Source organism: Pelmatolapia mariae, linkage group LG5, assembly GCF_036321145.2.
Source record: "Pelmatolapia mariae isolate MD_Pm_ZW linkage group LG5, Pm_UMD_F_2, whole genome shotgun sequence".
In the NCBI taxonomy this organism is placed as follows: domain Eukaryota; kingdom Metazoa; phylum Chordata; class Actinopteri; order Cichliformes; family Cichlidae; genus Pelmatolapia; species Pelmatolapia mariae.
In genome coordinates, this window is record NC_086231.1 from 36558485 (window position 1) to 37112487 (window position 554003).

The following is a 554003-nucleotide window of genomic DNA, read 5'->3' on the forward strand; positions in this document are numbered from 1 at the left end:
AATTACTCCACACTCAACCAACGTGGAGACAGACATAAAGAGACGCTGTACACACAATCACACTCCCCAAGCGTACTCTAAGAACCGGGTCTAGGTACCCTTGCCCCTGGAGGGGGAAACTGCACCCAGACCCAGGTGGTGTTACCCTTTTCCCTGCAGTGGGGAGAAGCAGACTGCCCCGACTCCGCAGCAGCAGGGAGGCCCCACACACCAGACCCCAGTCGGACGGCCAACTCCTCCTCCTAGCCCCCCCGCTCCAGCAGGCCGCAGAGACCGGGGGTGTGAGAAGACTCCAAACCTCCCTCTACCCGCTCATATGTAGTGTTGATGTATATGTGTTCTAAGGTGCAATTAAAACCCAGGAGGGCATGGAGCTACCTGCCAGAGAGCAGCAGGTAAGCGCATAGCCCCTCCTGATAGCCCTCAATGTCTACGTGTATTTAAAATTGAGAGGTGGGCAACGACGCCAGGGGTGAGGTGTACACCCTGATGGTAATTTGGAGTCCGTGTTGTGAGCCCACCCCCAAGATCCTATATGTATGTGTTATGAGAGTGTGAGTAATGTGAATGTCTAAGTTGACAATGAGTAGAACACCACAGCTGTGATAGATGAGGTGATTCCAGGAGACAGCAACATCAGGAAAAAGAAGAAGAAAACAAAAGTACCAGAAATTTGAATTCAGCAGATTCTAGGCACAACATCAGAGGTCTTTGTCCAGAAGAGTGTGTAACACTAATGTGTCTCTAATACTCTAAGACAGAGCTTCCCAAAGTGTGGGGCCCGCCCCCGAGCCATTGCAGGGGGGGCGCGGTATGAACAGGAAAAAAAAAAAAAGAACGCTTGGACACTGCTAGCATAATGGACAGGTTTTTGACGGGGCGCCCACAGAAACGCAAAGCAGGAGATGAAGCATCGCTGAATATGTTTCCAAACCAACTTCCTTCCAAGCCAAAGACTAGAAAATATGGTGAAGCATATCTTCCCTTTGGTTTCACCTGCACAACTGCCAAGGTAGGTCTCCCCTGAAGAATTTGGTTTCCCTGTGTCGGGAGCACGCGCTGGGCTCTCCAAATCACAGACAAACAGTATCCCACATTCTTGATTTTTAGTTCACAAACACTTCTTGTAATGACTAACTACTCCTGACATTTTGGAGATGTTAGCTCTTTATACAGTAAAGTTACAGCGGGCTACAAATAATATCAGGCTGATCCTGCCACAATTTGTTCCCCCTGTTCAAATCACGGACAAACAGTATCCTACAGTTGTTTATGTTTTTGAACCCATTTTGCACAGAGAGGCATTTTTTGAAAAATGTATTGATAGCAATGTTGAATATTATAAGATAAGATAACCTTTATTAGTCCCACACGTGGGAAATTTGTTTGTTACCACACAGGAAAAAAAACAACTACACGTAAAATAATCACACCGTGACACCTCTGCCTTTCTAAATGCAGGGACAGTAACTGCGTGTGTGTATGTAAGCGTGTAAAACCTGAAGATAGAGACAAAATACTGTTAATTTGATTATATCTGCCATTCTGCAATTCATCTCATGTAAACAATAACGTGGTGCACTGCGTGACGTGAAAAAAGGCACATACCTTTGACGTTGCGTAACGAACTCTGTATTCCTCGTCCACATGTAAACGCAAAAAAGATTCGAAACGCCGTTTACGTGTGGATGAAGAGCTGCGTTTTCAAAAATACCCGTTTAAGTGTGGACGTAGTGTAAAAGAGTTAGTAGTTTACTTTCTTGCTACCTGTAATTTATTGCAGATTACTTGTATTTGCTTAATTGTTTACTAAATGTTTGAGGTGTGAAATAAACCGCAATGGAGCAAAATATGGGTTTGTGTGGTTGGAGGATGTGTTTGTGCTGGGGGGGGGCAACATTTGTCTTGTAAAACAAAGGGGGGCCTAGCGAAAAAAGTTTGGGAACCACTGCTCTAAGATCAAAACGTGCTTCACCCAATTTTGATGCAAAAGAGCTCACTGCTTTGGACCAGTAGGTTCGACTACGTACAGGAGAGGCAAACTGAATGAGACTCAGGCAACTGTGAGTTTTGAAAACGCCGGCTTTTGTATTTTACTCACCCAGAAAACAAAAGAAAGAAAATGACAAACATACAAAAACATTACAAATAAAAGTCTCTCCTTTTTGGTACCAGTATTTTCCTCAGTGACAACCCTGAGGTACAATCACAGTAATCACTTTAAAAAAAAAACCTTACCTGGGTGCACCCTTCTAAATGTACAAAGTTCACGTTCAAAATGAACCACAATCTCAATTACCAAAATCCAAATGGCAACATTCATTTGCAACTTCATAGACTTTGTTAACAAATTGCAACAACCATTGAACTGGAAAAATAGATCCAACCGCCCACACCCACTTCCCTTCCTGTTCGTGGGATGTATAGAGTCTGTAAAAAGTCCTTAAAATAAACCGTCCGTAAGTCCAGGGGGATGTGTGTGAAGAAGGGGAACAGTAAGTTCAAAGTGGTGTGGTGTGTTTTTTTTTTTGTTGCAGCTGGCCTACCACACTCTGCTGTGCAGCACAGAACAAAGTCAATTGGTCCGTCAACGGGGTTGGCTCGCCATCGATTACAGGATCTGTTGCAATGCATCAAAAGGAAGACACAAAGGGAAACAAAAAAACCTGACCTGTCAACGACAGTGTCATGGGATATATTAAGTTCTCATATAATCACAGTTCACTATCACCTAAGATGTATTATTTGCAGCGTTACCCATGTTACAAATTGAAAATAAACAGTAAAACACACAATAATCTGTGCATCGGTTTCAAATGCTTTTTTTTCAATAGATTGAATAAAGTTTTCCACAAAGTATTTGTAAACAATTTCCCAATAAACACTAGAACATTTTGCTCGCAAAGAACTCATGAAAAGTGCAGATAAACAATGAACTATTAAAACACTTTGCTCACCGATCTCAAAAAAAAAGGCGGAGCAGCGCGAGATGGTGCAGGAACGATGAAATGGCGTCGTCTCTAACTCCCGACCTTCCTCGACCAAACAATGTAAAAGGACCCAGCTAGTTACTTGTCTTAGCAGTACATATACAATAAAACGATCTTTCATAAGCAGTAAATGCTAACTCTTCCGTTTCTATTGCTTTTTTCCCACGCCCGGATGAGAGAGGGCATGCACCGAGTCACAAACACGACAATGCCATGAAAGGGGCACCACCAGGCGGGGGCGGGGGCGGCTAGTGGAAATGTCGCAAAGCAAGCGCGGACCTCCATCCCACACGGGGGTATCCTCCAGCACGAGGCCCATTTTCGTTGACTGAAGGGCAAGGACGTCCGGATCAGCACGTTGCTCCGCGCCCATGGCAGCTAGTCGACGCCGACATACACTGGAGAAACCAACACGCGTGAGAGAAAGTCAGCGACGTGATTGGACTTACCAGCCACATGCTGAATGTCTGTGGTGAACTCCGAAATGGCTGCCAACTGGCGCTGCTGGCATGCGCTCCATGGGTCAGAGACCTTGGACATGTCAAATGTCAAAGGTTTGTGTTCAACGTACGCAGTAAAGTTGCGACTCTCGAGGAAAAAACGAAAATGTCGTGTCGCGAGGTGCAGGGCCAGCAACTCCCTGTCGAAAACACTGTACCTGCGTTCGGCATCCCGGAGCGTACGACTGAAAAAGGCAAGCGCTTGCCAGACTTGTGTACAGTAGTACTGTGATTTATGTTTAAAATCCTGCTGCTTTTTTTTTTTTTTTTTTTTAAAAAGTAACTTACCAAACTGTAAAAATTTACAAAAAGGAATATATTTACCTTCACCAATGTGGAGGTAAGCATGGACGACACGGAGCTCTTAGTTCTCACTCCTTCTTTATTCCTCTCCACACTTCAACTGAACACATCGCGCCACAAAACACAGCAACACACTTCCTCAACACTGGGTGTGAGTGGAGCCCTCTAGTGGTCCACCACAAGACAAGTGATGGTGTCCTGGGGCATCTGGGGTATTATGTGGCAAATGCCAATCCACAGCTTTAGGCAGAAAGCACAGAGTTTGTTAAAGGAAATCAGGCCCTTGGTACCCATATGGAGTCTGTTTCTGATTCACAGTCAGAGACACACCAGTGTCCTGCTGGAGGTAATTTTGTAGCTCTATCGTGCTCATCCTATTCCTCCTTGCAATAAGGGGCGGATACCAGTCTTGCTGTTTGGTTAAAGACCTTCCCCTCTCAGAGCAGGCTACAGATCACAACTTCATTCACTTCCTCTTACAAAGCTATTCACAATAAAACATGATACTTGTAAAAATTAACCATATGAAATGCAAATGCTCTTTTAAATTTATTACAAACATTGTACTCCTTTTAAAAAAAAATTCCAATTTTTTTTCTAAATACTTTAAGCATTAGTATTTTACATTGTTACACTGATTTCAACGTTTTTAAGATTTCAACTAATTTGAATAAATTACAGTTTTACCCTGGTTATAAATAAATAAACTGTTTTAAAAAAGGAAAATGCAAACAACAACAACAACAACCCACATGTACTGAATAAATCAACAGGCTAACACATATTAAAATGACCTGTATTCATATGTATCATATTGATGATATTCATAAACAATGTTGGTATTTTTAAAAAAATCTATTTATTCATTTTATACATTTCCTGTACCTGTCACAGAAATCCACATGACTTCCAGTCCCAATTTCAAATGTTGAACATCATATTGATGTCCAAGTTGGGTCATGGTTGGATGTCAGAATTGTGGACCTAGTCCAGAATTGGTCACGGATGACAATCTGCACGTCTATCTGACGTCCAATGTTGAGTGGGTCTGATCGCTAACGAGTTTTATTGACCTATTTATTGAAGGAAATGTAGAAATATTTCTTATGGAACGCCAGGACTAACATAATGAATTAATTAAATACACCATTAAATAATTAATTAAATGTGTCATTAAGTAATTAAAATTGGAAATAATTAATTAAATACATATTTACGACACATTTAATTAATTATTGAGTTTTAATTAATTATTTAATGATGTACTCATTTAATTCATTTTGGCACTATTGTCCCCTTCATGTCTCACCTTGAAATCATTTTATCTGTCAGCCTCACTCATCAAACTAAGAGGGCGGGGCTAACGCTGCCACTGCAGCTTCTCTAACATTTGATTGGTTGCCGTGCAAAGTAAGTCAAGACAGGTCGATCCTAGATAATCGATTGCTTGTGTGGACTTGGGGCAGCCAGGTATCCCAGAATGCATTTCAAATCACAGGCAGCAGCAGTGGTGGTGTAAAGTTATAAAATACCCCGTTTTTCTGTCACCAACTACACTTTTAATAGTGTTTTAGCCGCGAATGTCGTGGCGTAATCTTCACATGTCTGGTCAGGTTGTCAACAGAACATGTTTACAAAAGTGCTCAGATGTTTTCAGAGATGTCACTAGCTCTGCTAACAGTCGGCATACAGAGTGTACCGAGCTCACAGCCCCCGTGTTCCAGCTGTTTTTTTTTTTTGGTTTGGTTTTTTTTGGGGGGGGGGGGGGAAAGGGGGGTTAACCGGTTTGTTTACATATTCCACTCTGTGTTCCGCATGTTGCATTCGCAGATTCTCATTTTCACCGAATGATCGTCTCTTTCTGCCTGGTCTTGTGTCTCTGTGCTTCTGTAACATAAAGAACGAGCTGACATTTTTCTCACGACACCAGCGATCAGCTCAACAGGCCCTTAGTTTACCTGCATGCATCCTCCTCCTCACCTGTCAGCTGTTTAACACCTGGTGCTAATTCAACGTTACCTGGTGATAGTCACAGTTTAACTGGGCAGCCGGTGCTCGATATAACGCAATGTTGCCGCATTTTTCTGCACAAGATAAGTAAATGTAGTTTCCCCCCCCGAGCGCAGAGCTGCTGGAGCTTGTTTCCCCAACAGAGCACTTTATAGGCCAACCCACTTTATCGGCGGCTGATGTCCAATCACCGGCACACAGTGTTATGTGACGGCTGTGTGCAGGCAGGAAAAGGACCCAAAGTGCAGACTCCGGAGACAGACGTGAACTCAAAAAACAGCTTTAATGCTAAACTCAAAAGGGTAACAAAACTGAGAACACAAAATAAGCTTACGCAGACAGAACACGCAGCAAGATGAGGATAGATAAGGGTAGATCGCGACACAGACCAAAGAGAACACAGGGCCGGACAGGACGAGGACGTGCAGGCCGGACAGGACAAGGTGAGGCAGGGCTAGACGGTGCGGAGACCGCCGGCGTAGACAAAGCGGAACCAGCCCGTGCGAAGGCCTTAGGCAGAGACGAAGCAGGACCAGACGGCAGCATGGCAACCGCAGGTGACGGAACAGGTGGTGGCACTGCAGGTGGCAATGTGGAAACTGTAGGAGGTGGCGCTGCAGGCGACGGCATGGGAGCCGCAGATGGTGGCGCTGCAGGTGACGAAGGCTGGACGGGCCCCTCGGACCCTCCAGCGGAGACAGACGAAGGCCGGACGGGCCCCTTGGACCCTCCAGTGGAGGCAGAAGGCTGAACGGGCCCCTCAGACCCTTCAGCGGAGACAGAAGACGGCTGGAGCGGTTCTCCAGAACCCCCAGCAGGAACAGACGGTTGGACAGGCCCCTGGGTCCCTCCAGCAGAGACAAACAAAGGCTGGTGCAGTTCTCCAGAACCCCCAGCAGGAGGACCCAAAGTGCAGACTCCGGAGACAGACGTGAACTCAAAAAAACCGCTTTAATGCTGAACTCAAAAGGGTAACAAAACTGAGAATACAAAATAAGCTTACGCAGACAGAACACACAGCAAGATAAGGGTAGATCACGACACAGACCAAAGAGAACACAGGGCTAATATACACAGAGGAGCAATCAAGGAATGAGAGACAGGAGGGAAACACAGCTGGGACAAATCAGGGCTGACGAGACAAAGGAAGCAAAACCAGACACATTAACATGAGACACGGACTTTCAAAGTAAAACAGGAAACATAACACAGAGACGCGGACTTGACAAGGGGATACAGCTGACAGGGGAGACAGAGCAACTAGAGAACACAGAGACATAAACCATAAGGCAGAACTCTAACAAAGAAACCAAAGACTAGAAATGATAAATAATATAATAAACTCAAAACTCTGGGTCAACAGCCCAGGCACCCTAACACACAGCTTTGAAAGTTTTAGCTCTCAGTGGTTAAACACTGGACTTAATTCACTCAGGTTTTGTCTGTCGGGTCACGTTTACTTTGCTGTCTTATTTACAACTGAGCAAATTGGTTTGGCTGAGGTTAAAGTTACGTTTCATAACCGCATAGTTTTACTGAAGTTTAATGGTTCACTGGCACGTGTGTTAGACTGAACCATTCGCTTTTCTTTATCTGGTGTGTTTTGGATTTTTTAACAGTGAATTTTGAGATTAAACTGACTTTTAAAATGGTTTTATACAAAGAGGAAAGAGAAGGCGCATTTCCACCGAGAGGAGCAGAGTTTGCAACAGCATGTTCATCATGAAGACTGCAACCTGGACAGAAATATTATATCATCTGTTTTTTAATAGTTATTCAACTGTATTCTAAGCACAGTTTAGAGTTTATTTAACTAAAAATAAACGAGGTTAACATATAATTTGTGTGAGTTTTTTTTTTTTTTTGTTAGAAACTATGAAACACATCGTGCAGACTTCTGGATGTTAGAAGAAAAGTAATACTGCTCATAAATGAGACTAAAGGCAGGAAGGTGTCCTATAAAACTAAACATGTTAATAGGACCTCCTTATTTATATCACAGTTTATGATATAGCACGTGTATTTCAGTAATAGCCTACTTATTTCAGTGTAGTGGTGAACAGTCACACAGCTCCGTGGGCGTTATCTGTGATACTCCTTAACTATAATTTATCCAAGTTAACTTCACCATTCAGACAGTCCTTTTGCAATGACAAACATAAACACTCATGTCGCCGTTTATTTACTTCACATTAATTAAAATGTGAAGTAAATAAAGAATTAATTAAATGTGTCAATAATTAATTAATTAAATGTGTCAAAAATATTTATTTAATTAATTATTTCCCGTTTTAATTAATTATTTCCAATTGTAATTAATTATTGACACATTTAAATAATTATTTAATGGTGTATTTAATTCATTCATTACGGCAGTCCTGGCGTTCCATAATTTCAAGGCTTTGTTAAATTTGTTCGAATAACCACGGTCGCTGCACTCATTCCAAGACAAACCTGAGGCGGAGGTGCAATCTTTTAACTGTGAACATACACCAAAGCTGTGGAGATGGAACATCTCTTCTTATCTGTGCGTGTGCTCAGAGTGCGCGCTCCCTCCCCGGCGCTAGGATCCAGAGGACTGACCGCTCTCTCTCTCTCTCTCTCTGGCCGTTTGAAGCGTGTAGCAGAGTAGGGCTCGCTTGTTACTTGGTGGATGGGTGGAGGGATGAAAGCTACCCTCCCCGCTGCTCCAGCGCCGACTGTTCTCTGTCCCTGTGCCCAAACAGCGCTACCTCCACCGCCGCAGCCACACAAGCCAGAGAACGCTTTGAGGAGCTGCGTGCACACGCACACGCGCGCTTTTCCGGAGACACCAGCGTCCGCGCGAGTGGTATGATAAGAAGGGAATAGTGTGGACCTCTGAGTGGGTCCGCCTGCATCTTGCCTGCTGCGCGGTCACTGAGTGGACGGTGAGGACGGAGAGTCAACAGTTGTTCGTGGGTGCTGTATGCATGTGGACGCGCACATCCCTGCCATGTGGACACTACTGCGGTCGTGCTGTTGCTGGATTTTACCTCTCCTGTTTGCAGCCTTCGTGCTCCGTGGGGCCCACAGTCATCCCGGTAAGTTTCATCCGCACACGTCCAACACGGGCTTTCTGTTCCACACACGGCCACAGTTATTCACTGAATGCTGGAGCGGCTCTCTGGTCCGTGACCTGTTTACGTCCCTTCACGCACACACCGAGCACAGCGTTACAACCCCGCGCTCCGTCTGCTGGAGGAACTCGGTTCACCTGTCCACACCAGCAGAGTGGGCTCGGGTCGGCTTGGATGTGATGTGATGATGTGATGGCTTGTTTGCCGCCGGCTCACCCTGGAGCGAGACAGTGGGGCTGTGACGCGTTCACACAGCCCCACTGCAGTGAGGCTCTAATCTGTGTGGGGGAGGCAGACCTGATGTCTGTGTTTGGGCTGACACTAGACCCACAGCACCTGATTGTAACACCGCATGGCTGCTTTAGAGTGAACGGTGGAAAATGTCCTGCTCTGTCTTTTTTATTAGGCCTCTCCAGCTGTTCTATAACGCAATTTTACCCTCACCTCCAACACTGGACCTAATCCCTTCACTTGTTAGGAAGCAATACTTGTACCACAGATTGTTCTTTGTCTTCTCAAAGGTAGAAGAGGACAAATGTGTTGGATCACACTCAGAAATAAAGCCTACAAATCGTATTTGACCTTGACCACTCTGCTCTCTTTCAACTGTGGAAGATGCTGCAAATAGACATCCAACACTTTCCGGGCTGTCAGCCCAACAGAAGCTATAGATGTGTAATTACCACCCACTCAGCCACAAAAGGCTCACACGTATTCCACTCATATGCAGTAATATCTAACAAAGGAACGAGCCTTTGTTGTTTGAAGGCGTTCAGCACCAGAAGGTGTACCTACGTTTGAAGGATGTTGGATAATGGTATATGCTGATACGTACCTGTATCATGGGATGTCATCAAAGGCATTTCCTGTGGCACACTTGGATGCTGTAGTGTCAGAGAAGGGCCCACAGTGTGCAGGTAACATGACAAAGAAGAAGCCAGCGGCCACATTCAAAGTGTAGCATTTATGCTGTGTTGAGTCACATCCCCACATCCCCGTAATGCTATGGGTGAACACACATTTTTCACATAACCTGCCATGAGGAGAAAACCACTGACCCCATTGGGCCCTTTACCTTACAGTAAACTCTCTTTGGCCCCCAGACCCCCACCCTGAGGAGCCAGGCTGATGTTGAAGTCCTGTGGCCATCTGTGGATATGACACATTTTCAGAGCTGCTGGTTAAAGAAGAATAGACTGAAATAGTCTTTTATTATCATTGTACGTGTACAGTGAAATTGTGGGTGCTCGGGCACCATATTAGACAGCAGGAATAAATGACAAGCAGGAGAAATATATGAAATCCAAAATAGTAGAAAAGCACACAATTGAGAACAAAATAGTTGCAAAGTGCTCAGCCGTAGTGCAAAGAAAAGAGTCCATGTTTGAGTTGCCTGAGTGATGAGGTTTACTGAGACTATGGCTCAGATTGGTAAGGTGTGTGGGATGTGGGGAGATAGTGTGTGTCAGTGTTAGACAGTATTAGCCTACTTTTAAGCTCAACTACATTATCTCTGATGTGTCCTATCAGATGTCACAAAACACACTCACGGGAGAGTTTCTGGGACTGCTGTACTGAGCAGTAGCGTGCCTTTGCTTGAACAAACCGTACCAGTACTAGTGACATTTTGGGAGGGACTGACGGATTTTCAGATGTAGAAAGTTAAAGTTTATCTCAGATGCTCATGTCAATCACAATCTGATCACAGATCCGGAGAAAAGCAGAGTGCAGGGAGAGTGGGAGGGACCCTCTGACCCACTGGTGGAGAACGTATACTTGGACTCCTTGAAAACACAAAGATTCAGTTTCTGCTCAGAGGAAATACTGAAGCTAAAAAAAAAAGTCTCAGGGTGTGTGACATCTGGCTCATTTCCAGGAGACGTATTTATCGGACAAAAGTCAAAATTAGCTGCGTGATGCTTTGTCTTCTCAAACATAGTAACTCAGCCACGTCCTGCAATCACAAACCGTCTCCTTTTTGTGGATCTAAGGATGGAGCGTGTGAAAATGTGCACAGTGCTAATATGTTTCTGTCTGTTCTCTGTCTCTGCTTGACCTGCTCTCGACTCAGACCCATGCTGCTGTTATGATAGTGAGCCCAAGGTGGCGGCTCGATGTCGAATGGCTGACAGACGCAGTAGAAACAGAGACGAGCTGCTGTCCTGCTGGGTATCGGCATTGACAGCCTCTGGGTTGCTTACTTTTCCATTAGCTGTACAGAGAAACATGCAAACGTGGATCACACCAGTGTCTGTGAAATCAGCCGAAACCCCACAGAGCAGCAAATGATCTAAACATGAGAAACAGCGAGCTTCTCCTCAGAGTTCTGTGCAAATACATCCAGGAGTTCAAATAGGAAAATGCAAACAAATTCAAAATTCTTCAACATCCTGGTTGTAATGCAGTCCTGTCACAGACAGATCACTCTGTCATGTCTTATAGTGGGCGTGGCTGTGGCTCAGGAACAAGAGCTTTGAAGGTTGCTGGTTCGATCCCTGGCTGCTTCAATCTGGATGGGCGTGATACTCACCGCAAGTTGTCACAGTGTGAATGTGTGAGAATGTTGGATAGAAAGAACTTGTCCCGTGTCCGTTCACTAGTTCTTACAATGCTCGTCCAGTGCTGCGGGTCTGAGTGTGCAGTGTCACAGCTCGCTGTGTAGCGGCACCGTCAGAAGCACGTGTACTTTGTGCGGTGCTGTTATGTCTGCAAAACTGACCTGACTGCTGTCAGCGCCCCCTCGCCCTCATAGTGGGCGGTTTGTAGCCACAAACATCTGCTTGCTGTGCTTCTCTGTTGGTTGGGGTGTTGAGAGCAGTGGCTGTCACTGCAGGGTGTCTGCTTGCTGACACGGGGCATCGTGTTTGCTTTCCCATTTGTGGTGTGCACTGTCACACCCCCGTTACGGTGCCACCCGTCAGCCCCGGGTTTAACAAACACACAGAGGTCGGTTGGTCCTTTAGCCTGATGCATTCTCTGCAAGCTGACAGGGAGAAACACAACAGTCACTGTCATCTGTAAAGCTAGCACACCTTTCCCACAAACACCACCCACTGCTCCTCCATCTATCTCCGTCTCTTTCCTCTCTACCTCTCCGTTCATCTGTCACAGTGGATATGCTCACACAGGGGCCAGGTTCATAACTGTAGGCAGGCCTGCGTGTCACAAGCCTCGTAGTCACAGTAATGCAGGAGGACGGCTGACATTTAGGATGGGGCTGGATATGCTTCGTGGCCTTGGGTTTCTAACATTATCATCATCATCATCTTGGTGCTCACTGAGCTGTTATCTGTCCTCTGCTGTGGCCGGAGTGGGGAACGCACACCGGCTCACAGGTCACTTTATCATCAGCACTGCACCCCTGGTCTCCTTAATAGACTGATTAAAAGATACTGCTCTGTGTGTGTGTGTGTGTGTGTGTGTGTGTGTGTGTGCGCGCGCGCAGGGGTGGTGTCAGGCAGTTGGTAGATGTGGTTTTGTCATGAGGAGGTAGCAGCAGGAGAGGCATCGGGAACCAGATTAATGAGGACAGAAGAAGAAGCATCCTCTTTAAATCACTATAGATTTTTAGCAGGAAAGTATGCTGCTCGCTGCACACAGGGGGACTACAGATAAATAGTTCTGATAATGATAACAATAGCAATAATGATATTAAGCGCAGAGGCACTAATGATATCTGTAGAATGCGGTGAGGGAGGCCAAGCGTGCAGCATCATTTATTCTGCTGTGAGTCTGCTCAGCTGAGCATGCCAGTGTAGAGTCCACTTGTTCAGGCTTTTCTTCTGTGCACCTCATTGCTACGTGAGTAAGGAGTGTAGACTGGAAGGACAGAGCAGTCCTGCTGGCTCCAAAAGGATCTCCATTCTTTTCCTCCTGTACAGTTTTAGCTCTCGTCAGGTTATTTGGAGGGGCTGTGCTGCCCAGCATATTTTTCAGGGGAAGCTCCATCCAGCCCGTAGCAGCTATTTCCACCTGCAGTGTAGCCCTCCATCTCTGCCGCCATATGTTCTCCTTGCCCATGCTGTTATCACCATAATGTTTCTGAAGCAGATATTTTTCAGACTTTATCGTTAGTGTGACTTTTTTTTCTCAGATAAATCACATGATAAATTTTTTCTGGAACAAATTGCAAAAAACGTCTGATGTAGAAAACATGAGACAAAACACAGACGCAAATAAATGTTAAATTCATTTTTGAAATTTCATCACAAAGTTCACTCGTGAAAAATGGCCTGATCCAAGTCAGCTTTGTGAAGCGATGATGACCTCTGGATGAAACATTAACCAGGTAACCGGCAGTGTTATGAGCCAACTGTGACATCACCACGCGCTCAGCTTGTACCAGCGTTGAGCGTGCACCGTACATGCTACAGTACAGCTGTCGTCACGCAGAGAAAACTCAGCTTTTGTCCCTGTTTGGAATCTAGTCTCATTTGTTATTGAAATGCTGATTAAAAAGCAGCATGGCCGTACACCTGTGCTTTCAAAAATCAATCAAAAATTGAGAACCAGCCCTTAGTGTGGCAGAAAGCAGCACATTCCTCCTCTACCCTTTCTTTGCCACTGTGGTACCGTTGCCTCTACCTCTGTCAAAAGGTTGCAGATTTTACATATCATTGCATACTGTCCAAAGTTTGACGTTATACCCCGCATGCTGATACCATACCAATGTCATGTCATGGGCACATCATGCATTTCTGTGAGATCAGGGTGCAAAGAACCTGGGAAACTAAAAAGATTTCCCTCTAACACAAGAATGAAACGTCATCCTTATTTCAGCTCTGTGCTCCTGAAAACTGAAAAAGCTGCCAAAGAACAGCCAGTTTGTTTGACTGAGAGAAGTTAGAGTGAATTTCCATCCAATACAGTGGTCCCTCCTTTATCGCGGGAGTTACGTTCTAAAAATAACCCGCAAAAGGTGAAATCCGCAAAGTAGCCAACTTTATTTTTTACAATTATTATAAATGTTTTAAGGCTGTAAAACCCCTCACTACATGCTTTTCTCAGACAGGCATGAACATTTTCACACTTTTCTCTCTTGTTTAAACACTTTCAAAGTTCAAACCTTCGTAAATAAGTTCAGTATTATAGAATGAAACCAAAGATCAAACCCTGTTTTCAGGTCCAGAACATGGGAATAGAGCAGTTTAAACATCTTAAACATAAAAAATCACAAAGAAAGAACAATACAGTATCCACATCTGAACCAAAGAGTAAAACAGTGAAATGTGGATTATTAAATATTAGGTCTCTCTCCTCCAAGTCTCTGTTAGTACATGACTTAATAATTGATCAACAAATCGATTTACTCTGCCTTACAGAAACCTGGTTGCAGCAGGATGATTATGTTAGTTTAAATGAATCAACACCCCCGAGTCATTCTAACTACCAGAAACCTCGAAGCACAGGCCGAGGGGGCGGTGTGGCAGCAATTTTTCACACCAGTCTATTAATTAACGAAAGACCAAGACAGACTTTTAATTCATTTGAAAGCCTGATGCTTAGCCTTGTCCAACCCAGCTGTAAAACTCAGAAACCAGTCTTACTTGTTATCATCTATCGTCCACCTGGGCCTTACACAGAGTTTCTCTCTGATTTCTCAGACTTTTTATCTGATTTAGTGCTCAGCTCAGATAAAATAATTATTGTGGGTGATTTTAACATCCATGTAGATGCTAAAAATGACAGCCTCAACATTGCATTTCATCTGTTATTAGACTCAATTGGCTTCACTCTAAATGTAAAAGAACCCACCCACCACTTTAATCACACTCTAGATCTTGTTTTAACATATGGCATAGAAACTGAACATTTAACAGTGTTTCCTGAAAACCCTCTGCTGTCTGATCATTTCCTGATAACATTTACATTTACAATAATTGATTACACAGCAGTGGAGAGTAGACTTTATCAAAGTAGATGTCTTTCTGAAAGCGCTGTAACTAAGTTTAAGAATATAATCCACCCACTGTTATCATCTTCAATGCCCTGTACCAACATAGAGCAGAGCAGCTATCTGAACGCTACTCCAACAGAGGTCGATTATCTTGTTAATAATTTTACCTCCTCACTACGTACAACTCTGGATACTGTAGCTCCTGTGAAAACTAAGGCCTCAAATCAGAAGTACCTGACTCCGTGGTATAATTCTCAAACACGTAGCCTAAAGCAGATAACTCGTAAGCTGGAGAGGAAATGGCGTGTCACAAATTTAGAGGATCATCATTTAGCCTGGAGAAATAGTTTGCTGCTTTATAAGAAAGCCCTCCGCAAAGCCAGAACATCTTACTATTCGTCACTGATTGAAGAAAATAAGAACAACCCCAGGTTTCTCTTCAGCACTGTAGCCAGGCTGACAAACAGTCAGAGCTCTGTTGAGCCAACCATCCCTTTAACGTTAACTAGTAATGACTTCATGAACTTCTTCACTAATAAAATTCTTATCATTAGAGAAAAAATTACCAATAATCATCCCACAGATGTAATATTATCTACAGCTACTTTTAGTACCATTGATGTTAAGTTAGACTCTTTTTCTCCAATTGATCTTTCTGAGTTAACTTCAATAATTAATTCCTCCAAACCATCAACGTGTCTTTTAGACCCCATTCCTACAAAACTGCTCAAAGAAGTCCTGCCATTAATTAATTCTTCGATCTTAAATATGATCAACCTATCTCTAATAATCGGCTATGTACCACAAGCCTTCAAGGTGGCTGTAGTTAAACCCTTACTTAAAAAGCCATCTCTAGACCCAGCTGTCTTAGCTAATTATAGGCCAATCTCCAACCTTCCTTTCATATCAAAAATCCTTGAAAGAGTAGTTGTCAAACAGCTAACAGATCATCTGCAGAGGAATGGCTTATTTGAAGAGTTTCAGTCAGGTTTCAGAGCTCATCACAGCACAGAAACAGCTTTAGTGAAGGTTACAAATGATCCTCTTATGGCCTCTGACAGTGGACTCTGTGCTTGTCCTGCTAGACCTCAGTGCAGTGCAGCGTTCGATACTGTTGACCATAATATCCTATTAGAGCGATTAGAACATGCTGTAGGTATTACAGGTACTGCACTGCAGTGGTTTGTATTATATCTATCTAATAGACTCCAATTTGTTCAAGTAAATGGAGAGTCCTCTTCACACACTAAGGTCAATTATGGTGTTCCACAGGGTTCAGTGCTAGGACCAATTCTATTTACATTATACATGCTTCCCTTAGGCAGCATCATTAGAAGACATAGCATAAATTTTCACTGCTATGCAGATGACACGCAGCTCTATCTATCCATGAAGCCAGGTATCACAGACCAATTAGTTAAACTGCAGGAATGTCTTAAAGACATAAAGACCTGGATGGCCGCTAACTTTCTGCTTCTTAATTCAGATAAAACTGAGGTTATTGTACTCGGCCCTGAAAATCTTAGAATTATGGTATCTAAGCAGATTCTTACTTTGGATGGCATTACCTTGGCCTCCAGTAATGCTGTGAGGAACCTTGGAGTCATTTTTGACCAGGACATGTCCTTCAAGGCACATATTAAACAAATATGTAAGACCGCTTTCTTCCATTTGCGCAACCTCCCTAAAATTAGAAATATCCTGTCTCAGAGTGACACTGAAAAACTAGTTCATGCATTTATTACTTCCAGGCTGGACTACTGTAATTCTTTATTATCAGGATGTCCTAAAAACTCGCTGAAAAGCCTTCAGCTAATCCAAAATGCTGCAGCAAGAGTACTAACAGGGACTAGAAAGAGAGAGCATATTTCTCCTGTATTGGCTTCCCTTCATTGGCTTCCTGTTAAATCCAGAATTGAATTCAAAATTCTGCTCCTCACATACAAGGTCTTAAATAATCAGGCCCCATCTTATCTTAATGACCTTGTAGTACCATATCACCCTATTAGAGCACTTCGCTCTCACACTGCAGGCTTACTTGTTGTCCCTAGAGTATTTAAAAGTAGAATGGGAGGCAGAGCCTTCAGTTTTCAGGCCCCTCTTCTGTGGAACCAGCTTCCAGTTTGGATTCGGGAGACAGACACTATCTCTACTTTCAAGATTAGGCTTAAAACTTTCCTTTTTGCTAAAGCATATAGTTAGGGCTGGACCAGGTGACCCTGAATCCTCCCTTGGTTATGCTGCAATAGACGTAGGCTGCCGGGGATTCCCATGATGCATTGAGTTTTTCCTTTCCAGTCACCTTTCTCACTCACTATGTGTTAATAGACCTCTCTGCATCGAATCATATCTGTTATTAACCTCTGTCTCTCTTCCACAGCATGTCTTTATCCTGTTTTCCTTCTTTCACCCCAACCGGTCGCAGCAGATGGCCGCCCCTCCCTGAGCCTGGTTCTGCCGGAGGTTTCTTCCTGTTAAAAGGGAGTTTTTCCTTCCCACTGTTGCCAAAGTGCTTGCTCATAGGGGGTCATATGATTGTTGGGTTTTTCTCTGTATTTATTATTGTGCGATCTATTGTACAATATAAAGCGCCTTGAGGCGACATTTGTTGTGATTTGGCGCTATATAAATAAAATTGAATTGAATTGAATTGAATTGAACTGCGAGAGAATTCAGCATTAATGAATCAATGGTACAGAAGTGGAGGAAGCAAGAAGAATGAGCTGAGTTAAGTTTGACTTATCCGACTGTTTTGTTTCGCTTAATGCGCCTTATAATCCGGTGCGCAAAATGGTCTGAAAAATATGTATTTGACCTGTTTATTTGGCACACTGCAGTTTCATGTTGCAAAGCACCTCTTTTTAACTTTTGTGGATATTATACATGGTTATGCTCAGGATATGTCAGCCCATTTCTACTGAAAATGTTAAATTGTCAGCAAGGAATTTGCATTTGCACTGTTAAATTTTTATATAGTGTTAATACACATAAAAATCAGCTGCTTGTTTAAGTGAAAATTAATTGATGGGGGATTTTTTGCACTAATAAAGTTGTGGAGTTGTAACGTATTTTGTCTCGCGTCAGTTATATCGTTATCGCAAATTTTCAAATATATATTGTGATAAACATTTTTGGCCATATCGCCTTGCCCTATGTGTGTACACGTGTACAAACACAGTGTTTCATTGATTCCTGCATGCAGAATCCTTTACATTTATATTAGCAGACCACAAAACCATGAATAATGGGGAAAAAATGTAACGTATAGAAATGAGATTTTATTCGCTGGGACCTGATTGGCTGAAGAACGCTGTTCACCTCTGGTTTTAAAATCAGTGTGTGGAACAAATAGGAGACTCTGATCAGACGATTGGAGATGCTGTAGGTATAAGGTCTCAGTAGCTCAGCTGTATATGCAGGGGTGATGTAGAGTTTTATGTTATTAATAAAATGTTAAAAATTCATTTTTAGTCAAAAATAGAGATGGCACGATTCCACTTTTTTATGACCGATACTGATATGAATCCGATACAGTCTTTTATAATCAATAAAACAGGTTTTTTTTTTAAATATCTTGCTGCATTTTGTATAAGTTCATACTCAAATTTAAAAAAAGAAAACACTAAAGCTATTCTATTACACTTGTATGCAAAAAATACACTGCACCAAAATATTTCACGGTTCAGCAATACTGCTCTTTTTATTTAAACCTTTAGCAGAACTTTAAGTCTAAGTGTTTAAAATAATATTCAAAAAGTAATTTAAAATGCAATTTTATGCAGATCTTTGGTGCTGAAAAAAAGAAGTGCAATATCAGCATAAAATAATGTTTATATTCAACAACTTAGAAAAAACAAACAAGTTGTATAATGGACCCTTTCATACTTAAAGATGAACATAAATAGACTTCCAGAGTGGAAAGCAGTGCAAATAAATGCAAACACGGCTTCACGACACTCATGTTTTTCTTTTTCTTTTTTTGAACCACAGAACTGTTTAGCCTGGAACACAGTTGTTATTTTCAAAGTAAAACTTGAGTCTATCCATTGTACGGTCAGACTTAGCAATGACAACGCACAGACGTCTGAGCTCCATATATCGGTTGTTAAGCTTAACGTGGGAATGCTTTACCAACATTCAGAGATGAACTTACACACTTGCTTTACTTCTCTGGGATAGCCTACTCCAGTGGTTCCCAAACTTTTTTTGCTGCCCCCCCCCCCCCTTGTTTTACAAGAAAAATGTTCGGGCCCCCCACCACCGCACAAACACATCCTCCAACCGCACACGCCCATATTTTGTTCTCAAACTCCATTGCGGTTTCTTTCACACCTCAAACATTTAGTAAACAATTGACCAAATACAAGTAAACTGCAATAAATTACAGGTAGTAATAAAATACACTACTAACTCTTTTACGCTACGTCCACTCCTACACGGGTGCTATTGAAAATGCAGCTGTTTCGTCCACACGTAAACGGTGTTTGGAATCACCGAACACGGAGACTTTTTAAAACTCAGCTTTTGCATTTACGTGTGGACGAGGACTACAGAGTTCGTCACGCAACGTCAAAGGTATGTGCCTTTTTTCACGTCACGCTGCGCGCCACGTTATTGTTTACATGAGATGAATTGCAGAATGGCAGATAGAGACAAAATACTGTTAATCAGACTATCTGCAGGTTTTACACGCTTACATACACACACGCAGTTACTGTCCCTCCATTTAGAAAGGCAGAGTCGTCACGCTGTGATTATTTTACATGTAGTTGTTTTTTCCTGTGTAATAATATTCAACATTGCTATCAATACATTTTTCAAAAAATGCCTCTCTGTGCAAAATGGGTTCAAAAACATAAACAGCTGTGGGATACTGTTTGTCTGTGATTTGAACCGAGGGAGCAAATTGTGGCAGGATCAGCCTGATGTTATTTGTATCCCACTGTAACTTTACTGTATAAAGAGCTAACATCTCCAACATGTCAGGAGTAGTTAGTCATTACAAGAAGTGTTTGTGAACTAAAAATCAAGCATGTGGGATACTGTTTGTCCGTGATTTGGAGAGCTCAGCGCGTGCTCCCGACACAGGGAAAACCAATTCTGCAGGGGAGACCTACCTTAGCAGTTGTGCAGGTGAAACCAAAGGGAAGATATGCTTCGCCATATTTTCTAGTCTTTGGCTTGGAAGGAAGTTGCTTTGCGTTTGTTTGGGAGCCCCGTCAAAAACCTGTCCATTATGCTAGTAGTGTCCAAGCGTTCTTTTTATTTTCATACCGATGAAATGCCGGTTTGGCAGCACGTAGCGAGGCTCCAAACGCTTTCAGTGTGAACTCCAGATCACCGACAGGTCTCGCACTCAACAGCTGCTCTATCACGTGACACATACTGCTCCGACCTGGGTTACGCCATGTCGCAAGTTTTGTGAGGTGCTTTTGTGATATTTAATGGATCGGATTACATTTTTTATGTCTCCCTGATATCCAATCCAGTCATTTAGGTCAGGATACCGATACTGTATTTCGGATCAGTCAATCTCTAGTCAAAATTAAGCTCAAAGTTCTCAGCAGACGATTTGATATTGTTGGTGAGGGAGCCAGTGACCTCATTGACCTCATTAGTAAAACTCTCTGGACCAAGCACTATAACCTCAACAGTGCGTGAGGTACTAAGCCGGTTCTGTAATCTGTCAGTGACAATGGTACACTGATCTTTATCTAAGCATAGAAGAATTGTCAGTAATGCTGTTTTGCTGCTGTGATTCTGTTGAAGAGCACACTGAAATGGATCAAACGTTACTCTCCCCCAGACTACGGGCTACAGCTTTCATTAAGATTTAGGAGATAAATGGACGTTTGGAAATAGGCCTGTAATTGTGTAAGAGAGCGGGATCTGCAAAGGGGTCTTTGAGCAGAGCAATGATGGTGGCGGTTTGAAAGTAAACTGGCATGGCCTGATAATGCAGAGGAGCCACAGGGAGGTGACAGGTAGAACCTCATTAGGGAATTTTGTCCAGTGGGTAGCTGTGTTACTAAAAATGACAACAAGATGAATTAATCAATCAAAACATGTAGCTTCATTTTCACTGATGTTATGAAAGCACTCCAGGTATTAGCCAGTCTCACACTTCTTTCTTTATTGTGTCGCATCCTGTTTGGTAAATGCAGCGACACCCTGGAAGGCTGCGGTTGCATACAGGCCCAAAATAATATAAAGGGAAAAAAACAAACAAGAGAGAGAAGACAACAACATGGAGACAGCACGAGATGCACAAGGAGATGCTGCACCAGTGCAAGCCTGTGCTCTGGCAACAGCAGCTCACGCTGACAGGCTGTCAGCTGGCGTGGAGGACAAGCCTGACCGCTGACGACTCCAGAAAACGGAAGAAGACGACGACACGCGAAAAGTCACAGAGAGTTCAGCCCTCATAGTCAAAGTTGTCGTTTTGGAAGCAGCACAATGTGATTTGACTCTGACATTTCGGATGGCTGCCAGGTGGTGTTTCCTTTGGCCACTGGCCCTTGTTCCTCCTCCACTGCCACTGTGCTACACGTCACCACTTTCAGATACTCTGTGTTCTTTTGTCAGGCTCGATAGGTGCCCGCTCGCTCCGGAGCGGTGACAGCTCTCTGATACAGCAGTGAAAGGTGCGCATGGGTGTTTCTGCCATTTCCCAGAACACTTTCTCATTTTCAGTGGTAAAGTGCACTTCACTCCACTTCCATCAGTCATCCCTGCTGACAGTGGAATGGAAGCAGCTGCCACCATGTTACTAATATATCTGCTGTGACAGTGACACCAATCCTCAAGTTTTACATAACCGTTTCATAAGTTTTACTTTGACTTCCTTGCCTCCTCACTTTCCTCCTTTCTTTTCTTTTTCCTCTTTCGGTTGAGCCGTTTTCATTTTCTTTTTTCACTGCTTCCTGCCTTTCTTACTTCTGCGTGTTTGCACACATAAAATAATTTTGAGTGATTTCCATTCACAAAGTTTACAAGAAAGAAAGTGAATTATTAGTGAGAATTAGGATTCATTTTGAATCTCAGTGTCAGCATCATGATGAGAAGTTGTGATGAAAAAGGCACTTTGCTAATGAACAGCAGAAATATGATCGAATCATTTCATGAAACCCCCACCAAACTGCCACCGCTGGCTTAGATACAGAGACTGAGGCTGTAACCAAGCCCTGGCTGCTGGTAGCCTGGCTGTCATGTGTGCAGTGCTGGCCATCATTCCCATCTGTAATGCAAGAAATTGCACACATTTTAAACAACACACAAACCGCAAACCGAAACTGTTTTCCCACAATTTCATTGTACACGTACAGTGAGAATAAAGGGCTATTTTATTCGATTCTAAAGACAATTTTGCTCAGCAATGTCAAATGAGCAGCTCCCGTCCAAAAGTCATTGCCTGTGCTCTAGTCTCACGGCTACCCATGGTCTTTACTTTGGTCAAAAATGAACAAATGTTGCACAGACCTTATTGTTTTCTTGTGGATAGCTCCACCGAGGCATGCGGCTGTGATCTGTTTAAAGTTATTGTGGGCTTAGAGAAACTGCAACTTCCATTATCTGCATTTATATAAAAACAGTCATCCATTTGTAACCATCCCAGTGTGAAGGAGTACGGCATCCCAACAACAAACCAACACTAATGCCAATACCACTGTTACTGCTACTACTATTAATAATAATAGTACTGATGATGAGGGAGCAGTTTATTTTTCATTATGTACAGTTCAAGCATGCTTGGGTGCAATGCAGGGTGATTTTCGCATTTGCACATTTGCATTCTAACATTGAGTCTGAGTGGGCCACTCCATTTCTTCTTGTGTAGGCAGTGGGGATAAAAGCATGAATAAAGAAGAAAGAACATCACTACATGCCATTCGGTGTTGTGTCAGAAACTGAGCAGAGAATAGCGCAGAGCCCTCCTCATTAAATTCTTGCAGCAGCGTTGGGTTTTCCACTTCTATGCTTGGGAGACCCCGGCTTCCTCCTCAGAGAGGTAGAGACTTGGAGGCCTCTGAGATGAGCTCGTAGCCCAATTTGTCTTTGTTCCAGGGGGTGGTGGTTTAAACAGCGGCGCCCTCCTCTGTCTCCTAATCCCTAGTGACCTCATCCTCTATCTTATATGTCTGTCGTGCTTTGAGCTCCCTTTGTCTTCGGTGCTTTGTCCTATTTCAGCTGTCTTACTTGACTTCATGGTTTGTTTTTGTTTCTCAATCTCCGAGCCAATTCTCCCACTGATCCCATGTAAGGTAAACAGGGGTGCTGCCAGGGGTTTGGGCTCCTGTGGGGAAATACGTTTCATTTTGGGCCCCACCACTTGAATACTGCAAACCATGCCAGCCCTAAAAATATACCACTCTGCAGACGTGGATCAATATTTTGCTCAGATAATGGAATCTTGTGATTTTGTGCAAACTTAATGAGCTATGTGCAAGCCATTTTTTACATTTTAATAATTTTAATGATAATACCTTACATCAAATAGTGATAAAATACAGATTAACTTTTTGGATTTAAGTAAATTTAAATTCTCATCTATATTAACTATTGACAAATAAAACTTAATAATCATTTGCATATCAATTTTCAAACAGAGTATAGCTTATTAAAATATATCTCTGTCCTGAGCTGAACTCAAATATATTTTTATGGGATTTAGCTTACTGAAAGCTCTCACCACCTGCAAATATATGCATAGCAATACACACTTCCTCAAAAATGCTCTGTTTATAAGGGTTATAATGGTAATGTACTATTATTATTACAAAATAAATAGTGTTTAGAATCAAAATAAATACAATCCAAAGGGGTCTTCTGCAATTAGACACATTTTTGACATAAAAGAACTCACCTGCTTCATCAGATATCAGTGGGGTAAAGGTCAAGGGAGACAGGAGTGGGACAGCTGAACCTGAGCCAGAGGTTTGATCAGTCCGGTGTGGCAGGACGTCGGCAGATAAGTGATTTAGTTCACATAAGTACAAAGTGTCTGCATGCACTGATTACATGTTGGCCAGAAACAAATACATTCTTTTCTGTTAGAAATGAAGCAAGTCAACTAATACTAGGAAAGTCAAGCAGTTACTTTCATGTGGACTTTGCTATGAGTTTAATTTCCACCTGTCCTTTTTTTCCCTTTTTTGAAACCCAGCCATCCTGCTGTCTTACCGCTCTAGTGCTCAGCCTCAGTTAGGAGCTTGTGCACCTGGATCAAACCAAATCATGAAATAAGGAGGGGGGAGACAGGTTCAGAGGCCGACTGGATTTTATTATCTGTTGTCAAAAACAAAAATGCTAAAAAACAAAAATGTTCATATTTATAGGTGAATGATTTTAATAAAAAAAAAAAAAAGACTAATTGACTGTTCTGCTGTTTCCTAGGACCCTGCCAGTCATGGGCCCTTAGAATCATCACCACTTTTTGTCTACTTTCTAATGGTGGAGTTGTCTGCACTGCTACTCCATTCATAACTCACTCAAAGTAACATGATTATGTTTGCATTAAATGTGTGCCTGTAATTTAGATGTCAGGCAGGAAAAAAAACAACAACGCTGAATCATATATCCCTTAAAGCTGTAGTCATCCAGGTCATGTAGTCTAAGGAGCTTTGAGAGAAATAAAAGGAACACAGACATGTAAAGAAAGCTCTTAAAAGATGTGGTTTTCCCAACTGTGCATTCATCAAATCAGCAAAGCAAGAAGGTCAAACGCCAACAAGAACATGTAGCAGCCTGGGGGGATTGAACCACCAACTTTCTGATCAGTAGATGACCAGCTCCACCTCCTGAGCTGCAGCTACCCGAGTGGAAATGTGATGAGTCACATGATTAATAGCAGGTCAACAACCCTCTGAAGGGACAAGCCCCACTAGGGTTTTAATACTTTGGACTCCTCACCAGTTGGTTTTAGAACTGAAGAAGCTTTTTGAATGAGAGGTGAAAAGTCTTCAAGAAACTGAAAGAAGTCCAGCCGCTTTCTTTCCAAAAGTCTTACAATCCTCAAAAGTTGTTAGAGCACAATAGTGTTCATCAGAGCAACCTTTCCTCTGAAACATCATGATCATAGCAACCGTTGAATACCGGAGCAAAATTTGCATTCACGCTTGCAGTTTTGTCTTGTTATGCAATATTCCAAATAAAAAACAAACAAACAAAATTCTACATTTTGGGAAATATCTGTGGGTGTTTTCTTGTTTATTTGTTTGTTTTTTGTACTACTCACATGTGATTACAGATCCACAGCTCATTTAAGTTTGAGACCCCTGCTGTATAAAGGTACTGGACCACCTGTTCACCTACATGAACTGCTTGTTTGTTTGTAAAAGTTTCAATTTTGCAATACTACTACTAACAGTTGACCATTAAATCTTTCAGGGAAGAAACTGACTTGTTGCAACAGTGGCATCCTATCACAGTATCACACTTAATCTAATAAGCCCATTCTTTTATATAAGGCTGACTGCACGGCTAGGTGCTTGGCTTTATATACCAGTGGTAATGGACCTGACGCGCATGAATTCCAGGCATAGTATGGCTCAATTCCTTTTGTTCATGTGCTGTTGTAAATGATGTGAGTGTTGTGAGTTAGTCTAAAACATAAACCTATCCAAGTACTTTTGTTGTCTAAAGTGAACTAAAGCATAGCGGTGACCTGTGTGTTAAAATGTGAGAATGTATTGCGACCGTGCCTCAGGGTGTTAGGAAACGCATCTGTAACCGGAAGGTCGCCGGTTCGATCCCCGGGCTCTCTGTCCTGGTCGTTGTGTCCTTGGGCACTTTACCCTACTACCTACTGGTGATGGCCAGAGGGGCTGATGGTGCGATATGGCATCCTCGCTTCCGTCAGTCTGCCCCAGGGCAGCTGTGGCTACAACTGTAGCTTGCCTCCACCAGCGTGAGAGTGAATGAATAGTGGCATTGTAAAGCACTTTGGGTGCCTTGAAAAGTGCTATATAAATCCAATCCATTATTGTTATTTCATGTGTAGAATCATCAGATGGCTTTTATGCCATATTTGTGATTTTGGCAAAGTTGACAAAATGTCATATAATGACAAAAAACAACTGTGCACACGTGGCTTTTAAACATCAAACTTCCTGAGTGGGATGCTCAAGGTGTTGGACTCTTTTGCCAGATGTTCAACAGATGGGATTCACTAATATCACCCCAGCCAGGGCAGGTAAGTTTCCACGCTAGCTGTCTCAGCCTCTGTTACTTTTTCTTCTGCTGTTTGTTTGAATGTAGCTTTTTGTCATTCTTTGTGGTTTATTAAAAAAAAATCCTTTAGAATTTTTTGGGTTGCAACATTTCTCTGTGAAGTGGGAGTAAATGCACAGAGGGGGAGGTATTCAGTGCTGGATTGGGTGAAGCCTCACCCATTCCTCAGAGCTTGACAGGCACCAATGTTCCACACGAAACGCTTTTGGATTTATGCTGCAAGCTGCAGCCATCTTTCTTCCGTTAATCACCTCGGGGCTGCGCGCTCCTGCTTACCACGTCCCCTGGCCAATAGATGACCTGCAGGGGAAATCGAATGGAAGCCAGCCAAGCCTGACACTCTTAAAGCACTTTCTAGGATCCACGCTGAGATGGGGAGAATAGAACAGCAAAGTAATTTAGAGTGTGTGTACCAGAGGCCAGAGAACAGCTGCGCTGCTAATTCAGTATTTGCTATAATTTGTTCCTTATCTAAAGAAAAAGTCTTTGATCCACGTTTGATCCAGAAAGTCATTAACACTTGGCTTCATTCCAAGCAAGTTATTGTAGCGCCATTTTAAAAAATAATGACAAATACCAATCTGAAGGTTGCTAGAGGCTGCCTATAGGCTGATTTCACTTATATGCCTGCAGAACGACATCTGGCCCTGCTGCATTCATTTCGTCTTGTTTTAACTCTCCATCACGACCTTAACTCTTTTAAACCTAGATCTTGGTGAAGGGTCCAGTTTTGTGATTTTTGTGATACATATGTAATGATATGTAATCAGTTGACTGATACATTGAAAACTAACTGATGGATACTGAAAAAAGAGGGATGGTCCCTCATTTTCTCCCTGTCAAGCACTCGTATTCCACCTATTGTGTTTGCCCTAAGACAGAAAGTTGGTGCAGAGGAGTTTAAGTATCTGCACATCTGCATCAAATACAGACTGAAGTGGAAAAGCAACACAGTAGCTGCATACAACAAGAGGATGATCTGACTCCATTTCTCCAGAACCTTTGATGTGTGCAATAAAATCATGAAGACTTTCTACCATTTTCTTGTGGCAAGCACCTTTGTACTTTGTGGTCTTCTTGGAGTTGATGAAAATAAACAGATGAGGCTGGTTCTGTGCCTGCCAGCAAACTGGACCCATTTGCAGCTATGGTGGAGGGTGACACTGGGATAACATCTGTCCCAACCCCCATCTGGTCACATGGAGATGTCTTTTGGAGGTTTCCTCTTGTTAAAAGGGATTTTTCCTTCCTACTGTCACGCAGTGCTTGCTCACAGGGGTCACATGATTGTTGGCGTTTTCTCTGTTTTCTCTCTATTATTGTAGTATCTCTACCTTACAATATACATTGCTGCTGTTGTGATTTGGTGCTGTATAAATACAATTGAACTGAATTGGGTAATTACCACCTTCTGCACCACATTCTCTAACAGACTGATTCAGCACAGTTGCAGAAACAGCAAATATTTCATATCACACAGAATATGCAACCTTTTTTGGATTATGGTGATCTGCCTTTTATGAATGCACCTCCCCAGTACTTAAACAGGTTGAATGCTGTCTATCATTGTGCTTTACATTTTGTTACTGGCTGTGGAAATCGTGTACGTCATTGTTCTCTGTATGCTGCCGCTAAATGACCATCTCTGTATATCTGCAGGCTTTCTGTTTTCTTACCCCATCCTAATTCAAGTGTGTAATCCTAGCTATGGTGGATGCTCTGGGACATGTTTCAGTCAGCTAAGCGAAATCATCAGCAGATTAAATTTAGACTGTATCCCATAACAGCTTCAGCTGGCCAGCATTTAGCATCTTTTTTTTTTTTTCGCCTGTCCCGTTTGGTTCTTTTGCCATCAGAATTATTGTCTAAAGGCAAAGAAAGATGCCCAACGGATTTACTTTACCAAATGGATCATCCCAGCCTTGACGTATTGGTCTATTTGATTCACCTTTACTTTTATTGTTTATTTTATTTTATTTTCACTTGCTAAACACGGGACAGACTTGACTGGGGAAAAGAAAAGGGAGAAAGAAAGAGGGAAAGAAAAACAGCAGGGAAGAGGAAGTGGAGGGAGCCATAGCCCCGTCCTCTAGGGCATGAAGCAGGTATGGAGGAGATCCAGGCTCCAGACATCCAGAAGCCCCCAGAGCACAAGAGACCAAGGAAGACAAATGGAGGGGCAACCGTGCCACCATCCCCGAAAGAGCTGAGGAGAGCCCCAGATGAGGGGTCACTCAAAAGCCGCGGAGCAGAAGCCGGGGGGGGGGGGGGGGTGTTGCAGTGATGTGCCCGTGAGCTCTGCCGGCAGCCAGCTGTGCCAGATTGACCGAGCCCCCGGCCGAGAGGCCGAGGGCACCTCACCCCCGAAGGGGCCTGAGCGAGCCCCAGGCTCCAGGCCCCGATAAGCAGCCACCAGGAGTGAGCCGGTGCGTACCTGGACGCCCAACCCCGGACACAAAGAACCACCAATGCACTGATGTCTGAGGGCGTCTGCCACTGGCAGGGGGAGTGGTGGGGGGAGATAGGCCTCCATACCTTGGAGGGCCTGAGATGTCCCTAGAGAGGTGGCGTCTGATACCCAACCTGACATATAGACACAGACAAACAGGCACACACATCTGTGTGTGCCTGTTTGTTTGTGTCTATGAGGGTGGGAAACATCCATTCCCACTCTCATACTCTCATATGCAATTATGGTAGAGACAGACATAAATAGACACTGTACACACAATCACACTCCCCAAGCGTACTCTATACCCCAGGTCTAGGTACCCTTGCCCCTGGAGGGGGAAACTGCACCTAGACCCAGGTAGTGTTACCCTCTTCCCTGGGGTGGAGAGAAGCAGACCGCCCCGACTCCGCAGCAGCAGGGAGGCCCAACATTCCAGACCCCGATTGGACGGCCAACTCCTCCTCCCAGCCCCCCCGCCCCAACAGGCAACAGAGAACGGAGGTGTGTGAAGACTCCAAACCTCCCTCCACCCGCTCATATGTAGTGTTGATGCCTAAGGTGCGTTTAAAACCCAGGAGGGCATGGAGCTGCATGTGTGGGTGATTGTGGTGGAGCGGGAAGAGGGAGGCAGCTGGAGATGGGGAGAGAAGGAAGGGAGGGGCAAGTGGCCCCTCCCTGGGGCCAGCTCCCCCGCTGACCCCAGTAGGCACCCCCATACTCTGCAACCCACCAGGGCAAGGGGGCCCAGGCCCATCCGGACCGGGGCCCAGTTCAGCAGCGCCGCCCAGCCCCACAGAGCCCACCTGACCCCACCTCAGAGAAAACTGGACCCACCCCGTCATCCACTCATCTTCCAGACTACACAAGACAATAGACGCCCAGGCTGAGATCTCCTCCACCTCTCCTATATCTCCCCCAGCATTTAGCATCTTTGCATTTTCCCTCAGCACTAAAGCTGTACTTTCTCAGTCATCTGGTAACTTTTCCTTGGTACGCAGAGACTGTCTAAACTCTTTCTGGAATTCTGTGCACTATTTTCTTTGACGTGCACCATTTAGTCCTTAGCTCTGCATTCACGTACTTGATGTATGAAGCCATCCTACAGGCTACCCTTCAGTGCTGACGTGGTGCCCTGACACCACCATACGGTCTCCTCTCTTTCAGACTGCACCTTTTGTATAAGTTGTAGTCCAGCTGTGTGCACCCTTTTCCACTCTTTCATGTTCCTCCATCTTCCTGAAATATGTTTACGGCAGCCATTTCCATCCTTTTCCTAAAATCCACCTGTCCTTCCACATTACTCTCGTTAACATCATATCTACACAGCGCCTCTTCATCCACCCTGTTTTCTTCACCTTCCTTCTCCTCTGACATCCAACCTGTGAGGCAACATGCTCTATAGCAGTATGGAGATTTTGACTATACCTCCATATCGCGATAGAGCATGTTGATGATGTCATCAAGCTGCGCCTGTTTTGGTCGAAAGTATGGCAGCGGCTGCAAGCATGGAGCTTACACCTGGGGAGGAGGAGGAGGTGCTCATAAAGAAGACCGGTGCGACCTCGGTCATATGGACCTGGTTTGGTTTAAGCAGTCGGATGTTGAGCAGAAAAATATCATCTGCAGATTATGCCGGGCAACAGTAATAGCGAAGAGAGGGAAGTCATTTGTTTTATCACCTCAAAACGAAGCACGTTTTGGAATATGAGGAAAGCCAAAAACTGCGCCTTCCACAAATGCCCAGTCAGTCAAGTGGAAAGAAAAAAGGTGGCTCCACACACCAGAAGACTGATATTTTCCAAGGCTTTTCCAAAGGCCTCCGTATGAGAAAACCAGTCAGCGGTGGATTGATATCACAAATGCCATTACCATGTACCATGGTGCCATTTCTTACAGTGGAGAAAAACGGCTTTAAGAATATGATTAAGACATTTGATCCACATTACGAGGTACCTGGCCGCAAACATTTTAGCCGAACTGGAATGCCCAAAGTGTATGACCAAGTCTGCGAGCAAGTGAAGAAAGTAATCCTGACAATTTAGAATTTTGTGTTTTACTGATATTTTACTTGTATTTTTTTATTCAAAAGATTTTGTGCATTTGTCTCCATTTTTATTTTTTTATTTAAGAATTTTGTGTTACATTGTTTGGAGAAAGATCTGTTACATCTTAAAAAATATTTGAAAAGTTTTGTCATTTAAATTTTTTTAAAGAAAAGTTTTGCATAATAAATGTTTTTAAAATGGCATTCTATCATTTTTTGAAGTGTTTATTCTTCTTCAATGTGTCTTGTATGTGAGTATGTTCAGTCATTTTGACATAAGATAAGATAAGATAAGATAACCTTTATTAGTCCCACACGTGGGAAATTTGTTTTGCCACAGCAGGAAGTGGACAGTGCAAAAGTTATGAAGCAAAATTAGAATAAAATAAGAATAAATACAGTACACAACTGTACAGAATAGAATAAAATAAAATACTATATACAGTAGAATAAAATAGAATAAAATATACAATAAGATAAAAATAGAATACAAATGCTATATACAACTGAGTAAAAATACAGCGATGCCAGAAAAGATTATTGCACATTAGTCTTATTGCACATGTGTGGATGTGTGTGTTTGATCAGTTAAAGTCTTTGTTGTGGAGTCTGACAGCAGTGGGGAGGAAAGACCTGCGAAATCTCTCCGTCCCATACCGTGGGTGCCGCAGTCTCCCACTGAAGGAGCTGCTCAGTGCTGTCAGAGTCTCCTGCATGGGGTGGGAGATGTTGTCCAACAGGGATGACAGCTTAGCCACCATTCTCCTGTCACTCACCACCTCCACTGGGTCCAGAGGGCATCCTAGAACAGAGCTGGCCCTTCGGATCAGCCTGTTCAGTCTCTTCCTGTCCCCAGCAGAGATGCTGCCGCCCCAGCAGACCACACCATAGAAGATGACTGAGGCCACCACAGAGTCATAGAAGGTCTTCAGGAGTGGGCCCTCCACTCCAAACGACCTGAGTCTCCGCAGCAGGTACAGCCTGCTCTGCCCTTTCCTGTAGAGGGCGTCTGAATTATGAGTCCAGTCCAGTTTGTTGTTCAGATGAACACCAAGGTACCTGTAGCTGTCCACAGCCTCAATGTCCATACCTTGGATGTTCAGTGGTTGCAGTGGAGAATGCTTGTGCCTGCGGAAGTCTACCACCAGCTCCTTGGTTTTACTGGCATTGATCTGGAGGACATATATGAATATGCATATATTTGAATATATCACAATATATATCGTTACCGCACATGCTTGAAATTATACCGCAATATGGATTTTAGGCCATATCGCCCAGCCCTACGTCAACCTCCAATGCTGATGGTTTGCTTCCTTTTCACTCGGTCTCCTGCACACACAATATACAGTGGAACCCCGATTTGCAAATACCCCATTTAACGAAAAATTCAAGTTACGAAGGCACTTAACGGCAATATTTCTGCCCGTGTTACGGCAAAATGCCCACGTAACGAAATCCGCTGGCTCTGATTGGCTGAGCCCAGAATGCCTACAATGCTCACAATGCCTTCCGAATCATGTGACAACCCCCTTGGCTTTCGTACTTGCGCTTCGCTGTTCCACTTGAACGACGTATTGTTGTTGCCGTTAGCAATTAGCCTATAGCCTATCGTTCACTCAAAAGGCGCGATGGGTGCTTCGACTTACGAAAATTTTCGACTTACGAAAGACCCTCAGGAACGAATTAATTTCATAAGTCGGGGTTCCACTGTATCTACTTTCCTTATCACCATCAAATCAGCCTGCTCTCCACACAGTCATAGTCCCTACAATTAAAGTCTCTATTCTCAACTCCACACATCTGCCTCTCCTTCTCTTTCACTGCCTCTTAATATGCCTCCCCCCCTTCCCTCTTTCTTTGTCTTTTGTCAACAGTAGCACAGGTCTCACTGACACCCTGTTGCCCAACAGCACTGGAAACAGTCATTGGAAACCTTCGGGTAGATTTGGGGGTGTGTTCATGTTTATGAGCTTTGTGCATGTGTGTCCGTGCAAATGAATGGGTTTGTGTCTGTAAGCCTTTAAAGGAGTATGTTGAGGCTGCAATGAAGAAGAGTGAGCATATTAGCGTTGTGAAGTTTGCCCTGTGCTTTCTGTGCTGCTGAAAAAAGAAAGTGTAGACGTTAATTAATATTCATAAGAATTTAGTGTCCAACCTACCAACCCTCGGGTTAGTGGCTCACAGTTTTATTGGCCCATGTACACATTTTATTATCTTATGAAAAGTTTTTATTTTCATAGTCTTAATTATTAATGCAACTTAATTTACAAAATTCTACATTTATTACAAGGAAGTAAAATCCCTGTAATAAATAAGGCCTTGTACACCCCATGCCCCCTTTAGACTCACCCCTGTCTGCTGCAGGTATTCCTTCCTTGTAAAATAGGATGGCAGCTGTCCGCCTTCAGAGAGTAGTATCATTTAAATGTGATATCAGACTAAGTTAACAGTTCATCAGTATATTTTAATACAGCTTTTGGAGGTAAAAGTAAAACAAACAGTGGTTTATGGAGCAGCTACAAAGTTTGTTTTTCTTCACGTCAGAGTTTGTTGATCAGGTGCTCTGATGATGGACTCGCGCCAGCTTTTTCACAGTAAAGGTTTTCATGGCTATTACATGTTTTCTTTCACTTCGTGGAGTGCGGACAGACTCCGGCTTCACATTAAACTGTGCAAGCATTATATTCTCTGCTGCTTTTGTGTTCTCAGTGTTTTTGTTTTAACTGCGCCAAAACTCTTCCTCAGGTCCCAACCTCAAACGAACACTGCGGCATCACTGAGACTTAAAAACTGTCTAAATTCTTTCATCTTAAATAAAATGATCATTGTGGCTGCTCTACCAGGTGTAACAATAAAGTTTAACATACATGAAAAACAGGATTTATTTAGTTTAACGGAGTTCAAAGGTAGCAGGGAGTTAACTCACTAGTTTCCATCTAAAGATGACATACCACGTTCTGACTGAGGGATTTCTGAACTCGCTATGAAAAATTTCTGGTCAGCTTCACATACCTATTCAAATTTTCCTAAGCATCAGAGACAACAGCCTTAATAATCACAATGTAGTTTGGACCTGGGAGGCAGGTCTGTCGGTGAAGCATTGGCATTCACGTTTCCATGGTGACAGAGGCACCTAATGTGGTGTTTTTCTTTGGGTTTTTTTTTTGAGAGAAGATGAAGAAACTATAAGTTTTCAAAATGTATTAAACGGTTGAGGGTTCAAGTTAAACATGGCGCCATGGACCTCCCTCTGTCCAGGAGTCTAGATAATGAAAGGGTGCCACTTTCTAGTGAACAAAGTTTTTATAATGTCATACTAAGATGATATGATTGGTTGAAAAGTTCGGGAGGAGCCACGGTTTAAACTTAGCTTGCACTTGGTGTGGTTCCTGGCTCGTGACATGATTAAATGCACAGTGAGTGAAAAAAGGTGAGAAAAGAAACACTGAGCTTTTTCTTTGAATTAAATGAGATTAGGTTGGATAGGTAAACGTTTAGGTAACATAGCATAATGTATCACTGTGTTACAGAATGTGTCGCAAATCAATTTATTAGGAATGAGGTTGCGTTGATTTTTTTTCTAATTTCTGTGTGAAAGTTTAAGTCCCTGGAACCTTTTTAAACCTACTGTGTCACTAGTAGAATAATTATAGTTGCACAGCACTACACGCCAACCTCATACACTTGAACCACCCTGTTTGTCTGTGTGTCCATCTGTACCTAAAGTCAGATTATTCAAATAATGCCAGGGCCTTATATCGCCATTCTAAATCTATGTTTTTCTACAATAACGCCACCCTTCTCCTACTCTGCATCTTTGTTCCTGTGTGTTATGCACTTTCTCTGCCTTTATGCCCATAGCTCTGTTTTTGGCCCTTACCAGTGGGTAAAAAAAGCCTACCAGACAGTGTCATTCCAAAGGCCGCTGCTGTGACAGCTTCTGGGTGAGCCTGGCAAACTAAAGGCAAAATCTAATTACCATTAAACCAGTGAGCCATGCTTTAGCCAACAACATTGCTCCCAGGGCTATTAGACAAACTCATTCACATTAAAAGCACAGACCTTTTTTCCTCGTTCTCGGGCTCTTCGCAGTCACACGGTCCTTGCAGGAAGCCCTCTTTTCTCACTCCTCTTCATTTTGTGTGACTTTTCAGTGGGTGAGTGCATGTTGTCTCATGTAGAGATGGGGTTTTCTTGCAGCCCCCCAGTAACTCTGCCTGAGTCACATATTGAATCTGATATTGTTATTTGAAGTTTACCTGTTATGATATGTGTGTTGGTGTTTCATTGGTGTTTCAAAATTTATCAGTCAGTCAACCTAAACTTGAGATAAGCAAAATGAGCAAAATGTAGAGAAATATTTCAAACACCAACAACTGTAACAGAGTCCTGTCATAGCTGTCAGCCAATCAAAGAGGGGTTTGCACTGTTGCCAGGGTATAGTAGTGTATATGATCTTTGCATATTGTAGTGATGAAATTGCTCCTATTGCTTCATTGTCATGTCTCAATAAATCTTTTAAATTGATACCAATTGTGATAAAAGTATCAAGAAGAAGAATCCTTTACATACAAACAGCAATAACAGTAGTGTGCCAGCTGGCCGTCTCTGTTGCTGGTTGAATATTCATATTAATGCAAGGACACACCACGTGCACTACCTGCTGAATCCCTTTAGGTGGATCCAGTCTTATTCCCAGAGTCAAACATGTATGGTTATAGCATTTATCTGTACTGCACCGTGTGACACTTTTCTGAGGAAGGTGGTCAGAAAACTCGAAGTGGCCTGAAGAACGCAGAGATGCATCCTCACATGCTGTCAGTTGACAAAATCTGGTTCACACTTCCTCCCTCTCTCCCTGTAGCGTGAGAGGAACTCGCTGGCTTCCAGAACATATTGATCCCAAAATAACATCAAAGAGGTCGGCTTAAGATGTGCTAGGAGGAGAAGGCAAGGGCTGGAACAGCAGAGAGATGAGGGGGACACATGATCCAGTTACAGGGAGAATAGCACCAGCAGTGGGGAGCCAGATTTATATTTGATCCTATTAGTATTTAAATTTTGATTTAGTTCTTTGATCAGTGTTAAAGGATTAGAAAGGTTTTCTACTGCGTCATGTGAGCCAAAGTATTAGAGTTCCCTTTTAAAACTTGAGTATTCAGCATGTTTATTATCACGCCCCTTTAAATGATTGGTTTAATTTTAGGCTGTCTGGAGACTGTGATGGAACTGGAGAACTTCCAGTCAGACTGTGGAGAAGATCAAGAGTCCATGATCAGCAAAGATTTCTGGAATAAACAGCCAAAAAACAGGATGATGGTGAAAATCCAGCTTCACGCTGGGTTCTGCTGATTAAAGGCTGCACAGCGGAATAAAAAACAATTGCCTCGTGCTTTCTTTGTTGGGAAAGCCAAACTCGGACAACTTTCCTTCACAAAAAACAAACACAAATAGAAGAAGTTTTCAGAGGGAGCCAATAATTCTGTCATCATCTGTATCTTCATCTGAAATGACTATAGATTTCAAATTCCTGACAAAAGCAACAAATAAAAGAATGGTAGAAGTAAAGCTGCAAGAAAAAGTGGACATTCACAAACTGCATGTTCTGAGGTCACATTTCTTTTTTACTTTTCATCTGAAGTGGCAGACAAATTTCAAATGCTTACATTCTCCGGTCAGTATTTAACGGCTGAGAAGCAAATGTGGTCGATTAGCACATGGGTTGTTCAGAAAGCAGAGTTGAAAGCATGTGATGCTGAACATTGAAATGGATGCTGAGGATGTTGAATCTGTTGGTTTTGAAGAATATGACATTAAAGGTATGTGTGGGACAGACAGAGGAATTAGCCCAGAACAGGCAGAGCTGTGAGAATTGGCACCTAGCTTCAGCATGGAGCAGTGTATTGTTGAGATTCAGTTACAACCACCAGAACGTAAATGTGGAATCTGCCTTTAGTCAGAAAGCACTTAAGGGCCGTATTGATCTGGCAGTGCAGAGATGCAGCAGGAGGAAGAGGGGAGAAACAAGAGAAGGAAGGACAGAAGAAGTGCATGTGATGTCAGTTTGTCCATGCAGAATACAGCCAGGACTGAGTTATGGTTTTCTCCTACTTTACTTGGTGGTGACATTCAGTCCATCTGTGTACAAGTTTGCTTTACACACCAAGAAAGGTTCTGTGTATGGAGATGGCAGTAGTGTACAGTGAATTTGACAGAAAGGCAAGTAGAGACTACTCTTCCCAGAACCTCTATTCAAATCATATCAAATCCAATCAAGAATAAAGCTTTAGCCAGTAACAGGACCAGTCTGGTTAAAACGTACTGCTCTGCACTCTCCATGCACGTCGTCACCTCTCTGCACTCCTATCTGGCTGAAAGTGATATTACTACTATAGTCATCTAACTATTTACTATAAGCTGACAATAATGTGTGATGGAGGACATTTTTTTGAACAAATTAACAATAAAACACCATGAAACTACTGTTAACATCTACATAAATGATGAGAAATAAGTCTCTTTTCTACATAAAAATGTTCCCCGTCAGTGTTGTATGGATCATTATTACTGCTGCAGATATGTTCTGTTTGATAATACAACATGCTGCACGCTGCTCCACCCACTCTTAGAAGGACATGAGAATGTCTGCCTCACACAGATATCTGTGGAAGCTCGTTTCCACCTCTGAAAATCAACTGGCATCTATAACTCAACATTTTGAGATCAATTACTTGGTTTCATTACATTCCAATACAAAAATGCCACAGACTAAGACATATATACGTACATATTAAGACCATGATAATGTGCATATAATACGTGGCACTAAAAAGTAATCATAGAGAGCAACTTATTTCCATAGTTGGCCTTTAACTTCTTTGGTATCTGAAAATTTTGACTGAATTCACAATTTCAAGTTAGCTTTGCCAGTCAGGAAACATCTGCTTCCAGGTAACGAAGCAGATGTTTGTGCAACAGCTCAATTTGAACACACTGATTACTTTTTCACTGTTAGAAGGCATTCAAAGCTGAAGAACTCAGTGCCAGTTTGTCCAAGTTTGCTGTCCACTGGTAGCTCACTGATGCTGTCCCTACAGCAGTGCAGTGTTCATCAGTTGAACTGAAATCACAGCCCAGCTGGCGTCTTTATCTCCATGTTACAGATTCAGAGAGAAAGATTGGACTTGACACAGAACGGAGGTTTTTCTCTTAACCTCTGTGAACTTTTCTGCTGTATAGTTTTACATTTTTGGTTAAATCAAGCAAGTTAATTCATATAGTGCAGTTATTTAAAAAATGCATTTGACATCTGTCCAGATCATAAATGTTGGTCGACCTACATGCATGTAATACATGCAGCTTCTCAAATTTTGCAAAGACGACTGACTTGAGTCAGTGTATTGGTCATTGTAAAAACATCTTCCAAGGTTTAAAATGGACTCCTTGAATTCTGATTAGGTCGTAAATAAATGATCAGCATCTTTTATGTCCTCAGACATGTAGCAACTGATCTGACCAGATAAATAACCTCTAAGCCTCAGTTTAGCTGTGATTTCACCCTCTTTGTGATGTTCTTATCTTGTTGACAGCTTATATTAATCATTGCCATCACCCCACCATCACCTCAGATCTATGAAATATATACTGGACCAAAAAATGATCCAGGATCGATAACGGAGACTGAAATAGAGTTGTGTACCTGCCATAACTCCTTTTAATAGTCGTTATCGAACTTACCATTTAGACTGCCACCCCCATTTTTTCCCTGCACTTTCTTCTTGATAGCTCCAATATGATCTGATATGATCTGATCCATGCTTTTTGGAATTTCCCCCTATCCCACTCGCTGGTGCTTTACATAGAGTTTTAAATAAAAGCCTTAACGCTCTTTGACAAATGGCCTGAAATGCCATGCAGGCACTCTACACATGATGGAAGTCTTACAATTGCAGAAAGGCAATGACAAGGGCTAATCAATGATGGCATGCTGAAGGCACACTACACACTTCTGAGTAACCAAGTGTCAGAGTCTGTGAGGAAGTGTAGATGTCATTAGAGGGAAAGTGCATGGATAGAATTTTAGCTGATAATGGTGTGGTACTGTTCCAGCATTCCTTTCTTTCACTTCATATCCATAATGCTCTAGTCAGCCTGCCAGCCGAGTGGTCAGTCAGCACTGGTCAGATGCTGCGACAGCTGTAATGGCTGCTTCCCTCCTTCAAAGCTAATGCTAAAACTAATAGGCCAATTAGTCTATGAGCATTGTTCTGATGGCTGCATGAGACAGATGCTATGGTGAGCTCTGTGTGTGCTAGATTTGCCTGCTACACTGGTGCATTATATCTCTAAATCTAGAACCTACAAAATGTAGTTTGATTGTTAGAAGGAGATTTAAGGATTAGACTATACAGGCCCTTTTATCCCTTTTACACATGTGATGAATACACACTCCTGCTGGTGGCACAATTAGAAGGGATAAAACATGGACATAGCCAATGCAGGAGAGCATTAACCTTAAGTTTGTCTAAGGTAGTAGGATGATGATGGCTTTGGCTGCAAAAACACATCAGTTCCCCAGTGTTGGGAAGGTTACTGTTCAAATGTATTCCACTACAGATTACAGATTACATGCCCCAAAATGTATTTTGTAACGTATTCCGTTACGTTACTCAATGAGAGTAACGTATTCTGAATACTTTGGATTACTTAATATATTATCATGCTTTTCACAACTACATGAATGTACTATTGCTGTGTGATTTATTACTATTACTGAAGGCTACTCGCCATACCAATACCAACTAGATGTTTAAATCTTAATATGAATGAGTAACAGTAGGTGGACATTAGGTAAGGCTGCACTTTTTGCAGCGATCTCGTATAGAAAACTATTCCGCGCGCATATAAAACAGGTCCGCGGCTCCGAACCATAGTAAAGGGACCTCTGGCTAATACGTCGGGTTCGTGTCGGGCTCGTAGCTGAAAACTAGCTTTACTTTGTTGTCTGGGTCAACTTTGCTAGCAGAGACAGAGAGAGGCGTTGAAAGGCTGCTCCAACGGAACTTATTGTTTGGGAGGAAAACACGAACACAGTGTACAGTCGAGTCTTAATAGCTTACTTACAACTGGGCTCGTCAGGCACTCTTCTTGGCTGCAGTGGTTATTATTATATTTATATGCTTCCAGCTCCCGTTTCTGCTCGGTGACAAGTCGTACTTTTACCTTTTACTCCCTCCCTCGCTCACAGACACATAACAGGTATGGCAGTCCATTCTCCCTGCAGCACGGACTACACTGCCCATCAGGCTACATGCTTTTTTGTAACTGAAGTCTTTATTTGTTTTTAACATTTAACCAAACGAAAAAAAACCCAAAACAAAACAACAACAACAAAAAAAAGGACAGCTTCCAATCCCATGGTTAATTCACCTTTGCATTTTGGGTCTATTTTCAATAGTTACTAACTATCGGTACACACACAAAAAAAGGGACAATAAAATCAAATTCTTAAGTTATTCTGTTACTGAGTGCCTAAACAAACATACAACACAGCAAGCATAAAGTTTAACAAAAGATAATTGCCCTGACAAAATAAAATCCAACAATCTCGGCCAAAAACTTGATTTGTCAAAACCCTCCCTATGAGGCTACGTTCTTAATGGCTACGCCTGTAAAACTCTGCCTATTGCCTTCATATTAAATCATCTTTTTAATAATAATTTTTAAAAATATTTCTTCATGTCATTATGCGGCCGCAAGTAGGGGAGAGATTGAGACACAGGGATTAGAGCCTCTTAATGCGTGTTTTGTTTGGGTTTCCACCGGCATGGAATTAACAAAAATAGAGAGACCATAGCCTAACATATGAAACAGGAAAATACCGCCGTGTAATACATTTATTTCAACAAAGTAACTGTATTCTAAATACCACCTTTTTAAATGGTAACTGTAACGGAATGCAGTTACCATTGGTCAGAGGGCCCGGTGGCGCCAGTGTCCGGCAGCAGGGCTCGCAAAATCGCTAGCCCGACGTCCCGGGGCTAGCGATTTTTCCAGTCGGGCTACCAGAATCTATCCCTGCCCTGCCCGTGGGGCTATCATAGGAAGGAAAAATATATGTCAATGCTTTTGCATTCTTTCGGAAATGTAGCTGGGTAAATATGTCATTGGCATCGGTGAACCACTGCCAATATGTGACTAGGGCTGCTCAATTAATCGAATTTTAATCTAAATTACGATCTGGGCTTTCAACGATCATTAAAAATGACTGAGCCGATTATTAGCACCTCCCTCGTACTTTACTCTCGCGCTGCTCCGTGTGCCAAATCGAGCGCACCTCTCTGGGTTTCGAATACGCGGCACAACAATTAAGAGGAGCTAACAGAGGGAAGCTCGGAAAGCTAAGCAGAAGTTATTTGGAGAGGAGAGTGACTGCCGTTGGCTGAAAAGAGAGGTAAAAAAACCCTTCAGTGGTGTGGAAACATTATGGGTTCGCGGAGTCAGACGTGGATCAAGTAGACATAGTGTGTAAACTTTGGTGTTGTAGCTGCACCACAGAGCGACATGGCAAAGTTCACTAAACATAGATGTTTACATTTTATGTTTTATATTGCAAACATTTGCACTGTTATCAGTATTTGCACACTATTTTATACTATTTTTGACAATCTTTAAAGCCATTATTCAATACATTTTTATTGTTAAATAAATATCATCAAATAATCGAGATCTCAATTTCAGTGAAAATAATCGTGATTATCATTTTTGCCATAATCGAGCAGCCCTATATGTGACATATTGAAATCGCATTTGAATTTGCGCTTGTTTTTTGCTTTCACTTTGCAATCGCGCGAACTGTGTATAGAGAGCGACAGTACTGATTGGTGAGTGACGATAATTTGCGCACCAATTCCTCTGACATCGTCTTATCAATTGTTAGTTTACTATGCAAACATGACAAGTGAAATCTCCCGCAGGAAGCTTAAACATGTGAGAGGTTGATCGCGCAGAGAATCGCTGAGCGTTATGTGAGTGCGTGTGTAAAGGCAGCAGGATATATATTTTAGTTCTGCTGAGCCAAATAAGACCGGTCAGGGTGAAGAAGTGACAGCCAAAGAAAAGCTTACCACAAAACGGAAAAGTTATGACAAATCAGACTATAAGGCAAAAAGAAAGTGCAGCTTTATGGTTTCATGGACAAAAGAATTTCTGTGGCTGGAATATGACAAGCTAAATAACCAGGGGTGCACATAAGTGGTCCGCAGGTGCGCATTCGCTGTCAAAATAAAATACGCGCACAAGATAAGAAGTTGCAACGCGTGTTTGCGTCCATAAGATTTTCTGGAGGAGGACAGACATTTATTTAGAACTCTTAAAGATGTCGAAGAAGCTCCTTTAAGCAATTACTTTGGTGTTCCTCCACCTCCAAAGAAATGTCAGATGGAGTCCGAACCACAAAAGAAGCGCGTATTCTAGGAAAAGTGGTTGCAGGAGGTGAGCTGGCTTTAAACAAATGATGAATGCACAGAGATTTGGTGCAGAATGTGCCATGAAAATCCCACTCTAGCGGACAAAAACACTGCCTTTTATATGGACGCAAACGCGCGTTGCAACTTCTTATCTGGTGCGCGTCTTTTATTTTGACAGTGAATGCGCACATGCGGACCACTCATGTGCACCCGTGTAAATAACATAATGTTCTGCCGGGTGTGTTGTTGGTTTCCCTCGATTTCTGAGTCGACAAGTGCCTTTGTTACTGGGACCAGTAATTTTAAGAAAGGCCCCCATTAGAACCCATGAGAAATGCAAGAAATGGATTATTGCTCAGTCTGCAAATAACATACTAAAAATCAACCTGAAAAATCTGTTAAGGACAGCCTACTATGTTGCAAAGAGTGAACTACCACTGGCAAAATTTAGCAGTCTTTGCAAACTTCAAAAAGCAAATGGCCTAGATCTTGGTTCCACTTGCCTCTTACCTGTGATTTCAGTGGAAATTTCAAATTCAGGATCTGACACAGACTGATTCCTGTTGTACAGTTCTTACAAGTTCATAGAAATTTCTGTTCAATTACAACCAAGTATTTGAGTTGATGATTGTAATTTTTATACAATATTGTAATTTGTGTTTCAACAATTTTTTGATTAATGTTTTGTTTCCGTTACAATATTATACATTAAAGTATAATATTGTAACGGAAACAAAACAGGAAACAAAACATAAAAAAAAATTGCTCCCTTTTTTATTCGGGCTACTTAAATTTAGTCCCTGCCCGAAGGGCTACCAGGGATTTTGAAATTTTGCGAGCCCTGGGAAGCCTCGCCTCTGTCAGTGCGCCCCAGGGTGGCTGTGGCTACAATGTAGCTTGCCATCACCAGTGTGTGAATGTGTGTGTGAATGGGTGGATGACTGAACGTGTAAAGCGCTTTGGGGTCCTTAGGGACTAGAAAAGCGCTATACAAATAATGGCCATTTACCATTTACTCATATTTTGTATTTTAAATATGTAATGCCGGTACATGTAATCCGTTACTCCCCAACACATCAGGTCCCATAGAAGTCTATGAGATATAGCTCCCTGACTTGCCTTTGGTAAATGGTAAATGGACTGATTCTTATATAGTGCTTTTCTACTCTGAGCACTCAAAGCGCTTTACAAAACTTGGCTCACTCACCCATTCGCACAAGCACTTTTTTCTGTTGTTGTGCGAATAGACTGAGCTCTTTGCTTTGAGCTGAGTGTATGGGTTCAGTCAATCTTTTAGGGTCATGCTGATTAAAAAAATCTACTTGGTAAATCTTGGTCACACCATGTTTAAAAACGGATGATTATCCAAAGAGGAAGTTGTTTGACAGTCAGACCACACATTTCTTGTCTCAAGGTTTTTTTAAAACCAATGGATGATACTGGTTTGAACTGAGCTGACTGTGGTGGCACACCACAGGTGTTGTTCTCACATGCTCATATTATATCAGGTTCTCAGAACTTGCAGCTGTGTTGCTTCAACTACTTCTGTTGTTACGTGGCAGTAACAGTTTACAGCTCTGTAAACTGTTACTGTTACGGCAGGTGAGCTGGTGAACCCAGACGCGGACCTCTCGCTTAAGTTGAACAGTGCCTTTATTTACAGTGAAGAAAAAACAGTCAACAGTTATCCACAGTGCAAGTCCTTGTAGTGATCCTCTCCCTTTTTCCCCCCGTGATGTGTGGTAGTGCGTCAGTGTTCACAAACTCCCGAAACTCTGTGAAGTCTCTCCTTCCGTCTTGTTCCTCCTCCTGGGAACAGTCAAAAAACAAACACGATTAGCTTCCCTCCGCTAGCTAGCACGATCCTAACACTCTCTGCGCTTGAGTCACTACCAGGCTTGGTGCAATACTCCAGCGCTGTCTGTCTCTCAGCCACACCATTAAATAGTCCTGCCAACGATGGTGGATAATTGGCAGCAGCTGGCGAGGAATCGGTCGCAGGTGAGGCAGCTCAGAGCGGCAACGCTTCCGGGTCGGAGGTCTCTCGTTGCCACGCGACCCAGTAACAATCGCAGCAGAGCCGGAGAAAAACAGAGCGAGAGAGGAGAACAAACACACACACACGCACAGGCAGGTCGACCGGTCGGGGCACCGTCCTACCCTGACAGTTACAGCCACAGTGTAGAAGGATGAAGGACCTATTGTAGTCAGTCTGTACAATACACACACAGACTAAACACTCTTTACAAATGCATATATAATCATATAACTCCCACTGCACTTTCTGTACATACATAAAAGAAAGACCTTGGTGTATTCTACTACCATTTGTAGTTTTTTATATAGCGAGTAGTATTCTGTTTTTTAACACTATTCTTCTTATTTATTTATTTTTTTCTAGTTTTATTTTCTCTAATACATCTCACCTGTTCTTCCTTTCCCTTTCCCCTTCCCTAGACACAGCCTATGTTTGTGTCTACACAACATACAACAGATGTGCAATGATTTATGTAATGATAGAGAAATTCTCTGTATGTACATAGTGTCTAGTGACTGTGTGTTGTGATTTTAGGACCACCTGTCTTCTTTAGTGTTCCTGTTAGGCACATATGTACATTGCAGTATTCAGTTTTGCACTTATCATTTGTATAGTGTGTTAAGACTTTCTGCAACTTGTTTTTTTCTTGCATGTTAATAATAGCAAAACTATAAATGAGCACATGGAATTACACACAACAAAGTGTGAAACAACTCAAATATATTTTAAATTCTTCAAAATAGTCACACTATGCTTTGATTACTGCTGAGGTATGGTTTTCCAGCAATTTTCCAGATTGACTGACCTTCAGTTCTGAAAGTAATGAAGGCCTGTTGTTTCTCTTTACTTAGCTGATTGGTTCTTGCCATAACATGAATTCTAACAGATAGGGCTGGTGTACCAACGTGACCTCTGCACAACGCAACTGATGGTCCCAACCCCATTAAGAAGGCAAGAAATTCCACAAATGAACCCCGACAAGACATACCTGTGAAGTGAACCCATTTCAGGTGACTGCATCATGAAGCTCACTGAGAGAAGGCCAAGGGTTTGCAGCAAAGGGTGCTGCTTTTCAGGGATCTAAAGTATAAGAAATATTTAGAGTTATTATACATTTTTTCTTTGCCACATAATTCCATATATTTGATGCCTTCAGTTTTTATCTGCAATGCAGAAAGTACTAAAAGGAAGCCATTAAATGAAAAGGTGTGTCCACACTTTTGACTGGTGGTGTATAGAGCTATATAGACCGTCTGTATCCAGTAAGGATGAGAAGTGGGCTACGAGAACAAGAAGACACAAGTGGGCAAGAGATGAGAACAGGGATGCTACTACTGTTGGAATGCTACTACGCAAGTAACCCCAGCAGAAGGGGTTACATGAATATGATGGTGGACCTGTGGAATCTTTGATACCCAGCGTGAAAGTGAAACAACTAGTAGCTCAGTGTTCCAACATTCGGAAGAAGGAACTGCTCTTATGGCTAGAGAGTGATGAGGTACAACACAAATGCTGCGGCAAGGAGGAGCCAGGACGACAGGTCAGAGGGGAGATCATCACCCCCCCCCCCCACCCCCCCACCCCAAACAACCCCCCCCCCCTCAAACAACCCCCCCCCTTTTTATGCTAGTTTCATTTTAATGGAAAGAGACTGTTTGTTTGATATTCAAACAAAAATCTAGAAAAAAAAATTGCATGTCATTGAGTGAAATACATATTTGGTCCCCAAGGAAAAACACAACTTAACACTTGGTGGAGAAACCACTGGTGGAAGGGAAGCAGTAAGACATTTCTTCGCCAGGTTTTCAAACATCTCAGAAAGGATTTTGGCCCACTCCTCTTCACAGAAACTCTAAATCCTTTCTTGGTTTCTTGGTTGCCACTTGGCAACTCAAAGCTAACTTACACTGTTGTCTACTAGTAAATATGAGACAAAATGACGTTGTTTGACCTTGTGTGTGTGGTATTATTAAAATGGAGCAGATTGGTCACAGTTCTTCAACTTGTGGTCAAGCTTACAACGATTTCCATTAGAGTTGCGTAGAAAATGCAAAAAATTGCAGTCTCTACTTGGACTGTCAGTAGAAGCTAAAATGGTAAAAGAATTTTGTATTGACTCAAACTTTGTCACAATTTTTAGTTTGAATTTAAAAACTTAGCCTGCCACCCCTTGAGGTGCATTTAGCCTATAAGTATATACATTTAAAAGTACAAAGGTATGTTCATAATATACAGTATGTTAATGTATTCTCAGCTAGCGGTGGGAATTTCTGGCACCTTTTTTATTAGAGTCCCTTGGGGACCTGCCGTGGAGTCCCTCCTACATCCTGCTGCCTGGTACCAAAAAACAGAAAAGGAAAATATCCCAGAGGAAATGCTGTGTGCATGTCATCTGAGCAGAACTGTAGCAGCAGTCTGCTCAAATCACTTCCCTCGTGGGATTACCCTGGCATGCCCTCTGCCAAGTGTATTTAACCCTCAAAGGCTTAAACACATGGAAATAGATTATTAGTGGATTCTGTGGAGAATAGGTGAGGGGTGTGTGCCGGCAAGATAGGACAAAGTTCCTGGAAAAGCTAGAAACCTTAATTAAAACATGATCGCCCTCTGTTCTAATGAACAACACTATGCTGTTCATTCTCCACTCAGTGTGACCCCATGTTCACTTGGTCTACATTTTCTGTACATCCCATCCTGATGGAAAGTATACTGGCTTGTAGTGTGTACAGTGAGTGGGTAGGCTGGACCTGAAACAGGAATAATAATGATGCATTGCAGTAGCTGAGTACTAGAACATCAATATATCATTTTAACATGAACCACTCAAGAGAAGCAAAAATGAAGTAAAAATAAACAAAAAAAGGGCAAGCATGACATCATGATGTCTTGGCTCATTTAATGCCTTTTACTGAGTACTGACAAATTAACATGTGATAGACAGAATGAATGAAGAAAATGATCAAGAATACACAAGAAGAGTGCTGCCTGGGACCCTCAATGGTAGGTGGAGGTCTGGGTATGACTTGGACCCTGCGTCATTCTGTCAGCGATTGCTTCTCGTGGGGCTTTGCTTGCTGGGAACATGTAAAATTGCTCCCGACACACATATACTTCAACCTACAAGATGCCCAGTACTAGTGAACATGTATGAAATCACACGGAGTTCATCTCCAAAGGTTGATTCTGTTCATCTGGACGTAGTGTTTTCAGTGGGAGGAACGTTTCGTCACTCATCCAAGTGACTTCTTCAGTCTCAGCTGACTGCAGGTTTCCCCAATCTTATAAACAGTACATTTGCATAATGATTGAAACCAGCCCACTTCAGTGGGCTGAAAACGCTACGTCCAGATGAAAAGAATCAACCTTTAGAGATTTTCTTACCTGGATGAATGAGCATGCATCAAGACACACTGAGTTCAATTCAGTTTTATTTGTATCGTGCCAAATAAGGTAAAGACTCTACAATAACACAAAGAAAACAGAAAACTGCAATAGATGCAATCAGATGAGCCCTATGAGCAGGTGCTTGGTGACAGTGGGAAGGAAAAAAATCCCTTTTAACAGGAAGAAACCTCCAGCAGCCCTCTGCTGCGACTGGTTGGGGGTGAACAGATGAGGACAGGACAAAGACATGCTGTGGAAGACAGCCAGAGTTTAAAAATGACTAATGATTAAATGAAGAGTGCTTTATAAACACCTAGTGAGTGAAAAGGGTGAGAGAGGGAGAAACACAGCCAGGAACCATTTCAGTGTAAATAATTCAGGGTCACCTGCCCTAAATATATGCTTTGTCAAAACGGAAAATTTCAAGCTTAATCTCAAACGTTGAGCTGAATTGAGACATGTTAACACACCTGATCACAATGGTCCTGTGTTAGATTTTGTTTGTTTTTTTCTCCTTTCAATTTCTTTTCCTCCACATTCTGTGCCTATGTCACCACCCCATATTGCCAATATGTGTTTATTGTAACTGTTCTATGTAAATATTTTTTTCTCAGAATTTAAAAAGTTGTTGGGTGAGTTTGTTTTGGACGAGTAACACCTCTGTGTTCAGTTTCAGCAGCATTATTTGTATGCAGGTGAGGACAGGGGCCAGGTCCTGGGAATTTCCCTGCTGGAATTCACTTCATACCCTCAGCTAAACTTGCTAGACCTCATTTGTCAAGAGCTCGAAACATTTGATATGCAAAGATCTGACAGTTCCTGGAGCAGAATTTCAAATGTTGTTTATGTACTAGCCCTTTTGCCATCCTGAGTGCTAATTGCTTTAGTGTTTTTGTCCCACACCTCCCAGAGATCATTAGTCAATCAAAAAGTCAGACTAGTATTAATGTTTGTTTGTTTGTTTTTAATTAGTTGGTTAATTTAGTGTTTGACTCCTGCAGAGCTCTTCTGTGCACATCATGGATCACAGGTGTGGCAGCGGCCTGTATCAGGGTTCAAGGTTTCCGTGGGCTGGATCCTGAAAAGTAAGACATAATGTGACTCACATTGAATTTTGGGGTCTGATATACGGTGTACATTTTAGGACATCCTCAGGTCTCAGGAAAAAAGCTGTCAGGTCTCAGGTCTCAGACAAAAAAATGTCAGGTTTCAGGAAAAAAGCCGTCAGGTCTCTGACAAAAAGTCGTCTCAGGTATCAGGTGTCAGGTATCAGGTCTCGGGTGTCAGGTATCAGGTGTCAGGTAGCAGGTATCAGGTGTCAGGTATCAGGTCTCAGGTACCAGGTGTCAGGTATCAGGTGTCAGGTGTCAGGTAGCAGGTAGCAGGTGTCAGGTATCAGGTCTCAGGTATCAGGTCTCAGGTGTCAGGTATCAGGTCTCAGGTATCAGGTCTCAGGTGTCAGGTATCAGGTGTCAGGTATCAGGTCTCAGGTCTCAGGTATCAGGTCTCAGGTATCAGGTGTCAGGTAGCAGGTATCAGGTGTCAGGTCTCAGGTACCAGGTGTCAGGTGTCAGGTATCAGGTGTCAGGTATCAGGTGTCAGGTCTCAGGTACCAGGTGTCAGGTATGAGGTCTCAGGTATCAGGTGTCAGGTATCAGGTCTCAGGTACCAGGTGTCAGGTATCAGGTGTCAGGTGTCAGGTATCAAGTATCAGGTGTCAGGTGTCAGGTATCAGGTATCAGGTGTCAGGTATCAGGTCTCAGGTGTCAGGTATCAGGTCTCAGGTGTCAGGTATCAGGTATCAGGTGTCAGGTCTCAAGTCTCAGGTCTCAGGTATCAGGTCTCAGGTGTCAGGTCTCAGGTCTCAGGTGTCACGTATCAGGTGTCAGGTATCAGGTATCAGGTCTCAGGTGTCAGGTACCAGGTGTCAGGTATCAGGTGTCAGGTACCAGGTGTCAGGTATGAGGTCTCAGGTATCAGGTGTCAGGTATCAGGTGTCAGGTCTCAGGTACCAGGTGTCAGGTATGAGGTCTCAGGTATCAGGTGTCAGGTGTCAGGTATCAGGTGTCAGGTATCAGGTATCAGGTGTCAGGTATCAGGTGTCAGGTGTCAGGTATCAAGTATCAGGTGTCAGGTATCAGGTGTCAGGTATCAGGTATCAGGTGTCAGGTATCAGGTGTCAGGTGTCAGGTATCAGGTCTCAGGTGTCAGGTATCAGGTATCAGGTGTCAGGTCTCAGGTCTCAGGTATCAGGTCTCAGGTGTCAGGTCTCAGGTCTCAGGTGTCACGTATCAGGTGTCAGGTATGAGGTCTCAGGTATCAGGTGTCAGGTATCAGGTGTCAGGTCTCAGGTACCAGGTGTCAGGTATCAGGTGTCAGGTATCAGGTGTCACGTGTCAGGTCTCAGGTCTCAGGTATCAGGTGTCAGGTATCAGGTGTCAGGTGTCAGGTATGAGGTGTCAGGTATCAGGTGTAAGGTATCAGGTGTCAGGTCTCAGGTATCAGGTGTCAGGTCTCAGGTGTCAGGTGTCAGGTCTCAGGTACCAGGTGTCAGGTATGAGGTCTCAGGTGTCAGGTATCAGGTGTCAGGTCTCAGGTACCAGGTGTCAGGTATCAGGTGTCAGATATCAGGTGTCAGGTATCAGGTGTCAGGTATCAGGTATCAGGTGTCAGGTCTGAGGTCTCAGGTGTCAGGTGTCAGGTATCAGGTGTCAGGTATGAGGTGTCAGGTATGAGGTGTCAGGTGTCAGGTATCAGGTGTCAGGTATCAGGTGACAGGTGTCAGGTATCAGGTGTCAGGTATCAGGTGACAGGTGTCAGGTATCAGGTGTCAGGTCTCAGGTACCAGGTATCAGGTATGAGGTGTCAGGTATGAGGTGTCAGGTGTCAGGTATCAGGTGTCAGGTATCAGGTGACAGGTGTCAGGTATCAGGTGTCAGGTATCAGGTGACAGGTGTCAGGTATCAGGTGTCAGGTCTCAGGTACCAGGTATCAGGTATGAGGTGTCAGGTATCAGGTATCAGGTGTCAGGTCTCAGGTCTCAGGTGTCAGAACACAAGCTATCAGACAGAGAGAAGCCTCCTTCAGGTGGCGCTGTTGTCAGGTCCCAGCCAATGACTGTAGCAAACATGGACAACACTACAGCACTTCCTCCCATTGTACAAAAATGAAGCCAAAATATCCCGCTTGTAGACGCTGCCATGTTGCACTATTGGAGCCAGAGTCTGCAGAGTAGCGGCTGGAGGTGGAGCGTCTGCGTGACGCTGCCGTCCACACACCCGCTGGATGTGACCGCGAACACGTCCCCTACACTTTTGATGTAGCCCGGCTGCTCCAGTTTATCTGCTGATGGGTTTACCACTACTGACGACTCGTTCAATTAAGGTAAATACAACCATGTCACTATTATCAAAAAAACACACAGCTTATCGTCTTATAGTTCTACAACATCTAAAATCACTCTGTTGTTAATTCGTTTGCTAGATTAGCCGCTAGCATATACAATGTGTTGGAGGCTTGTTGCTAGCTAGTTAGCGATGCTACACATCTGTTACTCTAGTAGTCTGCAATTTTGAATGATTCAGCACTCCTTAGGTTTTGTTACCCAATTTTAGACAGAGATTAGATCAGCTGCCCAATCCACAGAGGCCCAGAGTTACTGTTAATATCAAAAATGTAATGCTGTCCTTTGAGATTTTGACACCTGTCAATGCGTTGTGTTCTGGCATGTAAGTTAGAGGCAGGAGACAGCACTGGGTCTATGGGCTCTTTACTGCAGATCTGCAACACAGAATCTGCAACACAACACAGAACAGAAAGGAGCTGTGCCTTGCAGCTTTATTAACGCCACAATAATATAATAAATCAAATACAACAAATTATTTTAAAATATTAAATTAAGTTCTCAAAAAAACAAACAAAAAGCACAAAATAAATAATATATCACTGAAAAATCATCAAAAATAACTTATAAGAACAATAAACAAAATAATTCAAAACCAAATAAACAATCAGACAAATATCTTGATGCATTCTCAGTCACCCAGGAAAGTAAATCTCCAAAAGTTGATTCTGTTCATCTGGACGTAGCGTTATTTGTGGGAGAAACGTTTTGTCACTCATCCAAGTGACTTCTTCAGTCTCAGCTGACTGCAGGTTTCCCCAATCTTATAAACAGTACATTTGCATAATGACTGAAACCAGCCCACTGAAGGAACAATGGGCTGGGAGGTTAAGATTGGGGAAACCTGCAGTCAGCTGAGACTGAAGAAGTCACTTGGATGAGTGACGAAAATGTTTCTCCCACAAAAAAACGCTACGTCCAGATGAACAGAATCAACTTTTGGAAATCAGACAAATACAATTTAATAACCAGGACCCAATATTTTGGTGCTTATAGTTCAAACGTTATACTCAAGTACAATCATATTAATAAACGCCATCCAACAGGTAATATAACACTGTACCATAAAAACAATGAACGAAAATCCACATCCCAAAACTTAAAAAAAAACCCATCTCCATACCTGCAACACAGAATTACAAGTCCGTGATCTGTGTGTGTAGCGCGCCTGCTAGGACACCTCTCCTGACAAAGGAAAACAGTGCACACTGTTAAAAAATAATACTGCAGCGATTCCTTTCACCTCCCGCTAGCGACCAGGCTAACTCAGCATGCTAACATTACAGCTGTGTTCTCGGCTAAAGCTCATTAAAAGACTTAAATTAGCGAACTCTGCCCTCCACGAAACCTACACCGAACGAGTCTCTTAACAACAGACAAAAACACGGCGGTTCAGCTATATTCGCATTGCAGCTTGTGGTCTTAACAAACTTTAATTAGCCGAGAGCAACATGGCAGTTTGGTCTTTAAGTGATGACGTGACGAATACTGCTTCCGGGCCGAAACTACCCTGCGTTTAATAAGGCTTTTGTGTTCTTAACATGTTTTAATGCTTTGTATCTTGTTCTATTTAATATCAAAAAGCCCCTAAAAACAGTCAGTGATCACTGTCGGCCTCTCTCGGTTTTTATTACAGCTTTTAATTTTAAAGCTCAGTTTTTAAAAGCTTACGATGTAACTACAGCCCAGCCCATGCAGCAGTATATTAATGGCTAACCTCGTATTGTGGATGGATTATGTCAGTTGTTCTCCTGACTCAAGTTTGGTCTGTTTACAGCATCTTGCCATGCGATTGCATTTTTCCCTGACCATCGAGAATTCTCACGTTAACTTTTATCGAGTGGAAAAAAGTCCTCCGTTCGTTAGTGTTCATCCTCCAGCTTCACTGTTTATATTATGCTAACATAGCTGTGTGGCTAGCGATCACGTAGCACATCGTTATATACCAGCTAGCCAAAATTTAGTAACCCTAAGTCACTGCTGTTTAGTTTTCTGTCTTCATTTTTGTCATAAGTGATAGCAGAGCTGTACGCTTTAATTTGTTTCCGAAATTCCTCAGTCAGGACATGCTATATTGTATTTAGATGGAAGCTAGCAAGCTAGCTCTCTGCTAACTTCTAACTCCATTAAATGTCATAAATTCCGTTTTCATGGATGCCTGGATGTTAAACTTAATTGTTACACCTGGTAGAGCAGCCACACTGATCATTTTATTACAGATGAAAGAATTTAGACAGTTTTTCAACTCTCAGTGATGCCACAGTGATCATTTGACTTATGGACCTGCAGCGGAGTTTGGGCCCAGACAAGGTTAATGACGTCAGACTTAAAGACTGGGTGACTTACCTCCGGCCATGCTGAAAGGAACTGTGACCAGGGGCACACATTCACGCGCCTACGTCACACGCAGCGCACACACACGGACACACACAGACCTATATTACATAGGCAGGAGATGAAGACGCAAAATGAAATATTGAATTTAAAAAAGGGGTGTTTTGGTGAAATTCACAAGTATTTAACACATATGTTACAAATACATAAAATGTAATCTTGTGTTCCATGCGACATGTCCTTTCTTACAAAAGACAAACTACTGAGAAGCATAGATCTGAAGAATTTGCAACACAAATTTGTTTTCTTTTCTTTTGGTTGAAGTGCTTGGATGGAGTAGAAAAGCGCTACAAGAATCAGTCTACTTACCATGACTGGTTTTGCACCTACTTACACACATTTTTTAAAGGTGCACGTATGGCCTTTTGATTGTTGCATTCTTTTTCTTTTGCTACCTCCTTACATCCTCCGGATACTTCCTTTGGTTTTAAAAGGACTGAAATGATTTCCAGCTGATTCCTTTTGGCGAGGCTAAGATATACAATAGTATATAAAAGTCTTGAGCCAACCTCTTTTAATCACCCCGCTCTACTCTATATTTTGCTTCCAAGGAGCCATTGGTTAATTGGAAGCAAAACAAGTAGTCTTGAGCAGTAGTTCTTAAGGCCTTCTGAAAATTGTTTGCTTTTTCTCGCTGTCACTGTCAGAGGAATATTATTCTCTTTGTTAAGCCACTTATCACTGACCAATTAATTATTCAAGCATGAAAATCACCATACTCAAGAGATCCACCGCCGTTGTGTCTATACCTAACAAAGAACCAATTTTAAACTGTAAAAAAAACATTACTAACAACCTGTCACAAAACATAATCTGTTTCTTTAGTTGGATTTACATAAATTTCAAAAATGACAAAGTTTGACAGGCATAAAAACAGTATTTTTGCCTTTTCTTTAAAAAAAAAACTGAGGAAACTGGACAAGCGCAGACAAAACAACATGTGTTAGAAAGTCATGTCCTTAAATAATAGTAATAATTCCAGCATTATGTCACAGGACTTGACACATGCATCTTCCTGATATAGAAAAGTACCAAAGACTTACACCAATACCATCAGGAGAGCAATCAATTAATTTGTTTTTTTTAAATGATAGTGATCCCAAACGTACTACCAATAAAATCACCTGGATAGAAAACCATACGATAGAACACAATCCGTCCATCATAGTCTATATGAATGAATGAATAGACCATTGCCCAGAGCGTTAGAAGCACTGGGACAGTTGCCTGCTTCTTCCGGCTATCAATGGAGGCCGAACCTGAAATTAAACCTTCAGTTTATCAATTAGCAGCTCATCACTAGTTTATATTAGGGCTGGGTATCGTCACTGATTTCAAAAATCAATTCAATTCTGATTCACAAGGTCCCGCATCGATTTAATTCGATTCAATTTTTCCTCCGACAGTCAGAAATATTATAATTCTGATAATTTATCAGTACTGACACTTGTGAGACTTCATCAGAGGTGTGAGTCTCACAGCAAATGCCTTTGTGTCAAAGTAACTGAGGATAAAACAGAAAAACATGAAGGAGATTTTCCTGTCCTGGCCTTTTATAGCAGGTAACCTATTCTGCAGTAGAACAAAAGCTGAAGAAAACCATGAATCAACATCTGAACATTACCTGATGCTGCTGAAGTGAAGCAAAATTACAGAAGTTTGATTACAGACACAGCTAAGTTTTTAGCAATTTGGCATAATTTGTTTCAATTTCTTCGGTATTGAACAGCAGAAATAAGGGTTGTGTTGGAAGTCATTTTTGGAAAAAAAAAAAATAGTGGCCGACAGCACTGTAATAAACGGTAGACTGGTGTTTAATAAGCAAGCAAATAATGCCAAAAACTGAGATTTGAGATGGGAAACTGTTCTCTGAGTACACTGAGAGAGAGCTGTGCAGGAATTGTGATTTTATCGTGGTGGAAACAAAACAGCCAAAGTCAGTGGGAATTCATGACGATGTTTGAGTAACATCAAGCGTAGTTTTGATCTTCTTTTGCTGCTGGTTCAGTCAGTTTTGGTCGGAGAGTGACGAAACATGCAGCTTCAGAATCTGTGAGCTGTCGGCTTTCAGCCCCGACGGCGGGTGAGAAAGGTGACATCTCACAGATTCTGATGCGTTGGGTCCACGCTCTGTGTTCACATCTTTGTGTGGAATCCGTTTACCTGCTCTCATTTACTGTTTTAGCTGTTTGGTGGTTGTTGAAGGTTTAAGCTGAGATTCTGGAGTTTTTGGCAAAATACATTTATATTTAAAAATCGATTCAGGATTTAATGAATCAATATTACGTTATTAAAACTAAAATTGATTTTAAAATCGATAATGGAAACCCACCCCGAGTTTATATTATTGACTTCCATGGCTCAGGTCAGAAAAATCAGGGCTTCAGGTAGTGGGATTCTTATGATTGTACAATGAAACCGACAGGACTTAATCGCTGGTCTTGATCACATATAATACACTCACCCCCTCACTGCAGTCACTCTCAACTTACTCTCCGTCATTACGCTCAGTCAGCCTGCTGCTTCTCTTCCTCCCTTTTAATTGTCTCATTTGTCACCCACTGTCTGTCTTTCTCACTCTTAGGTCTTTCTTATGTTTCATAAGCATAATCTGTGGGAGCGTGCTCAATCTAGTGAAATTGAGTTTTGGTGCTGCTGATGGTGGAAGATTTGCTTAAAGCTATAATCAATACTGGGAAGCCATGGGGCCATTATGGAAATCAAGTGATATTAAAAGGTGCAGTGCTGGATAAATGCTGCTGATTGCTCAGCAGAAGCGCATAAACTCAGATCATGTTTTCACTTCAGTTATTTTGAGTTTTGGTGTTCATTAGAGTTTTTGTGTTTTTCAGATATTCCCAGGGTTTAATAGCTGGAAATCTGGAATATGCTTGAAATAATATATAATATTGGTGTAGAGTTTGTCCACTTAGCTCCTGTAGAGGAAGAGCCCCACATAAGGCTTCTGCTCTGAGCATCTTGAAAGGGAAATGGACCGTGATTCCATGCTGCATGTTCGACTTCCTTTTTCTTCTCCTCACCAGCTAAGCTCAAAGTTTACAGCCCCTCAAGAATCTGGGCTAGGGTACTATAATGTATTTACACTCCTGTCAATAAGCAAATATTGCTTCATATATTGATATTGATATTGGGCTGTAAACTGTGATAAAATCGGTTCTTCAAGGTTTATCATAGAGTTGCACAAACATCAGTGAAAGCAAGATGTCAGGGTTAGGGATGTGAACATTATGATATTTTTATTTTCAGAGGAGACCAATTTAACACTAAAGCAAACAGAAATACGTCCCACCTCTTTCTTTACCCTTTTACAATCATACTCATGTTGCGCTACAGAGGAGAGTGAACACTAGAAATATAAAATGTGTAAAAAGGAATGGTTTGACTGTTCATATGGAATTATGTAATAACAGACTGAACTTTTTTCAGGAAAATGTTTGACGTTAAGGAATCCCTGTGTTTTTATATTCAATAAACCGAGGAAGATCTTGCAGTGGCATTAGACAAGTTAAAGCACAGTTATAACTTCTTTCCTTTTTTAATTTTTTCATAATAAACCAAGGTATCATCACTTGATCATTTTACATTTCTTTAAACTTTCTTTTCCTTGAAAGGTCACCTCACTGTCCTCACTGTCAGCATCAGGCACAAGGAGAACATGCAATGTGTGCATGGAAAGGTCCCTGCCAGTATTTGAACCAGGAACCTTCATGCTTTGTGGTGCATTGCATCAGCTACGTAATCATCTCTGAGGAATGGCTTATTTGAAGATCGATCATCATAGGACAGAAACAGCACTAGTGAAAGTCTGTGCCCCATTAACAATGGCTGGAGTAAAGCTGAGAGGCCAGCAGCATACAGTTGAGTTTTTTGCACATGTTCATAGTGGATAAACGTCTGGTCTTTAACAGCAGACTGATGAGAGATAAACGTGTGAGACAAGCTGCTACTGGCTCTGCTTTTACTGTCCGAGGTTAGTTATAAACTGATGTAACAGTAGCTAGCAACTAGACAAGACATCTCTGAGAAAACGGTTGACGTTTAACCATCCTTTTTTTTTTTACATCAAGATGTAAGCCTCTGTTTCTGAGCTAAAAGCTCTGGTCCTCAGTGTCCTCACCCAACATCCAGACTGACAGCAGAACAACTACTAGCTCAGTGTTCCAACATTTGGAAGAAGCATCTGCTATCATAACTGGAGATAGATGAGGTACAACAACCTTTCCGAAATTGTGTACTGTTACGTCCCCTGGCTAGCCTAGGGGATAGGGGGGACTACCATAAATTTTAAATAGTGAAGGTGGAGTCAAGATGGCAGTTTTTAAAGGTTTATTTTCTCCTAGTCTTAAAGTTCTGGTTCAGACTGACATTTAACTTAAGGGAGAGCCAAGGCCAACGTGACAAAGAAAACATCCCTGACAGAAAATAAAAGGAACTTACCTAACTCCAAAAAAATCACGAAATATACAACCTACAACGATAACCTAGCTAACCAGCACATAAACAGTAGAAAACAAGTGATCACAAAACAAAAGGCAGTTCTCCCCTACAGGCAGTCTGAACACTCAAAGGCATGTAAGCCTGCACAAGTATGGCAGTTAAAATGACCAGAAGGCCCAGAAACACAGCTCCACAGACATTACATAGGGCTCTGCTGATTGGTAATTAGGTTGCTTCAGGTAGCAGCACCCAATCGGGACGGAGGAGGTGGAGCCTACCAAGACACAAAGCATTATTTCACAAGGAAAAGCCAGTATCCTCCTGGGGGATGTAACAGGTACCAAGCCCCAAGTACGACTAAAGGTGCATTGAGTGCAAGAGCAGTTGAACAGAGAAATACGATCATGGCGAAGCTGGAAACCTGGACCCTCCGTGGCTGATTACCAGGACTACGTGAATGCAGCATTAGGGACAATCCCTACTGCGACGATCACCGAAACTAATCAGCTCACCCAAAGCACGTCAGCAGTGATCACAGAGATGCTTGACTAAAATAAACAGCCACAATCCAACTATCAGAGCTGCAAAAAGGTTCAATGAAGAAAGTAATGCTTTAAAAGCACAACAACCTGTCCATACCTGAGGCCTCAGAAAGTGCCAAGAAAGGACTCAGAGCCTTGGCCAGCCGCTTGAAGAAGTATAACAGAGAGATAGAAGCCAGGAGAATAAACCAGCTGTACTCCACTGAACTATCTAAGGTGTACGCTCAGTGGGAGGGGAACAATATGAGAACAGCCCCATCAATGACATTCCAATGCCATTGCTGTAGATCCTAGTAGTGCACATCAGTGAGTCGATGTCTTGTTCGCTTCTGGCAGAGGAGCTGTATGTCATCCATGTAGAGGGGGTGGCAGTTGCTCCATTCTGTAGTCGGTATCCGTAGCCAGTCTGCTCAGTGATCCCACTTAGGGGATTCAGGCCTATGCAGAACAGCAGTGGGTGAGCATCTCCTTGGTACATCCCACACTGGACGGTGGCTTGTGCTATTGGCTTGGAGTTGACCTCTAGTGCTGTGTGCCACATCCTCATTGCCACATACTCTTAGGGTCCTGTTGATCTTGTATAGTTCAAGGCATTCTGAAATCCACATGTGAGGGATTGAGTCATACGCTTTCTTGAAATGAACCTGATGTGACCTGATGTTCTGACTCCCTTTTGCTCTAGAATTTGTGTTGCACCTCATCAATCTCCAGTTGTGATAGCAGTTGCTTCTTCTGAATGTTGGAACACTGAGTTATCAGTCTAGGTGTTGGATTCCAAGATTCCTTTGGTCCCACATCCTCTTCATATAACCCCTTCTGCTTGGGTTACTTGTGTAGTAGCATTCCAACAGCGCCCTATTCTCATCCCTTGTCCGCTTGGGCCTTCTTGTTCCTCAACAACTGATGCAGTCCTTGCTAATTATTCTGTCCAGATAACTGAAAAACGGAAGAAAAATTGTGATTGTTCGATTTGCAATGTGATTACTGAATTTAGAAAATGTAGCACGCAATAAACACATACAATGTGACACAGTAAGGTGTTTGTTTTTAACATCAAACAACAGATAGATGTAGAGTATTTTTTGTGTATGAATCTATTTGGATTCACAGCTGTATTAACATTTCTCTGATTATATAGTTTATGGGTTACATCAATATCATCACTACTGAGCCTGGTGCCACAGTGGAGCAAATATTAAAGAAGAAAGTTTAGATCGGTCCAAAAATTTCCATTTTATCCACATGAAATTCAGGAACCTCGGCATTGTAATTTTCAACCCTAAGAGCTAATGAGTGAAGTTCCAAAGAAGAGAAATAATGCAGCGCTTGTATTCTGACCTTTGTGTACACATTATTCATTTGAGTTTATGTATATCAGTGTCCCATTGGTCCTTACATTGTAAGAGCCTGAACAATTTCTTCTTTTCTTTGAAGTCGGCTCCAAGTTTTTTTTAATGGCAGAAAAAGAGTCCTATCATTGGGCTAGTATAAGATTATGTTGTGTTTGAGAAGAGGTTGGCTTTATCATCTTTGATTAGGCATGAAAGCATCATTGCCACAAAGTTGCACAGAGGTGACCAAAGCTGCACTTGTCTCAGGAAAACCAGGGCCATCACAGGTGAGCCCTTGCAGCCCGCTCAACACCTGTTTGACCCGCTGCCAACGCCTCAGGTCAAATCTCATCCTTTGTCTGAGAGTTTGTTAGTTTGTTAGAGCTAAAGGCTCTCCATGCTCTTCAAGTGTAGTCCGTTTTCCCCTTCTTTTTCACATATCAAGAGTGAGAGATTTGTGTTTAGCCCTGTTTATAAATTGCACTGGCATACCCCCCAGCTTCATGGTTCTGGTATATCAGCTAGTTATAGCTAGTTGTTTACATATCATGGAGTATGGGACATATAGTTTACACTGGCTGATTCCTACATACATGGTCCTCATTTGTGTGAGCCACATTTATGTGTGTATTCATGTGTGTGTGTTTTTGTCCTTGTCTGCACAATTGTAGATTTGCGCACAGCAGCTATAGGTTCATCAGTCATGCTCTAGGCCTTTCACAGACTCAGATGGAAGATGGCTTTAGTGCAGTGGGTAGAGCAACAATCACCCATCTCTTCCTTTCTCTCTTTCCACCTGCACCCTGTACTATGGCTTCTCTTCATTCAGTAGTACACCACGCTGCTTCTGTGCAACAAATCTAATTATTTGTTTCTGTTTGTTTTACTTTTCAGTAGTAGCAACAGATCAGTGGTAGAATATAAGTGCCCTCAACATGATTTCATGTATAGATGCTTACATTTTCATGGCATCACTGTGATTTGTAATGTGCTGATACTTGTGTACATGGTGGAGGTCTTAGTTTTGTTTTATTTTCAGTTTTTATATTTAATGAGTTTTATCCTCAGCAATGTGCCATAAATGTACCAGTATAACCACAAATATAATGAAAACCTTGATTTGGAGGAAAAAAGAAAAACTATATCTTCTTACTATGAATTTAAGGGAACAACGACTTAAGATTATTGCTCTGTCTAAAGTGAGCAATTAGTTGACATATTTTAACCACACTGACCAAATGTGATGTCAGTAGAACAACACGGCATTGTATATTCAGGCTGTAGTGATGAAACTGTTAAAAGTTATTTGAATAATGTTGAATTTCTACTGCAGCACCGCTGTGTGCCACTGTTTCCCCTTCTCTATCCTGACTGATGCTGAGGCTATTTGTATTTGCTTAAGCAGCAATCTGACAAGAAAAAAATATGTATTTGTGTGGAAGAAGAATTAACCTTTAGATTAAATTATCATCATGACATGTCATAATGAGGTAAGCTCTAATAATGCCAGTGTCCACTGTGAAAAGACAACCAGTCTACTGCTAAGGCCTCTCACTGGAGTCATATTTGCTTTATCTCAAATCTCCGCTTTTGTTCCTCGTCTTTTCTTTTTGTGTCAAAGGCATGAGCGGATGAGGTTACCTGTATAATTTACTTCCCAAGTCATTGATCCTGTGCAGATTGATTCCATCTCAAATTTAGCTTTCAGATTGGCACTGACTCCATTACAAAGTAACTACGGGATGGGTCAATAAGTGGAAGCTGTACCAGTAATGTGGAGAATGAATGTAGATTCATTGGAATGCACCATTAAGCACTGGCGGATCATGTGGTCGGTACGTGGGGGTGACGGAGGGGCTGGACATGGATCATTCTGTCCCGTGTTCAGTCAACAGTGATGGGAACAGAATAGAGGACAAAGTACTACTCTGGTAAATTCATCATCTCCTCATTTTTATCTCTCCTATAATGGCAAGTTGGTGTGTGTGTGTGTGTGTTTGTAGGTGTGTGTGTGTTTGTGTGGTAAAATATGCCCATCTGTCAGTCTGACCTAATCAGGAATGAGACGTCATTCTTCTGTTTCCATGCTCCGTGCACCACAGACAGAAAGATGAGGCTTTAGTGGCTGATAGGGGCTTTGGCGGGAGACAGTTATGTATGTATATAGCCGAGGAGGGGAACAACGCAAGAAACAAAATGAAGATGGAAAACAGAGGCGAACCTCTGGCCTCACTGAACCTTATGCCAATGCCAATGGGGTCTTTGTGCAGTCATTGTTTTGATGTGCTGGACTGTCTATGCAAAGAGTGTTGATGGTAAAGGCATATTTGAGCAGAGTTCATCACGGGCTTTTCTGAATCAACAAAGTTTGTTGCGGTGAGCCAATATCCACTGGATGCATGAATGTGCTAAGATTAATATATTGGACTGCTGTGCTTGTAATTCCCAACAACCCCCCCCTAAAAAAAAAAACAAATACAGAAACTATGTAAATAAAGGAGAAGGGCATGATTTGGGGGTAGCATGGCATGTTTCAGAATCAGAATCAGAATCGCGTTTATTGACCATGTATATGCACAGACACATACAAGGAATTTGGTGAATCTCAACAATGTAAGCAACACAATTCACCCCCCCACGCACACACGCGCGCGTGCGTGTGTGGATATATACAGCTACACATGCATACACATACATACACAAACATACATAAACATACACAAGCTGTGTAAACCAACCATAAATAACCAATCTAAATCGTATATACATAAAACACAGGATGACAGAAATGAAATGAAGTGAAATGAATACCACAGAATGTACATAAGGTGCAGTTGCAGTCTGCTAGTGGGAGCAGTGTGACAGTTCAACTGTTTAGGAGGGAGATGGCGAGGGGAAAGAAACTGTTCCTGTGTCGGGTGGTCCTGGTCTGCAGGCTTCTGTACCGTCTGCCAGAGAGCAGCAGGTCAAAAAGTCTGTGTCCAGGGTGTGAGGGGTCTGTGATGATTTTCCCTGCCCGGTTCCTGGTTCTTGAGAGGTACAGGTCCTGGATGGAGGGCAGGGGGGCGCCGATGATCTTCTCTGCTGCCCGTACAGTCCGCTGCAGTCTGCTCCTCTCGTGTTTAGTGGCTGCACCATACCAGACTGTGATGGAGGAGCACAGGACAGAGTCAATGACTGCAGGGTAGAACTGGATCAGCAGCTCCTGTGGAAGACTGTACTTCCCCAGTTGTCTCAGGAAGTACATCCTCTGCTGGGTCTTTTTGAGGATGGAGTTGATGTTGGTCTCCCACTTCAGGTCCTGGGAGATGGTGGTACCCAGAGTCTTGAAGATCTCCACAGTCGACACCGGGCTGTCTGATATGGTAAGGGGGTGCAGTGTTGAGGGATGTCTCCTGAAGTCCACTGTCATCTCTACAGTCTTAAGCGTGTTCAGCTCCAGATTGTGCTGACTGCACCAGAGTACCAGCCGCTCAACTTCCTGCCGGTATGCAGACTCATCACCATCCTTGATGAGTCCACTGATGGTGGTGTCATCTGCAAACTTAAAGAGTTTAACAGCCGAGTTCTTGGAGGTGCAGTCATTGGTGTAGAGGGAGAACAATAGTGGTGAGAGGACACATCCTTGAGGGGCACCAATACTGAGGGACTGAGTTTCAGAGGTGATCTCCCCCTGCCTCACTTGCTGCTTCCTGTCTGTCAGGAAGCTGGTGATCCACTGACAGATAGCTGGTGACACGCTGAACTGGGAGAGTTTGGATGAGAGAAGTTCAGGCATGATGGTGTTAAAAGCCGAATTAAAGTCCACAAACAGGACCCTGGCATAAGTTCCTGGGCGGTCGAGGTGTTGCAGGATGTAATACAGCCCCATGTTCACTGCGTCATCCACTGACCTGTTTGCCTGGTAGGCAAACTGCAGGGGGTCCAACTGGTAGCCTGTAATGTCCTTCAGATGGGCTAACACCAGTCTTTCAAAGGATTTCATGACCACAGACATCAAGGTGACAGGTCTGTAATCATTCAGTCCTGTAATAGTGGGTTTCTTGGGGACCGGGATGATGGTGGAGCATTTGAAGCAGGAGGGAACTTCGCACAGCTACAGGGATCTGTTGAAGATGCGGGTAAAAATGGGAGCCAGCTGTTCAGCACAGGTTTTGAGGCAGGAGGGTGAAACACTGTCTGGTCCGGGGGCTTTCCTGGGCTTCTGTTTCTGAAATAGTCGGCTCACATCCTGAGTGTGTATTCTGAGTTTCAGGGAGGAGGAAAGGGGGGTGAGAGGTGTGATGGAGGTTGTTGAGTCTGGATTGGGGAGGGTGGTGGTGGTCGTTGAGTCTGGATTAGGGAGGGTGAGGTGGGAGGTGTGAGAGGTGTGTTGGGGGTAAATGTCTGAAACAATGGCTCTGGGGAGGGGAGGGTGAGGCGTGGGAGTCTGTCCGTCTCAAACCTGCAGTAGAATGTATTTAGCTCGTTGGCCAGGTCTTTGCTTGCTTCAACAGTGGGTGGGGGGCGTCTGTAGCTGGTGATTTCCCGCAGGCCCCTCCACACTGATGCAGGGTCGTTGGCTGAGAGCCGTTCTTCCAGCTTCTGGGAGTAGATGCTTTTAGCTGCTTTGATCTCCTTGGTCAGTGTGTTCCTGGATTGCTTGTACATGGCCCTGTCACCACTTTTGTAGGCGTCCTCCTTGGCCTTAAGAAGATGTTGGAGTTTAGGAGTGAACCATGGTTTGTTGTTGTTGTATGTGCAAAAGGTCTTGGTTGGCACACAAACGTCTTCATAAAAACTGATGTATGATGTCACAGTGTCTGTCAGCTCATCCAGGTTCTCAGATGCAGCTTCAAAAACAGTCCAATCAGTGCAGTCAAAACTGTCCTGCAGTTCCTGCTTTGCTGCGTTAGTCCACTTCACAGTTTTGACTACAGGCTTGGCAAGTTTGAGTTGCTGCCTATAAACTGGAATAAGATGGACCAGGCAGTGATCAGAATGTCCCAAAGCTGCCCGGGGCAGTGGTGTAACAGTACTGTTCTCACAGTACTGAAGGTAAATCTCCATCAGTTCTTTCATGCATACATGTTCTGCATGGGATTTGCCTCTAATAAGTCCCTTCACTGCTCTGGCACTGAGCGTGAGGTGTGAGGTGTTTTATTCCGCCACACAGGATTACATGAAGGTGTACACAGCAGAGGAGCGCCTCATTTGGTGGGCAGACAGACAGGTGACATTTCATCACTGACAAAACAGTTCTATCATCAGAACCTCCAGCCGCTCACATCACAACAGGCTACACAGCTTTGATCTGAGCTCCTTTTTTAAAAAAGCCACTTATCCATTACCTGAATTCAGTAAAGCCACTCTTTGTCATTCAGCTGAGCTGCCTGTCTAGACTTTACTGAATAATAATGCCTCTGAGGCAAAATTGTTTCAGAAGTCCTACATTCAAAATGAAGTTAAATCCAACTACAGAGCTGCATTTGCTCTCTTTTACCCATAAAAATGTACTTTACACAGCTGCACTGTTTGATGTCGAGCCTCGTTTTTGTTTGTACTGATGGGATTAATTAAACATTCTATTTCACATTAATGCATTGTGTTTATCTGAAAATTTGCACTGAGCATATAAAAATAAAGGCAAACACCCAAACTATGGCTATATACATATATATATATATATATATATATATATATATATATATATATATATATATATATATACATATATATACTAGGGGTGCAACGATACACAAAATTCACGGTTCGGTTCGATACTTTGGTGTCATGGTTCGATATTTTTTCGATACAAAAAAATGTTCATGTCTTTTTAATTTGTCATTTATTAAAATTATAATTATATATTTTAACTCAAAAGTACAGTTTTTAAATTTAATGTTGCTGAAACAACAAAGTAATAAAAAAATAAATCTATCTGATCGAGAAATCACTCATCTTTGGAAAAAGAGAGTTTATTACAGAGAAATGGCTCTTTCCAAAATAAAAGCTATACTATACGCTTCTTCTGGGGTATATTCTCAGCAGCATATTAAACATATCAGGTCCCCATAAGGAGAATCATGTGCTAACGACTGTCTAAATGACTCAGGTAAAGTTTGTAGCATGCGTGCTTGTTGTTTTTGTCTGCTTCCACTTGTCTTTGCACTAGGATTATGTCGGAGTAAATGTGCAGTCATATTCGTTGTGTTCCCACTAGTGCTGTCAGCGTTAATCTCGTTGCAATGACGTTAACACCACAACACGGCAAATCTCCGTTAACGAGCTACCGCGGATCGCCCCGTGCGTGGGGCTGGACGGCGTCAACACGTTAACGAGCTAACTGCGCTAACGCACTAGTTCCCACCCATGTAATTGAGCATTGCGTGGCACATCCGACATACTGTTTTACTTTTGTCCATGACGCGCTTACCTTCAGGGTCATGCTTCACATGAAGACCAAAATAGTTCCAAACGCCAGATCTGAATTAGGGTGGGGGAGGTTCAATTTGCCATGTTGCAACGTCTCGCTAGCTTGCGCTGCGCTCAGTGGATCTGCGCTCGACAGTGCAGCCTAGGCGGATAAGTCGAACGCAGATCCACTGAGCTCTCAGCACAGACAGCATCGTCAGAAGAAAAGTTGATAAAATAAATTAAAAATTTTGTATTGTTCGATACATATGCGTACCGAACCGAAAGCACTGTATCGAACATATATATATACATATATATATATATGCATTTTAGACATGCTTTGATGTTTTCTTGCCACAAGTTGAAGTGGGCAGATATTGATTAACCCAACAGACACATCACAATAAGAACTGCTCAGTATGTTTATGTTTTGGAGTTTGAATAACCTTACTCTGTTTATAAAGTTTATTTCTTTATTTGTAGTGTTTTAACTTTTAACCAATGTCACTCTCAATGTCACATAGTAAGACTCAAAAAGAAGGCTTACTATTGGCCCAGCCAATAGCAGGGCCTGGATTTACGAAAGTAACTGTCACACAATCATGTAATGTCAGGCAAAGACACTAGCACCCCTCTTATCTTCTGCTCCATGGAGTGGCTTGAGCAGGTCTAGTCATTTATTACCTAAATTCACATGTTCACATGCTCATTATGTTTTTCCACCAGTCACTCTGTGCTGTGATGGGCTGTTGTTTGATTAATGAACCCTTGGATAAATGCTTAAAACTGTGTATTAAAGAATCAGTGCACAGGACCAACCAGTGAAAAGGCTCTCTTAATGTTTTGATAGCTGGACAAGTCTGTGCAACTGCCCTCATGCAGACATGGATATTGTGTCTTAGTATCTGATATTACTTATTTACATCTGTTATGAGTTATTTATATAATCTGCTATTAGTTCTTTGTATATCTGTTATTAGTTATACACATCGATTATTAATTATTTACATATGTTATTAGTTATTTAGATCCATGTGAGATTCTCTCGGGACGAGTAACCTCATTGTCATTACATGTTAGTGATGTATGTGATGGGGTCCGTACTCAAAGCAACATCAAGCTGTGTAGAACAGGGTGTGGTTGGGCTTGGGTGTGAGACTGCAAGATACCAGAGGTGTTAATTGTGTTTGTTGGTGTGCATCACTCTCTACTGCTGAGTGGTTATGCCCAACAAACTTCCACTGCATACCGACGTTTATCAACTAAGGCAATTCCATATGCACTTTAAAACCAAAGCAGTTGCAGCCTCAGGAGCACATAAGGCTACAAACTTTCCATTCACATATCTTAAACTCGTCATGAGCCTTCAGGCCATCAGATCACTGTTCTTCCTGCCTCCAAAGTCACATTTGTTAGAGTAATGCTGCTTCAACACAGAGAGATATGGGTCAGGTGAGAAACAAAGACTCAAAGGTAAATAAAAGTGAATGGAGTAGAGTGAGACTTTTCCAGTGTTATTACTGATGATAACTAAAAAATAAATGCTTATAAATAAAACAACAAAAAATCTATTTACCCATCTGAGGCTCATGAGATGCATTACTCACTGAAGCACTGCACTGTCATTTAGGATGTTTCTATAAACTCTTAATGCTGCATGTGGTTTAATAAGAGAAAGTTTGGTTAACTTACGTTTCAGCAGATGTTGTGGTTGGGGTTAAAATACGTGGTTGATTAGTTTTAAAAGACCATTGTCATCGCAGTTGCAAAGATAACAAAAGGGTAATATGTGGACTGTCTGTATTATATCTGGTTAAAGGCTCTAGAAGAATCGGTAATAGAAGAATAAATAACATGAATGCTGAGGAGAAGTAGAAGGCCAGAAACAGCTTCTGGTTCAGGTTTTTATTCCTCAGGATTCCTCAGAGGAAGTGCAGCTGTTGCTGAGCCTTGATGATGATGTTGGTTGGGTGGGTTGGTGTACAGTCATAAGTGTACATGGCAAACAGTAGGGCACTGAGAACACAGGCCTGCTGGGATCCAGTGCTGAGTGACAGTGAGGGGGAGAGGTGGGGGCCAAGTCGGACTGATTGAGGCTGGTTGGTGAGGAAATCTGTTATTCAGGAGCAGGTGGCAGTGGGGATCTGAAAGTGGCCCAGTTTGGTGGTGAGGATGTCTGGGATTATGCTATTGAACATAGCTCTTCCTGTTCTCCAGATGGCTCAGTGCTGTGAAGGGTGATTGTAATGGCACCCTCTGTGGACCAATTTGCTCAGTAACCAAACTGGTGGGTGTCGAGGGACTGGGATGGTCAGTCTCTGATTTGCTGAAATACTATCTGTTCAAAACAATTAATGACTACAGATGAGAGGGAAATAGGTTTTTAGTCATTGAGGTTGTCTATTCCAGTCTTTTGGGGGATGGGAATGATGGCGGTGGCCCTCAGACAGGTGGAAATGGTGGCATGAATCAGGGAGAGGTTGAACAGTTGATGAGGATCCATGCCAGTTGGTCTCACAAGTCTCCCTGTGACCTCATGTTCCTAGAGTTGTGGGGAGGTGAGGGGGCAAGGGAAGTTGGGGATGAGTGGTCTCAAACTGAGCATAGAAGGTGTTGAGCTCCACTGCGAATTTGAGGCTGGTGTTGAGGATTAGGGGACTCTGGCCTTTGTAAGGGCTTGGGCGGGGGTTGTTGCCTGTCAGGAAGCCCTCTATCCTCCTCCTGTAGTAGTGATGGGATTTCCGTCTCTTTTTAGAGAACCGGCTCTTTCGGCTCCGAACCGGCTCTTCAGGTTGTTTTGTTGCTTTAATTAATTTATTATTAACAATAATATAAAATTATGCACAAAAGAAATTACTAATGTAAAAAAAAAAAAGTGGTTTTATTTATATATGTTTATATATAAATATATGTGGTGGCCCCTAGAGACAAAGCACGTACAAACTCCAAAACACGTACAAACTCCAAAACACATTTCTAGCGTTAACTGAACTTCCAAAACAGAGCTACCTAGATCACTTAAATTACACAATTGAAAGCATATGTGTATGGTTTGTGTATTTATACACAAGCACTCATATATATTCAAATAATTAAAAAAAATGTTCATTTACCTGTTATTACCACACACCAAATCCGGTCGTTGGTACTTGCTGGCTTGTGTAGCCACTAGGTAACAAAAGCTCAACACTGCGCCTAGCATCCTGGAGCACTTCTGTTGTGTTTTGTACGTGCTTCTGAGTTTTTACGTGTTTTGGAGTTTTTACGTGCTTCTGAGTTTTTATGTGTTTTGGAGTTTTTACGTGTTTTGGAGTTTGTACGTGGTTCAGGGTTTGTACGTGCTTCAGAGTTCGTACGTGTTTTGAAGTTTGTACGTGCTTTGTCTCTAGGGGCCACCGTAAATATGCTTTTATTTATTCACTACACATAAAATGTAATAAAGAAATCATATAATACAAAAACCAACTATTCACAGTTCAACTTTTGACTATTTAAATTTTCAGCTTTTTCCTTTTAAACAAATTTAAAATGAAACAACACAAACCACTACAAACCACAACACAATTAAATATAAATTAAAATATGAAAACAAAAAGAAGATGCATATTCTCTGTCATATGGGCCTGCATGAATAAACTTTCTGAATCCTTTATCATCCGCAACTGAAAATAGTTGTGGATGATTACTATACCTTTCTAATGTGACGTTGTTGGCCCTGGCTCTCTTTCTCTCTCTCTCCCTCCCGCTCTGTTCCTGTGCTACTGAGAGTGTAACTACCGCCCCTCCCCCCTCTTCCCAGCGCAAAGCACAAGGCTCGCGTGCAGAGTGAAGCGGAAAAAAAGTGCGAGAGAGAGGGTGAGAGAAAGAAAAAAAATAACATGGCTCGCGATAAGAAGCCGGCTCGCGATAAGGAGCCGGCTCGCGTCGTTCACGTCAAAGATCCGGCTCTAAGAGCCATTTCATTTTTTTTTTTTTTTTTAAACCTGTCCCGTTTGGTTCTTTTGCCATCAGAATTGTTGTCTAAAGGCGAAGAAAGATGCCCAACGGATTTACTTTACCAAATGGACCATCCCAGCCTTGCCGTAATGGTCCATTTGATTTACCTTTTATTGTTTATTTTATTTTATTTTATTTTATTTTTTTTTACTTGCTAAATACGGGACAGGGGAAAAGAAAAGGGAGAAAGAAAGAGGGGGGAAAAAACAAAACAAAACAAAACAAAAAAAAAAAACAGCGGAGAAGAGGGACGGGGATAAAGGGCAAAAAACAAAAACCAACAAAATAAGCAAACAAAAAATACATATATCGATCACCTGGATCACCTGTTGAGAAAGAAAAAAGAAAACAAGCAGAAGAAAACGAGAGTAATAGAATAAACAACATCACAATGATATATGGGAATATAACACTAAATACTTAATATTAAACATTATTGTGCAGCACGTAAGGTCGACAGCGCACAGTGTGCTTTGAGGTAGGAGCCAAAAAGGGTGTAGTTAGTGTGTGTGATCACCTGTGTGTACACCTGTGAGCATGAGCGCGCTTGTATTTAAAAGGTTCCTTAATGTAATGATCTGCTAGAGGGTGTGGGGGGCCACAGTCCCATCCTCCAGGGCATGAAGCAGGTATGGAGGAGATCAAAACTCCAGACATCCAGAGGCCCCCAGAACACAAGAGACCAAGGAAGACCAACAGAGGGGCAGCCGCGCCACTGTCCCAGAAAGAGCTGAGGAGAGTCCCAGATGAGGGATCACTCAGCAGCCGCGGAGCAGAAGCCAGGGGGGGTTGCAGTGACGTGCCCGTGAGCTCCGCCGGCAGCCAGCTGTGCCTGAGTGACCGAGCCCCAGGCCGAGAGGCCGAGGGCACCCCACCCCCGAAGTGGCCCAAGCGAGCCCCAGGTTCCAGGCCCGGATAAGCAGCCACCAAGGAGTGAGCCGGTGTGTACCCGGACGCCCACCCCCGGACACAAAGAACCACCAACGCATCGATGTCTGAGGGCGTCTGCCACCGGCAGGGGAAGTGGTGGGGGGAGATAGGCCTCCAAACCTTGGAGGGCCTGAGATGTCCCCAGAGAGGTGGCGTCTGATACCCAACCTGACATATAGACACAGACATACAGGCACACTCAAATACAAACATCCATTCCCACCCTCATGCTCTCATAGGCAATTACTCCACACTCAACCAACGTGGAGACAGACATAAAGAGACGCTGTACACACAATCACACTCCCCAAGCGTACTCTAAGAACCGGGTCTAGGTACCCTTGCCCCTGGAGGGGGAAACTGCACCCAGACCCAGGTGGTGTTACCCTTTTCCCTGCAGTGGGGAGAAGCAGACTGCCCCGACTCCGCAGCAGCAGGGAGGCCCCACACACCAGACCCCAGTCGGACGGCCAACTCCTCCTCCTAGCCCCCCCGCTCCAGCAGGCCGCAGAGACCGGGGGTGTGAGAAGACTCCAAACCTCCCTCTACCCGCTCATATGTAGTGTTGATGTATGTGTGTTCCAAGGTGCAATTAAAACCCAGGAGGGCATGGAGCTACCTGCCAGAGAGCAGCAGGTAAGCGCATAGCCCCTCCTGATAGCCCTCAATGTCTACGTGTATTTAAAATTGAGAGGTGGGCAACGACGAGCCATTTCATTCGCGACCGACACATCACTATCCTGTAGGCCTACTTGGCCTGTTTGATGCCCCTTCTCAGGTTGGCTCTAGGAGTGCTGTACATAGACTTCAGGCTAAGGGACAGTTCTAAGTTACGAGTTCTGATTATATCCTGTACTTCACTTGTCATCCAACGTTTTCGGTTAGAAAAAAATTGGATGGTTTTGGTCACTGTCATATTCTCTACACAGCACTTATGTAGTCTCCAGGTCCTGCTGTTCAGACTTTCAGATCAAAACGGTCCTTTAGCTGGAGGAGAGCATCATCTAGGCATGTTTTAATGACCCGGGTACTTTGATGGTTTTGTTGCCTGAGGAGGGTGTAGGCAGGGATGAAGAGCAGAGAGAGGTAGTCAGATTGTCCTAGGTGGGCAAGGGGTGTCACAGGCCTGCCAGTTTTCTGTCCCCCCTAGTAAGGAACTTAACATGTTGGTGGAATTTGAGGAGTACAGAACATGCCTTACGAAAGTCCCCAGCAACAATTTAGATGCCCTCCGGGCGCTCTCTCTGCTGTTTACTGATAATAAGTTGGAAGTGGTTGAGTGCTGAGCTAATGTTAGCATTGGGGGAAGATGTAAACAATGGTAACTCTGGCTACCATTAGCTTGGGAGGTAGATGGAACGGCCTACAGAAAGAAAGAAAAAAGAAAGAAAAAAACAAATAGAAATAAGATCCAATATGCAAAATAAATCCACACACATAGTCTGGTTTGAGATAGCAAAACTCTATATGTTTAAATGAGAGAATGGAAGCCTTACGAGCTTGAAAAAAGAAGGAAGATGCTTCACCTGTCATCCAATGGCTTCTTCGGTTCTAAAACCGAAAGCTGGAGAGTCCCAGATATTTAAAGACTAGTGGGGGTTGTCCCTTAGGACAGGGCTCTAGAGTGCGACCAATTTGGTCGCAAATGCGACCAAATTTTTCCGTGGTGCGACTAAAGAAAAACATTTGGTCGCACCGGTGCGACCAACTGTTACCAACACTTGGTCGCACCTGTTTGGGTAACAAAAAAAAAATCTCTGCAACTCCGTGTGGTCAACAACAGACACACATTATGCCCCTATCGTGGACTAAACCAATCAGAGATAGTCAGGGGCGGGACCTCTCTGATTGGCCGTGGTCCAGTGGAAAGTGCAGGTAGAAGAGGGAGGTGAGTAGCTTTAATAAGGCGATATCAATTCATTAACGGATTCCACACAAAGACGTAAACACAGAGCGACCCGACGCATCAGAATCAGCTTTGTCTTTCTCGGCTTTCTCACCGGACGGCCCGCAGACGGACACGCTGTCGGAGCTTAGCGATTCTGATGCGTCGGGTCGCTCTGTGTTTACGTCTTTTTGCGCTGATTCTGAGCTGCAGGTTTTGTCTCTCCAACCAAAATTCGCCGAGCCAGCAGCAAAAGAAGCAGCAAACTACGCTTCACATTTGATCAATGTCGTCATGAATTCCCTCTGACTTTTGCTGTTTTGCTTCCCCACGATAAAAATTACACTTCCTACACAGCTCCCTGTGTGTACTTCAAGAACAGTTTCCCGTCTCAAATCTGTTTTCTGGATTATTCATTCGCTTATTACCCACCAGTCTACCGTTGTTTACAGCGCTGTCTTTTTCTTTTTTCATGTAAATGACGTCCGACAAGAAAGCCTAATTTCTGCTGTTCAATACTGAAGAAATTTAAACTTCTTAAAATTATGCAAAATTGCAGAATATTGCAGAATATTTTTAAGGTTATCTGTTATAAAAAGCCAGACCAGGAAAATCTCCTTCATGTTTTTCTGTGTTTTATTGTCAGTTACTTTGACACAAAGGCATCTGCTGTGATGTTCACAATTCTGATGAAGTCTCACAAGTGTCAGTACTGATAAATGATCAGAATTATAATATTTCTGACTGTCTGAGGCTAAATTGAATCGAATCAGGACTTTGAGAACCGGAATCGAATGGATTATAGAAATCAGTGATGATACCCAGCTCTAGTGAGCAGCCTAGGCCTGACAGAAGTGGATGTAGCTGTGGGTAATAAGAAAAGATGAAAAGAACTATTGATAACTTTTGTGTTAAGTTAAGGCCTGATCTGTCTGAAATTCATAGCCAGCTCTGACACAGTGCCATGAATGCTGAAAAAGCAGCAGTGTATCCAGAAAACACACTTCATGCTGCAATAAATGCACTGCCCAAGTGTCCCCTCTCCCCACTGCCTTTCAGCAGCAGGCAGCAGCAAACAGGTCGTCAGGCCAAGATGATGATTAAGTTTAACATTTTCTACAATATTGACAAAGCACTTTAAGCACAAGATTGTTAGTTAATAATTTAGAAATGAATATTGTCTGTATGGACTTCCCCCCAAAGAAGGTGCACATGTAAAACTGCGGTGTTAAGCGAAGCGGTTGAAAAATTTGAGTGCGCCTAACTTTTGTGCCGGTGCGCCTAAATTTTTTAAGTTAGGCGTACTGGTGCGCCCATGTCAAAAAGTTAGTCTAGAGCCCTGCCTTAGGAGGTGGTCGGTGACCCACTATTGAGTTATCACTAGCCAAGGTGTGAAAAAAGCTGTGGGTCATTTGCATCACTGGTGGTTAAAAGTGAAACCATTGTGAGCCCTTGCCTTACCCTATCATGTGACGTATTGAGGTTACCTGACACAAGATGTGAATGGGGGTTGAGGCGCCTGGGAAGGGATCTCAAAACTGCATTGTAGGTGGCAGATAGTTGGTGTCTCCCCCCTCTGTTCAAAGATGGCCATTAACAGTGGACTTAAATGGCTTCTTTCACTCCTCTTTCAAATCACCTGTCTTCTCTGTCCAAAATGTGAACATTGGCATCCTCGAAAGAGTGACATTTGACCTTTAGATGCAGATGTACAGCTGAGTCTTGTCTCGGCTCTTCTATGTTATGCCATGTGTTTATGGCATGGCTGTTTGCTTTCTTCAGTATAGAGGTCTGAGCACTCTTTGCTGCACTATGTTGTTTAGCTTGTGTTTGGGAGTTTTGTCCTTGGGATTAACCAGTTTTTGTGTGAGGGTGTGGCTGGGCCTGAAGTGCACTGGGCTGTTATGCTTGGAGAAAATCTCCAGAGTTTCTCTGACACACCTCCTTTTACTCCTTAGATGGTATGTTCAGTCAAAGGAATTCACCCACACATGATTATCAGAGTTAATTAGGAATTTAGATGTGGTCAGGCCAAATTACCTTTGCATTCTTTTTCTAATATAATAGCAGATTGATCAAGAAAGAAAAACTTGAAACTTCAAAAGTTTTTTAAAATGCCATGTCAGCTTTAAAAATAGAAATTTTCATTAATGTGTGTGTGTAAAGCTTACAACACTTTAATGTGTATTTTCCCGGCCCGGGATCTCTGTTACTGCAGGATCGTTAGAATTTAGAGTGTAAATTCAACACCAATTCAAGAAGCTTAAAAGGAAAATAAAATCATTTTAACATGCACAGCTGGACTCATTTACAAACTTAAAGACAAAAAACCAAAAAAATTAAATGTTAATCTTCAATTTCTTGTGTGAACCTTGGAAAACATGGAGCTCATGAAATCCAGGTGTGTATAGTGTGTTTTGTAAAGAAAAATGCAGCTGGCAACAAAAAAAGTGGAGAATAGAAGCAACGTGCCAAACCTGGGCTTTTAATGAGGGTTTTGTGTGCCTTGGAGCTCAGAGACATGATATCAGAGGCGTACTGAATCAAGGCTGACCCCCAAGATGAACTCTGGTGAGTGAGAGGAGAGCAGTTTGCTCAGAGGCTATCAATTCACAATCACTCATCTGCTCGGCTTCTTTATCATTACTCTGACACCAGCTCAAGTAAGGATTTCATTTTTCTTTCCCACTGATTTTCTCTTTCTCCTGTTCCTTTTCCAGCTTTGTGTACAGTTTGATGCAGCATTGTATTCTGTCAGACATTTAAGAAGAACAGTTTCTATCCTCAGATAAACGCTGTCTTCCTTTTTTAATGCTCTCCCATAATGCTAGATGGGAGTGCTGAGTGGAAGGTACCGATGCTTGATGCAATAGGTGTGAATGTGTTCACCATCTCAGATGATGCAAAGACAAACTAATGTGCATTCAGTTTAATCTACATCTTTTTGTTTAATACATTAGTGCCAACAACACATACACTTTCACAGAAAAGGGAAAGCACTGATATTGTTTGATTTGATCAGATTGAACTTTAGTATCAAATTTTAAGAAGACAGTGCGATTGACATTGGTTAGCACCTTACAGCAGGAATGTCTTGATGCATGCTCAATCATCCAAGTAAGGAAATTCCAAAAGGTTGATTCTGTTCATCTTGACGTAGCATTTTTAATGCGTTTTTAAGCACTCATACAAGTGACTTCTCTTAGTCCCAGCTGACTGCAGGTTTCCCTAACCTTATAAAGAGTATTTCTGCATAATGACTGAAACTAGAACCACTGACACACAGTGGGTTTCTTCTTGGGTTTCTGCTGCCTGAGGTATTCACTAAGCACACTGTTTGTTGTGGCCATCTTGATGATGCACTCATGGATTTTGGTTGTTTCATCCTGGACAGTGGTTCTGACACTCACCCATCCTTGGCCTCCTTCCTTCCACTTAGCATGCATTCCAGGGTTTGGGATACCTGATCACTGGCAGGGCATAGGTGTTGATAGCACAGATCTTGTTCTTACCTTTCAGCTGACTTCTCAGGACTTACCTGACCCTCTGCAGGTACTCTGCAGGTGGTTGCAGCTTTCCCAGTGGCCTCTTCATGGTTTCCATTTGCCTGTGGGATCCCCAGGTACTTGTAGCTGTCCTCAATGTCTGCAGTGTTGCCTTCTGGTAGTGTGATCTCCTCAGTTCTGACTACCTTCCCTTTCTTTGTTACCATCTGACTACGCTTCTCCAGGATCCATGTGTGGGGCATTGAGTCATAGGCTTTCTTGTAGTCAATTGAAGCAGTGCACAGGCTGGTCAGTCTGGTCTTGCAGTCTTGGGCAATTGCTCTGACTACGAGCAATTCTGTGCTGGCCCAGAACATTTTCAGCCCACATGTCAGCCTAATGTGTACCATAATCAAGTCAGGTAATAACAACATGTGCCGGAACATAATGGTGTACAAGAAACACAACGAAACTCTGGTCAGACAGTGATTCTTATATAGCGCTTTTCTATTCTCGCGGATCACTCAAAGTGCTCTATACAACATGCCACATTCACTCAGTTTCTCTAAACTGAGTGCTTCCTAACTACATTCATACACATTCACACTCTTCACATGCAGACTGGAGCTGGAGGGATCGAACCACTAACCTTCCAGTCAGTAGATGACCTGCTCTACCTCCTGAGGTACAGCCACCCGGTGGAAAGCATGAGTAAACCCTCACTAGGTTTTGGATAAAGTGTACACTCACAATATTGTCAAACCTGCATTTGAATTGTTGGCTACCATAGCAGTATAGTATTGCAACATGGCATTTGGATCTTCTAACTAAAATAGATAAATAGGAACATAAATAGTGCCATCATTGCCAGACCTGGCCCACATCTGGTTGACATACACCCCGCCATGACACCAGTCAGTCAGAAGTGCCAGCTTGATGTCGGATCCGGGCCAGACCTGTTTTCTATGAGCCTGGGCCACATAAACCAAACCATAATCGGGCCAGATGTGGCATGCCATTACATAGACAGTTCCATCTACACCAGGCCTGGCCCATATCTGGATGACATACCAATTACCATGCCAGAAGTCAGCCGGCAGTGCCGGCTTGACACCAGATCCGGGCCAGACCTGTCTGCTATGTGGGATGCTTCATCAGCCAGTAGGTGTGAATCATGTTGGGGGCTGGTACTGTCCAACTCTTCATATTGGAGACCCTTTCTTGGATGTCCGCCACTGTGACGGTTACTGGACCCTGGTCAGAGAGGTTCCTGTGGTCTGCTCTGAGATTCACTAGCCACTGAGCATTGTTGTTATGGGTTGCATCCTTCTCCCATATGTACTTCCCATATTGTTCCCCTGCCATTGTGCACTGTCCGTGGAGTACAGTTGGTTATTTTTCCTGTTATTATACCTCTTCAAGTAGCTAGCCAAGGCTGTTTAGCTGTTTCCAAGGCATCAGGTATGGGCAGCTTGCTGTATTTCCTAGGTACCTTCTTCATCACACATTTATGCAGCTTCAATAGTTGGCAAACTTCCCTCCGTGCTACCTTGATTGTACCCTTTAGTCTCCTTCTCATGGAGGGTGCTACTCCTTGTGGCTGTAGTCAAGCATCTCACTGATCACTGCTGTCTGACTTGTTGTCCTTGCTCCGCCTTGCAGTAGCATTTGTGTTGTACCTTGTCGATCTACAGTTGTGATACCAGTTTCTTCTTCCAATTGTTGAAATACTGAGCTACTAGTATTTTCGCTGTCAACCTAGATGTTGGGTATCGAAGATGATTTCCTTAAGGAATAGAGTCTCTTCAGTGCGGTCTATGTCACATCCATGCAGACTTAAGGAAATGAAGGTTGAGTTGACCTGTGTGTTAAAGCTGACAGGGGAATGATAGTTGTGTGTAAGGTACTTACGATTCTCATAGCTTGTGGGAAGAAGTTGGTGCAGCACTTTGCAGAGGAGGCCCTGATCCTCTGGGTCCTTTTACCTGATGGTGGGAGGGTAAACCATATATCTCCAAAAATAAGTTGCAGTACTTTTCCAGTATACAACCATTAAATACCTGCAGAAGGAAAGGCAAGTCCTGAGGAGTCAGCTAAATGGGAAAAGCAAGATCAGGGTGATCAACACCTATGCCCTGCCGGTGATCAGATACCCTGCTGGGATAATAAGTTGGCCAAAGGAAGAGATATAAGCCACCAACATCAAGACAAGGAAGCTCCTTACCATGCATGGAGGGTTTCTCCCCAAATCCAGCACCCTGAGGCTGTATGCTAAGCTGAAGGAAGGAAGCCAAGGACTGGTGAGTGTCAGAACCACTGTCCAGGATGAGACATTAAACATCCATGACTACATCAGGAAGATGGCCACAGCTGACCGCGTGCTTAGTGAATACCTCAGGCAGCAGAAACCCAAGAAAAAAGAGGAAGAAGAAGAACAGGTCTCTGCATGGTATGTCATACCAGCAGTTGGAAGAAGTGTCTGACATGCAGAAATCCCACCACAGAGGCACTAATCATGGCAGCACAGGAAAAAGCTCTGAGCACAAGATCCACAGAGCCTGTTCTGAACATCTGACTGTGACCTGGAAGTCTCAAGGTCAAAATGGGACACAGCCCCTAGGTTGGTTAGGAATAACTGAGCTAAGATCCTGTGTAGTAGTGGTGGACAAGCAGAGGAAGACAGCCATAGTGACTGTCTTCACAAAAAAGTAACATGAGAAGCTTGAGAAGTACCAAGGGCTGAGAGAGGAACTCGAGAAGATGTGGAGGATGAAGCAACAAAAAACAAGATCCAAGACCTCTCTCCAGAAGAGGAAAGATACAGGAAAGATTGCAGGAAACTCAAACCCCCAGGCTTCCTGCATGGGCAAGTGGGGAATTTGTTTAAATTTTTTTTAATCTGTGTGTTCTGCCCTTCTTGCTTTGCCAGGTGAGAGGTAAAATGAGTCTGTGAATGTTGGTGTTTTGGTGGTGGGTGCCAGTGAGTCTGTCGATGAGTCTGTTGTGAAGAAAGTGGAGTCGAGGGCCGGGGTTGGAGGTGCAACAGCTGTCAGTGGTGACGCTAACGGCATGTCAGCTGGCACTTGTAGCTCTGAGTTGGAGGGTTTGCCTCAGCCTAGTGGCAATTCGGATGCAAAGGCCGGGCTAGTTTCAGTGGCTATAATGGGGTCCCAAATAAGTCAGGAAAACTTGCAAGATGATTGTGAGACTGTGGAAGAAGCTGAACAGGTTGGATTGGGGAGAAAGGTAGAGGGAGAATCTACGACGCAGGCTGGTTGCCATGGTGACAGTGTGGCAAACATGGAGTGCGATTATGAATCGGATTCTGATTGTTTCTCTGTTGCAGAAAGTGTTTCCCAAACTGAAAATTTGTACTCTTTAGAAGAAATTAACTCATTCTTGGACGATAGTTATGGGAGATCAGTTTTGGTAATGGACTATTTTCCTGACGTTGACAAGTTTATTTAGTCTGTGACGACAATACAGAAAGTTGTTGGTGTGGATCTCCTGGACGAGAAGAAGCGATGTCGTTTAAGGAACTATGTTACTAATTTAAGACGGGGGAAAAGAGCGGGTAAAACTCATTTGAGGAAAAAGTAAAATCTCTTTATTAATCGCAAGATGGTCAGACATCACTCTGTGTTTCTTATATACTTTTTCTTCTTCACTGCTTTTCTTCCTTCTCTGAATATGGAAAATCTAAAGGTGGCCTCTTTGAATATAAATGGGGGAGGGATGCACAGAAGAGATCTTTGATTACAGAAATTATCAAACAGAAGAAGCTAGATCTATTTTTTTTTTTTTTTTACAAGAAACCCATAGTGATAATGTTATTGAAATAGAATGGGGGTTAGGCTGGATGGGGCAATGCATATTTAGTCATGGAACTAATTGCTGTGCAGGGGTCGGTATCTTATTTTCGCCAACTCTGTACATCCAAATTTTGGCAAGTGCTGAATATATTAATGGCAGGATTTTACAAGTAAGGGCAGAAATTCAGGGTGTTGTCATTCATTTTAGTAATGTGTATGAAGAAATAATCCAATGAGTAGACAGTATACCTGGGTCAGAATAGCTGAAGGTAGATGCCATGCAGCTAGGTTAGACAGCTTTTATCTGTCTGGATCTTATCGTGAATTGCCACATTGTTCCTGTTGGGTTTACAGATCACCACATGATTTTAATGGATTTGGTTCTTACTTTTACAGGGACACAGAAATCTTTTTGGCATTTTAACACTAAACTGTTACATGATTTTACTTTTTGTGAAAACTTTCAATTGTTTTGGGCTTTCTGGAGATCAAAGAAGCATGAGTTTCAATCTCTGATTGGGTGGTGGGAGGTAGGGAAAGCCCAAATCAGGAGTTTCTGCCAGCAATATACTTATAAATCCACTGACAACATTAGGAGGGTGATTTGGCAACTGGAACAGGAAATAACAGACTTGGAGTGTGTTTCTGTTAGTCAGAATAATCAGCAGGATTTATTGTATCAGAAAAGGATGGAGTTACGTACTCTTCTTCAGGAGAGGGTTAAAGGGGCTCTAATTTGTGCTCGGTTTACAAAGCTTAGGGATATGGACGCACCAACAACATTCTTTTTCAATTTGGAGAAGTCAGTCGCACGGAAGAGACAGATGGTCTGCCTTCGTCTGCCAAACGACCAAGTTACAACGGATCCAGCTGAGATGAGAAGTGTTGGGTCTAAACTCAGACCCCGCTGCATCCAGGACTTATTCCCGTGAAAGAAAAACAAGGCAACAGCGATTGATCATTTTTACTTGCAAGGGAGGTCTCGTCGGTATCTCAGCTCATCACAAATGACCCCGACGATGGCCTCCTCTCGCTGCCTTTTATTGAAAACATTCAAACAATAGTTTACAACACCTCCCCTCGTAACCCCCCTTGGTTACAAAGAGAAGGCACTGTATATGTGTGTGTGTGTGTGTGTGTGTGTGTGTGTGTGTGTGTGTGTGTGTGTGTGTGTGTCCTCCTGCTGATCAAAAGGTCATAAAACATAAAAGCAGGAGGAACATCCTTGGTCATAAAGAGGGTAGTCTCCCCCACACCCAATGTATGGTTTGCCATAGATAACACAGTGAAACCATACAAAGGGCAGGAAGTTTTACCAAACATCAAAAAGACCTTTACAAGGATGTGTCTGTGATAAAAACACTACAGCCCCCCACCCAGAACCTCGAGAATCTTGGGAGGGGAGGACAGAAAGAATTCCTTTCCTCACACAGTTAAACAATGCACCGATGGTAAGCTTAAAAATGACAAACATTTAACAATTCACTCTAACAAGAAGACTTGCAATGGAGTTTTATGCTAATCTCTTTTCGAAAGCTACCTGTTATGAAGCAGTGGTAGCAGAACTTCTTCAAGGGCTTCCTCAACTCACTTCAGAGGATCAGGAAACTTTAAACACGGACTTGACATTGGAGGAGCTTACAACGGCGGTTACACAGATGGCATCTGGGAGATCTCCAGGAATAGATGGTTTACCTGCAGATTTTTTTAAACATTTCTGGGGAACGATCTTCTGGATGTGCTTAATGATTCCTTTGTTAGGGGTACACTTCCAGCGTCTTGCCAGCAGGGCGTACTCTCTCTGCTGCCTAAAAAGGGGGACCTTGCCTTGTTAAAAATCTGGAGACCAGTGACTCTTTTATGTACAGACTATAACATTCTTTCAAAGGTGTTATCCAATAGACTGAAAAAATTTATTGACCTCCTCATTCCAGTGGATCAGTCATACTGTGTTCCAGACAGATCTATGTTAGACAACTTATTTCTTATGAGAGATGTTTTTGCTGTCTGTGAGACATATGACCTAAATGTGGGGATTATCTCTATTGATCAGGAGAAGGTTTTTGATCTTGTAGATCATACTTTTCTTTTTTCGACCTTGCAAGCATTTGGTGTGGGAAATGTTTTTCTTTCTTGGGTGAAATTACTTTATGCCTATGCTAGTTGTGTAGTGAAGGTGGCAGGTGGGTTGAGTAACCCTGTATCAGTTCATTAGGCAGGGTTGTTCCATTTCGGGTCAGCTATATAGTTTAGCAACTGAACCTCTTTTATTTAGATTGAGAGCAAAATTAAAAGGTCTTACCCTACCGGGTATGGGTCCCAGTTCTTCGGTAGTTGTTTCTGCTTATGCTGATGATGTTAATATCTTTATTAGTAATCAACATGATGTGAATGAACTGAGTGAGAGCTTAACTATGTATGAAAAGGCTGCTTTGGCCAAAGTTAACTGGGACAAAAGCGAGGCCTTATTGGTGGGTAAATGATGCGTAGAGAACAGTCCAACCCTGCCAGGAAATTTGTGCTGGGGAAGGAATGGTATTAAGACACTGGGACTTTTTATAGGTAATGAGAAATTTCAGAAAAAGAACTGGGAGGGCGTACGGGAAAAAGTTAAGTCCAAGTTGTCTAATTGGACATGGTTGCTACCCCAGCTGTGATATAGGGGTAGGGCTCTGAATGCCAATAATCTGTTTGCCTCGTCCCTGTGGCACAAGCTTGTGGTGTTGGTTCCACCTGCTGGGCTGGTTAAAGATGTTCAGTGTTTCATTGTGGATTTTTTCTGGTCTGGGCAATATTGGCTTTATTTGGGGCCGTTTATGTTGTCTGTTGACACTTGTGAAACCACATGAAGACCAGAGAGTACCAACGATTTGAATCACTCACTCTAGTTCCATTAAAAGAGGGGGAGTAGAAGGAGCACATGTGACGTGCTCAAACACAGCTGAATCAAATGCTTGAATTACCTTTTCAGCATGGCATCAAGTTTGGCAAAGGCCTGATAACCCGCCATTCATTTGATTCAGCTGTGTCCCAGCAAGGATGCATCTAGAAGCTAAAGAGAAGTAGCTCTCCAGGACTGGAGTTGGAGACCTCTGTGCTAGGCTATGTACAGATAGGGAGTCGCCCTTGGTGATCAGGGACAGTTATAGTATTCGACTGACTCACTCGGCGCTTGTACTGCAGGGTTCATTGTCTACGTTTTTGCGGAGCAGGTCCTGACTGTCATCTGTTATTGGACACAGTTCAGAGAATCTGGCCATCCAAAAGACATAGTAGAGGATGGTTTCGATCCATCGACCTCTGGGTTATGGGCCCAGCATGCTTCCGCTGCGCCACTCTGCTGGACAGCGCCCCAAATGGGACTCGAATCCACAATCCCTGGCTTAGGAGGCCAGTGCCTTATGCATTAGGCCACCGGGGCTGACGAGCACTTGATTTCCTTTCTTTGGAGGTTGTTTCGGGGGTTCGAGTGAAAGCCATGGTTTCAAGCTGAGTTTTAGTTCAAAGATGAAGCTGTATTTAAGAACATTTGAGAAATGCTGAGAAAATAAATTACACTCTGTACACACTTTGGGCAACTCAGTGTCCAGAACTCTGGACAGCCAACACGCTGTGCTTATTGCTCCACTTTATATAGGGGCATTTATGTTGTCTGTTGAGACTTGTGAAACCACATGAAGACCAGAGAATACCAACAATTCGGATCACTGAATCTAGTTTCATTAAGGCATCTGTTCTCTTTCTTCCCGTGTCAGAGGGAGGTCAAGGACTTGTGGATATCATGGCTATCGTGACCACTGCCTTCAGGTTACAAATCGCTCTTAAGCTGCTTTATGGACGTAGCTACTGATGGCTTCTTTTGGCTCGGCTGCTTCTCCAGAAAGCTGGATATCCTGGACTGGATAAGCATCTGTTTTTGCTTAAAACAGCAGAGCTTGATATGATGGGTTGACCACCTTTTTAATCATTCAGTGTTGGATGCTTGGAAAACGCTGATGATTTTCTGTGATCCTGACCCTAGACCTGGCCTGTGGCTTTTTGAGGAACCATTGTTTCACAATGACTTTTTTGTACGGGATTGTTTGCTGTCATCACCTACAATAAGGACCAAGTTCATTCAAGCTGGGATTGTGAAACTGGGTCACCTCGCAAGACTATCGATAGTCTACACCAGGACTACACCAGGAGATGCCGGACTTACACCAGGAGATGCCGGACTAGAGCAGCGCAGATACTGAAGGACCCCTCCCATCCTGGCAACAAACTGTTCCAACTTCTACAAACTGGTAGAAGGTTCCGCATCATCCGGGCAAGGACAGAGAGACTCAAGAGGAGCTTCTATCCCCAAGCCATCCGGGCCCTAAACCAACACCCCCCCCCCCCCCCCCCACCACACACACACACACCCGCCCTCTCACATCATCTATAACTGACTGAGACAGGACTCTCTTCCAGACACTCTAAACCGAGGCACAATGTACATTTACAATTCCTTTAACTTTAAATATGTTTATATTGTCTATTCTGTAAAATAGTCAGATGTCTATTCTTATTAATGTACAGAATTCACCTGCTTGCTGCTACTACTGCACATTCACCCAATGTATATACCATATATATATATAATGTTATTCCTCTACCCCCCCCTTTTTTGCACATGTCGAGGAGCGTGTCAGGATACATTTCACTGTGTGTTATACTTGTATAACTATGCATGTGACAAATAAAGAACCTTGAACCTTGAACCTTGAGGAAGGATATTCGATCTCACTAACATCAAGTCCACCAGAATCTTAAAGAGGATCCTGGAAGAGGTCTGGGAGTCCTTACCCGTGTCACTGAAAGTATTTGCTGAAAACTGTGATCTAGCGGACCAGTGGCATAATGGATATGAGCACGTATTTCCAGTACTTTCAGCTGCGTCAGCTTTTGATGGCTGGCATGAGGAGAACTCATGCCACCCACATGAACTGAGAACACCCAACATGGGTGTTCTCAGTTCATGTGGGAAGAAGCACTTGTATCAAAGTTGTGTCCAGGTGTTGAACTTGTGCTCTCTAGCAGGGGTCAGGGAGTCGAGGTGGACACAGGTTTTTGATTCAGACCTTGCCCCGAAGGGCAGATGGAGGGTCCTGTATAAGCCACCTGTTGAGAAACAGGTTGGTGACCTCCAGTGGAGGATTATACATGGATTGATAGCTATGAACAGACACAGAGCTCACTTTGACCCGACTACTAGGGGTGTTTTTTTTGGTTTTTTTGTGAACAACAGGAGTCGCTGGAACACTTGTTTTTGTCCTGTGTAAGGTTAAAAAGCCTGTTTAGTTTATTGCAGGAATGGGTGGAAGCCCTGGGTGAGCGTTTTTCTATGGATGTTTTTGTTTTTAGTCTTAAGTACAGAGCTTTGAAAAAGAAGACTCATGTCTTAATCAATTTCCTTCTTGGTATGGCTAAGTTAGCAATTTGGAAAACAAGGAAGAATAAAATGCTTGGACAGGGTTGGAATGATGCAGCACTTAGTTTTAAGGGGTTAGTCGCATTGAGATTGAAAGTGGAGCATGCTTTTTATAGAGTTACTTGTAATCTACAGATGTTTACAGATTTGTGGTGTATTCGAAATTTTTATGTTCATTGAGGAAGGATGGTGCACTTGTTTTGCATTTTTAGAGTAATATTATTATTCAGTGTATTTGTTTTGATAACTACACGTTGATCGAACTGTGTGTGGTTTTTGGGTGGTGTTTTTGTGATGTTTCCTTTGACTTTGTGAGTGTTTGTATTATTGAATTGTGATTTGAATAAATGCGTTTGTTAAAGGTCTTTCTTTCTTTCTTTCTTTCTTTCTTTCTTTCTTTCTTTCTTTCTTTCTTTCTTTCTTTCTGTCTTTCTTTGTCTTTCTAAGGATGACCTTTGAAAACATAAATCTAACCATAAATCGTTGGAGGGCCCAGTCATTAGTAATGAATTGCATATTTGATTGTAATCAGTATTTTGAGTTGTGTTGCAATCATGTTATTGCTTTGTGTCATTGTGTTATAAATTTTGCTTGTGCAACAGATAACTCTCTGCTTACCCCCCGTCTCACACATAAACACCCAGAGTGTCACCAGCAGGCTGCAGGATGCCAGCTTCTACAGTAAAGTAGCAAGTTTCATCCACAGATCAGCTTCATGCACAGACACACACACACATGTGCGTGTATGTTTGTGTGCTGGTGAATGTTCTTAAGCACTGAGAGCATTAGAGGCAGATGTAAGGAATGCTAATGAACTTATGGCCACTGTAAGGACTGGCTTGGATGGTCCTAGCATACATACATTGTCTGCGTCTGTGTGTGTACTTCCCTGCACGTTTGAGCACCCTGATATTCTTTTTATCAAGTCAAGTGAGAAGTGAGCAAGTCAAGGTTAAATACAGGAGCACAGCAAGGGGCTGTGCATTTTAATTAAGGCTTGAGGAAACACTCTGCAATTCCCCTAAATGCCCCCTGTGATGTATGACAGGAACCAGTGTTGTCTGTTTTTCTTCTCAAGAGGAACTTTTGTGTACTTGGACACAGAGGCTGGGCCAAAGTGCCTGTTATTTTGAGCTTTATTGACTTCTGGCACTGCGAGCTGAGGCAGTGTGATGGAGGAAAAAATAAGGTTCCGGGTATCCATCTCAAATGCATCTGCTATGCACTTTCTGTGTGTGGGTGTGCATTTGTACTGGTGTATATTTGCACAGTATTTCACCATCAGAGATGGGCAATAACGCCTAATCTGATTAGTTTTTTCAAGTAATGAGTAAAGTAAGGGATTACTATTGCAAAAAAAAGTAATTAGATACTGTTACTTTCCAGTAAGCACACTGAGTTGCTGTGTTACTAAACCGTGATTTTGTTTGTGGGAGTGTCACATGACATTCAATTCAATTCAATTCAAATTCTTTATTGTCCCAAAAGGGAAATTAGTTTAGCAACAGGATAAAAGTAAACAAAACAATAATATAAAATGACAATAATAGTAATGGAAAATCCCAGAACGGTTATATGCCATTTAGGAGACAGGATGCAGTAGGGATAAAAGAAGCCTGGAGTCTTTTGGTCTTCCTCAGAGGTACTCTAAAATGGCGGCCGGAAGGCAACAACTTAAACTCACTGTGAAGTGGATGGTTCAAACAATTAACAATAGAATGAGCCTTTCTAAGCACATTTTTATTGTAAATGGCCAAAAGTCTATCTTGCCAGTGCCCTGAAATTTTGCTAGCAGTTTTTTCAAAAGACCCAACCGATTCTTATTCTTCACTATCAAGTTACCAAACCAGGCAGCGATACAAAAAGACATCACAGATTCGATAAAACTTCTATAAAACAAAGACAACATCTCAGATGAGACATTAAAAGATCTCATTTTCCTTAAAAAGAACAGTCTTTGTTGAACTTTTTTAGTAGTGGCATCAGCATGAGATTCAAACCACAGTTTATGGTCAAGTACCACAGCTAGATATTTGTAACTCTCAACAATCCCGATTTCAGCAGTTTGAATGATAGTAGGTGATGAGCTATAAGATGACTTCCTAAAATCAATAATCATGTCTTTAGTTTTTGAAACATTTAGTGAAAGAAGGGACTCATCACACCAATCCACAAAATCATCTACAACCTGCCCATGGCCTGACTCGCCCCCCACCAGAAGACTGACGATCACTGTGTTGTCAGCAAACTTCAGGATGTGTCTGTTCATGAAATTGCTGCAACACTCATTCGTGTACAGAATGAACAGAAGGGGAGAGAGGCAGCAACCCTGGGGTGATCCAGTAGAGGAGGAGAGCACATCAGAAAATACATGACTCACCCTCACGCATTGTGACCTATTAGTCAGAAAATCTGTCACCCAGCCGATCAGACTAGTGTCAAGCTTAAAATGATTGTAAAGCCTGTCAGCAAGTAAGAGTTGAATTGTATTGAATGCCGATGAAAATTCAGCAAATAATAATCTTGCATGGGTGTGAGGGGCCTCAAGATGCTTATACAAGAGATGCAGAAGTGAGACAACAGCATCCTCCACACCTCTTCCTGCTCTATAGGCGAACTGGAAGGGGTCAAGATGGTGTTCAACATGCATTAAAATCTCCTTCTTAATTATCTTCTCAAATGACTTCATCACTAAAGAAGTCAGAGCCACAGGCCTAAAATCATTCAGTGCCTTAGGAGAACTGCCCTTAGCAACTGGAACAATGATAGCATGTTTCCAAATCTTAGGTACTGTCTGTAGCTCTAAAGAAAGTGAGAAAATGTGATGAAAAATCCCACTCAACTGATCAGCACAAGTTCTCAGTACCTGTCCACAGACGTTGTCAGGTCCAGGACTCTTACTCTTAGTGTGTCTAAAGAGATTAGCTACCCCCCTCTCATTAATATAAAATAATGGGGGAGTGATAGTCTTTTCCCTCAGTGTGCTGGTCTGCCTAGAACAGTCAAGATTCTCAAAACGCAGGTAAAAACTGTTAAGACTGTCTGCCAGATGTTTGTCAGAGGTAAACCCTTCTAAGGTAATATTACTTTTACCTTAAGTCTGTAGCCCTGCCATTGTTTTCATACCAGCCAAGCTCTTTTGAAGTTCTTACTGCTGAGTTCAGCCTCAGTCTTATTTCTATACCTCATCTTGGCGATCTTTATTGCAGCCCTCACCACCTTCCTCAATAGTCTCACAGTGGGAACGTCTCCCTTGTTAAAAGCAATTTTCCTTTTAAGAATCAGATCCTTAATATCTATAGACAGCCACGGTTTGTTATTGGGGAAAGTGTTAAATTCTCTGTCTGGAATCACAGAGTCTTTGCAAAAAGAGATTTAGCTACACACCACATCAGTGAGTTCATCCAAATCAGAAGTGCTCTCTTGAATCAAGGATCAGTCAGTGCAATCAAAACACCCCTGAAAGGCAACACAACTGTCTTCCGTCCAGACATTAGTTCGCTTCACACAGGCCTTCTCCCTCCTAATCACAGATCTGTACGCAGGGAGGAGGTGAACAACATTGTGATCTGAAGAACCTAGTGCAGGTTCGGCCACAGACTTATATGCCCCCTTAATTGGTCCATAACACAAATCCAGCGTTTTGTTATGCCTTGTAGGACAAGTGACATATTGTAAGAAATTGTTCAGTGATTTCTTAAGATTGCAATTGTTAAAATCACCAAGAATAAAATTAGGAGCATCTGGAAAGAGAGTTTGCAGATTGTGGCATCGGCAGCAACTTTAACGTCTGCTTTAGGATGAATGTAAACAACAGTGACAAAAATTTGAGGGAATTCCCTCGGTAGGTAAAATGGCCTGACAGATACTGAAAGGAGCTCGATGTCAGGAAGACACAACCGCTCCTGCACAGTAAAATTATTACACCAGCCCTGGTTGATATACAAACATACCCCTCCTCCGTGAAATTTGCGTGTTACTCCACAGTTCCAATCCAATCTGACAGGGGTCCCAAAGCCGCTGATTCGCAGTGAAGTGTCACTGTCCATATCGGTCAGCCACGTCTCAGTAAGCACCATCAGGCAAGCCTCCCTGCATTCCCGTAGATCAGGGGTCCCCAATCCCAGTCCACGAGGGCCGGTGTCCCTGCAGGTTTTAGATCTCACCCTGGGTCAACACACCTGAATCACATGATTAGTTTGTTACCAGGCCTCTGGAGAACTTCAAGACATGTTGAGAAGGTAATTTATCCATTTAAATCAGCTGTGATGGATCAAGGACACATCTAAAACCTGCAGGGACACCGGCCCTCGTGGACTGGGATTGGGGACCCCTGCTGTAGATGAAGCACGTTCCCTTGTAATTCATCCGTTTTGTTCCTAAGAGACTGGACGTTGAAGGCAGAGGAACACGATTCTTCCTCCGAAGTTTCCTTACACGCACAGGTGCCCCCCAGGGTAGCACAGGTGCCCCCCAGGGATGTGTGCTCAGCCCCCTGCTGTACACCCTGTTCACCCACGACTGTACAGCAACACACAGCTTCAACACCATCATCAAACTTGCAGATAACACCACCATCATCGACTGCATTTCTGACGGAGATGAGACGGCATACAGGGCAGAGGTGAGAGCCCTGACATCATGGTGCCGTGACAACAACCTGCTGCTTAACGTCAGCAAAACCAAGGAGCTCATCGTGGATTACAGGAGACTGCAGAGAGGAGGCCACACCCCCATCCACATCGAAGGAGCAGAGGTGGAGAGAGTCAGCTGCTTCAGATTCCTGGGCATCAACATCAGCGAGGCTCTGAGCTGGTCACACCATATTGGTGTCATCACAAAAGCAGCAAGACAGCGGCTCTTCTTCCTGCAGCGCCTGAGAAGATTCGGCATGAACCCCAGAATACTTACAAACTATCGATGCACCATTGAAAGTATTCTGACTGGCTGCATCACCACTTGGTACGGCAGCTGTAATGCTCTGCAGAGGGTGGTGAGATCAGCACAGCGCATCACCAGGACTGAACTGGCAGCCATGCAGGATCTCTACAGACAGCGCTGCATGAGGAAGACACAGCGGATCCTCTCTGATCCCAGCCACAGACTTTTCTCACTCCTGCCGTCTGGCAGGCGGTTCAGGAGCATCCAGACCTGCACTACCAGACACAGGGACAGTTTTTACCCACAAGCCATCAGACTTTTGAACTGCTGACATTCCATACACACCACTACACACTCACTACAATTACAGGACTTTGCACACTGTCACTTCAACAAATACTACTTAAATGCTCATTGCACAACTTTGTACAACCTGCAGATACTCTTGCACAAACTTGTAAATACCAACTTGTCTTAAATGTAAATACCAAGTAAATTCTCTAATATTTTTTCCTCTCCTTTTTATTGTTGTTATTATTATTATTATTTTATTACTACCACTGCTATTTTCTGTTATTTTCTTCTCAATATAACTGCACACTCTCTATATGCTCATGTAAAGCTGAGGAGCAGGAGCCAAAGAATTTCATTATGGATAAATGTGGCTACACTGTTTATCTGTACATGACAATAAAACTTGAAACTGAAACACACTGATGCACGCCGCCTTTCCTTCCGCGTTTTCTCAAGCCGCGGGGCTTTCCAAACTTTGATCGGGCAAATAAATCCTCACCAAGAATTACATCTGTCCGAGCATTAGAAGAATCGTACATAGACAAACAGGATCAAGTAGTTCCTCGCGTGTGTAAGTAATTGTCAGTGAGAGTGAATGACTCTAGGTGAATATCGGCAACAACAATAAAAATAAGGTGTAAAAGATCTCCACCTCAGCAAAAACCTCATAAGAAACGAATCAGGGAAACAATTCGTTCACTAAAAAGTTAAGACTACGGTTAAGAACACAGTTAAAAACAAAAAGGAAACACCAGTAAACACCCACTCCAGGTTGCCACAAGAGCAGCGCCCATCAGTGTCTGACATACGAGCGTGCAACGTCCGTGGCAGCAACAGATGTGTGCAGATCAACAATGGATAATATGGTATCCAGGAGAGAGTACGACCATGCAGCGTTTAAAGCTTGGAAGTACTGACATTACTCTGAGTTTGATTCTTTAAAAAGTGACAAATACATTAGCGTCCGCTATACACTCTGCGTGGGAAGAAAACTTCTTTCTACAGCGAAAAATTAAACTTCATATCTGAGCGAGCAGCGAGCACGCTGCCACTGGAATGTGACATTCACAGAGAAACCCCCGGATCCTCCCACTGACATGACCGCTGTGGCACCGGGCAAACCTCCGCCGGCCCCACTCCTGCTAAACAGGTGACAATAGATTTAAGAGCGGCAGGACTTAATGATGCTGAATCTTTGATTTTATTTATTTTTTGCTGTGTTTTACGTGCATCTATTTGAAAGAGTGTAAACAAAAAACATTATTTTATTTTATTTTATTTTATTAAAATAGGTTTAAATGTTAAACAATTTCTTCAAGTCAAAGACTGTTGCATATAATAAAAGTTTTGCGTAATGCAATGTGCATAAAGACTTTTCCAATTTGATTCAATTTTATATGATGGATTTTACAGAAAAAATAGAATTGGGCTGAAAGGTCTATTGCTTTATTACATATTCAGGTAGTGTATCATGTAACTAAGTAATAAAGTAACTAATTACTTTTGAAACTAAGTAATCAGTAAAGTAGCAGGATTACTTTTTTGGAGAAGTAATCAGCTATTAGTAACTAATTACTATTTTTAAGTAACTTGACCAACACTGGTCACCATATTACTGTAAATTGTTTCACGACTCACCAGCTGCTTAAGCTTTTTGAAAAAGCTGATGTCTGTAACAATGAAACAAACGTTTCACAGATGCCAAAGCTTTCGCACTGAGTTTAGCAAAAACGTGTACAAATTCATGCAAGAGACATTTAGAAGATTTCATTGAATCTGATCTGATGGGCCAACAAAATAGGACTTCCTGGAATTGCCTCACTCACACACACGTACAGGCAGTCTTTGAAGTTGAAGTTGCAGCCCAACACTGCCCATTTCCTGTGATGGCAGGTCTGTCACTGTCCGTATACTTCTCAAGGTTGCACCTTATTGTTAGCAGCATCTCTTATGTCCACACAGACACTGTGCATGAGTTTTCTGCTCAAAATCTTTGAGTATTTTCGTTTACAAATAAACAACATTGCATTCTCCTTTATAAATGTGGTCTTCATGCAGTCTTTTCGATCCAAGTGAAAACTATCAGTGGAATTCTAATAAAGCGTTGTCCTTATCATGAACAAACATTGCACTTTTGACAACACAGACCTTATAGTTATAATGTTTAAAGGTCTCTGTTTAAAAGTCATTCTGTTCTCACACTGACAGGTCTGGCTTCTTTTAGCTCCCTTCTTTATAACGCTCATAAGTTAGAATGCACTGCGAAAAGCCTGCAGATGAAACCGCCTTCAGTGCCTATTCACTTTGTTTTACCAGAGTGTATTCTCTTTCCTTGGGGAAGAGAATCAGTAAAGGTATGTAATGGTAATATATGTATAAGTTCTGTCTGCAGAACATTGCAGTATTTGTGATAAAACCTCTTAACAACCCCACAGCTCTCCTCCCTCCATCTCTTCTTGTCTTCTGTCCATCTTTCATCCACTGCCACTGACTGGTTGTTATGCAGTGGATTGTCAGTGACCAAGGAACTATTGCTAGGAGAAAAATGTAATTTTATTGTTGGTGCTTAAGTCCAGTCTTATTTATATACACTCAGTATTTTTCTTGTTCCCAGCTGTTGCTATCTTTAAACTAGTCTCTTTAAATTTAGCCTCAGTTTACTTTAGCCTTCTTCCTCCCCTATTGTTAATTGGACTGGTTTTATATAGTGCTTTCCTACTCTACATGAGCACTCAAAGCACTTTATACAAGCACTTTTTTTCTATCTAAGTGCTTTCTATTTAACAATCAAGAGCCACCTCGACAGGACAAGAGTCGACTGTACATCTGCATCTAAAGGATAAAGTTGAGTCTTTTGAGGATGCCAGTGTTTACAGTTTGGACTGAGAAGATTGTTTGAAAGAAGATTGAAAGAGGTCATCTATGTCCACTGTGAACGACAGTGTTTGAACATAACATGGCTTACGACACCAACTGTGTGCCAGCTATAATGCAGTTTTAGATCCCTTCCCAGGCTCCGTTTAAGACTTTTAATGCCCACACACATCTTGTATCAGGTGATCTCAATGAGTCACATGATAGGCTGAGGCAAGATCTCACAATCGTTTCACATGAAAACCAGTCCTTCTTCACACCTTGGCAAATGTAGAGAGGTACATGATTAATAGTGGGTCAAAGATCCTCTTAAGGGACAACTCCCACTAGGAATTAAATACCTGAGACTCTCCACAATTTGGTTTTAGAATTGAAGAAGCTAATCAATCTTTTAAGTACTCGGGGGGGGTGTACTCTTCACAGCTCCGCACTTTTCTATTTTTCAACAATTAACGCTACACCCTGCTTCTTTACTTAACTAGTCTACAGCAGTACTGCTTTGCATCGACTATGGTAAAGACTGGACGACATAGGCCTAAAAAAGACATAGCACATTGCCAGAAAGCAGCCTTAGCCAGAAACTCTGAGAGCATTGACGCCATATTAGCTGCTATTGCTAGCCTTAAAACATCAATGGAGAGCCCCCATGACATAATTGAATCAACTCTGTCTAAGCTCCAGACAGATATTCGGTCATCCGAACAGCATCTAGATGTTATCGATTAAGTCGCTTACTACAATGGACTGCTGTGTTTGTCTGCTCGAACCTAAATGCAAGGAGCTAATGGCAGCCACCGACATGACAAGCTTGACCACATGGAGGCATGGTCGCAGCGGGCCAACATCAGGCTTGTCGGAGTGAAAGAAGGTGCTGAGGGCAGCGAGCCAGCGGACTCATCTCTGCAAGACAACTTTATTAAGCTGATAAAAGTGGAGAGAGCATACCGCACCCTTGGACCAAAACCAGTGCTGGCCAGCGACCGAGGGCAATCATAGCCAAGGTACACCATGAGAAAAATGTATGGCATTTATCTGGCACACCAACTTGCACCGTTAAACTGTGATGGAGAGAGACTGTCTATCTTCCCAGACTACACCACAGAGATCCTTGCTCAGCGGATGGCTTTCAGTGTGGTCAGGAAAAAGCTTTGCGCTTCCAGAGCGACGTGCAGTCTGCGCTACTTGGCTCTCCTTTGGGTAGTTCACAACAACATCACTAAGCTTAAGTCTGCAGCTGAAGCTGAACGGTTTCCAGACTCACTGTAAACATGACCTGGTAAAATAATTTGTTCATGCTAGTGATGTGGCTGTATTGTTTCTTTTAGCTGTTGCTACGAGGTCTTGAAACTTTTTTTCTATTGTGAAGTATTGATAACATTTACATATTATCATAATTTCAGACAGATACTGCTATATTATTATAACAAGCTATTTTATATATTGGTATTTTTCTACCCAGTCATTCAACTCCTGGGTCTAACTACTGTTTTGATCAATGGAGGCAGGTGCAGCGCTGCCGGATCTCAGGATGCTTTTTTCTCTCTTTCTTTTTGCTTTTTTTCTACTCTTCTTCCTGGCAGTCCCCTAAATGCATGCTGGGATGGGCCACAGTTGTTCTTGTTCTTTTTGCAGCCTTTTTCTTTTTTCTGGGTTCAATGGGTCAAGTGTTGTTGTTGTTAATTTTGCTTTTTTCTGCAGTTATGCCAGTCCTTTGTATTATTTTTTGTCAGTATATATGTCATATCACTCCTTATTTAGATGCAGGGTAACAGTGCTACTGGATTAGTAACATGTCCTTTGACTTGACATTTACATCCTGGAATTGTAATGGCATAGGCAGAGCTTAGAAACGTGGGATGGCTATGTCACATTTGAAGCATCTATCTTCTGATATAATTTTCTTACAGGAAACTCATATTCACTCTAATGAACAGAGATGTTTAAGAGCAATGTGGGTGTCACAGGTCTACCAGTCCACTTTCACATCCAAGGCCAGAGGTGTTGCTATACTTATACGTAAGACCACTCCGTTTATTTTTGGGTCTGACTGATCCGGGTGGGAGATTTGTTCCTGTTTCTGGGTCCATTAACTCTTTTCCACTGGTTTTGCTAAACATTTATGCACCTAATTATGACTGCCCTGACTAGTTTTCCAATGTATTTGACCTAATTTATGAATGCAATAACTCTAATATAATTTCAGCAGCTATTTTGATCTTGTTCTGGACAGATCATCTACAAAAATAACCCCTATTACTAGATCCGTGGCAGTTCTGAACAACCTGGTAAAACTACACAACATAGTAGATGTTTGGAGGCTTCAGCATCCAAATGACAGGTAATATTCCTTTTTTTTCCATCTGTACATGGGAGCTTTACCAGAATTGATTACTTTGTCAGAGATTGTAGATTATTACCCAGTATTATCAGCTCTACTTGTCATCAAATCATGATTTCCGACCATGCCCAACTTAATATGAAAATAGATTTTAATTTACAGCCTCAAACTTTCAATTGGAAATTCAGTTCCACCCTTCTGTCAGACAAAACTTTCACCACTTATGTTTCTACTGAGATTTCAGGATTTCTTAAAACACAATGAGAACGGTGGGGTCTCTGACTTGACTCTTTGGGAAGCGTTAATGCATGGCAAAATGATCTCCTTTCAAACATTCTCGAAAAAGACGAGATTAAATTGTCTGTCCCAAATCGAGTATGAATTATCAACATTAGAGGAGGTACTTCGCCAATCTAATAGTGAGGACATCTGTAATGTTATTCTAAAACTAAAACTTGAACACAATCATATTTTGGGATCCCAAGTCAGAAACGATATTCTGAAATTGAAACAAAGACACTTTGAACTGAGAGGTAAATTACTTGCCAGACAATTAAAAGATGTCTGGCAAGTAATTTATCGGTGAATTAAATACTAGCCTGATTAAAGATAGATTTGTGGAATTTTTCAGCCAGCTGTACCCTTCTAAATTGAACGCCACAGACTCTGAGCTTTCTAGCTTTCTTAACTATCTGAATATATTCCAACCCTTACAGAATCTGCCAGCCAAGTGCTTGAAGCTGATTTTAGCATCACAGAAATCAAAGCTGCTATCTGTTCTTTCCCAAGCGGTAAAGCATGTAGACCTGATGGGTTCAACATAGAATTTTATAAAGCCCATGATATAAAATTGCTCCACTTTTACTCAGGATGGTGAACTGCTCCATCGCACGGGGCTCTTTTCCAGATAGCACGTTTATCTTCTTACTAAGAATTCCAGAGATCCCACCAATGCGGCTTCATATCGCCTGCTTAGTCTATTAAATTGCGATAAAAAAAATAAATTCAGTTCAATTTAATTCAATTCAATTCAATTTTATTTCATTTATACAGTGCCAAATAAAAACAAAAAGTCACCTCAAGGCACTTTATATCGTAAGGTAGACCCTACAATAATGCATACATCTTGTCTGATGATTTCCTGATAACATTTACAATAATTGATTACACAGCAGTGGGGAGTAGACTTCATCACAGTAGATGTCTTTCTGAAAGTGTTGTAACTAAGTTTAAGAATATAATCCACCCACTGTTATCATCTTCAATGATAACAGCTGCTGTCCGTGATGGTGTTGTGTCCCCTTTTCCTGACCCAAGTGTTGTAAATGTCCTGTTGTGGTGTGAGAGGTACTCCACAGATGAGTTGTGCCATTTTAATGACACGCCAGCGAGCCTTCCTGTCCTGAGTGGTGCAGTTCCCGTACCACACTGCAGTAGAGTTTGTCAGGATACTCTCCACTGTGCATCTGTAAAAGTTGCTGAGAAGTTTGGAGGTTAATCCAAATTTTCTCAGCTTCCTTAGGAAGAAGAGTCGTTGTTGAGCCTTCTTGATGATCTGCCGTGTGTTATGGGTCCAGGTGAGATTCTCACTGATGTGGTTGAAGAGGAATTTGAAGATCAATAAATAAATGAAGCAGAGTGGATGGTAAATAAAGCTGCTATTCAACCACTGGTTTTGTATGATTGAAAATACCAGTATGACTGAGTCAAAAGGGTGAATAAATCATACTATAGTGTAGACGAACTGGATTGGATGCACTGGGGGATCTCCAGGGAGGAGTAGAAACCTAAGAAAAAGACATAAAAACTCAAATGTTGAGGAGACTTACCTGTTCTTCCTCCAGGACTTGGTGGTGAGCAATTTCACCATCTTGAAGAAAGGACTTGATTCAAATTCAGCTTACAATAATACAGAGAAAAACACAGCAATCAGATGATCGCCTATGCCCAAGCGTTTTGGCAACAGTGGGAATGAAAAACTCCAATTTAACATGAACAAACCTCAGGCCGAACCAGATTTGGTGAGGGGTGCCATCTGTCCCGACCGGTTGGGACGAGGGTGTGGAAGAGAGCCACATCTATGCCACAACTATGAAACAGCTTGATTAAAGAGTGAGGGGGATCTGAATCAGGTAGTGACGTGACTGAAGTCTGAACAGAAGCTCTGGTGGTGAAGCATGCTGAAATTTTTGAGACTGGAAGCTTAAGGGTGAGTTTATCTTGAAATAAAAGATGGAGAGGGAAGAGGACAATTTTTTAAATTAATGTTTAGATATGAATCGCCTAGACCAACGAGCCATGGACGAGCCCCCTTCACATCGCAAGCTTTGAGTTTCACGGAAACCTTTGGCAAGTGTAATTCCTTCTGGGTCATTGTAAATATGAGGAGGCAGCACGGTGGCACGGTGGTTAGCACTGTTGCCGCACAGCAAGAAGGTCCTGAGTTCAATTCCACCATCAGGCTGGGGTCTTTCTGTGTGGAGTTTGCATGTTCTCCCCGTGTTTGCGTAGGTTCCCTCTGGGTACTCCGGCTTCCTCTCACCATCCAAAGACATGCAGTTTGTGGGGATAGGTTAATTGATTAATCTAAATTGCCCATAGGTGTGAGTGTGGTTGGTTGTCTGTTAGACTGGCGACCTGTCCAGGGCGTACCCCGCCTCTCGCCCTAAGACAGCTGGGATAGGCTCCAGTGCCCCCTGCGACCCTGAAAAGGATAAGCGGAAGTGAATGGGGGATGGGATGTTTAGATATATGAGCTTTAAAAAGCCAAGAACAGTTAGAATAACTGTGAAATGAAATACCTCTCTTTTAAGACCTGCTGTAAAAGGTCTACGGTCCGGTGTGAATCCTTAACAGAAGAATATTTACAGGAGACCTGACCAGATCATGGATGGTGCATCTTCTGACTCCAGTACTGACAGCCAGTTTTAGAGCGAACAGCAGAGGAAGGTGATCTCTAAAGGAGTTTCTCAGGTTATAATTTTGCAGAGATGGCAAGGGACTGGGGTCACTTTATGACTGGATGGAACAGAGAGAGGAGTTCTGATGGATGGGTGGATACATGCAGCAGACCGGATTGTTGGGCAGCAAGAATGATTGCTAAAAGGTTCCCCGGGGTGGCCGGTGGCATTTGGTCTCTCTGAAGCACCTGCCATGTCATTCAGAGACAGAAGTTTGGGGTTCTTGGATTGCCATGAAGGGAGCCATTTTGTCAAGAAGGCTATTTTGAGCATATGGATGGATAAGTAAGATTCTATTACTTGTATAAGATAAGCTGCATTGAAGTTTTGATGGGAGTTCACACGAAAACGAGAACGAGCAGCGTGTTGTAGTGATGGGACGTACGGTGGCTTCGGAGTGCATGTTGAGAAATCCAGGAAGGCATTTATGAAGCACGTTTCAAAGTTTGCTTGGGCGAGTGACGTCACTGATGGCGTCTGAAGCTTTGCTGTTTCAGAATGTGGTTCGAGTGTTGGTGTGATTTGTGAACATATATCTATAAAGCGCAATTGATTCCCACAAAATTTGCCTGTTAGTGTTTGTGTTGGAGTTTCAACAGTGATATAGAGGAGCTTGTTTTCATGGAGCCTGCTGAAAGGAGAAGGGATTCCCCTATATGACAACACTTTGAGCTGGGAAAAATGAAGTGTGATACTACTATTATATTTAAAAGTCTGGGTTTTTTCATTTGAAGATGAAGTGTTTGTTGTGTGCCAAGCAACTGGGGTACAACAACAACACCTGATCTATGGGTATCATGTAGACAGAGGTGTATTTGCTTAGTATATTAAAGGTATTAAATTTATTTTAATCTGAAGCGACCTTAAACAAACAGTTTGTGAAAATGAAAAGTAAAACAGAACAAAACAAATAACAGTAAGCAACTTATAGACTCTTTCTGTAAGTCATGTTAGTTCAAGTAACACAAGTGAATGTCATGGCAGCACCAACCTTCCTGCTGCTTTGTGCAGTTTTATGACTACGATAATGGTTTAAGACATGCCTACATAATAGCGAGACCATCTACCACAAAAGCCTGTAGAAATTAGCACACCATTCAGTGTGCTAATAACATTGGAAACAGTTGAATTTGGTTTGCTAAGGAAATCTGGCACAAAAAAAATCACTAGTATGAAGACTTTTTGCCCTGTGGAGTGGTACTGGTGATGCTGCTGCAGAACAGTTCCAGTGTTGAAATCATGGCATGTGTGGGGCTTTGGAGAGTGTGATTGTGGGGGCAGGCAGGTTACTGATGACAGGAACAACAGACAAATGGATGAAAAGGAACTGAGTGAAAGACAAGAAACAAAAGGGGTAAGGGAAAAAGAAAATAAGTTCAGTGAAGATGAAGAAGGGGGTAAGAGACAGGTCCAGACATAATTACATTTGCTATTCTGAGCAGTATTGGGAATCAATAATGTAATTCATAGAAAAGCCATAGAGCTGCCTCCCACTGGCATTCACAGACATGAGGCATGCTTACACACACACCAATTAACCCAGGGTGGGGGGTGAGGTGTGTGTGTGTGTGTGGGGGGGGTCATCTTGAGCCTTTAAATCTTCCCTACAACATGACATGTCCTTACTCTGCTCATTTCACATCCGACTCACAAAAACACAGAGTCACAGTCAAAATGGCATTTCCTGTTTGTGATGCCGATTCCCTACTGAGGCCCAACGGCACATATACCAGCAAAGAGCAAAACTCAACACTGCAGTGATGGAACCATGGTCATTAGCAAGTGTTCTTTTGTCTAGTGCGTAAATTCATTTCTTAGTCCTGTAGTAGTTGTAACCCTGTACAGCACACCTCTTCATCCTATACATGCTGCAGTTCTCCTGTGCAAATTCACTCACGTGGTCTGGCCCGATGCTTTATGCTGCTGCAGTCTTTGCGATGTGTTTGTGAGAGAACTAGACTGCTGCTTTGCCAGCTCAGGTGAGTTTATTTTTTCAAACTCGTTTATGTAAAAATAAGTTCAGTACAGCCAGCTTATACACACACGTCATCACATCACACACTTTTAGGAGGAGAGAGGGGAAAGAACAGCAGGGCATGAGAAACCACCTCGGAGCCCCCGCAACTTAGCTGAAGATCTGCATGTTACAATAAATTGCTGTACTCGACAAGAAAACAGAATTTCGTGCCAAAAAACATCCGACAACATAAGATAATATCTAAAAGTGCAATAAGTAAGGTTTGACCCATTTTTAGCAAACCTGATGACGTGGACTCAGAATCAGTTCTTTGAGGCTTCCAAGGCTGGGGACCTAACTTGCATTAAATGAAGCTGACTCATACCCAAAACTGCTACAGAACTATGTAATTTTCACAGTGAACATAATAGTGTTTAAGCAGTATATTTCATTTTATGTACTGGTTTGTTGTGTATCGCAACTGAAACAGCCTATCTTACTGAAGCACATTGTTTACACAGCTTGTTGTCTGTGGGGGTCTCAGTGTTTTTCTTCCTTTGTTCATGTGGGTATTAGTCCAAAACTTGTGTTGATCATAATTATTCATAGTCAGCTATAAATAAATAAAGAATTGTTCAATGCTTATATGTGTTGATATCAAGATGTGATTGTACCAAAAGTGGCCATTAGGTGTCACTGTGTAGAAATGTGTCAGATTGTATCAAAAACTCTACAGGGTGGGCCATTTATATGGATACACCGTAATAAAATGGGAATGGTTGGTGATATTAAAGTCCTGTTTGTGGCACATTAGTATATGTGAGGGGGCAAACTCCTCAAGATGGGTGGTGACCATGGTGGCCATTTAGAAGTCGGCCATCTTGGATACAACTTTTGGTGAACGCAGTAACCGGGTCATTGCAGCAGATTTCAATGCAAGACACCCTACGAGACCACCCATCTCCCATGCTACAGTTAGCAAACTGCTTGCTAGGTTTCGTGATATTAGCTACTCACAAATGGCACCCTTACAAACTCCAGCTACTGCAGCATCTCAACGAGGATGACCCAGATCGGCGCACAGAATTTGCAGAATGGGCAAAACAAAAATTGGAACAGGACCCTCAGTTCACGCAGAAGATTTTGTTCAGTGATGAGGCAAACTTTTATGTGAATGGTGAAGTTAACAAACAAAACCACTGCTATTGGTCTGACACTAACCCACATTGGATGGATCCCTCCAAGACTGTTGGAACAACAAAAGTGATGGTTTGGTGTGGTATATGGGGTACAACAATAGTGGGTCCATTCTTCATCAATGGAAACCTCAAGGCCACTGGATATTTGAAATTGCTATATGATGATATGTTTCCCTCTTTATGCACTGAAGCTGGCACGTTCCCTGAGTTTTTCCAGCAAGATGGTGCACCACCACATTATGGGTGCCAGGTCCGAGCATTCCTAGATGAACAGTTTCCTGGAAAGTGGATTGGTCGTCGTGGGCCAGTTGAATGGCCCCCAAGGTCTCCCGATCTGACCCCCTTAGACTTCTATCTTTGGGGTCATCTGAAGGCAATTGTCTATGGTGTGAAGATACGAGATGTGCCGCACCTGAAACTACGGATAATGGATGCCTGTGCTGGCATTTCTCCTGCGGTGTTGCTATCAGTGTGTGAAGAGTGGGAGAAGAGGGTTGCATTGACAATCCAACACAATGGGCAGCACATTGAACACATTTTATAAGTGGTCAGAAACTTGTAAATAACTCATGAAAGAATAAAGTTATGTTGAAACCAAGCACACCATTGTTTTTCTTGTGACATTACCAATAAGTTTGATGTGTCACATGGCCCTCTTCCTATTGAAAAAACAAAAGTTGTATCCAAGATGGCCGACTTCTAAATGGCCACCATGGTCACCACCCATCTTGAGGAGTTTGCCCCCTCACGTATACTAATGTGCCACAAACAGGACTTTAATATCACCAACCATTCCCATTTTATTACGGTGTATCCATATAAATGGCCCACCCTGTAGTACAATGAACAAAAGGTTCAGTGTTTTATAAAACATATCTTGACTCTTCACTAAATTAAAAGTAATTTTTTTTAAATGACATTTAAATTAATTTAAAAAATAATTTCCATAATAAAAAAACCATGCAATTTGGCACTATATAAGTAAAAAGGCGTACTCTGCAACAGACTGGCGACCTGTCCAGGGTGTACCCTCCCTCCTGCCCTAAGATAGCTGGGATAGGCTCCAGCGCCCCTGCGACTCTGGGGGCACTGGAGGATGGATGGATGGATGGACAAGTAAAATGGATCCAATGAACTGCAGCAATGAACAACAATTAAAACCTGTGTTCTCAGAGTGTGAACTGTTGTCATAGTAACATGAGCACAGGCTTTTAGGCATCCATATTTTTGTGTTTTTTATTTTATTTGTGTCCTGTTATGATGCCAGAAGTTTAAAACAAAGTTGAGTTGGTTAAAATGTAAAAGAACAAACAAACAAACAAACAAACAAACAAAAAAACTTTTGACAATAAAAATAAGATCTCAGGGGGAAATTCATAGTTCATCTGCTATTTGTATGAGAACTGAAATGCCTGATGGCTGTGGGTGCGAATGATTTTCTGTATCTCTCCGTTTTACAACGAAGACAGAGGAGTCTTCCAGTACTTATGGGGGTTTTTTTGTTCCATGAAGATGATGTAAAGTGGGCGATCCGAGTTATTCAGGATGGCTTCTAACATCTCTATGGTGCATCTTTCCACCAGGTAACTTTGCCCCTTATTGTATAGTTCATTTGTATTCAGGGACCAGTCTAGTTTGTTATGTGGGTTTAAACCTAGATATCTGTATAGTTTTATTACCACCTCTATCTCCACCCCAACAAACTTTCACAGGCTGGAAAGGGGAATCTTCGGAAAGCTATTGTCATTTCCTTGGTCTTAGAGGTGTTAAAAATGACGGTTTTTGTGACTCTAGTCACCGAAGGCTTTTACAAGATTCCTGTGTTCATAATCCTGTCAATTTCTGATGCACACCACTTTGGCAATGTCATTCGAGTATTCCTGTATTTGAAGTCTGCTGTGTAAAATGTGAAAAGGATTGAAGCAGGGTCATTCTCCTGTTTGTATGTAAACTGCCTGGCATCACATTTGTCTTTGATCTCAAGTTTCAGTTGGTGTTGAATCAGCCTTTCCAAGATTTTCATGTTATGTGATTGTGATAGAAAGGCCTCAAAGGGCACAGCGTTGCTGCCACAGGAATGTTTTGTTTACAGTGTAGTAATCTTTTTCTGCTTGTGCAGCTTTCCAGCTGCCTTACTCGAGTGCAGCACAGCTCACTTGTCAGGTCCTTGCATTTTATTCAAGTAGGGTAGGCATGATTAGATGGTGGGGGTCAGCTGTGTTGGTGAGCTTCCCCTCATATCACAATCATAAACCCACTGCTCCACCCCTCCCATGAAGCTGAGCCACAATACAACACCCCGCCACATATCACCATCACTCGACTAGCTGACAGCCCCCTCCCAACAAGAGGGAGAGGAAATCAACCACAACCATCTGTGACCCCGGCATATAAAACATCTTGAACTTAAAAGGCCATACCAGCAGGTGATCTGGGCGATCATGCAATGGAGCTACTGGATGCAGCTGGGCATGATCTGAACTGAAGGTGAAAGGACAGTCCAGGAGGTAATAGAGAGGGGGAGTCAACCACCCACTAGGATTGCCAGACATTCCTTTTCAGTGGTGCTTTACGGGGCTTCCTGCTCTAACAGCTTCTGGCTAATGTGTGTAACCGGGTGGTCGATCCCCACCTGCTGGGACAAAGCGGCCCCCAGCCCTCTGTTCAAGAAATCAGACTGTAGGATGAAAGGAAGTGAAAAGTTAGGAATGTGGGGCAAGGGTTCCCTACAGAGAGCCTTCTTCAGGGGCGTGGCTATGGCGCTGAACTGAACATACAGCTTTTGGTGAGCTCCTGGCGTAAAATCCTTAAAATTATACTTCTACTCCACGAACAGTGAAATTTACCACCTGTGGCCATTTAGTATAATATCACGCAAAAATATGCCAGCGAAGAAGGCACTAAATAAAGTTAAAACTAACCCTTCTCCAAATGAGGACGATGACGTATCGTATGCAAGTAGTCAAGCTAACTCAGCAGAAGATGCTAGTCCTGAGCCAAGCGTAGGTGAGAATACTGAAACGGCCCACAACATGGATGTCATTCAGATTCTCGACGAGATCAGAAATGACTTTTCCACGAAAATTGAAAGCCATACAGGATGTTAAGAGGGATGTGCAGGATTTCTCAGCACGCATGGATGAAGCAGAAGTGCGAATTAGCAACGTAGAAGACACAGTTAACTCGGAGAAAAACAAGTCTGATGCGCTTGCTGAACAAGCTCGAAAACTGCTCTCGCCGATCCAACTTGCGACTAGTTAACTTGCCGGAGAAAATGGAAGGAAATAATGCAGTGGCTTTCCTGGAGAAGTGGCTCCCTGAGGCGCTGGGACCTGAAACATTTCCGACACCACTCTACATTGAAAGAGCACACAGGTTGCCCGGCTGGCCGCAAAGTTTTTAAACTTTCAGGATAAAATCCGAGTGATGCGAGCAGCCAGGGCCAAAGGCAAAGTTACCTGTGGCAGAAGGGAGATTTTGTTTTTGCCAGACCTATCGGAATCAGTTTATCGAGTCTGTTGGCATCTGCGACCCTCAGCCTGCTCCCCCAGCATGCAACAGCATAGAGGATTGCACTGGCCACAACAGACTGGTAGAAAATCCTGAGCATTTTCTGGCAGATGTTGAAGGACCTCAGTCGCCTCAAAAAATAGAGACGACTCTGGCCCTTTCTGTAAAGTGCTGTGGTGTTTGTAGCCCAGTCCAGTTTATTGTCAATGTGTACTCCAAGATATTTATAGTCCTCCACAATGTCAACACTGACCCCCTGGATTGAAACAGGGGTCAAGTGTTTCCTGGTCTTCCTGAAGTCCACGATCAATTCCTTGGTCTTTGCCACGTTGAGCTGCAGATGATTCTGCTCACACCACGTGACAAAGGAGTCGACCACAGCCCGGTACTCCGTCTCATCATCCCTGCTGATGCATCCAACCACCGCGGAGTCATCAGAAAACTTCTGAAGATGGCAGGTCTCTGTGCAGTGGCTGAAGTCTGTGGTGTAGAGGGTGAAGAGGAAGGGGGAGAGGACAGTCCCCTGTGGTGCCCCTATGTTGCTGATTACCTTGTCAGACACACACTGTGGGAGACGTACATATTGTGGTCTTCCTGTCAGGTAATCAACAATCCAGGACACCAGAGAAGCATCCACCTGCATCGCTGCTAACTTATCACCCAGGAGGGTCGGCCTGATGGTGTTGAAAGCACTGGAAAAGTCAAAAAACATGACCCTCATAGTGCTCGCCGGCTGGTCCAGATGGGTGTAGACACGATTTAGCAGGTAGATGATGGCGTCCTCTGTTCCGAGACGAGGCTGATAGGCAAATTGAAGGGGATCCAGATGTGGTCTGACAATTTTTGTTGTTGTTGGTGGTGGTGGTGGGGTTTTTTGCTTTTTGTTTGGTTTTTTTTGGCTCCTTTGTCCCCAGTAGTAATGGGTTCTTTACTTGTGCTATAAGCTGCAGGAGAGACTCTAATGAACATTTTAGATATGCATGTTCGTGAAAATATTTACTATCGCCGGGAGACATAAAGAACTTATTAGTTATATTTTATTCTTTTAAGATTGCTGGTGTGGTCTTACACGCTCCCTTATTTACACTGGAGCGGTGCGTGCACGTAACACCACCCCAAAGTCAGGGGGAGGGAGGGAGGGCTGTCTGGTTCGGGGTGACAGCTAAGGGGATTTGTTTATGGCAGATTTTCAGTTTTTTGTTTGTTTTTTCAATACTCCTCAAAACATGTTGTTTTTTACTGGTGCTTCCCCTATGTAACACACATAGGAAATCAACAACATCTCTCTCAACTTTAAGAAAAAAAAAAGATACTAAGTGATACAATCATGAGTATTGTTTGGTTCAGATGACTCCAAATAAGACGTTTAAATTTACTTCTTGAAATGTAAGGGGGATGGTAAAAATGACTAAGCTAAAGCAGGTTATTGCCAGGCTTAAGCATCTGAAGTCCTCAATAGTTTTTATCCAGGAGACCCATCTACTCAGAAACGACTTGGTGAAAGTACAAAGGAGATGACCAGGCAAAGTACTAGCGTCCTGTTTCCCCTCTCATTCTAGAGGGGTTATGGTGTTAATTCATATCTCAGTGCCCTTTCAGGTAAATAACACTATTTATGACAGAGCGGGTAGATTTTTGGTGGTCCAGTGTACCTTCTTGAAAGAAAATATAAATTTAGTTAATGTCTACGGCCCCAATGATGATAACCCATTGTTTTTTGAGAATTTGTTTTTGTTATTGGCCACCCTTACTGGTAAAATAATATTGGCAGGTGACTTTAATTGTGCCTTAGACCCGAAGATTGATCGCTCGTCAGGGACAGATACCTCACATTCGCAAACAAGAAAGAAACTACTTCAATATATAAAAGATTTGAATCTCTGTGACCCCTGGAGGACTCAGAATCCTACCAAAAGGGAATACTCATGCTACTCTTCAACATTTAAAACCCACTCTCAAATAGATTTTTTTCTTATCTCCTCATCTTTGTTACCTAGTGTAACTGACTGTATTTACGATAGTATTGTTCTGTCAGATCATGCCCCAGTCTCGGGATTTTATAATGTTGTACAAGTGAACAGACACTCTTTTAACTGGTACTTACACCCTAAATGGTTACAAGATTCTGACTTTATAAAATTCATAGGAGAACACATTGATCTATACTTCTCAATCAATAAAAATCAAACCAATGCAACCACCAGATGGGAAGCATTTAAAACATATATTAGAGGACAAATGATAAGCGTCACCAGTTCTAAATTTAATAAATTCAGACGGACAATGAATGAATTGGACTCTAACATTGGAGAACTTGAGAGAGAGGTTATTAAAGACGATTCGAAACAAACAAAACAGGAGCTACTCACCTTTAAAGCAGAATATGAGGAGCTGTCCTTGTTTAAAGCTGAAGACAGTCTAATTAGATTGAAACAAACTTTTTATGATCAGGGTGAAAAGCCGGGTAAATTGTTGGCCTGGCAGATTAAGAAGCTTGAATCTGACAGGGCCATTAATACAATTAGGAATGAACGTGGAGAATTACTTACGGACCCCACAGAAATGAATGATTCTTTTGTCTCATATTATAAATCGCTATATAATTCAGGCGTCTTACTTGACTCTGAATGCATAAATAGTTTCCTTGATGGCCTGACCATTCCTTGTATTTCTGAAGATACAAAAATTGCTTTGGAGAAGGATTTGGATCTGAATGATGTCTCTAATGCCATCACAAGCATGAAAGGAGGTCAAACAGCTGGCCCAGATGGGCTCCTGATAGATATTTATAAACTATTTAAAGAGAAAATAATAGCCCCATTGTTGGATGTGTATTTGGAATCCTTTAAAACAGGGAGTCTCCCTGCTTCATTACGAAATGCTCTGATCACTCTTTTTCTAAAGCCAGGCAAAGAGGCCACTGAACGAGGTTCATATAGACCCATATCACTTTTAAATTCCAATGCAAAGATTATAGCAAAAGTTTTAGTGATGAGACTAGAAAGGGTACTACCTGCCATTATACATACGGACCAAAGTGGTTTTGTGCAAAACAGCTCTCGATGCAGAAAAAGCATTTGACTGAGTGGAATGGCCCTATATGCTCAAGGTGCTTAAACGATTTGGATTTGGTGAACATTTTTGTAGATAGGTCAAAATAATACTTGTTGATACTACTGCAATGATATCTACTAATAACTTGATCTCTCACCCTTTTGAATTGTTTCGAGGTACGAGACAAGGGTCACCAATTTCGCCTCTTCTTTTCGTTTTAGCCATGGAACCACTGGCGATAGCGGTTAGATCACACACCTCAATTCACGGCATTAAGACCATGGATATTGAACACAAGATAGCAATGTATGCTGATGATACTATTTTGTTTCTATCACAGCTTGCAGAAACAATCCCTGCTTTCTTGGAATTGATTAATCAATTTGGTACAATCTCGGGATTCAAAGTGAACAGAGAAAAATCATCAATTATGTTTTTAAATGTTAATGAGAGGAGGAAACCATTAGTATCCCACCCATTTGTGAATGCCGCAGAAGAATTTCGATACTTGGGTATCAGAATAACTCCAACTATAAGCAAACTTAGTTCAACCAACTATGAACCCATGGTAGCAGAATTGGTGGAAGAGATCAACAGATGGACAACATTGCCTATATCTATGCTGGAAAGAATAAACATAATAAAGATGACCATATTACCCAAATTCCTATATGCTTTTCAATCAATTCCACTAGCCCCGCCTCCTTCTTTTTCCCCAAAAACCAGAAAGCTTCTCTCTAATTTTATTTGGAACAACAGGAAGCCAAGACTTAGACTCTCTCTCCTCTACTTGCCCTATGATAGGGGAGGGCTACAGTTGCCAAACCTAGAATGGTATTATTGGGCTGCTCAGCTGAGGGCCACAATGTTTTGGTTTTCTAAATACGTTTTCTTGCCCTGGGTAGAAATTGAAAAACTGTCTGCAAAAGGTGTGGCGCTGGATAATTATATATATTCAACAACGCTTAAGAATTTAAAGAAAAATACTACTAATCCCTTTGTAAAAAATTCTATTGTGGTTTGGCACACAGTTCAAAAAATACTGGATGATCCCATGGGGTTATCCTGTTTTTCCCCAATCTGACGTAATGAGCTCTTTACTCTGGCACATAAGGACATGGGTTTTAAAATATGGTTGCATAAGGGCATAGTGAAAGTACAAGATGTATATAAGGATCATAATCTTATGTCATTCAGCGAGTTGAGGGCAAAGTTTGATGTACCTCAGAAACACTTCTTCAAATATCTACAACTTAGAAGCTTTATTCTGGCTCGATTGAATAATTCAATGCAACAGCCCCCATTTTCCATCCTAGAAAAGCTTGTTACAAAAAATTGTTTTGGTGAAAGACTGGTCACTCAGTTTTATAACATGTTGGTTGAAAAGCATAGAGACACCTCAGACAGTAAGAGACAGGAGTGGATACAAGACTTACAAGAAGATACTTCATCCATCGAGTGGAGTAAAATAACACACACCCAAACCATCAACACCCGATTGAGAATGACTCAATTTAACTGGATAATGCAAACATATGTCTCCCCTGCAAAACTAAATAAATTTGATCCTAATGTATCGGACATATGTTATAAGTGTACCGATCAAAAGGGGCCATTGTACCACTGTTTGTGTCCACTGCTCTGTCCACTGGACCAGATCTGGGCCACCCTTCTGATGAGGTTGTCAATTGTGTTGCATAAGCTAGTACCAAGTATATAGGCTGTTTTGTAGACCTTTTACACTTTCCTCGAACGTGAACCAGTAATCCATGAATCATTAATCATTCAAGATCTCCCCAAATATCTTTATTTTATTATTATATATATCAAAAGAAGGGGCACACATTTAGATTTTTCAACACTATCACATGATGTGAAAACACCGATTGCTGGAATATTTCACTGCTGGCAGGGACAGTTTTAAGTTCCACAGCATAGTTTTCCTTCATTGTTGAATTTTGTTCCTTGTGTGGCTACTGGACAGTTTGTGTGGAGGGTAGCTAAGGACACAGCTGTCTTGTCATCCTACCCAGCTGGAATCCAGACGGTGCTCCTGAAGCTGTTTATGCTAACCTGCCTGTTCCTGTGTTCTTCTCTTCCACAGCGTTGACAGGAAGCCAAGCTGAGTCAGAAGGCCCTATCCAAGGTTTGCAAAGAACTGGTGAGATACGACTTCGAAGAGCCACCCCTGAAGAGACTTACTGGGCATACTCAGGTGTGTTTCTCCATGATCTACTTTTGCTTTGAGTTTTTGGTGAGGAATGTGTGCTGAGGCATTGTTGTCTCACCTGCAGTGGAAAATCTGGATATTTAAAAAACAAAATCAAAAAGCTACAAAATGAAGGTAACGTTCTGTATCTTTTTTCCAACAACATCTCAAATAGTGGTTTGGGTGTTTAGATCACTTCAAATGCTCTGAGTTACTAAATGTCCCCCAGGTTACATGTATATAACAAGATAGCTGCCATTTTATAAATGCAGGCAGTAGATGGGAATTTCTTGCTTTATGTTGTAAAAATTGATGTCATAGGCAGTTAGGTTCAAAACAAGAGGGACCTAATGGGACCCAGGTATTGGGTGGAAAACTTTTATTGTTTATTATTAAATTGTTACCATTATTAGTGTGGACTGCATAGAGAAAGTGTGGTTGTTCAACGGGCACATTTAGGTGACCTGTGATATATTTTGCTATGATTTATAAAACAATGAGTACAGCAAGGGAAACCTGGGTTTCAATGTGAAAGCACTTCTGTGTCACTGGCATTACAATATGTTTGACTTCCTCTTTATGATTCCTTCCTCCTTGGCCATTCTCTGCTTCTTTGTGCTGTCACCTGGAGCTGTCTTAGAACCCCCCCTTTTTTTGTTAGTGCTTCAGAGGAGAAGAAAAGTCACTTTCTCCGTCCCTTTAGAGCCTTTAGTTCTTCAGAAGGGCAGCATTAATCTTTCACCATCCATGCAATGCCAGCCTCGGGCCACAAATGATCTTTTACTTTATTTCTTTCAGTGTTTTTCTGCATGCTCATTCAGGCCTAATTGGCTGCCTGTCATTCCTGTGAGAGTGCAGGAGCTTGTAGGTAAAAACAGAGCTAGTGACTGTTTCTGTTTGTGTTGCTGTTCTGCTGTCCCTCTGGACATGTTTGATTGTGGCTCTTATGTAAGATCCTGATGTAATGGTGGGCAGTGAAGCCACAGAGGAAAACAATCAAGAGACAGCTAGTGAATATTTTGTTTTTATGTCATAGCAAAGTTTTTTTTTCTTTATTCCCACTTTGGGCTTTCTCTTGGAGAATATCAAATAACATTAGCAATACGGTACTTATCACTGTATTTTAAAAAACATTAATATTCCCCATTTTAAATCTCTAATTTTAAACTAAAGGATAAAAAAAGAATTAGTGAGTGTAGAAATGCCCCATCTCACTGCCAGTATTGTTGGCAGTTGGATGTACCATGTTTGATTTTTAGCTTATTTTCTGACAACCAGTTTTATACATAGCCCCCCATTTACGGGGTCAGCAAAAATAATAATAAAAAAAAGGTAACATACTGTTAAAAATAAGGCTTCTATTTAATATAAAATTCCTTTGTGGTCAATGTCTGCCTGAAGTCTAGAGCCATGGACAACAAATCCCCACCTGAAGAATATCACATTTATTTTCCTTAAGAAACTCCTGGGTTGCTTTTGCAGTTTGTGTGGATCATTATCCGTGTGCACTTTAAAGGCCATCTGATCAGTTTTACAGCATCCGGCTAAACCAGTGTAAATCTGTACACTTCAGATTCACTTCTATGAGCAGTCACATAATCAATAAACACAAGTGACCCAGTTCCATTGGCAGCCATTCATTCTCCTGCTAGAACATTTATACTTTTGATAAAAAGCTTCTTATGGCTACATGCCTGTGTACTCCTAAGCTCAGATAAATCAGGAGTGTTATGTGAGGAAGAGCATACATCTTGGCCAAATTATACATTTGAATCATCAAGAATGAAATTTCCATATTGCATTGGTCAGGGTATGGGTTAATAACAACCTCCTATGGCAGGGTGCCGACAGAAACTGTGCTACACCTGGCTAACACAAAGGAAAAAGAGAAGGTGGGGAGGGGTATTTGGAGGCAGCAAGATAGAAAGAATGAGTGTGGAGGTCAGAGTAGAGACTTTAAATACAGAGACTACGACTGGCAAAGGAAGTGAGCTGGCTGATGTGATGGAGTGAAGGAATGTAGATCAATTATCTGTCCAGGTGGAAGGACAGCAAGATCAGGCATTCAAGCTGTTCTACTATGATGCAGATAGGAAGGAAAATGTAGTAAGGGAAATCTTGAAGTATGTATATACTGTTTTGGAGATGAAGGGATCATCTGACAGGATCAGGAGTTTAAAGCTGGGTGATAAAAATCTTTTTCAGTCAGACCAAGGGTTGGATGTCAGTTATGCGAAATTGTGGATGAAGTTGTAAAGCTTGGTAGAGAGTGGTGATAGGACCAGACTTTGATGGACATCTTGGATGTCATCTGCTGGAGCCAGTCAATTTGGAGGTCACTGCCCCGAGTGCTCCAAGTATTATGGAGACCACTGCTGCCTTCACCCTCCATTCTCCCTCCTCTCCAGCCCATCTCTCAGCCCTTGGTATTTCTCAAGCTTTTCTTGTTTCTTTTTCCTGATGTTGGTATCACTTGGTATAGCTACATGTATCACTTATGTGCCTTATGTGACTTGTCTTAGGGGTATCTATGCACAGTTTGCACCTGGGGTCTTGCCTGAATTGTGAGACCCCGGCCTCTATCAATCTTGTACTTAGAGCTTGTTCCTGTGCTGCTATGATTAGTGGCTCTGCACTGTTTTTCAATCCAGCTTTTTCCAGCCATTGGTCAGATTTCTTGCCACTTCTTCTGTCTGGTGGTGGTACATGTCTTTCAGGCGTCTGTCCTTCCATGATGGTTCCTGTTCTTGCTCCCCTCCTTTTCCAGTTTTTACTAAGCACCTAAAAGTTGTGGCTGTCTTCCTGATATACTCACTGATCTCTGTTCTTTGATCGTTCTTGGGCCTTAAGTTAGCCATTCCGAATTCCTCTCATCCAGCACAGCACAGCGGTTCTCAAACTTTTTTTGCTAGGCCCCCCTTTGTTTTACAAGAAAAATGTTCGCGCCCCTCCCCGGGCGCGCGCGCACGCACAAACACATCCTTTAACCACACACACCCATATTTTGCTCCATTGCGGTTTATTTCTCACCTCTAACATTTAGTAAGCAATTAAGCAAATACAAATAATCTGCAATACATTACAGGTAGTAATAAGATAAACTATAAATAACTCTTTTACGCTACGTCCACACCTACACGGGTATTTCTGAAAACGCAGCTGTTTCGTCCACACGTAAACGGCGTTTCGAATCACCGAAAACGGAGTTAAAAAAAACTCCTTTTTTGCGTTTACGTGTGGACGAGGAATACAGAGTTCGTCACGCAACATCAAAGTTATGTGCCTTTATTCATGTCATGCTGTGCGCCACGTTATTGTTTACATGAGATGAATTGCAGAATGGCAGATAGAGACGAAATACTGTTAATCTGACTGTCTTCAGGTTTTACACGCTTACATACACACACGCAGTTACTGTCCCTCCATTTACAAAGGCAGAGGCGTCACGGTGTGATTATTTTACGTGTAGTTGTTGTTTTTTCCTGTGTAATAATATTCAACATTGCTATCAAATCAAAAATGCCTCTCTGTGCAAAATGGGTTCAAAAACATAAACAACTGTGGGATACTGTTTGTCTGTGATTTGAACAGGGGGAACAAATTGTGGCAGGATCAGCCTGATATTATTTGTAGCCCGCCGTAACTTTACTGTATAAAGAGCTAACATCTCCAAAATGTCAGGAGTAGTTAGTCATTACAACAAGTGTTTGTGAACTAAAAATCAAGAATGTGGGATACTGTTTGTCCATGATTTGAAGAGCCCAGCGCTGCTCCCGACACAGGGAAAACCAATTCTGTAGGGAGACCTACCTTGGCACTTGTGCAGGTGAAACCAAAGGGAAGATATGCTTCACCATATTTTCTAGTCTTTGGCTTAGAATGAAGTTGGTTTGGAAACATATTCAGCGATGCTTCATCTCCTGCTTTGCGTTTGTGTGGGCGCCCCGTGCTGGCAGTGTCCAAGTGTTTTGTTTTTTTCCCTTTTCACACCACGCCCCCCCTGCAATGGCTCTGCGCCCCCCCTAGGGGGGTATTTGTCCTGTCAGACACTAATGCAGTGCTGTTAGCTTCTTTAGCCAGTAGCTGTGAATCATGTCAGGGCCTGGTGCTGTCCAACTTTTCATACTGGAGACTCTGTCCTGGATGTCTGCCATTGTGAAAGTTACTGGATCCTGTTCAGGAAAATTACTGTGGTAACCTTGTTGAACAGGATCAACTAGCAACTGATAAACCGCTTGCTGTACTTCTTAGGCATCCCTTTCTTCGTCACACCTTTCTGTGGCTCCAATAGTGGGCTAACTTCCCTCCATGCTGCCTTTATCTTGGCCTCTAGTCTCCTGGTATAGATCAGCTGGTTGCTTTCAGTGATGATCACAATAGGGATAGTCCATAATGCTGCAATCACATCTTCTAGGAGCCTCTCAGAAGTTACCTGTAGTCTGTAGTAGGCCACGGAGGGTCCAGGCTTCCAGTTTTCCAGTTTGTCTTCAATTTCAGGTTGGCTCAACGCCTTCATTGTACCAGTCGTTCTTGGGACTTGATACCAAATCTCAGGGGGCGAGGATAATGACATCTCACCCTTGACCTGACGTCTTGGCTCCCCCTTGCCATAGCATTTGTGTTGTACATCATTAATTTGTAGTTGTAATAGCAGTTGCATCTTCTGGATGATGAAACACTCTAGATGTTGGATGTAAAAGAATTCATAGGTCCCATATCCATATTACTGTGAAGCACTTTGGTGTGCCTTCGGGTTTTTAAATGTGCTATATAAATAAAACTGTATTGTATTGTATTGTATATCCTGTTCCCACATCAATCCCTGTGTAATAGCATTCCAACCGTTCCTTATTTTTATCCCTTGTCTACTTACACCTTTTTGTTCCAGTAACCAAGTTCTAATCGGCAGCTCCTGGTTCCTCAAAACCTGACATGAACCTTGTTAAACTGGGTGACTCTGAGCCGGTATGGCTTCAGTTATATTCCTTTCACTCATGCTCTGAGGTAGGCTTGGGTAGCATGTTGTCTTTGTTTTATTGATATTTTTAGCAACTCTTTGCTCATCCTCCAGTTTGTGTTTCAGTGAGATGATCAAGACTTCAGGGCTTGCTGGAGCATTATATTTTGTCCAGTGGTTTCTAGCCATGTTTTGCTGCCACTGATATTTTCCAATAAAAAATCTGGACTCTTTCAGACACGGATGCTTCTCTATTAATGCCTGCACCATTGTAGATCTCTGGGGTAAGATGTGAAAACAACACAGGTTGACCAAAGTGCTGTACAAAGTAAAAAGTAAAACAAACACACACAAAGAGAACAGCACAAAACTCACAATTAAAAGCTAAAGAGTAAAGATGTGTTTACAGATGGGATTTAAAAATGTTGAGTGTTGGAAGGATCCTAATTTGAAGAGGCAGACTGTTCCACAGTTTAGGCGCAGCAATCGCAAAGGCCCGGTCTCCTCTGTGTTTCAGTCTGCTTCAAGGAACAATTAGAAGCAACTTATCAGCTGACCTAACAGTCTAACAATCTTAAAATCAATTCTAGAATGTAAAGAAGCCAAAACTGAGGAAATATGGTTGCATTTACGTGTCCTGTGAAGAGTTGGGCTGCAGCACTCTGAACAAGCTGAAGACGTGTAGACTAGTCCCATATTAGAGGGTAGCATACTGTTCCAGATCATTTTCCAAGAACTTCATTTGATTGTCTCAGCCGCAGATGACAGCGATAGACACATACAAAAGTGTAAATAAAGCTACAGAAAAATTGGCACTGATGGCCTACAGAAAACATGTCCTCCATGCTCTGGAAACAGTCACTACAGAGGCTTTAGAAGCAGCGTAAAAATGACATCTAAAATCAGTCTAAGTTTGAAAAGGGGTCCAGATTTGGGCTATAAATAGCCCTTACACAGAGGTCCTATGGATGTCACAGTAAATGTTCAGTAAAGGCATCACCTAACGTTACAAACAACCCCTCCAGTGGACGAAAATCCAACGTCCAGAAATGACATATAAAAGACAGTGGACAGTGGATTGACTTTATTCTCAAAATGATGAACTATATTTCTTTTCTTAATGTGGCCAAATGGTTTTTCCGCCTGACAGTTGAACAGAGAGTTGGGCTACGGGACAGTTACCCTACAATGGTAACGGACAAAGTAGAGGATGCTGTGGCGCTGGCTGATCGATGAAGAGAAAATTGTCTTCTCAAAATCAGTTAAAAAGAAAACCAACAACTTATAATTGTCTAAAAATATTTGTTTTATGAGTAAAAAGCAATGAAAAAAATTGCTCACTCTTCTTGATTACAGAGCAGACTTGGAAAGGCCTTGCTTAAATGAGAACCTGAGGGGGAAGAGGAAAGAGTCAAAGAGACAGACCAAAACATGATAAACTGAAAAAGTTGTAAAATTAAAAAAAAAGAAAAACACATTAAAGTCCTATACCATACCAGTTTTCTTAGTCTTGGGTTTTATACATATTTGAAAGTGTATTAATGGGTGTCAGCTAAGAACAGAAGAAGCTCTCAGTGTCCTTTATATTTCAAGGGAAAGCTCAACAATCTGACGACCCCAATAAGCATGGAGATAGCAACTTTATGAATTAAGTATTCAGAGTCCTTACTGACTGTTTATAAGGCAGCCTTCCTGGAGCTGCATGATGTCTGAAGCTGAGATGCCATCAGCTGAGAACTGTATGAATAAAAGCAAGTGTCCTTAAATTTGTAATAGTGTGTGTGTGTGTGTGTGTGTGTGTGTGTGTGTATGTGTGTACGGGTTCGTACTATCCTGGTGGGGACCAAAATCTGACTTTTACTATCCTGGTGGGGACTTTCTGCACCGTGGGGACCAAAATCCAGGTCCCCTCGGGGTTGAAAGCAATTTTCACACTCAAAATGTGGTTTTACTGTCAGGGTTACAATTAGGTTATGGTTAGGTTTAGGGTAAGGGTTAGGGTTAGGCATTCATTTTTAATGGTTAGGGTTAGGGTAAGGGGCTAGGGAAAGCATTATGTCAATGGGATGTCCCCACGAGGATAGCAAACCAGACATGTGTGTGTGTGTGTGTGTGTGTGTGTGTGTGCGTGCGTTGTACGAGGCTGTGGATATAAAACGTGACCTGGTTTGAATGTTGGCCTCTGATGTGGAGAATGGCAGCTTCTTTGTAACAGCTGCATCTTACACTGGTTGCTGTTTATTGAGTACAGAGTGGTGATATCTGTTCATTCTCATATTTACAGTCAGTGATAGATTGTACTCACAACACAATTGAGACTCTGTCCTTATTTTGCCAGATTTGTTAGGATTTCAGATCTTGTATATTTTCCTTCTCTTTTCTTTCACTCTCTCTCTTTTTAATATAATATGGTTGATTCAACAGCCTTGCAACAGACCTGGGCGTACCCTATAACAGCTGGGTTAGGCTGCAGCACCCCCATGACCCTGAATTGGATAATCATGGATGGATGGACAATTAATTCAGTAAAGTTACAAATCTACAAGCGTTAAAGTAACCCTCTTTAGTATGTTGATTACGAATGTTAAAACATCCGCTTAGTCACTGCAAATACCACCTTCAAATGCAGAACATTAATTATACATATAAACATATATGTGACATAAATGAGTTAAAATTGTTTTAATTAAGACAAAACATAAATATGATAAGCACCAAACATGTTAAAAGATAATAAATAATACAGACATGTTTATTTGTAAAAAACAAAACAAAAACAAAAAAAAAAACAAAGAAGAAATGACAGCAGCAAGGTTTACAACACCGTTTCTAGATGGTGGCACTGACAAAAAGGCATCAGGTGGAGCTGGCAGAACTGAAGAAGCTAAGATCTTGTTGGGAGTGATGAAGGTGGATTAGAAATGAGTGCAACAGAGGGACAGCTAAGGATGAGAATTTAGACTGAAATGGTTTGGACATGTGCAGAGGAGGCATAGGTGCTGGAGAAAGGATGTTGAAGATATAGGAAGAGAGAGAATTAATGGATGTAAGCGAAGGAGGAGATGGAGAGGGCTTGTATACTGATTAAATGAACTAAGATAACTTATAATTTAAGGGGTTTTTGTAACTTTAAAGCTGTACTACCAGGAAAAGTTTTGGTGTTTCTGTGCGTGGAGTGAAACTGTGAATGAGCAGTTTAAGTGTGGCGTTGTGTCCAAACATGAAACAGTTCAAAAAGAGATGTAAAGATATGGTCTTCATGAGACACAAAGAAAGGCAAAAGGTTATTTAATGCTTATTTGGATTGTACGACTAACCTTTCAAAACTAGAGGTATTGGCTTTGTTGTATGGAGGCAAAGTTATAGATTCACAAAAACATGATGATGATATGATAATAATTTATGCTTTATCTAGTATACATATAATATTAGAAACGGATGTATATGCATGAACAGGGAGAATAAAACAGGGCCCAGAATAGAGCCTTGAGGTATTCCAAGAGTATTGTTTACCCAGTGTAACAGAGAATGTTCTGCTCTCTAACTCAGAGGCAAATCATTTCAGAGCAGAACCCTGAATGCTGACATGTCTTCAGGCTGTTTAATAGGATTACGTTATCAACAGTCTCATATGCTGCACTCAGGTCTAAAAGAATGCATTTCGTCCCACTCCTTTTCGATATTTAACTGAAACAGCGATATTTAAGTGTGTTCTGCTTTATTTTGTGTAGCATTGTTTTTTCTTTTATTTTCTAAATAAACTCTGTATATTGTTCACCTGATCTAAATAAATTGAACACTAAAAGCCAAAAAGAAACAAACAAGATAGATAAATAGATAAGTGCTGAGCTTTGTTGCTGCTTATATATATATATTTTTTTTTTGTCTGTCCCATTTGGTTCTTTAGCTGTCAGAATTGTTGTCTGAAGACCAACAAGGATACCAAATGGATTTATTTTGCCAAATGGATCATCATGGCATTGCCGTATTGGTCCATTTGATCAACTTTTGTTGTTATTATTTATTTTATTTTCAGTAGTTACAGATGAGACAGACATGATTGGGGGATAGGAAAGGGAGAAAGAAAGAGAGGAAGGAAAAGAAAAACAGAAGGGAAGAGGGACAGTGAGAAAGGGCACTTACAAAGACAAAGAGAAAAAAAAAATCTCCTGGATCACCTGTTGAGAGAAAAAGAATAGAAAACAAGCAAAAAAAAAGCAAAGCAACATACTAAACACAACACCATCATGTTAATCTAGCTAAGTGTAAACAGCAATAAATACTAAATATTGAATGTTGTTGTGCAGCACAGACAGCGCACAATGTGCTTTGAAGTAGCAGCTAAGAAAGGTGTAGTTTATGTCTACGAACAGTGAACACCCATGTGCACACCCGTGTGGATCAGCGCGCTTGTATACAGAAGGTTTTCCCATGTAACGGTCTGCTAGAGGGTGTGGAGGGCCATAGCCCCGTCCCCCAGGGCATGAAGCAGGCATGGAGGAGATCCAGGCTCCAGACATCCAGGGACCCCAGAGTGCGAGAGCCCAAGGAGTACCACCGGAGGGGCATCCGTGCCACCCTCCTGGGAAAGGCTGAGGAGGTCCCCAGACGAGGGGTCACCCAGTAGCCACGGAGCAGAAGCCAGAGGGGGCTGCACTGGCGCGCCCGCCGGCTCTGCCGGCAGCCAGCTGTGCCAGAGTGAACCGAGCTGCAGGCCCCGAGGCCGGAGGTTCGAGGGCCCCCTTTGTCCCGGAAGAGGCCTGACCGAGCGACAGGCACCAGGCCCCGCCAAGTAGCCACCGGGAGTGAGCTGGTGTATACCTGAGCGCCCAGCCCCGGACATCAAGAACCACCAATGCACCGACCCCTGAGTGCATCAGTTACCGGCAGGGAGTGTGGTGAGGGGAGATAGGCCTCCACACTTTGGAGGGCCTGGGTGTTCCCAGGGAGGTGGAGTCTAAGACCTGACCTGACATATAAACACAGACAAACAGGCACACACAGACACAAACATGCATTCCCACCCTCATGCACACATATACAAACACTCAGCACTCATCCAACGTAGGAATAGACATATATGCACATGTACACACAATCGCACTCCCCAAACATACTCTATACCCCGGGTCCAGGTACCCTCGCCCCCAGAGGGGGAAACGGCACCCGGACCCAAGAGATGTGACCCTTTCCCCCCGGGGTGGAGGCAAGCAGACCGCCCCAGGCCTCGCAGAAGCAGGGAGGCCAATCTGTCAGCCAACACCTCCTCCCAGCCCCCCGCCCCGATGGCTGGCAGAGAACGGGGGTGTGTGAAGACCCCATACCTCCCTCCTCCCGCTCATGTGTAGTGTTGCTGCGTGTTGTTCTAAAGTGCATTTAAAACAGGGGAGGGCATGGTGCTGCTGCCGGAGAGCAGCAGGTGTTAGCACGGCCCCTCCCGAGAACCCTCAATGTCTACATGAATTTAAAATTGAGAGGTGGGCACCGGCGCCAGAGGTAGGGTTGAATACTCAGACCATTCACTGGACGCCGTTGGCGTGGTCACCCTCAAGGCCCTATATATATGTGTGTGTTATGACAGTGTGAATAATGTGGATGTCTAAGTTGTGGAATAAAATTGAGGCACAGGTGGCCAGAAGGGGACAGAGGGGGGGGATGTCTCCCCTGCACCCTGGTGACACACCCACACCCCAAGGCCCTACCTGTGTGGGTGGGTGTGGTGGAGCGGGAAGAGGGAGGCAGCCGGGGATGGGGAGGAAAAGAAAGGAGGGGCAAGATGCTCCTCCCTAGGGCCAGCTCCCCCGCTGACCCCAGTAGGCACCCCCGTCCTCTGGCACCCACCAAGGCAAGGGAGTCCAGGCCCATCCAGACCGGGGCCTACGGCAGCAGCACCGCCAAGCCCCACAGGACCCAGGGAAGCCCACCCTACCCCACCGCAGAGGAAACTGTACCCACCCTAACATTCAATCATCTCCCAGACTACACAAGACAACAGACACCCAGGTTAGGTTTGTTCTCCACCTCTCCTATGTCTCTCCCCCACCTGCAGAGTGGACTTCTGCAAGGATGGAACAACCTCCCCGCCAGTTAAAGAGCTCCCCAGTTAGGCCGATGCACCAGAGGCCCCCTGCGCCAGGGCTGAGCCCCCGTGCACCCACCCGCCCACAACCTCGGCAACACACCGACTAGGACCGAAGCCCCAAGGCCCAGCTTATATTATTATAATTTTTTTAAACTCCATTGCCCATCCTTCCACCCTCACTGCATTGCACTGGAAGACCGGAAGTTTCCAAAACTGATTATGGTTTATTTAGAGAAAGCTGTGTGTAATCTGGGACCATTCTTCATTACTATGCTTGATAATATCCAGCCACCGCACACAGTGATACTCTCAAGGGACTGCATGTGAGTGTGTACACTGTATTTTTATCTCATGGCTTACACTGCAATGCTGCATGTGTGCAGGTTTGTCTGAGAAAATCTAGCACTGTTGCGACCATTTATGTTCAGCACAGTGGTGCGCAGATTAACACTGCTCCCTCACAGCAAGAAAGTCCTGAGTTCGATTCCACCACTTGGCCGTGGTCTTTCTGTGTGGAGTTTACATGTGGTCCTTGTGTTTGCGTGGGTTCTCTCTAGATACTCTGGCTTCCTCTCACAGTCCAAAGACATGTGGTTAAGTTAATTGGTGACTCTAAATGGTCTGTAGGTGTGAGTTTGAATGGCTGTCTGTCTCTATGTGTTAGCCCTGCAGCAGACTGGTGACCTGTCCAGGGTGTACCCTGTCTCTCACCCTATGATAGGCTCCAGCCCCACCATGACCCTGACAAGGATAAGTTGGGGAGATGGATGGATGGATGCTTATGGTCATTTCTCACTCTTTGACAAACAGTAAGCAGGGCTACAGTCCTGTCCCATCCATCCATGTGTGTGTTTTTGTGTAGAAGTGTACATATGAATGGGTGAGATGACAGGATTCCCTGTCTCATTTATCTGCTGTTGACAGTGAGCATGATTTCCTCAACTAAGAGCAACCAATGCCCCTACTTATTAATTATGCCCTAAATATTAAAGATGCTCCATCAAACATAAATTATTAATGAATTTGGCTCAGTTCATCTTGGCTAAAGTTTTCATTTGTCATACATCATCTGATGAGGCCATGAGGCATAGTGTTATATCAAGGAGTGTGAGTATGTGAGTATGTGTGTGTGTGCGTGTGTGTGTGTCGAGGGGGAGTGAAATTCTGTCTGTGTATGTGTAACACAGACTGTTTTAGAAATCCATTTGATTTACTCTTGGCCGTGTTTGAATGACTACCTTTTTCTTTTTTACTATGGTAATACATTTTTAATACTGTCACCTTGGATGTAGACATTCAGTTGACTTCTAAAACACATTATCTGATTTCAAGGTCTTAATAACACAGGGTGACTCTTACTTTCTCTCTTACCTTAAGTCAGATGTGATCATGTGTCTTATTTGATGTGTTTAAGCTTTTATAGGATGTCTTTGAACTGTCAGATTTTAAATTGTAATGTCTTAGCAAGGCCAAAGATGTGTTTTATGTGGCCCACCAAGTGGATAAAGAATACCTGCCTTGCATGCGAAGAATGAGGACACTGGAAGAGGAACTGTACACGTGGTCAAAGAAACATTGAGTGCTGGATGGGACCACCTAAAGTGGGACCACGGCAGGAAGAAGCAAATCCGTGCAGGGAAGAAGATCCCTTCACGAACCCCAACTCTAGTTGCAGCTCTTGCCCCTCCTCATTATGCTGAATTATTTTAGTTGGATGTTTCTGAATGCCACCTTTTTCAGAAAAAGGAGGGAGGATGACAACTGCTGCTGAAATACACTTAACAACACTGGACAACATGGAAAAAAAACAGCCATATTCCAGAAAAAAACAAAGGCATTTTGATGCAGCCACACATCTTATATGGGACAGAAAGGATCAAATTGGCAGCCGGAAAAACTTTCAAAAATACATGTTTCTGTTGTTTCGCTACATTTGCCATTGAACAGAATCCAAATTCTAAAATTCAAATTCTAGGACAGTGATTCAAGTAATATCCCTCTCACTGAACATTAACTTAGCTTATGTTGTGCTGCATCCTATTTTTATTTGTTTTGTTTCGTTTGTTTTTTTTCTTTCTTTTTCTTTTAGAAACCAAAGATCGGTGATTTCATTTTAAAGATGTGAATTTCAGTTCCTGAATAATTAATGACTTGGATTCGTGTATTTTGATACAGATGACTGTCTCATTGATACTGCAAGACTGAACATCACCAGTAGTTGCTATTTCCATCTTACTCAGAGAAAACTCGATGTTTAAAGAATCAAAAGTTTACAGTTTATGATTGCTTTGCATATGAACCATACCTACGCTAACTGTTATGTTTTAAGATCTCAGTATTTAGTGGTGTCCAACATGACCACACCACCGGTCTAAGAGGGTAATTGGACATGTCGAATTCATATAATGCCACAGAGGTAGGTGACGTGCAGCCTGCATGGTAATAAAATAATAAACATTCTGAATTAGTTCAACGCCTCTCAGATACTTCTTTCAGGGTGGACCCTGAAAGAAGTATCAAGACTCAGATGTGGTCACGTCACTGATGGTGGTATAGGACAGGAATGTCTTGCTCCTGGCATAGAGGGGAGGTGTGTGTACGTTTGGTTGTGCTTTCATTCTTAAATACACAGCTTCAGATGTCCATTGTTGGAGTATGTTGGAGGACCTGGAAAGTCAGGATGAGATCGAGGAAACCGTAAAGAAGATACTGAAACAGGAGATTTCCTCCCATGTTTTTTGTTGCCCTTCACTATGTAACAATTGTGTGATCAGACATTTCCAATTGACCTCATGTTGTACTCTTGATAAGCTAGGCTGATGGCCTATAGGCCTAGTAACTATTATTAGAGGAGTGGCAGAGTAGTCTCACTTTCTTGGGACCCCTGAAACAGGTTTAACAGAGAAAGACTGTTTTGATCGTTCTGATCGTTCTGATTTTGAGTTTGGATCATCTTCTCTTATAAAAGAATCCAACAAATATAGAGAGAATACAGACTGTTACGCCTCTAGTCTAGGTGTGTAAGATAAGATTCTGAGGAGAGAGAAGCAAGTACCTGCCCTTTTTCCCAAGCCAAACAACGAACCCGGCTATGAGTAAAAAAAGGTGATTTTATTAAGTGACAAGAAGTGCAACTCCAGGGTGAACCCAGGCCAAAATAATAAACAAAACCAACTAAGTCCCACCAGAGAAAACTCACTAAACCCTAAGAAAGAAACAAAACAAACAAATGACAATAACTATCCCTCGCTTCCGAGCCCAGAAACAGGAGAAAACAGGAGAAAACAGTTCAAAACGAAAAGGCGGCTCACACCTTCAGCTTCAGCCTATGCACGCATAAGCACTGGACTCATATACACACGTTTGGCGGCTCTCAAGGAGCACGCTTACACAGATACAAAATTACACAAAGAATTTGGAAGCCAGGGCCAGGTCTGAGTCTGCTGTCAAATCGGTTCACTCTCGCTCGCTTCTCTCTCTCCCTGCAGCTGTCAGAGCGGCTTTTTGAAACCAGTCACATGATCCATGGTCCAATCAGCAGCCCACTGCTCTTTATTAGAGGAAGGGCCTGCAGAGATTCTTAAAACACAGTAAAGAAACACAACACAGCAGCTAACACAGATTTCCTATGGCCACGGGCCGTAACACAGACACATAGGACTAAAAAAAAGGGAAATGAGAGGAAAAGGGGAAAGAAAGGAGCCACTAAGGTTGTGCTGCAGAAAGGTCTAAAGCCTCGATTACTCTGCAACCATCAGAGTGTGACTGTGTGGGTAAAGACTGAAGTGCTTTGAGTAAGTAGTTATAAGCCCTGTGTACATTACAGTCCATTTTTCGGCACTGTCAAAGGCTGAGCATGTCTCAAATCAAAACCATGCACCTTGACCAGTAAACTTTGAAATCCTGACTATGACAGTTCAGGAGTTTCTGAGAAGACAGAGACCTGTCCTCAGATCTCCCTGTCAACTGATAGAGGTAATTAGCTTTAAGTACTAACAAGTGCTATTTTTTTATGGGCATGATGCAATATGTATTAGGCAAGGAGCTGCAGGAAAGCACAGTTAAAAACTGGATCTGCCATTCAAAACTCTGAAACACTGTCACTGCTTGTGGAGAGTATTTTGTCTTAGGATAATAAAATGTTCACAATTCAAGTGCGCAGAGAAATGAGCTGATAAGCTAGCGATTTTTTGCAGCTTAGTTCCCTGATAACAGTTGCACGCATGTATTGCTTTAGAGCTGTGTCGTCTGCTTCTTTACCTGACAAACACAGAGATAGTTACAATCTGTATTGCGCGCTACATATTGTCATCTGTGAGGTGGCTCACTGAAATAAAATAAAGAAAAACTGAGAGATTTTAGAAGGTTCACTAAAGATGCTGATCCATAAGAGGACTAAATTCAAGCACACGTCATTAGGAGAGGCAAGGAGATTGTATGTGTGTTCTTTATGTGAGCGTGAGGACGTTCGTATATGTGTCAGCTGCTGCTGTGTTATCAGCCCTTTCACTGTGGTGGCTTCTGATGGATGCTACTTGCTTGTTGCTGCTTTGTAGTCACTTTGGCATTGTGTAATTGAAAATCCATGTGTGGGTTTAAGAGATTTGGTGTCAGATTAATGATCAGTGAAATATGGAGAATTAATCACCATGTAGGTAAAAATGTTTGGTCTAGCAGCAGAGGCATTGATGGTCATAGAAGAGGTGTTAAACTGCACAGAAAAATGGAAGAAGACAGTTAAAAAAAATGCAATCTTTCTGTTGCTCTCTGACGATGTGGGTCAAATAGCTTCCTCTGAAGAACCAACAGCATTGCTGAGGATATACAGCAGTATATCCTCAAGGCTGCTTCAAGTAAAAGGATATTCTCTGCTTTTGGAATACAGAATGAGATGTTTAGCTTAACTGAAGTTCTGGTATAAATTAGGGCAGAGTGGACACACCCGAGGAACAGAGCTGAATAGAATCTAGCTGACGAGACAGGGGAAGCAAAAGTGAGAATCAAACACATGAGATTGAGGGACTGTCAAAAAAACAGGAAGTAACACACACACTAAGACAGACTAAGAAATGTGAACTTAAAACAGAGAGCAGAGATGATCAAACATCAGGCTAGACTGACTAGGGAGACAAAAGGGCAAAACCCAGAGATATGGGAAATCAGACAGTCATGGAGACAAAACACAGTGAGACCAGATAGACACAAACACATGAGACAAAGACGAGACTAGGACAGACAGGACACAAAAAGGAAGCAAACATGAGTAAGAAAGAACCAAGAACTAAAGATAATAAACTCAAAAACGCTATCGAACTAATGACAGTCAAGAGAATGGAGAGAATGTGTCCTCAACCAAAGCTTATCTTTGTCCATTAAAGTTTAATGGCACGGCCATGGCCTCATGTATCTCATCTTCTGAATATTTGTAGTGACACCCCACTTTGCAGTTATTTATTTGTAAAAAATGTTTGGAATCATGTATGATTTTCGTTCCACTTCTCATGTGTACACCACTTTGTATTGGTCTTTCACGTGGAATTCCAATAAAATTGATTCATGTTTGTGGCTGTAATGTGACAAAATGTGGAAAAGTTCAAGGGGGCCGAATACTTTTGCAAGCCACTGTACATGCATGCATGGTTGCAAACTATGGTGAAAAAATGAAGCTAAAAAGATAAAGGAAATACTAACCTATAAAAATGAGTTTTCAGCAGTAGCTTAAAACGAATAACAGAGTCAGCCGACCTGATTGACTGAGGAAGGCTTCCCAGAGTTTGGGGGTAACAACCTCAAAAGCACGATGACCTCTGGTTTTAAAATCAGAGCGAAGGACAGTTAGAAGACTCAGGTTAGTTGATTGGACTGCATTGGTCCAGGTCTTAGAAATTCTGGTATATCAAGAGGGCCCTGTCCTTGTAGACTGCATGTATGTGCTGGCTGTAGCTCAGAAGGTAGAGCGGGTCATCTAGCGATCGGAAAGTTGGTCGTTACATCCCCGGCTCCTCTGGTCTTAATTAATTTGGCAATATCTAATCATCCAACAACAGTATTATATATATATATATAAGTGCCTGTAAAAGCTTAATTCCTTATAAATTATTTGAAATGAGTAAATAGCTTTAATCCAGTGGTTCATTATGTTCCTAATTAGCTAAGAACATGCCAACTAAACTAATGAAGTAAATCAAGTCCTATATATGTGAAAGGAAAGTATCCCCTAATGTCATCTTATTAAGCATGACCACAGGACCTAAATCAGAGAAGAAGTTATTTTCATTGTATTTGTTTGGGTTAATATTCGGTTTTGAAATGGAATGACTGAAAGATTTTGTTCAGATATTCTTTCTAACTTTTTTTTATGTTTTCAACTACTATCTGCAGATGAGAGATGCTGATAACGACCTCACCCACTAATTTCCTTCATACAGCAGTTGTGTTACAGAGAAATCTGCTACTGAAAATGAATGAGGAGATTGTAATAGGTATGCTAGGGTGCAGAGTCAAGGGCTCGTTAATAGTCTCTTGCTAACAAGGATCCTTGAAGTGCATTAATGACCTGGTGAGTGGCATGCTCTCAGAAACAAGATGATGAGCATCGAGGCTAAAAAAAATGCAGAAACAGAGGGAAAATATCCAGTTTTCATTATTTTAATTTCAAATACTGAGACATATTTATTGTAAAATGCATAAAATTAAACCTCTGAAATGACAACACCTTTTTAGAATAGAATTCAACTTTATTGTCATTGCACATGTCACAAGTACAAGGCAATGAAATGCAGTTTGCATCCATCCATAAGTGCTTTAGCAATAATATAGATATATTACAGAAATGGGTATGTTATAGGTATGAGGGTACAAAATATGGGTCTATTATGGGTATGTTACAATGTACACAGTATGAAGGTATGTTATAAACAGTGTTGGGCAAGTTACTTTGAAAAAGTAATTAATTATAGTTCCTAGTTACTTCTTCAAAAAAGCAACTGAGTTAGAAACTGAGTTACCAGATTCTAAAAGTAATTAATTACTTGAAAAGTAACTATTGCGTTACTTAAAAAAAAATGTTTAACCCTCTGGGGTCCAGGGTATAATTGGCCATTTTAACCACTTTTGATGTTTCCTCTACATTTCACCTTTAAAAACTATTTACTTTGCCTTGTTTGGTATCATTCTTTTCAGCACAACCTCACGTGTCTGAATTTACAGTTATGTTTTCATTTTGATATACTGTTTTCTACCTGGAGACAGCAGTCACCTCATTGTTCTGACACACAATACAAAACTATCCACAACACTACACACTAACTACACAAGACAACATATTAACTACACACTCCAAACACGCTAAATGTCACAAATCTCTCAACATCTTAAAACTCGCTCTCTCTCTTTTTCTGCTCTTTCTCTCTCTCTCTCATATCATTTTTTGATTGGTCGACATGGTGCATTTTTCCACCAACACGAACGGGCATTTTTTTGTTCTGCTTTTTTATTTTTTGGTCATAAGCAGAGAGTGCTTGCTAGCGCTGTCCTTAGACAGCAAATGTGATGAAAATATTGAGGAAAAAACACGCGTATATATTGTTTATCATGACTCTGGTTTTACGTGGCCTATCAACACAATTTAAAAACTGGTATATATCACCTTGTTGCTTTGTCATCTTGAAGTGGTCATGTGATTGACTTACCACGACTACTTTATTCTTCCTCAGCCAAACAGCAGCACTCATGCGATTGTTTTGCTCCCTGAGCTCCAGGTGTTGTGCCAAAAAGTGATCGTCTACCAGAAAGTGATTGCCGTCCGCGGGAGCGCGCGCAGCTGCTTAAAGCTGTAGCGTCCAGATTACTTACGTAGACAGCTACTTCCGTGCAACTGATATAAGATGCGGTAAGCTGAACACAGCTTCAACCATCTGTTTGTTGAAAAATAGTAACGCGACCGCACCGCATTTTCTTGTTAGTAACGGTAACGGCATTGTAACGATAGGAATAGGAATTAGTTAGATTACTCGTTACTGAAAAAAGTACACAAGACAACTTGTAACGCCGTTATTCCCATCACTGGTTATAAATATGCTATAACTATAAGTATGTATAGGCTGTAGTGAGTATACAAGCTATACAGAAATATGAAATATGAACTATGCAAGTTGTAGAATTATTATGATTGTATTGTACAGAATGATTGTCTATACAGCATTTACAGAATGGGTGAATGACTGAATGTAGTGTAAAGCGCTTTGGGGTCCTTAGGGACTAAGTAACGCGCTATACAAATACAGGCCATTTACCATTTAAGGTCAGTGAGATATGTGGCTAATTTCTCCAGAGGTTATATAAAGTGCTAGTGATTGTGAGTGGTGGTTCAGTCCATGTTATTATTGTGCGTATGAGGGTACAGTTGGCCATTTGTTTGTTTTGTCCATTGTGTGTGTTCAGTTATGGGTGGTTGTGGGTGTGTGTATGTTCAGTCCATTAGTTTAATGTGGGTGAGATGTCAGGAGGCAGAGTTCAGGAGTCTGACAGCTGTAGGGAAGAAGCTGTTCCGGTACCTGGTGGTCTTAGTCCGGAGGCTCCTGTAGCGCCTCCCAGAGGGCAGGAGGGTGAAGAGTCCATGTGATGGGTGACTGGGGTCTTTGATGATTTTCCCAGCCCTTTTCAGACACCGCTTCCTGTAGATGTCATTTATGGCAGGAAGTGGTGCGCTGTGCAGTTTTCACGACCCTCTGCAACGCCTTCCGGTCCGAGGCAGAGCAGTTCCCATGCCAGACTGTTATACAGTTGGTCAGGATGCTCTCAATGGTGCAGCGGTAGAAGTTCACCAGGATGTCTGAGGACAGGTGGTTCTTCCTCAGAGTCCTCAGGAAGAAGAGGAGCCTTCTTGACCAGCTTGGAGCAGTTGGTCGTCCAGATGAGATCCTTGGAGATGTGGACTCCCAGGAACTTGAAGCTGCTCACACGCTCCACAGCCATCCCTTTAATGTAGATGGGTGAATGTGGGTCAGCATTCCTCCTGTAGTCCACGATGAGCTCCTTGGTCTTCTCAGTGTTGAGCAGCGGGTTGTTGGTGTCGCACCACTCAGACAGACGATCCACCTCCTCCCTGTAGGTGGCCTCATCGTTGTCATTGATGAGGCCAATCACCGTGGTGTCATCTGCAAACTTAATGATGGTGTTGGAACCATCGGCAGGTCTGCAGTCATGGGTGAAGAGGGAGTAGAGTAAAGGGCTCCTCACACACCGGTACACCGGTACACCGGTGTTGGTAGATGAGCAGTGGTTATCCAGCTGGACATGTTGGGGCTGGTTGGTCAGGAATTGATTTCTTTGGGTGTTAGGCACATAAATGATATGTTATAGATAAATCTCCTCTACTGAGAGAAAAAAATCCTGGCTCATCAGACATAAGAATCCAAGGTCCTGTGAGCGCCTCCAAAGATTTTCACCTTTACTCTAGTCCTAACAACTATGCTACTTTTGATATGCTGAAGATGAAGATATGTGGAATTGCTACAGAGAAATGTGTGGAACTAAGGGAAAGATTCTTTGCCTTCAGGATCTTTTGATGTGGATATTAATATGGTGGAAGTTATTCTAAGAAACTGGCCCCAACACTTATGGACAAAGCCAAAACTGTCAGAACTGAGGTTTCAGACATGATATCCCCAAATGCACACTTGAAGACTAAATTGGATGAAAGAAATACTAACATTTCTTTTAGACAGAAATTATTGTTGTTGTTTTTTTTTTTCATTAATAATATACACCTTCATTTCAAAACTGCGTTTTATGTTTACGTGTGTTGTCCAGAATTTAAATTTGTTTGATGAACTGAAACATTAAAGTGTGACAAAGCATATAAAAAACAGGGAATCAGGTCCTGCTTTAGCTCAGTGCGTTGAGCAAGCGACCACATGCCGCATGGCTGAAATTGTCCAGTCAGGGTTCAAGTCTGACACGTGGCCCTTTGCTGTACGTCTTCCCCTCTCTCTCTCTGTATTTGCTTTCCTGTTATTTCTTCACTGTATCTGTCAATAAACCTAAAAAAAAAAAAAAAGGCCCCCCAAAAAGAAATCAGGAAGGAGCAAACACTTTTTAGGTACTCTAGGTACTGAAAGAAACCAGGATACAAAAGTCAGAAGAACTAAGAATCCTAAAGACTAAGCTCAGAGCCATAATGAACCAGAGTACCAGAGAGAATCTTGGTCAGTGATGAAAGCTGGGTGTCCAGCTACTGCCAATTTTATTTATCTTTTTTTTGTATTTTCATTGATTTTTTTTTTTTTCCCCAAGTACTGATGGATACTTCAGTGGGGAGAAGAGCTTACTCTAGAGAAGCAGGAGTTTCTATATGAACTTCTCTGTGTGGAATGTTTTACTCTTCTGTTAACACAAAGCTGAGAATAAAGCAGCAGTTTGTTTGATTGTTTATTGGTTTGTTTGTGTGTTATTCCCAGTCCAACTTGACTTTCTGCCATCGGATGGGGATTGTTGGTCTGATAGTTAAGTTTGTGGTTGGGGGAGGGGGGTGTATGTGGAACATTGAAGTTTCAAAGGAAGAGAAACAGAAAGTTCAGAGCTTGAAACAGGAGGTGGGAGCTAATGCTGTGCTGTGGTGAGGTATAACTCGTCAGAGAGGGCTGTAATTGCTCCTAATGTTCATTAAAAAGTGTTGATCATTTATATTTTCCCTCCTTTCACTGCTGTGTTCCTTTGCTATAGATTGTTTTAGACTTTCTTTTCTTTACCTCAGGCTTTACATGCATTTCCAAGTGTTAATTGAAAAAAGTCCTTAATACTGTGTTTGAATTGATACAAACACAGTATTATAACTAAAGGAAAAGGAGAAAAGGAACTGAGAGGGAAAAAACTGAAATTGAGAAAGGTGATGGAAAAATGTAAAGAAGAGTAGAGAGAGTAGAGAATCATAAAAGCACAAAGTCAAGAAAGACAGAGAAAAAGAAGGTGGGAAAAGATATCACTAAAGGTCAGGTGAAGATGGGAGGGAAACTTCATTTCAGCTCATAGCGTGTGGCTCAGCAAATAGCCTTATAAATTCATAAAAATAATTATCCATAAAAAAAGTGCTGCAAAGTTAGCCTGCGTGTGTGTGAGTGCACAAGAAGGACAGCAAGAGAGAGAAATGCTTTTATGAGGTGGGCAGAGGAATGCATTGATTTCATAAAGGGCATAAAGGGATCTGTTGACCATTTGAACAGACAACCATGAGATCAATGCAGGGGGAGATGAAAAAGATGACATTTAACCTGATTTGTGCCCCTAGGCAGGAAGGACCTCTGCAGAAAGTCACACTGTCTGCTTCCTTTCTCTGTGAGTCCACACTGCTGTCTTCATGTGGGAGAAATTAGACAAATCATAAATCTGCTTCCTCCCAAACTCCAGATTTGGTACTATTTGAAACAGAAGTCAGGTAAATCATTTTTGACCATTTATATCACGATAAACTGGAAACATCTTACAAGTCATTCAACGTAAGAATGACAACAAGCATTACGTAGCAGGGTACGGTCTGTGGCTCAGCTCTAGAGCAGACGGCTGGCTAACCCAGCTGGAGGTCATCATCAAATCATGCCTCCCCTGTTTGAGCAGCACGCTGGGAACAAGAAGGGGAGAGGAGCTATAAGTGAGCTGTCACCCTCACAGTCAGAGGCGCTGATAACAGCCTGAAAACGCTTACTTATAAATAAAGAACTGTGAACAGTGACACACTGTGTGTGTGTGTGTGTGTGTGTGTGTGTGTGTGTGTGTGTGTGTGTGTGTGTGTGTGTGTGTCGTGGTGCGCAGAATCGACACCAGCTTGCATTACGCATAATGATAAACATACAGACATGTTTATCAGCATTTATAGTTTATCCAAACATAAGTATCTAAAAAATTGGGGAAAATGGGGAATGGGAAAAAGTTTAATTCATACAAAAAGGTAAACTTTCATGTGTTCTCTATTGATTACACAAAGTGAAATATTTTAAGCCTGTTTTAAAAATATTGATTATTATGGTTTATGGCTCATGAAAGTCAGAAGTCTAGGATGTCAGTTATTTCATTCAGTGACATTTTATCTATATAGTGCAAAATCACAACACAAAGCGAGTGAGAATTAAAGAATTTGAATTAAAGCTATCTGAAGCATGTACAGACTGATATTAATCTTTAATAGGGCTGTCAAAATTGAGAGCAAACAAAACAACTGCTGTTTAATGCCCTCCGCTATCTTTGTTTAATTGGTCACATGACTGCATCACATGACTAACATGCGTCATTGTTTTAGAAAGTCTCGGTTTTCGCTGTCCACACTGCGACACAAAAACACCGTTTTGAAATGTGTGCGTTTTCAAGAGCGTTTTCAAAACGCTGCGCTTTCCATCAGCGAAAACGCCGTACGGGAGGCCAAAACGGAGAGAAAACGATGCGTTTTCAAACATAAACACATTAGTGTGGACGCAGCCTCAAACTCACAGAGGAGCTCAGCACCTTCTTTGCTTGGTGTGAGGCCACCTCTCCTTTCCCCCCTGCCCCATAACTTCATCACTCTCCCTCCAGGAACATGACATCAGGAGGAGTCTGAGAGCAGTGAACCCCAGGAGAGCTGCTGACAGGCATTCTCACCAGGCTGTTCAGCCTCTCCCTGACTCATGCCACGTTTCCCATCTGAAGGCATCCACCATCATTCCCATCCCCAAAGAGACTGGTATAGACAGCCTGGATGACTACAGACCTGCAGCACTCACGTCTGTAGTCATGAAGTGTTTTGAGCTGATACTGTCTCAGCATGTTAGAGACTGTCTACCCACCTGCCTTGACCCCCACCAGTCTACAGAGTCCACGGAGGATGCCATCACCATCACCCTTCACAGAGCACAGAGCCATCCGGAGGACAGGAAGGACTACGTGAGGATGCTCTTTGTGGACTATGGCAGACATCCTCACCACCAAACCAGACCACCTTTAGATCCCCCCCTGCCACCTGCTCAAAGATTTCCTCACTATCCGACCCCAGTCAGTCCTGCTTGGCCCCAAACCTCTCCCCCACACTGTCACTCAGCGCTGGATCCCCACAGGGCTGCGTTCTGTACCTCGTCAAGTATGCTGATGACACCGCTGTGACTGAGGTCATCTCTGATGGAGATGAGACAGCATACAGGGCAGCAGTAGAGAATTCGTCCCGCTAGAGTGCTTAGAAAATAACCTGAAGCTGAACCCTTAAAACAGCAGAACTCATTATTGCCTTCAGGAGACACAGACCGGTCCACTCATCTCTTATTGTAAATGGAGAATGGATGGAATCGGTCTCCACCTTCAGGTTTCTACCCACATCTCTGCTGATCTCCCTTGGACCCATAACACCAATGCCCTGGTAAAGAAGGCCCAGCAGTCCTGAAGAAGAATAACCTGGACCTGAAGCTGCTGCAGGCCTTCTACGGCTCATCAGTGGATTTCATGCTGTCCTACTGCTTGGGTGTTTGTTACACAGGGGCCACTACTGAGAACAGGAAGGTTGCACAGAGAGTAACTGCCCCAAAAAGTCATTGGCTGCCCTCTGCCGCCTCTGGACGCACCCCATCCCCTACCTGTTTGACCAGCTGCCCTGCGGTTGGTGCTTCAGGTCAATCAGGTCCCACACCTCCAGACTCACAAGCAGCTTTTTCCCGTAGGCCATTCGAACAGTTAACAAACACTACCCAGCCCACACACACACAAATCTTTTTTTTTTTTTTTTTTTGCCTGTCCCGTTTGGTTCTTTTGCCATCAGAATTATTGTCTAAAGGCAAAGAAAGATGCCCAACGGATTTACTTTACCAAATCGACCAACCCAGCCTTGCCGTATTGGTCTATTTGATTCACCTTTTATTGTTTATTTTATTTTAACCTGCTAAATACGGGACAGACTTGACTGGGGAAAAGAAAGGGGAGAAAGAAAGAGGGAAAGAAAAACAGCAGGGAAGAGGAATGGTGATAAAGGGCAAAAAAACCCAAAAACCAACAAAATAAGCAGACAAAAAATACATATATCGATCACCTGTTGAGAAAGAAAAAAGAGAAAACAAGCAGAAAAACAAAGAGCAATATAATGAACAACATCATTACGATGATCTATGGGAATATAACAGTAAATACTAAATATTAAACATTATTGTGCAGCACGTAAGATCGACAGCGCACAGTGTGCTTTGAGGTAGGAGCCAAAAAGGGTGTAGTTTGTGTGTGTGAGCACCCGTGTGTACACCTGTGAGCATGAGCGCGCTTGTTTTTAAAAGGTTCCTTCATGTAATGATCTGCTAGAGGGTGTGGGGAGCCACAGCCCCGTCCTCCAGGTCCTGAAGCAGGTATGGAGGAGATCCAGGCTCCAGACATCCAGAGGCCCTCAGAACACAAGAGACCAAGGAAGACCAACAGAGGGGCAGCCGCGCCACTATCCCAGAAAGAGCTGAGGAGAGTCCCAGATGAGGGGTCACTCAGCAGCCGCGGAGCAGAAGCCAGGGGGGGTTGCAGTGACGTGCCCGTGAGCTCCGCCGGCAGCCAGCTGTGCCTGAGTGACCGAGCCCCAGGACGAGAGGCCGAGGGTACCCCACCCCCGAAGTGGCCCGAGCGAGCCCCAGGCTCCAGGCCCCGACAAGCAGCCACCAGGAGTGAGCCGGTGTGTACCTGGACGCCCATCCCCGGGCACAAAGAACCACCAACGCACCGATGTCTGAGGGCGTCTGCCACTGGCAGGGGGAGTGGTGGGGGGAGATAGGCCTCCATACCTTGGAGGACCTGAGATGTCCCCAGAGAGGTGGCGTCTGATACCCAACCTGACATATAGACACAGACATATAGGCACACACAGATACAAACATCCATTCCCACCCTCATGCTCTCATATGCAATTACTCAACACTCACCCAACGTGGAGACAGACATAAAGAGACACTGTACACACAATCACACTCCCCAAGCGTACTCTAAGCCCCAGGTCTAGGTACCCTTGCCCCTGGAGGGGGAAACTGCACCCAGACCCAGGTAGTGTTACCCTTTTCCCTGGGGTGGAGAGAAGCAGACTGCCCCGACTCGGCAGCAGCAGGGAGGCCCCACATTCCAGACCCCAACTCCTCCTCCTAGCCCTCCCGCTCCAACAGGCCGCAGAGAACGGGGGTGTGTGAAGACTCCAAACCTCCCTCCACCCGCTCATATGTAGTGTTGGTGTATGTGTGTTCTAAGGTGCATTTAAAACCCAGGATGGCATGGAGCTACCTGCCAGAGAGAGCAGCAGGTAAGCGCATAGCCCCTCCTGATAGCCCTCAATGTCTACGTGTATTTAAAATTGAGAGGTGGGCAACGACGCCAGGGTGAGGTTGTACACCCTGATGGTATTTACTAAGCACATGGCCAGTTGTGGGACTCTTCCTGATGTACTTGTGGATTGTTGTTGTTTCACTCACTAGTCCTCAGCTTATTATCTGTTGGATTTGGGTTGAAACCCACCGAGCATGATAAGGACTTTCTTGTTATTATGCCATTGGCTTCTTTTTATCTTATTATGTCTTATTAAAAGACATTATGAGAGTGTAGATGTTAATTAATAATAATAATAATTTAGTGTCCAACATACCAACACTCAGGTCAGTAGCTCAGAGGTTAATTGTACATTGTTATTAGCGTGTGAAAAAGCTTTTATTTTTATATTTTAAATATAATGTAGTTTAATTAAAACAATATTTGATACACTTTCAATCTGAAAATTGTTATGAAAGCCTTGAAACAAATATGGTCTAGTACACCCCACACACCCCTTTAGACTAACCCCTGTTTGCAGCAGGTATTGCTTCCATATAAAAAAGGACTGCTGTCTTTCTTCAGCAAGCTGTATATTTTAAACATGGTATCAGACTAAATTAATAGTTCATCTGTAAATTTTAATACAACTTCTGCACATTTTTCTTTGTAAAACAAACGGCGGGGGATGGAAGTTTGCTTTTCTTCATGTCGGAGTTGATCAGTTCCTTTGATAAATGACTGTGTGGTAACGTCAGGCTACAGAGCTGTGTATTAAACGAAACATCCAAGATTCTTAATAACTGAATTACTTGATGAAGCGTTGCAGCCCTAATAAATGTGCATGCGTTATCACTATGGGGAGAAGTCTGTGCCATCAGAAACTGAATTTGAATAAGTTAAATTCGAATTTAAATTGCTCAGATTGAATCTGAATTGTAACTTGAATAAATGCTTTTTAAAACTGAATTTGAATCAGCTTAATTTGAAATTCAATGTATTATTTTGAAAATGATGGTCACTACATTGAAATTGAATTTTATATTTTGAAAATGAATTCATTTGCTTTGAAACTGTATTTTATCCTTTAAAAATGTAGCTCTCGAATAATTTCAGTTTCACTTCTCACCATTCAATTTCAGTTCCAAAATTCAGTTTTTTGGCCTGAATCTACAGCATCTTGAGCTGGATTAAGACTTCAGAAGTCATTCGTCATGTCGAATGACCAGCAGATAAACTCTCAGGTTGGTAATAAATATATTACATGCATAAGAACAAGCGTCATGTTAACAAATGAGAGCCGCACAGTAACTTTTATGCTTATTGTAGCTGTTAGCTAAAAACGCTAATTTAGAGTAGTTTACCCTGGATTCAGCTTTGACAAACAAATATGATCGACTGTTTCTAGTAGAATTCCAAAGTTGCATCTTGCACCCTCTCAGAGCCCTGTATGCTTGCAGAGACCCCTACAGTAGGGAAACATGCAAAACAGTGTCCAAACCTTTGTATTTTAGCTTTATTTATGTTTTACACAGCATCCCAACTCTTTAGCTAACTTAATAACTTTAGCTAAAGTGAATAGTTTAATTCATTAGTGCAGCATTACTGGATCACCTCTGTTTGAAGTGATATAATATGATATACAACTATCACTGAGACAGCAAACTCTGTAACAACAACAACAAAAAAAAAAATCAACACTTCTCATTCTTTAAACCAGGGGTCGGCAACCTTTCTGATGATGAGTGCCATCTAAAATTTCCTCAGAAGTCAATGTGCCATATGATTGCATAGCAATAAATTTAATAACGCTCTATATTAACAGTTACACACTATATAGAACAACTTTATAGAATTATATTTGTTGGCAGATGTTGGCAGCTATCAGCGAATAGTTATCAGCTATTTTGAAACAAAAAAGACACTTTTTATCCATAACAGCAAATGAACTGTACAACAGAAAATGCAAATACTATTTATGGTCTCCTCACAACAATGATAAGAAAAATAAACTGGGCCAACATGGCATGTTTGTTAATACAGGGATACACATGTTAATGTGATCTCTGGTCTCCCACTCAGAGACACAGGTCTCCGAGTGTCCAGCATTCAGACGGCTACCTGAGGACACTCATGTGAGAGAAAATCTGCTCACACAGATATGTAGAGCCAAATACTGTCAATAAGGCCTCTGCAATGTTCTGAAGACAGTTACACGTGTCAGGTAGTGATGTCCAGCAGGTGAAAATGCAGCTCCATGAACATGCACAGCTGTGGATTCCAGCTGCGTTTGTAGTTCTGCAAACTTTGACCCCACAGAGTCGAGCTTTTCAGTTCAATCAGCTGCATTTCGATGTCTTCTGTGTCCAGCCAGTTAATGCGAGACAAATCCAGCTGCTCATTAAAGCTTTCTGGTTTGATCAGAAAAGAAAACACTGGTCCATACACCTGAAAGTCCCAAAAACGCATTGTGAATTCTGTCTCGAGTCTCCGGATGTATCCGTGGTGCTGATGCTGCACTGAGCGGACAGCTCCTGAAGCATTTGAAGTGTCGGAATGTGGAATTTTCAACATCGCTTGAAAAAACTGCCAGCTAGCAACGTCCCTCTCACCGGTAGGCTAAGTTATTTTTAGCCAATTACAAGTTGAATCTGGTAGTTGGGTTTGTTAGCTAAGATACCGTCATTAAGAAGCGGCACAACTAATGTGTCTATGCGAGCTAATTTGCGATGTGCACTGCTGGCCCGGCCATTTATTTTTTAATGCACCTCCTCAGATTAATTCATTGCCTGTCGTGCCCAGGGCTGGACTGGGACAAAAAATGGGCCCGGGCATTTTGACTAGAGACCGGCCCACCAGGTATTATAGGAAAAGCCATGAAGCCTTTGAATGAAAACAAATGCTGTTGTGACAGTTATGTACACTGTCTTGTTTGTATATGCATGATTTCTATACATTTGACATCAGATAAAAACTTTGGTTGTAAGCAAAACTTTGCTAGAGCCGCCCCTGCACAGTTACCAGCTGTCAGCTACGTAGAAAAGGATCCTGGTGTTATTTGTCTCTCAGAAACAGTTCATAACTTCCCTTCAACTCATTCATGTCACCTAAAAAGTAAGCCTGTTTCTCCATCACCTGTTCAGCTCTGATGATTCAGTAAAGACATCTTCTGGTTTCATCTTCATGTTTCCCTCTCACCACATATCCAAACCGATATCATGGCCAGCAGCTTTTACAGCTGTGGCTCCAGCAAACATCAGCTGATACTAGAAATTAATATTAAATAAATTCTAACAAGAGCTGATCAAGCTTAAACGTGCTGCTGTTGTTTAACGAGACCTCCGCTGGTTTCCTCTTTTGGGCGCAAAGTGGGAGATAAACAAACAAGAGAGACAGGACTTGCATCAGAAAAGCCGATCAGCTGATCATTGATCAGTTTCATGATTGAAGTAGCAACAGGAGAGGGAGGGGGGAGAATGAGAGAAGAAGAAACAGCTGCAGCGTAAAGACACAATAACTCCAGCTTTGTGTCTTTTTCCATTCTAGCTGAAGTCCGGGACAAACTGTGTTCCTTTTCAGCTCAATACGAAACGCGTAATATTTTCTCTGAATGCAGGACGATTCCGTTTTTTACGGGACGGTTGGCAACTCTACTAACTAACCTTATGAATAAAATAAAGTTCACTATCAGTAACATCATAGCACCCACCCAGCTGTATAGAAACTCCGTCATGCTAGCTAGTACGCAGTACGAGTTATTGTAACTGACGGTAAAAAGTCAGCACAATGACAATAAACTCCACCTAAACTTGGTTTATATCTGACCCAGATAGACTGCAGGTCATAACTTCTTACCTGAAGTTCAGTTCACCTGACACTCGGACCGGCAGCCGCCTCGGGTCTCTCCTCCTCCTGCCTCCCCTTTCCCTCATCCACCTGTTGGCCTCTGTGGAAGCTCCGCCATAGCCACCACCAAACAACTGAGTTATTTTTACACATCGACCAGCATCTGGACAATCCACCACCTTTCATTGTTCATGCCGTTACAAAAATAACAACAACAAAAAAAAAAACCATCGGCCCGTAAAAACGAAATATCACCGGCCATCGGGCATACCGGGCATTTGCCATAGCATCCAGCATCCAGCTATGGTCGTGCCATCAGTTAACCCTTCACGTGCCAGCTGTGGCACTCGTGCCCAGGGTTGCCGACCCCTGCTCTAAACGTTTGGCCACAGCTGTAGATTACACTATCAGTGCTTGTTCACTCTTGACAATAATTACATTTCTAAATTCTCTTTGTGCAGTTGCAGGTAAACAATATCTAATATTTTATCTAAATTACTGCTTTGTCTTTGAAAAGGTGAAGAGCCTGAGGCCGGTGACGGTCCAGTTCTACTCTAAGTACATCCTTACAGTGGCTCACAGGACAAGGCCACATTCCTGTCCTGCCAGAAGAGAAGAGAAACTTCAGAGTCTTCATGCAGTTCAACCACACCTGTCATATTCCGTATGACAGGGGTCTCAAACTCCAGTCCTCGAGGGCCGGTGTCATGCAACTTTTCCATGTGTCCCTGGTGCAACACACCTGAATACAATTAGTAGGTCATTAGCAAGAGTATAGAACTTGACTGCATGCTGAGGTGGCAACCCCTAACCCTACTCAAGTACATTTAAGTAAATGTATGTATTTGGAAACATATACTTCTAAAAATACTTTTATTGCACCATGTTCATTCACTCATGAGCTGCTGTAACATGAATCAAATGGCTGAATTGCCAACTCAGCATGCAGTGAAGTTCTATACTCTTGCTAATGACCTACTAGGTGTGTTGCAAAAGGGACACATGGAAAAGTTGCAGGACAGCGGCCCTCGAGGACTGGAGTTTGAGACCCCTGCCGTATGGTGTTCATGCAGTTTTCTACCCCACAGTTACAGCATGTCTGACTAACTGTTCAGCATATGCAAAACATATATGATGAGTTTAAGCATGTGATGACAAAGGCCTTCCATTATGGTGTTTGTTATCACATGTCACAGACATCTGGATGATCATTTGGAATAAACAAAAAACTAAAAACTTGTTACTTCATCTTTTATCTTTATTATTACTATTGTTCTTATTTTACATTTTTCATTGTTAGGCATTAGGCTTATTTGTAGTAGTCCTTTCCAACTTCTTTCCCTCTTCCATGTTACTGTGTCAGCTTGTCAGCATCTATTTGGGGTTGGAAGTGGAACAGAAAGTAAGGAAATCCAAAGTGCCATTAAAACCAGGAGAGGTTCTTATATTTCAGAAGAAGGGATTATTAAAAAAAATTCAAAAGAAATGACCTCAATGCCATATTTTATTTAGGAACCCTAGAGAGCACTTTGCAAAATAACACATTCTTATAATTTCACCCTCAGATGAGCCAAGCTACGACTGTCAGGGAAGGTGATGTAGGTACAGAGCATGTGAGAGTGGTCAAGTAAACATCTCGTCTAGATGAAGGCACAAGAGGGAAGGCACACATATCATATCACTTCAAACAGAGGTGATCCAGTAATGCTGCACTAATGAATAGACAAACTATTCACTTTAGCTAAAGTTATTAAGTTAGCTAAAGAGTTGGGATGCTGTGTAAGACATAAATATACCTAAAAGTACTCTGGAACCGGAACCGGATGTAAGTCCCAAAAAACTGAATGATAGAACTGAAACTGAATGGTGAGAAGTGAAACTGAAATTAGAGCTACATTTTTAAAGGATAAAATACAGTTTCAAAGCAAATGAGGTCAGTTTCAAAATATAAAATTCAATTCCAATTTAGTGACAATCATTTTCAAACCAATATATTGAATTTCAAATTAGGTTAATTCAAATTCAGTTCTAAAAAGCATTTATTCAAGTTACAATTCAGATTCAATCTGAACAATTTAAATTCGAATTTAACTTATTCAAATTCAGTTTCTGATGGCACAGGGTTAGGGGGTGAGTGTAGGTCTGTGTCAGTGTACATGTGTATGTGTGCGTGTGAGTGTGTGTGTTCCGTGTTCAGCCGAGAGAAAGTGTCCCTTCACTCGGTTAGGCAAAAGTCAACAATCTTCGGTTGACGCGGGTAGCCTTGAATGAGGAGGGAGAGAGTCACAACAAACAGTCTTATTATCTAAGGGAGAATTTTGTTATTCCCGTCAGCTTTTGCCTTGAGCATCCAGCTGGTGCCAGGGGGGCCGCATGAGATGAAGATGGTAGTTGTTTTGGTTAGTGCGAACAAACTGCATCCAATTTTACAGTTTGTCTAATGTCCGTCACTGGTCACCAGGTCTCTCAATTCCCGTTGTTCTTCTTCAAGATCTTATCCATATTGCGTTCAATAAACACAGTCTGAGTACTCACAGCCCTGTCCATCGTCTATCATGTTGGCCAGCCTCTTGGGATTTTGAACAGCTGTAGCTGCTTCTTGTTCTTCGATAACCCAGGTCCGAGCCAGCTCCAATCAGCCAGAACTCTGTTATCGTGGTTCCGAATTGGTAGATGTCGTTCAGTGTCCTCCATCGAGAGTGTCGCCAGACACACGACGCAACCGACCATCGAGTATCCAGCAGCAAACATCTCAGTTGTTCTCCTGACTGAAGTTTGGTCCGTTTACAGCATCCTGCCATGCATCGTATTTGTCCCTGACCATCGGGAACCCTCACGTTAACTTTTATCGAGTGGAAAAAAGTTAGCGTTCATCCTCCAGCTTCACTGTGTTCATGTTATGCTAACATAGCTGTGTCGCTAGCGATCACGTAGCACATCATTATATACCAGCTAGCCCAACTTCAGTAACCCTACAAACGTCACTGCTGTTTAGTTTTCTGTCTTCATTTATGTTGGAAGTGATAGCAGAGCTGTATGTTTTAATTTTTTCAGAAATCTATCAATCAGAACATGCTGTATCATGTGTAGGTGGAAGCTAGCGAGCTAACTTCCTGCTAACTTCTAACTCCGTTAAACTTAATAGATTCTGTTTTCATGGATGCCTGGATGTTAAACTTAATTGTTACACCTGGTAAAGCAGCAACGCTGATCATTTTATTAAAGATGAAAGAATTTAGACAGTTTTTAACTTTCAGTGATGCTGCAGTGTTCGTTTGACTTCGGGACCTGAAGCGGACAGAGTTTAGGACTCAAATTACTCCGCGAGGCTCCTGAATACGGCAGCCGTAATGCTCCGGCAATCCATCAAGCGGTGCAGCTTCGTAGCTTACCAAAGTCGTACTAAAACATTTATTGACAGACTTTTGAGCGCCGTGTAGCACATAAAATCAGTTCGAGGTCAGTAAGCACAACCAGAATTCATACATAAGGCGAACCGGATTATAAGGCGCACTGTCGATTTTTGAGAAAATTAAAGGATTTTAAGTGCGCCTGATAGTGCGGAAAATACGGTAAACTTTTTGAAAAAGCAAAAAACATACATATCATTTTCTATTAGAGGAGTCTCCAGAGCATTTCACATTGTGCAGCAATGTGTGGCAGAATAAGACAAATTGTAAAAATTCTATTAAATATAATGAAGTTATTGAGGTGAGTTTATTTTATTTTTATATTTTTATTTCTGACCATAATTAGATGAAAAGAGCAGATGATATGAATAAATTAAATTTGTGCTTGTGTCTCTGATATGGATTTACTTTCTTTGAAGTCAAACTTCTCTCTGCTGGCAGGAAGGTGTGTCAGTGTGGTCACTGAGGCAAACTGCTGTTTTTTTTCTTCCTGAGACCCCGCTGGTGTCACGGTGTTTGAGGTAATTTGGCCCTGATGATGGTTCTGGTGTTGAAGTGTTCCAGAACAGCAGAGGTTGAGAGGCTAGGGTCCACATAGGGTCCATTTCTGCTATGTTTTTACTGGTAGAGTGGCTCACACGTTTACCCACTTCCCTTTTTTATTTTCTGTCTTCTAAAGGCAGATAAAAAAAAACAGAGTGACTGCTTTGAGCGGATCACTTACGTATTGAAGAAAGTGGCTTTTTATTCTTTTAGCATTATTAAATCAAAATCTGTATGATAAGCAGATTACAAGAACTGGTTGAGAATTTTATGTTCTGCCCTAATGCTGTGACTCACCTGGCTTAAGAATGTGTTTGCTGATCAAAGTGATTTTGATATATATTTCTAATTCATTTATTTAATATTTAAACAAAAAATCAAGATAATGCTTAAGTAACACTGACACACTACAAAAATAAAGGAAGGAAAATGATGCTATAAGTAAACAAAGATCTAAACAGACAACCCTCCCTGAAAACCAACTGTTATGATGAATTATTGTTGTATTACATTTGCAGCTGTGTAATCATTGGATCCAAAATGTGTGCTGGTTTTTAAGCGTTTAAACTCTGTAAGACATGGGATTAAGATTTAACTGACATACAATAACAGGGCACACCCTTGAGACACTATGGTCAACATGATCACTTATGTTAACTACAATATCTCAAAGTTTCTAGTTTCGTCCGCTCAGGAGGTAGATCAGGCCATCTGCTAATTGGAAGGTTGGTGGTATGAAACTTGGTTTTTCCAGTCAGCATGCCAAATATCTTCGGGCAGCATACTATCCCCAAATTGCCCCCATGGGAGTATGAATATTAGATAGAAAACGTGTGTGAATCGCTGAATGAGGCATGTTGTGTAAAGTGCTTTGGGCACTGCAGTAGAGTAGTGCAGATGCAGATGTACAGAGTCTTGTCCTGTCGTGGTGCCTCGTCTGTGTTGTGCCATGCATTTATGGATTGTCTGTTTGGTTTCTTCAATGTAGAGGTCTGAGCACCCTTCGCTGCACTGCACAGCATACTCTATGTTGCTTATGTCTTGATGATTGCTCAATCATCCAGTTTTTTGGAGGGATTTTAGAACAGCACACAGCAACACCACATATGAGTGGGCGGAGAGAGGTATGGGGTATTCACACCTCCATTCTCTGATTGCCGTTAGGGGTGGGGGACCAGGAGGAGGAGTTGGTCATCTGGTCTGGGTCTGGGATGCTGGCCTCCCTGCTGCTGCAGGACCGGAGGCAGTCTGCTTGCCTCCAACCCAGGGCAAAGGGTAACATCTCCTGGGTCTGGGGGCGGAGATAGGCCCCCACACCTGGGGGGGCCTATCTCCTTTGATGATCTCTTATGTCTCAGGAGTATGGGAACAACTGAAGACACATTAAAACAGCAACAAAAAACAAACAAAAGTCTGTTTGTGGCTTTCAAACCCCAAAACATACTATGTGAAAAGATCCTTAGGGGTCAGCCTAAGGTCCCCTGGTGCGAACAGAGTCATATAACAACAATGTAATAACGACACAGAAGAGCTACCTCGTCAGAACTCTGCAGTCTATTTACACCTACAGGCCAGTGGTCACTCTTCTAATGATGAGGATGTACAACAGAGATGAATGTTGGTTTGAGCAAGGACTCAAGGAGGCCATTTACCTGAAAAGGTAAAAGGAACATCTCTAAACCAACAGAGGGGTCTAAGACTGTATCTTGAACCATCTTACAGTGCAGTGATCTGAGTCATTCCCCAAATATGCTCATGGTCACTAATCAGTGGTCATGACAACCCAAAAGTCCCACAAATACACAAAACAACAACAACAACAACAACAACAATAATAATAATTCAAAGTAAAAGCATTGGAAAAAACTGAACTTGAGCCATTGTAAAGCTACAGTATTTATTTCAGTTGAAAAAGGTGACAAAGCACTTCACTTTTCATCTCTCATTTTATCAGATGATGAGCAGGTAAATCAACTGAAAATGCCAATTGTTTCCAGACAGACTGAAATACCAGGTGCAACAGCCATTTAGTTTATTTTTCAAAAGATGTCTTTATTCTGCTCAGAATAAAGGGGTGTTATACTGTAATTTTTGTTCTTTGATTTTCAGTTGATTTCGATTTTCAATTAGTTTATCAGTTAGCATTTAAATATTTTGACTCTTTAATTATTATTCCTGTCTTTTTTGTATTCAGAGTTATTTTGTTCCTTCTGTTTTCTGTTTCCACATCCTGTGTCAGAGAAAGTTTAGTGTTTCCCCATTTAGTTATTGGTTTTACTTTCTGTTTTATTTTGGTAGTAGCTGTCCTCTGTGTCTTACTTTTCGTTTTACTTCTGCTGTCTCATTACCTTGATTGTCAAGCACCTCTGTGTTTTCCCCAACTGTGTCCATTTTCCATTCCTTGTTTCTTGTGAGTGTCTGTGCATTTCCATGCCTTGAATGTTCTATTCCAGTGATTTCTACTTGTATCACTCAAATGTAAATGGGATAGCTCAGTAGGTAGAGTGGTGGCCCCATGATCGGAAGGTCGGGGGTTCGATTCCCCTGAACAGCTACCCTGAGGTACCCCTGAGCAAGGTACTGTCCCCACACACTGCTCCCCGGGCGCCCAATGGCTGCTTCAAGGGTACAGCCGCTGGGCAGAGCCAGAGGGGAAATGTCATTAACAATGAACAGTGATGAGCCAAAGAGAGAAAAACACGCTGTCTAAAAGGAGTCTGTAACACAGTAAAAGAAGCATTTAAAAAACCACACATACAAACGGAAAACGCACTAACCTTACAGAGACAAGCTCAGGAAGATTAATGCATAGATAGTGATTAAACTTAAATCAGCTTGCTAATTTCATGAGTGTTAAAATGGTGTGAATGTTGAAGAAAATACACTTGGATAAAATAGAGTTGAGGAATAACTCAAAAGAAGCTGTATGACAGGGGAGTGAGTTATGGAAAAAACAAACAAAAGAAAAGTGATTAAAGTAGTTTTTAAAAGAGTGACTTAGGAGTGCTCTTGTACTGAGTGATCAAAACCAGTGATTATTACAGCAAGAAAATGAAAATAATTGAAGAATGTGTTAAGGTTTAAACAGGCATTTCTCTTGTCACGGCAACTTGTTGAGATATGACTAAGTATGCAAATTAGCTGGAGTGAGTGGTGACGATGAAGCTTCCTGTGTGCGTGTGTGACTGAGGCTTTCAGTTGAGGAAACAGAGCAGTGACTGGGGAGGATTATTTGGCGACAAATATAATGGTAAAGTAACAGGATAATGGATTACGGTGGTCAGGTCTGTTCAGAGATGCAGATTTGGACAGGAAATTTATAATTTATAAAAAGTGATGATACGTTGTTGTAAAGGGGGACCATTGTTGTGTGGAAAACGGTGCAGCTTTTGACGAGGTTTTCGGTGTGTTGAACCGGTGACATTTAAGATTGGTTAAGATTTTTGAGGTTGTTGTGTTTTATTTTTAATAGAGGGAGTTTTAATAAACATGGAGATGTGTAAGGGGGCCCATTAGTTTGTAACAGTGCATTTAAAAAAAAAAAAAAGGAAAACCGGTCAGGTGATTTTGTTTTGTGTTTTGATGGGCTAATGATCAGCTCTCTTTTTCTCATTTTTGTTTTGAAGCAGGCCTGGAAGAGGGTGAACTAACAGCGCTGACAAAATTCTTGGGAGAACAAAATAAGGTGGGCTTTACAGATTATAATTGGCGGAGGAGGAGACCTGATTGGCTGTGAGTCTCTGTCTAAAAGGATTGTAGCGATTCAATCCAGTCAAAAGCCTAAAGGACTATTTTCCTAAAAAGGGAAAACGAAATAAAACAAATGATTGAGCTCATTTTGCTGATGTGGAGTATCTCGTTATTTGCGTGGAAGGCCCCATATCAGCAAATATCTCGTGTGAATGTGTGTGACTGGACCAAGGTGGGAATGAATAAAATGTTGACAAACAGGAGGAGTGGAAGACTTAATTCTGGGGATGCTGACTTTTAAGTTGCTTTGAGGGAATTTCTGTTCTACTGACTGGGGTTAGATTTTGGTATTACATTATATTGTTGGGTGAATGCTTGATGCTATAGGGGAAACATTTTTTGATATAACTCATGTGACCATTAACGGAAGAAACACATGTTTGATATTTTGCTGCTATTTCTGCTGCTATTTTTATAATCTATTTGTTTGATAATTGTGCTGTTTTAAGTTTATTTTTGTTATAACACAGATTGGATCATAAAGGGGGAGTTAGTTATGAAATGTAAAGTACAGGTTTTGTTTGCAGGAATTTCCAAGGATCCAGATTTCGAAGGAGCGAGGACTTCGAGAAGATTTGACATGATGATTAAATTGATTTTATTCCTTAAACACAGGTTTTCAGGGCCGGAGCGAAATACCTGAGAGGAGGATGGCTAAAGTGTTTGGAGAAATGATATGACTAACCTTGTTGTTTTAATTTCCTAAGCTTGGGTGGACCATTTTGAGTTTTTTGCCACATGAGATGTGTCAAAAAGAGAGGGGTTTAAGGTTTAATTTGTTTAATTTGAAATGGGTTTTAGGATCATTTAATGACATTTTGGGGTTTTTTGATAATTTAGATATGGCAGTATTGAGGCAGAAATTGTTATTTTTAAATAAAGTTATTTTTAAAGTAAAATGAACTGAATCCTGTTTAGAAGATAAATGGCCGGTGTTCATGAGAAGTTGTACACCAAATTTAAAGGGAAATTGCGGGACATTTTGGAATAAAAAGATATGCTTTGGGGAAAACTAGCGAAGATGTTAGGAGTAGAAAAGGTTTTATTTCTTTTTGATTTCTAGGATAAGTGGTTATAATGCAGGCTTACACATACACATATTACATAGGTTTATTTCTGGGGTAGAGGAGAGAGTTTTTCTTAAGAGAGTGTTAAAAGTGTCGCTGACTCAAATGAATAATATTGGAGATTATATATGTAGAAATGATTTTTTCTTACACATTGCGATCGTGCTCATTAACAGAGTTGATGTTCGGTCCATTTAAGGTCATAAGCTTCGATGAGCGCGATGTCTCAGTCGATATATTGCGGGGGACTTGGAGCAATAGAAGGATAAACAGCATTCACGCTTACAAACAGACATGATTTAAACATAGGCGAGGCCAAAGGCCTGGAATTCATTTAGCTTTTAACTGCACAGCTCCTAACTCGCAGGAATGGTGTGGAGTGTAGTGAATGAATGCATAACATGCTTACAGTTACAAACATGACATAGACTTATTTTATAGGACAAAGGTGGAACACATGTTGCTTTGTTTCTGCTTAGCAACTACTGAGGTAGAAGGTGTTAAAGATAAATATGCAATAAGTGAACAGGAAACGTGTGAGGGTGAGACGGGTGAAACAAAATGTTGTAGATAATGGAAACTTGTCTAACTGGCATTAACGGTAACTTTTGCATGTTATGTATATGCTTGAAGCAAAAAGAGGCGTAAATCTTGATAGAAATTTTGAAGCGTGCTTTCTAGCGGAGATTTAGGCTGACAGGGGGATGGTGTATATTTTACCCTGGGTGTGTTTAATAGAACTAAAAGCGTTGCTCACACACATAAAGAGCATTGAGATTAAGTAAAGATAATATAAAGGATAAAGTCCAGAACATGATATTGTGAACCAACTTTGAATAATTAAAGGAACATTAGATGAACACAGTAGATTAGTGAGGTGTAGCAGAGAGAGGCTGTTTGTTTTCTATCCTTTACAGGAGAGGATTCCCACTAGAGAGGGACCCAGAAAAGGAGCAGAGACCACTTAAGCATAAAGTGTTTTCAAGTGGGAGCTGGTGTTTTATTACTGGACCACTTAGGTGACCTGAGGTTGTCTGGTTTGCTAAGTCAGAGGACGCCTAGAGAGGGTCAGAGCGAAGGCAGTGGACCTGGGAATGGTGGTTTCGGTGCCCATGACGTCATGGGTGGACAGGGAAACAGCTGAATGGGCCGAGGAGTGACCCAACATAATGTATGGCGATCTCTGGTGGTCCAGAGGTCGAGAGAGGGAGTATTGGGATTAGAGAAATTGTTTCCCTGCTATTGTTCATATTACCATGGCATTAATCACATAATCTCCAAGTAGGGATAGTGCATTTAGATGTTTAAACATATTGGCACCCAATTAAGCTTTTATTACAGGTCCAAGAAGAACCACTTTAAACTGTTGAGGTGAATCTATAATTTTAAAGGCTTTTGAATGTTTTTATATTCTTACACTGAAGACTTCAGTGGGTGAGAGACTGAGTTGCAGGCTGACAGGAAACGCCATGCTTTGCAAAAGTGAAACTGAAAGCAGAGTCTGAGTGTAAGTATTTTGAGTAGGTTATGAACAATCAGGTTATTCTTTAGTATTTTTTATGTATCTATATCTTTGGATTAAGCTTTTAGTAGAGGTTCTTGATTAAAACATTTACTCAACATATTACATATAAAGTTCCAATTAGGTTTTTGGTGAGAGGTCAGAAGTGCAACGGGAGAGATGAGAGAGCATTTAAGGACGAGACACACATACACACACAGTTTCAGTTGTGTACGTGCTGGCCTTCTGTTTAGTGGAAAGGTTACAAGGTCTAGCTGGGGAGCTGAGAGGTGAAACAAAGTGCAAGCAGAGGCTGACACATACACACACATACATACATCGTAGAAAGACTCAGTTATATAGGTAAAAGTTAATCATGTTTTGCTTGCAACTGCAAAATTGTGCGTGCATATGTGATAGTTTGTGCAGAACGTGTGCCTGATGTTCCAGACAGATAAGCGAGCGTCCGGGGACAACAGGAAGACACCTGGATGGAGACGAGACGATGTTCTTTTAAACTATGTTAAAAGTCATTGTGGTTTTGGATTGACGTAGGAGATATTGTGTCTGCCTGGCAACAGAAAGGGGGGCTGTACTATTTCACCCCTATAAAGTCTTTGTTCTGACTATTGTAAGACAGTTCAACACTGAATCTGTACAGTGTTGGCTCCACGCTGCGTGTATTCATTAAAATGTCGTCTAACTTTACCCGGCCGGATCAGTGGTCGTTATTTTGGAATCCCCCTCAATTTATGAACCTAACACTGCCCACTGCTTCACTGAGTGAATGGGTTAAATGCAGAGAGGAATTTCCCCACGGGGCTCAATAAAGTACACTTTCTTTCTTAAATCAGTCCTGAAACTTGTTTCACTTCACAGCAGGTCTGCTTTTTTAAAAACTTTAAAGCACCTACACATAAAACTCTTTCAACTGCTGCCTGCTTGATATTTTAATGACACAAGTAGGAATGGAGGAGCGGATTCACCATTTTTACGATGAATGGAGAATCCGCTCTTTATTCGACGTACTGATTGGAAATTTAATGAATGCTAATCCTACTAGTACAACGATATTTTTACAATATGCCCATTTGCAAGGACTCTTATTTATTCAAACATAACAGTGGGCCTCCTTCACCATTATGTACATTGAAATATTCTTATGCTAGGAAAAAAACAAGTTTGCATGCAAAATCACATAAGATTTAGGATACATGTGCACCGGCCAACTATAACAAATCAGACACAATCTGCACACTATCTGCATACAGCCACACCCCTATTTCTTTATTTAAGGAAATGTGTTCACCTGGAGGTGAAGTGGAGAGATCAGTAAGGATGTTGTGAGCCTGCGGCACTAAGACAAAAAGGAAGGAGACGGTCCAGCTGGAGAAATTTAAAAGAAAGTTTCCACTGAGACACAGGAAACTGGAAATAGGAGAGGAAGCATGGGATCTGTCAGCTGAAGAAGAAATGTTAAAATAATAAAGTGTATGTGATGACATCCAGCAATGATAAAAGTCATTTTTAATTAAAGCTAAGACGATTAAAGATAATATGAGATAAGGAATGCTAGAATATGTTTAAATTAAGAAACCTGCATACATTCAATTTATTCTTTTTTGAAATTGTAATTGTGACCATTTTCTGGCTTATAATATGATGTCTCTCGCCCTCTCTGCCTCCTCAGTTTGTTCTCCCCCCGGCTTCACTGTCAAGCCTGTATGTTTTAGTTTGCATCTTGCTGTGTTTCCTGTTTTATTTTGACAGTCTCTTGTCCTGCGTTCAGTATGGATAGTTTTGCTTCCCCTGTGTCATTAAGTCTATTCATCCCAGCTGTGTTCCCCATGTGTTTCCACTTCCCTTGTCATTCCTATGTATATATATTGTGTGAGTTTCCCTTTGTTCATCATCAGATTGTTTATTCTTTTCATGTCACGTTGCAGGTTCCCATGTCCAGGTTTCTTCATGTTCATCTTCATGTTTTATGTCCCTAGTGTTTAGTAGTTTAGTTCTCCTGGTTTAGTTCCAGTTACTTTCGTCTTAGTTCCTTCTGCCTTCTTTTGTATTCTTTTCCAGCTTTAATAAATTGCTCACATTTTGTTAAGACCAAGATTTGTTTCCACGCGTCTGCTTTTCAGTCCCCACTTCAACCTCCATACAGTCTGACTGTGACAGGTGGCTTATTATCACTCCACTCACTCCTGGAATTTTATATCAGTATCCATTCTTGGTAGATATATAATGTTGGATATAAAGTTGGCTTGGGGGGTTGAGGGTTATGCAGAACAGCAGTGGGGGGAGTGTATCATGTTGGTATATTATGCACTTGAGGGTAATTTGTGCGATTGCCTTTGGGTTGGCCTCCAGAGTTGTTTTCAATAGTCTCATCAAGTTTCCCATGAATGTTATTAGAGCAGTATTAGGCCTTTATAGTGCAAAGAATTCTAGTTGAGGACACTGAGTCATGTAGTCATTGAGTCTTGTAGTCAGTACAGGTGGTGCTGTTATGTGACGGCTGTGTGCAGGCAGGAGTGGTAGTAGGAGGACCCAAAGTGCAGACAGTCTTAGACAAAAAGATGAACTTAAACTCAGATTTATTGCTAGATGGCAAACGGAGAACTAGCAAAACTGGGAATACAAATGAGAAACTGAAGACAACAATAACCTGAACTGGCATACGGACAGAACACACAGCAAGGTGAGAGTAGATCGCGACACGGACACAGAGAAACACAGGGCTTAAATACACAGAGGGAGCAATCAGGGAATGGGTAACAGGAGGGAAACACAGCTGGGGCAACTCAGGCCTAACGAGACAAGGGGAAGCAAAACCAGATACATTAACATCAGACATGGACCTTCAAAATAAAACAGGAAACATAACACAGACTGAACTAAAGACACAGACTCGCAGGCAGGCACTACAACAGAGGGAACAGAGACGTTGGACCAGGTCAGACACAGACACTGACTGGACACGGGGATATAGCAGACAGGGGAGACAGCAACTAAGGATTACACAGAGACATAAACCATAAGAAAGAACTCTAACAAAGAAACCAAAGACTAGAAATGATAAATAATATAATAAACTCAAAACCCTGGGTCAACGACCCAGGCATCCTAACAGGTGCTCATGTTGGCTTGCCTGGTTTACCGCTATATCTACCAGGAGCCAGTGCTTTGACTCTGGTGTTTTTTTCCAATGCCTTTCTGAGCTGTGCTCATGTTGTCACGGCTGGGGCAGCAGTCGTGTGGTGTGCTGGAAAAGGACTCGAATGCAGGCACTTACTGAGATGCGAGGGAGGTTTATTGTAAATAACAGAACACAAAGTGGGGATGGCAAAAACAGAACTAAGGACAATCTAAACTGGGAGAAACTAAACTATACAATGGCAAACCTGAACACGAAGGGGAAGGTGAACGAAGGGAACACGGAGGAGGTGAAGAGCAGGGAGAATGTAGGGTAGACATGCGGACAGTTTCACAGAGACAGATGGACCAGTAACGAGCACACAAGTTCACACAACATAAATACACACAGAGGAACACTGGGAAATCAAACACAGGTGGGAGACACAGATGGATCTGATTAACCTGGCGAGACAGAGGAAACACTAACAGCAGATACCAACAGAGGGAGCACCAACCCAGAATCCCAGAACCAGAAAATCCCAAAACATCCCAAAACTAGAACACGAGTCCACAAATAATAATAATAATGATAAACCAAAACCAAAATCACTGAGTCCACGGACTCAGGACCATGACACGTGTATTAATTCATGTGCCTACCCAGCTTGGTTACTATGATGCCTGAGATGAGCTCCCATGTTGTTTTCATGTAGTGGCAGTGTCCAAAGCCTCAGGTATACACATCTTATTGTACTTCTTATTCATCTATAAACATGCTTTTCTGTCCCTCAGTTAATATCTTTATGGGCTTCCCAGATTTTGGCGGATCTCCTCTGACTTTGCAGCCAGATTAAAGGCAGCCACCCAGCTGAAACATGGCTACCTCAGCTTCTTGATAGTCTTCATCCTCAGCTTTTATTCAGTTATATAAACACAATATATCAGTATTGTACTCTAAGTGTAAATGCCAACATTCTGGAAAAGCCCACCTGTCACCTGGTGGGGTTCACACAACCCATGAAAACCTTCATATTTCACACCGTTTTTATAGCTTTTGTAAGTCGACATTAGAAAGCATGATTAATTCAGTCAGTTAGTACCTGCACTGCACAATAGACTTGTAGTCAAGACCGCCTAAACCGAGACCAAGACAAGACCAAGACCAAGTCGAGACGAGACCAAGACCAAGACCGAGACAAAAAAGTCTTTAAACTGCAGCCAGATGCTGGTTCGTTTATGGGTGTCAGGCATATTTATGTGTTTTTGCTTTCGCACAACCCTCCTCACCGCTGTCTACTGTCTCACTCACTTACTGAGAGGACAGACGCACGCTCCACTTGACTGTCGCGTCCATCACCCTCTCTGTTTTTCACACAATGATATTATCCTATATCCTCGCATGTGATTGGCCACAATATGGAGGGATTGGAGCATAGCTGAGCCACTGTGTGAGAGCTGAGCAGCGAAAGGAAATTAAGTGAGGGTAGAAATGACTGAAAGATTAATAGGCTCTGTTTTGAGTTTTGTTCAAAAAAGAATGACTTCATATAGGAAAAAAATATATATCACATATGCAGGACACCTTAAACTAGTTTTTTAATTAAGCAGCAAGGCAGAACAAAATCAGGGCTGTATCAAGACACGAGGACTAAAGCCCAATTCAACCAGACCCAGAACTGATCCGGAATTAAAACAGGACTACAACAGTTCAAAATCAGGACTACTTAGGACTTAACCAAGACAGAACCAGAATCAAAACTAGATGATAGTAGCACTGAAAATCATCATAGACCTGCACTACACTCATTTTTTAATTCTACCAAAGTCCACTATTTAGATTCAGAAAAGTTTATATAATTATTTAGCCTCGTTGTGCAAACAAGCCTGCATAACTTAATAAATATAGAATTTGAAAAGTAACAAATGGTATCTAAAAAGAAACACTAGGTACTAGATACATGTTCTCATGAGTTCTGGCAAACAACCATTTGACTAACATGTGTGTCTCACCTGCTCTTGTTCCATCTCTGTTCTGTCCTCATTCTCCCTCTCTCTCCCTCTCTGCTCCTCTCTCTCCCTCTCTGTTCCTCTCTCTCCCTCTCTGTTCCTCTCTCTCCCTCTCTGCTCCTCTCTCTCCCTCTCTGTTCCTCTCTCTCCCTCTCTGTTCCTCTCTCTCCCTCTCTGCTCCTCTCTCTCCCTCTTTGTGCTGACAATCAAGCCAAACACCAACATCATCAAATATAAAGTTGAAACCAGATATTTACATACTCTTCAGATAAAAACACAAACACTTTTTTAATTGTAACATCAAATCAGACTAAATGTTTAATTTTTTAGTTTGATAAATATAAAAACATATTTGTTAAATTTAAGAGTAAAGAGAGAAATCGTCTGTATTTCTTAATTGCAAATGGCACCAAATTGTATTCAAAATTGAGCCACACTTATGGAGCTCCACAATTCTTTTCCTGGTGTTTTGGTTGATATCTCTTGATTTTCCCATGTCAAAGAAACAGGCTCTGTGTTTTGGGGGTGCCTTATATGCATCCACAGGTGTGCCACCAATTTACTCACATGGACTCTACCAACCAATCAGAAGCTTCTTAAGCTCAGAACGGAATCGTCTGGAGTTTTCTTATTAATTAACAATAAACTTAGTGTATATGTACTCCTAAATTTGATGAAAGTGATACAAAATAGACAGCTCTCTCTCTCTCTTTATTCTGACATTTAACTAATTCAAAAGATGTTTCAATATGTATTTATCCAAAACAAAACAAGTTTACTCTAAATTGATGTTTAACAGTGAAAAAAATGTTTTTATGTTTTCTCCCTAAAGTGTATGTAAATATCTGGTTTCAGCTGTGAATATACTGCTGTGTATTGAAATTCCTCTTGTTTTGCATAGAAATATACTGAACAACATACAAAGCATAATATATAAAATAACATCTACCTGAGTTTTTTCTTTGAAAGAAGCCCCTTATGTCCACTGTTGTGCTCATCAGTACATAACTGAAACCGATTTAGAGCGCTTTGTTTAGCCGTGGAGGGTAACAACTGAAAATATGAAATAAACACACATGTAAGCTAAGACTCTCTAAAAAAACAGCATTGTTGTTGTTCGGCTTTTCATTTCGCCATTTGTTGATTCACTCGAAGAGCAAGTAATGTAATATGGGTCAAGTGATCAGTTTGATATCAATCTTTTGTGATACACCGTCATATTTACATTATTTGTACAGTACAGATGATTTGCTTTGGTACCTGGTCAAACTTAAGCTCTCCTCTGTCTGCAGCAAACTCGCAGGCAGCAACTTCTCTCCCCTCGCTCACATGCATAAGTGCTGTGCTCAGTCGCCCAGTGCCTGAGCTCGGATCATACCAAAATTAGGGGGAATTTACGACGGTGCGCTATGTGCTTCGAATATTGTGTGTAGTTTTTGTTTTATACAGTTGTCAGTCAGGCATCTAACTATGAAACAAATCACACTCCAAAAGACCCCAGGCTTCTGAAAAAATGACCCGGTCTTAAGCCCAGTAAGCCCCCCCCCGCTCCGCCGATGGTTGACTCCAAATCTCCCGAACACTGTGTCGATCTGAGAGACCAAGACCGAGACCAAGACAAAAGTCCGTCGAGACCAAGACGAGACCAAGACCACGTAAAAGTGGTCTCGAGACCAAGACCGGTCTCGAGACATCCAACTCTACTGCACAAAACTAAATTTAGTTACATGGAACCAAAGGGAATATTAAACTGTTAAGGTTGTAATGCTGCTGGCAGAAAAAAAGAAAGTAAAGTTACATGTAAGACAGTGAGCATATTTCCTAAAGCAGCATGTACAAGTTGCCAATTTGCATCGAACTATTATTATTAAACTCTTGAAATTCATGTTTTTTGTTTACTTTTTGTTTTGGTTTTCTATATCACTGTAAACAAAATACTTACTGTTAACTTTAAACTAAAGTCCATCATATTATTGTTTCACTTTTGATTTAAACCAGACTTTCGTTAGAGTTCTTCATTCTCTTCCTGTTCACCTTAGTTTCTACCCATGTTTCATTTACTTACTTACTCTCTCTCCCAGCTGTCTTTCTCAGCTTATGTCCTTTAGCACAGTAGGAAATGTAGACATTTCTCAAGTAGGCATTTCTGAGGCCTCCCATGCATGGTTTCTCTCCATTCAAATGCAAATGATGTGGGCCAGTTATGGCTCAGTATGCGGTGATGTCTGTGTTTGCAAGAGCACATTCAAAAGCACATTGTGTCAGGGGAGATTTGAGTTAGGGTTAGTTTTCCCTCTGGAGCTGCCAGTGGCTGATATAATAGGCCCTCAGTCTCACAAAACAAAGTAAATCATAATATTGGCTTACTATTGACCTTTATTTGTTAATGTAGGTCCTCATTGCCACCCATAATACTGCCATTATGAGAGTATATTGGGAGCCAGAGCTGTTTCATGGAAGATTACAGCAGCAAAGGAGTTTTAATTTCATTCACACGGATGGGTTGTGTTATTGTTAGGACTTCACAGATCTCAGCAATTACACTGTCTTGGTGTTTCATTGTGTGCTTATAAATAGTAGTATAGTCCATTTATGCAAATAGACATATCCTCTTGATTTCTGATACGTGCACCAAGCCAGATCACTCTGTCACTTTGTGTCTTTCACCTACATTCCTGCAAGTTAATTTTGATTAGTTTAACCCTTAGATACTGTTTTGACATGTAAGGGTGAAAGGGTCAAAGGGTATTTAACATCAAATACTGCCAAAAAACACCCTCAATGTAATTATTTTTAATAAAAGCCATCAACATCAGGCTAACTCAAAATGCTAAAGACTAGATCCAAAATGCACAAATGAAAATATTTTTCAAATGTAGTTAGACTGCCTACCTATAATTTAAAAGTAGAATGGGAGGCTCTGTGGGAAACGCGAGCGAAGTGCTCTAATGCTGTGATGCGGTACTGTGAGATCTTCAAGATAAGATCTGACCAGATTATTGAAGACCTTGTATGTGAGGAAAAGGATTTTAAATTAAATTCTAGATCTAACAGGGAGTGAAGAGAAGCCAATATGGGAAAAATCTGCTCTCTCTTTCTAGTCCCTGTCAGTACTCTTGCTGCAGCATTTTGGATTAACTGAGTGCTTTCAAGGGGTTTTTAGGATAGCAACAGTGATACTACTCTTTCAGCATCACTGTGAGACAGGATGTTTCCAATTTTAGAGATATTGCACAAATGTAAGAAAGCAGTCCTTATTTGTTGATGGAGGCCAAGGTAATGCCATCGAGAGTAAGAATCTGGTTTGATACCACCTACAAAAACCTCCGTTTTATCTGAATTTGGAAGCAGGAAATTTGATGTTATGCAGAACTTTGTCTTTCAGACATTCCTGAAATTTAAGTAATTGGTGTGTATCATCTGCTTTCATTAGAGCTGGGTATCTTCTACATTGCAATGAAAGTGTACTTTAATGCTTTGAATGATCCTGCCCATGGGAACCATACATCATGTAAAGAGAACTGGTCCTAGCACGGAACCCTGTGGAACTCCATATCCCTGTAATAGACTCCAAACAGTTTGAGTTTTTTCATAAGAAACCACTTCAGAGTAGTACATATAATTCCTATGGCATGCTCTAATCTCTATCCTAAAATTGACCACAATATCTCTATAATAAAATATTGTGGTCAATAGTATTGACTTCTGCACTGCAGTCAAACAGGATAAGCACAGAGAGGAGTCCACTGCCATAGGCCATAGTGCCATAGATCATTTGTAACCTCCACTAACACTGTTTCTGTACTGTGATGAGCTCCGAAACCTGACTGAAACTCTTCAAATAAACCATTCCTCTGAAGATAATCAATTAGCTGTTTTACAACAATTCTTGCAAGAATTTTGAAGAATTGTTGGACTGTCTGACTCGAGTCAGACTTTCTGGTAAATAGAGCAGGCCAGGATCTTCCTTAGGTCAGCCAGACAACGATTATGCACAGCAGTGTGTTGCAGGGCCACTCTGGTCTGCTCCCACACCTGATGACTCCTCTGAAGGTGGTGCTAGATGAATGGAACTGCTAAAGCCTGTTCTAGTAATTGAACCAAGAGAAGCTTTGAATGGAGGTTAGTGAGTTATGTGCATACTCTAATGATACTCTAATAAAGAAGCTCTTCTACTCACAACAGGGTGGTACCCTAACCTAGCAGGGTGAGCCCACTGGAAAACTGAGGAGTGAGCAGAGCACAAAACTCTCCAGGGTTTTGTCCTGACTGCAGGGCTTGTTGAAAAACTTTTTTGATCTCCCAGGTAAGTATGCCAATGGTGCATGTTGGTGGGAGAATTGGCTCAGGTTTTAAACTGACAGGATAGAGCTTTGGGTTTGATCTTTGTTGTGACTGGAACGTAAGAAATGGAGAAGTTAAAGTGGCCAAAAAAATAGAGCTCACCAAAGCAAGGTTACATGACTGTAATTCCTGATCAAACGGTGGTAGAAATGTGCAAATCTGTGGAACCAGGAGGTGGATGTGGGCCATTCTGTAACTGCCTTGATCTTCTTGGAGTCTGTCTTCACCTGCCCAACCTCAAAAACGTAGCCAAGGATAGGATACTCTACTACCATATGTCTGCAAGGTAAGAAGGTGTGCAGGTGGCTAAGATTATGGCACAAAAAGCAGGTTTTTCTTTGCGCAGCATGTCCGCCTGCTTACAATGCTATGTCACTTTTATGTTTGTTTTAACTACATACAGTTAACGGTGTACATTGTGAGACAAAACAGCATTCCTCCAAGATCACTGTGCTACATATAAGGCTAACACAGAATAACAAAGGTTCACAGTATGAAAAAATAAATACATCTAAATATCTATATGTACAGAAATGAACACAATAGAACTATCGATGTCTAGCACATGTGGGTGTGCTAGACATCCATAAATCTAATAAAATATGACTGTCATGTGGACCAGTATAGCTGTAGAGGTCCACTTGGAAAATAAATCTGTTGGGCAGTTTGTTTGGCCTTCAGACAACAATTCTGATTGCTACACTGCCAGAGAGAAAGGGCAAAAAAAAAAAAAAAAAACCTAAACTAAAATGTTGTTAGGTTGAAGGTACTTTCTGCACAAGCTCCCATTAGATCCTACTGGTGGTGGTATTAACCAGGAGAGATTCTTTGTCAGGACTTGACAAACACAGAGGATCTGTGGATGGAGATTTGAGAATAGATGCTTCGTGATCTTCTGTAGTCAACAAGCATCTCTATTGCTTTTACATTTAGAATTGTCGACTCTTCAACCATCTGTTAGCTGTTTTATTTCTTCTCTTTATGTTGACTCATCATTCTTTCCGATGAGACCCGCCACTCTAGCGTCATCAGCAAATTTAATGGTGTGATAAGAGCTATGTGTTACTGTGCTGCCGTGAATCATCAAAGTAAACAGTACTGGACTGATCCCCTCTACTCAGTGTGATGGTGTTGGAAGTTCTGTTCCTTATCCAGACTGATTGATGCCTTCCAATCAGAAATGTAAAATCCAATTGAAATTAAGATGTTTAGTCCAAGCAGGCTTCCAATTAGGTGCATGGGAATGATTGTGTTGAATGCTCTACTCAGCTGCAGGAGATCCAGTGTGGGAAGCAGTATGATTTTGATGCCTTTCATGACTAACATTTCAAAGTGTGTCATGATTGTAAATGCCATTGCAAGGGAGCAGTAGTCTTTGAGGCTAGACACTCTGCGTTTCTTTGGCATGGGGACAATGGTAGTGGCCCTGAAGCATGCTGTGACAGCACAACAGCTCAGGATTGTGTTGAATATGTCTGTAAGAGCATCTGCTAGCTCAGGGGTGGGCAATCTCAGTCCACGAGGGCCGGTGTCCCTGCAGGTTTTAGATGTGTCCTCGAACCAACACAGCTGATTTAAATGGCTAAATTAGCTCCTCAACATGTCCTGAAGTTCTCCAGAGGCCTGGTAACGAACTAATCATGTGATTCAGGTGTGTTGACCCAAGGTGAGATCTAAAACCTGCAGGGACACCGGCCCTCGTGGACTGAGATTGCCCACCCCTATGCTAGCTGGTAGAAACATTCTCTCGCCTAGGGAGTTGACCTCACAGGAGCTGTGGAAAGCCATAGCACCTGGTCGTTTGGAGAGGAGGGAGACTTCCTCATTAACTAGTCATGTTGTGCATCAAACTAGGGCTGCTCAATTAATCGAATTTTAATCTAAATTACGATCTGGGCTTTCAACGATCATTAAAAATGACTGAGCTGATTATTAGCACCTCCCTCGTGCTTTACTCTCGCGCTGCTCCGTGTGGCAAATCGAGCGCACCTCTCTGCGTTTCGAACACACGTCACAACAATTAAGAGGACCCGAGGGAAGCTCGGAAAGCTAAGCAGAAGTTATTTGGAGAGGAGAGGATAATGGCTGCTCAAGAAAGAATGCCGTTGGTTGAAAAGAGAGGTAAAACGACTTCAGTGGTGTGGGTTCGCGGAGTCAGACGTGGATCAAGTAGACATAGTGTGTAAACTGTGCTACGGTGTCATAGCTGCACCACAGAGCAACACTACAAATTGGCATACCTCAATGTCAGCTTGATGCAATTGTGCATTGTGTGGCTACACAGTTTGCCTTGATGTTTGGTTATTTGTATGCATAAATATTATGCAGTATTTTGAAGTTCACTAAACATAGATATTTACATTTTTCATTTATTTTTTATATTGCAAACATTTGCACTGTTATAAGTCTTTGCACACTATTTTATATTATTTTTTTGACAATCTTTAAAGCCATTATTCAATACATTGTTATTGTTAAATAAATATCATCAAATAATCAAGATCTCAATTCCAGTGAAAATAATCGTGATTATCATTTTTGCCATAATCGAGCAGCCCTACATCAAACTGTGCATAGAAGTTGTTCTGCACATTTGCTAGGGAGATACCACCTTACAGGCAGGTCATATAGTTGGTGGTGACCTAGATGCCCTACCCCACCAGTGTGGTGTGTATCCACTGTCCTGAAAATGGCCAGAAGTTGTATAGCTGTGGGTGCAGTTTGTTGCTCTAATGGCAAAAGATGATTTGCCCTTTGCTTTTCTTACATTTTTTCTCGATTGCTTAAACACTATAACCAATCTTTTGAACTAAAATTTCAAAACCATAATGCCATTTTTCAAAAAGCACACACATTTCCCTGAAAAATAAAACAAAATTTATCACACACCAATCAGAAACATTGATGGATAGATAAAAGGACCAAAGTCAGCCTAGCAGTCATAATTCCATCTCTGATTGCCCTCTGCACTGTCACTCTTGGAGCTTGGCACGCTCTCTTTATCCCTCAGTTTCCGTTCCACTGGTTGAAGGGCAGTGCACATCGTACACCCCTGTAGTCTTCCTCAACGTCACGGTAGGATCACTTTCCACCTCTTTTGGATTTCACTGTTGTTCAAAGTCTACTCATGACGATCTCTAGGAAGCAAAGTGGTACAGCCCTCTGCCTTAACTCCTCTCTGGGTTGTCAGCTGTGCTGGAAATGGTCCCTGCTTCTCACTGGTCCTCTTGAAGCCTTCTCTCCTGGTCTCAGTCTGCATCTGCACCTCAGTCTCTCCTTCCATACCACTCACGTCACAGTCCCTGCAGTTTAAAAAAATGAAGTTCCCCTGGAAATCCCTCCTTTGCCATGTGTCAACTTAACATAATTAGACATGCACAATAAAGATTTGCATGTCTCTTAAAAATTCCAGGGCTTCTCCCCTGGAGTGGCTCCACTCTAGACCTGTAACCCTGTGTTATAAAAACGTTAGCCAGTGGTATGTCCTGCTGAAAATCACATGATCAAATCACATGATTAACCCTCTGCTGTGGAAAAAGTGATGTAGATGCACACTTTCTCACAGTGACCTCTGCATTGTGAGCAATACAAGGTCATGAATAACACACCACTAGTAAATTCACACAGACAGAGAAAGTGGCAATTAAAAGGTTAAGTCAGCAGGGCCCAAAGCTCATGTGAACCCAGGATGTTGCTGTCAGCTTTCTGCTTCTGTAAAAAAGAAACATACATACATACATACACCCTTTTGTCACGTCTGGGTGAAGGTAGGTGCAAGATTGCAATCTTGCATATTGGTGTCAAGTCAGTCAAGCCAGTCAAGCTTTTGTCAGCCCAGTCAGTTCCCATTTTTATTGCTGATAGTAGAACCTCTCGTGTCGCATTAAGTTTCGACTGCCAGCAATATGACGTCGTTTCAAAAAAGAAAAAGAAGAATTTAGACTGGTTTACCTCGCTGAATCATTTTAGACAAGGACTCACTATCTGATTGTGTCCCAACTAAGTGACTTTCTCCAGAGCCCATTGTAATGTGGAGAAGCTCACTTTGCGTTCGTTTCCGATAAAATGTTGTGCACCTCTTCCAGGCCATGGAAGAAGCCTGCCTAGACATATCGGTAGATGCATGCCAGGGGTGGAACAGGCATGTAAGAGGATTTTACCCACGCTGCCTGGCTAGGGCCAGGATTCTCTGGCCTGACCCAGAACACAGACAGGATACTGAGGTGGAGTAATGTTTTTGGTGTGTGTGTACTGTATGCTCCATGAAGAAAACTGTGTCACTGTATGTAGATTGGTTGCGTCTTTTGTGTTCATCATGTGAAAAGGTTTTTGAGGGGAAGAACCACAAGCAACATAACTTGCCAGTTTTGGAAATATTGTTTTTAATTTATTGCACCAATGTGTAAGACTGTTGTCTTACACACATGTGTTTTTGAGGCCTTGTGTGTGATGTCTGTGGGCAAAGTTTGGTTTTTCAGCAAGAGTGAATGGTTTTGAGTGTAGAGCTTCATTTTGACTTGAAAATATGATGTTTGGGAAATTGGGTGAGACGTTATGGATGTGTGTTTACTGTTTTGAGAATACGAGGCATAGTTTCAAGAAATGTGTTTAAGCAATCGAGAAAAACTGTAAAACCACCAAGCAGAGTCCACAGCAGTTTTACCTAACCATGGCTTCTTGCTGGGCTGAGACAGTTTTAGAGACAGTGATGTCATCAGTGCATTTGGTGATGTAGCTCCTCTAAGTCTGTGCCACTGCCGCAGGTAGCAGCCTGCCTGAACATTTGCCAAAATGCTTGAAACACTCTTGAAAAGTGGTGAAGGATCCTGCTGGCCACGTTTTCAACTATTTATAAACTAGTTTACAGCGTCTTACTATGGGTATGTATGCTGAGAGTAGCATAACACAATCTGAGTGTGTGAGGTGAGGGCAGAGCTCTGCTGCAAAGCTTGCATGCTTATCTTTGAACCGTGACTGAATGTAAACTTGATAATTATAACCCCAGGCCGTAGGGCATTTTAACATTGGTTGTAGCTCTTACTCACACTGAGCTTGGAGAAACTGGATTTAAATATTTTTCTGGTACAGAAAACTATTAAATTTAAAATATATTTTAAAGTGTATTTATCTGTAACTACTCTTGCACATGTTTTTCTTAATTTATGATCATGTATGAAATGTTATGTTATTATCTTGCTGTCCATGTTTTTGTACACAGGTCTCTCTTAAAAATAGAGCTTTTGACTTCCATGAGATTACTTGTACAAAAAAGGGATGTTTTATTGTTACTATTAATAATAGTAATAACAATCTCTGTGCTGTTATATACTAATAGTGTTAAATATAAAGATATGATGTGTTTTTCTTCTCTCAGTCTTTGTGCAGCAGGACAGCTCGTGCTGGCTATGCACATTTTTCCTTTGCAGTGGGAGTTAAAGTTCTTTTATAAAACCTTCAGACTCTTTGTATATGCGCGTATATGTTGGATGGGGAAAGATACATGTATGATAAGTGATCAAGGACTGAAAAATGTCATGCTACAGCTGACAGTGAGAAGTTGTAATTGTTCAGTGTTTATATGACCAGTGCCACTAAAGTTCATGTCATATTTAGATAAAGTCAACCTCTGCTTGTTTACTCTCAGTATTTTTATAGGAGAGAGAGTTTTCAATACTATTTGCTTTGTGTTAATGATGGCTGTGGACTGGTATAACATCACAATGCTTAGACTGCCTGCTGTGATTTTTTTATTTCACATCTAGGTTGTAATCCACACTTGGATATTTGTGTAGGATTAAAACTACACTAGCACCTTGCTAATCTGGGTTCATAACAAGGTGCAAACCGAGTACAGTCATGAACATTCACCTGAGACTGCATCTCTATCTAGATAACAGACTGCTGCAAAGGCTTCAGAAGAGTAGAAGAGTATTTAAATTGTATTCTTTCTTCCTACTGACTTACTAGTCTTATTCAAGCTTTATGAGATAAAAAGAAGACAAAACCATAACAATTCTCCTCATCTGGATGTTGGATTTTCAGAGGGAGAAACGTTTGGTCACTCATCCAAATGATGCAGGTTTTAACTGTAAGCTGTGTAATGACCACTAGTACTACTGACTAACAGCGAGCTGTGAGCTCAGTTTAGGATTGTTAATTTGCAAATTGTCATAACCATGGGTACCATTCAGAGAGAGTTGGAGAACAGCTCCAATCACAGCATTGTAACGTGATGATGTGACTACTAATAAGATGGCAGCAATCCAAGATGGCGGCCAACCAAACAGGTTTGAGAACCGGTTTGACCGGTTTCGTGCGTGTGCGCGTTCAGGTCGTGGGGTATGTGAGTTCATGTGTGGAAACACACAGGGCGTCAGTGGGGTCATATGAGTTCATGTGTTTTTAACTTGATTTAAACAAACCATAGGGTTTTAAATTAAACTATTTTTATCACTTTGGTATGTCTCAACATTCAGTTATGCAGACATATGTGTCCTTAAGAGCAATTCTTTGTTTTGCGGGCGGAGTGGAAGGCGTTTTGCTTCGCAGTGCGCATTAACAAAGCGGGGATGCTTTTTATTTACATCTAGTCAAAAGTGTTACTAATTGTGTTTTAACCACACTAATTTTATGATTCTGACAATGTCTCAGCAGCACACAGCAATGCAACCATTTTATTTTAAAAACGGCACAAATGCGAATTTCTTCTGAATGGGTAATGTCAGTTCAGCGCCTGTTCACAAGCGTTTCATTTAATAAAACCACTAGTTTTAATTTAACTGGTTTTTACGCATCTACTGGGGTTTCTTTCAAAGGTTGATGCGATCATTTTATTTAAAAATCGGGATTTCGGAATGTTGAACTAAGAGGGAGACAGAGCCAGCTAGTTTTTAACACAGTAAATGGTCATAAATAATATTCAGTCCCTTTAGAAAATAAATGCTATAAGTTGGCAGTATCGCTCTTTCAAACTAATTGTGTTTTAACCACACTAATTTTATGATTCTGACAATGTCTCAGCAGCACACAGCGATGCAACCATTTTATTTTAAAAACGGCACAAATACGAATTTCTTCTGAATGGGTAATGTCAGTTCAATGCCTGTTCACAAGCGTTTCATTTAATAAAACCACTAGTTTTAATTTAACTAGTTTTTACCTGGGGTTTCTTTCAAAGGTTGATGCGATCATTTTATTTAAAAATCGGGATTTCGGAATGTTGAACTAAGAGGGAGACAGAGCCAGATAGTTTTTAACACAGTAAATGGTCATAAATAACATTCAGTCCTTTAGAAAATGAATGCTATAGGCCTACTTCTAAAACACGCTGCACATGATGTCACCTTTTCCCCCAAAGCAACCAGTATCGCTCTTTTCAAACTAATCCTGTTTTAATCACACTCGTTTTGTGATTCTGATGTCACAGCATGCAGCGATGCAAGCATTTTATTTTAAAAACGGATCAAACGGGCATTTCTTCCATAAGGGGTTTCATGGTTTCAGAGTAGTTTTTAACACAACAGATGGTCGCAAATAACATTCAGCCCTTTAGAAAATAAACGTTGCAGTGATACTTCTAAACAGCCGGTTAATTGTTTGAAATTGTTCAGGATTGCAAAAGCCCACTGTGGGTATCATTTAATTGTTGTGATTCCTTAGGAAAAGGTAAAAGCCGACAGGTGTACCGGTCGGGTGGGGGGCCCCTCCTATTGTCTGAAGTATCGGTTCATTTGTAATTCCTTAGGAAAAGGTAAAAGCCCCGCAGATGTACCAGTCATGCAAGTTCTCGTCTATTTTCTGAAGTAGCCAGCAACAGCGGACCCTTAGGCCTATCTTGGCCAGTTACACCGGAGCTCCCCAACTGCGTGCCCCACCCTCATTGTTTTAAACTTGCACAGCAAGGTGATGCCCTGCAGGTGTATCGCCCCCCAGACTTATCGGCACCCCATCTACTGTTTTGGAAGCACCCGGTCCTATATGAAGAGTTCCTCAGAGCGTGAGACCCTCGCCATTTCGCGTCAGGACCAGCGCCGGTGCAGACAATTTTCTACCCACAGAGAGCGTTTCTGACCAGCCGGCGTTGCTTATGCATAAGAGAAAAGCGACAATACAACGCGGTTCTCTGCTCCAAGACATCCGCGGTCCTTTCACACGGTAAGGATGTGTGTTATAGCCGGCGCTTCATAAATGTCTGTCTGGCAGCGCAGATTATTCAAACTGTTTTTAAAACGTGACTCATTTGTTGTCCAAAAACATTTCCTCTAAATTTGCAAAGTTACTGATTTAAAAATATATATTTTCGAATTTTTAGTTTGATGTCAAACATATGATAGACTCTTGAGCATATTTGTATAGCAAAATTCACAGTGGTATAACCATAAAAGATGCCCAACTGTGCACCAATGCACTTAAATGCAAGCCTTTAAACTGTATGCTGATAAGTGCATGAAGTATACCTCAATAGCTGAAAAGAGTCTGCATCCATAATTTGTGGATCTATTGATTTGTTTTTAATGTGGCACTTTTTTCACGAACTGCAGATGATGAAATCCTCTTTATTTGAGAAAGTGTCCCTAAGCTACTGCGGCTCATACTTACTGAGTTCCCTAGCTACTTCTTTACTATGTCAGTAAACTTTTTGATCGTAGATTTAAAGACACATCTTAATTGAAGCAAAGTAGATTTAAAGACACATCTTAATTGAAGCAAAGGCAAAAAATTGGAATGAATTTTATGTGGTTGTTCATATTAAAGCCATCAAAGAGTGAAAATCCAAAAAGCTGCTGCAATCCTTTGTATTAATGATCTCTCTTTCTCCCTCTCTCTCTGTGTTGTTGTTCTTGTGTGTGTGTGTGTGTGTTTGTGTCTGTGTGTGAGTGCGTGTGTGTGCGTGTGAGTGCGTGCGTGCTGGCAGAACGAAGGTCAAGACAGGAGCTTTTTTTTTTCTGAATGCATCTCCAATCAGCTTTTTTTTTTTTTTTTTTGTAACAAGAAGTGTAGCTCATACATTGCAATAAATGCATTCTGCTACATCTGCTAACGAGAGAACATGTTTTGTCATCATAAAGACTGTGATATGAAGCATTGTTAAAGTGTCACCTCAGTAATGCTGCTGCGGGAAACAAGTGTTGACTCATTTCTTTTTAAATACATGATTTAAAACACTAAAATCTAATTTCAGGGGTTTATTTTAAGTTTACAGAATATAACAGCTGGTAAGACGATGAGTTTTACTTCTCACTGTCCGTGTTATGTTGTAGTATCCATTGTCATGTATGCTACTTTGCTCTGTGGACTGTAAAATGTTTCATTGTATTCATGAAATAAACCAGACTTTCAATGTCTGAATCTTTTACCGTTTTTCTGCTTTTGTTCACCCCAAGTTGACAAAACCCACAGACATCCTGAGTTTACTCACTAAAATGTGGAGCAATCTCAGTGTATTTAGCTGCTTATACCCTAAACACAATCAGCTGACTGAGAGAAATGTCTGCAGTCCTCACTTTGGTCATTATGAATGTTGAAGGAGATTTGTTCCATAGACAGCTTATACTAGTGTTTCCTACACTTAATCCAACACTACTATGTTGTATTTAAGTCCAGATTTCTTTTATAGCGTGCAATGAAATTTGTTAAACCATCGCTTAATGGGACAGAAGTACAAGTTGCTCTTTACTAGCACATTGTAGATAAGTTTATTGCTGGACAATACAGCTAGCAGTCTCACACTCTCTTTAGATTTTTGAAGTTTTGTGTGTAATGGTTTAGTCTCTCACACCTTACCCTTTTCTCACCAGTATCACAACAGTATGACTCTCAAAGTGCGGTTCAGTAAACAAACAAGGACTCTGAATTCAGAACAGAAATATACAGTTGGAAGATTAATGATTGCTTTTTTTTTTTATGATGCGTAGTAAACTACCCCCTCTTCTTCTTCTCTGTGTTGATGTTGTTCATGTGCGTGCGTGTGTGTGAATGCCTTAGAAGTCAAAGTATACATTAGCCATACTTACAAAAAACATTTTTTAATTTCATTTAGAAGTGAGATTCTAAGTTGTAAGAAGAAATCTTATGCTCAGCCAGGAGTATGTTTCCCCACTTTCACAATGCTAAGATGTCAAATCCGTGATCCAACAGATGGTTTGTCACACGCGGGCAAGAAGGGCAAGCCATCCCTTACTCACACAACCTCACACACTATAGATTTTTAAAGTTCTTTTGTACAACGGTTTAGCCACAGTTATAACGTCTACTTTTGATAAAGATCACTCCCTCGGCATATTTCACAAGAAATGAAGCGTCATTACTGGGATATTTATTGTCAAACTATGCGATTTTCCAAATGTGTGTGGAGTAAAATGTTGTGACCAAGAATCATTCAGGATTAACAACACAAACTGTTTTGATAGCAGAAACAGTCTGCCTTATAGTTCCCATACTTTACTGCTAGTTTTACAAACACATTCTTCTTCATGTCTGTTTACATGGTTTTTATGAAACTGGTTTTCAATAGTGCAACCAACGTCTAATTTTTCCTTGCTCCCCAGTATAAATGCAAGAATTTTGCAGCCTTTATTGAAACTCTCACAATTTAACACTCAATGCCATAAACAGAGTTGATCCATGTCTCTATGGACACTGTTTCATACATCAAAAGCTCTGAAAATCACTTTTAAAGTAATGTAGAACATGATCTCTCTCACTCTCAGCATCTCTTAAAATCCCACCAAACTGACAATCACCTCTAAACAAGGGGGTTAGTTTATAGGTTTTTTGTTTGTTTGTTTGTTTGTTTTGTTTTTTATCAGGCGCAACACCATGTAACGCATGGATGTTAGACTCTTTTACCAGACCGTGTTGCTAGCCCAACCACCAGGCTCAGGGTTTCTGAGCTCTAACCATGGCTGCCAAATGTGCCTCTGACCCTCTTGTGCCTTTTCACCACCAGACTAAGTTAGTAGTCTCACCTACCAATATTATTTTATTATAGCACAATATTCAGCTTGGTTACTACTTTGACTTTCTTACTTTGAGCACATTTCTGAGCCCATACATTATCAAACTTTTACTTGAGTATTTCTGACACTAGCAGCTATACTTCTACTTAAGTAAAAAATGCCCGTACTATCGGTATATAAAGCTGTCTGTAATTCTTGAACAATTCATGCAAAAATTATACATTAAACCTGCACCACAGCTAACTCTTTTTAATAACCAATAATAGGTGTATTTCTTAGATCTACTGATACAGCCAAAACACTCTGCTTGTATAATGCCATATTCTCTCCCAGCGTACCCTTGTCTCACAACAGGGTGATTCCCAAAGTACGACTCAATAAACAGAGACTCTAAAACCAGAACAGAAAGATAAAGTTGGAAGATCAAAGATTAAGGTTTGTGTTTTTATAGCATAAAGTAAACTGTCCCCTTGTCTTCTAGGCCTTGGCGTGCGTACCTTAGAAGTCAGATTATACATTAGTCATACTTACAAAAAACATTTTTAATTTCGCTTAGAACTGAGATTCTAAGTTGTAAGCAGACATCTTATGCTTACCAGGAGCAAGTATCCCCAACTTCAAAACCTTAAAGTGTCAAATTCACAAACCCAACATGGGCTCATTCAACACAGGGGCCAGAAGTGCATGTCACCCTTTACTGACACACTGTAAATAAGTTCAATACAGGGCAACGCAGCTAACAGCCTTGGAAACGCTTTACATGAAATAAAACTTTTTAGAAAACCCTTTACAAGAATAAATGTGATGATGTGTTTTACCTGAATCAAATGTATTTGTTCATTTACTTGAAATAAAACTTATTTTGGAAACCCTGTACATGAAGTAAAAAGTATCGTGTTGTAAGTTCTGGCATTAATATTTCCAGCTGATAAGAAGACGTATTGCATTTCAAACGCTTCATATCCTACCCGCCCTTTAAGATCATCCTACTTCCAGATCAAGCCCCACCTTCTGTTATTTTAAAACAAGACCGCCGTCTCATTCCTCCAAAACCTTTTTTATCTCAAAACAGCGAGAAGGATGGACTCTGCACCCCTGCGTCACACTGAGGAGGAGGACAGTTCCTCGGACAGTTCCTCGGACGAGGGCTCATTAGTACCTGACACGCCTGGTTACTATCGCCCCTTGGAGAAGCAGCAGCAGCAAGCCATCGAGCTTGACGGTCGGGCATCTTCTTTATTCATCGATACCGTGAAAACAGCTGTGTATCACCTAGTCAACCTAGTAATCAACAAGTACCTCACTGACGAATGCAGCGGCTGTAAGTTCGATCACCCCAGCCAGAGACAGCATGAGTGTATGCAAGTCTTGGAGGATGACTTTTACGCTGAAAATTATTACAGCATCAGAAAAAGACTCCTCACCCCTCGTTTCATTCCTTCCATTCAACGTCTGCTGATTGTCCGCAACATCAAAATGGACGACGTCAAAGTCCGCACGGTGGCGGAGACTCTCTTGCACGAACTGAAATCAGTAAGGAAAGTCTTTGACGCCATCGCCGAGGCATACGACAATCTGGTGGGGTTGGACGTGGTGAAAATCGGACAGCTACGGTTGGTCACAGAGTGTTACAAAGGAGGCTGCTAATGTTTTCTCTGAAACACTGATTCTTTCCAAAAAAACAAAAACAAAAACGTATTGTACCGTATCTTTTAAACAGCTACCCTGCTTATTTTTTTTCAAACAAGCATCCAGATTTTTCTTTCTTAAAATGTGTAACCTGCATTTTACCACATTTTTAAAAGCATGTATCCTTTTTCAAACATGTATCCTACATTAAGCGCATTTTTAAAACATGTATCCTGATATGGCCACCTTTCCAAGGCCCTGAGAAATTACCCAAATCACTATGGGATAAGGATGGGGACTTACCCTATGTACCCACATAAACGATGATGAATTGTGAAGCTACAGTTCTTTTCTGTAAAAAAGCATTTTTATTTTGTATATAAATAAAATGTTGATGTTATGCGACGGGATTGTGTGCTTCAATTTTACATATAATGTGCCAAATCACTACAATGGATGGCTCAAGACGATGCCGTCCAGAGTAAGGATCTTATTAGACAGTGTTTCCAAGATTTTCAAGTCCCATTACAATAACCTCAGTTTTATCTGAACTTAGTAGCAAAAAAATTAAAGCTCATTATCTATCTAAAACATCCCAACTGTTTAACCAATAAAAGTGGGTATCATCTGCATAGCTGTGAAAATGTATGCTATGCCTTCTAAAGCATGTATAATGTAAACAGAACTGGTATTAGCACAGAAGTCCTTGGAGCTTCATAATTAACCTCAGTGTGTGTGAAGAGGACTCTCCATTTAATGATAGCTGTAATAAAATGTTATGGTCAGCGGTATCAGATGCTGCAATTTGGTCTAGCAGGAAAGATTTCAACATTTCAATATGATCGAAGGCTGAAAACTGATTAGATTAATTTCTGATTACCTTTTCTGTGGTTCTTCAAGTTTGCAACACCGAACATATTAAAGGATGATTTAAGGCTGTTTTGGGGCTTAAGGTTCACAGGAACAGTTTAATTAGACAGCCGTTTACTATTTTTCTTTATTTCCTTGCTTTCAACACTGACATGTTCAATATGATAACTATATCAGATGAGAAAATAAATCCCTGTGTAGTTAAAAAAAAAACAAAAAAAAAAAAAAAACTTTAATCAAACTGAAATGTTGCTGAACTCTGATGGACGTGTCTTTTAATCTTGTCAACAAGACTGCGGTACCAAATCAACTTGATGAAGATCTCCTTTGAAAAATACATACTCACGAGACTAAGTAAAAGCAGAGCCCTCACAGCTGGTAGTACAAAACACAGTGACAACTTGTGTATTAGATACCCTCACTCCAAAAGCATATATCTATATATATGGAATCTCCAAGAATATAATCTTAAAATGGCATTCAGCGGGTTGTTACAGTAAAATACATTATTTAAAAAAAAAGAAGTAAAATTTTCATCTGAAAATGTTGAATTTTAATAAAAACATTTCTTTGTAGCTTGATACTGTCGCTACAGACAAAGTGGATGTTTAAAAGTCTTTTGTATGAAGCGTTTGAAATGCAATACGTCTCCTTATCAGCTGGAAATATTAATGCCAGAACTTACAACACGATACTTTTTACTTCATGTACAGGGTTTCCAAAATAAGTTTTATTTCAAGTAAATGAACAAATACATTTGATTCAGGTAAAACACATCATCACATTTATTCTTGTAAAGGGTTTTCTAAAAAGTTTTATTTCATGTAAAGCGTTTCCAAGGCTGTTAGCCGCGTTGCCCTGTATTGAACTTATTTACAGTGTGTCAGTAAAGGGTGACATGCACTTCTGGCCCCTGTGTTGAATGAGCCCATGTTGGGTTTGTGAATTTGACACTTTAAGGTTTTGAAGTTGGGGATACTTGCTCCTGGTGAGCATAAGATGTCTGATAACAGCTTGACATCTCAGTTATAAATGGAATTCAAAATGTTTTTGGAAGTATGACTAATGTATAATCTGACTTCTAAGGTACGCACGCCAAGGCCTAGAAGACAAGGGGACAGTTTACTTTATGCTATAAAAACACAAACCTTAATCTTTGATCTTCCAACTTTATCTTTCTGTTCTGGTTTTAGAGTCTCTGTTTATTGAGTCGTACTTTGGGAATCACCCTGTTGTGAGACAAGGGTACGCTGGGAGAGAATATGGCATTATACAAGCAGAGTGTTTTGGGTGTATCAGTAGATCTAAGAAATACACCTATTATTGGTTATTAAAAAGAGTTAGCTGTGGTGTAGGTTTAATGTATAATTTTTGCATGAATTGTTCAAGAATTACAGACAGCTTTATATACCGATAGTACGGGCATTTTTTACTTAAGTAGAAGTATAGCTGCTAGTGTCAGAAATACTCAAGTAAAAGTTTGATAATGTATGGGCTCAGAAATGTGCTCAAAGTAAGAAAGTCAAAGTAGTAACCAAGCTGAATATTGTGCTATAATAAAATAATATTGGTAGGTGAGACTACTAACTTAGTCTGGTGGTGAAAAGGCACAAGAGGGTCAGAGGCACATTTGGCAGCCATGGTTAGAGCTCAGAAACCCTGAGCCTGGTGGTTGGGCTAGCAACACGGTCTGGTAAAAGAGTCTAACATCCATGCGTTACATGGTGTTGCGCCTGATAAAAAACAAAACAAACAAACAAACAAACAAAAAACCTATAAACTAACCCCCTTGTTTAGAGGTGATTGTCAGTTTGGTGGGATTTTAAGAGATGCTGAGAGTGAGAGAGATCATGTTCTACATTACTTTAAAAGTGATTTTCAGAGCTTTTGATGTATGAAACAGTGTCCATAGAGACATGGATCAACTCTGTTTATGGCATTGAGTGTTAAATTGTGAGAGTTTCAATAAAGGCTGCAAAATTCTTGCATTTATACTGGGGAGCAAGGAAAAATTAGACGTTGGTTGCACTATTGAAAACCAGTTTCATAAAAACCATGTAAACAGACATGAAGAAGAATGTGTTTGTAAAACTAGCAGTAAAGTATGGGAACTATAAGGCAGACTGTTTCTGCTATCAAAACAGTTTGTGTTGTTAATCCTGAATGATTCTTGGTCACAACATTTTACTCCACACACATTTGGAAAATCGCATAGTTTGACAATAAATATCCCAGTAATGACGCTTCATTTCTTGTGAAATATGCCGAGGGAGTGATCTTTATCAAAAGTAGACGTTATAACTGTGGCTAAACCGTTGTACAAAAGAACTTTAAAAATCTATAGTGTGTGAGGTTGTGTGAGTAAGGGATGGCTTGCCCTTCTTGCCCGCGTGTGACAAACCATCTGTTGGATCACGGATTTGACATCTTAGCATTGTGAAAGTGGGGAAACATACTCCTGGCTGAGCATAAGATTTCTTCTTACAACTTAGAATCTCACTTCTAAATGAAATTAAAAAATGTTTTTTGTAAGTATGGCTAATGTATACTTTGACTTCTAAGGCATTCACACACACGCACGCACATGAACAACATCAACACAGAGAAGAAGAAGAGGGGGTAGTTTACTACGCATCATAAAAAAAAAAAGCAATCATTAATCTTCCAACTGTATATTTCTGTTCTGAATTCAGAGTCCTTGTTTGTTTACTGAACCGCACTTTGAGAGTCATACTGTTGTGATACTGGTGAGAAAAGGGTAAGGTGTGAGAGACTAAACCATTACACACAAAACTTCAAAAATCTAAAGAGAGTGTGAGACTGCTAGCTGTATTGTCCAGCAATAAACTTATCTACAATGTGCTAGTAAAGAGCAACTTGTACTTCTGTCCCATTAAGCGATGGTTTAACAAATTTCATTGCACGCTATAAAAGAAATCTGGACTTAAATACAACATAGTAGTGTTGGATTAAGTGTAGGAAACACTAGTATAAGCTGTCTATGGAACAAATCTCCTTCAACATTCATAATGACCAAAGTGAGGACTGCAGACATTTCTCTCAGTCAGCTGATTGTGTTTAGGGTATAAGCAGCTAAATACACTGAGATTGCTCCACATTTTAGTGAGTAAACTCAGGATGTCTGTGGGTTTTGTCAACTTGGGGTGAACAAAAGCAGAAAAACGGTAAAAGATTCAGACATTGAAAGTCTGGTTTATTTCATGAATACAATGAAACATTTTACAGTCCACAGAGCAAAGTAGCATACATGACAATGGATACTACAACATAACACGGACAGTGAGAAGTAAAACTCATCGTCTTACCAGCTGTTATATTCTGTAAACTTAAAATAAACCCCTGAAATTAGATTTTAGTGTTTTAAATCATGTATTTAAAAAGAAATGAGTCAACACTTGTTTCCCGCAGCAGCATTACTGAGGTGACACTTTAACAATGCTTCATATCACAGTCTTTATGATGACAAAACATGTTCTCTCGTTAGCAGATGTAGCAGAATGCATTTATTGCAATGTATGAGCTACACTTCTTGTTACAAAAAAAAAAAAAAAAAAAGCTGATTGGAGATGCATTCAGAAAAAAAAAAGCTCCTGTCTTGACCTTCGTTCTGCCAGCACGCACGCACTCACACGCACACACACGCACTCACACACAGACACAAACACACACACACACACACACACAAGAACAACAACACAGAGAGAGAGGGAGAAAGAGAGATCATTAATACAAAGGATTGCAGCAGCTTTTTGGATTTTCACTCTTTGATGGCTTTAATATGAACAACCACATAAAATTCATTCCAATTTTTTGCCTTTGCTTCAATTAAGATGTGTCTTTAAATCTACTTTGCTTCAATTAAGATGTGTCTTTAAATCTACGATCAAAAAGTTTACTGACATAGTAAAGAAGTAGCTAGGGAACTCAGTAAGTATGAGCCGCAGTAGCTTAGGGACACTTTCTCAAATAAAGAGGATTTCATCATCTGCAGTTCGTGAAAAAAGTGCCACATTAAAAACAAATCAATAGATCCACAAATTATGGATGCAGACTCTTTTCAGCTATTGAGGTATACTTCATGCACTTATCAGCATACAGTTTAAAGGCTTGCATTTAAGTGCATTGGTGCACAGTTGGGCATCTTTTATGGTTATACCACTGTGAATTTTGCTATACAAATATGCTCAAGAGTCTATCATATGTTTGACATCAAACTAAAAATTCGAAAATATATATTTTTAAATCAGTAACTTTGCAAATTTAGAGGAAATGTTTTTGGACAACAAATGAGTCACGTTTTAAAAACAGTTTGAATAATCTGCGCTGCCAGACAGACATTTATGAAGCGCCGGCTATAACACACATCCTTACCGTGTGAAAGGACCGCGGATGTCTTGGAGCAGAGAACCGCGTTGTATTGTCGCTTTTCTCTTATGCATAAGCAACGCCGGCTGGTCAGAAACGCTCTCTGTGGGTAGAAAATTGTCTGCACCGGCGCTGGTCCTGACGCGAAATGGCGAGGGTCTCACGCTCTGAGGAACTCTTCATATAGGACCGGGTGCTTCCAAAACAGTAGATGGGGTGCCGATAAGTCTGGGGGGCGATACACCTGCAGGGCATCACCTTGCTGTGCAAGTTTAAAACAATGAGGGTGGGGCACGCAGTTGGGGAGCTCCGGTGTAACTGGTCAAGATAGGCCTAAGGGTCCGCTGTTGCTGGCTACTTCAGAAAATAGACGAGAACTTGCATGACTGGTACATCTGCGGGGCTTTTACCTTTTCCTAAGGAATTACAAATGAACCGATACTTCAGACAATAGGAGGGGCCCCCCACCCGACCGGTACACCTGTCGGCTTTTACCTTTTCCTAAGGAATCACAACAGTTAAATGATACCCACAGTGGGCTTTTGCAATCCTGAACAATTTCAAACAATTAACCGGCTGTTTAGAAGTATCACTGCAACGTTTATTTTCTAAAGGGCTGAATGTTATTTGCGACCATCTGTTGTGTTAAAAACTACTCTGAAACCATGAAACCCCTTACGGAAGAAATGCCCGTTTGATCCGTTTTTAAAATAAAATGCTTGCATCGCTGCATGCTGTGACATCAGAATCACAAAACGAGTGTGATTAAAACAGGATTAGTTTGAAAAGAGCGATACTGGTTGCTTTGGGGGAAAAGGTGACATCATGTGCAGCGTGTTTTAGAAGTAGGCCTATAGCATTCATTTTCTAAAGGACTGAATGTTATTTATGACCATTTACTGTGTTAAAAACTATCTGGCTCTGTCTCCCTCTTAGTTCAACATTCCGAAATCCCGATTTTTAAATAAAATGATCGCATCAACCTTTGAAAGAAACCCCAGGTAAAAACTAGTTAAATTAAAACTAGTGGTTTTATTAAATGAAACGCTTGTGAACAGGCATTGAACTGACATTACCCATTCAGAAGAAATTCGTATTTGTGCCGTTTTTAAAATAAAATGGTTGCATCGCTGTGTGCTGCTGAGACATTGTCAGAATCATAAAATTAGTGTGGTTAAAACACAATTAGTTTGAAAGAGCGATACTGCCAACTTATAGCATTTATTTTCTAAAGGGACTGAATATTATTTATGACCATTTACTGTGTTAAAAACTAGCTGGCTCTGTCTCCCTCTTAGTTCAACATTCCGAAATCCCGATTTTTAAATAAAATGATCGCATCAACCTTTGAAAGAAACCCCAGTAGATGCGTAAAAACCAGTTAAATTAAAACTAGTGGTTTTATTAAATGAAACGCTTGTGAACAGGCGCTGAACTGACATTACCCATTCAGAAGAAATTCGCATTTGTGCCGTTTTTAAAATAAAATGGTTGCATTGCTGTGTGCTGCTGAGACATTGTCAGAATCATAAAATTAGTGTGGTTAAAACACAATTAGTAACACTTTTGACTAGATGTAAATAAAAAGCATCCCCGCTTTGTTAATGCGCACTGCGAAGCAAAACGCCTTCCACTCCGCCCGCAAAACAAAGAATTGCTCTTAAGGACACATATGTCTGCATAACTGAATGTTGAGACATACCAAAGTGATAAAAATAGTTTAATTTAAAACCCTATGGTTTGTTTAAATCAAGTTAAAAACACATGAACTCATATGACCCCACTGACGCCCTGTGTGTTTCCACACATGAACTCACATACCCCACGACCTGAACGCGCATGCGCACACGCACGAAACCGGTCAAACCGGTTCTCAAACCTGTTTGGTTGGCCGCCATCTTGGATTGCTGCCATTTTATTAGTAGTGATGTGCTCTAAAGAGTCCATCCTGGCCATTTCTGTTTGACTTCACCCTCGAACATGTGTAGTGTCCTGAATAGGGATGGGTATCATTTAGGTTTTATACGATACTGGTGCCAAACCGGTACTTTTGAAATGGTGCCGGTGCTTAAAGGTGCTCGAACCGGTGCTCGAACCGGTGCTTAAAGAATGGAAAACACAAACTTTGTCCAAAAACCTCTCATGTTTAGCTGTTTTTTTTGTAAAAAGATGACAATGTTAGCCTTTTCTGCACCTATAGGGCATATATGGTATCACTCTTGGCTGGAAGCAGTGCATAAACAATGTAAAAAACACAAACTTTGTCCAAAAACCTCTCATGTTTAGCTGTTTTCCACTTTTTCTTTGGTCATTTTAGCCTTTTTGGCCAGGGTGAAGGGAGTATCTGCCAACAAACAAGAAGACAGCCGCATGTAACTACAACGGTGTTTGCTAGTTCACCTTACATGCATTAATTTAATAATGTGGTTAGCCTACTCAACGTAAATTGCACACGAGCAAACCTAAGCTACTCACGCAGAGAAGAACGGCTGCTGCTGCCATCATCATCCGTCATCATTTCTGCTACACTGGCAGGGCTAGGGGCCAGGACTCTCCCCTCGGGTTCTTGGGGGATGCACATCTACTGCGGGGGATGCCGATAACAGGCACCACACCCGCAGTAGATGTGCTAGGTGTGAGGTCTCACAGCAAGCTATCAAATACGGTGCATTTCTCGGCTTTTAAAAAAACGCTATGCGACGCTGGACAGACCCGGTGCACCTAAACGTGTAGTGAGGGTGTGCTGGGAAGAACTTCAACGCACACCTCCGGCAGAGCTTCAACAGCATTCCAAGGGAGACTGGGGACATTGAGTCCGAATGGACCATGTTCAGCATCTCCATTGCCGAAGCTGCTGCATTGAGCTGCGGCCGCAAGGTGGTTGGTGCCTGCCGTGGTGGTAATCCCCGAACCAAATGGTGGACACCAGAGGTGAAGGGAGCCACCAGGCTGAAGAAGGAGTCCTATCGGGCTTGGTTAGCCTGTGGGACTCCGGAGGCAGCTGACAGGTGTCGACAGGCCAAGCGGAATGCGGCTCGGGCAGTGGCTGAAGCAAAAACTCGGGTGTGGAAGGAGTTCGGAGAGGCCATGGAAAAAGACTTTCGGACTGCCTCGAAGAGATTCTGGCAAACTGTCAGGCGTCTCAGGAGGGGAAAGCGGTGCTCTACCTGCACTGTGTATAGTGCTGGCGGAGCGCTGCTGACTTCGACTGAGAAAATTGTCAGGCAGTGGAAGGAATACTTCGAGGACCTCCTTAATCCTACTGACATGTCTTCCGAGGAGGAAGCAGAGTCTGGGAATGAGGGGAATGACCCGCCAATTTCCGGAGGCGAGGTCACTGAGGCAGTTAAACAACTCCTTGGTGGCAGAGCCCCTGGTGTTGATGAGGTCCGCCCCGAGTTCCTGAAGGCTCTGGACGTTGTAGGGCTGTCCTGGTTGACACGCCTCTACAATGTTGCATTGAGATCAGGGGCAGTACCCCTGGACTGGCAGACCGGGGTGGTGGTCCCCATCTTTAAGAAGGGGGACCGGAGGGTGTGTTCCAACTACAGGGGGATCACACTCCTCAGCCTCCCTGGGAAAGTCTATGCCAGGGTGCTGGAAAGGAGAGTTCGTCCGCTAGTCGAACCTCGGATACAGGAGGAACAATGCGGTTTTCGTCCTGGTCGCGGAACACTGGACCAGCTCTTTATCCTCTCAAGGATATTTGAGGGTGCATGGGAGTTTGCCCAACCAGTCTACATGTGTTTTGTGGACTTGGAGAAGGCATTCGACCGTGTCCCTCGGGGTGTCCTGTGGGAGGTGCTGCGGGAGTATGGGCCGCTGCTCCTCCACATCGAAAGGAGCCAGCTGAGGTGGTTCGGGCATCTGACAAGGATGCCTCCTGGGCGCCTCCTGGGTGAGGTGTTCCGGGCATGTCCCACCGGGAGGAGGCCCCGGGGCAGACCCAGGACACGCTGGAGAGATTATATCTCTCGGCTGGCCTGGGAACACCTTGGTGTTCCCCCGGATAAGCTGGAGGAGGTGGCGGGGGAGAGGGAGGTCTGGGCTTCTCTGCTTAGGCTGCTGCCCCCGCGACCCGGCCCCGGATAAAGCGGATGAAGATGGATGGATGGATGGCCATGCGTCGCCAGGTGTTTCATCAGATTCGAGGTGTTACCTCCTTTGCACAGTATCACCTTAAAGCACTTGTTGCAGGCTGCTGAGTTTGCATCTTTTGCTGTGAAGTACAGCCAGACTTTTGACCGCTTCGCCTTGGGCATTTTTAATCTGTAGCTCTGCTCTAAAAGAACGTACATACCTGGGCCCGCCTACTATCCTTGGAAAGGTAAAATGATTGGCTAGAATTCAAAGTGTATGACATCTCAGGAAAATAAAGCACCGAAATGTGCACTGCTTTTCAGTCTGGTTACTACCGTTTATGTCAGAACGGATACCGGTACCCATCCCTAGTCCTGACCACACTCAGTTTTTGGTCTTGTGTATGATGAAAGACAAACGTTAAATACTGATCTATATGCATTGTACACAATGATTTTCAAACAACCTCCAATACACATGGCAATTTCACAGTCCAGGAGTGCTGGCCTGTGTTTCTCGTATCCTTGCTGGTTAACTTGATGTGCTTGTGATACATCCTGAGAATTGCACCTCCCTCATTAGTCAGTTGTGCTCGTTATAATGTTAGAGAAACCTGTAGTTAGTGAAGACTGAAGAAGCCAGTGAGTGATGAAACCTTTCTGAACGACATTACAGGCAGCATAATGTTTTCTGCTTCTTCAGACCCTTTCACATGTGCCAGTGGTGGACCTGCCAGTCCTGATATTCAGTGGCAAGGAATCTGATTAGCATTAGGCCTTATATGATAATAATATCGTATATGGGATAATGAGTCTCAAATAAAGTGGACCCCTTTTTTTTAACTCAGTTTCTCTTCAACAGGTTGAGCTGCTGCAGTCCCCCACCCTGCCATCCTGGTATGGCTGGATGAGGATTGCCTTGAAAAAGTATTGGGTTGTTTACCGCAGATGATGGGTTGTTATTGCTGAGTGTGACAGATAGTGTTGCTTCACAACATTGCTTCCAGAGAATAACCTGAGTTGATATTGCTGTCCTGGAATGCTCATATGGTTCATTATTATTATTATTATTATTATTATTATTATTATTATTATTATTATTATTATTATTATTATGTCTTTTGATTAAATGCAGATGCCATTTCTGTCACATTTTTATTATATATTTAAATGTATCTATTAAAAAGAAATACTTTTAGTTGAATGCTATCAATGTGTTTTACATCTGCCTCCAACAGGCATGGCAAGTTTCACATTGCCACCAAAGTTTTCATAGCTCATCTCTAACCTCTCCTCTATGATTCGACCAGGAAATACAGCAGGAAATACATCTGTTGTGCACACTTTTGAAGACAATGAATTAAAAACATCAGATCTCCCTGAAGTTGGATAATCAGAGAGGCCGCTGAGGAGGAGGGCCTGACAGGGAAGTGAATTTATGGGGACAGGGCGCTCAGCAGACAGAGAGGAGGCCTGAATCTCTGATCACACAACCAAGTCTCTTCAGGCATTTTGACTTTTAGTAGAGCACTTTGTCATCAGAATCCACGAAACATAACATGGCAAGGAGAGACAGCCACTGCAGAACTGATGCTGTAAATACAAAGTGGACCACTTAGGTGTTGGATGATTTATGAGATGCTGCTGTGAGGACAGCAGATTAAATTGTTTGTATGTGTTAGGAGTAATGCCTGGACTAACTCCAGCTATCTGTACATGAGGCTCCTAAAACTATATTGCATAAGCAGGCAGAAGTGGAAGCCCCTAACCGTGCCTGGAAACGTCTTATGTAACCGCAGTGCCCTAGAGAACAGTACACGTGGGTCTAGACATTAGAAAACTCACAGACCACAGAGATGGAAAATAGAGTCTTATGTCATATTAAAGGAAAACAAAAAAGAAATCCTTATTTCTTTGTTTCATAGGCACCTCCAGCCCTCAGTTTATCAGTTTCTCTCTGTCTGTTCGCACACACACGCCTCAAACCTGTGAGTGTACACGGATATAAACCGCTGCAGCCTTTTACATTTTAGCCTTGTTACATGAACACTGTGTGCAAAGACTGCCCACACTGTTCCACACTCTTTGCGCTGTGTTATTGTGGCTGCGCGTCATTAAGCCAATCGGTTAGACAAACGGGAAGGGGTGACAGCTAATATTTATACTGAGCGGTACAGGGGGCGGCCAGCATATATCGTCACATACCTTTAATAAAAAGCCGGTCACGCAGTCTCCCTGCCATCCTCGATTACAAGAGCAGCTGGGCAAACTGAAGGTCCGGTGTTCCAAGGTTTAAATAGTGGGTTTGCGTGCATTGAGGGTCACGTGAACTGCATTTTTTTTTCTCTCTTATTACAAGACACTGTAGGTTGCCTGAAAGTAGTCATAAATGCATTTGTGATTATTATAGAAAATATGGCTGGAAATGAGCAGAGAAAAGTATTATTCTGTGAAGGAAATGATGGATAAATATTATACCTAGTGGGAGGGGCAATGGAGTATAAAGGGAGGCTATCGGGGCCTAGGTGAGGGTAACATGTAGGCTGGTTCAGCCACTTGGGCTTTGTAAATAGATTTTGGTTTTGTTTCGTTTTGGATTAAGTTACTTGTTTATTCTTGATGCAAATAATCCACTTGGGAGGCCAGCATAATAAAGTACACACTCCGAACTCTTCCTGACTACGCCTGTATTTGTTTGGGAGAGTTTATGAGAGGAACCCACGACAGCTATAAACCGCTGCAGCCTTTTACCTGTTAGCCTTGTTACATGAACACGCTGTGTGCAAAGACTGTCCATACTGTCATTCAAGAAAGCAGTTTGAAATAAATAAAACACCAGTGTGTGAATGACTGGATTAAAAATTTGTTCATCCTTTCAAGGACACCTACAATATATTTTAATGATTGTCTTGGGTTTAAAGCTATAAACTTGCTACTAGGGATGGGTACCGGTGTCCGGTGCCATCTGACATAAACGGTAGTAACCAGACCGAAAAGCAGCGCACATTTCGGTGCTTTATTTCGGTGCTTTTGTTTATCCTGAGCCAATTCTAGCCAATCATTTTACGTTTCCGAGGATAGTAGGCGGGGCCAGGTACGTACGTTCTTTTAGAGCAGCGCTACAGATTAAAAATGCCCAAGGCGAAGCGATCAAAAGTCTGGCTGTACTTCACAGCAAAAGATGCAAACTCAGCAGCCTGCAACAAGTGCTTTAAGCTGGTACTGTGATACTGTGCAAAGGAGGTAACACCTCGAATCTGATGAAACACCTGGCGACGCATAGCATTTTTTTAAAAGTCGAGAAATGCACCGTATTTGATAGCTTGCTGCAAGACCTCACACCGTGCACATCTACTGCGGGTGTGGTGCCTGTTATCGGACCCGGAGTTAGCATCATCCCCCAAGAACCCGAAGAGGAGAGTCCTGGCCCCTAGCCCTGCCAGTGTAGCAGAAATGATGAGGATGATGATGGCAGCAGCAGCCGTTCTTCTCTGCGTGAGTAGCTTAATGTTGTTCGTGTGTAATTTACATTGAGTAGGCTAACCACGTTATTAAATTAATGCACGTAAGGTGAACTAGCAAACACCGTCGTAGTTACATGCGGCTGTCTTCTTGTTTGATGGCAGATACTCCCTTCACCCTGGCCAAAAAGGCTAAAATGACCAAAGAAAAAGTGGAAAACAGTTAAACATGAGAGGTTTTTGGACAAAGTTTGTGTTTTTTCCATTGATTAAGCACTGCTTCCAGCCAAGAGTGATACCATATATGCCCTATAGCTGAAGAAAAGGCTAACATTGTTATCTTTTTTTTTTTTTTTTTTTACAAAAAAACAGCTAAACATGAGAGGTTTTTGGACAAAGTTTGTGTTTTTTCCATTGTTTAAGCACTCCTTCCAGCCAAGAGTGATACCATATATGCCCTATAGCTGAAGAAAAGGCTAACATTGTTATCTTTTTTTTACAAAAAAACAGCTAAACATGAGAGGTTTTTGGACCAATTTTGTGTTCTCCATTCTTTAAGCACCGGTTTGAGCACCGTTTAAGCACCGGCACCGTTTCAAAAGTACCGGTTTGGCACCGGTATCGGATAAAACCTAAACGATACCCATCCCTACTTGCTACATTATAAAAGTTCGTGACAAAGTTGAAATGATCGCACCTGAAATAACTAAAAGTCTCCTCGTCACTTGTCATGCGTTTGTGCAACAATCAGCCCACCTTCCTTCTTTCCTTCTAAAACAAACATTGTTTTTTAAAGCAGATTAACTTCTTCATGTCATCTCAGAAATGCTTACATAGGTTGTTTCAGACACTCTTTCTTCTCCCATCAGTAACTGAGTTATAGCTTTAATGCGATAAATCTGTCACTCTCAGGATATGACTTTGTAATTGTTAGTTATTTTTCTTTGTTATTGTCAGTTGTTACTTAATGGTAAATTGTTTGGTTGTGGAATGCTGGAATAAAATATTACTTTATTCAGTTTTCAGACTGAAACTACCAAATCAATGTGCTCAGGCTGTACAAGACAGGGACTTTGCTGTGCTTTCATTTGTACACAAGTGAATGAGTGCATCTAGGGAAACAGTCCAAGTGTTGCTGTGCTTGAGTTCCATGGGCAGAGAGGACGTGGTGATAATTGAGATGATAACCTAGCCCATCCTCGAAATGGGCTGAAAACAAGCCTAGTAGAATCCTAGTATACTGAAAACAGCTCTATGTATTATTATTAGGATGCCATGAGCTTCATCTGCCAGATGACTTTCTGCTCTCTCCACCTGAGTCGGTAACTGTTTTGAATGGATAAAATGAATCACACCAAACAGCCAAAGTGCAGAAATTGCATTCTTGTATCTAGCTACATCAATGTGAATTTAATTTATTTGTTCAACCCCTACTAAGTCTCTTACATGCTCATTTTTCACACAAAGTAATTTTGGCTATATTTGTGGGGACCTTGGGTTGACTATAATTGCTCAGCTTGTAATCTTTCAAAAACGGTTTTTGGTAAAGTTTAGTCATTTTAGTTTTTTATGTATTTTGCTTTAACTTGTTTATTAATATCAGGAATACCAGGAAAACACTAAGAATGAGCCAAGAACTAACAGGCCGACTTCAGAGTATGATACGACAAAGACAAATCAGAGACGAGGCAAGAAAAGTCAAATTAAATACAAAAGGCTACCAAGATAAAATGAGAACACAAGAACACCGAACACTTAATGAGAAACTCAGAGAAGACAGCAACAGACTCAAAGAATAAAATATTCCATAAGTTTAGACTTCAGGTTGGCAGTTTCCACTAGTGATGTGTCGGTCGCGAACGAAACGGCTCTTAGAGCCGGATCTTTGAAGTGAACGACGGGAGCCGTGTTTCTTTTTTTCTTTCTCTCACCCTCTCACTCTCACTTTTTTCCCGCTTCACACCGCACGTGAGCCTTGTGTTTGCACTGAGTAGAGGGGGGGGGGGTAGTTACACTCGCGGTAGAACAGAGCCGGAGGGAGAGGGAGAGAAAGAGAGCCAGGGACAACAACAAGAGAGAGCATCATCACATTAGAAAGGTAGTGAAAATGAGTGACACCAAGAAAGAAGCAAAATCTGGAACCATTTCAATTTTATTGACAATACAAAGGCAGAGTAGAGTCTGCAAGAAAAGCATATCATATAGAGCCAGCTCCACAGACAACCTGCACAGGCGCCTGAGAACTGTCCACCCATCAGTGCAATGGGAAGATAAAACACAGTCAGTTGAGTGTGATATTAATGAAGGTGCCAGTGCGTCTACTGTAGCTGTTGCTGCTGCTGCTGCTGCTGCTGCTGCATCTACAGCATCTTGCAGTATACCACCACAACTACATAAACCAACCCAGAGCTCAATTAGACCGTTTTTGCAGAAGTCTGTGATCCCAGCAAGAAAGAACTCAATTGATAAAGACCTGGCAAAAATGACTGCACTTGATTTCCAACTATTTTCAGTTGTGGATAATAAAGGATTCAGAAAGTTTATTCATGCACTGAATCCTGTGTATGCAATTCCAAGCAGGAAAACGCTCTCCCAAAAAATCATCCCAGGCCTGTATGACAGAGAATGTGCATCTTCTTTTTGTTTAGCATTTTAATTTAGATTTTATTGTGTTGTGGTTTGCAGTGTTTTCTGTTGTTTCACTTTAAATTTGTTTAAAAGGAAAAAGCTGAAAATTTAAATAGTTAAAAGTAGAAATGTAAATAGTTGTTTTTTGTATTTTATAATTTATTTTTTAAATTTTATGTGGAGTGAATAAAAGCATATTTATATATAAACATATATAAATAAAAAAATTTTTTTTTTACATTAGTAATTCATTTTGTGCATAATTTTATATTGTTGTTGATAATAAATTAATTAAAGCAACAAAACAACCTGAAGAGCCGGGAGCCGAAAGAGCCGAATCTCTAAAAAGAGCCGGAATTCCCATCACTAGTTTCCATCTCATTCCTCTTGTTGTGATAAGCTAGGCTAGGCTAAACATACACTGGACACATACCTTTCTGGACTTAAAAAGCTTGTAGTTGGACGTGTTTTCTGTTGTAAATAGTACAGAGCAAAGAGTATCTGCAGCTGAATGGGTCTTTGTAGGAGGACTCTTTTTCTCTTTGTCAGCTCTGTCACTTCTTGGGAATTGTACCTCCCTTTGTCTTCTCAGAACCCAATCTGTTACATTAAAGAGAAATGAGCTCAACTATGCTCCTTAATAATTCCAGCAGGTGAAGGAGAAGTAGCTGGATGCTCTCTCTTTTTCTATGTTCTGTTGACTTTCTCTCACTGTTCTTAAATGATGGTTTCATTTATCAAATCTATAGAATCTAATTTAAAAACATTTTCTTTACATACTTAAGTCTTGAATAATATTGAAGACCTCATAGTACTCTACCACCCAAATAGAGCACTTTTCTCTCAGACCACTGGTTTACTTGTGGTTCCCAGACTATTTAAAAGTAGAATGGGAGATAAAGTCTTCAGCTTTCAGGCCCCTCTTCTGTGGAACCAGTTTCCCAGTTTGGATTTGGGAGACAGACACTATCTCTATTTTTAAGATTACACTTAAAATTTTCCTTTTTGATAAAGCATAGGATCCTGAGTCTTCCCTTAGTTATGCTACAACAGATCTAAGCTGCTGGGGGCTTTCTGCGATACACTGAGTGTTTCTGCTTCACTCACCTTTTTCCCTCACTGTGTGTTTATACATCACTCTGCATTTAATCATTTGTTATTATTATCTTTGGCTCTCTTCCATAGTTTGTCTTTGAGGGGAGGGGCACTCCCTTCAGTGCTCCAGTTACCATGGGAACCACTGTTGCCTTCACCCTCAGCATTTTCTCTAGCTCCTCTCTCAGTCCTTGGTATTTCACAATCTACTTGTGGTCATCTATGCCCAGTTTTACTGTCTGTATCGTGTCCTAGTCCCACAGCATCTTAACTTTTGACTTTTGTGCCAAGTATCGCCTGGAAGTCCTGATGTTTCTGTATCCTATTTCAGTCTCTCAGTTATGGCATATGCCCTGCTTCCTAGCATCTTTCACCATGCTGTTATTTGTTGGATTGTCTCAAGTTCATCTTTTAAACAGCCTGCATCTGGGGTCTTACCTGGTGTGGTAGATTGAAGCCTCTATGGATCTTGAGGTTGTTCCTGTATTGATTAGTATCTGATCACCAGCAGGGCATAGGTGTTTATTGCCTGAATCTTGTTCTTCCAAATCAATCTGACTCCTTAGAACTTGCCTTACCCGCTGCAAGTATTTGGTGGTTGCGTCTTTCTTAGCGGCCTCTTCATGGTTCCCATTTGCCTATGGGATTTCCAGGTTCTTGTAGCTACCCTAAGTGTCTGCAATGTTGCCTTTTGGTAGTGCAGTCCCCTCAGTTCTGACTACCTTCCCTTTCTTTGTTACCATCTAACTATACTTTTCCAGTTCAAATGACATTTCGATGTCATTGCTGTAGATCGTAGTACTATGGACTGCTCTGACTATCAGTAGCTGGTGTTTTGCCGCTCTCGTGTTTCTGCCAAATTATATCTGTGTATTATATCTCAGTATTGAGCCATATGGCTGTTTATCTTAGCTGCTATGATCATAAACTGCCTGTATCACTATCCATCTCTCTGGAGCTCTTTTAATCGCTTCTTTTACAAACGAGCTTTCTTCAGTTAGCAGAACAAGGATGCGCTCCAATAAATGAGTGCATATTTGGTCTGATAGTAAACTCATCTGCCACCTCCCATCATAGAGTGTTCCTTTTATTGTATTTACATAAGTGTGAGTCAAGGTAGCTATAAATAACATGCTGCAGTGTTTTTTAGTCATCCTCTTTTTGTTCAACACCTCTTGTAATTACCCAGAATATGGTAGAAGCACTTTGTGTATGTGTGTGTGTGCTGACAGAAGCTCTAGGAATGCAGTTTGTTTCTTTAGCCAGCAGCTTGAATCATGTCAGGGCGTGGTGCTGTTCAGCTCTTCATACTCTTTCATATTATTTCTGGGGTTTTCTCTGTTTTCTTGTATTATTGTAGGGTCTCAACCTTACAATATAAAGCACCTTGAGGCAACTGTTGTTGTGATTTGGCACTATATATATAAAACTGAATTAAATTTAATGGAATGTAATTGAACTGAATTATTTTTGGAGGGCAGTTCAGTGAGGTTGCCATCACCAAAATCAATCAGCTGATCTACATGACCGCAGCAGTGCTCACCAAGATGCTAGGCTACAGGACGAAAAGTCACGTCGGGCAGTGCCATCAATGGCGAAGGAGACTATAGGCCAAGATCAAGACAGCAAGGAGGGAAGCCAGCTGTTGGAGTTCTGAAAGGTGTTATGACAAAAGGTTTCCTCAGAAGTATAGCAAGCTGCCCATTCCGGAGGCCGCATAAATTATCAAGCAATGACCCACAGCCTTGGCCAGCTGCTTGAAGAGGTATACCAGAAAGATAAAAGTCAGGAGAATAAACTAACTGTACTCCACTAAATCATCCAAGGTGTAATCTCAGTGGCAGGGAAACAATGTGAGACCAGCCCACCAACACTGCAGATGGAGCAATACCGGAAGAGCTTATGGGAGGAGGACGCAATCCATAACAACAATGCTCAGTGGCTAGTGGATCTGAGAGCAGACCACAGCAACCCTCCTGAACAGGATCCAGTAGCCATCATAGTGGCAGATATTCAAGAAACCATCTCAACCATGAAGAGTTGGACAGCACCAGGCCCTCACATGATTCACACCTACTGGTTAAAGAAGCTAACTGAATTCCATGAGCGTCTGGCAGCACAAATGAACCAGTTGCAAGTAGACAAGACACACCCAGAATGTCTGGCCAAAGGCTGGACAGTCCTGATCCCCAAAGATCCCTAGAAATGGCCAACTGTTGACCAACAACTTGGCTGAGTAGCACATGGAAGCTTCTGTCTGGCTTTATAGCAGCTAAGATGAAAAGGCACATGAGTGGTGCTCAAAAGGAATTGGCAGAAAAAGTAGAAGGGCATCAGCTGCTGGTAAACAGAGCACTCATTTTAGACTGTAAGACCAGACTGACCAACCCGTGCACAACCTGGATTGACAACAAGAAAGCATATGAATCAATGCCTCACACATGGATTTCAAAACGTTTCTCCCACTGAAAACACTATGTCCAGATGAACAGAATCAACCTTTGGGGATTTACTTACCTGGATGATTGAGCATGCATCAAGACATTTTAACCCACTTTGGCAAGGACTGCCTAAAGCTTGTACGTCAGTATGAGCAAACAGCTCTTATGACGGCTGATTACAGGAACCACCTGAAATTCAGCCTCAGGTGCAAAGTCTGCAAATTAGCTCTTCAGTTACGGGCCTCCAACCAACTAAAATCTTCCAGAAGCACCAGCTGCTCAATGAAGGGATGAGACAAACAAATTTTACCATCAACATTCTAAAATCTAAAGAGGAACAGATCCGACTGAGTTTTACAATGCTATAGATGAGAATAGGGCTGGGCCATATCATACCGTTCACGGTAATAATGTTGGGCAACGATAAGAAAATGAAATATCACGATAGAATATGGATAAAACGCGCATGCGCAGTGCCTTTGTTTTGGCAGAAAAAAAAAAAGCATGGCGGCGACGGAGAATGAGAACGGCGAAAATGGATCGTTGAATGAAACAGATGAATCAGAATTGGTTTGTAAAAATGCTGCAACTTCAGTGGTGTGGAACTGGTTTAGCTTTCATCCGTCAGATACACAACAAAGCACTATTTTTGGTAGAGCATGCTAGCGGGCCGTCGTTATTACCATGTTTTTTTTGGAAAATACGGCACACTTAAAATCAATCCTTTGATTTTTCTGAAAATCGACAGTGCCCCTTATAATCCCGTGTGCCTTATGTATGAATTCTGGTTGTGTTTACTGACCTCAAAACGATTTTATGTGGTACACGGCACTCGAAAATCTGTCAAATGTTTTAGTACGACTTTGCTAAGTTACGAAGCCGCACCGCTTGATTGATTGTCGGAGCATTACGGCTATCGTAGGCAGGAGCCTCGCGGAGTGATACGTACTGTGCTTCAACATAATATTACTGTATTGTGTGTGTATAACCTCTTTTTAATTTTTGTGGATATTATACATGGTTATGCTGAGGATATGTCGGCCAGTTTCCACTGGAAATGCCTTTTGGTTAAACTGTCAGCAAGGAATTTGCATTTGCACTGTTAAAGTTTATATAACTTTAATGCACATAAAAAACAGCTGCTTGTTTAAGTGAAAATACATTGATGGGGTTTTTTTTGCACTAATAAAGTTGTGGAGTTGTAAAGTATTTTGTCTAGTGTCAATTATATCGTCAGTTATATCATTATCGCAAAATTTGAAATGTATATCGTGATAAATATTTTTGGTCATATTGCCCTGCTCTAGATGAGAATACTCTTAATAAGGTGTTTGAATTCACTGAGGGCACTCGTCCACCACACCATGAGAAGTCTAAGACCAGGCAACAAATGAAATTTGACTTACTTGTTGTACGTCGGAAACCACAGCAAAATACAGAGAGTGTCCTAAGCGGCCAGAAGAGAAAAGGATGCCACACAGAGGATGTGGACAAATGGGTGAAGAATTTGTCTGACAGATAGCTCACCCAAACAGAGAAAAACATCCTTGCTAAAGGGTTGAGTTTTGCTGTGACACGGAGACAAATCCCGCTAGTGGAGCTGATCACAGCCACAGAAACAGCAATTCAAAATAACAATATTGCAGAAGTGGAAGCAGAGCAACTACGGACGAAAGTTTCGGCCTGTCTCAGCAATGCAAAGCCCCCAGCATCCAACGTCAGCATGGAGGAGAGGAAGGCACTCACATCACTTAGTGATGACAACAACATTATCATCCTTCTGGTAGACATGGTAGGTGCATGGTTTTGCTGAACCAGAAAGACTATCATGAGAAAAGTTTGTCACTGCTCAGTGACAAAAATATTTATGAACCCCTGAAATGAGACCCAGGAAGTGGTTAAAGGAAGAGGGTGATAGACTGTCTGAAGCAGTTAGAACAAGACAAGGCTATCGACCGGACCTCATACCACAGGCTGTACCCAGGGGAGTCTACACCAAGTCTGTATGGTTTACCAAAGATACATAAACAGGGTGCACCTTTAAGACCGATTGTATGATCAACTCAGTCTCTAAGTTTCTGGCTTCAATCCTCAAGCCATTGGTGGGCAGCTCTGAGCACCACATCCAGAACACCCTGGATTTTGTTGAGAAGGTGAGAGATGTCACTATGGAGGCAGATGAAACCATGGTCTCGTACGATGTTACATCTCTCTTCACTTGCATCCCAGTCACGGAAGCATTGGAGGTAGTTCGTAAGAGATTATAGGATGACCCCCAACCTCAGCAGCAGGACCACTCTCAGCACCGACCAAGTGTGTTTGAACTGTGTCTTAATTCCACCTATTTCACATACAAGGGTCAGTTCTACAGGCAGAAACGTGGGTGTGCCATGGGTTCCCCAGTTTCACCCATCGTGGCCAATTTGTACATGGGAGAAGTGGAAAAGAGGGTTTTGCTATCCTACCCTGGAACACCACCAAGTCATTGGTTCAGATATGTGGATGACAGCTGGGTGAAAATCAAATCTCAGGATGTGCCACGATTCACGGATCACATTAACGCGGTGGACCGACACATCAAATTCACCAGGGAGGATATGAAAAGTGGCAGGTTAGCCTTCTTAGACTATGAGATTTCCATCAGTAATGGGGGACATCTAAAAGCTGACGTGTACCGTAAACCTACACATACGGATCAGTATCTAAGGTTTGACTCTCATCATCCACTGGAGCATAAACTTGGTGACATCAGGACGCTACAGATACAGATAAATAGGCTTTGGTCAGTGGTCATAACAATTTGCATATTAATGATCAAGGAACTGACCTCATAGCCCATTGTTGATTCACTGGTGCTAGTATCAGTCATTATGCAAATGTACTGTTTATAAGGTTGGGGAAACCTGCAGTCAGCTGAGACTGAAGAAGTCACTTGGATGAGTGACGAAACGTTTCTCCCACTGAAAACTCTACGTCCAGATGAACAGAATCAACTTTTTGCAACTTACTTTCCTGGATGATAGAGCATACATCAAGATAAGATATAGAAACCTTATCCAAGGAGAGGCGCATGGGAACACACCAGACTGAAGACACAAGAATGAAACACAAGGAGGAGAACATGGGAACAGATAAGGGAGACGAAACACTCTCCCGCTCGCTGAACTAAGAGCCAGAGAGTGGGGGAGTGAGAGACACACACACAGAGGGTGAGGGAGACCTAAACACAGATGACGTGACAGACTCTCACAAAAGACACAGGGATGAGACAAAGACACGAGAAATCTCCAAGAAAAGAGACCATAAACTGGAAATAAAAGTGAGCTCAGAAACATAGAAAGAACTAAACTCAAGACTAAATTATAAAAACTTGAACCTAAACATCTGCACAATGTTGCAGAAGATGTCACACATCCTAAATAACCTCAAGACCCAGCACCTGACAGTATGCCCCTATATGAGAATTTAACTTAACATGTATTAACAAATACAGCATGAAAAAAAGCTGGAATGTTGTTTGTTTTCAGTGAATTGAGTAATTGTAGTCATCAGAAAAACTGAGGTGACTTCTGGGATACCAAATAATAACAGGTTGAGTGTTTTGTGAAACTGTCCCTGTAACTTATAAAGTCTGACTATCTGGACAGTCTTTCTCTGGAAGGATGAAATATTCTCTTCAAAGATTCTGTAACGGGGATGACGGACCTGACCACATAGTTTGCTCTTTTAACACTTTATTCCGGTTGCTGTTTCCTCTAATCCCTGCTGCAGCTTTCCATCTACAGCCACACACAACAACAACAACAACAACAACAACAACGACACCTCAGGTCCCGGTACACTCTTTTAAACAGGGGAGACGTGATGAGCTCATGGAGATCCGGTGTGTCTCAGCCTCCCCTGCAGCTGCGCCCAAGCCGCACCTCGCCACATACCCCCATCGCTGACCTAGGCCAGGGAGCTGACTGCGTGTCCAGCAGCGGCAACGGAGCTGATCCGGAGGCTGACCGCATGACAGGCGGTGGCAACTCTTCTAAACAGGGGAGATGTGATGAGCTGATTGAGCTGATGGAGCTCGGGTGTGTCTTTCTTTTTGTAATATAGTAGATATTTATTTATCTGTAGTTGTCATTATTATTAGTTTTTACAATTCTTCAGCCAGAAAGGGTTGCAGAAAGGTGAAGATGTCCATGTAAAGTGCAGACAGGCAGCACAAATTGTATTTTTTTTTAAATTCATCTTATTAAATTGGTAAATAGTGAAGGAAGATGTTTTTTCTTGTTTGTGTATTGGGGGATGGGGACATTGGTCCTGCTTTCCTTTCTGTGTGTGTGTGTGTATGTGTTTATTTGTGTGTGTTATAATTCATCTAAGCAGTAATAACACCCAGTTTATGTCAATCGGAGGTCACTAAAATCAATATTGAATCGGTGTGTAACTTTGCCAAAACAAGGTTGGACTCTGTAGTTTTCTCTGGTCCCCTCCCCAATCAGACCAGGAGTGACATGTTTGGCCGCATGTTCTCCTTAGTGTCTTGATGCATTCTCAATCATCCAGGAAAGTAAATCTCCAAAAGTTGATTCTGTTCATCTGGACGTAGCGTTTTGTGGGAGAAACGTTTCGTCACTCATCCAAGTGACTTCTTCAGTCTCAGCTGACTGCAGGTTTCCCCAAATCTTATAAACAGTACATTTGCATAATGACTGAAACCAGCCCACTGAAGGAACAATGGGCTGGGAGGTCAGTTCCTTAATCATAATTGTGCAAATTCTCATGACCATTGATCAATAACCACTGATCAATGGTCATGAGTACCATTCACAGAGAGTTGGGGAATGGCTGCAATCACAGCATTGTAAGATGGTGAAAGATGTACCCTTAGGCCCCCTCCTCGATTCAGAGATGGTCTTTCCCTTTTCACGTAAATGGCCTCCTTGACTCCGCCCTCAAACCAGCGTTCCTCCCTGTCCAGGATGTGTACATCCTCATCATTGAAAGAGTGTCCACTGGCCTGTAGGTGTAAATAGACTGCAGAGTCCTGGCCTGACGAGGTGGCTCTTCTGTGTTGTGCCATCCGCTTCGCCAGAGGTTGTTTGGTTTCCCGGATGTATAAATCCTGGCAATCCTCCTGGCACTTAACAGCGTACACTATGTTACTCTGTTTGTGTCGGGGGACCCGATCCTTGGGGTGGACCAATTTTTGGCGCAGTGTGTTTTGGGGTTTAAAAGCCACAGAGACCCGGTGTTTAGAAAAAATGCGTCTCAACTGCTCCGATACTCCTGACACATATGGGATCACTACAGGTTTTCGCTTGGGCAGCGGTTGTCCTTCTCTCCTGGATCGGCTGGAGCTTTCTTTAGGTGCCTTTCCAGCTTTGACAAAAGTCCAGCTGGGATAACCACATTTACTCAGGGCCTTCTTGATGTGCTGTTCTTCTGCCTCCCTGGCTGCTGTGTCAGTGGGGATGGTGTTCGCTCTGTGTTGTAGCGTCCTGATGACACCCAGTTTGTGCTCCAGTGGATGATGAGAGTCAAACCTTAGATACTGATCCGTATGTGTAGGTTTACGGTACACGTCAGCCTTTAGATGTCCCCCATTACTGATGGAAATCTCACAGTCTAAGAAGGCTAACCTGCCACTTTTCATATCCTCCCTGGTGAATTTGATGTGTCGGTCCACCGAGTTAATGTGATTCGTGAAATGTAGTATTGGTGTCGTAAACCACCGCCTCTGTTCAAAGATGGTCGCTCACAGTGGACATAGATGGCCTCTTTCACTCCTCTTTCAAACCATCTGTCTCAGCAGTCCATCTGCATCTTAAGGATAAAGGTCACTCTTTCGAGGATGCCAATGTTCACATTTTGGACAGAGAGGACAGATGGTTTGAAAGAGGAGTGAAAGAGGCCATCTATGTCCACTGTGAGCGACCATCTTTGAACAGAGGCGGTGGTTTACGACACCAATTGTCTGCCATCTATAATCCAGTTTTGAGATCCCTTCCCAGACGCCTTAACGCCCACTCACATTCTGGGCCATCTGACCTCAGGAATTCACATGATAGGGTGGGGCCAGGTTTAACAATGAGCTCACCCGAAACCCTGGCTGATTAGGTCCCACACCCGCTTTCACACCTTGGCTCATGTGATTAGAGGATCACCAGGGGGTCCTTTGTCCCTCTTTGGGGGGATACTCCCACTGGGTTTAAATCTGGGACTCTCGGCCATTTGACCTTAGAACTGAAGAAGCTTCTCGGATGAGAGGTGAAACGTCTTCAAGCAACTTTAAGAAGTCCAGACGCTTTTCTTTCCAAGCTCCTTAGACTACGATGACCTGGATGACTGAGAACCTTCACAGACATTTGTTATCATTATCACCCACCTTGGCCAATTTTAACATCCATGTAGATGCTAAAAATGACATTCTCAACATGGCATTTAATCTGTTATTAGACTCAATTGGCTTCTCTCAAAATGTAAAAGAACCCTCAAATCACAAGTACTTGACTCCCTGGTATAATTCTTGAATGCACACCTTAAATCAGATAACTCATAAGCTGGAGAGGAAATGGCATCTCACAAATTTAGAAGATCATCATTGCTGGAATTGGAAACACTCTCAAACCACTGCAGAATTCTATGAGATTGAAAGAGCACAGCATTCAGTGACAATATCCAACTTTGGGGATGTAGAGTTTTCTTCATCCACTCTGTCAATGAAGTAGTATGCTCTAGCCATCTTAATCACTTAAATGGACAGAATTTGGGGGTTTTGTGTGCAACACATTTTTAAATAATTCAAGAACCTCATACTGAAAAGTGATGGCAGTTGTCTCACTGAAAGGAACAGCGGCTTCATGTCAAACAATTTGAGACTTAAACACAGGGGACATGACAGACTCACACACTGAAGACACGGCAATATAAACAACATAGTGAGGAGAAACCTAAACATACCACTAAACGGGGAAACAGAACTCAACAACACAGAACCAGCTGAAGCCTAAACTCAATAACTATATAAACTAGAACATTATAACACAAAAGTCACCAAACTCAGAATGCTGGGTAAAAAAACCCCAAGAACCATGACACAAACAGAGTCTGGTATAAATCTCAAACACTATAATAATGTAAACACTGTTCACTCTCATATACAGACTGAGGTGAAACCTGCACAACTGCATGCTTCAGTGTATTCTGTAAAGAACTACAGTAACTGTATGTGCTGTGTATTGTGTCTACAGATGGTGTGTGTTAATTTACCCCTGTGCTGGTCAAAGCCTTCTGCTGATGTGTGAAAATGTTGTTCACATCCTCTGTCAGTGTTATTTGGTTCTTTGTGTGTGGACTCAGCAGGCCCAGCCAGGGAAGAGCAGAAAGCAATAACTGTGTATGAGGAAAGCAATAACTTTGTTGGCCCCCTTATCAAATCAGACCCGAGTGGAATAATCAGCAGCTGGAATCAGAATGAAGAAAAAAGCTGAACTGACAATATGTGAAATGTCATCAAGAGAAGAGCAATAATAAAGGAATCAGTGAGGTGCAGTTGTTTTTGCACTTGTGTTTTTTCATTCAGAGATCAGAGTGTAGTTTCCTGTGCACGCTCATTCATTCACACACTCACTCACACACACACACACACACACATACACACACACACACACACACACACACACACACTCACACTCTCTCACAGACACACTTACACTCTCTCTCACACACACACACACACACTCACACTCTCTCACAGACACACTTACACTCTCTCTCACACACACACACACACAAATGTCTGGTTTGCTATCCTCGTGGGGACATCCCATTGACATAATGCTTTCCCTAGCCCCTTACCCTAACCCTAACCATTAAAAATGAATGCCTAACCCTAACCCTTACCCTAAACCTAACCATAACCTAATTGTAACCCTGACAGCAAAACCGCATTTTGAGTGTGAAAATTGCTTTCAACCCCGAGGGGACCTGGATTTTGGTCCCCACGGTGCAGAAAGTCCCCACCAGGATAGTAAAAGTCAGATTTTGGTCCCCACCAGGATAGTACGAACCCGTACACACACACACACACACACACACACACACACACACTCTCAAGGCCGTTTCTACACAGGCTGTCAGCCGGGCCTGAGTTATGCCTGTCTCTGGAATCATTATTTTCTTTTCTTACTTTTATTCTTATTCATCATTTTACCCAAACTCAAACATCTTTATATTTAACTGATTATGTTCTGATCAATATTGAACATATTTAACTGTCAGGAAATTCCTCTCTGGATCATAATTCTGTGTTTAACCCTTACAACATTTAACACTATTTTTCATGTTCAAAAGTATAATGACGGATTAGCGACACAGTTCTCATCTTCTCAAACACGAATAAAAAGTTTGATGATGGATCATGTCTACACACACAAAATCTAGAGATTAGAACAGACAGTTTAACTACTCAGACTACATAGTCTCTGCTATCTCTGACTATTTTCAACACATTTTAACATATAAGGCTGAGTGTCAAGTCCTTTTATCCCTTCAGCTGTGATGGCAAGGGGCAGCCATGGGGACTTTAATCTCTCTTTGCTCCACGTTGCACGATAACAAAAATATACTAAGAGCTGCAACCTTGTAATTCAAATTTTACTCATATTTATTTTTTCTTTTACTACTTACAACCACAACTCTGTGATTACAACCCGTCAAATCAGTGAATACAAGTGCTCACTTCTCAGTTCACAAAAACGTATATTTTGCACTTTGACTTTTGCAAAAGAGTCACAAAATTTCAATTTGTAATTGAAAGGGATAGGGGGTGGTGGCGGGTATGGGGGTGTAGGGGACAGACTGAATGGATGGTTTTCTCTGTCCTCTGTCTGCCATTTTGGTGGGTACTTAGCAGAGACATTATGCAGCTGACAGCAACTTATAATGATAATATGTCTCAAATTGATCTAACACAGCTTACTTGTAGACCTTGGATATCAGTTTGAATAAATAACACTTATTTTGGTGATCTGCAGTGGAATTTGTTGAATTTTCTTGTATAGAGGTTTTGCATGTAACATCATGAGCAGATCACTTAAGAACTGTCCACCATACTCGATGCGATAAATGGTAATGATCATGTCCAATCACTCATGTAGTTTACAAGAAATTACCACTTTTTCCTCCTTCACAATTCCTATATGCCCCTCCACGATTGGGTGCAGCAATCATCAAGGACAGAAGAGAATCTTTTTTTAATCACTTTCCTTTTATTTCAGATAGAAGAATATAAAAAAGCACCAAATTAATGAATAAATGTATCTGATAAGTAGTATGACAGTAAAACAATTATAAGTTATCTGAATTTTTAAAATCACCATGTGGCAGGGTCTGGTTTGTGGCTCAGGGTTCAGGGGAGGGTTGGAGTAGTGGGTTCAGGGTGTGGTGTCAGGAGAGGTGGCTAAGCTGTCATCCCTAGTGGACAACATCTCCCACCCCATGCAGGAGACCCTGACAGAGAGGCGGAGGCGGAGACTCGGCCTGACACATAGACAGAAAAACTGGCACACAGAGACACGAGCATACATTCCCACCCTCATGCACACAAATACAAATACTCAGCACTGAGACGTGGAGACAAAAAGAAATGAGCACTATACACCCTTGATAATGAGGAGGCATGGAGGAGCCTCGGGTCTTGGTTTAGGGGCAAGAGAGCATGGGCCCACTGGACTTTTAGATTGACCTCCTCAGTCATTGGTATTTCCTGCTGTGAAAGCTCCCACACAAAGCACACAGCAGAGCTTCGCCTTCAGCCACTCCAAAAATGCGGATGTTATGTTATTTGTCCTAGACCTGGACTCCAAGTCGGTGAGTTTCTGCTGCATCTTCTTCTCCTGCTGTAGGATTGTTGTCAGAGCTTCAGAAGCCTTAACTGGCCATTCCTCCACCTGTGCCAAGTGAACCTCCATCTTACCTGCTTGCTCCTTCAGCTCCTGTGCTTCCTCAGTGAGGATATCCAACTTGTTGCTTATCTCTCGAATCCATAGTGTTTCTGAGTTGGTCATTATCCTATTTGAGTTTAGACTTGAGCTCTTCTATGAATTCCAGAAGGTCGCTCTATGTTATGCCAGTCGTGGATAGCCTTGGCATTTCAGGTAGACTGGAGTTAGCTTGTGGTGCTACTTCGCTGGTTTTCGAAGTCATGCTGCTTTTCTCTTGATATTTTGGCATGGTTTGTTTATAATATTTGCCTCTTGCACTTCTGTTTCCCTTTTTTGCTGTATCATTTTTTTCCCTTTACATCGGTAACCAGTTTTTTATTATATAAAACAATCGAATTTAAGCTGGAGCAAGTCGCCCACACATCTGTCTACTCCATCTGCTAACCAGAAGTCCCCATTTATTTATTTATTTTTACTATATTTTTATAATGCACTGGGCTCTTCATATACAATTTTGTCATAGTCCGTGGTCCTGGGTCTGTGGAATGCGTGCTGCTTGGGTAGCCACACCCCCGGACTGGGCCATCACCGACACACCTGCTCTCCATCGCGGTGATTACCTGCAGAGCTTCTTTACCTGGCGCTGACGGATGCTCCACGCCAGTCCGTAATCACCTCACAGTGGTAACTAGACTTCCGCGAAAGCGTTACATCAACATCTAGTTGGAGCTGTATTTAACCCGCCTGCCTGTGTCTAGGTTTCAATCCGGCGTTCGGCGTCTGCCACCTGCCTGTCCTCCTGCTCAACTGGCTCACCCAGTGCATCATCTGGCCCTTTCACCATCTCCACGGACTCCCTGCTCACGGGCTGCCGCACCTCCCTTCCGAGCTCCCACGGTCTCGCTCTATCGTAAGCCCACTACTCTAACGCAGTCTTAATGTGTTTTCCGCTTCCCGGCTTCCTAGTAATCCTCTCCCCTTTCTGTTGCAGCCTCCCGCGGTCCCGATTCCGGCTTCCTTGTGTCATTGTTTCCCCGGGTTATTAGTTCCTCGTTTTGCTCTCTAAGTTTCCCCCGGGTCGCCTTTCGTTAGTATAATAAAGTGTCTTTTCTGTTACCGCTGGGTCTGCGCCTGGATCCTTTTTGTGCACGCGCGCTGTGGCGCCTGACAGTACGGACTGGCCAGAATGGATCCAGCGGACCCAATACGTTCGGCTATTAATAAGCAGGGTGCCATGCTCGGCCGACACGATCAGTTACTCCAGTCGCTTCGGGATCAATATGAAGAGCTTAACGCGACACAGGGAGAGCTGCGCGCTAAACAACCCGACCCGGCATACCGTTGTGTTACGTCTCCGCCACCGGAACCCTTCCACGGCGAATTGGACCTGTGTGGGGGGTTCCTTTTTCAGTGCACCCTTTTCTTCAGCCGCTCGCCACTCTCCTTCCCCACAGACGCGGCCAAGATTTCCCACTTTGTGGGACTGCTGAGGGGAAGAGCGTTGGCGTGGGCTGAAGCCTATTTATCTACCAACCCGTTACAGAGTTGCGACTTCGATGACTTCCTCGGAGAATTTAAAGCAACTTTTTCTCCGCCGGTTTCCGAGGATGATGCCGCCCAGAAGCTACTGGCGCTCCGCCAGGGCCGGCGTAGTGTCGCGGAGTATTTAGTGGAATTTCGCACCGTGGCAGCCGCTGTCGGCTGGCCCGATTCGGCCCTAAGGGGAATCTTTCTACGTTCCCTGAACGATCAGATGAAAGATCAGCTCGCGTTTCACGAGGCAGCTGACTCATTCGAGGATCTGGTATCGCTCGCCCGTAGAATAGACAAGCGTCTGCGGGAGAGAGAGGCCGAACGGCGGCCCAAGCCACCGAGACCCGTGTTGCACCCTGAGCTTCGTGTGTCACAACCCCTGTCCCCATTTCGTTCCCCAGCCGCGTGCGCTCGCTCACCGTCACCTCCTCCGCCGGAGCCGATGCAGATCGGGCGCTCTCGGCTCTCGCCAGAGGAGAGGGAACGCCGTTTTCGGGCCGGGGACTGCTTATACTGTGGGAAGCCGGGACACCGCATCGCCAGCTGCCCGGTCCGCCCAAACGGACCAGCCCACCGGTAGGTTCGGGGATACGGGTGGGCAGCACATTAAATGCCATTAGACCCCGATTGGTTTTGTCCGTTTCCATAGTAACCACCAAAAGGACTGTTACATGCAGCGCATTAGTGGATTCTGGGGCGGAGCAGAATCTTATTGATGAGAAGCTGGCTAAGGAGCTGGAATTACCACTCACTCAGTTGGAACCTCCCCTTCCTGCGACAGCTCTGAATAAACAAGTGTTTGCTTATATCACCCATCAGACTGCACCTGTGAAATTAGTCACTTCCGGGAATCATAACGAGTCGCTGTCATTCCTTACCTTCCCGTCTCCCGACACCCCACTCGTGTTAGGTTTCCCGTGGCTGCAGAGACATAATCCCCACATTGATTGGGCAGGGAGCAAGATCGCCAGTTGGAGTTTGTTCTGCCTAGCTAATTGCCTGGGATCAGCGGTTCCCGCTCCACCTGCTAACCTGACCCCACCTGTTTCACAAGCACCTGACCTTTCTTCTATCCCACCCGAGTACCATGACCTACAGGAAGTGTTTAACAAAGACAGGGCTTGCTCTCTGCCCCCTCACCGCCCCTATGACTGCGCCATTGACCTGTTACCTGGAGCCCCGCTCCCCTCCAGCAGGTTATACAACCTGTCTCGCCCCGAGAGGGAGTCTATGGAGGACTATATCCAAAAGTCACTCGCGGCCGGTATTATTCGACCCTCTTCTTCCCCAGTAGCTGCAGGCTTCTTCTTTGTGGGGAAAAAGGACGGTTCGTTGCGGCCATGCATAGATTACCGGGGTTTAAATGACATCACGGTAAAGAACAAATACCCTCTTCCGCTGATTAACTCTGTTTTTGTATCTCTCCAGGAAGCCACCGTTTTCACAAAACTAGATCTACGTAACGCATACCATCTGGTCCGGATAAGGGAGGGGGACGAGTGGAAGACCGCTTTTAACACACCACTGGGCCACTTTGAGTATTTAGTTATGCCATTCGGCTTAACGAATGCCCCTGCGGTTTTTCAAACTCTGGTGAACGATGTGCTTCGAGACTTCCTGAACGTGTTTGTTTTTATATACTTGGATGACATCCTCATTTTTTCCAGGACCATGGAGGAGCATCGCGTTCATGTCCGGAGCGTCCTGCAACGGTTACTAGAGAACAGACTATTTGTCAAAGCTGAGAAATGCGAGTTCCATGCCTCATCGGTTTCCTTTCTGGGCTATATCTTAGCAGGGGGACAGGTGAAGACGGACCCAGCCAAGATTACAGCAGTTCTGGAGTGGCCAGCCCCGGATTCGCGGAAGGAGCTTCAACGCTTTCTTGGGTTCGCAAACTTCTACCGACGTTTTATCCGAAACTATAGTCAAGTCGCCGCGCCTCTCACTCGCCTCACTTCTTCTAAGTTACCCTTCACCTGGCCTCCGGAGGCCCACACAGCGTTCACTAAGTTAAAAGAACTGTTTACTACGGCACCCATTCTGCTCCACCCCGACACCACCAAACAGTTCATCGTTGAGGTGGACGCGTCCGACACTGGCGTCGGAGCTGTTCTCTCTCAGCGGTCTGGGCCTCAAGGTAAGCTCCAGCCGTGCGCCTACTTCTCTCGCCGGCTCACTCCTACTGAAAGAAATTATGACGTAGGCGATAGGGAGCTCTTGGCCATAAAACTGGCTTTGGAGGAGTGGCGCCACTGGCTGGAGGGAGCCGAGCAACCTTTTCTCATATGGACGGACCACAAAAATCTGATTTATCTCAAGACTGCTAAAAGATTAAACTCCCGACAAGCTCGCTGGTCTCTGTTTTTTACCCGCTTTAACTTCACTCTCTCGTATCGCCCAGGTTCACGGAATATCAAGCCAGATGCGCTCTCCCGTCAGTACTCCCCAGACACGGAAACATCGTCACCTACCACCATTCTCCCCCCCACCTGTGTGGTGGGCGCTCTCGCCTGGGATGTTGAGGAGGTTATCCGCCAGGCCCTCCCGGGAGACCCCGACCCAGGTACCGGACCGCCCGGACGGCGTTTCATCCCCGCTGCCGCCCGTGGAGCGGTAATTCATTGGATCCACACCGCACGCTTTTCATGTCACCCTGGCGTGAGTAGAACCATCGATCTTCTCAGACAGAATTTCTGGTGGAAAACTTTACGAAAAGACGTGAGGGAGTACGTGTCTGCCTGCCCCGTTTGCGCCCGCAATAAATTATCCACTAAACACCCAGCAGGCCTGCTCCACCCGCTCAGCACACCTCACCGGCCTTGGTCTCATATTTCCTTAGACTTCGTTACTGGTCTTCCTCGTTCCTCGGGAAAGAGCGTCATCCTCACCATCATAGACCGATTCTCTAAGGCCGCTCACTTCGTTCCGCTAGCAAAACTGCCTTCCGCTTCTGACACAGCCCAAGCCCTGATTGAGAACGTCTTCCGGCTCCATGGCATTCCCCTTGACATAGTCTCAGACAGAGGTCCACAGTTTACATCACAAGTGTGGAGAACCTTTTGTTCCATTCTGGGCGCGAAAGTTAGTCTAAGCTCGGGTTTCCATCCGCAGTCCAACGGCCAGACTGAGCGGCTTAACCAGGAGCTTGAGGCTGCACTACGATGCGTAGCATCCCACAACCCCACCTCCTGGGCCACTTACTTACCCTGGGTGGAATACGCACATAACTCACTCACCTCATCTGCCACTGGTTTGTCCCCGTTCGAAGCTTCCCTTGGTTATCAGCCTCCACTTTTCCCTGAAAATGAACTCGATCTCGCAGTCCCCTCCGCACAGCATCATCTCCGGCGCTGCCGGCGGGTCTGGCTCAGGGTCCGCCAAGCTCTCCTGCGGACTAAGGACCAGTACACCCGCCATGCCAACCGCCGCCGTACCTCCGCCCCCACATATCAGCCGGGGCAGATGGTCTGGCTGGCTGCCAAGAATGTTCCGCTGCGTGTGTCTTCCCGGAAACTGGCTCCCCGCTTCATCGGCCCGTATGAAGTTGATGCTGTTGTTAACCCAGCGGCGGTTCGGCTCAAGCTCCCTGCTTCCTGGCGCGTCCATCCCACGTTCCACGTTTCCCAGGTCAAACCTGTCCGCCGCAGCCCGTTGTGCCCTCCGCCTGAGCCTCCTCCTCCCGCCCGGCTTATCGACGGTCACCCGGCCTATGCGGTCCGGCGGATCGTGGATGGGCGCCGGCGTGGGCGGGGGTGGCAGTACCTGGTGGACTGGGAGGGGTGCGGTCCTGAGGACCGCCTCTGGGTTCCTCGGTCCTTCATTCTGGATCCGTCCCTCGTTGCTGACTTCCACGCTTCTCTCCGCAGGCCGCAGTCCGATCGGTCACCAGGAGGTGACCCTTGAGGGGGGGGTGCTGTCATAGTCCGTGGTCCTGGGTCTGTGGAATGCGTGCTGCTTGGGTAGCCACACCCCCGGACTGGGCCATCACCGACACACCTGCTCTCCATCGCGGTGATTACCTGCAGAGCTTCTTTACCTGGCGCTGACGGATGCTCCACGCCAGTCCGTAATCACCTCACAGTGGTAACTAGACTTCCGCGAAAGCGTTACATCAACATCTAGTTGGAGCTGTATTTAACCCGCCTGCCTGTGTCTAGGTTTCAATCCGGCGTTCGGCGTCTGCCACCTGCCTGTCCTCCTGCTCAACTGGCTCACCCAGTGCATCATCTGGCCCTTTCACCATCTCCACGGACTCCCTGCTCACGGGCTGCCGCACCTCCCTTCCGAGCTCCCACGGTCTCGCTCTATCGTAAGCCCACTACTCTAACGCAGTCTTAATGTGTTTTCCGCTTCCCGGCTTCCTAGTAATCCTCTCCCCTTTCTGTTGCAGCCTCCCGCGGTCCCGATTCCGGCTTCCTTGTGTCATTGTTTCCCCGGGTTATTAGTTCCTCGTTTTGCTCTCTAAGTTTCCCCCGGGTCGCCTTTCGTTAGTATAATAAAGTGTCTTTTCTGTTACCGCTGGGTCTGCGCCTGGATCCTTTTTGTGCACGCGCGCTGTGGCGCCTGACAATTTACAGTTAAGTAATACACAATGAGTTGCTCACTGCTGGTTATTTTCTATAGTGTGTATCTTTTGATTTGAAAAGGAATATGTTTGTACCTGGGTGCCTTATTATCCCTGCAATCACTACTGGTTTGCCCCTCTGAAATCCTCACTGTAGAAAATAAAGGTTTTATTACCATATTACTGAATTTCTTTTCAATATAATGTCTGTAGCACTAAGCTTATCTTCTCATTACAAAACAAAGTAGAACTATGCAATCCCTTTGTTGAGATTAGTGTACGTTCCACACCTTGCCCAGGATTTGTACTGACTAAATACACATAGCTTTTGTCTTTGTTGGGTGGCTGTAGCTCAGGTGGCAGAGCAGGTCAACCACTAATCAGAAGGTCAGTGGTTCGACCCCAGGCTGCCTCCTGGCTGCATGCCAAATATCCTTGGGCAAGATACTAACCCCACCTACTGGTGGTGGTCAGAGGGCCCAGTGGTGCCAGTGTCTGGCAGCCTTGCCTCTGTCAGTGCGCCCCAGGGCAGCTGTGGCTACAATGTAGCTTGCCATCACCAGTGTGTGGATGACTGAATGTAGTCTAAAGCGCTTTGGGGTCCTTAGGGACTAAGTAAAGCGTTATACAAATACAGGCCATTTGTCTTTATTTCTTTATCAGGGAAAGAATTTTGCCTTGAACTTTGAGATCAAAATCACAGGAGCATTAGTATTTTACAGCTTTGACCCTTCATTACAGGACCACAAACTGTAGTCGAGGGTAGAGACCTGCATGTTTTGCCATTGCACTGCTGGCAGTCTAAATTGATGCAGTCATCAGTAACCCTTCCAGCCAGTCTTGTTAGTGACTGCACATTCCGAGTCATGGGCCTTTAATGGTCTTTAAAATCAAACTCAATTTTGTGACTGAATGTAATAGTGTTTAGATTTAAATAGTATTTTGTTAGTCTTAGTTCCCATAATCCAGTAGATCATTAATGGAATGTCTAGTAACTGCAACGGGACATGGATTCATCAAATTCACTTTGTTAACAAAGGATTCTTCCCTATTTTATATATGTGATGAATCTCAGAGCAAGTAGTTTATAGTTTTACTTCATTAAGTTGCCAATCATGTCTCTAGTTCTAATAATAAGAAAACCTGAGTATAGGTTGTACTCAAAACATGTACAATAAATAGTAGCTTGGAGGTTTCTGATTCTCATCACCATAATTACTGTTCTATAATTGTTCGAGGTAGGCTGATCAAGCGTGGTGCTAACACAGATGTTGACCAAACTCATTAAGTAAATAGGTCTATAATTTATTTCAGTCAATACCTTATCGTCAGTGAAGGTGCACATATACCGATTGGAAACAGGCTCCAGGGGACTAGAGCTAACAGGCTGAATAAATTTACTGTGTCAGGTTACAGTAACACCAGTCTTTGCAAATGCTTATTGGGATTAGTTTGATTTCAGCTATTTAAGAGGTTGATGTCCCCGTAGGTTACATTTGAGATCAAATCGAATGACTGCCAGGTTGCTCTGTTCCTGCCTTTTTTTCTTACACATTGATACATGAACTCTGAGAAATCTTTGTTGGACATGAATATTAATGGTAGTCCAACATACAGTTGGTATGTATTTATACTTCACATATTGCATATTTCATCTGTCTTCCTCCAGTCCCCTCACCATAACCAGAGTGCAGCAGGGCTCTGTAGAATACCAGTTCATGGTTAATCAAGTCCCATTATCAGCTGGTTTCATTGGTCACATCAAGACTGAGGCATACATCCTCTGGTTAAATGTTCGTCTTACTCTTTATTTTCTCTGAGGAGTAAATCATTGGGAAGCCAGTTGGTAGTTGCACAAGGCTGCATAAGGTTTTTTCCTTTATTTTGTTCCATTCCCAAGAATCACTCAAGTTCAAATTCCTGAATACACTGAAACATTTGCTAGACTAGTACTACGAATAAAAAGAGAGACAAAGAAAATATATAAAGACAAATAAATTCCAACTAGTAAACAAATCCTGTGCTTGACTGCCATACTTAAGTTTCAAAATGATCTTCAGGGAGTCTTATGTACAGCTAGGATGCTCCTGAGTATTCAGTTTCTCCTTTTATGTGGAAACGTTGTCATATGTAAGCAGTAGTCATGTGCGGTACCACTGATTTCCTTTCCGATCCGATACCAAGTGAAATTCAGGGTGGTATCGACGATACTGATCCAATACTGATACTCTGTACAAAAACTTAATGTTTCATTGTATTTCATAATACAATATACAATTGTATTGTGTAATTGTAATAATAGAGCTTCATAATGATTACAGGACATCAGACTACTTGTTCTTATTGCTTAATAATGGAGAATTATCATATAGAAATAAAAAACTTGAAGTTGTGCCTATTTGAACACGTTGCCTGCAGCACTAGAGGACTCTGTGAGAGACGTCTGTCTCACCCTAGCAGCACCTGTCCCTCTCCTCCTCTTCAGTTTGGCTCGACATAAGCTCGTCATATTCTGTGATATGATTTACTCTGAGGTATTTGACGAGGTTAGTGGTGTTGCTACAACACCTCACTGTCTTGCCACATGTATCGCAAACCGCGTCATGGCTGTTTGTGGAGGTAAAATACGTCCACACATGACTCTGTTTACACTCAGCCATTGTTGTGAGTGCGCACGCCAGGGGCTGCGACACATTTATACCTTCCAATTTAGACGATCCGAATGATATAGTTTCTTTCCACTGTGTTCCTGTTGATGAAAAACTACAAATTTACCCCAAAGTACTAAAATATCGATATTTTAATATGAGAATCGATTCTAGAACTTAAATTACTGGTATCAGAAGAATTGATATTTCAATATGGATCTGCACACCGCTAGTAAGCAGCTGTTTTGGGTGGGCAGCATGTCACAATAAACACAGCTGTGACTTCCTTTCTATATACATTACATGGTTCCTGTGGCATTTGCACAGCGATCTGGCAGTAAAAACATTTCATTACAAGGTCTTTAATTTTCAGGCGGCGAGATGCATCCAAATCAATTCCTGCTTGCCCTTTGATCGAGCATGCCAGTATGATGCTCAAGCACTATGTATTTTATAGGCATTGGCATAAAAGCCTTAAGGAATGAATGTTATGAAAATGACAGCAAAATATAGCTTGTTGTAACAATGAAATCCTGTTGCATTACTTTTTCATGTAAGTAATTTTGGGGAGAAACATACTATGTGTTCTGTCCCAAGTAAAAGATTAAAAATGGTTCATAATAATTTAGTGATAAAAATGTCATATTTCATCTGTGGTAATTTATGTTAAAAAGAGAGTCATTTAGTTAAAAATATGTTCTATACAGTCAGCATTAGTTTTGCTGTATCTTATTTTGAAGGAGTAATCTGTGTTCGCAATGCATTGTGGGAAGCAGAAGCTGCAGTCAGTTGGGAAAAAACATTGTACAAAAAACCTGCCTATCTGTGTTTAAACTTCATCTCCTGTGCCCTGAATCTTTATATACACCATCGAAAGCAATGGCTGTAAGTTTATTACATGTTCTGGTTTGTTTTATATGTTTATAACAGCTGATTTAGAGATCGTTTTGTGAATGTGTTTGTACCAGGAATTAGCCTTATCCCAGAAGCGGATTTTGCTTAGAGCATGGTCTATTAACATAGCAATGATGCTAGCGACCTAATTTGCATATCAGACGATTGTTAAAACTACTGTTTATCGTTACTTAGCAGCTAAGACTAACTTTGATACATGTTTTCTATCACTAGATAGTTCTTTTTGTGCATTTATTTCACATGTCAAAGAGCTAAAGGATATTTTATTTTCTGGTTTATTTTTTAGTTTCACTCAGCACTTTCATCGAGCTATTCAAGCCACAGTTGTAAAAGATTGTAAGCCGTCGAGAAGACTGTAATAAAGGAGCAAGACGCTCAGTTTCCTGGCTCATGAAAATTGAGTTTGGCTTGCTGTTGACCTGCGTTAACATACACAGTGTATCCAACACGTGGCGATAACAGTATACTATGTGTTTAATTTAGATATCAAGGTAACCATCCTAAAAAGATGAAGAAGAAAAGATGAGCTAAAAAGTGAAAACAGAAAAGAAAAACTCTAACTTATAACCACACATACACCTTACAGCCTGTGCAGATGCTCCTCCCCTGTTTTTTTCTGTTACAGACATAGGAAAGACACAATTTCAGTCTTTATTGTATGCTTTCAATGTTGTACTCATAGGAGATTTCACAACTGAGAAAGGGTTTAGAAAAGCTAGTGAGGCTTTTTTGTAAAAAAACAAAACAAAAACACTACTATTTGAAATCCTATATTTAAATGAAAATAACAGAAAACAGATATTTTAGATATTTATTTATTGTTCTATTGAATTTGATTCTATTGAATTGGATGGGCCATGATATTACTGAGATATTAAGTGGTTATTACTTTGGTAATTGCATAATCATAACTTTGAAATTACCACATTATTACGGTCTTGTTTCCTGTTGTTACCCTACTATTACCCCTTTATTACCGAACTGTAATAGAAAGTACTACTGACAGCATTATGATAACAATCTAAACAAACTGAGAAATGACCAACGGTCACAGTAGAAGGATTCACATATTTGATTTGACAGATTTTTATGCCCGACACCCTGTGTAGTGCACAAGTTCATTATCATTTTTAAATATTTTATTTCCTTTAATATGTCTTTATTATTGTTTGTTATTCCTTTTCCATTTTTTAACAAAAGTTTTGAGACAGAACGACTTTAACCTATAACTTTTTAAGTTAGTAAATGTGGAGAGTGAAGCACTGCTTAAAAACTGGAGGTAGGCTAGGCCAGATGGCTCCCCGGACTAGGTCGACTGAAGTTGTATGTGGCGTGGTGTGGTTAGTGGTCAGCAGGTACTCTTGCTTCCACTGACAGTCCAAAGACATGCACTTAGTGGGGTTAGGTTACTTGGTGATTCTAAATTCCCCACAGGTGTAAATGTGAGTGTGAATGGTCATTTGCCTCTAAGTGTTAGCCTTGTGTCAGGGTGTACCCTGCTTCTCACCCTATGGTAGCTGGCATAGACTCCAGCCGTGAATAAGACATACATCTATGTGAGCTTTTGAAGCACGGCACCTGTTGTCCCGAGATGTGACGAAACATCTGTTTGTGTCTTTCCAACTGAGCTCCATTTTAGTGGTCTGATTGTTCAGTCTCTGATAGGGAAGCTGGACATAAATACTAGACTCTTGGAATAAAAGTTTAACATTATTTAGAACAAATAATAATAATCCAGTAATATGTTGAGGCATAAATCTTTGTGGTGCAAACAACATTCTGCTCTCACAAACCTCTGTCTTGGAACATGATTTTCCAACACAAAAGAGAATGATGGTAAGTTCCAGTAAAGAATGTCAACTGCCCACTGTTCGTTTAACAAAATCTTTCAGAAGAATCAGAAGATGAGACACGAGTGTGCTCATCAACACCAGGTGCATGGGAATGAAGGCTGGAAATCCCAGAGGGACTCCTCTGCAAACAAAGGCATGATTAAATCATGCACACAAACACACACACACACAGGTCCAGGAGGAGAGAAACAGATACAAAGTTGAATCAGACCAGGAGGGTCATGACAGTGCTGTATTTTGGCAAAATGTGACATTTTCACAAATTAAAAAATGAACTGAATGTAGTAGCTATACCACTACTGCAAAGCTGAGAGATTGGGCTAAAGAATTGTGTGTATTTCTGAATTTATTCAGACTTTATTTAGACTTTTTACTGCCTGCAGTGAGTCTCACCTTTCGACATGGTACCTTCTTCTTCCTGAGAGTGAAAAAATTATTTATGTTCAAAGCTTTGCTGAGCCAGCATTCTATTAACCTTAACTAGTAATAACTTCATGAATTTCTTCACAAACAAAATTTTAACTTTTACAGGGGACAGTATTCATAAACATCTAATGAATCAATCATTACATACAGCTACTTTCAATACTCTTAATATTTATTTAGTCTCTCTATTTGATCTTTCTGAGTAAATTTCAATAATCACCTCCGCCAAATCATCAATGTGTCTTATTAGACTCCATTCCCATAAGACTGCTGAAAGAAGTCCTACTATTGATCAAAGTGTGAATCTTAAATATAATGCAGATTTACTCAGCTTTATCTATCCATGAAGCCAGATGAGACACACAGTTAGTTAATCTGCAGGAATGTCTTTAGACATAAAGACCTGGATGAATTCTAAATTCAGATTAAACTGAGCTTATTGTACTCAGCTCTAAAAATCTTAGAAACCTGGAGTCTAACGAGATACTCTACAGCACAGGTGTCGAACTCCAGGCCTCGAGGGCCGGTGTCCTGCAGGTTTTAGATGTGTCCTTGATCCAACACAGCTGATTTAAATGGCTTAATGACCTCCTCAGCATGTCTTGAAGTTCTCCAGAAGCCTGGTAATGAACTAATCATGTGATTCTGGTGTGTTGACCCTGGGTGTTATCGAAGGACACCGGCCCTCGAGGCCTGGAGTTCGACACCCCTGCTCTACAGTGTTAGTGTAGGTCATCACCTTGGCCTCAACTAACACTGGTTGGTAATTCTAAGTTGTGACATTACAATAACCCATTTTGTAGCTCTTCAAAATCAGCAGTCTACCTCAGATGAAGGCTGAGACTTGGTTTCACTAAACTGGTATCAGCAGCTGGTGTGTCACGGGAACACAAATCAATTAGAAATTTCTGCTAGCACACAAACTTGTTGTTTGGAGTCTCTGGTGTACTAACCAGCTGGTGGATCCTATTGTGTTTACTTCTTTATCCAGCTCAGGTTAGCCATCACATAAGTCATTTTCTCTCCAAGGAGGATCTGCCATCTGCTAGTGATAACATATTCAGTCTGCAGAGAGAAGGCATCCTGAGACAAAGGCAGGCAGATTGTCTACACAGTAATAAGTTTGACATGCTCAATTGCTGCTGCTCAGGAAAGTTTAGTCTCCAAGGCATGAGTTTTCAACTTTTTTTGTTTATGTTTGGGCCTCCATAAGGACTCCCAAACCAAAACTTTATTGCCTTGATAAAACTGTTATTTTTAACTTAAATCAAGGATATTTCACATTTCGTTTTATTGTATATTTGTATCTATGGCTGTCTGTCTCGAATGGACCCCTCCATGTAATTGAACACACAGGTGTTTTTTTTCAAAGCCACACTTTTAGGCTTCACAGAAATTGTTGACATCATGTTCACATTCTTCTGAGGCACTTTTTGAAAATTTACAACAAATAAGCAGTAAAGAATGGATGGATGGATGTTAAACCTTTCCACCAAACCACACCATGTGTGAGTACTTGGCTACGACAGGACAGAGCCATCTCTGCCTTGCCAAATGCTCAGTGTAAGTGACAGCCCAAACCCCCTATGAACTGTTTGTAAGTATCTCTCTAGTACATCACACCACAGTTGAACATGCTGAATACAAACTCCATCTGGAAAAATTGGCAATTTCTATATGGCAGTATGTCAGACAATATCCCAGCTATCCATGCAAGACTGTCACCAAATGTTCACTAAATGCTTTGTGAGATGTACTGAATCTGAAGCTAACAATCTCACTGTCAGGAAATCAGCTCACTGTGATTGAACCCTGCACTCATGACAACTAGTGCTTGATTGTGCAGGGATTATGCTTAATGCATATTTAACTGGTTAAAGTAATTCATCACCATGGATGTTATGCAGATTTCTCCTGCATATTATTAAGGATCAATGGTAAAAAAAAAAAACATTATTCTTCTTGTTTCATATTACTGTCTTTCTCAGCTTTTTAACACAGAGACATTGCTCTTCTTTTCACCAGCAGGAACTATTGTCTTGTTACTTTACTCAAGGTATACTGTTACAGCCAATATAAATCAGCTTAGTCTTGTATTTCTCCATGTGCAGCAGTGTGACTGAGGAATGTGCATTTTGGAATAATGTACTCCAGACTTTGTTAATGATTGCTGCCTTTACCCTGGAGACCTGTTCATGGGAAATCACAAATTAGTACATGCAGCTTACTCGCATTTGAAGGGCTTGACTCCCTGCTCTCATTCACCAAATTACAATCTGCCACCTTACTTGCGGACAAATGTTCACAAATATATTTTCGTACATCCATGGTAACCAGTGGATCTGTGTGTGGGGGTGGTAGATATGTTAGTTTTATTTGCCGATCTCAGTGCTCCATAACTCCCAGGTGCTTTAAGTTTGTTAGTGTATGTGAGTAAGACAAATCAGTCATAAAGTCATACTCTGTATGATTGTAGGAACATAGAAGCAAACCCTGGCAGCCATGCCAGGTACTTACTGGGACAGATATTTTGAAGCATAATCTAAATAAACTCTGAAAACCCTTAACCTCCTGCAGTAGAACAAAATCTGAAGAAAACCATGAATCAGCATATGAATATTACCTGATGCTGCTGAAGTGAAGCAGAGCAAAGTTACAGAGGTTTGATTAAAGACACAGTTTAGAGTTTTGCAATTTGTCATAATTTGTAAAAGTTTAAATTTCTTCAGTGTTGAACAGCAGAAATGAGGGTTTCTTGTCGGAGGTCATTTTGTGGGCAACAACACTGTACACAACGGTAGACTGGTGTGTAAAAAGCAAGCGAATAATGCCGAATATAGACATTTTTATGGTAAACTGGTCTTGAAGTACACAGAGTTTTATTGTGATGGAAACAAAATTGCCAAAGTAAGAGGGAACAACAGTGTTTATCAAATGTGAAGCGTACACCGTAAAAAAAAAAAATCCTAGAAAAACAGTAATATTCCGGCAGCTGGGGCGCCAAAATAATACCATGAAATAACAGAAAATAACTTTCCCATGAAAATACGGTTATTTTCAGTAAAGACAATACAGTTTGTTGCCCTAATTTTACATGGGATTTTGCCTTTTTCAAGTGCTTTTAAACATTAAATTAGGAACATTTTAATGTGATTAAACAATGACATTACCTATAAACAAGGTCAATGAATGTGGCAATATGAATAATAATACTTAAATGTACAGAAATATACAGTTAACAGTTGGTTTAAATAATAATGGATTGCATTCATATAGCGCTTTTTGAGACCCTCAAAGCGCTTTACAATTCCACTTTATAATTCCCCTCTGGCCATCACCAGTAGGTGAAGTGTCTTGCCCAAGGACACAACAACCGAGAGTGTCTGAGTCGGGGCTCGAACCGGCAACCTTCTGATTACAAGGCGAACTGCCAACTCTTGAGCCACGATCATGCTAAATAACAATAATAATAATTATTATTTCATGTAAAAAAAGTTTATAAGAATCATTTCATATATTTTTCCATAGCATTACATTTGAATTTAACAGTTCAATCTTTCAAATAACGGACAAATATGTGTGAAATTATGATACATTTGTGAATGTATTTTAACAATCTAAATATGCATATGTACAGACAGATACATTTAAAAAACAAGAAAATTATTTTTTATTACATTTACAGTGATTTTACGTTAATTTACATTTGAAATGCAAAATCACAGTCTATTTATGTGAATTTAATGATATTCTAGAAGAACAATACAAAACTGTAAAATACAGAGTAAAATACTTTTATATCACGATTTTTTTTTACAGTGTAGTTTTGATCTTCTTTTGCTGCTGGTTCAGTGAATTTTGGTCAGAGAGTGAAGAAACCTGCAGCTTCAGAATCTGTGAGATGTGGGCTTTCAGCACCTGACGGCACAGGGGGATACACGCTTTGTGTTTACATATTTTTGAGGAATCCATTTACTTGCTCTTTAATCATTTACTGTTTTAATTGTTTGAAGGTTGTTGAAACAGTTTTGTGAGCTTTAACCTGAGATTCTGGCATTTCTGACAAAATACATTTATATTTAAAATTTGATTCAGGATTTAATGAATCGTTATCGCATTATTTAAATCGAAATTGATTTAAATTGGGGAAATCGATTTTTTAAACCCAGCCTTACCTGCAGTGATTTCCACCCAGGTGGAGAGGAGCTAGGTGGAGAGAGAAACAGTAACAAACATGACCCTGAGTGAGCTAGCCGTGGAGACACAGACAACCATGACAAAAACACTTTCTATTAGTTTTACTATTATCTTCATCTGAAAAGCTGGGCTTTATCGTGTCACACAGTGCACTACCAGTTAAATAGTGTTGAACACCAAGTCACTAAGCAGAAATAAAGTGAGATTGGAGATTAATGTAGTTTTCAGTTCAAGCTTGCTATTATCTCTGAAATCCGACTTCACTGCGCTTAACTCAGAACTCATTGGAATTTGTAGCCCCTGTTTGTTTTAATGGACGTGTCCATTAACAAACAACTCTGTCCAAATGTTGTATGTGGGTGTTAGTGTTTGTCACAGCAGTGGCAGCATTTGTGAAGGAGAACTTTTTTTTTTTTTTTTTTTTTTTTTTTTTTTAACCTGTCCCGTTTGGTTCTTTTGCCATCAGAATTATTGTCTAAAGGCGAAGAAAGATGCCCAACGGATTTACTTTACCAAATGGACCATCCCAGCCTTGCCGTAATGGTCCATTTGATTCAACTTTTTATTGTTTATTTTATTTTCACTTGCTGAATACGGGACAGACTTGACTGGAGGAGAGAATGTGGAGAAAGAAAGAGGGAAAGAAAAAAACCTGAGAAGAGGGACGGGGAAAAAGGGCAAAAAACAAAAACCAACAGAATAAGCAGACAAAAAATACATATATCGATCACCTGGATCACCTGTTGAGAAAGAAAAAAGAAAGCAAGCAGAAGAAAACGAGAGTAATAAACAAGATCACAATGATATATGAGAATATGACAGTAAATACTAAATATTAAACATTATTGTGCAGCACGTGAGATCGACAGCGCACAGTGTGCTTTGAGGTAGGAGCCAAAAAGGGTGTAATTTGTGTGTGTGATCACCCGTGTGTACACCTGTGAGCATGAACGCGCTTGTTTTTAAAAGGTTCCTTCATGTAATGATCTGCTAGAGGGTGTGGGGGGCCACTGCCCCGACCTCCAGGGCATGAAGCAGGTATGGAGGAGATCAAGACTCCAGACATCCAGAGGCCCCCAGAACACAAGAGACCAAGGAAGACCAACAGAGGGGCAGCCGCGCCACTATCCCAGAAAGAGCTGAGGAGAGTCCCAGATGAGGGGTCACTCAGCAGCCGCGGAGCAGAAGCCAGGGGGGGTTGCAGTGACGTGCCCGTGAGCTCCGCCGGCAGCCAGCTGTGCCTGAGTGGCCGAGCCCCGGGCCGTGAGGCCGAGGGCACCCCATCCCCAAAGTGGCCCGAGCGAGCCCCAGGCTCCAGGCCCCAATAAGCAGCCGCCAAGGAGTGAGCCGGTGGGTACCTGGGCGCCCACCCCCGGAGACAGAGAACCACCAACGCACCGATGTCTGAGGGCGTCCGCCACCGGCAGGGGAAGTGGTGGGGGGAGATGGGCCTCCAAACCTTGGAGGGCCTGAGATGTCCTCAGAGAGGTGGCGTCTGATACCCAACCTGACATATAGACACAGACAAACAGGCACACACAGATACAAACATCTATTCCCACCCTCATGCTCTCATATACAATTGCTCAACACTCACCCAACGTGGAGACAGACATAGAGAGACGCTGTACACACAATCACACTCCCCAAGCGTACTCTAAGCCCCGAGTCTAGGTACCCTTGCCCCTGGAGGGGGAAACTGCACCCAGACTCAGGTGGTGTAACCCTTTTCCCTGCGGTGGGGAGAAGCAGACCGCCCCGACTCCGCAGCAGCAGGGAGGCCCCATACACCAGACCCCAGTCGGACGACCAACTCCTCCTCCTAGCCCCCCTGCTCCAGCAGGCCGCAGAGAACGGGGGTGTAGGAAGACTCCAAACCTCCCTCCACCCGCTCATATGTACTGTTGATGTATGTGTGTTCTAAGGTGCATTTAAAACCCAGGAGGGCATGGAGCCACCTGCCAGAGCAGCAGGTAAGCATATAGCCCCTCCTGCTAGCCCTCAATGTCTACATGTATTTAAAATTGAGAGGTGGGCAACGACGCCAGGGGTGAGGTGTACACCCTGATGGTAGTTTGGAATCCGTGTAGCGTGCCCACCTCCAAGATCCTATATGTATGTGTAATGAGAGTGTGAGTAATGTGAATGTCTAAGTTGTGGGATAAAATTGAGGCAGAGGCAGCCAGAAGGGGACAGAGGGGGGGGATGTCTCCTCTGCACCCTGGTGACACACCCCTACCCCAAGGCCCTGCATGTGTGGGTGATTGTGGTGGAGCGGGAAGAGGGAGGCCGCTGGAGATGGGGAGGGAAGGAAGGGAGGGGCAAGTGACCCCTCCCTGGGGCCAGCTCCCCCGCTGACCCCAGTAGGCACCCCCATGCTGTGCAACCCGCCAGGGAAAGGGGGCCCAGGCCCATCCGGACCGGGGCCCAGTGCAGCAGCGCCCCCCGGCCCCACAGAGCCCGGGACAATTCACCCGACCCCACCACAGAGAAAACTGCACCCACCCCATCATCCACTCATCTTCCAGACTACACAAGACAATAGACGCCCAGGCTGAGATCTTCCTCCACCACTCCTGTATCTCCCCCTCCTGCAGAGAGAGTTCCTGAAGAGAGGAAAGCTCCTGCAAGATGTGACAACCTCCCCCACCAGTTGAAGAGCCCCCCAGGTGGCTCGATGCACCGGCGGCACCCCGCGCCAGGGCCAGGCCCCCATACACCCACCCGCCCACAACCCCGGCAACACACCAACCAGGACCCAAGCCCCTGAGGCCCGGCCAGGGCCCCAGCCCAGAGACGGAGCGCCCCCAGAACCTCACGCCCATCCCGGACCCACCCAGGGGCAGCCAGGCTACCAGGTCAGTAACCCACGTCCGTCAGCACAGACCCTCCCCTAGCCCCGCTGCACGCAGCCACGAGGAAACCGTCACCTAAGAGCCAACAGAGCCCCTAATTGGCCATGACCGCTACCCCGGGTTGAGCCCCCCAAGGAAGATGCTCCTGGGGAACCCCCCGACGCCCTAAGCCTGTCCCTACCCCCACACCAATCACAACAGTGAAGGTGGGACCAAACTATGGCCCCCCACCCCCACTAGGTGATGGAGCTGATCAAAGGAGCCCAGAGCAATTGATCTGATGTGGTGGCAGAGGCTATATCAAGACTAATGTAATCTAATAGATAATTTCTATATTGGTTAGAATTAAGATTATTTTTATTTTTCCAGTTCATGAGGACTGTTTTCTTGGCTATGCATAGGGCAGTGAAAACCATATGGGCTATATTCTTTTCCGTAGTGACATTATCTAAGCTGCCCAACAAACATACTAAAGGAGAAGTTGGAATGTTACATTTCAGACACTTTGATAAGTCTTCACATATCTCACGCCAAAACTTCTGAACTGGTGGACAGAACCAAAGAGCGTGGATATAATTGTCCGGTGAATTGGTTTGGCAGTGTGAGCAGTTGTTGGTAGACGTAAAGCCCATCTTGAACATCCGATGACCTGTATAGTGCACTCTATGTAGTATTTTGTATTGAATTAATTGAAGACTGGGATTTCTAATTAAATGAAAGGTTTTTAAGCAAATCTGAGACCAGAAGTTTTGGTCTAAGTTAACTGATAAATCCGCTTCCCATTTTGCAATAGGAAGTGATATTGATTCATCTGTTTTAGAAAGCATTCTGTATATTTTGGATAGTAATTTGGGGGTTTTAAGAGTAAGAAATTGAACCACACTTGGTGGTGTTTGTAGTTCAACTTGACCCGGTTTAAATCTCTTTTTTACTATGGATTTAATTTGTTGATATTCTAAAAATCTTTTCTTGTTGATCCCATATTGTGTAACTAGTCTGTCAAATGAAATAAATTCTGTTCCTTCTAGTATATGTTCTAAATATTTGATTCCTTTACTACTCCAATCTGAAAAGTTTATCATATTATTGTTTTGTAATATGTCAGGGTTGTTCCAGATAGGTGTACGTTTGCATGGGATTAATGGAGACTCTGTCAACTTCAGAAACTCCCACCACGCTGTCAGAGAGGAGCTGATGTTGACGCTTTTGAAGCATTCATGTCGTTGGATGTTTGAGCTGATAAACGGTAGATCTGAAATCTCTAGATTATTGCAAAGTGCTTGTTCTACATCTAGCCAAGGTTCATCTAAGAGGGTATGTTTTTGCCATCCTGAGATAAACTGAAGCCTGTTGGCCAAGAAGTAGTGCTGAAAGTTAGGTAGTTCTAATCCTCCTTTATCCTTGGTCTTTTGTAGTGTTTTTAAGCTTATACGTGGGGGCTTATTTTTCCAAAGGAATTTGGACATATATGAATCTAGAGATCTGAACCAATCTTGCGGCGGTTTAGTTGGGATCATTGAGAATAAATAATTTATTTTTGGTAATACCATCATTTTTATAGCGGCAACCCTTCCCATGAGTGATATGGGTAGACATTTCCACCTAGCCAGATCACCTTCTACTTTCTTTAAAAGTGGGATATGGTTTAATTTAGTTAGATCTGCAAGCTTGGGAGAAACATTAATACCTAAATATTTTATATTTCCCGATTGCAGTGGAGTAGAAGAGGAATTATGGAAGGAGCAATTAATCGGAAGGACTGTAGATTTTGACCAGTTAATTGAGTAATCTGATATTCTTGCAAAAGAGTTTATCAGTTCAATCACCCCAGAGATATTGGTTTGTGAATTTTGGAGAAAGAGTAACACATCATCCGCATAAAGGCTGATTTTATGTTCCACGTTCTTGCATTTTATGCCCTTAATTACTGAATTCTGTCTAATTGCTGCTGCTAGTGGTTCGATAAAAATTGCAAACAGTGAAGGGGAGAGTGGGCATCCCTGCCTGGTGCCCCTCAGGAGACAGAAGCTGGAGGATGTCTGGTCATTTGTTCTGACACAAGCTGTTGGGGAATTATATAATATTTTTAACCAGTTGATGAAAGAAGATCCAAAACCAAATTTGTGTAAAGTTGCAAATAGAAATTTCCAGTTAACTCTGTCAAACGCTTTTTCTGCATCTAGAGAAAATATTGTAGTTTCAAGGTTTTTACTGTATGAGTAGTCTATCAAATTAAGTAATCTACGTGTATTTGTTGATGAGTGCCTACCTTTTATGAAACCAGTTTGGTCAGGATGAATTAAGAGGGGGGTTATTTTCTCTAGTCTCTTTGAGAGAGCTTTGCAAATTATTTTAAGGTCTACATTTATAAGGGATATTGGACGATAGCTTGAGGGATATACAGGGTCTTTGCCTGGTTTTAGCAGGAGATTAATGTTTGCAGAATTCATATTTGGTGGAAGTCTGCCATTTTCTTTGATTTCCAACAACGTTCTGTAAAAAACTGGTGCTAGAATCGTCCAGAATTCTTTGTAGAATTCTGCAGGAAAGCCGTCTGGACCTGGAGCCTTATTATTGGGCATATTTATCAGGGCTTCCTGGAGTTCACCTGGCGTCAGTGGCGAATCCAGTGCCATTGCTTGAGTGTCTAATAATTTTGGGAGAGTTATGTTGTCTAAAAACTGATCAATTTCCTTTTTAGATGGGTTTATTTGTGGTGAATACAACGTTTTATAGAAATCCCTGAAAATGTTGTTTATTTGTTTCGGTTCATATATTGTGTTCCCAGATGAATCTTGAACAGCACATATAGTTGTTTTTTCTTTATTTATTTTTAGCTGGTTTGCTAGAAATTGACCGGATTTATTACTATGTTCATAATTTTGTAAGCGTAGTCTTTGTACTAAGAATTTTGTTTTTTTATCAATTATCTCATTTAATTCTAGTTTTGTTTTGCGTATTTTGTTCAATGTTTCCTGATCTTGGTGGGACGCGTAGGCTTCTTCTAGTGATTTGATGGTTTTTTCTAATTCCTGAATATTTTTGTTTTCTTTTTTCTTTTTATGTGATGAGAAAGAAATTATTTTACCTCTCATCACGGCTTTCCCTGCTTCCCATAAAACAGAAGCTGATGTTCCGGGAGTGTCATTAAAGTCTAAATATGAAGTCCACTCTTTTTTAAAATATTTAATAAAGTCTTCATCCTTAAGCAGTGATGTATTAAATCTCCAGTTTTTACTTGGCGTAGTATTATTCTTGTGCATTAGTGTTAAAGATACAGGAGCATGATCGCTGACAGCTATAGGGTGAATCTCAGTGTCTGAAATGTCACTCAGCAGTGAGCTGCTGACCAAAAAATAATCCAGACGAGAGTAGGAGTGATGAACATGTGAGAAAAAAGTATATTCCTTACTGGTGGGGTGAAGGGAGCGCCATGCATCGCAAAGACCAAAGTCGCTCATATACTGTTTGATTATATTTGTGGACTGCCAATTACGCTGAGTTCCTGCTGTATTGAGCCTATCCATTTCTTCATTTAGTCCAAGGTTGAGGTCGCCTCCAAGAACAAGTGTGCCATCTAAGTGTTCAGAGAGTGCACTGAAAAAACTGTGAAAGAATGAGGGATCATCAACATTTGGACCATATACACTTACAATACATAGCTTTTTATCAAGTATAGATAGTTTAATGATTAAGAATCTGCCCTCTGGATCTATAACTGTATCGAGTACTGTGAGATTAATATTTTTATGTATTAAAATTGCTACTCCCCTTTGTCTAGAATTATAACAAGCTGAGAACACATTAGGAAACTCAGGTGTGTTAAGTTCATTCGAACCTCTAAGAGGTCTGTGGGTCTCTTGTAAAAGGACAACATCTGCCTGTAGTTTTTTGAGTTGGTTAAATATTTTTAACCTCTTTTCTCTGGAGCCAGCTCCATTTACATTCCATGTAACGAATCTCAGTGCACCCATAGATGTCTGTGTATAACTAGGGGTGTATGCTGTGTGTGTCGCTTAGACAGGTGGAGAGAATACATCACTTGTTCATAAATAAAGAGAGGGAGAGAGAGAAAAAGTGTGTGGCGAGATGCTCCCTGAGTCTGACTATGTGTTTGCATATTTACTAAGATGAGTACGCTTGGCTTAAATGTGTGTATCCTATACAACTGTGTGCGCTGTCTGAGTGATGTAAATGTGCTGCCGTTGAGCGCATGACTGTGCGTGATCGTGCTGTGCGTATGTGTCGAAATAAAGGATGTTGTTTGTGGATGAGTGTGGAAGCAGGTGATCGAAGCAGTGAAAGAAAGAAAAAAGAAAGAAACCAAGGACAAGGGTGAGCAGCATAAAAACAAGAGGGGAAAAGGAGAGAAGAAAAAACAAGAAGAGAGAAAAAAAAAAAAAAAAAAAAGAAAAACCGGAAACATTCTAATCAAACCATTGACGGAGAGTGATGGTGTTAATACTGCTATGATATCACACCTAAGATGCGATTTGATACTGGTAAGTTAAACAGATGTTAATGCAAGTTAGTGTGAGTGGATGGGGAAAGGGTGTAGCGGATTCTTATCTGGTGTGAAGTTAATACAGCCACGGAGTGATGTCGGGGTCGCGGTGGAGCTGTCCGTCCACGTACAGCCGGTCCACAGCGATGACAGCGCGGGAGCCCTTCTGGATGAAGCCGCGTCGGATTGGGAAGAGGACCCTGCGTCGTTCCAGGATCTCTTTGGGGAACTGGTCGTTCACGCTGAAGTCCGTTCCTTTTAATTCCCTGCCGCGGCTTTTCACATGTTCCTTTTGTTTGAAGTGGCCGAATTTGGCCACGATAGGACGTGGTCTCCCGGCCGTAGCCCGAATGGGGCCGAGGCGATGCACCCTATCGAAGACGATGTTCTTCACCGTGTCCTCCGGCAGCTTCAGGTGGTTTTTGATGAAGCTTTTTACCGTGGCCTCCGCGTCCTCTCCAGCGGCTTCTGGAATACCAGAAAATACCAGGTTATCACGCATGCTACGAGCTTGTAGATCAATAACTGTTTCTTTTATTTTTTTATTTTCTCTATTGAGCTGGGTAACATTTTCTGTGAGACATTTCACCGACTCCCTTAGCGTGGCATTTTCAGCAGCGAGCGTTTCCACCTGCTGCTGGCTGAACTCCAGGGATTCTCGCAAGCATTTAAATTCCCGGTGAAGAATCTCCACCAAGGACAGCCTTGCGTCGAAGCTGGACAATCGCTTGTCGATTGACTCCAGTATGTCGGCAATATCTTTGCCGGCTGGCGATGTTGTGCCGGGGGAATCTGCCGGGCGAAGTCTTTTCGACGATGGCGTCTCAGATTTGGCCGGGGAAGATGCACTCTGGGCCTTCTTCATCACGAGATCCTGAAAGCACTGATCAATGTAATCTTGGAGAGCCTCTAAACTCTCCCCGTTGTTCTCCAGGGTGTTGGAGATTATTAAGACAAATATTGTTAGTTATAAGACAATTGATAAGTGTATTTGGTAATACTGAAGCTTAAAGGAATTTGTACAAATCTAAACTACCATTTGCTTAATTTTCCGCCAAAATCTCCGGCGTCTGACGTCAGTTACAACATGAGTCGCTTACCTTGTCCGTCACTTCCGTCACTTACCTCTCACTCTCTCTCCCTTGGTGTGTCAGTAATCTTACCAACCTGTGAAGGAGAACTTAAAGTAATGATGGCCTCGTTCTGTCGGCTTTCTGAGCAGTCCAAAAATCTAATACTTATGTTTTTTTCACTACACATTATTTAATAATTTTCATAATTTTCATAGCTAGCATAGGTCTTTGCCATAATGCAGAGCCAAATCGGCTATGAAGCTGCAACGCCACCATGATGTTAAATAAAGATTTGAGTTGATGTACTGAGACTGAGAGAGATGAGACTGAGTTTTTAAATACAGGGGCTGGCTTGAAAAGTGAGTCAGTCCTTAAAGCCTTTCATGTTAAAATGTATATGCTATGCATACTTTATATACAGCAAGTACAGTGTCACATTTAGCAGATGTCTGTGTGCAGCACGCAGTATATGATCTGGTGGGTTAACTATGAGTCTGTGGAGAAAAAGCAACTAAGAAATGTGTTGCTTAGGTACTTCATGTAATGATATGATAATAAGCTATTTAGTGCATGTTACCTATTCTAACTGACCAGTGGCAGTAAATAGCTGTGGTGACTGATTCCTGATAGTTTGGTGAAAGTTGTAATGTTTAAACACTACAGCTGGTTTCTGCCAGCTTAAATGGAAAGTGGTACAAATTACCACAGACCTTCCTTAAGTTGGAGGACTAAACCAGCTTATAACATTCGTGACACAACCAAACCGCTAGACTCTGTCCAGTCATTAACAACTTGATACCACTTCCTTTTGTTACATAATGCCTTTGGGCTGCAAGTTTGTGGACTATGTCCTAAATCACTGATGATAACTTCTTAGTCCATACTCTCTGAACAGTAAATTGAGATTAGAGACTGATCATTTTGCACCATCTCTGATAGCTTTAATTTCACATCTTTGTAGTTTTTGCATCCATGCATTGTTTCAGAAAGCAGCACACAGCCTGTTGATAGCTAGCACTGGACTTCAAAACAAGTGGTCAATCTACAGGACCCACGACCCCTATACAAGACTGTTTAGGCTGTCTGCTAAAAAAGTCCTAACCTCTGATCTTATGAATTTTACCCAGCAGATAATGATTTTACACGTCTGGACAGTAGGCCCTAAGGAAGTGTTGTATTTAAAGGGCCAGAGTAACCTGTAAGAGGTATTTGCACTATTAAAGATGAATACTGAGATATTTTCCTTTACTGTTTCACAAAGGGTTAAAAAGTGTCCACAATTTAGACTTTAATTGCAGGAAATGTTATTAAAGCAATTTGGCAAGTGCAAAGCAAAATCAAAGGACAGTAATGGTCAGAAAATGATCATCAAATCGCATCAGTTATTTTTATCTAATTAACCTACCCTGAGATAATGCTGATTTTGTTCTTCTCTTTGTGAGTGGAGATTTTGATTTATCTTTCATTTTAAAAAAAATCCTTTATTATTAGCAAACAGGGAAAAGCTCTGTTTTAGCACTCTGATCATTTTTAATACAGTCCTTTTGCTTCCTCTCAGCTGTGATGACAGAGGGCATCCAGGGGGATAACTAACCATACATGCATTTAATCATTAGTTATTATGAATCTGTGAGTCTCTTCCACAACATATCTTTGTCCTGCCTTTCTCCCCCAACTCCAGCTGATGGCTGCCCCTCCCTGAGCCTGGTACTGCTTGAGGTTTCTTCCTGTTAAAGGGGAGTTTTTCCTTCCCTCTGTCATGCTTGTTAAAAAAGGGGCCATATGATTGTTGGGGTTTTCTCTGTTTTCTTTGTATTATTTTGGGGTATTTACCTCACAATATAAAGTGCTAAAGAACTGTTGCTGTGAGCTGGCGTTATATAAATAAAATTGAACTGAACTGATTGATTACTTACACGATCAAACACTTTGGAGGCCGCGAGCAGGCTGGCCTCTGTCAGCCAGTTCAGCACACAGCTATTCTGAGGATGGTTGTTCAACTTAGCCATTTATCACAAACTTTTCTAACAAGAACTCATCCCACACTCATTTGCAGTGTGCTGTGTTGAGTTGAGAGCCAACAGCAGGGAAGCCTGTGTGGGTGCAGCTCCTCAGCAGCTTTGAATTCATCTAGTATGGAAGCCAACCTAAATTCCTAATAGCCTGACAGCTGGAGACTGAAGATATCTCTGTTGCACTAAAATCAATATGGAATTTGTGTGTACCTTTGCCAAAACAAGGTCAGATTTTGTAGTTTTCTCTGGTCTCCTCCCCATTCAGGAGTGACATGATTAGCCGCATGTTCTCCCTAGATTGCTTGCTGTCTGAGTATATGTTGTACAAACTGCTTTGAGTGCTCTGGGAGAGTAGAAAAGCGCTATATAAAATTCAGTCCGTTTACTATCTTCCAGCCCCCTCTTCTGTGGAACCAGCTCCCAGTTTGGATTTGGGAGATTATTGGTTGATTATTGCTTTTAAATGTAGAGGTTGCACTTTCTCCCTGTGCTGTCCAACCCTGAATTTTTAAATGTGATTTCTTTATTCACTAATCTGCTGGTACACCTGTTGAATCATATGAGATTAGATCAGATAATCCACCTGTATGTTGCTTACGATGAAGATCCACAGTGTTTCAATTTTCCATTTGACTGCTGAAATGCAGAGAGTGTATTCAGAAGATGGATGGAGTAGTTGGAGGAGCTGATGAATGTAGTGAAAATGAGAGGGAGAACCGATGGAGGATAGTTAGGGAATCAGGAAGTGCAGAGGATTAGTCATGAGGAACTGAGGGCAGTTATAAAGATGATGAAGAATGGAAAGATGGATGGTCCTGATGACATACCTTTGGAGCTGTGGAGGTGTTTAGGACAGAGGGCAGTGGACTTTTTGACCAGAATATTTAACGCAATTCTGGAGAATGAGAAGATACCTGAGGAATGGAGAAGAAGTGTACTGTTGCAAATTTTCAAGAACAAGGGTGATGTGCAGAGCTGTAGTAACTACAAAGGGGATAAAGCCATACTATGAAGATATGGCAAAGAGTTGTTGAAGCTAGGTTAAGAAGAGAGGTGACAGTCACTGATGGCTTCTGTATGGCTGAAGAAATAGTATGGCTGAGAAAGAGCACTACAGATGTTTGCTTTGAGTGCATTGATGGTGAAGTAAATACAAGGTCCAAAGGAACTTCAGTGTGTCTTTGTGGATCTATAGAAAGCATGCCAAGACAGGAACTGTGGTACTGCATGAGCAAGTCAAGAGTGGCAGAGAAGTGTGTGAGGGTGGGGTAGAACATGTATGAGCACAGTGGGACAGTAATGAGGTGTGTGGTCGGTGTGACAGCTGGGTTTAAGGTGGGTGTGGGATTACATGAGGGATCAGCTCTGAGTCCCTTTTTGTTGCAGTGGTGATGGATCGACTGACAGATGAGGTTAGGATGGCATCTCTGTGGACCATCATAGTAAGAGGAGGGAGCAGGTGGAAGAGAGTCTGGAGAGGTTCGAATGTCGGGACTATGACTGGCGATGGCTGAATGTTGTCAGTGCGTATGCCCCACAGGATGGATATCAGTGAGAGGACAAAGAGGATTTCTGAGTGACTTGGATGAAGTGGTAGAGAGTGTTTCTGGGGGGACACAAAGAAAGAAGAAAATGACCTGCACTAAGTCGCTATACAGAGAGATCGAACTGGAAAGAATTTGCAGCAAATTAGTGTTCTTAAGAATAGATATGAAAAAAGTGAAGGTGGTGTGTTGAGGTTTAGACAGATTATAAATGATTATATCACAGGGACAGCTTACATTGAGCAGCTTGGAGGGAAAGTTAGCGAGACAATGCTAAGATGGTTTGGACAAGTGCAGAGGAAGGATAGTGGATATTATATTGGACAAGAAGATGCTGAATATGCAGCTGGCTGACAGGAGGACAAGAGGAAAACCATAGAGAAGATTTGTTCATGTCTGGCTCTGTGGTTGTCCTCTTCACAACAAGTCATGTGGAAAGATGGTAATGGTGGGAGGTGAAGGGGTGTGGTGGAAACAACATCTTAGTGGAAGTGTGCCTTTTTTTACCTGTCCTGTCTGACACTGTAGCAATCAGAATTATTGTCTGAAGGCCAAGAAGAATGCCAAACAGATTTACTTTCACAAGTGGATCATTACGGCTTTTGCCAACTAGTCCACTTGATTGTCATAGTTTGTTCGATCTTCATTATGTATTTATGTATTTTTACTTTTAAGTTATTACAATTGAAACAGACAGGACCGGGAGATAGGAAAGGGGAAAATGAGGGCCAACAGGAGGAGAGGGAAAGAAAAATGGAGAGAAAAGACACTAAGTGTGACTTTTTCTGTTACTTGTCTTTCCCTTCTACGTGTGTGTGTGTGTGTGTGTGTGTGTGTGTGTGTCAGTGGTGGACGTTGAAGGCTGCCATCATCCTCTGAAGGAGAATTTTGTTTTCCAAATTCCTTCACACTCAGTTGGACATTAAAATGGGATTAATGGTTAGCGGCATGCTGACTGACAGGGTCAGTCAGACATGGGACGTGGTGTGAAATCACTTCTCTGTGGGCCTGTGACAAATAGCTGACAGGGTGGCCATTCCTTCTAAGAAAAAACCTAGCCTGAAAAGTATCTCCTTATATAGCTTGTCTGACCATGCAATCCAAAAAGAACTGCATAGCATGCCAGAGGAATTGAAGACTGGAGTATGCACTCTTGAGGCAAATGGCCAGAGACCGACCACACATGGAGGACAGCAAAGACAACTCATAGGTGTTTAAATTTGGGCCCGCACCTTCAGAATCAAGACATTGAGGATCATAATCATGTTTTATCATTTCAAAGGTGATCCCCTTGGCCAAAAATGACCAGGCAAGTTACTTTGAAAAAGTAATTAATTATAGTTACTAGTTACTTCTTCAAAAAAGTAACTGAGTTAGTAATTGAGTTACAAGATTCTAAAAGTAATTAATTACTTGAAAAGTAACTATTGCGTTACTTTAAAAAAAAGATGTTTAACCCTCTGGGGTCCAGGGTATAATTGGCCATTTTTTCACTACTTTTGATTTTCCCTCCACATTTTACCTTTAAAACTATTTCCTTTGCCTTGTTTGGTATCATTCTTTTCAGCACAACCTCACGTGTCTGAATTTACAGTTATGTTTTCATTTTGACATACTGTATTAACACAATTGATCTAAAATCAGACAAAAACCATAAAATCAGAGTAGAAAAAGTTATATTCTTTACTGTAACAACCACAAACATGTTTAATGAATCATGTTTCATAACTTTAAATGCAAATATAAATTGTCAATTTTAAAATCATACGCACAAGTTTTGCAAACAAAGTTATTTGCAGCCATTTACCTTTTACCCTTTTTTAAAATAACCATTTCAAACTATTTACAGAACAATCAGCTGTTCTTCAATAAGATGCCACACAAATTATTTGTGCCACTGCAAATATTTCTGTCCACTATAAAGGAGAACATCACAGCCTGATACCTGCAGGTCTGACAGCAGCAGGTGTATCACTCCTGTTTCTACCTGGAGACAGCAGTCGCCTCATTGTTCTGACACACAACACAAAACTATCCACAACACTACACACTAACTACACAAGACAACACATTAACTACACGCTCCAAACACGCTAAACGTCACAAATCTCTCACATCTTAAAACTCTCTCTCTCTCTCTCTCTCTCTCTCTCTCTCGCCGTCACTCCTAAAACTTCCCCCTCTTCCTAAACAACCAAATGTCATGTTGCCATATCATTTTTGATTGGTCGACATGGTGCATTTTTCCACCAACACGAACGGGCTGTTTTTTGTTTTGTTTTCTTGCTCATAAGCAGAGAGTGCTTGCTGCGCTGCCCTTAGACAGTAAACGTGACAAAACTATTGAGGAAAAACACGCGTATATATTGTTTATCATGACTCTGGTTTTACGTGGCCTATCAACACAATTTAAAAACTGGCACCTTGTTGCTTTGTCATCTTAAAGTGGTCATGTGATTGGCTTACCACAACTACTTTATTCTTCCTCAGCCAAACAGCAGCACTCATGCGATTGTTTTGCCCCCTTAGCTCCAGGTGCTGTGCCAAAAAGTGATCATCTACCAGAAAGTGATTGCCGCCCGCGGGAGCGTGCAGCTGCTTAAAGCTGTAGCGCCCAGATTACTTACAGCTACTTCCGTGCAACTGATATAAGATGCGGTAAGCTGAACACAGCTTCAACCGTCTGTTTGTTGAAAAATAGTAATGCGACCGCACCGCATTTTCTTGTTAGCAACGGTAACGGCGTTGTAATTAGATTACTCGTTACTAAAAAAAGTAACGCAGTTAATAACGCCGTTACTTGTAACACCGTTATTCCCATCACTGAAAATGACAGACAGCATGATCAGCATCAGGATAAAACCAGGGTAAATATTGGCACAGTGGCCTTTCCCATGATGAAAGGAGTTGCAGAAAGGATTTTAAAAGTGACACAGAGGTCACCAGATTTCGGTGCGACAGGTAATCCAACCGTAGTCTAAATTCAATGTTTTGGATTCTGTCTTGGCTGACCAAAGCGCAGTCAAAGGCGTAATGGTACAGCTGGTATTACCAGTAGCATTACAACAGCCTTCCAGTACCATGGGACAAGTTTGTGACAAAAACAGATTTCACTAATTCCACAAGTCATCTTAACACATGGAGTTTATCTCCTATAGCAGCCTATATGTTTTTCCATGTCCACACTCACTCTGATCAGCTCCTTATGACATGTTCAAGACTGCAGCAGAGAGCAGCCATGGGGGCAAATATACACAGCAGCCACACTGACAGTAGACAATGTCTGAGGAATCAATTCTATTGATGTTACCCATTTAGTCAGTTGGAAGTCATCATGTTAGTCATTTTAGCTTTTTTAAAATTTGCAGTAGTACTTAAGCCCCCTGCCGCTGCGCGCGCGCGCGCACACACACACACACACACACACACACACACACACACACACACACACACACACACAGACATACACACACACACACACACACACACCCTCAAGAACAGCCAAAAAAAGAAAAGCCCCAGTGCCTCAGGGAAGAGTAACACATGCTCGTCATTAAAATTCATAAATAATTCCTGATCACATGTGGGAGGTGCTGTTTCCCAAAGCTCTGATTGTTAGCCCTACAGGGGGTGCGCTGTTGTTTTTTCTGACACTTCTGTCAGAAATATATATTGCAATATATAAGTTTTTATTTATTTATTTTTTTTAAATTAAGACATCAAAAGAAATGCAAAGGAAAACATTTTTTTAGTGTTTAGATCTTTATGACTCATAGACATATGACTTCAAACACATGTCCTGTAATAATATAAGATAATGAAATTGATGATGAGGATGAACCCAATACATACACATACACATGTGGTCAGACAAGATAAACAAAGTCTCTATAACATAAAATAAACACTCAGTCATCAAGTGCAAAATGCAGTAAGAAGTAATATGTACATACTTATTGGTCCCTACCACATGCTCAACACTGTTGATTTACTATGTTATTATTATATAAACTTGCCCCACAAAAAGTAAAAAAGAGAGGAGAAAGTATAGATACCATGACAGATATAATTCAGATATAAATTAGCATAACTTCATAGTATTCTTCCAAAAGCAAGTTTCAAAAAGTTATTTTAAAACTGAATAACAGGTGAACATTGCTGTAGGTCCACATGTAAACTATTCCACAGTTTTACTCCAAAGGTTAATCCTGGCAGCCTTTTTCATCAAGCTTAATGCTGCTGTACATTAACACAGTATAGCACATATGCTTTGGTCTTATTATGGGACACTCTGCAAAACGAACTAAAACACCAGTCTGTATTCAACTGGCGTCAATGGAACATTCCACATCCTCCAGTTACAAGTAAGGATAAACTTGCAACTATTATCACATTTACTTTGGATCTTTTTCTCAGGCTAAGTAAATCATAAATTACTGTTTGTGAAGTGATGAAGTGTAAATGTGCTGGATCTAGCTCAGAAAGTAGAGCAGGTCATCTGTGCTTTGTTTGATGGCTGATCCAGTCTGCATGCCAAAATATCCTTAGGCACGATGCCAAATCCTGATGTGTTCATCCGAGTGCGAATGTTGATAGAAAGCAAAAATGTTTGTGAGAACGAGGATAAAGTAGTATAAATGATTTTTATAGAGCAGAAATTCACTATATAAGAATCAGTCAGTTTAAATGATTATTATTGAATAAAAATGATTTAACTTTTTAGCATTATTCATTAAGTGTTTTATTTGCTCATTATCTGGAAGAAAGATCGGCATTTGAGGTACATTAAATACACGAGTGTTCGAAGTTTGAGGAATTCCCCATCAATGTCCAAAATATGAACGTTTGTACACAGGATAAAAAAAACAAACCTCAGTTTTTAAAATATCATTTAATATTTCTCTGATGATGTTTTTTTTCTTAGCGGTAAACAACTTTGTATTGTTCTATAAGCATTAATATCTGATCCTGAAACACCTACACTGTTTGAATTCTTTTTTAGGTTTAATCTTTACTCTCATCCCATAAACACCAATTCAGCAGCTGAAAAAATAAAAAATAAATATGTCAGAAGTTTTTTGTTTTTTTGAAATCGCAACAATTTCACTGAATTGTTTTATTTAAAGGATGTGTCAGGGTGATCTAGATTCTCTGGTGGGGGAAAACACTTTATATGTGCAGCTTGTTAATCCGTAACTTACTAAACCAACTGTGGTTGCACTGTCACAGGAATGACCACCGTCATGTGTTAATTATTGATTTAGTAAATGTTGTTGCTGCTGATTACTCTGTTTTACCCTTTGTTTCTGCTGGAAACACAGAACGCACACACCAAAGATACTTGAATACATTTTGATCTGGTACAAACTGAAATGATTTCCACATCTCCTTTATCAGGCCTTGGAACAGTAAGCTTGAATGTTTAAATGGATCCAGTTTAAAGTTTCAGAGCTTTAATGTTAATGTTTACAACACTGTTGCATTTTACTGATACATTTTTATCGATTTTAAACACCATTTGATAACATCTCTGGAGTTGGTGGCACTCACAGGGAGAATTTTCTGTTGAATAACAGTCATATGATTCATGAAAGGCCCCTTTGTGATCGGTCAGTGATACTGCATGTGAATGTGAAGGAGAAACCCTGGGGTAACTTTGTGAGTTGATAACCAGGTTCGTGTAGCCATTTATCCTGATCGTCAGAGTTAGGGTCAGACCAGCAAGCTAGCAAGCAAAACACCAAGAAGAACCCAAGAAGACCATAAAATACACCCAGAAAAAGAGAAAAAGAAGAAATTAGGAAACCAGCACCAATTTAAGTAAGAATAAATCAAACTTACAACAAGTGTGTTTCTCAAACACATCTCAATGCTCATTCAAACCTAAATTCAATGTTTTAACTCCCATAAATTTGATTTTTACAGATATAAACAGTCAAAGTAAGTCTTACTGAGTATTATAAATAATATAAGTATATTTATATATATTTATATTATATTTATAATATAAAAATATAACCAATGTGGCAATTCAGCAAGACAGTCTAAAAGATAGGATCAGCTTAATAGTGTCATTTATGTACTTCTAGCAACAAATAACTTGCTGCACTCTAAAATGATATAGTACAAGATTATCTCTGTAGGTAGTATTCTAACAATACAGTGGTCCCTCGCTATGATGCTGTTCACCTTTCGTGGCCTCGCTGTTTCGTAGTTTTTTATTTTTTGTGTGCAATTTTGCATGTTTTTTTTTTTTGGGGGGGGGGGGGGGGGGGGTTACAGCGCACTGTGTTCTGCGTCCTGATTGGGTGTAGACCATTGTCAGTCAATCTCGTGCCGTGTCTCCTTTACAGTACAGGATGTGTCCAGCTTGTTAGATTTACAGAAATCTTCGATGCTAGCAGTGTGACTCTGAAGTGCTGCCCTCCAACAGTATTTACAGCAGACAAATGTTACTCTCAGTACTTATTTGTTTTTAATAATACTTTGATTTTTCTTTGGACTTTGTCTCTATTTTTATTTCTGAATTTAGCCTCTTAAAAGTGTCAAAGATACCATAAGAAATGTGGCATGTAAATGCCTAATGTTTATGCATTTTTTTCAGTTTGGCTAAGATTTTAGGCTAAATTAGAATTAGTGCTTAAAATTAGTGGTTCAAATTTGCAGGATGTACAGAGGAGGTCAGGACAGAGGTCTACAGCCATCTGTAAAACATCCTGGAGGCTCTATCGTGGTTTGGGGCTGTATTTGAGCCAGTGGTGTTGGAGAGCTTGTCAAAATGTATTTAATTATAAATGTACAAAGCTGCCATCAGACTTCCCATCATGTAGCAAGAAAGCATCTGACTGGCAGTGGCTTTGTTCTTCAGTATGACAGATCTCACACAAACAACAACATCAATTTAATGGCATTTACTATCAGAAGCAAACCGACAAACCTGTGAATTATGGTGACATCAGCTTATAGTTTGAGGAATGGCGGAGTACGCTGCAAACCAGGAGCGCTCTGTCAGAATTGTTCAGAAACTAATTTTACATATATTCCTACACCACGTAGCCTTACCCGTTGACATGGGCAAGCCAAATAAGAAAGCAACTCAAGCTCCAGCGGATCATGGTCTCTCTGAAGATTTGGGACATTTGATATAAGGCTATTATGTGTTTCACTCCATAAGCAACTTTACTGTTTTTAGTTCATTCACTCATGTTCACAATAGAGTTCAAGGAGAAGCTAAGTGTTTAGGAGGTCCCCCCCTTTGTTTTGGGTGAATGGTGGTGAATGTTGAATATAGATGGATAAAGCAAAAATCACAGTATCACTTTTTTACTCAAACAAAAGTGGGTTGGTGAGGTTTCCTATTCAAATTTTACTGCTAAAGCCAGGGGTGCTGCTACATAAAGATGTGACTTTTCAGTCAGAGGAAAGAATTTCAGATCCAGCAAGGCGTTATGTAATCGGTTGGGGTCACTTGTTCTCAACTCCTGTTATTTTACAATCAGTATACGCTCAATAATTCAATTCAATTTATTTACACAGCGCCAAATACAACAACAGTCGCCTCAACAGTATTGTTCTAAGTGCTCCATGTTGGGATAATGAGGATTTTTTTCACTAAGCTGTTCACTACTTTGCCTAATCATAACAATTACAACATCACAGTAGGAGATGACTTTAATAGCGTCCTTGACCCTACACCGTAAAATCCAATTAGTTATCGTTACTTTAAAAAAAAACATGCAAACCGTTTGCAATTAAAAAAAATTAAGGTGTTACATACCTTAGATAGTACATATGGGGAAAAACAAAACTATGCTGACAAGTGCAAAGTGGCTTCATTCAGTGAGCGCAGAAACCTGAGAAGGTTAATAACTGTCAATGTATCGCACATATGTGTGGATGAATTTACATAGATCTACAGCCTCTAAGTATGAACCCATGGGGTAACAGTTTGACTGAAGAGTCTTAATGTAGTAAACAATAGAAAAGAACTGAACAACTAAATCCACTTATTGACAAGTGAGATTTGCCAAATGTCACCACTCGTACATTTACATCCCTCATTCGGGAGGGCTCGTGAAGCTCACCTGGTAGAGCATGTATAACATACTGAGCCTGTGTGCTTGCCACAGCGACCCTGGGTTTGAATTAGTCCTGGGCCATTTGCAGTCATTCCCTTTCACACACACATCTCAACAGCATCATTCAAAATGAAACATTAACCACAAAAAACAAAATGTACAAGGTCTTGCACTTAAATAACTCAATTTTGGAGATGAACGATGTACTCCTTTCACTTCCTAGCAACTAGGCTGGTAACTTGACGCTGCTAGCATACACCAACTGTCAGTTAGCAAGCAACCCATGAACAATGTTTGTACTTAATACCAGATTAATCCATAAATTACTTTGGCTGTCGATAATGCAGCATTCAAAAGCTGCAGTGTAAAAATGTCTTTGAAAGTCTATACGAAACAAATGTCACAGCATTATTTTTCAGTGCAGCAAACAAGTTACTGATTGTTACAGCTGTGGATTGTTTCTTTACAGTTAGTTAAACATAACTTTTACAAGCGTTCAAGGTTTACTTAAACTGTATCATATATACTGTATATTTCTTGAAACGATCCGAGTTCATCGGTGGAGGCGAGTTGTACACCTTTGATATGTTGTCCAAACTAGAGATGTTCTTGGCATATAAAATGTAGATTTAGACTAGTCAACTAGTCTAAAAGTAAGAGAGCACCCAGCAAACTGTTGAAATTTTCAGCAATTTAATTGACATGGCCAGAAAAAAATACTGCATATACGCGAGAGCCATTTGAATTTCCGGCTGAGTGTAGAGATTGGGGCTGAGTAGGGGGTCGCAGCCCCAACTAGTGGTGGGTGGCTGCATTTATCGCAGATGCAGCTTTTAATCAGCACTGTAGAGCACTGTATATTAATAGTTAGTTTAACCCACTAGTGTTTCCAGTACCGACTACTGATGTTAGAAATGCTTAACTGACTAATCAGGAACATCCCAAACTCCCACTCATTGAAATTCATTACAACTGTTCACATAATAGCAGTGTAGATGACCTAAGTCACACCCCTACTGGTGGGCCTGATGGGACCTTTGATCAGAAAATTTCTATGTTGCTGGTTCTGCGAGCCAGGGGGTTTAAAGTAGATGATGACTGCATTTTCATTTTGGTTTGAACTATTCCATCAAGATGAAATGTCCTCCAGATATAAGCTACTGGCGTCTTACCTCCAGTGTACTGGGCCTGCGTTGACAAGCCTTCTTAATATTTTAATCAAATTTATTTATTTATTTTTGCTCCTACTATGCAATAGTTCTCTCTGTCCTCGCAGAAATTTAACATTTGAATTTTATTACCTCTTAAAGGTGGTCATTCAGGCTAAAAGATGTCGCAAGACTTGTTTTTTAAAATATCAGGGGTGAAGTTCATGCTTTAAAAATCTTTTTGACAAAAAAATCGCTCATTGAAAAACAACTTAGACCCCAAAAAGCGACCCAAGTTGAAATATTCTTTCAGTATCCGAGAAACATTTCAAAGTAACTAGGCTTTGAAACTGTTAAAATTTTAAGCTCATCACAGGATTATGGTGGGAAACCGCCCAAACTGGCCTTAACCATGCCCTGAACAGGCTAACTTTATGCCTGTTTGGTTCATTAGCTACCTAACTAATGTTACCATTAGCTAGCAAATGCGATCGGTTGTAGCAGTAATTACAACATTACAAGATATACTTGCCTGATAAGTAAATCTGGTGTTTTATTCTTCAAAAGAATAAACTACACAGCTCAAATGTTGAGTAATTAGGTTACCTTCACTGCTCTGGCTGGACTAGTGAGACTGCTGAGTGGGAGAGACTGAACAGTGCTTGTGCGCTTCTTCTTCATGAATACGCAATGGGAGTGATGTTAGCTAGTTACTGTTGCTAGTGAGCTTTACTCTAAATAATGTTTACTCTAAACACTAAGTATTTTTGTATTTTTCACAATGCAAGTAAATTTTACTTCATAAGTACAAGTATTAAGTGCATATTGTTGATAACCCAAAAGGTTAACTAGTTTATATACAGGGTGGGCCATTTATATGGATACACCATAATAACATGGGAATGGTTGGCGATATTAAAGTCCTGTTTGTGGTACATTAGTATATGTGAGGGGGCAAACTCCTCAAGATGGGTGGTGACCATGGTGGCCATTTAGAAGTCGGCCATCTTGGATACAACTTTTGTTTTTTCAATAGGAAGAGGGCCATGTGACACATCAAACTTATTGGTAATGTCACAAGAAAAACAATGGTGTGCTTGGTTCCAACGTAACTTTATTCTTTCATGAGTTATTTACAAGTTTCTGACCACTTATAAAATGTGTTCAATGTGCTGCCCATTGTGTTGGATTGTCAATGCAACCCTCTTCTCCCACTCTTCACACACTGATAGCAACACCGCAGGAGAAATGCCAGCACAGGTGGCCTTGAGGTTACCATTGATGAAGAATGGACCCACTATCGTTGTACCCCATATACCACACCAAACCATCACTTTTGTTGGTCCAACAGTCTTGGAGGGATCCATCCAATGTGGGTTAGTGTCAGACCAATAGCGGTGGTTTTGTTTGGTAACTTCACCATTCACATAAAACTTTGCCTCATCACTGAACAAAATCTTCTGTGTGAACTGAGGGTCCTGTTCCAATTTTTGTTTTGCCCATTCTGCAAATTCTGTGCGCCGATCTGGGTCATCCTCGTTGAGATGCTGCAGTAGCTGGAGTTTGTAAGGGTGCCATTTGTGAGTAGCTAATATCCGCCGAAGGGATGTTCGACTAATGCCACTCTCCAGTGACATGCGGCGAGTGCTACGCTGTGGGCTCTTGCTGAATGAAGCTAGGACAGCCACTGATGTTTCTTCATTAGTGACAGTTTTCTTGCGTCCACATTTTGGCAAATCCAACACTGAACCAGTTTCACGAAACTTAGCAAGCAGTTTGCTAACTGTAGCATGGGAGATGGGTGGTCTCGTAGGGTGTCTTGCATTGAAATCTGCTGCAATGACCCGGTTACTGCGTTCACCAGATATCAACACAATTTCGATCCGCTCCTCACGTGTTAACCTCTTCGACATGTCAATGGCTGTGAACACAGAGAAACTTGTAAATAACTCATGAAAGCATGAAGTTACGTTGAAACCAAGCACACCATTGTTTTTCTTGTGACATTACCAATAAGTTTGATGTGTCACACCAACCATTCCCATTTTATTACGGTGTATCCATATAAATGGCCCACCCTGTACATCAGGGTAGTTATTGGATTTTACAGTGCACAAGGGAGTAACGAGGCAATGGGAATAAAGAGGGGAACACATCTGGGACTCCCAAAAGGTTGATTCTGTTCATCTGGACGTAGCATTTTAAATGGGAGAAATGTTTCGTTACTCATATGAGTGACTTCTTCAGTCTCAGCTGACTGCAGGGAACATAGAGACAAGGGTGACTAGACATGAAACGTGGAACATGGGGAAGGCATAGAGTAAACACGGGGACAGAGACTATACACAGGCTAAGATAAACACTGAGGGAGGGACAACTAAGATCACTAAGAACCTAAGAAATCAAGATAACGAAAACCATGAATGACAATATTCAAGAATAATGAATCAAAAACACAAACACTAGGTCACATACCCAGTACCTTGACATGACCGTATTCAAAGCTTTCTTGTCAAATGCTTTCGTAGAGCTCGTTCTGCTGAAACTGCTTTAAGTGTCTAGTGGTATTTTGATGCAAAACAAAGCAGGAGAATGTTTTTTCACACTGTAGACAGGGCGACCATGAAAACTCTTTATTCGTGGTAAAAAATTGTCTTATGCTTCGTGGCTGATTCCCAGCTGTTGCCACTTGCACTCTGCTTTCCTCCAGGTCCGGCGTCAATAAAATAGGGAGAGCGCAATTACTTTCAGATGCCCGACCAACCTTCCTGATACCACACCCTGAGCTCACTGCACCACCCCTCCTCTGCGGCAGAGCCACTCCACACCTTCGACACACCTCCACAACCTAACTGCACACTTCTTGGGGTTGACTTTTGATCCCTGCCTGCCTGAAGGGCTACAGGACTGAGGCCTTGGATGACATCATCCAAGTAGGCAGCAGCATGTGAATGCAGCACTGGGTCCAGCACTTTATCTTGTGGTGAAAATTGCGTCTTGAGTCCAGACCTTCTGTTGTGAAGGCGCTACTGACATTACTGGACCTGGAGTAAATTTTTACTCATGATAACCTCCCCAATGTGTGAAGCTTTGCTCTCAGGTTCAGAATGTATTGAATATTGTTTTTAGCTGGGCTTGGTCCTTCCTCCCAGTTTTATTTAATTAGGTCCAACACCCCCCATGGCTTCCTGCCAAACAACGATTCAAAGGGCGAAAATCCCGTGGAGGCCTGGGGCACCTCCTGCACTGCAAACAACAGTGGGTCTAACCAGGAATCCCAACTGCGTTCATCCTCATGAATGTACTTATGACTCATGGACTTTAAAGTCTTATTCAGCCGCTCCATCAGCCAGAGGGTGGTAGGTGCTGGTCCGAACAGATTTAATGCCTGGTAATTCGTAGAGTTCTCTAAGTGTGCGAAACATGAACGATGTGCCCTGGATTATAAGGCACCGGATTATAAGGCGCATTAAGCGAAACAAAACTGTCAGATATGTCAAACTTTACTCAACTCATACTTCTTGCTTCCTCCACTTCCGTACCATTGATTCATTAATGTTGAATTCTCTCCAGCTGCTCTATTCCCATGTTGTTGCAGTATATTAATAACTAACCTCGTATTGTGGATGGATTATCTCAGTTGTTCTCCTGCCTGAAGTTTGGTCTGTTTACAGCATCCTGCCATGCGATTGCATTTGTCCCTAACCATCGGGAACCCTCACGTTAACTTTTATCGAGGGGAAAAAAGTTTACGTTCATCCTCCAGCTTCACTGTGTTTATCAGATTCAGATTCAGAACACTTTATTTATCCCCAAGGGGCAATTAAGAGATTGACCTTGCCGACCGTACACAAACATCACATTGGGGAGACAGGTCAGGCTGGGTAGCTGGCCAGTCAGCTGCACGAGCAGCGACCCGGAACCGAACAACAATGGAAAATGCACAACATGAGGAAAGACAAGGAGAAAAAACGAACTCCCCCCAGACTGAGCTCCAACAGCTATATTATGTTATGCTAACATAGCTGTGTCGCTAGCGATCACGTAGCACATCATTATATACCAGCTAGCCCAACTTCAGTAACCCTACAAACGTCACTGCTGTTTAGTTTTCTGTCTTCATTTATGTCAGAAGTGATAGCAGAGCTGTATGTTTTAATTTTTTCAGAAATCTCTCAATCAGAACATGCTATATCATGTTTAGGTGGAAACTAGCGAGCTAACTTCCTGCTAACTTCTAACTCTGTTAAATTTAATAAATTCCGTTTTCATGGATGCCTGGATGTTAAACTTAATTGTTACACCTGGTAAAGCACCAACACTGATCATTTTATTAAAGATGAAATAATTTAGAGAGTTCTTAACTCTCAGTGATGCCACAGTGTTCGTCTGACTTTGGGAGCTGAAGTGGAGTTTGGACACAGATTACTCCACGAGGCTCCAGACTATGGTAGCCGTAATGCTCCGACAATCCATCAAGCGGCGCAGCTTCGTAGCTTACCAAAGTCGTACTTAAACATTTATTGACAGATTTTTGAGCGCCATGTACCACATAAAATCGGTTCGAGGTCAGTAAGCACAACCAGAATTCATACATATTCATACACTGTAAATTTTTGAGAACATTTAAGGATTTTAGGTGCACCTTATAGTGCGGAAAATATGGTACAATGTCATATTATCTATATTACAGATAATCGTAGCGTGTTGTGTAAAAGATGTTTCTATATCTGCGATTACCACAACTAGATGACTGGAACTGAAACTGTGAACAGGGAAAGAGACTGTGTGAACTGGAAAGAAGAGACTGTAGTCCTTTGTGGACACTACAAAATCTCACATAATTTGATCTTTATGTCAGGTAGTCAGTAACCCATGAGATGGCAGATAATTATATATATTTCTGGTAGCAGCTACTAGATTATGTCAAATGCTCTTAAGAAATCAAAGGAAGTGATCTTCACTGTACAGCTTTTATCTAAATGGGAGCATGTGGCGCAGACTTCACTTGAAGGTAGTGATGGTGTGTGGAAGCCAAAAACTGTGGTGGATATAAATTTGTGGAACCAGCACCCCAATACAGGATGTGTGGATCCTATGAGTCTAACCCAGCAGGCAGAGCAGAGCTTGGCTAGATGGGTGAGGGGACTCACCTGGTTTTAACAGCCTCTGGTGTCTGGAGGTCTACCCTGCGTATCTCAGTTTTTCCCCTTTACTGTTTCACAAAGGGTTAAAAGGGAATGGGCACAATTTAGAATTTATTTGCAGGATATTTTATTAAAGCAACTTAGTAGGCAAAAGTGGAATCAAATAATAATAATCACAAAGTAATAATCTAATCACCTGAATTATACTTATATAATTAACATACTCAGAGCTAATGCTGACCTTGTTCTGGTCTTTGGTAGAAAGGAGGTTGGAGGTGAGAATGAGCACAACCAGATCTGATGATGCACTTATCCTCCTGATTCTTTAATCTAACACGTCAGAAATGAGCAGAGAAAAAGCCAAAAAATGCAAACAGAATTTGCAGGTTCACAGTTGCCTCCGAGCCTGCAGTGGGAACTCATTGTTTTTTTTTTTTTTTTTTTTTTTTTTTTTTTTTTTTTTTTTAACCTGTCCCGTTTGGTTCTTTTGCCATCAGAATTATTGTCTAAAGGCGAAGAAAGATGCCCAACGGATTTACTTTACCAAATGGACCATCCCAGCCTTGCTGTAATGGTCCATTTGATTCAACTTTTTATTGTTTATTTTATTTTCACTTGCTGAATACGGGACAGACTTGACTGGAGGAGAGAATGTGGAGAAAGAAAGAGGGAAAGAAAAAAACCTGAGAAGAGGGACGGGGAAAAAGGGCAAAAAACAAAAACCAACAGAATAAGCAGACAAAAAATACATATATCGATCACCTGGATCACCTGTTGAGAAAGAAAAAAGAAAGCAAGCAGAAGAAAACGAGAGTAATAAACAAGATCACAATGATATATGAGAATATGACAGTAAATACTAAATATTAAACATTATTGTGCAGCACGTGAGATCGACAGCGCACAGTGTGCTTTGAGGTAGGAGCCAAAAAGGGTGTAATTTGTGTGTGTGATCACCCGTGTGTACACCTGTGAGCATGAACGCGCTTGTTTTTAAAAGGTTCCTTCATGTAATGATCTGCTAGAGGGTGTGGGGGGCCACTGCCCCGACCTCCAGGGCATGAAGCAGGTATGGAGGAGATCAAGACTCCAGACATCCAGAGGCCCCCAGAACACAAGAGACCAAGGAAGACCAACAGAGGGGCAGCCGCGCCACTATCCCAGAAAGAGCTGAGGAGAGTCCCAGATGAGGGGTCACTCAGCAGCCGCGGAGCAGAAGCCAGGGGGGGTTGCAGTGACGTGCCCGTGAGCTCCGCCGGCAGCCAGCTGTGCCTGAGTGGCCGAGCCCCGGGCCGTGAGGCCGAGGGCACCCCATCCCCAAAGTGGCCCGAGCGAGCCCCAGGCTCCAGGCCCCAATAAGCAGCCGCCAAGGAGTGAGCCGGTGGGTACCTGGGCGCCCACCCCCGGAGACAGAGAACCACCAACGCACCGATGTCTGAGGGCGTCCGCCACCGGCAGGGGAAGTGGTGGGGGGAGATGGGCCTCCAAACCTTGGAGGGCCTGAGATGTCCTCAGAGAGGTGGCGTCTGATACCCAACCTGACATATAGACACAGACAAACAGGCACACACAGATACAAACATCTATTCCCACCCTCATGCTCTCATATACAATTGCTCAACACTCACCCAACGTGGAGACAGACATAGAGAGACGCTGTACACACAATCACACTCCCCAAGCGTACTCTAAGCCCCGAGTCTAGGTACCCTTGCCCCTGGAGGGGGAAACTGCACCCAGACTCAGGTGGTGTAACCCTTTTCCCTGCGGTGGGGAGAAGCAGACCGCCCCGACTCCGCAGCAGCAGGGAGGCCCCATACACCAGACCCCAGTCGGACGGCCAACTCCTCCTCCTAGCCCCCCTGCTCCAGCAGGCCGCAGAGAACGGGGGTGTAGGAAGACTCCAAACCTCCCTCCACCCGCTCATATGTACTGTTGATGTATGTGTGTTCTAAGGTGCATTTAAAACCCAGGAGGGCATGGAGCCACCTGCCAGAGCAGCAGGTAAGCATATAGCCCCTCCTGCTAGCCCTCAATGTCTACATGTATTTAAAATTGAGAGGTGGGCAACGACGCCAGGGGTGAGGTGTACACCCTGATGGTAGTTTGGAATCCGTGTAGCGTGCCCACCTCCAAGATCCTATATGTATGTGTAATGAGAGTGTGAGTAATGTGAATGTCTAAGTTGTGGGATAAAATTGAGGCAGAGGCAGCCAGAAGGGGACAGAGGGGGGGGATGTCTCCTCTGCACCCTGGTGACACACCCCTACCCCAAGGCCCTGCATGTGTGGGTGATTGTGGTGGAGCGGGAAGAGGGAGGCCGCTGGAGATGGGGAGGGAAGGAAGGGAGGGGCAAGTGACCCCTCCCTGGGGCCAGCTCCCCCGCTGACCCCAGTAGGCACCCCCATGCTGTGCAACCCGCCAGGGAACTCATTGTTGCTGACATACAATCATTCAAGCCACACCTTATTATCGTCTCTCTATCTGACTTTTTTATATCCATGACTTAAAACGGGGTTTAAACTTTAAAATTGCTTAATGACATTTTCTTCTTTTCTATGTTATACTTAATTTGTCAATAATTCCATCACATATGAATGTTCAGTCAAATATGAATATACTATACTTGTATGTTAATAATGTTTTATTCAGCTCATGCAATTCATTGAAGTCAAGGAAAACTGGGTATGGGAATTGTGGGAATTGTGCAGACAAGCTATGCGCTGAAAATTGGAACAGCCTTACACTCTCTCCTTAGTGGGAAAACTACTGTGTTGAAAACTACAATGTGCAGAGACTACACAGTGTGCATTTTACTTTGCCACACTGAACAGGCAGTGAAAAATATTATTTCATTGCAAAAGTTGGAATTTTAAAGTAGAAGGAAGATTTAGGGCAACATTAACTAACATCAGCACCAGCACACAGCATTCATTTGATGTTAAAAAACTGAATGTACTAAGTAAAGGAGTGTCATTTGGTGGCTTGCCTTATGCATATTTATTTTTAAAATTTTTACTTTCAGGAGAAGAATTAAATGAGTCACGCAAATGTGAATTAAGCCGTCTGCACTGAACTGCCACAGTGCCACAGACTGTCCAAAATCTAATGCTGGGAAAAAAATATGTCTTATGCCTTGTGGTGGTAGTGATAGTTGCTACTAAGAGTTTATTTTTAGTAGAGGGAGAAGTTATCAGAACGATCACATAATTGGCACTTTGTGTTGATGGCTCAAAGCCTCAGTGCCTCTTCATTCAGTTCTCACGCTGAGGGTTTAGAGGTGAGCCCCACCTTTTGTTCCTCAATAACACCGGGATTTTCACTTTGAGAAAAAGAAGCTCATTTCAATTAATCCCTGTCAAGCCACTTTTTTTTCTCAGCAGTGCGCACACAGCGAGCAACCTCTAACAAATATTTATCTCCATTGCACCATTTTTGCCTGAGCTTACACTGGATTGTTTATTTAGTTTGTAGGCCTGCACCATTCTCATTTTCTGGATTATTGAGCCACTAATTCACAGTTCAGAGTTCAGGTGTACATTTAACACATTTTTGTGAAAAACTCTAAATATGTCAGCAGGTTGATAAATGCAGTTATAATTAACAGTTATATGATCTGTGCAACTTTGCTTATCATGTCGATGGTTTTCGTGACTGGTGGGCTGTTACGTCGCAATGAATTATGGGACGGCATTTTCTCCTCTCCTTTCATAAAGTATGGTTCAGTGTATCCTATGCTAAAGGAAGCAATGATGCTCCTTTCCTTAATCTTTGGAGAATTTTCACAGCTCATTTTACTGCCCCCACACAGATACTTCTGGCTGATGTCTCTCAGTTAGGAACCTTCCTAAAAAAAGTGAACTATTGGAATGCACCCCAAGTCTTTAAGTAAACATTGAGATGTTAAAGCTGGGCCCTGTGAGATTTCAGTCCTGGCCTTTGTAGTTATGTTGTGGTTGAAAAAAGGAGTCAGCAGTGCAAAACCAGAAATAGAGGTCAATATCATATGTATTATTTCACAAAACAGAATTCGTGAATATAACCTGCCCTCGAATAATGACATTTTGAAATCCTCTGAAATCCTCATGAACAAAAAGGGTTTGTATTTCAGCAGCTTCCTCTGATTGGTGCTCAGGGTAGCTGACAGTGAGCATTGCCCAGTTGTGGAATGTTTAATAGGGATTCACATAATTTAGCAGTGCTTCCTGTCAGCTGGCTTCAGAGAGGTCTGAAATGTCTTCTTGCTCTGATATACACTACCACTCATAAGTTTGCATACACCTTCTTATTTAATAGTTTTTCTTTATTTTTACAACTTTCTACATTATAGATACAAACTGTAGACATCAAATATATGAAGCCAGATATGTGGAATTATGTGGCAAACAATAAATTGATAAATAACTCTAATTATATTTTATATTTTATATTTTATATTCCTGAATGTAGCCACCCTATGTTTTGTTGACAGTGCTGCAAACCCTCGGCCTTCTCTCAATGAGCTTCATGATTTAGTCACGTGAAATGGTTTAATTTCACCGGTGTGCCTGTCAGGGTTTATTTCTGGAATATCTCTTCTTAATGGGGTTGGGACCATCATTTGTGTTGTGCGGAAGTCAGGTTGGTACACAGCTGACAGCCCTACTTGACAACTGTTAGAATTCATATTATGGCAAGAACCAATCAGCTAAGTAAAGAGAAACAACAGTCCATCATTACTTTAAGAACTGAAGGTCAGTTAGTCCGGAAAATTGCTAAAACCTGTCCCCAAAGTGCAAAAACCATCAAGCACTACGTCAAAACTGTCTCACATGAGGACCGCCCCAGGAAAGGAAGACCAAGAGTCACCTCTGCTGCTGAGGATAAATTCATCCGAGACACCAGCTTTAGAAATCTCACATTAACAGCACCTCAGATCAGAGTCCAGATAAATGCCACGTAGAGTTCCAGTAGCAGACACATCTCTACATCAACTGTTCAGAGGAGACTGTGAATCAGGCCTTTATGGTCAAACAGCTGCTAAGAAACCACAACTAAGAAAAGCAACAAGCAGAAGAGATTTGTTTGGGCCAAGAAACACAAGGAGTGGACATTAGACCAGTGGAAATCTGGGCTTTGGTCTGATAAGTCCAAATTTGAGATCTTTGGCTCCACCCACCATGTCTTTGTGCAGAAATGGTGAACAATGATCTCCACATGCATGGTTCCCACTGTGAAGCATGGAGGAGGAGGTGTGATGGTGTGGGGGGCTTTGCCGGGGAGACTGTTGGGGATTATTTAAAACTGAAGGTACACTGAACCAACCTGGTTATTATAGCATCCTGCAGCGACATGCCATCCCAACCGGTTTGGGTTTAGTTGGACCATCATTTAATTTTCAATAGGACCATGACCACCAAACATACCTCCATGCTGTGCCAGATGGCCTGGCCTCCACAGTCACCTGACCTAAACTCAGTCAAGATGGTTTGGGATGAGATGGACCGCAGAGTGAAGGCAAAAGGGCCAACAAGTGTTCAGCATCTCTGGGAACTCCTTCAAGACTGTTGGAAAACCAGGAGCTCATGAGCTCATTGAGAGAATGCCAAGAGCAGTAATTAAAGCAAAGGGTGGATATTTTGAAGAATCTAAAATATAAAACATGTTTTGAGTTATTGACACTTTTTTGTTTACTACATAATTCCATATGTGTTCATTCATGGTTTTGACACCTTTAGTAAGAACCTACAATGTAAATCGTCATGAAAATAAAGAAAAACCATTAAATTAGGGGTTGTGTTGAAATATGAAGTATCTCAGTTTTGCATTCACATTTTTTTTTCAAGTGATGAGATGCTGTTGTATTTCTTATCTTCCCCAGGTATGTATGGGCCAGATGAGGGCTGGGCATCTGCCTACCCAGAATGTGGAGAGAGAAACCAGTCACCAATCAATATTGTGGATAAGGATACCAAAGTATCCAGAGAATATCAGGAGCTGACACTGGAGGGTTTTAACATAGAATCTTCAAATAAGACATCTATGAAGAACACTGGCAAAACAGGTAAACATAAGACATGTTCTGTTTGTCCTTTTGTTAAAGTTTCTTTTTTAGTTCTTGATTTATGCTTCCCTTTGTAACAATACTCTTTGTCTTTCACCACCACTTTTAGGAGGGGACATCATTTCTATACCTTGGCGTATCTTTTCTGACATTGTACGGGCATGAATTCTCACGTTAACATTGACTTTAGCTGGGCAAGCTGAGAGGCCTGCAGCTTTTTTTTAGGTGGTTTGTTCGGCACTGTAGCAATCAGAATTATTTTCTGAAGGCCAAGAAAAATGCCCAATGGATTTATTTTTTCAAGTGGATCATTACGGCTTTGCCATGGTCCACTTAAATGATCTTTATTATTATTATTTATTTTATTTATTTTTAACTTTTAAGGTATTACAAACGGAACAGACATGACTGGGGGATAGGAAAGGTAAAGATGTAGAATAGAAAAGTTCAAGAAAAGGAGAGGGGAAGAAAAACAGAGGGGAAGAGGGACAGAGAGAAAAGACAAAAAAATCTGCTGGATCACCTGCTGGAAGAAAAAAAAAAGCAAAAAGAGAACAACCACAAGAGAAACCACAGCAAGAACCTAGATAAGTGTAAGTAACAGTGACCAATAGATACTGAATGTTAATTAGCAGCGTGCAAGACCGACAATGCATGACGTGCTTTGACGCAGCAGCCAAGGAAGATACAGTATGTGTCTGTGCACACCTGTGTGCATGAGCGCGCTTGTATTCAAAAGGTTTCTCCACTATCTGATAGTGGGTGTGGGGAGCCATAGCCCTGCCCCCCAGGACATGAAGCAGGCATGGAGGAGATCCAGGCCCCAGACATCTTGAGGCCCCCCAATGCACGAGAGCCCAAGGAGGATATCGTGCAACCCACCTAGAAAGAGCTTAGGATAGTCCCAGACAGGGGGCTCATGCAGCAGCCACACTGCAGAAGCTACAGGGGGCTGTGACGATGTGCCTGCAGGATCTGCCGGCAGCCAGCTGTGTCAGAGTGGACCTAGACCTGGGCCTGAAGGGCAGTTCAGAGTTCAGGTGTACATTTAACACATTTTTGTGAAAAACTCTAAATATATCAGCTGGTTGATAAATGCAGTTATAATTAACATTTATATGATCCGTGCAACCTTGCTTATCATGTCGATGGTTTTCATGACTGGTGGGCTGTTATGAGGGCCCCCCATTCCGGAGGATGGGGGGCCCTCGGGCGCCAGGCCCCGCCAAGCAGCCACCAGGAGTGAGCTAGTACATATCTGAGCCCCCAGCCCTGGATACCGAGAACCACCAATGCACTGACAGCTGAGGGCATCAGCCACTGGCAGGGAGTGTGGTGGGGGGAGACAGATCCCCACACCTTGGGGGGCCTCAGATGTTCCCAGAGAGGCGGAGTCTAAGACCCGACCTGACACATACACACAGACAAACAGGCACACACAGACACAAACATGTGTCCGGGGCAGCCCACCTGACCTCACCACAGAGGAAACTACACCTACCCATCATTCAATCATCTCCCAAACTACATAAGACAATAGACACCCAGGTTGAGTTCATTCTCCTCTGGGGTAACACTTTATAACACTACCCGCGAATAAGGCGCAAGTATCCTGCACTTACATGCATTTTGCGGGCAACAAGTCAGGTTTTTGCCAGAAACAATGAAACAAGTACAATGTAAGTACCCTGTACTTTCTGGGGTGCGGGTCATGTTATGGAGTGACTCAGGTGCAAGTATCTTGTACTTACGTGCAATTTCCTGTAATCAATAAACATGGCGTGGTGGATCACATCTTTGGAAAGCTGAGTTCAGTTTCTCCAGCCACAGCCCACCCGAGGTTCCCCGCTAGAGGGTCCCTTCGTCGTTGCCATGGTCAGCCTGTGTTTTTGTTTTCTGTTGGGGTTTTTTTTGCCTCTCTTGCTCCTGGTTGTTTTTGATTTAGATTCCACCCTGGTCAAGTGAGCTGTTTTTGTCTTGGGGCCATCAGGAGCTGGCCCATGGTGGTGTAGGTGGGGTTGGTGTTTATTGTGATGCATAGTTCTGTTTCCTGTGCTTCCCCTGTGTTCCATGTTTGTCAGTTGTTACTCTTGTCTCTGTGCTCCATGCTCCCAGCTGTGTTCCCCTGCTCTGTCTCAATCCTTCATTATCCTTTATGTATTTAAGCATCATCTCTCATGTTGCTGTGTTTCCTCTGTGCTCCTGGTTTCCCTCATCAATCCCTGTTCCAAGTTTTAGTTTTTAGTTTCACTTTTCAGTTTCTAGTTTAGGTTTGTTTTTCATTTGTTTATAATAACGCTGCCTTCCTAAATTTACCCTTTTGAGTTTCGAGACCTACATTTGGGTTTAGCCTCGTCCTGCCTGTTACACAGCACTAACCCTGACACCATTTGTGAATGTGAAAATAAGAGCATAGTGTTTCAATTCTCTCTATATCTCAGCAAATTGCAATAGAATGACAAAGGACCCTGCAAGGGAAATTGTAAGCAACTGAAAAACAATTCTGCCTGGCAAATTAGCCCCTCATATGAGAATATGCTTTATAAGCTGTTGGAAACTGACAGAAATGATCTTTAGTGAGGATGTATTCCTCAGAGAAAATCTGAAGGAGAAACAGACCTATCTTTAGCATGTCTTAGAATATGTTTCTTTAATTTATGCATTTAAAGCTGTTTCATGCTGTGCACATGCCCACATTCTAATGGTGTTTCAAGGAACCTTTGAAATTGTCTTCATGTCATCGATAGATGTCACATTTTTCTTTCTGTAGCTGTTTTTAAAGATAAATTATTTCCATGTCTGCTGAAAAATCTGATAAGTAATGAATCAAAGCTCACTTTTTTCATCTACCCACATAGCAAAATTGGTATGGCCCGGATCTGGCCCACACAATGTGCTTACACGTGGCCCACACACTGCAAAGAATGACGGCCCCTTGGTGGCCCAGATCTGGTTTGCCAGAGGTGGCAGTGTGTCTGCAAATGGCAGACACACTGCTGGTCCTGTGCTGGCCCAGAACAGTTTCAGCTCTGGCCCCAGATGCCAGCCTAATGTGTACCTTAATCAAGCCATGTAATAACAACATGTGCCGGAACATAGGAGTGCAAAAGTAACATGACGAAACTCTGTTCAGACAGTGAATGGACTGATTCTTACATAACACTTTTCTACTCTCCTGGATTACTCAAAGTGCTCTATACAACATGCCACATTCACACACTTTCTCTAAACTGAGTGCTTCCTAACTACATTTATACACATTCACATTCTTGACATGCAGACTGGAGGAGCCAGGGATCAAACCACTAATCTTCCGACCAGTAGGTGTCCTGCTCTACCTCCTGAGCTACAGCCACCCAGTGGAAAGCATGAGTAAACCCTTACTAGGTTTTGGATAAAGTATACACTCACAAACCTGTCAAACCTGCATTTGAAACGTTGGCTACCATAGCAGTATAGTATTGCAACATGGCATTTGGGTCTTCTAACTAAAATAGGAAAATAAATAGTGCCATCATTGCCAGGCCTGGCCCATATCTGGATGACATACCGCTTACCATGCCAGAAGTCAGCCAGCAGTGCCGGCTTGACACCAGATCCGGGCCAGACCTGCCTGCTATGTGGGTAATCACTGTTTTTTTTTTCTCTGCTCTTCTGTATTTCTTCCAGTCGCCATCATGTTGAAAGATCATTACTTTGTTCGGGGAGCAGGTCTACCAGGGAGGTTTAAGGCAGAAAAAGTAGAGTTTCATTGGGGCACAAGCAATGGATCGGAGGGCTCTGAACACAGTATCAATGGCCGACGTTATCCTGTGGAGGTAAGCTCAATTTTCTAAGGAAAAGAATACAATATAATTTAAAATGTTTGAATATAATTTTTGACTACATTTATATTTCACCTTTAAAAGGTGTTTACCTTACCTTGTTTGGTAGACTTCTTTTCAGCACAACCTTACATGTCTTACATGACTTTACTTTTTTTTTAATTTCGACATATTGTATTGACAAAATTGACTTTCTATTGCATGAAAAAACATAAAATCCAAGTAGGCAAAAAATTTTTTTTTTACTGTGAAAACAAACACATTTAAGGAATCATTTTTATAACTTGAAATGCAAATATAAATTATAAAAAAATATATATGAATTTTGCAAACATAAAATATACATGCAATGGCTGGGGAGTCTTTTGTGCAACTATTTAAAACTTTTTTCTTTAGGGGGCGCTAGTGAGCAGCGGTAGGATGTAGACGTGCTTTTCGGAGCTCTCCACCAAAACTCAGATTTTTACTGAACACCACCATATATTCTTACACAGGCGGATATTTTCTGCGGGTGCATATTTCCAGGCTGATCTACGCTGTCCATTTTTGCGCAATGAGACCGAAAACGAACCCTCCAAGCAAGAATAAAACCATCGAGGGCTATGTTAGCAACACTGCTAGCGGGGCTAATGCTAGCACCAGTAGCCCTAACGAGCCAGAGGCTGGCCCCCACGAAGACAGAACCTACACCCTATGCAAGGAGATGTGTCGGGAAATGGCCACGTCTATAATGGGGAAGATTGATGAGCGGTTTGATACCTTTGAGGCTAGATTTCAGTCGCTCCTTTCGGAGCAGAAAGAGATGAAAAACCGCATGGAAAGTGAAGAACAAGCGACATGTGCCTTGGACGAGCGCATAGAAGCGCTAGAAGCCAAATGTTCGGACCTAACTCAGCACGCCAACCAACTTAAAACCAAACTCCAGGACTTAGAGGCCCGCTCTCGCAGACACAATATCAAAATTGTCAGCATACCTGAAGACGAGGAAAAAGGTATGCCCACTGACTTTGTCTCTAGGCTTATCCCGGAGTTGCTGGGAAAGGAGCACTTTCCACATCCGATAAAAGTTGATCGTGCACACCGCGCACTACAAGCGAAACCAACTGCTGGTGCTAAACCACGCACTATCCTGGCCCGCATTCATCATTTTCAGGAGAAGGAGCTGATCCTGCGTCGCTGCAGGATGCAAAAAGGCTGCGAGTATAAAGGAAACAGGGTGATGATATTTCCAGACTACACCAGCGAAGTGATGAACCAGCGTCGCGCTTTTAGTGGTGTGATGCAAACCCTGCGCAGCGATGGAATCGCTACGTTACCCGGCAAGGCTCTATGTATACTGACGTGACGGACAATCTTCAACGACACAGATGAGGCGGCACGCTGCATTAAAGGACACGGGTCGGCTATGAGAAATTAAGGTCTCAGTGTAAGGTAACTGTAGTGGTTCTGATTGCAGGAATGCCTGAGCAATATTAAGACTTCTAACTTTAAAAGACACCATGCTGAGAACTGGATTTGGACTTTCAAGTACAACACTATACCAACAACTTTAGATGAGACATCCTTACTGGTGTAACATTTTCTCAGTGAATGATGTTTGCTTTTTCTATTACATGGTGGTGGTAATACACAGCATTTTTATGTTTTTATTCTGAGTGGTGGGTGTGAAGATATCTTGCCATTTGCCCGGCAGCTCCCTTCGAAGTGAAGAGGGGATGTTATGCGTCAGATTCCGGGGGACGTGTTTTTTGGGGAAGGGGTGGGTTATGTTTTGATTTGTTCTTGTTCTACAGCTCAGGTGCACTAGTTTCATCGCTGCCAGTTTATGACTTTCGGTCATTTTGTATGAACAATGTCACACCTTATCATTTTTCCTTTTTTTTTTCATTTTTCCCCACTATAATGGCCAGGTCACAGGCTAGTATACAAATGGGAAACAGGGATTTGCAGCTTGTATCATGGAATGTTAGAGGGCTTGGTTCAGTTGTCAAAAGGGGTAAAGTATTTAAACATTTGAAATCTCTTTGTGCAGATGTAATTTTTCTGCAAGAAACCCACATAAAATCTACAATGCGGCATGTTTTAAAATGTAACTGGATATCTCAAATATATCAGTCACCCTTTACATCACATGCCAGGGGGGTAGCCATACTATTTAAGAAAAATGTCCCATTTCAACTAAAATCTGTAATCAACGATCCCCAGGGACGATACATAATGGTTTCAGGGATGATAGCTTCACTCCCATTAACCCTACTAAATATTTATGGTCCAAATACAGTTGAGCCTATGTTTTTCAGAAAGGTGTTTGACTTGCTTCCAGATGATACTGACGCAAATATAGTAATAGCAGGAGATTGGAACTGCTATTTAGACCCTTACCTTGATCGGCTGTCATCACGCCCTCCCCCAGAGATTGCCTCTGTGCGGCTTCTGAATAATCTTTCTAAAGCTAGAAATTTAGTAGACATTTGGAGACTTCAACATCCCACTGATAAAGATTACTCCTTTTACTCTGGCGTCCACAAATCCTACAGTCGAATTGATTATTTTTTGGTCAGTTCAAGCCTTATTTCACAAATTTCAAATTCCAGATAACATAATATTTTGATTTCTGATCACAGTCCCACATCCATATCATTGAGTCTTAATCTGCCTAAAGAGAACTATTCCTGGCGTTTCAATCCAACCCTTCTCAGTTATGAAAAGTTTATTAAATATATTACACCCAAACTCAAGGGTTTTCTTGACTCAAATGACAACGGAGAGGTCTCTGATTCAACATTGTGGGAAACATTAAAAGTCGTAATGCGTGGCGAAATTATTTCCTATAGCTCAGCCCTCAAAAAGGAGAAGATGAAGCGACTTTCTGAAATTAATAGTGCCACTCCTCGTCTAGAAAGGGCTTACCAGAATTCTAAATCACCTGAGGATTACAGAGAAATATTAAAACTCAAATATGAATACAATGCAATTATGAGTGACCAGGTTACCAATCTACTACTGAAGCTGAAACATAAACATTTTGAGATAGGAGACAAACCCGGTAAATTGCTAGCGCAACAACTAAAAGGAACGCAAGCTTCGAGAGCAATTCACAAAATAAGATCCAAATCGGGTGCTTTTCTAACAAACCCTATAGAAATTAATAGGCGCTTCAGAGAGTTCTATCAGGAATTGTACTCTTCCCAGCTGAATGTAACACAATCTGCTTTAAATGACTTTTTTGATTCTCTCAGTCTGCCCAGGCTAAATGAAGCTGCCAGAGATCAACTCGATTCGGACTTCACATTGCAAGAAGTGGTAGCTGCTATTAAGTCATTTGCATCTGGGAAGGCTTCAGGCCCTGACGGTTTTGGCATAGAATTTTATAAGAAATTTTGTGATGGTCTTGCTCCATTCTTGCTTAGGATGATGCGTGATTCTCAAAACAGGGGCGTACTACCCCAAACTCTGTACGAAGCAAATATTTCGTTAATCTTGAAGAAAGGCAGAGATGACTCTGATCCTGCTAACTTCAGGCCAATTGCTCTTCAGAATTTTGATCGAAAGGTGATAACCAAAATTTTAGCAACTAGACTGAACAAGTACTTGACCTCCATTATTCACCCTGATCAAACGGGATTTATCCCTGGCAGACTTTCTTTTTTCAATGTTAGACGTCTTCTCAACACCATCTATTCGGACCATGGTAGTTCGGGAGGAGCAGCAATTTTAGCTCTTGATGCACACAAAGCCTTTGATCAGGTTGAGTGGTTTTATATGTTCGAATCATTACGGAAGTTTGGGTTCGGTGAAATATTTATATCTTGGGTAAAATTAGTATACGCAAATCCAATCTGTTCAGTTCTCACAAATGGAGAGAGGTCGGCGCCATTTCCTTTGCAGCGCTCTGTTCAACAGGGCTGCCCCCTGTCCCCTGCTTTATTTGCTCTGGCATTAGATCCCCTTGCGATTAAGATAAGAGCGCATCCAAAAATACAAGGGCTCTTGGTCGGAGGGGTTGAAACTGTTATTAGTTTGTACGCAGACGATGTACTATTATACCTGCGTAATGCAGAAGAATCTGTACCATCTCTTCTTAATCTGGTCACCGCATTTAGCAAAATTTCAGGATATACAATTAACTGGGTTAAAAGTGAACTTATGCCTTTATCTAAAACCGGTTTGCCAAGTTTTCTTGGTAATATTCCATTCAAAATAGTTAACGACCATCTCACATATCTTGGATTAACTGTTCCTAAGGATCCCAAATTAATTTTTAGCTTGAACTTTGCTGAATTCTTATCAACATTAAAGCATAACATCGAGTCATGGAAAATTCTTCCCCTATCTATGGTCGGTCGTATAAATTCCATAAAAATGGTCTCTCTTCCTAGATTTCTGTATCTTTGCCAAAACCTTCCTATTTATCTCACTTCCTCTTTCTTTAAGGATTTGGACTCAATTATTACTTCTTACATATGGAACAACAAGAATCCTAGGATTTCAAAACTACATCTACATAAATCCAAACTGGAGGGAGGTCTGAGTTTACCGATATTTAAACATTATTACTGGGCTGCAAATCTGAGAGCCTTGACCTTCTGGCACCAGACATCCCCAGATCTTGGTAATTCCAACATCCCCCTTTGGGTTAAAATGGAGGCTGACATTGTAAGGGACTCCTCTCTAGAGGCCCTGCTTTTCTCAAAAGTAGGGAGGGCGGAGAGTCTTAAGAAACTGGGGTTTGTTCCGAAACAATCTGTGCGGATTTTAAACCAAATTAGAGGTTTTTTTAAACTGCCAAACTCCTCTGTGCAGGCACCAATATGCGATAACCATGCCTTTTTGCCTCCTTGGGATGATAAATCCTACTATGTTTGGAAGGAGAAGGGCTTAATCAAATTCAAAGATCTTTATATAGATGGAAAATTTGCATCATTTAATCAGCTTAAGCAGTAGTTCGATTTACCGCATTCACATTTTTATCGTTACCTACAAATCAGGCATTTTTTGCAATCCAATATGAAGAATTATCAAGATGTTCCGCATGAACATAACCTTTTTGAGGTCCTCCTGAGCCCTCCTTACTCCAAACATTTGATTTCTACAATTGTGCATTTGTTTGATGACAGCATTGAAGTGCAGACTACGAGGATGAGAGACGCTTGGGGAGAGGAAATATGGAAATAATGGAAATATCTGAATCAATATGGGACAAATGCCTATCAAAAATTCATTCCTGCTCTATTAACAGCAGACATCAATTAATACAATTTAAAATTGTCCATCGGCTACATTATTCCAAGGTTCGGCTACACAAAATTTATCCTTCAACTTCCCCTATATGTGACAGATGTAAAACATCAGAGAGCACATTGGCTCACGCTTTCTGGCATTGTCCCTTATTGACCAATTTTTGGTCGAAAATATTTGATTGGTACTCTAAAGCTTATGGGATCTCCATCTCACCCAATCCAGAAATTGCAGTTTTTGGCTGTGTACGTTCCAGAACTATCCCTGCGACTGTGCGGGTGCCAATTGATCTCGGAATGATGATTGCGAAAAGACTTATTCTAAAAGAATGGAAGTCCGCTGCTCCTCCCTCCTTCAGTGTCTGGCTTAATGACATGTTATCAGTCATTCAGCTGGAAAAGGTTCGATACCTGCAAACACCTGCAGCAAATGTTTTTTCAAAATCCTGGACTCCGTTTTGTACTCACCTTGAGAAGGCTCACGTTGTATAAACATGTACCATGGCACTGCAATTTCCCTGTTTATTGCATATTCATGACATTTAATTCATTATGTATGCTGGTAGTTTTAATTTTAATGTTTTCTTTCTTTTTTTGACTTTCTTTATTGATTATCATTATTGTGCTATTTCTTGTCCTATCATCTCAGCGCCTGAGCTGTAGTTGTTCGTTGATGGGGTTTTCTATGCTGAAAAATTAAAATAAAATATTGAAAAAAAACCCCAAAAAAAACAAAACAAACTTTTTTCTTTAGAACTATCAGGTGTCACAATAAGGTGCTACACAAATTATTTGTGCCAGTCCACCACGAGACTGAGGGACAGGCCTGAGACCCAAAGACTTGACAACAGGAGCTGTATCACTTTGCCTGTTTTCCATGCAGAGACAGCATTTACATTTCAGTGTCCCTGTCGTGGCTATTTGGCCAGCATCTGTGTCATTCAACAGCCACCTTATTGTTTTGACACATAATACAAAAAACAAGCAAAAAATACTACACTACAAACCAACTATACACTCCAAACAAGCTAATGTCACAAATCTCACATCTCAAATCTCGCTCTCTTGTCGCTGTCACTATCCCCGCTTCCTAAGCAAGCAAATGTCAAATGTTACCATATAATGTTTGTTTTTGGTTGGCATTTTTCTATCGACCCACAGGTTTCTGTAAGAATGTACGTAGGCTGCCATGACAGACCAGTACTTCTGCAGTCCGGGTCTGCAGCGTTCACTCGTTGCTAACAAAAAAATCCGTTACTTTGTGCTGTAATTAGCGGCTTTACCTGTTCCAGGATGAGCTCAATTGCTAACTTTACTGTTGCAGTGATGGCGAGGTTTCATTGGTGCTTTGCTAACACTATCAATAAAGTCTTGGTGTGCAAGGTGATATGGTGCACACCGGGAGTTCATATTGCACTGTTGCTCTGCCCTGTAACGTCTGAAGTTTATCCGTCTTAGACGTTTGGGTTCAAGCCTCTTTGCTGTCCCTGCATTCCACCTGCGCTGCTTGTCTGTACATGCAAGCCCCGTCTTTCCACTCATCACAGCGTTCTGCACCTGCAACAAACATTAATAGTATTTTCTCACTGTCAATACTCAAGATTTAACATCATGAGGAAATTTACACTAACAAAAGTACTACTGTGTCTGTTTATATCAGTGGTGGACAAAGGGCTGGTGTCCTGCATGTTTTAGATATGACCCTGGGTCAACACACCTGAAACATATCTAAACCACTGAAATAAAAGTACTGGCAAGGTCACCCATATTTTCCATTTCATATCAATAGTCAGTTGCTTTTTGATGCAGAAATATATATCCACATTCTGTAATTTATTTCAAATTATTACATTCTGTATATACTACACAGTGTCACATTTTCCTATATTATTTTTATCTTTTGTGTGATTGTACAGCATACAGCCCACACAACGCTTAAACAACGAGTGTGAATGTAAAAAACAACAACAACAACAAAAAAACACTTGGACATTGCTAGCATAATGGACAGGTTTTTGACGGGGCGCCCACACAAACGCAAAGCAGGAGATGAAGCATTGCCAAATATGTTTCCAAACCAACTTCCTTCCAATCCAAATACTAGAAAATATGATGAAGCATATCTTCCCTTTGGCTAGGTAGGTAGGTCTCCCCGACAGAATTTGTTTCCCCTGCGTGATGAACACACGCTGGGCTCTCCAAATCACGGACAAACAGTAGCCGACCTTCTTGATTTTTAGCTCACAAACACTTGTTGTAATGACTAACTACTCCTGACATTTTGGAGATGTTAGCTCTTTATACAGTAAAGTTACAGTGTGATACAAATAATATCAGGCTGATCCTGCCACGATTTGTTCCCCCGCTTCAAATCACGGACAAACAGTATCCCACAGTTGTTTCTGTTTTTGAACCCACTTTGCACAGAGAGGCATTTTATGAAAAATGTATTGATAGTAATATTGAATAGTATTACACAGGGAAAAAAAACTACACGTAAAATAATTACACCATGACGCGTCTGCCTTTCTAAATGGAGGGAAAGTAACTGCGTGTGTATATTAGATCTGGGTATCGTCACTGATTCCTAGAATCGATTTGATTCCGATTCACAAGGTCCCGAATCAATTCGATCCACGATTCGATTTGATTCGATTTGAATTGGGGAAATTTTGCCTCAGAAATATTATAATTCTGATCACGCATCAGTACATTTCCATATTTTTATATCTATAAAAGGAAAGCTGACCCTTGTGAGACTTTATCAAAAGTGTAAGCATCACAGCAGATGCCTTTGTGTCAAAGTAACTGAGGATAAAACACAGAAAAACATGAAGGCAACTTTCCTTGCTTGGGATTTTATAGCAGATAACCTTAAAAATATTCTGCAGTAGATCAAAAACAAAAGAAAGTCATTAATCAACATGTGAACATTACCTGATGCTGCTGAAGTGAAGCAGAGCAAAGTTACAGAGGTTTTATTAGAGACACAGCTGAGCATTTTGCAATTTTGCATAATTTTATAAGTTTACATTTGTTCAGTATTGAACAGCAGAAATGAGGCTTTCTTTTCGGAAGTAAGTTAAAGGAAAAAAAACAGCGGCCGACAGCGCTGTAAACAACGGTAGACTTGTGCGTAACAAGCAAGCGAACAATGCAGAAAACAGATTTTTAGATGGGAAACTGTTCTTGAAGTACAGAGAGAGAGAGAGAGAGAGAGAGAGCTGTGCATGAAGTGTGATTTTATCGTGGTGGAAGCAAAACAGCAAAACTAAGAGTGAATTCATGACGATGTTTATGTGAAGCGTAGTTTGGATCTTCTTTTGCTGCTGGTTCAGTCATAATTGTTTGGAGAGAGATAAAACCTGCAGCTTCTGAATCGAGCGCAAAAAGGGCGTAAACACAAAGCGCCCGCCGACGGATCAGAATCAGTGAGCGGATATTACGTTATCCAAGCTAGAATTGATTTTAATGGATAAATCGATGGTCAAAACCCACCCCTAGTGTATATGTAAGCGTGTAAAACCTGAAGATAGTCAGATTAACAGTAACAGTATTTTGTCTCATTGTAGAAATTCATCTCATGTAAACAATAACGTAGCGCACAGTGTGACTTGAAAAAGGCACATACCTTTGACGTTGCATGACGACCCCTGTATTCCTCGTCCACACGTAAACGCAATTACATGGTGGTGGGTGGGGGGCACGAAGATTTTCTTGTAAAAAGAAAAGGGGGGGGGGGGGGGGGGGGTCAAGCAAAAAAAGTTTGGGAACCACTGCCTTAGCATGACCTATGCTAAGTTTTTAGCCTGACTAACGCTTTGGCTCAGCTCTACAGCTGCTTTAAGAAAAATAAAGTTGCCTTGTTTGTTGAGCAGTACTTTATCAATTTTGTTGCTGTGCAGGTAATTTTATGCCTCAGTGCTCTTGTAATTATGCAATTCCTTGCCATCAATGCCTTCAGAAAATACGAGATAATTAACAATCGATCTAGCTAACACCATAGATATTACAATTGTAATAAATATTTTACTTATTTACAGAAAAATGCACTAAAACTATCCATATCAGTAATTCAAAAAATTGCAGGCAGTGGCAAGAACAATTTCTTCTTTCTTCTGCTGATGATTCAGTCCTGTTTATGCTGTAAACCATGGGAGGCTGAGGAGTAACTCGCAGTAACTAATAATGACAACTAGGGCTACACAATTAGTCATGTTTTTGTAACTGAAATCAAAATGTAGTTATATTCTTTGATCAAGGTGTTCACTTTCAAATATATATTTCAAATTGATTCTGAAAGTACAATATATATTAGAAAAATATAAAATAATATCTATAAACCATTCAGCCCTAAAAAACCTCCGGTATCACACATGAATAAAAATGGATCAATTTGGTCGTCTGTCTCCAATCCAACTTGTTGGTTTTTGCCACTTCAGTTTCTCTTCTTGCAAAGTGACTAAATCTTTGCAGTACCACGTGAAGGCCATTTTCACAAGTAAATGAATGTGGTTCACTTCAGCGTATCAAGCATATGGCTTTGGAGATGAGGGAAATGGTTTTTGGCTTGATTGACTCAAGCAAAGATGCACACTGATTTGAGATCAACAGCTTTTTGAGTTCTTTGGTGACATCCTTTAAGGTGCAAACTTTTGTCTTTAACCTCCTAGGACCTGGCGTCCACATATGTGGACATCACATTTTGGGTTATTTAGACCAAAATACTCAGTTTTGCTCTACAAGGGCCTGATATCCACTTATGAGGACATTATACTGCCACTGTTCTATCGAAATTTTAAACAAATATCCTCATATGTGGCTTTCATTTTTCTTAGAAATAAAAATCAGGTTAAAAAACAATATCTGGTAATATCTGGTTGTTTTTACATTCATCGTTTCCCAATTAGCCCAAATATCAAAGAGAAATTAAAAAAGCATCTCGTGGAAGAGTTCGGGTCTTAGGAGGTTAAACACTTAAACTTTTGGCATTGCAATCTCAGCTTTTTCTGGTACTTTGTTAGAATCTTTTCTGAAGCCTGATTTTTTCACTTTAAAGACTTTGACAACTCAGTGTTGTAGTAGTGATCCTCTCGAATACAGTCTGGTTTTGCTAACATAGTTGTTGATAATGCATAACTATGGTCCTGATTGTTAATATCCACTGTTATGGCAGTGTCATTTTCAATCAAGATGCAGGGCTGTATTCGGCGGCAGATGTCATGTTGTGGTGGAATTTTGCGTTTGACCAACATTCCCTGACTCTTTGCTTGATAAACCTGGAGAGCCACTCCCCTCTGTGCCAGTAATTACCAAAATGTTACAACTTGCCCCGCTTGCCACGCATATATTTATTATATATTTAGTCTTATTTTTTATATCATATATATATATTTTATATATATTATTACATATTGTGTAGTTATAGCTTTTATTAACCTTTGAGTCTGTTGAGTCTAAGGTGGTAAAATGTCTTTAACCTCTTCTCTCTGGAGCCAGCTTTCCACCATGCACATTCCACCTGACAAACCTTAGTGTGCGCATGGTTGTGTGTGTGTAGCTAGTGTGGTTTGATGCTCAAAGGGGAAAAAAACAAAAACATAAACCAGTCGGTTGGGGGAAAAAAGTGTGGCGAGATTTTCCATAAGGGTGCACTATGTAGACAAGAGTGTTGCTTGGTGTTGTCTGATTATGTGTGTGCATAATAATTTATATGAGTGAGCATGTTAGTGCTTGTGCGCGTGTGTCCTGTATGTCTGTGTGTGCTAGTAGGCTCTTGTGGATGTGCCGATGTTGAGTGTGTATGTGCGTTATCATGCCGTGCAGATGTGTAAAAATTGAGTATGTTGTTTGTGACTGCATAGGAAAACAGATGATCGATCCAAGAAAGAAGAAAGAAAGAAGAAAACCATGGAAAAGGACAAGTTGGAGGGATGAAAGAGAAAACTTGAAAGAAAAAGAGAACAGTGTAATTAACGCTTTAATGCTGTGGAGACTGATGGTGTTTTATCTGTTACCACATTATAATGCATTAACAAGTTGATATTAATAGGTTGGATAGATGGAACAGGAGGAGAGAAAAATATAGCCGATATAGAGTGGCGATGACAGAATGCAGAACCTTCTGAGTGAAGGTGTGTGGGACTGGAAACAGGACCTTGCATCACTCCAGGATCGCTTTATGGAGTGGTCGTTTACGCTGAAGTCCATTCTTTTATGCTCCCTGCTGTGGCACCAGGCCTCTTGGCTCCCAGCTGATAAACTCTTTCAAAGCAGATGCTTTTCACGATGTCCTCCAGAAGCTTCAGGTGGGTCTTCATGAAGGTTTTAACTTCTGCACCTCGCTTTTGGCTGGGGAAGATGCACTCTGGGCCTTCTTCATGATTAAAGCATTGAAGCACCAGTCAATGTATTCTTGGAGAGCATCCAAATTCTCCCCGCTGTCCTCCAGGGTGTTGGAAATGATTAATAATGGTTAGTTATTTGTGAAGTGATTGGTATAATTGAATCTCAAAACAAAGTTGAATTCTGAGCTACCATTCAGTTTTTTTCTGTCAAGTCTGACATCACCTACAGCATTTCTGTTCTGTCACTCACCTTTTCCATCTCCTCACCTACCTTTCTGTCTCCTCCTTCTCAGGTAAGATTAACAGTGTCTCATGTTCAGCATTTCTGCCACTTCTTTGTGAAGAAGTTGTCTTTTATGTTCAGGTAACCTGTAGTGCTGTGAACACCATCAAGGATAGGTCTCAAAATGGTGCTGAGCACCAACAACTGGTTGTGTTCTTCCTGCATGCGACTGTCACAACTCACTCGATGTAATCGGTCCCCAGTCGTTACAAAATGTGGAAATCTCAGTGTTGCATCAGGAGATACAATTTGATTGTTAATTTTCATCTCTTGGTCAAATTATGAGCGTGGATTGTCATCACAAGACAGCTCTGGTGGAAAATTTTTCATGCCGAAAATTACTGGGACCGGCTGCAGGGCTCTAGACTAACTTTTTGCCATGGTTGCACTGATGCACCTAACTTTAACTTAGGCGCACCCAAATTTTTCAACCGCATCACTTAACACCACAGTTTTAAATGTACACTTTTTGGGGGGAAATTTGCTGTCTATACAGACAATATTGATTTGTAAATGATTAACTAACAATCTTGTCAACACAAAGTTCCTTATTTGGAGCACATTTCTACAAGAAAGATAAGTTACTGAAAAACTGTTTGTGTTTAAAGAGCGTTGGCACTCTTTGGCAATATTGTAGACAATGTTAAACTTAATCGTCACATCAGCCTCCTCTAACGACCTGTTTGCTGCTGCCCTAGGGGACACTTGGGCAGTGCATTTATCGCAGCATATAATGTGTTTTCTGGATACACTGCTGCTTTTTCAGCGTTCAGAGGTTGATGGCTCCGTGTCAGAGCTGGCTATGAATTTCAGACAGATCAGGCCTTAACCTAGCAAAAAGGTTATCAATCGTTCTTTTCATCTTTTCTTATTACCCACAGCTACATCCACTCTGTCGGGCCTAGGCTGCCCCCTAGGGCTGGGTATCATCACTGATTTCTATAATCCATTCAATTCCGATTCACGAAGTCCCGATTTGATTCAATTTTGCCTCAGGCAGTCGGAAATATTATAATTCTGATCATGTATCAGTACTGATACATGTGAGACTTTATCAGAGGTGTGAGCATCACAGCAGATGCCTTTGTGTCAAAGTAACTGAGATAAAACACAGAAAAACGTGAAGGAGATTTTCCTGGCCTGGATTTTTATAGCAGATAACCTTAAAATTATTCTGCAATTTTAAAAAGTACAAATTTCTTCAGTATTGAACAGCAGAAATTAGGCTTTCTTGTCCGAGGTCATTTAAGTAGAAAAAAAAAAAAAGACAGCGGCTGACAGCGCTGTAAACAACGGTAGACTGGTGGGTAATAAGTGAAAGAATAATGCAGAAACAGTGATTTGAGATGGGAAACTGTTCTTGAAGTACACAGAGAGAGAGAGAGCTGTGCATGAAGTGTGATTTTATCGTGGTGGAAGCAAAACAGCAAAAGTCAGAGGGAATTAATGACGACATTTATCAAATGTGAAGCGTAGTTTGGATCTTCTTTTGCTGCTGGTTCAGTGAATTTTGGTTGGAGAGAGACGAAACCTGCAGCTCAGAATCTAGCGCAAAAAAGACGCAAACACAAAGCGCGGACCCACCGATGCATCAGAATCAGTGAGCTGTCAGCTTTCAGCCCCAACGGCGTGTCCGTGTACGGGCCGTTGGGTGAGAAAGCCGAGAAAGAGAAAGCTGATTCTGATGCGTCGGGTCCGGTCTGTGTTTACCTCTTACCTTCCAGATCCCTCAGGTCATCTGGATCCGGTTTTTTATCAGTTCCCAGAGTCAGAACCAAACACGGAGAAGCTGCATTCAGCTTTTATGCTCCATATATCTGGAACAAACTCCCAGAAAGCCTCAGATCAGCTGAAACACTCAGTTTATTTAAATCCAGGTTGAAGACTCACCTATTCTCAGCTGCTTTTGAATAAAGCACCAAATCCACACTTTTAAGCTTAAATTTCAAAACTTACATTTTAACTACTGACTCTATCTACTGTTCTGATTTTATCTACTGTTCTGATTTTATCTACTGTTTTGATTTTTGATTTTAAATACTGTTTTGTTTGTTTGTTTGTTTGTTTGTTTGTTTGTTTGTTTGTTTGTCTTAATCAATTTTAAATCGTGCTTTTTATTTGTTTTTGTTTTTAATGTCTCTGTAAAGCACTTTGAATCACCTTGTTGTTGAATTGTGCTATATAAATAAACTTGCCTTGCCTTGCCTTGCCTTTGTGTGGAATCTGTTTACCTGCTCTCATTTGCTGTTTGGTGGTTGCTGAGATTCTGGCGTTTCTGGCAAAACACATTTATATATTTAAAAGTCGATTCAGGATTTCATGAATCGATATCGCTTTATTCAAGCTACTCACCTCCCTTTTCCACCTGCACTTTCAAACGTACACACAAAGGACTATGGGACAACTACAGGAGCACGGCCAATCATAGAGGTCCCGCCCCTGACTATCTCTGATTGGGACACACGATAGGGGCATAATGTGTGTCACTTGTTGACCACACAGAGACTTTCAGAGTTGCAGAGTCTTTTTTTTTTTTTTTCCTCTTTCCTTTCATCACAGGCAGCACTGCCATCAAGCTCATTGCCTGTCAATTTGTGCATTTGCATTATTTCCATCGTGTGGCTGCAGTTGGCTATTGTTGCTGAAAGTTGTGCTTATTTTAGTCTCATCAAAAAGTGTAGTTGTCTCTGTCAGAGAGTGCCTGTGTCCTGTTAACAATAAGTGGAGCTGGGAAAGCTGAGAGGCTAACAGCTTTTTTTCTGGTGGTTTGTATATGCACATTGTGGATAAGCTGATGGTCTGTGACTAAACTGTAAATGAATGGGAGAATTAATGTTTCAATGAGATTCAATCATTCTTTACTTTAGTCAATATCATGAGCATGAAAAAGAAGGGTTTTATTTAAATAGCCCAATTTTCTGTTGCCTACATTGTAGAGCGTGGCTTTGCTTCCACACCTCAACAGGAACATTAGCACACTCAGGGATTAAAATGTGATTCAGCCAATGGAGGAACCATAAAGTCTTAGTGGCTCTAGGGAAAACTGACAATAATTTCTGTTGAGAGCTCCAGTAGATTTTCTTAGTGTACAGGCTGTGATCAGCTGACCTGCTGCTGCAGCTGCTCTGAAGTTTACTGCTCTTTGTGAACTTACACAACTGAATTCAATAAACCCATCATGTTACTGTGAGCCAAACTGTTTATTCAATTCAGTTTGATTTAGTATGATTTATTTAGCACCAAATTACAAAACAGTAATTACCATGAGGTGCTTTATATTGTAAGGCAGAGACCTTAAAACAATTCACTGCACTAGACTACGAAGTGTTTTCATGAAAACTTTAAATAGCAACAAGTTAATATACCTCCGTTTTTTGTGCAGGATGTTTCACAAAATGAAAAATCATAAATTCACATCATGTGCAGATTTAATATCTGATTTAAAAAATGAGAAACTACATGCTTTAAATTAGCAATTTATCAAATGCCTCTCAACACTCCTCTTCTTCTTCTCCTGTCCTGTCTTTCTTACATCTTTCTCCATCTCTGATTGAAGTTAGCTCTCACTCTTTTCTGTCTCTGAACAGAAGCTGGATTTTTAGCTACTGTGGCAAATATGGTGTGCAACAAGCTGCACATAAACACTCTGTGTTTACTGATATTTGTTGAGCTGATACAAATGTAGCATTTGAAATTATGTGCCCCTTATAAAGTATTACTCACCTTATGCTCACTCATCTTCTGTAGGGATAGCTAGATACTTAAGTATCGCGACCAGAACTTCTGAACATCTGCATTCCCACCAATGTTGTGGCACGTTAACTCCAGACTATGGTGCCTGAACCCCCTCAGTGAGATCATTGACAAGACTGGCTATGGATACCGACTACGGAATGGAGCAGTTGTCAGCCACCTCCTGTACATGGATGACATCAAGCTGTATGCCGAGAATGAACGAGAGATCGATTCACTGATCCACACCACCAGGAAATACAGCAATGAGATTGGAATTTCATTCGGACTGGAAAAGTGTAGTCGGATGATAACAAAGAGAGGGAAGGTAGTCAGAACTGAGAGGATCGAACTACCAGGAGGCAACATTGCAGACACAGAGGACAGCTACAAGTACCTGGGGATCCCACAGGCAAATGGGAACCATGAAGAGGCCGCTAGAAAAGCTGCAACCACCAAGTACCTGCAGAGGGTCAGGCAAGTCCTGAGAAGTCAGCTGAAGGGTAAGAACAAGATCCGGGCTATCAACACCTACGCCCTGCCTGTGATCAGGTACCCTGATGGGATAACAAGCTGGCCAAAGGAGGAGATAGAAGCCACTGACATCAAGACAAGGAAGCTCCTGACCATGCATGGAGGGTTTCACCCCAGGGCCAGCACAGTGAGGCTTTACACTAAGTGGAAGGAAGGAGGCCGGGGACTGGTGAGTGTCAGCACCACAGTCCAGGATGAGACAACAAACATCCACGAATACATCAGTAAGATGGTCCCAACCGACTGCGTGCTCAGTGAAGTCTATCACACCAGGCAAGACCCCAGGTGCAGGCTATGCAAAGATGCCCCTGAGACAATCCAACACATAACAGCAGGGTGTAAGATGCTAGCAGGCAGGGCATACATGGAACGCCATAACCAAGTGGCCGGCATAGTGTACAGGAACATCTGTGCCAAGTATGGCCTGGAAGTCCCGAGGTCAAAATGGGAGATGCACCCTAGGGTGGTGGAGAATGACCGAGCTAAGATCCTGTGGGACTTCCAGATACAGACGGACATAGTGGTGGTGGCTAAGCAACTGGACATAATGATGGTAGACAAACAGAAGAAGACGGCTGTAGTGATCGATGTAGCGGTTCCCAATGACAGCAACATCAGAAAGAAGAAACAAGAGAAGCTGGAGAAATACCAAAGGCTCAGAGAAGAGCTCGAGAAAATGTGGAGGGTGAAGGAAACAGTTGTCCTAGTGGTAATCGGAGCACTAGGTGCGGTGACTCCCAAACTAGGCGAGTGGCTCCAGCAGATCCCAGGAACAACATCGTAGATCTCTGTCCAGAAGAGCGCAGTCCTGGGAACAGCTAAGATACTGCGCAGGACCCTCAAGCTCCCAGGCCTCTGGTAGAGGACCCGAGCTTGAAGGATAGAATGCCGGCAGGGGCGTTATTTTTTTTTCTTTCATATCAACAGGACCCTAAGAGCCTTCATTAGGAACTCAGCAACATTAGAGGCCAACTAAGGATCTACCAAGGAGATGCTCTGTCCCCACTGCTGTTCTGCATAGGCCTGAAACCCCTCAGTGAGATCATTGACAAGACTGGCTACGGACACTGACTACGGAAGGGAGCAGTTGTCAGCCACCTCCTTAACATGGTTGAAGCTCGATGCTGAGAGTGAACAAGACATTGATTCACTGATCCACACCACCAGGATATACAGCAATGTTATTTGGAGTGGAGAAGTGCAGTTAGATGGTAACAAAGAGAGGGAAGGTAGTTAGAACTGAGAGGATCGCACTATCAGAAGGCAACATTGCAGACCACCGCAGAACCACTATCCAGGATGAAACAATGAACATCAATGAGTACATCAGGAAGATCGTCACAACCAACTGTGTGCTTAGTGAACACCTCAGGCATCAGAAATCCCAGAAAGAAGAGGAGCAAGAGGAAGAACCATGCAAGGACAGGCCCCTGCACAGTATGTACCACCAACAGATAGAGTAAGTGGCTGGCATCCAGAAATCCTACCAGTGGCTGGATAAAGTTGGACTAAAAGACAGCACAGAGGCAGCACAGGAGCAAGCTCTAAGATCCAGAGAGGCTGTGGTCTACCACACCAGGCAAAGCAGACAGGCTGTGTAAAGATGCCCCTGAGACAATCCTTCACATTGCACCAGGGTGCGAGATGCTAGCACACAGGGTATACATGGAACATCATAACTAAGTTGCCAAAATAGTATATAAATCTATATATATATATTTCATAGCAGCTTTGGGTTTCTGTACACCTACAACTCGTGAACCGCTGCTATACCTCCTGAGCCACAGCACCATAAATTAACATGGTTTCACTAGTTTTCTGTCTCACAAACTAATGTCAGTTTTTTCTTCTTCCACAGATGCAGATCTACATGTATAACTCAGATGACTTTGAAAGTCTCACTGCAGCACTCAGAGAGAAGAGAATCATTGCAGCCATGGCTGTTTTTTTCCAGGTAGGAAAAGGTTATGTTACTTACTTGAAAGATGAGGTAGATTTCAGTTGTGCATGTTATTTCTTCTGGATTGGGAATTTATCATTAATGTTTTACAGGAGAACTCACTGCAAAAAGAAAATTCTGTCAGTACAAGCTTTGTACTGACATATCAGAGTTTGTTGATACAATAACACACTGGAAACTACTAAGGTTCTAGCAGACTGTCTAACATTATGTTACAAGGGACATCTAAGCCTTGTGAACTCATATTGCAACTCCAGCAACAAGATGCAGTGACCCAAAGTCTCCATTTCAACTTGTGTTGAAAGTGTGGACTTCAAACAATATACCAGCCACGTAAAACCAGAGTTATGATTAAAAATACACGCAATGTTTCTGAAAACATTGCGTGTATATGTTCCGGCCATATGTTCTGCACACTCGGGTAAAGAGAGGGGCTGAGCTGTCAACTGATCACCAAGTGGTGGTGAGTTGGATCAGGTGGCGGGGGAGGCCACTGGACAGACCTGGTGTGCTAAACCACTGTCCTTAAATATGGTGTTTAACTAGATGTGTACTCTAGATGGCATTACCTTGGCCTCAAGTAACATTGAAGGATATTCTGGTCAAAAAATGACTTGAAGATTCTTCAAGTCATTGAAGAAAATAAAAATATATGTTTAATATGCAAACTAGTTACTTGCATTTGAGCAATAGCTCCAAAATTAGAGACATCTTGTCTTGCAAAACTATTTCATGTGTTAATTACTTCTAGCCTGGACAACTGTAATTAATTTTCAGCAGGATGTCCTAAAAACGCAAAAGCAATTGATACAAAATTGTAACCCTACTTACAGTTTTTAAGCAAGAATGACCAAACTCTCACTAGGCCAGTATCAGATAATCTAAGAGGTATAAACATCAATAATGAAGGTCCACACCAGGATAAACATTGCATAAAATGATATATTTGACACACCGCAGCTGCAAATAAATGTACTTAATACAATAAAATAAAATACAAAATATCTCCCCAAAAATAAATTAAAGTGCGGGCAGACCCAAGACATGCTGGAGAGATTATATCTCTCGGCTGGCCTGGGAACGCCTTGGTGTTCCCCCGGATAAGCTGGAGGAGGTGGCTAGGGAGAGGGAGGTCTGGGCTTCTCTGCTTGGGCTGCTGCCCCCTCGACCCGGCCCCCGGATAAGCGGAATAAAATGGATGGATGGATGGCATACAGCTTTTCTCTGAGTCAAATGTATGAATGAATGTTTGATAACTGATGGATCGTTGGGGCCCGTTCTATGTTTGTTTAACTGTTTGTCCTACCACACTCTGGTGAAGAAGGAACGTTTGAAGTCCTGCAGGTATCTGTTCCAACACGCAATGGAAATGAAACTCTGGCTTCAATACAACCTCAGCAATCTTATGTGCAGTGCGCATGCGCCAACCAGCGTGCAGCCTGTTACAGTCGCTCCTGCTTTTTCTCTTAGTTTAGCTCTTTTTTCTTACGTATTCTTTTTTTTTCTGACTTGTATTTTCATCCGTTTATTATATTTTACTCAATCATGTGGATTGAGAGAGTTTTTGTTCTTCTGGTGGCCGTGGAACTGTTACTTTTATCAAGGAACGGGACCGCGGCACATCTCCTACACGCACGGACTGTTTACTCCAGAGATCAGCTGATCGCCCTGATGCTGGCCGGCTCGCTGGCCAGGCCCGCAGAAGTACCAGCTGAAATTTGGAGGAAAACACATCGGGGATGCAGAGGTCAAGGACAGAAGAGAAGAAAGAAGGAGACGGTGAGACAGCGGAGGCTCGAAGCGAGGAGGAGGTATAAACCGTGTCTGCCGTCTATCGTGATGGGAAATGTGCGATCGTTATCAAATAAAATCGACGAGCTCTCAGCACTGGTACGGAGTCAGAGGGAATACCGAGAGTGTAGCCTGATGTGTTTCACCGAATCATGGATGCACCAGGACATTCCCGATGAGAATGCTTCCGTGGAAGGCTTCCACACTGTTCGAGCAGACAGGGACAGCATCGCTAGCGGCAAGCGGAAAGGAGGTGGGCTTGCTGTTTTAGTTAACAACCGGTGGTGTAACCCTACCAACATAACAATCAAAGAAAGGATTTGTTGCCCGGACATTGAACTGTGTGCTGTTGGACTCAGGCCGTATTATGTACCCAGGGAATTCTCTCACGTCATCTTGGGGGCTGTTTATGTTCCTCCCCACAGCTGCATGTGACACTATTCACTCTGCCATAAGCCGGTTACAGACTCAGCACCCGAGTGCCTTTATTGTGATCTCGGGTGACTTCAACCATGTATCACTGGACAATACACTACCAACATTCAGACAATATGTGGACTGTCCCACCAGGGGACCTACTGTATGCAAATGTCAAGGATGCATACAGCCCCTCCTCCCTCCCCCCACTTGGTAGGTCAGATCATAACCTGATTCACCTCACCCCCCGCTATGTGCCAATTGTGAGGAGGGAACCTGTGACCACGAGGAGCGTTAGGAGGTGGTCAGAGGAGGCCTTAGTGGAACTACAGGGCTGTTTCGAGGTGACCGACTGGGAAACACTCTGTGAGCCTCATGCCGAGGACATCAATGGGCTTACTGAGTGTATCACAGACTACATAACTTTCTGCACCGACTCCATTGTTCCAGCTCAGACTGTTCATTGTTACCCAAATAACAAGCCGTGGGTGACTAAGGACATTAAAGCCCTCCTCAACAACAAGAAGAGGGCTTTCAGAGGGGGCAATAAAGAGGAGGTGAGGAAGGTCCAGGTGTTACTAAACGACAAGATCAGAGAGGCTAAGGATAATTACAGGAGGAAGCTGGAGTGGAAACTCCAGCAGAACAGCATGAGAGAGGTGTGGAGGGGCATGAAGACCATCACTGGATTCAGGCCAACCAACAGCAGGGGAGCTGAGGGAGGTGAGAACGGAGCTAACGAGTTGAATCTGTTTTTCAATAGATTCGACACCACAGTGTCTGCTCACACCCCCACAACCTCACCTGTGCCAGCCTCTCTCTTCACATGGCGCTGTTGCCTCCTGTGAGATTCCTGACACCCCTCCCCCACCCATCACCTTCACTCAATACCAGGTTGAGATGCAAATAAGGAGACTTCACTCATGCAAGTCTGCTGGACCAGACAGAGTGAGTCCCCGCGTCCTCAAGGCCTGTGCCCCCCAGCTGTGTGGAGTCTTTCATAAACTGTTTATGCTGAGTTTGAGTCTGCAGAGGGTACCAGTGATGTGGAAGACATCATGCCTCGTCCCTATTCCAAAGACGCCACGTCCCAGTGGCCCCCAGGATTACAGGCCCATGGCACTGACCTCCCACGTCATGAAGACCCTGGAAAGACTCATCCTGGACCAGCTGCGACCCATAGTAAGACCACATCTGGATCCCCTTCAATTCGCTTATCAGCCTCGTCTCGGAACTGAGGACGCCATCATCTACCTGCTCGATCGTGTCTACACCCATCTGGACCAGCCAGCGAGCACTGTGAGGGTCATGTTTTTTTACTTTTCCAGTGCTTTCAACACCATCAGGCCGACCCTCCTGGGTGATAAGTTAGCAGCGATGCAGGTGGATGCTTCTCTGGTGTCCTGGATTGTTGATTACCTGACAGGAAGACCACAATATGTACGTCTCCCACAGTGTGTGTCTGACAAGGTAATCAGCAACACAGGGGCACCACAGGGGACTGTCCTCTCCCCCTTCCTCTTCACCCTCTACACCACAGACTTCAGCCACTGCACAGAGACCTGCCATCTTCAGAAGTTTTCTGATGACTCCGCGGTGGTTGGATGCATCAGCAGGGATGATGAGACGGAGTACCGGGCTGTGGTCGACTCCTTTGTCACGTCAACATCTGCCAGAAAATGCTGAGGATTTTCTATGAGTCTGTTGTGGCCAGTGCGATCCTCTATGCTGTGGCATGCTGGGGGAGCAGGCTGAAGGTCGCAGATGCCAACAGACTCAATAAACTGATCCGTAAGGCCAGTAATGTTGTGGGGATGGAGCTGGACTCCCTCAAGGTGGTGTCGGAGAGGCGGATGTTGTCCAAAATAAAGACAATGTTGGATAACACCTCCCACCCTCTCCATGACATGCTGGTCAGTCACAGGAGCACGTTCAGTGAAAGACTGAGAGTACCGAAAAGCACCACTGAACGACACAGGAAATCTTTCCTGCCTGTGGCCATCTCCCTGTACAACGCATCCACTTAACACACTGGTTACTGCTACAACTACACGTTTCTTTTCCAGCTATTTATTAATGTGTGACTTATGTGACTTCCAGCTATTTATTAATGTGTGACTTATGTATATATATATATATATATATATATATATATATATATATATACACATTGTACTATTCTCAGTTAGCGTGTTGTCTGTTTTGTTAATGTTGGTTTATAATGGAGCACTGTAACAAAAAAATAATTTCCCCCAGGGATCAATAAAATATTCTGATTCTGATTCTGATTAACCACTCTTGGGTTGACTCGCCATCCAGTTAACTGGAACTGTGGAATCGCTACTCTTCAATGGAGTTTTGCTTCAGACTGGGTTCGTCTGTCAAGTTATCCTTTTACCAGATAAAAAAAAACCTGACCAAAGAACAGGGTAAAATTCTAAACAACCAACAACTGCAGCAGAGTCGCTTGCAAGTCCCAGCAATTCAGCTTTGGTAACATCAGTTTGCCAAGCACGTGGCATTGTATGAGCATGAATGCAATGGCAACTGCGGAAAGTCATGTGATCAAGGTCAACAGCAAGGGTTGCTGGGAGCTCACTGCTGATTGCCCAAGTTACACAACAACAAATCATCTTATTTGTCCACATCTTCCTTTAACCCCCAAAAGGACATGACTAAATTGTTTACATCATACACACCAAAAATTGCTTTCCACTGCTCTTTTTTTCTAGCTGGGCTACAAAATGCTGCAGCAAGAGCACGGATAGGGACTAGAAAGAGAGAGCATGTTTGTCACATATTAGCTTCTCTTCATTTGGTCCCTATTAAATTGAGAATTAAATTTAAATTCTTCTCATACAAAATCTTGAATAATCAGACACTGTCTTATTTTAAAGACTTCACAAAACCATATATTCAATTCAGTTTTATTTATATAGCACCAAATCGCAATAACAGTTCCCTCAAGGGGTTTAATACAACAGAGAATGCAGAGAACCCCCAACAAGCCACTCACCCCCCAACAGAGCACTTTGCTCCTGGTCTACTGGCCTATTTGTGGTTCCTAGGATATTTAAAATTAGAATGGGAAGCAGCGCCTTGAGGCCCCTCTTCTGTGGAACCAGAAGATGAGTTTTTATTAACTCTCTGAATTAATGGGCATAATTGACAATTGTTGACTACTTTTGATTTTACCTTTATATTTCACGTTTAAAAGCTGTTTACATTTTCTTGGTATCATTCTTTTCAGCACAATCTTATATTTACAGTTATTGTTTCATTTTGACATGCTATTTGGGTGACAGAATTCACTCAAAATCATAAAATATAAAACTTGAGTAGGACAACCACAAATATGCTTAGTGAATCATTTGTCAATCAGTATAAGTATAATAAGTACTTTACTGATCACTATGTAAGTGTGCTTAAAAAAGGCTCACATTATTGAAAGAGCAATATGCAATTCTTAAAGGGGAAACTTCAGGTAAGAAGTTATGACCTGCAGTCTATCTGGGTCAGATATAAACCAAGTGTCGGTGGAGTTTATTTTCGTTGTGCTGACTTTTTACAGTCAGTTACAATAACTCGTACTGCGTACTAGCTAGCATGACGGAATTTCTATACAGCTGGGTGGGTGCTATGAAGTTACTGATAGTGAACTTTATTTTATTCATAAGGTTAGTTAGTAGATTTGCCAACCATCCCGTAAAAAACAGTATCATCTCGTATTCAGAGAAAATATTACGCATTTCGTATTGAGCTGGAAAGGAACACAGTTTGTCCCGGACTTCAGCTAGAATGGAAAAAGACACAAAGCTGGAGTTATTCTGTCTTTATGCTGTCAGCTGCCTCTTCTCCTCTCATTCTCTCCCCTCCCTCTCCTGTTGCCACTTCAATCATGAAACTGATCAATGATCAGCTGATCGTCTCTCTTGTTTGTTTATCGCCCACTTTGCGCCAGAAAGAGGAAACAACAGCAGCACGTTTAAGCTTGATCAGCTGTTGTTAGAATTTATTTAATATTAATTTCTAGTATCAGCTGATGTTTGCTGGAGCCACAGCTGTAAAAGCTGCTGGTCATGATATCGGTTTGGATATGTGGTGAGAGGGAAACATGAAGATGAAACCAGGAGATGTCCTTACTGAATCATCAGAGCTGAACAGGTGATGGAGAAACAGGCTTACTTTTTAGGTGACATGAATGAGTTGAAAGGAAGTTATGAACTGTTTCTGAGAGACAAATAACACCAGGATCCTTTTCTGTGTAGCTGACAGCTGGTAACTGTGCAGGGGCAGGTCTAGCAAAGTTTTGCTTACAACCAAAGTTTTTATCTGATGTCAAATGTATAGAAATCATACATATACCAACAAGACAGTGTACATCACTGTCACAACAGCGTTTGTTTTCATTCAAAGGCTTTATGGCTTTAATACCTGGTGGGCCGGTCTCTAGTCAAAATGCCCGGGCCCATTTTTTGTCCCAGTCCAGGCCTGGGCACGACACGCAGTGAATTAATCTGAGAGGGTGCATTAAAAAATAAATGGCCGAGCCAGCAGTGCACATTGCAAATTAGCTCACATAGACACATTAGTTGTGCCGCTTCTTAATGAAGGTATCTTAGCTAACAAACCCAACTACCAGATTCAACTTGTAATTGGCTAAAAATCACTTAGCCTACCAGTGAGAGGGACGTTGCTAGCTGTCAGTTTTTTCAAGCAATGTTGAAATTTCCACATTCTGACACTTCAAATGCTTCAGGAGCTGTCCGCTCAGCGCAGCATCAGCACCACGGATACATCCGTAGACTCGAGACAGAATTCACAATGCGTTTTTGGGACTTTCAGGTGTATGGACTAGTGTTTTCTTTTCTGATCAAACCAGAAAGATTTAATGAGCAGCTGGATTTGTCTCGCATTAACTGGTTGGACACAGAGGACATTGAAATGCAGCTGATTGAACTGAAAAGCTCGACTCTGTGGGGTCAAAGTTTGCAGAACTACAAACGCAGCTGGAATCCACAGCTGTGCGTGTTCATGGAGCTGCATTTTCACCTGCTGGACATCACTACCTGACACGTGTAACTGTCTTCAGAACATTGCAGAGGCCTTATTGACAGTATTTGGCTCTACATATCTGTGTGAACAGATTTTCTCTCACATGAGTGTCCTCAGGTAGCCGTCTGAATGCTGGACACTCAGAGACCTGTGTCTCTGAGTGGGAGACCAGAGATCACGTTAACATGTGTATCCCTGTATTAACAAACATGCCATATTGGCCCAGTTTATTTTTCTTATCATTGTTGTGAGGAGACCATAAATAGCATTTGCATTTTCTGTTGTACAGTTCATTTGCTGTTATGGAGTTCTTGTTATGGATAAAAAGTGTATCGGTGCTAGTTTTTCTGTAAACATTTTATATAATTCAATGGGAAAGCCATCAGGTCCCGGTGCCTTGTTACTTTGCATTGATTTAATTACTTCAACAATTTCACCAATGGTTATCTCTCTATCAATTTCTGGTCTATCATTTGCGGATATTTGTGGAATCGGTAATCTATCAAGCATTTCATCAACGCTTTTTATATCAACCGGATCTGAAGTGTAAAGATTGGAATAGAACATTTAGAACTGGTCATTGATAGTTTTCGGATTGGACGTTTTTTCTCCAGAAGTTTTACAGATTTCAGAAATCATGTTAACTGATATGGATTGCTTAATTTGATATGCCAAGAGTTTTCCGGCTCTTTCCCCATGTTTGTAGAATTTTTGCCTTGATTTGAGACATAGACGCTCTGTTTGCTGAGTGGATAGGATTTTATATTCTGAGTTTAGTAATATTTTTCTTTTATTGAGGTCTGGTTTTGGATTTTCTGCATATAAGCAGTTAATCTCTTTTATACTTTTGGCTAGGTTGTTCATTTGTTGTAAGTATTTCTTTTTTGAAATGATGTATATGACATTATCTGCCCTCTGAGATAGGCCTTTAATGCCTCCCATATAACATTCATTTTCATTCCTTGGGTTTGATTTGTCTCTAAAAAATACTGTATTTGGTCAGAGACCATTTTTTAAAATGAATCTTCAGGGAGGCGCTGGTGAGCCACATAAGGCATGGGAGGATTTAAGTAAGTAAGTTTAGTTAGGAGTAAAGAATCAAGTTGCCCGGTGGGTTTTTGGCTTGGGTGTTCATAAAAATTAATATCTAATTTCACTGGACTATGATCTGGGATAACAAGAGAGTTGCATTGGCAGTCTAAAACCTTGGAAAGAATTCTATTATCTACAACGAAAAAATCTATCCGTGAGTATGACTGGTGTACTGGTGAAAAAAAATGAAAATTGTTTAGATGTTGGGTTTTTGTTCCTCCAGGGGTCAAAAAAAGCATAAAATTACATAAAGGATTTTAGGACATTGCCCGCTTTTGAAATTTTACTGTCAGGTCTTGGATTTGATCTGTCGAGTTGAGGATTGAGCACGCAGTTAAAGTCACCACCCAATATCAAATGGGACTCTGTTAAGTCCTCAGTGTGGTTTGAGGCTTTTGTGGCCTGCTCTATTCCCAATCTAGTTTTGCTCATATTTCGCACAACGTAGCTTCGTAGATGTAAAAAGTGCGTCAGGACAGCACACGGGCATGTTATTGTAACATTATTGAAAGTTTGTTAGTTTTGGAGTGATTGAAATATGAAAAAAATTAGCCCTTTTGAGGAGCCCTGCGCAACACGTTTTCACATGGCTACGCTCACCAGCGCCTCCCTGAATGGTTTTTCCTAAAGGTGGATAAACAATCACACTAACAGCGAATGGGCCAATGCGGCCACTGCAGCAGCCCCACCCACCAGCCTCTGTTAAGGATGGTGAGTTAGCGAACCCAGACGCGGACCTCTCGTTTAAGTTGAACAGTGTCTTTATTTACAGTGAAGCCAAAACCAATCCACAGTTATCCACAGTGCAAGTCCCTTCAGAGCTCCTCTCCCCTTCTCCCCTCGTGTGTCCACAAAACTCCCGGAATTCAGTGAAGTCTCCCCTTCCGTCTCTCCGTCTCGTTCGCTTCCTGGGAAAAAGGCAAAACAGACACGATTAGCCTCCCTCCGCTATCGAGCACTCTTTTTAACACTCTCTGAGCTCGAGTCACTACCAGGCTTGATGCAATACTCCAGCGCTGTCTGTCACTCAGCCACACCATTAAATAGTCCTGCCACGGTGGTGGATAATTGGCAGCAGCTGGCGAGGAATCGGTTGCAGGTGAGGCAGCTCAGAGCGGCAGCGCTTCTGGGTTGGAGGTCTCTCGTTGCTACGCGACCGCGTAACACTCGCAGCGGAGCCGGAGAAAAAACAGAGCGAGAGAGAGAGGAGTACAAACACACACACACACACACACACACACACACACACACACACACACACACAGGTCGACCGGTCGGGGCACCGTCCGACCCTGACAAGCCTCTGAGTAACACACTACATGTGTGGTCATATGTTGTGAACCGTAATGACTGGAGTGCAATCAAAAAGCCCAAGCAGAGAAGCCCAGACCTCCCTCTCCCCAGCCACCTCCTCCAGCTTGTCTGGGGAACACCAAGGCATTCCCAGGCCAGCTGAGAGATATAATCTCTCCTGTGTGTCCTGGGTCTGCCTCGGGGCCTCCTCCTGGTAGGACATACTGGGAAAACCTCACCCAGGAGGCACCCAGGAGGCATCTTTGTCAGATGGCCAAACCACCTCAACTGGCTCCTTTCGATGTGAAGGAGCAGCGACTCTACTCTGAGCCCCTCCCGGGTGACCGAACTTCTCACCCTGTCTCTAAGGGAGAGGCCACCACCCTTCGGAGGAAACCCATTTCCGCCGCTTGTATCTGCAATCTCGTCATTCGTTTTTGGTCACTACCCACAGCTTCTGGCCATAGGTGAGGGTAGGAACGTAGATTGACCGGTAAATTGAGGGCTTCGCTTTTACACCCAGCTCTCTTCACCACAACAGACCGGTACAGTAGCCACATCACTGCAGCTGCACCACCAAACTGTCTGTCAAGCTCCCGCTCCCTTCTCCCATCACTCGCGAACAAGACCCCGAGATACTTAAACTCCTCCACTTGGGGCAAGAACTCGTCCCTGAGCACTCAACCCTTTTCCGGCTGAGGACCATGGCCTCAGATTTGGAGGTGCTGATTCTCATTCCCATCGCTTCACACTAGGCTGCGAACCATTTCAAGGCGAGCTGGAGGCCATCACCCGATGATGACAACAGAACCATCATCCTCGAAAAGCAGAGATGAGATTCTGAGACCACTCAAGTGAAAGCCTTCCACGACTTAGCTACGCCTAGAAATTATGTCCATAAAAATTATGAACAGAATCGGTGACAAAGAGCAGCCCTGGCAGAGCCCATCACCCAACAGGGTGCATAAGTGCATCGGAGCATAAGTGCAGACGACGGTCAGGATCCGTTCCCCAACGCGGAGGCACAGGGAACAAACCCTTTCATCCACTGGGAGAAACCCCAACATACAGGCAGCAAGCCGAGGGGATACCAGGATACCCACCCCAGCCTGCCGCCTCTCACCAGGAGCAACTCCAGACGAGACAGAGTCCACCCCCTCTCCAGGAGACTGGTTCCAGAGCCCGAGCCGTGCGTTGAGGTGAGCCCGACTATATCTAGCCGGTACCTCTCAACCACACGCACTAATTCAGGCTCCTTCCTCACCAGAGAGGTGACATTCCAAGTCCCAATTGCCAGTCTTGGTAGCCGGGGACCTCCGGCCGCCGCCCAGCTCACAATGCACCCGACCCCTACAGTGCCTCCTGCGGGTGGTAGGCCTGCAGGAAGATGGGCCCATGTCCCTTTTTTGGGCTGTGTCCGGCCGGGCCCCATGGACTAAGGCCTGGCCACCAGACGCTTGCCCTCGGGCACCCTCCCCAGGCTTGACTCCAGGGAGGGGCCTTGGTAAGTCTATCCCGGGCAGGGTGAACTGTTCCCTCTGTGGTCTTCTCATAGGGGGTTTCTGAATCGCTCTTTGTCTGGTCTCTCACCCAGGACCAATTTGCTATGGGAGACCCTACCAGGGGGCAAAAGCCCCTAGACAACATAGCCCCTGGGAACCCTGGGATACACAAACCCCTCCACCACGATAAGGTAGCGATTCGCGGAGGGGTAAAATTTGATTAGAAAAAAAGCACTGCAGGTAAAAACCATGAGCCGTAGTATTGAGTCACAAGAATTAGTTATACTGCTAAATTCTTGAAAGTTAATTCACCAAAGTCAACAGTTATCTGAGCAGCCATCCAGATTCAGTGCAAAATATAATCTAAGCTGCTAAAATTGTTCTTCATTGAAACAATAAACAAGTTTACTTTAAACATTTTTAAAAAGTGCATTTTATTAGCTGATATTGGAACTATAATTCCAATGTTTACATGAGACTTGAACTCATTAAATCCATATCAATTTTTAATTGTTTAAGAGCTTTAGAGCTAGAATAGTACGTAAAACAGAAGCAGTATGTAAAACAGAAGTATATCTGTGCCACCATGTACATGTCACATAAGCCACTAAAATGTTACTTCTGTGAAGGTCACCAACTTTCAAAATAGATCAACTTGGATGGATTACCGTGAGAGGAATCACTGTAGAAAGAGAGAGACTTTTTATAGGGAAAAAAATATGAGGACATGTCACATTCTACTGTGGTTTCTTTTTTTTCGCTAATTTGTCACTGCATCAGCCTGTCCCTGGAGAGAAAAAGGGAGCTTTAGGGATGAATGAAGAGAGAGAGAGAGAGAGAGAGAGAGAGAGAGAGAGAGAGAGAGAGAGAGGTACATAATTTGAAAAGGGAGAAGTGGATGGAAAGAGAAATTGAGAGTAGGACATTGTAATATAAGGCACTGTGGCTGAGGATTTCAGGGGACGAGCCTGTGGGCCTTCAGAGACAAGAATTAATAATAAAACTCTAATTCCCACTGTCCTCCTTTCTTTTTTTCTTGTCCTAAATGAGTCTGTCTGCCATAGTCTCGCTGTGTTTTTATGGTAGCTTTGAATTCTCTTTATCCCCTTTCCCATACATATAGCCTGTTTCTCTCACCAGGTGTTTATTGTAGTTCCAGTTCTTAACTTGTTCAGTTGTTTGAAATAACTACACAATTTATGTTTTTTGGGTAAGTTTGAGGCTGTCTCACGTTGCCTTACAATTAATTGTTTGCCGTTTCTTTTCATGGGCAGCACACATATTGAAGTTGTACAGGTTAATGAAAAAAATGTATTAGTGGAATTAGGGGGGATGAGTTCTGCTGGTGGTTTATGAAGCAGGTGATGTACAACATCTTTAACATGTTTTTGTATAAAAGCCACAATCAAGATGATTATACATTTGTTTTAATTTAGCTATCATGGTTTGGTTGTGCTCAGGAATAACTGAACCCCAATAAGAATTTGTAAAGAGAAAGTGTAGGTACTGAGCATCAGGGACAGTTTGGATTGAGGGATTGGGGAGAGCAGCCACCTGATGCTGGTGCCTCCATAAGCAGCTCTGTATAGAAACAAAGAAAAGGAACCATCATGTAAGGACAGAGCCATGTATGGCATATACCACTAGTAGATAGAAGAAGTGGCTGATATTGATAAATTCTTCTAATGACTGGACATAGATGGACTGCTCTGCCACGATTAGATCATGGTAATAGGAACAGGTTCCAAGCACAGGATCAATAGAGGCTGGGTTCTACCATAACAGACAAGACCTTGGAAACTGTGTAAAGATGCCCCGAAGGTGTTCCCTGGCCAGCTGAGAGATCTTTGCAGCGTGTCACCCAGGAGGTAGCTAGGAAGCATCCTAATCAGATGCCCCAAACACCTTAAATTGCACCTTTTGACATAGAGGAGTGGCATCTCTACTCTGAGTCCCTCTTAAATGACTGAACTCCTCACCAACTCATTTCTGCTGCTTGTATTTGCAACCTCATTTCCGCCTCTACTCAGAGGTTGAAAGGCAAGCCAACGCAGTACAAAAGTTCTCTTCTGCCGTGCCCAATCCTAGTTTTAGATCAGCCCTTTGAGTATTTAATTATGTCCTATTTTGGTCTACCGGTTACCTGTAAGTCTGGTAGTCAGTACTTTTTGACTTTGATGTGTCAAGCTATTTGTTATTCAGAGTACTCTACCTGTGTTTTTGTGGGATTTTTCCATATTCTGGCTTCCTCCACTTCCTCCGCTCATCATGCCTGTGTGATGATGAGCGGAGGCCTGTCTCCCTGATGGTTTAAGAGACAAAACCTGCGCTTTATGTAAATACAAATGTCTCTTATTTGGTGGAAGCAGTTGAGGGGGAGGGCAAAGGACCAAGAAATTAGGGTGGTTTACAGGCATGTTGAATAACTGAGGCTTTAAAATCCAAGCCAGAAGTCTGAAGCTCTTGAACAGCTGGATGAGTGTAAGCACAACCAGTTGGTTTCATTTTGTGATATCTTGGAAAACCAAGGAGTTGGTGGTGGACTTCCGGAGACGCAGACCCACTACACTGACACCGGTGAACATCCAGGGAGTGGACATTGAGATAGTGGACTCTTATAGGTACCTGGGTGTTCACCTGAATAATAAACTGGACTGGAGCCACAACACTGATGCTCTTTACAGGAAGGGTCAGAGCAGACTCTACCTGCTGAGGCGGCTGAGGTCATTTGGAGTACAGGGAGCGCTTTTAAAGACCTTCTATGACTCTGTGGTGGCATCTGTCATTTTTTACAGTGTGGTATATTGGAGCAGCAGTTTATCGGCAGCTGAGAGGAAGAGGTTGGATAAACTCATCAGGAAGGCCAGCTCTGTTCTGGGATGCACCCTGGACCCAGTCCAGGTGGTGGGAGACAGAAGGACTCTGGCCAAAATAACATCTCTGATGGACAGAGTCTCCCACCCCATGCATGTAAATGTTGCTGAACTGCAGAGCTCCTTCAGTGACAGACTGCTGCATCCTAGATGCATGAAGGAGCGTTTCCGCAGGTCCTTCCTCCCTGCAGCTGTCAGACTGTACAATCAGAACTGCTCCCAACAATCATAGATGTTTACATCTGCGCTGTAACTGCAATAAGTTAATCAACCGATTCGCACTACAACCTGGTTTGCCTCTTATCTGTAGTTATTTTTATTTAATTTAATAACTGTACAATACTCTGTATATAGTAACCATTGTCCTTAATGTAAATATGTAAGAAAAATTGTGTATGTTTCTGTTCTGTGTCCTGTGTATTGTTTGTTTATATATGTGTCTTTTTGGCTGCTGTTACAACCAAATTTCCCCTTGTGGGACAATTAAAGGATTATTCTATTCTATTCTATTCTATTCTATTCTATTCTATTCAAATGCATCTCATTGAGCAGAGTTGGAGGAAGAGGTATAGTACATGCTAGATAATAGCATAGCAGAATCATCTGGCTCCAGCTGTGCATCTCCATATTTACTGGTTTAAAACAAAAAAAAAGTTTCCACATTTTGACAATACACAGATGTTAGAAACCTAAACAGTGGGAGGTTGTGCACTGAAATCAAATTGTCCAGGCCAAAGACGTTCCACCTCCTGTAACAAAAAAGGAACAGTTCCCTTAGTATGGGTAAGTACTATAGAAGGTTTTGTAGGAACTTTTCTGCCGCTGTAGCACCCCTCACTGATCTCTTGAGGTCAAAGGTCAGATTTGTTTAGTCACCCAAGGGCCAGTGTTGAGAGGCTTTTTTTCATTCCAGAAAGTTCAATGTATATGAGTTCAGCGTATCTGTTGTTGAGAATCAGACCATTGCATTGATACGTTCTGAGGTGTGTATTTCATAATGTACACTGGCCATAAACCACGATGATGGTCAGAGGGGTGATAATGATCCATCTCTGCCTGCTTAGTCCTTCGTCTTTCTGTTTGGTGTAGGAGACAGGCTGGCTATGAAAGGCAGGTGTCGAGAGAGGTTGGATTGAGAGAGAGACTGTACCGCCATATGATTTAGTAAAGGGAAACACTAAAAGAAAATAGTCCTATATAAGTGGATTATGCTATAATAGTTGTTCACATAAGGATGAACAGATGAAAAACTTAACTGAAGTAAAATTTCATAAAATGAATAAAACATGAAGTCAGGTATATTAATACGTGAATGTTCAAATGTAATCAAATTTTCCATGTTAAGAATAACAGAAAAGAAAAAAACTTGATGAAGTGATTTTAATGAAGTAACCTTTGCCCTAGTCTTGATGCATTCTCAATCATCCAGGAAAGTAAATCTCCAAAAGTTGATTCTGTTCATCTGGACGTAGCGTTTTGTGGGAGAAACGTTTCATCACTCATCCAAGTGACTTCTTCAGTCTCAGCTGACTGCAGGTCAGCTGAGACTGGCCTGTAAGCTTACACCTACAGGCCAGTGGACACTCTTTCAATGATGAGGATGTACACATCCTGGACAGGGAAGAACGCTGGTTTGAGCGCGGAGTCAAGGAGGCCATTTACGTGAAAAGGGAAAGACCATCTCTGAATCGAGGAGGGGGCCTAAGGGTACATCTGTCACCATCTTACAATGCTGTGATTGCAGCCATTCCCCAACTCTCTGTGAATGGTACTCATGGCCATTGATCAGTGGTCTTTGATCAATGGTTGGTGATCAATGGTCATGAGAATTTGCATAATTAAGATTAAGGAACTGACCTCCCAGCCCATTGTTCCTTCAGTGGGCTGGTTTCACTCATTATGCAAATGTACTGTTTATAAGATTGAAACCTGCAGTCAGCTGAGACTGAAGAAGTCACTTGGATGAGTGACAAAACGTTTCTCCCACAAAACGCTACTTCCAGATTGTTACGTTCTCAGTCTAGGCGTGTATGAACGCAACAAGAAGTTGGCCCACTCACGCTCCACCAAAGCAAAAACACAAACAACAATGTCTTCTAAAATGCTAAGCAGCCATTTATTAGCTTCAGCAGTGAGCAGTGCCAAAAATAACAAACAAAACTCCCTACTGGTCCCTGTGCTTTCCTACACAAAAATAAACACCAACCAAAAGACAATCCACTTACCTAACTATCTAACAAAAAACAGGAGAAAACTTAATCAACAAAAATGGCTTCTCACGCCTACTAGGCTGCTGCAGTGAAGAATATGTACAAGGTGAACAAAATACAGACTATTTACAACTATTTACAAAACTAAAATACTAACACCAGACACACAAGTGGACCATGGTGGATACCCAGACAGACCTGCCCCCCACAACAAAGACAGAGGACGCGACTTAAATACACACAGGGAAACACAGGGAGATTGCACACAGGTGGGGAACACAGCTGGGAATAATCAACAAGACGAGACAGAGGTAAAACTGAACACACTCACATGAGATGCAGACCTTCACAATAAAACAGGAAACGAGAACAAATCCTTAAACATAACATAAAACAAAACACTGACAACATTAAACCGTAACAAGATGAACAGAATCAAGTTTTGGAGACTTTGCCCTAGTATAAAGTGGTTGTATGTTATTGGATGTCCAGAGAAGACAGGAGAGAGAGGGAAGCAAAGGGCAAATGAGTATAAAAGAGGTGCCTGGGAACATTCTGGGTTATTTCCTCTAGTTCTTGCAATGAGCAGAACACATCATCTAAAGATAGGCCTGGGGGGTCCAAAGTTAGAAATTAGAGCAAGTAATGCTGGCCTGTCAGTAGCTATCAGCTGCCTCCGAAGTCCCACAGGCTAACCAAGCCCTTCCTCAGCCTCCAGTGACCACCATCTGGTTTGGGGGTTATCACAAACTTCAGCTATGGAGGTCCATTCAGACTTAAGTCCCCAGTCTCCACGTCAAAGATCAGCTGGAAGTGGGAGTTGAAGATCTCACTCACTGGGGCCTCTGCCAGGCAGGCATCTGTCGAGCATCCTCCCCCTCCACCTGATCCAACTCACTACCAGGTAGTGATCAGTTGACAACTCAGCACCTCTTTTCACCCGAGCAGAATGTTTCTCCTACACTGTAAAATCTAATTAGTTCCCAGAACTCAAAAAAATTATGGAAACTCGTTGCCTCAAAAAAATTGAGTAAAGCTTAGCTAAAAATGACTAAGTTAGGACAACTTATTTATTTTGAGTACTCTGTACAAGCTCATTTGTTCCCAGAACTCAAAAAAAATTGGATCAAGTTTACGTAAGATGACCAAGTTAGGGCAACTTACTCATTTTGAGTACACTGTACAGCCGTGTTAGTTCCCAGAACTCAAAAAAATTATGGAAACTCGTTGCCTCAAAAAAACTAAGTAAAGCTTACTTAAGATGACTGTTAGGACAACTTATACATTGCAAGTCTGCAGTATTAAGAATAACTCGATATTTCTGACTTTCTGACAATACTAATTGTTTACCTACTGACAAACATTTCAAGTTCAACTAAATGAAAAAACAATTTGTGGTACCATGAATATGATTAAAAATAATTAACAACAATTTTTGTAATGATGTTAAAATGAGCCCAACTTTTATTTTCAAACACAACAAAGTACAACAGCCAACATACTGGACACTATTCTGCTGAACAACAAACAATTATATTGCCATCACTGTTATAATCTTACAATGAAACAAAGTCTCAGATGTAATTATTCTGAAAATAAGTTTAGGCCTACCACAAGCTTGTTTTGTACTTACATTACTTATATAATCAAAATAAAATATTTATTGTTCTGTCACAAGTGCAGTCTCTAATTTAAACAACACATTTGTTTTTCATTCCAACACAGGAGCTGGAATGTTGTAATATTTTAAGGATGGCTTGTTTCCAGTCCAGGCGTTACTGCCTGAATGACTATCACGGATCGAGGTGATCCAAATGTAGGTGCAGAAGAAAGTCTTTAACTTCCCTTAAGTACAGTGGCAGTGGATGTGGGTTGGAGATGCAATGAGCTTGAACCTGCAGGCGACCATCTTCACTGACCACACCATCTGTGACGGAGGACTCATCTCTCCTGGTGTCCTGCAAGCAAACAATCATATTTTTTGGAACATGAACTTAATTGCTTTCTTAAAACATTTTTTTCTGCATTTGGTATAGAACAGACTCCAATTTAGACAATCTCAGGCTCCCTCCCCACCGGAGAGGTGACATTCAATGTCCCAATTGTCAGTCAGGATAGCCGTGACCACCACCCAACACACAATAATGTCATGAAAGCATCATTTTAAAAAGGGCTATGCAAACATGGCCAATAACTTTCATTCTAATGATGTGCAAAATGATTTGGGCACAAAACAAATTTTGCTGTTAGAAAACTTGCAGACTTCACTATATACAGTGTAGACCCTCTAAACTAAGTTTGGGGGATGTGATCTTTCAAGAAATGCAGACCAAACTGTTGTTGTTTGTTTACTTACACAGCATGTCTTGTAGAATTAACTGGAGTCACAGCAACAGCATAGTGCAGTCATATCTCAAGTCTAATAACAGAAGACAGGAAAAGATCAGTAAAGAACGTCTTGATGCATTCTCAATCATCCAGGAAAGTAAATCTCCAAAAGTTGAATCTGTTCATCTGGACGTTTCTTCCACAAAACGCTACGTCCAGATGAACAGATTCAACTTTTGGAGATCAGTAAAGAAACAACTTCCCCAAACCAAAGCACAAATACAACAATAAGTAAAACAGGCTGATCTAAAGTATGATTAAAGTTCAGCCTGATTAATATAAATGTCACTGACAGTTGCTAATATATTGGAAAACCAAAACACTTACCACTGAGTTGATGTCTTTCTGTCCAACAACAGGAGTGCTGGTCCCGAGCCTCAAAGACAGTAAGAAGCAAGCAGAGGGAGAAAAAACAGAACATATTTCAGAAACTGATTTGATCCTTAATGGCTGTGCAATCATTGTAACATAGAATTTGCTTATGTTGTTAAATAAAGGCTAGATTTGGCATTAATAGATGCCACAGATGTTCAAAAGCTGCCACAAAGCATGAAAAAATAGACGTCTCCGAAAACGTCGGAGCATTTTTGCAAATATGTGATGTCTTGATAAATCGAGCAGATATTTGAAATTTACACAGCTACATTCTCGCCTGAAAATATCTTAAAAGTTTATTTTGTGACCCAGAAAAAGTAATAAGTTTCTTAGCCGCGCTCCTCCGCCATTGCCGCGCTTACAAGTACGCACAGGCTCCGACAACCTGCCGACAAATGCGATCCTCCTTTTCCCCAGACTACCCTTTCTGGGTCACAAAATAACCTTTTAAGATATTTTCAGGCGAGAATGTAGCTATGTAATGCTCAAATATCTACTTAATTTATCAAAATATCACATATTTGCAAAAGTGCTTCCACGTTTTCGGAGAGCTCTGTTATCCACCCCCCACACCTATCCCACTCCTAACGGCTGCACCTCCCAAAGAATTTTGTCTGGGCTCTTATCTCACTTATTTATTTCAAATGATCAACAGAAAATTTCACCGACATAGTTTTATATAAGGTTTTTAAGGCTGTGGTGTTAATTTTTAAGTAACATGAGCCCAGCGGCAGCAGCAATGCTAGGCTAACACTAACTAGTTAGCAAGATTTAAAACCTGGTGCTAAACTAAGAGAAGCCACAAATCAGTTTGAATAAGAGTAAACATTTACTCACCAAGTCAGTAAAGATCCACAGCAATGACAACAATAATATCTTGAGCTGAAGCTTCTCCAGGTTTGCTCAACATATTCCATAACAAATGCACCGTGAACATGCGGACTGATCCGCGAGGGAGGAGGACGGTAGTCACGTGGCATTTTCAAAACACATCTTTCATCCTTCCGCACTGAGAAGCAAAACTTCCAGCTTACTTAGTTTTTCTAAGTTAAGAAAACTCAAATTAATCGAGTTTATCAGCGTTTATGCATAAAAAGTACTGGTAACTTATTTAAATTGAGTTCTAATAACAAATTGATAAAAATTGAGTTCAGCCTATTTAATATTTTTAATTAAACACAATATTACATTTTACAGTGTAAGGCCCTGAGTTATGCATGTTCAATAGCTTCTAGATTAACATGTTACCAATAAAAACCCTAATGTCTAATAATGTATTTTCCACACCAGAAAATACAGCCACATGATAAGATTACAAAATCAATCATCGAGCTGCAGCCTAGTGTCCTGGTGCCACGTGCACTTTTTGACGCTTTTACGTTTGAACATGATTTTTGTTATAGACACACTGTGGTTTGCACAGAAGTCCAGTAACAGAACATTGCTTGGATTCAGATCCAGGCCGTTCCTCCTAATCACTCCCCTACAGGTCTCACTGTCGTTGCCCACATGGATGTTAAAGTCACCCACTAGGATGACAGAGTCCCCAGGTGGAGCATTCTCAAACACCCCACCCATGGACTCCAAGAAGGCCAGTTACATAAGTGCAGATGACAGTCGGGACCCATTTCCCGACCCAAAGGCGCAGGGAACAAACCCTGTCATCCACCGGGAAAAACCCCAACCTACAGGCAGCCAGCCAAGGGGATACCCCCAAAGGCATACCCCAGCCTGCTGCCTCTAACCAAGGACAACTCCAAATTGAGATGTCCAGCCCTTCTCCAGGAGGCCACATCCAATTGGGCCGAGGGGATGAAGATGGGATAGAGACACGTGGATAAGGGCCAGAGATTAATAATAACTAATGATTAAATGACAGGCAGGCACTGTCCCCCCAGAGCTCACTTACTGAAGGAATATAGTGTTCTGCCATTTAACAGCACTTCTTTCCAAGCGCCTTTTGTAAAGCTCTCCAAGATGTCTCTTATGGGAATTTGAATGCAAACTTTTCAAATGTTAAACTAGGCCTGTGTCCTTGAAACATTTCAGTCTGGAGAAAATACAGTTATTTGCTATTATTTCACTGCCTGTTATGCCTTCTGTTGATTTCCAGTCCACATTACAACAGTGATGCTCTAACTGAAGACAATGAAAAACACATTCCTGACATCACATAGTGTGAGTTCAGATAGAAAAGACCTTAAAGAGGTTGTTAAATGCTGCTGTTTGTTTCTTCTAATCACACTTATGTTTTTTTCCTCTCATCTCCTGTTTGCTTAAAGTTTCTGAGGGGGATTTTTTGTCAATGGCTAGAATTGAATCTTTCATTTACTAACAAAATCTGTTAACCACTACACCATTGGAGGCACCAGTTTCAGATTGAACTCATCCATCCATCCTCTTTCACTTATCCAATTTGGGGACGTGGGGAGAGAGCCTATCCCAGCTGCCATAGGCTGGATTAAATAAATAAAAGAAAACCCATATTGTAATGGAGTTCATCATTGTGGTGAAATTAGTGAGAAGTGCACTGCAGGAACACTGAATACAGCATAATTTAGCAAAAACAAATGTGTAAAACTGAATAATGTTAAACTGTTGCTATCCTTCATGGATTTATGAAACAGAAGCAGAATTTAATGTTGTAGACCTTCACACTGTAGACTATTTTTTAAAATTATTTTATAAACATTTAAATATATAATTCACAAAGCTTATGTTTTCAGTATTTGTTTTTCACAATTAATAAATATCTTTATTTTTTCTTCCTTAGGTGGGAGGAAGGGACAATCCTGCCGTTGACCCCATAATCCATGGCCTAAAGGGTGTGGTCCATCATGGTGAGTGGCAGGTCCAGTTAGTGCTGAGAGAGGAAGGACTTCAATAGTGTAGATTTTCCCTAATATATAAAATCAAGAGAAAACACATATTTTTGAAATCAGTCAAAATCTTCTTTTAAACTAAAAACACTTCTGAGGATAAGGATAACATTATGACCACTGACAGGTGAGGCGAATCACACACTTCATCAGGGCACCTGTTAGTGGGTGGGATATATTTGTGAGCAAGTGAATATTGTGTCCTTAAAGTGAATGCATTAGAACAGGAAGAACTGGCAACCATACAGATTTTAGCAAGTCTGACAAAAGGCCAAATTGTGGGGTCTAGATGAAATGCAGTTGTGGGGTGTTCCTGGTTTGTAGTGGTCACTATATATCAAAAGTGGTCCGAAGAAAGGAACAGTGGTAAAACAGTGACAGAGTCATGGGTGGCTAAGCTGCTAATCTCATAATTCATTGGAAGATAGGCCTTGACTTTCCACTGTGTTGAAATATAGACTAAAACATTGGTTGTTCATAGTGCAAAACATAATAAAGGCTTTTAAATAATTTCAAAGCAAAATCATAACATGTCAGTTATGTAGCATCCAGTGTTAATCAGTTTAGTCCATTTCCATTTTATTCAAATATACTGTAAGGTGAAAATCTTTACCGTTAGAGGATCAGATGATATGCTATGAATAATATGATATATATGAAGATCACTTCCAACATAAATGAAGACAGGAAACTAAACAGCAGTGATGTTTGTAGGGTTACTGAAGTCGGACTAGCTGGTATATAATGATGTCCTATGTGATCGCTAGCAAAACAGCCACGTTAGCATAACATTAGCACAGTGAAGCTGAAGGATGAACGCAAACTTTTCAACAAAATTTTCCACTCGATAAAAGTTAACGTGAGGGTTTCTGGTGTTAGGGACAAATGCAATTGCATGGCAGGATGCTGTAAACGGACCAAACTTCAGTCAGGAGAACAACTAAGATAATCCATCCACAATACGAGGTTAGTCCTTAATATACTGCAACAACATGGGAATAGAGCAGCTGCGAGACAATTCAGCATGAATGAATCAATGGTACAGAAGTGGAGGAAGCGCAGTTTTTGGCTTTCCCATATTCCAAAAGTGCTTCGTCTCTTTGCTATTACTGTCGCTATTACTGTAATTTGCAGATGATGTTGTTTGCAGCCGCTGCAATGCTTTCGACTAAAACAGGTGCAGCTTGATGACACCATCAAAATCTCTACCGTTTGCCAAATTTATATCGTTTCTACCGTATACCGTTTATACCGCCCACCCCTACTGTACAGCCAGCAAAACCAATCATAACGACTAAGGCAACATGTGCATATTGCTGCTAACCTGAACACCACATTAGCAAGTGTCCTGAGTTTATTCACAAAACAAAGGATGAGAAAATAAACTGGATAAAGAGAAACAAATGGTGGTGGCGTTGTGCTAGGATTCTTCAGGCTGCAAAGTGTGATCCAAGAGAAGACTTTGTCACCTGCATGGGATGACATCTACAGATCCTGTGTGAGGTGAATCAGAGACCTGAACTAACTGAAGTTAGTCCTGTAGTGAGGACATTGTACTTTGATAGACCTAGTGACTGTTCTAGTGCACTGTTAAAATTTGTGAAAGTGTCATGGCAAAAGACGGCAAAAGAACTTTTGAAACATATGCAGTACTTGATGATGGCTCCCAACGTACCATGCTTCTGACATCAGTAGCTCAGCATCTCCACCTAACTGGGAAAGCCGAGAAATTATCACTTAGAACTGTCCGTCAAGAAGTTTAAACCATTCAAGGTTCTTCTGTAAGTTTCAAGCGGTCAAAACCCGCTTAGGATGGACACTCCAAGGTCCGATCACAAACTTACAACGCATGCCCAGTGTTTGTTCACATCTTTCAGTTCAGGTTCAGGAGAACCATTCCAGCACATCCTCGTGTCCGCTGATGGCTCTGAATCCGTTCAGCTACCTCCTACTCTACCATCAGCAGTTTCTACGTCGTCGCCTGCAGTGCCGCCATCACCAGTCTCACTGCCTGTGGCTGCCATTCCGCCAGAGGTCACTGCACTGCCTGGTCCTGCCTCACCTGGTCCTGTCTCTACCAAGCCCCGTACATTGTGCCCAGTGCCTGCAAAACTGCCTGACGGTTTGCAGTTATGTGCCTGCAGCTGCATCCCATGCAGTCGGCATTTGGACCTGCTTCGCCGCCACCGCTGGCTCCACGGTCGGCCCCCTTAACTGTTTGGCCTGCGTCGTCGACCTCTGGGTCGACCTCCTGAACTGTCTGGCCCGTAGAAAAGTAACACTCCTAAAGAGCCCAGATGAGCGCATCAGAAATGTAGAAGTCCTAGTGCAGGACAGAACCTATATCAGACCTGTGGCGTGTCTGATTCCTCTGCCCCACTTCCTGACAAAGATCAACTCTAACCACTTAAACATATTTCTCGCTAGAAATATGGGGGCGGCTGTTGTAAAGACTCACCTTTCAGCACACTTCACCAGATGCACCTTTTTTCTTTTCCTCACCTTTGATTGGGTGTGGTGCTTGCCCTTAATTGCACTCACCTGTCACCCGTTATATAAGCCCATGATGGTAACAAGCTCCAACCTCCTCTGAGCCTTCCTTCAAAACATAACCCTTTCCAGACTGATAGATTCTCAGTTGTTTCTTTAGATTGTGGCATGGTGTTGCTTTTTGAGATCTTTTAGCCTCCTTCACATTGTCAGACAGATCCTGAGTGATGCGTTGATTCAACAGGTCTGCCAGTAATCAAGCCTGAGTGAAACTGAACTCAACATTCCAACAAATGTCGTTAATCACAGTTACTTCATGATTTAACAAGAGGGGCAATTACTTGTCCACACAGGCCCAGGTGGGTTTGGATAACTGTTCTCCCATAATGAATGAAATCATCATTTCGAACATGCATTCTGTGTTTACCTGTGTCTTCTTTGTCTAATAGTCAAATTAGTTTGATGATCTGAAACATGTAACTTCTACAAACATTAAATATAAATAAATAACCTGACAAAAGAAAACCACTTGGTCCTCCCAGCCACCACAACTCACCTTTCTCATCATTCCTGGATATCATTGCTATAATGAACCTTTCCATCTGTAAACCTGCAAACCCTTGCAAAGACACTGGGTCCCTGTGTTTGCTATTAGAACCTTTCATTCAGCCTTTTGATTTAACATTGATGGTGCAGAGACATTCACTGGCTACCTTGCAACAAACTGCAAGGCAGTTTGTAAAAGAAGCACAGGTGTCTTTTTTGTTATGGTGTCTTCTGCCTACATTTTTCTTCTTTTCTCCTTTTTCATCATCTTCAAAGCTTTTTTACCCACCCATGTTCTTGGGCATTTTGTTAAAGAGTGAAACACTAAGTTATGTCAAAGTTGACAACGTTACTTCAAGGCTGACAATCATATGTTGTTTTCTCTGTCATCTCTTGGGGATGCTAAATTATAAAAGCACAAATCAAAGGAAATCAAGACATTAAACCTAAAGGCTCTGAAGCAAGTCTGGATCATCTCCTTAAACCCTTGCCACTTCAATTTGCAGGAATATAAAGCTTGTTATATAGATTATATTGCATTGATTGAAACTATTTGTCCTATCTTTCAAACAGAAAAGGAGACCTTTCTGGAGCCATTTGTGCTTAAGGACCTGCTGCCATCCTCACTGGGAAGTTATTATCGTTACACTGGCTCTTTGACCACTCCACCCTGCAGTAAGGTGGTAGAGTGGATCATTTTCAGCAGTCCTGTCTACTTCTCTTACAAACAGGTAAGAAGCATGCCAGTAATACAGCTGTGTCAACTTGTTTCCTTAGTTATATAAGAATAACACCACTCATTTAAACATATTGCAAAACCTTATTTTTATTCTATGTTAATGCTGAAGTTAATTAACCACAACTTATTTTATAAAATGTAAAAAATTCCCCTCTCTCCTCTGCTGGCGGTCTATCCTTTAAGCTCGGGTTCTCTACCACGGGCCTGTGAGCATGAGGGTCCTCGTGTCTCCTTTTCCTGATGTTGCTGTCATTTGCTATCGCTACGTCTAACACTATGGCCGTCTTCCTCTCCTCCACCCCTACTATGTCCGGTTGGTTAGCCATCATCAGTTTGTCCGTCTTTATCTGGAAGTCCCACAGGATTTTAGCACAGTCATTCTTGACCACCCTAGTGGGTGTCTCCCATTTTGGCTGCTCTTGCTCCTCTTTCTTGGGTTTCTGCTGTCTGAGGTATTCACTGAGCATGTGGTCAGTTGTCTGCTGTACTCGTGGATGTTCATTGTCTTATCCTGGACGTGGTTCTAGCGTACAGATTCAGTGTGCTGGATTTGGGGTGAAATCCTCCATGAATGGTCAGGAGCTTGTTATCCCAGCAGGGTACCTGATCACCGACAGGGCATAGGTGTTGATAACCCGGATCTTGTTCTTGCCATTCAGCTGACTAATCAGGACTTGCCTTACTTTCTGCAGGTACTTGGTGGTTGCAGCTTTCCTAGCGGCCTCTTTACGGTTCCCATTTGCCTGTGGGATTCCCAAGTACTTGAAGCTGTCCTCAGCAATGTTGCCTTCTGGTAGTGTGATGCCCTCAGTTCTGACTACCTTTCCTCTCTTTGCTACCATCCGATTACACTCCTCGAGTCCAAATAACATTCCAGTGTCGTGGCTGTAGATCCTTGTGGAGTGGATCAGTGAAGTGATGTCCCATTCACTCTGGGAATACAGCATGATATCATCGATGTAGAGGGGGTGGTGTTACTTAAAGCAGTTTCACTCCGGTGGTTTTTTTTATTCCTCGGGCCTCCAGAGATGGCACCAGACTGAGTAGTTATTTCGCAAAATCTTTATTCATCTTCAGTTATGCATGCACCTTCTAGAAGGAGGGACGTGCAAGGCTGGTGTCTCTCTGCAGATCTTCACTTCTTTGTTTTGTTACAACCAGCTTTATAGAAGCGACCCCATCGTAAAACCCACATGGTGTGTTGTAAACTCTGTGTTTGTGTATGTATGTGCGAGCATGTGAGTGCCAGTGTGTGCGCGTACCTGTGTGTTTACATGAGTGCACGTGAGTGACTGTGCGTGTGGGTGGGTGTGCGTCGTAACAATTAAAGCACAGTGTGTGTCTCTGTATATGTGACTTCCTGCTGGTCATAAAAGTCCATCTCCCCTCACCCAAGCCACACCAAATTCCTCTACAAAACACAGTTAACATATTACAAGCACTGAGACCCCCACTCTGCATCCACTGGGCCATTGGCCTCTTGTTGTCTTACTTTAACAGCTAAGCATGTGGAGGGTCTCCTGCAAACCTACTTCTAAGTTATGACAATTATGAGCTTTTCAGGTACTAGCATCAGCATCCCCCATCTGTAGCTTCCTGTCTCCTTTTATGACAGGCTGACCCCCAGTGTCAATAAATTCCTCTCCCTCTACACAATTACACACACTCTCAGGCCTATAGCTAAACCAAACTGAAACACACAGACAAATCCTTCCCTATTCCTCTGATCTACTGCTGGACCCTCTCATCTAAGCAAATTTAACACATTATATTCTAATAATTGTTTTCTTGTACTCACAGTGGCTGATGATTGCTCCCTTCTATAGTCGGTATCCTTAGACAGTCTTGTTAACACTAGAATTACTGAGCCTTTTTTCCCTGGTGCAAGTCCCTACTACTAGATTTACTAGCCTGCGCAAATTTGCGTAAATTCCCCCCGACCTTAACACCTCTTGGCACCCCGCTGAGATTTTCACAGGTCTTCAGCTCTATTGTTCTCCTGCTTTTGTTGTGCAAACACACCCTCCCCCAACCCCTAACCATGAGAGATTCAGGTCTTTCCTTCCCTGCAAGGCTACTTTCCTTCCTTACCTGCAGCATACTATACACCATGATAGTTTCTATGTGTAATATTTCTCAGATGCAATATTAGTTCTTGTCACTCCTTTTCACTACATTGGATGCCTGGCCATAAACATATATACACAGAGTTGTACATATATTTATATAGCCACACCTTATATAATATGCATAAAGTCTAGTTATACACACAGACACATCTATATCATATATATCTATATCTATATATATATACACACACAGATAGATGTGTGTGTGTATACATACACCAATATTTTTGAATACTCGTGTCCATATATATGTTTCCAGATTGTTTGTATAGTGCACTTTCTATACCGTGCTCTGTCCACTTTTTTGCAATGACAATACAGATTTTCCACTTGTGGGACAAATAAATGCAGATTTGCTGTGTGTGTGTGTGTTTGTGCTACATTGGCATTTGTTTACTCAGATCCAAGGCAGGCCAAACCTCTGTGTTACAACCTACATACAAAAGACACACATTCACAATATATGGGTACACAAGTCTGTTTTATTTCAAAGTGTTTCAAACTTTACAGCGTTTGCAGACCCAGTGTCCATCATCCCTGCATTTGGCACAGGTGAATTTCTGACATGTTGCACAGGTAAACCTGCTGCGATTCCTGTTGCAGCTCTCTTGCACCTGGCACTGCGTTGTCTGCGTTGTAATATTTCCTTGAGCTGCATGGATCGGCAACAAAGTTGCTGAGCTAGAAGACTCAGAAACAATCTTCTTTTGCCTGTCCACCCTGTACATGCCTTGTACAAAATGTAGGCATTCACTGCTGCCAGGTCCAGCATATTGTAGAAAACCGCTACTGGCCACCTGTGTGCTGCTGATCTTACGGAATACATCCGTGCCATTTGGTCCAACACGTCTACACCACACTGTAAAAGCAGAGAGAGAGAGTCATGAGTATATGTTTTTTTCTATAGGCCTGTATAGCACACATCAGAAAACATTGTAGCACTGGTTTAAAATTGTACACACATTCACATACCTTCATGTGGTTATAGTCTGTTATCGTGTTGGGTTTCCTCTTTCTGCCGTCACTGATCGTCACGTCTTGGTGCATGGAACTTAGAACACACACAGTCTTGTGGTTTTTAGGTGCATAAATTGTCAAGGAGACACTGCCACTTCTAAGCACTGAAGTGGAGAATACCTCTCGCTTTGCAGTATCTTTTGCAAGTTGAGGAAGTTCATGCCGGACTTTATTCACCGTGCCCAGTAACGTTGTTTTGCGCTGCAGCAGTCTGTGCGACAGTAACAGTGAAGTAAAGAAACTGTCCGTTGTGACATTTCTCCCATCATCCAAAAACGGCTCCATCAGTTTCATGACCACGTTCTCTGCCAGCCTCTCTCCCTTCTGACGACTGGGGTCCTTTCCCAAGTAAGGAGATGCACTGCAGACATATTTGGTGTCCAAATCCGTGGCCATCCAGAACTTGATCCCAAATTTGTCTGGCTTGGTTGCCATATACTGTGTAAATGGACAACGAACCTTGGTAGGGAACAGCTGTTCCCTACCAAGCATTTCTTGCAGCTGGCAACAACGGTCATGCATTCAGTATAGCTGTGACTTCCGCAAGAAATGTGGTCAAAATCTCATGAGTAAGTTGAAGAATTTCTACCAAGCATTTCTGAAAGTTGTAACACAGAGGTTTGGCCTGCCTTGGATCTGAGCAACTCTGAGTGAGCAAATGCAAATGTGCCAGGCCTCAAGGATAATGGGTGGTTTGCACAACAAAAGCTGTAGGAGAAACAAGCTGACGACCTGTGAAAATCTCAGCAGGGGTGCTTAACACCTCGGGACTTGCACCAGAAAATAAAAAAGCCAGTAATTCTAGGGGGTGTTGGGTTTAGGGAAGCTACGCAAATTTGCGCAGGATAGTAAATCTAGTGTTAATGATCTCACTGAGGGGGTTCAGGCCTATGCAGAACAGCAGTGGGGACAGTGCATCTCCTTGGTGGATCCCGCTCTTGATGGTGACGTGTGCTATAGGCTTTCAGTCGGCCTCCAATGTTGTTTGTCACATCCCCATTGAGTTCTTGATGAAGGCTCTAAGGGTCCTGTTGATCTTGTACAGTTGTAGTCATTCCAGGATCCAGGTGTGGGGCATCGAAGCATAGACCTCCTTGTAATCAATCCAGGCAGTGCACAGGTTGGTCACTCTAGCCTTGGAGTCTCGGGCAACTGCTTTGTCTACCAGCCGCTGGTGTTTCGCTCCTCTGGTATTCCTTTCTGTGCCCCACTCATGCATTGCATGTTCCGGAATGTATTCACTATGGAATGTGAGAAGGAAAAGTGTGAACAAAGCAATAAAATCATTTACAACTTAGTTTTAAAGTAAGAGGTCTGTCACGGTGTGAGCCGTACAGATTGGACCCAGAGCAGATTTAACACAGAAGTGGAGCGTACATGACAAGAATTTATTACAATGAGTGAAACTGAAACAGGGTTCATACGCCTTTTTCAGGGTCAAATTCATGCACTTTTTAAGCACTTTCAAGGTCCCTTTTCAAACTTTTCCAGCACATCCCACCCCGCCCAAAAAAAAAAGAATGCACGTTTCAATTCGCATCACCTCAGTAACACCATGTGAAAATTAAGACAAATCATCCTAAGTGAACTTAAACACCTGTGTTCCCCTTTTTTTAAGACATAGAAAAACGCACCATACAAAAATACTGCAAAAGGAAACGGTCGCCCTATATACATAGTGTATAAACTCAAAATGCACATTTCACTTAAAAATTAAGATGTGAAAATGTGAACATATCAACTTGTTAGAGATATTCATCTCCTGTTGAAAAAAAAAAGCCCAAAAAAGAAAGAAATAAGTCTTCTCATCAGATATTGATGCTTCTTTCCTGTGTGACAAAAAATAGGAGACAGATGTTTGTTTGCTAGTTTTATTGGGAATTAACTTAAAAAACAAACTGTTTTATTGCTAACTACATTGCTGTCTGTATTATTGCTGAAGTCCTAAATGATCACCTTTAAAGTGTTTGTGCTAATAACATCATGTACAGTCAGACAGGCATGGAGAACAGCACTGACTGAGAGGCTTTGAATAGATCACATAGTTCAATTCAACATATAAGACTTGAAGAATGCACAAGCATCTACTTAAAGTCTATTGAATTTATCATCTGTGATATTATTATGTACAAATCCAATGTATTTTGTTCATCTCCCTTAAATAAACAGGCAGCCTTAAAGTATGAAGTATTCATATACAAATACACATAAATGTGTGTACTGTCTCAGTGGCTGATAGTGCCCCACAGGCCTCAGTGTGAGCTTGAACACATTTATAATGTTTAAGTAGTTTAATGTGTAGGTGCTGACGATAAACACATTTTGAATGAAAGCCGGGGAACTTTGGTAGCACAGAAACAAGTGGCTATTCTTTGTGACCATATGGATCGCTCCCTTTACCATTACCATTATTTCACCCAAAGGCACCAAGTTAATACTCAAAGCTGCAGCAATACACACAAATATAAACAGCACTTGGTGACAACTTTGCTTCTAGCCTTTAACCCTCTGGGGTCCAGGGTATAACTGGCTGTTTTTGACTACTTTTGATTTGACCTCTGTATTTCACCTTTAAAAACTGTTTATCTTGCCAATCTGTTATTTTCTCATTTTGACATGTGTCAGCACAATTTATCTAAATTCAGACAAAATTTAAAATACGAGTAGAAAGTGATATTTTTGACTGTAAAAACCACAAGCATGTTTAACGAATCATTTTCATAACTTGAAATGCAAATAGAAATTGTACATTTTTAAAAAATATGCACAAGTTTTGCAAACAACAAACTTAAATGGTACTATTTACCTAAAAATGCAGCCAAAGCTCAGACGTTTTTTATATAACCATTTAAAACTATTTACAGAACAATCAGGTGTTCTGCATCAAATAAGAAGGCACACAAATTATTTATGCAACTCCAAAAAATAGTTTGTGTCCACTATAACACAGATGAGAACAGCACAGGGATAAACCTGCAGGTCTGACAGCAGGTGTGTCACTCAGCGTTTACACTGCAATCTGCCTTTGGTGGCTTTTTTGCAGCAACTGTGACGTTCACTAGTAGAACTGACACACAAAACAAAACAACAACTACACACCAACTACACAAGACAACACACTAACTTGAGACTCCAAACACGGTAAACATCACAAATCTCTCACGTATCAAAACTCTTTCGCTCACTCGCTCTCTCTCGCCGGTCACTCCTAAAACTTCCCCCTCTTCCCAAACAACCAAATGCCACATGTTGCCATATCATTTTTTGATTGGTCGACATGGTACATTTTTCCACCAATAGGGAAGGAGTGTTTTTTCTTTTTTCACTCACAAGCAAAGCGTGTTTGCTAGCACTCTCCTTAGAAAACACAGTTTTACCGTTTCTTCCCGGAATAAAGGCCACTGTTTTATTCAGAAAAAAAAACATCGGTTTTACGTGGCCTATAAACACAATTTAAAAACTGGATATAGTTTGAAGTCCGCACATTCAACCCAAGTTCAAATGGAGACTCTGGGTCCGTTGACCCTGGAGGGTTAATCAGAAAGCCTTAAGTTGGCTAGTTATGTATTGGGCTAATGTTTAAAGCTTTCACTTGAGTAAATTAACTCATATTACTGCTAAGTAATGTTAGCTAAGTTCACAGCATATTCCATAATAGCGCTGCCATACTGCATCACACTCAGTGCATTTCAATCATTTCTTCAGCGAGTTTGATAGCAAAATAATATTCATAATTTTAAAAAATAGCATGTGTAACGTACATGTACTGGAAAATTATTTACTAGCACTCACCTATCATGCGACTAGAGAGCGCAAACTCCGCCATTGTCATTTTCCATCAAACACTCATTAAAACAGCAACCTACAGGTATGTTAGCGCACTCATCCCCGACTGTCCGATGGAGGGGCGGGGTCACACGTTGAAACAGACGCAAGGCAGCCCAGGCGGAGAAATTTTGCTTTTACATTTTGCGACTCATTTTATTTCTCTCTGATAAGAAAACTATTCAATCAGATAGTTGTTTGTGGTGAATGAAATACAGTTACCCTTTCAAGCACTTTTAAGCACCACATCTGAAATTCAAGCACTTTTCAAACCTTGAAAAGACAACATTAAAATTCAAGCATTTTCAAGGATTTCAAGCACCTGTACGAACCCTGTGTGAAAACACTAGTGCTGAGTACAGTGGCTATATACAGGTTAGTGAATAACAATGACAGTGGGCAAAAATCTATGCAAGGAAACTTATGGCTGGGGAATATATGCACAAGGGTTAGGGCAGAACATATTACTGTTGACAGTCATAACTATAAAGGCACCTGGGCTGGAGTGAGGGCTAAATATTACTACAACGACATTTATTTACAAAACAGGAGCGAAGGCTATAACTATGACGAGACCTGAGATACTATGGCTGTGAGCATGGGCTAAGAACTGTGAACTGAGCTATGGTAGTACATGAGCTTGAGCGTGGGGTTCTAGAGTCCAGCAAGAGGGATAAAGTCACTGCAATAACAGGAGAGGCGAGTTAACATGGAGCCAGGAGGAGATGGAGATGATAGTGTCCAGGAATGAATTGTTTGAGCTTATTTTTTTCAGTAGGTAGAAGTTTGCTAGAGGGGGAGGCAAAGTCTGGGTTAATCGTGAGTGAGTTGGTCCTGAAGGACTCTGACGGTGTGACAGGGAGGCAGGCAGGCTGAAGCAACCAACGACCGGGCTGAGGTTGACTGCAGGCAAACTGAGTATGTGATCCCTAGACTTTACTAGAGACAGAAAACAAGATTAGTACAAGTATTAGTGAAAGCAAACATGAGGGTTATAGTGTTATGCCTTTAGTGTTGTTGGCCACATCCCCATCAAGTTCCTGATGAAGGCTCTGTAGGTCCTGTTGATCTTGTATAGTTGTAGTCATTCCTGGATCCACGTGTGGTGCATTGAATCATAGGCTTTTTTATAGTCAGTCTAGGTTGGTGAGCCTGGTCTTGGAATCAATTCAACACCAGGCATGAATCATGTCAGGGCCTGGTGCTGTTGAACTCTTCATACTGGAGACCCTTTCTTGGATGTCTGCCACTGTGATGGTTACTGAGACCTGTTCAGGCAGGTTTCTGTTGTTTCTTCTTAGATCCACTTGCCACTGAGTATTGTTGTTATGTCCTTCTCTTACATGCTCATCTAGTGTTGCCCAATCTCCAGTCTTGGTGGGACTGTTCTCATATTGTTCCCTGGTTCTGAGAGTACACCTTATTCTCCTGCCTTCTGTTTCTATGGTATATCTTTTCAAGTGGCTGGTCAAGGCTGTGAGTCTTTGCTTAGTAGTTTCCAAGGCCTCAGATATGGACAGCTTGCTGTACTTCTTAGGCGACCCTTTCTAAGGGCTAACTTCCCTCTGTGCTACCTTGATCACTGCTGCCATGGTTAAATCAGCTGATTATTTTCTATGATGGTCGCAGTAGGGATTGTCCATAATGCTGCATTCACATCTTCTGGTAAACCTGACGGTACTTCACATAGTCTTTGTAATTGGCCATGGAGGGTTCAGGTTTCCAGCTTCTCCATGATTCTGTCTCTTAGGTCAGCTGCTCTTGCAATCATCCCACCTCTGGTCATACTTGGGGCTTGATACCCAATCTCAGGTGAGGGTGCTGATGTCTCTCCCCTGACCTGATGGTCAGCACTAACAGTATCCACTAGACACAAACTGCCCATTTTCCTTTATGGATGTTTGTCCGTTCATCCTGGATAGTGGTTCTGAGAGTTTCTCCATTCTATAGTTAGTCTAAGGAGCTTGGAAAGAAAAGCGTCTGGACTTTTTTTAAGTTGCTTGAAGACGTTTCACCTCTCATCCGAGAAGCTTCTTCAGTTCTAAGGTCAAATGGCGGCACATTGTTTACAAACTTAACAATGTGGTGTATGCTGTACAGTGTAGCGAGGAATGCCCAGACCTCTACATTGGAGAGACCAAACAGCCACTTCACAAGCGCATGGCACAACATAGAAGAGCCACCTCCACGGGACAAGACTCAGCAGTCCATCTGCATCTAAAGGACAAAGGTCACTCTTTCGAGGATGCCAATGTTCACATTTTGGACAGAGAGGACAGATGGTTTGAAAGAGGAGTAAAAGAAGCCATTTATGTCCACTGTGAGCGACCATCTTTGAACAGAGGCGGTGGCTTTCCACACCAACTGTCTGCCATCTATAATCCAGTTTTGAGTTCCCTTCCCAGACGCCTTAATGCCCACTCACATCCTGGGCCATCTGACCTCAGGAAATTGCATGATAGGGTGGGGCCAGGTTTCACAATGAGCTCACCCGAAACCCTGGCTGATTGTGACCCACACCCGTTTTCACACCTTGGCTCACGTGATTAGGTAGAGGATCATCAGGGGGTCCTTTTGTCCCCCTTGGGGGGATACTCCCACTGGGTTTAAATCTGGGTCTCTCCGCCATTTGACCTTAGAACTGAAGAAGCTTCTTGGATGAGAGGTGAAAGGTCTTCAAGCAACTTAAAAAAAGTCCAGACGCTTTTCTTTCCAAGCTCCTTAGACTACGATGACCTGGATGACTGAGAACCTTCACGGACACATTCTATAGTTAGTATCTGAAGTCAGTTTTGTTAATGATCTGGCTGAGGCTAGCCTCCAGTGTTGTTTTCCACATCCCCTCCATTGATCTTTTATAGTTCTAGACATTTCAGGTCCACGTGTTAGAGACTGAGTCATAAGTGTTCCTGTAATCAATCCAGGAGGTGCACATGTTGGTCAGTCTGGTCTTACAGTCTCGAGTGACTGTTCTATCTGCCAGCAGCTGGTGTTTTGCCCCTCTAGTGATTCTGCCAAATTCCTTTCTGTGCCCCACCCATGTACTGAGCAATGTGCCTGTTCATGTTAGACACTATGATGGCTGACAGGTTCCTTTCATGTTGTGCTGAGTCAGGTAGTTGACTGGTAGTTAGCTGGGACCAGTCCCATTTTTGGATCCTTTGGGATTAGGACTGCCCAGGCTTTCATTAGCCATTCTGGCTGTGTCTCATCTATTAGCATTTTGCTCATTTGTGCTGCCAGACAGTCATGGAGTGCAGTTAGCTTCTTTAGCCAGTAGATGTGAATCATGCCAGGGCCTGTTCTGTCCAGCTCTTAGACCAAGACTTGCTCTTGGATGTCTGCCACTGTGCTTTAATCTGTTCTTAGATCCACTAGCCACTGGGCATTGTTGTCCTCTGCTGTCTCCTTCTCCCATATGGTCAGTAGAACAGGATTGGTTCATCTCCAGTATTGGTGAGGCTGTTCTCATATTATTCTCTTGCCATTGACAGTACGTTTTGGATGGTTCCATGGAGAACATCTGGTATAGCATCCTGGCTTCAGTGCGTCCCTCCATGGCTATGCCTCCCCAGACCATTACTGACCCACCACCAAATCTGTCATGTTGAGTGATGTTGTAGGCAGGGTAACATTTTCCACATCTCCTTGAGACCCTATCACATTTGCTAAGGGTGAACTCGTACTCATCTGTGAAAAGCACAGGGCACCAGTAGTGGACCTGCTTATTCTGGTACTGGAATTGGCAGGTCCACTACCAAGAAAAATGGTGGTATTAGAAAGTCATGTCCGTGTGTATTTTTATATGATCTGTTTGCTCAGGTTTTGACAGAGACGGGCACCTGCTGGTCCTTAATGGGTCGTGGGAGTTCTAAACTTTGAAATAATAAAACAGCTCAGGAGTGATCATATATATATTGCACAAAAGGAACAGAAATCCTACAGAGGATCCCTTGAGAGAAGATGGATTGATAAGAGGCATGGTGGTAAAGTGGTTTGCACTGTCGTCTTATAGTAAAACGTTTCCTAGATACTCGAAAAGGAAGGTTCCTGCATATCCTGCAGTTTAGATGGCCTGTGTATCCCTGTGAATGTTTCCTTCAGGCATTCCTGTTCCAGAGACAAGCATGTTATATTAATTGGTTATTCTAAATTAGCTGTGGATGCAACGTAGATAAAGTGCTTTAAGTGGATAGAATAACATGCTCTGCTTTGAGTGGTCAGTAAGATTAGAAAGGCGCTATATAAAGAAAAGCGCATTATGCCTGCAAGCACAATAATCTGCAATGTAACTACATAGTCTGAAAATAAACAACTTAGAATTAATTTATTCTAAGCTATCTGATCTCTTAAAAAAGAAATCATGAAAAGGGTTATAAACTTACAAAGCTGTTTCAGTGAAACAGTGGCAAGTCCCATACACACAAAATTTTCTATCACTGTTTTGAATGGGCAAGACAAGTATGCAATAATCAAGTTTTTTGTTCTAAATATTAATAAATGTTGAATTGATATTGAGCTTTATAAAGGGTAATTACAAGTTGTTCTGTTTTTTGTTTTTTGGGTTTTTTTTTTGGGGGGGGGGGGGGGGGGGGGGGTTAGGATAAAGCATTCAAAATAGTGTTTAACAGTTGAACATTCAAGATTCAAAGTGTTTATTGTCATGTGTCCAAAGAAAAAAAAAAGGCATTTCTCTGTGCAATGAAATTCTTTCTTTGCTGTCCACACACAGATGCCGATTAATATATACAATAGAAATAAAACATATAAAATACAAATAGTACAAATAAATAAAAGAAATAAAAAGAAGACAATATTGAAGTGTGAAACAGATCTACAAAAGAGCTATGAGCTTAATATGCAGGGTGACTTGATGTGCAAAAAATTATTATTACTGTTCATAACAGTTGCAATGGTTACACAAACCTATGTGATAAATCCTAGCAGTTCGAGATTTTTTTTTTTTAAATCACTGTGGCTGTTATTACTTTGTGCTTTAGGTAAAAAGTGACCTGAGTGATAATTTCCTCCAATTAAGTTGTAAAACCTAAACACTCTGCTGTCTGAAAATGTGTTAAATAACTCCATTCTAAATTGATCTGTCCTTCCGCTTTTGGTGTAGACGTTATTATAAGGGAAGATTTGGCCTTAATCATACTGTCAAAGCACGAAATATGAACAGTATGGAAGTAAGCGTTAAATAAAGAGCCCTGATGTTAAACTTGCCCTGTGCCTTCAGTAGTTTATACTTTAAAACTGTCAAGGTTTTTCTTTGGGAAATGCAAAGATAACCATTGTTCAGTCCAACTCAGTGTTATGTGTGACTTGATGTTATTTACTACATTCTTCATATTGTAATTGTGAAGGAAATCTTGTGTAACCAGGCCAGCTTGAGCAGAATAACTCAGCAGATGCAGCGCACTTAATGAAGCGTGTGTGTGTGTGTGTGTGTGTGTGTGTTGTTTTATAGAAAGTACTTTGAGCTCCAAAGTGTTGAGAAAAGTGCTCTATAAATAAAACATAAATTGAGTATTTGGTACCACAGATGCATCATTGTCTTGCACACACTCAAAAGTGACACTAATCCTCTGCTAATAAGCTACCTCCCAGAGACTCCTCCTAGAAGTGACCCCTTGATCCCTAATAAGAAGGAAAATCCATCCACCCTAATTATTAAGCCCTGTTACTTAACGTAAATAAGAGGGTGATCCGGCATTCAGACTACTGACAGAACAATATTTTGCCTATGTTTATAGCAATAACAAACTTTTTTTTCTGGTCCACTTGGCAAAGAAGGCCCTGCAGCAGCTCCACTTCCTCTGTGTCCTGAGGAAAAATAACCTGACCTTCTGCCACTCCTCATTGGAGAGCGTACTCTCTTACTGCCTGGGTGTTTGTTACGCAGGGGGCTGAGCAGAGGACAATTAACACTGCCCCAAAAATCCCTGGCTGCCCTCTGCCACCCCTGTAGGCCATTGCCAGATTCTCCTGTCTCAGGAAAACCAGGGCCATCACAGGTGACCACTTGCAGCCCACCCACCACCTGTTTGACCGCCACATCACTTCAATAAAGCACTTCACAAAATTCCCACCCAAACCTACCGGGCACATAACAGTGCTCAGTACATATTATTTATTTAAAATGTTTGTATATAGAAGGAATATGTTTATTCTATTTTCAAAGGACAACATACCAACAATACATGTAAGCAGTACAATCAATTTAACACTGCCAATAAAGACATATGTGCTGATTTGAGTAGAAACTTTACTGCACGTAAACATTTGACATGACAGGAAACTCCTGAATACAGCTTTTGTAAGCTACCTCCTGGACTTTCAGTGGCACTTTTCATTTTGTAGTTGACTTACGGTTGCTTTGGGCTCAGGTTTTCGAAAAGAGGTTCAGCCTGAAGTGAATAAAATCAAAGACCTGTTGAGTTTTGCTTTTTTGAAACACTTTCGTTTTGGATGATAGTTGAAGTAGGGTTAGCAAAAAGGGGCAGAGTGGATCGATGCTCAGATACTTACATGACAGCTCACTAAAAATCAGTTCCTTTCAAACAGACTGCGTGTGTGTGTCTGTGTGTGTGTCTGTGTGTGTCTGTCTGTGTGTGTGTCTGTGTGTGTGGACACATGTGTATGAAGAGCCGGTCTCGCGTGTCGTCAACCTTTTAATGTTTTTTGTTATGCTCGACTCATTTCACAATTGCCCTAAAATTGAGATGTCAACAGAGAGATACTAGTGAGATTAACCTATGAGTACCATTTCTAAGTAGGATGGGTGAGTTAATGCTTCCGCCTGAGATGGTTCAGAACATTTTAAATTGTAACATAACATTGTAAAATACCTCTTCAGAATAAATACTGATATGGTGATTTCAATTTTCAAATAAATATACTTAGGCTATGTCCACACGTACACAGGTATTTTTAAAAATGGAGATTGTTGGGTCTAAACTTAGACCTCGCTGACTCATGAGACTTATTCCCGTGAAGGAAGGAAGCAAGGCAACAGCGATCGATCGATTTTACTTGTGCAAGGGAGGCCCCGGTCGGTGTTTCAGGAGAGCACTCTGAATCCTACCACAGACGACCTCGACTCAGGCCTCCGCTTGCCGCCTTTTATTGAAAACAGTTACAGTACACACAAGCACCTCCCATTGTAAAACCTCCCTATGGTTACAAAAGACAAGGCACTGTGTGTGTGTGTGTGTGTGTGTGTAAGTGCGTCTATGTGGTATGGATGGACATTTGACCTGACGCTGTACCTGGGCTACAGGGACATTTCGACTTTTTGCTGTGTATTCATGTGTCCCCCTAAAACATGAATTGTAAATGCATTTTTAAGTGTCTAAATAATAATTTTTTCTACTTCTTTTGAGGTCATTATTTATCTTTTGACCTGTATTTGCTTAAACTGTAGTGTAAATTCATTTATTAAACTATAATTAAAAGATTTTCTGATTTTCTTAAAAGTCCACCTATACCACTCACCTGATTTTTGTGTATTCCAGTTTATTGCACAGCGACGTTTCGAGTTAGACTGGATGTGTGTAAGTACTACAATTTAATACACATTTTCAATACACACGGCCGGAAGTCATTGTGATTGGTAGGCTATATATATAGGCGGTACCTACCGGAAATGATTTCGCGCGCGTGCCCTTTAAAAAGTACATGTCGACGGCAATACGAAGACTGATTAAAAGCACAAAGGTAAGTCTTTTTTAATGTAAAATGCACCATGACTTTAATACTATATGAAATTATAGGTGCACAGGCTTATATTAAACTGCTTTAATATATGCTTTATGGACTGTTAGCTAGTTTTTGAAGAAGTAAAACTGCCTCAGCGTTTGTCATTGAGTAAATAAAATAGGGCTGATGACTAACCGCGTCAACGCGATAAAGCGGGCTAACCTGTGTTAGGATTTACTCGGTGTTAAAGCATTAATGTGGCTTAAACGTGTTAATGCCGACATCGCGACTAACGTGATTAACAATTAAACCAGCGCAGTCTGAGTCAAAATCCCTGATGTCGCTGTCATCTAATTTCGGGCAGTTTGTCCAATGTCTGTCCATTCTGCTAACAGCCCTAAAATAAAAGCAAGGGGTATAAGTGTATTTAATCGTGTATTTATTTATATGCCTGAAGAAAAAACGTCTTACAGTTTTGATGCCTAAGCTTTCTCAGTACTTGTATCACTCTCTGCAGTCGCCATTGCAGAAATGTCACATGTCGCCATTTTGAGAACTAGGCCTTTAACATTTTAAAAGAAGGCATAAATTAGGACTATGAATAAGTCAGCTGTGTTTATGCTGTAAACTACACTACTGCTAGTTCTACTACTACTGATGATGATGACAATGATGACGATAATCGTAATACTTTATATGCTTTGGTAATACAGGCAATCAAAACGTACAGGAGAACATGCGAAGGAGACGCATTCCTCCACGGGAGGATGCAGTCTGTCATGTTTCTGCTGGAAGGGACAAACTGGGATTTGATATCCACTACATAAATGCCTTCAAAGGTAAGTTGGTCTTTAGTTTGGATTAGATTTGGAGTTTGTCACTTTGTCTTTTGTCACTCACTTGGTATGCCTCTGCAATTCAGGTCGGGGCATTTTCACGACTGTTCCATTCCCAAAAGGAGACTTCCTTTTGGAATACAGAGGTAAACCCATAACAAAAGACGAATGTGAGCGAAGACACAGAGTTTATCATGACAGCCTGAAGGTGTTCATGTTTGAATTAAGTTTGATGGAAAACTCTGGTGGTGCGTATTATATCAGTGTAGTTTGATTAAGATTAAATTACACTTTGCTTTTGATTTATGAAAAAAAAGCTTCCTAACAAAAACTAGTTAAGCTAATACTTTTTTGCCTAACCCCACAGTGTGGATGCATCTCAAGAAGATGGGTCATTAGGCAGACTTGTCAACGACAACCACATCAGTCCAAGTGCTAAGATGAAAATATTAAATATCAATGGAAAGCCCCATCTATGCTTATTTGCAAGCAGAGACATAAGTCCAGGCGAAGAAATAGACTATAATTATGGTGACTCGGATTGGCCCTGGAGATGCAAGGTATTTCTACAATTGTACTTTTTGGAACTGATAAATTGCATACCGTAAGCCATTTTTACATTTGTACCTACTCAAATTGGCTTAAAGTGACTTAGGGCATCTAGTTTTCCATTGAAATTGAGTATCACCTACTGTGCCTGGGGTCACTATAGCAATGCAGCCGAGCATCCAGTGATATAAATGCCACAGCAAGCATGGATGTCAAGGTGACACAATGCCTGCTGCTCAGTCTATACTTTAGTGTTCAATTCAGGGATCATGCTGTTAATTTTGGTAGCCATTTCAAACATTTCAGAGTTTTCAAAAATGATGGCTTGGATTTTCATGAAGGAGGCGCACTCATAACTTATCGAGTGACACCATTGACCAGCCACCTGTTGGCATTCAGTCTGTCTATGTCAAATTTTCTGATCACTTTGGATCACTTGGAACCTTGGTGCAGTAGTTACTGAATAACTACATGGTACTATAACCTACTGGAAAAACCGGGGTAGGTACTAATGGAAAACAGGCAATTGTGATTGCTGCCACATCAGAGCCCTCTAAAAGCACTAAAAAAATATCAGCAGGTATGCAGAAATAAAAAATGGCTTTCGGTTTCTAAATGTTAACAGTGATTGATGTTTAATGTGATTCTAACCTCTTTAGTTAGATTCAGTTTAAATTTTGTCCCTCGGGGATAAATGGGCCCTAGTGATAGTTCGTTGCTGCTACAGGTGATTGTTTTACTCCTTTAGCAATGGCTTAAAAAAGATTAAAGAAATCACACAGACTATTTTTCTCTATATTCTCTATACATGACAGTGAATATTTTAAAGACATTAGCTTGAAACTTATCATTCTCATAGAGTTTCTTTAATGTTTCAAAAACCTCTTCAAAAATGCACTGTATTTTCATGTCAGATTACTGTTCTTTTGTCTTCATTTTCTATCTGTTACACACGAAGACTGAGACCAGCCAGATTCAGAAGACTGTGAGCTGCCTAAAGCCGCAACCAAACTGCATTCCAAACAATGATCTGGACCTGAAACATCCAGAGCCTGAAAGGGTAAATATAATCCAGTGTACCACTTAATGAACTAATAATTTAATCTATCATCATTCTTTATGGATGCTGTGTGTGTGTGTTTGGCAGTCACCTGGATGTAATGTGATTTACATGGACCGTGGCTTGTAGGTCCTTTTCATTGTTTCAAAGTGCAAGTCTGGATAGCATCTGAGTGTGTGTGTGTGTTAACCACCCAAATGTGACTTAGGAGGACCACACTGTTATTGGGGGACTCCATCAAAGTTTGCTTCATGGTGACATCACTCTGGTTTTAGGAGGGGTCTTCTCTTATTTTTTGACAGTTTCACCTACAGCATGCAGAACTGACTACATGTGCTTTGTTTCTATGTTGAAATGGTTTGAAACCCAGGCTTGAACATTAAGATAGATAGTACTATACAACTTCTTAACTTGTTTTAGGCACTTTTTACTGCTGTAGTGCATGGGTTCTCTCTGGCTGTGTACTCTGGCTTCTTCCCACAGTCCAAAGATGTAGCTTATGGGGTTAGGTTAACTGGTGATTCAAAACTGCCCTTTGGTGTGAATGCAAATGCTTCTCCTTCCATGTTAAACTGGTGATCTGTCCAGGTTGTACTGCCCTATGGTAGCTGGTATAGGCCCCAAACCTGCTACCCCACAATCCTGATAAGGATAAGTGGAAGAGGATGGATGATTGCAAAGGAATCAGTTGTTAATTATTGTAGCCAGTATTTTTTCAGAAGAAAACACTTGAGTGGAAAGGTCCCCCCACACATGCAAATTAAAAACAGAAGCACAGGCCTGCCCAGTACTGTTGCAAGAAGAGCACTTGGCCTAATCTTTGTGCCATCTTTTCTTTGTTGCAGGATCATGATGAAGAAATGCCTCAGCAAGGCTCAGAAGCCATGCATTCTTCTTCAGCGCAAGATTCTGAAGAGGTAACATTGACCTAGGACAGATTTTAATGAATGTTTCTCATGCACGATGTGTCCCTTATGCTTTTTGCCGATAGTGAAATGGTTTATTCATCCTCTTGAATGATGCATTTTTAGTAATTGTCAGATTACTGTTCTTTTGTCTTCATTTTCTATCTGTTACACACGTAGACTGAGACAAGCCAGATTCAGAAGACTGTGAGCTGCCTAAAGCCGCAACCAAACTGCATTCCAAACAATGATCTGGACCTGAAACATCCAGAGCCTGAAAGGGTAAATATAATCCAGTGTACCACTTAATGAACTAATAATTTAATCTATCATCATTCTTTATGGATGCTGTGTGTGTGTGTTTGGCAGTCACCTGGGTGTAATGTGATTTACATGGACCGTGGCTTGTAGGTCCTTTTCATTGTTTCAAAGTGCAAGTCTGGATAGCATCTGAGTGTGTGTGTGTGTTAACCACCCAAATGTGACTTAGGAGGACCACACTGTTATTGGGGGACTCCGTCAAAGTTTGCTTCATGGTGACATCACTCTGGTTTTAGGAGGGGTCTTCTCTTATTTTTTGACAGTTTCACCTACAGCATGCAGAACTGACTACATGTGCTTTGTTTCTATGTTGAAATGGTTTGAAACTCAGGCTTGAACATTAAGATAGATAGTACTATACAACTTCTTAACTTGTTTTAGGCACTTTTTACTGCTGTAGTGCATGGGTTCTCTCTGGCTGTGTACTCTGGCTTCTTCCCACAGTCCAAAGATATAGCTTATGGGGTTAGGTTAACTGGTGATTCAAAACTGCCCTTTGGTGTGAATGCAAATGCTTCTCCTTCCATGTTAAACTGGTGATCTGTCCAGGTTGTACTGCCCTATGGTAGCTGGTATAGGCCCCAAACCTGCTACCCCACAATCCTGATAAGGATAAGTGGAAGAGGATGGATGATTGCAAAGGAATCAGTTGTTAATTGGAGTGAGAGGCTGTCGCAGGGTATCACACTGACAGACTCTACCACACTCACACCTATGGGCAATTTAGAATTACCAGTCCAGCTAACCCCACTAACTGCATGTCTTTGGGCGGAATCTGTAGTTCCCAGATACAACTCGGGTGAGAGGCACTGTACACCCATCATATTTGGAATAGGTTCCAGCCGCAAGGATAAGCAAATAAGGAAGGATTGTTTTTTTTAATTTTGTTTTTGGTTTTTTGTTTTTTACTCTGACCCACTCCACACAGATAAGAATGCATGTGCCGTTTTTAAGAAGTTGCAGTGTTTTAACTCAATTAACTATTCTAGATAACAACAAAGTGAAAGAATCAATTCCCCTAATCCCAGTAAAATGGTTCCAGTAGAAAAAAGTGAAGAGGTTGATTGCCTTCAAATTTTATACTGGGATGAAGTGTATTAGTTGATATCTGCAACTGAATTGAAAACACCTCACCTTTCCAACTGTCCAAAACAAATACAGTCAGGTCCATAAATATTGGGACATCGACACAATTCTAACATTTTTGGCTCCATACACCACCACAATGGATTCCAAATGAAACGAACAAGACATGCTTTAACTGCAGAGTGTCAGCTTTTATTTGAGGGTATTTACATCCAAATCAGGTGAACGGTGTAGGAATTACAACAGTTTGCAAATGTGCCTCCCACTTCTTGAGGGACCAAAAGAAATGGGACAGAATAAGAACCATAAATCAAACATTCATTTTTTAATACTTGGTTGCAAATCCTTTACAGTCAATCACAGCCTGATTTACTATACATGCCCACGCCATGACACTTCCACCACAATGCTTCACTGATGAGGTGGTATGCTTAGGATCATGAGCAGTTCCTTTCCTTCTCCATACTCTTCTCTTCCCATCACTCTGGTACAAGTTGATGTTGGTCTCATCTGTCCATAGGATGTTGTTCCAGAACTGCGACGGCTTTTTCAGATGTCATTTGGCAAACTCTAATCTGGCCTGCCTGTTTTTGGGGCTCACCAAAGGTTTACATCTTGTGGTGAACCCTCTGTATTCACACTGGTGGAGTCTTCTCTTGATTGTTGACTCTGACGCACATACACCTACCTCCTAGAGAGTGTTCTTGATCTGGCCAACTGTTGTGAAGGGTGTTTTCTTCACCAGGGAAAGGATTCTTTGGTCATCCACCACAGTTGTGTTCCGTGGTCTTCCGGGTCTTTTGGTGTTGCTGAGCTCACCAGTGCGTTCCTTCTTTTTGGGAATGTTCTAAACAGTTGTTTTGGCCACGCCTGATGTTTTTGCAATCTCTCTGATGGGTTTGTTTTGTTTTTTCAGCCTAGTGATGGCTTGCTTCACTGGTAGTGACAGCTCTTTGGATCTCATCCTGGCAGTTGACAGCAACAGGTTCAAAAAGCAAACAGCACACTTGAAATGAACTCTGGACCTTTTATTTGTTCATTGTAATTGGGGTAATGAGGGAATAACACACACCTGGCCATGGAACAGCTGAGAAGCCAATTGTCCCATTACTTTTGGTCCCTTAAGAAGTGGGAGGCACATATACAAACTGTCATAATTCCTATACTGTTCACCTGATTTGGATGTAAATACCCTCAAATAAAAGCTGGCAGTCTGCAGTTAAAGCACATCTTGTTCGTTTCATTTGGAATCCATTGTGGTTGTGTATAGAGCCAAAAATGTTAGAATTGTGTCGATGTCCCAATATTTATGGACCTGACTGTAAATGTTGCAATATTTTGCTAACAGTGTCACAGTCATCGTCTGGTGTGCACAACAATATCATCTTTGGACAAGTGCATTCAGTGTGTGGGACCGGTTTCCTCCCTCAAGTGGCTTGGCTATAAGTGCAAAGGTGAGACACTTAGTGAATAGGTACAGTATATAGTAAAAAGCATTAATAGAGTTCAACAAGTTAAGACTAGCTGAAATGAACACTGCTCCCTTTTTAATCAGTGGGTGGTCACATCTAATTAAAGAAATGTAGTATTACCTCTTTGGTGCAGGACCTTGTAAAAATGGTATACTTGGGATTGTCCTCAATTCCCCATTCCATAACATAAACTGCTCAAAATAATAAAGGGAACACTTAAACAATGCGATGTAACTCCACAGACCACTTCTCAGCACCTATGCTTTCTGGCTGATGTTATGGTCACTTTTGAATGCTGGTGGTGATTTCATTTTAGTGGTAGCATGAGACAGAGTCTACAACCCACACAAGTGGCTCAGGTAGTGCAGCTCATCTAGTGTAGCACATCAATGTGAGCTGTGGCAAGAAGGTTTGCTGTGTCTGTTAGTGTAGTGTCCAGAGCATGGAGGTGTTACCTGGATGTGGAGTAGGCCATAGGAGGGCAACAACCCAGCAGCAGGACCGCTACCTCCACCTTTGTGCAAGGAGGAACAAGAGGAGCCTTGCAAAATGACCTCAAACAGGCCACAAATGTGCATCTGTCTGCTCAAATGGTCAGATGGCTTGAGGGTCCAGCGTCCACAGGTGGGGATTGAGCTTGCAGCCCAACACCATGCAGGACGTTTGACATTTGCCAGAAAACACAAAGTTTGGCAACTTCGGCACTGGCACCCTATGCTCCTCACAGCTGAAAGGAGGTTCAAACTGAGCACATGTGACAGTCTGGAGATGCCGTGGGGAACGTTCTGCTGTCTGCAACATCCTCCAGCATGATCATATTGGCAGTGGGTCAGTAAAGGTGTGGGGTGGCATTTCTGTGCCTGCCAGAGAGCCTGACTGTCATTAGGTAACAAGATGAGATCCTCGGACACTTTGTGAGACCACATGCTAGTGCGTTTGGCCCTGGGGTCCACCTAATGCGAGATGACACTGGACCTCATGTGGCTGGAGTATGTCAGCAGTTCCTCCATGACAAAGGCATTGATGCTATGGACTGGCCCGCCTGTTCCCCAGACCTGAATCCAATTGAGCACATCTGGGACATCGCGTCTCACTCCATCCACCACAAACTGTCCAGGGGTTGGCGGATGCTTTAGTCTGGGTCTTGGAGGAGATCCTTCAGGAGACCGTCCGCCACCTCATCCCGAGCATGCCCAGGCATTGTAGGGAAGTCATACAGGCATCTGGAGGCCACACACATTCAACTACACACTTCCATGCCATTCAACTACCTGAAGAACAAAGTATTTAATAAGAATAATTCATTCATTCACATCTGGGATGTCCTTTTGGGGGGGGAGGGGGTTAGCAGTGTATGTGTAGTCATTAAAATATCCTTAAGTGTGAACAGTTTGTTTTTTGGTTTTTTTCAGCATTTGACATTACTGCAATGCTTTGACAAAAAACTACTTCACTTAAATAGAACTGCAAAGCTAAATGAAGTATATCAAAATGTGTTTCAGTTTGTTTAGGGGTCTGGCACAAATCCTGCCTTGCAAAATTGTCAAATCAGAATTGTCACCAGTCAACACAGGTGTGTATCCCATTCATATTTGGCTTGACTTTTTTTCAGTTTATTTTTTTTACCTGTCTAAAGTATTGATCAATTAAAATAACTTTTATTCTTACATTCCAGAAAGAAGAAATTTCTGAATATTCAGGGGAAGATGGATTGCCACATTCAGTTCTGGATCAAATATCAAGCGATGATGATGGCAACCACAGCATATCAGAAGAAGAATATGTGCCAGATTCAGAGTCATATGATGAAGATTCAGATGAAGACATCTCATTATTGCCAAGCACATCAAAAGGTCTGCTATGCCAAGATGACATCTCCAAAGCGCATGAACAATCAGATTCAACGAATTTAATCCACAACTTGACAAAGGACAAGCCAGAAGATAAAAGTGAGCTTTGCGAAACTGAATCAGAAAAAATGACTTTAAGTAAAAGAAATTACTGCTATTTTTGTGGCAAACCACAAGCTAAAATTTCCCGCCACCTGAAAACGCACAAAACAGCTCCTGATGTTGTGCATGCATTTTCCCTGCCTAGAGACTCAAACGAGCGTAAAAGCCTGTTAGAGAAATTGAGAAATAAGGGAAATTTTAAGCATAATGCTGCAGTGTTGCATGGTGGAGTGGGACCACTGAAAGTGAAGAGAAGACCCAAGATTAAAGCAGTAGAGGGAAAGTTTGCTTATTGCTTTTATTGTCAAGGGATGTATGTTCGCAAGGATCTTTGGAGACATGTCCGCAGATGTCCTAACAAACCAAAAGATGACACGGATAAAGAACCTGGAAGAACCAAAGTACTCGGCCTGGCTTTAACTCTGGAGTCTCAGTGTTATCCGCAGGTGTCAAGTGGAGTGTGGAAGGTTCTTGCTGTTATGAAACAAGATGAGATTGCCTCAGCTGTGCGAAATGACTTTACTGTTATTCAGTTTGCCCAGTCCCTCTACAATAAACATGGACAAGACCCTACTAAGTATGATTATATACGACAGAAGCTTCGTGAAGCGGGACGTTTGTTGTTGTGTCTGCGTACAGAATTCTCAGTGCATAACATCGAAGAAGCTATTAAGCCTGCTAACTTCCAGAGAGTTGTGCAAGCAGTAAAGAAAGTTTCAGGTTTTGATGAAGAGACACTGTCATACAAAACTCCAAGCCTTGCGCTGAAACTGGGACATACACTGCATAAAATGTCTGACATTATCCATTGTCGTGCCCTCATGACAGAGGATGAAGCCCTAATCAAGTCCACTGATGCGTTCAAGAAGTTGTATGTCTCCAAATGGTCCGAGATGGTGTCTCACCGTGCCTTGAACACATTGAGTGAGGCAAAGTTTAACAAGCCATCAACATTGCCCTTTACAGAAGATGTTCGGATTCTCCATCACTACCTTCAAAAATCTGCAGAAAGTGCCTTTTGCAGCTTGGAGAACGAAGCCACAGCTCAGAATTATGCCCAACTTGCACAAGTTACACTCTCACAAATCATTGTGTTCAATCGAAGACGTTCTGGAGAGGTTTCAAAGATGCGCCTCAAAAGTTTTCTTGAAAGAGACAAAACGGCACTCCACACAGATGTTTCCATGGGGCTCTCAGAAATGGAACAGAGACTCTGTAACTATTTCTGTAGAATAGAAATAATGGGAAAAAGGGACAGAAATGTTCCAGTTCTGCTAACACCAAGCATGCTGGATGCTCTGTCACTACTGGTTAGTAGGAGGCCTGACTGTGGTATTTGTGCCACTAATATCTACCTCTTTGCAAGACCCCGATCAATGAGTCATTACAGAGGAATGGACTCCTTGCGTGTTCATGCACACCAGTGTGGAGCAAAGCACCCTGAGTATCTAAGATCGACACAGCTCAGAAAACATGTTGCCACACTCTCACAAGTCCTTAATTTGAAAAACAATGAACTTGATCAGGTTGCAGATTTCCTGGGTCATGATATCCGCATTCACCGTGAATTCTACAGATTACCAGTTCCCACAACACAGCTGGCCAAGATTTCCAAACTGCTTTTAACACTGGAAAAAGGACATCTTTCCCAGATCCAGGGGAAATCACTGGATGAGATCGAAATTGAAGGTTTGTATTGAAAGGAGCAAATATTAGGGCAGTAGTTGAATATTATGCTTTATCAACAGAATTAAAACCTAAAAGCACAGACCATTCTGTTAAATGTCCATGATTTAAGGTTCTTGAAGTCTGTTGTTTCATCACTTTGCAACATTTGGCAAACTGCAGAGTGGTGGCCTTAAATAGTAAAACTATGTACTGTGGAAAAAGTATAATTTCCAGTATTTGTTCTGTATTTTGTCATCTCGTTGTTAATGTGAGGTTTTTGGGGGGTTTGTGTTTGTGTTGGGTTTTTTTTTCCCACAATTTCTCAGATGAAATTGCATTAAGTGATGCTGAAACAAAGGACAGTGAGAGTGAATCAGATGATGATGACACAGCACTCACAATGTCGGCGTGTGGCACCAGTGAGCCTGTACATGCAGTAGCTGATTCCACAAACACAGCGCAGCTCCAAGACACTGTAGATTGTGGTAAGTTACCACTAGCTTGGTTTCTGTGGATAAAATGTTTGTTACAAATATTAAAACTTAATCAAATTGTGTAATCAGCAGATGAAGAACCACTCATAATGCCTGCAGCAAGTGAGACTGCTGCTCCCTCTGAAGGTAAGGGGTGCAGTTGGTTCTCTAAGCTTATGGACACGTTCTTTGTAATTGCGTTGCAATTCTGTCTCTCTACACCACCACAATGGATTTTAAAATCAAACAATATCCATATGTGTTAAAGTAGACTTCCTGCTTTAATTCTAGGGATTTGACGGAATCATCACATCACAGCCATTATGCATAGTCTATTATTCTCAGAAGCTCAAGGGTAATTGTATAGCTGACAAACAATTTAATGACTGGGTGAGGCCTGTCTACAGACTACTTCATGGGACATACTATGGTGCTTGCATGATGCATTCTCATTATCCAGTTAAGTAAGTAAAAAGGTTGATTCTGTTCATCTGAACGTAGTTTTTTCAGTGGGAGAAATGTTTCGTCACTTAGATGTTTGTGCTTTAAGGTTCTTGAATTGTTCATCATCTATTGTTTCATCACTTTGCAACATATGGCAAACTGCAGAGTGGTGGCAAAAAGTCACTTGGATGAGTGACAAAATGTTTCTCCCACTGAAAACGCTACATCCAGATTAACAGAATCAACGTTTTGGGATTTACTTACCTGGATGATTGAGCATGCATCAAGAGACTTTTATTCAACTTTTTATTCAGTCTTTTATTCACAGTGGAACACTAAATGTTGTCTCATTTTAGAAATTTGATAAATTTTCAAAGAGAATTTTAGCTCGTTTTGATATTGATGGTACCAACACATTTCAGAAGTTAGGACAGGGTAGCATCCATTCTTTTTACAAGCAAATGATTTTTGGGGTTTTTTTTTTGTTTGGTTTGTTTGTTTTAACTACTACTACTACTTTATATATCTTCCAGATAAAAATGCTGCTCAATCCCACAATTCCCGAAGAGCTCCCAAAAACATGTGGTCCAAGGCTGAGGTTGCTGCAGTGATGAGGCATTTTAAAGACCACATAAACGAAGGGAAACTGGCCACCAAAAATGAATGCAGTCATTGCAAATTGGTAGAAGATCCGATGTTGGCAGGAAGAACAGTTCAAAACATAAGAGATTTTGTAAGAAACAGAGGATTAACTGCAAAAAGGCAGAAAAAAATGAACTAAAATAACTGTTTAGCCAGATGTGGTTTTACATCTTGGTCAGATGGCCAAACTGTTGTTAAAACTGAGTTATTGTGCAGCAGGCTGCCTGATGTTCTGTTTAAAAAAAAGTTCTTGTTAATTACAGAAGTCGTTTGTATTTCATAATTTTTTTATTTAATTTATTTAGTTTTTTTGACAGGTTCTTATTTTAATATATTTTTTTTGACAGGTTATATTTAAAATAAAAAAATATAAATGCATATTTTCTCCCCTTAATATTTACCTTTAAACTTCTATATTTTTATATTTCTGTGGTTAGCGTGGGCATTTTTGTCCATAGGGTTAGGGTTAGGGTTAGATTTCTTTTTTATTTATGGTTAAAATTAATGTTCAGATCCATTAATTTTATGGTTAAAATTAATGTTCAGATCCAAGAACACTAATAAAATGATGTCCCAGTAATCCTGTGTCCTGTCAGATGTGTATTCATGGTAATGATGAGCTATTTAATAATGACATCATTGTCCCTTTAAAGTCCCGATATTGGTTTTTTTGGACCTCATAAAACACATCGTTGTCAAGTGGACAATGTCTCCACAAAACACAATAGAGTCTGGTTGGTGTGTATCAGTGTATCTAGACTTCTATAGGGAGTGTATTAGGTCTGAAGTGACCCAAATTTTTTTCAGATTTTTTCGAACACTTTAACCTCGCTCCCTTGGCTCTAAGTCCTCTGGAAACGGTAGTCCCCGTAAACCACCGCCGGGCGGATTGACGTAGTATAGTCCCGCCATACCACATAGACCCGTATGTGTGTGTGTGTGTGTGTGTACGTGAGTGAGTGTGTCTCTCTGTGTGCGTTACTTCCTGATAACAACTGTTTTTAACAACATCCTTGGTCATAAAAAGGGTAGTCTCCCCCACACCCTATATATGGCTCAATTCCTGTATTGGTTCACCATGCACAACACAGGTGAGGCCATAAAGGGCAGGAAGTTTACTAAACAACAAAACAGAACCTTCACATGGGATGTGCCTGTAATAAAACACTACAGCCTCCCCACCATTTGACAGGCTGGGGAGGGGGACAAAGGAATATCTTTGATCACACAGTTTGAAACAATGTAGAGATGGTAAGCATTAAAACGACAGCATTTAACAATTCACTCTAACAGAGATTTTCCATTTTCGTTTAAAAAAACAAAAACAAAAATCCCATCCACACGTGCACTTTTAAAAAAAACATATATGTCTGTCCACATGTAAAGGCTAAAAACAAAATTTTTGCCAATCAGAAGTCTAGAAGCCTGCGAATGGGGATGCACAGTACAGTAGTGCAGTACACCAGACGATTGGTCGTCTACAGTGGGTTTCGGCGCTCCTATTGGCCCGAGTCTACAGTGTCTACGCTCAGCGTAGACTCCGGGCCAATGAAAAGACGTAACGGTCTACAGTCAGCGTAGACGTTGCACTACCGTAGACTCGACTTGTGCGAGGGGGGATGCACAGTACAGTAGTGCAGTAGACCAGACGATTGGTCGTCTACAGTGGGTTTCGGCGCTCCTATTGGCCCGAGTCTACAGTGTCTACGCTCAGCGTAGACTCCGGGCCAATGAAAAGACGTAACGGTCTACAGTCAGCGTAGACGTTGCACTACCGTAGACTCGACTTGTGCGAGGGAAAGACTAAACAGGGTTCTGTACCCTCACAAAACCTTAAGTACTTCCGAAAAGTTTTTGTTTTTCTTGAAAAGCAGCTAATTTTGTGTTACTTTTCAAGTGCCTTTAACATTTCAAATGTTAATAACTAAAGACAGTATTTTGGCTGTTGCGTAGACTCACAACTTAGGAATGAACAAAATGCATACAGCATACATAAATTTAAATTTTATGTATTTATGTATTGTTACGGGTTCGAAATTGAGGATGAGAGTAAAACAATGATAGTCCAGAAGAGGTCGGTCAAACAATTGATTTTAATGCACGCAGCGTGGAGAGGTGCAAACTGCAAAACAGTTGTACATCTCTACCCAAAATACACTCTAGATTGCTTTTATAACATCAGGGTATTGTAACGCCCCTTCTTGCGTTTACAAGCACATAATTTGCATGTACAGAACATTCATGTATTTTAAGAATTAAATGCAACATAGAGGTTCCTCTTTCTGGCATACTCTTCCGAATATGGTGATGATCTAAGGCCTTTGAGGTCACCATGGACTGGACATCCTTCTGTCACCTGTAACTCGGCAAACTCAAATACCACAAGAAGCTGAATACATTCAGGCCTTTGCTCAGCTACTATTTTAGTGTAACAATATACTCAGCATATGAGTTATGATCTCTATATTTAACTCAATCATTTTAAAGTAGTTATAACTGCACCTGTAATAAACATGTTAATATTTGATTATGATAACCCCTATAATATAAATTATAACATAATGCCAGCAGCTTCAATAAACACTTTGATGAAATGATAATTAATGCAATGATAAGATGATGGTTATGTAAAATAATCCCTGTAATTCCACAATTCCCTCTTTTGACGTCTTCCAAAGACGTCACTACACCATTCCCAGGTCCACTACCTTCGCTCTGACCCTCTCTCTGCTACACCTTACTAACCTACTGTGTTCATCTAAGGTTCCTGTCATTATTCAAAGTTGGTTCACAATATCATATCAGGCAAAATCACAAACCCTACTGCCACGTCTGCTTTGTTAAGCTCTTCAGTTAGACTCTGTACCGGTTTGCCAATCTGTGTGTACATGCCTCTACACTTTTAATGTCTAAATTCACATGTGTATGTATGTGCACTTGTATGTCAATCTACATCTATCAGTCAATCATTTTTCAGATATAAGGCGTTAATGTGAGAAATGTTTCCTGACTATTAACTCCTGATACTGGAGGGACTTTCCGGGTTGCCCAACCTCTTAGGTTTGGCCTTTTACACTTTTACTAAAGAAATTTTAACAGAGCCCAAAGAGATTTTTATTTTGCTCCTGTGCTTGACAGGATAAGGGAAGTTGTTTTTTGTTTTGTTTTGAAATTTCCCTTTCTGTGTGTGTGTGTACATAAGTAAGGATATGATAATCAACATAACATCCCTGATTTGCAAATTATTTTCTGCCCCCGCTGCAGGGCCACATCCTGCATCATTTTGTGGTGAGTCTATGTTGGCTAGTTTGATGCAGATATGTAACAGTTGCTTGATTGCATGGATCACTCAGAGTTGCACAGTTTCAAAGTATGTGGAGAGTGTTTTCACAGTTTAAACATAGGTTACTCACATTTCTAGCCTGATTGTTTCCCAATAAAAGTGAAATCAAACATTGCATTTGATTTCACTTATGTATTATCCTGTTCTGGGCTCTATCCATTATATTAACTTTATTTAATCTCAATACTCTTTATGTGTGTGAGCAACGCTTTTAGTCTTATTAAACATAACCCGAGTAAAATGCACACCATCCCCATGTCAGCCTAAATCTCCGCTAAAAAGCACACTTCAAAGTTTTCTATCTGGATTTATGCCTCTTTTGGCTTCAAGCATATACATAACATGCAAAAGTTACTGTTAATGCCAGTTAGACAAGTTTCCATTATCTACAACATTTTGTTTCACCCGGCTCACCCTTACACATTTCCTGTTCACTTATTGCATATTTATCATTAACACCTTTTACCTCAGTAGTTGCTAAGCAGAAACAAAGCAACCTGTGGTCCACCTTTACCCTGTAAAATAAACCCCTGTCATGTTTGTGTCTGTAAGCATGTTTTGCATCCCTTCATTACACTCCACGCCATTCCTGGAAGTTAGGAGCTGTAAAGTTGAAAGCTGCATCAAGTCCAGGCCTCTGGCCTGGCCTATATATAAATCATGTGTGTTTGTAAGCGTGCATGCAATTAACCTGCTATGTTCTCATCTTCCCTCAACATGTATCACCTGGACACTCTCACCAGTGAAGCTTAAAACCTGTTTGGACGGAACATCAACTCTAAACAAGCACAGTTATGCATTGTGTATAAAATTAACTCAACCTGTAAATAGAGACATCACTGTTATGACAAACATAAAATAATACTGTACAACACGTTATTAATACAGTCATCCTAAGGCAGATTATATGATAGCAATAAAAAACCTCTAAATCCCCAATCCGAACAGGTCCTGGTTTTAAATCTTCCATGACTTTCCCTTCAAGTTCTGCTTTCTTAGTACAATAATTAGGTCCTCCTAATCCCATTAAATCTGCCATATTGATTCCTTCATGTGTAAATATCAGACTTCGAGCATCCAAAACTTTACTCAGTCTCGGTTGTGCTAATGATGTCATAATTAACGCCTGCGAGTTCACATATGCCACCACAGTATGTGTAGTCAGAACTTTTAGTGAGTGTTCTCTCCCTACATGTGCTGTTTCCTATATTATTTTGGCAGCCCCTGCTGCATGCTGTGCGCATTTAGGATGCCTTTGCTTCTGTTGGACTCAACCTTATGCTAACCTACATAAGTACCTGTCTTAAGAGAGACCTCTGCACAGCTCAGACGCCAGTTGCAAGAGCTCTCTAACATTAGAATCATCAACCGTGACTTATATAGTGTTATTTCGGTACTTTATACTTCACACATTTTTGAACGTTGTTTATATGGGGAGTTCCTCTTTTTGTGTCTATATTTATTAATATGCCTTGTGCACTAAAACTTCCTGTTTTTCAGTCTGGCTGAGCACTTGTTTGTGAGTAAAAACTGGCCTCTACAAGCCTTCATTATTAAAGTACATAAAACAAGATAATGAGCCGATACACATTACAAATATTTCATATATACAGAGAAAAAACCCAACAATCTTGTGCCCCCTTCTGAGCAAGCACCTTGGCGACAGTGGGAAGGAAAAACTCCCTTTTAACAGGAATAAACCTCCGACAGAACCATGCTCAGGTACGGGCAGCCATCTGCTGCGACCGCTTGGCGTCAGCTAACAGAGACTTCTTTTAACAGAGAGACCTAATACTTAATAATCCACATTTCACTATTTTGTTCTTCGGTTCAGATTTGGATTCCGTATTGTTCTTTATTTATTATTATTTATATTTAGATTGTTTATTGCTAGTCTTGGTTTGTTGTTGTCTGTTTGGGAGCTGACATAGTCTCTATAAATAAACTTCTTTTGGTGGAGTAGCATCAGGAGAGAAGCTCCAGAGAGGCATATAACAAAAGAGATCTCCTCAACGTGTTGTATATTTTCAATATTTCCTTATTATTTTGTCATAAAATAAATCACCCAAATAACTTAAGCTGTGTGACAGCACCTTGCGTTTACGCCGGGCTGTGAGCTGCCCTGAAGCTACACCCCCTTTTACCCCATTTACTTTCTCAATCTTAGTTTAAACTATTCCTGACCTTCTCCTTCTCTCGTCTGATCATCTCAAGTACGTCCTGTACCAAATTTGCTTCCTCTTTTCAAGTCCCACATTTAATTACAAGCTCAAACACATTTGCCTTATATTGCTGTCTCGACGTGTTTCCTGTCAACTTAACAGAGTTATTCTCAGAACTCAGAGCTGAGGTTCCCCTTTTCTAAGTCTGTATGTTCTACAAGAGAGCAAGTCGGTAAACAAGTTTATCATCACAAAGGTTGTTAGGTAAAGATCACGTAGACATTCGCTTAGTAACCCTAAAAGAGCACATTTCATGTAGCTAATCACATATATTAACACCCCCCTTTTTGTGACACATCTCATGTGTTACAAACTCAAAATCCTTCACTCAGGTTAGGCAATTAAAATAAAAGTTTAGTCCTATCACATTATGTATAAATGCTCCGGAGCTTAAACCTGTGTTTAAGGAATGTAATCAAATTAATCATCATGTCAAAATCCCTTCTTGGCTCCATCCACAGCCTGCATCCTTGAAACGTCCTATAAACAAAAGCCTGTGTGTTAACCAGAACATCACCTTTTATACTCACTTTCTCCACTTATGATCCAACCTGTGTTATAAAACAAAACTTAAAACATAACAATTATCAGTCATGTGTCCAACCTTAGTCCAGTCTTTTGTCAGTGTCCAGTCAGTCCAACCTATGATCTGCCTGGTCCGTCCATTCACCTGTCCATTCCCACACATTCACTCACACGCATTAACATCTGGTAGTGGTAGACGTCCGCACAAATAATCACATTTTCCACTTTCAGTAAACTCAGTTAATTTATATACTCATTTATTTTCTTTTTAGTTGTCTCTAGTAAAATAGTTCTTTATACTTTTGGACTGGATTGGCTCGCTGCAATCCTCTTAGACAGGGACCCACAATCTGACCCATTGTAATTCGGAAAAGGTCACCTTACTTTTTGTTCTCCTGAGACTATTGTCGGCGCCGTTATTCATTGTTGTCTTTTGCAGGCCTGCTTAGAACAAAAATGAGAAAAAAAAGAGAGCTGAGTATTAGCTCATCAAAGTACAAAACAAAATCACCTGACAGGTTTTTTCTTTATAAGTGCACTGTTACAAAACCCCTTAAACATGTCCATGTTTATTAAAACTCCCTCTTTAAAAATAAAACAACAACCTCAAAAATCTTCAACATTCTTAAATTTCACCCATACAACACACCCAAACCGTAAAAAGCTTCACCGTTTCGTACACAACAATAACCCTGGTTAAGCACTTTACCATACTCAGATTCAGCCTAACACCTTACAACAATGTGTCAACACTAATTTATAACCTCTTAATCAAATTTGCACCTCTGAACAGTCAACTTCTCCTTTAAGGCCTCAATCACACACACAACAAGCTCCTCTGTCCTCACTCACATAACCTTCCCGAACTAATTCTCATACTGAATCACATCTCAACAACCTAACTTGGCAAAAGAAATACATGTTTAAACTTTATCACATTATTCAATTATTTTCATTTTCTTCCTATACTAATCACTTGTTTTGATCAATCAGTGCAAGAGCACTCCTAAGTCACCCTTTTAAACTACTTCAACCACTTTATTAAACATTCACACCATTCTATCACTCATACAAGTAGCAAGCCGATCTTCATTGCGTATGTTTGTGTGTGCTATTTTGCATATATGGCTTCACAGTCTCACAGACACTTTCCCATTCTCCAGTTAAAGAGTCAGTTTTCTCCGTCCCCCAATCACTAACCCAAATTTTACTTCCCCACCTTAAATCACAGCCCTCCTGGTCTTCCGCCACCAGTTAGGGCTTGCTGTCAGGTTCCTAGACACTGTAAACAATTCAACCAGAAACTTGCATTAACATATCCATTCATGTTAACCTGTACTTTCGTCCGACTCCTGCATCTGGAGAATTGGTCCTTGTCTGCTTTACTCCTGAAAATAACAAACTAAGACATTTTCATTATTATCACGGGTGCCTAAACGACCCATTTCTCTTTTTCTAGTCAAAAATACCAATTATGTCATGTATGTAAGCGTGTTCTTCCTTGCGTTATGTGGTCATGTAAATGCAGTGTAAGCTGTTTTCTTCATTGCATGCCAGGTGGTCATCTTAATTGAGTGTAAGCAGTTTCTTCATTGCATGAGTGTAAGCTGCTTCTTCATTGCATCCTTATGTATTCATTGCATTTTCATGTATTCATATTTAATTTATGCATCTTTTCACTGAGCTCTACATTCAAACTATCTCACTTCTGATTCGTTTCGAAAATAATCTCACATGTAACAATTTGTATATGTATGTTTTCTATTCATTAATATAATTGTCAGTTATTTTAATTATCTTTACCTTTTGTATTGTTTACCTCTTTGTTGTGATGTGGTGGACATCCCTAAACTATCACGAGTTCAGGGTTCAATTTCAATCCAATCATCTCCTATCTTCTCGCAGTCAAACTCGTCCAGCTTCATCTCTCACTGGTCCTTTTCATTCACAGTGTCCTGTTCGGGCTTCAGAGCCCCAGCCAACACAGTGTGTTTCTTCTCTGTTTTGATCTTTCAGTATTTCCTCTTCCTTCAGTCTTATTTTCTTTTGCTCTGTTTTCTTCTCCATCCATCTTTTCAGTCTTTTCTTCCAAGATTGCTCCAAGCTTGGCAAATATGACAGTCAGTGCCTTCAAGCAGACATATCACGCTGTTCTTCACCAGCATGCATGTTGCATCACGTGCTTTCTTCCATGCTGCTGGACTCATCAGTCGTTGTCAGTGTTACTGCTTTCGCCTGCACTGTCTTTTCGCTTCCGTTACTTCTTCACATCCACGATGGTCTATCGGTCTTCATCAGGAAATTGACTGTCCTTTGCGTTTCTTCTCGAGGTCAAGGACAAAGTGAGAGCTCAAGCTGCACAATTTCGAGCCAAAGACTGGCTTATTTTCTCCCAATTCTTTTAATCTACTTTTCTGCTGCTGAACTCAAGGTTCCAATGTTGAGAGAGTCTACCTGTATTGGCACACTAAAGCATATAATTAGTATCATATTCATTTTTATCTTAAAACCTCCCTTTTGCTTCATCTGCCCAGAGTTAAATCTCTCTCTCTACTCTGGGTGCACACTTATCACCGTGAGCTTCCCTTTTATGGGCATGCATTTCCTGTCCCAGACACACACACGGTTTCCTGTTTCTACAGCTTCTGCAGAGACTTCCTTTTAATTTCACAGTCTACAAATAATCAGTAATTCTACTAAATCTTTATCTAAAAACAATATGCCTTCATTTCACTCACACACATTTTAATAGCGCTCTTTCACACATCAGGACAACTAACACTTCTCCACACACATCACCATTCTTTAGGTCAGTTTTGTAGCATCAGTCACACAATCATTTCTTGAGTGGGTGTACTAAGTGCATATACTTATGTGTTTTTAAACAGAAAAATAAACTCAACCTCTCATAACATCACTCAAAGTCAAATATCTTCATAGACCCAAAAGTAAGCATATTATTTCCCTAGTCAAAAGTCAAACCGTTACTCACAGTCATTTTTAATCTCACAGCCTTTGTGTTTTGAGTCATGGTCAGTGGCCCCTATTTCACAGCAAACACGCACCTCTGTTTCAACCAGCCCTGTCTGACCATCCGTTATTGGAGTCAACACAAGACTAAACGTAAAGCCAGTCATATCTCTGCTATCTTCTTCCAAAACTCCATGGTCTGTTTCCTCCATGGAGTGTACAGGTTACATTACAAAACTACATTTGAAAGCCAATCACACACATGCAAAATGAGACAGCAATTTATCCCGTCCACTGGAACTGAATTTCAAAATCCCTGAATGCACTTGCACAGAAGTCCGGAAAGTCCTGTTCGGCGTCAGTGGGATTTAGATTTCTATCCTGCCTACAGTATAATTCCAGGGCCCGAAATATAACAATACTACTACATGCAAAATCTAATAATGCTTCTTCTGATCGCCTTATTACTGAAGTTACTAAAAAGCCGTAATGAATATCTGAAACCACAGCGTGACATCGACAGGTTACGTCATAAACATCCCCTGTCCATGTATATTCAACTACACAATACCCTGAATCCAACATGTGTATTTACACAAACTGTTATAAAATGTTAGTCAAAAAACACGGTGTCAGTACAAAGAGTCAATAAAACACAAGTCCTATTACTTTCAACAAGTATTACGTCGTTCAAGGACGTGTAAAGCAAAACCCATACTCCAATTCTACATGTATCATAAAGTAGTCATCGTATTTAACAACCGTAATGCCAACAAAGTAGAAATAAAAGCAATTCTTCCCTTAAAACACCAATATAAGTCGTCCTTAACCCAGGCTCTGCAGTCAGTCATTAGCCACTCATTAGTAAACAGGAAATGTCACTCTAAATAAGTCACAGGCATCTCATTTACATAGACACAGACACACAATCTCAAAATAACCTGCCTTCTGCAGCCCCCGTGGCAGACACAATCTATATACCAACAGTCAAATTATAATACAGAGACGTCTCATACATCAAATATTTACAAGGCCTTAGATTGCACAACCTACAGAATTTAGACAAAATTTAAATTAACCCTCCAAGGGATAAACTCCAAGTTTTTCATCGTCAATAACAGTCTCAGTTCCAAACTGTATCTGCTCTAATCCCTAAATATCCTACAGAATTTAGACAAAATTTAAATTAACCCTCCAAGGGATAAACTCCAAGTTTTTTATTGTCAATAACCCACTATCAGGTCCAACCTGTGTCTGGTCTAATTGCTAAAGTTCCTAAGTCAATTTAAAAGCGTCCAACGCCCAAGGTCCAACCTTTGCTACCCAAAAAAGCGCAAGTACCGTTCCAAACGGTAAAGTGGTCCAACCACTAGCTATTTTGGAGGTTCCCAAGTTCTCCACGATCGCCAATCGGACTATCCCTTCCAAAGGAAAATCCCGAGCGTCCCCAGGAAATTTGGAGCGTCACCTCCGAGAAATGCGCTTCTTAGAACATCCCACAGTTCCGTTCTACATAAATTTAATTATGTTTTTAAAGACATCCTATGAAACCACCAAACCGACTTTATTGATGTCCAAGCCCAGCTTTATATTCAATTATGACTGTATTACCATACACAGTTTCCAAATTACCTATAATCCTAAATTCAGTAGTCCAACTACTTTAAATTCTCTTTCCTTAGCAGTCCAACTGCATTTCCTTTAATCAGTACTGTCACTTAACCTTACATTATCATTACTTCAACTTCAATTCTCATGAGATTTTCACCAAAATCAAAACAGACCTTTACCAGTAATTTTCAGTGAGTAGACTTTCAATTTTGTCAGAACCAATTCAGCACTGTTTGGAAATAATTCAACAGGTAGTGCCTTACCTTTGAATAAGCCGGCTTATGTCCACTCACTTCGACCACTGACTCGTGTCTGCCTGTTTGAGCACCTTGGACCCTCTCAGTCTCATTCTCCAACTTTTCTCCCTCAACCTCGGCCAATGCACCAAATGTTACGGGTTCGAAATTGAGGATGAGAGTAAAACAATGATAGTCCAGAAGAGGTCGGTCAAACAATTGATTTTAATGCACGCAGCGTGGAGAGGTGCAAACTGCAAAACAGTTGTACATCTCTACCCAAAATACACTCTAGATTGCTTTTATAACATCAGGGTATTGTAACGCCCCTTCTTGCGTTTACAAGCACATAATTTGCATGTACAGAACATTCATGTATTTTAAGAATTAAATGCAACATAGAGGTTCCTCTTTCTGGCATACTCTTCCGAATATGGTGATGATCTAAGGCCTTTGAGGTCACCATGGACTGGACATCCTTCTGTCACCTGTAACTCGGCAAACTCAAATACCACAAGAAGCTGAATACATTCAGGCCTTTGCTCAGCTACTATTTTAGTGTAACAATATACTCAGCATATGAGTTATGATCTCTATATTTAACTCAATCATTTTAAAGTAGTTATAACTGCACCTGTAATAAACATGTTAATATTTGATTATGATAACCCCTATAATATAAATTATAACATAATGCCAGCAGCTTCAATAAACACTTTGATGAAATGATAATTAATGCAATGATAAGATGATGGTTATGTAAAATAATCCCTGTAATTCCACAGTATGTATGTAATTTATTCAAAACCGACGTCGGGATTTATGACAGCGTGCCACGTCCGAAGTTCACTCTGAAGCCTCTGTCTTTCTAAATGGAGGGACAGTAACTATGTGTGTAAAAACTGCAGATAGTAAGATTTAACAGCAACCATATTTTGTCTATATCCGCCATTGCAGAATTTAATCTCATGTAAACAATAACATGGCGCACAGCTTTGACGTTGCATGACTAAATCTCCGTTTTCCTCATCCACACCTAAACGCAAAAACTGAGTTTTTGAAAATCTGTTTTTAGTGATCGAAAACGCTGTTTACATGCGGACGAAAGGTGCAAGCGCATAGAAGAATATGCGTTTTCAAAAATACCCGTGTACGTGTGGACGTTGCCTTAGTATGTGGAGGAATCTGGGACAGATACTTTTAGTTGTCGACTATATTAAAAAAAATAAATAAATTCAAGAGCATCTGAATGTCTGTGAAGGTTCTCAGTCATCCAGGTCATTGTAGTCAAAGGAGTTTGCAAAGAAAAGCGTCTGGACTTCTTTGAGAGCATCTGAACAATTTTTACCATACAGTTCCTATCAATACAGTGCTTTATTCAGTAATACTGCTAAAACAATGTGTCTATTAACCTAAAATACTATACAAAAGTCTTGAGCCACCCCTCATTTCTTAACCTTTTGATTACAAGGAGCCAAACCTTCTTGTTATTTTGAAAGAGGTCTTGAGTAATTATTCTACAGACTTTCTGAGGGCATTTCAGTGCTGTACTTTTGACATGGTTACTTTTTCAAACATTTAGTCTAGGCTTAAAAACTCAGCAGCCCGTAGTGCATTTGCCCACCCTCGGTGTCTCATCCATTAGCTGCTAATGGATGAGACAAACCCACAATGATGATCTGAAGGCCGGACAGTCCTGATTCCCAAGGATCCCCAGAAGGGACTGGTCCCATCCAACTGCTGGTCAATAACCTGCCTCAGCATTACTTGAAACCCTCTGTCAGGCATTGCAATGGTTAAAATGAACAGGCGCATGGAGCAATATACATGGGTGACCCAGAAAGGAATTTGGCAAAAAATGCCAGCTACTGGTAGACAGAGCAGTCGCTTGAGACTGTGTGATCAAGTTGACCAACCTGTGCACTAGATGGATTCACTACAAAACAATCCACTAAAATAACTACAATATCCAGTACAATAACTTAGGCAGGTTATAGGCAGGTAGTCGGATGGTATCACTCTTTCTGGGGACTCAGTGCCTCATACATGAATCCTGAAATGCCTAGAACTGTACAAGATCAACAGGACCCTAAGACCTTTGTTTAGGAATTTGATGGGAATGTGGCTAGAGGCCAACTCAAGCTGATTGCACATTTCGCCATCAAGTGCAGGATTTACTAAAGAGATGCTCTGTCCCCACTGCTGTTCCGCATAGGCCTGAACCTCCTCAGCCAGATCATTAACAAGACTGGCTATGGGTAACAACTACAGAATGGAGCAGTCAATAGCCACCTCCTCTCCATGGATGACATCAAGCTGTATGCCATGAGTGAATGAGACATCAACTCACTGATCAACACCATTAGGATGTAGAGCAACGATATCAGAATGTCATTAGAGTTGGAGAGGTCTAGTCAGATGGTAAATGAGAACCATGACGAGGTGCTAAGAAAGCAACAACCACCAAATGCCCTGCCCATGATCAGATACCTCGCTGCTGACATCAACTAAAGATATCTCCTGACCATTCATGGAGGGTTTTACCCCAAATCCAGCACCGTGTATGCTAAGTAGAAGAAAGGAGGGTGAGTACTGGTGATCCAGGACTGGTGATCCACGATCCAGGATGGACCTGCCTGTTAAGCAGGACATACATGGAACGGCATAACCAAGTGGCCAGCATAGTATTAGAGATGGACCGATCCGATATTATGTATCGTATCCGTCCGATACTGACCTAAATTACTTGATCGGATATCGGAGAGAAATGAAAAATGTAATCCGATCCGAAGTATCACAAAATCCCCTCACAAAACGCGCTACTTGGCGTAACCCAGCTCAGCGCATCGGAGCAGTATGTGTCATGTGATAGAGCGGCTGTTGTCTGCGAGACAGTGGTCTGGTTGAGCATTTGGAGCCTCGCTATGTGCTTCCAAACCGCGGCGTTTCATCTCAGAGAAAACTATCCCAAAGAAGTAAAGCAAGTGTGTAAGTGCATCTCTGAATGTTTGCATAGTTTTTCCACGTTAAGCTTAACAACTGATATATGAAGCCACAGTTGGACTGGCCATCGGAGTTCCATATTGAGGCAAAAAGGAAGCGATTTGTCCCGTTCTTCAGCTAGAATGGGGGAAAAAAAAAAAAAGGCACAAAGCTGGAGTTATTCTGTCTGTGCTGCACAGCTGCCTCTTCTTCTCTCATTCTCTCCCCCTCCCTCCCCTGTTGCTACTTCAATCATGAAACTGATCAGTGATCAGCTGGTTGGCTTTTCTGTCGCAAGTCCCGTCTTACTTGTTTGTTTATCGCCCACCGTTTGGATATGTGGTGAGAGGGAAACATGAAAATGAAACCAGGAGATGTCCTTACTGAATTATCAGCTGGACAGTGATAGACAAACAAGTTTACCTTTTAGGTGACATGAATGAGTTGAAGGGAAGTTATGAACTGTTTCTGAGAGACAAATAACACCAGGATCCTTTTCTAAGTAGCTGACAGCTGGTAATTGTGCAGGGGCGGCTCTAGCAAAGTTTTGCCAGGGGGGCAGGTAGGGCATTAACAGGGAAAGGGGGGCACAAAGGAATACTTTTGTTTGTTTTCATTTCATTTAAAATGACTAACTTTTAATAAATAATTATCTGAATCTTACAACCAAAGTGGTCATCTGATTAAATGTATAGAAATCCATTATTGTATATAGTAACTATTAAGTCTAATATATACCCTAGTAAGCTATAGTACTTTTTCCTTTGTGACGGTACCATCTGTGCAGTCTGCAATTCTGTTGAAGAAAGATGTTGAATCTATATAAATATTGTAGAAAAATAATTGATTTCTGTGCATTTGTTTTACACGTGCATTAAATCAAAGTTGATTATGTCGATTAAGCATTGTGAGGTGGAGGGTGGGGGGCGGATCCCTAATATTTTTGCTGGGAGTTTGCAACCCTATTAGTTAGGTTGTTTAATATTTCTGCTAAGTACTCTTTAAGATACCAGAATAGGGATGATGGTGTAGGTTTAAGTTTATTAGATTGATCAGTTTTGCTAAACTATAAAAGATTTTGGGTGCAGTGTATTTTTTGCATACGAGTATAACAGAATAGCTTTAGTTTTTTGTTTTTTTTAAACTTGAGTATGAACTTATACAAAATGCAGCAAGATATTTATAAAAAACAGTTTTATTGATTACAAAATACACTATATCGGATTCATATCGGTATCGGCAGATATCCAAATTTATGATATCGGTATCGGACATAAAAAAGTGGTATTCTGCCTTCTCTACATAGTATACAAGAACATCTGTGCAGAGTATGGCCTGGAAGTCCTGAGGTCAAAATGGGACACGAGTGGTTCAGAAGAGACCAAAGGTTTTAGTGAAACTAAGGCTTGGGGGTTTGGTGAAAGGTTTGGTGAAACGGGGGCAGAGAGTGGTCGAGAAGGACCGAACTAAGATCCTATGGGATTTTCAGATACTGAGAGACAAACTGGTGATGGCTAACCAACCAGACAGTGGTGGACAAGCAGAGGAATCAGAGGAAGATGGCTGTCGTGATAAATGCAGCGATACTGAATGATAGCAACATCAGGGAGAAGGAACACAAGAACCTGGAGAAATACCAAGGGCTGAGAGAAAAAGTCAAGAAGGTGTGGAGGGTGAAGGTAACAGTGGTCCTACTGGTAATCTGAGCACTAGGTACAGTGACCCCAAGCTAGAGGAGTGGCTCCAGCAGATCCCAGGAACAACATCGGAGATCTCTGTCCAGAAGAGCGCGATCCTAGGAACAGCTAAGATACTGTGCAGGACCCTCAAGCTCACAGGCCTCTGGTAGAGGACCCAAGCCTGAAGGATAGACCACCCACAGGGGCGAGAGGGGAATTTTTTTTTTTAATTTACTGGTGGAATGACAAAGTTTTTGTTTTTGTTTTGTTTTGTTTTTTAAATGGAATAGTAACGGTGAGCATTCAGCATTTTTGTAGTGCCCCATGTTTGCTTATTTTTTTAAAATGCATTTATTTATCATTTATATATTTGCATGCAGTTGTTTTCAAATGTGTGTTATGTGTTTATATGTTATTTTATTTTTATTAATTTATTAATATTTCAGTGCGTTGAAAACTGTGTATTTTTATGTCAGGTCCTTTATTGGTCACTGCCACGTGCCAGGCAATTTTCAGTTTCTTTTTTTTCCTGCTCATATTCTTAATTTTTGTGAAATGCTGTGTTTTGTTTTGTCAGTCAAATTGGCTTTTACTTCTGTGTGATAAGTGCAAAAAAAGAAAGAAAGAAAAGACACTCAAAATAACCAGATTGACTTCTGCTTGGTAATAACTACCTGTCTCCACTCGTATCTTTATTTTGCTGCAATGTTCACTTTCCCTACTACCACCAGTTGGAGGCTTTCTACTCCATCTTCACCACAGAGCAACAAGACCATGTTAAGTCGGTGGAGTATCTGCGCAGCAACTTCAGGCCCATCCAGAGCTTAGATAACCGGCACGTCTTCAAGTCTGCAGTAAAAGACGCCTGGTTGCCTGACCTAAATGACAGCGGCAGCAACCCGTATGGCACGGAGGCTTCCAAAGGTAGGATGTTCACACTTTAAGTATACATTTTTTGTTTTTTATATTACCTATTCATATTCATTGACTTAATTTATATAAAAGGAGGTATCGGTATTTACATCTGTAGTTTCAATCTATGCTTGGATTAAAGTAAGGGAAAATGCTACCTTGGGTCAGGTACTTGTACTAGCTTAAACAGCTACATTTCCCTCGCTGCTATGAACTGAGCTGAACTGAGCTGAGAGTCCAAAGTGCGGAGAACCAATCTGAAGAAATAAAGAGTGAAATCCCAGGCAGAGCAGCTCAATCTTATTGTTTTTAGGCCAAGTGGAGCAGACTGAGGTTTGGTTTGATGACACTGAGGCAGATGTGGACAAGGTGATAAACTTTCAGTGTTCTACTTTTACAATAATTAATTGATTAAAGCATTTCTTATGGCATTGTATCCAGCTGTAGGCAAATAAAAAATGTAGATAATATCCTGTTTTATGTTTCACAGTGAGTGATCTGTTTTTTTTTAATCCTCTTTGTTTTAGCATAGCTAACTCAACTAATTCCCCAAAATAAATTGTCATTTTTTTCAATGTTCATCTTAATGTCTTAACTTTGTAACTGTTGTTAGTTTTTGCAGGATAGAGTCAAAATGACACATCCTGGTGGTTCTAGGGTTGTTTGAAATGTTGGCATTGACCCTCTCTTAGTGCTTGGTTCTATCACTTGGTCTCCCCGGTGATCTATACAGAATTCCTAATCTGCTAAAATATATCCTCACATCATTCTTCCATGGTCATGATTCTTAATGTTAATAAATGAAGTATATGTACAGATTGTCTTTTCTTTGTGTGTGCTTTTGGATTATCTGTCTTTTTAGTACTAATTCTGTTAACTCTCCTAACATAAGGCAGTGGGAGGCACACTGGTCAACCTCCCACTCCCACCTCATTACCAGTCAAAGAATGCTACAACGTTGTGCAGAGTTTGTGTATGCATGCTGTGTGTTTGTGAATGTGCTTGTTTTTCTCTGTGGATTTATAAGTCTGCATATGAGGCCTAGCATCTGTTTACTGTCATCTGTCCCTAAAGAGTTTGTCCCCAACCTTCCTTCAGGTACAGTTCCATATGGTCCACAAGGAAAGTATATATGCTAGACATACACAAACCCACATACGCGTGTGTTTTCCTGGCACATTATGCTTGCTCGTGTAGGATGTCCTTGAGTGCTGCTATGAGACATTTTCTGTATGCAAAGAAGAAATGCAGATCAGGAGGAGGGAAGACAGCTGGGTGGAAAAGTGTAGAATTGCAGTTAAAATGAAAATAACAGGTACAGCTGTCTAAACCGCTTATTAATGCAAATATCTAATCACCCAGTTACATGGCAGCAATTCAGTATATTTAGGAAGGAAGAACATAGTTAATACTTTCTACTGAAATTCAAACCAAGCATTAGAATGGAGAAAAAATCCGATCTAAGTGACTTTGAATGTAGCATGTTTGTTTGTGTCAGAGTATTGTATGAGTATTTTGGAAACTGGTGATCTACTGGGATTTCTCACACAACCATCTTGAGGGTCTTTATAGCAGGTGATTTTAAAGAGAGAAAATATTCAGTGACTGGTACTTCAATTTGATCAAATTTTCAAGTGAGCTTCATTTACATTGCGCCAATTCAGAAGAACAATTGCCTCAGAGCACTTTAAATTGTAAGGTAAAGACCTACTACCTGAGCAGGAAGCCAACAATCACCGACCCCCTACGAGCAAGCACTTGGCAACAATGGGAATGACGTGGGAAAGAAAAACTCCTTTTTAATAGGAGTTTTTCTCCTATTCTAACTCTGGCAGAACCATGCCCAGTTAGGGGCAGCCATCCACTGTGATAACTGGGGGTGAAGAGAAAAATAAGAGAGCAGAGAAAGACAGGTTAAAAGGCAAACTATAAGAAAGCGAGCCAGAGTTTATTAATTGTTAATAATTACATGTAGTAGTGGTGTATAAACTAGAGATGAAACCATACCACTTTTTTATGTCTGATACTGATATCATAAATTTGGATATCTGCCGATATGAATCCGATAGTCTTTTATAATCAATAAAACTGTTTTTTGTAATGTCTTGCTGCAGTTTGTATTTGTACTCAAGTTTAAAAAAACAAAACACAGGTATAACAGAATAGCTTTAGTATGCAAAAAATACACTGCACCCAAAATATTTTATAGTTCAGCAATACTGATCTTTTTATTTAAGCTTTTAGCAGAACTTTAAATCTAAAATTTAAATTTAAAATGCAATTTTATGCAGATTTCAAAAACAAAAAAAATGGAAATGCAATATAATAATAATAATAATAATAATAACTAGAAAGCGAAAATTTCAGAAGAAATTTTAAGTGTGCCTATGCCGCTGCTAATCAGTGTAGTTTGCCATTAATACGGCTGCTTAGGGCAAAACTCAGAAGAGCAGCCATTCTCCACCATGAACTATGGTAAAAACAAACACCGCTCACACTTCACAGATGACAGTTTACAGTTTTGTTTAAAGATGAAGTTACTTCGTACAGCGCCGATTTGCAGACGCTGTGCACACAGGTTCATGAGCAGAAGTCCCATTGTACCACGGCAGACCCGACAATGTTTGCATGAACACGCTTTGAAGCATTACGTTATGGACCACTTTTCACACATGGTTGGTTTACCCACACAGCCGGCTGTAGCTTTTCAACTCACAGACCGACACACACCCAAAAAGCAGCCAAGAGAGCACAGACTACGCCCGAGAGGCGTGATTGCAGATGCCGCTCAGGTGGGTCCACCTCCCCTGCAGCGGCACTGCAGACCACGCCCCGCCACACACATCAAACACGTAAAATAAATATTTATGCACTTTCACATTCACTTTTTGTTTTTTGTTATTTTTACACAGTGTTCTGAATGATGAACAATGGTCTACAGCCAATCTTGTGTATTATTATACAAACTTTGGTTGTAAGATTCAGATAACTATTTAATAAAAGCTAAATATTTTATATGAGAGTAAGAAAGAAAAGTATATGAATAAAATAAAGTTCAACGTCAGTAACTTAGCGCGCACACAGCTGTATAGAAACTCCCGTCGTGCTAGCTAGCACGACGTTGTGCTGACCTTTTACGATTGTAAAAGGTCAGCACAACGAAAATAAACTACACCTAAACTCGGTTTATATCTGACCCAAATAGAGTGCAGTTCATAACTTCTTACCTGAAATTCAGTTCACCTCACGCTCCTGCCTTAGGTTTCCCTGATCCACGATTGACCTCCGCGTTAGCTACCACCGGTCGATCGGCGGTTGCCTCGCCGCCTCGTATGTCTCATTCCCCGCATGTTCTTTCTGACACACACCGGTGGAAAGCTGCCCTCGGTTGTAGCTCCGCGTTAGCCAAGACCAAACAACTCAGTTATTCTTTCCACATCGACCAGCATCATCGGCCCATATAAATGAAAAATAAGTCCAGCTAAGACACAGACTGTTGGCGAGCGATCGGGTGATGAAACGAGCGTCAGCAGTCTCAGTGTAAGCTAAGCCCGGGTGCTCGAAGGGTCGCTAGCTAGCGGCACTAGCTAGCTACGCTAGCCACGCTAGCTAGTTAGCCGACTAGCAGCAACATCGTCAGAGAAATGTTGCTAATATGGGATGTCTTGATAAAACGAGCAGATATTTGAAGTTTACACACCTACATTCTCGCCTGAAAATATCTTAAAAATTTATTTTGTGACCTAGAAACACTAATAAAAGACATTTAAAACGAAGACGTGTCCGCCATTGTTTAACTCGGCAGAGGTGTGCTATGAATTGTGGGATATGGAGTTTTCCACCAAGCATTGCGGTATTCAATGGTTCGCGCAACCTTAAAACTTCCAATGGTTCCTGAAAGCAGCGAGGCTGTGCGCGCCATTGATATTGTCGTCATTACGGTATCCAAATAAGGGTAGACAGGATGTACCACTCCCTGCATACCACTAGAGAGAGCCAACACACCACAAATGAAGTTTGAAATTTGTTTCAGTGGGACCAAAAGATGGAGCCAACACACCACAAATGAAGCCTGTTTCTATGGCGCCAAAAGAAGAATCTTTCTAAATTTGCACTAAAATATTAATATTTAAAAAAACTATAAAAGTCATGAACACCAAAAGTCATACCATACTAGTCCAGCTCCAGCCGCACAAAATGATCTAACATATGTAACCCTATTGTCAAAACTGTGCGGCAGATAAGCGCGGGAAAATTTTCACTAAAATATTAATATTTAAAAAACTATAATAGTCATAAACACCAAAAGTCATAGCACACCATTCCAGATCCAGCCACACAAAATGAGGTAACATATATGAAGCTTGTCTCAAAACTGTTGGGTGAGTTACGCGGCGAAATTTAGGCGGAAAAAGGAAAATAATAAGAACTAGAAAAATTTGCATTTCCTGCAAAAATGCTGTGTGGATGCCTTAACGCTGAAGCTGTCTGCTGAAAAGCTGAAAAAGATGAACAGTTGCAAAAAGTTGTATGGTGGTGAAAAAAGAAAACATTGCCCTGAGCAGGATTCAAACCTGGCCCTCCTGGGCTCAAGGCAGCTACTCATCTCACTGACCCAAAGTCATTCTCAAAAAGAAGAGGTGGAGAGACGGACAATTCTGCTGAAATGAGAAGAAGCTGCAGAGAATTGTGCTGATAAGAGGACAAAAAGGCTGATAATTTTGCAGAAAAGAGGTGAATCAGCAGAATTTCTGCTGAAAAGAGGTAAAGAAGCAGAAAGTTGCGCTGAAAAGAGATGAATCAGCAGAATTTCTGCTCAAAAGTGTATTTTCTGAAAACAGCTGAGATTTGTGCTGATTTGTGAAAAGGCTGAAAATTTTGCAGAAGAGGTGAATAAGCAGAATTTGGGCTGAAAAGAGGTGCAAATTCTGCTGAAAAGAGTTCAATCAGCAGAATTTCTGCTGAACTCTTTTCAGAATTCTGCTGAAAAGATGTTTTTGCTGAAAATAGTTGAAAAAGCTGGGATTTGTGCTGAAAAGTGGTGAAAAAACTTAAAATTTTGCTGAAAAGGGGTGAAAAAGCTGAAATTGAGTTAAAAAAGTTTAACTGTTAACTGAAAAATTTTTTTGCCACAAGCGGGATTTGAACCCGGGCCTCCCAGTCTGAGAACGGCTGCTCATCTCACTGAGCTAAAACACAGCTCAGCCCAGCGAGCAGAAACAAGTGACCACATTGATAATGTGTTCCATTCATTTCAATGGGCAAAAATATTGCATAAAAAATTCAATATCTCAAAAAGTATAGAAGTTATGAGCACCAAAAGTCATAGCACACATTAGCAGAAAGAGCAGAATTTTTTAAAGTTTGAACGGTGAAAATCGGCTGAAAACTGAGGGAGTAGTTAATCGGCAAAGAACGGAGCAACTAGAAGAATAAAGATAAAGAATAAAGAGAAACAGGAAAACAATAGTGTGGATGCCTTGAGGCATCCACACAACTAGAAAAATTTGCATTTCCTGCGAAAATGCTGTGTGGATGCCGGAACGCTGAAGCTGTCTGCTGAAAATCACTGAAAATTTTGAAAAGCTGCAAAAATTGTATGGCAGTAAAGAAACTGAAAAATTCTGCTGAAAACAGGTGAAGAAGCAGAATCATTTGCTGAAAAGAGGTGAAAATGCAAACATTCTGCTTAAAAGGGGTAAAGAATTTAAAATATGTACTGAAAAGAGGTGAAAAGGTTCCTTCTGAAAAGAGCAGAAGATACTGAGATTTGTACTGATAAGAGGTGAAAGGCTGAAAATTCTGCTTAAAATAGGTGAATCAGCAGAATTTCTACTGAAAAGAGGTAAAGAAGTAGAACATTGCACTGAAAAAGGGTGAATCAGCAGAATTTCTGCTAAAAAAGAGATTTCTGTTGAAAACACCTGAAAAAGCTGGGATTTGTGCTGAAAAGGGGTGAAAAAACTCACAATTCTGCTGAAACGGGGTGAAGAAGAGGTGTTGGGCTGTTGAGAAGAGTTAAATAAGTTGAACTGATATGTTTGGGTACAAATACTATGATTTGGCAATAATACTGCATTTTAGCACAACTACTGAGATTTGATTGAAATACTATGATTTAGAAGAAATATTATGACTTTGTACAAATACAATGTTTTGGCACAAATACTATGATTTGGTTCGAATGCTATGATTTGAAACAAATAATATGATCTGGCAGAAATACTATTATTTAGTAGAAATACTATGATTTACCAGGAGTACTATGTTTCTGCAAAAATACTATGATTTTGCAGAAATACTATGCATTAGTAGTAAAAACCATAACATCACAGTTATATGATGATTTTGCAGACATTCTGGTTTTACACAAATACTATAATGTGGCAGAAATACTATGTTTTAGCACAAATACAATGATTTGCTATAAATACTATGATTTGGCACATATACTATATTCAGCAGATATACTATAACAAAACAGAAAGTCTACGACTTAGTAGTAATACTATAACATAATAGATCTACTATAATTTTGCAGACAGCCTATGTTTTTGCACAACTAGCACAATATGGCAGAAATACTATGATTTGGGACAAGTACTATGATTTAGTACAAATACTCTTATTGGCAGAAATACTATGTTTCAGTACAAATACTACGATTTGGCAATAATACTGGGTTTTAGCACAACTACTGAGATTTGGGTGAAATACTATGATTTAGAAGAAATACTATGACTTCGTACAAATACAAAGTTTTGGTTCAAATAATATGATTTGCAAAAAACACTATGATTTGTCACAAATACCATGATTTAGTACAAATACTACGATTTCGCTCAAATACTATGAAATTGCAGTAATACTATGATTTAGAAGGAATATTACGATTTGGTAGAAATACTATGCCTTATTAGTAATACTATAACATAACAGATATACTGTGATTTTGCAGACATAGTATGTTTTTGCACAAATACTACGATTTTGCTCAAATACTATGACATTGCAGTAATACTATGATTTTGAAGGAATACTATGATTAGGTAGAAATACTATGCCTTAGTAGTAATACTATAATATAACAGATATACTGTGATTTTGCAGACATATGTTTTTGCACAAATACTACAATTTGGCAGAAATACTATGTTTGGGCACAAATACTATGATTTGCTATAAATACTATGATTTGGCACATATACTATAATCAGCAGATATACTATAACATAACAGAAATTCTACGACCTAGTAGTAATACTATAACATAACAGAAATTTTAATTGGGCACAAATACTCTAATTTGGCACAAATACCATGATTTGGCAAAAAAATACCATGATTTGGCACAAATACCATGATTTGGCAGAAATACTATGATTGGGTACAAATATTATGATTTGGCACAAGTACTATGGCTTAGTACAAATACTATGATTTGGCACTAATACTATGATTTAGCAGAAACACTATGTTTTAACATAAATAATATCTTTTGATATAAATTTCTGCTAAAAGGTACTATTTCTGCTTTTAGCAGAAATACTGTAATTTTGCATAAATATTATGATTTGGGATAAATACTATGATTTGCTATAAATACTATGATTTGGCACATATACTATAATCAGCAGATATACTATAACATAACAGAAATTCTACGATTTAGTAGTAATACTATAACATAACAGAAATTTTAATTGGGCACAAATAACATGATTTGGCACAAATACCATGATTTGGCAAAAAAATACCATGATTTGGCACAAATACAATGATATGGCAGAAATACTATGATTGGGTACAAATACTATGATTTGGCACAAGTACTATGACTTAGTACAAATACTATGATTTGGCACAAATACGATGATATGGCAGAAATACTATGATTGGGTACAAATGCTATGATTTGGCACAAGTACTATGACTTAGAACAAATACTATGATTTGGCAAAAAAAAATACCATGATTTGGCACAAATACGATGATATGGCAGAAATACTATGATTGGGTACAAATACTATGATTTGGCACAAGTACTATGACTTAGTACAAATACTATGATTTGGCACAAATAGTATGATTTAGCAGAAATACTATGTTTTAATATAAATGATATCTTTTGACAGAAATTTCTGCTAAAAGGTACTATTTCTGATTTTTAGCAGAAATACTGTAATTTTCCATAAATACTATAATTTGAGATAAATACTATGATTTGGCAGATATACTATATTCAGCACATATACTATAACATAACAGACATTCCCCCACTTAGTAGTAATCTCATAACATGAAATAAATATTATTGGTTTGGCCCCAAAACCATGATTTGGCACAAATACCATGATTTTTCAAAAATACTATGATTTAGCAGAAATACTGTGATTGAGCAGAAGTACTAAGATGTAGTAGAAGTACTTTGATTTAGCACAAATACTATTATGGAGGAGTAATACTTTAACATGGGAGAAATATTGATACACACACACACACATACACAGAGAGCAAAGGGAGCAGTGGCTGTTAAGAGTCTGGACTTGGTATATCTAGGTCAGCTAAATTGGCTGCACCTGCTGTAATCAGCACTTACACACACAGACACACAGAGAGCTATGGGTTTTCTGCAGTGTATTTCTCCCATTCAGGATTCCCCTCGAACAAATGGCCATAATTTCCTAACCGTAGGGGCTACAACGCTCATTCTGACATCGTTTTGTTCAGAAGAGATGGGGGAATCTGGAGGTCTTCATAATTTAGAGATAAAATATAAATTATTGAAGATATATGACTTGTAATACACTGTAACTGAGTAGAGGCGAAGCAAAACTGCATTGACTTGCCCCCAAACAACGTTTTGTAACTCTAAATCTATATGGAGCATCAAAATCATTCTTTCACCGTAAGAAACAGCAGGCATTGGTGAACAGTCATGGAAATTTTCAGGTCTCTGTTGAAATCCATCAAAAAGATATGACGAGAGAAAAAAGTGCCTCATTTCCAGAGTTTGAAATCTGAAGAGATCAGAGCAAGGCACGAATTTCCTACCCTCAAACAAATGTAATTCATGGCCAAACGGTAATAGGTGAGAAAAAAATTCTTGAATTGTGAGCATCAGGGATGTCTGAAGATATATTGGCACAAGCGTCATGCCTCAACTTTGTTTCATTAAGGAGATATGACGATTTGAAAATGCCTCTCATTAGACAAATCCAGCGCTGATTTTGAACAAACTGTCCATTGACTCTCTATGGAAAGTTTTGAGACTTTATGTTACTCTGAGGAGATTTGCAAAACATCTGTAAGTCCCACAACAATGATAGTGACATTTTCTGAAAGCCAGCAAAAATACCTACGTTCTGAAGTATAATTTGTGGGGCTTGAGTGGAAATTGAGCGAGTAGCAAGAAGTTGTTCAGACATGAAGAGAAAATTCAGAATGGATGAGTGTACACTGTAAGTTAATTGCATAGCAACCATAACAACGCATGTATTTTCTGAAAAATCACAATTTTGCAACTGAAAACTTAAAGAGGTATAAAATTAAAACGGTAGAAGATCTGAAAAAGCTGAATCATACAGGAATAGCCCAATAATCTGAGAACATTTTAAAGTTTGAATGGAGTTTCTAGGTGAAAGTATGAGGAAGTAGTTAAGTTTCAAAAACATGCAAGTTTTAGCAGAATTTCTGAAGATTTCCATTCATTTCAATGGGACAAATTAAAGGAAAAAAGTGTAATATTTTAAAAAGTATAATAGTAATAAACACCAAAAGTCATAGCACACATTAGCAGAAATAGCAGAACAGTTTAGAGTTTGAACTGAGAAAATCGGCTGAAAACTGAGGAAGTAGTTAAGCGGCAAAAAATGTACGGAAACCCCCAAGAATAATAAAGAACTAGAAAAATTTGCATTTCCTGCGAAAATGCAGTGTGGATGCCAGGTCCCCAGGTCCCTGGGGACCTGGCAGAAATATATAGAAATACAATGATTACCCAGAAATAGTGCATTTAGTAGAAATACTATGTTTTAGCACAAATACTATAAAATGGCAGAAATACTATAATTAAGCAGAAATATTATATTAAGTACAAATCCTATAAAATAGCAGAAATAGTATGATTTAGCAGAAATGCTGTATTTAGCACAAATACTGTAAATCAGCAGAAATGCTATGACACAATAGTAATAAGTTAAATACAAAAATTGGAAAAGCAAAATGGACAGCTGAAAAAATCCTGAACATGCTAAGGGTCCCTCAAATGTAATTGTTAAATGAAAAAAAATCAGCAAAAAAAAAGTATAATAGTCACACAATCACAAATATGAACACATATGGAAACACACAAGCACAGAGAGACACACAGGATCAAATTCAGTCAACCAGCCTAAATATATTGAATTTGAATCATACAATAAGATGCTCCCATAAAAAGTCTCTCTCTCTCTCTCTCTCTCTCTCTCTCTCTGTGTGTGTCACACACACACACACACACACACACACACACACACACACACACACACACACACACACACACACACAGGGAGAGAAAATCAAGTTTCTAGGTCAGTCAAGCAGCCTGGGAGCTGCTAAATTTGAATCCACCAATCAGAGAGGCTGTGCACTTTTTCCCGCCAAAACAGGTGCACCTCTTTTTACACACACGCAGCAGAGAGACAGGATTTCTGCAGTCTATTTCTCATAGTCAGGACTCCCCTCAAACAAATGGCTATAATTTTCTAACCGTAGGTGCTAAAACAGTCATTCTTACACTGTTTTGTTCAGAAGAGATGGGGGAATCTTCAAGTGTTGACAATTTATCATTAAAATATGAATTATTAAAGATATTTGACTTGCAATGCACCATAACTGAGTAGAGGCGAAGAGAAAACTGCCTTGACTCACCCTCAAACAACGCCTTCTAACTCTAAATCTATTTGGAGTATTGATATCATTCTTTCACCGTAAGAGACAGCAGGCTTTGGTGAACAGTCATGGAAATTTTCAGGTCTCTGTGGAAATCCAAAAAAAAGATATGACGAGAGAAAAAAGTGCCTCATTTCCAGAGTTTGAAATCTGAAGAAATCTGAGCGAAGGACGAATTTCCTACCCTCAAACAAGTGTAACTCATCTCAGAACGGTAATAGGTGAGAAAAAAATTCTTGAATTGTGAGCGTCAGGAGTGTCTGAAGATATACTGGGACAAGCCTCATGTTTTAACTTCGCTTCGTTAAGGAGATATGACGATTCGAATATGCCTCTCATGACAGAAATCAAGCGGTGATTTTGAACAAACTCTCCATTGACTTTGTATTGAGACTTTTCCAACCTTGTGTTGGTCTGAGGAGATTTGCCAAAATTCTATAAATCCCACAACAATGACAGTGACATTTTCTGAAAGCCAGCAAAAATACCTACGTTTTGATGTATAATTTGTGTGGGTTGAGTGAAAATTGAGAAAGTAGCAAGAAGTTGTTTGGACATGAAGAGAAGACTGCGAAACTTACAGTGGCTCACTGAAAGCCAAGTGCATAGCAACCATAACAACACATGTATTTTGTGAAAAATCACAAAAATGAAACTCAAAACTTAAAAAGGGATAGGATGAAAATGGTAACAGATATGAAAAAGCTGAATCATACAAGAATAGCAGAAAAATTTGTGAACATTTTAAAGTTTGAATGGTTGTTCTAGGTGAAAGTATGAGGAAGTAGTTAAGTTTCAAAAACAAGCAAGTTTTAGCAGAATTGCGGAAGTTTCCCATTCATTTCAATGGGACAAATTAAAGGAAAAAAGCTTAATATTTTAAAAAGTATAATAGCAAAAAATAGCAAAAGTCATAGCCGGAAAGAGCAAAAATAGCAGAATAGTTTAAAATTTGAATGGTGAAAATAGCACAAAAATTGTGGAAGTAGTTCTACGGCGAAAAACGTACGGAAGCAACTTGAAGAATAACTAGAAAAATTTGCATTTCCTGCGAAAATGCAGTGTGGATGCTGAAACGCTGAAGCTGTCTGCTAAAAATAGCTGAAAAAGCTGGAAAGTTGCAGAAATTGTAAAAACTTTGCAGAAGCAAAGGAACTTTGCTAAAATGCAGTAACTTAGCAGAACTGCAATATCTTAGAGGGAAAATAATACTTGGCAGAAGTACAACAGCAAAGCAAAACTTAGCAGAAACATTGTAACTTCTCAGAAACACGATAACTTCTCAAAAATACAAGAATTTAGGAGAAATAGTATAAGATAACAGACAGAATATATTTAGCCAAACATTCTTAAACATTACAGAAATAGTATGATTTAGAAAAACAGTACAACATAGCAGAAATGCTGTGATTTACCAGAGATACTGTAATATACTATGAATATTGTAATTTTAAATAAATACTGTGTTTTAGCAAAAATACTCCAGTTTAGCACAAATATTATAACATAGCAGAAGAACTATTCTATAGCAGAAATGCTATATTTAGAAAGAAAAATTATAATATAGTAGAAATACTATGATTTAGCAGAAATGCTCTATTTAGCACAAATCTTATAAAATAGCAGAAATAGTATGATTTAGCAGAAATGCTGTATTTAGCACAAATCTCATAAAAAAGCAGAAATAGTATGATTTAGCAGAAATGGAATATTTAGCACAAGTCTTATAAAATAGCAGAAATAGTATGATTTAGCAGAAATGCAGTATTTAGCACAAGTCTTATAAAATAGCAGAAATAGTATGATTTAGCAGAAATGCTGTATTTTGCACAAATACTGAAAAGCAGCAGCAATGCTATGACTTAGCACAATAGTAATAACTTAAATAGAAAAATTGGAAAAGCAAAATGGACAGCTGAACAAATGCTGAACATGCTAAGGGTCCCTCAAATGTAATTGTTAAATGAAAAAAGAATCAGCAAAAAAAAGTATAACAGTCACACAATCACAAATATAGACACATATGGAAACACACAAGCACAGAGAGACACACAGGATCAAATTCAGTCAACAAGTCTAAATATATTACATTAAAATCATACAATAAGATGCTCCAATAGAAATTCTCTCTCGCCCTCTCTGTCTCTCTCTCTTTGTCACACACATACACAATCACACACACACACACACACACACACACACACACACACAGGAAGAGAACAGCACGTTTGTAGGTCATTCAAGCAGCCTGGGAGCTACTAAATTTGAATCCACCAATCAGAGAGGCTGTGTACTTTTTCCCGCCAAAACAGGTGCAACTGCTTACACATGTGCAGCATAGAGAGAGCCAAACACACAGGGTCTATGCCAGTCAACCAGTCTGAATATATTAAATTTCTATCCACCAATGAGATGCTGCCCTAAAAAGGTTTTTGTGTGTCTTTCTTTCTCTCTCTCTCTCTCTCTCCCTCCCTCCCTCCCTCCCTGTCTCTCTCTCTCTCTTTCTCTCTCTCTCTCTCTCACACACACACACACACACACACACACACAGCAGCAGCAAGTGAACAGCATGATTCTAGGTCAGTAAAACAGCTGTGAGCTTCTCAATTTGAATCCACCAATCAGAGAGGCTGTGTGCTTTTTTCCGCCAAAACTGGTGCACCAAGTGCAGGCTTTTACACATGCAGCACAGAGAGAGACAGGATTTTTGCAGTGTATTTCTCATAGTCAGGACTCCCCTCAAACAAACAGCCATAAATTCCTAACCGTAGGGGCTAAAACAGTCATTCTTAGACCGTTTTGTTCAGAAGACATGGGGGAATCTTGAAATGTTGACAATTTAAAATACAAATATAAAATATTAAAGATATATGACATAGATGATTGGTTGGCTTAGAAGCCATGAATGCCCCAATATGCAAATTTGAATGTGCCAGGGCTCAGATATGATTGGCTGGCTGGGAAGCCATGAAGGCAACAATATGCAAATTTGAATGTGCCAGGGCTCAGATATGATTGGTTGTCTTAGAAGCCATGAAGCCAACAATATGCAAATTTGAATGTGCCAGGGCTCAGATATGATTGGCTGGCTGGGAAGCCGTCCAGGTCCTGATAGGTAAGTTTGAATATTACAGTCCTTACAGAGGACTGACTCCCTGGGGACCTGGCACAAATATATAGAAATACAATGATTACCCAGAAATACTGCATTTAGTACAAATACTATGTTTTAGCACAAATACTATAAAATGGCAGAAATACTATAATTAAGCGGAAATATTATATTAAGTACAAATCCTATAAAATAGCAGAAATAGTATGATTTAGCAGAAATGCTGTATTTAGCACAAATACTTAAATCAGCAGAAATGCTATGACTTAGCACAATAGTAATAAGTTAAATAGAAAAATTGGAAAAGCAAAATGGACAGCTGAAAAAATCCTGAACATGCTAAGGGTCCCTCAATTGTAATTGTTAAATGAAAAAAAATCAGCAAAAAAAAAAAGTATAACAGTCACACAATCACAAATATGTACACATATGGAAACACACATGTACAGAGAGACACACACAGGATCAAATTCAGTCAACCAGTCTAAATATATTGAATTTAAATCATACAATAAGATGCTCCCATAGAAAGGCTCTCTCACTCTGTGTGTGTGTGTGTGTGACACACACACACACACACACACACACACACACACACACACACACACACACACACACACACAGGGAGAGAAAATCAAGTTTCTTGGTCAGCCAAGCAGCCTGGGAGCTGCTAAATTTGAATCCACCAATCAGAGAGGCTCTGTGCTTTTTCCCGCCAAAACTGGTGCACCTGTTTTTACACACGCAGCACAGAGACAGGATTTCTGCAGTCTATTTCTCATAGTCAGGACTCCCCTCAAACAAATGGCCATAATTTCCTAACTGTAGGGGCTAGAACAGTCATTCTTACACCGTTTTGTTCAGAAGAGATGGGGGAATCTTACAGTGTTGACAATTTATCAATAAAATATGAATTATTGAAGATATTTGACTTCTAATGCACCATAACTGAGTAGAGGCGAAGAAAAAACTGCCCTGACTTGCCCTCAAACAAAGCTTTGTAACTCTAAATCTATTTGGAGTATCGATATCATTCTTTCACCGTAAGAGACAGCAGGCTTTGGTGAACAGTCATGGAAATTTTCAGGTCTCTGTGGAAATCCAAAAAAAAGATATGACGAGAGAAAAAAGTGCCTCATTTCCAGAGTTTGAAATCTGAAGAAATCTGAGCGAAGGACGAATTTCCTACCCTCAAACAAGTGTAACTCATCTCAGAACGGTAATAGGTGAGAAAAAAATTCTTTAATTGTGAGCGTCAGGAGTGTCTGAAGATATACTGGGACAAGCCTCATGTTTTAACTTCGCTTCGTTAAGGAGATATGACGATTCGAAAATGCCTCTCATGAAAGAAATCAAGCGGTGATTTTGAACAAACTCTCCATTGACTTTGTATGGAGACTTTTCCGACCTTGTGTTGGTCTGAGGAGATTTGGCAAAATTCTATAAATCCCACAACAATGACAATGACATATTCTGAAAGCCAGCAAAAATACCTACGTTTTGATGTATAACTTGTGGAAGTTGAGTGAAAATTGAGCAAGTAGCAAGAAGTTGTTCGGACATGAAGAGAAGACTGCAAAACTTACAGTGGCTCACTGAAAGCCAAGTGCATAGCAACCATAACAACGCATGTATTTTCTGAAAAATCACAAAAATGAAACTCAAAACTTAAAGAAGGATAAGATGAAAATGGTAAAAGATATGAAAAAGCTGAATCATACATGAATAGCCCAATAATTTGTGAACATTTTAAAGTTTGAATGGTTGTTCTAGGTGAAAGTATGAGGAAGTAGTTAAGTTTCAAAAACAGGCAAGTTTTAGCAGAATTTTGGAAGTTTTCCATTCATTTCAATGGGACAAATTAAAGGAAAAAAACTTAATATTTTAAAAAGTATAATAGCAGAAAAAACCAAAAATCATTGCCGGAAAGAGCAGAAATAGCAGAATAGTTTAAAATTTGAACGGTGAAAATAGCACAAAAATTGTGGAAGTAGTTCTACGGCGAAAAACGTACGGAAGCAACTTGAAGAATAATAATAATAACTAGAAAAATTTGCATTTCCTGCGAAAATGCAGTGTGGATGCTGGAACGCTGAAGCTGTCTGCTGAAACTAGCTGAAAAGTTGCAGAAATTGTAAAAACTTTGCAGAAGCAAAGGAACTTTGCTAAAATGTAGTAACTTAGCAGAACTCTAATATCTTAGAGGAAACATAATACTTGGCAGAAATAAAATAGCATAGCAGAACTTAGCAGAAATATGAAAAATGAGAGGAATAGTATAATTAAGCAGAAATATTATATTAAGTAGAAATCCTATAAAATAGCGGAAATAGTATGATTTAGCAGAAATGCTGTATTTAGCACAAATACTGAAAAGCAGCACAAATGCTATGACTTAGCACAATAGTAATAACTTAAATAGAAAAATTGGAAAAGCAAAATGGACAGCTGAACAAATCCTGAACATGCTAAGGGTCCCTCAAATGTAATTGTGAAACGAAAAATAATCAGCAAAAAAAGTATAACAGTCACACAATCCCAAATATGTACACATATGGAAACACACATGCACAGAGAGACACACAGGATCAAATTCAGTCAACCAGTCTAAATATATTTAATTTAAATCATACAATAAGATGCTCCCATAAAAAGGCTCTCTCTCTCTCTCTCTCTGTGTCACACACACACACACACACACACACACACACACACACACACACACACACACACACACACACACACACACACACACAGGGAGAGAAAATCAAGTTTCTAGGTCAGTCAAGCAGCCTGGGAGCTGCTAAATTTGAATCCACCAATCAGAGAGGCTGTGTCCATTTTCCCGCCAAAACATGTGCACCTGTTTTTACACACACGCAGAACAGAGACAGGATTTGTGCTGTCTATTTCTCATAGTGAGCATTCCCCTCAAACAAATGGCTATAATTTCCTAACCGTAGGGGTTAGAACGCTCATTCTTACACCGTTTTGTTCAGAAGAGATGGGGGAATCTTAAAGTGTTCACGATTCATAATTAAAATATGAATTATTAAAGATATTTGACTTGTAATGCACCATAACTAAGTAGAGGCGAAGCAACAACTGCCTTGACCTGCCCACAAACAACGCTTTCTAACTCTAAATCTATTTTGAGTTTCGATATCATTCTTTCACCGTAAGAGACAGCAGGCTTTGGTGAACAGTCATGGAAATTTTCAGGTCTCTGTGGAAATCCAAAAAAAAGATATGACGAGAGAAAAAAGTGGTTCATTTCCAGAGTTTGAAATCTGAAGAAATCTGAGCGAAGGGCGAATTTCCTACCCTCAAACAAGTGTAACTCATCTCAGAACGGTAATAGGTGAGAAAAAAATTCTTGAATTGTGAGCGTCAGGAGTGTCTGAAGATATACTGGGACAAGCCTCATGTTTTAACTTCGCTTCGTTATGGAGATATGACGATTCGAAAATGCCTCTCATGACAGAAATCAAACGGTGATTTTGAGCAAACTCTCCATTGACTTTGTATGGAGACTTTTCCGACCTTGTGTTGGTCTGAGGAGATTTGCCAAAATTCTGTAAATCCCACAACAATGACAGTGACATTTTCAGAAAGCCAGCATAAATACCTACGTTTTGATGTATAATTTGTGGAAGTTGAGTGAAAATTGAGCAAGTAGCAAGAAGTTGTTCGGACATGAAGAGAAGACTGTGAAACTTACAGTGGCACACTGAAAGCCAGGTGCATAGCAACCATAACAACGCATGTATTTTCTGAAAAATCACAAAAATGAAACTGAAAACTTTAAGAGGGATAAAAATAAAACAGTAAAAGATTTGAAAAAGCTGATTTATACCTGAATCGCCCAATAATTTGAGAACATTATAAAGTTTGAATGGTTGTTCTACGTGAAAATATGAGGAAGTAGTTAAGTTTCAAAAACAAGCAAGTTTTAGCAGAATTGCGGAAGTTTCCCATTCATTTCAATGGGACAAATTAAAGGAAAAAAGCTTAATATTTTAAAAAGTATAATAGTTAAAAATACCAAAAGATATAGCCGGAAAGAGCAAAAACAGCAAAATAGTTTAAAATTTGAATGGTGAACATAGCACAAAAATTGTGGAAGGAGTTCAACGGCGAAAAACGTACGGAAGCAACTAGAATAATAATAATAACTAGAAAAATTTGCATTTCCTGCGAAAATGCAGTGTGGATGCTGTAAAGCTGAAGCTGTCTGCTGAAAATAGTTGAAAATAGCTGAAGAAGCTGAAGAAATCAAAGTCAGTGTGTAAAAAGTTGTTGAAATTTTAATAACTTTGCAGAACAACATCAAGTTAACAAAAATGTAATAACTTAGCAGAAATGCAATAACTTAGAAGAAACATAACAATTCAGCAGAAATGTTGTTGTTTACCAGAAGCTACAACTTAGCAGAAATGTAATAATTTAGAATAACATAACTTAGCAGAAATGATATAATTTAGTAGAAAATTAATAACTTGGCAGAAATATTTCAACTTACCAGAACTGCTATAATTTTGCAGAAATGTAATTATTAGGAAAAAACTGTAAACAGATAACAGCTGAAAACGATGAAGTAACCTCAAAGTTACTTGTTTAACTGTGAAAAAAGACCAATTCAATTCAATTTATATAGCGCCAAATCACAACAAAAGTCGCCTTAAGGCGCTTCATAGATACAGAGAAAAACCCAACAATCATATGACCCCCTATGAGCAAGCACTTTGGCGACAGTGGGAAGGAAAAACTCCCTTTTAACAGGAAGAAACCTCCAGCAGAACCAGGCTCAGGGAGGGGCGGCCATCTGCTGCGACCGGTTGGGGTGAGAGAAGGAAGGCAGGAATACCAGCCAGCAGATAAACTGATGTGAAACAAAACCAAGGTAAAATTGCAGAGTTTACACAGCTGGTGAGATCTAAAATGGCAACAAAAAAAACCCAAACAAACAAACAAAAAAACCCACAAACAACATTTAGGTAATAAATGCACAAGATGATTTGATGATGAATATGGTACCAATCTACAAAATACTGTCGAAATGAAGTCCACATTGTGATATATTTGAGGTGTGGAGAGTCACACAGCTGAACAATCGATGTGCATATTTAAAGAAACAAGGATCAAATAAAGAACATTGTTGTGGAATAAATTACAGTGAAAAATAATCATTGCTTTGCGTTAGAGAGTGATTTATGATGAGGTATTAATTGGGTTAACTTTACCTCTAACAGCTTTTCACATAGTGCTGTGACCAGGCTGAAATCCATCATAAAGTAACTGTAAACAGTAGAACCATTAGCATGAATGTTATGGTTCTACTCTGATCAAAACTCAAGTCAGCTGTGTGACCTGATATAAAATGATAAAGAGGAACACATATAAATGACCTTTATGAACTTTTCAAAATGACTTTATATGTCTGACCCATTATCTATATATATTAGAGCAGATGTGGAAAACCACTGTTAGACCTACTCTATACTAACACAAACACAGTCAAAAATTCATTGCTAGTGTGACATGTGGTCCTTTTTGCCTTTGACCAATGATATGCTGGTTACTTGGACCAGTTTAGTATTTGCTGTCACAGAGGAATGTTAACCATGAATCCAAAAGACAAAACTGAAAAAATATGTTAATTGCAAACATGTTTTTGCATAGTAAAAGGATTGAAATTACATGGAAACTGTCACCTTAAAGCCTCATTGTAAATATCATCACAAACAGATGTTTTCCACACGGTTAACAAAGCTCCACCACATCCAATCACTAAATATAAATCTAAAAGAAAACAACAACAAATAAAATGTAATTAACACAAGTGAAGTCTAAGGAGCTTGCAAAGAAAAGCGTCTGGACTTCTTTGAGTTCCTTGAAGACGTTTCACCTCTCATCGGAGAAGCTTCTTCAGTTCTAAGGGTCAATGGTGGAGAGTCCCAGATTTAAACCCAGTGGGAGTTTTCCCCCAAAGAGGGACAAAGAACCCCCTGATCCTCTACCTAATCACATGAGCCAAGGTGTGAAAGTGGGTGTGGGTCGCAATCAGCCAGGGTTTCGGGTGAGCTTATTGTGAAACCTGGCCCCACCCTATCATGTGATTTCCTGAGATCAGATGGCCCAGGATGTGAGTGGGTGTTAAGGTGACTCGGAAGGGATCTCAAAACTGGATTATAGATGGCAGACAATTGGTGTCGTAAACCACCGCCTCTGTTCAAAGATGGTCGCTCACGTAAATGGCTTCTTTAACTCTTCTTTCAAACCATCTGTCCTCTCTGTCCAAAATGTAAACATTGGCATCCTCGAAAGAGTGACCTTTGTCCTTTAGATGAAGATGAACCCCTGAGTCTTGTCCCGTGGAGGTGGCTCTTCTATGTTGTGCCATGTGCTCGTGAAGTGGCTATTTGGTCTCTCCAATGTAGAGGTACAGCGTACACCACATTGTTAAGTTTGTGTTTAGTAGTTTTGTCTTTCGGGTGAACCAGTTTCTGTCTGAGTGTGTTGTTGGGTCTGAAGTACACTGGGATGTCATATTTGGAGAAAACTCTCCTGAGTTTCTCTGATACACTGGCTACATAGGGGATGACAATGTTGTTGCGTCTGTCCTTCTTATCCTCCCTCGCTGGTGTCTGATCTTTTTTTCTGTGCATCTTTGCTGACTTTATAAACGCCCAATTAGGATAGCCACATGTTTTAAGTGTGTGTGTTCCTTCTTTTTCCCTTCAGGCTTAGAGGGAACATGTTCTGCCCGGTGGGGTAGGGTCTTAATTACTCCAAGTTTGTGTTCCAGAGGGTGATGGGAGTCAAAGAGGAGGTACTGGTCCGTGTGTGTGGGCTTCCAATAAACTTCAATGTTGAGGTTGCCATTCTCTTCAATGTGCACAGCGCAGTCCAGAAAGGCAAACAGTCGTGCTTTGTGTCTTCCCTGGTGAACTTGATGTTTTTATCCACGGCGTTAATGTGCCCAATGAAGGATTCCACTTCTTGTGTTTTGATTTTGACCAGGTGTCGTCTACATATCTGTACCAGTGGCTGGGTACTCTCCCTTCAAAAGAGCCAAGAGCCTTTCTTTCCACTTCCTCCATGCAAAGGTTGGCTACAATAGGTGACACGGGGGAGCCCGTGGCGCAGCCATGTTTTTGTCTGTAGAAACACTTGTTGTATTTGAAATATGTAGTGGTAAGGCAGAGGTCTAACAGTGTGCAAATCTGATCGGGTGTGAAGTTGGTCCTGTCCTCTAAGGCGCTGTCTTCTTGTAGTCGTTTTCTGACAGTCTCCACTGCCTCAGTAGTGGGTATGCAAGTGAAGAGGGAGACTACATCAAAGGACACCATGAGAAGCTTTACAGACATAATACAAGGGAAGACTTTTGATTTAATAACTAAGCTTAAAACAAGTGTTACCTTTGAATATTTGTGGGAAAAATCTGATGCTACCCCAAGAATACAAAGCCACACTGGAAATGATGACAGGCTTGCAGCCCTCTGTCTTCCTGGAGTGAGGTGCCTGATCAGTAGCAGTGAGTTGACAGAAGTCGGTGTCTGTAAGAGTGGTCAAACACAAACGCAATCTCACACTCACATGATGGTGAGGAAAGACATGAGCTCTGCAGTGAGGTTTGAATGTCTCAGTTGGGACACTGAAGAACTCAGAAGACAGCAATACCTGCACAGAGAGATAGAGTAGAAAAAGCATAGATTTGTAATCCATAATGTGAATTAAAACTCAAAAAGTGTCAACAAGTATAATCATTTGAGTGTGGAATTATTTATGCAATACACAGGATTTTAATTAATTAATTGAATTAAAAGCAATGACATTTTTATCAAAGATAAAGAATCATACCTCTCTCTGCTCTGAGGATCACTGAGCATCTCTGACAGGAAATACAGTTTCCTCAGTATCAGTCATCATTGATGGTCTCAGAGGTGTGTAGTGTGGCAGCATGATGATGGTCTCCAGATCAGGCAGGAGGTCAGGTGATGGGTGTGTCATCTTCTCCATTGAAGACACAGTGGTAAGGCAGTTCATGAAACAGCAGTCTCCTTGTGGCATGTAATTATCTGTGCAGTCCAGCACTGATAGATCAGGTTTGGCTCAGCAGTTCATGAAGATGGTGTTAAGATGTTGTTGTTTCAGCTGAGGATGGTGAAGTTTGAAGGTTTTGCCACAAAGGAGACTGTGCCCTGTCTGAAAAAATACATCTACAAAACACGTGCTTATAACACCACCCACCCAGCTCAGCCCCCAAGTGTCTATGTAATGCTGGTATGAGGTGTCGGTTACTAAGTCTAATTAGTGCATCAGAAAGTGTGGGCTACACCTAAAGCCCACACTTTCTGATGTCTTTGTTTATTAGCAGCTTTTTCCAGCTGCTCCAAGAATTCTGACTTGGCCTTTATCTACCCAAACCCAAACCCACCCGGATAAAGGCCAAGTCAAACTCACACACCATACCAGCATTACATAGACACTTGGGGGCTGAGCTGGGTGGGTGGTGTTAAACTGTAGTCGGGAACTTTCAGAAAACTATCCATTTACTTCTAAATCAGTTTTTATACATATTCTGTAAGCTGTACTAATGTTTTTCTCTACATAATGTATCATTATAGACATCTCTGGTAGCCTAAAGATAGTTTAAAACTTTTGACATTTTTTACCTGTAAAACATGATTAGCTAAAACTCATTCATCACAAAACCTTTTGATTATACAAAATCTACTATAATCAAGAAAATATAGTTGTCTGTATTTATTCATGTGACCCATAATAAATACCTGCATTTATCTGGAATTTATTTATTTACTATTTCATATTTTAAAGCCCTTGGAGGGGAAGATCTCGTTTGTTGAGCTACATACGTCACAGTAAAAAGATTTAGTCATTTAAAACATGAGAATAAAAAAATGATGTTGATTTATCAAATGTTGCAGCACATTTCAGATCAGAGGTGCATGATAGCAGATGTTCAATGCTCTGCATGAAGGTCAGCCATGATTTGTTGAAATGATTAATAACATTGCAATAAGAAAGGATCTTCTGACAGACAAAGTAGGGAAGACCCTTTTTTCAATGAAAAATCTTTTTCATGCTCTACAATCAGTAAACTCTGTAACAAACATGATCTGTAATTGTTTCAAAACTCACCAGACGTCTTCATGATTGGCTCAAGGACAAGACACAAAACACAGGGTTGTGGTAACTGTAATATGTCCTCAGGACACCTGAATGAAGGCTTTGCTGTGGCTGAGAAATAAAAATGAGGTCAAGCAAGGTGTTCTTGTCTGTAGTGGCAGAAGTGATCAGCTGTGAATACCCTCTCGACTGAAACTGCTCCAGAATCTGTTTTCTTCCACTCTGTAACTGGTTCTCATTAAAATCTCCACACACAATGATTGGGTGACAGTCCATGATTTCAAGTGAATCTAAAAGACTTACCAGGTTTTGCATGAATGGTGTCAAACTGTAGTCAGGAGGTCTGTACACAACAGCAATGAGCGCAGGGAATGGAGCCTGAACCTTCAACACTAAAAACTCAAGATCAGTGACATTGTGCAGATACTGTTTTACCTGAACCTGAAAATGATTCCTCAAATACACAACAACTCCCCCACCACTCCTGCTGGCCATATGAGGAAAGTTTGTGTAGGACACATGTCTGTTGCGTTTGAACATGGTGTAGCCGTCCAAATGAAGACTGTCTGCAACAAAGGAGCCTTGGAGGTGCGACTCAGTGAGACACAAAACATCTGCTAAGCACATTTCATGATGACTCTTGATGTCACTGATGTGAGATGGCAAACCCTCCGTATTGTGATGGATCAGTGTAAGAGTGTCAAGTCTGTTGGCTGTTTCTCTGAGCTGAAGAAGAGGCATCATTTCCTCAACACTGGCTTGTCTCATGGTTTGGAGTGCTGCAGTTACCTCAGGATTGGCGTAAATCTTTTTCTCATCCAAGTCCTGCAAATAGAGTCCACTGAGAGACGTCACCCTGCTGAGAGCAACATAAGCCATACCTGGTTCAAAAATGTTCTTCATTGAAACTACAGCTGTCTGTGTTGTAAGACCCTGAGTTTTGTGAATTGTGCAGGCGAATGCGAGCTTTACAGGAAACTGTCTGCGTACCGCTCCTTTAAACTTCAGACTCTCCTCTGCTCTCTCAATGTAAACCAGATCATCAGATGCTGCATTAGCACTGCGGTTGTTTCTCATAGGCTGCCGGTTGTCCATTCTGAGCCCCAGTTTAATTATGTGTCCATCATTTTCAGATCTCACCACCTTTATCAGTATACCAAAAGCACCATTGACTAAACCGTTTAGTGTGTCCAAGTTTCTGGTCAGCATGACTCGAGCTCCTTCAGCAACATTCAGGGTGTCAGGTAAATCATTTCTCCCACCTGTAAATGGTTTGTCTCTTCGTGCCATTCTGCCTGTACATTTATCCTTCTGGAAATCGTCTGCATTGATGATTATAATGTTTGAATGAAGCTTCTTCAGGGTATCTGTGTTGTGGGATTCAACATTCTTGTTGGTGGCATAAATGTGTAAGACCTCAGTTGGACATTCTTCTGGTGCAGTCACAGCCTGTGACAACAAATCTCTGTCGCACTGAGAAAGCTCATCTGTCTTTTCTTTGACTCTAATCCTGTTCAGCATCTCTGCAAAGGCCACATCATCTTTCTGACGCATGATCTCGGTTAGAGTGATCATCTGAAAATGTTCCTGCCATAGGTCAATCTGTTCTGGATCATAAACACAGAGAGGTTTAGACTGTCGCACTGGTGGCAGCTGGTAAAAATCTCCAACAGCTAAAACTGACATTCCACCAAAAGGTCTCTGAGTGCCTTTGATTTGTTTCAGTCTTGCATCCACATAGGCAAAAAGGGGTTTTGAAACCATTGAAATCTCATCAATAACAATAATTTCAGCATTTATAAGCTCAGATCTGACTTCATCCAGTTGGTTACCAAGTCCTTGAATGGGTGGTTTCAGACTCCTGGGTAGTTTCAGTAGGGAATGTAATGTAGAGCCACTGATAGAAAAAGCTGCTGTACCAGTAAATGACGTCAGTAAAACAGTTGGATTTGATATGTCAGCTTCTTCTGCATTAGCAGGCAGTCTGCTCAGGATCTTTGATGCTTCAGAGTGAATACACTTAATCAGATGTGACTTTCCAGTTCCTGCACCACCGTTGATATAGAAGAAAAATGGATCTGGGTTCAAACCACAAACTCGCTGAATACACCAGTCTCTAATGGCATAGAACACGCAGGCCTGCTTCTGGTTCAGATTCTGATACATTACACGTACCACAGCTGGATCGACTGCAGGTTGTTCTCTGACGGCTCTGATCTCTGTTACAGCATCAGACTGACGATTGTAGTCGGGGACATTCTCCTGTTCGTTTTCATCATCAGAATGTCTCTCAGGAAGATTCTCATCACATTGCAACCTCACAACTTCAGATTCAGGAGCAAGATTACACCATTCATCAATCACAACATCCCTATTTTGTTCAAACTCTTCCAGTGCACTCTCAATATCCTCAGAGTTCTTCTCATACTTGTCTTTATTTCTTTTCACAATCCGTTTCACAGACTCACTGTGGTCTGAACATGGAAGTCGTACAAAACCTGAGTTGTAGAAGGACTGATAGGTTTGGAACCCTTGTGGTTTCAGTTCCTGCTCTGATCTGTGTGGAAGGTAAAGTCTCAACAGTCGTCCATAATATTGCTCAGGATCTTTTTCTTGTGAGCTGTGGTAATACCTGATTATAGCTGGTTTATCATTCTTTCGCCTTTGTACAAATCCAAGCTGGTTTAGAAGAGGAAGCACATCTTTTCCTTCATTTGGACCACTCACCAACCTGCACAAGGCAGCAAAATCAGCCAGTGACATTTCCTCATATTCTGGTGTCTCAGGTCTGCATTTGTATTTATCAGCCAAACTTGTCATCCAAATATTACAGCTGTCATGTGTTGTGGTTTCCAGGTAGCTCATTGGGCGACTCATTTTTACTGGATTATCATCTGTTGGTACAAATACAACACTGCGGGAACATTTTTTCATTTTTAGGCCACAGACTCGAGTCACACACTCCTGTGCGCTGATTTCTCTCTTTTTTGAGTAAGCCTGCATCACAGCTCTCATTTCATCACATTCATTGACCGTGTTCTTTGCAGAGTTATCAATAACTGTCTTCAGGTATTCAGAGAGGCCAGATTCTTTCTTCGTTATATATTTACAGAGGTATTCTATACATGAATAGGCATTCAAAATTAACGAGACATCTAAATTAGAGTTCCAGGCTTCAAGCAGGTCTGGGTTGTAATTGTTGATCCAACAGTCCTTTGGGTCACGTTTCAGAATAAGAGCTGTTTTCTTGTTTATGTCTTGGAGGCATTGCTCATACTCATTCATTGTCAAGTTGCATCGTGACAGAATCTGCTCTATGGTGAGAGAAGCAGCTTCAGGTTCCTTCAGCAGGTTCAACAAAGGTCTGAGTTTGGCTTTTGCAGCTTCAGTGTCTGAATCCTCATCCTTTCTCACAATCATTGTTCTTGTGGCTGGTGGCTTTGGAAACCCAAATCTACAACCAGAGTTCACACTCTTAAAGCATGTTTTTGTGTGGTTTTTGCTGTGCTTTTGTAGTTCAGCGACTTTTTTGTGCAGTTCAGGCTGTTTTTCTGGATCAGGGAGTTGAGCTGAGATATATCTGTCCACAAAGTCACAGACAGTTTGGTCATCATCCACATCTACTTCTACCTTTTCTCGAATCCACAGCAACATGTGTATATGCGGACTGCCTCTGTGCTGGAATTCAACTCTGTAAAAGTAATCAATGATTTCACCAAGGGGCTGTGCAGGAGAAAAAAGCAAATCTCTGAACAAAGCCTCAACACGCTTATCAAACATTCGCATCGTGGTTACTGGATTTGATCTTAGAATTTCACACTTTTCTGACCAGTCCAGGGCTTCAAAATCAACCTCTTCACCTTGCTGTCTCTTTATTGCTTGAATCACTTCAGGCCATCTCATCTCAGCAGCAGAGAAAGTGACAAAGAACTGAGGTGTTCCTATTTGACGAACCATACTGAATAGATCTTTGGTAGTTTTCTGCCAGTAAGCTGGAGTTCCTCTGAGTGGCTGCATAAATCTGATTGCATCTTTATTTCTTACCAGCTTCTCTACTTCTGTCTTACTTTGTAACATTCCTGATGTGATTTTGCGTCCATCTTTGGTCATAGTTTTACCTTTCCTTAGCTGTATTGTCATGCTGGAATTAGCCAAGTGTATTTCAGTGACAAACTGTGAGAAAAACAGGTAATTTGTATCTTTAGCAAATCTTGCATCAATGTTGAAAAGCCTTGACTTGAAGTAAGCACTCGGTGTGAGTTTAAGACGTCTCTTTTCATCCAGTGTGTTCTGACCAGTAGGAAACTGCACAGGAAATGCCATGGCTTCCAAATGAGGAGTTCTGAAGAAGCTAACAGGATTGTTTCTTTCTGCAGGAGCCACACAATATGTGTTATCAGTGAAAGAGAGAATCTCTTCTGAAATGTCTACAGGCTGCAGACAACTTTCTAGAGCAAAACCTCCATTGTTCAAATCACTTTCTGGTTCCTCTGGATTTTGTTCTTCTGGTTGTTCATCACAGGATTGCATATTAATAGCTTGTTCACTTTCAGACTCACTTTCACACAAAAGGGCATCTTTTTCATAGTTGTCAATTTCCATCAAATCTGCTTCATCATAATCATCACTTCCCATGCTGGCTTCATCACTGCTGTCATCATCAGGTAACGTTGGATCACAAAGCAATGCATCATCTCTGATAACAATATCTGTGTACTGTGGATTAATCTGTTTCAGTTTACGCAGGGCTTGGATCAGTTTAGACCAGGTGACAGTCTGGAACAGCTGATGGCCTTTATAGCACAGTCGTCTTTTCAACTTGATCCTCATTATCTGTGATTGGTTTCTGAGCCGAGGTAAAGAGTCAACTGTTTGTTGGACTTCAGATGGTACACACACCACATTACCACGTATGAGTCTTTGTCTGCCCTTTGGAAGTGGAATAATCTTAGCAAATGGTATGCATTTGGCAATCAGATGTCTCTCCAGAATGTTGAGATCACACAGTTCAGCTGGAATATCCTGCAGTTCTAAACCATTGACAGCAGCAAGCCTGGGCATGCATCCACTTTTGAGGGAACTGTGACAAGTGTGACAGATATACTCTTTCTTTCTCTCAACAGGAAAGCTGCAGTGATCTTTACATGCTTCATCACACACATGAACAAATCTACCAGTTAGACACTGTTGAGCTACAGTTTGGTGTTTTGAGTAATTTTCTCTTTTGCAGATTTTCACCTGATTAGGAAAAGAAGCTTTTAGACAAACAGTACAAACATAAGATGGTGCTGACTTAATGTTTGATCTGAAACGAGATATGGCCTCATTCATTAAACTGTTATCTGGATGATACTGTAAACTTTCAGCTGGTCGATGCATCTGGCGATATTTTCTTTTTATTTTCATTGCACATCTGACATTATGCATCTGTCTGAAAGAAAAAACGTTCCAATATTTTACTCTCATTCGTTCTCTCATATTGTCCTTGTGTTGCTGCTGAAATTGTTTCTCTTCTCCATAACGCTTTGTTATGTAAGATAGTTTTTTCTGTTTAAATTCTTCGCTTACTTTATATAGGTTATATACATATGTCCTCATGTAAGCTTTATGTTTCTCTCTGAATCCAGCACAAGTTCTGTATATTCTTCTTATACGCTCTTTCTGCTTATCTCTGAATATGGGAGACTCTCTATATGTTCTTGTTATACGTTCCTTCTGTTTTTCTCTGAATATGGAAGACTCTCTATATGTTCTTGTTATACGTTCCTTCTGCTTTTCTCTGAATAGGGGAGACTCTCTATATCTTCTTGTTATACGTTCCTTCTGCTTATCTCTGAATATGGGAGACTCTCTATATGTTCTTGTTATACGTTCCTTCTGCTTATCTCTGAATATGGGAGACTCTCTATATGTTCTTGTTATACGTTCCTTCTGCTGTTCTCTGAATAGGGGATTGTCTTTATATGTCCTTTTGACACATTCTCTTTTTCTCTCTCTAATTTTAGCACTTTCTCTATACATCTTTCTAAAATGTTCTCTCTGTTTCTCTCTATAGGCAGCATTTAATTTATACAGTTCATTTTTGTACTGACTCCTTTTCTGTCTGTGATCAGGATCATTACACTTTTTAGTTAAGTTTTTTTTCTTTGTCTTGAAGCTTTCATCAAACCTGTACATATGCTTTTCTTTTGTCTTCTGATTTTCCTTTCGTTGTGGTAGTTTTTGTTGGGTCAATGATCTTCTCCTCATTTTTTGCCTTTCCTGTTTATTACGTTTCAGCAGTTTATCTGAGAGTTCCTCTGTTATCTTAGTTGAACTGGAGGCAGTGTTTGAATCATTCTGAGGAACAGAATCTGGTGTTACCGGAGTTTCTCTCACAGAAGATGCAGAGGTTTCCTTTTCAAAATAATCAGAAGGATGATGGTTTTTTCCGGGAGCAGCTGTCTCATTTGAAGAATCAGCTCTGGATGTCATTACTTCACTGGTTAAATTGTTGGTCACAGGTTTCCGTGTCTGCTCAGTGCATATTTCAGAGTTTAATTCATTAACACGTTCATTTAAAGCTGGTGCTGGTGCACTTGTAGCTGTTTGTCTGTATTCCGTGGTCTGATTAGCATCTCTTTGGTCAGCAGCGTTTACACTGTGAAACTCGATGGGCTGTAGCTCATAAGTGCAGGTTGGTGCGGTGCTAAGCATTTGGTACAAACGTTTGATCCTGTCAATCATGTCATTAAGACGTGTGAATTTCAGCATAACTGCAGTTCCACCACTTACAATTAGCGACAATGGCATACCAGTAGACTTGCGTGGGTGAGGGTCAAAATATGCATATTCACCTGAAGTCAGCCTGCAAACTGCGATGACTGTTCCTCCTATGACTAACAAAGCGTAACGAATGTCTGAAACCAAACACTGTAGACCCTGTTCAAGACTCTGAAGATGATCTGTACCATCGAATGTGCCATAATGAGCTAACTGCGACATGTCCACTCGATACTCATGTCCGCGGCTGGTGACAACTGAGGGAAGCTCATCAGTGGCTAGAAACACGCTGTTCACAAACCTCTTTCTGGCATCTGAATGCATGGCATGGCCTTTGTCCAACACACGGTTAAGATCTGCTTTGGTAATGAATTCATCCTCGTGTAAGAATGACAGGAAAACCAAACTGTTAGCCATGCATTGCTGATTCCGGTACTTTCCATACTTAGGAGAAGCCTGGCTTCGGGATGCACAGATGCTACTCACTCGTGGACGACTTTCACTGTTTGTAACCTGTACATGAGACGGTGCTGGAGCTTGTTCATCATGCTGTGTTTGTACAGTTACCTGGGGTTCAATATGGATTACCTGTATAACTTCAGGCTCTGGGACAGAAACTGAAGGAACACCTCTCTTTACCACATCTGCATAAGTCACCGTGGCTGTCTGAACACTGCTCTGCACTTCAGTGCTGGGAAAAGTTGAAACACACACCTTTACCTGCTCACTGCTCTGAGAAACATTCACATTTTCTTTCTCCTTCTGACGTCTAAGCTTCTGGGACTGCGACCTTTGACCTTTTCTTGGCATTTTGCTTAAGTATAACCTGGAGCTTATATGTGGTTATACACAAATGTAAACAAAACTCAACCTTGAAACACAGAAAAACGTATAACTCCTCAAGTTACTGTTAAATCTGAGAAATGTACTAATATACTACTTTAAAATGTTTTTATGAATATATAAATAGACGTTAAAAAGCTGATTTGTACTCCAAACTCAAAATATAGGAAATTCAAAGTTCTCTGGAAACAATTTGATCCGTTTTATTGTAGCTCTTTTAGAAACGGTATAATTTTACTTCTTATATTTTTTTTAACCAGACTGATAAATAAGTACAACTTCTGTAAGATGATATACAGAATAAATCTCAACAATCAACAGGCTATAATAAAAGTCTTAGCTCTTAGGGGAGTTTATGTAAACCTTTCAGATATGTAAAATTTAAATCAAAATATATGGAGCTGTGGTGATAAGATGACAGGCAATGAGGATTCTTCAGAAGAGGTTCTGCAGCAGTCAGGAAACAGGAACTCTGGGTCCTCAGGCGCTTCTCAATGACAATACTAACTGAATACTTACACTGAGTGACAAAATGGGTTTGTCCTTAAATAATACTATAAACTTGCAGTCAAATGTTATAGCCAATGAAACAGACCAGCAAAATTTATTTGTATCTTATTTATTATTTATCTGAATGTATGTATTACAAAATAACCAGATTATCTTATTACAAATAAATTTTAAAAAAGGTGATATTTTATATAATTGATCAAAGTAAGCCAAACTAGCAGTGTTAATTCCAAAGTCTAATGCAAAATTTCAATGACAAATGTAGGGCTGTGTAAGTAGTTTCTACTGTAAGTTCTACTGTACTGTAATTCTACTACTGTATATTCAACTTTCTACTTGTAATTTCCAGCAAATTGACTGAATGTGAGAGACTTTAATGACAGGAAAGAAGGAGCAGTGAGAGCAGAGATCTCTCAGAATTCTGTAACAGATAGATCAAGTACTGGTAACTTGGATTTCTGAAAACTTGGATTCTGAAAACTTGGATTTCTGAAAACTTGGATTCTCAAATTAGATAGAGCAGTAGAGATAGAGGGATACAAGATGGAATTGCTGTCAAATTAGATAGAGCAGTAGAGATAGAGGGATACAAGATAGAATGGCTGTCAAATTAGATAGAGTCGGGAGAGTGATAGGATAGACAGAATTGCTTATAATGATAGAGAGAGAGGATCTTCTGGAGCAGGTCACCTGTAAGACACAAAAGGCCTGGAATTAGTCGTATTCCTAATATGCTTGGATTTACCATATTCTTCAGACTATATGGCACACCTAAAACCCTGTCATTTTCTCAAAAATATACAATGTGCCTAATGTATCGATTCTGGTTATGCTTACTGACCTCGAATGGGATTTCTGTGGTACACAGCGCTCAAAATTCTGTCAAATATTTTAGTAAGACTTCGGTAAGCTACAAAGCTGCGCTGCTTGATGTATTGTCAGAGCATTATGGCTACCATAGTCAGGATCCTCGCAGAGTAATTCGTACGGTGCTTCAACATAACATTATGGTGTGTGTACAAAGACCTGGCACGTGCTAAGAGACATGCTTATGAAGCAGATTTCAAACTGATCAACCCATGAAGAGTTTGATGGATTTGTGGATGAGGAATGAAAAGTGAGTGTATTGTTCTGTATTTTATGTGTTACAACTGAACAGTGTTCAGAGTTGTTTGTGAATGACTTGAATAAAGCTTGACTTATCTGACTGTTTTGTTTGGCTTAATCTGCCTTAAAACCAGACTTGTTTATTGACATTATGCCTTATAATCTCAAAAATACAGTACATGTAGGGCCTTACATACTAAAGAGTTCTACAGTAAATTATTGGACTGAACAGAATGACAATGTTTAACAAATGATGGTGGAACTGTTAAAAGGACATTTTTGCGTTCTATTAAAACAATAAACTAAGTCTATAAAGTCAAACCAAGGCGTGCTGCTACAGTAACTTACTGTAAATGTTATATGGTCCAAATAAATTCGCACACTGAGGTTACAGCACACAGTTTCAGGCCACCTGCTTTAAACACTTCAGATCCACTCAACTTACATTTATCCCACACAAAACGTGCCTTAATCCCTAAAATTCTCAAATCCCTGTGTCTGTGTGTACTTGCCTGGGACAACAGTATATCATAATATCTGGGGTTCCGTTAACATAAAAGTAAACAATTTAGTCTGTATGAATTTTGGCAAAATGAGAAATTTGGAGACAGCTAATTTCTATACAGCAGTTTCTATATATTTCAGTCACATTTGGGGCTATAAGAACTCTACTAAATCTATGATAAACTTATCATAGCTGATATTAAGGCCTAATTAGCAAAATTTAGTATGGTGATAATTTCTTTGTAGATCATTTCATGATAAAAAGAACAGAAATGAGTGCTGTATCTGAGCTGTTGCATGTAAGATCTTTGCTGGTATTCCCACATTTCTTAAACAAACAAAGAAACAAAGAAACAAACATGACTTTCAGACCCAGTTCATCTTTTGTAAATTAGGGCAGGATTATTTTCAACAAAAAAAAAAAAACAGCCTTGATAAAAATATCAGGCCACTATAAAATTTCTTATGTTTATGTTTTCATCCCACCTATATTTTGCAAGTAATTATGACAAATTACAAAAAGCAGTTTTCAGGCAGTGATTTCAGGGAAGAAGCTTTTGAAATCCACAATGCCATACCACTAGTGGTCTCAAACTCTGGTCCTTAAGGCCTGCTGTCCAGAACCTTTTCTATGTGTCCCTGAACCTTTTCTATGTGTCCCTGTTGCAACACACCTGAATAACATTAGTAGGTCATTAGCAAAACTCTACAGAACTTGACTGCATGCTGAGGTGGTAATTCAGCCATTTGATTCATGTTATAGCAGCTCATGAGCGAATGAACATGATGTAATAAAAGTACTTTTAGAAGTACATTTTTCCAAACACTTGAATTACTTAAATTTTAGTAGTCTTAGGGGATGCCACTTCAGCATACAGTGAAATTCTATACTCTTACTAATGACCTACAAATGTTATTCAGGTGTTTTGTAACAGGGACACGTGGAAAAGCTTCAGGACACCAGCTCTTGAAGAGTGGAGTTTGAGACCCTTGCCCTATGTGAATATTTAATTGTCCCTAAACCGCTAGTCGTGAGCTGCTGTAATGTGAAACAAACACATATAGTTCTGTAAAGGTTTACAAAGAGATTTCTAAGGATTTGGAGACCCCGGAAAACAAAAACCCTCCCAGATGTTGTAGCTGAACAGGCAAAAACAAGTTGCCTAATAATATCTCGATGATAAACAAGAGCTGTGCTGACTAACTGCACGAAACTGAATCATCTATAGTGAGAGAAAAACACCAGCATTACAGTCAAACATGGTGCTGTTACTGTGATGTCCCAGAGTTCCTTTACAACTTCAGGACCTTTCAAGACCATCAACTCATCAGGTCCTGGGCTTAAGTTTAATCACACTTAGGATCTGAAGCACACAAGCAAGTCCAATTGAATGAATAAAACAAAACTTTTGGTATAAACTAATCAGTCTGGACTTTAATGAAATTAAGATACTTGGTATGACTTGAAAACCCTATATTGGGCCTTAATTAAGACTTTTTTCTTTTTTTGCCTGTCCTGTTTGGATCTAATTAAGACAATTCTGAAATTATAGTGGACCAAAATCCCCCAGTGATGTAAACCAGTCATTACCAGTTACTGTAAATGCTTGATGGTAATTGTTGCTATCAGGGCATCCACAGCTGGGTATTAGAGACCAACATGTTTTTACATTAGACCAGGTTGTTCTGGTTCAAAAATGAAATCATCACTTTAAAACTGCTTTTTGTATTTATCCAGGTCATCCTTGTTAAACATGTGAAAAAAGCATAAACAAAATAAATCTGCAAGGAAGAAAGACCTTTCTCAGCACTGTCCCGCAGACAAAACCTTTACTTACCAGACTTGAGACGATCAGATCAATATCCTAGAGAAAGGAAACACATCAGATCACTGTTTAATGACTTACACTGTTGAACCTCGTCACACACAATCCAATTTACTGTAACATGAAATAACTAGTAAAATCCTCAATTTCTTCAAGCCTTTATGAACTCACTGTAGTCTGAAGAGGACAAACTTTAGTTACAGTCTCTCACATGGCGATAACGTGTGTAATAAAGGCATGCTTACTACAGAAGTGCAAAGAAGAGGTACCAATATTTGTTGGTACAGATTATGGCTTTTTAGCTCCATCATTTTCTATCACAAGTCAGTGCTTAATAAAGTGCGGAAAAACCACAACTGTTAGAATCAACGGAAAACCTCATCAGGTTTTAGTTCTGATCTGAATATGTAAATCCTAAAATACATGTAAATTTTGACATGTCATAGTAACAACAGTGGCACACCTTTTTTGCAATTAAAAAAATTATAATAAAAAGTCATTCCATTGTAACTGTTGGCAGGAATCTTTTTGTATTTTGCAATATTTCCCTTTTATATATAATTTTCAAACACATTGCATTAAGCAAATTATTAAGAAACTGATTTAAACTTAGTGTATATAAATTACACACAGGCTTTAACATACACAACATTGCCTACTCACAACTCTGGTTCTCTGAGTTTTTTATTATTGCTTAAATGTTCAACCTACCACTTCTATTCACTCAGGCAAAAATACTTCTATAGTGGTCTGACTTTAATGTAATACATAAGCAGAATATGAGTGAAGATATAAATCAACAACTGTGGTGCTCTTAAGTGTTTAAGCTGCCACTTACACTAACTCACCTAAAATGCGTTCATAGTTGTGTCTGCTACGTAAATTAACAAATAAACGGACAACACGAACAACTGTATAAAAACAGTTGTTCGTGTTGAAACATAAAAATCAGACACAAATGGCCTATTAAGCTTCAGGGATAGTCAGAGGTCATGTGTGGGGCCTTTGATGCTACAAGGTATAAATTCTGACCATTTGTTTTTGCCCATCAGTAAATGGTAATGTCACAAAAACCAAACTATGTTAGGCAAGTTGCTAAACATGTTACACAGTGACAATGTCATATTATTGCAGTTACAATTGCTGCTTACTTACCAGCAAAGGCAAAACCGAAGTTCTGTTTCACTCTGTAACAAAAGAACAAAAATACAGAATCAGACAACTGAAATCAGCATCAGAGTCAATACTGCATCACAATCTGTAGTGAAAAAAAAAAATCTGTTAAATTCTTTGTTTACAACAGCTTTACTATAAACACCCCATCTTCTCTTTCTGCACCTTATTAAAGATTTCCGTCTTTATTAAGGTGATGTGTCGTTTTATCAATCTGCAATAAGCCACAGAAATTCCTCATTAACGTAAAGCTCTTATACGTTGGTGCTATTACATAACACAGCAGATACTACAAGCAATGATTTGCTCGCACTGCACCCTTGATCAAATGATAACATCACAGTTTTAAAGCATGCAACAATCACAAATGATACTTGATACTATAAATGCTTGATGGTAGTTCTTGCTATCAGGGCTTCCACAGCTGGGTATTAGAGACCAGCATGGTCTCACATTAGAACAGATAGCTCTGGTTTGGTTTTCTCTGCTTCATAAGTAAAATCATCACTTTAAAAATGCTTTTTTGTATTTATTCATATCATCCCTGTTAGATGATTTGAAACATGTGACAAAAAAGCATGAACAAAATAAATCTGCAAGGAAGAAAGACTTTTCCCAGCACTGTACCTCAGACAAAATGAACTCACTGTAGTCTAAAGAGGGCAAAATTTAATTGCAGAGTCTCAAATGGCCTTAACATGTGTAATAAAAACAATAATTACTACAGAAATGCTTTGATAAGCCTTTAAAATTAAAATTAGACATAAATGGCCTATTAAACTTCAGGGACGTTTTTAGGGACAGAGGTCCAGTGGGGGGGGCTTTACTGTTTATAAATCCTAAATGTGTTTTTGCCCATGAGCAAATGGCAAGATATCACAAAAAGCCAAACTATTGTATGTAAATTGCTAAACATGTTACACAATCCCAGTTTCATATTGCTTCAGTTACAATCACTGTTTACTTACCAGCAAAGGCAAAACCAAGCTTCTATTTCACTCTGTGTAACAAAAGACAAAGAGCAAAAATACAGGATCAGAAAACTCAAATCAGTATCAATACTGCATTACTCTCTGTTGTCAAAAAGATTCACTGAACTTCTTTGTTTACTACAGCTGGAATACAAACAACAACAACTCTCCTCCGTTTTCTTTGGTCTACATCTCATTTAAGATTGCAATAACAGTCATACATGAAAAACTGCACGATATATTTTTAAGGCTTTAATATTTGAGGTGATCTGCATTCAAATTCTACTTCCTAAAATATTATCAACTGCACTTAGTATCATTAAATATGCTGTAGTTTTAAAATAAATATATATGTACTATTCTAATAATAATATACTGCCATATTTTATTTATGTGAAGGTTGGCTGTTGTTTATTTCATTAATTTTACACAAAGTGAGAAATTAAACTGTGCTGCAGATTTAGGTTGGCACAAACAAGCCTCTGTTAAACAGTTCTTAAAAATTAAAGTCTCCTGTTTAGGAGTTCTTATTATTCTTTTTCTCTTTTTCTTCCGTGTTCGGTCAGAGGCGGTAAAATGGCTCCTTTGATCTTGCCGACAGCTGACACTGAATCTAAGATGGCGGTCCGTTAAAAACTTTACAGCATAAAGAATGAGGCTGTTTTAACTAACTGATTTGTGAAGAGAGCTAACTGCACCTTGTTTAACAGACTGAAAAACACGAACACACCAAATGTGATTAATAAAACAACACAATAACCGTGGTTTACAGTCAAATTAATTATCTTCATTTCACACTGGGCTCATAAGAGCGCTAGTCGTTAGCATTGGGTTGTTAGCGTTAGCTCATCAAACACTGCTTTGACATACAAAAATGACAATGTTTCACTAAAAAGCAACCATTGTGTTACTTTAACATGAGTTATACCTCGGCTGGCTTTATAAATCACTAACAAGAACTTGTTAAATCGCGCAAACAGAGTATAGACATTTAGGAGAGGAGAGGAGAAGAAGAGGCGCAGCACTCACCGAGAGCAGACTCAACGAAGTGTGCGGAGAGGCGGATGTCCGGCAGTCAGGTAAAAGATGAGGCGTTCACGGGTAGTAGGAAATTCCAGTATTACACACAATGGGCATTGTAAACATCAAAAATGTAGGTAATTTTAAATCTTTTATACAATATTTATTTGCTACAAAAAAAAAACTAGCAGAACTTTAATTCTATAAGTTGAATAAATATTATTAGAAGGTTCTTCTCCTGAACACCAACACCAAATAGCTGGTGATAGAGTTCACTAGACCTAAAAAAACCTAACAACAGACCTAAAAACACAAAAAACAACCAGTCCAGGACAGTCTGCAAAGATGTTTTAAAGACAATCTATTTATATATATATATATATAAACCTTATCCAGTAAGGATTCCCCTCAAACAAATGACCATAATTTCCTAACCGTAAGGGCTAGAACGGTCATTCTTAATTCTTACACCATTTTGTTCAGAAGACATGGGGGAATCTTCAAGTGTTGACAATTTATCATTAAAATAGGAATTATTGAAGATATTTGACTTGTAATGGACCATAACTGAGTAGAGGTGAAGCAAAAACTGCTTTGACTTGCCCTCAGCTGGCTGGGAAGCCATGGAGGCCTCAATATGCAATTTGTATGTCTCAGCCCTTAGATATGATTGGCTGGTTGGGAAGCCATGCAGGCCCTGATATGTAAATTTGAATATTACAGTTCTCACAGAGGATTGACTCCCTGGGGACCTGCCACAAATATAAAGAAATAGTATGATGAAGCATAAATACTACATTTAGCAGAAATACTGTATCAAGCACAAATCCTATAAAAAGCAGAGATACTATATTAAGCACAAATCCTATAAAAAGCAAAAATACTGTACTATGATTTGGTAGAAAAACTATAATTAATCACAAATACTATATTTGGCAGAAATACTATGTTTCAGCACAAATACTGTGGTTTAGCACAAATATTATAACATAGCAGAAATACAATTATATAGCAGAAATGCTATATTTAGAAAGAAAAATATAATATAGTAGAAATACTATGATTTAGCAGAAATACTGTAATCAGCACATATACTGTAACATGACAGAAATTCCTCCACTTAGTAGTAATACTATAACATAACACAAATGTTATGATTTGGCATAAAAACCATGATTTGGCAAAAATACTATGATTTAGCAGAAATACTATGATTGAGCAGAAGTACTAAGATGTAGTAAAAGTACTTTGAATTAACAGAAATACAATTATGGAGGAATAATACTTTAAAATGGGAGAAATATTGATACACACACACATTCACAGAGCCTAAAGGGAAGAGTATTTGTGCCATGGAGTGTTAAGAAGAATCTGAGATCCATATTAGAAAAGCTGCTAAAAAGTTTTCAGAATTGTAATAAATGATAAATATGAATTAGTGGTCTGTGATAGTGTATTAATTTGTAGGGCAAAAAAGATGTTGACCAAGGTGGAAGTGAACCCATGACCTTTGTATTGCAGATCCGTGTCATTTCCAGCTGCGCCACTGGGAAAGACAGAAAGCCCCTGGAAAACAGGGTCATGAGCAGTAGAATTAGATCGCGGTGAGAGACGAAGAATGCCGTTTTTTGGAGTAATCAGCGGACTTTGGTGTACTTTGACTGCGATTTTCATTGCTCATTGTACATCTGTCGCTGAGATATGACGAGAGAAGAAAGGGCAGACCTCAGATATGATTGGCTGGCTGGGAAGCCGTGCAGGCCCTGATATGTAAATTTGAATGTCTCAGTCCTCAGAGGATTGGCTGCCTGGGGACCTGGCAGAAATATATAGTAATAGTATGATTAAGCATAAATACTACATTTAGCAGAAATACTTTATTAAGCACAAATCGTATAAAAAGCAAAAATACTATATTAAGCAATATAAATATCCTATAAAAATCCTATAAAAAGCAAAAATACTGTACTATGATTTGGTAGAAAAACTATAATTAATCAGAAATACTATATTTGGAAGAAATACTATATTTAGCACAAATCATATAAAATAGCAGAAATAGTATGATTCAGCACAATAGTGATAACTTAAACAGAAATTTTGGAAAAAAACATGGGCAAAACATGGACAGCTGAAAAAATGATGAACATGCTAAAGATCCTTCAAATGTACTTGTAAAATGAAAAAAAAATCAGCCAAAAAAAAGTATAACAGTCACACAATCATAAATATGAACACATATGGAAACACACAAGCACAGAGAGACACACAGGATCAAATTCAGTCAACCAGTCTAAATATATTGAATTAAAATCATACAATAAGATCCTCCCATAAAAAGTCTCTCTCTCTCTCTCTCTCTGTGTCACACACACACACACACACACACACACACACACACACACACACACACACACACACACACACACACACACAGCAGCAGCAGCAGCAGCAAGTGAACAGCATGTTTCTAGGTCAGTAAAACAGCTGTGAGCTTCTCAATTTGAATCCACCAATCAGAGAGGCTGTGTGCTTTTTCCCGCCAAAACTGGTGCACCAAGTGCAGGCTTTTACACATGCAGCACAGAGAGAGAAATGATTTTTACAGTCTATTTCTCATAGTGAGAACTCCCCTCAAACAAACAGCCATAAATTCCTAAGCGTAGGGGCTAAAACAGTCATTCTTAGACCGTTTTGCTCAGAAGACATGGGGGAATCTTGAAATGTTAACCATTTAAAATACAAATATGAAATATTAAAGATATATGACATAGATGATTGGTTGGCTTAGAAGCCATGAATGCCCCAATATGCAAATTTGAATGTGCCAGGGCTCAGATATGATTGGTTGTCTTAGAAGCCATGAAGGCCCCAATATGCAAATTTGAATGTGCCAGGGCTCAGATATGATTGGTTGTCTTAGAAGCCATGAAGGCCCCAATATGCAAATTTGCATGTGCCAGGGCTCAGATATGATTGGCTGGCTGGGAAGCCGTCCAGGTCCTGATAGGTAAGTTTGAATATTACAGTCCTTACAGAGGACTGACTCCCTGGGGACCTGGCAGAAATATATAGAAATACAATGATTACCCAGAAATACTGCATTTAGTAGAAATACTATGTTTTAGCACAAATACTATAAAAAACAGAAATGCTGTACTATGATTTGGTAGAAAAATTATAATTAATCAAAAATAGTATATTTTTTAGCAGAAATACTAATTTCTGCACAAATCTTATAAAATAGCAGAAATACTATAATTAAGCAGAAATATTATATTAAGTACAAATCCTATAAAATAGCAGAAATAGCATGATTTAGCAGAAATGCTGTATTTAGCACAAATACTGTAAATCAGCAGAAATGCTATGACTTAGCACAATAGTAATAAGTTAAATACAAAAATTGGAAAAGCAAAATGGACAGCTGAACAAATGCTGTACATGCTAAGGGTCCCTCAAATGTAATTGTTAAATGAAACAAAATCTGTAAAAAAGGTATAACAGTAATACAATCACAAAGATGGACAAATATAGAAACACACAAGCACAGAGAGACACAGGATCAAATTCAGTCAACCAGTCTAAATATATTAAATTAAAATCATACAATAAGATGCTCCCATAAAAGTCTCTCTCTCTCTCTCTCTCTCTCTCTCTCTCTCTGTGTCACACACACACACACACACACACACACACACACACACACACACACACACACACACACAGGGAGAGAAAATCAAGTTTCTAGGTCAGTCAAGCAGCCTGGGAGCTGCTAAATTTGAATCCACCAATCAGAGAGGCTGTGTACTTTTTCCCGCCAAAACAGGTGCACCTCTTTTTACACACACGCAGCACAGAGACAGGATTTGTGCTGTCTATTTTTCATAGTCAGGACTCCCCTCAAACAAATGGCTATAATTTCCTAACCGTAGGAGCTAGAACGGTCATTCTTACACCGTTTTGTTCAAAAGAGATGGGGGAATCTTACAGTGTTGACAATTTATCATTAAAATATGAATTATTGAAGATATTTGACTTGTAATGCACCATAACTGAGTAGAGGCGAAGAGAAAACTGCTCTGACGTGCCCTCAAACAACGCTTTCTAACTCTAAATCTATTTGGAGTACAGATATCATTCTTTCACCGTAAGTGACAGCAGGCTTTGGTGAATAGTCATAGAAATTTTCAGGTCTCTGTGGAAATCCCCCAAAAAAATATGACGAGAGAAAAAAGTGGTTCAATGTGTCAGGCCTCAGATATGATTGGCTGGTTGGGATGTCGTGCACGCCCTGATATGTGAATTTTAATATTATAGTCCTCACAGAGGATTAACTCCCTGGGGAGCTGGCAGAAATATATAGGAATACTTTGATTACCCAGAAATACTGCATTTAGTAGAAATACTATGTTTTAGCACAAATACTATAAAAAACAGAAATGCTGTACTATGATTTGGTAGAAAAATTATAATTAATCAAAAATAGTATATTTTTTAGCAGAAATACTAATTTCTGCACAAATCTTATAAAATAGCAGAAATAGTATGATTTAGCAGAAATGTTATATTTAGCATAACTCTCATAAAAAAGCAGAAGTAGTATGATTTAGCAGAAATGCTGCATTTAGCACAAATCTCATAAAATAGCAGAAAAAGTATGATATAGCAGAAATGCTGTATTTAGCACAGATGCTGAAAAGTAGCAGCAATGCTATGACTTAGCACAATAGTAATAACTTAAATAGAAAAACTGGAAAAGTAAATGGACAGCTGAACAAATGCTGAACATGCTAAGGGTCCCTCAAATGTAATTGTTAAATGAAAAAAAATCTGTAAAAAAAAGTATAACAGTCATACAATCACAAATATGGACAAATATAAAAACACACAAGCACAGAGAGACACACACAGGATCAAATTCAGTCAACCAGTCTAAATATATTGAATTTAAATCATACAATAAGATGCTCCCATAAAAAGTCTCTCTCTCTCTCTCTCTGTGTGTCACACACACACACACACACACACACACACACACACACACACACACACACACACAGGGAGAGAAAATCAAGTTTCTAGGTCAGTCAAGCAGCCTGGGAGCTGCTAAATTTGAATCCACCAATCAGAGAGGCTGTGCATTTTTTCCCGCCAAAACAGGTGCACCTCTTTTTACACACACGCAGCACAGAGAGAGACAGGATTTCTGCAGTCTATTTCTCATAGTCAGGACTCCCCTCAAACAAATGGTTATAATTTCGTAACCGTAGGGGCTAGAACAGTCATTCTTACACCGTTTTGTTCAGAAGAGATGGGGGAATCTTACAGTGTTGACAATTTATCATTAAAATATGAATTATTAAAGATATTTGACTTCTAATGCACCATAACTGAGTAGAGGCGAAGAGAAAACTGCCCTGACGTGCCCTCGAACAAAGCTTTGTAACTCTAAATCTATTTGGAGTATCGATATCATTCTTTCACCGTAAGAGACAGCAGGCTTTGGTGAACATGCATGGAAATTGTCAGGTCTCTGTGGAAATCCAACAAAAAGATATGATGAGAGAAAAAAGTGGTTCATTTCCAGAGTTTGAAATCTGAAGAAAACTGAGCGAAGGACGAATTTCCTACCCTCAAACAAGTCTAAGTCATTTCAGAACGGTAATAGGTGAGAAACAAATTCTTGAATTGTGAGCGTCAGGAGTGTCTGAAGATATACTGGGACAAGCCTCATGTTTTAACTTCGCTTCGTTAAGGAGATATGACGATTCGAATATGCCTCTCATGACAGAAATCAAGCGGTGATTTTGAGCAAACTCTCCATTGACTTTGTATGGAGACTTTTCCGACCTTGTGTTGGTCTAAGGGGATTTGGCAAGATTCTATAAATCCCACAACAATGACAGTGACATTTTCTGAAAGCCAGCAAAAATACCTACGTTTTAATGTATAACTTGTGGAAGTTGAGTGAAAATTGAGCAAGTAGCAAGAAGTTGTTCGGACATGAAGAGAAGACTGCAAAACCTTCAGTGGCCCACTGGAAGCCAAGACCATAGCAACCATAACAACGCATGTATTTGGTGAAAAATCAAAAAAATGAAACTCAAAACTTTAAGAGGCATAAAAGTAAAACGGTAAAAGATTTGAAAAAGCTGACTTATACCTGAGTAGCCCAATAATTTGTGAACATTTTAAAGTTTGAATGGTTGTTCTACGTGAAAGTATGAGGAAGTAGTTAAGTTTCAAAAACAAGCAAGTTTTAGCAGAATTGCTGAAGTTTCCCATTCATTTCAATGGGACAAATTAAAGGAAAAAAACTGAATATTTTAAAAAGTATAATAGCAAAAAATAGCAAAAGATATAGCCGGAAAGAGCAAAAATAGCAGAATAGTTGAAAATTTGAACGGTGAAAATAGCACAAAAATTGTGGAAGTAGTTCAACGGCGAAAAACGTACGGAAGCAACTAGAATAATAATAATAATAATAATAAAGAATAAAGAGAAACAGGAACTCAATAGTGTGGATGCATAAAGCATCCACACAATAATAAAGAATAAAGAGAAACAGGAACTCAATAGTGTGGATGCCTCCAGCATCCACACAACTAGAAAAATTTGCATTTCCTGCGAAAATGCAGTGTGGATGCTGGAACGCTGAAGCTGTCTGCTGAAACTAGCTGAAAAAGCTAAAAAGTTGCAGAAGTTGTAAAAACTTTGCAGAAGCAAAGGAACTTTGCTAAAATGTAGTAACTTAGCAGAACTGCAACATCTTAGAGGAAACATAATACTTGGCAGAAATACAATAGCATAGCAGAACTTAGCAGAAATATTGTAACTTACCAGAAACATGATAACTTCTCAAAAATACAAGAATTTAGGAGAAATAGTATAAGATAACAGAAAGAATATATTTAGCCAAACAATCTTAAACATTACAGAAATACTATGATTTAGAAAAACAGTACAACATAGCAGAAATACTGTGATTTACCAGAGACACTGTAATATACTATGAATATTATAATTTTATATGAATACTATGTTTTAACAAAAATATTCCAGTTTAGCACAGATTATAATATAGCAGAAACACTATTCTATAGCAGAAATGCTATATTTAGAAAGAAAAATATAATATAGTAGAAATACTATGATTTAGCAGAAATGCTCTATTTAGCACAAATCTTATAAAATAGCAGAAATAGTATGATTTAGCAGAAATGCTGTATTTAGCACAAATCTCATAAAATAGCAGAAAAAGTATGATTCAGCAGAAATGCTGTATTTAGCTCAAATCTCATAAAAAACTAAAAATAGTATGATTTAGCAGAAATGCTGTATTTAGAACAATTCTCATAGAACAGGAGAAAAAGAATGATTGAGCAGAAATGCTGTATTTAGCAAAAATCTCATAAAAAAGCAGAAACAATATTATTTAGCAGAAATGCTGTATTTAGCACAAATCTTATAAAATAGCAAAAATAGTATGATTTATTAGAAAAGCTGTATTTAGCACAAATCTCATAAAATAGCAGAAAAAGTATGATTTAGCAGAAATGCTGTATTTAGCACAAATATCATAAAAAAGCAGAAATAGTACGATTTAGCAGAAATGCATAATTTCGCACAAATCTCATAAAAAAGCAGAAAAAGTATGATTTAGCAGAAATGCTGTATTTAGCACAAATCTCCTAAAAAAGCAGAAATAGTATGATTTAGCAGAAATGCTGTATTTAGCACAAATGCTGAAAAGCAGCAGCAATGCTATGACTTAGCACAATAGTAATAACTTAAATAGAAAAATTGGAAAAGTAAAATGGACAGCTGAAAAAATCCTAAACATGCTAAGGGTCCCTTAAATGTAATTGTGAAACGAAAAATAATCAGCAAAAAAAGTATAACAGTCACACAATCACAAATATGTACACATATGGAAACACACATGCACAGAGAGACACACACAGGATCAAATTCAGTCAACAAGTCTAAATATATTGAATTTGAATCATACAATAAGATGCTCCCATAAAAAGTCTCTCTCTCTCTCTCTCTCTCTCTCTCTGTGTCACACACACACACACACACACACACACACACACACACACACACACACACACACACACACAGGGAGAGAAAATCAAGTTTCTAGGTCAGTCAAGCAGCCTGGGAGCTGCTAAATTTGAATCCACCAATCAGAGAGGCTGTGCACTTTTTCCCGCCAAAACAGGTGCACCTCTTTTCACACACACGCAGCACAGAGACAGGATTTCTGCAGTCTATTTCTCATAGTCAGGACTCCCCTCAAACAAATGGCCATAATTTCCTAACCGTAGGGGCTAGAACAGTCATTCTTACACCGTTTTGTTCAGAAGACATGGGGGAATCTTGAAATGTTGACCATTTAAAATACAAATATGACATATTAAAGATATATGACATAGATGATTGGTTGGCTTAGAAGCCATGAATGACCCAATATGCAAATTTGAATGTGCCAGGGCTCAGATATGATTGGTTGTCTTAGAAGCCATGAAGGCCCCAATATGCAAATTTGAATGTGCCAGGGCTCAGATATGATTGGCTGGCTGGGAAGCCGTCCAGGTCCTGATAGGTAAGTTTGAATATTACAGTCCTTACAGAGGACTGACTCCCTGGGGACCTGGCAGAAATATGTAGAAATACAATGATTACCCAGAAATACTGCATTTAGTAGAAATACTATGTTTTAGCACAAATACTATAAAATGGCAGAAATACTATAATTAAGCAGAAATATTATATTAAGTACAAATCCTATAAAATAGCAGAAATAGTATGATTTAGCACAAATGCTGAAAAGCAGCAGCAATGCTATGACTTAGCACAATAGTAATAACTTAAATAGAAAAATTGGAAAAGTAAAATGGACAGCTGAAAAAATCCTAAACATGCTAAGGGTCCCTTAAATGTAATTGTGAAACGAAAAATAATCAGCAAAAAAAGTATAACAGTCACACAATCACAAATATGTACACATATGGAAACACACATGCACAGAGAGACACACACAGGATCAAATTCAGTCAACCAGTCTAAATATATTGAATTTGAATCATACAATAAGATGCTCCCATAAAAAGTCTCTCTCTCTCTCTCTCTCTCTGTGTCACACACACACACACACACACACACACACACACACACACACACACACACACACACACACACACAGGGAGAGAAAATCAAGTTTCTAGGTCAGTCAAGCAGCCTGGGAGCTGCTAAATTTGAATCCACCAATCAGAGAGGCTGTGTACTTTTCCCGCCAAAACAGGTGCACCTCTTTTCACACACACGCAGCACAGAGACAGGATTTCTGCAGTCTATTTCTCATAGTCAGGACTCCCCTCAAACAAATGGCTATAATTTTCTAACCGTAGGGGCTAGAACGGTCATTCTTACACCGTTTTGTTCAGAAGAGATGGGGGAATCTTCAAGTGTTGACAGTTTATCATTAAAATTTGAATTATTAAAGATATTTGACTTCTAATTCACCATAACTGAGTAGATGCGAAGAGAAAACTGCCCTGACTTGCCCTCGAACAAAGCTTTGTAACTCTAAATCTATTTGGAGTATCGATATCATTCTTTCACCGTAAGAGACAGTAGGCTTTGGTGAACAGTCATGGAAATTTTCAGGTCTCTGTGGCAATCCAAAAAAAAGATATGACGAGAGAAAAAATTGCCTCATTTCCAGAGTTTGAAATCTGAAGAAATCTGAGCAAATGACGAATTTCCTACCCTCAAACAAGTCTAACTCATTTCAGAATGGTAATAGGTAAGGAACAAATTCTTGAATTGTGAGCGTCAGGAGTGTCTGAAGATATACGGGGACAAGCCTCATGTCTTAACTTCGCTTCGTTCTGGAGATATGACGATTCGAATATGCCTCTCATGACAGAAATCAAGCGGTGATTTTGAACAAACTCTCCATTGACTTTGTATGGAGACTTTTCCGACCTTGTGTTGGTCTGAGGAGATTTGCCAAAATTCTATAAATCCCACAACAATGACAGTGACATTTTCTGAAAGCCAGCAAAAATACCTACGTTTTGATGTATAATTTGTGGAAGTTGAGTGAAAATTGAGCAAGTAGCAAGAAGTTGTTCGGACATGAAGAGAAGACTGCAAAACCTTCAGTGGCACAGTGGAAGCCAAGACCATAGCAACCATAACAACGCATGTATTTTGTGAAAAATCACAAAAATGAAACTCAAAACTTTGAGAGGCATAAAAGTAAAACGGTAAAAGATTTGAAAAAGTTGACTTATACCTGAATAGCCCCATAATTTGACAACATTTTAAATTTTGAATGGTTGTTCTAGGTGAAAATATGAGGAAGTAGTTAAGTTTCAAAAACAAGCAAGTTTTAGCAGAATTGCAGAAGTTTCCCATTCATTTCCAATGGGACAAATTAAAGGAAAAAGCTTAATATTTTAAAAAGTATAATAGTTTAAAATACCAAAAGATATAGCCGGAAAGGGAAAAATTAGCAGAATAGTTTAAAATTTGAACGGTGAAAATCGGCTGAAAATTGTGGAAGTAGATCCACGGCGAAAAACGTACGGAAACACCAAGAATAACTAGAAAAATTTGCATTTCCTGCGAAAATGCAGTGTGGATGCTGGAACGCTGAAGCTGTCTGCTGAAACTAGCTGAAAAAGCTGAAAAGTTGCAGAAACTGTAAAAACTTTGCAGAAGCAAAGGAACTTTGCTAAAATGTAACTTAGCAGAACTGTAATATCTTAGAGGAAACATAATACTTGGCAGAAATACAATAGCATAGCAGAACTTAGCAGAAATATTGTAACTTACCAGAAACACGATAACTTCTCAAAAATACAAGAATTTAGGAGAAATAATATAAGATAACAGCCAAACATTCTTAAACATTACAGAAATACTATGATTTAGAAAAACAGTACGACATAGCAGAAATGCTGTGATTTACCAGAGGCACTGTAATATACTATTAATATTGAAATTTTAAATATATACTATGTTTTAGCAAAAATACTCCAGTTTAGCAGAAAGAAAAATATAACATAGGAGAAATACTATGATTTAGCAGAAACCCTACAATATAGCTTAATAACAATGATTCAGAACAGATACTATGATTGAGCAGAATAGTAATAACTTAAGTGAAAATATTGGAAAGGTAAAATGACAAGCTGAGTAAAAAGGAACATGGTTAAGTTTGCTCAAAACTAAGTTTTGTTCACCTGTGAAAAAATAAAATAAAAATACATTTAGAAAAAAACAAATAAGAACAGCCGACAGATATACACAAAATCAAATATGGATACACAAATCACCAAATACACAGTAAATCAAATATGGATACACAATTGTACAGAGAGACACACACACACAGGGTCTATACCAGTCAACCAGTCTGAATATATTATATTTTTATGCAACAATGAGATGCTGCCCTAAAAAGTGTCTTTGTGTGTGTGTCTTTCTTTCTCTCTCTCTCTTCTCTCTCTCTCTCACACACACACACACACACACACACACACACACACACACACACACACACACACAGCAGCAGCAGCAGCATCAGCAAGTGAACAGGGGCTGTTAACAGCATGTTTCTAGGTCAGTCAAACAGCTGTGAGCTTCTTAATTTGAATCCACCAATCAGAGAGGCTGTGTATTTTTCCCACCAAAACTGGTGCACTAAGTGCAGGCTCTTACAGCACAGAGAGAGACAGGATTTTTGCAGTCTATTTCTCATAGTGAGGACTCCCCTCAAACAAACAGCCATAAATTCCTAACCGTAGGGGCTAAAATGGTCGTTCTTAGACCGTTTTGTTCAGAGGACATGGGAGAATCTTGAAATGTTGACCATTTAAAATAAAAATATGAAATATCATAGATATATGACATAGATGATTGGTTATCTAAGAAGCCATGAGGGCCCCAATATGCAAATTTGAATGTGCAAGCCCTCAGACATGATTGGTTGTCTTAGAAGCCATATAAAAAGCAGTAAAACTGTACTATGATTTGGTAGAAAAACTATAATTAATCAAAAATACTATATTTGGGAGAAATTGTATTTTTTAGCAGAAACATTACATGTAGCAAAAATCTTATGAAATAGCAGAAATAGTATGATTTAGCAGAAATGCTGTATTTAGCACAAATACTGAAAAGCAGCAGAAATGCTATGACTTAGCACAATAGTAATAACTTAAATAGAAAAATTGGAAAAGCAAAATGGACAGCTGAAAAAATCCTGAACATGCTAAGGGTCCCTCAAATGTAATTGTTAAATGAAAAAAAAAATCAGTAAAAAAAAGTATAACAGTCACACAATCACAAAGATGGACACATATAGAAACACACAAGCACAGAGAGACACACACAGGACCAAATTCAGTCAACCAGTCTAAATATATTGAATTTAAATCATACAGTAAGATGCTCCCATAAAAAAGCTCTCTCTCTCTCTCTCACACACACACACACACACACACACACACACACACACACACACACACACACACAGGGAGAGACAAGCAAGATTCTAGGTCAGTCAAGCAGCCTGGGAGCTGCTTAATTTAAATTCACCAATCAGAGAGGCTGTGTGCTTTTTCCCGCCAAAACTGGTGCACCAAGTGCAGGCTTTTACACACACAGACACAGAGAGAGACAGGATTTCTGCAGTGTATTTGTCATAGTGAGCATTCCCCTCAAACAAATGGCCATAATTTCCTAACCGTAGGGGCTAGAACGGTCATTCTTACACCGTTTTGTTCAGAAGAGATGGGGGAATCTTAAAGTGTTCACGATTTATCATTAAAATATGAATTATTAAAGATATTTGACTTGTAATGCACCATAACTGAGTAGAGGCGAAACAAAAACTGCCTTGCCCTGCCCTCAAACAACGCTTTCTAACTCTAAATCTATTTGGAGTATCAATATAATTCTTTCACCGTAAGAGACAGCAGGCTTTGATTAACAGTCATGGAAATTTTCAGGTCTCTGTGGAAATCCAACAAAAAGTTATGACGAGAGAAAAAAGTGGTTCATTTCCAGAGTTTGAAATCTGAAGAAATCTGAGCGAAGGACGAATTTCCTACCCTCAAACAAGTCTAACTCATTTCAGAACGGTAATAGGTGAGAAACAAATTCTTGAATTGTGAGCGTCAGGAGTGTCTGAAGATATACGGGGACAAGCCTCATGTCTTAACTTTGCTTCGTTAAGGAGATATGACGATTCGAAAATGCCTCTCATTACAGAAATCAAGCGGTGATTTTGAACAAACTCTCCATTGACTTTCTATGGAGACTTTTCCGACTTTCTGTTGGTCTGAGGAGATTTGCCAAAATTCTATAAATTCCACAATAATGATAGTGACATTTTCTGAAAGCCAGCAAAAATACCTACGTTTTGATGTATAATTTGTGGGGGTTGAGTGAAAATTGAGCAAGTAGCAAGACGTTGTTCGGACATGAAGAGAAGACTGCAAAACCTTCAGTGGCACACTGGAAGCCAAGACCATAGCAACCATAACAACGCATGTATTTTGTGAAAAATCACAAAGATGAAACTCAAAACTTGAAGAGGCATAAAAGTAAAACGGTAAAAGATTTGAAAAAGCTGATTTATACCTGAATAGCCCAATAATTTGAGAACATTTTAAAGTTTGAATGGTTATTCTAGGCGAAAGTATGAGGAAGTAGTTAAGTCTCAAAAACAAGCAAGTTTTAGCAGAATTGCAGAAGTTTCCCATTCATTTCCAATGGGACAAATTAAAGGAAAAAGCTTAATATTTTAAAAAGTATAATAGTATAAAATACCAAAAGATATAGCCGGAAAGGGAAAAATTAGCAGAATAGTTTAAAATTTGAACGGTGAAAATCGGCTGAAAATTGTGGAAGTAGATCCACGGTGAAAAACGTACGGAAGCACCAAGAATAATAATAATAATAATAATAATAAAGAATAAAGAGAAACAGGAACTCAATAGTGTGGATGCCTCCAGCATCCACACAATAAAGAATAAAGAGAAACAGGAACTCAATAGTGTGGCTGCATAAAGCATCCACACAATAATAATAATAATAATAAAGAATAAAGAGAAACAGGAACTCAATAGTGTGGATGCATAAAGCATCCACACAATAATAAAGTATAAAGAATAAAGAGAAACAGGAACTCAATAGTGTGGATGCATAAAGCATCCACACAATAAAGAGAAACAGGAACTCGATAGTGTGGAAGCCCTTTGAGGGCATCCACACAACTAGAAAAATTTGCATTTCCTGCGAAAATGCTGTGTGGATGCCTTAACGCTGAAGCTGTCTGCTGAAAAGCTGAAAAAGATGAAAAGTTGCAAAAAGTTGTATGGTGGTGAAAAAAAGTGTTATCCTGAGCAGGAATAGAACCTGGCCCTCCTGGGCTCAAGGCAGTAACTCATTTCACTGTGCCTAACTCACTCTGACAAGGAAAGAGATGGAGAGCCTGACAATTATGGTGGAATGAGCTGAAGCTGCTGAGAATTGTCCTGAGAACAGGTAAAAGGGCTGAAAACTTTGCAGAAAAGAGGTAAATCAGCAGAATTTCTGCAGAAAAGAGGCAAAGAAGCAGAACATTGCGCTGACCAGAGGTGAATCAGCAGAATTTCTGCTGAAAAGAGGCAGAACAACCTGGTTCTGCTCAAATTCACCAATCAGAGGTAGTGCTTCTGTCTGCTTCATCAGGCTGTGTACTTGTATATATTTCTGCCATGGAGCGTTAACAAGAATCTGAGGTCCATTTTAGAAAAGCTGCTAAAATAATAAAACTTTGTAGAATTGTAATAAATTAGCAATATAAATTTCAGGTCTGTGATATTGTATCAATTTTTAGTGAAAAAAAACAATGTTGAACAAGGTGGGATTGAACTGACGACCTTTGAGCTGCAGAGCCGTGTCATTACTGATTGCGAGGGTCTGAAAGACAGAGACTGTTGCAGAAAAGAGGTGAATCAGCAGAGTTTCTGCTGAAAAGAGGTTTTTTTTCTGAAAACAGCCAAAAAAGCTGGAATTTGTGAAGAAAAGGGGTGAAGAAGCTAAAGTATACCAAATCAAAGTATTTGTGCCAAAACATAGTATTTCTGCCATATTGTGGTATTTGTGCCACAAAAGTTACTACATTACAACATGAATACGGATTAAAGATGAAAGAAACTGGCAACAAATTCCTCCACTACAAACCAGTCTGATACCACTTCTTTGCAGTGTTCACGTTTACTAAGGCACTACCCAAAAGGCGCCACAAGAGGGCACTCCAACACAAGAGATGACCTATGTACACTGATGCACTTAGTAACAGTCAGCCTCCTACTTAGCCACTACGTAATACAGCGATATTACAGTGTACAATTTCACATAAATTTGAAGGGGGAACAAACAAAGCAGGAACAAGCCCAAAACAATAAAATAACTGGGCTGCCATAGCTATCGCTTAACTAGCACATACGCTAAAGGTAACTAAAACCAATACACAAAAGTAGCAGGGTAAACATCTTAAGCATGGAACATTAACTCACGTTTATGTGACACACACCATCCCCAACAAATACAGAATGGGCTATTTGCTCCCCTTCCCAGCAGCTCTCTCCTCAATCGTTAGCCCAGGAACGAAGGAAGACCATCTAGCTCAGAAGTCCCATGAATTCCCTCACTGCTCAGAGGCTGCTGGGTAATGTAGCTCACAATAACACAGGTTTTTCTACAAGCACAAATACTATAACATAGCAGAAATACTGTGATTTTGTTGAAATACTATGCTTTAGGACAAATACTATGATTTGGCAGTAATACTATGTTTTAGGACATATACTATGATTTGGCTCAAATACTATGATATAGCAGCAATTCTATGTTTTGGTACAAATGCTGTGCTTAGGCACAAATATTATGATTTGGCAGACACTATGATTTAGCAGAGATAATATGATTTGGCAGAAATACTAAACTTTGGCACAAATACTATAATTGAGTGCAAGTACTTTAAGATAACAGAAATACTATGATTTAGCAGAAATACAATGTTTTTGCAGAAACACTGTAATTTCACTCAAATACTTTGAAATAGCCGTAATACTATGATTTGGCAGAACATAACAGAAATTCTACGACTTAGTAGTAATACTATAACATAACAGAAATATTAATTGGGCACAAATACTATAATTTGGCACAAGTACCATGTTTTGGCAAAATCCCATAATTTGGCACAAATACTATGATTTGGCAGACACCATGATTTAGCAGAGATAATATGATTTGTCAGAAATACTAAACTTTGGCACAAATACTATAATTGAGTACTTTAAGATGAGAGAAATACTATGATTTAACAGATATACAATGTTTTTGCAGAAACACTGTAATTTAACTCAAATACTATGAAATAGCAGTAATTCTATGATTTGGCAGAAATACTATGTTTCAGAACAAATACAATGACTTAGAAGTAATACTATAACAAAAGGGATTCCTCAAAATACTATGAAATTGCAGTAATTCTATGATTTGGCAGAAATACTGTACTTCGTACAAATACAGTGCTTTGGTACAAATACTATATTTTGATTTGAGTACTATGACTTGCAACAAATACTATGATTTGGCACGAGTAGTATGATTTAGTACAAATACTACGAATTGGCAGAAATACTGTGACTTAGTAGTAATACTATAACATAACAGATATACTGTGATGTTGCAGACATAGTATGTTTTTGCACATATGCTACGATTTCACTCAAATACTATGAAATTGCAGTAATACTATGATTTTGAAGGAATACCATGATTAGGTAGAAATACTATGCCTTAGTAGTAATACTATGACATAACAGATATACTGTGATTTAACAGACAATATGTTTTTGCACGAATAATACGATTTCGCTCAAATACTATGAAATTGCAGTAATACTATGATTTTGAAGGAATACTTTGATTTGGTAGAAATACTATGCCTTAGTAGTAATACCATGATATAACAGATATACTGTGATTTAGCAGACATAGTATGTTTTTGCACAAATACTACGATTTCGCTCAAATACTATGAAATTGCAGTAATACTATGATTTTGAAGGAATACTATGATTTGGTAGAACTACTATGCCTTAGTACTAATACTATAACATAACAGATATACTGTGATTTTGCAGACATAGTATGTTTTTGCACAAATACTACAATTTGGCAAGAAATACTATGTTTGGGCACAAATACTATGATTTGATATAAATACTATGATTTGGCACATATACTATAATCAGCAGATATACTATAACATAACAGAAATTCTACGACTTAGTAGTAATACTATAACATAACAGAAATATTAATTGGGCACAAATAACATGATCTGGCACAAATACCATGATTTGGCAAAAAAATACCATGATTTGGCACAAATACAATGATATGGCAGAAATACTATGATTGGGTACAAATACTATGATTTGGCACAAGTACTATGACTTAGTACAAATACTATGATTTGGCACAAATACTATGATTTAGCAGAAATACTGTGTTTTAACATAAATAATATCTTTTGACAGAAATTTCTGCTAAAAGGTACTATTTCTGCTTTTTAGCAGAAATACTGCAGTTTTGCATAAATACTATGATTTGGGATAAATACTATGATTTGGCAGATATACTATATTCAGCACATATACTATAACATAACAGAAATACCTCCACCTACTAGTAATACTGTAACATATCAGAAATGTCATGATTTGACACAAAAACCATGATTTGGCACAAATACCATGATTTGGCAAAAATACTATGATTAACCAGAATTACTATGATTGAGCAGAAGTACTAAGATGTAGTAGAAGTACTTTGATTTAGCAGAAATACTATTATGGAGGAGTAATACTTTAACATGGGAGAAATATTGATACACACACACATACACAGAGCCTAAAGGGAACAGGAGCTGTTAAGACTCTGGGCTTGGTATATCTAGGTCAGCTAAATTGGCTGCACCTGCTGTAATCAGCCCTTACACACACAGACACAGAGAGAAGTATGAGTTTTCTTCAGTGTATTTCTCACATTCAGGATTCCCCTCGAACAAATGGCCATAATTTCCTAACCGTAGGGGCTAGAATGCTCATTCTGACACCGTTTTGTTCAGAAGAGATGGGGGAATCTGCAGGTCTTCATAATTCAGAGATAAAATATAAATTATTGAAGATATATGACTTGTAATACACTGTAACTGAGTAGAGGCAAAGCAAAACTGCCTTGACTTGCCCTCAAACAACGTTTTGTAACTCTAAATCTATATGGAGCATCAAAATCATTCTCTCACCGTAAGAAACAGCAGGCTTTGGTGAACAGTCATGGAAATTTTCAGGTCTCTGTGGAAATCCATCAAAAAGATATGACGAGAGAAAAAAGTGCTGCATTTCCAGAGTTTGAAATCTGAGCGAGAGACAAATTTCCTACCCTCAAACAAGTGTAATTCATGGCCAAATGGTAATAGGTGAGGAAATAATTCTTGAATTCTGAGCATCAGGGATGTCTGACGATATATTGGCACAAGCGTTATGTCTCAACTTTGTTTTGTTAAGGAGATATGACGATTTGAAAATGCCTGTCATTAGAGAAATCCAGCGGTGATTTTGAACAAACTCTCCATTGAGTTTCTATGGAGCGTTTTAAGACCTTGTGTTGCTCTGAGGAGATTTGCAAAAATTCTATAAATCCCACAACAATGATAGTGACATTGTCTGAAAGCCAGCAAAAATACCTACGTTTTGATGTATAATTTGTGGGGGTTGAGTGGAAATTGAGCGAGTAGCAAGAAGTTGTTCAGACATGAAGAGAAAATTCAGAAATTTCCACTGTCCACTCTGAGTTAATTGCATAGCAACCATAACAACGCATGTATTTTCTAATAAATCACAATTTTGCAACTGAAAACTTAAAGAGGTATAAGATTAAAATGGTAAAAGATCTGAAAAAGCTGAATCATACAGGAATAGCCCAATAATCTGAGAACATTTTAAAGTTTGAATGGAGTTTCTAGGTGAAAGTATGAGGAAGTAGTTAAGTTTCAAAAACAAGCAAGTTTTAGCAGAATTTCTGAAGATTTCCATTCATTTCAATGGGACAAATTAAAGGAAAAAAGTGTAATATTTTAAAAAGTATAATAGTAATAAACACCAAAAGTCATAGCACACATTAGCAGAAATAGCAGAACAGTTTAGAGTTTGAACTGAGAAAATCGGCTGAAAACTGAGGAAGTAGTTAAACGGCAAAAAACGTACGGAAGCAACCAGAATAAAGTATAAAGAACTAGAAAAAATTTGCATTTCCTGCGAAAATGCTGTGTGGATGCCGGAACGCTGAAGCTGTCGTCTGAAAATGACTGAAGAAGTTGAAAAGCTGCAAAGATTGTATGGCAATAAAGAAACTGAAAAATTATGCTGAAAACAAGTGAAGAAGCAGAAACTTTTGCTGAAAAGAGGTGAAAAGGCCAAATTCTGCTTTAAAGGGGTACAGAAGTTCAAATTTGTACTGAAAAGAGGTGAAAAGGTTCCTTCTGAAATGAGTAGAAGATACTGAGATTTGTATTGATAAGAGGTGAAAGGCTGAAAATTCTGCTTAAAATAGGTGAATCAGCAGAATTTCTACTGAAAAGAGGTAAAGAAGTAGAATGTTGCACTGAAACAGGTGAATCAGCAGAATGTCTGCTAAAAAAGAGATTTCTGTTGGAAACACCTGAAAAAGCTGGGATTTGTGCTGAAAAGGGGTGAAAAAACTCACAATTCTGCTGAAACGGGGTGAAGAAGAGGTGTTGGGCTGTTGAGAAGAGTTAAATAAGTTGAACTGATATGTTTGGGTACAAATACGATGATTTGGCAATAATACTGGATTTTAGCAAAACTACTGTGATTTGGGTGAAATACTATGATTTAGAAGAAATATTATGACTTTGTACAAATACAATGTTTTGGCACAAATACTATGATTCTATGATTTGGTTCGAATGCTATGATTTGAAACAAATACTATGATTCGGCAGAAATACTATTATTTAGTAGAAATACTATGATTTACCAGTAGTACAATGTTTCTGCAAAAATACTATGATTTGGTAGAAATACTATGCCTTAGTAGTAATACTATAACATAGCAGATATAATGTGATTTTGCAGACATGGTATATTTTTGCACGAATACTACGATTTCGCTCAAATACTATGAAATTGCAGTAATACTATGATTTTGAAGGAATACTATGATTTGGTAGAAATACTATGCCTTAGTAATAATACTATAACATAACAGATATACTGTGATTTTGCAGACATGGTATGTTTTAACACACATACTACGATTTCGTTCAAATACTATGAAATTGCAGTAATACTATGTTTTTGAAGGAATACTATGATATGGTAGACATACTATGCCTTAATAGTAATACTATAAAATAACGGAAATTTTAATTTGGCACAAATACCATAACTTGGCACAAATACCATGATTTGGCAGAAATACTTTGATTGAGCAGGAGTACTAAGATGTAGTAGAAGTACTTTGATTTAACAGAAATACTATTATGGAGGAGTAATACTTTCTGCAGAAAAGACGGAGAGAAGCAATCACAGTAGCTGCTCATCTCACTGAGCCAAAGCAGTTCTTGTTCCAACAAGAGATATGATGAGAGAAAAAATATGCAGGGGGGCCAAAGAAGCTGAATTGTTGTGAAAAGAGGGGAAGAAGCAGAACTGTATGCTCGAAACAGGTGAAAATGCTGAAATAGTGTTGAAAAGAGGTGGAAAAGCTGAAATTCTTCTGAAAGAGCAGAACAGGCTAAAAAATTTTCAGATACTCATTGAGCCAAACTGGAAAAGAGGTGAATCAGCAGAATTTCTGCAGAAAAGAGGCAAAGAAGCAGAAACTTGCGCTGAAAAGAGATGAATCAGCAGAGTTTCTGCTGAAAAGAGTTGTTTTTTTCTGAAAACAGCCAAAAAAGCTGGAATTTGTGCTGAAAAGGGATGAAAAAAACATGAAAATTTTGCTGAAAAGGGGTGAAGAAGCTAAAGTATACCAAAGCAAAGTATTTGTGCCAAAACATAGTGTTTCTGCCATATTGTGGTACTACTACATTACAACATGAATACGGATTAAAGATGAAAGAAACTGGCAACAAATTCCTCCACTACAAACCAGTCTGATACAACTTTGCAGTGTTCACGTTTACTAAGGCACTACCCAAAAGGCGCCACAAGAGGGCACTCCAACACAACAGATGACCTATGTACACTGATGCACTTAGTAACAGTCAGCCTCCTTGAATTGGCAGAAATAATGTGATTTAGTAGTAATACTATAACATAACAGATATACTGTGATGTTGCAGACATAGTATGTTTTTGCACTACTCATTTGTAGTGAAAAAAATTAGCAATATAAATTACAGGTCTGTGATAGTGTATAAATTTGTAGTGAAAAAGAAATGTCGACCAAGGTGGGATTGAACCCACGACCTTTATGCTGCAGAACCGTGTCATTACTGATTGCGCCACCTGGAAAGGGGGCGGACGGCTGAAAAACAAAGACATCAGCAATCAGAAATAAAAGAGATTTCTGTTGAAAATACCTGAAAAAGCTGGGATTTGTGCTGAAAAGGGGTGAAAAAACTCAATTCTGCTGAAACTGGGTGAAGAAGAGGTGTTGGACTGTTGAGAAGAGTTAAATAAGTTGAATAGATATGTTTGGGTACAAATACTATGATTTGGTAATAATACTGTGTTTTAGCACAACTCCTGAGATTTGATTGAAATAATATGATTTAGAAGAAATATTATGACTTTGTACAAATACAATGTTTTGGCACAAATACCATGATATGGCAAAAATACTATGATTTAGCAGAAATACTATGATTGAGCAGAAGTACTAAGATGTAGTAAAAGTACTTTGATTTAACAGAAATGCAATTATGGAGGAGTAATACTTTAAAATGGGAAAAATATTGATACACACACAGATACACAGAGCCTAAAGGGAAGAGTATTTGTGCCATGGAGTGTTAAGAAGAATCTGAGGTCCATATTAGAAAAGCTGCTAAAATCATAAAACTTTGCAGAATTGTAATAAATGATGAATATGAATTACTTGTCTGTGATAGTGTATTAATTTCTAGGGAAAAAAAAAATGTTGACGAAGGTGGAATTGAACCCGTGATCTTTGGACTGCCGACCGGCGTCATTACCAACTGCGCCACTAGGAAACAGAGCAACAGCTTGGAAAACGGGGAGATGAACTGTCAGATTTAGATCGCGGTGAGAGGCGTAAAACGCCGATTTTTGGAGTTACAAAACGTCGTGTAACTCCAAAACTAGGTGGGATAGAAGCACGATTCTTGTACTGGGTGAATCAGCAGACTTTGCTGAACTTTGACTGCGATTTTCATAGCTCTTTGTACCTCCGTCGCGGAGATATGATGAGAGAAGAAACGGCTTCATTTTCAGAGTTTGAAAAGTGAGAGGAGGACAGATTTCCACCCTTAAACAAACGTAATTTATGGCTTAACAGTAAGATGACTGTAAAAACCGCTCTATGATTTACATGAAATACTTTGATTTAGAAGAAATTCTATAATCTAGCAAAAAGCACTACAGCATAGCAGAAATTATATCACTGAGCAGAATTACTAGGATTTAGGACAAACACTATGATTTGGCTCACAAATCTTTATTTTGCAGTTATATTATGATTTGGCAGAAATACTATAAGCAGTAATAATATAACAGTACATAATACTGTTATTTTGTGGAAATACAATGCTTTATCACAAATACCATGATATGGCAAAAATACTATGATTCAGCAGAAATTCTATGATTGAGCAGAAGTACTAAGATGTAGTTAAAGTACTTTGATTTAGCACAAATACTATTATGGAGGAGTAATACTTTAACATGGGAGAAATATTGATACACACACACATACACAGAGCGCAAAGTGTACAGGGGCTGTTGAGAGTCTGGGCTTGGCATATCTAGGTCAGCTAAATTGGCTGCACCTGCTGTAATCAGCCCTTACACACACAGACACAGAGAGAGCTATGGGTTTTCTTCAGTGTATTTCTCACATTCAGGATTCCCCTCGAACAAATGGCCATAATTTCCTAACCGTAGGGGCTGGAACGCTCATTCTGACACCGTTTTGTTCAGAAGAGATGGGGGAATCTGCAGGTCTTCATAATTCAGAGATAAGATATAAATTATTGAAGATATATGACTTGTAATACACTGTAACTGAGTAGAGGCAAAGCAAAACTGCCTTGACTTGCCCTCAACCAATGTTTTGTAACTCTAAATCTATATGGACCATCAAAATCATTCTTTCACCGTAAGAAACAGCAGGCTTTGGTGAACAGTCATGGGAATTTTCAGTTCTCTGTTGAAATCCATCAAAAAGATATGACGAGAGAAAAAAGTGCCTCATTTCCAGAGTTTGAAATCTGAAGGAATCTGAGCGAGGGACAAATTTCCTATCTTCAAACAAGTGTAATTCATGGCCAAACGGTAATAGGTGAGGAACAAATTCTTGAATTGTGAGCATCAGGGATGTCTGAAGATATATTGGCACAAGCGTCATGTCTCAACTTTATTTTGTTAAGGAGATATGACGATTTGAAAATGCCTGTCATTAGAGAAATCCAGCGCTGATTTTGAACAAACTCTGCATTGACTTTCTATGGAGAGTTTTAAGACTTTGTGTTGCTCTGAGGAGATTTGCAAAACCTCTTTAAATCCCACAACAATGATAGTGACATTTTCTGAAAGCCAGCAAAAATACCTACATTTTGATGTATAATTTGTGGGGGTTGAGTGGAAATTGAGCGAGTAGCAAGAAGTTTTTCAGACATGAAGAGAAAATTCAGAAAGGACAAGTGCACACTCTGAGTTAATTGCATAGCAACCATAACAACGCATGTATTTTCTGAAAAATCACAATTTTGCAACTGAAAACTTAAAGAGGTATAAGATTAAAACGGTAAAAGATCTGAAAAAGCTGAATCATACAGGAATAGCCCAATAATCTGAGAACATTTTAAAGTTTGAATGGAGTTTCTGGGTGAAAGTATGAGGAAGTAGTTACGTTTCAAAAACAAGCGAGTTTTAGCAGAATTTCAGAAGATTTCCATTCATTTCAATGGGACAAAAAAAAGGAAAAAAGTGTAATATTTTAAAAAGTATAATAGTAATAAACACCATAAGTCATAGCAACCATTAGCAGAAAGAGCAGAACAGTTTAGAGTTTGAACTGAGAAAATCGGCTGAAAACTGAGGAAGTAGTTAAACGGCAAAAAACGTACGGAAGCAACTTGAAGAATAACTAGAAAAATTTGCATTTCCTGCGAAAATGCTGTGTGGATGCCTTATCGCTGAAGCTGTCTGCTGAAAAGCTGAAAAAGATGAAAAGTTGCAAAAAGTTGTATGGTGGTGAAAAAAAAAAATGTTGCCATGAGCAGGATTTGAACCTGGCCCTCTTGGGCTGAAGGTAGCTACTCATCTCACTGAGCCAAACTCTTTCTCACAGAGAAGAGGTGGACAGACTGACAGTTCTGCTGAAATTAGCAGAAGCTGCTGGGAATTGTACTGATAAGAGGTGAAAAGGCTGAAAATTTTGCAGAAAAGAGGTGAATCAGCAGAATTTCTGCAGAAAAGAGGCAAAGAAGCAGATACTTGCACTGAAAAGGGATGAATCAGCTGAGTTTCTGCTGAAAAGATTTTTTTTTTATGAAAACAGCCAAAAAAGCTGGAATTTGTGCTGAAAAGGGGTGAAAAAAAGGAAAATTTTGCTGAAAAGGGGTGAAGAAGCTAAAGTATACCAAATCAAAGTATTTGTGCCAAAACTTCCATATTGTGGTACTACTACATTACAACATGAATACGGATTAAAGATGAAAGAAACTGGCAACAAATTCCTCCACTACAAACCAGTCTGATACCACTACTTTGCAGTGTTCACGTTTACTAAGGCACTACCCAAAAGGCGCCACAAGAGGGCACTCCAACACAAGAGATGACCTATGTACACTGATGCACTTAGTAACAGCCAGCCTCCTTGAATTGGCAGAAATACTGTGATTTAGTAGTAATACTATAACGTAACAGATATACTGTGATGTTGCAGACATAGTATGTTTTTGCAGTACTCATTTGTAGTGAAAAAAATTAGCAATATAAATTACAGGTCTGTGATAGTGTATAAATTTGTAGTGAAAAAAAAATGTTGACGAAGGTGGGATTGAACCCACGACCTTTGAGCTGCAGAGCAGTGTCATTAGTGATTGCGCCACCTGGCAAGGGGGCGGGTTGCTGAAAAACACACACATCATCACTAAGGCACTACCCAAAAGGCGCCACAAGAGGGCACTCCAACACAAGAGATGACCTATGTACACTGATGCACTTAGTCATCAGTCAGCAGTCAGCCTCCTACTTAGCCACTACGTAATACAGCGATAACACAGCAGAAATACTGTGATTTTGTTGAAATATTATGTTTTAGGACAAATACTATGATTTGGCAGAAATACTATGATATAGCAGCAATACTATGTTTTGGTACAAATGCTGCGCTTAGGCACAAATATTATGATTTGGCAGACACTATGATTTAGCAGAGATAATATGATTTGGCAGAAATACTAAACTTTGGCACAAATACTATAATTGAGTGCAAGTACTTTAAGATAACAGAAAAACTATGATTTAGCAGAAATACAATGTTTTTGCAGAAACACTGTAATTTCACTCAAATACTTTGAAATAGCCGTAATACTATGATTTGGCAGAACATAACAGAAATTCTACGACTTAGTAGTAATACTATAACATAACAGAAATATTAATTGGGCACAAATACTATAATTTGGCAAAAGTACCATGTTTTGGCAAAATCCCATAATTTGGCACAAATACTATGATTTGGCAGACACTATGATTTAGCAGAGATAATATGATTTGGCAGAAATACTAAACTTTGGCACAAATACTATAATTGAGTACTGTAAGATGAGAGAAATACTATGATTAAGCAGAAATACAATGTTTTTGCAGAAAAACTGTAATTTCACTCAAATACTATGAAATAACAGTAATGCTATGATTTGGCAGAAATACTATGTTTCAGTACAAATACTATGACAAAGCAGAAATACTATGACTTAGAAGTAATACTATAACAAAAGGGATTCCTCAAAATACTATGAAATTGCAGTAATTCTATGATTTGGAAGAAATACTGTACTTTGTACAAATACAATGCTTTGGTACAAATACTATATTTTGATTTGAATACTATGATTTGTCACGAGTAGTATGATTTAGTACAAATACTACGAATTGGCAGAAATACTGTGACTTAGTAGTAATACTATAACATAACAGATATACTGTGATGTTGAAGACATAGTATGTTTTTTCACATATGCTACGATTTCGCTCAAATACTATGAAATTGCAGTAATACTATGGTTTTGAAGGAATACTATGATTTGGTAGAAATACTATGCCTTAGTAGTAATACTATAACATAACAGATATACTATGATTTTGCAGACAGTCTATGTTTTTGCACAACTAGCACAATGTGGCAGAAATACTATGATTTGGCACAAGTACTATGATTTAGTAGAAATACTCTTATTGGCACAAATACTATGTTTCAGTACAAATACTATGATTTGGCAATAATACTGCGTTTCAGCACAACTACTGAGATTTGATTGAAATACTATGATTTAGAAGAAATACGACTTCGTACAAATACTACTATGTTTTGGTTCGAATACTATGATTTGCAAAAAATACTATGATTTGGCACAAGTACCATGATTTAGTACAAATACTACGAATTGGCAGAAATACTGTGACTTACTAGTAATACTTTAACATAACAGATATACTGTGATTTAGCAGACATAGTATGTTTTTGCACGAATACTACGATTTTGCTCAAATACTATGAAATTGCAGTAATACTATGATTTTGAAGGAATACCATGATTAGGTAGAAATACTATGCCTTAGTAGTAATACTATGACATAACAGATATACTGTGATTTTGCAGACATAGTATGTTTTTGCACAAATACTACGATTTCGCTCAAATACTATGAAATTGCAGTAATACTATGATTTTGAAGGAATACTATGATTTGGTAGAAATACTATGCCTTAGTAGTAATACTATAACATAACAGATATAATGTGATTTCTGCAGACATAGTATGTTTTTGCACGAATACTACAATTTCGCTCAAATACTATGAAATTGCAGTAATACTATGATTTTGAAGGAATACTATGATTTGGTAGAAATACTATGCCTTAGTAGTAATACTATAACATAACATATATACTGTGATTTTTCAGACATAATATGTTTTTGCACAAATACTATGAAATTGCAGAAATACTATGATTTTGAAGGAGTACTATGATTAGGTAGAAATACTACGCCTTAGTAGTAATACTATAACATAACAGATATACTGTGATTTTGCAGACATAGTATGTTTTTGCACAAATACTACGATTTTGCTCAAATACTATGAAATTTCAGTAATACTATGATTTTGAAGGAGTACCACGATTAGGTAGAAATACTACGCCTTAGTAGTAATACTATAACATAACAGATATACTATGATTTTGCAGACATAGTATGTTTTTGCACAAATACTACGATTTCGCTCAAATACTATGAAATTGCAGTAATACTATGATTTTGAAGGAATACTATGATTTGGTAGAAATACTATGCCTTAGTAGTAATACTATAACATAACAGATATACTATGATTTTGCAGGCATTCTATGTTTTTGCACAAATACTACAATTTGGCAGAAATACTATGTTTTAGCACAAATACTATGGTTTGCTAAAAATACTATGATTTGGCACATATACTGTATCAGCAGATATACTTTAACAAAATAGAGAGTCTACGACTTAGTAGTAATACTATAACATAATAGATATACTATGATTTTGCAGACAGTCTATGTTTTTCCACAACTAGCACAATGTGGCATAAATACTATGATTTGGCACAAGTACTATGATTTAGTAGAAATACTCTTATTGGCAGAAATACTATGTTTCAGTACAAATACTATGATTTGGCAATAATACTGCATTTCAGCACAACTACTGAGATTTGATTGAAATACTATGATTTAGAAGAAATACTATGACTTCGTAAAAATACTATGTTTTGGTTTGAATACTATGATTTGTAAAAAATACTATGATTTGGCACAAGTACCATGATTTGGTACAAATACTACGTATTGGCAGAAATACTGTGACTTAGTAGTAATACTTTAACATAACAGATATACTGTTATTTTGCAGACATAATATGTTTTTGCACAAATACTACAATTTCACTCAAATACTATGAAATTGCAGTAATACTATGATTTTGAAGGAATACTATGATTTGGTAGAAATACTATGCCTTAGTAGTAATACTATAACATAACAGATATACTGTGATTTTGCAGACATAGTATGTTTTTGCACGAATACTACGATTTCACTCAAATACTATGAAGGAATACTATGATTTGGTAGAAATACTATGCCTCAGTAGTAATACTATAACATGACAGATATAATATGATTTTGCAGACATTCTATGTTTATGTACAAATAGTATTTCTGCCAAATTGTAGTATGTTTGGGCACAAATACTATGATTTGGTATAAATACTATGATTTGGCACATATACTATAATCAGCAGATATACTATAACATAACAGAATTTTAATTGGGCACAAATAACATGATTTGGCACAAATAGCATGATTTGGCACAAATACGATGATATGACAGAAATACTATGATTGGGTACAAATACTATGATTTGGCACAAGTACTATGATTTAGCAGAAATACTATGTTTTAACATAAATAAAATCTTTTGACAGAAATTTCTGCTAAAAGGTACTATTTCTACTTTTTAGCAGAAATACAGTAATTTTGCATAAATACTATGATTTGGCAGATATACTATATTCAGCAAATATACTATAACATAACAGACATTCCTCCACTTAGTAGTAATACTATAACATAAAATAAATATTATGGTTTTGCCCCCAAACCATGATTTGGCACAAATACCATGATTTTTCAAAAATACTATGATTTAGCAGAAATACTATGATTGAGCAGAAGTACTAAGATGTAGTAGAAGTACTTTGATTTAGCACAAATACTATTATGGAGGAGTAATACTTTAACATGGGAGAAATATTGATACACACACATACACAGAGCCTAAAGTGTACAGTGGCTGTTGAGAGTCTGGGCTTGGTATATCTAGGTCAGTTAAATTGGCTGCATCTGCTGTAATCAGCACTTACACACACAGACACAGAGAGAGCTATGGGTTTTCTTCAGTGTATTTCTCAAATTCAGGATTCCCCTCGAACAAATGGCCATAATTTCGTAACCGTAGGAGCTAGAACGGTCATTCTGACACCGTTTTGTTCAGAAGAGATGGGGAAAACTTCAAGCCTTCATAATTCAGAGATAAAATATAAATTATTAAAGATATATGACTTTTAATACACTGTAACTTAGTAGAGGTGAAGCAAAACTGCAACGCTGAAGCTGTCTGCTGAAAATGACTGAAAAATTTGAAAAGTTGCAAAAATTGTATGGCATTAAAGAAATTGAAAAATTATGCTGAAAACAAGTGAAAAAACAGAAACTTTTGCTGAAAAGGCAAAGGTTCTGCTTCAAAGGGGTACAGAAGTTTAAATTTGTACTGAAAAGAGGTGAAAGGGTTTCCTCTGAAATGAGCAGAAGATACTGAGATTTGTATTGATAAGAGGTGAAAGTCTGAAAATTCTGCTTAAAATAGGTGAATCAGCAGAATTTCTACTGAAAAGAGGTAAAGAAGTAGAACGTTGCACTGAAAACAGGTGAATCAGCAGAATGTCTACTAAAAAAGAGATTTCTGTTGAAAACACCTGAAAAAGCTGGGATTTGTGCTGAAAAGGAGTGAAAAAACTCACAGTTCTGCTGAAACGGGGTGAAAAAGAGGTGTTGGGCTGTTGAGAAGAGTTAAATAAGTTGAACTGATATGTTTGGGTACAAATACTATGATTTGGCAATAATACTGCGTTTTAGCACAAGTCCTGAGGTTTGATTGAAATACTATGATTTAGAAGAAATATTATGACTTTGTACAAACACAATGTTTTGGCACAAATACTATGATTTGGCAGAAATACTATTATTTAGTAGAAATACTATGATTTACCAAAAATACTATTATTTAGTAGAAATACTATGATTTACCAGAAGTACAATGTTTCTGCAAAAATACTATGATTTTGCAGAAATACTATGCCTTAGTAGTAATACTATAACATCACAGATATATGATGATTTTGCAGACATTCTGGTTTTACACAAATACTATAATGTGGCAGTATACGATGTTTTAGCACAAATACTATGATTTGGCACATATACTATATTCAGCACATATACTATAACAAAACAGAAAGTCTACGACTTAGTAGTAATACTATAACATAATAAATATACTATGATTTTGCAGACAGTCTGTTTTTGCACAACTAGCACAATATGGCAGAAATACTATGATTTGGCACAAGTACTATGATTTAGTACAAATACAATGATTTGGCAATAATACTGGGTTTTAGCACAACTACTGAGATTTGGGTGAAATACTATGATTTAGAAGAAATACTATGACTTCGTACAAATACAATGTTTTTGTTCGAATAATATGATTTGCAAAAAATACTATGATTTGGCACAAGTACCATGATTTAGTACAAATACTACGATTTTGCTCAAATACTATGAAATTGCAGTAATACTATGATTTTGAAGGAATACTTTGATTTGGTAGAAATACTATGCCTTAGTAGTAATACTATAACATAACAGATATACTGTGATTTTGCAGACATAGTATGTTTTTGCACAAATACTACGATTTCGCTCAAATACTATGAAATTGCCGTATTACCATGATTTTGAAGGAATACTATGATTTGGTAGAAATACTATGCCTTAGTAGTAATACTATAACACAACAGATATACTCTGATTTTGCAGACATATGTTTTTGCACAAATACTACGATCTTGCTCAAATACCATGAAATTGCAGTAATACTATGATATTGGAGGAATACTATGATGTGGTAGAAATACTATGGCTTAGTAGTAATACTATAACATAACAGATATACTGTGATTTTGCAGACGTAATATGTTTTTGCACAAATACTACGATTTTGCTCAAATACCATGAAATTGCAGTAATACTATGATTTTGAAGGAATACTATGATGTGGTAGAAATACTATGCCTTAGTAGTAATACTATAACACAACAGTTATACTGTGATTTTGCAGACATAATATGTTTTTGCACAAATAATACGATTTTGCTCAAATACCATGAAATTGCAGTAATACTATGATTTTGAAGGAATACTATGATTTGGTAGAAATACTATGCCTTAGTAGTAATACTATAACATAACAGAAATTTTAATTGGGCACAAATAACATGATTTGGCACAAATACCATGATTTGGCAAAAAAATACCATGATTTGGCACAAATACGATGATATGGCAGAAATACTATGATTGGGTACAAATACTATGATTTGGCACAAGTAGTATGACTTAGTACAAATACTATGATTTGTCACAAATACTATGATTTAGCAGAAATACTATATTTTAACATAAATAATATCTTTTGACAGAAATTTCTGCTAAAAGGTACTATTTCTGCTTTTTAGCAGAAATACAGTAATTTTGCATAAATACTATGATTTGGGATAAATACTATGATTTGGCAGATATACTGTATTCAGCAAATATACTATAACATAACAGACATTCCTCCACTTAGAAGTAATACTATAACATAAAATAAATATTACGGTTTTGCCCCAAAACCATGATTTGGCACAGACACTATGATTTTTCAAAAATACTATGATTGAGCAGAAATACTATGATTGAGCAGAAATACTATGATTGAGCAGAAGTACTAAGATGTAGTAGAAGTACTAATAGTATTATGGAGGAGTAATACTTTAACATGGGAGAAATATTGATACACACACACACAGATACATAGAGAGCAAAGGGAGCAGTGGCTGTTAAGAGTCTGGGCTTGGTATATCTAGGTCAGCTAAATTGGCTGCACCTGCTGTAATCAGCACTTACACACACAGACACAGGGAGAGCTATGGGTTTTCTTCAGTGTATTTCTCACATTCAGGATTCCCCTCGAACAAATGGCTATAATTTCCTAACCGTAGGAGCTAGAACGGTCATTCTAACACCGTTTTGTTCAGAAGAGATGGGGGAATCTGCAGGTCTTCATAATTCAGAGATAAAATATAAATTATTGAAGATATATGACTTGTAATACACTGTAACTTAGTAGAGGCAAAGCAAAACTGCCTTGACTTGCCCTCAAACAACGTTTTGTAACTCTAAATCTATATGGAGCATGAAAATCATTCTTTCACCGTAAGAAACAGCAGGCTTTGGTGAACAGTCATGGAAATTTTCAGGTCTCTGTTGAAATCCATCAAAAAGATATGACGAGAGAAAAAGTGCCTCATTTCCAGAGTTTGAAATCTGAAGAAATCTGAGCGAGGGACAAATTTCCTACCCTCAAACAAGTGTAATTCATGGCCAAACGGTAATAGGTGAGGAAAAGATTCTTGAATTGTGAGCATCAGGGATGTCTGAAGATATATTGGCACAAGCCTCATGTCTCAACTTTGTTTCATTAAGGAGATATGACGATTTGAAAATGCCTCTCATTAGAGAATTCCAGCGCTGATTATGAAGAAACTCTCCATTGAGTTTCTATGGAGAGTTTTGAGACTTTATGTTACCTTGATAGTGACATTTTCTGAAAGCCAGCAAAAATACCTACGTTTTGATATAAAATTTGTGGGGGTTGAGTGGAAATTGAGCGAGTAGCAAGAAGTTGTTCAGACATGAAGAGAAAATTCAGAAAGGACAAGTGCACACTCTGAGTTAATTGCATAGCAACCATAACAACGCATGTATTTTCTGAAAAATCACAATTTTGCAACTGAAAACTTAAAGAGGTATAAGATTAAAACGGTAGAAGATCTGAAAAAGCTGAATCATACAGCAATAGCCCCATAATCTGAGAACATTTTAAAGTTTGAATGGAGTTTCTAGGTGAAAGTATGAGGAAGTAGTTAAGTTTCAAAAACAAGCAAGTTTTACCAGAGTTTGAACTGAGAAAATCGGCTGAAAACTGAGGAAGTAGTTAAACGGCAAAAAACGTACGGAAGCAACCAGAATAAAGTATAAAGAATAAAGAGAAACAGGAACTCAATAGTGTGGAAGCCCTTTGAGGGCATCCACACAACTAGAAAAATTTGCATTTCCTGCGAAAATGCTGTGTGGATGCCTTAACGCTGAAGCTGTCTGCTGAAAATGATTGAAAAAGGTGAAAAGCTGAAAAAAGTTGTATGGCAGTAAAAAAACTGAAAAATTCTGCTAAATACACGTGAAAAAACAGAAACTTTTGCTGAAAAGAGGTGGAAAGGCAAAGATTCAGCTTAAAAGGGGTAAAGAAGTTCAAATTTGTACTGAAAAGAGGAGTGGTGAAGAGGTTTCTTTTGAAATTAGCAGAAGATACTGAGATTTGTACTGATAAGAGGTGAAAGGCTGAAAATTCTGCTTAAAATAGGTGAATCAGCAGAATTTCTACTGAAAAGAGGTAAAGAAGTAGTTGCACTGAAAACAGGTGAATCAGCAGAATGTCTGCTAAAAAAGACATTTCTGTTGAAAACACCTGAAAAATCTGGAATTTGTGCTGAAAAGGGGTGAAAAAACTCACAATTCCGCTGAAACGGGGTGAAGAAGAGGTGTTGGGCTGTTGAGAAGAGTTAAATAAGTTGAACTGACAAATGCGATGATATGGCAGAAATACTATGATTGGGTACAAATACTATAATTTGGCACAAGTACTATGATTTAGTACAAATACTATGATTTGGCAGAAATACTATGATTTGGCAATAATACTGCATTTTAGCACAACTACTGAGATTTTTTGAAAATACTATGATTTAGAAAAGATATTATGACTTTGTACAAATCCAATCTTTTGGTACAAATAATATGATTTGGTTCAGATGCTATGATTTGAAACAAATACTATGATTTGGCAGAAATACTATTATTTAGTTGAAATACTATGATTTACCAGAAATACTATGCCTTAGTAGTAATACTATAACATAACAGATATATGATGATTTTGCAGACATTCTGGTTTTACACAAATACTATAATGTGCCAGAAATACTATGTTTTAGCACAAATACCATGATTTGCTATAAATACTATGATTTGGCACATATACTGTATTCAGCAGAGATACTATAACAAAATAGAGAGTCTACGACTTAGTAGTAATACTATAACATAATAGATATACTATGATTTTGCAGACAGTCTATGTTTTTGCACAACTAGCACAATGTGGCATAAATACTATGATTTGGCACAAGTACTATGCTTTAGTAGAAATACACTTATTGGCAGAAATATTATGTTTCAGTACAAATACTATGATTTGGCAATAATACTGCGTTTCAGCAGAACTACTGAGATTTGATTGAAATACTATGATTTAGAAGAAATACTATGACTTCGTACAAATACTAGGTTTTGGTTCGAATACCATGATTAGTACAAATACTATGAACTGGCAGAAGTACTGTGATTTAGTAGTAATACTTTAACATAACACATATACTGTGATTTAACAGACAATATGTTTTTGCACGAATAATACAATTTCGCTCAAATACTATGAAATTGCAGTAATACTATAATATTGAAGGAATACTATGATTTGGTAGAAATACCATTCCTTAGTAGTAATACTATAACATAACAGATATACTGTGATTTAGCAGACATAGTATGTTTTTGCACAAATACTACGATTTCGCTCAAATACTATGAAATTGCAGTAATACTATGATTTTGAAGGAATACTTTGATTTGGTAGAAATACTATGCCTTAGTAGTAATACTATAACATAACAGATATACTTTGATTTTGCAGACATAGTGTGTTTTTGCACAAATACTACGATTTCGCTCAAATACTATGAAATTGCAGTAATACTATGATTTTGAAGGAATACTTTGATTTGGTAGAAATACTATGCCTTAGTAGTAATACTATAACATAACAGATATACTGTGATTATGCAGACATAGTATGTTTTTGCACAAATACTACAATTTGGCAAGAAATACTATGTTTGGGCACAAATACTATGATTTGCTATAAATACTATGATTTGGCAAATATACTATAATCAGCAGATATACTATAACACAACAGAAATTCTACGACTTAGTAGTAATACTATAACATAACAGAAATTTTAATTGGGCACAAATAACATGATTTGGCACAAATACCATGATTTGGCACAAATACTATGAATTGGCAAGAAATACTATGTTTTTGGCACAAATACTATGATTTGCTATAAATACTATGATTTTGCACATATAGTATAATATGCAGATATACTATAACATAACAGAAATTTTAAATGGGCACAAATAACATGATTTGGCAAAAAAATACCATGATTTGGCACAAATACGATGATATGGCAGAAATACTATGATTGGGTATAAATACTATGATTTGGCACAAGTACTATGACTTAGTACAAATACTATTATTTGGCACAAATACTATGACTTAGCAGAAATACTATGTTTTAACATAAATAATATCTTTTGACAGAAATTTCTGCTAAAAGGTACTATTTCTACTTTTTAGTAGAAATACTGTAATTTTGTATAAATACTATGATTTGGGATAAATACTATGATTTGGCAGATATACTATATTCAGCGCATATACTATAACATAACAGAAATACCTCCACCTAGTAGTAATACTATAACATATCAGAAATGTCATGATTTGACACAAAAACCATGATTTGGCACAAATACCATGATTTGGCAGAAATGCTATGATTTCCCAGAATTACTATGATTGAGCAGAAGTACTAAGATGTAGTAGAAGTACTTTGATTTAGCAGAAATACTATTATGGAGGAGTAATACTTTAACATGGGAGAAATATTGATACACACACATATACACAGAGAGTAAAGGGAGCAGTGGCTGTTAAGAGTCTGGGCTTGGTATATCTAGGTCAGCTAAACTGGCTGCACCTGCTGTAATCAGCACTTACACACACAGACACAGAGAGAAGTAGGAGTCTTCTTCAGTGTATTTCTCACATTCAGGACTCCCCTCGAACAAATGGCCATCATTTCCTAACCGTAGGGGCTAGAACGCTCATTCTGACACCGTTTTGTTCAGAAGAGATGGGGGAATCTGCAGGTCTTCATAATTCAGAGATAAAATATAAATTATTGAAGATATATGACTTGTAATACACTGTAACTGAGTAGAGGCAAAGCAAAACTGCCTTGACTTGCCCTCAAACAACGTTTTGTAACTCTAAATCTATATGGAGCATCAAAATGATTCTTTCACCGTAAGAAACAGCAGGCTTTGGTGAACAGTCATGGAAATTTTCAGGTCTCTCTGGAAATCCATCAAAAAGATATGACGAGAGAAAAAAGTGCCCCATTTCCAGAGTTTGAAATCTGAAGAAATCTGAGCGAATGACGAATTTCCTACCCTCAAACAAGTGTAACTCATCTCAGAACGGTAATAGGTGAGAATAAACTTCTTGAATTGTGTGCATCAGTAGTGTCTGACGATATATTGGCACAAGCGTTATGTCTCAACTTTGTTTTGTTAAGGAGATATGACGATTTGAAAATGCCTGTCATTAGAGAAATCCAGCGGTGATTTTGAACAAACTCTCCATTCAGTTTCTATGGAGCGTTTTAAGACCTTGTGTTGCTCTGAGGAGATTTGCAAAAATTCTATAAATCCCACAACAATGATAGTCACATTTTCTGAAAGCCAGCAAAAATACCTACGTTTTGATGTATAATTTGTGGGGCTTGAGTGGAAATTGAGCGAGTAGCAAGAAGTTGTTCAGACATGAAGAGAAAATTCAGAAAGGACAAGTGCACACTCTGAGTTAATTGCATAGCAACGATAACAACGCATGTATTTTCTAATAAATCACAATTTTGCAACTGAAAACTTAAAGAGGTATAAGATTAAAATGGTAAAAGATCTGAAAAAGCTGAATCATACAGGAATAGCCCAATAATCTGAGAACATTTTAAAGTTTGAATGGAGTTTCTAGGTGAAAGTATGAGGAAGTAGTTAAGTTTCAAAAACAAGCAAGTTTTAGCAGAATTTCTGAAGATTTCCATTTATTTCAATGGGACAAATTAAAGGAAAAAAGTGTAATATTTTAAAAAGTATAATAGTAATAAACACCAAAAGTCATAGCACACATTAGCAGAAATAGCAGAACAGTTTAGAGTTTGAACTGAGAAAATCGGCTGAAAACTGAGGAAGTAGTTAAACGGCAAAAAACGTACGGAAGCAACCAGAATAAAGTATAAAGAATAAAGAGAAACAGGAACTCAATAGTGTGGAAGCCCTTTTAGGGCATCCACACAACTAGAAAAAGTTTGCATTTCCTGCGAAAATGCTGTGTGGATGCCGGAACGCTGAAGCTGTCTGCTGAAAATGACTGAAAAAGATGAAAAGCTGCAAATATTGTATGGCAGTAAAGAAACTGAAAAATTCTGCTGAAAACAAGTGAAAAAACAGAAACTTTTGCTGAAAAGAGGTGAAAAGGCAAAGATTCTGCTTAAAAGGAGTACAGAAGTTCAAATTTGTACTGAAAAGAGGTGAAAGGGTTTCATCCGAAATGAGCAGAAGATACTGAGATTTGTATTGATAAGAGGTTAAAGGCTGAAAATTCTGCTTAAAATAGGTGAATCAGCAGAATTTCTACTGAAAAGAGATAAAGAAGTAGAATGTTGCACTGAAAACAGGTGAATCAGCAGAATGTCTGCTAAAAAAGACATTTCTGTTGGAAACACCTGAAAAAGCTGGGATTCTGCTGAAAAGGGGTGAAGAAGAGGTGTTGGGCTGTTGAGAAGAGTTAAATAAGTTGAACTGATATGTTTGGGTACAAATACTATGATTTGACAGGAATACTATTATTTAGTAGAAATACTATGATTTACCAGAAGTACAATGTTTCTGCAAAAATACTATGATTTTGCAGAAATACTATGCCTTAGTAGTAATACTATAACATCACAGATATATGATGATTTTGCAGACATTTTGGTTTTACACAAATACTATAATGTGGCAGAAATACTGTGTTTTAGCACAAATACTATGATTTGCTATAAATACTATGATTTGGCACATATACTATATTCAGCACATATACTATAACAAAACAGAAAGTCTACGACTTAGTAGTAATACTATAACATAATAGATATACTATGATATGCAGACAGTCTATGTTTTTGCACAACTAGCACAATATGGCAGAAATACTATGATTTGGCACAAGTACTATGATTTAGTACAAATACGATGATTTGGCAATAATACTGGGTTTTAGCACAAGTACTGAGATTTGGGTGAAATACTATTATTTAGAAGAAATACTATGACTTCGTTCAAATACAATGTTTTGGTTCGAATAATATGATTTACAAAAAATACTATGATTTGGCACAAGTACCATGATTTAGTACAAATACTACGATTTCGCTCAAATACTATGAAATTGCAGTAATACTATGAAGGAATACTGTGATTTGGTAGAAATACTATGCCTTAGTAGTAATACTATAACATAGCAGATATACTGTGATTTTGCAGACATTGTATGTTTTTGCACAAATACAACGATTTGGCTCAAATACTATGAAATTGTAGTAATAATATGATTTTGAAGGAATACTGTGATTTGGTAGAAATACTATGCCTTAGTAGTAATACTATAACATAGCAGATATAATGTGATTTCTGCAGACATACTATGTTTTTGCAGGAATACTACAATTTCGCTCAAATACTATGAAATTGCAGTAATACTATGATTTTGAAGGAATACTATGATTTGGTAGAAATACTATGCCTTAGTAGTAATACTATAACATAACAGATATACTGTGATTTTGCAGAGATAGCATGTTTTTGCACAAATACTACGATTTCGCTCAAATACTATGAAATTGCAGTAATACTATGATGTTGAAAGAATACTATGATTTGGTAGAAATACTATGCCTTAGTAGTAATACTGTAACATAACAGATATACTGTGATTTTGCAGACATAGTATGTTTTTGCACAAATACTACGATTTCGCTCAAATACTATGAAATTGCAGTAATACTATGAGTTTGAAGGAATACTATGATTTGGTAGAAATACTATGCCTTAGTAGTAATACTATAACATAAGAGATATACTGTGATTTGCAGACATAGTATGTTTTTGCACAAATACTACAATTTGGCAAGAAATACTATGTTTGGGCACAAATACTGTGATTTGCTATAAATACTATGATTTGGCACATGTACTATATTCAGCACATATACTATAACAAAACAGAAAGTCTACGACTTAGTAGTAATACTATAACATAACAGAAATTTTTATTGGGCACAAATAACATGATCTGGCACAAATACCATGATTTGGCAAAAAAATACAATGATTTGGCACAAATACAATCATATGGCAGAAATACTATGATTGGGTACAAATACTGTGATTTGGCACAAGTACTATGACTTAGTACAAATACTATGATTTGGCACAAATACTATGATTTAGCAGAAATACTATGTTTTAACATAAATAATATCTTTTGACAGAAATATCTGCTAAAAGGTACTATTTCTGCTTTTTAGCAGAAATACTGCAATTTTGCATAAATACTATGATTTGGGATAAATACTATGAATTGGCAGATATACTATATTCAGCACATATACTATAACATAACAGAAATACCTCCACCTACTAGTAATACTATAACATATCAGAAATGTCATGATTTGACACAAAAACCATGATTTGGCAAAAATACTATGATTACCCAGAATTACTATGATTGAGCAGGAGTACTAAGATGTAGTAGAAGTACTTTGATTTAGCACAAATTCTATTATAGAGGAGTAATACTTTAACATGGGAGAAATATTGATACACACACATATACACAGAGCCTAAAGGGAGCAGTGGCTGTTAAGAGTCTGGGCTTGGTATATCTAGGTCAGCTAAATTGGCTGCACCTGCTGTAATCAGCACTTACACACACAGACACAGAGAGAAGTATGAGTCTTCTTCAGTGTATTTCTCACATTCAGGACTCCCCTCGAACAAATGGCCATAATTTCCTAACCGTAGGGGCTACAACGCTCATTCTGACACCGTTTTGTTCAGAAGAGATGGGGGAATCTGCAGGTCTTCATAATTCAGAGATAAAACATAAAGTATTGAAGATATATGACTTGTAATACACTGTAACTGAGTAGAGACAAAGCAAAACTGCCTTGACTTGCCCTCAAACAACGTTTTGTAACTCTAAATCTATATGGAGCATCAAAATCATTCTTTCACCGTACGAAACAGCAGGCTTTGGTGAACAGTCATGGAAATTTTCAGGTCTGTGTGGAAATCCATCAAAAAGATATGATGAGAGAAAAAAGTGCCGCATTTCCAGAGTTTGAAATCTGAACAGATCTGAGCGAATGATGAATTTCCTACCCTCAAACAAGTCTAACTCATCTCAGAACGGTAATAGGTGAGAAATAACTTCTTGAATTGTGAGCATCAGGAGTGTCTGAAGATATATTTGCACAAGCCTCATGTCTCAACTTTGTTTCGTTAAGGAGATATGACAATTTGAAAATGCCTCTCATTAGAGAATTCCAGCGCTGATTTTGAAGAAACTCTCCATTGAGCTTCTATGGAGAGTTTTGAGACTTTGTGTTACTCTGAGGAGATTTGCAAAAAATCTATAAATCCCACAACAATGATAGTGACATTTTCTGAAAGCCAGCAAGAATACCTACGTTTTGATGTATAATTTGTGGGGGTTGAGTGGAAATTGAGCGAGTAGTAAGAAGTTGTTCAGACATGAAGAGAAAATTCAGAAAGGACAAGTGCACACTCTGAGTTAATTGCATAGCAACCATAACAACGCATGTATTTTCTGAAAAATCACAATTTTGCAACTGAAAACTTAAAGAGGTATAAAATTAAAACGGTAGAAGATCTGAAAAAGCTGAATCATACAGGAATAGCCCAATAATCTGAGAACATTTTAAAGCTTGAATGGAGTTTCTAGGTGAAAGTATGAGGAAGTAGTTAAGTTTCAAAAACAAGCAAGTTTTAGCAGAATTTCTGAAGAATTTTAGAACTTTCCCATTCATTCCAATGGGACAAAAAATTGCATAAAAAGCTTAATATTTTAAAAAGTATAATAGTTAAAAGTACAAAAAGATATAGCACAAATGAGCACAAATAGCTGAATATTGTGAAATTTGAACTGAGAAAATAGCACAAAAACTGCAGAAGTAGTTAAGCGGCGAAGAACGGAGCAACTTGAAGAATAAAGTATAAAGAACTAGAAAAATTTGCATTTCCTGCGAAAATGCTGTGTGGATGCGTTAACGCTGAAGCTGTCTGCTGAAAATGACTGAAAAAGATGAAAAGCTGCAAAAATTGTATGGCAGTAAAAAAACTGAAAAATTCTGCTAAATACACGTGAAAAAACAGAAACTTTTGCTGAAAAAAGGTGGAAAGGCAAAGATTCAGCTTAAAAGGGGTAAAGAAGTTCAAATTTGTACTGAAAAGAGGAGTGGTGAAAAGGTTTCTTTTGAAATTAGCAGAAGATACTGAGATTTGTACTGATAAGAGGTGAAAGACTGAATATTCTGCTTAAAATAGGTGAATCAGCAGAATTTCTACTGAAAAGAGGTACAGAAGTAGTTGGACTGAAAACAGGTGAATCAGCAGAATGTCTGCTAAAAAAGACATTTCTGTTGAAAACACCTGAAAAAGCTGGGATTTGTGCTGAAAAGGGTGAAAAAACTCACAATTCTGCTGAAACGGGGTGAAGAAGAGGTGTTGGGCTGTTGAGAAGAGTTAAATAAGTTGAACTGACAAATGCGATGATATGGCACAAATACTATGATTGGGTACAAATACTATAATTTGGCACAAGTACTATGATTTAGTACAAATACTATGATTTGGCAGAAATACTATGATTTACCAGAAATACTATGCCTTAGTAGTAATACTATAACATAACAGATATATGATGATTTTGCAGACATTCTGGTTTTACACAAATACTATAATGTGGCAGAAATACTATGTTTTAGCACAAATACTATGATTTGCTATAAATACTATGATTTGGCACATATACTGTATTCAGCAGAGATACTATAACAAAATAGAGAGTCTACGACTTAGTAGTAATACTATAACATAATAGATATACTATGATTTTGCAGACAGTCTATGTTTTTGCACAACTAGCACAATGTGGCAAAAATACTATGATTTGGCACAAGTACTATGCTTTAGTAGAAATACACTTATTGGCAGAAATACTATGTTTCAGTACAAATACTATGATTTGGCAATAATACTGCGTTTCAGCACAACTACTGAGATTTGATTGAAATACTATGATTTAGAAGAAATACTATGACTTCGTACAAATACTATGTTTTGGTTTGAATACTATGATTTGCAAAAAATACTATGATTTGGCACAAGTACCATGATTTAGTACAAATACTACGAATTGGCAGAAGTACTGTGATTTAGTAGTAATACTTTAACATAACACATATACTGTGATTTAACAGACAATATGTTTTTGCACCAATACTACGATTTCGCTCAAATACTATGAAATTGCAGTAATACTATGATTTTGAAGGAATACTATTGGTAGAAATACTATGCCTTAGTAGTAATACTGTAACATAACAGATATGCTGTGATTTTGCAGACATAGTATGTTTTTGCACTAATACTACGAGTTCGCTCAAATACTATGAAATTGCAGTAATACTATGATTTTGAAGGAATACTATGATTTGGTAGAAATGCTATGCCTTAGTAGTAATACTATAACACAACAGATATACTATGATTCTGCAGACATTCTATGTTTTTCCACAAGTACTACAATTTGGCAGAAATACTATGTTTGGGCACAAATACTATGATTTGCTATAAATACCATGTTTGGCACATATACTATAATCAGCAGATATAGTGTAACATAACAAAAATTCTACGACTTAGTAGTAATACTATTACATAAAATTTTTTTAATTGGGCGCAAATAATATCATTTGGCACAAATACCATGATTTGGGTAAAAAAATACCATGATTTGGCACAAATACGATGATATGGCAGAAATACCATGATTGGGTACAAATACTATGATTTGGCACAAGTACTATGACTTAGTACAAATACTATGATTTGGCACAAATACTATGATTTAGCAGAAATACTATGTTTTAACATAAATAATATCTTTTGACATAAATTTCTGCTAAAAGGTACTATTTCTGCTTTTAGCAGAAATACTGTAATTTTGCATAAATATTATGATTTGGGATAAATACTATGATTTGCTATAAATACTATGATTTGGCACATATACTATAATCAGCAGATATATTATAACATAACAGAAATTCTACGATTTAGTAGTAATACTATAACATAACAGAAATTTTAATTGGGCACAAATAACATGATTTGCCACAAATTTGGCAAAAAAATACCATGATCTGGCACAAATACAATGATATGGCAGAAATACTATGATTGGGTTCAAATACTATGATTTGGCACAAGTACTATGACTTAGTACAAATACTATGATTTGGTAAAAAAAAATACCATGATTTGGCACAAATACAATGATATGGCAGAAATACTATGATTTGTTTACAAATACTATGATTTGGCACAAGTACTATGACTTAGTACAAATACTATGATTTGGCACAAATACTATGATTTGGCAAAAAAAAATACCGTGATTTGGCACAAATACGATGATATGGCAGAAATACTATGATTGGGTACAAATACTATGATTTGGAAGAATTACCAAGATTTGGCAGAAATACTATGAGTAGTAATAATATAACATAGTAGAAATACTGTTATTTTGTGGAAATACAATGCTTTATCACAAATACCATGATATGGCAAAAATACTATGATTCAGCAGAAATACTATGATTGAGCAGAAGTACTAAGATGTAGTAAAAGTACTTTGATTTAACAGAAATACAATTATGGAGGAGTAATACTTTAAAATGGGAAAAATATTGATATACACACACACAGATACACAGAGCCTAAAGGGAACAGTATTTGTGCCATGGAGTGTTAACAAGAATCTGAGGTCCATATTAGAAAAGCTGCTAAAATCATAAAACTTTGCCGAATTGTAATAAATTGTCAATATGACTTACTTGTCTGTGATAGTGTATTAATTTGTAGGGGGGAAAAAAAATGTTAACCAAGGTGGAATTGAACCCGTGATCTTTGGGCTGCCCAGCAGTGTCATTACCAACTGCGCCACTGGGAAACAGAGCAGCAATTTGGAAAACGGGGAGATGAACTGTCAGATTTAGATCGCGGTGAGAGGCGTAAAACGCCGATTTTTTGAGTTACAAAACGTCGTGTAACTCAAAAACTAGGTGGAATAGAAGCATCATCTACTGGGTGAATCAGCAGACTTTGGTGTACTTTGACTGCGATTTTAATTGCTCTTTGTACCTCAGTCGCGGAGATATGACGAGAGAAGAAACGGCTTCGTTTTCAGAGTTTGAAAAGTGAGAGGAGGACAGATTTCCACCCCTCAAACAAACGTAATTTATGGCTCAACAGTAAGATGATTGTAAAAACTGCTCCACTTTGATTCAACAGAAATACTATTATGGAGGAGTAATACTTTAACATGGGAGAAATATTGATACACACACACAAACATACATATACACAGAGCCTAAAGGGAACAGGGGCTGTTGAGAGTCTGGGCTTGGTATATCTAGGTCAGCTAAATTAGCTGCACCTGCTGTAATCAGCCCTTACACACACAGACACACAGAGAGGTATAAGTTTTCTGCAGTGTATTTCTCACATTCAGGATTCCCCTCGAACAAATGGCCATAATTTCCTAACCGTAGGGGCTAGAACGCTCATTCTGACACCGTTTTGTTCAGAAGAGATGGGGGAATCTTCAGGTCTTCATAATTCAGAGATAAAATATAAATTATTAAACATATATGACTTGTAATACACTGCAACTGAGAAGAGGCAAAGCAAAACTGCCTTGACTTGCCCTCAAACAACGTTTTGTAACTCTAAATCTATATGGAGCATCAAAATCATTCTTTCACCGTAAGAAACAGCAGGCTTTGGTGAACAGTCATGGGAAATTTCAGGTCTCTGTGGAAATCCATCAAAAAGATCTGACAAGAGAAAAAAGTGCCTCATTTCCAGAGTTTGAAATCTGAAGAGATCTGAGCAAGGCACGAATTTCCTACCGTCAAGCAAATGTAATTCATGGCCAAACGGTAATAGGTGAGAAACAAATTCTTGAATTGTGAGCATCAGGGGTGTCTGAAGATATATTGGCACAAGCCTCATGTCTCAACTTTGTTTCGTTAAGGAGATATGACGATTTGAAAATGCCTGTCATTAGAGAATTCCAGCGCTGATTTTGAACAAACTCTCCAATGACTCTCTATTGAGAATTTCCAGATTTTGTGTTGCTCTGAGGAGATTTGCCAAAATTCTTTAACTCCCACAAGAATGATAGTGACATTTTCTGGAAGCCAGCAAAAATACCTACGTTTTGATGTATAATTTGTGGGGGTTGAGTGGAAATTGAGCGAGTTGCAAGAAGTTGTTCAGACATGAAGAGAAAATTCAGAACAGACCAGCCCTCACTCTGAGTTAATTGCATAGCAACCATAGCAACACATGTATTTTCTGAAAAATCACAAGTTTGCAACTGAAAACTTAAAGAGGTATAAAATTTAAATGGTAGAAGATCTGAAAAAGCTGAATCATACAGGAATAGCCCAATAATCTGAGAACATTTCAAAGTTTGAATGGAGTTTCTAGGTGAAAGTATGAGGAAGTAGTTAAGTTTCAAAAGCAAGCAAGTTTTAGCAGAATTGTGGAAGTTTCCCATTCATTTCAATGGGACAAATTAAAGGAAAAAAGTGTAATATTTTAAAAAGTATAATAGTAATAAACACCAAAAGATATAGCACACATTAGCAGAAATAGCAGAACAGTTTAGAGTTTGAACGGAGAAAATCGGCTGAAAACTGAGGAAGTAGTTTAGCGGCGAAGAACGGAGCAACTTGAAGAATAAAGTATAAAGAATAAAGAGAAACAGGAACTCAATAGTGTGGAAGCCCTTTGAGGGCATCCACACAATAAAGAGAAACAGGAACTCAATAGTGTGGAAGCCCTTTTAGGGCATCCACACAATAAAGAACTAGAAAAATTTGCATTTCCTGCGAAAATGCTGTGTGGATGCCTTAACGCTGAAGCTGTCTGCTGAAAAGCTGAAAAAGATGAAAAGTTGCAAAAAGTTGTATGGTGGTGAAAAAGAAAATGTTGCTATGAGCAGGATTCGAACCTGGCCCTCCTAGTCTCAAGGAAGCTAGTCATCTCACTGAGCCAAAAACACTCGCAAAAAGAAGAGGTGGAGAGATGGACAATTCTGCTAAAATGAGCAGAAGCTGCTGAGAATTGTGCTGATAAGAGGAGAAAAGGCTGAAAATTTTGCTGAAAAGAGGTGAATCAGCAGAATTTCGGCTGAAAAGAGGGAAAGAAGCAGAACGTTGCACTGAAAAGAGGTGAAAAGAGGTAAAGCACAAAATTCTACTAAAAAGAGGTGAATCAGCAGACTTTGAAAAGACCTGAAAAAAATGGGATTTGTGCTGAAAAGGGGTGAAAAAAACTCAAAATTCTGCTGAAAAGGGGTGAAGAATGAGCAGTATTTCTGCAGACAAGACGGAAAGAAGCAGAACATTGTGCTGAAAAGAGGTGAATGAGCAGAATTTCTGCTGAAAAGAGGGTTTTTGTTCTGAAAACAGCAGAAAAAACTGAAAATTTTGCTGAAAGGGGCTGAAGATGCTCAAATTTGAGTCTGGCCCTGCCAGTCAGCCTCCTACTTAGCCACTACGTAATACAGCGATATTACAGTGTACAAATTCACACAAATTTGCAGGGGGAACAAACAAAGCAGAAACAGCCCTGAGCAGGATTCGAACCTGGCCCTCCTGGTCTCAAGGCGGCTATTCAATTCCCTGAGCCAAAGACATTCTTGCAAAGAAGAGGTGGAGAGACGGACAATTCTGCTGAAATGAGCAGAAGCTGCTGAGAATTGTGCTGATAAGAGGTAAAAAGGCTGAAAATTTTGCAGAAAAGAGGTGAATCAGCAGAATTTCGGCAGAAAAGAGGTAAAGAAGCAGAAACTTGCGCTGAAAAGAGATGAATCAGCAGAGTTTCTGCTGAAAAGAGTTTTTTCTTCTTAAAACAGCCATAAAAGCTGGAATTTGTGCTGAAAAGGGGTGAAAAAAATGAACACTTTGCTGAAAAGGGGTGAGAAACTAAAGTATACCAAATCAAAGTATTTGTGCCAAAACATAGTGTTTCTGCCATATTGTGGTATTTGTGCCACAAAAGTTACTACATTACAACATGAATACGGATTAAAGATGAAAGAAACTGGCAACAAATTTCTCCACTACAAACCAGTCTGATACCACTTCTTTGCAGTGTTCACGTTCACTAAGGCACTACCCAAAAGGTGCCACAAGAGGGCACTCCAACACAAGAGATGACCTATGTACACTGATGCACTTAGTAACAGTCAGCCTCCTACTTAGCCACTACGTAATACAGCGGAAATACAGTAGCAGAAATACAATGTTTTTGCAGAAAAACTGTAATTTCACTCAAATACTATGAAATAGCAGTAATTCTATGATTTGGCAGAAATATTGTACTTCGTACAAATACAATGCTTTGGTACAAACACTATATTTTGATTTGAACTCTATGATTTGAAAAAGATGAAAGCATTGAAAAAGGCGAAAAGGCTGAAAATTTTGCAGAAAAGAGATGAATCAGCAGAATTTCTGCAGAAAAGAGGCAAAAAAGCAGAACGTTGTGCTGAATAGAGGTGAATGAGCAGAATTTCTGCTGAAAAGAGGCAGAACAACCTGGTTCTGCTCAAATTCACCAATCAGAGCTACTGCCTCTGTCTGCTTCATTAGGCTGTGTACTTGTATGTATTTCGGTCCATATTAGAAAAGCTGCTAAAATCATAAAACTTTGCAGAATTGTAATAAATGATCAATATAAATCACATGTCTTGGATAGTGTATATTCTTACAAAGAAGCCAACAGAGAGAGATTACGCTTGTCTTTTCACCCCAAGATGGTAGGGAGTGCTCTTAATTAAACACACTTGCTTGTGCCACAATGTGCTTCAAGGGCCAATAACAGCATAACAGAACTCACTTATGGTACTTCATTCTTCCTATAAAACAATAACTGTCAGTGACTTTGTACCGTAGTATAAACACAACATTCAAGACAACAGTTAAAAGTAACGTGACCATAAACCATGAAAGAAGAACATCTAAACAGCAGCACATGTCCCAAGGCATGATGGGAGAGAACTAGCTGTTCCCCCAACACACCACATTATTTATGATTTATGATTTGGCAGAAACACTGGGACTTGGTAGAAATACTATGATTTACATGAAATACTTTGACTTAGCAGAAACTCTATAATCTAGCAAAAAGCACTACAGCATAGCAGAAATTCTATCATTGAGCAGAATTACTAGAATTTAGTACAAACACTATGATTTGGCTCAAAAACCTTTATTTTGCAGTTATATTGTGATTGGGCAGAAATGCTATGCTTTGGAACAAATACCAAGATTTGGCAGAAATACTATGAGCAGTAATAATATAACATAGCAGAAATACTGTTATTTTGTGGAAATACAATGCTTTGGCACAAATACCATGATATGGCAAAAATACTGTGATTTAGCAGAAATACTATGATTTAGCAGAAGTACTAAGATGTAGTAGACGTACTTTGATTTAGCACAAATACTAATATGGAGGAGTAATACTTTAACAAGGGAGAAATATTGATACAGACACACATATACACAGAGCCTAAAGTGTTAAAAGTAAAGTGCCATTGAGTGTTAAAAAGAATCTGAGGTCCATATTAGAAAAGCTGCTAAAATCATAAAAGTTTGCAGAATTGTAATAAATGATCAATATGAATTATTGGTCTGTGATAGTGTATTAATTTGTAGGGGGAAAAAAACGTGGACCAAGGTGGAATTGAACCAGCGATCTTTGGGCTGCCGACCGGCGTCATTACCAACTGCGCCACTGGGAAAGAGCGCAACGGCCGAGAAAACAGGGAAATGAGCTGTCAGATTTAGATCGCGGTGAGAGGCGTAAAACGCCGTTTTTTGGAGTTACAAAACGTCGTGTAACTCAAAAACTAGGTGGAATAGAAGCATCATTCTTCTACTGGGTGAATCAGCGGACTTTGGTGTACTTTGACTGCGATTTTCATTGCTCTTTGTACCTCAGTCGTGGAGATATGACGAGAGAAGAAACGGCTTCATTTTCAGAGTTTGAAAAGTGAGAGGAGGACAGATTTCCACCCCTCAAACAAACGTAATTTATGGCTCAACAGTAAGATGACTGTAAAAACTGCTCCACTTTGATTCAACAGAAATACTATTATGGAGGAGTAATACTTTAACATGGGAGAAATATTGATACAGACACACAAACATACACATACACAGAGCCTAAAGGGAGCAGTGGCTGTTAAGACTCTGGGCTTGGTATATCTAGGTCAGTTAAATTAGCTGCACCTGCTGTAATCAGCCCTTACACACACAGAGACACAGAGAGGTATAAGTTTTCTGCAGTGTATTTCTCACATTCAGGACTCCCCTCGAACAAATGGCCATAATTTCCTAACCGTAGGGGCTAGAACGCTCATTCTGACACCGTTTTGTTCAGAAGAGATGGGGGAATCTGCAGGTCTTCATAATTCAGAGATAAAATATAAATTATTGAAGATATATGACTTGTAATACACTGTAACTGAGTAGAGGCAAAGCAAAAGTGCCTTGACCTGCCCTCAAACAACGTTTTGTAACTCTAAATCTATAAGGAGCATCAAAATCATTCTTTCACCGTAAGAAACAGCAGGCTTTGGTGAATAGTCATGGACATTTTCAGGTCTCTGTTGAAATCCATCAAAAAGATCTGACGAGAGAAAAAAGTTGCTCATTTCCAGAGTTTGAAATCTGAAGAGATCTGAGCAAGGCACAAATTTCCTATCCTCAAACAAGTGTAATTCATGGCCAAACGGTAATAGGTGAGGAAAAAATTCTTGAATTGTGAGCATCAGGGATGTCTGAAGATATATTGGCACAAGCGTCATGTCTCAACTTTGTTTCGTTAAGGAGATATGACAATTTGAAAATGCCTCTCATTACAGAAATCCAGCGCTGATTTTGAAGAAACTCTCCATTGAGTTTCTATAGAGAGTTTTCAAACTTTGTGTTACTCTGAGGAGATTTGCAAAAAATCTGTAACTCCCACAACAATGATAGTGACATTTTCTGAAAGCCAGCAAGAATACCTACATTTTGATGTATAATTTTGGGGGGTTGAGTGGAAATTGAGCGAGTAGCAAGAAGTTGTTCAGACATGAAGAGAAAATTCAGAAAGGACAAGTGCACACTCTGAGTTAATTGCATAGCAACCATTACAACGCATGTATTTTGTGAAAAATCACAATTTTGCAACTGAAAACTTAAAGAGATATAAAATTAAAATGGTAGAAGATCTGAAAAAGCTGAATCATACAGGAATAGCCCAATAATCTGAGAACATTTTAAAGTTTGAATGGAGTTTCTAGGTGAAAGTATGAGGAAGTAGTTAAGTTTCAAAAACAAGCAAGTTTTAGCAGAATTGCGGAAGATTTCCATTCATTTCAATGGGACAAAAAAAAGGAAAAAAGTGTAATATTTTAAAAAGTATAATAGTAATAAACACCAAAAGTCATAGCACACATTAGCAGAAATAGCAGAACAGTTTAGAGTTTGAACTGAGAAAATCGGCTGAAAACTGAGGAAGTAGTTAAACGGCAAAAAACGTACGGAAGCAACTTGAAGATGAAGAAAAGACTAGAAAAATTTGCATTTCCTGCGAAAATGCTGTGTGGATGCCTTAACGCTGAAGCTGTCTGCTGAAAAGCTGAAAACGATGAAAAGTTGCAAAAAGTTGTATGGTGGTGAAAAAAAAAATGCCACCCTGAGCAGGATTCGAACCTGGCCCTCCTGGTCTCAAGGCGGCTATTCAGTTCCCTGAGCCATAGTCATTCTCAGAAAGAAGAGGTGGAGAGACGGGCAATTCTGCTGAAATGAGCAGAAGCTGCTGAGAATTGTGCTGATAAGAGGTGAAAAGACTGAAAATTTTGCAGAAAAGAGGTGAATCAGCAGAATTTCTGCAGAAAAGAGGCAAAGAAGCAGAAACTTACGCTGAAAAGAGATGAATCAGCAGATGTCTGTGAAGGTTCTCAGTCATCCTTTGACTATGAATCAGCAGAGTTTCTGCTGAAAAGGGTGTTTTTTTTCTGAAAACAGCCAAAAAAGCTGGAATTTGTGCTGAAAAGGGGTGAAAAAAATGAAAATTTTGCTGAAAAGGGGTGAAGAAGCTAAAAGTATTTGTGCCAAAATATAGTGTTTCTGCCATATTGTGGTACTACTACATTACAACATGAATACGGATTAAAGATGAAAGAAACTGGCAACAAATTCCTCCACTACAAACCAGTCTGATACCACTTTTTTGCAGTGTTCACGTTTACTAAGGCACTACCCAAAAGGTGCCACAAGAGGGCACTCCAACACAACAGATGACCTATGTACACTGATGCACTTAGTAACAGTCAGCCTCCTACTTTGCCACTACGTAATACAGCGGAAATACAGTAGCAGAAATACAATGTTTTTGCAGAAACATTGTAATTTCACTCAAATACTATGAAATAGCAGTAATACTATGATTTGGCAGAAATACTATGTTTCAGTACAAATACTATGACAAAGCAGAAATACTATGACTTAGAAGTAATACTATAACAAAAGGGATTCCTCAAAATACTATGAAATTGCAGTAATTCTATGATTTGGCAGAAATACTGTACTTCGTACAAATACAATGCTTTGGTAAAAATACTCTATTTTGATTTTAACTCTATAATTTGAAAAAGATGAAAGCATCTAAAAAGGTGAAAAGGCTGAAAATTTTGCAGAAAAGAGATGAATCAGCAGAATTTCTGCAGAAAAGAGGCAAAGAAGCAGAACGTTGTGCTGAAAAGAGGTGAATGAGCAGAATTTCTGCTGAAAAGAGACAGAATTTCTGCTGAAAAGAGGCAGAAGGTTCTGTATGTAGAAAAAGAAACACGATGAACCATGTGTGAAATAAATAAAGAAATGAAATGAAAGAACAACCTGATTCTGCTCAAATTCACCAATCAGAGCTACTGCCTCTGTTTGCTTCATTAGGCTGGGTACTTGTATGTATTTTGGTCCATATTAGAAAAGCTGCTAAAATTATAAAACTTTGCAGAATTGTAATAAATGATCAATATAAATTACAGGTCTGTGATAGTGTATAAATTTGTAGTGAAAAGATGACTGTTAAAACTGCTCCACTTTGATTCAACAGAAATACTATTATGGAGGAGTAATACTTTAACATGGGAGAAATATTGATACAGACACACAAACATACACATACACAGAGCCTAAAGGGAGCAGTGGCTGTTAAGAGTCTGGGCTTGGTATATCTAGGTCAGCTAAATTGGCTGCACCTGCTGTAATCAGCCCTTACACACACAGACACACAGAGAGGTATAAGTTTCCTGCAGTGTATTTCTCACATTCAGGATTCCCCTAGAACAAATGGCCATAATTTCCTAACCGTAGGGGCTAGAACGGTCATTCTGACACTGTTTTGTTCAGAAGAGATGGGGGAATCTGCAGGTCTTCTTAATTCAGCGATAGAATATAAATTATTGAAGATATATGACTTGTAACACACTGTAACTGAGTAGAGGCGAAGCAAAACTGCCTTGACTTGCCCTCAAACAACGTTTTGTAACTCTAAATCTATATGGAGCATCAAAATCATTCTTTCACCGTAAGAAACAGCAGGCTTTGGTGAACAGTCATGGGAATTTTCAGGTCTCTGTTGAAATCCATCAAAAAGATCTGACGAGAGAAAAAAGTGCCTCATTTCCAGAGTTTGAAATCTGAACAGATCTGAGCAAGGCATGAATTTCCTACCCTCAAACAAATGTAATTCATGGCCAAACGGTAATAGGTGAGAAAAAAATTATTGAATTGTGAGCATAAGGGGTGTCTGAAGATATATTGGCACAAGCGTCATGTCTCAACTTTGTTTCATTAAGGAGATATGACGATTTGAAAATGCTTGTCATTAGAGAAATCCAGTGCTGATTTTGAACAAACTCTCCATTGACTCTCTAAGGAGACTTTACAGACTTTGTGTTGCTCTGAGGAGATTTGCCAAAATTCTGTAATTCCCACAACGATGACAGTAACAATTTCTGAAAGCCAGCAAAAATACCTACGTTTTGATGTATAATTTGTGGGGGTTGAGTGGAAATTGAGCGAGTAGCAAGAAGTTGTTCAGACAAGAAGAGAAAATTCAGAAATTTCCACTGTCCACTCTGAGTTAATTGCATAGCAACCATAGCAACACATGTATTTTCTGAAAAATCACAATTTTGCAACTGAAAACTTAAGGTGGTATAAAATTAAAATGGTAGAAGATCTGAAAAAGCTGAATCATACAGGAATAGCCCAATAATCTGAGAACATTTTAAAGTTTGAATGGAGTTTCTAGGTGAAAGTATGAGGAAGTAGTTACCGTATTTTCACGACCATAAGGCGCACTTTAAAGTCTTAGATATTCTTCAAAAAGTACGGCGCGCCCTATAGTGCAGTGCGCCCTGTGTGTTGTAATGAGGACGTAGTAGAGAACACCATGAGAACGCTAAAGGGTGAAGTGTGGGCGTTGACTGTAGCGGTATATACGATCGCACATACCTGTATAAAAGAACAGGTATGTGCGTTATATGCAGAACATCGTTGTTTTAACAACCCTGAAAATGGCAAAGAGACACGCTTACGAGGCACAGTTTAAACTGAAGGTCATCAGCTACGCGGGGGAACATGGAAATCGAGCAGCCGCGAGAGAATTTAAGATTAATGAATCGATGGTTCGCAAGTGGAGGAAGCTGAAAAACGAGCTGCAGCAGGTCAAGAAAACACAGCTGAGTTTCCGCGGACATAAGGTGAGGTGGCCCGAGTTGGAGGATAGACTCGAGCGGTGGATCATCGAGCAAAGAACGAGCGGGAGAAGCGTTTCGACGGTCACCATTCGGCTAAAAGCAGTTTCACTAGCTGAAGAAATGAAAATTGAACATTTCCAAGGAGGCCCGTCTTGGTGCTTTCGTTTTATGAAACGGTGCCATTTTCCATCCGGACCAGCGGATTATAATGAAAAGCTGGCCATCTTCCGCTCCTACTGCAGCAAACACATCGGCGACAAAAACATCCAGCCCAGCCACATCACAAACATGGACGAGGTGCCGCTCACTTTCGACATCCCGGTGAGTCACACTGTGGAGAAGAAGGGGACCAGCACGGTAGCGATACGCACAACGGGGTATGAAAAGTCTTCTTTTACTGTTGTGCTAGTAAAGTGAAACTAAAACTAGTGAAACAAATGAACTGTGAGCTTGCTGTCATTCCGGGAGGCCTGACAAAGGAACTCCAACCGCTGGACATCGGTGTGAACCGCCCGTTCAAAGTAAGGATGCGAGCGGCGTGGGAGCGATGGATAACCGATGGAGACCACAGTTTCACCAAGAGTGGAAGGCAGCGCCGGGCGAGTTACGCCACAATTTGCGAATGGATTGTAAATGCTTGGGCTAACATGTCTGCTGGCACTGTTGTTCGAGCTTTCGCAAAAGCCGGCATCATTTCCGAGGAGCCGCACGGCACGGAAAGTGACTCTGACAGTGAAGAAAGTGAAAGTGAACCTGGAATGTTTGATGGAGATTTAGCGCAGCTGTTCAATTCAGACACAGAGGATGAGGACTTCGATGGGTCTGATTGATGATAAAAATGTGAGTACCAAACTCAGTTTTGCTCCTGCTTTATTTTTAAATATGCACGCTTGTGTGTTGTTGATGACGACGATTACCGGTAATAGAAATGTGAGTACCAAACTCAGGTTTACTCCCGCTTTATTTTTAAGCGGGAGTAAACCTGAGCATACGGTACTTGTATGCGCCCTATAACCCAGTGCGCCTTATGTGTGTGTTCAGTACAGTAATGGCACACATAACTGTGACTGCGCCTTTTAGTACAGTGCGTCTTATGGTCGTGAAAATACGGTAAGTTTCAAAAACAAGCAAGTTTTAGCAGAATTTCTGAAGATTTCCATTCATTTCAATGGGACAAAAAAAAAGGGAAAAAAGTGTAATATTTTAAAAAGTATAATAGTAATAAACACCAAAAGTCATAGCAGTCGTTAGCAGAAAGAGCAGAACAGTTTAGAGTTTGAACTGAGAAAATCGGCTGAAAACTGAGGGAGTAGTTAATCGGCGAAATACGGAGCAACTAGAAGAATAAAGTATAAAGATAAAGATAAAGAATAAAGAGAAACAGGAACTCAATAGTGTGGAAGCCCTTTGAGGGCATCCACACAATAAAGAATAAAGAGAAACAGGAACTCAATAGTGTGGAAGCCCTTGAGGGCATCCACACAAAGATAAAGAATAAAGAGAAACAGGAACTCAATAGTGTGGAAGCCCTTTGAGGGCATCCACACAATAAAAGGAACAACAGTCATAAAATACATAAAATAAGTTAAAATTGCAAAACAGAACTTGACAACAGATAAAATCAGCACTAAAGCAAATAAGCCAGTTTGAACAGATGTGTTTTGAGCTGTGACTTAAATGCGGGAAGAAAGTCAATATTTCTTATGGCTGGAGGAAGAGAGTACTAGGGCCGAGGAGCAGAGGGACTGAAGGCTCTGTTCCCCACAGTGATGAGACGTGAGGACAGAACAGTAAGATGAATAGCAGATGAGGATCGGAGAGGGCGGGAAACAGTGGTGATATGGAGCAGGTCACACAAACAGGAAGGAGCAGATTTATGGATACACTTGTACGTGAGAAGTAAGATTTTAAAGTTTATCCTGGCTTCAATGGACAACCAGTGAAGCTGCTGAAGAACTGTTGTAATATGAGCTCTTGACAGAGTATGAGTTATGACCCGAGCTGCAGAGTTTTGGAGAAGTTGGAGTTTATGAAGACATAATAATAAGAGGGAATTGCAGTAATCAATGCGGGACGTAATAAGACTATGGACAAGGATGGCAGCAGCATGGGGAGTAAGGAAGGGACGGAGTCGGTTAATATTACGTAAGTGGAAGTATGCAGACCGGGTTATGTAATTAATGTAAGACTGGAATGAGAGAGTATTATCAAGTATGACACCCAAACTCTTAACCTGAGGGGAGGGAAGGGTAGGAGAATTTTCAATGTTAATGGAAAAACTGTGGGATTTGGATAAGATAGAGGCTGTACCAACAAGTAAATCTTCTGTTTTATTACTGTTTAGTTTGAGAAAATTGGAGGAGAACCAGGATCTAATCTCGATAAGACAGTTTGAGAGGGAGGAAGGTGGGAGGGATGAATTGGGTTTAGAAGAAATGTAGAGCTGGGTGTCATTGGCATAACAGTGAAAATTACATTTTCGGAATATATGACCAAGAAGGAGCATGTAAATAATGAATAAAAGAGGCCCTAATACTGAACCCTGGGGCACACCAGCAGAAACAGCACAGAGACTTGAAGAATGGGATTTAAATTGGATAAACTGAGTGCGGTCTGAGAGATATGAGGTGAACCAGGCAAGGGGGGTGTGACTAATGCCAATGGATGCTAACCGGTTCAAGAGAATATTGTGAGAAATGGTATCAAACGCCGCACTAAGATCAAGAAGGATGAGGATGGATAGGAGACCAGAATCAGCTGCCATCAGAAGGTCATTGGTAATCCTTAACAGAGGAGTTTCTTTGCTGTGATTGGGGCGGAAACTAGATTGAAATTGTTCATAGAGATTATGGTTACTGAGGTTTAAGTGAAGCTGGGAGGCGACAACTTTTTCAAGAATTTTTGAAATAAAGGGGAGATTTGATATAGGGTGAAGATTATCAGAGTTATTGGGGTCTGCATCAGGCTTTTTGACAGTTGGAATAAAAGAAGCCTTTTTCAGAGATATGCAAAATAATATTTATATTCAACAACTTAAAAAAAAAAAAAAAGTTGTATAAAGCCTATAAATAGACTTCCAGAGTGGAAAGCAGTGCAAAAAAATGCAAACACAGCTTCATGACACTCATCTTTTATCAACATCAGGGCTTGACTGGGAAAAAAAATCGGCCCAGGCATTTTGACTAAAGACCGGCACACCAGGAATGATAGGAAAAGCCATAAAGCCTTTGAATGAAAACAAACGCTGTTGTGATAGTGATGTACAGTCTTGTTGGTATATGTATGATATCTATACATGTTACATCAGATAAAAACATTGGTTGTAAGATTCAGATAATTATTTAATAAAAGCGAGACATTTTAAATGAGAATAAGAAAGAAAAGTATTTCTTTGTGCCCCCCTTTCCCTGTTAATGACCTACCTGGCCCCCCTGGCAAAACTTTGCTAGACCCGCCCCTGCACAGTTACCAGCTGTCAGCTACTTAGAAAAGGATCCTGGTGTTATTTGTCTCTCAGAAACAGTTCATAACTTCCCTTCAACTCATTCATGTCACCTAAAAGGTAAACCTGTTTCTCCATCACCTGTTCAGCTCTGATGATTCAGTAAGGACATCTCCTGGTTTCATCTTCATGTTTGCCTCTCACCACATATCCAAACTGACATCATGACCAGCAGCTTTACAGCTGTGGCTCCAGCAAACATCAGCTGATACTAGAAATTAATATTAAATAAATTCTAACAACAGCTGATCAAGCTTAAACGTGCTGCTGTTGTTTAGCGCGACATCTGCTGGTTTCCTCTTTCTGGCGCAAAGTGGGCGATAAACAAACAAGAGAGAAAAGCTGATCAGCTGATCATTGATCAGTTTCATGATTGAAGTAGCAACAGGAGAGGGGGGGGGAAATGAGAGAAGAAGAGGCAGCTGTGCAGCGTAACGACAGAATAACTCCAGCTTTGTGTTTTTTTTCATTCTAGCTGAAGTACGGGACAAACTGTGTTCCTTTTCACCTCAATAGGGAGATATTGTAATTGGTCCAGCCCAGAGTCCATCATGACCAATTGACCAACTTACCACCTTTCATTATTTATACTGTACCAAAACCCAAAACAAGACAAACCAAAACAAAAAAAAAACTTTGGCCCATAAAAACGAAAAATCACCATCGGCCCACTGGGCGGCGAGTCCCGCTGTGATCAAGATGGATGTCAGTGTCAGCTGTTTCTATTACACCCCATATTCCTGAAGCACCTCTCAAAGAACACCCTGAAACTACGTCCACGTCCTGAAAACGCTCCGCATCCACACTAGTGTTTTCAGTCGTTTTCACAGAGTTGTGCTTCCACATTGAAACGTCCGAGAATGCTTACATTCCAGTACTGTGCACGTGTGAAGCGCAAGAAGATTCGGCCTGCCTCATTTCTGTCTGCCGTTTATTTACTTTCCGGCTCGTTGAAATGTCAAAGCAAAAGGTCGAGGAAAAGCACTGAGTTTTTTAAATGGACTAACAATGAGGTGGAGTTGTTGCAGCGAGTAACACAAAAGTACAAAGTTGCCAAAGCGAGTGAGAATTAAATAATTTGACGAAAGCTATCTGTAGCATGTACAAACTGATATTAATCTTTAATAGGGCGGTCAAAATTGAGAGCAAAGAAAACAACTCCTGCATAATGCGTCATCGTTTTCGAAAGTCTGTGTTTTCAAGTGTCCACACTGCGATGGGACAGCTCCATTTTGAAATGTATGCGCTTTCGAGAGTGTTTTCAAAACACTGCATTTTCCTTGAGCGAAAACGTCGTCTCAGTGTGGACGGGAGGCCAAAACGGAGAGAAAACGATGCGTTTTCAAACGAAAAATGTGGGGATGTTTTTCAGGAGTTGAGCTCAGCTCCTTTGTTCCACTAAAATGAATTCTTAATGCTTCAGCATACAGAGATATTTTGCTCCCAAGTTTGTGCAAACAGTTTGGAGATGGCTGGTTTATGGAGTAACGAGAAAGTAATATAACATGTTTCTTTTAAGAAAAATGAGTAAAGTGTTATAGATTATGTTTTTTGAGTTATAACCCCAACACCGGATAGGGCAGTGTTCCAGTTCATCCTAAGGTGTTGATTGTCACATGGGAGTGGAACACATTCACTGCATTTATTTACAGAGCTCACCAATTGTGCTATATACAATGTCCAAGAGGAAACTAGGCTCCAGGGATTCAGGGGGAAAAAGCTCACCTTCAACAGATGGTAAAACCTGTGGTTGGTATCCAAGGGAGGACAAACTGGCATGAGAGAACTTTTGACAGGGCAATGAGATGAACAGCTTTGGGAAATTGATCTTTTATGTTAAGTATTACCATATTGCCGGAAGAGGGTGGAAAACCAGTGACAAAATCAAGTGCAATCTGGGACCAAGGGTGACAAAGAGTTGGGAAAGGTCTGAACAAACTTGCATAAGGAGAGCTGGAAGACTCTTCTTGTGCACAGACAGAGACTGCAGAGACATATTCGTGGACATTGTTAAACAAGGCAGGTCACTGGAACAGACGTTGAATGAAGGTTATAACACAGTTGATTACAGGCTGGCAGGTGAATTTGGCGGTGTGTGCCCAGCCAGCAGAAGGGATATAGAGGCAACCCTGTAGATTTTTTACAGGGTCTGGTTCGGTCTGTTAAGCTTGTGGACGGCAGATTCAATCTCCCATGTGAGGAAGCCAATGATAAATGAGGAAAAGAGGAAGACTGATTCTGCTGGCAGAGGTGGAGAATTTCCTGGAGAGTGTCTGGTTTGATATTCCTAAACAGTATGAAAAATAGGGCCCATCTGACTTGTTAGGCATTGAACCGGTTAGCTGACTGGAGCTAGGCCAGGTTTTTGTGACCTGTCTGATGAAGGGACCACCCCCTCCAGCCAGTGCCTCCACCCTTCAAGAGCGATCTTGATGGCAGCAACTCTTGGTCTCCTACATCACAGTTGCGCTCTGCAGGGGTAAGACGACGATAAAAGTAAGCACAAGAATGCATTTTACCTTCTTGCTGCCAAGAAAGTACAACTCCCATGCTGGAGTTGGAGGCATCCACTTCCATGATGAACTGGCAGGAAAGGTCAAGCTGAGATAGAATGGGAGCTGCAGCAAAATGTTGTTTTAGATGGTCAAAGGCAGTCGGGCAGAGGGGTTCAACTGGTAGGAGATTTTAGTGGAGGTGAGTTGGGTTAAAAGCAGGGCGTTTTTACTGAAATCCCTGATGAAGCTACAGTAGAAGTTTGGGAAACCTAGGAAATGTTGGGGTTGCTTTTGATTCTGAGAGACTGGCCAATAAGTTTCTGCTGGGTCTGGTTTGAGTTGTCCTTCCAAAATATAACGGTGACAACCTGGAATTCACATTTCTCGCCTTTGACAAAAAGTTTAAGTCACTTCAACAGCTGCCTGGTTGTAGATGGTGAAGAAACACTTGCTGCAAAACATTGCTAAGTGACCTCGCCCGATCAATGAAAAAAACAAAATCAAATTTAAAAGTGCTTTTCCAGACTATCCAAGTTTATCATCATGTTTGGCAAATGTACTACTCAAAAGAAAAAATAAGGAAACACTTAAATCAGTAATATATATAAGCTTACAATTAATAAGAATTTTGGTTCAAAACATTAAATATTAATTTATTAAAACATTAATATATTAAATTATAGTTATTTTCTTCATGACTACGGCAAAGACTTATACCTACAGTGCTGCCCCCTTCCTGATTTCTTACTCTTTCCAAATTGTTACAATGTTTCAGATCATCAAACAAATGATAATATTAGACAAAGATAACCTGAGTTGGGAATTATGATTTCATTTATTAAGAAAAAAAAATCAGTCATCTCATCTCTGACAACTCAGTTGGATTTGAGAAAGTTCCATTTTTGTTTCATCAGATCATGGAATATTTTCCCCAAAGTCCTAGGTATCGTCAAGACTTTGAAGTTTTGTTATAAATGTGAGACGAGCCTTTGTGTTCTTCTTGACCATTAGTGTTTTTTGCCTTGGAACAATATCATGGACTCATTAACACTGACCTTATCTAAGGCAAGCAAGGCCTGCTATTATTTAGATGTTCTTCTCAGTTCTTTTGTTATCTCCTAGATTATTTGTTGATGTTTTCAAGATCTACAACAATGGATTGTGTGGAGAAACGAAGAGGACCCAAATGCAGACACTGATGCATAAGGGAGGTGGAACAAAAGGCGAGACATTTATTCCAGGCTGATAATGTTAACATAAATAAAAGGCAAAACGTGAAACTTAGACTAGACTGATTGACTAAACTGGGAAAACTAAAACAAAACTAAAACACAAAACACAGGGAAACGAGAGAACTAGACCATGACACAGGAGACAACAAGACAATACAGACAACATGACAAAGGACTCGACACTGTCGTAAAGCAGGAAGCACAGAGATACACGGGCTTGACAACATCAGGGACATAGAAATGGTAGATGGAGCACGGACATAACTAAGAAACAAATACAGACAACATGACAGCTAGGGAGAAAACACATGACAGATGACACAAGGGGAACCAAGAGGAGACAGGACACAGAGGGAGACAAAGACACCACTGAGACACACAAAGGGGAAGGGAGACTTAGACACAGGGGACCTGAGTTGCACACTGAAGACACGACACCAAAACCAACAGACATGGAAGGAAATTAGACAAGAACTAAATAGAGGAACTGAACTCAATATCAACAGAACTAACTGAAGCCTAAACAAATTAGAACATAATAATACAAAAGACATGAAATTCAACATGCTGGGTCAAAAAGACCCAGAACCATGTACTGTTGAAAAAATGATCAGTAGACCTGTCCATATTTGTGATTGGTCAGATGCTGCTATGTGAATCTACAGCTACAATACCTGTAAAGCATTTATTTGTGCATTTGACTTTATAGTCCTGTCATTTATTTATGTTGCTCTTCCTCCCTCTCTCTCCTCGAGTGTATCTGAAAGACAAGCTGAGCCAATGTATTCGGTCATTAAATGATCTCTCTCTCTTTCTGTCTTTAATTCTTATCTGCCTCCTTCATTCTCCCTTTACATTACATATTTTTATATCTTCCCTATCCTTTTTCTTTCTCATGCCCATTCTTCTACGTTCACTTCCTTCTTCACTCTCCTTTTTATAATCCCTTCCTGTGACTTGTCTTAATTTCTCATTTCCTCTTTACTTCTTTCTTCACTCTTTTCTTTATTTTTCCTCATCCCTTTCTTCACCTCTATTCTTATGCTTATTTCTATAATTTCTCCATTTCCTTCCATTTTGCTTATAATTTTTCTTAAATGTAATTTTTCTTTTCATTTTCTCATTGTTTTCATCTCTGTTCTTTCTTCTTTCCTATCACTCCTCTTCTTTGTACTAACATATTCTTCATTATTCATCATCCTTTCATAAATATTGTTGTTTTTTCCATCTGATTGCATTGCTTTGTTTATTCCTACCTACCCTTCCTCATTTCCCTCTTACATACCTTTCTTTTTCCGGCTACTATATTTTGCACTTTCACTCCCTTCCTCTTTCTGCACATATCCACAACTTCACTTGTGACTTTCATTGACCCTGCTTCCATCCTCCTCCCAGTCTGCAGTAGTGCTCCCATAAACATGAAGGTGCAGCATGTCAATGGCAGTGCTTTGGTGGTGCGTTGGGCTCATCCGGAGGTCACCTACCACTCACCCATCCAGCATTTCCTGGTATCTTACAGCTGGACGGCCCATGATGACAGCTACGAGGAGACCCACCTAACGGATGCCAAACACAAACTGGTGAGTCTTTGAGGGACTGCAGGGTTGGAGCCACATTATAGGTGGATGCTAAGTTTTAATAATGAATATTAAAAGTAGTGCAAGCATGTTTCATACTGCAGTTGATTCAGCAGCTGCTGAATATAAGCTTTAAGATATGAGATACATGATGAATGAAGTGGGAAAAAAAGATTGATGGCACAAAAATACATTTTTATATAAAATGGAGGGAAAGAGGGGAATAACAGTGAGCTCACAAAGTGTTTAACAACTTAATGATTTTTCTCTAGGTTTATTTAAGGATGTCTTTGCTTACTGACATTAACAGCCAGTGTGTTTCAGTTACACAGCTACAAGTTGTTTTTTTGTAGAACAGCACTGAGATGCATGAAAGACTGAATGTGGCTTCTTTTTTGAGGATTTGAGGAAGATTATATAGCACACATCTTTAACTACTTTAAAAAGAATTAAATTGGGTACACAAGTTTGAATTTATTGTATTATTTATAGGTTCAATGGAGGGGAGCCTATTTGATATAAAATGCTATTCACACCAGTCTAATAACACAACAGGTTTTGTATATGTACTGTGTCATAGACTAACGTCAGCTTAAATAATTCGTAGTCACACAAATGTCTTTGTAGAGTGAAGGCACCTCCTCCATTTCTCGCCTGCTTAATTAACCTGATTTTGTGCAAAAATGCATTTTTACTCTGCTGATAATTGCACAGTGTGTTTAATAGACGATTCCCTCTGTTTTAGCTCAGTGACAATCTTGCTAACCTGTGCTGCAGACCCTTGTTGCCTCATGCAGACAACCAGGACAAAAGCAAGTCTCTCATATCCTCAAAACCTTTTTCTTTTGTTTTCTGTATCTAAAGTCACAGTTCAATTGCATTTGTATGAGCTGAGAACAAATGAAAGTGACTGAAAATAATGTAAATGTGTGACACTGTAATGTAGCAATAATAAATATACACCTATATTTAATGTTGTTGTTTTCAAATGTCTTTAGATGATAAAGATACTATTAATCTTAACGGCTTATATCAGGGGTCGGCAACGTTTCTGATGACGAGTGCCATCTACAATTTCCTCAGAAGTCAAAAAAAAAATGTGCCATATGATTGCATTAGCAATAAATTTAATAACGCTCTATATTAACAGTTACACACTATATAGAACAACTTTATAGAATTATATTTATTTGCAGATGTTGGCAGCTATCAGCAAATACTTATCAGCTATTTTGAAACAAAAACAGACACTTTTTATCCATAACAGCAAATGAACTGTACAAGAGAAAATGCAAATGCTATTTATGGTCTCCTCACAACAATGATAAGAAAAATAAACTGGGCCAATACGGCATGTTTGTTAATGCAGGGATACACATGTTAATGTGATCTCTGGTCTCCCACTCAGAGACACAGGTCTCCGAGTGTCCAGCATTCAGACGGCTACCTGAGGACACTCATGTGAGAGAAAATCTGCTCACACAGATATGTAGAGCCAAATACTGTCAATAAGGCCTCTGCAATGTTCTGAAGACAGTTAAACTTGTCAGGTAGTGATGTCCAGCAGGTGAAAATGCAGCTCCATGAACACGCACAGCTGTGGATTCCAGCTGCGTTTGTAGTTCTGCAAACTTTGACCCCACAGAGTCGAGCTTTTCAGTTCAATCAGCTGCATTTCGATGTCCTCTGTGTCCAACCAGTTAATGCGAGACAAATCCAGCTGACAAACCTTTCTGGTTTGATCAGAAAAGAAAACATTGGTCCATACACCTGAAAGTCCCAAAAACGCATTGTGAATTCTGTCTCGAGTCTACGAATGTATCCATGTATTTCCGTGGTGCTGATGCTGCACTGAGCGGACAGCTCCTGAAGCATTTGAAGTGTCGGAAATGTGGAATTTTCAACATCGCTTGAAAGAACTGTCAGCTAACAACGTCCCTCTCACCGGTAGGCTAAGTTATTTTTAGCCAATTACAAGTTGAATCTGGTAGTTGGGGTTGTTAGCTAAGACACCATCATTAAGAATTGGGACAACTATGTGAGCTAATTTGCGATGTGCACCACTGGCCCGGCCATTTATTTTTTAATGCACCTTCTCAGATTAATTCACTGCGTGTCGTGCCCAGGGCTGGACTGGGACAAAAAATGGACCCGGGCATTTTGACTAGAGACCGGCCCCCCAGGTATTAAAGCCATAAAGCCTTTGAAACAAATGCTGTGACAGTGATGTACGCTGTCTTGTTGGTATATGTATGATTTCTATACATTTGACATCAGATAAAAACTTTGGTTGTAAGATTCAGATAATTATTTATTAAAAGCGAGACATTTTAAATGAGAATAAGAAAGAAAAGTATTTCTTTGTGCCCCCCTTTCCCTGTTAATGCCCTACCTGCCCCCCTGGCAAAACTTTGCTAGAGCCGCCCCTGCACAGTTACCAGCTGTCAGCTACATAGAAAAGGATCCTGGTGTTATTTATCTCTTAGAAACAGTTCATAACTTCCCTTCAACTCATTCATGTCACCTAAAAGGTAAACCTGTTTCTCCATCACCTGTTCAGCTCTGATGATTCAGTAAGGACATCTCCTGGTTTCATCTGCATGTTTCCCTCTCACCACATATCCAAACCGATATCATGACCAGCAGCTTTTACAGCTGTGGCTCCAGCAAACATCAGCTGATACTAGAAATTAATATTAAATAAATTCTAACAACAGCTGATCAAGCTTAAACGTGCTGCTGTTGTTTAGCGCGACATCCGCTGGTTTCCTCTTTCTGGTGCAAAGTGGGCGATAAACAAACAAGAGAGAAAAGACGATCAGCTGATCATTGATCAGTTTCATGATTGAAGTGGCAACAGGAGAGAGAGGGGGAGAGAATGAGAGAAAAAGAGGCAGCTGTGCAGCGTAAAGATGCAGAATAACTCCAGCTTTGTGTCTTTTTCCATTCTAAGTACGGGACAAACTGTGTTCCTTTCCAGTATAATACGAAACGCGTAATATTTTCTCTGAATACGGGACGATTTTTACGGGACGGTTGGCAACTCTACTAACGAACCTTATGAATAAAATAAACTATCAGTAACATCACAGCACCCACCCAGCTGTATAGAAACTCCGTCATGCTAGCTAGTACGCAGTACGAGTTATTGTAACTGACTGTAAAAAGTCAGCACAACGAAAATAAACTCAAACTAAAACTGGTTTATATCTGACCCAGATAGACTGCAGGTCATAACTTCTTACCTGAAGTTAAATTCACCTGACACTCGGACCGGCGGCCGCCTCGGGTCTCTCCTCCTCCTGCCTCTCCCCCTCCTGCCTCTCCTCCTCCTGCCTCCCCTTTCCCTCATCCACCTGCTGGCCTCTGTGGAAGCTCCGCCACAGCCACCACCAAACAGCTGAGTTATTTTTACACATCGGCCAGCATCTGGACAATCCACCACCTCTCATTGTTCATGCCGTTACACAACAACAACAAGAAAAAAATCATCGGCCCATAAAAACGAAAAATCACCATGGTCGTGCCATCAATTAACCCCTCGCGTGCCAACTGTGGCACGCGTGCCCAGGGTTGCCGACCCCTAGCTTATATAATGACTATGAATATGCTTCAATGGAAATAAAAATCTTACTGTTTAAGTGAGTTAAATTGTTAAAGCTGTGCAACACAGATACATAAAGAATGTGTCCCTGCATGCTAGCAGAAATGTCATTATGCAGTTAATTTAATGTAAAATATTTAGTCCATCAGCTTTAGGGCTGAGAAAGTCAGGGAATGTTTTCCCAGAGAACTCAGATGTGTGCTCTGGATTACCACAAACTCTGTTTAAGAAAACTCGATTTATGATGACCTTTGCACAGCAAGACCTTTGCACAGCATTAGTAAATCATCACACGTGATGATTTACTAATGCATTCACCTGAAGGGAATTCCCTAATTAGAGCACTTGAAAAATTTACAGTAGGTAAAAGCCTGGCCTCTCCAATCCAAAACACAGCAACAATGGGTGGCTCGAGACTTTTGCACAATATCAAAGTTTAAAGAATAAATCAAAATATTTTAAGTCATAACCAAACAGAAAAAAATGGTTTCGTGCTCATAATTAACATGAGTCTGAGCTCTACATTGGAGAGACCAAACAGCCACTTCACAAGTGCATGGCACAACATAGAAGAGCCACCTCCAGGGGACAAGACTCAGCTGTCCATCTGCATCTAAAGGACAAAGGTCACTCTTTTGAGGACACCAATGTTCACATTTTGAACAGAGAAGACAGATGGTTTGAAAGAGGAGTGAATGAAGCCATCTATGTCCACTGTGAACGACCATCTTTGAACAGAGGCGGTGGCTTACGACACCAACTGTCTGCCATCTATAATCCAGTTTTGAGATCCCTTCCCAGATGCCTTAACAGCCACTCACATCCTGGGCCATTTGACCTCAGGAAATCACATGATAGGGTGGGGCTAGGTTTCACAATGAGCTCAGCTGAAACCCTGGCTGATTGTGACCTACAGAGATCGAAAAAATGACGTCAAAACCGCAAAGGGATTGTAGGTACGAGTGGCAAGCGGTACTAGCGCACGCAGGCTTTCACATGAAAACAGTCACACAGCGATAAAAAGAAACAAAGAATGGCAAGAAGCTGTTGTATTATTAACTGCAATAGCCGGTCGCATGACAGCCACGGGAAGCCGACGGGTAAAGAGATCGGTTTTTATCGGATTCCGTTGTGGAAGAGAAATTGTTCAGGCCATGTTTCCCAAGTAACAAAGAGCCGACGGATGGCCTGGATTGCAGCCATTCGAAGACCAAATATAACGTTTCAGAACACTCCAGCTCACATGTTAGTCTGCTCCAAGCATTCCCACAAAGGTAAGTCTTCTGTTGTAGTTATTACGTAATTTATCATAACATAATTGTTCATGTAGGTTACAAATAGTCTTATATTGATTTGAATTGAATTCGTTGCCCTATGCTGCTTTGCGGGCTAATGTTTGTTGTGTTTTGTAGGAAAGCCAGCCTACAAAATGCTGGAATGTGATCCAGACTGGGCACCCTCTATCAACCTGGGTCAGACCGAGTTTAAAGCTGCTACCACAGCGAAATTTGATTGGTGAAGAGAGAGCGAGATCAAAACAGCCACGAAGAGTCCCGCATATATGTGCCCAAGTGTTGTATTGAAGCAATCAAGTGGTGAATAACTGTTTTCCAGTATGTTGTTTTGCAATGTTGGTTTTTTGTTTTTTGTTTTTTTGCATGGTTGATTTGTTTTTCACCGAAGCAGCTAATGAAGCATAATGGAATACAATTTTGCATCTTTCTTGTAAGATTCTATAATAGAATGAAACAATAATGCCAGTTATAAATAAAGACAATAAATTGAATCAATTACGAAACACTTATTTTATTTCTATTACATCTGAAAATGTTGTGTAATAGTACAACCTGAAACAACAAATAGATTGCGTTGGCCTGTACAGGAGATAAAGACAGAAAAACAGCTGTGAAATGGAATAGTCCAAATCACCAAAGTAAACTGGACCTGGGCTTGTTGCAGGGATCTGAAGTTACTAAACATTTTGTGAGTGTATGCACTCACACACACATATTAACACTTAAATTTATTAATAATACTCTTTACAGAGTAATTTAGCCGGTAGTGTTAATCTCATATAACACTACCCAGTGCTGGTAGTCAATTCTCTGGAATTTCAAGAGTAAATTTAACACCAAATACACTTAGCATCAATGTATCCTATTTTGGTAACCTTAAATTTCACAGTAAATAATAATTATTTCTTTTACAGTAATTGACTGAATTTAAACATAAATTCATGTGAAAACAACAGACATTCCGTTAACCTGATTACAGTCTTACTTTGTAAAATATAGTGAAACTGTATAAAATGATACGGTATCATACCTAAAAAGTTGAATATTACGGTAAATTACTGGCAGCTGTGGTTGCCAGAATTTCACCGTGGAAAATATAGTGATAATGTAGAATATATAACGGTATACTTTGTTGATAAATGTAAAATTCACAATAAAGAATCATAAACCTGTTCATGGTAACTCATGTAAAAGCAACAAACATTCTATTAACCTGATTACAGTTTTTCATTGTAAAGTGTTCCTGAAACTGTATAAAATAAATATTAAAAAGTAGAATATTACGGTAAAATACTGGCAGCTGTGGTTGCCAGAATTTCACCGTGGAAAATATAGTGATAATGCAGAATACATAACGGTATACTTGTTGATAAATGTAAAATTCACAGTGAACTTTGGTTTTTGTGCAATTATTACATTGAAATAAAGAACTAATATAAAGTAAACCAGTTAAAATACATTTTAATAAGCTTGTTTACCGTCTCCTATTGACAAAGCACAGAAGAGCTGTATAATACAAAACATGCCTTTTTATTTAAAAGTTCATATTTACACGAAATTATTGGCAGCTGTTGCAGACAGAATGTCGTCTAAAAAAATTAAGGTCCAACAAATGAGGTAATAAACATAATAGGGCTAACTGGCATAAAACTTACATTCTTTGACTTTTCGTCATAATTTGCTAGAAACATTAATAAAAACCAGTAGAGACAATGATTAAATTAAACAGTTAACATCCATCCATCCATTCGCTTCCACTTATCCTTTTTCAGGGTCGCGGCGCTGGAGCCTATCCCAGCTTTCATAGGGCGAGAGGCGGGGTACACCCTGGACAAGTCGCCAGTCTGTCACAGGGCTAACACACAGGGACAGACAACCATTCGCACTCACATTTACACCTATGGGCAATTTGGATTAATCAATTAACCTATCCCCACAAACTCCATGTCTTTGGACGGTGGGAGGAAGCCAGAGTACTCGGAGGGAACCCACGCAAACATGGGGAGAACATGCAAACTCCACACAGAAAGACCCCGGCCTGATGGTGGAATTGAACTCAGAACCTCCTTGCTGTGCAGCAACAGTGCTAACCACCATGCTGCCCTAAACAATTAATACTTAATAATCAAATTAATGACTAAAAAGGCACTAATCTAATTAATATCAAACTTAATACAACCAATAACAAATAAGTACATAATAAACAGTCAAACAAAATTTAAAACACTTGATACTTGCAGTGGTTGCCAAAGTTTCTTTTTATCCAGATTGATAGTAGAGGGCTTTCAAAACAGTCTCTGATGGTGTCTGAGGAACTGGAACAGGTTTTGGATTCAATGTGCTGGAGGACTTGCTTGTTGTTCTTCAGATGCTTGGTGTAGATTAGCGTTCTTTCCTTGCAGTCTGAAAGCAAATACAAAGCACAATAAAGCAAACTGCCCATTTCAAAAGCAAATATACAATCTTACATCTAATAGAGCTGACACAATTAATCGTATAATGATTTACAATTGTGATGCATTGTGGGGAAAAAAGCATTCTTAATCCATTCAGAAGAAACTAATCAATTATTAAATACAGTCCCAATCAAAAGTTTAAGACCACTTGAAAAATGGCAAAAAGAAAAATCATCTTTTGCATGGTTGGATCTTAACAAGGTTCCAACAACATGCAACAAGCAGAAATGGGAGTGAGACAAAACATTTAACTTTCATTTCACAAACTTAAACTGGGACAGGCTGTTTTACAGCTGATCAAATGTTTAGGACCAAATGCCTTTAAAAGGCCAAATCTGTGCAAAACTGTGGATTCATTGTCGTTTTCTGTCAGGTAGTCAGACTGTCAGGATGTTCTGATGGCAAAAGCAAAAAAACTTTCCTTGTTGAACATGGTCGGTTTGTTGAACTGCATAAGTAGGGTCTCTCACAGCGTGCCATCGCTGCTGAGGTGGGACGCAGTTAAGACGGTCATTTCTTAAATAATCCTGGGTGTTATGGAACAAAAACGTGAAGTGGAAGACCTAAAAAATCCTCAACCTGAGTTAAGGCCATTAGTGGTGCCCATTGCACCATAATAATCATCAAATGGCATCTGAGACTGAAGGGCTTCAAAAACTAGTTCTCTGATGAGAAAAAAATATAACCTTTTTTTATCCTGTAAAAAAAATGCAACCTTGATGGTCCTGATGGGTTCCAACCTTACTGGCATGACAAGCAGATCCCACCTGAGATGTTTTCTTTGCCCTACAGACGAGTGGGTGCCACAATGATTGGGAAGATGCTTTTTCCTTCAGTGGAACAATGAAGCTTCAGGAGGTGCAGGGGTGTCAAAAGGCTGCTGGCTATGTCCAGATGTTGCAGAGAGCATCCGTGATGGCTTAGGGCCCTCATCTGTGTGGTAACGACTGGGTTTTTCAACAGGACAACGCTACAGTACACAATGCCCACAGGACAAAGGACTTCTTCCAGGAGAATAACATCACTCTTTTGGACCATCCTGCGTCTTTCCCTGATCTAAATCCAACTATGAATGGACAACAGTTCCAGACAGTAGACACCCTTCGTGTGGCCCTCTTCACCACTTGGAGAAATGTTCCCACTCACCTCATGGAAACGCTTGCATGAAGTGATCAACAAGAACAGCGGACCAATTAATTACTGAGTTCAAGTTTGGAACTTTCTGTTTTGGGGGTTTACCCATGTTTTCTGGAGGTGTGGTCCTAAACTTTTGATCAGCTGTAAAACAGCCTGTTTCAGTTTAAGCGTTGTTTTTAACAAATTGCATACTCAAAAAATGTTTTGCCTCACTCCTATTTCTTCTTGTTGCATGTTGAAGCTGTACTTGGAACCTTCTTAAGATCCGACCATGCAAAATATGATTTTTTGCCATTTTTCAAATGGTCTAAAACTTTTGATCAGGACTGTACAACCTAAAAATAACAGCAATTTGTTTTCTTCAGCCACATACATCACAGTGGACCAAAAAGTGCAGTTTGTGTTCAGACAAGTTTTGAGCTATAAAAAAGTAGCTTATATGTAACCTCCTTTATTTGTTGATGAAAAGAAACAAACTGAAATGAAGTTATCATGATGCACTGGGAAAAAAATTATATTTTTCAGCGCAAAACGTCTGTAGTTTTCTAATAAAATCTCTGTTACTGAGCCTCACAGGTCCTTTTCTTCTGCTGCTGCGCATCACATGCCAGCAGTGGCTAGCTAAAGGACTGTACACATGCGCGATTGCATGCAGTGGGGTAAAAATCATCTGCTTCCATCTTCCATTCCACCACGTCATCAATCATGAGAGGCAACAGCCTTAAAAAGTTCCAGTTTTATATTAACTGGTTTGAGAGTTTGTTTGAGGACTGATCTCTCACACGGCTTTGAAGAGGTATCAGAGTCAGAGTATTTAAACTGTTTGATGCTCCAATTCAGAATGGAGTAGGTGAACCATTCTTTTTTATTCACAAAAAATTTAAGAAACAGCGCAACATCATATGACAAAATGCCATAAAATCTTGTGTCCTAATCAAAATGGCAAACCTGGCTGACAGATGTGAAAATATTTTAAACAGTTGAAAACTGACTCAAACTTTACTCCTTCTATATCTGGTGTACCTTCAGTCTTGAGGTGTTCAACAGGAGAGTTGTACATCTCTATGGTGCATTCTGCTCCACACTGATTTGGATCACCACCCTGAAAAACAGATTGCGTCATTAAACAGTATCTACAGAAATGTTGTGTACGACTAAAGCAGAAGCCACCAGTGCAAAGTGAGCCCAAATTATCTCCAGCATGCAAAACAAGGTTCCTTTAACTATAGTTTTATCTATTTATTTCCATAACCTAAAGGATGAACAACTTCAAAGGCATTTTGCTATAGCAGTAGTTTCAAACATAATGGATTTTGGTTAAAAAAAAAAAATTACTACTTTTGAATATCTGACCATCACTAATGTCACACAGTACATCTGATGAAGACTCAGCTGATTGGTCACCTGTTACACATTTCTGGATCCCTTGACCGCCTCACAAAGCTTGGAAATACCCTCATCAGATAATGTTGTTTTAGTTTTAAGAAGTGTAGTGAGCTTATTCAGAGTATATGACTGACCCAACTCATATTTTTTTTTAATTTCCTCTACAATGGTCAGGATGGCAGAAGCAGGTCACAATGAAATACATAACCCCTCAGTGACTTCACTGACTTGGCACAGAAATCAAAAAGGAACATTGTCTTTAGCTGCTTTTGGTAAATTAAACTGGCGTTTGTTCCACAGTAAAGCTAGCTAAAATCTTCAACCTGCTGCATTAGGATGAACTTTCCAGAAAATTAAACAGGACTGAAGGCAAAGCCTGTAACAGAGCAACGCTTTCAATGCAGCAAGAAAACTAAGCGAACTATGGTTACAGCTGATATACGTTTCAAGTCTAATGATATACTTACATTGAAAGAGAAGGTTGTTGGTTCGGCGTTGCTGGGCTCCCTTGCTGAGCAGGAGTCTGTCTGGACCAGGTCTGGACCGTTAGAAGTGGCGCTATCTTCTTCTTCGTTGGTTTGGTTTTAAATATTTGGCGCTTCCAAGGAGCATTGGTGCCCTCTGCTGTTAGAGTACCTCAAAGTCTAAGTTTGAGGACTGGAGTCTAAGTTTTATATACATATATATATATATATATATATAGGTGACGGTTTAGACACGTGATGCATTTTCTCCCAAACGTGCATGGACTTTTAAAGAAACTGATTGTTACAGCTTTTATAATACATTCGTTGACTGCTCTTGACCTTGCAAACTACACCGATTTATTAACATTATTTCATTATTTTTTTGTATTTCATTTTGATCAATTAATTTTAATTTCAGAAGGTGGTATCACACTCAAACAGATTGAACACGGACTGTGTTCAGTGGCAAATCCATGATTTAAACCTCCCTATAACACAATTTTTTTTTTTTTATTGTAACTGTGTTATACTTGGTGAGACTCTAGAACTTAAAGAACTATCCTTTTTTTTATTAGTAGTAATTGTTTGTATGTACTGTTAACATATACTGTTTTATCAAACAGCCTGAGGTTGTTGATATTAAAAACATTTCACTGTAATTTTCACATTAATTCTAACAATGTTTTCACATTTTGTTAAAATTAAAAGTACGGTATGTTTTAGGTAATTAATATACAGTTGTAAATTGTAAATTCAAATGAAAAAAGCAGGAAAGATTGTCATTCATACAGAGTTATTATGTAAATTGTAGGGTGATTAATTGTAAATAATGTTACAGATTTTTCCTGTTGTTTTCAAATACAATGGGCCATATTACAGTACATTAATATATTTTCAACATATTAGGAGTGTAAAAATAAAGGCAAATCACCGTTTTTCAATTTACAGAAATGTAATGTCCATATTACAATCAATTACTCTTTTTGATTTAATGGTAATTTACCGTTGCCATTTTACAGTTATTAACTGTAATTTTTTTGTACATTTCTTACAGTGTTGATTTAGCGCAGCCATATTTACTGTGCAGTTTCAGATATACCATCTGGTTTTGGAGCTTTGAGAAAATGTGTAATAAAGCCACGGCAGACCCCACAATGTTTTCGTGCTTTTCAGCACACTTCTTTTATTTGCGGTTGCTGTTACAAACATGGCTGCAGCTTTTCAGCTCACAGCTGAACACACACACAAACAACAACACAAACTCAGGACCTAATACAGACTTTAAAGCCGGTGAGGCGTGATTCGGGATGCTGTCCAGGTGCGTCCGCCTCCCTCGCAGCTGCGCCGCAGACCACGCCCCGCCACAAAGTCTGTGTGCAAGAATATTTTATTTTATTTTAAATTGTATCTATTTATCGATATTGAAATGGATGAATGAAGAACTGATTACTGGGAACACTTTTAGGGATTTGCAGTGCAAAATGTCTGAATGCTCAAACTAAATTTTATCCATTTATTTTACAGTTTCAGAAGATGAATGGATGTGCTGTGACGCATCATCAGTGTTGTATCCTGGGTTCAGTGGGTGTTTCATGTCTCACACCACCACACTCTAACCCAGGTGACCTAGCCAGGGTTGATCAGGCCTCTACTTGTATCCCAGCAGCACTGCACCAGGGATCACCTCTCGTAGTCTATAGCCACCTGGAAGGTCCCTCTGCTGCCTCTGTTGCAGTTTAGATGGCTATTCTTCTAAATGGCTCACTCATGCCAAGCAGTGGCATCCGTTTCAGTCCTTTAGAAGACCCTGGTATTTGGCCAGCTTCCTCTCAATCCTCTCCTCTATGCAGTCTTCTGAGGGAACCGTCTATTCAATCAAGAGTAGCTGTTTTGAGGCTTCTGACAGAATCGTTGCGTAGGAGTGTCAGACTCCAGCTTGTCGGTCTGCTGATTCAAACAGTGTCTCGTCCACACTGTTCTCATTTATCAGTGCAGTTAGCCAAACAATGAAGAACCACTTGCTGCTTAAGAAACAGAGGACCTCAACCTTTTTGCAGTGGCTCTGATGTATCCAAGATGGTCTCTCTGCAATTTTACAGGCTATGGGTGTTGTCAATAACACTCGGTTTCAACCTGCAAGAGACTGGAGAAGAGTCTTACGGCAGTTTATTGTTCAAAACAATATCCTTATTTTCTAGTAGTTTTGCCATCCATTCTGCCAGAGCTTTCTCTCCGACAGATTTTTCTAAGGGTCACTTTTTGCAACTGAGATTGCATCTGCTTTTTACACTAGATAAATCTCTGGCCATTTTGTGAAGAAATCTATAATCACTAGAGTATAAAAGTGTGTATTAAGGACCTGGACTATCCGCCCTGAGGACACATGGGTCACCCCGTGTGTCACTAATGCTGCTGTTCTGCACAGGGACTTGGGGAGTATCGGTTTACCTTCACAACATCAAATCATATTATAGTTGTGCTCCACACTTTAACCATGTCTTCTGTTCTGTAGTTGGCGCTGCTCTTTGTTCATATTTGCATAATGGATGCAGACATTAATGCGTCTACAGTTTGTTGTTCGGCTAACTTAGCTGCTTGATCTGCAAAGTTGTTACCTTTAGTTATTTCGGATTTATCTTTCTGATGTGCAGCACATTTACACAATGCTAACTGTTTTGGCAATGTAATCACTTCTAATAGTGTCTTTAGAATATCTCCATGTTGTACTGGGTTTCCAGTAAATTTAATCATTCCTCTATGCTGCCAAATGCAAAACGATGCACTGCTAAAAAAAACAAAAAAAAAAACATACTGACTTTCTGTGCGTCTCTCTGTCTACTTCTTAGACACAGACAGCTCCTTTTATGGGCATGTAGTTCCTGTTACACACACACGATTTCCTGTCACAGACACACCACAGGCACACATATTTCCTGTTTTTGCATTAGTTAGTTTTTGCAGACTAATCGAACTCTCTGTCGAACTTTCCATATAGCGACAATAAGTGTAAATTGAAGTCACTGCGTGGGGTACTTGGATGATCAAAGTGTGGCCTAAAACAATGTCAGCTGACTTTTTTACTGCCTCTGCTGCAGCTGCACAGGCCTGACACAACAGAGTCTAATTTGCAGGAGTAAAATGCAAGCGGACGTTGTTTTTCACCAAATGCCTGTGTTAAAACTGCTTTTATGTAACCTGCACCTCCATCTACATGTAAGTAGAAAGGCTATTTTCAAGTTACTAAATGCTTCCTCTGATTTCTTTTCTTTGTAGATGCAAGACTACATTTTGACTTAAGGCATTTAGGTCATTTCTATTTTTTCAAAGAACTCACACATTTCACATATTTCAAACTGCTAAGTTAGGATTTGTTTTTGTTTTGTTTTGTTTTTTTTTTCCTTTGCCTTTTTTTTTTAAAAAAAACTTCTTTATGTGAACGCTTCCCACAAGGTTCCATTCTTCCTATAGCAGCTTCATATACATCATGCACCAGGCTTCTAATCTCTATGTGGATGCATTGCTCACAGGTTTAAAACTAGACATTAGTAAATCATATGCCTAATCATTATGTGTCACTGTGATCCACAAGTATGATCACAAATTTGTTTTTCAAACCAACAAACACACATGAGTCAGGACACAAAAGAAAAGAAAAAGCTGCTGTCAGAAACAAAGCAGAAGTGTGAGGAAAAAACTGATCTCAGCAGCCACATATGTGAGCTTTTAATATCATTCAGCTTCTGCTCTGAAAAACAAATGAAAAAAAAAACTTGCTGTGTAGCTTGCTCATTAGCTTAGTAGTGTCCACATATGTAATTCAGCTTCTCAAACCTGTAGCTTCAGCTGTTGTATACAGGGTTTGGCTTATTAGTGGTTAGTACAGGTTTGCTCTCCATCTCAATAAAGTCTCATCTAGGATGACAGGTTTACAAGCAGGTCAAGTGTCTCTATGCACTTGATTAGATTAGGTATTTTCCTTATTTTCTTCAACTCATATATCATTGTACTGAATTTGAGCAAACCTTAAGCTTGAATCAGACTACTTTTAACAATTATCCACCTCACATCATAACTGACTGAGGTGCCTCTTATTATTTAATATTAATATTATTAATGTTATTTTTTTATAACAGCAATAGTACATTATAATATTTATTAGTATATTAGAATATACTACTATACTACTATACTACTAATATACACAAATTATTATTTTATATTTTATTATGTGTCCATCCAGGGCTTGGGGGTGATCTGCAGTTTCACCCCCTCCCAAGCTGGAGACATCTACCTTCTTCCTTTCCTTTCCTGTCCTTTTTTCTTTTCTCTCCCTGTGAGAAAGAGCCATACCTGTAACTAGCACAACACACTGTGTGACAAACTGTAGACACAAACAGTTTGTGTTTGATGATTTTTTTTTTAGATACTGAAGTGCATCAACTGCAACTTACAACTGTACAGATATTTGTTTAAAAACGTAGGCAGTAAAAGTAAAAAGTTGTCAGAAAAATAACCACTTAAGTAATGTACAGATACCTGAAAATTCTACTGAAGTAAAGTAACAAAGTATTTGTACTTGATTACTTCCCACCTCTGTTGTGGACATAGTGAAAGCAGCAGTAGTAGTGTGGAAATCAAAAACTAGAACAACTTAAAAAACTTTGTCTTCTTCATGTTTTTGATGGTTTAATTACGCCTTAAAAATAAACTACTGTGCTTGATAGCCAACAGTTAACTGATCATATTATTTCACAAAATATACTTATATTTTTCTGACTGCTATTTTCCCTTTTACTTATGATCCTCTTGGTTCTATTTTGCCTCTTTACTTCAGTGTTTGTACTCCAGTCTTGCGTTTCATGATCCTGCTTTCCCTACTTCCTGTCCTGCTGATAACAACAGCACAGCCTTCACCCAAATACAGTGATGTTACTGCTTTGTTGCTCCGGGGATTTTAAAGTATTTTAGCTGTCTAGCATTTTTTCATGTGTACAGATGGCACAGCCCAAATGACATGATGAAATTATGTTTCTAATTACATTGTGAACTTTATTGGCTGTAACTGTAAGTTTTAACAAAAGCATTTTCTGCTCTCAAAAATATCATTGCTGGGACATCTAAGAACTGGTTTTGACACGTAAAAAACGACCTTGATTGTATCATTTAAAATATATATAATTTACAATATAATATAATATAATTTTCTAATTTTATTCATTTATTTATTAATTTAGGCATGCCACAGCTGTCCTCACACATGCAGCTGTTGTCACTTATAAAAAAAACTGGTCAGCGAGAAGTTTTTATTAATTTGTGTCCACAAAAGTTTTTGAATCAAATTACACTCATTCCATCCCAAAACACACATGTAGCGAGAAAGCGAGAGAGAGAGAGAAGATTTAATCTATTAAAAAAAAAAAAAAAAAAACCACATCCTACATCAGTTCAATTACAAACGGTCTTTTCAAAATGAGATAGGAGAGAAGGCTGTGGAATAGGTAGGAGGTTTCATTCTCTTACATTTGGGTTGCCAGTCAGCCAGCAGAATACTAATGTTAAGCTGGAGGGGATATAGCACTGCCAGCAGAAAGCATGACCTTGGGTGAGTCGCTCTGTGGGAAAACCAGAAGAGAGCAAAGAAGGGATCAGAGTGCCCCCTGGCTGTGGAAGCATCATTGACTTTTAAAAGGAAAATCTGCTATGGCAAGAGATGCAGGGGAAAGGTGGTCATAGTCTTGTCATAGTTAATGGAGAATCCCCATTGAACCCAATGACAGCCCCATGTTGTTGCTGTTCTACATCCACCCTGTGTGAATACTAACCAGCCACGGATGCTGTTGAAGAGGGAAAAGACAGCAAAAGAAGGGTGTTTCAGAGTTTGTTGTAGTTTCATGTAAATCAGGACATAATCAGATAGTTTGAGGATTTAGAAATATATAAATGGGAGCTATATTATTCACGTGTCCGTAAATTCATTTTCAGAATATTAGCGTTAGTAATAGATTATACTCATACTGAAGCTCATACTGAAGGTTTCTAATGGGATGATACAAGGTACTTTGAAACAACAGGATCAGTTGTTGTAGCCTAAACAGGTCCAAATGGTTTTTAAATGAATTCTTTGGAGGCAACAAAACCTAACAGTTTGGGTATATATATATATAAGGAAATGATGATTAATGAACACAGTATATTAGAACTAACACACAAAATTCAGACATTAGACCAGTCATTTTCACTACTCAAACTACATTTGTAATTTAACATATTAATCACACTTATACTTGGATTATTATAGGGTTAAGAATTTGGTTAAGAATAAAGATGATTTACTAGTTAAGCCTATTCTCTGAACTCGTCACTTCTAACTCAGGCTTTTAATCTGGGATTTTACCAACATTTGACAGTGTTCTTATTGTTGGGGAGTGTAACATTCATGTTTGCTGCTGCACTAAGTCTCTTGTGAAAGACTTCCTGAATCTGTCAGGGGTCCCACCCATGAGTGTGGACATAAATTTGATTTTGATCTTTCTTGTGGTCTGCAATTATGTGATATTCAGATTTGCAATTTAAATTTTTCTGATGACATGCCTGTTATAATTGAAATTTCTGCGGCATATTGACCAGTTAAACCTCTTTTACTTTTACACGATGTCTGCATCATCACTTCTGCAATTGCAGTTTTTCTGCTATTTATCATAATATTGGTGCCCTTTGGACAATTAGTCCCTTAAGCTGAATGCTGATCATCTGCACACTTTGTTCAGCGCCACTTGTGCTAATGCTCTTGACACTGTTGCTTCTTTAAAAACTGTGTTAGACCTAAAACAGATCCCTGGGTGTCACTGGGGCTCCCAGAAGGATCTGCAGAAAAGCTGAAAGAAAATGGAACTTCAGTTCTCCTTTGATATGTTTCTTTATCATAAAACTAAGTATTTACCAGACATCATCTCTAATAGCTGTCACAGACACCTTGTCTTATTTAATACAAATAATTCTGTTATTAACCCCTCACCCATCACACACTTTCCAGAGTCTCCAGCTACTTGTGAAAAGCTTTTTGCAGTCAGTAAGCTTTGGTAGTCAATAAGGTTGCTGCTATCAGGTCTCATATCACTCCTCCAGCTTATGATCCTTCTGATCCCCCAGATTTCTGCTGTTTTCATTCACTTTGTCAAGGTCCTGGAGAAGAATTGTCTTCCTTCAGCTCCAGGCTTTTCTGGGAAAAATGGCATCTCTGAAACATTTCAGTTAGATGCCAGAGTGCTACGTAGCACTAAAACTGTGCTTTTAATGTTTTTAAAAAAAAAAAAAAAAAAAAAAAGGTTTTTAATGATCTTCTACTAATTGCTCACTCAGGTGACCTCTGCCATTTCAGTACTTTTAGACCTGAGCGCTGCATTTGATACAGTGGATCGAGGTATTCTAGTGTCTCGACTGGAGAGCTGTGTGGGTATCAAAGGAACTGCCCTTAAATGGTTCAGATCCTGTTTGAACTGGCAAAAGTTTTTCTGTCCACCCCCCTTACATTTATGAAATGCATTCAGGCTACATTCCAACGAACAGCCATCAGTCATAATTATATTATATACCATTATTATTATATACCATTCATATTTTAAAATAGTAATTTTAGAAAAAGCAGGCAAATATTTAAAAAAACAAACTTTTCCATACGAAAAGTGACCACTTTAATTCACATTTCTGGAATTAACTAAATATCATAGAAAAAGGCATTTCAGGTTTACAAATGTTTAGTTTTGTTCCCACTCTGCTAACATATGCTACCTACTGTCATTTACTTGGAGGCAGTCATAAAGATTTCTGATTGACATAACTCACCATGCCAACCTTACCGATTTTCTTGCTGCAATTTGTGTTGTCGTCCAGGAGGCCATCATTTCTCCTGTCTCCCCCGATGTGCTCTACCTCTTTCGAGTCCAGGCTGTCTGCACGAATGACATGCGCAGTGACTTCAGCCAGAGTATGCTTTTTAGAGGTAGTACGTGCTCACACACACACACACACACACACACACACACACACACACACACACACACACACACACACACACACACACACACACACACTCTAAGTGCTTACGAATTCCTGACACATTCTCTTCTCCAATGTCTTCCTTACTATCAGTATTTGCATCAGCCTGCATATTGTTGGTGTATAAGCCATTTATAATGTATTTCAAAATGTATTATTACTTATTCCTTTGATCATAATATTTTAGTCATTCATATTAAGGTTATTAATGTAAGCTAGTGATGTATCAGTAGCTGCAGACTAAAGGACAGACAACTGAAATGATGTACAATGTAATAATTCAATTTAATTACATCCAGTTAATTGGCTTCCTTATTAAGTATTCAGTGACTTACATTTATATTGTTTCATGAAGTGGTTAATGAGCTTATAGTGCACTCAAACTAGTTTGCAAACATCTGTTTAAGTGTTCCTCAGTCCTGCGTTTCACTGTAGATACTATTTTTTCTTTCTCTTGTTTTAGCGAACACTACCAGGATCTTTGAAGGGACGAGGATTGTAAAAACTGGAATGGTAAGGATAATGGATGTGAATCAACACTATTGACTTTTGATTCTGTGTGAGCATCTCTCATATGAACATCAGTGTCTCAATAAGCATTAGAGTCAGGAAAAATTAAGTTCATATGCAATGGGATGAAGAGATTTTATTTTAGTTTATTTATGCAACCAAACTTTCAGAAACGACCAAACTGTGACTGCATTCTCTCTTTCTTGCTTCATTCCATACAATTATTTAAAAGGGTATGAATTTACCTAGAATTAATTGTTGTTTGTAAATAGTCACTGGTAAATTATTGACCACAGTTCAGATAAATTTCACATTTTACACAAATCAAAGAATTCTTGATGAAAGCGATTAAGAGGTTAACGGTGTTAATGTTCTGTTTTTCATGTGACTGATCTCACATCATTTTAATATGTGACACCTTCAGGCCTCAAAGTTCTAATGTCAGTTTTTTTTCTTCAAAGGTTTTTAAATCTTTGCCCATTTCTAATGACCCTTAAAAATTGAAACATATTTTGACGTTTTCTAGTTTTAAAGCTCAGTGTGACCCTTTAATCTTGATAGTTCTGATTATGCATATATAATCAAATAATTTAACTTATAATCAGGTAAATGTATGTCAGACAGGTATGTAATGTATGTAATGTGTGTTACCCGAAAAGGATTTATGATATTATTATTGAAATACTAAAACCCTGCCATCATGTTTTACAAGCAGATGGTAAACTTCATTTTTCTTCCACACAGAGATGTCCTGTCATAATCTTTGTTGCACATGATGCTCATGCTGTACACTCTCATTATTATGATACAACGTAGTACTCTGATGTATATGGTTGTATTTGAGAATTTGCAGTTTCTACTCTGTATAAGATAAAAAAAAATATGAATAAAAATAATTTTTTATTCATATTTTGCTACTTTAGCAGAGTTCCAGAATAAAAATGTAGAGCGTGAAACAAGCACAGTATTCTCCAGCAATGTATTGTGAAACTACTTGATATACCTGCTGGCAATCAGTTTCATTGAGCCCTTTAAGATCTAGGCTTGATTCTTTATTATTTTTGGTAATAAAGATGTAAAATTCGAGCAGTTCAGCATAGTGAATTTTCCTCTACTAAATTCTAAATTCATCTACTAAATTTGAATCAGATTTGGTAAAACAAATAAATGGAATAAACAAGGTGACTGAAATCTTACATTTTACATTAGTTGTAATTTTCTTCATTATAATGTCAAAGCTCAGTGAGTTCATGGGATGACTGATGATGTGTCTTTGTATTAACTACATTTTTTTTCCTTTCTCAGCCAACACTGTCTCCAGCCTCCTCGGCTGATATGGCTCCCATTTCCTCTGGCTCATCAACTTGGACTTCATCTGGTATCCCCTTCTCATTTGTCTCTATGGCAACAGGCATTGGTCCATCCTCCAGTGGTAGTCAAGCAACTGTGGCATCTGTTCTGACCAGCACTTTACTGGCTGGCCTGGGCTTCAGTGGTGGTGTCATTTCCTCTTTTCCCAGCTACATTTGGCCAAGCAGAGCACCCAACCACAATCCCACCTCTCACCACCAGGCTACCAAAGCCAGTGAGCAGATGAAAGACATGCCTGCTGTTGTCAGTGCAGCAGTTAAGGATAATAATGAAGCTGGGAGTGAGGACAGAGAAAACTGCAAAGGTCAAGGAGAGGACAGAGAGAGGGAAGGCGAGGATACGGATGATGAGAAGGAAGAAGAAGAGAAAAAAGACAAGGAGAGGAAAGGATCGGGAGGTTTAAGCAGGGCAAAGAGGAAGGATAGCAACATAGCAGCAAAGCATTTATTTGGTAAGATGCCTTACTCTGGTGCACGGGAGAAGGAACAGACTGAAAAAGAGCCTACTAAACCACCACCTGTTAGAAAAGACCAACTAAAAGCAAATACTTACAATCCACTTCACTCTTACCCAAGTCTTACCACAGAATCAGCCAATCAAACAGCAGCAGTCCCCATCCACGAGGACCTGTCAGTGACACTTAGGCACCGCATAATGAGGGATGAAAAGCACAGGCCTTTCTCCTACCACACTGGTAAGTCAACAAGGTGGTCATGTACAAACCACTGGTTATAAGAATATTAGCTGTTTCGCCTATTTGCGGAAGAGCAGATTCTGTTTTTTCTATTAATATCTCCCTTTACATTAGTCATGAGATTACTTGTTATGAAACATGTTACAACTTGTGTTGGCTGCTGCTATTTAACGCATTGTGGGCTTCTGTGTACTGTTTGTGGGGATGGCTCTAAGGTCCAGCTCCTTCATAGGCTAGCTGGTCATAACAACAATTTTGAGTATTTATTTGAAAATGAATATTAGTGTGTTGTGTATTAGTGTGTTGACCATTTTTGCTTTATTTTGGAGGTGGAATTTATCATTTAGACTTGTGCAGAAGAAGGATAGTGGATATACTGGACAATGAATGTCAAAGATGGAGGTCCCAGGCTAGCTAGGTTTACAAAAGTTTACAAGTGACTACGCCTTAACTAGACTCGATCTCTATCCCTCTCTCTCTCTATATATATATATGAGTGTGTGTGTGTGTGTGTGGCCTCTGTGATACCCGTTTGTTGATGAGCTCCTGCTGTGAGGGCTGAAGTTGAGCATTTTGACCATCTACATTTTGATGTTTTGAAATGTGTCACAAGCAAAGGAAGGATCTCAGGGATACTACATTTTCATGGATTAGCGACTTGTTAATCAAATTGCAAAGCATGACCTGCTTCATATTTCTTTTTGAAGGCTAAAGCAGTAATCATCTGAGCATAGGTATAATCTCATGATATTTCATTTTTAACTAAAACTCAGGACAGTAGTACGGCCAAATGACAACATGGGGAGATTTTTTTGGTAAAGGTGCTAACATTTCCAATTTTCTTAGATAAAAACTGTTCTATATATTGTAGATATGGTCCTGGAAAGTGAGGTCAGCATCACTGATAATACTGAAGTAACACTTTGTAACACTCTCCAGAAACAATTTATAAGAAATTTCTGACCTGTAGCTTTAGCCCTAATAGTTCGTAGTTGTGTTTCGTCCTGGTTTAACTGTAGTTAAAAATCCAGTTATCTGTGTCCTCACGCCAATGTGAACATTTGTCAGTAGAGCTTAAATAAGTTGAGGTCTGGGAAACTGTGTGTCTAACTGAGTCCTATTATAGTGCTAGGTGCAGGAAGTTCAAGTTTTAAAAAATAAGATACGTACATTTGAGCAAAAGAATTTTAAGATTTGATTTTTTTTAAAACTACAATTGTTAGCTGCCTCTCAAGTCACTGTGTCAAATGCAATGCTTTCATCCAAAAGGAAGCAAAACAGATACTCATTGTCACAATTTGTGGTGACATTACTAAAAACGTTTGCCAAAACTATTACTGCACTGTGGTCATTAAATGATAAAGATCACAGAAAGTGTTGGTAGCAAACTGTAGCAGTCTACTTATAAAATAGATGGATGTACTGGTCAACTGGTCAGTTAACTGACAATTTTCTTCAGTTATTTTGTTCAGGAACAAAATATTAAAGTCAGACGAAGGTTTTAAAAGAGTCAACTGAGGTAGATGAAAAATAAAAAAAAACATTTTAAGGAAAGAGGGGACAACTGGCTGAAGGGAAAAAGCGAAACAGACTTTGACTTTTTAGAAGGACATTTAAATGACAAACATTTAACATTATACAAGAGTCAAAATTAGGTACATTTTCATAAAAAAAGAACATGCTGAGAAAATACTGAGTTACATGAATGAATATGTAATACTGTTGTAATAATGTAATATAAATGCACCGCATACTTTTACTGCACACCTTTCAGTCCACTTGTTCTAATGGTCAGTCCACCTTAGTACCACGGTGAAAGTGGAGAAACAATGTTACACATAACAATGTAGAGATTAGACAAATGACAGATGTGAGAAGGAGTAAAATATAGGCTAACTCTGTTGCTTTGTAAGCTAGCTTTAGCTATCATCCTGCCATATTGTATGATGATTATTCTGCCATGATTTGTATTTTAGTTAACCATGAGAGCCATACCCATAGCCATACGTACTCAAAGTATTATTTCATTACTGTGGAAAGTCATTGAATGTGTCAGGTAAAATATGTGTGTTAAGAAGACACTTGTTGAAAGTTGAAACAGCAAAGAAGAATAACTTAGTTTGGAAACTATGGTCCTGAGACTGATGTATCCATGCAGAGAAAATGTGGATTTGGTTGTATCTTTTGTAGCTGATACTCAATACAGACAGGTGAAGGCAAGAGCTGCTGTCAGTGTCTCATTCATTGCCCCTTACTATTTCCCCTGTTTAAGAGTACAACATTTGGAGGCACCACTAGGATATTTGGCTTGAGGACCATGCCTGAGCTGTAATAAAAAACCAGATGACCCAGGCATCAGAAAGGAGCACTGCGAAGCAGCAGAGATGTTACTAGACTGACATTGGTGTTTGTATCCTGAAGTGAACAGTAATCACTAGGGGGCAGCAAAAATCTATCAAGTCTGATAAACACTCATTTCATTGCCTGTGCTAACTCCTCTGGAGTCTGAAGTAGAGAAGCTACAGCTGAAAATGAAAGAAACACTGTATCAACTGACGGAAGAGCAGCTGATTAAATTATGTGATATACTTCAAATCTCAGGAAAAAAACTATGTGATTAATAAAATACGCAGTCAGTTAGTCTCACATTTAAAGCAACTTGAACATGCAGAGCTTCAACCGCAAGGATGAAGGTATGTCACACCTTCTTGATGTCCAGAAGGACATAAGCAATATACAAATGGAGAGGGCAGTAGAGAAATTAAGACTGCTTCTACACGAAAAAGAGGACGAAATGCATTGCTTAATGAGGAATGGCATGAATCCCCAGTTTAATGTATTGTTCCAACACCACCGAACGGCTCTATGTAGCACAACGATTATAATAAATGAGGCCAAACAGTAGAGCCTGAGCAAAAAGACAGGTTCACATTTTCCAGTCTTGAAAGGCAAATTGAAAATGGGCTCAGTACCAGACCTGCAGTTAAGGAGTTACAGTGAGGAACATAAGTATTTGAACACCCTGCGATTTTGCAAGTTCTCCCACTTACAAATCATGGAGAGGCCTGAAATTCACAATGTATTCCCACTGTGAGAGACGGCATTTTAAAAACAATTCAGGAAATCACATTGTATGATTTTTAAAGAATTTATTTGTATAGCACTGCTGCACATAAGTATTTGAACACCTGAGAAAAGCCAATGTTAGTATATGGTACAGAAACCTTTGTTTACAATTACAGAGGTCAATGTTTCATGTAGTTCTTGACCAGGTTTGGACACACTGCAGGAGGGATTTTGGCCCACTTCTCCACACAGATCTCCTCTAGATCTGTCAGGTTTCGGGGCTGTCGCTGAGCAACACAGAGTTTCAGCTCCCTCCAAAGATTTTCTATTGGATTTAGGTCTGTAGACTGGCTAGGCCACTCCAGAACCTGGATATGCATCTTACGGAGCCACTCCTTGGTTATCCTGGCTGTGTGCTTCGGGTCATTGTAATGTTGGAAGACCCAACCACAACCCATCTTCAATGCTCTGACTGAGGGAAGGTTGTTGCTCAAAATCTCACAATACATGGCCTCATTCATCCTCTCCTTAATACCGTGCAGTGGTCCTGTCTCCTTCAAAGAAAAGCACCCCCAAAGTATGATGTTTCCACCCCCATGCTTCACAGTAGGGATGGTGTTCTTGGGATACAACTCCTCCTTCTTTCTCCTCAAAACACGACGAGTTAAGTTTAGACCAGCAAGTTCTATTTTGGTCCCGTCTGACCACATGACTTTCTCCCACGCCTCCTCTGGATCATCCAGATGGTCACTGGCAAACTTCAGACGGGCCTGGACATGTGATGACTTGAGCAGGGGAACCTTCCGTGCAATGCATGATTTGAGACCATGATGGCGTAGTGTTCTACCAACAGTGACCTTTGAAACTGTGAGAAAAGTGCCACAGAGTTATACAAACAACTCTCCTCTTAGGGTTAGAGTAGTAAAGAGACTCCCTAAATTTTCTTGATCAAGACAACAGAATTGAGGCAGAAAATCCCGTTTGCTTCTCAGGAAGTTAAATCAAGTCTAAAATATGATCCAGCACTAGTCCAGAGTCTTTTCATGCATACTGTCCTGACTGGTCTTCAGAATAATAATATTAAAAGTGATCTGCAACTTTACCTACTGCAAACAAATACTTCAAATGAGCTGTTGCCAGAGAAGGTGAATATTGCAGTTGCGAATGGAAAGGAGAGACAGGACGAAAAGAAACATGCAGCTCCATCATGAGTACCTACTGTAAATACTGTCTAGACCAGTGATTCTCCAGTGGAAAAGAGAAACACAGTCAAAGAAAGAGCAAATAAAAGAAATGTGTGCTGAGATGGTACTCCTGAAAGAGTTGAGGGCTGAAGTTTCCAAAATCAGAGAAGCCATTCTAAAGACAACACCTGCAACCCAGCTGCTTTTCCCCATTAAGGCAAAAGAAACTTCATGCTGTTTTATTATTAGCATGTGAGGGGAACAGCACAGTTTCAACAAAGATTTGCACCACAGAAATATTTTCCAGCACCATGCCACCACTCTAGATGCTTTTCATGTGTGAAAGAATGTTACGAATATTGTCAGCACTGCTTCAAGTGTGGGAGATGTGAGCATTTTGTGCAGGTTTCAAAACACCAAGCACCTTTCAAACAAGATAGCATTCTGATCTTCAAGTCTCATGAGAGTAGGGAGAGTAGAAAAGCGCTATATAAGAATCAGTCCATTGACCATTCATGAGAACCCACAGTGGCCTGAAGGACTGAAGGAAGTTTTGCGATACCCTTTTATCAGTAAAGGCTAGTATGACACCAAATATTGTTTACAAAATCCCACCAACCATGACATCATAGTGCCAAATAGGAATGTTATGGGAACTTTGCGGTCTGTTGGATCAATATATCCTGCTAATATATTGAAAACTGACTGGATACCTACTGCATCAATCCATTATGCCCAGGCACACCTACCAGTGAACACTAGGATCCACCTATCAAGTTGTTAATCAGATGTTAAGAGAAGAATCACAATCATTCTTTAGGTCTGACAATGACATAGGATGTGCTGAGAACTTGCAAATGAACACTTCCATGAAAGATAACGAGCCAGTGACACCGACTTATCTCTCTGTACCAAAGCCCTTGTATCAGGAGATGAAAAACTACCTGCAGGACTTCAGAGCTCAAGGGTCGTTGGAAAAATCCACCTCATCATACTCCTCTCTGGTAGTCTGTAGGATGTCACGACAGTGCTGCAAAGAGTTAGGGAGAATGGAATCAAACTAAAAGCAAGGAAGTGCATCATGTTTAGAGCAGAAGCAGGGTAACTTGGCGGGATTGTGTCAGCAGAAGGAAGCAGGATAAACCCCACAGGTAGCACTGCTATGACTGCTTTGAAAGACAAACAGCCAGGTACTGTTGGTGAATTAAGAGCAATGTTGGGACTGTTAAGTTATTACAAACAATACAGGATTTTGATGGAATCACCAATTCTCTGTATGACCTGCTCAGTGGACCTGTAGACATTGATACCCAGCGAAACAAAAGATTAAAGTGGCAGATAAAATGAAACAACAGTAGTTGTCCCTTCAAGTACACATGTTTAGTGTAGCGACATGCACCAGTCAGTGGTAGAGCAGTTGATAGACTGTTTAACTCAGCCTCCTGTTATAGGCTTTCCAAAATTTTCACAGCCATTCATCGTGAAACGTTGCTTTGTACAATTTCTTGCGTTTCTCATACTTTAACTGCAGCTGAGAAGAATTACCATTTGCGTTCAGAGTTTCTAGCTCTCAAATGGGTGATCACAGAAAAATGCTGCGATTACCTCTATTATGCACCATTCTTCACAGTGTACACCTATAATTATCGACTTACCTATATGCCAAACTGAATACAACAGGGTGACGATGGGTAGCAGAACTGGCAGATTTTCACTTCACGATTAAAATGTGAAGGAAAATGTGGTTGCAGACAGTCTTTCCAGCATGGCGTAGACATGATGAAAGAGTTCATGGAGGAAATTACATGTAATGTGATTGGAGCAGCTACACAGACAGTGGAAAGAATGAATCCAGTGTGTCATGTCCATGGTCTCAGTTAACTGTGCAGCCATGGCCACAGATGTTTCCATCATTCCACTGACAAAAAGCCAGATAAAACAGGAACAAAGAAGTGATCTGATTTGGTGTAACCTAAAACAAGAAAAACCATCAAGTTCAGAACTAAAGCACTTCAACTCACAGGTAATATGTCTTCTAAGACAACAAATTGAAGATGGATGAGAATCTTCTTGCACAAAGAAACAGCCAACCAAAAACAGCTGGTCTTACCAGAAAAACACAAAAGTACAAAACTAAAGGAGATACATGATGAATGGGGCCATCAAGGCTAATGAATATTAGCGGTTCTACCAGTTCTACTGGCCGCATATGCAACGAGAAGTAGATGATTATGTAATAAAGATGGTCTGTCTGCATAAAACTAAAGAAGCCATCTCATTACAGCAGTGCACCACTGACTAATATTGTCACTACTTAACCACTGAAACTTCTATCAAGTGATTTCCTACACCACAACAAATGCAAGACAGTTATGAATATATCCTTGTTGTCACTATTTTAGACACTTCAGGTGTATGCTACAACTTCCAAAACAGGTTATACAGCTGCAATCAAAATCCTTAATGACAGCATGAATACATCATAAACAGGGTGTTGAATTTGAAAACATGTTGTTTGTACAACTGAAAAACTACTGTGGAGTTGCTGGATCCAGGACTATTCTCTACCATTCCCAAAGGAATGGACAAGTGAAGCAGTTTTATAGGATACTATTCCAGATGCTGAAACACTCTCTGAGAAGCAGAAGGCACTAATCAAGAACTAAGTCAATGCACATACAATGCACTCAATAGCAAATGGACTCTTCAGCACAGAATTTAATTTGATTCGATTTTTATTGTGCTTGGAGCTTAACACACAGACCCAAAGCACACCACAGTCACTTGTATCACTCTCATGGACCTTTATCAAACGTGAGTGTTGCTTGTCGCCTGCTCTGGCCCCTGGAACACAATTGACTATGGTTGCTGGTGTCTCTAGCTTCATGTCTCAGAATAGAATCGCCAATTACCAGAGTTTGATCCTCAGCGGGTGTGTCGCAGAGTGGGGAAAAGCGGTTAGACACATGAACAGGTTGGTGGTGTACCTGGGGCTTCTGTTTAAGACTATGTTTCTTCCTCATTGTCACTCAGCCATCCTGTTTCCCTGGCTGCTCGGGACAGTCTGTCGGGGGACCGCTAGAGGGGCTCTCGGCAGTGGATCTGCTGAAGTACCTCGCCTTCCCCATTAGTCTCCCCATCACCTCCTCCGTCTGCAACGACTCATCAAGGCTTTGTTTCCTGATGTATGATTTCATCAGTTCAACCCATTCAGCCACTGTACTTGTCTGTACCATCACCATGAAAATCACAGGCTCTCTGTCAGATTTTACAATAAAGCTGAACTGAGTGTTCTCACTGGGTGTCTTCATGTTGCCACCCGAATGAGAAGTCTGGTTATGCGAGTGAGCATTATTTTGGTCAGCGTCACTCACAGCCCCACTAGACATAAGTCTGGCCACAGTAGATTCACCTATCTGTGAACCCAGTTGAAAGATCATGTCACTAAACAGCAACCTGGGTTTGGAGATCTGCGTCAAGTGGATCTCACGTTACGGAGTCATTGCACCACTGTGGCTGTTGTAGTTCTGAGAGTCAGTGGTGAATGTGATGTTACAGACCCATGTAGAAAGGATGGCACTGCAACACTGGATTTGCTCTTACTCTGGATTTCCTCTTTATTCTGGTACAAAGATAACAGCACACAGTCGTCATCAACGGTGTGTTATGCAACTGCAACATTCAGATCTCCAGCTTGGGATTATTTTCCTTTGCTGAGGTATGCCTGTGCAGTGATGGGGAACCTTAACATTGCAGTTGCAGTATTTGTCCACCAGGTGGTTCCAACTATTTACAAAGCACATCAATTTTGAGGAAATCCATTATTAAGCTCTTTTTTAAAAAAAACTCTGTTGTACATGCACAGTGCTTCATTAAGAGAAAAAGTTATTATCTCAAACTGGTTAAGGCTTTGTAAGGCCAGCTAATTCAAAGAAAGCCTGTAGATCACACTGGTCATTTATATTGTTTGGAGTGTTTCAGTGAATATATAAAGGGCAGCTATATTTAAAGGCACTACATTATCTCAACCACAAAAAAGTGACAAAGTGGCTGGATCACACGACATGTAGCTATTGTGGCTTTGTTGTCTACTCTGCTGATTTTCATTTCCTGTGTTGAAACATTGAAGTAAAACAATGAAACAAACAAAATCAGTCTGCACACAAAATACATCTCATTTTGACTTGATCATTAATTTTTGTGACATTCAGGTTAAACATGACATTCTTATGCTTATTACTACACTTACATATTTGACAGTACAGCTAAAAGGTTTCTTGAAGCAGTGATGGTACTAGTTCATGAACTTTCCTGTGGAGAGACTTTCAGCTTCAGACAATTCTGATTGGTCATGTGTTTGTAGTTTTTTTGTTTGTTTGTTTTATTTTGTTTTGTGATTTTTAAAAAATGTAATTATTCTTTTAAAATTTTTCATGGTTTTGTAGGATACAGTGGAATCTATGCACTCAGTAATAACCTCAAAGACCCTTTTGGTCCCTTGAAAAAGGTTTCTGTGATTAAAAATTTTTTGATACTTAGTGTGAAAGTGCTGCTTTTTGGGGGACGGACCAGTGGAAGAGAAATTGTTACTATGAGACGTTTTTGGCCTTTTTGATAATATTGTACAAAGTACTAAACAAGAACTATGACTGTATGTGTGTGTATATGTGTGAACAGTGTCAGCTGGTATGCTGTGTGCCCTTACAACCCTGTCTGCCTTACAACGGCGCCATCAAGGTCTATCAAGTGCCCAAGATGATCAACCTCATGAGGCCAGAAGTCTTTACAGACATTGTGTGTCTAAAAGGTGTAATCCCAGAGATTTACAAAATTTGCCCAAAAAATCAGAGCATGTAATTTGCATGCTGTTTATCCGCTACATACTTTTCATAAAGGTACATTTTCATTTCAAGCTCCCATGGGTCAGATTTCCAAAATATCCTCATGCACTGATTAATGGTGAGGGCACCTCCAAATAATTTTCTAAGATTTTCAGAACCAGTCATTTGAGTATAGCGATCTGCGGCTCAGTTTTTTAAAGATACAGCGGGGGATATTTGATCCCATTTCTAAGTATGCTCATTTATATTGACATGAACCATTTCTAATTTTTATGGAAAATAAATTACTGTCAACCAGCAAAGCGACAGCTTCCTTCTCATATTTACTACACTCTAAAAACTGAAACTGACATTTACTTAAAATTTTTGAGGCAACACTTTTACACTTAAAAATATTGAGTAGATTGGAAACTAGTCAAATCTGTTCAATATACTTGATCAATTGAATAACTAAAGCTTAAACATATTAAGTTGAAATCAATAATTGTAGTTGTTACACAAACATGAAAAAATTGAGTAAATAACACTGACATGCTTGGTAACTGAAATATAGATGGTCAGTTGATCCAAAATTTTGTTCCATTTACTTAATATTGTAAACTGAAAGTAATCAAAATTGTACTTAATATTAAATATGGTAAATGGCCTGTATTTGTATAGCGCTTTACTTAGTCCCTAAGGACCCCAAAGTGCTTTACACTACATGCAGTCATCCTGAATGTGTGTACGAATCATTCAGTCATTCACACACACATTGGTGACGACATGCTACATTGTAGCCACAGCTGCCCTGGGGCGCACTGACAGAGGCGAGGCTACCGGACACTGGCGCCACCGGGCCCTCTGACCACCACCAGTAGGCAGTAGGCAACCAGTAGGTGACCGAGACTGTTGGTGCCGGGGCTCGAACCGGCAACCTTCCGATTACAAGACGAACTGCCAACTCTTGAGCCAATTATTGTATTTCACTGGTAGTCTAAGTCTGAAAAACCAAACAAACTAATATGTAGTTGTGTGTTTCATAATACATGTGTGAAAAATGACCACATGTTAACATTTTTCCAAACGAAAATTTAATTTTCATAAACATGGCAATAACTCGAAATGAACAAGCACTAAAAAGACAAGTGCCTTTTCCCTTTTAGCTCAAAGCCTTACATACTTGAAGGACAAATGTCAAACCAGGAGAGCAAACACAAAAGCTCAGAGTATTTAAAAAACAAAATGAACAAAACAATGAAAAAGGCTCATGGTAGTCAATTACTCTACGTTATCGTGTTTTACTTACACTTTTCAGTTGTAGTTGCTGACAATAAATGATATTGATTTGAATAATTAATGATTTTAGTAAAAGATACTGATGAGTATAGATACCTGTTTCTCAAATATTTTGATTCAATTTTAAACAAAAATATTAAGTACATGCAAAGAAGGTATTCTGTGAACCACATACTGAATTTATTGTCTGAGATAAATGTAAATAAATACCTTAATTTAACACAAACACATATGTTAACATTTTAGACATTTATTTCAACTTATCAAACTCAAATAATTACTAAAAGGATATTCATAGATTTTATCAGGCTCATCTAACTTATATTTATAGTGATATTTACTAAGCCTCTGAATTACTTTTTAGAGTGTACATGATTAAGGTCTGGAGACTGGTGAGGCCAATCCTTGACCTTAATGTACTTTTTTGTTCTCAGTGTGATGCTTAAAGACCTGTCCACAACCTTCTGTCTTCTAGCTGTTGGAGGTTCTCATCCAGGATTCTACAGTAGATGGCTCGTTGATGTGATGGTGTCTTCCCATACCCTCAGCAGAATAATAGCCTTAAATCATGTTTTTACCTCAGTATACACACACACACACACACACACACACACACACACACACAGACACACACACACACACACACACATATGTGTGTGTGTGTGTGTGTTCAGGGTCCCCATAGGGGACCGGTCCCATTGTGCTTTTAACAACAACAAAGACAAGAAAAAACTGCTGCTTATAAGAATGAACAAGTGAAATGCGGTTATCAATTGAAAAGCCATCATAGTGGCTAAGATGAACAGGCACATGGTTAAATACATACTGTAAGTAGGGCACAGAAAGGAACTGGCAGGAATACCAGAAGGACAAAGCACAGATACAGATAGAGCAGTCGCCCATGACAGTAAGACCAGACTGACCAACCTGTGCACTACCTACAAGAAGGCCTATGACTCAATGCCTCACACGTGGATCCTGGAATGTCTACAACTCCACAAGATTGACTATGGAATGGAGCAATCCTCAGCCACCTCCTCTACATGAAAAATAAATGATGGTCTAGCTAAACGCAAACCGGAATGAATGGCATTGTTGCTGCAGGATGCTGTAATAATCAGGCTGGTTTAGTATGCATTCAAATTTGAATAAATCCCCACCAGTGTCACCAGTAAATTACCCCCACCCCATCACACCTCTTTCTCCATGCTTCAAGGTGGGAATCATGCAGGTAGAAACCATCCTTTACCTTTTCTGCGTCACACAAAGACACGGGGTGAAACCAAAGATCTCAAATTTGGACTCACTAAAGCGCAGATTTCCACTGGTCGGATGTCCACTCCTTGTGTTTCTGGCCCAAACAAATCTCTTCTATAAAAGTCTTCCAGGTCCTGAGGCAGAAAAACAGCCTCAGACCATCACACTACCACCACCTTATTTTACTTGATATATGATATATGGTATGATGATCCTTTTCTGAAGTGCTATGTTACTTTTATGCCTTCCAAAAAGTTTAACTTTTGTCTCGTCAGGCCACAGACTATTTTCCCCAAATCTTGAGAATCATTATTAAATTCCGTTCTTTTGAATTCTTTTGGCGACAGAGAAAGACTGGACTCAGAGTGGTCACAGCTCAAAAGATTATCTTAATTTTACATTTCCGGAAATGGAGGCCTGAACACACGAACACACAAGCTCAGGTCTGAATTCTTTGCCAGCTAAATCTGTATATATATTTCTGCACTACGTCACACCGACACACAGTTTCAATCAAAACAACTCCTTCAGTGTTACTAGTTCCGCTTTTCTGTCTGGTTTCCTGTGTTTTATTAATATGCCTCTGCACTAAACTTCCCCTTTCTTTACTTCCCCTTACTGAAGTCTCGGTTGCCAGGGCAACCTGTCACCCTCTAACCTAGTTCTTTGTCACCTCTGGGCCTGGTTTATAAAGGCCTCTATTATTAAAATACATAAAACAATATAATCAGAAAATAAGCATTAAGAATATATATTTATTTCTTAACATCATCAAGATGTTTTCTGGAAAAACCGAGATGGTCAGCAGTATTGGAACTCGACCATGCAGGCTATTTTTTCCCAGTCTCTTTCTTATGGTGGAGTCATGAACACTGACCTTAACTGAGGCAAGTGAGGCCCGGAGTTCTTTGGATGTTGATCTGGGGTCTTTTGTGACCTCTTGGATGAGTCATTGCTAGGTCTTGGGTTAATTTTGGTTGGCCGGCCAAGTCTGGGAAGGTACACCACTAGCTCTCACTGTTGTTTGCTGGAGTCCCACAGCTTTAGAAATGGCTTTGGCCTTTTCCAGACTGAGATCTCAGATTTACTTTGTTTGTCATTTGTTCCTGAATTTCCTTGGTTCACAGCATGATGCTTTTAAGGATCTTTTGGTCTACTCTACTTAGTCAGCCAGATCATATTTAAGTGATTTCTTGATTGGGAACACGTGTGGTAATAATCAGGCCTGGGTGTGGCTAGAGAAATTGAACTCAGCTTTCAAAGGATGTGATACATCACAATTAATTTATTTTAGAACAGGTGGCTGAACAGCCGATCGGTTGCATGCAGACTAATGACACCATATTTTAGCACCTGCTCAGATTGTTTTGGAATCCCAGCCGAGCTGGCACTATTTTATAACCTGGTACCAGGTACTATAACCTAATAGAAAACCCTGAAAACATGGCAAACTGCAGCGAGTCGATCCAAGTAGGTACTAGTGGAAAAGGGGTTTAAGTAACAAACCCTACAATGTCAGCAAGGTATCAAATATTTATTTTCCCACTGTATAGTTATATACTTTTTGAGTTTATTAAATAGAAATCTAATAAAAAAACAAAAACAAACATTGATTAGTATGCGTTTATGGCTCGAAGGAAAATTACTGAAAATCACTGACTGATGCAATCTCATAAACTTACAATTACTATATTAAAAATACATAAGCGTAGGTGCTGGTTTGTGGAAGCCTCCGTGTTGCCCCGCCATCTTGAATACATTCGCGGAGATGCGCATCACCGTTTGACCTAATCGCTTTTTCTCCAATGGAGGAAAATTTTAATTTGTGTCTAAACCTTCAAGAGTCTCAAGAAATGAAGGAGCATACCTGTGTTATCATCTAAAATGGAGTCCCATTGTTAGCAGATTAGACATGCAATGCTTTTTTTTGCTATGTTTCCCAGTGTAACAATGTTAGATCCGCTTCAAAGAAGGTTTTGGTAACAACAGCTAACAGGACTGATGAAAACAGCTGTGCTTATCGACAGAAAAGGATATCTTCAGCATCTACGTTGACTTATTTCACAACATTTTGCAGCCTCATCCAAAGTAAATAGATGTGAACACATTGATAGCTAAGGTAAACAGCACACTGACAGCGTATACTTGGTACAGATAAGCAGTGAGCACAGTTGTTTGTCCTACAGCGTCCACTTAAATTTGAATATACGAGGGGAATAAAACAGAATTCAGTTGACAGTGCAATCTGATGACATCTGAGATTTTACACACTGCAACTTTAAACCAGCATGGCTTCTTCAATTCTACATAGAACCAAAGTCTATAGACTCCCCTAACATGGATGAGAGAATTCTCTTGTGTCCAATATACTGACTATGAGAAATAACTGCACTTACTGTTGAATTTATCCCAGATCTGTATATAAAGTTGCACCACAACAGAGAACACAGTGTTTTGGCCAATGTATGTATCATATTTTCAACTTTGTTTTTCTTTATATGCCTAGTGCAGCAAAATAATGTTGGTACATTATTAATATTGCTGTCTATTTTTTCTTGTCTGTCAATTTCCTTCCCAGGACCAGTACCAGTTCCTACACAAGACTCTACTTAGGCCCATCAGTGTCAACGTGAATGGTTTGGGTCTTCTGGCTAGAGATGTTAATGAGACAATACTGACTATGTCAGACCGGTCCGAGAGTATGGAGCTGTTGGTCTGAAACAGGCTCTTCAGAACAAGGAGCTCTGCTGAACATGTCCCGTGGATCCAAAAAACCTGTGTTGTTCCTGAGCCCATAAAAGAAGCACTTATCTTTGAAAAACGTCAAGGAACTATCATGGACAGGACTTTCCAATGCCTTTTTTGCCAGACTCTTGGTTAAAATTAATAACCTGATTACTTTTTTACACAGATATAAAGTTTTGATATTTATTTTTTTTCACCAATTTATGTCTTATTGTTCTCCTACTGAAGGGTTTACACCTGTTTTTAAGTTTCACGACAGTGTCAGTGGGCAGCGAGAAACACTTTTTGTCTTTTCTTGTTTGCACTATTCAGTGTAGTGTTACAGCCTACATATACAAAACTCACTTGGATTTTCCTCATTCAAACTCGGACTTTTTTTATGGTGACATTTCAGGGCTTTGACTTGTTAGGCCAACTGCTTCTGTGAAGGACATCACAAGTTTTCTGTCTCTATAACAAGATGTCTGACTTCTGCTCAGCATGACCTCCTACACCATGCTCACACATCATGTTACTATTCATCAATCACAAGATTAATGGAAAGAAGCTCATGGAAGGATAACCACAAACAAGTATTTATTTAAACTGATTTATTTATTGTTTCCATTGTTTTGTTGTTACACCATTATTCACATCCAAATTAGGATACCTATGTGGTGTAACCACTGCTACTGTGAACTTTTATGGTTAATTCTTTGTATAATTCATAATATGCTTTTTAATATATGGGAGTACTGTATGTATACATATATAAATATATCCCTATCATAATAACTTTGTGATTTTTGTACACGTCCTTTGTGGCCTCCTGAATCAGACTGATTTCCATCATGTCCTATAGATTACTATTCTGCTACTCACAGCTGATTCAGCCAACTGAAGGTGGACTTCTTTAGTCCTCTACATTCTTGTATGCTGCTATGTCATCTGAACTCTCTCTCTCTCTCTCTCACTCACTCACACACACACACACACACACACACACACACACACATATATATATGTAGAGAGAGATTCACACAATATTGACCACAACCACATGATATTCCTTTGAAAAGGATTTTTGTTTTCATCCTGACAGCCAAGCATCAGTTAAGAACACAAGCACCTGAAGTACAGGGTGGGCCATTTATATGGATACACCGTAATAAAATGGGAATGGTTGGTGATATTAAAGTCCTGTTTGTGGCACATTAGTATATGTGAGGGGGCAAACTCCTCAAGATGGGTGGTGACCATGGTGGCCATTTAGAAGTCAGCCATCTTGGATACAACTTTTGTTTTTTCAATAGGAAGAGGGCCATGTGACACATCAAACTTATTGGTAATGTCACAAGAAAAACAATGGTGTGCTTGGTTTCAACGTAACTTTATTCTTTCATCAGTTATTTACAAGTTTCTCTTTGTTCACAGCCATTGACATGTCAAAGAGGTTAACACGTGAGGAGCGGATCGTAATTGTGTTGATATCTGGTGAACGCAGTAACCGGGTCATTGCAGCAGATTTCAATGCAAGACACCCTACGAGACCACCCATCTCCCATGCTACAGTTAGCAAGCTGCTTGCTACGTTTCGTGAAACTGGTTCAGTGTTGGATTTGCCAAAATGTGGACGCAAGAAAACTGTCACTAATGAAGAAACATCAGTGGCTGTCCTAGCTTCATTCAGCAAGAGCCCACAGCGTAGCACTCGCCGCATGTCACTGGAGAGTGGCATTAGTCGAACATCCCTTCGGTGGATATTAGCTACTCACTAGTGATGGGTCGGTTGCGAACGAAATGGCTCTTAGAGCCGGATCTTTGACGTGAACTGATTGATTGATTGATTGATTGATTAGTAATTTATTTCAACATGTGAACAATATATGGGTACATTTAGAAAAGAAAATAAGAGAGAGAAAAAAAAATACTATACAAAATACATACACAAAAAACCAACATTCTGATTAATTTACATGTTGAAAGGGAGTGGGAAGAAGTAAACACTTATTTAATCCCACCCCGTTGCCATAAATTATCAGTTAATATTTAGTCAGCTTCCTTACTGATATAATTTGTAATAGAAATAGTGAAAAGATTTCTGATATACTTTATATTATAATATCACATCATGAATTTTTTATTTTATTTTTTTAAATAGAGACATTCACTTAATTTCAATATTTTCCTTTTCTTTATAGTTCAAGAAGATCATATTTTTATAACTCTTTTTGAACAGTTTTATGTTTGGACATTGCTTTAATTCCATATTCAGACTGTTCCATAGTTTCACCCCATGAACAGAAACACAAAAGCTTTTTCTTGTAGTTCGTACCTTCCCTGTTTTGAAGTTACAAAAACCCCTTAAATTATAACTTCCTTCTTTCAAAAAAAACATACTCTGAATATTACCTGGCAGTTCTTTATTTTTTGCTTTGAATAGAATTTGTGCTGTTTGGAATTTCACTAGATCATCCATTTTCAATATTTCAGACTGCAAAAATAGTGAGTTTGTATGTTCCCTATAACCTGCATTGTGGATGATTCGAATTGCTTTTTTTTGAAGAGTAAAAAGTGAATGTAATGTGGTTTTATAGTTATTGCCCCAGACCTCTGCACAATAGCTTAAGTATGGTGAAACCAGTGAACAGTAGAGAATATGAAGTGATGTTCTGTCGAATACCTGTTTTGCGTTGTTTAGTATTGCAATGCTTCGTGATACTTTGGAATGAATATATCTTACGTGAGCTCTCCAATTAAGTTTTTCATCTATTATTACCCCCAGAAATTTATTTTCACTGACTCTTTCAATATCAGCACCATTTATTTAAATTTTTGCATTTGTATTTAAACTACTATTTCCAAATAACATAAGTTTAGATTTATTCAAATTTAATGATAATTTGTTTTTATCAAGCCAGAACTTCACTTTACTTATTTCATTAGTCATATCCTCCAATAAATTCTGCAGATCATCACCAGAGCAAAAAATGTTTGTATCGTCAGCAAAGACGATACAAACTCACCCTCTCTCTCGCACTTTTTTTCCGCTTCACTCCCCAAGCGAGCCTTGTGCTTTGCGCTGGGCAGAGGGGGGAGGGGCGGTAGTTACAGTCGCAGTAGCACAGGAACAGAGCGGGAGGGAGAGAGAGAGAAAGAGAGCCAGGGACAACAACGTCACATTAGAAAGGTATAGTAATCATCCACAACTATTTTCAGTTGCAGATGATAAAGGATTCAGAAAGTTAATTCATGCAGGCCCATATGACAGAGAATATGCATCTTCTTTTTCATATTTTAATTTATATTTAATTGTGTTGTGGTTTGCAGTGTTTTGTGTTGTTTCATTTTAAATTTGTTTAAAAGGAAAAGCTGAAAATTTAAATAGTTAAAAGTTGAACAGTGACTAGTTGGTTTTTGTATTATATGATTTATTTATTACATTTTATGTGGAGTGACTAAATAAAAGTATATTAACGGTGGCCCCTAGAGACAAAGCACGTACAAACTTCAAAACACGTACAAACCCTGAAGCACGTACATACTCCAAAACACGTAAAAACTCAGAAGCACGTAAAAACTCCAAAACACATAAAAACTCAGGCTACATCCACACGTACCCGGGTATTTTTGAAAATGGAGATTTTTCTATGCGTTTGCACCTTTCGTCCACACGTAAACAGCGTTTTCGGTCACTGAAAACGGAGATTTCTAAAAATGCCTGTCAGGGTGGATATTTTCGAAAACTCCGTTTTTGCATTTACGCGTGGATGAGGAAAACGGAGAAAACGCAGCGTCAAAGATGTGCGCCTTTTTTGACGTCACACTGTGCGCCACGTTTTGTTTCGGTGAAATGAATTTCTACAATACTGTTACTGTTAATTGTACTCTCAGCAGTGTTTAAATCCTTACATATACACACACAGTTACTGTCCCTCCACACATACGACTCAGTTCTGCTTCTACGCCCCATCTTTGTTTACTATTTCCCACCGAGGCTTCTAGACTTCTGATTGGCCAACATTTCTACACGTTTAGGAATATATCGGCACCTGTTGCTTTGGCATGCTCCTAGCAGCGTTTTCCTTCATTTCTGCATTTACATGTGGACGGGATTATTTTTTAAAACGAAAACGGAAAAACTCTGTTTTCAAAAATACCCGTGTACGTGTGGACGTAGCCTCAGAAGCACGTAAAAATTCCAAAACATGTACAAAAGACAACAGAAGTGCTCCAGAATGCTAGGCGCAGTGTTGAGCTTTTGTTACCTAGAGGCTACACAAGCCAGCAAGTACCAACGACCGGTGTGTGGTAGTAACAGGTAAATGAACATTTTTTTTAAATTATTTGAATATATATGAGTGCTTGTGTATAAATACACAAACAATACACATATGCTTTCAATTGTGTAATTTAAGTGATCTAGGTAGCTCTGTTTTGGAAGTTCAGTTAACGCTAGAGATGTGTTTTAGAGTTTGTACGTGCTTTTTGGAGTTTGTACGTGTCTCTAGGGGCCACTGTATATATTTATATATAAACATATATAAATAAAACCACTTTTTTTTACATTAGTAATTCCTTTTGTGCATAATTTTATATTATTGTAATAATAAATTAATTAAAGCAACAAAACAACCTGAAGAGCCGGTTCGGAGCCGAAAGAGCCGGCTCTTTTTAGTGAGCCGAGCCGAAAGAGCCGGTTCTCTAAAAAGAGCCAGAAATCCCATCACTACTACTCACAAATGGCACCCTTACAAACTCCAGCTACTGCAGCATCTCAACGAGGATGACCCAGATCGTCGCACAGAATTTGCAGAATGTGCAAAACAAAAATTGGAACAGGACCCTCATTTCACGCAGAAGATTTTGTTCAGTGATGAGGCAAACTTTTATGTGAATGGTGAAGTTAACAAACAAAACCACTGCTATTGGTCTGACACTAACCCACATTGGATGGATCCCTCCAAGACTGTTGGAACAACAAAAGTGATGGTTTGGTGTGGTATATGGGGTACAACGATAGTGGGTCCATTCTTCATCAATGGAAACCTCAAGGCCACTGGATATTTGAAATTGCTAAATGATGATGTGTTTCCCTCTTTATGCACTGAAGCTGGCACGTTCCCTGAGTTTTTCCAGCAAGATGGTGCACCACCACATTATGGGTGCCAGGTCCGAGCATTCCTAGATGAACAGTTTCCTGGAAAGTGGATTGGTCGTCGTGGGCCAGTTGAGTGGCCCCCAAGGTCTCCCGATCTGACCCCCTTAGACTTCTATCTTTGGGGTCATCTGAAGGCAATTGTCTATGGTGTGAAGATACGAGAAGTGCAGCACCTGAAACTACGGATACTGGATGCCTGTGCTGGCATTTCTCCTGCGGTGTTGCTATCAGTGTGTGAAGAGTGGGAGAAGAGGGTTGCATTGACAATCCAACACAATGGGCAGCACATTGAACACATTTTATAAGTGGTCAGAAACTTGTAAATAACTCATGAAAGAATAAAGTTACGTTGAAACCAAGCACACCATTGTTTTTCTTGTGACATTGCCAATAAGTTTGATGTGTCACATGGCCCTCTTCCTATTGAAAAAACAAAAGTTGTATCCAAGATGGCCGACTTCTAAATGGCCACCATGGTCACCACCCATCTTGAGGAGTTTGCCCCCTCACATATACTAATGTGCCACAAACAGGACTTTAATATCACCAACCATTCCCATTTTATTACGGTGTATCCATATAAATGGCCCACACTGTAGTTTGAACCAGACTGATCTACAGTTCATTCAGCCCGTTCTCATTCCCAACGCGTAGCATACCGATGATTTGTCAGGTCCCGAGGTGTTTCATAGTAACGCGAGAAGTAACCTTCCATGTCCCTATGATGCGCGCCTGATTGTGGATGGAATTAAACAGAATGACGCTCCTGGCGGTACCAGACATTTCAGCCGTGTATTCCAGCCCTAACCCTAACCTTAATCGTATTAGATAGTGTTTTCCAAAGCGATTCATGATGAGAAAGTAAAATAAATGTACATGTCTAGATTCATTCCAAACGGTTCTCATGTTTCCGAAAGCACAACATACTGATGATTTGTCACATAGCATCGGTATCTTACGTTTTGGGATGAGAACGTTTTGGTTCTCTCTGCAGTGGGCTCAATAACTGATCTATGCAATAAGTTCACTGATCCAAAACAGGGTTTTTAACAGTATGTAAAGTCTACACAGGCTTTAATACTCAACGTTCTTCTTTATTATATGTTACTTCCTTTATGAAAAAAAGAACTGCTGCTTTAAGTATTTAGGTGCTTAACATATTTAATACTATACTACATATTTAAAACAAAACATCCTCATATAGTCACCAAATCTGCATTTGTTTTTCGGAAACCTGAAAGCAGTGCTTGTGCTAGCACATTTCACATTCTAACATTCATTTACACTTTCCTAACTACAATGCAGTTTTGATCTTGTGTTCCTATCTTTATTCTCTGTGACAGTACTCATGCATTGGAACAATTATGGCTAATGGCTGAGCTACAACAGTTAGGTTTAACCTGTCAAGCACTCATGTACACAGAACAATAACAGATAACCTGACCAAGTGTTGTTAACCATGGACCACGATTTGTACAACTAAATGTGTGTGTGCGTGTGTGTGTGTGTGTGTGTGTGTGTGTTGCCACATAAATGAGTTTGTGGAGGGTGGACACACACAACAATGATTAAACATTGTAGCTGTGCCAGAAGAAGGACAATGCAGGGCCTTATCACTCATGTTCATTTGCTTTTAGCAGCAGCTTAAATGTGTTCAAAGTAAACACTCTTTGTTTTTAGCAAATTTAGTCAAGTTTAAAAAAACAAACAAACACCAGTGTAAAAATGAACTGTAAACTTAACCTCCAACTTTGAGTGTCTTCTGTTTTTTTGTTGACATGTTGATTCAGGCTTTCTAACCTCTCTGTGGCTTTCAGTACAAAATTACAATATTCAATTTAATAGAGAACAAAAATGAATCCGCACACATCCTCATCCTATGGGGCGGTGCAGAGCTGAAACACTGGAAGGAAAACGAATTAAATGTTCACAAATAGCAGGACTCCACATTTCTTATTCATTGTATTTAGATGATGTTCAAAGCACACCTGCTCTTCATCAGACAGTGAAACACTAAGCAGCGCCATCCTAAATTGCCTGTGAACAGTCACATGACCCACAACATCCAATCAAGAATGAGATCATATCTAGGACAAACAACTGATAAATGAAAAGATTTTAAATCTTGCATGTTGTCTCGAAAGAATGGGACTAAATGCCTAAACAAAGGCACCACAAACCACACACAAAAAAACACAAAAATAAAATCCCAAGTAGTGTCTAACAGTGAAGATAGATGCAGATACTTGCACCTGCTCCTCTATTAAACACAATGTGTCAAAAATAATAAAACCATATACACAATGTACAATATAAAGAGTATTTAAAAGATCTTAGAGTGCCATCAGGTATCTCCATCATCATGTGTAAGAAAACTCCTAAGAGGTGCTTGCATTGTTAGATGCAGTAAGTGTACTATGACCCCTAACTGGCAATACATAAATCCACAAGAAATACACAGAAAAGCTGAACTTAAATTACACTGAAATACAAGGAGTCATAGAAAAGGGTGAATGTCCATTTCTTCTTTTCAGGGCTTAAAGAGTGAAAAATCCAGAAGTTCATGCTGTAAAAGTAGTATTGGTGTCCTGTCCTCATGTTGGGAGCTGTACATGCTCAGTCCCAATATAACTACACAAGGCAGCTGTGATTCATATACTGAAAGTGGTTCAATTCAATTCAATTTATATAGCTCTATATCATGACAACAATCGCCTCAAGGCACTTAATCTCGTAAGGTAAAGACCCGTTAAGACTGTTATTAAAAATAAACAACAATAAAACAGAGCAGGGGTAATATTCCACAAACAAAATAAAATTAACTTTAACCTGGTAAATTTATAAGCAAAAAAACTTGGATATTGTCATGCATAATTCGTTAAGACCAAGTAATAATGTAGGGCTCTAACTTAATCTGATTTAGGCATACTCTTTGACATTTGACATATTTGACTGCATCCTGGATCCCTGTTAAAGATCTGTGCTTGCAGACAGAAGTTCTTTTAGTTGTTTCCTTCTAGAACTAGCTTTATGGTGATCCTGTGGCCTACAAGCAAAGAGCAGGCTCAGTTTTCCTGCTCTGGTTACAATGTTCCCTCTCTCTCTCTCTCTCTCTCTCTCTCTCTCACACACGCACTTATTCTTTTCTTTGACATGAGGATGTTTTTTGATGATATCCTGTACCTCTTAGAAATAAACTCTTGTGGTTTTGCGTTCTGAATGAATATGTGAAACTGTTTTTTCACACTGCACAAAACAGATGACATGTTGAATGATGAAACAATAAGAGGAACACACGTACTTTTGTTTAAACAAAGTCTCCTTCTGTCCCGATTCTAAGTATTGAGGATAAGAACAAACCAACGCTGGCCCAGAAGAGTTCAGTCAAACGATGATTTTATTGAGCACACGCGTGGGAAGATGTACACTGCAACACATCAGCATAGATCTCCGCCAAAAAGCTCAATTCAAAATGATTTTAATATGTCAGGGTTCAGCCCCTTCATGCGTCAGAAAAGAATATAACATGCATCAGTTACAGTAAATGATCAATTAAAAAGCTAAAAACAGACGTTCCTCTTTCTATCACATTCTTCAATACATGGTAATTTATTTCACTCTCCAGATGGTCCCTGGGGACTTACAATGTCTTGACTCTTCTTCTGTCACTTGTTACTAGGCAAACTCAAATGCAGTTAGAAGCTAAATGAATCCCAGGCCTTCGGCCTGGCCTACCTATAAAATCATTTGTGTTTGTAAGCGTGTATGCTTTTTAACCTTCTGCTGATCCAAGTCACTTACACAATAGATCGTCGGGACATCACGCCAAACGAAGCTTAAGACCTTGAATAGACTGAGCATCAACTCTTTTCATGAGCACAATATGCAATGTGTGTATACAATGATTATAGCTGCACCTGTAATAAAAGTGTTAATCTGATACCAGTAGCTTTAATAAACATTTTAATGCAATGTTAATGATGAAGGCTATATTGTAGCAGTAAAATATTTTCTTTATTCCCACACCTTCCTATGCAGAAACCCGTGTTCCGTTCTCTTGCTGACCCTTCCTAATATGACTTTGCTTTACATCACTGCTGTGTACTGCAGTATTTCAGATGAAGAGACGCTTCAAGAGATATAAAAAACAGAAGCTCAACAACAATGCTAAACATCATCTACCACCCCCCCCCCCCCCCTATGTTTCTGGGTTGTTGGCTTTTTTAAAAAAGCATGGTCACCAGAAAAAAGACAAAAAGATTTTTTTAAACTTTGTTTCCTGAAAATTCAATAATGGGCGCAACCTTTTAATATTGATGGCGTTTTTCTGTTACTATAGAAAAGTGGGAAGGAAAACTCAACTAGGACCTTCACTGTCCTAGTATGTATTCCTTTGGTTATGCAGTGTTATACAGTTTGACAACACTCACTTTATGAAGTAAAAGGAATGGTGATGGAGTGGCTCATACCTCCGACCTTTACAGAAATGCCCTCTGGAAAAGGAGCTGGAGTTTTCACACTTGTAACTAAGACCACTTAGTGTGGCCATTCCATACTCCTTTTGTCACTTTACTTGCCACTACCACATAGGCTACTTCTACACTAATCCGGATAAATTTGAAAACGGCGTTTTCGTCTAAAAATGCTCTGCGTGCACACTAGTGTTTTCAATCATTTCCGAACAGTTGTTTTTCCACACTGAGACACCTGAAACGCTTATGTTCCTGTTTTGCGCGTGCGTGAAACGTAAGATGATTCAACCTGCGTCATTTCTGTCTGCTGCCTATTTACTTTCCGGCTCTTTGAAACATCACGGCAAAATGTCAAGGAAAAGCACCGAGTTTTTTAAATGGACTGACAATGAGGTGGAATTCTTGCTGCGAGTAACACAAAAGTACAAAGTTGCAAAAGCGAGTGATAATTAAAGAATTTGAGGAAAAGCTATCTGGAGCATGTACAGACTGATATTAATCTCTAACAGGGCTGTAAAAATTGAGAGCAAACAAAACAACTGCTGTACAATGCCATCCGCTATCTTGGTTTAATTGGTCACATGACTGCATCATATGACTAAAATGCGTCATCGTTTCCGAAAGCCTGCGATTGCGCTGTCCACACTGCAATGCAAAAAGGACGTTTTCAAATGAATCTGCTTTGGAGAGCGTTTTCATAAAGCTCCGTTTTCCATGACGAAAAACGCTGTCTCAGTGTGGATGGAAGGCCAAAAAGGAGAGAAAAAGATGTTTTCAAATGAAAACGCATTAGTGTGGATATGGCCATAATGTAGTATTAAGAGGTTGTGTACACTTCATGTAATGAGACACTAGACTTGATTTCTCTTATCATGCTAGTGAACTGTTAGCATGATAGTTCAGTCTGTTACTTGTTAGCTAGCTCTTTAGCAGTCACCATCAGGACACCAGGTAAAACTGATAATCCACTGACCAGTTTTATACTATGAAAGAGTAAAACAAATAATCAAGGCCACCAAGACACAAGTACAGTCTTCCACAGGAGCTGCTGATCCAGTTCTACACTGCAGTCATTGAGTCTGTCCTGTGCTCCTCCATCACAGTCTGGTATGGTGCAGCCACTAAACAGGACAGGAGCAGACTGCAGCGGACTGTACGGGCAGCAGAAAGGATCATCGGTGCCCCCCTGCCCTCCATCCAGGATCTGTACCTCTCAAGAACCAGGAAACGGGCAGGGAAAATCGTCACAGACCCCTCACACCCTGGACACAGACTTTTTGACCTGCTGCCCTCTGGCAGACGGTACAGAAGCCTGCAAACCAAGACCACCCGACACAGGAACACTTTCTTTCCCCTCGCCATCTCCCTCCTAAACAGTTGACCTGTCACACTGCTTCCCACTGCCAGACTGCAACTGCACCTTATGTACATTCTGTAGTATTCATTCCACCTCATTTCATTTCTGTATTTTATGTACATAAGTTTAGTTATTTATAGTTGGTTTACACAGCTTTGTGTATGTATGTGTATGCATGCGTAATGTACATATAGGTGTGTGTGTGTGTGTGTGTGTGTGTGTGTGTGTGTGTTTTTACATTGCTGTGCTTGAGAGCCACCATCTACCGGAACCAAATTCCTTGTATTTGTCTGCACATATACTTGGCCAATAAACACGATTATGATTCTGATTCTGATTCTGATTATGACTAACAAACAAACATATTAGTAACCATGTTCAGACAACATTTTTTAGGCCTAAATAATAGGCAATGCAAGGCAAGTTTATTTATATAGCACAATTCAACAACAAGGTGATTCAAAGTGCTTTACAGAGACATTAAAAACAAAAACAAATAAAAAGCATGATTTGAAATTGATTAAGACAAGCAAACAAACACAAACAAACAAACAAAACAGTATATAAAATCAAAAATCAAAACAGTAGATAAAATCAGGACAGTAGATAAAATCAGTGGTTAAAATGTAAGTTTTGAAATTTAAGCTTAAAAGTGTGGATTTGGTGCTTTATTCAAAAGCAGCTGAGAACAGGTGAGTCTTCAACCTGGATTTAAATAAACTGAGTGTTTCAGCTGATCTGAGGCTTTCTGGGAGTTTGTTCCAGATATATGGAGCATAAAAGCTGAATGCAGCTTCTCCGTGTCTGGTTCTGACTCTGGGAACTGATAAAAAACCGGATCCAGATGACCTGAGGGATCTGGAAGGTTCATACTGGGTCAGGAGGTCACTGATGTATTTTGGTCCTAAACCATTCAGAGCTTTATAGACCAGCATCAGAAGTCTATCCTCTGACGGACAGGCAGCCAGTGTAAAGACCTCAGAGCTGGACTGATGTGGTCCACTTTTTTGGTCTTAGTGAGGACTCGAGCAGCAGAGTTCTGAATGAGCTGTAGTTGTCTGACTGATTTTTTAGGTAGACCTGTAAAGATGCTGTTACAGTAATCAAGCCTGCTAAAGATGAATGCGTGGATTAGTTTTTCCAGGTCCTGTTGAGACATCAGATCTTTTATCCTTGAAATATTCTTGAGGTGATAGTAAGCTGATTTTGTTATTGTCTTAATGTGTTTTTCTAAGTTTAGGTCTGCATCCATCACTACACCCAAATTTCTCGCCTGGTTTGTGGTTTTTAGGTGTATAGATTGAAGTTCTCTGGTGACCTGTAATCGTTTTTCTTTGGCTCCAAAGACTATTACTTCAGTTTTGTTTTTGTTTAGCTGGAGAAAATTGTGGCACAACCAGTCATTAATTTCCTCAATCCATTTACCAAGAGCCTGTACAGGGCCTCGGTCTCCTGGTGACATTGTGATATATATTTGTGTGTCATCTGCATAGCTGTGATAGTTTATTTTGTTGTTCTTTATAATCTGTGCCAGTGGGAGCATGTAAATGTTAAACAGAAGGGGTCCCAAGATGGAACCTTGGGGAACTCCACATGTGATACTTGTCTGCTCAGATGTGAAGTTACCTATTGATACAAAGTATTTCCTGTTTTCTAAGTATGTTTTGAACCAGTTTAGTACAGTTCCTGAAAGACCTGCCCAGTTCTCCAGTCGTTTGAGTAATATGTTGTGGTCAACTGTATCAAATGCTGCACTAAGATCCAGTAAAACTAAGACTGACATTTTTCCACTGTCTGTATTCAAACATATGTCATTAAACACTTTGGTCAGAGCGGTTTCAGTGCTGTGGTTTTGTCTAAAACCTGACTGGAAGGCATCATAGCAGTTATTCTGTTTTAAGAAGTAATTGAGCTGTTGAGAAACTGCTTTTTCAATGATCTTACTTAAAAATGGGAGATTTGAGATCGGCCTGTAGTTATTCATTTGTGTCTTGTCAAGATTGTCCTTTTTCAGTATAGGTTTAATTACAGCAGTTTTTAGAGGTTCTGGAAACACACCTGACATTGAAGAAAAGTTTACGATCTGTAACAGGTCTGACTCCAAAGTCTTTGAGACCTTTTTGAAAAAACTTGTTGGCAGGACATCTAAACAGCAAGAGGAGGAGTTCAGTTGACCTAAGATGTCCTCCAGGTCTTTGCTGTTAATAGGGTGAAACTGTTTGATGGTGTTTAAACAGTTTTTTGGTGGACACAGTACATATCCTGGATCTGCTGTTGATGTACCAATTGCTTGTCTAATCTTTTGGATTTTGTCTGTGAAGAATTTGGCAAAGTCATTGCAGGCCATGGTCGAATGAAGTTCAGCTGCCACTGACACAGGAGGGTTTGTTAGTCTGTCAACTGTAGAAAATAAGACCCGAGCGTTATGACTGTTTTTAGTGATGATGTCAGAGAAGTAGGACCTCCTTGCACTCCTCAGTTGTAAATTATAATTGTGAAGTTTCTCTTTATAGATGTCATAATGAACCTGGAGGTTTGTTTTTCTCCATCTGCGCTCAGCTTTCCTGCACTCTCTTTTTTCATTTTTCACCAGTGTGGAGTTTCTCCATGGAGACTTTTTCCTTCCAGAGATAACCTTCACCTTAATGGGAGCAATAGTGTCCATTACATTTAACATTTTAGCATTGAAGCTAGTGACGAGCTCATTGACTGAACCTCTGGACAGGTCAGGTGTTAATGGGAAGACCTGGTTAAAGATCTCACTACTGTGTTCAGTTATACACCGTTTTGTGATCACTGCTGTTGATATATTTGTGTGGGCTGAGATTTTACTTTCAAAGAAAACACAGTAATGATCAGACAGGCCCACATCAGACACAGTAACCTTTGAAATGCTCAGGCCCTTGGAGATCAGTAGGTCAAGAGTGTGTCCTCTATTATGTGTGGCCTCTGTTACATGCTGAGTCAGCCCAAAGTTGCCCAGAGTGTTACTCAGGTCTTTAGTCCCTTTGTCCTGAGGGTTGTCCACATGGATGTTAAAATCCTCAACAATAACTACACAGTAGAAATCAACACAGATCACAGACAGCAGTTCACTGAGGTCATTAAAAAAGTCTGTGCAGTATTTGGGAGGCCTGTAAACATTAAGAAACACAACTTTGGATGGGGCCTTTAGCTGTAAAGCCACATATTCAAAAGACTGAAAACTTCCAGGAGATAGCTGCTTACATTGAAATGATTCATTAAATAAGACAGGACACCAGGTAAAACTGATAATCCATTGACCAGTTTTATACTATCAAAGAGTAAAACAAATAATCAAGGCCAGCAAGACACAAATATAATTCAGATTGCACAGTTGAATCTCCATTTGGAGAGACTACAGTAATGTTCCGTGTTTTATATTTCATTTTAGACTTCACATAAACGGGGTGGGTGCAGTTTTCCCTGCGGTGGGGTCGGGTTGGCTGCCCCGGGTTCTGTGGGGCTGGGCAGTGCTGCTGCTGCTGCGGGCCCCGATCCGGATGGGCGTGGGCCCCCTGGCCTTGGTGTGTTCCAGAAAGCGGGGGTGCCTACTGGGGTCAGCTCCCCCGCTGACCCCAGTAGGGTCAGGGCGTATCAGTATCATTATATGTGTGTGTGTGTGTGTGTGCGGGGATGTGTGTCTTGTGTTCAGCCTTAGAGAGTGTCCTTTCGCATGTTAGGCTAAGATCAACAGTCCGCAGCCTATGCAGGTGACCTTGAGGAATAGGGCAGAGAGTCAGGTCGTTCTCGTTCTCGTATCTCTAGGAAGAATTGTTGTTGTTCTCCTCGACGTCAACCTTCAACCGTTGTCCAGTCGGCGCTGTCAGGGTGGGGGGTAGCCGCAAGAGATGTTGTAAATGTTGTTTTGGGACAAACAAACTGCATCAATTTTACAGTCGTTCTTAATGTCCATCACTGGTCTCCTGTTGTATCATCCGTTGCGAGCTCCTCCAAGATCTTTCCCATATTGGGTTCAGTAAGAACAGTCTACTCACAGCTCTTCCCACAGTTTCAATCATAGCGGCCAGCTTTGTGGGGGTTTAATAATAATAATAATAATAATAATGCATTGGATTTATATAGCGCTTTTCAAGGCACCCAAAGCGCTTTACAATGCCATTATTCATTCACGCTCACATTCATACACTGGTAGAGGCAAGCTACAGTTGTAGCCACAGCTGCCCTGGGGCAGACTGACAGAAGCGAGGCTGCCATATCGTGCCATCGGCCCCTCTGGCCAACACCAGTAGGCGGTAGGGTAAAGTGTCTTGCCCAAGGACACAACGACCAGGACAGAGAGGCCAGGGATCGAACCGGCGACCTTCCGGTTACAGGTGCCCTTCCCAACCCCCTGAGCCACGGTCGCCCCGTTTGAACAATAGTCACCGCTTTCTTCAATTTTAGATAAGCCAGGGCCGAGCCAGCTCCGATCAGCAAGAACCCCGTTATCATGGTTCCAAAAAGGTAGATGTCTTCAATGTCCTCAATAGACAGTCCCGCCAGGCACACGACGTGCTACTTCTGCCACCTGTCCATCGTGTATCCAGCAGGGAACGTCCCTCCAGGACACTGGGGTTCTCCCGACTCCAGGCTTGTCGTCGAGAAGAGAGTGTCAATTGCATTAAGGGACCAGCGGATTAAATCCATGGTTCTTCTTTAGGTTTTAGAGAACAAGAGCGAGAATGAGAGGCTCTCTCAGGGTTAGAGTCAGACGAGACCAGACAAGGACAAAGAAGCAGCAAGCAGGGAAGATAAGGGGAAGGAGAGGGTGAGAGATGCGTCTGCCTCGTCTGAGAGCCACAGTGAATAAATGCATGTAGACACTGAGGGTTCTCAGAAGGGCCCGTGCTGACACCTGCTGCTCTCTGGCAGGAAGCACCATGCCTTCGCGTGTTTCAAATGCACTTTAGAACAGCATGCAGCAACACTACATATGAGCGGGCGGAGGGAGGTTTGAGGTCTTCTTACACCCCCATTTTCTGTTAGCCATTGGGGCGGAGGGGCTGGGAGGAGGCGTTGGCTGTCCCATTGGGGTCTGGGGTGCGGAGCCTCCCTGCTGCTGCTGAGCCGGGGCGATCTGCTTGTTTCCACCACAGGAAAAAGGTTAACACCTTCTGGGTCTAGGTTTGGTTTCCCCCTCTGGGGGCGAGGGTACCTGGACCTGGGGTATAGAGTTTGTTTGGGGAGTGTGATTTTGTGTACAGTGTCTATTTGTGTCTGTCTCCACGTTGGTTGAGTATTTGTATATGTGTGCATGAGGGTGGGAATGCATGTTTGTGTCTGTGTGCGCCTGTTTGTCTGTGTCTATATGTTAGGTCGGGTCTTAGACTCCACCCCTCTGGGAACATCTCAGGCTCCCCAAGGTATGGATCCTTATCTCCCCTCACCACACTCCCTGCCGGTGGCTGATGCCCTCAGACGTATTGGTGGTTCTTGTTGTCCGGGGCTGGGCGTTCAGGTATATACCGGCTCACTGCCGGTGGCTTCTTGACAGGGCCTGTCAGTCCACTCTGGTGCACCTGGCTGCCGGCAGAGCCCGTGGGCCCGTCACTGCAGCCCCCTCTGGCTTCTGCTCCGTGGCTGCTGGGTGACCCCTTGTCTGGGGCTCTCCTCAGCTTTTCCCAGGAGGGTGGCATGGTTGCCCCTCCGATGGTCCTCCTTGGACTCTTGCACTGTGGAGGCCTCTGGATGTCTGGGGCCTGGATCTCCTCCATGCCTGCTTCATGCCCTGGGGGACGGGGTTATAACTCCCCACACCCTCTAGCAGATCCTTACATGGAGAAACCTTTTGAATACAAGCATGCTGATCCACACAGGTGTGCACACAGGTGTGCACACAGGTGTACACAGACACAAACTACACAAATTGTGTAAATGTATTAATTGTGTTGGAGAAAGTGATTTATCTGATTTTGTAATTCCAACCATTTAAATATTCAGCATTTCTGTTTGTGTGATATTTCTGAGCATGAGCATTTCTCTCATATTCTCACTTAATCACAGTTCATTTTATTACTGTTTCTTGACCTTACATTTAGGACAAACCTCTCACACATTACTGTGCCCAATAAATTGAAACTTTTTTCTGATTCCTAAATAAAATTTGATTCTACACGAATTTCACCTACTAAACTCAAATATGTCATGTTCTATCAGGCCTAGTTTCTGAGAAAAGTGGAAATAATGTTTTTAAAAATCGGTTGTAAAATATGCAGTAATTGTCCAACAAAGTCTCCTAACACTGACAGGCTTCACTTCCTCTAGTTGTGTTTCTCTAGCTTGGTTTCTCCAGGGTTGTCACTGTTGTTGCCCAGATTGGCTGGGGACAATTAGTGAGAGTGAAGAAAAGTCATCTTTAGTGATATGTTCCAGTTCATCAACTTGTATGCTCGTATACTTTCAACTTGCCCAGCATAATTTGGTCCCTTGTAATTCCATAGAATATTATTTGACAATATTCTTGAAAGCAGTACATGCTGTACATGTAGAATGCTGTCTAAATGACTTTTCTCTGTCTCCATCAGATCTGCAGACCAAAAAAATACCTTCCTTTATTTTCTTATTACTGACTGAAAACATTTGTTACATGTACAGGAAGGCTTCACCTCTCTTATTCATTGCTTTAACAAAGTTTTTCATTAATATTGTGTGGATCAACCAATGAGTCATGCACAACATTTTTTATGCCCTGGAACCAATTTTGTACATAATGTGAAGCTCTTAGACTCCACCTCTCTCGGAACATCTCAGGCAGAGAGTGTGCCCCCACCACACTCCCTGCCAGTGGCTGATGCCCCCACCCACAAGTGCATTGGTGGTTCTCGGTGTCCGGAGCTGGGTGCTCAGGCTTGTACTGGCTTACTTCCTCACAGACACACTATCTTTGTCACGATCCTGGGTCTTATGACCCAGTGTTTTGAGTTTTAGTTCTTTTGATGTTTATAGTGTATGTTTAAGCTTATTCGGGTTCATATGTTTATTTGCTTATTAGTTTCCCCTTGTGTTTTCAACCCCTGTGAAGTCTCCCTTGCCCTTCGTGTGTTTCATGTCTGTGTGTCTTATGTTGTCAAGTTCATGTTGTCATGTCTGTGTCTCATTATGTCTCCTGTTTTATTTTGAAGGGGTCCTGTGTTCCTATGTTCAATGTTTTTAGTTTTACACTCCCCTTGTGACATCGTTATGTTCATGTGTGTCAGCTGTTTCCCCATGTGTTCCCACTTCCCTCATTAGCCTCCTGTGTGTATTTAGTCCGTGTGTTTTCAGTCATTCGTCGTCAGGTCGTCTGCTCTTCCACGTCATGACTTCAGGCATCCATGTCAGTTCACCATGTTTAAGGTTTTTTCATGTTTTAGTTTTAGTTAAACCAGTTTAGGTTATTGTTTAGTTTCACCCATGCCCTTTGTTTGTACCTGGTTTCCTAGCCTTAATAAACGGCTTGTTTTTTGTTAATCCACGTCACGTTCTGTTTTTGGTCTGCGTTTGAGTCCTCTTTTGCAAACACATACAGTCTGCCTCAGCCAGACTGTGACAATCTTGGTTGGTTGCTGCCTTTCAAACATATCATGCATTATCAGTCTTGCATGCTGCTCAGTAACATTCAATATTTATTATTTACTGTTACTTAGGTTGTTGCTGTGGTTTCCCTACTGTGTTGTTCTGTTTTTGCTTGTTTTTTTTTCAGATGATGAAACAGATTTTTAGTATCCTTTCTCTCTCTCTCTTGCCTCCATTTTTCTTTTCCTTCTCCTTCTGTTAAGTTCTCTTTTCTTCATCTTTCCCTTTCCCCTCCCCCAATCCTGTCCATTCTGATCGTAATAACTTAAAAGTAATAAATAAATAAATAAATAATAACAACCAAACAAACTATCACAATCCTGTGGACCAGTATGGTAAAAGCCATATTGATCCACTCGGGAAAATAAATCTGTTGGGCATTTCTACGAGTTCTACGAGTCTGTTGTGGCCAGTGCAATCCTCTATGCTGTTGCATGCTGGGGGATTAGATTGAGGGTTGCTGATGCTAACAGACTCAATAAACTGATCCGCAAGGCCAGTAATGTTGTGGGGATGGAGCTGGACTCTCTTAAGGTCATGTCAGAGAGGTGAATGTTGTCCAAGATAAAAGTCGTGTCCAAATTCATGGGCTGCATTCTCCTGAGGACCCGGCCTTCGCGGTCTACGTGGGCCGGGTCCTCAGAAGGTCAGGTAGGCCAGAAGTAAACGGCTGTGAAATTGGACCGTCTAGCCTTCTGATTAGTGTCACCGCTGTCTCGGTGGAGTTTAATAAACTCAGCCATCTGCTCCTTGCTATCTTTTTTTTTTTTTTTTTTTTTTTTTAAACCTGTCCCGTTTGGTTCTTTTGCCATCAGAATTATTGTCTAAAGGCGAAGAAAGATGCCCAACGGATTTACTTTACCAAATGGACCATCCCAGCCTTGCCGTAATGGTCCATTTGATTTACCTTTTATTGTTTATTTTATTTTATTTTATTTTATTTTTTTTTACTTGCTAGATACGGGACAGGGGAAAAGAAAAGGGAGAAAGAAAGAGGGGGGAAAAAACAAAACAAAACAACACAAAAAAAAAACAGCGGAGAAGAGGGACGGGGATAAAGGGCAAAAAACAAAAAGCAACAAAATAAGCAGACAAAAAATACATATATCGATCACCTGGATCACCTGTTGAGAAAGAAAAAAGAAAACAAGCAGAAGAAAACGAGAGTAATAGAATAAACAACATCACAATGATATATGGGAATATAACACTAAATACTTAATATTAAACATTATTGTGCAGCACGTAAGATCGACAGCGCACAGTGTGCTTTGAGGTAGGAGCCAAAAAGGGTGTAGTTTGTGTGTGTGATCACCTGTGTGTACACCTGTGAGCATGAGCGCGCTTGTATTTAAAAGGTTCCTTAATGTAATGATCTGCTAGAGGGTGTGGGGGGCCACAGTCCCATCCTCCAGGGCATGAAGCAGGTATGGAGGAGATCAAAACTCCAGACATCCAGAGGCCCCCAGAACACAAGAGACCAAGGAAGACCAACAGAGGGGCAGCCGCGCCACTATCCCAGAAAGAGCTGAGGAGAGTCCCAGATGAGGGATCACTCAGCAGCCGCGGAGCAGAAGCCAGGGGGGGTTGCAGTGACGTGCCCGTGAGCTCCGCCGGCAGCCAGCTGTGCCTGAGTGACCGAGCCCCAGGCCGAGAGGCCGAGGGCACCCCACCCCCGAAGTGGCCCGAGCGAGCCCCAGGTTCCAGGCCCGGATAAGCAGCCACCAAGGAGTGAGCCGGTGTGTACCCGGACGCCCACCCCCGGACACAAAGAACCACCAACGCATCGATGTCTGAGGGCGTCTGCCACCGGCAGGGGAAGTGGTGGGGGGAGATAGGCCTCCAAACCTTGGAGGGCCTGAGATGTCCCCAGAGAGGTGGCGTCTGATACCCAACCTGACATATAGACACAGACATACAGGCACACTCAAATACAAACATCCATTCCCACCCTCATGCTCTCATAGGCAATTACTCCACACTCAACCAACGTGGAGACAGACATAAAGAGACGCTGTACACACAATCACACTCCCCAAGCGTACTCTAAGAACCGGGTCTAGGTACCCTTGCCCCTGCAGGGGGAAACTGCACCCAGACCCAGGTGGTGTTACCCTTTTCCCTGCAGTGGGGAGAAGCAGACTGCCCCGACTCCGCAGCAGCAGGGAGGCCCCACACACCAGACCCCAGTCGGACGGCCAACTCCTCCTCCTAGCCCCCCCGCTCCAGCAGGCCGCAGAGACCGGGGGTGTGAGAAGACTCCAAACCTCCCTCTACCCGCTCATATGTAGTGTTGATGTATATGTGTTCTAAGGTGCAATTAAAACCCAGGAGGGCATGGAGCTACCTGCCAGAGAGCAGCAGGTAAGCGCATAGCCCCTCCTGATAGCCCTCAATGTCTACGTGTATTTAAAATTGAGAGGTGGGCAACGACGCCAGGGGTGCGGTGTACACCCTGATGGTAATTTGGAGTCCGTGTTGTGAGCCCACCCCCAAGATCCTATATGTATGTGTTATGAGAGTGTGAGTAATGTGAATGTCTAAGTTGTGAGATAAAATTGAGGCAGAGGCAGCCAGAAGGGGACAGAGGGGGGGGATGCCTCCTCTGCACCCTGGTGACACACCCCTACCCCAAGGCCCTGCATGTGTGGGTGATTGTGGTGGAGCGGGAAGAGGGAGGCAGCTGGAGATGGGGAGGGAAGAAAGGGAGGGGCAAGTGACCCCTCCCTGGGGCCAGCTCCCCCGCTGACCCCAGTAGGCACCCCCATGCTCTGCAACCCGCCAGGGAAAGGGGGCCCAGGCCCATCCGGACCAGGGCCCAGTGCAGCAGCGCCGCCCGGCCCCACAGAGCCCGGGACAGCCCACCCGACCCCACTACAGAGAAAACTGCACCCACCCCATCATCCACTCATCTTCCAGACTACACAAGACAATAGACGCCCAGGCTGAGATCTTCCTCCACCTCTCCTATATCTCCCCCTCCTGCAGAGAGAATTCCTGAAGAGAGGAAAGCTCCTGCAAGATGTGACCACCTCCCCCACCAGTTGAAGAGTCCCCCAGGTGGCTCGATGCACCGGCGGCGCCCTGCGCCAGGACTGGGCCCCCATATACCCACCCGCCCACAACCCCAGCAACACACCAACCAGGACCCGAGCCCCCGAGGCCCGGCCAGGGCCCCAGCCCAGAGACGGAGCGCCCCCAGAACCTCACGCCTGTCCCAGACCCACCCAGGGGCAGCCAGGCTACCAGGTCAGTAACCCACGTCCGTCAGCACAGACCCTCCCCTAGCCCCGCTGCACGCAGCCATGAGGAAACCGTCACCTAAGAGCCAACAGAGCCCTTAATTGGCCATGACCGCTACCCCGGGTTGAGCCCCCCAAGGAAGATGCTCCTGGGGAACCCCCCGACGCCCTAAGCCTGTCCCTACCCCCACACCAATCACAACAGTGAAGGTGGGACCAAACTATGACCCCCCACCCCCACTAGGTGATGGAGCTGATCAAAGGAGCCCAGAGCAATTGATCTGATGTGGTGGCAGAGGCTGTATCAAGACTAATGTAATCTAATAGATAATTTCTATACTGGTTAGAATTAAGATTATTTTTATTTTTCCAGTTCATGAGGACTGTTTTCTTGGCTATGCATAGGGCAGTGAAAACCATGTGGGCTATATTCTTTTCTGAAGTGACATTATCTAAGCTGCCCAACAAACACACTAAAGGGGAAGTTGGAATGTTACATTTCAGACACTTCGATAAGTCTTCACATATCTCACGCCAAAACTTCTGAACTGGTGGACAGAACCAAAGAGCGTGGATATAATTGTCCGGTGAATTGGTTTGGCAGTGTGAGCAGTTGTTGGTAGACGTAAAGCCCATCTTGAACATCCGATGACCTGTATAGTGCACTCTATGTAGTATTTTGTATTGAATTAATTGAAGACTGGGATTTCTAATTAGATGAAAGGTTTTTAAGCAAATCTGAGACCAAAAGTTTTGGTCTAAGTTAACTGATAAATCCGCTTCCCATTTTGCAATAGGAAGTGATATTGATTCATCTATTTTAGAAAGCATTCTGTATATTTTGGATAGTAATTTGGGGGTTTTAAGAGTAAGAAATTGAACCACACTTGGTGGTGTTTGTAGTTCAACTTGACCCGGTTTAAATTTCTTTTTTACTATGGATTTAATTTGTTGATATTCTAAAAATCTTTTCTTGTTGATCCCATATTGTGTAACTAGTCTGTCAAATGAAATAAATTCTGTTCCTTCTAGTATATGTTCTAAATATTTGATTCCTTTACCACTCCAATCTGAAAAGTTTATCATATTATTGTTTTGTAATATGTCAGGGTTGTTCCAGATAGGTGTACGTTTGCATGGGATTAATGAAGACTCTGTCAACTTCAGAAACTCCCACCATGCTGTCAGAGAGGAGCTAATGTTGACGCTTTTGAAGCATTCATGTCGTTGAATGTTTGAGCTGATAAATGGTAGATCTGAAATCTCTAGATTATTGCAAAGTGCTTGTTCTACATCTAGCCAAGGTTCATCTAAGAGGGTATGTTTTAGCCATCCTGAGATAAATTGGAGCCTGTTGGCTAAGAAGTAGTGCTGAAAGTTAGGTAGTTCTAATCCTCCTTTATCCTTGGTCTTTTGTAGTGTTTTTAAGCTTATACGTGGGGGCTTATTTTTCCAAAGGAATTTGGACATATATGAATCTAGAGATCTGAACCAATCTTGTGGCGGTTTAGTTGGGATCATTGAGAATAAATAATTTATTTTTGGTAAGACCATCATTTTTATAGCGGCAACCCTTCCCATGAGTGATATGGGTAGACATTTCCACCTAGCCAGATCGCCTTCTACTTTCTTTAAAAGTGGGATATAGTTTAATTTAGTTAGATCTGCAAGCTTGGGAGAAACATTAATACCTAAATATTTTATATTTCCCGATTGCAGTGGAGTAGAAGAGGAATTATGGAAGGAGCAATTAATCGGAAGGACTGTAGATTTTGACCAGTTAATTGAGTAATCTGATATTCTTGCAAAAGAGTTTATCAATTCAATCACCCCAGAGATATTGGTTTGTGAATTTTGGAGAAAGAGTAGCACATCATCCGCATAAAGGCTGATTTTATGTTCCACGTTCTTGCATTTTATGCCCTTAATTACTGAATTCTGTCTAATTGCTGCTGCTAGTGGTTCAATAAAAATTGCAAACAGTGAAGGGGAGAGTGGGCATCCCTGCCTGGTGCCCCTCAGGAGACAGAAGCTGGAGGATGTCTGGTCATTTGTTCTGACACAAGCTGTTGGGGAATTATATAATATTTTTAACCAGCTGATGAAAGAAGATCCAAAACCAAATTTGTGTAAAGTTGCAAATAGAAATTTCCAGTTAACTCTGTCAAACGCTTTTTCTGCATCTAAAGAAAATATTGTAGTTTCAAGGTTTTTACTGTATGAGTAGTCTATCAAATTAAGTAATCTACGTGTATTTGTTGATGAGTGCCTACCTTTTATGAAACCAGTTTGGTCAGGATGAATTAAGAGGGGGGTTATTTTCTCTAGTCTCTTCGAGAGAGCTTTGCAGATTATTTTAAGGTCTACATTTATAAGGGATATTGGACGATAGCTTGAGGGATATACAGGGTCTTTGCCTGGTTTTAGCAGGAGATTAATGTTTGCAGAATTCATATTTGATGGGAGTCTGCCATTTTCTTTGATTTCCAACAGCGTTCTGTAAAAAATTGGGGCTAAAATCGTCCAGAATTCTTTGTAGAATTCTGCAGGAAAGCCGTCTGGACCTGGAGCCTTATTATTGGGCATACTTATCAGGGCTTCCTGGAGTTCACCTGGTGTCAGTGGCGAATCCAATGCCATTGCTTGAGAATCTAATAATTTTGGGAGAGTTATGTTGTCTAAAAACTGATCAATTTCCTTTTTAGATGGGTTTATTTGTGGTGAATACAACGTTTTATAGAAATCCCTGAAAATGTTGTTTATTTGTTTCGGGTCATATACTGTATTCCCAGATGAGTCTTGAACAGCACATAGAGTTGTTTTTTCTTTATTTATTTTTAGCTGGTTTGCTAGAAATTGACCGGATTTATTACCATGTTCATAATTTTGTAAGCGTAGTCTTTGTACTAAGAATTTTGTTTTTTTATTATCTCATTTAATTCTAGTTTTGTTTTGCATATTTTGTTCAATGTTTCCTGATCTTGGTCGGACGCATAGGCTTCTTCTAGTGATTTGATGGTTTTTTCTAATTCCTGGATATTTTTGTTTTCTTTTTTCTTTTTATGTGATGAGAAAGAAATTATTTTACCTCTCATCACAGCTTTCCCTGCTTCCCATAGAACAGAAGCTGATGTTCCGGGAGTGTCATTAAAGTCTAAATATGAAGTCCACTCTTTTTTAAAATATTTAATAAAGTCTTCATCTTTAAGCAGTGATGTATTAAATCTCCAGTTTTTACTAGGCGTAGTATTATTCTTGTGCATTAGTGTTAAAGATACAGGAGCATGATCGCTGACAGCTATAGGGTGAATCTCAGTGTCTGAAATGTCCCTCAGCAGTGAGCTGCTGACCAAAAAATAATCCAGACGAGAGTAGGAGTGATGGACATGTGAGAAAAAAGTATATTCCTTACTGGTGGGGTGAAGGGAGCGCCATGCATCGCAAAGACCAAAGTCGCTCATATACTGTTTGATTATATTTATGGACTGCCAATTACGCTGAGTTCCTGCTGTATTGAGCCTATCCATTTCTTCATTTAGTCCAAGGTTGAGGTCGCCTCCAAGAACAAGTGTGCCATCTAAGTGTTCAGAGAGTGCACTGAAAAAACCGTGAAAGAATGAGGGATCATCAACATTTGGACCATATACACTTACAATACATAGCTTTTTATCAAGTATAGATAGTTTAATGATTAAGAATCTGCCCTCTGGATCTATAACTGTATCGAGTACTGTGAAATTAATTTTTTTATGGATTAAAATTGCTACTCCCCTTTGTCTAGAATTATAACAAGCTGAGAACACATTAGGAAACTCAGGTGTTTTAAGTTCATTCGAACCTCTAAGAGGTCTGTGGGTCTCTTGTAAAAGGACAACATCTGCCTGTAGTTTTTTGAGTTGGTTAAATATTTTTAACCTCTTTTCTCTGGAGCCAGCTCCATTTACATTCCATGTAACGAATCTTAGTGCACCCATAGATGTCTGTGTATAACTAGGGGTGTGCGCTGTGTGTGTCGCTTAGACAGGTGGAGAGAATACATCACTTGTTCGTAAATAAAAAGAGGGGGAGAGAGAAAAAATGTGTGGTGAGATGCTCCCTGAGTCTGACTATGTGTGTGCATATTTACTAATATGAGTACGCTTGGTTTAAGTGTGTGTATCCTATACGACTGTGTGCGCTGTCTGATGTAAATGTGCTGCCGTTGAGCGCATGGCTGTGCGTGATCGTGCTGTGCGTATGTGTCCAAATAAAGGATGTTGTTTGTGGAGGAGTGTGGAAGCAGGTGATCGAAGCAGTGAAAGAAAGAAAAAAGAAAGAAAGAAACCAAGGACAAGGGTGAGCAGCATAAAAACAAGAGGGGGAAAAAAGAGAACAAAAAACGAGAAGAAAAAAAAAAATCCGGAAACATTCCGATCAAACCATTGACGGAGAGTGACGGTGTTAATTCTGCTATGAAATCACACCTAAGATGTGATTTGATACTAGTAAGTTAAACAGATGTTAATGCAAGTTAGTGTGAGTGGGTGGGGAAAGGGTGTAGCGGATTCTTATCTGGTGTGAAGTTAATACAGCCACGGAGTGATGTCGGGGTCGCGGTGGAGCTGTCCGTCCACGTACAGCCGGTCCACAGCGATGACAGCGCGGGAGCCCTTCTGGATAAAGCTGCGTCGGATTGGGAAGAGGACCCTGCGTCGTTCCAGGATCTCTTTGGGGAACTGGTCGTTCACGCTGAAGTCCGTTCCTTTCAATTCCCTGCCGTGGCTTTTCACCTGTTCCTTTTGTTTGTAGTGGCCGAATTTGGCCACGATAGGACGTGGTCTCCCGGCCGCAGCCCGAATGGGGCCGAGGCGATGCACCCTATCAAAGACGATGTTCTTCACCGTGTCCTCGGGCAGCTTCAGATGGGTTTTGATGAAGCTTTTTACCGTGGTCTCCGCGTCCTCTCCAGCGGCTTCTGGAATACCAGAAAATACCAGATTATTACGCATGCTACGAGCTTGTAGATCTATAACTGTTTCTTTTATTTTTTTATTTTCTCTGTTTAGCTGAGTAACATTGTCTGTGAGACATTTCACCGACTCCCTTAGCGTGGCATTTTCAGCAGCGAGCGTTTCCACCTGCTGCTGGCTGAACTCCAGGGACTCTCGCAAGGATTTAAATTCCCGGTGAAGAATCTCCACCAAGGACAGCCTTGCATCGAAACTGGACAGTCGTTGGTCGATTGACTCCAGTATGTCGACAATATCTTTGCCGGCTGGCGATGTTGTGCCGGGGGAATCTGCCGGGCGAAGTCTTTTCGACGACGGCGTCTCAGGTTTGGCCGGGGAAGCTGCACTCTGAGCCTTCTTCATCACGAGATCCTGGAAGTACTGATCAATGTAATCTTGGAGAGCCTCTAAACTCTCCCCGTTGTTCTCCAGGGTGTTGGAGATGATTTAGACAAATGTTGTTAGTTATAAGACAATTGATAAGTGTATTTGGTTATACTGAAGCTTAAAGGAATTTATTCAAATCTAAACTACCATTCGCTTTAATTTTCCGCCAAAATCTCCGGCGTCTGACGTCAGTTACAACATGATTCGCTTACCTTGTCCGTCACTTCCGTCACTTACCTCTCCTTCCGTCACTTACCTCTCGGAATCCTCACTTACCTCTCGGAATCCTCACTTACCTGCTCCTTGCTATCTAAAGTATAACAGGACACTGGCGTAAATTCTTGACCATCTCACGCTTCTGTTTAGAGTTTTATTCAGCTGTGTGAAAACCACCCGGGGGATTAATAAAGTTTTATTTTATCTAATCTAACCTAATAACTTTAAACCGATTTACTCACGAACAAATAAAACACTGAAAAAAGCCAAACAATAACATTTTTAGGTTGTCTAAGTGACTTATCTATTACGTTTAACCTGAGTAGCGAAAGTCCACGGTGATCTGAAAATGATGTGCTGGGAGTTGTGCCGTTCTCGGCGGCTATAGTGACCCTCGAGCTCTCGGCCAGCTATCGAGTTGGTGGGTAACAGACGTCTCCGAAAACGTTGAAGTACTTTTGCAAATATGCGATATCTTGATAAACCAAGCAGATATTTGAAGTTTACACACCCACATTCTCGCCTGAAAATATGTTAAAAGTTTATTTTGTGACCCAGAAAGATTAATAAGAGTAATTTTAAAACTTAGCAGCGGCCGCCATTGCCGGAAACTGGAATTGGCTGGGCCACGAAGGACACACCCGACCCATCCTTCAAATTTGGGGAAATGAAGGACGCATTTGTCGGCTGCATTCGGAGGAGTCTACGAATTTGGACAGCCTTCGGCGCGTCACTGTGACGTAATCGGTCTACAAATGCGTCCTCAGGAGGATGCAGCCCATGAATTTGGACACCCCCAATGACAATGTTGGATAATTCCTCCCACCCACTCCATGACATGCTGGTCAGTCACAGGAGCACGTTCAGTGAGAGACTGAGAAGCACCACTGAATGACACAGGAAATCATTCCTGCCTGTTGCCATCTCCGTGTACAACTCATCCACTTAACACACTGTATACTGCAATAGCTACACCCTTTTTGCACATGCTCTTCTTTCTTATCAGATAAGATGAGAAAGAAGATATTTATCAATAAGTGACTTATATATATATACAGTATATATATATACATACATATATATATATATATTAGGGGTGCAACGATACTCGTATCGATATTGAACCGTTCGATACAGTGCTTTCGGTTCGGTACGCATATGTATCCAACAATACAAAATTTTTAATTTATTTTATCAACTTTTCTTCTGACGATGCTGTGGATCCGCGTTCGACTACTCCGCCTAGGCTGCACTGTCGAGCGCAGATCCACTGAGCGCAGCGCAAGCTAGCAAGACAGAAGCTTAGCTCATTGCAGCATGGCAAATTGAACCTCCCCCACCCTCATTCAGATCTGGCCTTTGGAACTATTTTGGGCTTCATGTGAAGTATGACCCTGAAGGTAAGCGCATCATGGACAAAAGTAAAACAGTATGTCGGATGTGCCACGCAATGCTCGATTACATGGGTGGGAACTACTGCGTTAGCGCAGTTTGCTCGTTAACGTGTTGACGCCGTTCACCCCCACGCACGGGGCGATCCACGGTAGCTCGTTAACGGAGATTTGCCGTGTTGTGGCGTTAATGTCATTTCAGATTAACGCTGACAGCACTAGTGGGAACACAATGAATATGACTGCACATTTACTCCGACATCATCCTAGTGCAAAGACAAGTGGAAGCAGACAAAAACAACAAGCACGCATGCTACAAACTTTACCCGTGTCATTTAGACAGCCGTTAGCACATGATTCTCCTTATGGGGACCTGATATGTTTAATATGCTGCTGAGAATATACTCCAGAAGAAGGGTATAGTATAGCTTTTATTTTGGAAAGAGCCATTTCTCTGTAATAAACTCTCTTTTCCAAAGATGAGTGATTTCTCGATCTGATAGATTTATTATTTTGTTGTTTCAGCAACATTAAATTTAAAAACTGTACATTTGAGTTAAAATATATATTTATAATTTTAATAAATGACAAATTAAAAAAGCATGAACATTTTTTTGTATCGGAAAAATATCGAACCGTGACACCAAAGTATCGAACCGAACCGAACCGTGAATTTTGTGTATCGTTGCACCCCTAATATATATATGTATATATTATGTATATTGTGCTATTTCTTACTTCTTGCATTGTCTGTTTGTACTCTGATTCTGATTTTTCTTGGCCTTCAGACAATAATTCTGATTGCTACAGTGCCAGGCAGGGCAGGCAAAAAAAAAGAAGAAGAGTGAATTGGAAGAGGGGGGGACCCAGGACAGGAAGTAAGCAGTTATCAAAGACACCATTTCTTCAGATGCAATATCTTTGGTTGACTTTCCTCCAATGATAGAAGGAGAAATGCCCGCCACTCATAAATCATCAGAGACTACAATGAAGCAACAAAGAATACCAGACTAAGAGAAAAAGTAGAACTGGCTAAATCAAGGAGGTGCATCTGGAGGTGTATATGTCTGTGATGGTTGGGAGGCTGCCTCCAACAACCCTCTGTGCAGCCTTCACCACCCTCTGTAGAGCTTTCCTCTCTGCCACAGTGCAGTTTCCGTGCCACACGTTGATGCCAGAGCACAGAACACTCTCCACCGCACATCTAGGAGACGAGGACTGAGCTCTCAAGTCCTGCACGCCTCAATCGCCTCAGGAAGTAGAGCAACATGAGATTTCAAAACAAAAGAGAAGAGATAGAAGAGTCAAGTTGAAGAACCACAGTAGATCTGTGGGAATGCAAGTGAGTGGGAGATTTGCTGGAATCTTAAAAGGAAAACTTCTACAGGAGGCGGCGGTACATAAGGAGCAGCTGGACGGCCTGCAAAACCAAGCCGAATGAATGATAGGCTTTATCGAGTGAGTCGTGACACTGGCACAGAGGAGGAACACACCCAGTTGGGGTGTCTAAAAGCAACCGGTAATTGATTTTCCAGGCAGATCATTATAACCCCATGGCAGGGCATATGGGATATGAGAAAATTCTTGAGTGAATAATGGCCGATTTTATTGGCCAAGAATCCGAGTGAATGTACACCAATGGTGCACGTCCTGCCCGGAATGTCTGCTGGTTATCCAGCCAGCCATCCCAAAAGCGACTTTGTGCTCATTTGAGCGCATTGGCATAGACCTCATTGGGCCATTTCACTGGAGTGCATGCAGCTATCGCTATGCATTCGTTCCGGTGGATTATGCAACATGATACCCAGAAGCAGTGGCACTGCACACCATTTCTGCTAAAAGTGTGGTGCAGGTACTGTTTCACATCATCTCCCAAGTCGGCATGCCGAAAGAGATACTGACTGATCAGGGCACGTCGTTCATGTCTCGCACACTAAATGTAGCCCGGCCTCAGTCAGGCGGTGGGGGTATGTGGTGGAGGTGTGGTCACTAGCTCAGTGTTTTGTTTATCTTTGTCGGGTCATGTGTCAGGACTTCACCTCTCTCTTAGAACACCTTAGGCTCCCCCAGGTGCCTATTTCTCCCCGTCCCCTGGTCTTGTCTGTTGTGGTTGTAGTAACTCAAAATAATCTGGGGTTTAGCCGGATGCAGTCCCAGCCTCAAGGTGTGTGGCAGGGGTGTGGTCTCTGGTGGTAGAGGGGTGGTGCAGCGGGCTTGGGGGGCAGTGCTTTCCACAATTGCCTCAGGGACTCCAGGACCACGGCCACCCATGATGTGGACATGCTCCGCCGAGGTGTCACTATGGATAATCACATCATCCAAGTAGGCGGCAGCATATGCAGTGTGCAGCCACAGCACCTGGTCCATGAGGCGGTGGTAGGTGGCTGGGGCTCCAAACAAGCCGAAAGACATGTTGCTGCACCTCTTTTTGCTTCTATCTCACATTATAGGACTAACAGCTGGAGACTCAATCACTCCTCAACAACTAGCTAAACGTAAGCCAAAGTGGCAGTTTTTGTTTTTGACGCTGTCACCGGTACGAGATTTCGGAATGGCACCACTTACCTCAACATCCAGTTGTGAAAGCTGCATCAACCTGAGCCAAAAAGTGATCGAGCTGGAACAAAGGATATCCACGCTATACCAAATCCAGGGGGCTGAACGCGAACTTGACACGATCCTCCTTGGCAAAGCTCAAACCACCGCTACTAGTGCTGAGCTAGCCGACACAGTGCACCACCCAGCTGTTGTGTCCCAAGATCCCGCCAACAGTCAACCCAGGCTCCCAACTTGTGTCGCTGGTGTTTCTGCCACGGACGAGAACTGCTGGTTTCAACTAGGGGCCAGACCCAAGGCTCTGGTCAGCTCCACTCCACTCCAACCAGCGCCATGGACCGTGGTTGAGACGCGCGGTGGCTGCAGAGGGGCCAGGAGGATCCGTCTCTCACACCCTCACCCCTCCGGTGCGGTAGAGCTGGAGAATAGATTCAATGTTCTGGATCCTGTGGACTTTCCTCCTCTGGCCGCTAGCCCTCGCCATCCCGCTGTGTCGCTGAGGTCTGGGCCACCTCCACCACTACGTCCCCGGAGCCGCGGCGGGCAGCCCGACGCTGTGGTGCAAACTCGCCGCGGAGAACTGTGCTTTACCCCGGCTCCTCGGAGAAGAGGACCCACGGCGCGGCTACCTGGGAGTCACTCACGCGGCCCGGCTGATGCATCTCCATTTGAACACCCCCGGTGCCGCGGCGCGGGCGTCTCAGATGGTCAGCAGTCCCCGGTGGCACCTCCTCTCTCCACGCTGGTCCTCGGGGATTCCATCGTCAGGAACGTGCGGATGAGGGGGGCGCTCACGCTGTCGTTCCCGGGAGCCACCGTCGTCGACATAGTGGACAGAATTCCCAACATCCTGGCGTCCCACCCACAGGCCAACCGGCTCATCATCCACATCGGCACCAATGACATCCCCAAACAGCAATCTGAGCTGCTGAAGCTGGACTTCCTCCAACTCTTCAGCCTCCTTGGTCAGTTGCAGGTGAGCGCTTTTATCTCCGGGCCCACCCCCACCTGCGGCAGAGGGATAGGCCGTTTCAGCCGGCTGCTCAGCCTTAACACCTGGCTTTCCTCCGCCTGTATCTCCCACGGTGTGGGTTTTATTAACAATTTTGATGCCTTCTGGGAGAGGAGGCATCTTTTTGGGGCAGACGGACTCCACCTCAACGCCTGGGGACGCCGTTTGCTGTCCGCCAATTTGGTATTTGGCGTACAGCACTCCCGCACACGGCCCTGTCATTACCCCAAACCGACATTACCTGCTGATCGGTCCGCCACTGACTGATGTCCCCCTGGTCCCAGCTCCTATATTTGTTCCACTTTTAACAGTAATACACAAAACTCTGGACTCGGACCTCTCTCTCCCACAGTCAACACAATACCCGTCATAATCACAAACAGAGAGCAACAGAATTATCATAAATCCAGTAACTCCAAAAACATTAATACGGCCTCTTCAAAAATGTCAGCATTCATTGAACTCTACTGTCAAAAATCCACCAGTCTCGATCAGTATGGCACTTTTAAATGTCCGCTCTCTGTTGAACAAGTCTTTTATTATTAATGATTTAATTTTAGATAATAAACTTGATTGTTTATTTTTAACTGAAACATGGCTGGGTTCGGATGCACCAGTTGTTCTCACTGAGGCCTCCCCACCAAATTTTAATTTCTCTTTTTCTATTAGAAGTGGTAAGAGAGGTGGTGGGACTGCATCTTTAACCAACAACACACTCACCACCAAACAAATTTTATTTGATCATTTTACCACTTTCGAATTCCACGCTATTGTTTTTAGCAGCCCTCCAGTTTTATCTGTCACAATTTATAGACCACCTAAAGACAGTGCTGCTTTTATCAAGGAATTCTCAGAATTTTTAACAAACATACACTCAAAATATAACATGATAATTTTAACCGGTGATTTTAACCTGCACATAGATAATCCTTCTGACCCTGCATCAAAAGAATTCTTAAACATTCTTCATTGTATGGATTTTACCCAGCACGTCACGCAGCCGACTCACAACAGAGGACACACTCTGGACCTGGTCATCACCCATGGGCTGTCCACCAGTGTGTCCTCTGCTGTTGACTTGGCTGTCTCTGACCACTACTGTGTGTTTTTTAACATCACCGGTTTTATTCAGCGGGAGACCTCGGTGCGAACTGTGAGGAGGCGTTATCTAACCCCTGAAGTGGCTGCAAATTTTACCAGGGTTTTAGACGAATGCCCCCCTGTGATTCTACCTGCACCCTGTAATTTCATTTTTAATCATTTTAACAGCAAACTGAAGAAAAGCCTTGACTCTGTTGCTCCACTCACCACCAAAAAGATTAACGTAAAACGTGTATCACCCTGGAGAAACGAAGAAGTCAAAAAACTCAAAAGAAATTGCAGGGCAGCAGAAAGGAGATGGAGGAAAAATAAAAATGAAATCAACCATCAAATACTTTGCGAGCAACTTAAAATGTACAATAATACACTAAGGAATTCAAGAAATTCATACTTCTCCAAAATAATCAGTAATAACAAAAATAATCCCAAGTTCCTCTTCTCCACCATAGATCATTTATTTAACCCTGATTTTAACAGCTCCCAAAGACTCCCACAGACTCGCTCTGTGAGCAGTTTGCAGACCACTTCAGGGGAAAAATCAGCTCCATCAGATGTGATATTTTATCTTCTCGTGTTATGATTTTAAACACATCTGAGGGCTCGATTGTTCCTGAGGAGACACTGGACAGCTTTGTCCTGGTTAATGCTGAGAACCTTAAGAAAGTTTTCTCCACAGTGAGACCCACCACATGTCTTTTAGATCCAATCCCCTCTCCACTTTTTAAAACACTTTATGGATTTTTTGAAGCTGAGCTTTTATACATGATGAATTGCTCTCTTCAGTTGGGTGTCTTCCCTGCTGCCTTTAAAACGGCGGTGGTGAGGCCCCTTCTGAAGAAGAGCAATTTGGATTGTAATGATTTTAATAACTACAGACCTGTATCCAACTTACCATTTTTAAGTAAAATTTTAGAAAAACTTGTTTTTACTCAGATTAATGATTTTCTGAATGATAAACAGATCCTAGAGATATTTCAGTCTGGATTTAGGGTGAACCACAGCACAGAGACCGCTCTCCTAAAGGTTTTAAATGATCTTAGATGTAACTGGGACGCCCAGAAGCTCTCAGTCCTGGTGCTACTGGATCTAAGCGCAGCCTTTGATACAGTAGACCACACTATACTTTTAAACAGACTGAAACACATGGTGGGCCTCTCTGGTGCTGTACACAACTGGTTCACTTCCTATCTCTCGGACAGAACTTTTATGGTGTGTATGGATACATGCTCCTCTAAGATCCATAAAATGACATGTGGTGTGCCCCAAGGGTCGGTTTTAGGCCCTGTACTTTTTAATTTGTATATGCTCCCTCTTGGCGGTGTCATCAGGAGGCATGGAATGAACTTCCACAGTTACGCTGATGACACTCAGCTGTACATCTCCGTGTCTCCTGATGACACCAGACCAATGGATGCCCTTTTTAACTGTATTCTAGATATAAGATCTTGGATGGCAGAAAACTTTTTACAGCTTAACCAGGACAAAACTGAAGTTTTAATCATCGGTCCTGAGGCTCAGAGAGAGAAACTCTTGTCTAAATTACAGGCATTTTCACTATGCCCTTCACTACAAGTGAAAAACCTGGGTGTTATTTTTGACTCTGAGCTTGGTTTTATCTCACATATTAAACATGTAACCAAAATTGGATTTTATCATCTAAAAAATATAGCCTCTCTCTCGGGCCAACACGGAGATGCTGATGCATGCTTTTATTACCAGTCGCATTGATTACTGTAATGCCCTGCTCTCTGGTCTCCCCAAAAAGAATATTTCATCTTTACAACTTTTACAAAACTCTGCAGCTCGTGTGCTGACGAAGACCAGAGGGCGGGCCCACATTACACCGGTTTTAGAATCGCTGCATTGGCTCCCCGTGTGTTTCAGGATCGATTTTAAAGTTCTTTTATTTGTTTTTAAATGTCTTAATGGTCTTGGGCCTTCTTATCTCTCAGATTTGCTTTTACCATATGAACCCTCGCGGACCTTGAGGTCCTCTGGTACTGGCCTTTTGATTGTCCCTAAAGTCAGGACACATACTCACGGAGAGGCAGCTTTTCAGTGGTATGGTCCTCGTCTGTGGAACAGCCTGCCGGAGGAGCTCAGGGCTGCAGAGAACGTTCATGTTTTTATGAACAGGCTCAAGACCCACCTTTTTAATTTAGCTTTCACCTAATGTTTATTTATTTTATGCTTATTTATTCTATCCTGTTATTCTATTTATATTATTAATTTAGGTTTTACCTAATATTTATTGATTTTATTCTTATTCATTTTTTATCTTCTTTCTCTATTTATATTTATATTTATATTGTATCCCATTCTTATTTATTTTATCTCTTTATCCTGTTTATATTCTTATTAGGTCATATCTCCAGTGTTTCCTCGGAGGGGGCTCTCTGCACCGGGGCTGTGATCGACCGTGGCTGCTGGGGCTCTGTGGGTCCTCTCAGCCTGGCTGGGGGGCTTCTTTGCCTCCCTCCTGCTGTGTGCCCAGCCTGGAGGCTGCGGTCTGTGACCGGCTCCCTGTGTAGACGGCTCCCTGTGATAGTGTTTCCTCACCTGGCTCATGTGTGCCCAGCCCAATTTTACTCTTTAAGTGTGTGTGTGTGTGCGTGTGCGCATGGGGGGGGGTGTATGTATCCATGATCGTTTATGTTAATGAGAGTGTGGGGAGTGAGTTGGAGGGCGGGGTGGGGTGGGCCGCTTTTAACCATGTAAAGCACTTTGTGCTACATCTTTGTATGAAAAGTGCTTTATAAATAAAGATTGATTGATTGATTGATTGATTGAATGGAAGTGTGAAAAACTGGTACAAACTGATACAGTTTGTACCAGTTTGTACCGAGAAAGTTGTTTTTTTCCTTAGACTCTGCAGACAAGGGAATCTGCCAGTAGCCCTTGGTTAAATCCAATGTCCCCAACCAGTCCAGGAGCTCAAAGACCCCAATGCATGGGGTAAGCATCAAAGCGTGATACCTCATTCACTTTGCAATAGTCTACACAGAACCAGATAGACCTTACATGATCAGAACGATGGGGCTATACCATGCGCTGTGCGACTCTTCTATTACTCCCATTCTCAGGATTTTAGCCAGTTCCCTCTAAATAATTTGTAGCATTTTTCACGGGGCTCTGAACTTCCTCCCAGTTTTCTTTAAAAGGTCGAGCGCCCCTTGCGGCTTCCTATCGAGCAGCAACTCAAAGGGAGAAAATCCTGTGGAGACCTGGGACACCGCACGCACCACAAACAACAGAGACAATCCCAATTGCGTTCATCCTCTTGAATGAACTTACGAATCATGGACTTTAAAGTCTTCTTCAGCAGCTCTGCCAGCCCATCAATATGATGGTGGTAGACGCTGGTCCAAACCGATTTAATGCCTAATAATTCATACAGTTCTTTTAGTGTGCGAGACATAAACGATGTGCCCAGGTCAGTCAGTATCTCTTTCGGCATGCCGACTCAGGAGATGACCTGAAACAGCACCTGCGCCAGAGACCGGGCGACGTAAAACACCCGTTCCACCTCTATCAGTGGACACTCCCTCCTCGGGTGTCCTGGCCGACTACACCTCCAGCACTCCTGCCCCAGCATCCGTACCACTCTTCGTGGCGCTGTCATGGTCCTGGGTTTAGTGATCCAGAGCTTAGGTTTTTGAGTTAAGTTATACTTTCGGGTTGAAGGCTGCTCCAAATGCGGCCGACAAATGCGTCCTTCATTTCCCCAGATTTGAAGGATGGGCCAGTGTATCCTTCGTGGCCGAACATATCCCAGAATTCATAGCGCGGCAGTGGGTGTGGATAATTCTGCCGAAAAAAACGGCGGACGGCTGCAGCGGGGCAGCCAAAGAGTAAACTTTTAAAAGTAAGTGATGAATATTATGTCACTTATTTATGTGCAAATGTTTAATAACGAAGAACATTAAAACATTCCTGTTGGCCACATGTCGGCAAAGTTATGTGACATTAGTGATGTTTGTACTTTCAGTGTTAACTTGGTTTTATAGACTTTAAAATATACGCCGTTCAATTGTTGAAGTCAGTCATATATCCACAAACACAACAAGCTGAAAGTCAGTGAATGCTGCTCGGTTTGCAGTCCACTAACCCCGAAGAAGAAACAGTGTCCGGCTGTGTCCAAATTCAGATACCGCATCCTCCTGTGCCCGCATTTGTAGGCCGATTACGTTACAGCGACACGACGAAGACTGTCCAAATTCGAAGAATCCGACAAAAGCGGCCGACAAATGCGGCCTTCATTTCCCCACATTTGAAGGATGGGTCGGGTGTATACTTCGTGGCCCAACCTATCCCAGAATTCATAGCACGACCCTGCTCAGTTTCCAACAATGGCGGCAGCTACTTAGTTTTAATATTACTCTTATTATTCTTTCCGGGTCACAAAATAAATGTTTAACATATTTTCAGGCGAGAATGTAGCTGTGTAAACTTCAAATATCTGCTCAGTTTATCAAGACACCACATATTTTCAAAAGCGCTCCGACGTTTTCGGAGACGTCTGTTAGCCACCAGCTCGATAGCTAGCCGGGGTTCAAGGCTCACTAGAGCCGGTGAGAACACCGGACTCCCGGCAAATCGTTTTCAAACCCACCGCCGTCTTTCGCTACTCAGGTTAAACATGATATATAAGTCACTTAGATAACTTAAAACTGTTATTGTTTGGCTTTTTTCAGTATTTTATTTGTTCCTGAGTAAATCGGTTTGGCTGAGATTAAAGTTATATTTTTTACACAGCTGAATGAACGTCAAGCAGACAACTGATTATCAGAATTGTGAGATGCTCGAGAATTTACTCCGGTGTCCTGTTATATTTTAGATAGCAAGGAGCAGACGGCCGAGTTTATTAAACTCCACCGAAACAATCTGCAAATTTCATTAAAAGTTTAATAAACTATCATCTAGTCTTTATTTTTAGTTAGCACATACCTTAAACACTTAAAGCTGTAAGCTAATGATAGTTATATAAGAGCAGATGCATGCTGGTGCAATAAGCTGTATGTTTTACGTCCAATGGATGCATGACCTGATTAGTCGACTAATTGCAAAAATAATTGGTGACTAGTCGACTATCAAAATAATCGTTTGTGGCAGCCCTAATTGCATCATATTGCTGTAATTGTTTATATGCTTTATATATTCTGAGGTAAGTTGATCTATAGTGTTACATCATATTCTATAAGGATTTTATGTGTTTGTTTACTTTCTGCCCAGTTTGACCCATTTAGCAGAAGTCAGCCTGTTTAAGGCTCTGATATCTATTCTGTATGACTTAAAGCAGTTATGACATGGTCTGATTTTCTCACCCAATAAAGGAATATTTAATATATCAGTCTACTCTTCATTCTATCAGAAACAGTTATCACAGCTCGTACATTTTCTTTTTACACATATATGTAAGCATTGAGCCAAATGTAATAATGCCAACATAATAATAGAACAATATTTGTCTCTTATATATATATTACATCTATATATACACTGTCAAAGATACTTGTCTTTGAGTGAAAATTTAAGGCGATAGGAAATTTAAATAACTGCAACTTGAATCTTTACTGAAGCTCAGTGAATGACACAGAGTTCGAGTTCAACGCTGTAATAACTAATAATGGTTAATATAATAATAACTTTAATATTGGCCATATTATACTTACATCCCAAAGTGAGATGACGTTAGTCTCATGAACAACATTAGCTAATTGATATTTACCAGCTAATTTTGAAATGACTGTTCAGTTCAGAAATGAAGCCCAACAATCATGTTTTTACAGTCCCGTGGTCTCAGCCTCAGATACTTATCAAATCAATCAAAGCACATGTAAAAACAAACAAATGAACAAAAGGTTTTCTCCTTCATTTCTGTCAAACAATGCTGTATGAAACGTTTCCAGCTGTTAGTATCATGGTTGCTAGGCACCTGGGCAATGCGACGGAGGCTAGACCGTCCTATTTCACAAGCCTCGCACTTCCTCACTGCAAATTATCTGGTGCTTGCCATGATTTAAAGTCTTATTTTTAGACAGGCCAGATAATTTGCCTTGTTTTAAAAAAGATTGACTTGTTTCTAAGTCTGGATTTTAGATTATAAACTTAAATCGAGAATAACCATGTAATTGTGTCTATATTACTACAGAAATCCGGAAATGGGAAAAATAACTCTTAAAATAGCCTACATTAGGTCACCAGATCTCTGCCAAAATATCACTTGTTTCAAGATGCAGTGACAAACTCAATTTGCTTGATTTAGGAAATTCACACAGGGCATCTGTTGAAAACATGATTTATTCAAAATCATGTCTGACTTCAAATTTGTACATATAAGGGAAAACATTTAACCACAATTTATGATACAAATCTCATGTCAAAAACAGCTGTTTGTCCCAGCATGCCAGCATTATGTGGTACAACATTGACATTGGTTTAGGGAACATTTAATGACTGTCAACTGATATCATCACAAACTACACTAAGCCAATAATTGGTGCAACCCTAATCTTAAGGGTGATTTCTATGGGAAATAATATCAGAAAGACTGTATTTTATTGGCACAAACTGTCCCTAAAACTAATAGAAAAGTATGAAGTATAATCAATGAGCTCATGGGCTAATTCTGTAGCTTGAGCAACAATGGGCACAGTTACTTCATATGCCAATAAGACTTCATTTAAATTCAAAGTTTCATAGCGTTGGTACTCAAAAGCAATAAAAGATGAGTCAATCAAAAAGATATCCTTTATCAGTCCAAACACAGGGAAAGTGCCATCCACATCTGCAATAATCATGGACTTCCCAGTAATGTATTTATTGCCATTTAGAACAACAACATTCACTGAGACAACAGACTGCATGACGTCTATTCCAAAAAATTCTTTAATTTTTTTTCCTAACATATTCATTATTTTTAACAGTTGATACTGGCCCTGATTTCCTTTTTTGCAAAAATAGGATGTTCAGTGCCTGTTTCATTTTGACAACACTCAAGAAACTAATTGTGGTTTGCTAGTGATTTACAAACATTTTGAAAATTTATCTTAGAAGCCCACTGTTTAAAATAGGAGTGCTTTGCCTCAAAGCGCATGCACATACTCCTTATTAAAGGTCCAAGGGCTAAGATTTGACTGGGAAGATGCAACATATAATGTTGCTTAGGTATTATATTGGCTTTGGGAAAAAGTTGCTTGAACTGATACAGGTGTTCTTCAATCATACTTCTCAGTTGCAATACAGTTTGTAAAGAAATAATGGGAGCAAGAACTATTTGAACTATCATAATTAACTTTCTAATAAATACAACATACTCACTCTCCACACCATACAAAAGAAAAAGTAATATTTTTAAAAGAATTAGCATCTGTCCACAAGACTGTTTCAATTTGTTGTCATTAGCTGTTAAAGTGCAAAAGCTAATGGGACATGGTTTATCCCGTATTTCAAGAGGTGAGTAAGGAAAATTTTGAATGTCTGAATTAAACTTGTCTACTTCCAACTGTCCTGAGAGAATTAGGTGTTTTAATACAAATTTAACTTCCACTGATGCAACACCTTCAAAAATAACATGCATTATGTCCTGGGGAGTTTGTTTGATCAGGTCAAATGCAGGAACATCAACTAGTCTGCTTCTTCTATTAATTCCATAAGTAGTTTTGAGGGACGCTTTCAATAAATCTGTGCTTGCTTTATCTATTTCAAAACACTGCCTGATATGTTTCTCCAGAGTTCTTTGAACAAACTTCTTCTCCTCAAAAACACTTTGCATATAATCAAAGTTGCATTCACAGTGTCTACATTTGCTATAAGCAAAACCAATTCCTTCTTTAAAGCCAGCAATCTCATGCTGGGCTAGCGTGTCTCCGCAAATGGCTCTAACAGCACCAACCTATTCAATTTCACCATTTGACATTTCAATCCTTACACCATTGTAAAGCAGTGATGGATCTTGAAGAATTCTTTTCAGTACAACATCAACAGCCCACTGATGTCATTTCCTTTAGCAATAGCAAGAAGTCATATTGTAGCTAACTTTGACCTAAATTTTGGATCAATATTTCCTAAAGTATAATAAAACATGACCAATTTGTTTGCAAAAGCATGGGACCCTGAGGGGTTACATATTTCAATTTCATCTGTGTGCAGTATTAATTGCAATGCATTTGGCCTCTGAGAAAACAATGAGATGTAAAGAGGGACCCGTCTCTAAAATCATAGATGAATCCCTCTCTGCTTCTTTGTGGTGCAGTGTTCAACATGGTAAAGATTCTCTCATTAGTCATTAACTGCTTTACACTTTTAATTAATGGTACAAAGTAAAAACTTTTGTTCCTTATGGACATAACCCTTGAAAGACTTTGCTTTACCCAACATATCTTCTGGGATACTACTACTTCCTCTGCGTTGGCCGGACAGAACATTTCCCCTATGGCTCTACTCTGTCCATATGCAATGGTGGAGAAAGGATCCATGAATTTATCAAATGTAGCCAAAGCCTCATCTTGAAGCTGAGTGGTTCCCTCGGCATGATCTTCAAACACTGTCTTCATTCTTTCCTTGAGCGCATCCAAAAGAAAAGCCTGATATTGTTGCACTCCTGAGATGATATGTTTGACCGTTCTCTGTGAAAATATTTGAAACAAAAGTAACTTATTCTGCATTTATATAAAAAAATTCTGAATGTCATTATAAACAAGTAAGACATTGATTGCATTATGTAATGTATTGATCCATTAAGACTATGACATACCTGTGATAAGTGGCACTGTTCTTGAACACTGATAGCAAAAGCTGCAGCAGATCTGGTAATATCATGTCTGGTAAAGGATGTTGTAGCAACAGCTTCTTCCTTTAGAGCAGAAAAACAAAGTTACTCCAAACTCCTGGCCAATTATAGAAGTTCTTACATAACAGGTATAATCAGTTACACCTAATGATTGGTCCATTACAAAACAAAGTGCATGACAGTGATTAGTGTTAAAGTTGTGAATATATAATATAATATAATATAATATAATATAATATAATATAATATAATATAATATAATATTCATTCTTTGGAATAAAGAAAAAAGAAATGGAAAAGAAGTCAAAGACAATGAAAAAGGAGTTGTCCATTTTTTGATGAGACTAGGGATTGGATTCATGAGAACGAGATTTTATCTTTTTAAATAATGAATTTTTGTTCGCACTTAGATATTAGTTTGTTTACATGTTTGTTGTATTTATTAAATTATTTATGTATTTTTAAATCATGTAATTTAGATTTGCACTTAGAATTTATGTTAGTATTAGTATATGGTTATATTATTTTTGTATGCATTTATTATTTTATTTAATTTTCAATCCATTATCTTATCAATGTTTTGGCAGTATTTCTGGCCAATAGATTTTTTTACAGTGCTTCCAAACACTCTGTGTCTTACCTGAAACTGTATTCACCACTTATAATTCCTACGAGATACCCAAATTGCTGCCACATTAACGATTTAAATGCGCTGAGTGTGTCTTTGATGCCAACTTCACCAGGAGACATGCCAGCCGCAGAGTGCGTGCCTGCTCCGGCTGCAGCATAGCCTTTACACTTTTTACACTGAACTGCTGTTCTGTTTATTTATTTTTAATTTTATCCTGGTGATTTACAATCCAACCATAGTGGAAATCACTTGTAACAGTTTGAAGAGAAATATCTATAGTGATGTGCAAATCATGAATGAATTGTTCAGTACTCGAGAATCATTTTACTGACTCGTGAATCATGATTCACAAGCCCAGCTGACCCATTCACTGACTCATCCCTGTTGCTGTTAGCAAACTAATTTCATTTCATCTAGCCCAGGGGTCGGCAACCTTTCTGATGATGAGTTCCATCTAAAATTTCCTCAGAAGTCAATATGCCATATGATTGCATTAGCAATAAATTTAATAACGCTCTATACTAACAGTTACACACTATATAGAACAACTTCATAGAATTATATTTGTTCGCAGATGTTGGCAGCTATCAGGGAATAATTATCAGCTATTTTGAAACAAAAAAAAGACACTTTTTATCTATAACAAGAACTCCATAACAGCAAATGAACTGTACAACAGAAAATGCAAATGCTATTTATGGTCTCCTCACAACAATGATAAGAAAAATAAACTGGGCCAATATGGTATGTTTGTTAATACAGGGATAGGGCTGTGCGATATGACCAAAATCTCATATCCCGATATAAGACATCTATCATCCCGATAACGATATAAATCACAAACATTTAACATTTTCTGTAAATTCTGTGAATCTCGGGCAGCTCAACTTGCGTGAAGTGTTTCCAGCTGGGCGTCGTGTACCTGGAGTCGAGTGTTTTAACTGATGCATGAAACTATATATTTTTAGACATAAGTTGTAACAGCCGCCGTTTTCTTTGTGAGTATTTATTACACGGCGTGCTGCGGGGAAAAGCCTGTTCTAACGTTTGAGTCTAAGGTTTATTTTTTAGCACCTGACGGCTCTTTTTTGCTTCTCATCCATATATACTCTGCATACTCTTTCACGTGATTCAGTTTATTTTGAAAAGTCTCAACAGGATCTTAAGCTTTATTGTGAAAGGTTTATGTGGAAAATAAACAAGCGGACACACGGTGGTTTTACCATCATTGTTGCTAAAGACAACGCATAAAAACAGGCGCTTGTCCGTCCGTAGTGTGGTTATATTAAATCTAAGAGAAAGAGAGAACTTTAAGAAATTAATATAGCCACTACAGCAACCATCAAAACGATGAAAAAATATTGATGTAAACGTTTATTTTGCGACACCACGAAACAAACGATAGCGTAAAATGAAACGATAGATGTTTTTATATCGTCATCCGATATATATCGTTATATCGAACAGCCCTATACAGGAATACACATGTTAATGTGATCTCTGGTCTCCCACTCAGAGACACAGGTCTCCGAGTGTCCAGCATTCAGACGGCTACCTGAGGACACTCATGTGAGAGAAAATCTGCTCACACAGATATGTAGAGCCAAATACTGTCAATAAGGCCTCTGCAATGTTCTGAAGACAGTTACACGTGTCAGGTAGTGATGTCCAGCAGGTGAAAATGCAAGCTCCATGAACACGCACAGCTATGGATACAGCTAAGGAGCACCTTCAGAGTTAAAGAAACAAAGATAAAAAAGATCATACATCTCCAGAGTGCCATGGTGAACTGTTTTTCGCGCTGTAGCAATGCGGCATACTTTACCGGTCTCCACTGAATGCCACAGATGAGAGTGTGGGACCATGGGAAAGGTAGGCAATTTTAAAAATTTATGTATCCTTAATTATCCAATTTTTCAGGTTTAAATCACATCAGTTATATTTATTTTTAGGCAATAAGTGTTTTAGACGGAATTTATATATATATATATATATTTTTTTACTTAAAAAAAATTGAATATAAAAAATTTTCTGCACTACGAAGATCAACATTATTTATCTAAACAAAGCGAACAATAATTTAAGGTTGGTAACATTAAGTTGATTTGAAAAATACTATAGTTCAATGGTGCTATTAAGATAAAGTCGTGTTTTGTGAGGGCTGCTAGTTAGCAAGCTAGCTAATGTGATAATTTTAGCTAAATGATCTTACTTAAGCTGTGGGATATTTCCAGGTACTGGGAGTGGAGGCTTTGGAACCGAGCCGGAGAACTGCGGTCACAGCATGGACGAGTTTGAGGATGCCATACTGTCTGTGTTGCAGGGTAAGTCTTATTTTTCAGTTATTTTGGGTCATTAGCTAAGCAGCTTTAGCATCTGTTAGCATCGTTTCTGAAACTTGGAGCTGGGATTGTATTTTAGTGTTAGTTGGACTGAACTTTATCCACATCATAGCCTTGAGCTGTTTTTGTACGGAAGAGGATTAGGGCCACTGGAAAAAACAAAAAAAGAATTCTGACTGTTTTTTCAGAATTCTGAGATTAAAGTCAGAATTCTGACTTTAATCTCAGAATTCTGAATTTAATCTCAGAATTCTGACTTTTTTCTTAGAATTCTGATGTGGGCACCTGTAGGCATTCAGCTTCAGTGACAGCGATGTGTCCAGTTGTGCAGGTGGAGAACTAACTCACGAAATATGGTGGATATAAGTGATTTTTTGCGTGGCGGAGGGGTCCCCGAAGATGCTATTTTATGAATGGAAGAGCAGAAGGTGAGTAAAAAAAAAAGATAGACAGTTTGGTGTCTCGTATTTCTACAGGAAAACAGTTATGGTTAGCTGTTAGCATGCTTGTTAGCTTATAATGTTATATAGGAATGAACATGTTTCACGATGTTACAGTATACTAGGTGAATTGACGTTTTAACTGTTGCTGATCACAAGATCATCCCAGATGGGTTTGTTGCATTTTATTTTATTGTTCTACTATTTCATAGTTTTTCAAGGCAGTTAAGCGGAGCTGTGTTACAGATGCTAGCCACCTACCAATATCAGTAATATATTTGCTGTGTACAAGCAAGTTACTTAGTACAGTGGAGGAGAGAAACTGTAATGAAGGTTTATGCGGATATTTCACTCAGAAAAATGCATGGCGTTCGTACACAGCCACCGACACAGCCCCAGTTGTTGTTCTGACCGTGGTCGACTGAAGATCCCCTCACACCATATTAGCTAATACAAACGAATGTTGTGCATGTAACTGTGTATATGTTTGTGGTATAGTGTCGGAAGAAATGAGAAAACAGTTAATGTCAGCATCACATAATCGTTCTCCTGCACTGTGTAATGTATGTCAGTATGTCAAGATTGAAATAACTGCAGTCAGTACTCTCCTACTGGCATTAGCGGTGACCTAAGAGGCTTAACCTTAATATTGCTTTGCAGTGTAAATGTTGCAGAAAATGACTGTCTTTTCTTTCTTCTTGTGTGCAGATTGACTGTGACGTCATAGCACTGATGGATGACGCAACTTTGGCAAACTACATTCCCTCCCAAGGAGACCAAATTGCCCTCTTCAATTTCTGCAAAAGCAAGCAACCACTGTCAAAAAGAAAACTAGGACTTCTGCAAAACGTTCACCTCTCAAAGTGAGAGAAACAGTGGCTGAAATGTCAGATTTAGATGACTTAATCAGACTGTATTTCAGACTTTCTTTCAGTAACAAAGAAATACTTTCAATTTTAGCACATAGTCATCAGACAATTGTAAGTGTTCGAACTCTAAGCGAATTTGTAAAAGACTTGGGCTTTTTAAAAGGATAAATTAGTCAAACTTGGAGGAAGTGCTAGCCTTCGTCCAACAAGAGATCAAGACCAATGGACAGATGCAAGGTTATCGCTGGCTACATTTTCATGCAATTCAACATGGATTTGTGATGTCACAAGATACTGTAAGATGCATAATCAAATTGGTTGACCCACAAGGTGTGGAACTGAGATGAGCTCGACGGTTGAGAAGACGTCAGTACAGCTGCAGAGGGCCAAATGCACTCTGGCACATGGATGGCTATGACAAGTTGAAACCATATGGTTTTGCTATCAGTGGCTGCATAGATGGTTTTAGCCGTTATGTTTTATGGATGGAGGCTTATACCACAAACAATGACCCTAAATTGATTGCAAGTTATTTTCTGAAAACAGTTTCATGCATCAATGGATGTCCAGAGAGGATACGTGCTGACCGAGGTACAGAAAATGGTTGTGTCGCACAAATGCAGATGTTTTTATGGAGAAAAAGTTTCCTTTATGGAAGAAATACGGCCAACCAACGTATAGAAGGATGGTGGGCTACCCTACGCAAACAGAGTGCACAATTTTGGATGAACTTATTTCAAACTATTCAGGATGATGGCCACTTCACAGGGGATTTTTTGGATAAAAGTCTTATCCAAGTCTGCATTCTCAATCTTATTCAGGTAAAAGTATGTGCTCATGCTATGTAATGTCTTAACTGCAAAAGTAGAACATATAAATATGGTAGTTTTGTTAGATTTTTTTTTTCTTTAAATTTAATTATTTTATTATTTATTTATTTTATTTGTCCTTTATTTATGCAGGTAAAAAATCTCATTGAGATTAAAAATCTCATTTTCAAGAGAGACCTGGCATCATGACAACAAAGGTCAAAATACGCATACCACATAAATATACAACGTTCAAAACAAATACAATATCCCATAACAACATGTGCAAAATATACAACAGCAGATCAAACCAAGAGTACATTAAAAACAATCACACTGAGTAAAAGAGCCACTCTCTCGTTCCTTTAAAACAGACTTAAACTCTCCCAAGGTAACCAATTCCGATAATCTCAGTTCCTTCTGCAGATCATTCCAGGAAGCAGGGGCAGCGTATTTCAAAAGCCTTTTTCCCCAATTCTGTTTTGATCCTAGGGACAATCAACTGTATTGTATTGTGAGAACGAAGGCTGTATTGGTTGTGGTTTCTACACATATAAACACATAAATAAGATGGAACCAGCCCAAGGAGAGATTTATAAATAAAGATCAACCAATGGGAGAGTCTGCGAATATGCAAAGATGGACATTTAGCAGCAGCATACAAAGAACAATGATGTACACGATTTCCATAGCCAGTAATAAAACGTAAAGCACAATGATACACAGTATCCAGCCTCTTTAGGTAGTGGGCAGGTGCATTCATAAAAAGCAGGTCACCATAATCCAATAAAGGTAAAAAGGTTGCATGAATCAAGTGTTTTCTCACTTGGAGGGAGAAACAGGATTGATTTCTAAAAAAGTAACCTAGTTTTAGTTTTAACTTCAACACAAGCCTTTGAATGTGAGTTTTAAATGGCAAATTCTGATCTATAATGATCCCTAGATACTTGTAAGATGTGACCATTTCAATTTCAGTTCCTTGAGTTGTTTTAATCTTAGGAGACGTAGCTAACAACTCTTTGCCATTTGAGAATAACATGAACTTGGATTTCTCTGGATTTAACACCAACTTAAGTTGAGTTAAATGGGACTGAACTACATCAAAGGCAGACTGCAGAAATTGCAGGGTTTGTGATACTGAAGGGGATGAACAATAAATAATTGTATCATCTGCATAAAGATGAAATGCTGCATTTGACAAATTATCACAAAGATTGTTTATGTAAAGAGAAAATAACAATGGCCCTAATATAGAGCCCTGCGGAACTCCTTTGGATACTGGGAGAAAAGAGGAAGAAGACCGAGCAGCATGGACACATTGTTTTCTTGCTGACAAGTAATTTGAAAACCAACTTACAGCATTTACAGATAGACCAGTGTTGTTTAGTCTATTTAATAAAATAGCATGGTCAACTGTATCGAAAGCCTTTGACAAGTCAAGAAAAAGAACAGCACAGTATTTTTTGCAGTCCATTGAATCAACGATGTCATTAACCACTTTAATAGCAGCCGTTATAGTGCTGTGTTGTTTTCTGTTGTTTTAATATGAATTTTATTTCCATTTTAATATGTCTTGATGCATGCTCAGTCAGCCAGGTAAGGAATAATGTTTGACGAAACATTTCTCACAGTGAAAACGCTACATCCAGATGAACAGAATCAACTTTTTGGGATTCCATTTTAATACTTTGATGGAATTATGCTCATGTTATCAGTGGAAGTAACTGCACCTTTCTCAGCACAGGTGCATGGAGTATTATATATGTTTTTTATTGCCACATGGTTTTAATTACTATGGAGTCTGTTACCCAGTGGTCCTTTGGGCACGGTTTCAGAAAGCAATCTTATCATTTGGTTAATTCTATATTGAAAATATATTGTGGAATCATACCACACTGAGTATAAAGTGCTGGGCTATCTATTCAACAGTAGAATCATGTAGCACCATTCTGTGTCCATGTGCTGTTTAGTGAAAGTGCTATTTTGTTGTTGCTGCTTGGTTTTACATTAATTAGAGGTCACTTTCTATGTCTGTTGATTAATGACTTAATAAGCCTCAACTTTGGCTAAATTTACTGGTACATGGTCTGTTTCGTACACTTATACTGTGCTGTTTTTCATGTAGGATGAACTTGATAAAGTTGTGAACACATGGAACTCCCACAAAATCCGGCCAAGTGGTAGTGCAGTATCGGGTCGACCAGTAGTAATGTACTCATTTCCAGAGCTGCACAGTGCTGATAGACTGAAACCTATTTCCATGGAGGAGATCACTGTGTGTATGGAAGAGTGTAGCCCAAAAGGTCAATACCCCGGTGATGAAACAGTCTTTGAACTCTGTTGCCTGCTTATGGTAGAAAATGAATGGGATGCCCCAGGAGATCCACTTGGTGCCGCAGATCTGTATATTAGGTTAACAGAAGAAATACTGCAAAGTATTTAAGAAATTTCAGTGTGTAAATGTACAAATAAATATTTCTGTTCATCTTGATAACGTGATTTGATAGTGGGTGCCATGTCTTACAGGTACCCTATATGCAGGTATTTCTGCACTGCATTAAATGAAAGACATCTTTTAGGTGTGAACAAACATGCCATTTTTCAGGTCATTCTGTTTGAATATTGCTGTTTATTACTGCTGTAATTTAAATTCAGAGTGCTAATAGGAGGTCAGCACCAACTAGTATTATTTTATGTTGATCATAGTAAAAAATACAGTTTGGTTGGTATCTTTTTCCCCCAAGTTTGATTGTTTTTCTACATTCACACTACCAATAAACAGAAATGTTTATCTGTTCCTTGAAAAAGCTGAATATTGTGATATTATTAATCAGTTATGAAACACATGTCAATCCTTTTAAAAGGCCATACATTAAACTGCATTTACAAATGTTATATTTTTGATTGAATCATAAATGGTGTAAACCTGCCTACCAGTGAATTGCAATATAAATTTCTGTGTTTTGTTACTAGACATGTGCATAGTATATAAAATATAAACTGACCAGCTCCCTGTTCATTGTTTTCTGTATCCACCTTTATTCTTAATATTCATGGGTGGAAACCCAGGCACCAGCATATGATATGCTAGGTGCCCAGGTTATCTGTGGTATGTTTCAGCAAACCATAGTAGCATTAACATTTCTAGGTCTTGACAACAGAACTTTTCTATAAACATGTATCATTGTTAATATATCAAGTCTCCAAAACTTGATTCTGTTCATCTGGACGTAGCGTTTTGTGGGAGAAACGTTTCGTCACTCATCCAAGTGACTTCTTCAGTCTCAGCTGACTGCAGGTTTCCCCAATCTTATAAACAGTACATTTGCATAATGACTGAAACCAGCCCACTGAAGGAACAATGGGCTGGGAGGTCAGTTCCTTAATCTTAATTATGCAAATTCTCATGACCATTGATCAACAACCACTGACCAAAACCCACTGATCAAAGACCACTGATCAATGGCCATGAGTACCATTCACAGAGAGTTGGGGAATGGCTGCAATCACAGCATTGTAAGATGGCATTGTAAGATACGCGACGTCTGGATGAACAGAATCAACTTTTGGAGATTTACTTTCCTGGATGACTGAGAATGCATCAAGATGTTTTAACCCACTTTGGCAAGGATGGCCTAAAGCTTGTATGTCAGTATGAGCAAACAGCACGTAAGATGGCGGACTACAGGAACCACCTGAGATTCAGCCTCAGATGCCGACAAAACCGGATTACTCCTAAAAGTCTGCAAATGAGCTCTTCAGTTAAAGGCTTCCGGGCAACAAAAATCCTCCAGAAGGCACAGCACCAGCTGCTTAATGAACGGGTGATGCAAACAAATTTTACCATCGACATGCTAAAATCTCAAGAGGAGCGGATCTGACAGAGACTGACAATGCTTTTAGATGAGAATATTCTTAAAAAGGTGTTTCAATTTACTGAGAAGGCTCGTCTAGCACAGCACAAGAAGTCTAAGACCAGGCAACAAAGGAAGTTTGACTTACTTGTTGTACGTCGGAAACCACCGCAAAATACGGAGAGTGTCCTCAGTGACCAGAAGAGATAAGGATGCAACACCGAGGATCTGGACAAGTGGGTGAAGAATTTGTCTGACAGACAGCTCACCCAAACAGAGAAAAACATCCTTGCTAAAGGGTTGAATTTTGCCGTCACACCGAGACAAATCCCGCTAGTGGAGCTGATCACAGCCACAGAAACAGCAATTCGTAACAACAATATTGCAGAAGTGGAAGCAGAGCAACTACGGACGAAAGTTTCGGCCTGTCTCAGCAATGCAAAGCCCCCGGCATCCAACATCAGCATGGAGGAGAGGAAGGCACTCACATCACTTAGTGATGACAACAACATTATCATCCTTCCGGCAGACAAGGGTAGGTGCACAGTATTGTTAAACCAGAAGGACTATCATGAGAAAATTTTGTCACTACTCAGTGATGAAAATACTTATGAGCCCCTGAAACGAGACCCAGGAAGTGGCTACAGGAAGAGGGTGATAGACTGTCTGAAGCAGTTAGAACAAGACAAGGCTATTGACCGGACCTCATACCACAGGCTGTACCCAGGGGAATCTACACCAAGCCTGTATGGTTTACCAAAAATACATAAACAGGGTGCACCTTTAAGACCGATTGTCTGCATGATCAACTCGGTCACCTATAACATCTCCAAGTTTCTGGCTTCGATCCTCAACCCGCTGGTGGGCAGCTCTGAACACCACATCCAGAACACCCTGGATTTTGTTGAGAAGGTGAGAGATGTCATTATGGAGGCAGATGAAACCATGGTCTTGTACGACGTTACATCTCTCTTCACTTGCATCCCAGTCACGGAAGCGTTGGAGGTAGTCCATAAGAGATTACAGGATGACACCAACCTCAGCAACAGGACCACTCTCAGCATCGACCAAGTGTGTTTGCTTTTGGAACTGTGACTTCATTCCACCTACTTCACATACAAGGGTCAGTTCTACAGGCAGAAACATGGGTGTGCCATGGGCTCCCAAGTTTCACCCATCGTGGCCAATTTGTACATGGAAGAAGTGGAAAAGAGGGCTTTGCTATCCTACCCTGGAACACCACCAACTCATTGGTTCAGGTATGTGGATGACACCTGGGTGAAAATCAAATCTCAGGACGTACTACATTTCACGGATCACATTAACGCGGTGGACCGACACATCAAATTCACCAGGGAGGATATGAAAAGTGGCAGGTTAGCCTTCTTAGACTGTGAGATTTCCATCAGTAATGGGGGACATCTAAAAGCTGACGTGTACCGTAAACCTACGCATACGGATCAGTATTTAAGGTTTGACTCTCATCATCCACTGGAGCACAAACTGGGTGTCATTAGGACGCTACAACACAGAGCGAACACCATCCCCACTGACACAGCGGCCAGGGAGGCAGAAGAGCAGCACATCAAGAAGGCCCTGAGTAAATCAGGTTATCCCAGCTGGACTTTTGTCAAAGCTAGAAAGGCACCTAAAGAAAGCTCCAGCCGATCCAGGAGAGAAGGACAACCGCTGCCCAAGCGAAAACCTGTAGTGATCCCATATGTGTCAGGAGTATCGGAGCAGTTGAGACGCATTTTTTCTAAACACCGGGTCTCTGTGGCTTTTAAACCCCAAGAGACGCTGCGCCAAAAACTGGTCCACCCCAAGGATCTGGTCCCCCGACACAAACAGAGTAACATAGTGTACGCTGTTAAGTGCCAGGAGGATTGCCAGGATTTATACATCGGGGAAACCAAACAACCTCTGGCGAAGCAGATGGCACAACACAGAAGAGCTACCTTGTCAGGCCAGGACTCTGCAGTCTATTTACACCTACAGGCCAGTGGACACTCTTTCAATGATGAGGATATACACATCTTGGACAGGGAGGAACGCTGGTTTGAGCGCGGAGTCAAGGAGGCCATTTACGTGAAAAGGGAAAGACCATCTCTGAATCGAGGAGGGGGCCTAAGGGTACATCTTTCGCCATCTTACAATGCTGTGATTGCAGCCATTCCCCAACTCTCTGTGAATGGTACTCATGGCCATTGATCAGTGGTTATTGATCAATGGTCATGAGAATTTGCATAATTAAGATTAAGGAACTGACCTCCCAGCCCATTGTTCCTTCAGTGGGCTGGTTTCAGTCATTATGCAAATGTACTGTTTATAAGATTGGGGAAACCTGCAGTCAGCTGAGACTGAAGAAGTCACTTAGATGAGTGACGAAACGTTTCTCCCACAAAACGCTACGTCCAGATGAACAGAATCAACTTTTGGAGATTTACTTTCCTGGATGATTGAGAATGCATCAAAAAATATATCAAGTCATTATGCCTTTTGGGGAGCTTTTAGTGAAATTATATTAAAGCAAAGCTATTATAATCATTTACCCATATGAAGATCCATCACCTAATTATTATTGTATTTCACTTCTGTTAGTTGAAAGATATTTTATCTGGTTTTCATGTAAAATGACCATGAGTCATTGCTATACTGATGCAGTGTGAGCTGTTGTATACAAGGCTCCTTTATGATACGATTCCTAAAATTATAAGAAACATACCAAAAATATTTTGACTTTTATTTGTAGTATCCCAGCAACAATGCAACAGAATAGTGCCTGCAAGTGGAACCAAGTTATTGTCCCATTAAGTGCAACATCTTTTACATTTACATTTGTGTATCTTTATGAAATGTTTGAAATGAAAAATAAATGCCATTCTTCCATGTTACTGAGCTCATGTGTGGCAGTCTCTTGAACTCTGGCCTGTTCAAATGGATAAGGAGCTTGATGAACATATTCAAAACAACAATACAAATGTACTGTATACAGTAACATTTTATTGGAAATTTTTTTTACAAGAAACCTGTTCTTGCCAATGCCAATAACATGGCTAAATCTCAGCTGTATAAGCTGCCCTGTAACAAGAATAACTCAACTTTTAAAACAAACTTATAGATCTCATACAGTCTTGTTACACATCAGTATACATCAGTGACTTACTGTAAAGATCATGAACACCGGCTATTGTGGTATCACATATTCCTTCAATGTCATCTATAGTATAGAGATAAAAACAAGTGCGAATGATTGAGAACATGCATGCATACAAATAAAAATGCATAATTTCTGGCAGTAACAAGACATTTTATCAGGTGTTAAGATTAATACTATATCTGAGAACATGACAATTTGGCATTACAAAAGGATGACTGAATAATCACAGCCCTTGACCCCTCTGGATGAATAACACATATGCATGGAAACAATATGACATTAAGACAATACTGGAACTTTTTAAAATGTTTTCACTAACTTTAAATAGAACCTAGGGCTGGGCAATATGGCCTAAAATCCATATCACGGTATAATTTGAAGCATGTGCGGTAACGATATATATTGCGATATATTCTTTTCTTCTGTATAACGTATTTTAAACACTATAAGGCACACTTAAAATCCTTTAATTTTCTCAAAAATCGACAGTGCGCCTTATGTATGAATTCTGGTTGTGCTGAGTGACCCTTGAACTGATTTTATGTGGTACACGGCGCTCAAAAATCTGTCAAAAATGTTTTAGTACGACTTTGGTGAGCTATGAAGCCGCACCGCTTGATGGATTGCTGGAGCATTAAGGCTGCCATAGTCAGGAGCCTTGCAGAATAATCCGGGTCCAAAACTCCGTCTGCTTCAGGTCCCAAAGTCAAACGAACACTGCGGCATCACTGAGAGTTAAAAACTGTCTAAATTCTTTCATCTTTAATAAAATGATCAGCGTTGCTGCTTTACCAGGTGTGACAATTAAGTTTAACATCCAGGCATCCATGAAAACAGAATTTATTAAATTCAACGGAGTTAGAAGTTAGCAGGAAGTTAGCTCGCTAGCTTCGACCTAAACATGATATAGCACGTTCTGACTGAGAGATTTCTGAAAAAATTAAAACGTACAGCTCTGCTATCACTTCCAACATAAATGAAGACAGAAAACTAAACAGCAGTGACGTTTGTAGGGTTACTGAAGTCGGACTAGCTGGTATATAATGGTGTCCTACGTGATCGCTAGCAAAACAGCTACGTTAGCATAACATTAGCACAGTGAAGCTGAAGGATGAACGTAAACTTTTTTCCACTCAATAAAAGTTAACATGAGGGATCCCGATGGTTAGGGACAAATGCAATTGCATGGCAGGATGCTGTAAACGAACCAAACTTCAGTCAGGAGAACAACTGAGATAATCCATCCACAATACGAGGTTAGTCATTAATATACTGCAACAACATGGGAATAGTGCAGCTGCGAGAGAATTCAGCATGAATGAATCAATGGTACAGAAGTGGAGGAAGCGCAGTTTTTGGCTTTCCCCATATTCCTTTTTTTTTTTTTTTTTTTTTTTTTTTTTTTGCCTGTCCCGTTTCGTTCTTTTGCCATCATTGTCTAAAGGCAAAGAAAGATGCCCAACGGATTTACTTTACCAAATGGACCATCCCAGCCTTGACATATTGGTCTATTTGATTCACCTTTGCTTTTATTGTTTATTTTATTTTATTTTCACTTGCTAAACACGGGACGGACATGACTGGGGAAAAGAAAAGGGAGAAAGAGAGGTAGGGAAAGAAAAACAGCAGGGAAGAGGGATGGTGATAAAGGGCAAAAAACAAAAACCAACAAACAAACAGACAAAAAATATACATATCAATCACCTGGATCACCTGTTGAGAAAGAAAAAAGAGAAAACAAGCAAAAAAAAGAGAGCAATATAATAAACAACATCATCGCGATGATCTATGTCAATATAACAGTAAATACTAAATATTGAATAGTATTGTGCAGCACGTAGGATCGACAGCGCACAGTGTGCTTTGAGGTAGGAGCCAAAAAGGGTGTAGTTTGTGTGTGTGAGCACCTGTGTGTACACCTGTGAGCATGAGCGCGCTTGTATTTAAAAGGTTCCTTCATGTAATGATCTGCTAGAGTGTGTGGGGAGCCATATTCCTGTCCTCCAGGGCATGAAGCAGGTATGGAGGAGATCCAGGCTCCAGACATCCAGAGGCCCCCAGAACACAAGAGACCAAGGAAGACCAACAGAGGGGCAGCCGCGCCACTATCCCAGAAAGAGCTGAGGAGAGTCCCAGATGAGGGGTCACTCAGCAGCCGTGGAGCAGAAGCCAAGGGGGGTTGCAGTGACGTGCCCGTGAGCTCCGCCGGCAGCCAGCTGTGCCAGAGTGACCGAGCCCCAGGCCGAGAGGCCGAGGGCACCTCACCCCCGAAGGGGCCCAAGCGAGCCCCAGGCTCCAGGCCCCGACAAGCAGCCACCAGGAGTGAGCCGGTGGGTACCTGGACGCCCATCCCCGGACACAAAGAACCACCAATGCACCGATGTCTGAGGGTGTCTGCCACTGGCAGGGGGAGTGGTGGGGGGAGATAGGCCTCCATACCTTGGAGGACCTGAGATGTCCCTAGAGAGGTGGCGTCTGATACCCAACCTGACATATAGACACAAACAAACAGGCACACACAGATACAAACATCCATTCCCACCCTCATGCTCTCATATGCAATTACTCAGCACTCACCCAACGTGGAGACAGACATAAATAGACACTATACACACAATCACACTCCCCAAGCGTACTCTAAGCCCTGGGTCTAGGTACCCTTGCCCCTGGTGGGGAAACTGCACCCAGACCCAGGTAGTGTTACCCTCTTTCCTGGGGTGGAGAGAAGCAGACTGCCCCGACTCCGCAGCAGCAGGGAGGCCCAACATTCCAGACCCCAATCGGACAGCCAACTCCTCCTCCTAGCCCCCCCGCCCCAACAAGCAACAGAGAATGGGGGTGTGTGAAGACTCCAAACCTCCCTCCGCCCGCTCATATGTAGTGTTGATGCATGTGTGTTCTAAGGTGCGTTTAAAACCCAGGAGGGCATTGAGCTACCTGCCAGAGAGCAGCAGGTAAGTGCATAGCCCCTCCTGATAGCCCTCAATGTCTACGTGTATTTAAAATTGAGAGGTGGGCAACGACGCCAGGGGTGAGGTTGTACACCCTGATGGTCTTCTGGATGCTGTGTAGCGTGCCCACCCCCAAGGTCCTATATGTATGTGTTATGAGAGTGTGAGTAATGTGAATGTCTAAGTTGTGGGATAAAATTGAGGCACAGGCAGCCAGAAGGGGACAGAGGGGGGGATGCCTCCCCTGCACCCTGGTGACACACCTTTACCCCAATGCCCTGCATGTGTGGGTGATTGTGGTGGAGCGGGAAGAGGGAGGCAGCTGGAGATGGGGAGGGAAGGAAGGGAGGGGCAAGTGGCCACTCCCTGGGGCCAGCTCCCCCACTGACTCCAGTAGGCACCCCCATACTCTGCAACCCACCAGGGCAAGGGGGCCCAGGCCCATCCGGACCGGGGCCCAGTTCAGCAGCCCCACAGAGCCCGGGACAGCCCACCCGACCCCACCACAGAGAAAACTGCACCCACCCCGTCATCCACTCATCTTCCAGACTACACAAGACAATAGACACCCAGGCTGAGTTCTTCCTCCACTTCTCCTGTATCTCCCCCACCTGCAGAGTGAGTTCCTGGAGAGAGGAGACCTCCTGCAAGATGTAACAGCCTCCCCCACCAGTTGAAGAGCCCTCCAGGTGGCTCGATGCACTGGCGGCACCCTGCGCCAGGGCTGAGCCCCCACACACCCACCCACCCACAACCCCGGTGACACACCAACCAGGACCCAAGGCCCCAAGGCCCAGCCAGGGCCCCAGCCCAGAGACGGAGCACCCCCAGAACCCCACGCCCGCCCCGGACCCACCCAGGGGCAGCCAGGCTACCAGGTCAGTAACCCACGTCCGTCAGCACAGACCCTCCCCTTGCCCCGCTGCACGCAGCCACGTTAATTTGCAAACCTGTCTGAGTGTCAATTATTCTGACCTGAGTTGCATTACAGGAAAACCCCTGACACAGGCCATGACCGCAACCCCGGGTTGAGCCCTCCAAGGAAGACGCTCCTGGGGAATCCCCCGATGCCCCAAGCCTGTCCCTACCCCCACACCAATCACAACAGAGAAGGTGGGACCAAACCCCATATTCCAAAAGTGCTTCACCTCTTTGTTATTACTGTCGCCCGGCACAATTTGCAGATGATGTTGTTTGCAGGCGCTGCAATGCTTTCGACCAAAACAGGCACAGCTTGATGACACCATCAGCATGCGCTATCGTGGTAGAGCGGTATAGTCAAAATCACTACCGTTGGCCAAATTTATATCGTTTCTACCGTATACTGTTTATACCGCCCACCCGTAATAGAACCTTTGTAATCAACAGCAAATACCAAACTTTGATACCTTAACCTACCTTAACTAAAAATTGCATATACTGTAAAGCATAATATTTTTAGACATGACAATTGCTAAAGTATAAAATTGTATGTATTCCTTTTACAATACAGTGTTGAACAACAGCATTACTTTTACGTTATAACAATGTTCAGTTTTAGCCCTGACCCTAATAAGAAAATAACATCTGAACGAATTAGTCTTACTATTAATTACTTACAAAAGTATTTGACTGTGCTGAACTCTCACACCACACATGGTGCATTAAAGAAAGTTTAAAAGAGCAGTTTAATTATATTTTATAGATCTTTAGTATTCTTTCTTCATGCTTTTGCTAAAGGTTTCTGTCTTACAGCTGGAAAGCTTGGATTTGGTGAAGACAGCTCTGGATATGGTAGTAAACAGTGTACCCGTTCGTTTTGTTTTGTGACTGTATCAGGTAAAGTCAAAATGATAAAAGAAACTGAAATATTTGCAGCCAAAACTCAACTTCTAACAGAGATGAGAAACCTCTCCAAGTAAAATAAAAGTATTTTGTATAAGTTCAAAATACATAAAAATACATATTCCTAACATCGCTTTACAGTTCTGCTCTAGTGTGCATGAACAGTTCAAATGTAGCGCAGTGCTGTGAGAGTCTACACAATGTCCATCACCCAGACATTGCTTTCAAGAACTGCATTAAATTCAGAATGAAAATCTGGAAAGTTTTCATAGCTGTTAGCTAGCTGCAGAACATTCCCACATGTGTGTCCAACTGGTCTTCTTGTAAACTCTGTCATATCTTGAAATTCCACATAAATACTGTTTGTTACTATAAGATCAGATCCGGTGCAGAAACGCATAAATTTCTGAAGTTTAATGTTATCCAGCTCTCTGATGAATCTTTTGAGATGATTTTTCACTTCCTTTTGTTGTGGAGTCAAATCCACAGCAAATTTCAGCAGCTGGCACACTTTTTTTGAAGTTGGTTGCAGTTCAGAGAATAACTGTCAGTGCCTCTGGACTGAGGGAGATATGGGGATAAATGATCTCCCTCCAGCACTCAATAACAAACATTGTTTTTTTGGACAAGCTCTTTGTGTGCTATTTCATCATGGATTGTAGGAAGAGTCTCAGCAGTGATTCTTTTTCTACAGCCATAGCTGTCAAGAACTTCCACAAGATCATACAAGTCAACTGCAGAGAAATTGTTTACTGCTTCCATCAAAACATCATATTCTTAGCTGCTGACAAACTGTAGAAAGTGTGCTTTAAGATCACTGTAAACACCAAAAGCACTAGTTCCAGGAAAGGGATTGCAAGTTTATTTAGAAAATACCGACATTCTTGGTAACCTTTCAAGAGTATTCGGCCAACTGCCTTCCATTTTTCAGCAGGAAAATCATGGCAAATGAATGGCACTTTAACTGTTGTACCAAGGGTGCATCGCTCATAAAATGCATGCCAGAAACATGTGAGTACATCTCTTAGTATTCCTCATCCAGTGTCTGGTTCTTCAGTGTTGTCTGGAAGTACACGCTTCACATTCAGTGTTTTTCTCAAAATCTCTGCATCAGAGAAAGCAGTAATCATGTCATGTAAAGTGTTAGTATGATGTATAGTGATTGTTATTACATTCTCTGAATTAGGTGGACTGAGGGGTACTAGAAAACCCTCATAGACTAATGTGTCTTCTGTATCTTCCTCAGCATCAAAAATTAGACCAAAAGTTATTTCTGGGTCATCTGAAATTTCTGAACCAGGAATGACTTCATCAAAATTACCCCTGACTTCCCCCACTTGCAATGGATTAATATCACTGCCACTGCTTTCTGAGACAAACACCACATCAGATGTTTCACTGGCATCTTCTTCAGGATCTTTTGGTTTTGTTGCAATGTAGAAGCGTAACATTGTCAGCCTCGCTGCCTCATACATATTGCCAATAGACTGGCAGGTGTCATCAGTAAGGTGGTTCTGTTTGAAGTCCCAAACCTCAAACTCAAAATCTGTTTCAGATCCCTTAGGAGATATGCCACCAGGAAAAAAAAGTTTCTTTCCTTCCTGAAGAATATCTTAATCCAGCATCAGTGGTCATTTGAATTTTTCTAGTGCCACCTCCCTGCTTCACTCTCACCTGTTTGGCTATTTTTCCATCACTCTGTAGCCATCCTATCTCAACGTTTCGTGTTGCTTTTGTGCTTCTTTGTCTGTCTTATTCCTGCATCTGCATGTGAAGTGTTCTCCTTTGGACTTTTTTTTTTGGTTTTCATTTTCTCATGAAGTTTTTGCAGAAGTCCTAGTTTTCTTTTTGACAGTGGTTGCTTGCTTTTGCAGAAATTGAAGAGGGCAATTTGGTCTCCTTAGGAGGGAATGTAGTTTGCCAAAGTTGCGTCATCCATCAGCGCTATGACATCACAGTCAATCTGCACACAAGAAGAAAGAAAAGACAGTCATTTTCTGCAACATTTACACTGCAAAGCAATATTAAGGTTAAGTCTCTTAGGTCACCACTAATGCCAGTAGGAGAGTACTGACTGCAGTTATCAGAAAAGCTATATATTTTATGCAAGGTGAAACACAATAATGAAAGAAGCAAAGTAAGGCATAGCTTTTCAGTAAATAGTAAATCCTCTTCTGTATTTAAAAAAAAGGCAGGACTTGATTGGTTATAATGTAGGTAGTACGTCTTCTAAGGATGTTCTACGACACTGAGGTGGCGTCTGCTGTCTTTTATGCTGTGGTCTGCTGGAGTGGTGGAATGGCAGAGAGGGACAGAGGGAAACTTAACAAACTGGTCAAGAGGGCCAACTCTGTCCTGGAACAGTCCGCTAAAGTCTACTGAGCAGACTGGGGAGGAGAGGATGTTGTCTGAGCTAACATCCATCATTCACCACACCTCCACGCGCTCTGCATGAGACTGTACGAGCACAGAGCACCTTGATCAACAGTAGACTTTTGTGTACATATCTCTGTACATTTTTATTTGTACATACGAATTTTGGTTGCTTATGTATGTAGGACTACTTTGTGTCTTCCTTCTTTATTTTACATTCCTCTTGCTATAAGAGCTGTGTAACACCCAAATTTCTCATTTGTGGGATAATAAAGGTTTATTCTATTCTATTCTATTCTATTCTACAATAACGCAGAGTCATAAATACACAGTCCATCCAGTCATTTAATCAAAGGTATTACACATAGAACACAAAGTAACATTGGAAATCACTCTTTGGCACAACATCAGGATTATCTCGTTATTTATTTATCTATTTTTGTGTTTATGTGAGCAATATGCCTGATTTGCGACTTTCTGCATTTCCATTGGCTGTGTGAACAAACGTCACATCACTCTGAGGTCAAAGTTCAACGCAGCAGCGCTCCTCAGCCAACACTTTTTATTTTACTGTTCTCTCTCTCTCTGTCTATATATATATAAAAAAACACCCAGCACGCCCCTGCGGGCGGTTTATCCTTCAAGCTCGGGTCCTCTACCAGAGGCCTGGGAGCTTGAGGGTCCTGCGCAGTATCTTAGCTGTTCCCAGGACTGCGCTCTTCTGGACAGAGATCTCTGATGTTGTTCCCGGGATCTGCTGGAGCCACTCTCCTAGCTTGGGAGTCACCGCACCTAGTGCTCCGATTACCACAGGGACCACCGTTACCTTCACCCTCCACATCCTCTCGAGCTCTTCTCTGAGCCCTTGGTATTTTTCCAGCTTCTCGTGTTCCTTCTTCCTGATATTGCTGTCATTTGGAACCGCTACATCGATCACTACGGCCGTCTTCTTCTGTTTGTCTACCACCACTATGTCCGGTTGGTTAGCCACCACCATTTTGTCCGTCTGTATCTGGAAGTCCCAAAGGATCTTAGCTTGGTCATTCTCCACCACCCTTGGGGGCGTCTCCCATTTTGACCTCAGAACTTCCAGGCCATATTCGGCACAGATGTTTCTGTATACTATGCCGGCCACTTGGTTATGGCGTTCCATGTATGCCCTGCCTGCTAGCATCTTGCACCCTGCTGTTATGTGCTGGATTGTCTCAGGGGCATCTTTACACAGCCTGCACCTGGGGTCTTGCCTGGTGTGATAGACCCCAGCCTCTATGGATCTTGTACTCAGAGCTTGTTCTTGTGCTGCCATGATTAGTGCCTCTGTGCTGTCTTTCAGTCCAGCTTTGTCCAGCCACTGGTAGGATTTCTGGATATCAGCCAGCTCCTCTATCTGCCGGTGGTACATACCGTGCAGGGGCCTGTCCTTCCATGATGGTTCCTCGTCTCCCTCCTCTTTCTTGGGTGTCTGCTGCCTGAGATATTCACCGAGCACTCGGTCAGTTGGGGCCATTTTCCCAATGTATTCTTGGATGTTTGTTGTCTCATCCTGGACTGTGGTGCTGACACTCACCAGTCCCCGGCCCCCTTCCTTCTGCTTAGTGTACAGCCTCAGGGTGCTGGACTTGGGGTGAAACCCTCCATGCATGGTAAGGAGCTTTCTTGTCTTTATGTCAGTGGCTTCTATCTCCTCCTTTGGCCAACTTATTATACCAGCAGGGTACCTAATCACGGGCAGGGCGTAGGTGTTGATGGCCCGGATCTTGTTCTTACCGTTCAGCTGACTCCTCAGGACTTGCCTGACCCTCTGCAGGTACTTGGTGGTTGCAGCTTTCCTAGCTGCCTCTTCATGGTTCCCATTCGCCTGCGGGATCCCCAGGTACTTGTAACTGTCCTCTATGTCTGCAATGTTGCCTTCTGGTAGCTCGATCCCCTCAGTTCTGACTACCTTCCCTCTCTTTGTTATCATCCGACTACACTTCTCCAGTCCGAACGACATTCCAATGTCATTGCTGTATAGCCTGGTAGTGTGGATCAGTGAATCGATGTCTCGTTCACTCTTGGCATACAGCTTGATGTCATCCATGTACAGGAGGTGGCTGACAACTGCTCCGTTCCGTAGTCGGTATCCGTAGCCAGTCTTGTTAATGATCTCACTGAGGGGGTTCAGGCCTATGCAGAACAGCAGTGGGGACAGAGCATCTCCTTGGTAGATCCCGCACTTGATGGTGACTTGTGCTATGGGCTTGGAGTTGGCCTCTAGTGTTGTACGCCACATCCCCATTGAGTTCCTGATGAAGGCTCTTAGGGTCCTGTTGATCTTGTACAATTCTAGGCATTCCAGTATCCAGCTGTGGGGCATTGAGTCATAGGCCTTCTTGTAATCAATCCAGGCAGTGCACAGGTTGGTCAGCCTGGTCTTGCAGTCTCGGCTGACTGTCCTGTCTACCAGTAGCTGGTGTTTTGCGCCTCTGGTATTCTTGCCAATCCCTTTCTGTGCCCCGCTCATGTATTGAGCCATGTGCCTGTTCATCTTAGCCGATATGATGCCTGACAGGAGCTTCCATGTAGTACTGAGGCAGGTTATTGGTCGGTAGTTGGATGGGACCGGTCCCTTCTTGGGGGATCAGGACCGTCCGACCGTCGGTTAGCCGTTCCGGGTGTCTCTCGTCAACTAGCAGCTGGTTCATTTGTGCTGCCAGACGCTCGTTGAGTGCAGTCAGCTTCTTCAGCCAGTAGGCGTGAACCATGTCGGGGCCTGGTGCTGTCCAACTCTTCATACTAGAGGCCCTTGCTTGGATGTCTGCCACCGTGATGATTACTGGACCTTGTTCAGGGAGGTCGCTGTGGTCTGCCCTCAGATCCACTAGCCACTGAGCATTGCTGTTATGGGTTGCGTCCGTCTCCCATATGCTCTTCCAGTATTGCTCCGTCTCCAGCCTTGGTGGTGCTGTTCTCTTATTGTTCCCTTGCCACTGAGAGTACACCTTTGCTGGTTCTGTGGAGAACAGCTGGTTTATTCTCCTGCTTTCTATCTCTCTGGTGTACCTCCTTAAGCGGCTGGCCAAGGCTGTGAGTCTTTGCTTGGCAGTTTCCAAGGCCTCAGGTATGGACAGCTTGCTGTATTTTTTATGCGCCTTCTTTGTCGCACCTTTCTGCAACTCCGTTAGTTGGCTAACCTCCCTCCGTGCTACTTTGATCTTGCCCTCTAGCCTCCTTCTCCATGGAGGGTACTGCTCCTTGTGGCTGTTCAACTTATAGCCAAGCATCTCACTGATCACTGCTGCCGTATTGTAGATCAGCTTGTTAGTCTCGGTAAGCGTGGCTGTAGGTATCATCCATAGTGCTGCATTAACATCATCTAGCAGACCTTCTGAGGGTACTTCACGTAATCTTGGTAACTGGCTACGGGGGATCCAGGTTTCAAGCTTGGCCATGATCCTATCTTTCAGGTCAGTTCCTCTCGCACTCAACGATCCTTCTCCTATCGCACTTGGGGCTTTGTACCCAATCTCGGGTGGGGGTGATGATATCTCCCCCCTGAACTGGCGTCCTGGCTCCCCCTTGCCGTAGCATTTATGTTGTACCTCGTCAATCTCTAGCTGTGAGAGCAGTCCCTTCTTTCGAATGTTGGAACACTGAGCTACTAGTTGTTTCGCCGTCATTGTGGATGTTGGGTATCGAAGAATCCATAGGTCCCTCATCCTATTCATGTAACCCCCTCCCGCCAGGGTTACTTGCGTAGTAGCATTCCAACAACGCCCTGTTTTCGTCTCTTGCCCACCGATGCCTTCTTGTTTTATATATAAATATATGTGTATATATATATATATATATATATATATACACACATATATATATATATATATATATATAATATATTTGTTATATATTTGTTATATATATATATAACAAATTCCTCTCTGTCATACAAACTGAGGTGATGTGTGCCACACAGCACACATCATGACGGGCACCCGACGCTTCTGATCCCTGGGAGAGCAGAGGGGAGAGAACTTGGTAGTAATCCGGTGGCACTGGGCCCTCTTCCCCCAGACAGGCTGCCTGAACCTCTGGCTGGATGGATGGCTCTCTTTGTCCAATCAGCCCTGGCTGCCAGATAATCCTCTGCAAGGGTCACAGCCGCCTCTACAGACATGGGTCAGTGCACCGTGTCCCCAGGCAGCCCCTCCACAAATTGCTCTAGCACCAAGTTCTCCAGCCTCTCCTCCGGCAGCATGGGCAAAATGAACCCAGCACATGCACACACATGTGACTCTTAGATATTATATACTCTTAGACGCCTGCATTTATTTTAATGCTTTGTGACTGCTTTTGAACATCTGTAGTATCTGTGGAAAAGTTTTCCCACAGGTAGGCCAGCAAGGGAAAATTGATCCAATTTACAACCTGAGAAATAAAAGAAGTAGCTGCTCAGAAGCCTTGTAGCAGCATTCCAAAGTGAATGCAGAGTCAAGAGTTACCCCAAGGTTCCTGACAGACAAAAATGGACCAATGGCCTTCATTACATCAGGTGCATACATGTGTCAGGGGCATAGACAAGGACTTGTGTTTTATCTTCTTTAAATTGGCAGCCATCCAACTTCATATTCAGGATCTGCAGCTTAAAATATCAACCGCATAGCAGTGATAGCAAAAGCCCTTAAAGGTACTCAGACTAAAATTGCATTTGGGAAACGCAGTATACTAGAAAGAACAGTCAGATTGTTCTTTGACGCACAACAGTCTTGTGGTGCTTCAACAGGTCGTGTACCTCTTGATTCTTTTTGTAACCTGGCATGTTGTGCCATGGCCAGCTGAAGCTGGGTTCAAAACACAAGTGTTCGATTGTGCCAGTTTTTAATCGCCATTTTAATGATATTTCAGTATAGAAGCTCAGAGACATGCAGATGTACAGAGGGAGACGGTGGAACAGTTTGAAATTTGCAAAAGTGTGGTACTGTTTTTGTGGCAACACTTATTATTCAGGAGAATACTGCAGCAGCTTCCTGTGCTTTAACAGTGTGTAAAAATACAAGTGACTGTGAGACAAGGTTGCAGCAGCAAGCAAAGCAGCCATTGCGGCAGGTACACTGGGGCCTTAAGTCAGACAAGGAAACAAAGAGGAGGCAGGAATAAACAGGGAATCATGGAATAACACAAACCAGAATGAAACTGAGAACAGAAAATGTAAATATAAGGGAATAAACAAGGAAATTGTTTTTTACTGATTATTTTATTTTCAGCATGTTTTAAATATGCATGTACTAATTTCATGATGAAGAAAATGTATAAATGTTGTACATGATTCTAATCTGTTGCTAAATAATCTTTGAACTGCTGGAATCTAAGCTACTAGAAAACTTTAATCAGTAAAATTAATTTTAGTTTGCTAACTACTTTGCTAACTCTGCTAACTAAAGCGATTTCCACGCCTCCTACATTGGGCAGTGGCACAGTAACATTTAATGTTTAAATTGATCCTGTTTAAAGTTTGAGATCTCTAATGTGCAACAGTCACCTTAACAGCAGCACTGAAAAAAATCACCAGAATAAAAATGTTTATTGTGCACACTTTTTTTTATCATCAGCTGACAATGTGTCTCACTGGAGTAGTCCACAACCATACCAGTCATGTGGAAGAGGACGCACATAACCCACAAAATACCCATGTTTATGTGAGTACGTACAGAGCCTGAAGCACAAACCCCGGCTTAACAGAGGAAGTTGATAACCACTGTTGTTAAAACCATTTTCTCCAGTTGGGGTTTTAGGTTTTGTTGAGCCATATAAAACAAAGAAAGCCTCGCTGCAGTGAACTTTGTTCGTTTGTATGAAACCTGAACTGCATCATCTGATGACCTCTGTACTGTCTGAAGAGAAAGGGACACTGACCTGACCAATGTGAAAGGACTTTTGTTGTTGTTCACTGAATATGGAAAAACGCCACCTCCAACAAAAGCCAAGAAGAACACTTTGGCAGTTTCGTGGAGAGCAGCACACTTCCAATGACAGCAGCATCAGTCTTGGTTATGTTTGATCCCATGGTACAGTTAAGAGAAGTAGTAAAGGCTGAAGTGAACATTTATGTTCAAAGAAGAAAAGACCCCAGTGAAATGGTGGGAGAGAAACCAATTAAACTTCCTCCAGGTGTGCACACTAGCATAGAGATCTGTGTATAAATGTTCCACAGTCTGTGTTCATTGATTACATTGTTTTATTATTGTTGTTGCTATTTGTCTTTATGGCTGTTCAACAAATGTTTTGACATAGGATTTTAAAGAGAATAAACATTTTTCTTCAAATACACCAGTGTTGCCAGACTCCAGTGTTGTGGAGATAAAATATCCTATTTTGCATCCTTTTCTTGCGGTGGTGTCTTGAAACCACTAGAGGGAGCCAGTATCAAAGCTGTGAAAGATCACAGGCATGAAAAACTCTCAGCGGTCTTTCAGCAGCCAGCCTGTCAGTCAGTTTGACTGATCATCTTAATCCTATGATTTCTTAAAAAAGAGATATTAAATATTGTAGCTTTTTAAGTTTAGCTTTTTTAAAAACCTTTGTGCGTATTTCTGTGCTGATCTGCAAAATAAAGTCTTGCACTGGTAAAATCTCCTACTGTATGAGTTGGTTGGGGTTGGGTAGTATTGTGTCAGTTTAATGAAGGAGCAGGACAGGGTGGAGAGAGGCCAAGGACAGAATTTAAGAACAAAAGAGGAGGTTTTAGTGTTGTGTCTACAATCATAAATGACAGCTTCACAGCTTAACAAAAGAGATGATGTGTAGGGAATTATCTAAGAGGGGCTTAAAAAGCACTATCTAGAGGGCTTTCAGATGATTAGCCCTGTGTTGTGTATTGTAATGGACAAGGTACTTGGCATGCTGGGTTGTTGCTGTTAGTGACCAGAACTGAAATCACCCCGCCAGTGACTGACAACAACGACCCCTCAGACAGAAAGCCAACTCTCCTCTGTCCCTGCTGGGGTAGCATGAATTTGAAGCCATAAGATTATGCAATGCTGTTCAGCTATTGAAGCCTACTGAGAACCCTGACAGATAAGTGGCTGGACCCAGAGCTGTGGAAATGGTTAAGTGTTGACTCCGTTTGATTGGATAATGGGTAATTGCAGGGTGCATTGCATTCAGCAATATGCTGGGAATTTAGCAGGGGCAAGTGAAGCAGAGGAAAAGAATGGAGCAGGGAAAATATTTTGGCGTGTTGTGTTTTTTGCAGACTGTTATTTCACACCTCGGTTGGTTACATTTGTTTGGATCTCAAGCCTGCACAGTTTACTAATTTGTATCAACTGCTGATGCAATTTAAATTGCAAATGACAATTTGAAAATTTATTGTCAGACAGTTGATTTTTGTTTCATTCGACACTCAGTTTCTGAATTGAGAGTTCACATTTCAGTGTGGCTGCTGCACCGTGCCTGAGTTTGTAAATCCTGAATGTCTCCTTGTATCAGAACAGTTAAAAGCTCAGGCATGTTGTCTTTCATAAAGGCCTGAGCTTTTGTTATGTTGCTTTACATTAAATAAAGCCTTTATGGTTCCTCCCCATTGACTCTGTGGGCTCAAGTGTAGAATGTCTTCTTTGAGAGCCCCTCATTTCAAACATGTCTTTAGTCTCTTAGCCCCTTCCAAAAGTAAAAGCTAGTTTTACTTTCCAAATCTTATGGACTGGAACAGAACTAGCCTTCTGGAGCTAATGTGAAAATTCTTCCCCTGCTAGACTACTAGAGCTGCATTATTGCTCTTTGAGGAGTACAGTAGGGGGGCTGTGCTTGCTGAATTCCACTTCAGTCACTGTATTGATTGTTTTTTCACAGGTGTCTTTCTCTGTCGCCGGGTAAAGTCAGAATCTACAGTGCTATTCATTTTGATTTACGGATTAAACAGACTGTCGAAAGAACACGTATGAATTTTGCATTTGTTTATGTGGACTTTTTGTTGATATTGATTCAGTCTTGGCACACAGCACCAATGTGTCAAGTTTGATTCTTAACAAAGTCCTTTATTACAGGCTAATCTACTATTAGTGCCACATTAAGGAAAAATATATTATTGATCTTTTTTAGATTAAAGTTGAAATTTCAAGATTAAAGTTGAAGTACCACTTTGAGAAAAAAGCTGAAATGTCGATGAGGATGGTGTAGGAGGCATGATTTTTCTTTTAGCACATAAACACAGTGTGCTGTGTGGTGATAAATAGACGGACGCTGAAAACATGGTGCAGAAAGCTGCAGCTGGTTAAAAGGAAAAAAGAGGCTATATGTTGTATCACAAGATACGATAACACAGCTGAACAACTCATCTACACAAGGCATTTTATAGAAGGTATAAGTGTGTCGTATACGTGTGTCCACATTTAGACTTTAAGAAAAAAGTCAAAGAACAAAGTGAAGGATTCTTTTGGCACATGCTAGTAAAATAAAAACCCCACACCACTGAGTTCTTGCTTAAGAAAGGCTACTTGGGTAATCACTCTGTGTTTTAGATATCTTCTTTGTTCCCTTTAGTGGTCGCCTCCACCTCACCCATCCCTGGCACCCTCCTCGTCACAGCAACCTTCTGTATGTACTCTGTGAAGCCCACTAATGTATGTTAGTTTGATAATAATATTTTTAGTGAATAATCTTGATTATTTTTCATTTCAAAAAATTTTATTTTTGTGAATAAAATGTCCTGTGAATAGAATAGAATAGTCCTTTATAGTCATGTTACATGTAGAACTAAATTGTGGGTGCTCCACACCAACTGTGCAAAGCTGGATGCAGCGTTTGCAGTTGCCGCGTTCATACCAGTAGGAGGCCCTGTGGGGTTGTGGTTTTCCTGTCTCCCACTGGTCTCCCTCTTAGCTGCGAGGATTCAGTCAGAGCACGCCACATCTCCAGTGTCATCTTTGTCTTTATGTTTTTTCAGGCATGTGATCATGGTACATGGTTACCAGGTGCTGCAACCCATCACGTCTTCTTTACTTTATCCATGAATATTCTTTTCCTCCTGCCTGGCAGCTCTACATTCAACATCCTGTGTCCAGTATACCCACTAACCGTCCTCTGCACATGTTCAGATCATCTCTGTCTTGACTTTTTAACTTTGTCTCCAAACTGCTCAACCTGAGCTCCTCCTCTGATGTTCTCATTTTTAATCAGTGCAGGAACTAGTGAGTTCCTGTACGTATGGAAAACTCCATGTAAGAACCTTCATGAGAGAAACTGGACTTTATAAATAATAATGTTGCATCCCTGAATTATTGACAGTGATAGATTCAGTGGTGATGTTTTGCTGGGATGACTTTACCTGTACCCTTCGAGGGAAGGGTCACCGCAGTGCAACTCGTGTGGTTTTAGAATGGAAATATGAAAATAACAAGTACCCTTCTGTTGGGTGACACCTCATAGTTTTTGAGTTGTTGTATAAAATCAAGCATCTAGCCATGCAGTCTGCCTTGACAAACATTTGTGAACGAATAGGTCATTTAAACGAGCTCACTGAATTTTAGCTGTAGTGAAGTAATATAGTTTACTTTTCAAATTACTGATTGAATACATAAATAGTGTAGTTGAATCATAGTCTGGTCACCTATACATTATGGAACCACTCTCAAAATCAGATAGCTCTTTAAAATGTCCCTTTTTTAACAAATGTTTGAGTAATTGCATGGTTTTATACTTTTCAGCTGTGGCAATGGAAGTAAAAACACCTGAACTCAGAGATTAAGAAGTGTGGCCCAGTAACGTCAGTAATCCTTGATAAATAGTTTGACTTCAATGAGCATTTGCTAATTTAGAAGAGATGCTTTGTGTAGCAAAATGCTAAACAGTAAGCAAACACAAGAAATATAGTTTTTCTTCTAGGACACTCCAAAAAGAAAGAAGCAAGACTGCAACTGCTCTAGACTAGATGTGAGTTTGTGCTTCTGTATGAACATGAACTGTTTAATTCATTTCGCGGGATCGTTAAATGTTGCTAGAAGAGTAGTTCATCATTAACATGGTAGCCTGAAATAAAGGAGGACTGGACATTTTCTAGCAGGTCAGCAAGTAGGTCAGCTCAAAAGGATTAGCTGAGATACCGGACATCCCTAAATCAACTGATCTTTCCCAACGATGGCACACTGCTTAGTAACACCAGTGCATGATGGAGAAAATGACTCATTCAATTAATTGGCTCATAATTTGCTGGACAAAGAGTGCCGTTTTTTTTTATCTTGTCTTCACTATGTTATAGACATCTTTAGTTTTAGGTTTTTTTACAGTAACATAGTATCAGTGTTTGACTTTGTTGCAGAGTCCAATATCTATCTCTCTGCTGTAGTGAATTCTCTACAGCACCCAATAGGGCATCGTCTCCCAAATACCAGAATGTCTGCCCCAGCCATTTTTTTAATGCTAAATAGAAGCTGTCACGTTTGTACCTTTTTATTTTAATATACACTCCCTGACTGTCTTAATAGGTAAGCTTTGCTAGAACAATATAGGAGCTCCTTTTGCTTACTTTAATTCTTCATGGCATTGAGTCAAACAGGTGGTGGAAACCGTCCTCAGATATTGTGATCCATGATGGCATCATGCACTTGCATGACATTCATAATGCAAGCTCCCATTCTACAAAAAATCCTACAAACAAATGTGGTCTATTGAATTGGAACACAGGTGGGGTGTCTGTAGCTTAGGTGATAGTGTAGGAAACCCGGTAATCAGAAGGTTGTTGGTTTGATCCCTGTTCTGTGTGTCAGGTCATTTTGTTATTCGGAGTGTGAATGCTAGATAGAAAGTACTCGAGTGTAGTAAAAAACTTCTGAATGAGACATCTTTATGTCCAATCAAACACAGAACATGATAACACTGCAATTACACTTAAAAATGCAGAACTTAGTTTTAATACAGTTTAATCTGGTAAATTATATTTTAAAAAAATACCACTTTGCAGTGACGGTGAAAAAGAAAAGTAGTCAAAATCCAAAAATGTGGGCTCTATGTTCAGTTCTGCTGTAAAGCTGGAGACTTGTTCACTTTTGAAACTAGCCTTACTTGGCCATTTAAGGTTACTGCGTTGTTTCACTATCATAGCCAGCTGTTTGAACATGACCTAACATACAAATTCATGAATAGGAAAATGACCCACGTCCAGCTGCTGTGTGTGGGTGAAAACAAATGCATCACAATTCTGCAGCTCACTCACTTTAGCGGGAAGTAGTGAATTAACCTGGGAATGTTCAACACTAAACTCAAACTAATCACAGTGATTTGGAAATATCTTTACCAAAGTAGTTGAAAAGTTATCTTTTGTTCACGTCAAGGGTGCTTTTTCATAATGTTTTAGTCACATCTATTTAGTACTGCTTAGCTGTGCTCAGTTCAGGGTTTACACCACATGGATAATCTTAATAAAATAACAACAAATTAAGAGGAACACTAGACAGGAACTCTTTAGCTGGAAGATGTTGGCGAGAGTCTATCTGCTGGATTATAGATGAAGTGCTTGTAAAATGCTGATAGTTCATGTTTCTCTGTTTGTATAAATGTATTTTGTGCTTTTCTTTTTTGTTTTATGGAAAGTCTACTACTGTTAAAACAAACGAGTACCTAGCCACATTATTAATGAAAGATGTGTTGTTGGTATTTTTTCATTCATTTCAGTTTTATTTATATAGCGCCAAATCATTCAGACTTTGAAATCTGAATGTTTAAAAACATAATAATTCATTGTTAATGGATTAGAAAACAAGCTAATTCTTAGTGTTCGTCATGTTTTGAGAAAATGAAAGTGGTTTGATTAAACACAACATAACAAAAGTACACAGCACAATCTAAAAGTTATGGCCTGTAAGCAATTGCCTTGATTTTATACTTTGAAGAAACAAATGTGGCATTAAAGCAGTGAATACTTGATGTTGCGTGTTTTTGTCCTAAAATTGGTCAAACAATAAAAATAACTAAATTCAGTCACTGACTAAGAGAAACCTGAAGCTTCACCACCCTCGTCCACTACAGGTTCCCCCCGCAGCTGCTGAGCTGCAGACTAGATAGCTGCATGGATGGACAGACGGATGGAGGTCAGAGAATGGAGTCTGACAACAAATCAGTGATGAGAGCTCCCTTACTGCTCAGTTCCCAGCAGCCCACGCTTCCCTCCCAGCCACAAAACACATCCTCTCAGCCTGCCATGCCCTTGACAGGCCAAGGCAGATGAGCAGGCATATCCAAGGGACAGGCTCCTCACTACTGTCCTTAAGACATTCTGATGAGGTTTTGGTGGAGGACGGTTCTGGGATGACTTTGTAAAAGAATCTAAATGAGGTGTGAGTGAATGCTGTGCCTGTTCACTGCATCTTGAGTGGCTCATTTCTATGCATCATCTTGGACTTTTTGGTCTTTGGACGAGCAAGTTCGGCATTTCTGGTATTTTTTTTAACCAAATCAGAGCATTTTCTTCCGAAAACATAATGTTAGACTAGCTCCTTTATGAGAAATGTACAATAATGTTGTTTTTAAACATCTCATGTCAGTATCTTTGTTTCCTTTGATTGCTTCTCCTTTAAAGCAGGAATACAGCTACAGACTGAAGAGAAACCAGTGCTCATTAACCCTCAGTACTTTACAATGGAGGCTCATGGTCTCAAAGGGCTAGTGGTTCACTAACGAGGGGTGGGGTGGCAAGGCATCTTAACAACGTCACAAAGCAGTCCCAGCCTTTCTAAGCACAAACTTAGTATAAACTTTGAATGTGCTTGTGGAAAAGCAAATGCAACGTTTATATAGCACCAAATCACAACAGCCGCTTCACGGTGCTTTATATTTTAAGGTGAAGATGCTTATAGTATAAATCAAACGCAACGAGCAAGCACTTGGCAACAGTGGGAAAGAAAAACTCCCATTTAAGAGGAAGAACAGCCCAGCAGAAGCAGGCTAAGGGAGAGATGGCCATAACAGGGCTTAACTACTTCTGATATGGACGTATATACGTAGGTATAGCATTTTGATGTCTAATCTCCTTTTATAGTTATCTTGTTTTTCTTGTTTATTTCATTTACTGTTAGTCTTACTGAATATCTGGCACAACAAACATGCACTGTAGGGTGGTTTTGACTGGCTGTGAAAAATGTGTTTTCTGCACTCGCCTTTGTGAATTCAATTTAATGCTCACAATATATAAAACTATAAATCTAGCTGACTTAGGTTACATGGGCATGATAAAAACAAGTTGATTAAAACGTTATTCATTCAAATGCTCAATGAAGAGTACACACACACAGTCAGCTGTTAGATTAAATGTTGTTTGACTGTGTTTTCATTTCCAGCACCATCATCCCTTAGTTGTTGTGGTGGTGTTAGTCGTGGTATTTAGCGGTTTTGCTGCTCCAAGGAATCACAACCTTGTACTGGGGATAACATTACATATTGCCCTTGTATTACTTTAACAAGCTCCTGTCTCAGATATTGTGGGAACGTTGTCCCCTGGCTAGAGTGACACAAGCACTCTAACCCCTCCGCCTTCTCTGAAAGAAAAAAGCTGCTACCGGGACACTTTAATTGGAATTTCATGTGGGCTAAACTGGGGGGGAAACTGGTGTAAGTTAACATTTGGTAGACTTAATTGGTCTTTTTCTCTCCTTCCTCCTCGATCGGGCACTTGCTGGACTGGCGAAGCTTCCCCGCTAATCTCCCATTTACAATCAGTTCACTGGGACAGACAAAAAGTCCGCCTCTTGCTTTTCTTCTCTTCCTGTCTCAGACGAGCTCCTTTGTAGTCCGTAAATTGCCTGAATCCCCCAGCGATCCCCCGGTGGTGGAGAGAGCAAAAAGAAAGATGTCCTCATGTTGTTGACAACTGATTAGCGCTCCACCCCAGAAAGGAAAAAAAAACCTTTAATCTGCTGCGCGTGGGCGCGCCTTAATTAAAGCTCCCGCGCGCCAGTCAGTTAACGTGTTTGTGGATGTTGAGGCGGTTGCTCAGATGCTGGAGTAAAAAGAAAAAGTGCGGAGAAAAGGCCAACCTGCCTTTAGGTTATTTACTGAGCAGACGTTGTTCAGTCCTACAGCCTGCAGACCCTGTGTGTGTCAGTGCGCGCGCGCGCGTGTGACCACACGCATTGCGTTGGTAAAAGACACAACCTGCCTCTCACACAGATCCGATCACTCTGCCTAATGTAACAGTATTCCGTTTGCTGGATGCTCGTGCACGCATGGAGAAGGCGCGCACCGAGGTCATCTTTCAAGTATTGGATCTGCGAGTCTTTGTCGTTTATCGGCACGTAGGACACAAAACACCTTTCTCCCACTCTTGAAACAGGAAATAAAGTGACAAGTTATTATTTGAGCAGTGTTCCCATTGTTTGAGAGGTGGCGCGTGACGCACAAATGCCACATGATTACAAAAACATCGACTTTATTCCTCTGACAGGACAAGTATTCGCGATTTGATGGAAAATTCAGCAACAGCGTGGCGTCGTTCTGTTCACGTGCATCGACTGAAGACCTCAAAATTGTGGAGATATTTTAGTTATTTCCTAATAATTCTTATAATAACTAAAAGATCATCTGGTTTAAGTGTTTGTGTTATCGGAGCCGCACACATCAGCACAGAGCCCTTTATACAGTCTGTTTGAGCGGACTGGCTAGATTTTCCTGCAGATGTCTGGTGCACACTGATGAAAAAGGTGAGCGGGGCATTCATCTGCTAATATTAGCCCTGCCAAGCTTCTGAGGGCCTGGCCGACCCGGGTGAGCGCTAATTGGCTGTTAATGAAATGAGCGCCATTTGGGAGCACGGATCGGCCTCTTGACAGAATGTGTGCAGGGATAATATTGTTCCAGAAGCCGTGCGGAGAATAACTTGAGCTCTATTAACGCGGAGGCCCAGATAAGGAGCTGCGGCCCGAGTGCTCCATTATCTCCTGTTCTGAT

General features: G+C 40.7%; 2 protein-coding genes, 1 long non-coding RNA gene and 1 pseudogene across 4 annotated transcripts; 3 read left to right on the forward strand and 1 right to left on the reverse strand.

Annotated features, from left to right (window-relative positions):
- The first annotated feature begins 8222 nt into the window (after positions 1 to 8222).
- On the forward strand, positions 8223 to 478333 carry LOC134628176 (receptor-type tyrosine-protein phosphatase gamma-like). Of its 2 annotated transcripts, XM_063474903.1 has the most exons (14): positions 8223 to 8865; positions 110674 to 110784; positions 250548 to 250730; positions 254400 to 254548; positions 272546 to 272641; positions 294417 to 294483; positions 298132 to 298289; positions 327642 to 327665; positions 340677 to 340869; positions 442082 to 442266; positions 460499 to 460607; positions 461127 to 461176; positions 462479 to 463238; positions 477443 to 478333. In XM_063474903.1, the coding sequence occupies exons 1-14, from the start codon at positions 8751 to 8753 to the stop codon at positions 477475 to 477477; spliced, it is 2235 nt and encodes a 744-aa protein (XP_063330973.1). In that variant the 5' UTR covers positions 8223 to 8750; the 3' UTR covers positions 477478 to 478333. The 2 variants fall into 2 exon arrangements, with proteins under 2 accessions (XP_063330973.1, XP_063330974.1); XM_063474904.1 differs by lacking the exon at positions 327642 to 327665.
- LOC135933063 (uncharacterized) lies at positions 321462 to 323604 on the forward strand. Its single transcript, XM_065470945.1, has 4 exons — positions 321462 to 322839; positions 323145 to 323303; positions 323382 to 323438; positions 323583 to 323604. The coding sequence occupies exons 1-4, from the start codon at positions 321462 to 321464 to the stop codon at positions 323588 to 323590; spliced, it is 1602 nt and encodes a 533-aa protein (XP_065327017.1). The 3' UTR covers positions 323591 to 323604.
- On the reverse strand, positions 449537 to 452633 carry LOC134627302 (uncharacterized). Its single transcript, XR_010093892.1, has 3 exons — positions 452609 to 452633; positions 451779 to 451857; positions 449537 to 449565 (listed from the first exon to the last, which is right to left on the reverse strand). It is a non-coding gene; the product is annotated as an uncharacterized LOC134627302 (long non-coding RNA).
- Positions 478334 to 508931: 30598 nt separating the features above from the next.
- LOC135933075 (uncharacterized) lies at positions 508932 to 536134 on the forward strand (annotated as a pseudogene).
- The last annotated feature ends 17869 nt before the right edge of the window (positions 536135 to 554003 follow it).

Bases quoted from the DNA above. Each gene is read 5' to 3' on its own strand.
- LOC135933063 (XM_065470945.1), top strand. From the start codon at position 321,462: ATGTATGTTCGCAAGGATCTTTGGAGACATGTCCGCAGATGTCCTAAC. The intron at 322,840-323,144 runs GTTTGTATTGAA...ACAATTTCTCAG, and splicing joins GGATGAGATCGAAATTGAAG to ATGAAATTGCATTAAGTGAT. The intron at 323,304-323,381 runs GTAAGTTACCAC...TTGTGTAATCAG, and splicing joins CCAAGACACTGTAGATTGTG to CAGATGAAGAACCACTCATA.
- LOC134628176 (XM_063474903.1), top strand. From the start codon at position 8,751: ATGCATGTGGACGCGCACATCCCTGCCATGTGGACACTACTGCGGTCG. The intron at 272,642-294,416 runs GTAGGAAAAGGT...TTTCTTCCTTAG, and splicing joins CCATGGCTGTTTTTTTCCAG to GTGGGAGGAAGGGACAATCC. The intron at 463,239-477,442 runs GTAAGTCAACAA...TTTCCTTCCCAG, and splicing joins GCCTTTCTCCTACCACACTG to GACCAGTACCAGTTCCTACA.